Consider the following 576,716-nt stretch of genomic DNA (forward strand, 5'->3'; position numbering starts at 1 on the left):
AGCCTTCTCTTTGCATATATGTCAAAGTATATGCAGTTGTGTATTCTGTTTATTTTTTGTCAGCAGTATATTGTGAGAATATTTTTAATAGTGAGAATACTATTAAAACTCTTTGGAGATCTAAATTTAATGGCTGCATAATAGTCAGTCATATAGCTTGATCACAATTTATTTAACCAATGCCTTAATGTTGGACATAGTTTCTAATTTATTACTCTTTAAAAATACTGTGGGTAATAGCCTTGTTATGTATTTCAAATATCTACCTAAGTAATTCCTTAAGAAAAATTTCAAGAAATGAAATTATTGGACTAAATGACATGAAGGCTCCAGCCACATATCACCTAACTTTTGTCTAGAATGGTTCAGAAACTATACTCTTGCTAGAATCATGTATTACATTTTAGAAAAATTGATGTCAATTTGTTAGGCAAAAAAAGTATTTCACTATTGTTTTATTTACTAGTTGTTAGAATACTAGTGAGATTGAATATGTGTTTCACATGTATATTGGGCATTCTTTTTTCTTTAGAAATTTCATGTAATGTCTGAAACATTTATATTAACATATTTCCATACAAATAAACCAAGGAAAGTTTAGTATTAGTTGCTTTTTTGGTTTGTTTGTTTGTTTGTTTTTTTATACTGCAGGTTCTTATTAGTCATCAATTTTATACACATCAGTGTATACAGGTCAATCCCAATCGCCCAATTCAGCACACCACCAAGCCCACCCCACCGCAGTTTTCCCCCCTTGGTGTCCATATGTTTGTTCTCTACATCTGTGTCTCAACTTCTGCCCTGCAAACGGGTTCATCTGTACCATTTTTCTAGGTTCCACATACATGCGTTAATATACAATATTTGTTTTTCTCTTCCTGACTTACTTCACTCTGTATGACAGCCTCTAGATCCATCCACGTCTCAACAGATGACTCAGTTTCATTCCTTTTTATGGCTGAGTAATATTCCATTGTATATATGTACCACTTCTTCTTTATCCATCCATCTGTCGATGGGCATTTAGGTTTCTTCCATGACCTGGCTATTGTAAATAGTGCTTCAGTGAACATTGGGGTGCATGTGTCTTTTTGAATTATGGTTTTCTCTGGGTATATGCCCAGTAGTGGGATTGCTGGATCATATGGTAATTCTATTTTTAGTTTTTTAAGAAACCTCCACACTGTTCTCCATAGTGGCTGTATCAATTTACATTCCCACCAACAGTGCAAGAGGGTTCCCTTTTCTCCACACCCTGTCCAGCATTTGTTGTTTGTAGATCTTCTGATGATGCCCATTCTAACTGGTGTGAGGTGATACCTCATTGTAGTTTTGATTTGCATTTCTCTAGTAATTAGTCATGTTGAGCAGCTTTTCATGTGCTTCTTGGCCATCTGTATGTCTTCTTTGGAGAAATGTCTATTTAGGTCTTCTGCCCATTTTTGTTTTTTATTTTTATTTATTTTTTAATTTTTTTGCGGTACACGGGCCTCTCACTGTTGTGGCCTCTCCCGTTGTGGAGCACAGGCTCCGGACGCGCAGGCTCACGGGCCCAGCCGCTCCATGGCATGTGGGATCTTCCCGGACTGGGGCACGAACCCATGTTCCCTGCATTGGCAGGCGGACTGTCAACCACTGCGCCACCAGGGAAGCCCTCTTCTGCCCATTTTTGGATTGGGTTGTTTGTTTCTTTAATATTGAGCTGCATGAGCTGTTTATATATTTTGGAGATTAATCCTTTGTCCATTGATTCATTTGCAAATATTTTCTCTCATTCTGAGGGTTGTCTTTTCGTCTTGTTTATGGTTTCCTTTGCTGTGCAAAAGCTTTGAAGTTTCATTAGGTCCCATTTGTTTATTTTTGTTTTTATTTCCATTACTCTAGGAGGTGGATCGAAAAAGATCTTGCTGTGATTTATGTCAAAGAGTGTTCTTCTTATGTTTTCCTCTAAGAGTTGTATACTGTCCAGTGTTGCATTTAGGTCTCTAATCCATTTTGAGTTTATTTTTGTGAATGGGGTTAGGGAGTGTTCTAATTTCATTCTTTTACATGTAGCTGTCCAGTTTTCCCATCACCACTTATTGAAGAGACTGTCTTTTTTCCATTGTATATCTTTGCCTCCTTTGTCATAGATTAGTTGACCATAGGTGCATGGGTTTATCTCTGGGCTTTCTATCTTGTTCCATTGATCTATGTTTCTGTTTTTGTGCCGGTACCATATTGTCTTCATTACTGTAGTGCTGTAGTATAGTCTGAAGTCAGGGAGTCTGATTCCTCCAGCTCCGTTTTTTTCCTTCAAGATTGCTTTGGCTATTCGGGGTCTTTTGTGTCTCCATTCAAATTTTAAGACTTTTTGTTCTAGTTCTGTAAAAAAATGCCACTGTTAATTTGATAGGGATTGCATTGAATCTGTAGATTGCTTTGGGTAGTATAGTCATTTTCACAATATTGATTCTTCCAATCCAAGAACATGGTGTATCTCTCCATCTGTTGGTATCATCTTTAATTTCTTTCATCAGTGTCTTATAGTTTTCTACATACAGGTCTTTTGTCTCCCTAGGTAGGTTTATTCTTAGGTATTTTATTCTTTTTGTTGCAATGGTAAATGGGAGTGTTTCTATAATTTCTCTTTCATATTTTTCATCATTAGTGTATAGGAATGCAAGAGATTTCTGTGCATTAATTTTGTATCCTGCAACTTTACCAAATTCATTGATTAGCTCCAGTAGTTTTCTGGTGGCATTTTTAGGATTCTCTATGTATAGTATCATGTCATCTGCAAACAGTGACAGTTTTACTTCTTCTTTTGTAATTTGAATTCCTTTTTTTTCTTTTTCTTCTCTAATTGCCATGGCTAGGACTTCCAAAACTATGTTGAATAATAGTGGTGAGAGTGGGCATCCTTGTTTTGCTCCTGATCTTAGAGGAAATGCTTTCAGTTTTTCAACATTGAGAATGATGTTTGCTGTGGGTTTGTCATATATGGCCTTTATTATGTTGAGGTAGGTTCCCTCTATGCCCACTTTCTGGAGAGTTTTTATCATAAATGGGTATCGAATTTTGTTAAAGCTTTTTCTGCATCTGTTGAGATGATCATATGGTTTTTCTTCTTCAATTTGTTAATATGGTGTATCACATTGATTGATTTGCATATATTGAATAATCCTTGCATCCCTGGGATAAATCCCACTTGATCATGGTGTATGATCCTTTTAATGTGTTGTTGGATTCTGCTTGCTATATTTTGTTGAGGATTTTTGCATCTATATTCATCAGTGATATTGGTCTGTAATTTTCTTTTTTTGTAGTATCTTTGTCTGGTTTTGGTATCAGGGTGATGGTGGCCTCATAGAATGAGTTTGGGAGTGTTCCTTCTTCTGCAATTTTTTGGAAGAGTTTGAGAAGTATGGGTGTTAGCTCTCCTCTAAATGTTTGACGGAATTCACCTGTGAAGCCATCTGATCCTGGACTTTTGTTTGTTGGAAGATTTTTAATCACAGTTTCAATTTCATTACTTGTGATTGATCTGTTCATATTTTCTGTTTCTTCCTGGTTCAGTCGTGGAAGGTTATATCTTTCTAAGAATTTGTCCATTTCTTCCAGGTTGTCCTTTTTATTGGCACAGAGTTGCTTGTAGTAGTCTCTTAGGATGCTGTGTATTTCTGCGGTGTCTGTTGTAGCTTCTCCTTTTTCATTTCTAATTTTATTGATTTGAGTCATCTCCCTCTTTTTCTTGATGAGTCTGGCTAATAGTTTATCAATTTTGTTTACCTTCTCAAATAACCAGCTTTTAGTTTATTGATCTTTGCTGTTGTTTTGTTTGTTTCTATTTCATTTATTTCTGCTCTGATCTTTATGATTTCTTTCCTTCTGCTAATTTTGGATTTTGTTTGTTCTTCTTTCTCTAGTTCCTTTAGGTGTAAGGTTAGATTGTTTATTTGAGATTTTTCTTGTTTCTTGAGATAGGCTTGTATAGCTATAAACTTTCCTCTTAGAACTGCTTTTGCTGCATCCCACAGGTTTTGGATTGTTGTGTTTTCATTGTCATTTGTCTCTAGGTATTTTTTGATTTCCTCTTTGATTTCTTCAGTGATCTCTTGGTTATTTAGTAACATATTGTTTAGGCTTCATGTGTTTGTGTTTTTTATGTTGTTTTCTCTGTAATTCATTGCTAATCTCATACTGTTGTGGTCAGAAAAGATGCTTGATATGATTTCACTTTTTTTAACTTTACTGAGGCTTGATTTGTGACCCAAGATGTGATCTATCCTGGAGAATGTTCCGTGCGCACTTGAGAAGAAAGTGTAATCTGCTGTTTTGGGATGGAATGTCCTATAAATATCAATTAAATCTATCTGGTCTGTTGTGTCATTTAAAGCTTCTGTTTCCTTATTTATTTTCATTTTGGATGATCTGTCCATTGGTGTAAGTGAGGTGTTAAAATCTCCCACTATTATTGTGTTGCTGTAGATTTCCTCTTTTATAGCTGTTTGCAGTTGCCTTATGTATTGAGGTGCTCCTGTGTTGGGTGTATATATATTTATAATTGTTATATCTTCTTCTTGGATTGATCCCTTGATCATTATGTAGTGTCCTTCCTTGTCTCTTGTAACATTCTTTATTTTAAGGTCTATTTTATCTGATATGAGTATTGCTACTTCAGCTTTCTTTTGATTTCCATTTGTGTGGAATATCTTTTCCATCCCCTCACTTTCAGTCTGTACGTGTCCCTAGGTCTGAAGTGGGTCTCTTGTAGACAGCATATATATGGGTCTTGTTTTTGTGTCCATTCAGCACGCCTGTGTCTTTTGGTTGGAGCATTTAATCCATTCACGTTTAAGGTAATTATCGATATGTATGTTCCTATGAACATTTTCTTAATTGTTTTGGGTTTGTTTTTGTAGGTCCTTTTCTTCTCTTGTGTTTCCCACTTAGAGAAGTTCCTTTAGCATTTGTTGTAGAGCTGGTTTGGTGGTGCTGAATTCTCTTAGCTTTTGCTTGTCTGTAAAGCTTTTGATTTCTCCTTTGAATCTGAATGAGATCCTTGCTGGGTAGAGTAATCTTGGTTGTAGTTTCTTCCCTTTCATCACTTTAAGTATATCATGCCACTCCCTTCTGGCTTGTAGAGTTTCTGCTGAGAAATCAGCTGTTAGCTTTATGGGAGTTCCCTTGTATGTTATTTGTCATTTTTCCCTTGCTGCTTTCAATAATTTTTCTTTGTTTTTAATTTTTACCAATTTCATTACTATGTGTCTCAGCGTGTTTATCCTGTATGGGACTCACTGCACTTCCTGGACTTGGGTGGCTATTTCCTTTCCCATGTTAGGGAAGTTTTCGACTATAATATCTTCAAATATTTTCTCTGGTCCTTTCTCTCTCTCTTCTCGTTCTGTGACTCCTATAATGCGAATGTTTTGCGTTTTGCGTTTTGTGTTTAATGTTGTCCCAGAGGTCTCTTAGGCTGTCTTCATTTCTTTTCATTCTTTTTTCTTTATTCTGTTCCGCAGCAGTGAATTCCACTATTCTGTCTTCCAGGTCACTTATCCGTCCTTCTGCCTCAGTTATTCTGCTATTGATTCCTTCTAGTGTAGTTTTCATGTCAGTTATTGTATTGTTCCTCTCTGTCTGTTCTTTAATTCTTCTAGTTCTTTGTTAAACATTTCTTGCATCTTCTTGATCTTTGCCTCCATTCTTTTTCCGACGTCCTGGATCATCTTCACTATCATTTTTCTGAATTCTTTTTCTGGAAGGTTGCCTATCTCTGCTTCATTTAGTTGTTTTTCTGGGGTTTTATCTTGTTCCTTCATCTGGTGTATAGCCCTTTGCCTTTTCACCTTGTCTATCTTTTTTTGAATGTGGTTTTTATTCCACAGGCTGCAGGATTGTAGTTCTTCTTGCTTCTGCTGTCTGCCCTTTGGTGGATGAGGCTATCTAAGAGGCTTGATGGGAGGGACTGGTGGTGGGTAGGGCTGACTGTTGCTCTGGTGGGCAGAGGTCAGTAAAACTTTAATCCACTTGACTGTTGATGGGTGGGGCTTGGTTCCCTCCCTGTTGGTTGTTTGGCCTGAGGCAACCCAACACTGGAGCCTACCTGGGCTCTTTGGTGGGGTTAATGACAGACTCTGGAAGGGCTCACGCCAAGGTGTACTTCCCAGAACTGCTGCCGGTGTCCTTGTCCCCACGGTGAGCCACAACCACTGCCCCCGCCCCCCCACAGGAGACCTTCCAACACTAGCAAGTAGGTCTAGTTCAGTCTCTCCTGGGGTCACTGCTTCTTCCCCTGGGTCCCAATGCACTCACTACTTTGTGTGTGCCCTCCAAGAGTGGAGTCTCTGTTTCCTTCAGTCCTGTCGAAGTCCTACAATCAATTCCCACTAGGCTTCAAAGTCTGATCTTCTAGGAATTCCTCCTCTCGTTGCCAGACCCCCAGGTTGGGAAGCTTGATGTGGGGCTCAGAATCTTCACTCCAGTGGGTGGACTTCTGTGGTATAAGTGTTTGCCAGTCTGTGAGTCACCCACCCACCAGTTATGGGATTTGATTTTACTGTGATTGTGCCCCTGCTACCATCTCATTGTGGCTTCTCCTTTGTCTTTGGATGTGGGGTATCTTTTTTGGTGAGTTACAGTGTCTTCCTGTCCATGATTGTCCAGTAGCTAGTTGTGATTCTGGTGTTCTCGCAAGAGGGAGTGAAAGCACGTCCTTCTACTCCGCCATCTTGGGTCTTTATTGGGCATTTATTTGTTTTTTATTCTGTATATTGTCTCTTGCTTCTTTATCTGTTTTTCAGATGTGGGGTGTACTGAATAATGGTCTCCCAATGATGTCCATAACCTAATTTCCAAAACATGTGAATATGTTGCCCTACATGGCAGAGGAATTTTGCAGATATTTTAAATTAAGGACCTTGTGTTGGGGAGATTATTTTGGATTATACAGGTGAGGTCATTACAGGAGGAAGACTGAAGGGTTGGAGTGAAAGCAAACATGATGGTGGAAGCAGAGGTCAGAGAAGAGAGAGACCTGAAGATATTACTGTGCAGGCATTGAAAATGGAGGAAAGGGCCACGAGGCAAGGAATGCAGGTGGCCTCTTGAAGCTGGAAGAGGCAGGGAAAGGGGTTATATTGTAGGGCCCCTCGAAAGAACCAGTACTTAGGGCATCTTGACTTCAACCCAGTGAAACTGACTTGGACTTCTGACCTCCAGATATGTAAGGAAATAAATTTGGATTGTTTTAAGCCTCTAAATTTGTGGTAATCTGTTATGGCAGCAGGAAATGAATACACAGTGTGTTCTTATTTTTCTTAGTGATATGTACATTTTCTTCTGTACAGTAAGGTTATTAACTTATCATATATGTTACAAATATTTTTCCCAGGTTGCAGTTTGTTTTTAAATATTTTTATAGTGTTTTCTGATAAAAAGTTTCATTTTTAACTTTTAAAATATTATTGATATTACATTAGATAAATTTTATGTCAGTGGTATACAAATGTAAAAAATTATGCAGTCAAATCTATGTATCTTTTCCTTGGTGATATATTGGTTTTAAATCAGTTTTATATTCACCAACGTTACTTCCAGCATTTTTATGGTATGTGATTTTTTCATTTATCATTCTTCATTAAGTTTTTATATATTTCTAGTCCTATTTCAGGGCTATCTTGTCTGCCCCATGAATCTGTCAAGTCCTGTGCTATTACCACACCATCTAAATTATTGTAGTTTCATAAAAGTTTTTATATCTAGTTAGCCAAGTCCTCATTCATTACTTTTTGTTAACATTTTTTTAAAGCTGATCTTAACATTTTATTTTTCTAGATGAATCTTAGAATAATTTAGACAAGTCAAAAAATTTCATGGGTATTTAAATTAGAAATTTGCAATAAATCTGTAAGTTAAATTGGAAAGAATGGCATCTTTTTAATATCCGCTCTTATCAGAGAAGAGCATAGTATGTTTTTCCATTTATAAAAACTAAAAAATGTATTTTATAAAGTTTTGTAGATTTATTGATGTAATCTCAGATGTTATTAAATAAGATTAGTTTTAGGCATTTTGTATGTCTTGTTACTATGGGAATTGGAATGTTTTTCCATGGTATTTACTAACTGATTTGAGCTGATGTACTGGAAAGCTCTCTATTTTTGTATATGTATCTTTTGCTTTACTGAACTTTACTAATTATGAGTTTTTCAGTTGATTCTTTTTTTCATTTTTAGGTGTATAATTATATCATATGCAAATGCTGGTGATTTTATCTTCTATATCCTAAAAGTTTACCTTTTTTCATGTCTAATTTTTAAATTATTGACCAGTCCTTCTAGAACCATGTTGTATGTTGACATGATGTGTCTTCATCTTATTCATACTTTAAGTGATAATGTCTCAAGTAGTTCACATTCAGTGTGGCTCTGACTATTAGTTTAAAAACAGCCTGATTTTTCATGTTAAAGAAGTATTCTCATCCTAGGCTAAAGCATGGATTGAAAATATTTGTTATCACGTTTCTAACTGAATCGTTTTCTGAATAATAAACTCAATTTGTGTTTCTAGGATACACTCTATTTTGCTTACTGGACATTCCTTGCAATGTACTGTAGAAGTTAGTTGACTAGATTGTTTATTAGGATTATCAAATCTATATTTACAAATAAGACAAGGCTGTAGTTTTCATATTTTCCTCTATCCGATTTGGCATTGGGGTGGCATAGAGTTTCCTAAAATATTTTTGGTGCTGTAAGTTTTTTTCTATTTCCTGAAGCATATATTGCATGGAGATTCGAAAGAACTCACCCATAAATCTAACTGCTTTGGATCATATTGGAGGTCATTTTAAAAGTGTTATTCAATTTCTTTTACGATTTCTTCTAATCAGTTTCTTCTACTTAAGTCATTTTCAGTAATTTATATTTTTTCACAAAGTTTTCCTTTTATTGAAATCTCAATGATTTAGGCTTCCAAAGAATTATTTGGGTGACTATGTTTTCAGTTTTTCCAAAATGGTACATAATTACGACCATTCCATGTTTACAGGAGAGAAGTTAATTCATTATATGCAGTTGATGTCTTAGGGCTTAATTCTCTCCTGGAACTGGTTGAAAAGGGCTGGAATAGAGTTGTATATAATATTTTAAAATAATACTTTAAAATAAAATACTTTAAAATAAAAATTTCCGTATCTGTTTTTATACTCTCTCTCTTCGTATATTTACTTAACGTAGGGATTAAATTTCTTTTAGGTTTATATTTTTTTCCCCAAAGAAGCAGCTCTTGAATCTCATTTACAATTTTAATGATTCTGTTTACTAATTTGGTTATATTTGGTTTTGTTTTTATTTTTTCCTACCTTTAGATTCTAGTAGGTTTCTTTTGTTGAGCTATTTCTAATGGTTTGATTTGAGTAGCTAATAGGAACACTCTGAGTAGAGCTAAATTGCTAAGGTAGGGAGGGGAGAGTGCAGGGGTGGGGATAGATAGAGAGCTTGGAAGGTTGGTATAGGTAGAATCAAGGAGGGCATTGAAATGCAAAAATGAATGGCAGAATTGGGTGGTAGTGGTTGTAGAGCTGGGAAAAAGTTATTTACTCTGTGGACAGTTTTACTCAAGTGACTGCCCAGAGCACACTCTCTTGTAAAGACAGTCTGTGCTGATTAACCCATTTCTTGGTTACAAGGTATTTTTGGAGGGTCTACCATGAGTCCTACATATGGAGCACTGTCTTAGGGGCAACACAGACTATGCAAGAGGAGTGTGACATTTTTGAGCATTTTGTTGCAAAAGCAAACTAAGTTTTTGGTACCCATTCAAAGAAGGAAGATCATAATCAGGATCTGGAATAAACAGAGAAGACTTTCTGAAAAGGCAGAATTTGAGCTGGATCTGAAAGAAGGAAACAGTGAAGGGTTCAGCAATAAACCTCACTAGTTTGGAGTGCAGTGTGGAGAGAGCCTAATGGAGATGAGAGTGTGGAGAGTGGATGAGTAGAGAATGGGTTGATAATAGCCAGAACATACTAGGTTTATGGAGAACCCTCACAAGCCAACAGAGTTGGTGTCTTAGTGAGTAAATGGTTGGGAGCCATTGAAGGTTCTTGAATAGGGAATGACCCAATGAAAAGTGTCCTTTTCTTATGATTAGATTGGCAATATTATTTAGGCTGGATCGGAGGGGAGAGACCTGACTCTGACAATCATGGAGGAAGTTACAGGGGTTCATGTACACAAAGTTAAGGGTGTGAATTTAGTGTCTGCTGGAATACAAATGAAAGAATGATTTTGAGTGATGACAAATGGACACTCAGAGAAAGGCAAGGAAAGATTAATGACATCTCTCATTTTGGTTCTTAAGTATTTGAAGGTGGATGGTTGTAAAGGGATTATATTTGAGAAGGAATGTAAGGTATTGCATTTTGGACTTGTTGAGCTTGAGGTCATGGCTGGACATCCACTTGGAGGGTGGCTGTAGTTGGAAATATGAAACTAGTGTGCAAAGGACAAGGGGATTAGTCCATTGATGAGTCCATCAAAAGGTTAAATGCAAACAGAGAAAAGCAGAGTACAGAGTCCTGTGGAGCTACAACATAGTTTTGGATATTGCTGGAGAATAAATTCAAGATGTGTAAGCTACAAAGGGTGTGGAAGGTATTATATGGAAATTGAAGCCAGTAGGTATAAAAATAACATGTTAGATTGGTTGGCAGCGAAAAGAGAAACATGTGCTACTTGAAAGAAGGGAAACAACGCCAAGTGAACAATAACATTAATGATAAAAATAATAATGCTAGGAAAGATTTTATATAGTGTAAACATCAGATTATGCTTGAAGGTATGCAGGGAAATGCAGAAAGAAGTTATACGGAAAAAGAGGATTAAGTATAGGAGCAAATTTTAGTCTTTCTCTGAAATATATTAGCTACAGTGACCCAAATACATTAATCAAACTGTATAAAATATAGGTACCTTATTAGAAGTTCAGATAAACTAAACTGGATGTAGTCTAGTCTCAGAAAAGTATGTTCAAGTCAGTGATAAAGAATAAAATACTATTCAGTATTAGTTAGCATATAATATCCAAGAGCAAAGGAATTGACAATTGACAAATATGAACTAAGTTCATCCTAAGAAGTTGTAGGAGAGTTAAAATCAAGGATTAATCTATTAAAGAAAAACTGGATGGTTTTATCAGTACTGCTGACTGTTTGGACCTTCAATAAATGGAATCTGTGTGTCTTTGAAGTTTATAAATCAAAGTGACTTTGATATGAGCTTCTTTGGAATAATTGGAAAAAATACTGTTTTTTTTTTCATTTTTCTTTTCTCTTGAGTTGTTAACTTAGAATTTGCACACTTCTCTCAGAGTAATAAAATTTAATCTAAAGTTCAAGGCAGCTATTTATATTTTATTAAACTCTTAAGTTTAAGATAATATTTCTTGGAATAGTGATTTACATATGGCTAAAAACTTTACAGGGGAAGAATCAGTTATGTATTTTTTTTTTTTTTTGTGAGAGAGAAAGGTAGAAAGCCCTGAGAGTAACAAGTAGAAAATTATTTTTGTTTCTGGATAGGGAAAAGAAGATAAAAATGTATATTTCAAGACATGATTTAAAAGACCTTTCTCTTGCTTATGCTGAAGAGGAAAGAGGGAAGAATCGAGGAGCTGGAGGATTGAAGTTAGAAACAAGGAGAGGATACTTGGAAATGGGGTCACCCAGCAGGAGACCAGTGCAAAGATCAGAGAGTGCTGGGAGGCCTAGATGAAAAGAGAGAAGGGCTGGCAAGGAAGAAAGAGATGGGTCGTAGGGAAAGTCTGCAGGAGCCCCCTGAACTGGTCTGATAGTGTTCTTTTTTGCAGAACTGCCTCTGAAGTCCTAAGGCCTTGTCCTTACCGCCAGCCCTCTATAGAGTTAATAAAGACCCACTGTGTTTAAGTTAGCATCTCTCTCTAGTTGCCAAAGAAACATTTTTTCTTCCAGTAGAAATGTTTCTCTTAAACACAGTATAATTTCTTTTCCTCTGAAAAGCTTTCTAATTAGGCTTAATTTTGCTCTCCACTCTGGAAAAAGTCTGTGCAGACAAGAATGATTTCCCAGAGAAAACTATAATTCGAAAAGATACATGCACTCCAGTGTTCATAACAGCACTATTTACAATAGCCAAGACATGGAAACAACCTAAATGTCCATCGAAAGATGAATGGATAAAGAAGATGTGGTACATACATACAAGGGAATATTACTCAGCCAAAAACAGAATGAAATAATGCCATTTGCAGCAACATGGATGGATCTGGAGATGATTATACTAAGCAAAGTAAGTCAGAAAGACAAATACAAACAAACACATGAAAGGATGCTCAGCATCACTAATCATTAGAGAAATGCAAATCAAAACTACAATGAGATATCACCTCTCACCAGTCAGAATGGCCATCGTCAAAGTCTAGAAACAATAAATGCTGGAGAGGGTGTGGAGAAAAGGGAACCCTCTTGTACTGTTGGTGGGAATGTAATTGATACAGCCACTATGGAGAACATTATGGAGGTTCCTTAAAAAGCTAAAAGTAGAATTACCATATGATCCAGCAATCCCGCTACTGGGCATATACCCTGAGAAAACCATAATTCAAAAAGAGTCATGTACCACAGTGTTCACTGCAGCTCTATTTACAATAGCCAGGACATGGAAGCAACCTAGGTGTCCATCGACCGGTGAATGGATAAAGAAGATGTGGCACATATATACAATGGATTATTACTCAGCCATAAAAAGAAATGAAATTGAGTTATTTTTAGTGAGGTGGGTGGACCTAGATAGAGTCCGTCATACAGAGTGAAGTAAGTCAGAAAGAGAAAAACAAATACCATATGCTAACACATATATATGGAATCTAAAAAAAAAAAAGGGTTCTGAAGAACCTAGGGGCAGGACAGGAATAAAGGCGCAGACATAGAGAATGGACTTGAGGACATGGGGAGGGGGAAGGGTAAGCTGAGACAAAGTGAGAGAGTGGCATGGACATATATACACTACCAAATGTAAAACAGCTAGTAGGAAGCAGCTGCATAGCACAGGGAGATCAACTGGGAGCTTTGTGACTACCTAGAGGGGTGGGATAGGGAGGGTGGAAGGGAGATGCAAGAGGGAGGAGATATGGGGATATATGTATGCATATAGCTGATTTACTTCGTTTTGCAGCAGAAACTAACATACCATTGTAAAGCAATTATACTCCAATAAAGATGCTTAAAAAAAAGACAAATACCATATGATATCACTTAAATGTGGAATCCAACATAGGACACAAATAAACCTACCTGCGAGTCAGAAACAGACTCACAGACATAGAAAGCGGACTTGTGGTTGTCAAGGAGGAAGGGGGATGGGAGAGGGAGGATTGGGAGTTTGGGATTAACAGATGCAAACTATTATATATAGGATGGGTAAACAACAAGGTCCTGTAGTGTAGCACAGGGAATTATATTCAATACCTTGTGATAAACCATAATGGAAAAGAATATGAAAAAGAATACATATATGTATAACTGAATCACTTTGCTGTATAGCAGTAATTAACACAACATTGTAAATCAACTATACTTCAGTAAAATAAAAAAAAATAGAATGATTTCATTGATCTCCATATATATCTAGACAGACTCTTCCTATTCTGCTGGGAAGATGGCCAGGGTAAGACTGTGCCAGAAACCTGGGACATATGTGCTCTTCCTCTGGTTCTGGGATATTCTCAAGTAAATCAGGAATCTAAGGTTCGCTGCCCTGTGTAGTTCCAATAGGGTCATGAATCAGTAAGGAAAGACATTTTCTACCGCCTGTGGAAATCTACAGAGAACTTCCTTCCATGGATGTAGCCAAGCCATTATCCTGACTATGAAAAGAGTTTGGCTTGCTTTAGATGAATAGGATATTTTGGAAAAATTAAAGAACCAACTGGAGAGGAAGGACAGTGGAATGGTTATAGGCATGGACTCTGGAGCCAGAATGATTGGATTTATATCCCAGAGCTACCACCAACCAGCTGCGTGACCTTGGGCAAGGACTGGGTCTTCCTGTGCCTCATTTCCTCATGCATTAAATGGAAATGATGGTAATGTGATAGTATCTATCTCATAAAGTGATATATGATGATAAACAATAATAATACCTATAGGTTGTTGTACTGATTAAATGAGTCGGTATATGTAAAGGATTTATAACTGCACCTGGCACATATGAAGTGCTTTGTGATTTAGTTGTTATTATTTTAAAAAAATTTTTATTGGAGTATAGTTGATTTACAATATTGTGTTAGTTTCTGCTGTACAGCAAAGTGAATCAGTTATACATATACATATATCCACTCTTTTTTAGATCCTTTTCCCATATAGGTCATTACAGAGTATTGAGAAGAGTTCCCTGTGCTATACAGTAGGTCCTTATTAGTTATCTGTTTTATATATAGTAGTGTGTATGTCATTCCCAATCTCCCAATTTATGCTGTTATAATTAAACAATGAATTCAGTGTCAGAGACTGATGCTATGTTTTCTATAATATGTAGGTTATGCTTTGAGGTAAAAATTGTCTTATAAAGTATCCTTTCTCCCTAATATTTCATATGTTTTTTTAGAAGCCAAATCATACTTTTCCCACTGGAAAATGACAATACTGTTGTTTACTTACCAACTGGGTATTGTGTCCCATATTTTTGTTCTAGTGCCAAATTAAATGAAGATCTTTGACTATTTCAATATAGGTCAATTGACTTAGTTCAGTGAGTTGCTGTTGGCTGCAAGTTTTTCTTTTAATATTGTGATGTTTTAATGAGTCGCTATTTTTTTTTGAAAAAGAATTTCTGTATTAGAACTAGAACACAAAACTTGTTGTCTGATAAGGAACTCAAAATTATAAATAACATCAATGATAGAAAAATCTGAAAGGAATTGTTTATGTTCTGTCTTCCAAGAATATACCAAGGATTGCCCATTTTTCTAAAAAGGACCTCGAAGTTTGGATTTCTTTTTCATTTGTCAGAGTATATTTCTAGAGGTAGAAATTCACAGATGTGTTACTTTCATTTAATTTATTTATTATAAAACTTGAGTGTCTACTTCATGTAAGGCAAACCACTGTCCTAGGTGCTAGAAGTACAAAGATAAATGAGACACAATTCTAGTTCTTTAGCCATTTTGTGGTGGGGATAAGATGATACATGGATAACCAAAATATATGATATAATTTCCTAAATGGCATATCAAAAAGATAAGGGGAATGCCATAAAGATTTAAGTAGCAAAGTTAATTTGAAGGGTTAGCAAAAGTTTCATGAATTAAATGATATTTGAGCTAGATATTGAAGAACAGGTAGAATCTGACAATAAGAGAAATTGGCAAAGGGAAATTTTGGCTAAGGGAATAGCATGAGTAAATGTGGAGAGATGGGAAAGGGTGGCAGACATTTTTGAGAGAAAACATATTATCCAGTTTGGTAATAAAGAAATAAGCTAATCTAATAGTGAAAGATGCTATAAAATAAAAATAAAGTAATGAAGTGACAAGGCTGGGAGGAGAAGTTACTTTAGAGTGGGTGTGGCAGGGAAGACTTCTCTGAAGAGGTAAAATTTGATGTGAGGCCAGAATAATGAGAAGGATCCAGGCTTTTGAAGGCCTAGGGAGGGGAACTGCCAAGGTTAGTGATAAAACAAGCTTGTCTGATGAACAAAAAGGCCAGTGTGGCTGGAGAGTCATGACCAGTGGGAAGAATGATACGAGATGAGGTCAGAGAGACAGGCAAGAGCTCAAAGGATCTTAAAGATTATGGCGACTATTTTGAGTTTTATTCCAAATACAATGGGACATTGCACCATTGGAGGATTTCATGCAGAGGAGTGATGTTGTCTAAATTACATTTTAGGAAGAACACTGAAGTTGCTGTGTAAAGAGTGGACTGTGGAATATGGAGGGACAACGTGGAAATTAGGGAGATCTCTTGGAGTTTATTGCAGTAAACAGGCAGCAGATGATGCTGCCTTACACTAGGGTGGTAGCAGGGAGATGAGAGCTCATTCTGGAAAGATAGAGAGAGTCATAGGGTGAAGCCTTTTGCATTCCCCCAGTCTGAAGGTTTGGAATTGATTCTGGAGGTAGAAAGGGGAGTAAAATTATTTACAGATTTAGATTTTTTGAGTATCTACACTTTCATTTATTTTTTCCTGTGAAAGATGCATATTTTTTAAAAACACTCATTAGTAATTGATTAGTACATCATATAATAATTCTATGATACCTTAGTGATTTGACAAATAAGTCTTAAAAAGTTGTCCACTTTATAACTTTTGTAGAATCAGATTTCCTTTTCCTTTGGGAACATTTTCAGGAAGACAGAATAGAGACACAGATTTGTTTTTGTTTTTGTTTTTAAGCGTAATGAGTCCCTATTATACTGTGAAAAGTGGTCAATAGTAACAAAGGTTTGCTGATCTCATTGATGCTGTAGTCTGAGGAGTCCGGAAGTTCTAAGGCAGCAATGCCCAACTCAGATGTTTAAAAGACCGGACAGGAAATGTGAATGATCTAAGTGGGGAGCTGTGTGGAATGGGGAAGACTAAAAAGCTTGTCTTCATCTAAAAGTGAGCAGTGATTCCTCAATTGTGGTGATGTGGATATTCTAATTTTTAAGGGAAGAATTTGGAAAGTCCCTCATCTTTAAAAGATAACAACTAATGGAAAGAAATTAATACACTGTGCAGGCCAAAGGAAAATGTGTTTGTGGACTTGTTTCAGCCTGGGGGGTCACGACTTTGCAAGCTCTGAAATGAAATCTTCTCCAACCACCGAGGAAGGCTCTGTTTCTGCTAATCTATAATACAGCCAGAAACAAAGCTCAGTGCCTTGAAAACCTGGGACCCAGTGGGGAGGGAATATAGGCAGAAAAGCCTGTGAGAGTTGTGGGAGAGGCTGAGCAGGAAGAGGAGGCAGAAGAATGAAATAAGAATGTTCAGCAAGGTGGATGGTGTGGTCTGATGAAGACAGGATGGAGGAAGCAAAGAAGCATTCTGCATGTGATCATCCAGACCCCATGAGTGTTTGTGATCATCTGACAACAGGAGTGTTTTCTTTCTGGTAACAGGCTGTACCTTCATGTCCTTCCAGATACTGCAGATAAATCTAAGGGATTATAATCTTGAAGTGATATTGGCCCTTAGAATCTGTGGCTTCATTTTGGGGAATTATAGATACAAGCTTATTTTCAACTTATTTTTTTTTTTTTATTATTTTATTTTTTAAAATTTTTTATTTTTTTAACATCTTTATTGGGGTATAATTGCTTTACAATGGTGTGTTAGTTTCTGCTTTATAACAAAGTGAATCAGTCATACATAAACATATGTTCCCATATGTCTTCCCTGTTGCGTCTCCCTCCCTCCCACCCTCCCCATCCCACCCCTCCAGGCTGTCACAAAGCACCAAGCCAATATCCCTGTGCCATGCGGCTGCTTCCCACTAGCTAGCTACCTTACTGCGTTTGTTAGTGTGTATATGCCCATGACTCTCTCTCGCCCTGTCACAGCTCACCCTTCCCCCTCCCCATAACCTCAAGTCCGTTCTCTAAGAGGTCTGCGTCTTTATTCCTGCTTTACCCCTAGGTTCTTCATGACATTTTTTTCTTAAATTCCATATATATGTGTTAGCATACGGTATTTGTCTTTTTCTTTCTGACTTACTTCACTCTGTATGACAGACTCTAGGTCTATCCACCTCATTACAAATAGCTCAATTTCGTTTCTTTTTATGGCTGAGTAATATTCCATTGTATATATGTGCCACATCTTCTTTATCCATTCATCCGATGACGGGCACTTAGGTTGTTTCCATCTCCGGGCTATTGTAAATAGAGCTGCAATGAACATTTTGGTACATGACTCTTTTTGAATTTTGGTTTTCTCAGGGTATATGCCCAGTAGTGGGATTGCTGGGTCATATGGTAGTTCTATTTGTAGTTTTTTAAGGAACCTCCATACTGTTCTCCATAGTGGCTGAACCAATTCACATTCCCACCCAACTTATTTTTTAAAAAGCTTATTTTTAAAAAAATTAGTTTCCCAATTAAAATCTCTTTGGTGAAACTGGGATTCCCACTGGCCTTCTTGCCCATGTGGCTGAGTCACTCCAATTCTTAGGGATCTTCCCATCAGCAGAGTATACAGCCCTGATTACAGATAATATTTAGAAATCAGTCAGTCAGGTACTCATCTATAGCCTCTTTGCATTATTATATATTTGACAACAACAAGTTAACTTTTTTCCATATATTTATCTTCCCAAATACTGAGTAATTTTGAAGGCTGAAGATCTTAGCTTATTCTTTTAGTGTTCACCAGAGGGTTAAATATCATGCCTTTATACCCTGTAGGTACCCTCCCCCTAAAAATGTGTCCTGTTTCTAAGATAACAAAATACTGAGTTGAAGAGCAGAAAGTAAAAGTTAGCCAACTGCATTTCCATGTGAGATTAAAAAAAAAAAAAACTTTGATTCTTTTTTCCCCACTGTATTGAGACTGATTTTTTAAAAACTTAATTGACAGCTATTTTGTCATTGCACAGGCATAGCTTCTGTGTTATGGAGCCCAAGAATACCTCTATCCAAAGCAGAAGATGGTAACAGTTCATAAACCTGGAATTTACCCAAGTCATTTAATTAGCAAGCATTTACTGAGCATGTTTTTTTTTTTTTTTTGGCCAACCAATCTTTAGAATTGTGGGTGCTTTGTGGCCCAGTGTCTACCATGGTTACAGTATCGCCATTTGGATCAAGGATCATCAGAGAAAGACATAGCCAAGGAAATCTGCAGTTGCAGAGTTGCAGAGAAAACGGATATTTTCTTTCTTTCCCCACACTATGGGGAAAGTGGCTGAAGGAATTTCCTTGCAGTCTGGTTAGAGAAGCTATAAAAAACTTCAGTGAGTATTTGAAACTAAATATTCATATGATATGGAAAACAATACCAGAAAATTTTAAAAAAACAGGAAATACATGAAATACCACTTTGTCAAGGTTTTTTTCTAAAGCATTTACTGCAGATTATCAAATATTCCTTGGGAGGGAGTTGAGGGAGAAAGCTTCCAGAAGAAGAAGACCAGATGAGCAATGGTGCAGAGGTAGCAGAGGGCTGGGAACCTGTAAGGATTGTGGACTGTCTTGAATGGCTGGAGGAGAGGAATTCTGCCAGGAGTGTGTTGGGGACAAAAAGTGGAATGTTTGTGGGAATTAAAAGTGGACTAGAACTAGCTGCTTCTTCGGGATTTACTTATGTGTCTGCCTCCCAGGTAGATGAGAACTTCTTCTAAGGAGAGCCATATTTGATTTTTTCCTCTCAAGACCAATACATGCTTAATATTCTTGCTACTTTTCGTAACCTCATTATTTACATAAGTGCCTAGAAAATGAAGCCCTTTGTGAATGCTCAATCTGATAAGCGTGGGACTCAGCTATGTATGGTTTAGAGGAAGTTCAGATTTGGTTCTGTGTGCAATGAGGAGTCTTTGAAACTTTTTGAGAAAGGAAATCATACAGTCAAAGCCATGCTTTCTGAAGATAACACAAGCAGTGGTATGACGGAGAACAATTAGAGAGAGAAAAAACCCAAGGCAAGGAGACCCGTCAGCAGTTGTCAGAAAAATCTAGGTAAGGGGGCCAGAGCCCGAACTGAGGGATAGAGGCTGTGAGAGTAGAACAGAGAAATGAACTCAGATTTGGCCACATTTTGATGTAGAGAATGCAGAAAATGGAAGCAAGGGCCTGGAATTACAGTTACCTGTCAAACTCAGGTTACTTAAAAACCTTTCAAGTACATGATTCCGTAGGCTGCCTCAGTTCTCTTATTTCGCTCTTGTTGGTGAAGTCTAGCATGAAATGTTGGCCTTCAGAAACAAAAGCTGGACTAAGCCAACAGCTTGATATTATCCCCAAATTATTGTGGCTGATGAAAACTTTGAAGAGCCTTGAATGCAAGAGCCATTTATATAAAAGATGAGGGGCTCCAAAGAAAGGATTAGGGGTTAGTGAACACAGTTGCTGCTGTCAAATTTGTCAGATAAGGGATAAAAGTGTCAGTTTTGCCTCAGAGATTTTGCTTAATGATTTGGAGGCGTCTTCAATATGACAAGTTCATGCAGCTAGATTCAGTTGTTTCTTTAATGCATTTGCCTAGTTGAAGATTGTGGTGATGATGAGGAATATGCTGTCTGTCTGCTTTTGGAACATCCTGTTTTTGTTTTTTTTATTTGAAAAGTTTGTGTGAAATCAATAAAATGTTCTTCACAATAAATTTTTTTTCTAGTGAAGAAATATTTTGGCTGCTTTCTTCAGCATCTTGATATGAACTGAAAGAAAACATTCATAGCAAATGTATGCCATAGCTTGACAAATTGAGACTGGCTTCCAAAGCAATAAATATATAGAAACCCGTGACTTTACCAAGGCTTTCATGTTTGTTCATGAAATGATAAAATTTCAAGAAGGTACCTTCTGACAGGCTTTGAAGACTGTGTGGAATTATTCAGTACCCACAGGTGAGCTACTAGTTAAAGGAATTGCCACACATGTCAACAGCCAAGGCATCAAAACAATACCAATTACCTATGGAGTGTCAGAATCCAGCGATGTCAGAACAAAGGAAGTATGCAATTTACCACTTACAAGGTGGTTTTAAAAAAAAACGATGGATGTATGAGAAGCAACATGGAGGACTTCTAAAATGAAATATACTATAGCAAAGTAGCAGGCATTATCTAGTAGATAGAGAACAGTATCTATTTCTGAGTTCTTGGTGTTTGCAACCCAAAACAAGGATGAGACCACTCTTGGACTGAATATTGAGTAGACCGTGGAGGAGGAATTGGCATAAAGCTGGTGAGAATCAGTATTCATTAGATAAAAGATGTTTTATTATCAGATAAGCAACAAGAATTAATTCGTTTCAAATTACGTTTATTGAACATTTGCTTTGTAAAGTATTAAAATAATACAAAAATTTAAAAGAACGAATGAACTTACCAAGAGTCACCAGTAATAACTAAATCGTTATTGATTAGAATCGGGCCTATCCTTTGGCAAAATTGGGGTGGAATGGCTTTTAATGTCCTTTGTTTCCTGCTTTGTTCCTCTGCTTCTTTCTCCTCTTTTAGTTCCTTCCTTTTCTTGTCCTGCAGCTGCTCCTGTCTGCTTTCCCAGACCTTTCCTGTTCTAGAGGAATGTAAGGGAAAAAGCTAATTCACCCTATGGCAGTGTTCTCAACTCCTGCCCATGTGAGTAGCACAGGGGTGGGTGGGACAGTGCTCCCAGAGATTCTGACTTCATTTTTCCTAGATGAGGTCTGGGCATTTATGGCTTTGATTCAGCATTTTTAAGTTGACATCTAAAATGTTTCAACATAAGTTTAGCTTCAATAGTGTACTTTTCTACATATTACAAATGTTGTTATTTTAAAATAAAGCAAGTAAATAATTACATGCGTCCAATGAAACCAAGGACTAGGGAATTTGATACCAATCTACCATTATCCATTTAAGAAATAGATGAATAAGCCCTCTTTTAGCCCTTGGACATTTTATATTATTCCTTTTCCTCCTTGAACTCCTACTTCCATTTGAGTTCTCTCACAGAATTTTAGGTTCTTTGATTATTTCATCACATTTCTCTGCAACAAGAACATGTTTACCAGTTGAAATTTAACATTAAAAATTTTTCCATAAAGCTCCAAGTTAAAATTACTCTCTTCCTCAGCTGCATTATCGTTTAAAGTACTGTTAGCATGGACTTGACATATATATATGACAAATTTTGATAACCAGTAAACTTAATAGGTATAATTTTATTGGAGATGAAATTTTTAGTGAGATATATAGGGCTTTAAAAAATAAGTTAATTTAGTGTTCTTTAACATATTTACCTGGTGGTAAAATAAAACATGGTTCAGCATCAGTAACACCCCATTTTTCATTTTTGTAGGTGCAAATGCTGACAGACTTCATTCACATAAATAGATTGGCATTGGGAAGAACACTGTTATCACAATGTCACTCCGTTCTTTAAAAACTTCTTCTGAATTGTGTGCCAAAAAAATTACTTAGTGATTTCTCCTTAAAAGCATTTAAAAATATCAGTGGAAACCTGGATTTGGTTCTTCCTTCTGTTTTGTTGGAAGCAAAAAAAACTACCTGAGTAACTTGCAAAAGAATTTATCTGTTCATCAAACCACTCACTTTCTCAACACCAACACCAGATGGATCCACTATTAGATATTCCCCCAGCGCCACCCCAGGAAGTGTACCACTGTAATATTTGTATGCTTTTAATTAATTCATTCATTAAAAAAAGATGTGAGAACCCAGAACTGGGTTAACATCTCGACTGCACTTGATCTTGAGCAAATGAATTGTTTTTTAGGAAAGGGAAGAAATGGAAATTGGAGATCTTGGAAAATCTTTTCCCATTCCCAGGTTTTGTATATTTAATATGTTAGTCCTCTCATGAGTATATTTACATAATAAGTTAAGATACTTAAGGAAGATGCGGTTAATTTGAAGACATTAATTCTTGGAGGTAATGAGCTTATGCATGGGAATGTTTTCCCACCAGAATCTCTCAGATCCTATGTCACCTGCAACCACAAATTCTACCTATTTCTTTTAGACTTGCTTGGTTGGTATTTTTAAAAGTTTTTATGAGTTCAAATGAAGTAGATTTACCACATCAAAGAGTAAACCATCAGTGCTATTTAATAGAAATATAGTGAAAACCACATATGTAATTTTAAATGTTCTAGTAGCTGCACATAAAAGGAAAAAGAAAAAGTGAAATTAATTTTAATAATATTTTATTTAACTCAGTATATCACAGTGCTGTCATTTCAACATGTTATCAATATGAAATTTGTTAATGATATATTTTACATTCTTATTTTTGTACTAAGTCTTTGAAATCCAGTGTGTATTTCATATTTACAGCACATCTCAATTAGCACTAGTCATATGTCATGTACTCAATAGCTACATATTCCTAGTGGCTACCATATGGGCAGCATGGCTATAGATAGTTGGAAAGTAAACTCTGTGCATTCTCTAATACTGTTTTGCAGATGTACAAAGCAGGAAGAAATGTAAACCCACTAATTAGCATTGTTCTAAGTGACATTCTTTCCCCCACATCATACTCCCTATGAAATCTGACACTTTACTGAAGTTCTAATTAACTACTGTTTTTTGCTGTGTGTATCACTTCATGGCAAATGTGCATGGTATAGTACTTATCACACTCTAAATCACATTTGAAGTAGAATAATCAAGTCTATTTTTCATTAGAAAACTGATTTACTCCAGTTTTTTATTAGTTGTATTTGTTCCCTCTAAACTGCAAAAATCAATAATTTTAGATGCTTCTCAAGCACTAGGCTCAGTCTGAGTTGAGATCTACTTCTATGGGGATTGGGGCCCCTTCGCTTCTATTTTTCCTCCTCTTTTTCTCCCATTTCCACTCCTCACCTCTGCTCTCCTCTCTTCCCTTTCTGCCATCAGAAGCTCAATTTTAATACAGGCCCCCGCGTGCCCAGTTCCAATGGATGAATAATGATTGGTAAATGATCTAGTTTTCCTTTGCCAGTGATTGGGGCAGTGGATCTTAAACCTTAGCATGAATCAGAATCACCTGGAAAACTTGTTATAACCCAGAATTCTGGGCCCTAACCCTGGAGTTTCTGATTCAGTAGGCCTGGGATGGAGCCTGAGAATTTGTATTTTTCACAAGATCCCAGGTGATGCTGCTGCTGCTGCTGGTCTGAGGACCACACTTTAAGAAGCACTGGTGTGGGGTATAGACGTGTGACTCATGTTGGTCAGTAAGCCGTAAGGACAACTGCGAAAGTTTGTCCTTGCTAATGAGAAACGATCCAGGCAAAAAAGCGTTATTTTTTTCTCTCCCCACCCCCCCGCCCCCCGCCATCTCCTTGCTTCCTTCTTTGGATGCTGTCATGTAAGGTCAAATTTGTTGGAGCTGCTACAGCTATCCTGTAACAATGAAAGGGAACCGAGAGAATTTAGAGATGCCCTCTACATTCTGACATTAGGAAACTCCTGAAAGACCTACTTCCATGGTCTTGTGTATAAAATAATTTTAAAAGTCTGTATCTTCAAGCCACAATCTGTCTTGTTTTCTGTCGTTTGCAGCCCAAAGCATTCACCACAGATACAGTGACTACTTATCTCAAACCACCGTGCCATCAACTGCATGGTAATGGAATGGTACTGCATGGAATAGGAACGTAGACTCAAAACGATGTCATCATAGAATTGTGGCACTAAAACCATAATGCCTTAAAATAACACCAAGTCTTTTTTTTGATAAACATGCCACTTGTGTGTGTAGTATCTCAGGGCTAGAGTTGGAGGAAGCTATGTAGACTGTCTCTGTGTGTAGGTTGGATCCCAACAAGCTGAAATACAGTATCCAGAGTATTGTTTCATGGATAAAGTATGGGAGATATCCTAATCAAATTAGCTAGGAAGACTAGAGAAAGTGTGTGATGTCCAGGACTTTCTGGAGGGGAAGATGACTGCCTCTGATTTGATCATGATTCTTTGTTTAATGATGATATAACACCCCCCAACCTCCCACCCCAGTAATCATGTCTATCTTGTTAACCTTTGTATGACGCCATAAACGGTAAGCTCTTCAGAAGGACAGTGACAATGCTTCTTTGTTTCCTGTTGAATTCCAGTACCTTCTAAGACAATCATAATTGGCATTCAGTGCATTTTTATTGAATAAATGGACACATGTATGTTCATTATAAATGTTCGTTGTAAATGAAATAACATCTCTTAAGTACAATCTAAATGTGATCCAGGTATACTGGAGGAAGAGGGAACTTTTCCTAACAAGTGGTATTTTGAAAATTTCAAATGTCTAAAATGATTAAAGCTAAAGGGGATTTCAAGGCTGGTATCAGGAAGTTCAATTTGAAGCAAAGCTGCTTCAAACCTTCTCCAGTCCCAGCCGTAGGAAGAGGCAGACAGTTATGAAAGCTTGCAGGCTGGAAGGAAATTCTAATTCCTTGGAATGCCCTGAAGAAGGCTGTAGACTCTGACTATTTTACTGTAAGACCTGATAACCCTGGAAAAAAAAAATAGAAAAAACACATAAAAGAGGCCACGAGCCCGATTAGAGGGCCAACTTGGAGCTGTGTTATCACAGGTCCTCAAGAAATCAGCAGGGCCAGAAATAAGGCAGGTGCAGGCAATTACAGATTGTCATTAAAGTTAAAAATATGACCCACAGCACTGTTGCTGTATTGCTTTAGACTACTAAACCTCCACGCTGTCAGTTGTGACACGAAGCATGGGAAAGGACAGTCAAAATTCTATGCTATTTCTGCATTTTATTACAAAAGTAAAAATCTGTACATTTTTATACAATTCAAACATGTAAGCATAGACTGATTTTTATGACATAAAGGCAGAGTAGAAAGGTGGAGAAGAGATGTTCAATATACTTAAAGAAGAGCATTCAAATGGCTGCTTCCTATTGCTTAGGTTTACGTGGTAATATAATCAGCAACAAGGATGACTGTCCCACTGGTCTTCTTCAACAGTTTTCAAAGTCAAGAATTGCAGACAGTAGACAATATAGGTATTGTGTCTGATGAATTTAAAAAAATGCATGAGGATTATGGCCAAGTAAATAACATTTCAAGTAAGTGTTTAATGTGCTGAAAAAATTCACAACAATGAAAAGACTTAGATGAAAGAAGATTCAATTCTGAGTAAGGGCACAAGGATTAAGTGACTGTCAAGATGAACTTCCCAGTACGGATCCATTCTTTGTATAACAATTGAACCCCTACTTCACAGCGTGGTAGAGTGTAATTTAACTCAGGAGGGCTAAATGTGCTAAATAGGAATGATTTGGTAAAGAAGGAAGGATTTTTAATGTCAAGGACAAAGCAATTTGTGATTTGGTTTTTAATCTGCAGACAGTAGGTAGTATCAAGTCATCAAACAGTCCAAAGAATAGGCCACTAATTGAAACAGAACATGGAAACATTAATGAAATTGATTAGAAGTCACAAAGCAGCTGGATTTGTCAGCATTTCAGCAGATGGAGTAGATCTGATTGATGAAATGACAAGGCTCTGAAACAAAACTGGAAATTAAATGTACAGCCAGATAGTCCTGGCACCAAAAATGTACAATTGCATAAAATTTGAGGAACAGGCCAGGAAGGGATCTTGAGAAATGCTCCTGAATGGCGTTAGAGAATACAATTGTTTGTCATTTGGCTCCAACCTGCCACTTTTGATGACTGCTAGGAGTCTGAGAGTTGGTATAGTGAAATACTCCATGCTATGGCTTGGGTTTAGGTGGCGATATCACAGGGAACAGGATCGCTTTAGAATATCTTCTTTTCACTCTTATTTTATAACTACTGCTCCATGGGCTTTGTCACATTACACAAATGCAACGTTTTCCCAGCTATGTACCTTGAAGCACTAGGGACCCAATGAGATGCTCATAGACGTTCAGTGAAAAGGTTGCTTGGTCAAATAAGTCTGGAGAAGTCTGTATAATATGATTCATTCTAGAGAGTCCCAACACATATTAGCATAGCAAAGGCAAAGTCCTATAGAAAGTGAGAGTTTGCTAAGCTTTCATGACCACTGAAATGAATTTTTAAGAAACACCTATACTCTCTCAGAGGGACTATTGCTTTGGAGCTAAGTTTGGAATGTTACCCTGGTGTCCCCAAAGCATTCATAGACCTGGGCCCTTCTAAGTACCTACTTCCTGTTGTCTGGGAAAATGAGGTAACTCCTGAAAAGAGTCTAGCTCACCATGAAATGTTTGCTTAACAGTTAACATCCCATATGTATTTGATTGTATTTGGAAAGATGCTTAATTTTTTGTGCTTATATTTATGTGGGTTATAGACTCAGTTCCTATAGATGATCATAGACAGGCTTCAATTCTGTTATGCTGAGAGTATTTGTCTAGTGCATCATCTTGTTTTAAGGTGTCAGTCCTGGGTAAGGAAAGCAAACCTAGTCGTCAGTGATACCAAGTTCTGTGGTACACAAGAGCATCTCTTTAGGTTTTACTTAAAATAAATCAACATCTGATTAGATCAAACATTTCTTCTTTCATTGCCTTATTTATTCTTTTAAAAAGTTTAGGCAGTTGTCTAAAGACTCCTTTGAATATTTCCTAGTTCATAGAATATACCCAATTTCAAATTATCTTAATTTAAAAATTAACAACGTATGTGCCACAATGTGTAAAAATGTATGACTTTTTTTAACATCAAAAAATCAATTAGTGTAAAAAACCATATTAATAGACTAAAGGACAAAAACCACATGGAAAGAGGAATGATCAGGAATTGAGGAAGAAGACCAGTTGTTTTCACCAATTCTGTGCCCCAAAGAGGGGAAAAAACCCCATACAAACGGAGAATAACATTTCTCACCAGAATTGAACAAAATGAATCAGGCACACATAGTATAAATTGAAGTTATTTATATCTCCTCAAATTTCTATGACCTATTTACACAGGAGAACCCTGAGAGTCATGTTTTTGTGGAATATTTAGCTAAGGGTACAACTTTTACAACTCTTGGGCATTTTAACCATGACTGTTTACAGATGTGTGGCTATAGTTCCACAGAAGATAGTTGTACCGTGTGAGTCTGTGGTGATTTCTGTATTCTGTCTGCTTCAGTCTGATTGCAGCATATCTTCTCCTCTTTCTTAGCAAACTCACTCACTGCTCTAGTTTTAGGCATTTCAGCTACAAGTGAACATTATGTTTTTGAAGTGATTCTTTCTCCTAAGGCTTTAATCTCAACAATTAAAATTGAGATTGAAATAGAAGCAATCAGAAGTATACTCTCGAGAAAGAATATCTCCTGAATTGGATTCAGTTAGTGAAATATATTCTTTGGTTTCAATTTTCTTACAAGAAGGAGAATGTACTTCCTAAAATTCCTATAATTAGCATGGATTCTGTTTTTTTCAAACATGACTGGATATAATGTATAGAATGTCAGCAGTATTCTCATTGGTGACTTTATGTATTGAAGACACTTACTGACAGAACTAGGAAACATATCTCATCTTAAAGAGGGCTCAGATGGACTACTTCCTGGATAGCCATTTAGAGAGGATAACAGCACACCAATTTTGGATATTGGTACTGCCGATTTGTTTAAATTTGTGCTCATTTAAACTCTGCCTTTTGGACAGGAAAGGAACAAGCATGGTTTGATCTGTTCCTTAGTTCGTTTCCTATTTCTTCTCTCAGAAAAGAGCAAGAAAAAAAGGGAGAGGGAGGTAGGAAAATGCAGATATTTTGCTATTTAAAAAACTCATTTACATGCATTTCCAACAGGTAAATTTATAAAGCTGAGGTGTGATTTACATGTAAATCAGAGTTCAAAACATTTCTTGGCTTCAGGATGTGAAGACTGCCATTGGCTAAAATGGCAAGAGAAATGGGCTCAAGTTAGAATATAATCTGGGATGGGTGATGCTCTGGTGGGCAAGTCCTCACCAGATTTTCCCATGGGCCTAGAACGGCAGTGGATCATTGATTACTGCTTTCAGGTGCTGTGGCATGCTCCTCAGGACCCGATAATTATAGCATGACTTTGGGGAGTGCTTCCAAGGACTGGGAGATGCCCACTACAGTGTTGGTAATTGACTCTTGGGAGATGGTCAGTTGTTTTCATTTGTCTTGAGAAACCACACCTTCTGGATGTCTTCCATAAATAAGAAGATAATACAAAGATCTCAGTAGACTGTATCTCTATAAATACAGTTTTCTGAAACCCAGAACTGAGTAACTTTAAAGTTGCAGGGCATGTCAGGACAGATTCAGTATTTGATGTCCTGAGACTGCCTAAGCAGAGTCATTTCTCTTGGAAAGTGACAAGCTGTCACTAGAAAGTGAACCGCTCTCCTTTATTGGTTTCTAAGAGTTTGGCCTTTCAGAGAGTTTCTATATCTAACTGAACTTGTGGTGACATATTTTATTCTCCCACCAACTCTTCACAGGATGAAATATTAACTAGATTAGCTGGCCCTTCCATGAGCTAACTCTTACCTTCTGAATACTTTTACCTTAGGGAATGACTGGAATCCAGGAACGTGATTCTGGACTGCTACAGAATGATGAAGAATCCTTGTGTATGCCATAGTCACTATGGGGTTAGTAAAAATAGTGGTTGTGTCCCAAGTGAAAGTTTGAGGCAAGGTGGAGTAGAATAGCATTTTGGGGCTACTTTGGAAGGACTTCGTTTCACTCCATTTCTCTACAAGTCCTCCTCACTTTCTTTAACCGTAAAAACTATGTATTTTAAGATTTGGAAGATTCTTACATCAGCTTACCTGATGAACACTCATTGCCTCTTGGAAAATCCCCTCCTTCTTGCCTGATGACTGAGTCAAGAACTGTTAATAAGGAGGACAATCAAGGAATCCTCCCCCTGTTTTTTTCTCTTTCCTTCTTTCATTACTCCTTTGCCTGTGCAAGTCACATTAAATTCTTTTTAGAATTCAATTCTTTAAAGAATTAGAGTTCTATTTGGGACCATGACTATGAGAGTAGAAAACATTGTTGCTTGGTATACTTTTATCAAGAGGAATTGACAACAGTGAAGACAGATTGTAGAGAAAGGTGAGGGAAGTAGAAGAATCACAGGCATCTAGCCTCAACCTAGAAGAAAGGCAGGGTCACAGACCATGTAGTATAGTTTGGGAGATGAGCCATCGTGGGGGAGAAGATGCTGAGTTTAGTTTTGGACATGTTGTATTGGGGCAAACTGACGTGGAGATGCAAACAGCCTGAAGTTAAAGCCTCAGGTTCATGAAACAAATTTGAGAGGAGTATTAATTTCCTGTAACTGCTGTAAAAAACGAGTCCAGAGGCTTGAAACAACACAAATTTATTGTCTTATAGCTCTTGAGATCAGAAGTCTGAAATGGATCTCACTGGTCTCCAGGTCTGCATTCCTTCTGGAGCCATTAGGGGAATAATCTGTTTCCTTGCCTTTTCCAGGTTCTAGAAGCCACCTGCATCCCTTTGTTTGTGGATCTTTCCTCCATATTCAAAGCTAGAAATGTAGCACTTCACTTATCGGGACTCTTGCGATTTCGTTGGGTCCATCCAGAAAATCCACATACCTGAAAAGTCTCTTTGGCCATGTAAAGTCATCAGGTTCCAATGATTAGGGCATGGGCCTCTTTAACAGGGGCATTATTCTGCCTATCACAGGAGGCATTTGTCTGGAGGTATAATTGGATTTACCCTTTTATGTACGAAAGGGAGTATGGGTAGAGAGAGAAGCTGAGAGAAGTGAAGAATAAGACTTTCTCCTCTTAGTTTTCTGTCATCTTCTTTTCCTATACCCTTCGCCTTTCTCTTCTCACTATCAGGAGTAATTCTCTTCCCCTACTTTGTTTTCCTCCCCACACTTTTAACTAGTCTCAGGGGTCTTCTCAAACAAGGCTTTAACTGTGTTGGCATTTCTCAGGGAAAATAGAGTGACTTTATTTCCTTGTTTATTCTCACCTGTAGCCTTGCAAAGTACTGGAATTTTTTCAAAAGCAAAAGGAGAGCTTATTTTCATTCGTTTAGTCTTAGTAGTCTTTAGTCAATATCTACTTAGAATGAATTTTATAAAATAGCATTATAGTTGTACTACTGCTAAGTGAACCACATGCAGTTCATTCTTTTTCCCTCCATTTAAATAATGAGGAAATAATTGTGTTTTCAATACTAGGACTAAACTGCTATGCTATTGACAAAGTCTTAATTGATTTGAAATATGAGAAAGCTCATGCCCTTTTCTGATATAATTGGTTTAAACCCTTGGGTACTCTACCGGGATTTAACTACTGAGAATGCTTACTGAATGCTGCCTTCCTGTTGGGCCCTGTGTTCAGTGCTGCCACACTGAGAGGCTGTGTGCTGCAGGCTGAGAAACCACTTAACCTACAGCAGCAGGGTGTGTGGGCTTTGGTGTCTGCATCCATTCATTTAATCATTGATTTAAAAATATATATTTTATTTATTCATTTGGCTGTGCCGGGTCTTCGTTGCAGCATGTGTGCTCTTAGTTGCGGCATGCAGGATCTAGTTCCCAGACCAGGGATCGAACCCAGGCGCCCTGCATTGGGAGCGTGGAGTCGTAACCACTGGACCACCAGTGAAGTCCCAATAATTGATTTGTTAATTCTGCATTAAACACTGGAGTGCCTCTAGTGTGCAGGCACTGTGTAGGCCCTGGGGATAAGTTCTGAATAAACCATAGTCCCTAGCAATTAAGATACTTAACAGTCACTGGTTGGGGATGGGAGGAGAAGTCCTACAAGAAAATAGGCAACTATATTATACCATGAAAAGTGCTGTGAGGGTGGTGGACCTACAGTCCTATGGGAACGCATACGTGTAAGAGGTATTCTAATCCAGACGTGGGGCTTCAGGGAAGGCTGCCTATAGAAACTAGTATCTAAGTTGAGTCCTGAAAGACCAGTAAGAATTATCCAGGCAAATATAGAGATGGGAGGAGGGCATTATGAGCTTTCCTGGGAGAAGTGCTAGCAGGTGCAGAAGATGAGGCAGGAGAGAGCAGGATTGAAGTCCTTACTCAATTCCTTCTCTCTGAGTATCTTTGGGAAATACTTGAACTGTCAGAGTCCCTTCATCTGTAATAATGTGTCAAGGCATTGTCAAGGAAATGAAATGGAAGAGTTGAGAGATAATATGTTTCTTGTTTTTTGTTGTTGTCTTTTGTTTTTCATTAGTTACATGGTAATTAATCAGTGATCCTCCCCACTCCACAAAATAACTAGAAAACAAAATAAAAAAATAAAATCCCAACCTGAATATGCTCTAGATTTCTTAGCCTGACAGTATCAATGTACTTTAGACATTGATTATTCTTATTCTGACAGTATCAATGTACTTTAGACTATTAAATGTATCAGTGTACTTCAGACTATTAAATGATTAATAATGATTTTAATTTGTCAATCACAGTTGAAGTAGTACTCATCTCCAGCTGTCATATATATATATATATATACGTACATACATACACACATATATATATATTTTAAACTAAAGCCTTATCCTTTACTTTTCAAAACACTTTGACAAATCAGATGAATGCATGTCCACATTGCTTAAAATAGACCAATCATGAGCCTAAATATAGCATGTGTTTTCCTTGATTACTGTAATGCATTTTCATAGGAAGTTTTCTTCCAAGGAAACCCTGAGTTTGTTAAGCTGGAGGTGCTCTTTCAGATGTTGGCAATAGTTGGGGACAGTGGGCATGATTAAGAGGGAGTGAAAGCATTATTTTAAGTGAGGACAGTTTAATCATGCTGACTGATGAACGCATCCTGCAATTTGGAACAATTTGTCCTTTCTATGCAAGTCTACATTATCATCATTTGTCATCACTCTTGTTATAAATATATTAAGCACATAGGGATTCTGGGCAATACTTATTTTTTCAGGGCAGGATTTATAAAATTTATTTATTGATCAGTAAATAGGCATCCCAAATTCATAGAAAATTGAGAGACGACATGGCATAGTGAGTCATGGAGTATCAGTGAAGAGGTTAAGTCCAGAGGCTTTTGAATGTCAGAAAGACCTTGGTTTAAATTCAGCCCTCACTTTTAAAAAAAAAAAAATTCAGGCCTTACTACATGACCCTGAAAAACTATCATTGTCTCTATGCCTCAGTTTTCTCATCTGTAAAATGGTGGTATGAACAGTACTTTCCTCAAAGTATACTAAAAAGAATTAAATGGAATGCTCTATTAGAATTAATTATATTTCATACATATCTCTTCATGAGAGGTAAACGTTATTAAGTATCATTATTAGAATTGTGATTTTTTTTCAAGTTTAGCTCATGTTGCAGTTGCTGAACTGAGGAGTCAAGGGATAGGAGGGAGTCGGTAACCCTGAAAACCCTTTCCAATGAGAGAATCAAAGGAAGGCAGTGAGATGTGGGCCAAGATCTCAAGTGTCAGTTTTTACAGGTTGGCATATCATCATGCATGCATGATAGGTCCTGCATCCACTGTCTGGATAATGATACAAGTAATGCGATGTCAGTGAATCAAGTCAAGGAAGGTCCAAGATGGAGTGATACGATTGTGAAAGTTGGCCCCCAAAGATTTTGCAAGCTGTTGCCTTTCGAATATAATTTTATCCTAATAAGCTAATTAAATCTAAAAGTGTGAAAGTGAGTCTGAGCATGGACTTACCGTTGACTCTTGCCTTATTTTTTAAATAAGCACAGTACTTTCTATTCCTCTCTCTTGAGATATATTTCCCAGCTAGAACACTTCAGAATAGATTGCTCGGCCACCTCCATTAACACTGCACCTCTTCCCACTGCAGGTGTGGGCCTGATCTCTCCAGGCCTGGATTAATGGGGCCTCACTCCCAGACACACAGGCAACTTGCTAAGTGGCCTTCATCTCTCCCTCTGCTCTGCAGAGGGCACTGCTCAATGCTTGTGAGTAGGCATGCTTAATTAAGTGGGGGGCCCTTACTTTTAATAACATTCTATTTTTAATTCTGAGATGTTCTTAATTTTAATGACAATTCCACTCTTAAAATGACCTGGACAGCAAGCCAGAGATGCTCTTTGGTGAATTTCTTAGACGTTATTTAGGCTGATAACAATCTGTTTTGTAAATCAGGAGAAATTGAACAATTACCCAGATGTCCCCTGAGCAAGGATCACATTGGATTTGAACAGATTGCTGCCCCCCTTTTCTTTTTCCCTTCAGTACTTCATATTACCTTTCTTGCCTTTAAGAGTTTGCTTGACGGTAAAAGAGGGAATATAAACATGAATCTATGTGACAATATGCTCCATGACCCACATGTAACACACTCTGGCTTTCCTTGAATAAAGGCTTCATGACAAGCCATTGCAGGAAATACTTCAGGGCTTTATAAGCCTAATTAGAATTTCATTAACTGAATCATAAATTACCTCTGGCTCATGTCTGCTTGTTACCTTTTCCCTCTCAGTTTGGATTTTGACCCATGGGTTTTCCTGTTTAATGTGGCAGCTGCTTAGATCCTATGTGAAGGGTAGCCTTGAAATGCATGCAGTCAAGGGGCTATCCTCAGTCTGTTTGAAGTGCACTTGGAAATTGTAGGCTTAGCAGGAAGAGAAGCTCAAATGCTGACAGACACTGCAGCTTGAAGTGTTAAATGGGCGGCACTCTAAGGGAACGTGGAGACATGATGTCTCTGCACCAAGGGTGCTTTGGTCTTAAAAAATCCAGATCTCATTTGAAAAGACTTCATGTGGTTTCCTCCCTCGATTTGAGTTTCAAGATTCACTTAGAATTAAGATCAGGCAGTAGTAAAATATCAAAAGTTTAAAATGTCACACACAAACTCATCAGCTTATGGAAATGGAAGAATACTGAGGAAGGTACATCTGGAATGTAGTCCAGTAGCTCTGAGAGTTATGTGCTGCTTAAAGGTGTCAATCCTGTATCACCTAAGACAATCTGCTGGCTGCTCTAAGTCTGGCAGTTCATAGCACATTGTTAATTCACCTGAATCTGATTTATGTACATGCAAACACTGTAATGAGAAGAATTACTATGACTGTTAGTGGTAGATGCTATCTGAATGGACGCCAAGATGTTGGCTGATTGTTGGTGCAATGCCAAGTTTCTGGGTTTTTTTCCTCTGTTATGTGTGTGTATGTGTTTTAATGTGGGTAGATCATTCTGCACTTTAAATTGTTCAGGGTTTTAATTGGCAAGATGTGTGGCATCTTGTTTGGTTTGATCTGGTTTTCTGTGCATCCAGTGGTACTGGAGTTGACTCTCTGATACCAGTACAAGATTGCCTTGATATTTCTCTGTCTATACACCTTAAAAAAATTACAATAGTTAATTTTTTTAAAGTTACTATAACTGAGACAGGCTGGGACCTGGGACCCTCTGCTGCAGTGCTGCAATGCTTGTATCTGGACACACCTCTCCTCCAGCAACAAAATACAAAGAAACTGTACGGGACTAAAAATAACTGTGTGCATGGGGCAGTTGGGGCAAATTCTGGACCCAAAAGATACAAAGAGACCAAAAATTCCAACTCCCACTTCTGAAGAGCCTGGAGCAAAAACAGGGTGTTGGGAGCAAAAGCAGGGTACTGTGCATGCCCCCTGCACACAGCACCACCTAAGGCGTGGGCAAAACACCTAAGCCACCCCTCTGGCCCGACCCCTGGACACACCCCTATCCTCACCCCATATAAGAAACAAGGGAACCTGTTGTTTGTTCTCGCTCCCCCCTGCTGCAGCAGGGGCCCCAGTAAAACCTTGCCTGAATTTCTTGTCTGGCCTCTGGTCAATATCTGTTGATTGGGGAAGGCCAAGAACCCTAGTTGATAACATAACTAGACTCTTTTATAGATTTAAAATTTTTCCTTTAGTGTTCAAATTTTGATGACTTTAATTGGATAATTTCTGCCTCTTTACCCATCTGAAAAATAAAATATCAGGGCCTTAGACCAAGAGTCCTTAAACTATTTAATTTCTGTAGCTCCTGAAGGAAAAGTCCATCTACTTTTACAGTTCTCTGCTGAGGTTATGGGAATGGATTCTTTGAAAATGAAGATTTTTCCAGAAGAGCTTTAAACTTTTTGAAAAACATACAGCTTATTTGAACATCGGGAGGCCTGAGGGAAATCTTGCTGAAATCTAGATGCATAACCCAGGCGAAAATGCTGGCAGTTACTTGGCTATCTCCAGACCATTTTCTTTTTTAGGGCCATAAAATTTCCCACTCAAGACAGGGGAGAGTGTCTACCATTTCTAGTCTTATGAGGCCTGAGATTGCTTCCTGTCATAATTGTACTTAACTAGCATTATACTTTAATATCAGATACTCTCTTTCTTCAATATCACCTTAGCAAGTGCAGCTACACCCAAATGTCAGAAACGTTCCTCTTCTTATAATTTAAGCATACCTAGGAAAGAAGGGCAAAGAACTAGGGATTTCATGTTAGTGGAAGAGAGTCTGGAGACCCCTCCTCCCATGGGCCTCAGTTCTCTGTAAGGATGCAAAGAAGAATCTGAGGTATTACTGATTGCAAGAGAGTTTATTGTAGATAAGGAGAGAACAGAGAGACCACCTCAAGAGAGAGGTGGGCCAGGCCAGGGAAGGCAATGGCCCCGGAGGGCTGGGGTGTAGAGTTTTTAAGACAAGGTCGTTGATTGACAGTCTTGATTGACAGATGCAGGTTATATAACAAGAGGCTCTGACGCGCATGTCCTTCCCATAATTCAGTCTGTTATAATCAGATGTATGTATTCATTGAATATTTATGAACCTTTAATGAGGCTAATGGCCGCCAAAGGTTATCTTTGGACACAATAGCGTGAGGTGTGCGCATATGCCAGAGTGGGGTAAGTCCCTCCAGTCGGCCAGTGGGGGATTTTTCCGGATCCCTGACCATTTTGGAGTACTGATGGGGGCGTGTTTGGGGCAGGGTTGGCAAATAGCTTGGAGGGATTAGGCGGGTATTGGACTTTCAGCCAACGGGGCTGCCTCTCATTGCTCATGGCTAACTTCCTGCCTAACACTTAAGACAAAGAAAAAGAATAATAGGGGAACTGGCATTCTAAATGCAATTAGTACAATAAGGCCAGACCCCATCTTTCAATCAAACATTCAAACCTCAAATTTATACTGAGTGCTTACTACATACATGGTACTATGTGAGGTATTATATTGTCAGGAAAAATTGTGAAATACTGGTATGGCCCCCCCCCGCAAAAAAAAGAATCTGAAGCGTCCTATCTAGCATGACCGACCCTCTGGGTTATCTCTGATTTTCACTGTCTTTTAGCTATTTTATAACTCTCTAAGTTGTAGAGAACCAAGAATAATGCAAATGATTCTAGTCCCTAGAAATGTAAATTAATTGTGTCTGGTGGAATTAAATTGATTATAGCCCTGTGAATAGACCTGTTTGGCATTTAGTTGTAAATTTATTTCAGAATTCCTCATCTGATTATATATGCATGGTATTTTAAATTCTCCTCTGAATAGGTTGTAACATCTTACTGGTCCCCTCTTTAATTATTGAGTTAAATAAAGTCTTGGCATGTTCATTTTATATTTGTTTAAGGGTCATGATTATGCTGTCTTTTAAACACTAATAATTTGGCAGCAAAAAATATGACTCATACTTGCTCTTAAATTGTTTGCTTTTTAATTGGGGAGATAAGACAAATAGCTACAAGTTGACATGCAATTCTGAGCTCTCTTAGTCAGTAGGGTTGGTGTTACTGTATATTTTTAGGGCAGATTTTACTAATCAATAACTCTGTACTTACTATTCTTTCAGTTCTTTTAACTAGTTGATTACTTACAAGTGAGAAAATTCATGTAAAAAAATAAAAGTTATCTTTTATAGGCTGCTGTAGCCACAGGGATTAAAAAAAGTCTTTTTTGGATGACATTTTTTCATTATCAAAATAAGAATTTTATTAATATCTAGAACATAATAAATCATGGAAAATAAGAAAACTTGGATATCATGGAAAATCAAGGAGAATAAAAACAATAACCTACAGCTCTACTAAGTAATGCAAACATTTTGGTATGTTTTCATCTCGATTTTCTAGGCCAAGTTTTGTTGTTGTTTTTGTCTTTAGTTTTGTTTGGTTGTTTGGTTTGTTTCTTTTGCATAGTATATGTAGCCTGAATAATGGCCCCCCCAAAGAGCCACATCTAATCCATGGAACCCATGAATATGTGAGGTTACATGGTAAAGGGGAAGTAGAGCTGCAGATGGAACTACGGTTGCTAATCAGCTGACCTTAAAATAGGTAGGTAATCCTGGATTATTTAGGTGGGCCCATATAACTACAGTGGTCCTTAAAAGTGGAAAAGGGAGGCAGAAAAGGGAAAGCCCGAAAGATGCCAGCTTGCTGGAGAAGAGGGCCACATGCCAAGGAATGCAGGTGGCCTCTAGAATCTGGGAAAAGCAAGGAGATGGATCTTCTCCTAAAGCATCCAGGAGCAATGCAGTCCTGCTGACACCTTGATTTTAGTCCACTGAGATGCATTTCAGACTTCTGACCTCTAGAACTATGGAATAATACATTTATATTGTTTAAGCTACTAAGTTTGTGGTAATTTTTTTACAGCAGCAATACGAAATGAATACAGTGCACGTACATAGATTTTTAAAACATATAATATATCATATGCACTTACAAGTAATTTTAAATATTTGCAAACATAATTTGTAATGGACACTTCATAGTTTACTTAATCACTCTTATTATCATCCATTTAGAATGTTTCTATTTTTCTATTAAAATGTTTCTATTAATATAATTTGGGCATAAAGCTTTTGTATATTTTACATTGTTTCCCTAGGATAGATTCACAAAAGTAGAATTATTGCATCAAAAGGTAGAAGCATTTTTAGGGCAAAAAGCTGTGAGGAAAGGCGGAGGAAGATCATAGAATTCATATTTCTGACCAACAGGAGGGTGTATTTTCAGCTCTTAGCAAACCCACTCCAAAGAACTGAGTAAATAATTCCCCTTGCCTCCTTTTCCACCTTCCCTAGTTGCACAGTGCGACACAACCCAAAAAGAAGAACGAGGCAAATTTGAAATATCTGGGTGACAGTCTTACAGACTCAGATACAGAAAGCAGCAGAGTGACATCATTAACCCTGAAATAAGTAACTGGTGAAAGGTACAGAATTTAGCAGAGCTTCTTGAAGAAAAACAATCTCCTTCAAGTACGTTTAGAGTGACAATTCTTTGTGCAGTTAGGACTTGTATAAGATGATGATCCTCTTGGGATGGGGCCTTAGAGGGTGATCACAGTTTTCAGAGTACAAGAAGGTATTTTGAGAATGGACAATAGATGCTTCCTTTGGTACTATGGTTCGGGTGTTTGCTAATTCCTAGTAAGGGGGAAATTAATGTTGGAACCAACTATATTATTTTAACATGTTAGTTATAATCAGCTGCGTGGTAACCCACCTGTAATTCTTACTTTATATAGCAGACTCAGTGATTTCCAATAAATCCTATAATTATTTTCCTAAATAATAACATATCTCTCCAGGTGTTCTCATAGCTAGGTATCTTGGCAAAGTTGACAAACTTGACAACTGTAGTCAGAATTCCTGTATCTCGAGTGTGCAGACCAGGTAAATAATGCCTTCTTCCTCACTCTTCCCCCAGGCTTATATGGAATATTGCCTTTGTCTGGGTATGCTGTACAGCACACTGTCACATCCAGACTTTGTACTTTCAAAGGCTATCCTTGAAGTAGATAAAATGATGCAACCAGTTGGAAAAAAGAATAATGTGGAATCTTTCAGTTAGCTATTTCTTGGATTCCCTAGGTAACTAGCAGAAGAGAGGTTTTAAGCTCTTAAGCCTATCTTAGTGAAATAAAGATTTCATGCCTAGATATGCAGGAAAAAATGAAACTGGGGAAGAGAAATGAACTGAAAGGTCCAAGCATAATGTTAATTATTATATTTTAATTTTTCTATTTATTAAAAATTCCTCTGCCACCACTCTATCATCTCTGACTTATTTTACATATAATTTCATTTAACATGCCATGAGAAGGTGAATCAGGATAGGTTGTAGTGTTTATTAGGGGTGTTTGAGGGCTGGGGAGGTGACTTCCTGGGACATATCCCTGTAGGAATGATGCTCAGATTAAACAGCAAGAAGACAGCTGAGTGGAAAATGTGTCATTCCAGGATGGAGTTGGACCTTGACTCTGGTATAAACTGGTATAAAATTAGAAAAGGAGGGCATTAAGTGTTGGCCTAGAACCACAGAAGAAAGGTTATAATTTCACTAGAATAATGTTTCTTTGAACGAGGTAAGTTTTACGTGGGACTGCAAGGAGGATGGGGACTACTACAGATATTTAATTAAACATTTGGGAGAACAGTCTGCCCTCCATATCAACAGCTTCTGCATCCACGGATTCGACTAACCATGGATTGAAAATATTTAGAATAAAAAAACTCCAGAAAGCTCCAAAAAGCAAAACTTGAACTTACATAGAATTTACATTGTATTTACAATCATTTACATAGCATTTACATTGTATTAGGTATTATAAGTAATCTAGAGATGATTTAAAGTATATGGGAGGATGTGCATAGGTTATACGCAAATACTATGCCATTTTATATAAAGGACTTGAGCATCTGTGCATTTTGATATCTGTGCGTGGGTCCTGGAACCAGTCCCCCACGGATACAGAGGGACAACTGTAATAAGGAAAAACGCTGAAAAAAATGGCAACAGTTGCTCAGGAGCCAGCTAGCAGTTCCTCTGTTTCATTTTTCCAGGGTAGAGACATTTGCTTAGAATGTAATGGATTTTGAAATAATCACTTTCATCCTAAATGAGTCTACCCAGGAAGAAAAAGCTATTAAACCATCAGTGCAGTCGCCTCCCTGTTCCTTACCTAGGTTTTAAAACAAAACGCTTGCAAACCAAGGATCTCATTTTCAAGAGGGGCCTGTAAGTTGACAACATTGCCTATGGAATCTCAATTTGCAAACGTATTCCAAATATTTACCTAGGAACTTAAGTTCCTAAAATATCAATTATTTGGAGATTAGATATTGAGGACCTATGACGCCATGTAAAGATGTATATTATAAGGCCACTTTGGAGAAGTGTATTTGCAAAAAATATTATCTGAATCTGTAGTTGTTTCAACATTCAATTGTGTGAATTAAGTATTCTGATTCCTAATTCTTGCTTTGCATATGTAAATATGGTATTTTGTACTTGTGGAATTGTTTAGATAATTAGAGAGTTGGATTCTGAGCTCAAAAATCAAATCTTTCAAAGGCACATTTGGCTGAGAAGAGTGGAGCAGTGTTTTTCGTCTTTGCTCTTTTGGGTTATGAGAAAAAGAAAGTTCTCATGGTCAACTTAAGTTATGTTGCTGCCAACCTCTCAGAGTGAAATGGCAGTTTGTGGAAATCAGTGAGTCAGGAGAAAAAAAAAATGGTGAGTTTAAAAAAAGAGAGTGAGATTAATGTGGGAAGATTGCAAACGGTGCATAGGTACCAAACGCTTATGCTCCTGGGCAGTTGCAGGGGGCTTTGTGTTCAAATATCTATTGAGCATCCAATAGGTGGTAGGCAGTCTGTTAGGTGCTGGTGATTCAGGAGTGAACAGGCAGAAAAAACCCAGGCCCAATTGGAAAGGACCCAGAGAAAGGATCATGGAAGAGTCTTAAGGCCAGGAGAGTGCCGTTGTAGTGCTGACCATGAGGGAATCACATTTCTCAGTTTCTGCCTCATTGGCTCCCTATTAACCAGGCAAGTGTCTGAAAAAGCCTTTGCAAAATTACCTCACGGGTTCCCTAGACCTTGCAAGGCAAGGGTTGGGGCTTGAGTCCACGCTCAGGGAGTTGTCCTTCTGAGTATACTTTGATGATCCAGGTCTGGGTTTTTTCAAGCAGGGTTAAACTATTCATACACATAGTGAACAGATAGTTATTTAGCTTCTCCTATGTTCCAGACACCATAAAGATACAATGGTGACAAAACATTCACAGACTCTGCCTCGTATAGTTTTGAGGCTGGTGAGAGAGACAGACATTAATCAAATAATTTTAAAAAAACAAAAATATGATTGCAAACTAAGATCAGAAGTTCAGGGCTCTGCAAGAATGCAGAATGGGGACCCCCTCAACTGTGCTGGGATTCGAAGGGTGAGTAGAGTTTAGCAGGGGAGTGGGAGTGAGAGGCTTGTTCCAGAAAGAGGCCAGCTTATTAGAATTCCTGGGGTTGGGAAGGAAAAAGGTCATTATGGCTGGACCACAGAGTGCTGGCAAAAGGGAGGTGAGACTCTTGGCAGAGTATGCAAGGAAGGTAGGTACAGAGAGAGAGAGAGAGAGAGAATCCTCTTGACGCTACTTGGGCTGCTGGTGGTTTCTAATCAGTACAGAGAGAAGCTCTCTGCTTCTAGTCCAGAAGTTGGGGGGATGGGTGGGAGTTGGGGGTGGTTTGGGGAAGGCATTAGATACATTTTTTTCAAAGTTGGGCTAACATTAGACAGATTCACGAACTGGGGATAGTTTTTGTTATAACATTCTAGGATCAAATGGAGTAAGATACTATTATGAAATACCAGTGTACCATTGGTTTATCCATATCTAGTCACTTTCTCTATTTCATAGGCATTAAGGAGTGGTTTGATAACATACTTCCTACAATCTAGCCCAGTGCCTGCCTGGAATATGCACTAAAAAAATTTGCTGTTAGATTAAGTTCCGTTTAATCACAAAAATCAGTACCCTGTAGACTACAAGCTAATGAAGGCCTTATGTATGTGATGGAAATCCAAGCCACGGGAGTTGGGGGAAGAAAAATGGGGATCATAACTAAATAATTTACATATTCATCCCCCAAACTGAATAGCCCAAGTTCTGGAGAATAGATTATTTTCTTAATCGCTAGAATTTGGGGATAATTCAGAGGCATTTTCTTATGTAAAAGAATGAGACTTTATGATTGTGAGAATTTTGTCTGCATGATTTACCTTCAGAAGGTGCATCATATCGGAAAAAACTTCAACGTAATTTAAAGAAGTGATCCTACATGTTCTCAGGAGTATTTTGTACTATCAGCTCTGGTATCAAGGCTAGTATTCTGGCAATAAATCCGTTTCTATTTTTAGTTGGATAAAAACTTGTTTATCTTGTTCGGGTTTAAAGCAGCAGTTTTCAAACAAGGATCTCCATACAAACCTGGAAGTCCACAGATTTTGCAGGAGCTACAAAGTCATGGATACCTTTAAGGGAATCAATTTCCAGATCCACAGATTCTACTTAGACTCTTTCCTAAAACTAATCTCCCAGAGAGAATGGCTGGGGAGAATCCTTCCCCACTGCCCTTTCACAGTCGCTCTCCTTTATTCTTTATATATAAGATAACCACACATCTAACCCATCTCTAATCTCATTGTAGTGTCTCACCGTAATATTTGAGACTGTATGGCTCCTGAGGGAGAATCCTTTAAGAGCAAAGCAGAGAAAACTTTGATAAGAATTACTGATGCATGATGCACCTTATTTCTATATCATTCCAGCAACACACTCATGTCTTTCTGTTCCAGTCCATCTCACAATGAATTTGAATTTATAGGTAATAATACATTAAAATTTTTAGCTCCAAAGTTTTGACAAATATATGTTTGAAGCATGTATCAATGTAAAGTATGTTGGTAAATACATCCTCTGCAATAATTTATACTTACAGGAAGAGTTTTAGAGGTTAACCTAAAAATATGAAAGGGGATACATAGTTTTTCAAAAGCTCATGGATTTAAAATACTAGCAGTTGGGAATAAGAGAATGTGTGGCAGCCCAGTGAATGAAAAGGAGCTCTCAAACTTCTCACTAGGAAAATGATTTACCACCAATTAAATAATTTAAACTTTAAGTATACAGGTTTCCTGGGGAATGATTATATACGTGTATATGTGTATGTATATATTTCTCACAACTGTTCAGGGGGCAAATGGTGGATTTGTTGAGTTTTTCATTGACACTCTTGCTCTTATTCTAGAGGAGCATAGACTATCTTATTCAGCAGCAAAGTTGTCTTCCAGGAGTTGAGAAACAAATGTCATTTCAATTTTTAAACACTCTGGAGCCGGGACCAAGAGAAGAGTGTTTTAACCCCAGATTTAATACTCAGAGGTCTATCTTCTCACTGTGAAAGTAGTGTTTGTTGTAAAAATATCTGAAAATACCAAAAAGTATATTAAAAAACCCAGCAATGCATTGCCATTTAGTTGTGTATGTATCCTTCTACTCATTTTTCTATGTATAGAAATTACTTTCTTTTTAAACATCGGAATCTTACTGTTACAGTATGCAAGTGTTTTTAAATTTTAAAAATAAGCCTTGATCATTTCCCCATTTCATTAAATGTTATTCTACAATGTCATTTCTAATGATTGAATAATATTCCGTTGGAAAGAGGTACCACAATTAATTAACTCTACATTTCTCAGGCTTGAGCAAATACATGAATCCTTTTCAATGGAAAAATAAATTCTCATGCTCCCTCCTGAGTTGACTTATGTTATTTTTATTGTGTAGTTACTCTCTATATAGAAATATAAAATTAGTATTAATTATTCATGATCTTAACCTGTCTACAACTATAAAACCAATACAAATTTAAATTTAGATATAAAATCAATTTAATTAAAACGGCAACAGTCATTTAAGGTGATAGATTATGTTTAAAAGTAAGGTGATAAATCCTACTTTTTATATTTTCTTTCTTGGCATGGTTCATTTGATTTTGAGCCTGGTGGACCATCATCTGAATTATCTTGAATATCATCGTCATTATTTTTCCTTCTAATAATAAACTCATTTTAAACCTGTGATCTATTATTTTCATGGGTCAGTCAATTTAATGTTGTACTTCAAAGTACATCAACAGAAGTTTAAACAAAAATTCTTTACTACTAAACCTATATTTTGTTAGATACAAAGACAGCTACTCACTGTGAATGTGACTTTGACAGCTACTTACCAGTGGTAACTCAGTCCTCCCACAGCTCTTCTTTGAACTGCCATGTCAACTATGTTCTTAGAGTACTCTGGGGAGTTAGCCTTCGCTTGGCACTACTAATGTGACTATAAACACAAACACAAACTTGGGCATTGAAATCATAGCATAGCTGTTAGTTATAAATTGGTCTACCAGATGGTCCAGAATATCTTTACATGAACAGTTTTAAGATTATCGTTAAAATAAAAACACTGGATTAAAAAAAAAAACCTCTTTCATAACTCAGACCCTCAAGTATAAGGCTTTTGGAGCCCTAAATTGACCAAATTCCCTACTACTTGATATCTGGTATATTAGTTTTTCATTGCTGCCATAACAAATGACCACAATTTAGTGTCTTAAAACAACACAATTTGTTTAGTCTTACAGTTCTAGAAGTCAGAAATCCTAAAATTGTGGTGTTAGCATGGCTTCATTCCTTTTGTAAGATCTAGGGGAATGTCTGTTTCCTTGCCTTATCCTACTTCTAGAGACCGCCGTGTTCTTGCCTCATGGCCCCATCCTCCATCTTCAAAGACCTCATTCTAGTTCCTGCACCATTGTCCCTTCAGCTTCTATGCCATTAACCCATTTGCCTTCCTCTTATAAGAAATTTTGTGATTACATTGAGCCCATCCAGATAAGTCTTGGGATAATCTCAAGATCCTTAACTTAATCATACCTGCAAAATCCTTTTGATCATGTAAGGTAATATATTCATGTAAGGAAATATATTCTGTAAGGTAATGTGGACATCTTTGGGGAGGCCATTATTCAGCCTACCATATCTGAATACTAAAAACTTCCCTTATTATAAACGAGGCTGTGATGTTATATGTAAGTTACAAACAAGGCTGTGACTTCATGTTGTTGTATTCATCAGCCATGATTATTCTTTTGGGATAAATTTCTAGTGCTGGAATGTATAAATCACAGGTTTGTACACTTTTTAAAAAGGATTTTTAAATAAACAATGCCAGATTACCTCCTGGAAGGGTTGTACCAAATTATACTCCTGACAGTTGTGCATAGAGTACCTTTTCCTGTTTCTTGACCACAATGGGTATTATTTTATTAGTTGTTAAAAATTCTTTGCTATTTGATAAGAAAATATATTCACTATTATTTTATTTTAGGGTAATTTTATATTAATTGTTTTGATGACATCGAACATTTAAAAATGTATTCACTGGTCATTTGTACAAAATGATAATTTAAATGAAAATTTTAGTCAAGGCTACATTGCTTATAGGGGTTTGCTTTGTTATACAGAAATCACCTAACCTATAAGTGGTATCTTTCTGAAATTGCAGTATCAGGAAGAAAACGTAAAATGCCTTTGAACTAAAGTTCACATCAGAACGTTTAGGAGAGTGAGCTAATTGTTCAGATGGATGCAAGGATGATACTGTTCAGGAGGAAATTAATTCAGCCCAGTGCGGTCTGTGTGTAGGGGCATTATGCCCTTCTAACTGGGATAGCCTGATCATACACAGAGGCGTGTCAGAGCTGGAGAGTGTCATTTGTTGCCGCTGCACTAGGCTGTGGTCTTCTCTCCAGGGAAAACATCTTGTGATGTATTTACATCATTGCTCAGTAAGAGCTAGATATTTTATCTGGGACCCATCATTACCTCATTATGATTGTAAAAATATGAGCAACAGAAAAACTTTCTAAATAGATGACCATTTGAAGGAGTTTTAGAAATTGTTTTATAATACAGTTATTACATGCTCAGTGAATAAACATTTTAAATTCAGGTAAGTACAAGAAAAAAAGTTTCGGTGAAGAAGGAATATTTCCTAAAGCCTTCTCTTATCCTCAGGATGATTGAGAAGTCAGAGGCCTGCGATGTGAGTCACAAGAGAGTCTACAATGGTAAGACTGAATAGGTGGCTAAATTTTATTTGTATAAAGACTCTAGCTTTTCTCCTTCCAAAGAATTCCTAACTTGTTGCCAAATTAGGAAAAACAGGCACAACACAAGGCATTTAACCCTGTGGAAGCCTTTCTAAAATATTGCTGTGGGAGTTTTGGGAGCCAAGGATATCCTCCTTTTCCTTGTTGAATCACACCAGGGCTTTGCTTTCCTTGAAGAAGACAAATGTCAGTGGTTTTCTTCCTTTAAGATCTCCAGGAGGAGGCTGTTTTTAGCCAAGAGCTGCTGCTTTGCCTATCACTGCAGTGCTGTGTAGGATGCCTGGTAGAGAAGGCAGCTGGAGAGGAGGACGTCTGAAACTGAGCCCGTGTAAGGAGGGAGCTGGGCAATCAAAAGAGAATGTGCTGGGGCTTAAGCACCCAGCAAGTGCATCTTTTAGGCATAGCAGGCCAGGGAGCCTTTGGCAGTGTCTAGCCTTCCCGGCTCTTTCATTTGCTTGGTGTTCTAGGAAGATCTGATTTATTTGTAGCATTTCAATGATATTGTGAGGTTAAAAATGTTTCCTTGTGCATAGTAATTAACAACAGGCTCTGCAGAATGGAATATTCCAGGACTTGGAGGATGCTCGGTATTTTATCAGCTGCAGCCAGCAGATGGTGGTAGCGTACCGTAAAAAAGCAAATAAATTGCACTTGGTGAAGCTGGGAGGTTCAGTTTTGTTTTGCTTTGTTATTTAAGCTTGACAGTGCCCGTCTATATATTCTGTGGGCGCAGAGTGTTTGAGCCCAGTCTGATCTTAAACTTGTTTCACGATGATATCATTATTTTTTACTGCTACAAATTAACTGTCGGTTTCAATCTGCCCCATGTTTCAGCTGCCTTCCGGGATCATCTTGTCATTTATGCAGCTTTCCAATTTTATGGCTGAGATCAAGAATGATTCCTTAAAGGCACATGGGAAACACAATGTGTCTTTAGAATGAAAAGTGGGAAAGTGGATGTGAACTTTGCTACATCGCATACTGTAGGTAGGCAGGAAAGATAGATAAGGGCAAATCACTAAGGCCCCTTTCAGTTTGAAATTTGAGTGTCTTGACATTTACTCAGGTGCAATCATTCATGTAAGTATCCATAGTGACCTACTATCAATGGAGTGAAATGGAGCTAGGTGAGTGTCAATGTTATCTTACAGAATCATATTCAAACATATGAAAATGTAAAGAGGAACTTGCAGGCAACACCAGTGCTTCCAGATCTGTAGGAGAGTCTTTCACTAGGATGTAAAATATCACTTGAAGTCATTCATTCATTCTTCCTTACGTCTAATGCTGATTGAGTGCCTACTAGGTGCCTGCTCTTGTTCCAAGTGCTGGAGGGTCCTTGCAAACTTCTTAGGCAGAAACTTGATTGCTGCCTGATCTTTTCTGGAAGTGTAAGGGCAAAAAGAGATTAAGATCCCCTTTACAGAGATGGCATAGCACCATTGATTGATGATAAACTTGAAGGAGAAAGGGGTCATATCCCAGCTTGCCCCAGTCAAAGATTTCCATCCGCAACACACTGTCATAAATCTATCACTGAATTCTGCTGCCAGCTAGCACGCTGTCTGAGGATGTACTGAGAGACAGGGAGAAGTCCTGCCAAATGATCCGCCGTCTACAGAATGTTTGTTACTCTAGCTTCCTAAGTAATGTGATACCTGCTCCTCGAACTTGCTGGTTTTTATCAGTATTGAATAAAAGTGGCTATTCTATAGCATGCTCAATATGGGCCAGGCGCTTTTCAGGTATTGTTTCAGTCTTTATAACACTTATTCTAGGTAGGCATTATTATACTCTTTTTAGATATAAGATAACTGAGGCTTAAAGAGGTCGATTAACTTGCTTGGTAAACAGCCAAGCCAGGAATTTCACAAAGGGTCTGTCCGTGCCCCTCCCGCTATGCCATACTCCCTCTCTTTTGAAGCATTGTTTGCTACAGCACTGTTCCATTGGCTAGAACAGGTATGGAAGAGAGATAAAGGCAGCCATCCCAAGATTTGTGCTGAGAGGATGACAGATGTAATGGAGTCAGGCAGAATGGGCCCTGAGTCAGCCCCTCATCTGGTCTGCAGAGCTTTGGAATGTCGGGAAGCAACATCAGCAGACATGGCCTGGAGGTTTAGCCAGCGGAAACGGGGTGGCCTGTTCTGAGCAAAGTCTTCAGGGCAGCAGACCAACTGTGGAGCTAAAGGCAGAGAAACAAAGCACAGTTACAGCTGTCACACCAGGAAAATCTTTACTTGAATGCAGGTTGTAGAGAGGATGGATAGCGATGCTTTGGTCTTTTCAGCTCCAGTCTCAGGCAAGGATAACAACGCGGCTGACAGAAGCATTTTGAAACTCAGACAGCCACCGATATTTACCTATAGAGAGAAAGTGTGCAGGGTGGGATAAATGCACAGAAACACTTTGAACACTAAGCGTCGTGCAAATGGGTCCACTATTGATTCTTAGCGGAAATGTTCACATCAGCCTCAGGAACAAATATTACTCCTGAGACCACCTTTAACAAAATATTTAGTCTGACCTCTCCAGACTGCATTTACAAGCTCATTTCTCTCTTTACGTTTAGGGCTTTCCACTGAGATGGAATTAGGCTCTGTGCAGCAGTCCTAGAAGACTTACACAAGAAGAATTTCAGATGACAGAAAAGAATCCTAAGCTATAGTGCAGTGGGTTTCCATTGAAAGGTATCATATCAATGCCGTAGAAAAAGAATGAGAATTATAGGAAGTTAATATAAAGAGATGTAAAGGCACATTAGGGTATAGCATCAACTGGTGTGGCAGACCTTGGAATGCCAGGAACCAAAATTGTCATTCATTGCCTTTTAAGTTTTCACCCCCAACTTGACTCCTTTTCCATATGCACATGATTGAATCCATTGTGACTGTGGACATAGCCAAGTTTGGGTAGTTTAAGAATCCATTAGAATCATTAGCTCTCCTGTGAGCTAGCCAGAATAATCAAATTTTGTCCAAGCGGAACTAGTGTAGTTGTCGATCTTACTTACTTTTCAAAAGAATTGAAAAGAAAATCTTACGCAAGATTCACTCACAAATGCCTTCTAATGGTGCTTTAAAAACATTCTACTCATCTCCAGTAAAAATGGCTTCAAATTTATGTTACTGAAGGTCATTTTTCAAAATGTATTGAGACTTCGTTTTAATAGTCTCTGAACTCAGGTTACCTGGAGGATGGTTTGGAATTGAGCAGTCTGTGACTATAACATAAGTGATGTTTTTTAAAAAAAAAAAAAATTAAGCTGCATATTTATTTGATTGCTTGAAGTTCTCAGTGCATTATCTGGATAGCCTGTCCATTTTTGTCTGGGTTAGTGTCAGAAATTTTCAGTTTCCAGTCCCTCCTGCGCAGGACTGATGTCATCTCCATCACTTTGAGAGCCCCGGGATCCTCATCCAATAAGCATTTCCTGAGTGCCCATTATAAGACAGGGACTCTTGACTGGAACACAGTGCTCCTCCGTCTAGAGATGCAGCAAAGACATTTTCCTCCTTGCATAAATAAATGTGTGGTTAATCAAAGCTTTTTCCCCCCCCCCCCCTTCTGCAAGCTTCTCTTTCTCCTCTCCTGATCCTGTAGAGGGAAGGAAGGCGTGTAATTTTTTGAATTTTGAGTGTTCAATTGAAAGCTAAGGCTGATGTAAGTACGATTTGCTCCAAGCTATGGTGCTTGATGTTGTGTGCAGATATTTGGTTGTGTTTCGTCTTTCTGTCTCATTCTCTCTCTCTGTCTCTTTCTGCTTCTGCTGTAATCTCCTCAGAGTCAGGAAATAAATACACTGCATTGTGTCAACTACCACACCCCCTGCAGCCACTGCTTCTCTTTTATGCCTCAGGGCCTGCCACCAATAGCTTGGAGACACTTTTGGTCATTGAGCTGTCTTGATCCTGTAAACCACATGATGTTTGCAGCTGATGTAGGAGAACAAGAACCCAAAGATACCAATCAATAGTTTTAGATAGATCCCAAAGATCTATCAATTTTAGGAACCTCACATGTTCAGAACTCTGTCTCAGTGGAAACATTTTTGGTATGGCTATATAGACATCTGGAGTATTCGCCTTTTGATATAAATCATTTATATTTGTAGAAACTATTGTAGTTTTAGATCCTTTAATCACCTATTCTGGACAGTGTTCCCAAAGGTAGGGAATGAAGTATAGTGAAAAGCCCAGGGGATGAAGCCTATGACGCCACTCTAAAACTTTCAGATTGGAGCAAGTTACTCTTTGCAGGTCTCACTATTTCCATCAGTAAAGTGCTAGCAGTAATGCCTTCCCTGGCCTTACTTAATATAAGAAAATACAAGTCTTTTAAAATTCCAAAGTGCTTTACAAGTATATGGTTGGAAGGAAAAATAACATTTATTCAGCCTCCGCTCTGTATGACAAGCCATGTTAAGGTAATGAGCCACGCTTATACTATTGTATAAGGAGAGAGCCTTGTCGAGAGTAGTCCTTACTCTAAATTCTTGTACTTAAACAGAGCATCATGGCACAAGCAACAGGGCAGTGTTAGTTTCATGGCTAAAAATTGGATTTTGGAGCCTTGCATTTTGGAACCAGGCAAATATGGATTCAAATTCTAACTTTGCCATTTTCTGACCTTGTCATTTAACCTATTTTCTCATCCATAAAATAAAGTTAATAATTTCTATTTCATGGAGTTTTGGCAGAGATTAAATGAGATACCGTGTGATAAAATATGTGGCATGGTGTGAGTATGAAGCGCATTTGATAGTTAGGAACTTGTGTACTTTTCCACCTGAAAAGGTAATTTCTATTTGCTTTAGGTGAAATATTATACCCTCACTAAAGTTATTAATTCATAAGAGTTTTATTTCATAAGCATGCTTGAATTTCACGAGACAAATCTAGTTTTAGCCAACAATTTTTCCTGCATTGACCTCTCCCATTGAGGAATTAACAAACTTGTAGCATCATCAGCTTTTGTAGTGATTAGTCACGACACTATTCTGTCCTTAAATTCATGGTCTGCCACAAGCTCTCGGCCAAAAAGAGCCCATCATCACCGTATTGCTGTACTGCTCCTGCTATGTCAGAAAGGGCTGAGTTCAAATTATACTGGATCCCAGGGAATGTGCTTCGTCAGGGAGGTGTTAAGGTTTAGCACATGGACTTTAGAGATAGGTCACCTGAATTAAATCCTGGCTTTGTTCATTATTCACTGTATGACCTTGAGAAAGTTACTGAACCTTTTAGATCTCCACATTTTCATCTTTAGTGAGTGGATAATAGTAACAGATGAGAATTATTTAAGCTCTTTCCATGTGCCAGATTCTATGCTCAGTGTTTTACATGTACTAACTCATTTAACCTCACCACAACTTTACTTTGGAAGTAAAGTGAGGATTACTTCCAACACTCATTTTGAAAACAAACAAACATAGAGAAAGAAACCCAGAAATAAATTTTCTGGAGATACACAACTAGTAAATGTTCCAGTTGGGCTTCAATCCCACCTACTAGCTTGTGTTCTGGAAGTGATAACACTTCATACTAGGACTGAACTCTTAACGTTGTCTGGCACCTGTAAACACGAAAAAAATGTCAGTTAATGCTATTAGCAAGAAGGCTGCTCCTCTGGTTTTAGTGCTTTTGTCCACCTACGTTGCGCTGTCCTTGGTTGAATTTCTGAAGAGGTAAAATTCTCAGTTATGAGACTGAACTCAAGCTTATTAAAGAGATAAATTTGTGTTAGTGTTAATTCAGAAAACCAGTCTAATCTTAGACTTCTGTGAACTCCACAAAATTTTAACAAGTTTTTACTTCATCCTTTCTTCTTCTCCATGTTCCTTTCCTTACTTTATCAATACATTTTATAAATATTCATTGATCCCCAACTAAATGCAAATATTAGAAATAAAGTTTTACTCTCTTGCACCAATAATAAAACCGGAAGCTGCCATTTACACTCACAAATCAGGATTCTAACCCCAGAGATGGTATATCAACTTGATCTGAGTATGAACAAAACTGTGCTGACCCTCAGTACTCCCTCTGGAGAAGGTCAGAACACAATTGTGGCCACAAAGAATAGCCCCTAAGCTCGGATATAAATAGCAGTGAATTGGTCATGCTGACTGCCAGCTTTTGTTGCCCCTAGGCTAAAAGATGTTTGGAGAAGGGTCAATGAAAGCTAATTATAACTTGAGGGTCTTGCCTTGATTGTATGAGGCCAGCGTTAGAAGCCCTTGCAAAGCTGGAATTTTGCTCTGCTTTTGAGAAACGATTTCTTTACAGATGTGGATGGAGCTGAGGAATAAGGGAGGATGCCAGAGGGAGCCTTGTAATAGCTTACAGCTATCCTTTAACCGGAAGTCAATCTGCCCCATTTTCCTCTTATTCTCTGGTTCTTGGTTTGTAGTTTTTTTCACTGCAGCAAGTATTCTGCCCTCTTCCCTGTCACAGAAAATGTGGCTTTCCTTATCTGTAAGGTGTCTTTAATTTAGTGGAAAATAGAATTGAGTCCACTGCCCACTCCCTGTTCCAGGAATGTTTTTCTCAAAATAGGAAATATATAATGTGTAGGCTGGGTGGCTAGAATTAGGTTGGATCAGTATGAAACAGGGAGATTTGTTTGCTTCAGAAAAAAATCTCCCACTGCCTTGGCTGCTGCAGAATCCAGGACAAATATCTGGACTCAGAGGTATAGAAACCAACTATCCTGAGTGGATTGGTATAATGATGACTCTCCCCATGGATTCCCACATGCCCTTTTAACAAAGGCTTTTGTGGCCAAACTGGCATTTCTAGTTAAGATTTTGAAACCATTATTTTTAATGCCTTCTCATATTGATTAGGTCAAAAGAGAAAGAAATGGACTTTCCTATGGAGATAGGCAAATCTTTTCCTTCTTTCTCTGTTTTTATAATGAACTCAAATATAAAGCTGGTCTGTTCTCTAGATATCCAGATGAAATTAATCACCTCAAAATGGAGAGGAGGAAAGTTCCAAGTGCAAAATGTTACGTCTGAGTTTTTTGGTGGGTTCAAAGCACCCATCTGGTTAAAGACTACCGATTTATTGCTGTCTAGCCTTTGGATTCTTATTTCCTATCTACCTGTTGGATAATAAAGGCTTACATTTGTTTTGACTGTTTCAGTACATCACAGAGCAACAATGAAAATGAGAATCACTCCATCTCCAGCACAAAGTCTGGGAGGAAAGATGGGGAAATGACTCACAGCATGTTTGGAATTTGTAGTGCCCATAATTGAGAGATGCGGAGGGTCACAAACCACAGGAGAAGTGTACATTTCTTACTGGGTGAAGGATTTCCATGTAACATGACTCACGGAATGCAAATAAAACTTGTAACTTAGGAAAGGAAACTTCTTTTTACTCCCCCAGTTCTCTCAATCGAAAACTTCACTCCTCCATTAAAAAAGAATTGTGCTTTGTGATTTATAAAGGCTATTGCTTTTTCTTTAAGTTGAATGTTAACGTTCTGCCTTGTGCCCTTAACTTAATGGGTATTCTCAAAACTGGCAGCTTTTCTTTCATGCGGGAAGAAGGAATAATTCTGAATTAAGAGCACCAAAATAGGTTAAGGATACATTATGCCAGAGGCTGTAGATTGTTAACAAGCAAAGAAAGCACAGGTCATAGGGGATAATACAATTAAAGGCAACTGGGTAAGATTGCCAGCCATTCCATCCCAATGACTTCACCTGTTGATGCCAGGGTGACCCTTTCCAGTCTGTCTGAAATTTGACAGAGTCCTAGGTGTTTTTCTAATTTCTGAGTGAATGGCAAATAGCATAGTAGATGCTTCAGGTGCCCTGCTTGAACCCCTTTACATTCCTTTTCCAGATGCTGTGAGCATTAGTTGCGAAAGACCCACAGCGGCATGCCCCACCTCCCTCCTCTTTCTCCCTCCTCTTCCAGAAAACTGCTGATGGCAGCTGCATCTCCCACGAGCTTATGATCTCCCAACTAGGGGCAGCCAATGATTGATGGATATGGGGCTGCAAATGGTTGGCCCCTTTGCATCAAAGGAGAGGGTCCTAATTAATTCTGTGGTGTGATCCCATGGGTCAGGTCAAGACTAGTCTGTATACGGGACCACATCCTTGCTCAGCCCTTTCCTCTTCCCTCACCTGCTTATCATACCCTCCCCTGAAGAGCTTTTCCCTAAGAGCACTCCTTCAATAAACTTCATGCTCCTAAAATACTGTCTCAGGCTTTGATTCTCCAGACATACAGCAGTAAGTCTTCCCATATGTTTTAACTTATTTTGTCGCGATGAATTAAACAATACAATGTCGTTGTTAAGCAGAATTCTACTGGCAGACAATAAACTATTCTCTCTGAATTGTTGAAGTCTGTTCTGTTGACCCTTAATAAGCCTTTGTAACAGAAGAAGAAAAGTTTCTTCAGTTCAGTAGTGTTCTCTGTGGAGCCTTTATCCATCAGCTTACAGAGAAGAAGCATGGTTGGCAAAGGATCAAAGCCACAAAGGTTGGAAATTTGAACTCAGTGCCTGATTTCTACTCCCTTCCAACTGTGGTAGTTTGTCTAATATTAACTCTATTTATAGTACTCCTTCTAAAAGCTTGGCTTTTCAAGTTAGAATGATGTCCTGCCACAATAGGAACAATTATTGTGGCCTTAGTATATGGTGGTCATCTGGGTGACATGATAAAAGATTTTCACTTGGAATCAAACAGTCCCTCCAAGTCTGAAATGGTATGTATTTCTGAGGTCTTCTGTAATTAGAAATGTGATTGTGTAAATGTCTGAAAATCTGTACTGGTTTAAAAGATATTGGCTTAGAGCCCATTCTAATCCAGCTAAAATTTGCAGAGTTTGAAGGTCTCCTTGTACTGCTACCAGCTAGTGGTACGAGGGTGGGCTGATTCAGCAATTGGAAGAACGGTGATTCTAGCTGACAGGCACAGTACTCAAGGAAATGTCAGGTTGACCCTGCTGCTTAGAAAAACAGAGCATACATAGAATTGATTAAAAAAAGACATAGGGAACAGAAATATTTTAAAGGCAATATTTCTGTTGGGTAGGGCAAGGATTCATGATTCCACAGTGGAAGTTTGAACCCTTCATGGAACATCAAAACTGGGCTTTGAACAAAACATAATGTCCAAATATGCTGACTGATGCGCCAAATTAGATATTACTGATTCTCAATACAATATTTTGGTCTAAAGAAATTAGTTCTTTGTTTCTACCATGTTATGGCTTATTTATAATCAATATCTTCTAATTCATTCTAAAACAGTTTTTGTAAAGCAAGCAGGTGCTTGCTGTTTTCTTTTCAGCCATCTGATGTTCATTTTGGTTCAATTTTGGTCATGTTTGTAAGTGATTTTTGCTGGATTTGGAGGATGTACAGTTGTAAGCATTGAATCTTTGAATGAGATTTATCCATCTGAAAGCCAGTACTGAAAAGTCAGGTAATTGTTTTTAATATTATATAATTTATGGTTTATTTGTGAAAATCACAGAATTTTACATTCTAAGACTATTTCCCAGGGATTCTGTTTCAAAAAGGTCACTGCTTTTTTTTTTTTGAAATAGAACAGCTGTATTTATGCATGATACCAAACCATATACATGATATACAACAAAAAGTTGTCCTGATACATTTCTAAAAAGACTCTATTGCTATAATTACTGTTTACAGAACAGTAGTATATAATCATTATAAGAAGTTTCAGAATGGTAACATTTAAGCATCACAACCCTGATCTCAAGGCTCTACTTTTGTGTAGTTTAATACCTACACAAGCTGTTAGAATTACAACTCCTCTTCAATATAAACCATCAGCCTTGAGAGTTCTAGGTCATGCCACAGCATGACAAGGTCACTGCTTTTTAAGGAAATACAAACACATTTTGTTGCTGTTCTTGAATTTCCAAACAAAAAAGCTTAGAACTTGCCCTTTTTTTTTTTTTTTTTTTTTTGCGGTACGTGGGCCTCTCACTTCTGTGGCCTCTCCCGTTGTGGAACACAGGCTCCGGACGTGCAGGCTCAGTGGCCATGGCTCACAGGCCCAGCCGCTCTGCGGCATGTGGGATCTTCCCGGACCGGGGCACGAACCCGTGTCCCCTGCATTAGCAGGCGGACTCTCAACCATTGTGCCACCAGGGAAGCCCCAGAGCTTGCCCTTTTTTACTAAGAAAGTAGAGGTAGTTATTATAGCCACTAATACTCTTATTTGAAATCCTTTTCCCACTTGCCATATGATTATCATGCCACTTGAAAGGGTTAGGTAACATAAGAATTGCTGAAAGTTAGGTAATTCCTATTCTGTTTGATAGAAAACAAGACTTGGTGAGTCAAAAGACAACGGCTTCTTTCAGAAAACCTGAATTATTCCTTACTACTTTCCCTGTGGCCCTCATGCATTTTATAACCATGCCTATCCAAATGAAAAATCTGTTAAATTTTTGAAAACAAGAATTGTTTTCTGAATTTTGTTTCACTGACAAAATGTTTGTGTTTAAGTTGTATCAGACAAAAATTGGGAATATAAAAGTGAACTTCAAATTTAACATTTTAATGTACTTGTTATTAGAATGTTATATTCTCTATTATGTTTGTAAGATTTATTGAAAGGAAATTCAGTGGAATTTGAAATGTTAAAATCCCATGAGAGTAAAATGTTGACTTTGATTAGCCCAAGTATCTCTAGTAGCATTTTTCTAAGTCACAACTTGGTAGGGAAAAAAATTAGTGGGTAAGAGGAAGGAGACATGCTATACAGTGATTATATCATCTCTGAGTTGGTTTAAAATATTGGTTTAATATTTAATTTAAAAATGTTCAAATTCCCTGGGGGGGAACCTTCAAGATGGTGGAGGAGTAAGACATGGAGATCACCTTCCTCCCTACAAGTACATCAAAAATACATCTATGTGTGGAACAACTCCTACAGAACACCTATTGAACACTGGCAGAAGACCTCAGACTTCCCAAAAGACAAGAAACTCCCCACATACCTGGTCGTGTGGCTGACAGGGTCTTGGTGCTCCAGCCAGGTGTCAGGCCTGAGCCTCTGAGGTGGGAGAGCCGAGTTCAGGACATTCGTCCACCAGAGACCTCCTGGCCCCTCATAATATCAACCGGCGAGAGCTCTCCCAGAGATCTCCAACTCAACGCTAAGACCCAGCTCCACTCATTGACCAGCAAGCTCCAGTGCTGGACACCCCATGCCAAATAACTAACAACAGAGGAACACAGCCCCACCCATTAGCAGAGAGGCTGCCTAAAATCATAATAAGTTCACAGACACACAAAAACACACCACCGGACACGGTCCTACCCACCAGAAAGACAAGATCCAGCCTCATCCATCAGAACACAGGCACCAGTCCCCTCCAACAGGAAGCCTACACAACCCACTGAACCAACCTTACCCACAGGGGGCAGACACCAAAAACAATTTGAACTACGAACCTGCACCGTGTGAAAAGGAGACCTCAAACACAGTAAGTTAAGCAAAATGAGAAGACAGAGAAGTGCAGCAGATGAAGGAGGAAGGAAAAAACCCACCAGACCAAACAAATGAAGAGGAAATAGGCAGTCTACATGAAAAAGAATTCAGTCATGATAGTAAAGATGATCCAAAATCTTGGAAATAGAATGGAGAAAATACAAGAAACATTTAACAAGGACCTAGAAGAACTAAAGAGCAAACAAACAATGAACAGCACAGTAAATGAAATTAAAAATTCTCTAGAAGGAATCAATAGCAGAATAACTGAGGCAGAAGAATGGATAAGTGACCTGGAAGATAAAATAGTGGGAATAATTACCACAGAGCAGAATAAAGAAAAAAGAATGAAAAGAATTTAGGACAGTCTCAGAGACCTCTGGGACAACACTAAATGCACCAGCATTTGAATTATAGGGGTCCCAGAATAAGAAGAGAAAAAGAAAGGGTCTGAGAAAATATTTGAAGAGATTATAGTTGAAAACTTCCCAAACATGGGAAAAGAAAGAGTCAATCAAGTCCAGAAAAGCACAGAGAGTCCCATACAGGATAAATCCAGGGAGAAACATGCCAAGACATATTAATCAAACTATCAAAAATTAAATACAAAGAAAAAATATTAAAAGCAGCAAGGGAAAATCAACAAATAACATACAAGGGAATCCCCATAAGGTTAACAGCTGATCTTTCAGCAGAAACTCTGCAAGCCAGAAGGGTGTGGCAGGACATACTTAAAGTGATGAAAGGAAAAAACCTACAACCAAGATTACTCTACCCAGCAAGCATCTCATTCAGTTTTGACGGAGAAATTAAAGTGTTTACAGACAAGGAAAAGCTAAGAGAATTCACACCACCAAACCAGCTTTACAACAATTGCTAAAGAAACTTCTCTAGGCAGGAAACACAAGAGAAGGAAAAGACCTACAATAAAAACCCCAAAGCAATTAAGAAAATGGTAATAGGAACATACATATCGATAATTACCTTAAATGTAAATGGATTTAAATGCTCCAACCAAAAGACATAGACTGGCTGAATGGATACAAGAACAAGACCGGTATATATGCTGTCCACAAGAGACCCACTTCAGACCTAGGGACACGTACAGACTGACAGTGAGGAGATGGGAAAAGATATTCCATGCAAATGGAAATGAAAAGCAAGCTGGAGTAGCAACTCTCATATCAGACAGAATACACTTTAAAATAAAGACTATTACAAGAGACAAAGAAGGACACTACATAATGATCAAGGGATCAATCCAAGAAGAAAATATAACAGTTGTAAATATTTATGCACCCAGCATAGGAGTGCCATAGTACATAAGGCAAATGCTAACAGCCATAAAAGGGGAAATCGACAGTAACACAATCATAGTTGGGGACTTTTCACACCCCACTTTCACCAATGGACAGATCGTCCAAAATGAAAATAAATAAGGAAACAGAAGCTTTAAGTGACACATTAAACAACATGGACTTAATTGATATTTATAGGACATTGCATTCAAAAACAACAGAATATGCTTTCTTCTCAAGTGCTCATGGAACATTCTCCAGGATAGATCATATCTTGGGTAAAAAAATCAAGCCTTGGTAAATTTAAGAAAATTGAAATCGTGTCATGTTTCTTTTCTGACCACAACGTTATAAGACTACGTATCAATTACAGGAAAATAAATGTAAAAAATACAAATACATGGAGGCCACACAATACACTACTAAATAACCAAGAGATCACTGAAGAAATCAAAGAGGAAATCAAAAAATACCTAGAAACAAATGACAATGAAAACACGATGACCCAAAACCTATGGGATGCAGCAAAAGCAGTTCTAAGAGGGAAGTTTATAGCAATACAATCCTACCTCAAGAAACAAGAAACATCTCAAATAAACAACCTAACCTTACACCTAAATCAATTAGAGAAAGAAGACCAAAAAAACCCCCAAAGTTAGCAGAAGGAAGGAAATCATAAAGATCAGATTAGAAATAAATGAAAAAGAAGTGAAGGAAACAATAGCAAAGATCAATAAAACTAAAAGATGGTTCTTTGAGAAGATAAACAAAATTGATCAACCATTAGCCAGACTCATCAAGAAAGAAAGGGAAAAGACCAAAATCAATAGAAAAAGAAATGAAAAAGAAGAAACAACTGACACTGCAGAAATACGGAGGATCATGAGAGATTACTACAAGCAACTATATGCCAATAAAATGGACAACCTGGAAGAGACGGACAAATTCTTAGAAAAGCACAGCCTTCCAAGACTGAACCAGGAAGAAATAGAAAATATAAACAGACCAATCACAAGCACTGAAATTAAAAGTGTGATCAAAAATCTTCCAACAAACAGAAGTCCAGGACCAGATGGCTTCACAGGCGAATTCTGTCAAACATTTAGAGAAGAGCTAACACCTATCCTTCTCAAACTCTTCCAAAATATAGCAGAGGGAGGAACACTCCCAAACTCATTCTATGAGGCCACCATCACCCTGATACCAAAACCAGACAAAGATGTCACAGAAAAAGAAAACTACAGGCCAATATCACTGATGAACATAGATGCAAAAAAATACTAGCAAACAGAATACCACTGCACATTGAAAGGATCATACACCATGATCAAGTGGGGTTTATCCCAGGAATGCAATGATTCTTCAATATACACAAATCAATCAATGTGATACACCATATTAACAAACTGAAGAATAAAAACCATATGATCATCTCAATAGATGCAGGAAAAGCTTTTGACAAAATTCAGCATCCATTTCTGATAAAATCCCTCCAGCAAGTAGGCACCTAGGGAACTTATGTAAACATAATAAAGGCCATCTATGGCAAACCCACAGCCAACATCGTTCTCAATGGTGAAAAACGGAAACCATTTTCACTAAGATCAGGAACAAGACAAGGTTGTTCACTCTCACCACTATACAACATAGTTTTGGAAGTTTTAGCTACAGCAATCAGAGAAGAAAAGGAAATAAAAGGAATCCAAATCAGGAGAGAAGAGCTAAAACTGTCACTGTTAGCAGATGACATGATAGTATACATAGAGAATCCTAAAGATGCTACCAGAAAACTACTAGAGCTAATCAATAAATTTGGCAAAGTAGCAGAATACAAAATTAATGCACAGGAATCTCTTGCATTCCTATACACTAATGATGAAAAATCTGAAAGAGAAATTAAGGAAACAGTTCCATTTACCATTGCAACAAAAAGAATAAAATACTTAGGAATAAACCTACCTAAGGAGACAAAAGACCTGCAGAAAACTGTAAGACACTGATGAAAGAAATTAAAGATGATACAAGCAGATGGAGAGAGATACCATGTTCTTGCATTGGAAGAATCAACATTGTGAAAATGACTCTATTACCCAAAGCAATCTACAGATTCAGTGCAATCCCTATCAAATTACCAATGGCATTTTTCACAGAACTAGAACAAAAAATGTCACAATTTGTATGGAAACACAAAAGACCCCAAATAGCCAAAGCAGTCTTGAGAAAGAAAAATGGAGCTGGAGGAATCAGGCTCCCTGACTTTAGACTATACTACAGAGCTACAGTAATCAAGACAGTAGGGTACTACTGACATGTAGATCAATGGAACAGGAGAGAAAGCCCAGAGATAAACCCACACACATATGGTTACCTTATCTTTGATAAAGGAGGCAAGAATATACAGTGGAGAAAAGGCAGTCTCTTCAATAAGTGGTGCTGGGAAAACTGGACAGCTACTTGTAAAAGAATGAAAGTAGAACACTCCCTAACACCATACACAAAAATAAACTCAAAATGGATTAAAGACCTAAAGGTAAGGCCAGGTAGTATAAAACTCTTAGAGGAAAACATAGACAGAACACTCTTATGACATAAATCACAGCAAGATCCTTTTTGACCCACCTCCTAGAGAAAGAGAAATAAAAACATGGGTCCTAATGAAACTTAAATCTTTTGCACAGCAAAGGAAACCATAAACTAGATGAAAAAGACAAACCTCAGAATGGGAGAAAATATTTGCAAACGAAGCAACTGACAAAGGATTAATCTCCAAAATATACAAGGAGCTCATGCAGCTCAATATCAAAGAAACAAACAACCCAATCGAAAAGTGGGCAGAAGACCTAAATAGACATTTCTCCAAAGAAGATATACAGACTGCCAACAAACACATGAAAGGATGATCGACATCACTAATCATTAGAGAAATGCAAATCAAAACTACAGTGAGGTATTATCTCACACCAGTCAGAATGGCCATCATCAAAAAGTCTACAAACAATAAATGATGGAGAGGGTATAGAGAAAAGGGAACCCTCTTGCACCATTGGTGGGAATGTAGATTGATACAGCCACTATGGAGAACAGTATGGAGGTTCCTTAAAAAACTAAAAATAGAACTCCCATATGACCTGGCACTCCCACTACTGGGCATATACCCTGAGAAAACTGTAATTCAAAAGGAGTCATGTACCACAATGTTCGTTGCAGCTCTATTTACAATAGCTAGGACATGGAAGCAACCTAAGTGTCCATCCACAGATGAATGGATAAAGAAGACGTGGCACATATATACAACGGAATATTATTCAGCCATAAAAATAAATGAAATTGAGTTATTTGTAGTGATGTGGATGGACCTAGAGTCAGTCATACAGCGTGAAGTAAGTCAGACAGAGAAAAACAAATGCCGTATGCCAACACATATATATGGAATCTAAAAAAAAACAAAAAAATGGTCTGAAGAACCTAAGGGCAGGACAGGAATAAAGACACAGATGTAGAGAATGGACTTGAGGACACGGGGACGGGGAATGGTAAGCTGGGACGAAGTGAGAGAGTGGCATGGACATATATACACTACCAAATGTAAAAAAGATAGCTAGTGGGAAGCAGCCACATAGCACAGGTAGATCCCCTGGGTGCTTTGTGACCACCTAGAGGGATAGGATGGTGGGAGGGAGGTGCAAGAGGGAGGGAATATGGGCATATATGTATACGTATAGCTGATTCCCTTTGTTATAAAGCAGAAACTAACACACCATTGCAAAGCAATTATACTCCAAAAAAGATGTTAAAAAAATTTTTTTTTCCTAATTCTTTCTTTCCCATTTTTGGCAATAAGCCATGATTTCTTGAACTGGAACTAGAACTTCACTATCAACCTCTTTTGATAGTTCGGTCAAGTAATTGTTTGAATAGACTAGTGGTTTTTAAGTCATTAAGGCAGGTTAATCACCTATGAATAAGTAATTATTTTTATGGACACAAATATGGTAGCACATGGAAAACCAGATCATTGTTATAATGGAAGCCTTAAAATAGTTAAGCCTCAACTATATATGTTCATAAAAATGGCAAAGATAATCCAAGAGATAAATACTTCAGAAGTCATCTGATATGTTTACATGCATTTATTTGATTGTTAGAGCAGATTTTCTTCCATAATTAAAATGTTTAACATCAAATTAATTTGCATTCTCTGAGTTTCTACCGACTGATGACACAGTGAGGTCATCTAGAAATACTCACTGTTGGAGGTCAGACAGTCCAGAAATAAAACATTTATTTTATGCAGTTAACTTACTAAGTGAATAAACCACATTTGGTTAATTGAGAACTACCTTCAAGCAGGAAAAAAAAATACAAAAGCATGGAAGCTGCACGCACAAAATGCATAAATACCCAAGCCTTTGCAACACATCGTGATAATTATTTCATTGTGTATATAAAATCTTTGCTAAGTTAAGTTGTTCAGATTCTCAAACCATATAATGTGAAATCTACTGTAGCTGTACTGAGAAATGATGGAACTGTATGTTGACAAGTTACCTGCTCCCCTTCCTTAGGAGTTTTCCACAGGGCCATCCCTAGGATGTAGTGGGCCTCAGGCAAAATTTCTTTTGTAGAGTCTCTGTCTATAAAAAAATTTTGACTTAAAAAAGTGTTATAAAATTCATGGACCTATATGTATGGTAATTTTCAATCAAGCTTCAGAGTAATGGATAAAGTAGAGCTATTTACACATTTGTTTATTGTCCAGTCGTTGCCTGTAAAGAATCTTCACAGGGTCTAGTACCTAGGTGCTGTTTCTTCTTGTTCTTTATTGTCAAATGCATGGTTCCTGGCTAATTTCATATCTCCCACTATGTGAGGAAAAAGGTAGCAATACTGTTATTGTTCACAATGCATAGACCTTCTTGCCTCTGTGGTTTCTAATACCATTTATTTAAGACTGGTTACATCATTACTCATGAGTCTACATCATCCATCATGCCATGATCACTGGTTTCCCAGGACTGTCTCAAAGGTTTTGCTGTGCTTTTCTGATGATGATCACAAATGCGAGTCTTATCTATTATATGCAGGAAATGTGAATGATAAGTTGTTTTCTGGTCATGTCAAATTTAGTGTTCAGAATTTTATAGCATAAACATAGAATGACACATCCTTCAATTATGCCTTCTCTTGAACTCTTTAGGTGGTGACCACGGCATTCCTAGAACATGATCTCTTTCAATGTTGGCTATACCCCTGCCTTCTACCACTTTCACCAGTGGGAAGATAGGGACAAGAAAAGTGGTCCCATTTGTATAAGAAATGTCCATCCCTTGTCCAGCATGGCTTAAGACCAGCTTAGTGGGGAATAACATCAACACATGCTGTAAGGCAAGAGACGACATGGATTGGAAGAATCTCTGGTCATAGGGGAACAAAGGGCTCGAAAACTCTTTGTGGTGTTTGGGGAGGGTAAGGCAACCCTGGGGAAGTAGCCTGACACATGATGTGGAACCTGAGGAGGAAGTGGCATGATGGCCCTGGGTGAAGGACCCCTGCTGCCACCTTGCTCCCTTGGTGCTGTAGATTGGAGGTGGCACTCTATCCTAAAAGCTTTTGTACCAGCCCACATGCCTGGCTGCAGCCCAGGGGTTGGCAGTATCCCATCAGTATCCCAGAGCACCGGACTTGTCTTGTGTCCCTCAGAAATGTGGGTTTCCCCAAATCAGCATGTCAGCACTACTCCAGGGGCCCAATCTCATTCATACTCTCACGGCTTCATTAAAGGAACACTCTGCTAGCTAGGAGTATTTTCCTCCTGAAGGCTCTTTGGGGCATCTGGTTTACCCCTTGCATGGGGGAGCGGTTTAGACAGCACTTGAAGGGGAGAAATGGAGACTGGGGCCCACAAGCGTCCTTATCTGACCTGAGTCTTCCTGTCTGATCACACCAGAGGGGAGCTTAGAATATTTCTTGGAATGTTCTTTAAGCCGTAGGACTCCCTGAGGAGCAGGCACAGGACAGGGTCTCTGCTTGTCTGGGTTTAAGGGCAGTATGGGATTTCCTCAGAGCTTCTCTGTTGAATTTCTCTCTCTAGCAGTTGCCTCATACAAGGGTTTGTTCTTAAATTGCTGGTAAGTTACTACTAAAGTGCCCTCTTCCATGTCCCAGTAGTTAACCTGTAAAGATGTGTTTTTAGGACATCTCTTTACAGTGGAGATGAAGAACTCTAAGCTTTTAAGAGCACATGACACATTCTTCAAAAGTGAATGAAAATTCTTAAGCATTCACATAAGGTTTAATAGTCCATCTACATTTCAGAGCAGTGGACCAAGCTCTGAGGAGAAACTTTTGGCTCGTAGATGCCTCACACAGAGAAAACACTCATGGAAATTGGGGCCATTATTATTGCTTACTCTGTTTTCATTTAACCTGATGAAAGCAGAACAGCTTGTCACTTCAGTAGGAAAAAAAATGGAATGTATGAATTTTGTGGATGCTTCAAGAGTTGCAAGTTAAGGATAGTAATGTAAATCTATTTTTTAATGTCTGGTCCCATTCAAAGAACAATGAAAGGTAGTGGAAGTCTCTTCGTCTTTTTGTACTTAGAAGAAACAGATATGAAAAATTGCTATTCTAAAGCCATAGATCAAACACTGTAGTTTAAGAACTTTAGAATGACAATAATTAGAAAGAAATGCATGTTTTATGGAAAAAAGAAATAAAGTGCTTTTTATTTCTTTGGTGTTGCTATGGAGAAAAGATGTGGTAATGCTCACAGGGTGGAACTTTATTCTTGTTCTGAAGCATAGAAAAATTCCTGACTTCAATTTAGTTTTAACTGATTTATTCTGCTTTTCTATTTTCTTCCTTCTGTTCCCCCTCCCCCCTTCCTCTTCTCCTTCTTCCTCCTCCTCCTCCTTTTCTTTCTTCTTCTTTTTTGGTACCCTTCCTTCACATTTGTGGACATTCTGTCAAAACACTTTTGTATCTAAATAGATCACCTCCTCCAGAAGTTATTATTTAAATTTACTTTGGAGAAAAATTACTTGATTCTCTTCCAAAATAGGGACTCCTGGGGAAACCATCTGCTCTAAGAGAAGTAGGTGTTTCAGGTAGAACAATGGGTCTGATGCAGACTCTGTCCACCATTTGAAAATCCTTGAGATAATAAATAATCTGTCTTGGTTTTAGGGACGATTCATTCTTGATCGCTTTGCTTATTCTTATGACTATTAAAAAAATAAAAAGCTACTCCTATGTAGCTGAGATAAAGAATAATGTAGATCCATATTTGCAACTAAGGAAAGAGCACCAGAGAGATTAAATGAGAAAAGTTAGGTGCAACAAGATCCTGATTATTTAAATATAAAGAGAAAATATACATATATATCTTTTATATTTTTTCCTGGAAGAATACATAAGAAAACTTTGACCATGGTTATCATCAGAGTAGTGTTCGGAGAAGTGGGAAAAGGCTAACTTCTTTAATTTCCAGTTAAAACCTTTTTGCATCATTTGAATTCCCTTACTATGCTCCATTATGTGATAGGCAAAATTCTAACATGGACCCAAGATTTACCACCTCCCTGGAGGACACACCATGCATAATCCCCAGATCTGTGAATATGATAGATTTTACTCTTGCGATTTTATTATGTTACATGGTGTAATTTACTTTAAGAGAGGTTATCTAGGTGGTCCTGACCTAATCACAGGAGGACCTATAAAGCCTGAGAGGTTTTTTTTGCTGCACGAAGAAGAAGAAGCAGTCAGAGATTCAAAGCACACTAAAGAATTGGATGTGCCATTGCTGGCTTGAAGTTGGATGGGACTCCATGGTAAGCAATGTGAGTAGCCTCTAGGAGCTGAGAGTAGTCCCGGGTTGACAGTCAGCAAGGAAGTGGGGACTTCCATGCTACAACTGAATGCAGGGAACTGAATTCTGCTAACAGGAATGTGCTTGGAAGCAGATTTTCCCCAGAGCCTCCAGATGAGATATCTTGATTTCAGCCTTGTGATACAGTACGTTGAACCCAGCCATGTACAGCAGGGATTATCTGGGCATTAGGATTATGGACCATTTCCCCTGACTTAATAATTGTTTAATTAAATAAAAAATCTTAGGAAGTATTATTTTAAAAAACCAACTCTTAGTGTAAGGAGACCATGTACTCGTTCAAAGTTGGATGTAAAGTTACTTTACCTAAAGTAAGTCAAATTTTCTCATTGATTTCTATTGTGTATTTTTAATTATTCATTCCTGTCTCATCCTAGCAAAGGTACGATATAACAGAAAGTAGTGATGTGGTTCCATGAGAGAAAAATTCCCTAAAATTCAACAAACAAACCAAAGTCCCAAAACAAAATGAATTTGAAAACTTTTGGCAAGAGAGTGACTAAACAAGCAGTTTATTCCAGGGCATATTGGAATTGCAGGAGGGAAGGGCATGTCTTTTTGGTTTGCAGTGAACCAGTGAACCCAGTACCTTCACAAGTCTTGGTATACAGTATGTGCTTAATACTTACTTGCGAATTAAAACAAATGAATGTGCTTGCTGTCAGTGTTGCGTTTTTAAAGACTATAGGTTTTCTTCCACTCAGGGTCTCCCTTCCACCATTTTGTTTCACACTTTAGAACAGAGAAATCTCCACTCTTGTGTATTCTTTACACCCACACAACTGTACCTTGTACTGTTTAGATTCCTTCTATCTCCATTCTGGAAATTTATGGTATGTTACACAGCAGAGCTACAGGAACTCCATTAACTATCTTGTGTGACTGTTTCTCAAATAACAGTTTCCTTAAGGCTGAAGATTTATTTTTCTTGCAGATTATTTGTTCCCTCTTGCTTTGCTTCTGTAAATTCTAATTCTTTATGTAGGGGGCTCCCAGCACTTTCCCCTTGCTCAATAGATAGAAAGTTCCCAGATGGCAAAGACTCTTCTCTTGTCAGTCTTATCCACAGATCCAGCACAGGACCTGGCACATATAGATGCCCAATAAATGTTAATAAAATGGATACCTTTATTGGGGAAATGTTTCTAGCAGATAAAAACACCCTGCAGTTATTGGTTAATTCAGGCCTAACTACTTCTGTTTAATCTCTGAAAAGTCTAGCTATAAGGTAGTTGGAAAATATCTTTTGGTCTCTGACAATAAAAAGAGTGATAGTAGAAAGAAAAAAGAGAACTAAAGAGATAATGGAATTACACCCAAGGTACATCAGTCTTCCTTTCTCTGGTTAATTTTTGGGGCAGTCCCATAAGCTAAGATATTCCTTTTCTCCATCCATACTGAGAGGGAAGGGGTGGGCTTCCTTTTATTATGTAGGAATTGAAAATTATTGGTTTAAAGTTCCTAGGACATTTGATTTTTCAAATAAGGGCACATTCCTCAGAATATACTGCCTTTCTCTGCATGTCATTGGGGTTCTGGATACGATTAACCTGCACTGGACCTTGGAGAACACAGCTAATCCATGTGCTTCTTCCATAGAGCTTAAAGTGGTTGCAAGCATCAAGTTTCTCCTTAACAAAGGACATCTTGCCCCTTGTGCTAAATCGGTATCAGGTTTTTTTTTTCCCGAACTCTGAGCTCTGAAGTCTCCATTTAGCATCCAGAAAATTGAGCTGTGTTCTTTTCCTTTAGTACCTCATTACTAACAGTGAAGAGTTGAAGAATGGGGAGTGTCGGCTGGCCATTTTGCTATGAAATACGGCAGAGCAGGGTGCAGACTTGCTTTTTGTCATCTGTAGGACCTCCAGGTTATTGATAGGAGTAGGTATTTTTCTACTGGAACATAGAAATGGAATAGTCACATTATACGCTCAGTTTACCCCAACAAAATACCAATCCCGTTGGCACCCAGGGGCTCTGCAGGTAACCCACAGGTAGGTAGTGCTGCTAATAACAGGAAGTGGTGCTATCCCGTTAGAGAACATATAACCACCTTTCAGTGTGATTGGTGACTGTCTCCTCAGTGCATTGACTATGCAGCATTAACAGGAATCTTCACAAATGCAGTAGGTGGCAAGAGAAAATTTCTTACAAGTTCCAGCAAGGGTATTTTTGCATTTTCTATTTCCCTGAGAAAAATTTTGTGCTTTTGCTCAAGGCAAATCCAATCCTGTTAGTAGCTTTCTATTCCCATGTCTGTGCCTCCAGGTGGGGAAGGAAAACCCAAGAGTGTTCACTTACAGACCAGGGGTCAGAAACTGATGGCCTGTGCCGAGGCTACATGCCAGCAGACAGTTCCACTTGGCTCAAACAGTGATTAAAATGATTTGAGCTAGTTGCCAGAAATTAAAAGCCAGGAGATTTTCATGTAAAAAAGAAATCTGAATTTTGGCTCTTCTTAAAAGAAGTTGAAGCTTTGGCAACACCAGGCCTGACTTCTCACATGGCGAATGGAGTTGGGTGGTAGATGGCAGTTTACCACAATTCAGGGTGGCTCCTAGAATGTACCGTCGCTTTCTGGGAATTAGCAAATGCGCCACCTTCAGACTGGTGAAGGACGAAGGTGTCCCGTAAGAGAGGTCACGGCCCACTTGTAACTGCCCTGCCACAGTTGCTGCCACCACCTCGAACCATGTTACTTCTATGTGAGCCCTTCAGGCATTTGAGTCTGTGACCACTGCCTAAGCCCTTGGAAGAAGCCACTGACTGCAGCATACATCCTGATGAACGAGGGCTGGCCTGGAGGGTTTTCTTTGATTGCTTGCCCACGGAAATGGAGGCACCAGCATTTGCCTGATGCTCTTTCACCTTGAGAAGACAGCTGGACGATTTTGCAGGAATCATCTTCCAAGGCCAGGTCTCCATATCGTCACGGTTCACCTTACTTCCCAAACACCCACACGTCTCCCACCCCATGCTGATTTGCCATTTGCTCGTATTTTCAGCCTATGAGAGGATGTGTCCAGGCAGGATAAAGCAGCTTCTCCAGCATGACACAGGAATCTGACTCCTTTAACTTGGAGAGTTTGAGGCAGACTTCTTGTGCCATCTTTGAATTAGCTGATTCTAGTATCTATCTCTGTTGACAGCTAGCGCTTATTAAACTGTGCCCCACAGTGAACCCTGCAGCCACTGACAATAGACAGTGCCAAGGATCTGAGAAGCCCCTCTGTGGCCTCAGCAGACCCGAATAATAGTCTCTCTGTGGCTCCCCAAGAATCGTGAGCTGTTTTTTCTTAGCATTAGTATGACAATCATTAAAATCATTTACAAAGTGCAGCCCTATGTGATGCTGTATACGGCGCGATAAAACGAAGTTAATACCATGCCATCAGAGAGCTTATAAAGTGATTTATCGTGAAGCACAGTTGGGTGATACAATTAGGAGTCCTGTTTTGGCAGTAGCATGGATTTCAGAGTGGGGTTGAGCACTGACTCTGGCACTCAATAGTTACATGAACTTGGACAACTCTTAACTCTGTGACCTTCAAGGGAAAAATAGTTAAATTGTAACATGATGAGTGAGAACTTAGAGTGGTTAAGAACTCTGGAGTTCCCTCGCTCCCCTCATCAAAACTCTCAGGTATAAAAACAGTACCTTTCTAATAGGATTCATTTGATTAAACATGATAATGTTTGTGTCTAGCATTTGGTAGGTACACAGTACTCCTGACCATTGGCGTGCCCAGCCTGGCATAAAGTAAGATATCAGAAATGTTGTTCTCTCTCCCCCATGCTTGTGTCTTCCTGCTTTGGGCGCTACGAATTTCCAGGTGGGAAGGACAGATGGTTGTACTGCTCAATAAATATTTACTGAATTGGTTTTACAGTGGAAAGTCTTTAAGACTACGAATATCAAGCTGTCTTGCTAAAGGTGTGGCTTCGTAATTGGGGCAGTTTGTGTGGAGAGTTAAAGATAATTTTAGAGTTTCAAATACTACAGGATAGTGCAATGGTTAAAACAAAAATAAGAAGAATGTATCTTTAATAATGTGAGTTACTGCCTGTTCCCTTTAGGAATGAGGTCCTGGCTGCAGAAGTCTCTATTTCAACACCCAGATCAAGCAGAATACAAAGGTTCAGTGCCAGTTTCATCTGAAACTTGTTTTGCAGTGTCACGGTCTTGCAGTCTTAGGAAAAGACTTGTGGTTGCTATGGAACTGTTAATAATGATTGCCACCCTTACCTCAATTCCTCATACTTCTAATCTCTAACATAAAATCACTTAGACTTGGGCTGTAGGGCAGTAAACAAACTTTTGAGCAAGAATTAACTGGGTTTGGGCATTAGTGTCTTAATGTAGGAAATGACTTTCATTATAACCTTTACTTACACTAGTGGCTTGGCTATGTCAAAGGAGCTTCTCGTTTCCTGATAGTGAACTGAAATGCAGGAGGTTCAAACCTTGTTCTTCTGCATGAGCATTGCTAAAAGCAGAAACATTTTGGGCTTTCATCTTACAATAAATGTAAGAAAAAAATATTTATTTTGTGCAGAACTGGCCTTAGTGTGGGTCTTTTATTTTCATGTATAAAAAGAAATTCAACCACGTACTAGATTCGTAAATGGAAGGAGAAAGAAGAAAATATTCCTGTTGAAATATATGTCTATATATTTTAAAAATAAAATCTCATGGAAAAATGACATCGTTGCTCTATTTCTGTGAGATCTGTGATCTGTGTAATAGACACTTCTTGTTCCTGAATTATATTTCTAAGATAACGATCTCAGTGCTTATTAATGTATAATCTTTGGGGGAAAACTAATCCAGTTCTTGAGCTCCAGTCACATAAAGTTAGGAATGGGTTATTGGGTGGGTATGAAGAAGACTGGGGACTTTGTAGCCTCACCAGTATGCAAATATTTCAACAATAAACAGAATAACTAGTTTTCATTTCCACAACTGCTGCTCTCTCTAATCCCTACAGTATGTGTTTGCCAACAATTAGCTGGCTTAATTCTCTGTTCCATTGGTTAGGATTTTAATGTTTCAAATGAGGAACAGAGAATAAATGTCTGTCAGTCAAATCTAAAAAGATGCCTTTTTAGATAGTTTCTAGGAACAAATAACATAAGCATTTTTGAAAAGGAAATGTAAACCTTGCATTAGCTCTGGATGGCCCAACTCCTTGGCTGCAAAAAAGTAACAGCAACTTTGGAAAGGTTAAACAGGCATGTTCAGGGCCCTGAGTGAAATTTAGTCTTCTACCAACTGGATGGCACTGCAGAAGACAAAGGTGTATCTGTGTGAATAAACTGAACATACGGTTCAATACATTCACGTTTGCAGGGCTGTTTAAGGTATTTTAAGGTCTGGTACAAAATAATAAAAATGTAGATGGAACTATCAGATTCATCAAGCTGCCACAGTAAATTCAGATGCTCTCCGGAGCTGGTAAGGTGATGTCAAGAAAGTTAAACTTGAAGAATGAGACTTGGATTTCTAAATGAGATTGGGGAAAAAAGAAAGCAGAGTTAATAGGGGAAATCAAGAATAAAAAATCAACATTATGGCTACATTTGGAGGAGAGTTTAATAATCAGTTCTTTCTGTTGTTTTTAAAGTTTTCTGCCGAGAAACTGACATTGTTATGTACTTTTTAGTTTTTGGTTTATTTATTCTCCTTTAACACAGCCATTGTTAGTTCAACAATCTAATATTTGGGGTACATTATTGCAAAATAAGGACACAGCTGTATCAGTTATGCCATCAATACATTTGTTAATCCTATCCCTTTTGTAAGGCAAAGCATAGTTTGTTAATACTGTTTTAGATTAGCTGTATTTGTAAGGCTAGTTATAATGAGTGGTACATACTAAAGGTAGGGAATTTGCTCTCTGGTACAACTGTCTTTAAACTGTAATAGTTTTCTCAAAACATTACCATTCTGTAATTAAAAATAAAGCAATATTTTAGTATAATGTTAGGCAGTAGTAAAAATTACCCTGTCTGAGTAAATGTACACATACACATAAACACTAGCATGCTTTAAGAAACATATTAATATTCTGTGAAATTAATATATAAATAAAATATGACCTAGAATGAAATTACCGTTATGTACAAAAAAGGAAAACTTGACTCTTTCCCTTCCCAAACCTGTTGATTCTAACATGTTACAAACGTACATTACATCATTTGAAGTGTAAGGATTATTTCAAATTTGGAAAACATTAAAGAATAGTACAATCCAACTTCCTACAAAAGGCAGTATGTATTAATTAATTTTGAAGATTTATGTTCATTCCAATGTTAAAGAGACATCTTTTTGAACTTCCTTAGGGAAATATTTGTAATGTCTTTTATTAAGGAAAAAAACGCGGCTTTAACACAGTAAAATGTTTTTTTAGATTATTTGAAAATATTAGAGAATAAAAATATTGTGAAGATATAGCATATGATTCTAGGATAAATGAATTTCTTCAGCATTGTTATATGAGTAAATACTTGAGCTAATATCGTAAATATTTTACTTTTGAGCACATGCTTTTTTCTCTGTCTTCATTCTCTTTGCCATTCTTTGTTTCCTGTTTCTTTTATTTTCCAACTTCTCCTTAGTTTTCTTTTTCTAATAGTCCCAACTTTTCTACATATCTTACTTCATTAGCTGAACATTATAGTCTTTCAATTTCTCCTTCATTTTCAATAAACAATGTTTTCTACTAAGTCAATAGCCAACTTTCTCTTCTACCTTTTAAGAAAAGTATTTTCTTCTTGAAATATAAAGTAGTTATCTCTTTAGCTTAAATACATATGTATATTATATATCACACACTTAAAGAATAAAGATTCACAGAATTCTATGGAAATTCAATATATTAGTGGTACGCTTATTCAGCAAGCTTATGGAATGACAAAAAATGAATCAGATTTCATGATTAGTATCTTACGTAGCCTCTGATGTTTCTGACTTAGCCAAATTGATCAGTGATTTTTGACTGCTGCATTTCTTCTTCTGGGCAGTCTTGGAGAACTACAGAAATGGAACCTAAGAGTAAATTAGAACTGTAGACCCTGACAGGTTGCCTTCATAGTAAATCTTGGGCACGTGTGTGCGCCTACTGTGTAGTAAATGATGACTACCTGGACAGTAACACGGTGTGAGTGGGGAGTGCTGGAGATGTACAGGAGTTTGTTTCTAGGCTCTGGTTACCCACTTAACTGAAAGCACAGGCTGGGCACAGAGCGCTGTGCCTTTAGGCGGTCTGGTCCACCTGGAGCACAGCTGGCTGCACCGGCTCCTTATCTGAGCGCTCTGCCTCATGGGAGGTTAGCACGTAGCCTCCATCATAGCACACCTGCTGTGCCTGTTCCAAGGCCACCGACTCTTCTTCTTCATCTTCCACAATAGTCAAGTCGATGTTGCTGTCCATGGCCGAGTCACTCCCTCTTGAGGCCGCCCTCCCAGCATCCCCCTCCATGCTCTTCCCTTCCACCAGTACACTGGTGAGGGATGCTTCCGAAAGACGCTCCGCAAATGAGCTCTCCTCGTGGTCATTCGGCACCTCACTGCTAGGCATGTCTTCTGACTTGGTCTCATTTTCTGCAGGGCTTTCTCCCTCTCGGACTTTCTTTCGACCGAAAGTGAGGGGAGAGACCTTGAAGGGGGAGCTTTTCCCTGAGGATGTTTTCTGGTGATTGGAAGTGAGAGATTTCTTAATCTTCTCTCTCCTCTCTGCAGATACGATCTTTGTCCCCAGCTTGTTCATCTTTTTCTCGATGTTCTGGCGAGAAAATGCTTTCTTGAGGCTATCCACTTTGCGGAGACTGGATCTTTTTATTTTCTCTGCCCGGCTTTCTTCCATCTTTTCCTCTGCACTGTCTTCCAGGGCCTCCTCGTCATGGGGCAATTCATCATCGGACGAGAGGTCCACTGTGTGCAGAGTTTCCTCCAGGGACTTGTTCTCATCAGCATGCTCCTCTTCCTTCCCTTCCGCTAGGCTGGAAGCTGGCTCTTTCACAAACACACTGGCAGGGATCTCATTTTCTTCCTGAAAAGATGGACAATGTAAATTTCATGTTAATAACACATTTCACAAATAGTCCTGAACTGCTGTAATTTCTGGGTATGTGTTTTTGGCATGACAGAAACCAAAGGTCTGTGGCTTTAGTTTTCTAGAATATGAAAAGTTAATTCTAAACTGATCAAGTCATTCCGCTTAGGCTGGATAAGGCCAACGGCTGCCTGTTGGGAATATTATGAGGGCATCTGGCAAGGGCTCTATCAGTGACAGGCAGGGAGGGAAGTGGGCTGTGGGTCAGACAAGACAAGGAAGCTGCCTAGATAAAGGAGCTAAAGTAAGTTACTGTGAACCCAGAGGGCCTCTCTCTCGTAACCTCAGGCTCTATTCCTGCCAAAATCCCACTGCAAAAGGGCCTGGAGGTCAAGTTAGAAGATAAAAGATGAAGACTTCCCAGTTCTCTCCCCTGCCCCATCTTTTCTTTAAGTGTCAGGCACCAGGTAAAACCTCTATCAGGTTCCCTCCCCAAGTAGAAGTCAAAAGTAAAGGCATGGTCAACCTTGGTATCTGTTTAAAAATGCATACTAATTTTTCTAATGACCTAATTTTGGAGTAAGAGAAGCAAGGGCCAGCCTTACTGGGGACCCACTCACGAAGCCTTGTGTTTAGAATGTCCTTTGTGGGCATATAAGGAGAGATGGTATACTGCGGCCATTTCTGGAGTAGTAAGGGGGAATCATGCTGCCAGGCGTAGCTTATCAAGCCTCTCTGTTAAATAGGGCTTCCTTGGGCAGGAGTACTTCAGTCTCCACCTAGGGTGAAGAGTGAAGAGGGAAACTCAGGAATCTGTGCCCCCTCCCCTTATTCCCAGCACACCTCTTTCTCCAGCTTCTGGGTGTACAATGATCTGCCTCTCCCTCTGCCTCAGGGAGCAGAGCCTGAAACCTTGCCTCCAGAGAGTGCAAGGGGGATGGTTCTCCAGAGTAGCGAAGCAGGGAGATTTGAACTCAGACAGACTTGGGTGACGCAGCATAGGAATCCCTTTGATTTTTATATTTTTCTTTAAATACAGGAAAATGAGAGCCAGCTAGCAAAGTGCCTTCACATTTTCATTGGATGAAATGGCACAGTGGAAAGAACGTGTGACAGGAGGCCTGAGTCTCAGTTCTTTCTGTACTGCTCAATGGCTCTGAGGCCTTCAGCAAATAACTTAATCTCCTTGTGTCTCAGTGTCTTCCAAATGTGAACAAGAGGATTTGACCCAGATTAGCAGCTTTCAAACTGCACTCCCAAGGGTATTATGAGTTCTGCAAGAATGCCAAGGTGGGCCAGGCTCCAGAGCCCACTGCCAGCCGGGCTTCAAGCAGAGCCTCAGTGTTACCTGATTATATTGTGGACTGCCCAGTAAACTTTCAGTTTGAAAAATAACTGGATTTAGTGAATTTAAAAGTCTGTGTGTTAAAAAGGGCTTCCCTGGTGGTGCAGTGGTTGAGAGTCTGCCTGCCGATGCAGGGGACACGGGTTCGTGCCCCGGTCCGGGAAGATCCCACATGCCGTGGAGCGGCTAGGCCTGTGAGCCATGGCCGCTGAGCCTGCGCGGCCGGAGCCTGTGCTCCGTGACGGGAAAGGCCACGACAGTGGGAGGCCTGCGTACCGCAAAAAAAACCAACAAAAGTCTATGTGTTAAAAAAATAATAATAAATTAAATAAATAAAAGCTCAAAACAAACAAACAAAAAGTCTATTTGGGAGCTAAACTTCATGCAAAGTTTATGTTAATGGTAAGAACTTCCCCCTTGTTTTGCAATTTTGATTGACTGAAGAGTCAATAAAATTGGGGTAGTGATCAAAAGTATGTTCTAAGTGTATACCTGTATACTTTCAACTTCTCACTACAAAGACTAAGTGAACAATGTTTTAATATAGAGAAACTTAAAAATCCCTCTCCTTATTAATCAGCAAATAGTATAATTACAATACTCTCTGAAAAGATACAACCCCATGTCCCCCGCTTACACACACATACTCATAACAGAGTATGAGTTCCATAAATTGGTTAGAAACAAAGTCTTGGGTAGAGTAAAAAGCAGCACGTCTGGTTAAATAGAATCCTTGGTAGAGTTAAGAAATCCCAAATTCTGTTTCCCAAAGCTTACTCCCATTTTGAATATCACAGAATGTCAGAAACACAGTATAAAAGATAAAGTAAAAACTTGAAATTTGCACGGGATTCCCACGAATAACTTATGACACGGACCTTTACAGAGAGCAACTCTGCCACGCTTCACGTCTTGACTTGCCTCTTTTTCGTTGGCGTGTATTCCCTGTGAGGGTGGGAACTTGTGTTTCTTGTTCACTGTTAAGCCCCGTGACTAGAGTAGTTCCCGACAGCTCAGCAGTTATTTGTTGAATGAGTGCATGTTGAGGAGGCTTTCTAAGACAGCCCTGAGGGTGGCTAGAGTGGAGACTGCCCCTGTGTCGGGCACTGCAAAAGAATGGACTTAGCTCTGTGTCTAGAAGGACATTTGCTGACTGCTGCTGCCACTGGGAAAAGAGGAGAACCAGGCCTAAGGGGCTCAGCAGTTTCCATTTTTAAGGAAGGATTTTATTCTCAGTGGATGAGCATTACTAAAAGAGGGGCAGACTGCAGAAATAGCTAGGGCTCTGATGCTTAGTCCAGAAGCAAAATTACTTCTGGGGTTTGACAAGAGGGTTGGGAAGGTTTGACAGGAGTTGCTTGCAGGAAAGGAAGAAACCAACAGCTCAGTGAAACGTTATTAAAAGTCCTCAGTAAAGGGCTTCCCTGGTGGTGCAGTGGTTGAGAGTCCGCCTGCCGATGCAGGGGACACGGGTTCGTGCCCCGGTCTGGGAAGATCCCACATGCCGCAGAGCGGCTGGGCCTGTGAGCCATGGCCTGGATGTCCGGAGCCTGTGCTCTGCAATGGGAAAGGCCACAACAGTGAGAGGCCTGCGTACCGCAAAAAAAAAAAAAAAAAAAAAATCCTCAGTAAAGAAGGCAGAGAGTCAGGTGGAAAATTAAAAATAAGCCTTGGTTACTAGAGGAGAGGTACATTTTGTGTAGTATAATCTCAGGTTAATCAAAGGTTTACCTTTGATTACTGTTGATTACCCTGATAACTTCCCTTTCTTCAACCTCAACAAAAAATGTCCGTATTAACTGTACTTCTAAAAGAATTAAACCAATAATATTGCATTTTTAATGCAGTGTAAATTTTATTGTTAAAAAAAGCACAGTTACTGTTGAGTCTTAGACTCTTGTCTCTCTCACTATGTGTCCTTTGAGGACAGGTTTGGGAAAAGTGCATTATCAGGTGAATCAGAAGTGATCTGTTGGTAGATCACACCGCATACATGAGGGCAGTCGAGAGATGGCGGGAAACCCAATTGAGCTCTTTCAGACAATGTCGGGGAAATTTATATAAGAACTCTTTGATGCCAACTATGAAAATAAACCCAGCAGGAACAGACATAATCCAGAATGAGTTGGATGTGTCTTAATACAACTGGAAACAAGTGCGATATGCCTTTTTGGCCAACTGCTATGCTTCTGCTGTCATTTTTATTAATCAAGCAGTATTTTGGGTTATGTCTACTGGACAGTGTTTATTTTGTGACTTCTTATAGTTCTACTCTGAAGGTAAGCAAGCCCTTTCCCTTCACATAGAAATTTGTGAATGTCCAAGTACATGTGGGACTTACATTTCCAAAATGTTTGTTTAGAAGCAGAAAAATGCTGACACTCTTCAAAATCTCTATTCTTTAGTAAAATGTAGACATGGCATTTGACTATAAAGGAACGATTATAGTGGTGGAAATTCAACTTGAACTTCAGACAGTGGCTCCTCTGTAACTGCAGTGTCCCCCAGGTGTCCAGTCTTACTTGCTCATGTGTCCTCCTTCAGTCCAATTACACATACCTTATGGAAACACTTGATATTTCACCTGCCTACAGGTGAGGTGATACTTCTGCCTTCAGCCTCCTGTTGTAATGTTTTTGATCTGCTTTCTCTTACAGATTCTAAGACTGATGGCTCTTTCAAGGGGGAGGATCAAATATACATCCTCAATTCCGTCACCACTTAACTATGCTAGTTACCCATGTATCCACTTGGGGTTTGTAACTCCTTAACATGGCATTAAGAATCCCTTGTGAGTTGCATTGCTTCCTTGGATAGTTGTACCCAGGAGAGGCCCCCAGCTGCAGCTGACTATTTGCCCTGTAGAGTTTTTTTTTAAGTTTTTTTAACATCTTTATTGGGGTATAATTGCTTTACAATGGTGTGTCAGTTTCTGCTTTGTAACAAAGTGAATCAGCTATACATATACATATATCCCCATATCTCTTCCCTCTTGCGTCTCCCTCCCTCCCACCCTCCCTATCCCACCCCTCTAGGTGGTCACAAAGCACCGAGCTGATCTCCCTGTGCTATGCGGCTGCTTCCCACTAGCTATCTATTTTACGTTTGGTAGTGTATATGTGTCCATGCCTCTTTCTCCAGATTTATTTTCAAAAAGGTACGTAGCCCCACTGATGTAGCTGCTCCTGGTTCTGACCTTTCACAAGGACCCTTAGGGGTTTTTAAAAGGAAGGGAGGGCTTCCCTGGTGGCGCAGTGGTTGAGAGTCCGCCTGCCGATGCAGGGGACGCGGGTTCGTGCCCCGGTCCGGGAAGATCCCACATGCCGCGGAGCGGCTAGGCCCGTGAGCCATGGCCACTGAGCCTGCGCGTCTGGAGCCTGTGCTCCGCAACGGGAGAGGCCACAACAGTGAGAGGCCCACGTACCGCAAAAAAAAAAAAAAAAAAAAAGGAAGGGAGAGTTAATCAGTACACTTCTAACATATATGAATGATATGCTTGCACCATAAAAGAGAAAAGGAATGGAAAGAACTCTTGAGAAAGTGGCATTTTTTCCTTGCACTTTCACTTGTTTGCCGTTTATACTGATTCTTGTGACTAACAGTCCCAAGTCTTGCGTGCAGATATCAACACAGAGAAACTGGCCAACATGCTGGGTACTTCTTGGGTTGATATTCATGGAAGCAAATCTTCTTTGCACATAGATAGATACACACACTTTAAAAGAGAAGGAGACTCTATGACTAGCATTAGAAAAGGAAGCTACAGTAAGTCATTTAAAAGCTTGAACAGGCAGTTTGCTCTCCTGTCACTAACTTATCATCCCCGTTGTTAGAAGAAAATAACAAAAGGCTGTTACATTCCCACAGGGATGTGGTGGCATCGTAGAGGGATATGAGGACCATAAATTTGTGTCCATGGAACGTTTTATCCAATAATCTCTAAATACTAGTTATGAAAATGGAACTGTGCTCACCTGACATTCTGATTTATAGGTCTCTTTTACACATTGATGGTTTTCTCCAGTTTGTGTTTCTGAGGTATAGATTGCCAAGTGGATAAAGCCATTGATTAGAAATGTACCCCTAAAGCAGCTGTTGGTGGAATCAGCAAGTCATAAGAATAAAATGCATTAGTTATAATCCCTGAGCAGTCTTTCACATTCCCGAGGATTTAAAAGTTTCATTATTTTCCAGTGTTATAGAGGGTTCAGTTCTTTTTTAAGATCACACTGCTTAGGTGTTCTTTGTTGCATACACACAAAAAACACAAAACAAAACAAAAAACAAACCACACTGAATTATTTAAAAGCTATTGTAGAAAACCCAGTAAATATGAACTTTGCCATAGTGGGATTATAGTGTTTGTTTTCACTCATTTCATAATTCAACTGTATAATTTCTATTATTAATAAAATGAAACCTTGCTAGTCACTTTGTTTCTCAGGGCCTCTGCTCCTTTGATATAAAATGAGGTTAACCTAAATGATTGTTGAGGTGCTTTCCAGCTCTAAAATACTTGATTCTGTGATATTAACCTAAATCCCATGAAAACTAGTCTAACAGATTGCAAAAGTGATCTCACAGTGTACAAATGCCAAACATGCTTTGTTTCATGCAGGAATCAAAACTATAGGACCTGAGTTGCATTGGCGAACACTTTTCATTTGTTCAATTCAAACAGATATGGATTACAAAACAACAGAAGGGGCAACATTTACCTGGAAGGGCTGCATCTGAGATAGAGTCTCGTTTTGTAATATGTGAGAGAAGTAATGATTCTTTTGAAGAAATACCGACAATAATCAGTTACTCATTTAAAGTGCCTGAGGCAGTGCTGACATTCAATAAATGTAAATAGTAACAATAAGAACTAGCATTTTGTTTATCTCATAAACTAAAGGGCACCGGATAAGTAGCACATCAAAACCAGTATCCCATTATGGGAATATTAATCAATGTGATAGAAACATCGTGAGCTGTCATATAAAGGTGACTGTGGTTATCTATATGCCCATTTCTTCTAAGTCTGTACTAATTTAGCAATTTTCAGAGCAGTGGCTTTGGATAAATACAGTCTTTAAAAAAATTAATTTAAAAATAGTCTGAAGATGTTATACTTTCAGCACCTTTCTAAAATTCTGTTCTCATCAAAGGAACCCAAATGATGAATATTTGAACACATTTATAGGCTTGATTCTCCATGAATGTAGCCACAGCAAACATCTGACTTCTACTCTTTTCACCCAGTTTCACAATTTCATGTGGATGAAAGTGTAAACTGTCCATGAGTACTCTCATTTTGTTCCCTGGATTTGAAATCATTCTGAAACTGCTTTGTCAAGTAATCATTACTAGAAGTTTAAGAGGCCTTAAGTGGGCATCACACCCTCAGTGCCAGTTACCTGTGAAATTCTAGTCTCTTCAATCAACAGAGAAAACTTCCTCTTAACTGTAAATTCACTGATTTTTGTACAAATTTTATTTTTAGTAAAAGATACATATGCACTTACAGGCAAAGAATTAGTCTTATTGGTCTTTAGCATTTTCTTTTTGAAGATCAGCAACCTCTCTGAGTCTTACTATCATTTATACTGGCTCCTGTTACAGTATTTTGAATTCAAACATTGATCTTAAGCCATTATTCAAAAAAAATATTAAAAGGGAAGCTGCTAAGTTTAACAAGGATTTTACAATTTATTTTATTGCTCAAAAGGAGATGAATTTTCTCCAGTTTTAGATTCTACTGGTTATAATTTGAAGTAATTGCTAAGACATGAGAGGCTTAACAGCTACAACAATGTTGTAAGTTTAGCACAGACTTAAATAAATAAATGACATATTTTAAACAGGACAAATTTCAGAATTAAAAAAAATGCTAATGTGTATCTAGTGTTAGTAGCATCTAGTAGATCAACCAGCCAACCAACCAACCAACCAACCAAAAAGCACCTGCAGATTTTGGAAAACACAACAGGACTTTACAAATGGAAACATAATCTTCTAAACACTATAGGAGTCAATATGATCCAGTCAGGTGACAGATTTTCGTTCTTCAATCTCCTATTTTTACATTAATTCTTTTTGTCTTAAACTAGAAAACCAGTGGATTTAGTAAGGGAAAGTCTAGCATAGGGGTCCAAGTGGACTGAAAGTGACAAACAACTTAGAGACCTGAAGTGGCACCTGGTACATTATCCGCCCTCCTCACTCTGCAGGTCTAGAAAACATCTACCCTGTGCCCCACTGTGAAGACTGTGCTGCTACTAGAAGGGTCTATTTAGAGTAGGCCCTTTGGGCAGAGTCCTGTGCTTTTAAAGGGCTTTGCTTTCCTTTGCTCTGGGAGTGATGTAATATTGATTTCAACTCGGTAGTTGTCATACAATGTATGGGAGGGAGTGGGAGTGTGTGTGTGTTTAGCTTTTAATAAATCCCAACTAAAAAAGCAAAAGCATAGCTGTTTGAAGATCCTGGGCAGGGTGAGGTCAGTTTTTACTAAAAAGCCATATTTCTAACCAAGCACAAGTATAGCCTCCTCACCATGCAAATGCATTGCAGATCCACCCAGGAAGAGCTTCAGTTCTTTGAGCTTACACCACGACAGTCGCTAACCATTTAAAATATGTTATTCCATTTATTCCTCACCCTATGAGAGAGATATGAGGGAAGAAGCATTAATGTTTAAGAGCGCACACTTTGGAGTCAATTAAATATGAGTTGAAATCCCAGCTTCACCACTGCCTACTAAATAGTTTCAGACAAGATATAAGTATCTCTGAATCTCAGCATCCTCATCTGTAAATTGGTGCAGTTGAGATAAACTACAGAAAGATACTTAGCAGAGTATGCAGGGCTTATTAAGAGCTCAAAATACTTTTACTCTTTCAAATATTAATAAGGTGTACAGATGAGGAAACAAAGCTTGGAAAAGCTACACAATGTGCACCAGATCACATAACTGGCAAGTGGTGAAACTAGGATTTGAACCAGTGTCTGTATGACAAAATTTATCTTTTCTCAACCCCTATACTGGACCACTCTCTAACACAAGTTATTATTATATCCATTGGCATAATGGATAGAATATAATAATTATAATGGATATAATAATTTACTACCCTAGAAACCCCTACTTTAAGAAGGATCAAGAGAAAGAGCAACTTTTCCACTGAGGGACTTCATTTGTATTTGTTTTTTCAGAATAGTCATCTTGCAACGTCTTGAGAGTTGATATTTCTGATATCCTTTAGGCTAATAAAAGATCTTACATTACATGACTTAAGAAAGGTCCAATTCCTTGCCCCTCTAATTCTCTGTCTCCTAAACTGCTCTTTCAAAAAAGTCCTTGGGGGCTGCTTGCTAAGAGGCCCTGAATGGAGCCTGAACACATTGCTTTGGATTCTTTTAGCTTCTACCTTGGTCTTGAGCCCCTGTTTCACCTTGTCCTCACTATATGGAGAATTCCTACCGTTTCTGGCTGTAATTTCACACCTGTCAATCCAATGTGACAAAACAGGAGACCATGGCAGGGCTTCAGCAGCAGCCCGTGTCTTTAAGTTCCTAACAGTTGTTTTTTTAAATGTCAGATTTACAGTTCTCTTGAAATTTTTAGTCACGTATCTTCTCCATCCCTCTCCCCAACACCTACAGAACATCCTCCGTGGCAAAACAAAACAAAACCTGATCCCGACATACTGTGATTTTCCTCTACTACATAAATAATTTTTTGTTTTTCCTCCTTAACTGAGGGACAGGACAAGAGAGAATCTCTCTGATTCATACTGGAAGGAGGGAAATTTCCTTTGATGACTCAGATTTAAACAGGTCTGTATATATTTGGTTTTGTTTGGAGATCAGTGTTTAATTTATAAATGCCTTGAGAGTTGAGATTTATAATATCTTTTAGGCTAATAAAGTTAGGATCTTATATGGCTTAAGAAAGGCGCAGTTACCATATCTCTTTTCAGTTCGTCTGGTTCATGAAAAGCTATTCCATTTGCATTAAAAGCTAAAAAATTTCCGGTCTGCAACAGACTGCAAGGTATAGAAGGACATCAGCTGCCTGAAGCTTTACAACATCAAGTGCAATGTGGGGGGACAAAAAAGCAGCGAGATGAGTCTTTCCTTTTATGGAGGAAGGAGGCTTAAGTTCTAAATTGGCAGAGCAGATTCATTTAGAAAAAGAAGGCTCCCTCCGTTTAAGTTCCAATTTCTAAATCTCTTTGGGGAGATGAAGGCTCTTCTTGTGTGCCTTTCACAATCAAACATTTGGTTATACCCTCTCCCCTCCATGGCTCTGAAATCCTCTCCTATTCACGTGGTCACAATGAGACAGCCCTGGGGCAGGGATGGCAACTGCTTCCTGGGCTCTGTGCTGGCTGGGCTCCACTGGGCGGAAGGGCTTCCAGCGTTAGGCAGGGCTGCCCTTGGATTCACAAACACCCACCACGTGGCGGAACAACAGTCCCACGCAATCTCCCTGTCCCCAAAGAGCCTCTTGCTACATTAATTGCATCATTGATGCATTACAAAAATTAAGTGGCCTTTTCATTCCAAGGCAACCATTTGAAGGAGAAAATATCCTAGGCTAGCCTTTGTAACTGTAACTGATAACACTGCTTTTGTTTTACTTTACAGTTGTGGTCTCTCTGAGCAAGGAGAAGCATATCTAGTGTGTTTGTAGAGTAATGCTCTATAGTTTCAGTGCATTTGCTAGAAAACAAGCTCAACAAGATTGCTTTAGCCAAAAGTAGAAGGCTAGTTCATCTCTAATGGAATCAATCTTCAATACTTGGTTAGTCCCCAAAACACTGGTGACCTTTGGACAAAGGGAGCCTTTAAAAAGTTATGAATTTGACTTGATTAAAAAACAAAACAGAAAACTCACATGATCACCTCATTTCTACAAAGAGTTAATAAACAGCCAGTGAATTAATTTGCCTGTCCAGCTAACAGCTGCAGTCAGAGCCCCACGTTCACAATGCAAAGAGACAAGTGAATCTGACTAGTGTGCCTGCACCTGCTCACCTTCCCAACCTGTATGGAGGTGCTCCTGACAAATGACCCCGACATGCTAACTCCTGAGGCCCCTGCCTTGGGTTTAGGCTGCAGTGACCTGGGGAATTCCCAGCCCTGTGTGTAGATTTCACATGCACCTGCTGAAGGCGGCGGGGACAGTGCCTCGTGTGTGTGTGCGTGTGTGCACCTGCTGAAGGCGGCGGGGACAGTGCCTCGTGTGTGTGCGTGTGTGTGTGTGTGTGAGAGAGAGAGAGAGAGATCCCTGACAGGCAGGACAGATGTACAAATGGCTGTGAGAGCCAGGCGACTGAGATCATGGATGCGGAGTCCCAGCTGGGTGGGCGGAGAGTAGGGGCACTGACCTGGAAGATGAGCACCTTGAAATGGTTGCGCCTGAGGAGCTGGGCGTGGTTGTTCTCTAGCCGCTTCACTTGCGCGCACTGCCTCTCCAAGCGCTCCCTAACGGCGCGCGTGTGGGCGCTGACCTTGCGGGACTTCTCCAGCAGCTTGCTCACCGTGTTGCTGGTGGAGGCCTGGTACTTGGAGAGCTTGGTGAGGTCGTTCTGGATGCCCTTCACGGAGCCCTCCAGGCTTATCTGCCGCTGCTCCATCTTGTGCTGGTTCTCCTGCACGGCATCCAGCATGTTCACCAGCTTGTCCAGGAGCGTGAGTACTGTGACGGCGTTCACCTGTGAGTTGTCCCGGATGGCCTCCTCCGTGCTCCCCGGGTTCAGGCTAGGGCTCGGCGTGGAGGAGGGCACCGGGCTGGAGCTGCCCGGCTTCTCCTGCCGCATGTCAGGACCCGGGTGCTGGAACTTTTCAGCTTGCGCAGCGTCCTCCCCCATAGCTGGACAGGTGGGAACGTTCTTCTGGCTCCGGCGAGAAAGACGGTGGACAGGGGTGCAGAGCGTGGCCCTCTGGTTTGAGCTCAGAGCACCGCTCTCTGGGACTGGCAGAGGTTCAGACAGGCAACAACTGGCTACACTGATGAGGGAAACTGCATTCCAGCTGCTCTTAAAAGACCTACTCCACCCAGTGGGAGGCGAAGGATACAGAACTGAGAACCACTCAGGGTTTAGAGGCATGCACACACTTCCTAACCGCGTACTCCTCGGCACAGGTCACTTTCCTGCAGTTTAGCTTTTCTTTCCTGTGCCTCTTCCCTTTTAAAAATAAGTTCAATGTCATATTTCACTCATGACTTCATCTAGAGGCGGAGAAGAACACGCTAATTTGGCCCAGCTCCACAGTCTCCAATTGGCTAAAGCTAGTAAACTTTTCTCTGGCTGCTATGCTGCGTATGCTACAGAGTGCCTGTTTGTTTGGTTTTTTTTTTTCCTGGATACAAGTTATTCTAACGGAAAGTATTGTTTGCCTTTGCCCTAGAACAGACTGATGGGCTGCAGAACGCCTGGTGTCCTAATGGAAGGGGCCAAGTTTAAAGGGTACTTGCAGTCAAGTTTGTAGTGTTACTTTTTAATTTCCAAAGGGATAGAAGTAACATAATGACAAGGAAAACAGCCCAGTTCTTACTCTTGCAATTGGTGATGCAAGATAAGATGAAAGAGATTGAAATTCAGGGATGTTAAGACATGCAATGCTGTTACAGTTATCACGTAATAGATGGAAATTTTTTGAATGACCACTTTAAAAATAGAGTTTCTTTTGAGAAGTAAAATTGACATAGGAAAAGCCGAAAAAAAAAAAAAAGAAAATTATGGTTTCTTTAAGAACTTACCATGCTGATTTGTTTTAACTAATTTTGAATCAGGGCTGAGAGATTTTCTCAGATGCCCATCTCTGCAAGGCATTTATTGACACGTGCCCAGAAGTGTGACTCTCAGGCAGGTTGAGCTGGAGTTTCTGAAGTGCTTCTAATGTTTGACATTTCCAAATTCCTGCTCAGTGAAGTGGCACACCTGTTCTACAATGTGGCCCTCCTCAGCTAAGCCCTTGGGACTTGGGGCTTATTTCCTAAAACGACTTTACATGCTTGAATTGGTTTTAAACGTATCCAGCCTTTGAAAGTGCTTTCAGCAGGAAGTTTGTAATAGGCCTTCAACGTACAATTTTAAGAAGAACAAATACCAGCTCATTTGGGGTCAGGGTTGATAACGGAAAAAGTGCCGTTCTTCAACGGCAAAATGTACATGTGAGCCAATCAATCAGGAGGTCATTCGTTGTCACATCTATTGAATTTGTGAGTCCCCACTCTCTGTTCGGTTCTATATTTGATGAGCTATCTAGAGGATACTAATAAAGTGTGATCTAAGACCCTGCCCTCAGTGCATATGCCTGCTAGTTAGGGAGATGAATCAAAGATTTTACAGAGGCCCCCAATTTTCCTTAGATAATTAATACCCCCCAAACCCACTTAAAGTGAATCTTTTCAAAATAGGGAGAAAAAAAGTAAAAACATTTGGTTGAGAAAATATCTTTTAAAAATGTAAGAAAATTGTTAAAATGGATTTACCTTACATTTAACAAAATTTAGTTGGTCGGTGATGTGTTAAACATTAGAACAAAGGATGAATCAAGTGTTAATTCTGAGAAGCATAATTTTCTAACAAAATTATATGGTATCATGACACAATATCCATTTTACATTTGACTTCTATGGGCAAATAGAAGAAGTCATTATTACAAAAATATTTGAGGGCTTCATCAGTTTTCCAAGAGCCTCTCTTAAATTTTGACATTCCAATCATTCCCCTTTGAGGCACTTATTGTGCCATCATCTGTGTGGATATTTTCTTCTTCAAATGTTAAGTATTCCAGCTGCAGATTCTCATTTCCCAGAAGAGTTGCCCACGATTCAAGGGCTTCTCTAACATTACCTTCATCAACTTCATGATTTCTTAACATATTTTGAAAGATTTGCAATTTCACACTATAATCACTTTGCCCTGATTTTGCATTGATTTGCACTGATTTTGCATTGCATTGTTGGGTATTGTATAATCAGTTAGATGAATAGAGACATTAAAGACACGGGATGAGGTGGGAAAAGGAGAGAGGCTAGTTGTTAAACAGGAAGAAAGGTTTGCATGTGGCTTATTTATTTTTTAAAATTAATTGTGAATAACACAAGTAACTTAACAGTTGTCTATTGCTGTATAACAAACCAGTCTGAAATTCAGTGGCTGAAAACAACAGTCATGAATTTTATCTACTCATGATTCTGGGCTTGGCTAGGCAGGGCTTAGGTGGAATGGGTCATCTCTGCTAGGAATGTTCATATAGGAATCTGAGATGGTCTCAATCACATGTCTGGCTCCTTAGCTGGGATGACTAGAATCCTGGGATTTCTCTGTCCTCCATCTTTAAGCCTCCAGGGACTCTCACTCTGATCTCTCTAGTAGGGGAGTCACACTTCTTTACCTGGTACCTCAGGGTTCCCAAGAAGTGGAAGCAAAAGCTGCAGGATCTCTTAAGGTTAGGCTCTGGGACTCTGTCCCCTTGTCACTTTCATCACATTCTGTTGGGCTAAGCAGATCAGTCGGTTTCAAAGGGACAAGAAATAGACTTCACGTCTTTAGGGGAGGAGCAGCAAAGTCCCATGATAAAGGGTGAGCAGCATAGCAGAGATTGCTGTAGCCATCTTTGGAGAAAATCTACCTCAGCATGAATATATTTTTCTTTCAAAAGACTATTATAGGGCTTCCCTGGTAGCGCAGTGGTTGAGAGTCCGCCTGCCCATGCAGGGGACACGGGTTCGTGCCCCGGTCCGGGAAGATCCCACATGCCGCGGAGCGGCTGGGCCCGTGAGCCATGGCCACTGAGCCTGCACATCCGGAGCCTGTGCTCCGCAACGGGAGAGGCCACAACAGTGAGAGGCCCGTGTACGGCAAAAAAAAAAAAAAAAAAGACTATTACAGATAAAGCTGAAGACCCTATCAATCACCATTTTCATTCCATTCCCTTTCACCTTTTGTCAGAAGTAATCATTTTTATGGATTTGGAATACATCTTTGGAAATTATATTTATAAGCGATCAATTCATTAGTGAATAGTTTCATGTTGTGTTGTAATTTGCTTTGTTGCACACCCTTATGGGATCCGTGAGGAGCTGTATAATGGTAACCTGTCCTGTACAAGATGTCATGTAACTAAGTAATAGAGTGTGACATAAATTCTAAGGGCATTGAGAATTTATGCAAGAGGAAAGCAAAGGTAATAAAAGAAAGCACTGTTGATGAGTTAGAATTTGAGGAAACCCTGAGCAGCTACACTCACCATCTAGCTGACCTTAAGTCCTATTTCTGTCTGAAAGAGATTAGTGAAACTCAGCAATCAACTCTTACAAGAAATTTTTGAAAAATTATATCTACTTATTACTATGATGTTCCTTAGAAATTAGGTAATGGAGTTTAGACTTGATACAGTGGCAGATAGGAGGCTCCTAGAGGTTTCTGAACATGTAAAAGTTGTGTTTAAGAAGGATTAGTACAGAAATAAAAGGTAGCAAGGGTCACTTGGTTGGTAATGTTTGTTGAATGGGAAATAAGTGCTGGGCATTGGGGCTGCAAAGGTGAGTGACATATATCTGTAGCCCTTTAAAAGCTCCCGCTTTACTGGGAGAACTAGGCAGGTAGACAAATACTGGGTATAGATATACAGGTGTGGTGCTGAAATGGGGTAACATGAGGGCTTTAGTCATGGCAGGGGATAGCTAGGGGTCTGAATTCTCTAACTGACCACCAGCTGCCTACTGTTACCTCAGGTCTCTCAGTCATATAAGCACAGAAGTCACTTCAAGAAAATGCTTTATTACTGGCTAGGGCATCCATCCCAATCTCCATGTGGTTTCCCATTCTGTAAGCCCCAGGTCTTGGTTGGGTAACCCTTCAGTATAATTTCTAAACCAGAGGCAGAGGCAGCTCAGTGGCCGCCTTGGTTCGCCTTTTCCAGTTAAACCCATAATCCTGGGAATCCTGATATTCTTGTTCTTCCTACTGTGGCAGGGATAGGAGACCTGGAATGATGAGCCCACAGAAAAGAAAGTTTTTTCCTCAATGGCTAAGGAAGCAGAGAAGACTAAGCTGGCCACTCCATGCATCTTTTCCTTTGAACCCTATATTGGTATTCAAAAGCCTTTCAAATGTTGGGTTCCTTCTTGAGTAGGAGGTCATATGAGTATATAAACCACCTGAAAGAGGAACAACATAACACAGTTTTTTTTTTTAAGAGAAAGAAAGAGAAATAGAGAAAACAAAAGGAAGGTGTCTTCCAGGAAGAAGAGAAATCTTTCCACCTTTTTACTCTTAATGAAATATCTTTCCACCACCTACCATATAAATGTGAGGTCTCCTTTATGTCCCTAACTTCTGGCTGTTGAGAGGCAATTCTCCATGGATCTTTCATATTTCTGAATGTCTTTTGAGCAGATACACTGACAATCTTTTGTTCTGGACTGTCTTTTCAGAAATGTTTGTATAGTGAACAACTTTGGAAAATAGAGATAGTAGTAGAGGATATATAGAGAGAGCAGATGGTAGGGTTATTTGATGTCCAGTATGATAAAGATGATGTTTTCCTCTGGGGCAAAGGTTAGGCAGCTTGTTTGCCACCTCTTATAAAAGCTTGAGGTTTCCTAAACTTGAGGTTCCTCAGATGTGATGCAAATCCATGACATGTGCAGGATCCACCTGTACCCACCTCTGTGTCACCCCCATGTGACTTGGAGGGGAGGCAAAGGGAACTGATGTGAACGTGAAGCTTATGTTCCTGCTGTGTCATGAGCAATAAAGTCTTTGTTTCTAAGCCAGGAGTCTCTGACCTTCTGCCATGAAAACGGTAGCAGGTTTAACTTGTTTGCCTGCAAGTAGGGTAAAATGTCTGACCATTCGCAGTTCTTGACACTGGTCAGTTTTTCGGCTAACCATAATAGGTTGTATGAATGAAGTTAAAAGAATGAGGCTGAGAATATGGAAATTTGTTTAAAGGCACTGGAACCAGAAGGCTGGTTAACTCAGGAGCCTCGAATGGCATTTGCATCTGCATTTTTTGTGGGCTGAGTATTGCCTGGAGAGATGTGTCAGGAGATGATTTCTAGTGGTAATCTTGTCTTGGCACAGTAGGGGTTTCTGATACCAGGGCATGCTCACAGCTCAGTGCCTTTGCATCAGGAGAGAGTGGCCCCTACACGCTAGGAAGGTCTCCAGTAGGTATAATGGAATCTTGGTGGTTACAGGTTTTATTTTAGAGGCTGGGGAAGATTCCTATCAAAAGAAGCAGAGCTTCTGTGTACATATTCTTGCTTGGTGGTTTTGGTTTTAGTGAGTGGCATGGATGTGTGCTACCCAGATTTATTTATCAAGCTGCTAAGAATGCATTAATTCATATATCCATTGAATAAATATTTATTGATCACCAATCATTTGCAAGGAATTTTACCCATTTCTGAATGCATATTATTGCATAAAATACATTTGTCCTTATTCTTACAGAATTTAACTTCCTTAAATTAAGGAAGGGAGATATATAGAGTCTGTGTTTTATATTGAGGTTATATTCCAAGAAAATGCAATATGGTAGATTAAAATTACTTGCTACTCTTCCCACTGAGAGGTGGAGTCTAATTCCCATTTCCTCATATAGTATCTGGAATAGCCTTAGAGTGTGCCAGAAGTAACATTCTGGTACTTCTGAAGCTAGGACATGTGAAGGTTTGTAATTTAATCCTGGATTTCTTGGGACACTAGCTTCATGTAAAAAGAAAATCTGACTATACTGAGCCTTCCATGCTGTGAGGGAGCCCAAGCTAGCTACATGGAGAGGATATGAGAAGAAAAAAATGCCTGGCTGGCCCCAGTTGTCTCAGCTATCTTTAGCCACTTGAGTACTTCCTTTCCCCTTCCCTGCCCAGATGATGCCACAGTCATTGCAGAGCAGAGATGAGCTATGCCCTGTCCAAATTTCTAACCTACAAAATTGTATGCCTAATAATTTTTGTTTTATGTCATTAAGTTTTGCAGTGGTTATGCAATAATAGATAACTGTACACATGTAGTTTGCAATGAAAATGCAGTTCATTAAGAATTATTATTAACAGTGTAAGTTTGTTCACAGAACTCCTGTATCAAATATTTTTATATGTCCTACTGTTCCCAGAACTTAACTCCTGAAATAATACTGTACGACAAAATAAAAGATTTTGTGTAATTATTCTTACCTTAAGAAAAACTTAACTCTGAGCTTCATACCAAAGGTGGTGGGATAAAAGCATATTACTGATAAAAGGAATTAGGCAGAAGGGAAGGAGCTGAAGGATCATTTGACCATATCCCCTTCACTCTACACTGCATCCTGAAGTGGGTACAGATGAAAGTGAGGGTGCAGTTTGGAGAAGGCCTGAAGGTCCTGCCTTTTCCTTATCCTTTTGCTGAGACAACGGAGAGGAATTGAGTGTTCACTTTCACTAGAAAGATTAATGGTGAAAAAGCACATGATCACATGACCCTAATCTCTCCCAATCACGTCGCCATATAACCCATCAATGATGTCAGTGTGAAATAGAGCAACATACAAGGAAATCCTATATAAATGAGTGATGGAGCATAAATAATGTATAGCGTTGACGTAAGAGGTAGACTGTACTTCACTTCCCATGTGCTATCATTTAGGAAATATCACATTTTTGGAAAGTCTAGAGGGGCTTACATTCTTAAGGCCTCCTCTGCCTCTTGGAGTCCCATTTCCCTGCATGCCATTTCCATGCTTCTCCATTCCTGCCCCGTTGTGAACTCCAACCCCTGCTTTAAGCGTGTCAGAATCCACTCACACAAAGCACTCACAAGTGTAGTGAATGTTAATGAAACTTCAGGGTCATAGTCAGGAAGATTTCTGACATTTTACTGGTTCCTGTCTTCCCAGTTTCATGTTTTCTGTTTTCTCCTTACTTCCACTTCCTATTTCATGAAGGGAAATTTTACTCAAATACTGGCTTTGGGTTTTATCCTCTATCTCAAGGGGATATGTTATTATCATGAAAGACAGTTTTCTCCTTTCCTAAGAATTCTGGTGCCAGTTAAGATAACTAAACCAAGGGGGGAAAGTGGCGGGGTGGTGGTGGTGGTGGTGGGTTGAATTGGGAGATTGGGATTGACATGTATACACTAATATGTATAAAATGGATAACTAATAAGAACCTGCTGTATAAAAATAAATTAAAAAAATAAAATTCAAATATTCCAAAAAAAAGATAACTAAACTCTTTCCCATCTTGTTTTATTGTCAAGATCAAAGGCAGGGAGACAAGTTAGAATATTGCTTATTCATCATTCATTCCTTCATTCCACAAATATTACTGAGCAACAAGTAGGTGCTGGGAACATAGCAGTGATCACGAGACAAAGTCCCTGTTCCTATGGAGCTTATGCTCTGAGGGGTGGTGGTGGAGACAGATGATAAAAAGTAAAATGTAATGTCAGACTGCGATAAGTACTATGAATAAAAATAAAGCAGAATAAGGGGCCGGAGAGTGACATGGGTGCTGTGTTACATAAGGTGGTCAAGGAAGTCCTCCTTGAAACAGGGCCATTTAAGCAGAGAGATGTTGCAGGAATCCAGGTGAGAGGACAGGGCCTTCGTCTGTCATAACATAGTGTTTTTAACACAGTGATGGAGTTTTAGGAGGGCACATGTCCACCCAGCTAAAACTACACTTCCCAGCCTCTCTTTGAGCAAGGTGTGGACGTGTTACTAAGTTCTGTTCAGTGGATATAAGCAGAAGTGGTCAGGGTCACTTCCACAGGCTGCCCTTCAAAGGATTTGGTGTGTGCTCCACAGATCCCTACCCCTCTTTCCTCCATATTCTTTTCCTAGGAGATGGTAAAAGCTGACTTGGATGCAGAAATGGAAACCATTGAATTGCAGATTGAAAATGGCAGCTCTTCCTTCTCTTTCATTCTTGCTCCCTCATAACTCTCCCTCCCCCTTCCCCTTCCCCTTTCTCTCTCTTTGTCCCTGCCCAGGTGAGTCAGCTCACAAATAATAAGAGCTGAGAGCCTGGACTCTCAAGCCAGACGTCCCAGGTTCAAATACCAGCAAGATTGTATGACTTTGGAGAAATTGCTTTTCCTTTCTAAGCTCCAGATTCTTATAAAATGAGGATAATAATAGTTCTTACTGTCTTTGTTATGAGGATTAAATGAGTTAATATTTTTGAAATGCTTGGACCAGTACCTGTAACATGGTAAGCAGCATATGTATGTGTTAAATACATAAATTAAATAAATAAAAACCCTTAGTATAACTGTCTAGTTTAGCTTCTTGGCTTTGAAGATGTGATTTGATTTTTTTCAAAAATATGTTCATGTCTTGTGTTGCAGATGCCATATTCAAAATTAACACTTCTGCTGTTTGCTTCTGCCTTTGCTCATTCACAGGGCACTCCATGGCACACCCAGAGGTAATATATGGGGGTGCCTCAGCCTTCCCTACCAATAAATTAATCAACTACTTTGAGTTGCTACATGCTCAGCATAAACTGAGACTCTTAGATAACACGAAAAAAATGTAAATCAAGGTCTTCATCCTGGAGAAGTTCAGAGTCTTTGGGGAAAAGTAAGTTTTACGCACGAGAAGCAATTAGAAGACAATACAAGGCAATGCCTAATGAAGCGCTGAAGTTGTCCCTTTTCAGTCGCAGGAAACCCCTTAACCTTCTGGTAACCTTAGCTTTGCTTCTCTCATTTCAGAGCCCTAAAACAAACAGGAACTGAGGCAAAGAGATTTAAATGAGAAGAGTAACTTAGTACTAATGCTTTTCTTAGACTACAGTGCTTTTCATGTATGTTGTCTCAAGACACTGTAAGACCTTGTAAAACAATATTTGAAGGAAGTGGGCAGGAATTCCACTGTTTTTTCATGGCCGTACTGATACTTGGGAAGGCCTAGGGCTCTGGGCAGACTGAGATGAGCAGATTAATTTGTCACTCCCTTCCTCAGTTAGATAGGCCTTCTCCAGCCTTTTCTCTCCATTTCCCCTCTCCCTTCCCCAGCACCCTGCCACTGTCATTGAATCTTAAATCTCCCTTATGAAGGACATTCTAGAGATTCCCTTGGTCACCTGTTTCAGAGTTTACTAAGCCTTACTTTTAAATAGTTAATTTTGAGGCCTATCTTGTGAATTTGTTCCTTGAAGTATCACGGTGAAGGGATATTAGGAAGTCATACAATTTTATCCTCTATTTCATACACACAAAAAAACAAAAATCAAGGACAACAAAGACTTCTTACCCTGTCTTAAAAGGAAGTTATATTAGTTTGAAACCTTTAAAGAAGGAAATTCCAAAACCATTTTGGTAACCAAGTCTGGTATTTGTCAGGAAGTCCTTCTTCACAGATAATTTAAATCCTTGTAGCAGTAAAACCATTTCCTCTCATTCTGTCCTGTTTTTTTAGAGTCAATGAACATCTACATAATGGATTTCTATAAATTACCTATTAATCATAGTTCTGTAATTTCTACATATTCATGTTAAAAGCTAGGATCCCTGATTAAATGGAGGCTGTATCTATGTAGAACCCACTTATATAAATATTTTTTATCAAAACTATTTTGGCAGTGCAGCATGTCTTAGCAATAAAATATTTTTGTAGGCAAATAACGGTGATAGCAAGAAGCACTTGCCTGGTGGTTTACACTTAGAAAGCACTTGAACTATCTTGAATTATCTCTGAATGCTAAAAATGTGCGATTCCAAATTCCTCTCCCTCTGGGCTCACATTTGTTGGCCTCAAAGAACTGTTATCTTAGTTGAAGCTATGGTTCTGTTCCAACTGAAAAAATAAATAAATACTGAGTGAGCCACAAATTCAGGTAACAAGCATAGGTGACAAGAGCAGAGGCAGGAAGTATTTGGCTGCTTGTCCACATGTGCAGGACTGCTTTATTAGAACATATTTGAGTCTCTCTTTCTAAAACAATTTTAGGCTCTTGCATAGACATAGCCATAATACCCGGCCTGATTAATGGCAAACATGATGGAATGTACTATAATGCAAAAGGAACTTAGTGTCTTTAGGCCTTACTTTCCTCATTTGTAAAACTTGTCTACTTGATTTCTAAAGCCTTTTTCTAGTGATAACATTTTAAAATTTAATGAACGCTTTAACATATTTTTTGCAGAGTAATTTTGTTAGTATTGTCTCAGATTCTCAACTTTAAAAATAATTCTGACAAACATACAAACTCGTGGGTCAGGGACTTCTACGAGGGAGGGGCCCAGTCACTCTGCCCCACAGTCCTACACCTCCAACAATGGACTCTACTGCCCCTTCCTCTTTCTGGTGTGGGATAGGGCCTAGGCTGGGCCTGGGGTCTGACCCTGTGGCTCGAAGCCCAGGTCCTGGCCCCCCCACTCCATCCCTTAGCCCTTGGGATGAGCTGCAATTGGAGTCCAGAAGGCTGCCTCCCTGCCCATGAGTCTTTCAGGTCCTGACCTCTCACCTCTCCTAGCACTTCCACCTGCCCCCCCCACCCAGCTTACACCTCAAGCCCAGCTCACAATGTACCTTGAACAGAGGGAGGGGAGGGCTCATGGCTCCCCCTCACAGCCTGAGGGACCATAGAGCCTCCTCTTCTTCTGCTCTCTGTATTTAATAAGAACTAAAAACAATCAAAAACAGAAACAACCAGGAAAGTAAAATATGAATAGAAATCTGAAACAGACAGACAACACAGCATCCTCTGGATCTCACCTCTGATCACAGCCCAGGTAGTTTGACAAAGTGTGGCATTTGAGTGGATTGGGATGTCAAAAGACCTGAACTTGATTTTCAGCTCTGATACTAACTGGATGACATTGAGCATTCAACCTTGAGGGACTGGGTTTCCTTATGTGTAAGACGAAAGGTTTGACTGGATGATCTAATTCAATTCAGTAAACCTTTATTAATAGCTTCCTACATTTAAGACTCTTAAATGGGACACAAGGGTGGAGTTGGGGGAAAATACAAAGATAAAGCTGTGGAGAAGCTCTCATTGAAATACAAATCCAATGGGAAGAAAGACAGGGTTAAGGATTGTAATAGAAAAAATAAATCACAAAGTTCTAGGAGCACAAAGGGGCATGATGCAATTTTGAGTTCTCAAGTATTATGAAAGCTGATGCTCACCTATAGCTGAAGAGGCTTTCAAGGAAAGGTGTATTTGGTCTGCATTTTAGACACTGTCACTAGTGCATACAGTTCATTGCAGCAGCTGCTTAGAACCACAAGCTACTATGGTGATTAGGCATGTCCATCTCTCCCTGCTAATTGCACTCCTCTGCGGGGTGTAAGAAATGAAAACATGGGAAGATGGAGTTTTTCCAGTTCAGGGATTGACCTTTAAAAGAATCAGGGCAGAGAGAGGGTAATGAAGCCAGTAGAGGAAACTGGTGTAAATATCCCTGACATAAGATTGAACTAATTTAGTTTAAATGGGAGGAAGTCCAAACTAAATTGGAGAAAAATATTATCTGAATTATGGGATTTTTTTTAAAGAAATGCGGTTATATTATTTTCAAGTATGTGTGGTAAGATGAACTGATTTCTAGAAAAGCAGTTGTAAGTTTAAGTGCTATTGGAATCTTTTAATGAATAGACAAGTTCTGATTCATTAGGACTATCTTTTGAATGCCTATAATTCATGTATTAACCTGTTTAAAATAAAATGACTAATCAAGCTCTTTAAATTTTGTTCATGCTGCTCCTTTGTTTATTGACTCCCCCCTCCCCTTTTACGTAAGCAGTTCAGAGATAAACTGGAGTCCAACGTACTTGTAGTTTTCAAAACTTTACAAATTAGTGGGGTCTGAGCAAATGCTGTCTCATTGGTTCTTGTCTAACGTTGCAATTTTATTACAATCAAATCTGAAACTCTTACCTCTAAAAAGCTGTCCATAAAAGAGATCTCACAGAGGGTGGCCAGCTGGCTGCTTCAGGCTGTCATATGCCATGACATAGTGAAGGGAGACATGACGGGAGAGCTTCTGGAAGCGCTTCTTGAACACAGAAATATTGGCAGCCATTGGGAAGATGGAAATAAAACAAAGAAGTAAGGAGAGTTCCTCACAGAGTCTGCTCAAGCTTGGCTAGTAGTTAGGAAAGAAAGAGGTCACATTTAGACAAGAGTTAAGGAGAAGCTGAGAAGACAAAGTTAAAAAGCACCCTGAAAGGCGAAGCAGTCTGGATGCAGGAGCCGCCAGGAGCAAGAAGCTGCTGGGTGGTTTTGTTGAAGAGTATTTGAATACGTGGGCAACACTGTGTGAACTTCTGGGGTCAGCTTTGGAAGCTATGAGAGTGCTATTAAAAAGGCAGGAATTGTCATGTACTGACCTTCCACTCTGTCCAGTTTTCTAGTTTGTAGTTCCAGAAATTTAATCTTATCTGCTCACTCTTAGATGCTAAGGTTTGGGGGAAATTGACTCATACTATTCAGACTCACAAGAGAATGATTTAAAAAGCATGTGTGTTAATTAATAGAGAGCTACCCAGCATAACAATCCACAGTGGTCATTTCCTCTGTTCTGGCTCACAGTCCTGGAGGTTGTCCCTCCTCAGGTACAAAATTACATATCAGAAGGTAGCTCAGTAAGTGGTGAAATAAGGCAGAGGAAGACAAGTATTCCTAAAAAAATAATTTACTGAGGTGAGAGTGACTGTAGGTACTGCTCTTTCAGGTTTAGGGCATATTTCTATTTGTTCTCCAATTCGTAGCCATGGGGGTGTTTTCACAAATCTATAGTAAAATTTTTTAAAAAAGGGAAATACAATGGTCTTACCATAAAACCAAATATAATTAACTTAATGTGCTTTATTCTGTGATTATGTCATTGTTATTTTTGGTGTTAAAAACCTTGATTTTAGGGAATTATAGTACTATCTTTGTAAACATTTTTTTTTAACTTGGCAGAATGAAAATACTGGCAACCCTATGACAGTCTCAATTTTTCCTTTTCTTGGAGGATGATTTATATTTCCATGATATCCCAAAGTCTGAGAACCATTGGGTTAGAAAACTGAAATAATATCTGTACTATACCAGTGGCTTTTAAACTTCTGATCAAGACCCACAGAGAGAAATGCATTATCACATCAAAAAGTACATGCAACCCACACATATATAAATATGGATATACAAATATTTACAGTAGAAAGTAGTTTCACAAAACAATACTTTACCTCATGCAATATACCCTGGTCTAGTCTATCTTACTTGTTAAAAATGTCAGTTACTAAACAACAATTTGATTTCATGACCCACTAATGGGTTACAGCCCATAATTTGAAAAACACTGCTTTAGACTCAGAGCCCTCTCATCGCAGGACACAGCTGAATAAACACTGACAGGTGTTTCCTTTTTGGATATCCTTTTCTGGATTCCATTCAAATCACATCCCTCCTGCTGCACATTTTTTTTTGCCCTAGAAAGGTTACAATACAATTGATTAAATAAGAACTGTCTTTATGCTAGTTGTATCCCTGTCCTTAGGATATTCTCTTGCCGCCTTGCTTAGACTGAGAAATATTCTCTACCTCTGTTGGATTTAGAGATCACGTTGGTTCTTTTTACAACACAAGGAAGTCCCCTGGACCCATTAGCCCCACATTTACAAAATACATCTTACAGTAGGTCATTCTGCAGACTAGCAATTCACATCTGTTTTAATTGATTCTATTCACTTCAGTTGCAAAGCATGACATTTTAGTTACTGCTCAAATTCAAGATTTGGGGAGGGACAGAAGGGACATCTTATTCCAGCCCTCCAACACTGACGAAGCATGCAAGATAGAGTCCAGAGGAGAGAAGGCAACTCAATTAAACAAAAAGAATGGTTAAGAATAAGTTTAAATGTCCAGATCTAATTAGTTTGGCTTTGTAAGCCTGCCACCAGAGTAATGAAGAATGGAAAATACGCCAGGCATGTTTTGTAGTCACTATCATTTTCTTTTGGACCCTAGGGTTGAAGCCAGTGCAGCAGTGTTATGTGATGGTTCAGAGCATGCCTGTGGTGACAAACTGTCTGCGATCAAACCCCTCCTCTGCCTTTTACCCTCATAAGTAGGTACTGTTTATGTCCCATTTTCAAATGAGGGGACTGAGCCCTCCCCAGAGAGATTAAGTGACCTTGGACAAGTTTCTTAACCTCGCTAAGAGCCAGCTACAGAACGAGAAACGCTAAGAGTACCTACTTCATAGGGTGGCTGTGAGGATTCAGTGAGTTTATATATGTAATGTACTTAGCCCGGCCACATGGTAAGCATTTAATAAATTTTAGTTATTATTGTAATTATCAGCTAGTTGTTTACAGGCTGGGTTTTAGAGTCAAGTCACCTGGATTCAAGTCCTAGCTTCTACTTACTAGCGGTATAATATTGAGAAAAGTACTTAATTTTTCTAAGCCTCAATTTCTTCATTAAAAAAAATTGTGCTACTACTGCCTACTATAGTGTTGTTCCACATTTCACAGATTTAATAATACCACACAGTGCCTATTACATAGAACATACATACACAAATACCAGCCAGCTAGCCAAAATGACCAACGTGCCCTCATTTTGCATTTATTTATTAAATACAGTCTTTCTAATATATTAATTGAGATCTTGACTTATACCTCAGAATCTTGGCTAAAGCACAGTTTAATAGCTCTTCATCTCTTTGTTTTCCTACAAGAGAACAGCATTCCTTCCCCCAAAGAATCAGATGAACATGGAACTTTAAATGAAACTGAAGAATTCACTCCAGTTCAATAACTGTCCTTTCGAATTTCCATTGTGTGCTAAGCACAATATCCTATAAGGCAAATTTATGCCTGGCAAAGGTTGAAGAAAAGCCAAGTTGAAAAGACTGCTATAATTAGAACTTTTGCTAATGGCACTTGAACTGATTAATGTCCGATAGTACCTACTCTACCGAAGCATCATTTTTAGGCAGTTATACATTTATATTAAATTAAACATTCGTTGAATAGATGAGCTTATGTAGTAGTGTTTCCATATAGCTCTTGGAGTTAATTCTGTAATGACACGGCCAGTGTAGCTGAGGGCCTTCTCCCTTACTGTTTTCTGTGCCTGGAACGTTCTTACCATTTCTTCTCACGTGGCTGGCTTTTTTCTCATCATTCCGAGTAGTCTTCCCTGGCCATTCCACCTAATGTGGGTCTTATTCTCAGCTTCTCTCCACCACCACCACCACACTGCGTATTTTTCGTGGTACATATCACTAGTTGAAATAGTCCTGTTTATTTGTGAGCTTGTTGTTGTCTCTTCTGCTAGATCTAAACCTCCGTGAGAGCAAGGACTTGTCTATACTATTCACTATCTGTATTATTTTTTCTGTTTAAATTTAGCAGCTTAAAACAACACACATTTAACATCTTAACAGTTTCTATGGGTCCAGAGTCCATGCCTGGATTAGCTGGGTCCTCTGCTCAGGGTTTCGCGAGGAAGAAATCAAGGTGTTGGCTAGGCTGCAATCTCATCTGAGACTCTTCTGAGCTCATTCAGGTTGCTGGCAGAATGTCATTTCTTGTAGTTTTAGGACCTAGGTCTCCTTTTCCTTACGGGCTATCAGTTGGTGTGATATTTTCAGCTTCTAGAGGCTACCCAGGGTTCTAGCCATGAGACTTTGCCACAACGTGGCAGTTTACTTCTTCAAGGTCAGCAGGAGAGTCTCTGACATCTAGATCTTTTTTTAAGAGATCACCCGATTAGATCAGGCCCAGCTAGGATGATTTCCTTTTGATTAAGTCAGAGTCACCTGATCTAGGGACCTTGTTTACACCCTGCAAAATCTTCTCACTTTTGCCACATAAAGTAACTTAATCAGGGAAATGATAGCTCATCATATTCACAGGTGCCCCTGCACTCAAGGGGAGGGGATTATATAGGCAGGTACACGAGGGGTGGATCTCCTGGAAGCCAGCTTATAATTCTGCCTATCACACTGTTGTGGCCCTGAGACCTAGAAGAGCATCTGACACTGAGTAGATATTTAGTACATACTTGTGAATAAATGAAAGAATAAATGCCAATGAAACAAGAACCAAGCAATCAGTGAGAAATGAAAATAAACTGTCGGCTCTGTATTCAGATATATGTTTAGCATCCTATGTTGATTTCAAAACAGTCATGTGATTTGATTGTCCATTTAATTTACTTTCCTTCCTGAGGGGGTTTATGACTATCACATGATATAAAGGGAAATCAATCAGTATTTGTTGTATTATATGAGCAAAGTTTCTGTAGTATAATCTGGATGAATTATTCTGCCTAGCAACCCTTTGCAGATGAAATCATCAAACCTAAGGATGCTAGAAAGGCTTGCACATGGAAGCCCAGCACATCATTAGCAAATCAGGAATAACTGAGATTAGAACTTGGACTTTTGCTGTCTGTTGTTCAACATTTAATGCTGCACTGCTTCCCCAAATCAGAGAAGAAGGAGGCATTTTCATTTCTAGGAGAAATGATTTAAAATCAAGTTCAGAAAGATGTTGTCAGGGCTATATCTAAGATACAATGTTGTGAAATGACCCTCTTAAGGAAAAGTCGGCAGTCTCATTATTTGAGACCTAAACTGCAGGGATGAGGCAAGCATAGGATAGTGTATTAATCTGCTTGGGCAGCCACAACAAAATAGCACAGACTGGGTGGCTTAAACAACACACATTTATTTTCTCACAGTTCCAGTGGCTAGAAGCCCTTGATCAAGGTACCAGCAAATTCCATCTCTGGTGTGAGCTTTCTTCCTGACTTGCAGACCACCATCTTCTTGCTGTGTCTTCATATGGTTCTTCCTCCGTGCCTGCCCTCGGGGAGTGAGAGAAAGCTCTGCTCTCTCTTCCTCTTCTTATAAGGACACCAATCCTATCGAATGAGGGCCCCGCCCTTATGACCTCATTTAACCTAATCACCTCCTTAATTAAACACCCTATCTCCAAATACAAGTCACACTGGGAATTAGGGCTTCAACATGTGGATTTGGGATGCACAGTTCATGACAGACAGCCAAGGAAGTTACAGGGGAACACAGGGAGCCAGGTAAGCAGAGCAAGTAAGAGCTCAGGTTTTGAATTTGAATTCCAGCTCTCCCTCTTGCTTGCATCAGTGGCAAATCCAATTGTTGTGGGCCCTGGAAAATTTTGTATTCCCTGTCTTAAAGAGGGCTTTAAGACAGGGAATACAGAATTAAGTATGGAGTCTTGGAAGCGGCTTATGAAAACACTGGGCTCTGAAGCTTAAACGTCACTAATTTGGCAGCAAGTCTGCCTCTACTTGCTATACAGCTAAGCAAGTTACTAAACTCTCTGAGTCTCGATTTCCTCAGATGTAAAATTATTATATTTAAATCCTAGAGGTGTTGAGAGGATTAAATTGCAACTTATAAACTCTCCTCATTAGCTATTGTTATTGTTACCTTTATTATTATTGTCACTCTCATCATCATTATTCAGCTTCTTCATTTTACAGATGAAGAAATAGACAAAAAACTGTTATATCATTGTCCTACACCACACAACCAGTTAGCTAGGAGACTGGGCCAGAGTAATTCCTCCTGACTCGTGGTCTGTCTCTTTCTATGGCTCTGTAGAGATGGCCTTTTGTACTTTCTTTCCCCAGTATTCATACCTGTAAAGAAGATGTTGGTGTAATCACAGTCTTCACCCCCTTACATCTACTCTATGGCTGTTATAGAATGAAAGAAATCTAAACAGCAGCTATTACTTTGGTTGGATTTAAGCTTTATTTTCATTTTTATCTACATCTAATGGGATTGAGGTCTATGAAATAAAAAGCTATATACATTCAATCTAAATTTTTTATCATTTCTAATTGGAAGGCTAAGTTTCCATCTGCATTTGGGATGAAATGATGACTTGAAAACAAAGAAGTTCTCATCTGGGAGTGATTCCCAAGTTCCCACATGCACAGATTTTGCCAGGGACCTTAGAAGATTTTCCTGGGAAAGTTCCGAGGAGTCAGTCCCAAGGGCTCTAATGCGCCCCTTGGAAATACGTACTGGATGACAGAACTTGGCTCTTCTCCATTCCCCTCACAGCCCCACATATGTGAGAATCGTTCCATGTTATCTTGACTCTGGCAGAACTCTGTGCCTCAAGCTAGTTTTAACACTTTTCAAGTACAGATAATGTTGATTCCAATGTACCGGAACTTTTTTTTTTACAGTGACCCACCACATATATTCTGGCTTGCTCATCAGGGCTGGGCAGTTTCAGTCTGATTGATATTGGACCCAAAGATGTTCGTCCTTAAAATTAGTACAGTGTGGAGGATAAGCAACATTTGACTCAGGGCTCTAAATCTTTGGCCTCTGGGTCTGAATGAAAAAAAAAAAAATACAACCGAGTAGTAAATATCTTTCTCATTTCTCTCATTTCCAAATGCACAATTATAGAATCATGAAACTATCAAAACAAACTATGTAGCAATTTAGAATCTACAAATGTATAGGACATGGTTCAGCCTGGGTTTTCCTGCTCTGCTATTGGCTGTAATAAACATAGGTAAGTTATAATAAACATAGGTAAGTTATTTAACCTGTAGTTCTTATTTATGTATAAATAATAAAATGAGGTTCTTAAAGCTCCTCGAGGAAAAAATGTCACTTATCTACAAGGAGGCTATGAATATTATTTTATTATCATTATTAATATACCTATCAGAGATAATGTTGCTAATGTTGTATGACTAGAAAACCAGTGCTGATTTTTGCTTTAGGATCTTCATGAGGACACTCCAGGTTTGTCTACTAGACCTGCTGTTTGTTAAACAGCCATGAGCATACAGTAAAACCGGACAGTTAGGAGAAGTGTAGTGACAGCCAAGCACATCTGTCAGGGGACCTCTCTCTTTCTCTTCTCCATCCTTTTAGAATTGTAGTGGAGAGGCTGGTGGACTCTTCCTCTGGGCTGTGCACCTTTCCTAACCTCCTGCCTTCAGGTTCTCTGCTCCGCTGGTTTCGGGCAACTGCACCATCATCCTTTAACTTCAGCCTTGCATCCCTGTTTACACTTCCTCCACAGCATCACAGTTCCTTCTTTCTAGTCTAAGTCTCTCTTTTTGGCCCCATCCTATTCAGTAGAGATTCTTAAAGGTAACAGGGCCTAATTTATCTGCCCTATTTTTTTGTTTTAACACCTTGTTATATCTTAAGTAGTTATTAAGGTGTTACATTCCTACAGACACAAGAGAAGTAAACGCTTGATCATGAGGACTACCAGTCTTCTTTGTAAACTCTTTTTGTATAATATAGGAAGATGCAAAGAATGATTTCTTGGTCAGTTACACATCGAAACAATAAAAAAGAAGTCTACATGGATCCAGATACTATCTCCTACCAAGACTCCTCTTCTGATGCCCATCAGAAGTAGTCTATATGCTGATAGACTATATGCTGATTAGTCTATATGCTGATAGACTATATGCTGATTAGTCTATACGCTGATAGACTATATGCTGATTAGTCTATATGCTGATATTCGGCAGCATGGGACTGTTTACTTCTTAATATTTATGAGCAGAGTATTACATCCAGGAACAATATCTTCTCGCACTTGAACTTAGAATAGTCATTCTCAATCATCATTTATTCAACAAGTATGTGCCAGGCACTGTTCTAGGTGCTTGGGATAAATCAGTCAACAAAACAGAACCCCCCCCCCCAAAAAAATCTCTGCCCTCATGGGGCCTGTTTTAAATTTAAAGTGTTTATGTAAAAACACAGGTGAGTTTCTATACCTGCTTGCATCTTCCAGATATTCCTGCATTTTGCCGTTGGGTGCAGTAGTTTGTCTTGTATAGGAAATAGCGTTCCTCCCAGCACAGTGAAAGTTATGTCACAGGCTGACTTTTCAAACAGGATGAGATTGGCAGGCTTCTCTTGAAGGCTGTGAGAGACTTTTGCATGCTTCTCCAGAGTACCAGTGTGAAAACACTTTTCAACTGGAGCAGGGTTGTGCCACCGGTTGTGAAATGCTGTAATCCCAGCTCAGGTTTGCACAAGCAATGTGTGCTCAGTGTTACCCACAACCACTATGCAGAGTTTTCGTTTATTTTTTTGACAAGACAGAGTTCAAAAACAGTTAAATAAAACAAAGTTCACTGCAGCATTTCCAAAAGTAGTAACTACTATTTGGCCATTTTCAGTGGTAAGAATAAAAAGTTTAAGAGTAGGCTTTAGATAAAGCATGGAGAATTGTCACTGTTTAGGAGATTTGGAAAGTAAATAATTACGCTTGGATTAAAAGAAGATTAATTCATTTTGCTGCGCAGTAGAAGCTAACAACATTGTAGAGTAACTATACTCCAATAAAAATTAAAAAAAATAAAAGACGACTATTAACACACACAGGACGTGGATCAAAATGGATTGTGTGTGTGTGTGTGTGTGTGTGTATCTTAGGGAATAGAAGAAATGTGATTTGTGAGTTGGGGAAATGTAAGGTACCCCCTGGCTTCAGAACCGGTAATCTCTCAAATGCTTCGTAAATGCACAAGATGCTCCCTGGGCTGGATTTGAAAACCTCTGAATTCGCTGAAACAGCTGTACAATCACTTGGAGACAGTTTACAGTTGACTGCAAATCAAAGGAGGCTCCTATATGTCATTTGTTCTAGCAGGCACGGGGAATGTATTGAACTTGTGAAATGTGCCTTTGATAACCCGTTAACAAAATCTGCCTGGATTACAACCTCCAACCTTCCAAACTCCCATTTTCCCTTTTTACCCCCATATTAGGGATAGTTAAAATCCTCAGCCCTGGGAGCATGGAGGAGGCTGTTTTCAACACAGGCTGTGGTAATTTGTTGAGTCCACCCGGGCTGTGTTCCTTGCTAGATCCTCCACATACCCAGTCTGGACATAGAACTGATTTCTGTCAGCTCTGATGTGCCTGAAAAATTTCTTTCAAGGCAGTTTCCTCTTCCAACATATCCCAGGGGAATTTCCCCTAGGGGGTGTGAGGCAACATTAGATTGTGACTGTGATAAGATATTCCCATGTTGGAAGAGTTTTGTATGACAAGCAGCACATTACATCTGTTGTTTTCCTTATACAGGGTGTATTTCACACGGAATGATATTGAACACAACCCAGGACTCTGTCTTAACTCCCCTGCAGTCTTGTACTTCCCCCTCCTCAGTGATGGCAGACCCCGAAACACTTAGTGATGTATGGTACCCTATCTGTGAAGTGTGCTGAATGCAGTGCATTTACTTTCCGACTCTGGAGTATTGTGTTTCATTTTGGGCATCATATTTTTTAAAGGGATGTTGACAAACTGGAACTCAGCCACCAGAAAACTTTTTTGGAACAAGGTTGGAGAAAAAATAATTACATTCCTGTTTGCCTAACTGGTACCTGAGCAATAGAGGACTCCAAGGATGGTGAAGTGTCAGCAAAGTGCAGTGAGAAACCGTTTTAAAAGAACTGGAGGTGTTCAGCCTAGAGGGATCCATTATTTATTTATTTTTTGCAGTGGATGGTGGCCGTGAGCCAAATGTTTGAAAGGCTGTCATGTGAAAAAGCAAATTATTTTTTCTTTCTCCATGTAGTTCCAGTCAGCAGAACTAGACTCAGTATGTGGGATTCATGGGTAAAAAGATTTTTATTCTATGTAAGGAAGATCCTTCTGCTTATTAGAGTCATGCAGTGATGGAATGTGTCTGTGCAAATAAAAGATATAAGATCTTGTAAAGAGAATCCCTATACTGAATAAGTAGTCAGGTCAGATTTGTGAAGATTTCTTCCAATTCAGATATTCTATAATTTTCTGAATTAGGAGTTTCTTGTTCAATTTTCATTTGGACAGAGGATTGATAAAGGCTTGAAAGGCTTTTTTTTTCCCCTTCCTATGTCCCCTAATAGCATAAGACAATTGAGCCAACCAAGCTATTCCATGGCTTTAACAAAATTGGTCTTACATCTGTTTGTTTTTGAGTTATTTTCCCTTTTGAAGCATATAATCCTGTATTAAGGAAAACGTACAACATCAACTAAGTATCCATGGATCCTCATTGTAGCCTGGACAACCTCCTAAGATTTTTTTTTTTTTTTTTTTTTTTGCGGTACGCGGGCCTCTCACTGTTGTGGCCTCTCCTGTTGCGGAGCACAGGCTCCAGACGCTCAGGCCCAGCGGCCATGGCTCATGGGCCCAGCCGCTCCGCGGCATGTGGGATCCTCCCGGACCGGGGCACGAACCCTCGTCCCCTGCATCGGCAGGTGGACTCTCAACCACTGCGCCACCAGGGAAGCCCTTTCCTAAGATTTTAAGTGAACTTTGGTATCTTGTTACTTCCTTGCCTGTAGAGCCAACCTGTGGGTTTTGCCCACCCAGTATCCGTTCCCATTCCCTCTCGTTTTCCACGCCCCCACTGCATGCAGTCCTGGTATTTCCCTCAATCAAAGCTCCCTGCCTTTTCTAGGCCGAGGCATGGGGGACCGACTCACACTTAGCCAATCAGACTCCCTTGGGGATTTGAGTGATGAGTACTGTGACACAAGGACTGAGAGTGGTTGGTCTCACTGCAGCTCACTGTGAAGGTCAGGTCTTTTAGTTCTGGTTCCCTGGATCTACATGCAGATGGCAGCTTGATCTCACAGTTGTTTGTTAGGTAGCCACATTGCTTGATTGTTAAACGAGGAATTGATATCAAGATTTGGAGTGTTTCCTGGTTTCCAGTGAGAAGGGAAAATGATATATACGCAGTGTGTACAATTAAGCATCTTTCGGGGAGAGGCTTGTTTAACCAGAGGCTTTAGGGTGTGAGAATTCCTGCTTCCTGAAGTGTTGGAAAGTTAAGGTCAAATGCTGGATGTGTTTCAAGTTCTGAGACAATACCAGCCAATTTCAAAGCTGGTGTTTGTGTGTGCGTGCAGATGTATGTGTACAGAACCGGAGAGGAAAAGCAGCCTCTAAAACTTTGCTTTGAAAGATGCCAAAACACTGGGAAAGATCTGTGTTTGGATGAAACCTGTCTCTTGTAAATACAAGGCTCAGGGAAGCCTGACTCCTTTTGCCCTGCTTTTGAACTTTTGTTCACATTAAGCAATTTCCCTCACGTTGGCTGTTGAACTTCCCTTTGTAGTCAAATTCACGAGTACAGTGACCTGGCAAGAAAATGATAGAAAGAAAGGGTGTGTTGGACTAGATTGCATTTTTCCTGAACACTGAAATATCAGGATGTATGGAACATGAGTCATCACTTTCTGCTGGAAACTTTTATGACCTTTACAGAGTAGGTCAAATTCCTCCCAAGCTGTGCTTCTTCACACCCCAGTGCATGACAGTAAAAGGGCAAATCGTAGGGAGGCAGAAGCATATTCATATTTTTTTCTTGCAATCTGTTACACATTATTTTTTTTTTGACACACTTTGCTTCACATGATGGTACTAATGGTGGGAACTAAGGTCAAGTGTGATGGGGGATTTGCCTGGTCTGCCTTTTGTGAGTGTTCTAACTCAGGTGGGGTAACCTGGAGCCCTGCTAGACTTAGGATGGTGGTAAAGGGGAGGAAGGTCTCTTTGAGGACTTGGGAAAATCATTATAGGGGAGGCCCCTGAGGGAAAAGCCACATTCCATACTGTGAATCCCAGCCTCTCAGCACACTAGAACTTGATCTGATAAACTAGAACAAACAGGCAAAAGTACTGCAACAGTGTTCTGGTTAAGGGCCATTTTGAAGAGGGCCACTTAGTTCTGCTTCTCTCTCAGCTCTGAGGGCATCACAGTTTGACCAATGACGTCAATAGAGAAGAATCTGAACTCTCAGCAAGAGTTTATGTTGCATATACTATACTTTTAAGAATCTGGGAATTGGGGTGTGGTGTAAGGGAGCAGGCTGGGAAAATGCCCTGAAAATTTAAGTTTGAGTAGAAGAACTTGGTCATGGAAGAGCCCCCAACTATGTCAGCCCCCATTTTTTTATTCTACAGGAATACTTCATCTTTCTAAAATCATTTAGAAATGCAGAAATCTACACAGTGGATTTTTCTTATCTAAAACATACCTTTAAGGCTTCTGACCACTTTTTACTTTAATCTTTTTAAAATGAATTACACACTTCTTTGCTGTCTTAAAAGATTTAGTTAAGATAATATAACATTTCCATTTTTCTGTTCACTGTCAGATGCTTGGCTGTCACTTCTTATGGCTGCCATTCCTGCCTCTAATGGACTTTCTCCCCATGACTAATTTGCTGCTTTTAAATGGCAATAGCTAAAAATTCAACATGGATAAGCTTAGAAATGTTGATGATATATGTCTTTGAATGGGAGAGAAGAAACTCTCAAGTCAAGAGTATGAACTTTAACGAAATGAATTTGGTGACATGCATTGTCTCATCTTGGAGACCTTTGCAGACCTCTCCCAGAGGACCTTTTTTGTCCATCTTTGGTTCTCAGTGGTGTCTTAGATGTTTGCAGTTACCAGATAAGTCACCCTCAGATAAGTAGGGACTTTTCTTCAAAGGTTAGAAAAAGAATCAAAGATACCTATCGCCCAGTTGGGAGCTGGGGTCAGCTGCAGAGTATGTGGCAAAGTCATTTAAATTCAACAGCTTGATCGCTGTTCCCATGCTTTCTCTGAGTGAATGCAGAGGAGTCTTCCACAGTGAAGATGCTGTGCCAGCATGAGGAGAAGCAGCAGACAGCTCCTAAAGATGCTACATATTGGGGACAGGCTGGAAGGGCAGTGTTTGGAAGTAACAGATAAAATGGGGAGGAGCCTTCTGCAGAGAGTGGCTGCAGACTCTGTGACCATGACCGAGGGTAGCACTCTGGGTTTTTAATTGAGCCATCTATAAAACTGAGTGACCTGTTCTTTGGGGCTGTATTTATCAAGAACTCAAATGCCCTGTCTTAGAGCATCTGGGAGCTTGGAAAAAGCACCCCCCCGCACCACCAATACTTTTATTTTAGACTGAGCAACCTAAGCGGATGAGAACAAGTCTGTGCCCTAGGATGAGCTGGCCAAGAGCCCAGAGTCTGTGACTCCAGAGCCATTGATATTTTTTCTTATACCATAATGCTTTTACATGTAAAATGTGAATGCAACCAAAGATCTTCCACGAGAAGCAAGCCTATTACTAGTCTCTGGATATAAAAATCCTGACGCTGAGGTTAGGTGATTTTTCACACGTAAGCAAAAGATGGCACTTGATCCTATGTGGTAAATGGTCAAATGATTTAGAAAAGTTGTTTTTATATTTTTTATCTATCAGTAGATGGCAGGAGATACCATCAAATTAAGATTTAAAAAGGAAAGAAAATGATAGAATTCAGCCTTTGTTCCTTGTATTACCTGGAAAAACTGGTATCTAGGGTAGTCAGTGTGCTGTTATGCAGTACCTAGGGAGACAGTATTTCTGAATATGGATTTGAGTTCAGTTATTAGTTTCCTGATTAATCGGGCAAGATTACAGTTGCTTTAAAACAATAGTCAAATGCTGGAACTAAATTGACTCTCTTGAAGAGACACCAGGAGAAATGATTCATCACTCATGTCGCTAAGATTAATTGGGCGTTATAATTGTGTTAAGTGGATTCACACACCATGTAAAAATCTAGGAGCGTTTCCTATTTTCTTTCTTCCTTTCTTCCTCTCTCCTTTCTTTCTTTCTTTTCTTTCTCTCTTTCTTTCTTTCCTTTCTTTCTTTCTTTCTTTCCTTCCTTCCTTCCTTCCTTCCTTTCTTTCTCTCTTTCCTTCCTTCCTTTCTTTCCTTCTCTCTTTTCTTCCTTCCTTCCTTCCTTCCTTCCAGCAGAGAAGAGAGAAAATAGAGCTAGTTACCTTCAATGTGAGTTAGAGAAATCCAGCATCCTAACTGGCTTTATCTAAGATTATGGGGATAGAACACCAGAGTTAAAACAATACTAACTAAGCATAAGGATGTTTTCCACATGCCTTAATGGACTCTGGTCCCATGAGCTGATGATTTTCATGGTCATTTTCATCAAGATTAAATTTGATTTTACTTATTAGTTTTTCTGAAGTTCAGACTTCTCTTAGAAGTACTGGACCCATTTTTCCCTTATTTGGAAATTACAGAAAGTTAAAGTACTGTGGAATTTCCAAGAATTGAAATTGTCAGTCTTCATGTTGTTCCTTTTTTATCTACTTGCCACCACTTAACAATGATATGATTCTTCTCTATGATACAAGCATTTGAACCAGCTACTTTATTATTTTTCCACTCTTTCCCCATTTGAATTTCTCAGAGAATTTTTAGAAAAATCCTCAATCATTTATTGGCTTTTTTTCTTTCTTTGACAAGAACTTAAAACCATCTATAGGTTAGGAAAGCCAAGTGTAAGAGCATTCACGTGGGGATCACGTCCATCACCAGTCTTTGTTAATGCGGAGCTAGAAGTCATCATGGGCGTGGCCCAAATGGCTCCCCAGGTTGGGAGCATTCAATCCTTGAAGACAGAAATGGAACTGGATTTGCTTTCAAGAGAGCCCTACTACTTTTCCTTATAAATATCTCTACTAGGAAAAATCTTTTAATCAAAGATACATTATGTCCTCCTTTAAAAAAAAAATCCAAACTGTGACCAGTACCAGAATATCTTATCAAGGACTATAACAAATGATCTGCCCAGTCTCTGTGGTTTGTCACCTGAAATTCCCACACTTGTCAATCATTGTTACCAAGCTCAGTACTGTGCTGTTGCACTGTTGGGTCAGGGTATGGTACCTCTAGGTGGGGCATGGAGTAGCCTGAAGACCCTTTTTACAGAGATTTTTAAATTTATTATATGCTGTAAATTTGATATTCTATTCTATTTTTCAGGAACACTTCTTCTACTCTCTAAAGTGATGATAAATTACATGTCCACACTATTTACTGGTTGTCTGCTTCTCCTCACTTCCCTTTCTGATGACTCTACCTTCCTGTTTTGTGTGTACCATTATCTCTGAGCTCAGCTGCTAAGGATGCATGTTATATATCATCATATTCTCCCCTGTATAAACTTCTTTACGACAAAGGATCTTATAACTTATTTCACGTAATAAGTTACAAATGACTAATAAACATCATATAAAGTACTAACTCTCTTAAATGTATGCTGATTTTAATAGAAAAAAAAAACCCTTTAAAGCCAAAAAAAATACATCTCTAATCAGGTAATTGTGAGGCACTGTGGAGACTCTGCGACTTTACCCTACTTGTACGCAATCAAGTTCACCTGTCATAGTTTCATGGATGCTGGCAGAAGATATAAGACTCCTGGGTCAGAATTAAAGGACAATTTATTACTCTCAGTGATATTAGTAACCAGATATTGGCCTAATTCTCATAGGGTGGTGCGAAAAGGGCTAGGTAATGGTAGCACATGCAGTGATTTGTATTACAGGAAGGGAATCCATAAGTTAGGGAACCTGAATCTTTTATAATGGGCAGTAAGCCTGTCTGGCCTTTGCTGTGGAGGGAGATACTATCTATTCCAAGGCTTTTCACTACACAGACACACTGGAGAAGATAGTCAAGAATACAGAAATGCAGAAACATGAGAGACCCATGGAGATTTGTCTCCCAACAGTAGTTGCAGATCAGTTAAAGGACTGGGAGAAGTCATTTAGGGAATCTGTTTTTGGCAAATTTTAAGTCTTACTAGAGGTAAACATGTACCTAGCTTATGCATGGGTCTGACTTCAGTTTTCTAAATTATCCCAGAAAACTGGTCTTCCTACTTTAAGTACAAGTATACCTCGGAGATATTGCAGGTTCAGTTCCGGACAACCACAATAAAATATCACAATAAAGCGAGTCACACAAATTTTTTGTTTTCCCAGTACATATTAAAGAATTATTATTGGGCTAAAGTGTCTAATTTTTTTTTTACGTTTCTTGATTGCTTTTGCCAGATTGCTTTCAAGAAAGATTACATCAGTGTATACATACACATGACAGTCTTCGAGATTGCTTTTCTCCCTACATAGTCATCACAGTTGAGTGTTTTACTTTAAAGAATATTTTAATGAAATAGTTGAAAAAATATATATATATATTTTTTTCTTTTCGGTACACGGGCCTCTCACTGTTGTGGCCTCTCCCGTTGCGGAGCACAGGCTCTGGATGTGCAGGCTCATCGGCCATGGCTCACGGGCCCAGCCGCTCCGCGGCATGTGGGATCTTCCCGGACCGGGGCACGAACCCTGTGTCCCCTGCATCGGCAGGCGGACTCTCAACCACTGTGCCACCAGGGAGGCCCGAAAAATATATTTTTTACTTAGTATGTCTGATTGTTAGTGAGGAGGAAATATTTTATTTTATGTTAATTGGTTACTTAAATTTGTTTTTATGAATCATTTATTTGTGTTCTTTGCTCATTAATTCTGTAATATTTTAGTATTTTTCTTACGAAGAAACCTTCCATGTAACATTTTGTGTACTAGAATTTTGTCAGATATTTCCCCGATATATTATTTTTTAATGTGCTAAAATTATTTTTAGACATTTGGAAATTAAAACTAATCTAATAAAATAATTAACCATTATCCATATGATTTTTTCTATTGCTTAGATATACTTATCCACTCAGGATCTTAAATATTTACTATGTTTTTTTTCAGGTATTTTATGTTTTACTTGTACATTTTATTTTTTAAATCAATACTTCTGAGTACATTTTGATATATGATATTGGCAAGGACATTTCCTTCCCTGAAATTTAAGCCTATTTCCCCAACAGTGAGTGAGCTATATTTCTTACTCAATTATTTGTGGTGCTTTCTTGACTGTGTACTAAATGTAAAATTGTAGGGTGTCTATAAAATTTAGTGCTGGAAATATATTCTTCTCTCCCCTCACAAATGTGTTGTTGAATGACAGTCTGTTTTGGATACAGGCTACATCTTATTGTTGCTTGTCTCGTGAGGACTGGCATAGATATATTAGAAATATTTTATTTCATGTATTCATAAGAACAATTAAAATGACCTAAGACTCATTATAACTCCAACATATACTCTAAGTTCAACAAAAATATTTTCCAAAATTTAAGAAAATATTTAAATGGTAAAATATATCATAAGTTTTTCATCAGTTTTGCATTTTGAATTTTTTGAATTTTTGAGAAGTGAAAACAAACCGTATTCTTCTAGTATGAAGTAACCTGCTTTAAAACTCAGTTGCTTCATGACCTTTTTTTTTTTTTCTTAGATTCCATATATATGTGTTAGCATGCAGTATTTGTTTTTCTCTTTCTGACTTACTTCACTCTGTATGACAGGCTCTAGGTCCATCCACCTCACTACAAAGAACTCAATTTCGTTTCTTTTTATGGCTGAGTAATATTCCATTGTATATATGTGAAGAACCTAGGGGTAAGACGGGAATAAAGACACAGACCTACTAGAGAATGGACTTGAGGATATGGGGAGGGGGAAGGGTGAGCTGTGACAAAGTGAGAGAGTGGCATGGACATATACACACTACCAAAAGTAAGGTAGATAGCTAGTGGGAAGCAGCCGCATAGCACAGGGAGATCAGCTAGGTGGTTTGTGACCACCTAGAGGGGTGGGATAGGGAGGGTGGGAGGGAGGGAGACGCAAGAGGGAAGAGATATGGGAACATATGTATATGTATAACTGATTCACTTTGCTATAAAGCAGAAACTAACACACCATTGTAAAGCAATTATACTCCAATAAAGATGTTAAAAAACAAAACAAAACTCAGTTGCTACCCATTTAGAGAAGAAAATTGCTCCTCAGGTGGTATAAGACTTGTTTGTTTGTTTTTTCTACTGTGGTGGAGGTCGGGAGGATTCCTTGAGAAATAGTTTACATTCTTTGGTGAGGAGAAATAAAAAAGTATGAAAGATTGAACATTTTCCTTTTTTATTCTTTAGAGCCACGTAATAATAGGCAAAGCCAGGTTTTATGGAAAATCAATGGAAGTGAGTTATTCTGACAGAAACTTTTCATCCTTCACTGATTATGTGATGCTCCAGATAATAAATATTTTAAGTCAGTACATGTTGGTAACTTATTAGGCAGTATGAAATAATGAAAACAATACAAACGTCTGGAGATGAAAATACTTAGACTGTTGAAACAGCAAGTCTATATAACTATTAGGTACTATCTAGAGTTTTAATATTATAGGTTAGTGGACCAGAAGAACATGGTTAGTAAAAGAACTGGGTATTTTCCATTTCTTTTAAAATTGCCTCCCTCTATATTTTTCTACAAGGGTTATCCTTTTGCCCAAAAAGAAAAAAAAAACTCAGAAAAACATCTTTTGTTACAAGTCTGGGGATGTAGTTTTCTTTCTATTTTATTTCTGTTTTCCTCCAAATCAGACAATGCATTCACATCTCTAAGTTCAGATGTTGTTCATAAGGATCAATGTAAAAATTACGTTCTTCACAGAATATAGAAATACTAGGGTCCGTGAAACTTACTTTCAATAAATTCAAGTTATTATTTGTTTCACGCTAGTGCATCACCAGCTATTGAAATCCATGTTGGAGAAACACAACTGCTTCAGAGATGCTTGCGGTAGGAGAGTAGTGTGTGCTCTGACCTTGTAAGAGCTTAAGGGGGCCCCAGGCAAATCAACACACATCTCAGAGAGAAGAGAGTCCAGGTAGAGTGGAGTCAAGCATGGACTCTAGACCCAGTTGCCAGTCCCATCCTGGCTCTGCTACTCAGCTTAAAACTTTGTATAAGCCACTTAACTTCTCTCTTTTAGTTTCCACATTTGTAAGATGGATATTGTTATGAGGGTTAGATGAGCTAGTCTATGTAATGCACTTCGAACGGGGACTGGCACAGACTAAGAATTTGATGTAAATGTTTGTTAAATAAGCAAAATAAACTTCTTGGGTAGGACATGAAGGCAGGAGAGAGAGAACCAGGCATATGGAGTTTCCATGAGCTTGTTTGTCTGTAATGGAGGATTCTGGGCTGGGGAAAGTGGAGAAAATGGGTCTTGAGAAGATTCTGCAGTCCACAATCAAAGTTTACATTCACTTCACAGAGTGGGATGAAGGCTGTTATCCAAGTGAAGCGCCCATTTCTGTGTGCAGAATGTGGGTGAGAAGGAAGACGGAAAGCTGAGGGACAGCAAGAGAGAGACCATGCAAGGCTTCCTCCTTTGTTTTTCCGTTTACACCTGTGACTGCTTATGTGTTTCTGTCACTTCAGATTCCTTTTGAAAATAGGTGAGCTATAAATTTACTTATTTAATAACGTAAAAAGGAAGTACAAGTAATAAATAATTAAAAATAAGTAAGTCCTGGTAAGGAGATCATCGTCGGGCTGAAGAAGTGGATTTAGGGCTCTTGGGGTGACACTAATACGTAGGTCGTATACTGACTAAGTGGAGAAGAGGCAACATACACATTATGTTGAGTAACTGGACTCAAGAAAAGGTAGTTATGACTAATCTACAGTAATAAGTGTGAAGATTTTGATTTTACTTTTAAGTAGAGAGGTCCTCAAAATAGTGGGCAATGTGGAATTGTATTAAGCAGAGAGAAAAGGAGAGGAGAGAACACGGAGAGCTATTTTAACATTGGGGCGGCTTTGCCCTTTGCCACAGACATCCAGAGATGCGGTGACTACAGTCTGTTACCTAAAAGGAACCATTGATGGAAATACTGTCTTCAGTGATAACTCTTGGTAGCAGTGAAAGTATGGTTTTAAATTAAATTTGAAAATTTCCTCAAAGCTGCTTCTTCAAAGACAAATGACCCTCTTATGATATGTCTAGTTAAATAAAATAACGGGTGGGAACGGCTTTGGAAAACATTAACATGCTATATAAATGTAAGGTGTTATCATCATGTACTCTGTGTTAGAAAACATGCCGTAAAAAGAGATTATTTTTGTGGACTAAACAGGCAAATATGGGCTGCATGACAGCACTGTGAAGTAGAGTCATAATTGATAAACGGCTATGTCCAGAGAGGGTTGATTAATGTGTGGTTGCTAACCTTGAAGAACACTGCCGGTGTAACACTACAGGGTTTTTTTGTTTTGTTTTCCTTCTCTGGCCCTTTCTTGTATAAACTATTTTTCAGTGAGTTAAAGACGTACTTATCAAACTTAACGATAAGTCTGCTATGTGGAAGGTAGCTCATATACATCAACCATAGGAAGTATACCGCTGGATGAATAAGCCAAGCTTCAGATAGCTAATAGCTTGCCCAAGACCACTCATATAATGGTAGATAGTATTATATTATAACTTTGAGCTAGAATAATGACTTGCCAAGTAGAGTAGTAGAACTGAGATTTGAAACTAGGCAATATGGAGCCAGAGAATGTACACCTAAGCCACATTGCTTCATTATTCATTCACTTATTTAACAAAGTGTTTATACTTACACCAGGGATTGATCTGAGCCTCATACAAATGTTACTCACTTAATCCTCATAACAATCTTATGAGGTAGATTATTTTCATTTTATAGCTTAGAAACTGAGGCACAAGCAAGTTAAGTGACCTGCCCAAGGGCGCACAGCTAAGTGAGTGGATTCAAACACAGGCAATTTGGTTGAGGAATCCATGCCTCTGACCCCAGGACATGCTACCCCTGCTCTATGCTAAACTGCTTTCAACACTGTGCCCGACTTCACACAGCCAGGTCTGAGGTGAGCATGCCCGCTCCTTAAACCTGGGAACCAGAAATTCTTGGAGGTTTACAACGGAAGCGGTGAGCATTTATGATTCAGCTGATTCTCTTTTGACCTACCTTGGAGCATCCATGCCTGAAGGCATCTTTTGTGATGCCACCAATGCAATCCTAGACTCTTGAATCCTTGTCTGTGGTTTTCAGTGCCAGACAGCATTTCCTCCTGCATAAAATACATCCTTATTCTCATCACATCTCCCCATAAAACTTTCATCAATTTGAAAATTGTAAAATGCATTCCTTTTTATGCAGACATTTAATCTATGGTAAAATGACAATTGAGCAGTATATCCTCATGCATACTCAAAAAATATCCCAACTCTGCAGTTTGAAAATAAATTGACAATCTTAAAATTGGCATGGGTTTTAAGGAAATGAAATACTCTCAACTACAGACTTTTGAGAATGTTTATCTGCAAAATGAACTACAGGACACACTTTGGCTTGATCAACAGATTCTACTTAAGAGAGGTTTCAGATAGAACTACCAGGCTAGCAAATCTGATATGAACATATCACATATCTGTGGGCCAAATGCTGAGTTTCCTTCTTATGTGCATGGATGAAGCCAGAACTTTCAACCTCTCAACCTCTCACTTTCAGAAAGAGTGAAGTTTAAAATATAAAGGTGGTGTTTTTGCTTCACACCCAAATGTCAGAGCAAGATATTCTGATTTCTCTTGATTGGCTCCAGGTGATGTTAAGTGGCATGCAGGAAATTATTGAAATCAATCTATCTTCAAAGGCTTTCTTTGGAATTACAGGATCTGAATCAAAATGTAAAATAAAATTATTTTTATTTTAAGTTCCCTTCCATCATTTCTCATAGCTCTCACTCTACCAAGGAGCAAGTAAAATAGCATTTTTTTTTTTTTTTGCCCTCTAGAAAGGTTATTGTTAGAGCTTTAATATTTTCCAAAGAAATACAGTGTTTCTTAAACAATTTGACTCTTGCTTACTGGGTTTCTAAAGGGTTTAATTACTAGCTTTCTCAAGGGTTAAGAAAGAAAAAATTCCCCACATCAGCTCATCAGCATAGTGACTTACATATTAACAATAAAATACAGAGCATGAATCATAAAGAATCCAGATGACACTGGGAACAGTAATACATGACCAACCGTAATTGTTAAAAAGTCTAGATATTCAAATACTGTCATCAGAGAACTTCTAAGCACCCTGAAAGAGCAAGGGTCCTGATCAAAATCCAGATCTAATAGAAAGTGGCATATTCTAGAAAGCAAAATGAAATACAAAGTAATTAAAAATATAATTTTGAAAGTACTCTTTTTTTAAAAATAAATTTATTTATTTTATTTTTGGCTGCGTTGGGTCTTCATTGCTGTGCGCAGGCTTCTCACTGCAGTGGCTTCCCTTGCTGTGGAGTATGGGCTCCAGGTGCGTGGGCTTCAGTAGTTGCGGCATGTGGGCTCAGTAGTTGTGGCGCACGGGCTTTGTTGCTCTGGGGCATGTGGCATCTTCCCAGACCAGGGCTCGAACCTGTGTTCCCTGCATTGGCAGGCAGATTCTTAACCACTGCACCACCAGGGAAGTCCTGAAAATACTCTTGAATGTCTTGTTACGTGTAATGTGATTGGCCGACTGACAATATTAACTTTTACCTACAAGTTTGTTAGAAATGAAGAAGCTTAGGCCACACCCCAGATCCTCTGAACCAGAATCTCCAGGTGATTCATATGTACAGTAAAGCTTGGAAAATCATTTAAAGTGTTTCTGAGGATGGAATTATATGTATAATTACTGTTTTTAAAAAACAGCATTACAGGGCTTCCCTGGTGGTGCAGTGGTTGAGAGTCCGCCTGCCGATGCAGGGGACACGAGTCCGTGCCCTGGTCCGGGAGGATCCCACATGACGCGGAGCGGCTGGGCCAGTGAGCCATGGCTTGTGCTCCACAACGGGAGAGGCCACAACAGTGAGAGGCCCGCGTATCACACACAAAAAAAAAAAAGAAAAAAAAAGAAAAAAATACCCAACATAACATACCAAGAGATAATGGTCACCCTGATTTTACAGGGGGGCCACCATTTCATAATGGGAAAAATCCTCGTATTCTATTGCTCTGGAAAGATAATGACTGATACAAAACTATTTTTCCTGGAGGAGCAAAAGCAGTTCTAGGGGAAGGAATATCACTCACCAATTTCAGTAACAACAAATGCCAGCTTGACCTGCATTGTCATTTCTGACGCATCACCTTGCATTTCTCATCACATTATGCTGGTGGATTCTTTTCCTTCCTTTTTTATTTTTGGCTCAGGGAAGGAAACTGAGCTAGAGGTTGCCACAGGCGTTTGGAAACATGGTCCTCCTTGTCTATTCCATTCGATCTGAGGTATCTGCTGCAGCAGCTTTTTCCTGGGTGACTGTAAGAGCTTATCAATCATGAGACGGTGGAGATACCTGAGCCGTCAATCCAGCACCTGTCCCATGACATGAAAACTTGTGTTAATAATAAACTAAAGCTAGTTTATTATGATAGGAGATGTGGGAAAAATAGAAATCAGAGTGGTGCCCTGAAGGGGGCAGGGAGCAAGTGAGGGAAATGGGACTAAGTGAGGAGAGCTGTATCCCTAAATCACGTGCAAGGATGAAGAGCAAACAGATCTTCCCGCAGCACTGGTTATGGGGAGCAGATAGCCACCAGTCACTCCCTGCTCCTTCTTGGCTGCCTGACAGCAGGGGTGGCACCTGCTACCACACATTTCTTGATCTATGGTCTTGGAGAAGGTTTATGCGGAATTTACTAGGAAAGGAGATGTGGCTGTGAGACACAAAGACCACATTATTACTTCTAATAGTTTACATTAGCTGGGGGATTAAAGGGGTGCTGGTGGCTTTTTAACCTAGGAACCATTTAGGCTGTGAATAGAGAGAACCGCAGTCCCAAGGCTCTGGGTGAGAAAGTCCACCGCGACAGTGTCATGGACTCACTCACATTGCAGGCTCACTCCTCCTCCGCTTGGAGAGGTTGATGTTATAACTAGGACTTCTGAGTAATTCCAGCTAACTTTGCTATTTGTATGTTTTGAATGATATGATTTTCTGTCAGGGTCAAAATAAACTTGCAACTGTATAGCTAAACTTTTGTAAATGAGGAGGGAAAATTTTAATCTAGTTAGACTAGGAATAAGCACCCTACTAATGCTATTTTCCACTTTTTCTTGCCCTGCCAATATTCACATTCACAGGGTGCTCTTCTTGCATGTCACTGTCATGTCTTGTCTCACTGTTGCTCTGGTCTTCTAATTGGTCTCTTGGATTCCATCCTTACCACCCCTGTCTGTCCTCCCCGTAGCAGCCATTGTACTCACCCCAAAATGTAAGGTGGGTCATATGCCAGCCCTCTGTTGTAAACCCTCCAGCGTCTTCTCATCCCACCCAGAGGAAAACCCGAAGTCCTAACTCTGGTAGCCAAGCCCTGAGGACGTGGCCGGCCACCACCCACACTCTGTGCCATCTCTCTGACATCACCTCCTGCCTCCTTCTCCATCGCCCAGCTACCCTGGCCTTTTCTGTCCTCAGCCACACACTACACTGGGCATGTCTCACCTCAGGCTCTCTGCCTGGATTATAATTCCCCAAAATAGGTACTTAAACTTATCCTTCACTTTAGGTTTCTGCTCAAGAGTTACTTTATCTGAGAAATTCCCCTCAACAACTTACATAATCCCTATTTTCCAATACCTGTATACTTTCAAAACATCTGATGCATTATATGGCTGCCTTTTTCAATATATCTCTTCCCCAATTAGAAAATAACTCTGTGCAAGCAGAGATTTTGTTTGTTTTCTTCACTGTTGTCTCCCCAGTGCCCTGAAGAGTGCCATAAAAATAGTAAATATATGCTCAGTTAGTATTTGTGAATGAATGACTTTCAATGCTTGTTTGCATGCCTGGTACTTTGCTCATTTTCTCACTCTACTTGGTTCAGAAGCACTTTTCTACCTTCATGCTTTTGTGTTTCCCTGTTTCTTCCAGTCTGGGGTGTCCTCTACTCCCCTGTGTCAGCATGTTCAAGTCTTCCTTTTATTCAAGTACCCTTTCCTCCAGGAAACCTTCCCTCAGTCTGTTGTCAGAGGTGGCAGTGTCTCTCCTCTGATCCACCAGCACTGTCTGCTTCCTTCACTGCACAACTTAGTCCTCTCTGGCCTATATTAGTATGATTCATCTTCTGGAAGCTTTGAAGAGGGGCGATGTCTGGTTTATCCTTACCCCTCTTTCCCCCCAAACTCTACTTGCTGCTTTGTACATAGAAGGCGCTAATGCACATTTGGTCAATCAGTATCACTGAATAGATTTACTTTCCTGTAGCAGTGTTGATTTGATGGTGATGCTGTGGTATTTGGATAAGAAATGGTAGCAGAGTGATCTCGTAATCCTGTGGTTTCTCTTTTTCCATAATCTGCCCTTAATGACTGGTTGGTTTGGTGTTTTGTGTGTGAGAAGGGTAGAAAGAATTTTGCTCTTGGGTCTGGTTGTTTTGCTTTATTTTAATAAGTGCTTGAAAGAGAAACATTCATACAAGAGACAAAATACTTAATAATCAGAAAATCATTTGTTTTGCTCAGATGACTCACTCCCAGGTTAGATTAGTAACTGGGGAAAAGGTTTCTATTACAGGGAACTCTGTTACCATCTTTCACTGCCTGAAAAATCCTTTTCTCTGCCTTTCTGATGAAAGCCTTCCCTATATCTTTGTGCAGGACTAAGGGAAAATCAAGAGCAGGAAATAGCTATGCTTAGAAAGTTACCTGTTTAAAAATCTGATTTTTCTTAGCATGGATTTTTCAACTCTAAACTGTCAAGATTCTGCATTAGAATTTCACAGTGTACTTTTTTGTGAACAACTGCTCTAATTGGGCAAGTTTTGCTGTGGCGACATTAGGGCTCATTAGGCTTCTCTTATCAGAGGTGGAAGCTGTGAGATTTCAACCAAGCAGAGGATTTAGATTCTAAATGAGAAATATAGATTAGCATTTCACATAATGAAATAATGGACTTCAGTGTTACCTTTCTAGTGACTAAAGCAGGATCTTAAATCCATTGTAGGTTTCCTTGTTTAATCAATAAATAAACAGGAGACACAGAAGATTTATTTCTTCTGTGGCAACAAACAGCATCATTTTTCTTAATTATCATTAGGTTTGCCTCTCCTGCTTTCAGATTCTTTGCAAGTAAAAAGCTTCTCTACATTAAGGAAAAGGATATGAGATATCTTTTGTGTTTCCTCTCTCATACACCCAGAGCATTTTGCCTTTTCTGTGGCAATCCCTGTATTTCTTAATTAAAATCTAATAAAGTCAAAGGTTTCGCGAGGTTGTCCAGGCTACCTTAAAGACCAGAGGTTTCAGTGGAGGTGGACAAAAATCTAGGCAGCTGTAGGAGAGAAAACAAATAGTTCGAACTTTGGATCCACAGATGGTTATGCCTGCCAACTGTTATGAGCCAATGAATATCTGGCCTGTCATTTGTCATATTTATTGCAGTACATAATGCTGTAATTTCTCATGGCATGGTTATTTATCTTGCTGTGCTCTCTGAGCAGCTAAAATTGCAGCCATGTTGGAACGTATGTATACTTTGTGGGCTGCTCTTTGAAAAGCAGCCATGCAGACTGGCACACGCCTCCCCGTCCAAGGACTGGAGAATGTTGCAAACGCAACTGACTGGCAGATTATGGGAAATTCTGACAACAATTGAAACTATGCTTCCAGACTTGTTCCTGCGTGTTTAGCCACAGAGCCTGAAGGGAGCAGAAGCTCTCCATTTCCTTTACTCCTTCTCAGTGGTGCCCGGCTGGTTTCCTGAAGTGGTGGAGCAGTGAATACTGCCATATCTGGAAGCTTCTCTGGAGTGTGCACAGAGCCCTCTAGTATTACAGTAGGAAAGCGGGCTCTGGGAAGGAGAAGGTCGAGGGTGGGAGAAAGAAGGCACGAGGGACTCAGTCATTGATTTCTGACAGCCGTCTGCGGGCACCATGATGTCAAAAGGAGCAGCAGGGACACCTGTCGCTACTGGCACCTCCACTGTTGGCAGTGGTGAGTCGGTGAATAGAAGCCACATGCTGCCTAGTGACAGAAGGTATGACTCACAGGTGGGCAGAGAGAGTCTTCAGGGTACCATTGCTCACCTGCCACATCTCAGCATCCATGATGAATCATTGGGTCCAAACGGGGCCTTTAGTTGCGGCAAATTTTAGTGCACATTGGAGCCTCCATGAATGGCAGATGTGAAAATGTAGGTGCCTCTCATCTGTACAGGATTAGTTGTATTCACTCCCTGAGGTGTGAAACTCACAATTTGTTATAGGTCACTCTGCAGTTTGTGATAAAGGGGCTATTGGCCACTCAGACCCTGCAGCATATCAGACCTCACTTTAGTCATTGGTTTTCCTTACAATCGTTTCAATCAGAAATGTAAACAGTAATTATTCCTAAGAGTCCGAGACCTCTCTCTTCCTTTCCCTTCAAAGCAGTGACATGGCCTTTAGGTCTTCAGCAGAAGAAAAGGAGAGGCAATGATGTCATTATTATTACTATTAGGGTAAACGTTAAAAGGCCGAAGATTAAGATGCCAAAATCCTTAACCCCTGCCTAATCCCTAATAGTCTCATCTCTCACCCCCTTTCAGTTGTGGAATATGTGGCGTTCCCTTCTGCCTCAGTTCTCTGCGCAGCCAAGACTCTAATAGGCAAGGTAACTCAGAAGAGAAAGGAGGCTCTGAAAATCGAATTCTGAAAGTTTACTTCTGAAATATACCTTTCTTCATGAAGAAATAAAAAGAGAGGTAACTGTGGAAGCTCTCAGGCTAACTGAGGACCAACCACTTGGGTTATCTCAGGTCTAAAAGGCTGTGCTCAACAAAAGGAAGAATGAGTGAATGACCTAGTACCACCATTAGAAACACACAGGAACCCTCATGAAGAGTCAGAAACAACAGAGACTTTTGAAAAATGCCAAAGAGGACAAGAAGCTTTTAAGGCATCATCAGCACTTAGTGTTTGGAGCGGTGGTGCAAGGTCAATGAACGACTTAAAAATCTGTTCATTCATGTCCTTATTTGCCTCTGTCTCACTGGTTAGGCAGAATGCTTTTCTGAATAGAAGGATGGGAGAGGAACTGGTAGGCCAAAATATGGAAAAATCATCAGAGAGCACGGTTTAGATTATCAGGTCTAGACACCTCTATTTCCTGTGAAGACGCGAATCACTGTCACAGCGCTTGAGGGAGCAGAGCCAATGGGGGAAGTGCTAGCGGCCCTAAACAGGGTAAATGTCTCCGTTTTCAAGCAGGAAGAGTATATTATTAAACAACCGTTCGGGTACATATAAAAAGGGAAGCACAGTTGGGAATGAGTGCCACAGTCACAGAGCTAAGAGAATCTAGAAGAGCAGCAGAGACAACACTGAATTTAGTTAAATGTGTTAATGAGAGCAACGTGGATGGTATATGCAAAAACTTCAGGATGGGCAATCTGTGCACAAAGAACAAAAATCCTTACTGCAAAGCAACGATAGTTGTTTCAGGCCTTGGTGATAGATGGGAGGAGAGATTGTGTTTCTCTTGAAATCCCTCCATGCTGGTCTCTCCTACCGCCTGAAATACAGCCAGCTTTTAGAAGTTTTTTTTCTAGCGTATAACTCTACTCTTTGTCCTTCCTCCTTTTCATCATTTCTCACACACTCACTTGAACTCATACATTTGGTATAAGGGTTATTTGTATTGGGAAGGCAATTGAATTGTGAAAGATCTGGTTAGCAACTATTTGTTGAAAGGTAGCTGAGAGAAGCTTTGGTAAATGTTTGCTTCCTGGTCACCATGGGCAAGCTAATGGCTCTGATCCTCGGTTTTCTCATCTTGGAAATGGGAACAATAGCTGGGTGGCAGTCAGTGCTTTCTCCTCTCCAGATCCCTGCCCTCTCCTGTGTTTTCTTTGGTCTTTTCGTTGGCTTTCCATTCATCTAATTTTTGGCTCGTTACACAGCACATTTTATCAGATTCCCAGGATTTTGTTTCTTGACCATTCTAAGTTAATAACAAACTCTCTTAAATCACTCAAATGTGACAAGAAATGAAAATAAAGCAGAAATTCAATCAGAGCATGTTAGGTCTAATTGCTTTTTATACCATTGTAAATAATCTCAAGGTGCCCTCCAGCTTGCTGCATTTCCTCTTTGCAGCTTACACCCTGCATGGCGTAATGGAAAGACACTGACTGAAAGGGGATGCAGGTTCTAGCAGGAGCTTTGCCACTAATTAGCAATGTGACTTTGGACAAATCTTTTTACATCCTGCCTCTTGTTTCATCAGCACAGTAAATGGGTTGACCTATATTATCTCCCAGGTCCTTTCCAACTCCAGAATTTAAAAGGTCCATGATTTCAAGCCAAAAACTATATTATGGAATGAGGTGACAGCATGTATAAGTGTAAGTTGATTTGGGAAATGGCATAGGATTTATCTTTTAAATTGGCTTTCACAATAATAAATTACTGAGTAAAGATACAGAAAAGAGAGATACCTTTTATGTAAGTGTTCAAGGAAGCATAGCTTATTTCAAACAATGGTTTCTGAAAATAACCTTTCCTTCTTTGCCCTTATATTTTTCCTAATGGATGGCATAAAATGGATGCTCAGCCTGAATAGTGGCTTTCATTCAATTTTAAGTCACCCTGTCATGTTGTGTACTGCTGATTTCCACATTAGCTGACATCGCAGGATGGAGCACAATGCAGAGTGAAGAGTTAGAAATGTGACACGGCGTGTCAGAAACAATGCATGCCTTTTGCAGATCAGTTATCATTTAAAGGCTGGTATTTAGAACCATCTTTAGATAATTCAATAGCTCTGAGTCTCTTGTAGGGAAGATGTCAACCTGAGTTAATTTTTTTGCTTATCAGATATGATGGGACAAGATGGCACTAAAACGGTTGAAAGAAACTATCCGGAATGCATTTTTCTCTTTTTTTTTTTTTTTTTTTTTTTTTTTGCGGTAAGCGAGCCTCTCACTGTTGTGGCCTCTCCCGTTGTGGAGCACAGGCTCCGCACGCGCAGGTTCAGCGGCCATAGCTCACGGGCCCAGCCGCTCTGTGACACGTGGGATCTTCCTGGACCGGGGCCCGAACCCCTGTCCCCTGCATCGGCAGGCGGACTCTCAACCACTGTGCCACCAGGGAAGCCCCAGAATGCATATTAAAAACAAAATCAATTGCAGTTCTATTTACAAGAGCCAGGATATGGAAGCAACCTAAGTGTCCATCATCAGATGAATGGATAAAGAAGATGTGGCACATATATACAATGGAATATTACTCAGCCATAAAAAGAAATGAAATTGAGTTATTTGTAGTGAGGTGGATGGACCTAGAGTCTGTCATACAGAGTGAAGTAAATCAGAAAGAGAAAAACAAATACCGTATGCTAACACATATATATGGAATCTAAGAAAAAAAAAAAAGGTCATGAAGTACCTAGGGGCAAGACGGGAATAAAGACACAGACCTACTAGAGAATGGACTTGAGGATATGGGGAGGGGGAAGGGTAAGCTGTGACAAAGTGAGAGAGTGGCATGGACATATATACACTACCAGATGTAAAATAGATAGCTAGTGAGAAGCAGCCGCATAGCACAGGGAGATCAGCTAGGTGGTTTGTGACCACCTAGAGGGGTGGGATAGGGAGGGTGGGAGGGAGGGAGACGCAAGAGGGAAGAGATATGGGAACATATGTATATGTATAACTGATTCACTTTGTTATAAAGCAGAAACTAACACACCATTGTAAAGCAATTATACTCCAATAAAGATGTTAAAAAAAAAAATCAAGCAAATCTTAAGGAGTTTAGGAGTTGCTTGGATTGGTACTGCAACATGGGATTCAAAGAAAAGATGATAAGGGCTTCCCTGGTGGTGCAGTGGTTGAGAGTCCGCCTGCCGATGCAGGGTACACGGGTTCGTGCCCCGGTCTGGGAAGATCCCACATACCGTGGAGCGGCTAGGCCTGTGAGCCATGGCCGCTGAGCCTGCGCGTCTGGAGCCTGTGCTCCGCAACGGGAGAGGCCACAACAGTGAGAGGCCCATGTACCGCAAAAAAAAAAAAAAGAAAAGATGATAATTGTCAGAGACCATTGTCCAGTATAAACCTAGGTATTTCCCACTGTTATCCTTTGTCCTGATATATCACAGTCTTCTGTGACATCACAGTCTTCTAATTTTGATTGAAGTCAAGTAATGTGAAGGGAAAAGTGTTTTAAAGTGACTAGGGTTTATTCATTTATTTGTTCTCTGAATTGACTCAAGCTCACTAACCTGTAGGTACAATGCCATCACATTATCAATAAAGTCCCAAATTTGAGGGGCTCTCACTATCACCTGATCAATACCCGTGTGGTGCTCCCTGAAACGGTAATTCCAGGGATTCCCACACATGCCTGAGAGATGCCCAGCCATCACAGGCTGCTCTGCTCTCCCTTAGGCACTGCAGCCCTGCTGAGCACACCAGGTACAGGACAGAGACCTCTCAGCACCCAGACTGAAGGACAGTCTGTGGCAAAATGAGGGATGAGACCCCTCTCCCACTTTGTGTTGGGATCTGTTGGAGTGGACGAACTTGGCAATGCTGGTGCCTCTGTCCTCTGTCCGCATGAAGTTATATAAAATAGGGTGTTGGGGTTTTACCTGGAGCCTCTTCTTCTCCTGGGTGTCAGACTGGGAATGGAAAGAGGTGAGTGCCAGTGCCTGGGTCGTCTCTTCAACCAGTCAAATCATTGATTGTTTTGGGGTCATGTTTATTCTCTTACGATGACTTTCTCTGGAAAGTTCATTCCCTGAAGGAAATAAACTTCTGTCAGGTCCTCTTTACTGGTTTGCCTGAGATATCTGGACAGAGTTTTCTGAAATGCAGTAGCGATGTTGGCTTAAGTTAGGGTCCCTGACACTGTTCATTTAACTAGCATTTCCCGAATGTATTTTATGTGTGAAAGATTTTCTTTCTTCTTATTCATCTCCTCTCTAAAAAGTTTTTTTTTTTTACTTTAGAAGGTTGACTTGAATTGAAGAATTGACATTCAGGACTCCTCTTAACTCCTTTTCGTGAGACCACGAAACCATTTCCAAATAAAAGACAATTCGTAGAGAAGGGATGTACTTTTGGAATTTGGGTTTCTCCAGCCAGCGCCTTTATATATACAGAAGGCTATTATTTAACAACTTCAATTTAACTGACTGATCAGACATCTTTGTAGAGGAACAGAAATAATTAGAAAAGTGCAAAGTGTCCAAACTTTCCAGAACAAGCTAAGGATGGATAATGTATAATCTAACTTTCTCCTTAGTGTTTGAGTAGATCTATGTCTGTACAAGGAAAGTATGTTTTGGTTGTTTTAGAATTGTCCAGAATTTTAATCGATATTTATCTTAGAATCTGAACATTATTTCAGTGACTTATTTTTTATATACATTCTGGTACAAAATTATTTTAGTGCATTGTGTATAATCAAATTTGCATCAGCGGAGTGTGAAACAATATTTACTCCTGCATGTATGTTGCTATTAAAGTTACCTGCATTAAAAAAGAGCTTTGTACTCACAACTTTTCATAAATTGCATGTTAACATTAATGGACTACAATGTTGATTTAGAAATGGCTAGGCACTGACATATTTTATATAACTGCTTATATAACATTCTCAGTTTCAATAAAGGATGCCTCTTGTCTGTGATCCTACTTTATATGGTAGTCCTTCATATTAATGGCAAAATATTTCTGCCCTTCATGTTCAGAAATGGTAATACTGACAAAGATATGTAGGAATGTATCTACTAGATCAATATATGATCAATAGTTCACTGCACACAGAGGCACACAGAGTGGGAACGAGTTATCACCCATTTGTTCCTGCCACCATGACATCTGATGCCACTCAGGTCTCTGCTCTTTGTCAAGCTCTGTTGTTCAGCTTTTTCTTCCACCCTATAAGCTATCCTATTCCTTCCAATGATTTCCTTTCTAGATTAAGTAAGCAACAGTTGGTTCCTGCTGTATTGCCACCAAAGAACTACAACCAAGGTAGAAATGGGTGAAATGCCGTAAGGGGTCAGGTCTGCCCGTCTTTACACTAAAAGAGTTTTTGTTCTTGTTTTTGATAATAACCATCCCAATGGGTGTGTTTTTGTTCTCTTCTAATCAATTAGTTTCTCCTTCATCTCTCTGTCTCTATCTCTGTCTTCCTCTCTCTTTTTTAAAGAGACACGATGGTTCTATTTTTCCATCATCCGGGTTTTTCTGATTTCATGCCTGTACTGCCATTGTAATGTAAGACTTGTAAAAACCCATTAGTCCTGAATTTGGAGCATCAGTGAGGTATGGACACATGATATATTTTATCCTTTTTCCAAATTATGTATTTCCTAACTTTGCTCCCTGTAAAAGCTTAGAACAGTGACCAACCCAAGCAGCAAATGAGCACCACCAGCTCACATTTTCCCCCTATATATAAACCATAACTTCTTGGAGAAGAGGCTGATTTCAGGTCTGGGGTACGAAATGCACAAGATAAGCATGGAAATCTCGTCATATCTGAAGTCAAAGCCACTATCAAAGACTACTGAGATTGTTTCAAAAGGACTCTGGCTAAAGGTGGCCTAATTTGTGCACGCATAAAGATAATAGCTGCAATGGATTAAGACACATCAAATCTATTTAAAGAAATAAGTTGAGAATGACATTAAAATAAAAAGGAAGATTCATTAGTCACCTTTGGAGGATCCTCTGGATCCAATTCATTATTTTGAAAGCTGGTAAGTAAATTGATACAGATTTTATTCTGCCTTTTCGACACTAACTATACCTACGATAATCAAATTACCGATGAGATGGTTTCTCTTTATAAAGTATTGCAGTTCATAAATGAAGAAAAAATAATATTGTAGTAACATTTTGCAACTCCTACTGGCTGGATGGAGCTGGGCATTGAGCACCAGTGTCTGCTACCATCACAAAATGGATGACGACCAGACACATGCCTTCCAGTGGAAGTTCACAGCATCATCTCTTTTTTTTTTTTTTTTTTTTTTTGCTGTACGCGGGCCTCACACTGTTGTGACCTCTCCTGTTGCGGAGCACAGGCTCCGGGCGCGCAGGCTCAGCGGCCATGGCTCACGGGCCCAGCCGCTCCGCGGCATGTGGGATCTTCCCGGACCGGAGCACGAACCCGTGTCCCCTGCATCGGCAGGCGGACTCTCAACCACTGTGCCACCAGGGAAGCCCCACAGCATCATCTCTTAAAGTCATCTTGCCAGCACAGTAAAAACTGAATCTCATTAAGCCTGTAGATTTACCTACCAGTTGACAAGACATATGGGTCACAGGGAACGATTATGTCTTCTCTTAAGTTATTTTATATAACTAATTTCAGAAATATAATAGACATTGAAACTGAATGAATGCATATCCATTGTACCAAGTAAGCCTAGACTTTTCCAGAAGTTTCATACAAAAGCACATAAGTATTTGCCTAGTTCAGATTTTTGTCTTAAGAAGGGGTTTATCTTGGTGGTAGAGGAGACTTTTTAAAAGAGCTTGGCACTTAACATGATGCCTATTATTTCTCTCTACATCCTATCTTCTTATCTTGCTCTTGGTTTTGTGGAGTAAGATGAAAGAAAATTGCTAGCACTGTCTAGCACTGTGTGCTTAGTTTTAGTAATCTCAGCTTTGATTCAGAAATGTTAAATGTTTTCCCCTCTGAAAAAGGAAAAAAAAAGGGTGAGATTCAAATAAGGGGCTAACAGGGAGAGGGACAGTTAGATTGGATTCTATAGTGTTCAGTTCCCTGACTACACGAATAATCCTATTAATAATCTTGTCTTCTGACCTTATGTAGTCCGGACTCTGTTTTCTATCCGCTGAATACACACATCTTTCAGTGAATAGTGAAAATCGGAAAAATTTGAAATACCAACTTAAAAGTTATTTGCTTTACTTGGAAACCAAGGAAGAATTCTAGGAGCTATCCCCTATGTCAAGTCTAGGAATGTTAGTATATTATTCACCTTAATGATTAATACAGAATTCTTTTTGTATGAGAGCAAGCTGTAAACTGCAAGATGACTCATGATGAATATACCTGAAGGCAAGTTATTTACTGCTTGTTTCAAATCTGTTAATGATTAATACTTATTGCTAAAAATGTATTATGTGGTATAAATGTAGTTCTTCAAACATTTAACAATTATTCGTTAAATATGTAGTGAATGCCAGCTCTGTACCAGGTATTATACTGGGTGATGGGACTATAGCAACGAACAAGATCTACATATTCTCTCCTCTCCAGGTGGTTATAGTTTGGTGGGTTTTCCAGGAAAGCACATGCCAAGATGGAATAAGAAGTGCAAGAGATTGGAGGAAATACCTGTGAAGGATCGTGGAGGAGGGAGTGGGAGTAGATGAGGAGAGCTCAGGCCATCATGCAGGTCTGACCATGTTGCAGGAAGAGAGGAAGGAAGGAGGATAGGGTAGGAAGAACCTATGTCTGCAGTGCGGCTCTGAGAAAGTCTTAGCTAGGCTGATGGGGAGCAGAGAGAGGAGCCACATCGGTCCTGTGGTCCAGGAATGGCTCAGCTCAAATACCTCTGCTGTGCTTAGTCACTGGCTCAGAGCAGCTCTAGCAAAGTATGGCTTTGGTGTGAATGCCACGGTGGAGCCAGTAGGTGTGGCAGCTGGAGGCTGTCAGCTAACTGCACAAGTTCTTTCCTGAAGGCTGACCTAAAAGGTACAATGCCATGGCTATAGCAGTGGGGACGGCAAACCCTGAACAAACGGATATAAGGTAAGGCATATTACAGTAGAGATATTGTGGGGGTGTTTGGTGGTATGGCCAGAGAAGTTCATCTGTAGTCACTGTCCTGCTGTCTGTCATAGGGAACAATGTTATTACCCAGGTTTCCTTCTCCTGCACCTTTCAGATAGATTCAGCCATGGGAAGCAGTGGCAGGAGATTGGAAGGCGGCAAGGAAGAGAGTCCAGTGTATTTCTCCCCTTCTCTGTCTGTCCCCTTGGGTCACTCCAGCAATAGCTCCATCTCTTCTGGGTTGCTAGCTCCTATCAGAGAGTCCCTCACTTTGTGGTCCTAGCTTCCTCCCAAAAGCCATGATTTCTGGAACCCTGCTTGTTGCCATTGTCCTTTTATTTCACAGAGGTAATAGTGACTTCCTGCTGTTATTAATCTCTGTTATAAATCTTTTGCCTCACTGTCCCCTGTTTATTTTCACAGCTTTTTCATCATCTTTGTAATTGATTCCTTGCATTAAATTCCCTCTGTTTGAAAGACCTAAGGAGCTCTAGTTTCCTATTTATACCCTGAGTGGAAGACCTAGTCTGGAAGATGTCACAGGGAAGACTTCCCTAATGGAATGATATGTAAGCTTAAACCTGAGGGATGAGAGGAGCTATCCAGAACCGATTTATCATAATACTATCATTGGTAAAGTACTTGTTCATTACCTTTTATTTTAGATGATTTGTTAGTTTTCAAACAGCATAATGGTTCAAAGTACAGATTTTGCAGCTGGAGTGCTTGGGTGATACTCTCTAGAAATGTGGTTTCAGGCAGTTTACTAAGTTCCCTGTGTTTCAGCATCCTCTTTACTAAAATAATATCACTTTCCATGGAAGCTGTGAGAAGTAGTAAGTTAATATATATAGGCAACATAATGTTTGATATTATTCTTTTTCACATGTGTGACAGGACTTTGCAGAAGCTTTTCTATGAGAATGTACACTTTGAGTCTTCAAAAGAACATTATATTTAGGGTAGATTCTGTTTCATTTTCATCTAGAATCTAATGTTTCAGGGGAGAAGTCTGAGGCCAGCCTGATTTTTTGTTACTTTTTCTAGGTCACCTTCTTTTTTTTTTTTTTTTTTTTTTTTTTTTGGTGGTACGCGGGCCCCTCACTGTTGTGGCCTCTCCCGTTGCGGAGCACAGGCTCCGGACGCGCAGGCTCAGCGGCCATGGCTCACGGGCCCAGCCGCTCCGCGGCATGCGGGAGCCTCCTGGACCGGGGCACGAACCTGCGTCCCCCGCATCGGCAGGCGGACTCCCAACCACTGCGTCACCAGGGAAGCCCCTAGCATTCAGTTTTTAGCAAGAATAAACTGGAAGAGAATGTTGGAAGCTTAAAGCCCTATTTCTTAAATGGCTTTGCTCTGGGGTATTCTGTTTTCTCCTCAAGGAAGCTCAGTCATCCAGATGTCAGATTTCTGCTGCTTGCTCTTCTATCCTTTTGCTCTGACTTTTTCATTTCTTTTTTTCTTTACCTTTTCTTTCTGAAAGAACATGTCAAATTTCTCTCCACATCCCAGCTTTAATACACTGCAAGGTCACTTTAGTTCTTTACAGCTGTGAGTGATATTTTAAATACTGTCATGACATTATTAGTCAACCTTACATGCTTTACTTTTTTTCCCTAATGTCGTCAGTCCCTTTCAAAAATATCTTCCTATATCTTATCTTTCACTTTAAATAGTATAAAAACAATGTTCTAAAATGTTTGAATGTTTGTGTCTTGGAACATATCTTTGTAAAAATATACTGTTCCAGCTTTATCATGTGTTTTTTATTTTCTTGCCAAAACTTTTCAAAGGACTTAACACTGTTTATCTTGTGTGTACTTATCTTTGATAGAAGGCAGGTCTATTTTGATCTGTTATTTGAGCAGAAATTAAGATGGTACATTCTCTTTGGGTCTGCTCACTGCTTAGCTTGATGTTTTTTACTCGTCCTTTTATATCTTATGATGAAAGAGATAATACAGATTCATATTAATAGTTTGATTATTAGGCAGATGGTTAGGAATGGAGAGGAAAATGGGGCATGGGAAGTCCCAGAAGGGAATAGCACTTTATATGCCTGTTGAAACCACCAGTCAGGTTTTGTTGTTTTTGTTTTTGTTTTTTTAAAATTAATTAAGTTTTGCTTGTATTGGGTCTTCGTTGTGGCGTGTGGGCTTTCTCTAGTTGCAGCGAGCAGGGGCTACTCTTCGTTGTGGTTCAGAGGCTGCTCATTGTGGTGGCTTCTCTTGTTGTGGAGCACAGGCTCTAGGCACGCGGGCTTCAGTAGTTGTGGCTCACAGGCTCAGTAGTTGTGGCTCGTGGGCTCTAGAGCGCAGGCTCAGTAGTTGCAGTGCACAGGCTTAATTGCTCCACGGCATGTGGGATCTTCCCGGACCAGGGCTCGAACCCGTCTCCCCTGCATTGGCAGGTGGATTCTTAACCACTGTGCCACCAGGGAAGCCCCAGCAGTCAGGTTTTCATATCTGATTTTCCTTTTAACCTAGTGATTGCTTTTAGGTACATGACATCATTTGTTATCTGCCTGCCAATCTGGGTAAATGTCCTTTTGTTTCAGGAAAATGCCTCAGAGTTAGGATGAATTTGTCAGTTGGTGAGAAGCTACCTGTCTGTGCTTTCTTTAGTGTGGCCTCATATATTTTCTCAACCCCATGCTTTTGCCTTGGAGTGTTTTCATGAAGTGCTGAAACTGACTCTAAGGCAGGAAGTTCCTGTTTTTCCTAATTTCCTCTGTCCTTTCCCTCCCTCCCCACCCCCTGCTTTTTAGGAAAAATTCCCCTTTAATTTAGAAAAGTATTCCATCGCATTGGGGAAGGGGAAATACATAACAGGAAACTGGGGTCAGCAGAATCCCTAATTCTCCCTGCTTGACGTGGTTTGCTCCATGACACTAAGGCAGTGGTGCAAGGGGATCCAAGTGAATTTGTTCCTCTCTGTGCCTTGCCTCACTTTCTCACAACTCTGAATGGTTGGGTGAGGGCATTTGGCTGTGCAGGGGCTGAAATTCATATTCTTGCTGACCGAGCTGTGTGCCCTGGAGTAAGACTGCTTCCATCCAGAGGAAGAGGAATTATCTAAAGTTGATCATAAGTACATTGTTTACTTGGCCAGGCTGGGGGAACTGAGTCCTCCCTGGGGTGAGGGTGCTTGTTTCTAATTTGCACAGTTTAGCATGGGCTGTTAGTGGCCCTTGCAACACTAGGTGAGTTTGTGGGCTGTGCTTTCTTGGAAAGGAGATTCTTTCAGTTAGCTCTTGATAACTCACTTCAGTCTTGTTCATCTGGACCAATTCTAGAAGAAATTCCTTGACATACTTTACTCATTTTTCAGCTGATCTGGAAGAGGAATTTTGACCTACTTTTCTGTTGTCATCTTTCTGAGAAGTTACTACTTTATTTTTTTTTTTAATTTATTAATTTGTTGAAAAACTTGAATGAATGAATGACTATATAGTGAAATGTCTTTCTCCTAACCCTCTCCCCAATTTACTGAGTTCTCACTCCACTTCCATAGATAACCATTATTAATACTTTGTTGTGTTCCCTTCTGTAATTTGTTCATACATACACAAATACAAATATAAAATTTTATTTCCCCATTAGTCTTTAACATAGAAAGACTACAAATATGGCCTACATTTGAATTTTCGTTTTCTCTGTTATATGAGTTGTAAATTTTATTTTATTTTTTTTATTACTGGTTTATTTTTTTGTCTTTATTTTATTTTATTTTGCTAGGTAGAAATATTTTAAAATGTAATCAAATTTATCAATCTTTTCTTTTATGGCTTCTGGATTTTGAATAATATTTTGAAATATTTTGAAAGAAATCCTTAAAACTAGGTTTATAAAGAAATTCTCTCATAGTTTCTTCTTTGATTTAATTATTTATATGTAAATATTTGATTTGGAATTTATTCTTGCATAATGTATAAGTTATAAATTATGGATATAATTTTTTTTCCTAGATGGGTACCCACTGTAAACAGGAATAGATATCAATTCCCACTCCTACCACTTTTATTTGCCCTTGTACAGGAGGCAATAATTCATGCAATTAACCAAAGAAGGACAATAGAATTACAAAAATTTTAAAGAAGGTTAAAAAAATTACTATTTCTAGGTGATATGATTTTATAGCTGGAAAACCCAAGAGAATGAACAGAAAAAGAAATATTAAAACAATAAAAGCTTAAATAAGGTAGTGTAGTAAAAATTTTATACATATGAATCAATAGCTTTCATATGCAAATAGCAAGTTTTAAGATCTAATGTAATTTAAAAAAATCCTTTATACAGTAGCAGCATAAAAATAAAATAGGTAGGAATCCACCTAATAAAGTATATGCATGGTCTATATAAAGAAAAGTTTAGAACACTGTTAGAAGGCACCAAAAAACTGCTGAACAAATGAAAAGATATGTCTTGTTTCGGGTAGCCATAGTCAGTAAAGATATTCTTACTATGTTAATTTATGCATTGGGATGCCGATTAAAAGATCAATAGTATATTTTAAAAGTATACACATTGATGCAAAAGAATATGTGGAAAAATAAATATGAATAGCTAGGAAAATTCTGAAAAAGAATATTGAAGAGAGACGAGTATTACCAGATATTAAACCTATTACAGAGCCTCAGAATTTAATGCCGTATGCTACCCGTGCATAGATAACCAGACCAGAGAAATAAATAGGAAGTTCAGAAAGAGACTCCCCAAAATAATGAAAATTTTGTACATGATAAGGGCACAATCTTCACGTAGTGGGGAAAAGATGATGTTGGAACAACGCATTTATTTTAAACGGCAAGTTGTGAATCATCCTATAAACATAGTGAAAATTCTAAAATGCACTACAACAGCCCCGCATCCTGGAAAAGCTAATGAGACTGAAGATGCACTCTGGGTTCTTAGTAAACCTACAACTTCAGCAGAGAAATAACTTGTTCCTATGCCAAAATGAAGCAAGTTGCCATATTCCATCTGTAGAGGTCAGAACAGAATTCGTATGTATCCTTTGTCCACTCCCCAGTGGATAGGTATATAGAAGGGGAGGGGAACTAGGCTTTTTGCAAAAGCAAAGCAGAATACTTATAACTTCTAGAAATCATTTGTAAAAATTGCTTTTAAACAATCTACTGCTTATTGGGGAAACAAGGTGGTATTCTTGAACGGTTTTAAAAATACCTGTTTCACTCAGCATAAAGGAAACCTTATAGGATGGTAGGATAGCTACTCTTTATTGTCTTACAAGTAATTTTTGCTTGATTTTAATGCTGTCATGGAGAAGACATGTAGGCCATTGAGAGTCCACCAGCAGGCAGGATACAGGAAGCGCGGGGGGGAAGGCAAGCTGTGTACAGTGTTTATTGCTTTCATTAGCGCTCAGGAATTCTTAGGGAAGTAGTTTGGCTTAGAGACTCAGTTCCAGGTTTTTCATCATCAGGTGTTCTTATTCTAGGCTTCTTGCTTTATTGCTTTGCTTGCCTAATTTCACTTTCACCAATTTTCTAGGTTGAATTTGAATAAAATTTCTTCAGATCTTTCTGAGCTATTGGGCGAGGTAGCAGTGTTGTATAGATTAACTAATTCAGGGTCTTAAAGTCATTTGATTCAGGGTGCAGTAGAAATGCAAAGCAGGATGCACCGTAAAGCAAAATGCTAATTATTGCAGGCAATGCAGATGCTACTTTTAAAGGTACCAGATGTGTATCGCCTCTCAATATCATGGGCTGGCTCCTGGAAAAGAACATGAGGCATATGAATGGTATAAACTGAGTAAAACAAATCACTCAGAAGAATAAAAACCACCGAGCAAGCAGAGCTACAATTATCCTCAGAAAAATTAGAATGCCACTTTCTGGAAGAGAACCAGGTGAAATGGGCAACAAAATATCTGATAAAATACTGGATCCAAAATTTTTTAAAAACACTGATGAATTATACTTTTGTTTGTTTTCCTTGTACATTGTTGTGTGGTTTAATAAGAGGTTGGAATGCCACTTAGTAGATATGGACACAATAGAATCTAAGTTATGAGAAGTTTCCAACATAATTTTTTTTCTAGTGTAGCCTCAGGATGTTAGAGCAAGACTAAGTATTTGGTTTATAACAGATTTATTATGTGCTGTGAAGACCAGGTAAGCAGTGTTCATGGAGAAATTGAATTGCTTTCCACTATCCACAAGATTAAGTTGGTCCTTTAATTAATTTATTTGTATCACCTATCCCAAAAGGTTTCTCCAGCAGGGACACATCAGTTCAGGCCACAGACTAGAGGAACTAGAAAAGGAGGAATATGTTAACTCTGAGGGTAATAGAGTTGCTCCAATTAGACGTAAGAATTCCCCTCTAGCTGTGTCAAAGGAAGAGACCTAGTAAATTGCATAATTTTTGTTATCAGGAAGGAGGGAGCATATCAGTTCTTCAAAAGAGATAGTTTTACTATTTGATTCTGAATGAAATTTAATACATAGGATCTAATAAAGGGATAGCTAAGCAACATAATGTACTGTGTTTTTGATGAAAGTTTTGTAAAAAAAGAATTTTAAATATAAATTTGATTAAATTTTGAAAATTGTAATATCCTATTATAGAATATGGGAGATTAGAAGATGCTGCAACTTTACAAATATTTTGAGCCGGGCCTTTTTGTCTTATGGCAGAATTTTCTTTATAGATATTGCAGAGACCCCAAGGTCCAATATGAATGTAGAAATAGACAAAAACAATGATGCTGGATGGTCCTAAAATCCATCCTATATAGAAATATTTCATCATTGCAGCTGAAAAGGAGCTTTATAATAGGATAATTTCTTGATTTTTTTTTTTTTTCTTGACAGGCTACATTATCTCCTTCTGTAACTCCTTTCTGTCTAGCGTAATTTCATTCATGATATTTAATATTTAAACTATCCCTTCCAAAATAATAAAGCAGGATGTACGTGAAGAGCTCCTGTTAGTGACTTGGCAATTTCAGGGACAGAATTTATCTGCCCACGCAAATGGTCAGTGAAGGCGGCAAAGAAGAACAATCTCTTCGGACCTTGCCCTTATCGTCTCTCTCACTCTCGGCCGATAACCTTGACCCCTCTTTCAGGGGACATAGAAGCTATTATTCAGAAATGGCCTCCGCTTCTTGCTCTGCCCCTACCAAGTGCCTGCCTTCCATCCTTGTTCCTTCCGTCCATTAAAGATAAACTGAGGCATATTAAAAATAATAAGAGTTTGTTTGAGCAAAAATCGATTTGAATCAGGCAGTGCCAAACGGGAAGTAGTTAGGAGGGCTCCACTGACAGGAGCTGGGGAGAGACTTTTATAAGGAAAAGGCAGAATTAAAGCAAGGAAATTATTGATTGGCTATAACTTAAAGACTCATTGGCTGTTTTGTGATTGGTTGTCCGTAGGTTTCAATTTTGTAAGCTTGAGGCATTACAGGCTTAGATTTTTGTTTGCTTCCGTAGGCATTAGAGCCAACTCAACTGAACGTCCTCCTTGTTGAATTAATCCTTAACACCTCCTTTCATCTGGGCCAAAGGATCCCTCTCTACCTGGAATCTCAATCCTGCTTCTCTGGGATCTCTCTTCATAAACACTCTTTATTCTCTGCTCCTTTCCGTCAGTGTTTGTGTTCACATCTTCTGCTTGCTTCTCACTGCCTCTTTCTGAGCCAAATCCTATCCCTCATTTAGGTCTCAAGTTACATGAAAGTTCTTCTCAAAGGCTGTTCTTGACCTGGGATCTGAGCTGGGCCCCTGCTCACTGTCATTGCATACTGTATCCCCATAACTTGGCACCTCCCATTCTGTATCAGAACTTCGCCTTTACTGTTGTATAAATGTCTCCCGTTGTAATGGTGCCGCCATGAAGGCAGAGACTATGTCTACCTTGTCCACATTATTCCCTGCGCCGGGCATTGTATGTGCTCAGTAAATCAGTGAATGACTGAGTGTCAGGAACTTCTTTTCTTTAGGCAACATCTCACTAGAACAGAAATAATTCTGTGTAAGAGTAAATTCATCTATTTTAAAAATACAGTTTTGTTCATTTTCTTTTTTCTTCTGACATTAAGGTGGCTCTGCCTTAAATACCACTCATAACCCAAAGAATTACTAGCTTGGTCTTTGCTGTTTTCCAATTCAAATAACAAAAAAGAGGTAACGCGTCTTCTAAGAGTGTGTGTTTGAAAACCTTTTCAAAATGTGAAGGGGTTTTCTCTGTGCTGGATGTGAGAACTGGTATGAAGGCATTGCTCTTGAATCTGTTGTCTTTTTTTAAAAATTGAGGTATAATTGATGTAGTATTATTGAATAGGTTGTCTGAAGTCTATCCCAAGATCCCTGATGGTGGGAATCTCAATCTTGGGCAGAATGATAGGGAAGAAACTTCTGGCTAGGAGCCTCTGAAACGAGGGTCACGGGGCAATTACTCGTTCATGTGTACACAGAGCAGTTCCTGTGTTTCAGACTTGAAGGCCCCTGGGAAGCCCTTGATTCTCTGCTTGGTAGTTAGGTGCGGGGATTTCATCTCACTATTATAAATTATTCATCACCATTCATAAGTCCTTCCTAGGAGGTTTGTAGTAGTGCCTGTAGAGGCATGATGCGATACGCAAAGATAAAGACACGGTCCTGCCCTGCAGAAGTACAATCCAGGTGTCACCTGCTGCTCATAAGAATCGCTACCCGACACCTTAAGGGAAATACCAATACCTGTCCCAGGAGTTCTACATGTGTCCGGGGAGTTGGCTTCATCTCGGGCTCTGATTTCTTCGTGATGCTGGATTTTCATTATTTACTTTGTGTTTTGTGACTGTTCCTTTATCTCTGCCCTGGCATCAACCCAGACACAGGACGCTTTTCTTTTACTTCATTCTTTCCCTCACGTTCCTAAAATATCACATCTGCGAAGCAGCCGTGTGTGGTGGCATTTCACTGAAGAAATGGGTAACAGCGAGGGAAGTTATGTGGCATTCCGTAGTCAGATAATCTAAAATTGAACATTGGGTTCTTTAAAAAGTCCCTCCGCCAGTCTCCCAACCTAAGTTCCGGATGCCTGCTATGTTTTTTGGCTCTCTCTCTCTCTTTCCTTTCTGTGTTGCCTTCCAGCCACTCCAAAAAGAAAAATAATATTTTCTCATACTTGTTTATGCTGAGCAATCCAGCTGTCTCCATTTCCTACCCATAAACCTGCTTGGGCTTCCCCTGCATGGCTGTTACTCACCAATGCACTTTGCTAAGCAAGGCACTAACTACTCCACGTCCCCCCATCTCCTTTCTCCCTGACTAGGTGACTTACGTCACTGCCACCACCTGCACCTCTCCTCAGCTACAAGTGCATATAGCCACATTTGGTTTAAATGTCATTTTCTCCCATTTCCCTTACAGAAGTTTGAGACCTAGGAAAAACTTGGAAAAAAAAGAGTTTGTTTATTGAATGCTTTACCTCAGCTCTTGAAGGACAAGGACCAAGCCTTGTTCACCATTGGATTCCCGTCTCCCGAACACAAAGCAGCCACTCTCCACGTAGTTATTACATGAATGAGTTTACAAGCCCGGGAGAGCTACATTGGGGTTAAATGTGTTCCTCTTTGTTTTCTTTTCTGTTTTCTATTTTTTATTGACTTTGAGCATTAATGGTGTGTTCCTCTTTTCTTTACCTAGCTCAGCACCACCTAATGTTCCTATATCTAATCTATACTGTATTCTAGTATATTCAAGGCGCTGTTCATTTGAAAACAGGTATAGTCATCTGGCTTGCATTCTTTTCCCAGAGCTCTTATTGATGTCTAAGGCCAACAGTGAGGATCTGGCAAACGTTTTGACTTTGCTGAGTGTGGCGATGTTCTCTTCAGGGGCCCTGGCTGCCAGTATCCCTGAGATGGAATTAACTTTTGACTCTGGGCACAGCACAGTGCCTCAAGCTGTTCCCTGCAGCGGGGAGGAGCGTGGATGGGGTTAAGGACTTTGGTGGCTTCTGCTAATGTTGTAAGGCAGCTTCACCTGTGTTTGCATCAACAAGAAGGTCTGTGCCTGAGAAGCATGCATGCCAGCCCAAGATCAAGGCTTGTTTTGAATATGTCATCCAGGATTCCTGGGACGCCAGCTATTGGAACCAATGTCTGACAATTATGTTTTTCTTTAAATAAACCCCAGCAGCTTTGCCACCAGCAGCTGTCTCCTGTGTGTTTTTAAAGCATCCATCGTGTCCTTGAAAGGAGTTTCATCTCTTACATATCCTGTTTATTTTCCCAGGTGAAATGATCTCACGAAACCATTTTAACCTAATGAAATTACTAGCCTGGGCGGAAAAATTCTACATTTGAATAGGGCATTTCTTAACTTCCAAAGTAGCTTTTCAATGAGAAAACTGACGGTGATATAGCCGCTGACCTTAAAGATGAAATATTTGCCCTTCCGTGCCGTGTACTTTCTCAGGAGAAAGTTATGTTATTTTCCTGGTCCTTCGGTGAAATAGTCTGGTCCTTCACAGAGGCAGAATACTGTGGGTTTTAGATCAACAATGTCACAGTTTTCTTTACTTTCATCACCCACTGCCTGCATTTTGTTTGGAAGCCTCCACAGCAGAGCTGCTGGTGCCGTGTGAGCAGATTTCTGTGTTGTGTTCTCTTCTCATTTTGAAAACCATAAGAATTGCTACTCAATAAAAAAATAGCATTTGAGCTTCATTTTAGCATTGGTGTTGTGACTCTGGCAGTGAGCACTGTGGCACGCTTTGGAAGAAGCTTTTAGGGGACCTCATAAGTTCTTCCTGACCCCAGCTGGCGATCAGTTGATGTCCTGAAGCTTGCGGATGAATAGCCCTTGTAATTCCCATCCTAGTGTGGTGCCTTCTTTCCCCTCTCTGAAAAGAAAATCTGAAAGTGACTGGCAGTGTTTTGAAATGTTACTTCTCGTTAAGCAGGTGGAGAAACACCTTCGATTAATAGCCTCTTATTTGCTAAAAAGAGAAAGCATTTTTTGTGTCTCATTAGAATGCTGTTCAATGACTGTAACCCGTTAGGGTGTTTATGGTCCATCTATGGTTTTGTTCTCTTTCCTTTCCTTTAACATATTATTTTCATTCATTCAGTAACTTGATCATTCAATAATTCTTGTATTCTTTATTCATGTATTCTTTTATTCAACACACATCTATTAAGCATCTTTTACTTACAAGATACTGTATAGGATAATGGACTTGTCCTCCTAAAAAACCCCCCAAAAAAACCAAAAATAGGTTGCTGACATCCATGGGTTTACAAGCTGATAGGACAGATAATAATTGAATGTGTACAATGTAGGGTGGTTGAAAATACCTTTACATACCATGCTTTTAAAATGTTTTATTTTTTTACAATTGCCAAATTACTTCCCACCAGGTTGCCTGATGTTCACACCATTTGCAGAATTGGGATTAGAATCCACATCTTCTAATTCTCTTTCCTCTTATGATTTTGACTTTACCATCCTCATGCCAACTGTTATCTTGCTTAGCATTAAAACCACACTTAGAGGATGCATTTCCTTTTCTGAAGATTTTTGCCAAGGAATGCGTCAGGACATTTTCTTTCATCATCATAATTCTCCGTGTCATCGAAGTTGTTAATTACGGTGTTTCTTTGCATGCCTGTTTATTTCACTCATCCTGAGACCATTTGGAAAAGGGGGCATATTGTAATTAGAATGTTCGCTGAGAAGAGTGGATGCCAGACCGCATTTCTGGCAGGGACGGCAGCAAGAGACAAACAACACCTTCTAAAAGGTACCAGTAACTACCGCTTAAAGTATGTGCAAAGAGAAAAGAATTCCCTTCTTTAGAAGATATAGTTAATTTGCTTTTAAGAGGGGACACAGCAATCTGGAGCAGATTGTACTGGTCGTTTAACCCACGAAGGGGAAAAATAAAATTATATCTCCCAAATAAACTTTACTCTCAATTATAACCTCTATGGTCTCTCTCTTCTAGCTCTAAAATTCTGTGATTCTAATTATGTTCTCTGTGATTGTGTATCTCAACTTCTCTGTCATAAACAACAACAACAAAAAAGACCATAAGGCTTGGGGTAAAGTGGAGATATGAAAATAACCAGTTAACATGACAGCTATAGAAAGCGAGTGAAGGCAGATAATTCTTTTATTTTCTTTTTTTCCTGGCTTATGTGACTTTGTGTTGTGTTAAGTCCAATCTGAAAGGAGATCCATATCGATGAGTCTATGTTGGCAGAGTCCAAATAAATTATCAACAACAAATTATTCCACACTGGGTGGATAGATATTTAGGTTACCTAAAACTGTCACAGAATTTGGGGGGGGTTTTTTGTAATAAAATATTTTTGTATTTGTTATCATAACAACCCTGTGATATAGGTAATGTGATAATCAGCATAACCTAAATCAGAGGTTCTAAAAAAATCTTATTTTTCTTTCTCAGAGTACCCGAGTGACACAATACTCTGAGTCAATACTAGTGCTCGTCATAGCAGTGGTTCTCAACAGGAGGGCTTTTCCATCCTCTCCAGGATGCATATTGGAAATCTGAGGAAGGGGGTGGGTCTGCTCCACAGTGAATTTGATTTACACCTCACTATCAACCAAAAAAAAAAAACAAAAAAAAAAACAGCACTTCTCCCAGCATCTTTCAGCTGTAAATTTTTATTTCTAGCTGAATGACCCTCTCTGATTATCTAGGAGTCCTATAAGTGACAGTTGATGGACATCAAGGGAGTCATCAGGATTTCTTTACAACCAGAATGGAGAGGTCAGGAGACAGGAACACTGGGGGAGTGTCACTTATCCAGCTAATCTCTGCCTCAAGGTGGTTTGGGTGGACACAGAACCATGTGATGGCACTATGGAGGGAACCCTTTTGGAGAACACTGAGGTTAATCAGCTGGGCAAATCATATCTCCCAATTATTTGAACTTGTTTGCTAACCTAATTATGTGGATACCTTTCATTTATGGCATAGGGAAGAAGAGTAACTACATCCCTATCTGTGTGTGGTATGTTTCATACATGTAGACACAACCCCTCCTATCTTTCTTTCAAAGAAAGACAGTACTGGCAAAACGTATGTGTGTTAACTCATTTATTTATCAGGGTGGTTGAGTTAGCAGTTAGTTTACACAGGGGTTGGGGGAGGGAGGGGAAGAAAACTGGTAATACCTCCTGAAAGATATAGGATTTGAACAATCTGGAGGGTGGGTAGGATGTGACAAGAAGAAATTTATAGTTGGGATATTAGTGCATTCTAAGCAAAATGAAGTGACTGTTTTGAAAGGTACATACTGTAATTTGTTCAGCAAAAGAAAGCGAAATGGAGTGACTAGGATATTAGAGTAAGTGTGGAAGGAGGGAAAATTGGAGTAACAGGCTCCTGCCACGTTACAGAGGGTCTTTAATGCCAGATTAACCATTCTTGAGATAGAAACATTATAGAAAGTTTTTGAGTAGGGGTATGTCATTATTAGATTGATGTTTTAAAAAGCTAATCTTATGGCAATGTATGTAACTAAGATCAGTTAAGAGGTTCTTGCTATGCTCCAGGTGGAAGTTTTGAGGGCAGAACTTAGGATACCAGCAGGACCTTATCTGGAGGTAACAAATATAAGAGAAATGGAGATAGAGTAACAAGATTTAAAACTGACTGGATATAAATTTGGGGTATTGTAAACAGAGTCAAGAATGAGTTGATGTTGGTTGGCTGGCAGGCATATAGACTATATTTTCCCTGAAATAATATTATAGTGGTTATATTCTCAGTTTTATCCATGAAACACTATTTAATTCATAATGTGGCTCCTAAATTAGAAAAACATGGTGGGAATGGCATTCAGGGATCAATACGAGGACGTGACAGAGTTAATCAACAAAGTTTGCATCAAATTGGGTGTGGGAGACAAGCGAAAGAGAAGATGACTCCAAGGTTTTGAACTGGGCGAATAAAAAGATAGTGATGTTATTCACGGAAACAGCAACGTAGGAGTTTTGGACCTGTGGAATTTGAGTTGGTGGCTGTGTGTCAGAAGATATTGCTCTCCAGCTCTGTGTACATCATTAGTGCCGTCCAAAGGGCCAATGAAGATTTGGGCCTGGAGTTTATAGATAACTGGGTTTTAGAGAGAGGTTGATAATCATTTCTGTAGAGGTGATAACTGAAATTGCAAGAATGAATGAGATGCTACTGTTCAAGAATACACATAAAAAGAAGAGAGAATGGGCCAGGAGAGATATTTGGAGAAAATATGAGAGGTATAGTGGATAAACATTGGGTAGGTTTTGTTATATGCAGAAATCAAAAACTGAAAGTACACCACTGGAACATACAGCTTCCCTGGGATCAAAACATTGCGTGTGTGTGTGTGTTCAAATATTATATCTTGGTTCCCACTTTTTAAGCCAAGCAGGGCAAAGGTGACAAGATTCGTACATGTTCTCAGTTGTCAATCCTGAGGTAGTGTTTACTTTCAGCTGGGGAATGTTTTCTCTGGTAAAGTTCAAAAAAAGCTAAAGCTCTAGGTCTGTGCACACAAAGTAACTCTCCTGGTTTGTAACACGCACGCTTCCCAGTTTGTTTAGCCAGTGACCTCCAATTTGATTCAGAAGGAGTAGTATTCACTGCAGAATGAGAAATGATTCATTTCTGGTTCAACTTTCGCCTTAGGCCTGTTCCTACATAAAGAATTGCCGGGCAAGCCTGATTATATGCAGTGGGTTAGAGGCTTGAACTTCCAGAAAGTGCTCTCTTAATCATTTCACTCAGGTCCTCAACCTGACAGGGCCAAGAGCCCCAAAGGGAAAATGCCAAAGGCTTATCTGTTTTCGACCGGCATCTTAAGGGGTTTTACTGCTCTTGGGGCTTCTGTGGCCTGTTGTGTCCTTTGCCTCGTCCCCTTTCCTTTCTCCCCAGAGTGGGTTGAAAGTAAAGACTAATTGATTAAAGGCACGTCCGTTACCATCCTTCCTAACAGAGATTCTGAAACACCTCACTTAATCCTCGCTCCCTTGCTTGGCTCTGACAACCTCTCTATCTTGTTTCTATCTTTTTTTTCAGTTTTATTTCCTCTCCCAGACCCCTTCCCACTCTCCCCTCCCTTCTGACAGCCTGTTCAGTACCCTGCGCTCCTGAGTGGAGAGAGAGTTGCTCGGCAGAGTGTCACGCTGTAATGGAAACTGGGTCCCACGGGTGCCCACTGCCTGTCCCTGAAAGCTTTTTCATCTTGTCCCTTGTTACCCCAGAGAATAATTACCTCAAAGACCAGTCCCAGTGCCTGGCATTTCAGTTTATCTCATTACCTCCGTTTTTGGCCAAGCCCGCCAGTGGTGCCAGAAATCAAATCAGGGTTGCTGGCAGGATTGCCTGCCTCGCATGTTCAGCCTCTCCATTGCCCGACACTCTAATGTTCCTTGATTGCAAACCCTGTCATCATCTTCTTTGAATTAGCTGCGCCTCCTGAAATGGCATAATGGCTGCACAGTGCTGGAGTGCTGATGTAGAGTCCTGTTTTAACTGTCTGTCAAAGCCCAGGCTAATGAATTCTATTAGCATATTAGCTTGCCAGCTTCGGGAGCCCAGAAGGAGTTGGGCAGCCAAACGCAGTTGGCAGAGAATAACCGCAGTGCTTCAGAGAGCTCCTTAGCAATTGTGACACCGGAGACTCCAGTAATGTAAATGTACAGACATGGGAATGTATGCAAAATTAGAAAGGTTATTTGTTATAATGTACTTGAGCAGGAGAAAATGGGATGAGAGATGACATTTTTTGACTGTGGGGACTACCTCAGGCATTTTAGAGAATAGGATAGGCTTGAGAGCACCCCAAGGCACTCATAATCTAATCTTACATTTTTGGAAATTAGAATGTATGGAAGCAAGGTATTCTTTCCATGTGGCTTACAAAAAAAAAAAAAAAAAAAAAAGATGGCTTGAGTTACTCATCCAACATTAATTTCATTTTAACTGTGATGACCAGTGATTGGCATCATTGCTTTAGTAATTAGTCACCATTCTTAGGACTGCTCGTTGAGAGTGAGTGATCACTTAATGACCAAGACACCCCCTTCTCCACCTGTACATTGAAATTCAGCTCCCCAGGGTAGCAAAAAACAGAATCATTAATAACAGAAAAAGTGCATTTTTCTAGCAAACAGAGACTTGAAGCGGATATATAGTCATCTCTAATTTTACATTAGTGTTTAGGATAGACTTACTGTAAGTGCTGATACCAGGGTTGCTAGGTATCCAGTGGTGATCGTTATGCCCAATATTCAACTCTTAAAGGTATGCTTAATGGGTGTATTCTTCGATTTAGTTTGAGATTAATTTAAAAATGTATAACTTGAAATACATCCTGTTAATAAACTTTTAAATATTGCAACATGGTATTAACATTAAATGTATGACAGGCACTGAATTCCAGAAAGGTTTCTTAAAACTGTATTAACTTGTGGTTACAGCTAAATTATTCTGCCCACCAAAATAACTTCTGAAAAAATTAAGAAATTAATTAGGATTATCCTCAAAGACTTGGTGAAAACCTGCATATGTCTGGGTAAAGGATTGCAGACATAGCAAATGTAATTATAAAGGCTCTAGCTGGAAGTTCAGCCTTGGGTTGTTTTTCTTTAAGTCTCTTGTCTCTTGTATTAAATATGATCACTTTATAATCTTTACTGTCTACAGAAGAAATACATGAAGGAGCTTTGACTTACTGCATCAATGGCAGCACTGAAATTTTAGTATTTATTTTGGAAAGATAACCCATGATAGTCGAACGTAATGTTTTTTCACTCAAAGATCATAGTGTTAAACTTCTTTATGATCTTATTTTAGTTTTCATTCATTTGCTTACTTTTTTGTTGAAGGATTATTTTTGCTTACTTTTTTGTTGAAGGATTATTCTGTTTCTTCTTTCTTAAAAGTAAATACAGTTGGGCCTCTTTTTGTGGAAAATACAGTTTACCTGTTGCTTATTTGACACTTTGGAAGTTGAGCGAGTGCAATGAAATGAAGTTAAATAGGTCATTGTCTATAGTGAACACTACTTGTTGCTTACTTAATAGCAAATCCTGCCTGTGTCTCCCCACCCTCTTAAGTTTTTCTTCAGAACGCTGATTTTGTTCATGTTCCTGGGGGAAGATGGAACCCTCTCCAGCCCCTCAGCAAGGTGGACCTTGATTAGTCCATGGCCGAGCCAGTCACTGTAATTCCAAACCCCTTGACTGCCCTTGGTTTAGGATTGGACACATGATGCAATTCTGGCCAAAGAGATATGACGAAAATATGAGAAAGAGATGTGCCCTCATTTCTCAGTCTGCCATTTGGATATTATGTGATCGTGTAATAGTTGAAACTACTGCACAAATTATAACTGTGAAAGAGGCAAACAGGAGTAAAAACCTAAAGATGGCAGATAAAAAAGATGTCACTGTTGAGCCACTGAATTAATCAACCCTGGAAACTTGGACTTCTTATATGAGATAATACATTTTCCTTGTTGTTGAGGCAATAAACCTTCCATTTCTTGTAGCCAAGACATCATGACTGATATTCCCTTCCATTTTATTTTTAAGTAGGATTTATACAAAGATAAGTGTATATGATTTCTCATATGTCTTATTCTCTTAGATCATTAACATGGCAGACAATGTACAATATTTTTCTTTGCTTCAGTTGACCGGCTCTATATGGCATATGCTTCCACACTTGCCTTCAATGCACCAATCAGATGAACTGAGTGATTGATTGTTCTGTTCATCAATCATTTGTAGGTAAGCCTCTCTGCCAGCCACCTAGGAACAGCTATAAATACAACACAATCCCTATAATTAAAGTGTATTCAAAAAGACAAAACTGTATTTTTGGGTATATGCTAAGAATATATCTTTGACTAGAGAGTGGAGGAGGAAGATGCATAAGGATAAGGATGGAGAAAAAGACTTAATTTGTATTTTCAGCAATAAAGCCCTATTAGTAATTACATTTCCATAAAAATGCATCAGCTCTCTCAGGGTCAATTTTCCTTTTAAGTGTTTGCAACCAAGTGGAGCAGAGGTCACAGTGGAGCACAACTAGCAGTTCAGTCATGCAACATGGTTGCTCATGACCAGAAATGGCAGCATCAGATGAATATGGAGTGATAATCAGAGCTTCAGTTTGAACTAAAACTACACAAGTAGGGGAGCCCAAACAGATTCATTTCATCTCAGTAGATAGCCCCCAATCAGAGGAGCGATGGGTGGTTGATGTATAAGACTCAGAGGACAGAGGCTTTTATTATTGTTCACTTTTCATTCCAATCACACCAAATTATTTACAGTTGCCAAAATACTAGGCTGTTCCACACTCTGTACCTTTGCACACTCAATGACCTTTACGTGAATTGCCCTCTGTTCCTTGTTTGTTGGCTAAATTTCAATTGTTCTTCAAAGACATCTCGCCACCAAAACTCAGATAATCACCTCCTCTGAGCCCTTTCTGGATCCCTACCCCTAAAAGCATTAATAACCCTGTTTTGCTGCTTGTGTCTTATACAGTATGATGCCTTTCACACTTCATGGAAATGATTGGTTTCTATGTCCTTCTTCCCCATCACCCCTGGAGCTTCTTTGGGAAGGGACCCATGATTTGTTCCTCGTGGTGTTTTCAGTGCCTAACTCAGTGCCCGGCACATAGTGGGCAGCCTTTACACGCTGCCATCCTGGTGTTAAGTCAGAAAGCTTTGGTGCAACGATATCATGGAGAATGAAAGAAATTAAGCTTTATTGTTATATAAATACACACACTCCCCTTTCACCCAGCGTTGTACTACATTTGCCAGTCTAGGCCTCATACCAACAAATATGTTGAACTGACTCACTTCAGTGCATATTATTGAATTGATAATTATCTGTACCTTTTGTTTCTCTCCTTTACTAAGTGCTATCTGGGACTTTTAGGCATTGATAGTGCTTTGTAGTGGAACAAAGAGGAAAGGTGAGACTCAAAAAAGTTATTGTTAGTATGTGAGGGAAAAAAATGAAGTTAAACTTAAGAGCTAATGTGAGAGGTTTTGATTGCCTGTGGGGTTTCATTTTTTCTTTCTCTTTGGCGCTACTAATTGAGGTAATAGGCAAGTGAGGTCTGGACCAATATTGGTGGATATGATTGGTTGGGTCCCAAGGAGCTTCACTTTATTTTGTTATTAGGAGTTCACAGAAGGTAACTCAGCTTAACTACTGCCTTCATTCCCATTATTCTTGGGATGACCCCAGTGGAGTCTGTCTTTAGCAGTCTGTTTGCATCTTTGATAAACAGAGCGGTTAAGACAGAAAGAGCTGTGAAATGAATAAGAGAATATTGATGCCCACTATTTAATTGCCTTTTAAATCTATGGTAAATTTTTCAGTGATTTTAAACTCTGAAAGAATAGCAGACTCATTGATTTCTATAATTCATTTATTGAGGGAATTCTATTATCAACTGAATTTGATTGATGGCTTCATGACAAATAGCTGTGTGCTCAGCATATACCAGCCCTCTGTAAGCTCACTCAGCCATAAACAATGTGTGGTATAATTCTTGGGTCCTTTTGCTGAGTCCATACTTTGCTCTTTGGGGAACAACTGATTGAGATTCCTTAAGTGAATGAGGTGAAGTGAAACTCTCACTTAGTTCACTTAGTTCATATGGACCCTGAGAATCCTCAAAGTCCTGTTTTGAGATCCTGTGGCATTTTATTCCAAAATGTCAAACTCCCTCTTGTGATCCAGAACACAGCAGAGTCACTTGGACAAAGAAATAGTGGCATCCTCTGTGTGCTGTGGTAGTTGAGTGTGTCTCCAAGACTGTTTTGCTCAGTTATAAGGGATGGTAGGTGGTGATGATATGTCTTCATCCAAAATTAAAGTTGGAATGCTTTAGATTTTTAAGTTTGTTTTTCTTATAAAGGACTTTGATTCACAACTTCTAAATGGATGGAAATCAAGTGCATTTTCTATTTTAGAGAAAATGGGAAGTCATTATATAAAACTTCAGTCTTGAAAACTTGTTTGCCAGTGAGATATTATTGACTCTAAATATTCCTTCCAGATTATATAAATGGAAATTTGTGGCACCTATTTTAAAATACTCTTAATCTCTACTCAGTATTCTGTAATAACCTATATGGGAAAAGAATCTGAAAAAGAATCGATATATGTATATGTATATCTGAATCACTTTGCTGTACACTTGAAACTAACACATTGTAAATCAACTCTAATCCAATATAAAATAAAAATTAAGAAAATACTCTTAATGCTTTTCCTGATTAAAGATCAATTAATCTGTATTTTTAAAATTGGAAAATATGAAGAAGGAAATTAAAATTATCAATAGAACCAGTAACCAGAGATCATCATGATTAATATTTTAGCTAATTAGCTGTTGTTACTGAATAATGTTCTTCTTGAATAGCAAGGAGGCAAAGGTTATTAGGCAAGGGTTAATATCGGTTATAACGATTTTTGCTATTTACCTGACATCTACCAAATAGCATAGAGATTGAGTCTGGAAGTTGAGTCAGGGACATTGTGGCAAGTTGGACAAGTGTGTGGCTGCACCAGATACCAGACATCCTTTCCCTCTTGTGAGGTAGCAAATGAAACCATCATCACTGTCACTTTCAGGAGAGGAACAGGAAGTTTCCCTTTAACCTTACGTTTGGCTTTATAATATAAATTCACAAATACAGTTTTTAGCTATCTAAAATAAGATGAACCGATGAATAAGCAGAACTGAGAGATTACGAAATTATGCTATCTTCTTAGATATGAAGCTTGAAAACATTTGCTCCTGGATTGTGATTATTAGTTGATTTTTTTTAGTACAGATTATGATACGATTGGAGAGTATTGCAATGATTTTAGAGAAAGACCAAATAAACAAATATCTTGATGGACAGCTTCCTATTATCATTTTATTTCTATTTTACACTAACTTCCTTGAGTGTAAAATAACAATTCCTGATTATCAGATGACATGAGTTAACCATTTCACACTCAGCTTCTTACTCAGTAAACATGGATCATACAATATCACTCAAGCTTCTGTGATTCTATGCCAACAAGTTTTAACTGTCTGAATCTAATATGATACAATCTGCTCAGCTCTCTTACTGATTCTAGATGTTCTCCAGACTTCTTTCGGTTTAGTTGTACTGTCACTGAGATGTGGTGACCAGAAAAAGCAGACAGTTTGCTGCCTTAGGCATAGCTAGTCTTGAAAATGTTTTATTTCTAAAACATTCTTTCCCGCGATTCTTTAGCGTTGTATTTTCTCTGTAGCCATAGAAGTAAAATAAGCTGATTTTAGGAGGAATGTTCATAGTTCTTCCCAAACATTTTTCTAGAATTGTAGTGATTGATAAGATCTCACATCTTATACATATATTTCTATATTACTATTTTCTAAAATTAATCTTTTAATACTGGTACACATTAAAGACCATCTATCATTTTTCTTTCGACTTAGGCAGACTTGGAAGGTACTTTTCAGCATTTTCTTTTCTCCCTATAAGCTTGGACAGTTCACTACAAATAATGAGTTTCATACTACCTACAAACTTGATTTTTCTGTTTGGCCTTTTTTTTTTTTTTTCTCGAATGAGTCTATATAAAACTGGCTCATCGGGAATACCACTATTAGCACTCCATTATCCAACAAAATTCCCATTTATCTTTCCCCTTTGCCTTTGTCTCTAGGGTGATTCCCTCTCTGTGAGAAAAGGTTTCACTATAAGTGATAAACCCACTTTGTGTGTGTGTGTGTGTGTGTGTGTGTGTGTGTGTATAAAATGTAAGTGTGAAACTTTGTCAAAGTGTTCTTGAAAGTCTAAATAAATAGTACTCCTTGGTTTCTTTTTGGATATGTGTTTATATATTCCTATGTCCTCTCCTTGACTGACTTAACTTTATTAAGGAGATTTTCAAACACAAAAGGAGAAAGAAAAGGATAATAAACCACTTTGTACCCACTTATCAATAGTCTGCTTTCTTTCTTCTTACATCGTTTTTTTCTTAACTTTTTTCTTCTTGGGTGTTTTTAAGCAGACCCCCAATATTATATAATTTCATTCATAAATACTCAGTCTGATTTCTAACGGATAAGCACTCAAAAAGAAAACTCAACAAAATTCTGAGAATTTCTTAGTATCTAGTTCAAGTATCCTAAATCATCTTAAAAAATGCCCCTTGTAGATTATTAGAGAAGACTCTTCCTCAGATAAACCATAAATCCCCCAGGTATGGCACTCTCAGTGTTTATGTAGATGCCATCACCTTATCAAATTTAGAAATCAGGCTGAGAGACTTTTGTTTCCAGAATCTCCTCTGGAGTCCTTCTTATGAACATGAGTCATGCCGGCAACCTGCCATTATTCTTCCACAGTGGCGTTAATAAGAACAGGTTATACATTTTGGCCAACACATACACATTTCACCCTTGAGTTGCTTTGGAAGTCTTGGGTGGATGTCGTCTGGTCCTGGTGATTTATTTACATTTAGTTTGTCACTTAGGTGTAGGAAAGTCCTTTATTTTCCACTGTTTGTTTTAATACCTCTGACTTGTCTGCTTTAAAGGAAAATGGAGGTGAGACTCTTTCTATGGCCTTCTCCAGTCAAGAATGAGGCAAATAATTCAATGATTCTCCCTGCCATCCCTTTGTCATCCCTGAGTGACCTTGGCCTTTTCCAGCTGGCTTCCAGACTTTGTTATACTTAAGGGGGTTTGCATTTTTCTTTGAAGTCCCTTGTGAGGTGCTCTGCTGATTTCTTCATGGACCATTTGTTTTTCGTTTGCCTCTGACCTGCTCTATATTCTTTTCTTCAAGAGTAGCAAGTTCTACATTGAAAAATATGTGTATGGCCCTTTTATGTTACCAGCTTGGCATGAGTCTTTTTGTTTACATGCTGTCTGTTTTGATTGGTGCTCACATTTTTCCTGGCCTTCCAACAAGGTGTTTTAACTCAGTCTTCAGGGGTACTTGTTTATTTTGAAAACTTTTCCAAATGTGTACCTTTTCTCTTTCCTTCCTTTGCAAGAATTGCAAAACCACAAGATGAAATTTCAAGCGTTCCCTCTCCACCTTGAACATGTAGGTCATAGATGTTCTGTGTGATTGCTGTTAAAGCAGTGGTTCTCCCACAAGATACCTCTGGCTTCATTTCACAATCGACTGCTGAGAATCACGTGACCTGTGTCTGGCTCTGGAAGGTACTTCCTTCTGCAGCCACAGACCTGTCTGGTAGCATCTCTCTTAGGCTGCTATTAAGACTGGCTTTTCCATTCTTTCATTTAACTGACTGGACAGTGGGGAAAGATAATTGGGAATTTATTCAGAATTTAGAGGGAGCCAATTTGAGATTTATCATTTATGTTTATTATTTAACAACGTGGATAATATCTTACAGATAATTAGGATTTGATCTTACATATTGTTTAGATGATAGAGAGCAACAGTGTTCAGTAGAAATGTGCATTACATATGGAACTTAAAGGTTTTTGGAAACCATATGTAAAAAGGTAAAAAGCAACAGGAGAAATTAATATTAATCCTATATTTTTTTAGACCAAATAGGTGAAACATAATTATTTCAACATGTAATCAATATACACATTATTAATGAGATATTTTATAGATTTTATAGTAAATTTTTGAGATCCAGTGTGTACGTTATAGCACATTTCAGTTTGAGCTAGCCATCTTTCAAGAGCTCAATAGCCACATGTGACCGTGGCTACCATATTGAATCCTCCTTAGAAAACTCATTTAATGCTCTACAAACCATTCAGAATTTATCCACATATATATTTAGTGTTTTTTCTTTTACTGACACCCGTGGCAGCACATCATTATAACTCCAAAGGAGCCATTTTACCTGACAAGAAGAAAGTTGATGAATATATATTTAACTGTATTAGTCTAATGTACTTGGTATAGCTCTTCTAATTAAAATAAGATTATCTTCCAACTTATGAAGTGAAGATCTGGCATAATAGACTCAGAATGTGATGAAAATGTTTTCATTAAGCGCTAAGATACCCTGCAAGGCATGGCATTTTATCTCAAGTCTCTAATAACATTAATATACCCTTTTAATCTCTGAAGCATTTAAGACTTAATAGGAACTCCTTAAAGAATAACAGAATTGTAAGACTTGCAAGGTTGCTTTAACTTGAAAGTACTCATAGTCTTCCATGAATTTGAGTAAGTGTGATTTTTTTCATTGGTGGAAAGTACACGTAGAGTTGTGTTTACTCTGGGACAAGACTCAAAAGCCACACAGGTGGGTTTGGTGCAGAAGGGAGGAAACTAGGGGTTAATGGTGTTTTCCAGTAATTGTCCTTGGCTTCAGTTCTAGCCGTGTGACTTGGCTGCCATTCCTACTCGGGAAGTATAATGGCTGTGTGTACACAAGTTGGGAACTCAGTACAAGTGATTTGGGGATGTTATTATCACTTTACCAAACAATTTGTGGGAAAACCACAGTTATGAATTCTCTCCCTTCTTTCACATTGTTTATTGTACATGTGTGTATTTATTTGTTGCTTTCCTTTAGTTGATGAGCTATGTACAGATAGTAAATATTAATTGTGTTTTCTGTATTGCTGCAGGTCTCATTTTCCATCCAAATTACAGAAAGCAATATTGGTGGGGGTGTTCCACTGAGCGTTTTATGTAATGTCTCACACTTGATGTTGAAGAGATACAGAAATCATCTACTGAGGATGAGGAGAACTGGACTCTGTTCCTTCCTTTACTAGTGGTTAATACCCACTTTGGATGACTCTGTGTTTACTTTCTCTTGTCTTATTTTTACAGCTATACTAATGGAACAGCTTAGAGCTCATTAGGGGAAAGTTGCTACATTAGTCCAAGAGACCAGTATAGTAATGCCTTGCTACTTTGGTAAGAAAATGATATATTCTGCAAATGTGTCTTTCTAGACATTATGACACCATTGGCCTGTACTGTTTTGGTCCTGTAACTTTTGTTATGCAAGAAACAGTTACTGGGGCTTCCCTGGTGGCGCAGTGGTTGAGAGTCTGCCTGCTGATGCAGGGGACACGTGTTCGTGCCCTGGTCCGGGAAGATCCCACATGCCGCAGAGCGGCTGGGTCCGTGAGCCATGGCCGCGGAGCCTGCGCGTCCGGAGCCTGTGCTCCGCCACGGGAGAGGCCACAACAGTGAGAGGCCCGCGTACCGGGAAAAAAAAAAAAAGAAATAGTTACTGAACAGTCTACATCCCCATGAGAACCTTCACTCTGCTAGATTCAATACAACTTTTCACAGGAACCGGATGAGAGTCCTGTGATAAAGACACTGACGTCTAATTGTATTGAATAAGATAGAAGGGGTGGAGGAGGGGGGTAGAATGAAGCGTGTTGCGTGAGCCACTTACTTGGTGGGTCTCTATGAACATAGAGCCAGCTGCGGGAGTTCAGCCACACCCTTAGAGAGGCAATTAGTACACCTTGGTAGAGTCACCTGACTCTGCATTTTTTTTTTTTTGCGGTACGCGGGCCTCTCACTGTTGTGGCCTCTCCCATTGCGGAGCACAGGCTCCGGACGCACAGGCTCAGCGGCCATGGCTCACGGGCGCAGCCGCTCCGCGGTATGTGGGATCTTCCCGGACCGGGGCACGAACCCGTGTCCCCTGCATCGGCAGGCGGACTCTCAACCACCGTGCCACCAAGGAAGCCCTGACTCTGCATTTTTAACCAGTGCTCCAGACGAAGTCAGTAACACAGAGACCTCACTTTGGAAAACATTGCCATGTTCAGCAGAAAGACCCCGAGGCACTCTTCTCCTGACTCCTTGGGTCTAGCAGCTGAGTAGTGTGGAGGGTATTATTTTTTGTCGTGCTACCTTTTAACTCCTCTGGTAATTGACCTTGGCTTTCTGAACTATATAGCTACTTGTTCATTTTTTGTCTCTAGTGGAACAAGAATTCACACTTCTTCCAAAGGCCTGTTTACTCAGTATGGAGCCCTTGGCCTCTGACCCTGCTCCTGGCCACATCTCTGTCTTACCTTCACCCCGGACCTGAATCCCTGAGTTTCCCTTAACCCTTGGCCATAAACGTTGGCCAGTTGAACCCGCATCTGTCATTCAGTTTTACCAGCTCCACTTTAGCATTCTTTGCCAGTCCATCATCCTTGAAACCTGCACAGCCTTTGAAAGCCCGTCACCCTCAGGGTGAGCTTGGGTAAAACAGATAGGTCAGTTGTGCTAACTGCAGGCTTTTTAAAAAAGCACTTGGCATTTGAGGCTGTGGAAGAACAAAAAGAGGAAGCAATGCATGGAGATTACAGTGTCTTACATAAACACCTCTGCTGAGAACATAATGAAGGTTAAATTGTGCCTGACACACAGCAAAGGCAACAGGGCTGCAGGTCTTCAGGGAAGTTGTTTGATAACATCTTTCTAAAAGCAACCAAATCTGTGGAGTTGGTACCAATAAAAGGATGCTATTAAGGGCTCATTTTCCAAACATGCTAAGCAGAAACCGTTTCTTAAAACAGAATGGTCGTTTTTTCTCATCTGCCTAGCATTTAGAACACTTTTCTTCAGCTATCGCTGAGCTTCACAAGCCGTATTATCAAGATGCTCAGAAACCCAGGCTGAGGGCTTCTCATGCTCATTCTGACCTTTTCTACTTCCTAGAGTTTTCTTTGCTTGTTTGACTTTGTGGCTGGCTGATCTTTTCACTCAGTACGAGCCTCCATGTCAGAAGTCATTCCTTTCGGACTGCGGTATGGCTTGGTGATGTGATTGGGTTCACAAGAATTAGAAGGTTTTTTTGTTTTGTTTTGGTATTTATTCAGCCAAGAACTGACTGGTTTAAATTCTGGGTTTACTTCAATTTGTATGATTATTTCAAGGCGTGGACTGGCAGGTGTCCTTTGTCAGAATCACCTGGGGGCACTTGCTAAGGATTTAAGTTCCCAGGTCTATCCTGGGTCAGCTCCATCTGAATTTATGGGTCTGGAGCTAGCACTTTTATCAAAACAACTTCTTTAGATGATTCTCATGCACACAAAAATTGAGATCCATTACTCTAATTGCCAGATCTCCTCATTTTTATAATTTAAATACCTATAGATATTAAAAAATACCCCACACAGCGAAGGACCATACCATTTAGTGAGCATTCTTTTAGCACAAGTTCACAAGCATATTGTACACATTTAAGCAAATGTACAGTGTTCCCATTTGTGTACGTAATAAACCCCTGTTAAACAAAAGCCATTCAGTGCCTGCAGAGATACGTTTAAGACTTTCTCACTACTACAACTGCTCTTGCCATTATTTGGCAAGAACATATTAGAGTCTTACAGCTTCTTTCTTATCAGGCAATCATTCACTGGCTGAACAAACATTACTGATAGTGAAAAGATGGGAATCTAATTTAAAAAGAAAATTATACTTCTCTATTTATAATGTCAGAAAGCGTCTGCAGGAAGCCTTTCTCCTTGTGGTACCCTGACTAAAGTGTGGTGACAGAGAGCATTACTGAATAAAAAGGAGACAACTGTATAACAGATTTTAAAGCTTAACTCAAGTTTGAAGTCCACAAGTAATTATAAGAAAAGGCCAATTGGGAACTGTTACGAATTATGTACACATGTAGTTTTACGGGGTTTCAAAGTGGCCTGTGCACATTAGGTGTGGATTACAGACCATTTTGATGAATTATCTGAACTTCAGATGGTAGTTTTAGACCCTGCTGAGATAAACCCTGAGTACTTGGTAGGAAGTACTTGGTAGGAGGTATCTTACCCCAGTGGGTAAGATAAGTCAGAGGAGGAAGACTGGGGGCAGAGAGACCTTTGGAAAGACATAGTGGTCTGTGGGGTACTGCCCTTGCTCTTCTCTTCTATGTGCTTTTTTAATCATGTAATACTCCCAACCCCCAGCTTATTGGTCAAGGGGAGGATAGCTGACCCACACCAGATCAATTCAATTATCTTTCAAGAGTATGAAGTCTTGGGCTGGGAGACCTGAGAAGGGAAGCTGGTAGCCCAGAGCTGGGGTTAGGGTGGAGCTGGAGAAAGAAGTTCGACAAACTCTTGCTGCTGACTATGCTGGCTCCTGACTTTCTTAGGCTTTTTGTGAAAATTTTGTTTTTGTTGTATTTGTGAAATTCATGGTATTTGACCTTACACAACTGCAGGATCTGGTTAAGCAGTCTCCATAAGGCTGTGAACTGAGCACCCACACCTGGCCGGGGATTCAGAGAAGCTGAAGGGGAAGCTCCAGGGGAAGATGGAGCAGTGGCAGGTCTGGCCACTGCCTCATGTCGATGGGCGATGGGTGAGCCAGCTGATCAGCAGTGGTGTGTGTGCTACACAGTGGTGCTGCTTCATTGCCACAGTTCAGCTTGCCCACAGGATTCACGGTTCAGATAACTTAGCCTTGAGATTCTGTTCCTTTGGAACCACTCTTGGATTCAAAATCTAAGTTATTTAGTGTTGTGTAATATAGTATCATAATACATAATACAATACAAAACTTGGTAGCTGAAAATAAGAAACATTTATATACTCATAGTTTATGTGGGTCAAGAATCGGGGAGCCACTTAACTGAGAGGTTCTGGTTCAGGGTCTCTCACAAACCTACAGTCAAGTATTGGCTGGAGCTGCAGTCATCTGAAGGGTCAGCTGGGGAGGATCCACTTCTGAGTCACTCTTGTGGCTATTGGAAGGCCTCCGTTCCTTGTTATGTGGGGCTTTCCACAGGGTAGCTGGCCTTTCCCAGAGACAGTGATCCAAGAATAGATGAGAGAGAGCAAATACCTAAGAAGATGCCACTAAAAAATATAACGTAATCTTGTGCCATCCCATCACTTCTGCCATAGTCTGTTTATTAGAAGTTAATAAATGTAGTCGACACTCAAGGAGAGGGGATTATACAAGGGCATAAATACCAGGAGGTGGAGACCATGGGGGCTGTTTAAGGCTTCCCACCACAACTTAAATTTATTTTCTTTTTTTCTTATGCTAACTTGAATTGTTTTCTGTTTGGTAAAACCAAGTAAATATTCCCTAATGTCATATGGTTGTAAGAGTTTGTGATAGTCTAAGCAAGAATTTGGGGTTTTGCAATGATAAGTGTAAGAGACAGACTAATACAAATAAATAATATTTTATACAATAAGAAAATATTATGAAGTTGGAATTGATCGTATTGCCAATACTGGGTACTGGTTGAGAGTTAGAAAACTGGGTTTGCCTTTTGGTCATTGTGTTCACCAGATACATGACCTGGAGCAAGTTCTAAAGCAATTTAAGTCATAGTTTCCCCACCTATACAAGAAAACCTACCTCTTGGGATTGTTAAGAGGATTCTATGTGTGTGCTTCAGAGGGTCCCAGCAGGGAATAGCTGGCCCACCCAAGTCAAGTGATTAAGAAGAATTTAATAATGGGAATGTTTACAAAGGTATAGGCAGGGTTAAGGAAAGGAACAAGGGATGGTGAAACAGAGCAGTCACCACCAACAGGCCTGAAGGGGCAAGGGAGGAATCTGTAGCTACAGGAGATGGTTACTGGTTAAGGTTTTCCATGGAGGAACACAGCCAATCTGCTGTGACAAGGCAGACAGGGAATAATACCCTGATCTCATTTTTCTCCCTGCCACCGATCTGCTGCCAGTGACTTGTACATGTAAGCTCAACCCGTCCAGAAGTCAAAAGGCAAGGGAGTCTAAAGATGAAGTCCAGAGTGGTCAGCCTCCCAGGGCACAGAGAAGGGCACAGAAAAGGGTGAGGACACATACAGAGTGGCTCTGAGGGGCAAACAGAAATTATTCAGCAATAAGTGCTTAACACCAATTATGTCAAAAACTAAGTGCCCAATTAATGTTAACTATAATTATCATTATTATTGCCTGCTAATGGGATACATGAATGGAGACCAGCTGGGTAGAAAGTGTGTGGGGGGAGGGTAGAGAGACTTCAAAGAAACCTCATTTTTCTACCCATGAAGTTGAGGTCTAGCTATCCCAGCATCAGGAATTCAGGCACAGTGGAGTTTATTGAATTGTTTAGCATCATTTACTTAGGTCGAGCTAGGAGAAAAATCTCATTCATTACAATACTCTATCCACTGGCCCATTAAGAGGAGTTCTTCTCTTCATTTTCTAATCATTTTGGAATAACCGAAGCTTCCTACATGACATCTTCTAGCGACTCCTGAGCTAAAACTCCCACCTTTGGGAGTCAGCCTTGCTAGGCGCATGGCCCCAGCAAAGCTCTGCTTGCCAGCTTTCCTCCCACCCAGCTGCCTGCCTCACTCAGTTCAAATAGCTGTGAAAGGGGCCACTCCCACGTAATTCAGCGCAGAGTATTCTGGGGTTTCCTAAGCAGCAGGTTGGCAACCAGCAACAGATGGAGAAGCTGTGTAATACTGGCTGCAAGGAGAGGTAGGCAATGAGGCAAGGAGCCAAGTGGGCAGCCTGGGAGATGGAGGGCCAAAAAGCAGAGAGAGCTCTTGTTGCCAAAACGGAATGATTCCTATGAAGTTGCAGACTTCACAGTCCCACACTCCTCTTCTCCTTCTCTGCCCCACAGCCCATCTCCAAAAGTCAGCAAACCTCACTGACCAATTTTTCTTGGGTAGTAATGTGCCATCTCTGCCCCCCCACCAAGTCTGATTTTCCCTCTAAGGCTGTATTCAACGACTCTATTGTGACTTTAAGGAAGAAATCAACATGGTGCAGATGGTAGTTCAAACATATTTGTTTCTGTGTCATCTGCTCTGAATATAAATATCAATTCAGTAACTTCACTGTTGTAAGTGATAAGTTGAAACATCATCAGTTGTTTTTTACTTAAACGACAGTAACAAAATGAAAATCACCATTAAAAAGGCTATATTTGCATATTTTTATGCTGTCAAAGAACATGGCACTAATGTAGCATGAGAAGAATTCTTAAACAGAAACATTACAGTTTTCAAAATCTAAGGAGGATCAAAAAATAAATGCTGAAACTTCATTTATAAAAAGAAACAGGGAACAGTTATTCCACTTTCAGAATAACAAAAGCACTTTCTAGTGACATTTTTAATAGTATATTAATTCAAAATTGTAATTTTGAGAAGGAGTGATCCTATCTACATAAACACTAAATGCATTTTAAATGCTTGGTATTATCATAATGACTAGAAATTAAATTAATAATGCTAGGATAGTTAAAATCTGACGTAACCTTCTTGAATCTTTTCTATTTACATGAATTATTTCTCATTCTTATTGAACTTTCGTCCTGAACTTCATTTATTGTTTTAATTTTTCAGAGATCTAAACGATTCTTCAATTTTGGGAATGTTTCACTTTTGAAAATTACCTTCAGAAGGAATTTATAGTAATTTCGAACCCACCAAGCATTTTAATAGCTGAAGGCCCTGATTGTCAAACACATATTCCATGCACGCATATAATCATGATGTTGCTGGTAATTGTCTTGCTACGCTGCTGTATTTTCCTGTATTTTCTAACCAAGATGGCTGAACTAAATAGATACCATTTCAATGCTGAATGAAGAGAGAGGGAAGGCTGTGTTTTCAATCTAAGTTATAACATCTGACCAATGTTTCATACAATTAAGACATCCATAAGTCAGGGGAAAGGTTTCTAATCCCATCCTGAAGAAGACTTTAAAAGTACTACACAAGGTTTTGGTAAAGAGATTCCTGAGGGAGAGTTCTTCGTTTCTTTTCTTCCCTTTCAAGTATTCATCAGGATGGTCAGCAAATCTAATCCTGCTGATTGTAGTGCCTTTAATGAGACATAGGGCAGCGGGCAGTCTTGGTTTCAACAGGTATGTACTATCTAGGGCTTCACAGACTCAAAGTCAAACTTAGAGTTTGGTTGTCTGATGTATGAGTATCTAGGGTAATTCACAGAGAGTGGATATTTTCCCCAGGAAGTGTAAACACGACGCAGAACCTTAAGCGGTATGCCTTGCCCTGCCTCTTCACCATTTGTTAAGCTTTTGTTTTTATTGAACAAATTCTCAGATCTCTTTGTTTCCTAGACTATATTTTACACACCTTAAAAAGTGATTAGCACATGTGGCTGATTCTGAAACAGCGTAAGACCAGGCAGATTGTGCTTCGCCCAGGATTCACCTTCCCTGCCAAAGCGTCCTGCTGCCAAAATGCCACTGTGATGTAGTCTTTGGCCACAATAGCTGAGGCCCTCACAGCACCCAGACAAGACTTTTCAAAGGCTGTGCAAGATAACCACCTTCTCAAAGCTGGTATTTGTGCTCTCAGACTTGGGTTCTCATCACCCTTTCCCCCAGATCTCCCCAAACCCAAGTCCCAAGAATGGTACCAAGAATGGAAAAAACGTGGCAATGCTAAACTGTAAATTTCCACAATTAATTAGAAATCATATATTCCGAGTGTTTCATTGTTTTTCAACTGGAAAACTATAGTGATGTTTGTTTACCAAAAAAGGAACCTGTGCATTATTCATAGGTAGCTTGGCTTCATGGATCTCCTTGCAATTTGTTTTTAGAGCAAGTCTCTACCTAGAGATTAAAAGTACATTGCTAACATTTTGCCTTGGTTTCCAGGTGCTCAGTGCTGAGGTCCTCGCAGTTGGTAAATCCCTTTATAGTTCGCTAAGGCTGTCCTTGCACTGAATTTGTAGCTCCTAATATAGTTCTGTCCCCATGATCTCTTCTTGGAATAGTTTGTTGGACCTAGGACAGATCTGAATGGACCCAGTTCAGGTAACAAATACAACACAATTAAATCTCCTTGGACCTCCAGTTTACTTTTCTTATACCAAGGAGGGAAAGAGTAATCAAATTTTAATAATAAATGTACAAACACATAATAATAATGTATGCAATTAAGAAGAGTTTAATCTCCAATAGTATCTTATAGATTTTTCTCTCTGGCACATGTTGGGTCTGATAGATTCAGTACCTTCTGCCTACTAATCATTTTTATTAACCATTAACTAAGCAGGTTCTTTTCATTTGAAATGTTAAAACAGGCAGGGATTACAATATAGATCCTTAGAATTAGGTCATTTCAAATGGTTTTTCCTCTCCTCACTCTCAACTTTTCCATATGAAAAGCTTGGCAGGTGAAATCCAAAGGTACTCGCTTTCCTCACCAGGAAGGGCTCTCTATTTGCCTTTGCTGGTGGTAATTTATTCGGAATACATCTCTTTCACTTATAGCTGACCTCATGGAAAGCAGGGTTCATGTTACAGTTTCTACCTCGGTAGCTTTGGAAGTACTGTTCTTAGGTAGCTAACATTTTTCTTTTTTACTTGCGTACCTTCACATGAATGGCTAATGATAGAATCGGGACCTGTGTCTTGAACAAATGAAATCAGACGAGGTGCCCCTTGTTCCTTTATCCCTGCCTAGATTTGTGTTTGAGTTTTATCTTACATATCAGTTCACCTTTTGACCATTTTGATCTCAGCCATGCAGAGCTACTTAAAAACTTTACCTCCTTGGAGAAAAGGTCATAAATAAGTGATATGAATAGAAAGAAATAAGACAAGGACATGGTTCCGTCCTGACTATCCAAAGGGTATATATATATGCCACCTCAAGATTCCAATCATTAGCATTTACTTATTTTCCTAAGTGAGCTTTATTATGCACCTTTATTTGGCAGTCATTGTGGCCGCAGTGTTGTCCCCCTCATGCTGCTTTGTACTAGGTATTGAGAGGACAGAATGAGAGACAGGGAAAGAGAACAGCTTTACAAATGAATCTTAGAGTGCAAGTGTCTTTCAGAAGCAACAAATCATTTTTAATCCGACAGCTCCTAATTAAATTGATTGTGAGATAAAATGCACCCAGTAAGTGTCAGACTCACATGAGTTAAAAAGCTTGGTGGGTTGTGAAAGGCATTTAATGCTCCTAAACCTTCCTGAAAATGGATGCCCTTGAAAGCTCTCCTAGCAATGAGTTAAAGATCTCAGCTGGGGGCCTGCTGACGTGTTGTAATGACTATAATTTATAGCACACCAGCTCCATTCTACCCTTTGCCCCACCAGGGTGCTGCCTGGAAGCTGATATGGCTTATGGAGGGTTAGAAGGGATAAAGGGAAAAGGAAAAAAAAGATTCCAAGGCCCTTTCAGCAGCCTCTGTACCATCAACTTAGACTTTTGGGGCCTCTTTCAGAGCCTAGTAACTTTCAAACTGAACATGTCTTATGAATGCCATAGCAGCATAGTTATGTTTCTGACTTACATAGCCAGTTATTCCAGGTAGGTTGGCCGAAGCTCAGAGAAGCCTTTAATTTCATTCATTCATTCATTTGTTCAACAAGTATTAATTGAGCATCTACAATGTTCTAAGAACTGCACTAAGCACTGGGGTCATACGAACAAGACAGGCTTCTTGATCTCATGAAGCTCAACATTCCTTGGGGTTAGAGGGGCCAGAGATTTAAAAGAGATAGAAAACCAAGTAAACATATACATGAACACGATAATATCTGATACAATATCATTTATAAAAATATGAAATTATCTTGTTTAATTCTTTCCTGTGGCCCCTGTAACTCCAAGCAGAAAGAGCTATGTGGCTAGCTGAGGTCCCTAAATTTGGAAGAGAGAAGAGGAGAGGAGAAAGGAGAGAAAGGTAGGAACCCAAAGACAGCATCCTTATATTGCAACAGGTGTTCTGGTGTGGTTTCTAAGTTGTCTCTGAGTATAATTTTGATAGCAAAAAATCAGAATAATTGGAACAATGGCAGCATTATTGAAACAAGCGTTTGGCCAGCAGGTAAATTTGAATGATGCAAGACTTCTGACACGATAGTGCCATAAAACAAAAAGTAATGGAAACAGCATGCTGTCGCGGAGCAGAATGGATTTTGGTTTTATCTGGGTTCAAATTGTGACTGTGGCTCTTCCTGGCTCTATGACCTTGGCCAAGATATTAACAACTTTGCCGTTGTTACTTTACAGTTACTTTGTCATAAAAATGGTGCAGTAATGCTATGTTTCAGAGGCTCATTGTAATACATAAGTAAAATAGTATTCTTAAAGTGCCCAAAACAATTCCTCTCCTATAAAGTATGAGTAACACGTCAATAAAGCAGGTTTTGTTTCAATACTTAGTCATACATTGTAATTTTATGTATGTCATACATTATCACAATCAATAAATCATAGTACCAATTCTTAAAAGGCCTCAGACATAGCTAGAAAAAAAAGTCCTTTAAGGACAGTTTCATTCCATGACTATCAGGTCAAACAAAGGGTTTTGTCTGAACTGGAGTTTCGATTTTGTGTATTGAGGATCAAATCTGGCATAGTGTTCCTTTGAGTATGGCCACTGTTCAAGTCATAGCTTTTGAGGCTTTTTCATTCTGTGAAACAACAACTCAATGAAGGATCAGAGGATGCAGAATTCAAGGTTGATTCATGCATTTTAAAGTGAGAATGTCTTACAGCATCAGGCACAATGTGAAGGAGCCAGTGCCAGGGAGATGGTAACTCAAGAGAACAGACAGACCTTCATTTCAAAGAAGGAAGAAAAAAAAATCAACAACTTAATCTCTCTAAAGCCTCAGATCCTGACAGAAAAATTTGCACTGATGAAAAGAAGGAAACAAAACACAGATGACTGGACCAATTTTCCCCCGAAATTACCAGTGGCTGTATACTATCTCTAGCCTCTCCAAGGATGTCTTTGAAAATCTCCCCCACAGAAGCCCTTCTGGATTCCAGGGCTTGAAGAAGTTCTCACTGCTTTATATTTTGTTGCAGAATAAACAAGGAAGGATTATGAAGTAAAATAATTTTGTACAGTGTACCATGAGATCTCACATATTAAATGTAATTTTTGGTTAATGAGCCTCTTATACAAGTCCTTGGCATGCTACAAGGTATCTGATTTATTATGCATAGCGTTTAAAGGTATTGCTAAAGAAATTAACTCAGGCCCTGAATTAGGAATGGGTTTCTCTGTTTTTCAGTTTTCTGAAAATAAGAACCCATTTGCCTAATTTCAATTTACAGTCCTTTCCTGGCAAATGCCATCTGCTCTGACTATAAGGTCTTGCTCTTCCATGCATTTTCTTAGGAGCTCGCAGGTTATCTTGTCTCTCTTTTTCACTTCAGATCCCTTTCTTATGGTATCCGGTCCTTTGTGTACCAGGTGAAAAGAGGGTTGACAAGGTGGCAAAAGGAAATTGCCATCTTTTGTGGTCAGGCAGCGCGGTGAGCATTTGGCCCCTTGAGGTATTTTTGTGCAGCTTTTCAGAGAAGCATTGCCTGTCTTCACTGAACTGATAACGATGAAACTTCAATCCCTGTTGCCTTCAATCATTTTCTTACTGTGCCAGCTCAATGACTTGTCTTCTATTCCAGTTTTCTGGTACCGGGTCTGGCAGAGACTGGGGAAAAAAATGCTTTTGGTGTGGGTTGCACTGAACTTCACTTTTAATTCCCCGTTAATGTGCAATCTGAAGTCTTATTCAGAGAAAAATTGTGTTCATGTTTGTGGCAAAAAGGAGTGCAGGAAAGTGACAGATGTAAGATGAGAGAAGAGGCAGCCTTTAATCATTTTGTTGTCAAAGCAGCTTTGGATCGCCCTTTGAAGAAAACGTTTTCCTTGCCGCTTCTGGAAAACTAGAGACTCGTTCTCTTGCCCTTTGCAGATTCCTTACCCAGACGGTTTAAATTCCGCACTGGATACACAACTTCCAAACCCTAGCTCCTTGCTTCAGAGCACTCCAGTTTATAGGTTCACATTGTGGAAGAATTGGACCTCTGCTCTAACTGGATCGAGACTCTGGTGACTCAGTTTACACATAATCCTCACAGACAGGAAGACAACATCTGGTAAACCCCGGTGACGGAGGGACTTGTCTTCATTTGCGATTGGGCCAGTGGTATTTCACGGAGAGGCTAAGAGTTAAAGCATACAATGTTTACAAAGTAAAAGCCTTTTCTTCCTAATCCCTGCATGACTATAATTAAGCAGGAGAGTTAATTTTATGTAAATCATGCATTACTGTAATTGGGCACAAGTGAACATTCGTGTACATCTTATTTAAAAGAGAAATATAATGTTATTATGCGGATGCTGGTGCAGTGATGTCTCAGCCCTCTGGGGGGATGTCGACAACCTCACCGGCTGTTCACCAGACTTTGGTCTGTGAGCTTAATTACAAGTCGCCAGCTCTGCTCGTGCTGTCCAGTAAAGAACGGATCCACATGCCTTCAGAAGAGCTGAGAGCTGGGGCTTCCCTTCCAGTTTCTTCCCTAACCTCCACTTCTAGAGCAGTCATTTTTCTCTTTCTACTCATCTTTTCACACCTAAACAATACTCTCCAATGGTTTGTTCCGCTTGGCAGTTCTGGCCCATATTTTCCCAGGCAGGCCACAGATGGATTTGTCTTCTGTAAGCAGAGGCTGGGCTGCTTCCCTTTTCAGCATGTCTTTTCTAAGGGTGCTCAGGGCTGCTTTATGACCCCAGGATTTTCTTTTGCAAGTGTAGCCAGATCAGATAGTAGCCAGCAGCCTGCGTGTGTGATGGCCACACCGCCTCCACAGCCCGACAGGGAGGGTTAGCCACTGCGTGAGCTGTTCCTTTGTTCTCTATCTAGAGAGCAGCTCCAGTGCTTTGGGACAAGGTTGTCCAGCAGAATATAAAGAATCTGATCTGCATATCTTTGTTTTTGTTTTTTTTGTTTTGCGGTACGTGGGCCTCTCACTGTTGTGGCCTCTCCAGTTGTGGAGCCGGACGCGCAGGCTCCGCGGCCATGGCTCACGGGCCCAGCCGCTCTGTGGCATGTGGGATCCTCCCAGACCGGGGCACGAACCCGTGTCCCCTGCATCGGCAGGCGGACTCTCAACCACTGCGCCACCAGGGAAGCCCTGATCTGCATATCTTGAGGTCAAGAATTGTGAGGAAGAGAATATGCACATGACAAAACTTTTATTTTAGACACATTCTCCTCCTCACCCGGAGGCCTGAGCAATCATCTTTGGAGTAGTGCCTTGGCCTCATTCTGCCCAGATTGCCAAGACAGCTCCTTGCCTCCCAACCCCGTACACGCAGCAGGTTGGTCTTTTGAGACTTCAGGACTAGAGGCCTTCCCAGGAGCACCACCTTCCTGCCCCCTGCTTACTTGCTGCCATCCCATATGCCTGCAATCCTGCTTAAATGCTTTAGAAGTGCTTCTTTCTGAAGGACTATTTGAACGAACCATCTCTTAAATTCCTCTTCCCATAATTGCCCCCCTTCTCCCAATCCAGTTGTTGGTTGTCTCCCTCCTTCTCACCTTCCCCCAGCCTTTGATTCCTCTCTCAGCTCTTTCTCGCTCCTTTTCTTCTTCCCCTTCCCCCGTATGGTTAGTTCTCATTCTGAGGGTGTCTTACTTGAAATGCCGTTGGTCCAGAGGTTATGGATGTGAACAGAGGAAGTAACTTCCAGCTAAGAATTTTTTTTCAAGTAATTAGTTAGGAGGTAAGTGTGTTCCCTAGTGGCCACAGCATTTTCTCTTTGTTTTTGTTCTTGTGAAGAGACCCCTTGACATAACACATAGTAGAGCCTGTTAGAAGAATAGACTGCCTTTACTGGACTAGTTCATCCAGTAAAATTCAGTGCTCTTTTATAGTAGCTAACTTCAGCTCACTTGATGGGTGGCACCGATCTGTGCATTCCTTTCAGTGATATAATATTTTTATATTATTTTTAATTATTCAGTTTTATCTTGTGCTCAAGTTTGGAAGTTGGTTCAAGTACCTTTCAGTATAATCAGGGTATCTATCTATCTATTTATTTATTTATTTTTGCGGTACACGGGCCTCTCACTGTTGTGGCCTCTCCCGTTGCGTAGCACAGGCTCTGGATGCGCAGGCTCGGCGGCCATGGCTCATGGGACCAGCCGCTCCGCGGCATGTGGGATCTTCCCGGACCGGGGCACGAACCCACGTCCCCTGCATGGGCAGGTGGACTCTCAACCACTGCGCCACCAGGGAAGCCCCCAGGGTATCTATTTTTTGATAAATAAAAGTAATAATAAGTACATATCTTAATTATTGTTATTTAATGTTATACTACTTATACTAACTGCTGGTTCTGAACCAAATGTATTGCCTCAATTAATGCCAGGGAGCAGCGTTTTACTCACAACATACAAGGCAGGGAAGAACAGCCCACTTTGGGAAACAGCTCAGCTCAGAGGTTAGCACCCTCATGAGCTGAGTTTAACTGAAATGTGAACTGTTGTAGGAATGGCAGCTTTGGCATGAGCACCTTGAAGCTAAATGAGGGTGAAATGGTCAAACCCTTCTCTGGACTAGGAATCAGAGAGAGGCTTCCACAGAATGAAAAGAGAATCAAAACCTCCTCATGGTGAGCGGAGGGTAAAGCTGCTCTAGCCTCTCTAGATCTAAGTAGATCCAAGTTAGGCACAGGGACAATTAAGGAGAAGCTCTGTCGATGAGGCTTTATGGGTAAACTTTGGACAGTTGCAGACTACGAGACTGAGAATAGCTTGCCAGTAGTATGAGAGCACTGAGACCGGAAGGGTAAGTAGTTTGGGAGATGGTGGGAAATTAGTGTTCTGGGGGGAAAGAAAGATAAATGTGCGAACGGATGGCTTAGAGATCCTCATCTAAACTTTTCAAAGGCCTCACTGACTCTCAACTGAGAGGGGTTGAAACTTACTTAAGAACCATACCATATATATGTGTAGTTTGATAAATCGTGCTCAAATGACTGTGAAACTCTGTAGCTTATTCTTTAGTGAGCATTCAGTTTATTAAAAAATATTTTATTCTCTTATAAAAACCTCAACCTATACTCACAGAAATTATCTGAAATGACATACATAGACACCATGGTGTTTATCTTTTGTTGGTGGGATTAATTTATGTGTTTGACTTACCTATATTTTCTAATTTTGCTGGTTAACCAAGTGTCATTCATGTAATATATTTATTAATCATTTGTTGTACTGTGGTGACAATTTGGGTCATTACTCTCTGCTTTGTTTTCATAGCCTGGCTCATAAAAAGGCCTTTGTTTTCAAGGACTAAGTCCATGGGTTGTGGCAGAGGAGGGCTTTAACAGAGGATGGAGGCTTCAAAGGGGAGGAAGCCCGACAAGCGGAGACACCCACAGGGAGGGAGGGCACAGACCCCTCTGCAAGTGTGCCCTGCAGAATGGGTTGACTGCTTGACAGGATGGGTCCTGAGAGCCGCTGCCTCCAGAGGCCACTATGGCTAAGCCTTGTGTAGAGGGTGTGCCTCTGTTGGATCAGGAAGACTGGCAGGTACAGCAATGGCAATGGGACCACTAGGGATAGAGGACTAGGAATGCTCCTGTCCTCTCTCCCCCTCTCTCCCATAATCCCTGATTTTGGACTCTCATTAACTCTGAGTGAGGTTCTTGTGCTGGATTGAATTTGGTTACATTCCCAAAGTAAGGGGACTAGTAAAGTCGATTTTTGTCCGGAGTGAGGCAGGAAGGAGGCCTGACTCTGACCAGGTGAGCTGCACATCATCCCCGCCTTCCTGATGTTGATTTTAAAGGGTCTTACTCATGTGCATATTCAGGCATTAGTTATAAAAACCAATACCATTACCTTATAGAATCCTTCATCCTTCATTTAATATGGATGCTCATATCAAGGTATCAGTTAATTCAATGAAAAGGTTTTTGTGATTGATATCCAGATGATCAATTATGTAAGTGAAATGTCTGCTATAACTGAGGAACAGAGAGCTGGTGCAGGTGCTGCATGACTTTGGAAAAGGGAAGTAGCATCTGAAGATAAACATTAGTAGAGAGTCTAACGTGACTTTGAGATAATCTCTGTCATATTTCAATAGTCTGTACTGACTTTTCCTCAAGGATTCACGAAAGTAAAGCGTTTGGCCTTGCAAAGTCACTGCAATATTGACTCACTCATCTCGTGCCTGGAAACACACGAGAGGTTTAACGCTATGTGCTTTATCGGGATACACCTCTTTTAAGATGAAAGAATGATCACTCTCCTTGTTCAGAGACGATGCCAGTGGACCCATTTGAAAAAAGAAATAATAGGAGCGGTATTTTTTCTTAACTTATATTGTCTTATTTTCCCGGAAACAGCTCTCTCGTCCCCGAAGAGACAGGAAACGCTCCTTTGACTGAGCATGACTGCTTGATTCCTTCTGACTCTTACCATATGACTCCCGTTATGCTTTATTTAACTGATGACATATCGTTTCTTCTTCTTAATTACTTTTACAGCAAATATTTATTATATTCCTAAAAAATAATTTCTACATATGAAAAGTTCACTCTGTGCGTGTCCTTGTTCTAAGCAGAACGTGGATTGTCTTGCTTCTCTCTCGTAACAGTCAGATTGAGTGTGGGAAGCATTTTTCTCTTGATTTTTAAATACGAGGCATAAAGAAATTAGGCAGTTTGCCCAAGGTTAAGTAGTTTAGTCAAGTGGAGCTTAGACTGGGACCCATTTCTGTCTGGCTTCAGAGGCCAAGTTTTAAGTACTACACTCTCCTTGGAGGGACCCAGTCCCCACCGAACCCAGTCACCCTGAATCACCTCATTCTATTTTTAATTTTTTGAATAGAGCTTAACATTTTCTAGTTTTTGTTGTTATTGTCTATTGTTTGGTAGGATGTGAGCCTGAGAGTAGAGATCTACTCTTTTGCTAGGATGTGAGCCTGAGAGTAGAGATCTCTCCACTTCATTGCTACATAACAGCACCGAGAATTGTGTCTGATATGGCATAGGCACCCAGTAAATGTTTATTGAATACATGGAAACAGTTAGCAAGGCACTGATTTTCTGCTTTCTTGCTCCCAGACTAAGGGAAAGCCAGACTTGCATGGACAATTAAGGAATAACATGCAAAGTACCATAACAGGATTAGGAAGACAACCAAGGGGGTCAAGGAGGCCTCACTGATAAGCTATTACTTGCTCTGTGTATTATGGAGAGAAGAAGGGCATGAAGAGAGTAGGAGAAGTAGATAAAATCTCAGAAGCAAGAGGTCAGGGTTTGTGTGGACAATGATGAAGTCATCCTGTGTGTCTGACATCCTGTGAAGAAGCACGTTACTCAGCCCGGAGATTCCTCCTGGAGGGTCCCCAAGCACTCTGAACCGAACGTTACCGCAGCCTTTGTTACATTCTTTATAATTTACTATTTACTTCCCAGTCTTGCCGATGGGGCTGTGAGATTTTGATGCAAGGAACCAGGATGATCTCATCCCTTTCAGGCAGGGACTCTGCCTTATTTATCCTTGTCTTCTCATAGCTTAGTATGGTGCTGGTAGTTGGTGGCCCTCAGTACATGTATAATGTATAATAAATGGATAATGAATGAATGAGTGATGAATGAATGAATGAGTGAATGACATGACTTAATAGCAGTTTATTTAAAAAGACTTTTGAATTTAAGTTGAGCAGCAAAAATAGCTAATGTGGTCTTAGGTAGTAATAATAAAAGTATAGTGCCTGATTTCTGAATATCTAGAATCTTGGAATTACAGAGATTAGAAGTGATGAGGAAATTGAGACCTGAGATGTGAGATGACTTGCTCATGGTTCCACGCCAAATTTGTGGTCAAAGTAGGACTTGAATTTAGAGATCATGGCTGTCAGTTAAATTTGCTTTCTACAAGTTCTACGATATTCTGTGCTTGTCAGACCACAACTGTAGCAGATGGTGCAATTATGAGCGCTACACTTAAAGATATATAGTGACAAAGTAGAGTCTGTCCAAGGAAGGATGATGCAGATGTTAGGGGAAAGTGGAAACCATATCACATGAATATCAGATGAAGACATTAAGGATATTTCACCTGGAGAAGAAAATACTTGCAAAGGGTGAGAAAATACTTGCACAAGTGAGTGGGAGAACATAGTATCTGTCCTAATATTTTTAGACACGTAAGTCATTATTCCTTTGCTCCAGAGAGGAAAAATAGAAGCCATGGGTAGAAACCATAGAGAAGTAAATTTCAACTCAATATGAAAAAAAAAATGTTCTCAAAATTAGAATTGACGAAGAATAAAACTCCAAGTGATAGATATATGCAAGTAGAGGGTGGATGATTATGTTAGGACAAGATTGTGAGTTCCTTTAGAGTAGAGGTCATGTTTTAGTTGTGTTTCCCTAGGACCTTGAATAGTGTCTGGCACATAGTATGTACTCACTTAAGATTTGTTATGCATCTTTTTAAAAAAAATTTTTATTGGACTATAGTTGCTTTACAATGTTGTGTTAGTTTCTACTGTACAGCAAAGATTTGTTATGCATCTTTTAAAAGGGATTCTTTCATGGGTTGGGTGAGCATAGAGGTGAATAGGAACGTACTGTATTATTAACTCCAAGGACTTTTCCAACACTTAGGTTTATGATCCTTTGATAAAAATTCACACAACGTACTGTATCAATATTTAATGAAGCAAGTCATTTCCTACTCTTACAAGTAAAAGTCAGTGGAATTGTTGCTTTCTTTCTAACTCTCCTAAGCCCTGCCATGTTGTATTTTTGTTCTTCCTTTAGGGGAAGGCAAGGTTTGTTTGCCACGACTCCTGTCTTACACAAAGGAGATCAGGGCTAGTTACATCTCTGCACCTGGTAACCAAACTAAAGTTCCATGTGGAAGTTTAAATAGAGTTTGTTTGTACAAGTAGCCTACGACCAATTTATGGAAACACTTGAGTGACGGTTATGCTTATAGATTCACACTTTTCAAAGTGACGACTAACCTAGAAAACCAGATTTTTCACAGAGCCCTAAATACTATTTAGATTGTCACCTTTTAAAAAGTGTCTTAACAAATATCTTAAACATCACTTCAGGAAACTTATTTTTCACTGAATATTTTGTATTCAGAAAGTGTTGGTTTGACATTTGTCCTTTTTTCTTTTTGTGGACACAGAAGTGTCATTCCTTTCAGTACGTGCAGAGGACATTTGAAGGAGACAAAGAAACTTTTATTTAGATTTACTCTGTTAGCCACAGAAAGCTATGAAGGACTAAATGATAATAAGGCAATTATTTGATTTGTTACTTTCATCTTATTCTTTGAGAATTTTTACAGTTTATTTTTTTCCAAAGTGTTCATGCATATTTGTGTGTTCAGAAATCTATATCGATTTCCCACCAAGGTCTTTCATATGCTATGTGATTCATTTTCGTTCTTATCATATATATAAAGCACATTTCATGAAATATTATCACCTTAGTTCCATTTCAAATAATGGTGCTGCATTAGCCATGAAGTTATTCATGAGGTATTTGTTTGTGATTCTAATTTCTTTTTAAAGAACCATATACTGTAAATATAGCAAGGTGCTTCTGAGAATTCATGATTTGGTGTTACACATTTAATGATGCTATTAGAATTTCTTCCTAGTTGTTAATTCCACTCACCTAAGTGGAATAGATTTTGTGCTCTGTGTATTCCTAGTATGTAGCTTGTTCAGGACCTTTCAGATATATGCACTTAACTGGGAGATTCTAAGATGTTTCCCAAATAAAATCCAATATCTTCTTTCCCTCTCCTTTATGAGTTATAAAGCACTTTCCCTCCCCTTCTTCTTTGATTTAATTTATATGCCAGAGATTTTTCTGCTCTGGGGATGAAAATGGAAGACCAGGGAAGAAAGCTGATAAAATAGAGATGATTCAAAGATCTGAAATATTTTTTCCTCACTCGATATAAACTATTTTTTCTCTTTTCCAATAACCATCGTTTCCCTTGATCTTGGAATCACTCAAAACCTAGCCACTGAGTCCTGTATAAACTAGTGCTCTGTCTCAGGATGTGGAGAAAGATAAAATACTGGTACTTGTACAGATTGTACTAGCTTGATTATATTTACAGTTAGGAGATACCGCAAATTTAAGAACGCCAATTTTTTTCTCATCACTGAGTATTTATTATATATAACAAATACATGGGAAAGAAAAAACTATATTGTGTGATATAAATAGTTTATTTACATTACAGAAAAAACATCAAGACAATGTATACTATTTCAAATATATCCATACATAATCAAATATAGCTGTAGTACATGTTTTCATTGGTGTAGATTACCACAAATGCAAGGCAACATGTGTAGATCTCATCTTATTCTTTTGTCTATAATACTGTATTGTGTAGTCCAAGCTCTCGGTAGTCCGGCCACTGTGCAACATGCTCCCTTTAGATTAACCTCGTGGACGCTCTTGTTGTGTTGTCTGAACTGTAGTGCCCTGTATTTTGCTTCTGTCTGTGAATTCTGTTGCTTCTGGGGCATTTCCTAGAAGGTTGGAAAGTTTACAGATCTTAGTCCAGTGCTATTACCTAAAATCTGGTCCCACAATCACAGAGTGAAGTTATGGATTAAGCAAATTATTAAAATATTTCAGATGAAAGAATTTATTATTAGCAGAAGCTGGAATTATGTTGGAAGAGGTTTTGCTTTTTGTTTTTGCTTCTGTTTGCGGTTGTCTTTAAGCATCTGTTGAGGAGAACTGAAGAACAGAGGTGGAAGTTGAAGAGGAATACATTTACCTAGTCCTCAACAGCTTACTCCTCAGGGCTCAAACAGTGACTCAGCACAATGCAATAGAGCAAGTGTGAGCTCATCTGATCTCATGTTAAAGGTCTTCAACAACTTGATACTTTAAATGTCCCAAGGATGAATGTTATATTGACATTTCAGGGCTACAAGTTTAAATCCTATCAAACCAGAGAGTGAGCCAACTGTTAATATGGGATATGTAATGAAAAGGGATATTGTTTTGGTTCAGCCTAATATCATTTTGTATATTAATGTTATAAGCTAGAGACATAAATTGGTACCAATTATTTAGCTTCTATAAAAAGCTAAGACTCAGTCAAATTATCTGAAAAGCTCTGATCTAGTAGCTTTTCTCTTATAATAAAATAATGCTTTGACAATACAAATAAAAATAACAATATAAAGTTCATATAAAATCCTATTATAATAAGCTGGGGGGTGTCAGAAAATATATATTCATATATATGTTCATATGTGAGTAAATGTATATAGTATATACATATATGGGTTTTTTGGGGGTAGATCTGTCAAAATGAACATGGAGCTGGAAGTCATATTCCCAGCAAGTGAGAGCTGGAGATGAAAGACTGAAAATACATCTTCTCAGCAGGGCAACTCTTTTCATTTCAGAACATGTCTCTAGATGTCTGTATTCTTTATGACACATGTTTATTTAGGAGAAGGACAGATATTTGACTAAAGTAGTAAAAACAAGGGGAAAGAACTAGGAAAAGCAAGTGGGAAGAGGAGAAGAGAAAGAAAAGAGAGGTAGAAAAGAGGAGAGACCAGGTGACAATGAGATTAAAAGAAAATTGAAGAGAATGAGGGGATCTCTGTTTCATGTAATTTTGTAAATCTTTTAGCAACTAGATGTTTTGGAACAAGTCTTGATGGACGAGTGTGGCCAGGTCACCAGGAAGAGAGGGTTTGGGCAGGAAGGGTTAGAGGGGAGGATGGCCTAGCTGCAAAGTCTGGTTTTTGAGCAGAATGTTTTCAAGTGAATGAAATGAATCCATACTGAGAATAGTGTAGTTTTATTGACTAGTATGACTCTTGGATTTTGGAAAGCTTGGATTGCCTAGGAGAGTTTTATAAAATGCATTACAATAATGCCAGTTTAGTTCATGTGCTATTTCTCCTCCTCAAAAGTAAATAGAAGATAGGTTTTGTTTTGTTTTTACATGGAAAATGAAAACAGCCGTATGTCTTAAAAAAATGGCTTGCCTAATTTGGAGCTCAGTTAGGTTGTCTTGAGCATCAGAAAATAGACATCTTGACCAGCCAAGGGGCAGTATGACTGGTGGTTAAGTGCACAGGCTCTGATACTAGGCAGCCTAGATTCCATTTTTGCCCTTATTGCTCAGCTGTGTATACTCAGCAATTTGCTGACTTCTCATACCTCAGAGTCCCTATCTTGAAAATGGGGATAATTGTTCCTTCATAATGTTACCAAATGTATGTATATATGTATTGGTGTGTGTCTGTACAGATACACATACACACATACACACACATACACACACACACACACAGACACAATTCCTGGGGAGATAAGGACCCTATGTATTCCAGTTGTTTTTATTACATATTGGAATGAAGTTGATTAATAAGACTTGTAAACATCTGCTGAAGTATTTAAAGTTCTGCATTTTTGTCAGTGCATGAAGTAGCAAATCAAATTGTTATGATTTTATATCTATTAAATATGAATTTCATTTTTCACATGCTGATATTACTTAAATATTAGTAGGCTCAAGACCCCTGGAGTAATGGGGCACAGTTTCCTGTGTTTTAGATTCTTTTCTATCTTTTCTTTTATACTTAATATTTTTGGTTTCTTGAGTTATTTTTATGCTCCCCAGAATCAATTTTAATGTAATCCACTGACTCACTTGGCATCTAAACATAAGAGTAGAGTTGATGAACTCAACTTGGTTTCGAGTAGCACAGAGCTCCCGTCGATGATGTTCCCATAAGCCGTTAGGCCAGGGAAGGATCTATGAACCATATTTTGTCTTTTTCAAGAGCAAATGCCACACTTGTCCTCAAAGAAGATAGAACAATACAGATATAGCGATGTATTATGGCCTTTATTTTCTAAAGATATGATACTTTCTTTTATTTTCTTGTCTTAAAATAATTTTGGGGGAAACATTCTGATTTACTGTAGAGCTGCACAAATGATTGAAAGTCCAAATGCCTTGTGAATTTGACAAAAACCTTGAAAAACTTCCTGGGAACTTTTATCTCAAGCGGAGTGAAATCAGATCAGAACAAAGAATCTTCAGTAACATTTCTGGTTAGACAGGACATAAATAATATGCATTCGGTTTGCAATCTAATTCTTGGTTACCATGAATTTACACGCTAATGAAGGTAAGCCATACCTGGCCTCCCTCCTTTACTCCAAGCCCGATGCCAGACATTACTAATTATTCATGGTTTTCTTTCCTGTTGAAACTGGATTAGATCTCTGTATTTCTCTCAACCTAACTCTCCAGGAAACAATTACTGTCTGATTGTTTGGGGGTTTGATACGAAAGCTTGTTGTGAAATTTGCTGCGTATTTCCATATATCAAAGGTTTTCATGTACTACAACATAATCATTCTCATTATAACTATTTTCTTTGAATTTTGTGATTAAAAATTATTTTGTTAAGATAAAAATGTATTTGTGGTTTATATCAAATATGTTAAAAATGATTATACCTGAGAGTTATACTTGGAAATATAAGTGCCCTAAATGAGAGCTATAATTTAATACTTTTCTAGGCCTTGTATAAAATCTGTTCTGTGATCTCATTTGGCATACTAATCCGAGTAAGTCAGGAAACACTGCTCATTTAAATAGTCTGTTAGTAGTCTGAATGAAGACTGACTTTTTATAGCTAAAAGAGAAAAGCATATTTAAACAAAGATTGGTATTACACATTAGAAGGGGAAAAAAGACCTTTCCTTAGAAAATAAATAATCCTCGTCATAATGCAAAATAAGGAAAAAAATTTGTACCACTCCAGCATGAAAGTCAATGTCTTTCCATTTGGCTATTCCAATGTTGTTATGATGAGGAAATAGGACTCCAGAGAATGGATGGCTGCAGAGTCCATGAAGGGACTTGTAATTAGAGAGCTCTAAGACAAGGAGGAATGACATATCCCTTCATGTAGGTGGCCACTGAGTACAGTTACTGACCTTGTGATGCAGAGGACCACCACACAGATGACGGCAATCTGAATCGTTCCAATCACAGCTGCGATTAAGACGTACTGAAATCGGACAGGGCCGGGAACAACGTATAGTACACTGTAGTCCTTCTTTTCACAGTGTTGTCCAGTATAACCAGCATCACACCTGGAAGAAATAGTGTCCAGTTACCTGTAGTTGCTGGACTCATTTTTATAGTTGGCCTATAGCTATTTATCTTCATTGTGAAATTAGGACCTTTTGTTTCCCTTTCCTGCTCTTAAAAAAATAGTACTTTGTAGATATGTCTTTCAAATACTTGTTTTCAATAAGATCTCTTTGTGTTTTTTATTTCAAAGATAATGCAGTTTCTTTTTATACTTTATGATATGAGTTTGAAGATAGGAGAGTTGGTAGATAATTTGTGATGATAATATAGAGAGACAAGAGAAACCCAGGAATAATTATTCTTTCTATATATATTTTTTCAGGTGAGCTTTACATTTTATTTAACTTGCTCTTTAATTAACCTAAGTCAACATAACTGCTTGAGAAAAGGCTTGTTTCTGATGACATGAGTATAAAAAATAGTACTACTTATCTATTTTTGGATAAAGCATTCTCTATGCTACTGTTAGAATAAGTGTTAAAAAGTGTTAGGGCCAGAGGTACAACAAGAGTGATTTCTTTAATTTACTGGTCATAAAGTTGTCTGCTTATGTTAGAGAATTAAATTTCAGTAGGAAAAAAGTAATTATGATGTAGGCAATATGGTTGGTTCAGCAAAACAAGCCCATGCGCTATTCATCTGAGAATGAAGGCTGCCTCTCCCTCGCTCAGCCCTCATCAGAAAGCTCAGGTAGACGATCTGCATGAAACGAGGAAACAGCTCACATGAAAACAATACTAGTGGGGATCAACTTGTCGTTGACTTTGTGGAACTATTTTAGTACTTCACTTTGAATTTCTCATAGTTACATCCTGGGATCTTTCCTCTCTGCATCAGAGGGGTTTAATAATGACGACCCTGCTGGGGATGACAGGGCAGCAGGTGCAACTTCTCACTGTGCCTGGCTGCTCTACTGGAAGGCAAGTGCTAGTGTATTCAATGAAGGAAAACATGAAAGGAAGGCAGCTCTTGAGAAACAGAGAAAGGGAAAGGAGGAAAGAAGAAGGAGAAGATGAAGAAAAAGAAGAAGAGGGGGAGAGGAAAGGAGAGGGGAGGGGAGAAGGGAGGGGAGAGAAGGAAGAGAACAAGAGAGAGAAACTCCTTTCACTGTATAGCAGCACTATGCAACCTATTTCATCATTTGCCACTTGTATATTCCTTTAATAAAAAATACGTTGGTCTTTTTCACTTTGGCTTTATCGTCTCTGAAATAATTATGTTCTATCCATGCGTATTCAGCAGATATTTGTATTTATTAACTAAATCCAGACAGGCAATTTCTTTGTGTCTCAACTGAGTCTGAATCTGTGGAGGTATAGCTAATATCTCACTCCACAGGCCTTGTGGATAGTGGATCCTAGCAAAACCAAGATTGATGATATTTATTAGAAGACCCGGAGGACTCTGGAAAAGACAGCCTCCCAAAAGCAACCGTGTTATCTTTAGGCCTCATTTCATTTGTTTGAGAAATATTTATCAAGTACCTGATCTGTGCCAGGCACTGCTCTGTGTCCATGGGAAAGAGTGATGAATAAACCAGAGGAGGCTGTGTCTTTAAGGAACTTGTAATGCCCAAGGTACAATTTAAAATTCCACCAGAAGAGTGTATATAATGATGTGTTACATAGTACTTGGGTATGTGCACACATTTTGTAGTTTTCTAGTTTGTGCGTGTGTGTGTGCGTGCGTGCGTTCGTGCGTGCGTGTGTGTGTGCGTGTGCGTGTGCGTGTGTGTGTGTAGGAGAGGGAGAGAAAGGTATGGCTGCTGATCGCCCATTCAGGCAGAATGCCATCCAATTCTCTGTAAACATCCAGAATTTAGTTTCTGTATTTTTACTTTATACATTTAAAAGTTAAAGGGTGAAAACATTACCTGCAAGATGGCTCCTGCATATTGATAGAATGTTCACACTTGCCGTGCATGCAGAAGCCATTGTAATGTTCTGGGCAAGGTATGTGGTGTTCTCTGGCGCTTTCTTCTAATTTGTTAGCATTCTCTGTGAATACAGATAAAAGCAACATCCCCTGTAAATACTTTCTTAGCCTGGTAAGATCAACCAGTACATTAAGAAGCAAAGCTACAGTAGGCAAAAATATTTAAAAGGGCAAGAATTAAAAGGCCATGCTTCAGAAGAAAGAGGGAGAAAGAATTGAAAGACAGATGTCTTTACAATTGTGTTTAGAGATGAAACTGCAAAATTACCCAGTACTTTTCATGCTTTTATGTAATTTCCTACATCTTTAAGAACCAGTGATGTTTCTATGAGTTGTCAGACAGCTTTAATTTTCCTTGTGTAGACACTGTACATTGACCATAAAATAATTCAAGAAGAAAATCCTATTTTTTGAATTTCAAAGCCCAGCATAATGTCCCTAAAAGTAAATTGCTTTAATACGTTGATACTCTCTCCATGTGAGAGCTTAAAAAAAAAATATGCCCGTGTTCAATTGTTAAACAGAAGTTTTCCAAAACCAAATGCAAATTTCAACAGATGTATTCTTTCGGGCTTTATTCATCTACTGTGAACATGAATTTTCCTAGCACCCATACATTTTTTTATTGCCTAAATAATGCTACTGAAAGAGCAAATGTTATTTCAGAATCACTTATGTAGATACTAACACAGTACATATTGAATGCTATGGGTGTATTCTAATTCATAATATTTGGCCTATTTAACAATGTCATGTGAAACTTAAACTTATGGTAAAGAAAAAAGCTTGTGTTCTAAAATGAACCCTTTCTTCTGTCATTAACAAGTTTTGTTTTCTCATGTTTCTATAAAGATACTAAATTTTTTTCTGACCTCTGTTAGTCTAAATACATTTGCTTCTCATTTGTAATGCCATCTCTAAGCAGTCTTTGGATTCTTTATATGTTCATTTTATAACATAAAGTTTTGCCTTTTTTGAGTTTCTTCTATAATCTGAGACCTGATATACTTTAAAATTCTTCCCTAAATGCATGAGAAATATAACTCTCTTGACTTCAATCTAAAGATACTTTTCAAGACCACAGTAATCGGTCAGCAGTAATGCGTTCTCCTGGTGATGGAAGATTGAGAATAAATTACTATTTTTATGAAACAGATTATATCCTATCATTTCCACATAGGGGTATAGTTTTTTTTATTATAGTGCATCCTTATAATTTTTACTGGCGGTCATGGATGGTGACTATATTTATCATGAGAAAAAAAGGTACCTTTGGTATTAGTGAATTAGACAAATGTATTATTTATGTTTAAGCAAGGCTATAAAATATCTATACATTTTAAGATCTAGGTTGTCATCTGAAAAACATTAAAGTTTGAAGTAAATTGTTAAATATGTTAAGTGCTTTCTTGTGTAGGGATATTTATGCACATCGGTATGGTGGGTAATATTTCAAATGACATACCCAAATTCATAAAGGATTTATCATAAGGATGCTGAAGAGGCTGGCGATGGCATTTAAATCATTCATTTGTTTTATATCTATGTCTTTTTACCTATTTAGGTGATCTTTTGTTTGCATTATAATATTTCTCCTTTGATAATTACTATTAAACTGAAAAGAACCGCTTCCATAGAAAAGACTGAGAATGTATAGAACTTTCTCTTTTGGTTTCTTCCATTCTTCCAAGCTACTACGGTGTTTTTGGTAAGAAATACTGCTTGCAGTAAGCAAACACACCAAAACTGAAATGGATAGTGTGGGGTAAAATTTCCAGTATGGGAGTATGTGACCAAAATAGAAGCAGAACGACCACAGTATTTAGATACATCTTGAGAGGGCTTGTGGTCATTCATGAATCCATGAAGACTGGGATCATTCTGTGCCCTGGCTGGGGGGCTACAAGCCAGAGTGGACAAACCACACACCTGCTATTGAAAGATGACTTTAGCTGTGGGGTTTGCCAGCCTCACCGCTGATGTAATGAACCAGCACTGATTTTCACTCTTATTTCTGGATCTTCTCCCCATAACAAACTATTCAACACTTCTATTTAGTGTTCGTTAGTAACCCTTCAGTGCTTCTGCACACCTGCATGTAGGGGAATGTTCTGTAACTTCCCTACATTTCACTTATACACTGTGATTTCAGTCATAGTATTTTTCAAACACATCTTATTAGGGCTATTCTTCTGTCAGTTGCAAAAGAAGATCAAGAATTTTCTTAACTCAAAATCCATTTTTTAAGGCTATTTTATTTTTAACTCTGTCCCTCGCCCCATACTGTTTTTGTTTCTGAATCTGTACCATGTCCACAATTAGGAACTGAAGTCCAAGGGCAAAATAGGTGATTGTTTGAGTGAGACTGTTGCCTTAGTGTAGTAAGAGCTGGATATTTTCACAAAGTTCATTATCCAGACAGGATGATCGTGTGGGAGGGGAATAGTTTCCATCATAAAATCTGCTAATTAGTTTACACCATTCCCTATGAACTTGGAGTGCTCTGTTATGCTGCTCGTAGGATACTGTCAAATAAGAAAGTTAGAGAGATTGAAAATAAATAAGTAGAAGAAATGAACCCTGGGCAAGAAAGTGAGGAATCGTCAATATATGTCAACGAATTTATAGTCAATCCAAACAAGTAAACCAGTTGATTGAAAACCTGAATATATAACCACTTCTAGTAATGCAATAGACACGTTTTAGAAATGAGATCTGAGTATATTAAGAACAGTAGAAACACAGAAATATAATATACAAACCAAATATGTGTATGGACCATAATGGGTATTTGTGATCCTGATGTTTATGCATAGATATTTAAGCAATAACAAAGCATTTAATGATTTAAAATCATAGAAAAATGGGGCTTCCCTGGTGGCGCAGCAGTTGAGAGTCCGCCTGCCGATGCAGGGGACACGGGTTCGTGCCCCGGTCTGGGAAGATCCCACATGCCGCGGAGTGGCTGGGCCCGTGAGCCATGACCGCTGAGCCTGCGCGTCCGGAGCCTGTGCTCCGCAACGGGAGAAGCCACAACAGTGAGAGGCCCGCATACCGAAAAAAAAAAATCATAGAAAAATGATACTTTGGAAGTCTGTATGTTTTCTGTGGTGGTTGACGATTTAGACATCAACTTCTCTGTTCTCCATTTAAAAAGAGATTTAATGTAAGGATTGTGCTCTTTCTTCTAAGACAGAGAGTGATCATGGTAGAAACTCTTCGTGTCTTTGTTTAAAGTCCTTGTCCAGTTTCCTGTTTAAATGTTTACAAATTGTTTATTCTGAATGAAATCCTGACTTCTTTAGGAAACAACTTCTGGTATAATCTGAGTTACTTGCAGCAGAGCTAATAGGGCTGCATGCCCATTGCTAGTCGACATTCCAATCGATAGCTATAGAAGTGGGCTGCTCTAAAGCACAGCTATAGGTATTGTTTCTATCCTGGTGCTTTCAGGGAAAGAGACACAGCAAGCTGAAGAGACAGAGGAAATGGCGAATAGCAAGACTTTGCTTTAATCACAAGTCAAGTAAGATAAGTCGAATAGAAAGTGGGCAGAGCCAGGCATAGCAGTTCAGATATTTAAATCAATATAGCCCAGAGTGTGGTGTGTGTGTACACGTGTGTTTATCATTACCCCTGATTTCTTCCCAAAAAGTTGGAAACAAGATGTCGTTCAGAGAGTTAATCTATCAAAGCAACACATTATCGACTGAAGCAGAAATATGACTGTAAAATTAGACTAAAATTATCCTTATATTTGAAGAAAGGATGTTTCCCTTTGGATAAGGGTTAGAGTCTGGCAAAAGAAGCATCTGAATGTCATGCTGTGTCATCTATTCAAGTGCCCTCTGGGATGCTGTGCCCTGAGAAGCCAACTTGAACTAGCAAACCCAGAGTGCCCAGTTGCAAAGATTGCAAAGATGGTTGCACTAGATTATTAGTGTCTGATGCTATTAAATACTCAGTTAACCCATTTCTCTTGTTTTGATGCTCTGCTCTTTAGTCTTAAAATAGTTGGACTTCTGTGTAGCTGGCTTTGACAGTACCACCTAGATATCTTATCCATTTGACATTTATATATTTCATTTGAGTGAATTGATTGGTTCTGAGTTTCCATGCATTTTGGGGGCACAAGTCAGCTTTCCTCAGCCCACTGAATTCTTGGGGTTTGTAAAATCAAATTTCTGCACCTATAGGCTAAAGGACCAGATCCTACCCATGGTGTATTACAGTCTGGGAGGACATCTGGGGGCTGGTCAGATGATATTTCTCTGGAGACAGCCCTATCTTGCTTTAATCAGGCCTTTCTTTAGAATATATATACAAATCCTTTAGGCCTCTGAGTCCCCATGAGGAGTCTGATTCTGTGTAAGGATTTTAGAGTAAGTTGGAAAGATCCTAAACTAGAGGTATCATCAGGATTTAGAGGATGCTTTAGGGAGGCAGATTTCCGCTGAACATTTTTAAGCAACCAGAACTGTTCAATAGGGGAATGAGTTATATAGTGAAGTGATGAGTTTGTGGTGGTGTGAAAACTTCTCATATGTGTTACTATTTCTCAGATGTTGTAGAGTGTTACTGTATGGTAGATTGGATTATCTTAGATCTCTAGGTTCTTTGAATTTTAAGAGTAATATTTATTTCTATTCTTAATATTTACTTATATTAAATTACGAATAAATATTTATTGCGAAATATTATTATTGATATCCTAGGAAAAACAAGTGGAGAAGTAAGGACATTATTTAGGTAAGGAAATCACTTTGCCTTAATTATGGGGACATCTTACTTTTTAAAGAGTGTAAAATATCTTAAATATTTACTGGGTCTGTAATTCAGACATTCTAGCATAAAGTGCTCTTTACTACATGTTGTCTTCCTTGTGGGGAACAATATGCTTGTGGGTCTTACTTTAATTTTTAACATTATGCTTTAGCATCATGAATTATCTTGACAAGTACATGCATGTGAGTTGTACAGTGTGGTTTATTATCTTTTCAACTCTCTTTTCCTGTGGGCACACAAAATGTGACACATTTTTTCTGCAAAATGAAATTTCCATTTTTGATGTATTTATATAATACTTCTATTTGTCATGTTTATAACAGTACAAGGAAACTCCAGCACTGAGATATTCCTCTACTGATGATTACTTGATTTTACTGTAATTTCTCCTGCTTACTATCCTATTGCTAAAGCAGTTTGAAAATAATTTTATTTAACCAACTAGAAAAACTATCTTTCTTTCCATTATATTTATATTGTGCCTGGGACAGAAACAAATTATGAATTTAGAAGTAAAGTCATGATGGTCCCATTGTTGATTAGAGTTGGTTTCAAAGAAAATATAGAATTCTTATGATTTCCTGTCCTTATCAGGTATAAACATATGAGGTGGCAGTAAAACCTCCTATCTAGCTTGAATTGCAATCGAAGTTTTTTAAAGACCAGAAAAGCATTCCTATTGAATGGGTCCTGAATGTAATGCAATATGAGTTCTTGCAACTTAACAAATTCTATAATAGCCTCACCTGCTGTCATAGTTTCTTCAAGGCACAGATGAGTAGATGAGAAGAGTCTCTCTTTTTTTAAGCCTCTAGGACAGAGACTCAAATGAGAATGCTAGCTGAAAGTGACAGCTTAGCACAACGGATGGGGAAGCATTTAAGGACAAGATCAATTCTAAAGTTCTGTAGAGAGCAGAGGCCCAGTCACAATATTCCTAGTTATCTGTTAAAGATTTTAAAAGAAAACCCTTCAAAATAGAGATCAAGTCCTTCAAGTGCTACATTTCTTCTGCAAGTTGAACATTATCCTATTTTTTCAGAAGAGTAATTGAAACTATTTGGATCCAGAACTTTGCTAATTAGGCAGAGGTATGGGTTGGGAGCAGGATGCGTGGGGATGCAGAGAAATTCTTTTTTTTTTTTTTTGTGGTACGCGGGCCTCTCACTGTTGTGGCCTCTCCCGTTGTGGAGCACAGGCTCCGGATGCGCAGGCTCAGCGGCCATGGCTCATGGGACCAGCCGCTCCGCGGCATGTGGGATCTTCCCGGACCGGGGCACGAACCCGTGTCCCCTGCATCAGCAGGCAGACTCTCAACCACTGAGCCACCAGGGAAGCCCGAGAAATTCTTTCTTATTGTACTATTGATCAGGCACTAATATAAAATGTGAAATGTGATTATCCACATCACCACTTGCATATATAAATATTCTTATTGGACATAAAATTAAATACAATGGAAGAAAACTAATTTTTGTGTTACTGAATTCTCAGGCAAGACCTTAATGGCATTATTCAAGAATTGCCTGAATTTAAATTGGAAAAAGTAACAGCATCTGAAATAGACATAGTAATTTGGGGACTGGAGTGACTGAAATGCAACAATACTGGATGATTACTTGCATGGGCTTTTATTATCTCAGTTTCTACTGGTAATATATTTACATGGATAAAAGCTGAGAAATCTGTAAAACCTTGGAAGAGAAACTTGTATGTACCATTTTAACTTACGACATCCAAAAACAATTTTAATAAATTGAAGAATTTGACATCACAAGTTTCATATAGATGTAGCCAGAAATTCTAGACCTCCAAGATAAAAACAAGAAGAAGTTGTTTATTATTAGGAGGAAAACAAGCAGATCTTTAGCCATTTTCTCTGTCCCCTGCCTTAGGAATGCCCTGGCTGGCTTCTGATGGTGGGGCCCTCCAAATAGTGAAGAGAACAGGCAACTGGGGGAAACTGCACTCTGCCTATAATGGTCCTTTTCAAACTTCACCATTCAGTCAAGAGCCTATTAACTCTCAGCAAGTGGGTAACTCCTATAGGTTTAGAGGATTATGCTTGAAGACCTTTTAGAAATATAGTATTTTATGGAACTTTAGATGTCTTTGACAACACTGTGTAAACATCAGGCCTTGGGAAGAGGCAAGGATCCATGGTTCATTAGCCTCTCAGGAGTCCAGAGGTGGAGTTGCCTTAAGCTTATCTGGGGCAATTTGCTACAGCTCTCCCCACTGAGCTTTTGCTGCAGCAACCCTGCTCTCTTCCAAGCTGCTCTTCATAGACAAAGTTTACTGTAAACCTTAGAGAAAGAAAAAATTATGGGAAGCCATTTTATGCCAGGTATACTCCCCTCCCCTTTTTTCTTTTGTCTTGAACTAAACCTATGCATTTCTGGCCAAACTTATTTGCTTAGTGGCTAATCTGGGTGTCCTTTCTTAGTGAACTTGGGTAACAGTGCTGAAAATGACAACACAAGTGACAGAGGGTTCAGATCCTGTCCACTTTTGCCTTCGGGGCTATGTGAGTCAAGCTATTTTCTCCTTTATAGGCTACGTATGCAGCAATGGATAAATAGTTAAGATAAACCTTCTCAGGTGACACATTTGTTTTCCTCTGTGACTTTGAAATTATTAGCCAACAGAGAATGAGGAGGATTTAGGCTGGAGCATTCACTGAAACACAGCAGAAATTTTTAAAGATTTTAATAACGTAGATAAGACCAAAAAATTGGTAATATATTATATGAACATTTCTTGAGTACCTACTATGTGTCTGGCCCTGTGCTATGTACTATACATAATGTACTGTATCTATGGGTTGTTTCCACATGATTTGGTGTTGTCTTCTAAACACAGCCAAGAAAACAGATTCTCAAGACAGGATGATAAATCTACAATTCCTGGAGAATCTACAACATGCCTAACATTGTGTTAATATTTAACATAACAAAAATGTATACCTTAATATAGCCCTTCAAAGTAGATTTATAAAAATCTCATTTTATATAGATGAGGAAACTGAAGCTCAAATAGGTTTAATTACTTGTCTTAGAAATTTACACAATCGATAAGCAGAACTGGGGTCAAAACTAGGGCTCTTGGGCTTCCCTGGTGGCGCAGTGGTTGAGAGTCCGCCTGCCGATGCAGGGGACACGGGTTCGTGCCCCGGTCCGGGAAAATCCCACATGCCGCAGAGCGGCTGGGCCCGTGAGCCATGGCCGCTGAGCCTGCGCATCCGGAGCCTGTGCTCCGCAACGGGAGAGGCCACAACAGTGAGAGGCCCACGTAACGCAAAAAAACCCCCAAAACCAAAAAAAAAACTAGGGCTCTTTCCAGTGTAACATGCAGACCACGCAGACCATGCAGCTAAGAACTTTTTAAACCACAAGACAAGCCCTGGTCCGGGAAGATGCCACATACCGCGGAGCAGCTAAGCCCGTGCGCCACAACTACAGAGCCTGCACTCTAGAGCCCACGAGCCACACCTGCTGAACCCCATGCGCCTAGAGCCTGTACTCCACAACAGGAGAGGCCCCCACAGTGAGCAGCCCGTGCACCGCAATGAAGAGGAGCCCCCGCTCTCTGCAACTGGAGAAAAGCCCGGGTGCAGCAATGAAGACCCAACACAGCCAAAAATTAAAAAAATAAATAATAAATAAATAAATTAAAAAAAAATTTTAATGAGTGGGTTAGTATCCTCAAATTCCTCCTTTAAGGGTAATGTTGCTTGTTCTAGCGCAGATACACCTTAAGTGCTTGTCAAAAATAGATTTCCAGGGTTTGGTTGGTCCTGATCACCTGAATCAGAATCACCAGCTGATACACCTGAAGTTTGTCTTTTAAAAAAGTACCCCAGGGCTTCCCTGGTGGTGCAGTGGTTGAGAGTCTGCCTGCCGATGCAGGGGACACGGGTTCGTGCCCCAGTCCAGGAAGATCCCACATGCCACGGAGCGGCTGGGCCCGTGAGCCATGGCCGCTGAGCCTGCGCGTCCGGAGCCTGTGCTCCGCAATGGGAGAGGCCACGACAGTGAGAGGCCCGCGTACCGCAAAAAAAAAGTACCCCAGGCAATTCTGACATTCAGATGATTTGGATCACAATACTTTTGACACCACCTTAGCCGTTTCTCATCTCTCTGTCTCTAGCCATCTAATGCTAGGTTTTCCTGTTCCCTGGATCCTGCTTCCTTCCCTTGATTACTACGCTGGCGCTGCTCCATCTTCGTGGTCCCAAGTCTATCTTGGCTCCTTCTCTTAAAGGACTGATCTCAGCCAGCTGTTCCATGTCCAGGAGTGTGTGAGCACTGGGTTGCCCAGCGCTGCTCTTCCCACACCCACCTTGATTGTGATGAGAAGTCATCAGGGGCCTTCAGCTATCAAGCCTTCCTTGATCTTGGTAGTCAGCCTGAACACTTCATTTTATTTTAGAATACACTTCATTTTTTTCTTTATAAATTTATTTATTTTATTTATTTATTTTTGGCTGTGTTGGGTCTTCGTTGCTGCATGCCGGCTTTCTCTAGTTGCGGCGAGCGGGGGGCTACCCTTCATTGTGGTGCATGGGCTTCTCATTGTGGTGGCTTCTCTTGTTGCAGAGCACGGGTTCTCGGAGCACGTGCTTCAGTAGTTGTGGCTCGCAGGCTCTAGAGCGCAGGCTCAGCTATGGTGGCACACAGGCTTAGTTGCTACGTGGCATGTGGGATCTTCCGGGACCAGGGCTCGAACCTGTGTCCCCTGCATTGGCGGATTCTTAACCACTGTGCCACCAGGGAAGCCCACACTTCATTTTTATTGTTTTATTTTATTTTAGGCCCCTTTTGAAAACACAACACTCAAAGAATAGGCTGTCTGCCTGCAACAAATGCCAGCATCTGTGAGAGACTTCTAAATGTTGTCAGAATCCAGGTATCCTGAGACCAGCTCTCACAAATCTCCAGGCTTCTTTAATGGCTCTGTTAGACAACTAACCAGAATAGCAACAAGAATTCTCTGTGTGAAAGTAAATGAAGCTTTCTCTTGGATATAGAAACAAATAACACCGCTGAGGAAAGGTGCAGATTATATCAAGGATTATGATTAGTTCAATTTCCAGATGGGGGTAAAGGAGCATTGGTCCATTGGTGGTATCTTTAGACATTCAGCTAGTCTGTAGAAAAGAGAAAGTTATAAGAGAAGCAGTGGGAGCAGGAAAGAAGACAAATAGAGGGAATAAATGGAAGCCTAGTCACCATTAGTGGCAGTGTGACAACTGGGAGAGATGGTGCTACAACAAACAGCAGGTGTCGACGGCACAAGAGTAGGGCAGCTGGGGAGGGACATCTCTTTAGTTCCTTGAGCAGGACAAGACAGCCACCCTTTCTTTTAAATTGCGGGCCTTAAGGACAATGGACATACTCTCCAGACCAGGGTTTCCCAAGGGGAGCTCTGTCAATGCAGTGCTACTTCTGGAGCAGGCTTCATGGAAAAGGGGATTCTATAGTCAAATAAGTTTGGGAAAGAGCGGATTAAACACAGCTATATGCATTTCTTTACTGCTTGTTTTCAGAGTCTTTAAAAGGCTAACCTGCATTGTGAGATGCCTAGAAAGGACACACATTATGGAGTGTTCCTAAACTCATTTGTCTAGGAAACTTCCCTCTCCCTTTTAGGAACATTTTGTGGGACTATTCCACCAGACTCCTTTCTGGGAAACATTGCATCAGACCATAGCATCTCCAAATTTTTCACATTACCACACACATAGAAAAGGATAAGATTTGGTTTTAGGCAAACAGAGGAGACAATCGACCTGGGGGCTCTAGCCACTCAAGCCACCTGACTGCTAAAGTAGATTAATGAGTTTATACACCCGTTACCCATTCAGAGCACACAAGAAAACGTTGCAATAGATTATACTTTCTCCTAGGGCATAGGCTGTATTATTTACTGTAACATTTCTAGGGTGTAGAACAAGAAGTAGCAATAAGTGGGTGTTCAGTAAGTAGCATGAATAAATGAGTATGACAGGCATAGGCAATATATTTGGAAACTGCCTGTACCTTGGTGTGGTGGCTTTCAAAAGATTAGTCCCTCTTAGTTGTTGCATCAAAGAGCCAGCTGCACTTCAGTAATGTGTCCTTAGAGAGACAGACAATCCCTACCTTAACTGGCAAGGTAAGGTGCAATACAGTGGAGAACTGTAGTCGACTCAGTAGAGTGTATATATTCAGCATGACAGAATTAGATGCAGAGGTAAAAGCTATATTTGCTATGCACTTCAGGCTTATTCAGTGAAAGGCAAAAGGCTGGAGGGCAAAAATGTGTTGCTAACCATAAAAAAAAGATATCTATAAATGACTTGAAAGAGCAAGTATAGGCAATTGATGGGTTGATGGGTTTGCACATTCCTCCTGTATGATGTCATGGCCCAGAAAGGACAGTTAGAAAATTTACAGCGTAGATTTAGATTCATTTACAAATTTGGAGTACTGCCATATGTTGGTACCTGACCAAATTAATGTAGTTGATTCTCATTGAGAACGTTAGAAGGTATACCATCTCTTCTAATATTCAAGGATAAGATGAAACAATTTTAAGAAACAAATGCAGCTGATTATGCTATGAGTGTTTCTGAAAGTTGGTTTGACATTTTAAATAAGCATTCTAGATAAAATTGATATTGAAAAAGTCACAGAGTCAACCTCTAAGACAGAATTTTGTAGTTTTTCCTAAGAAGTAATTTCTGAACATAACATAACCTCGGAACAGTTTCATGGTGTTGAAAGTTATTCTGTTTTGATGATATTTAGTACATGTCTATGAATCAAGTATCTTTGTATTTAAGCAGAATAAGACTGTTATTAAAGGTGGTATTGCTTTCTAAGATAAAAGTTTTGATGATGTGATAATCCGTCATAGATTTCCGTGTGGTCTCTCTGTTTAACCTGTTATAGAGACATGAGAATACCAATGAACAAGTCTTTTTCATGTTCAGTATTATACGTTTTTTTATCGTCAGTAAAATCTTTATCTAATGATTATTTGTAAAACATTAACCAAATATTTTATTGGTTACCGCATTGGGTTGAATAATGTCCTCCAAAAACTCCCATCTGTCTGGAACCTCAGAGTGCAAGCTTACTGGAAAATAATTAGTTCAGATGCTTTCATACTGGATTAGAGAGGGCCCTAAATCCAATGACTAGTATTCTTATAAGGTCATATGAAGACACACAATGAAGATCAGATGAAGGTAGAGGCAGAAATTGGAACTACGCTGCTATAAACCAAGGAATGTAGGAGCCACCAGAGCTGGAAAAGGCAAGGGAGAATTCTCTCTTTGAGAATGTGGAGGGACTGTGGTCCTGCCAGCACCTTAATTTCAGACTTTTACCCTCCAAAACTGTGAGATAATAAATTTCTGTTGTTTTAAGTCACCCAGTTTGTGGTAATTTTTTATGGCAGCCTTAGCAAATTAATATAATGACTATTTAGCAACCAAACACTCACATTGATAAAATATACTTTTTAACAGTCCATATGGAATTAATGAAAATGAGCTGAAAGATTGGCTTCAGCTAGTATGTGACCTGTACAATCTTGGTTTATGTTTATTTTCCCAGCATAATGATTCATAGTGCCTCCTTTCACTCTCAAAAGTTTCCTAGTTAAGGTGGTAAATTATATGATCACCTTAGTTTAAGCATATATTGAAAGATCTATGATTCATTGCATTTGCAACGCAGAAATTATGTTTTCAAGGTGCTGATGTGTCAAAAGATGCTAATAACCACAGTAAAGAAGAATTTTTGAGAAGCTAGGGAAACTTTATAAAAGGGGCTGCATTCATTTTTGATTTATTAATTCATCTTATAAGAAAGGCAGTTATCTTACATTGTTTATTTTGTCATACAACAAATGATGCTGCATTTTACCTTTATTAGAAAGAAGCAAATGACCAAGCAGCAAACTGACATCAGTGACCTTTCAACAAAATTCCAGGTCACATCTGGAGTATAATCTCCCACATTATCTCTATCTGCATTTTTAGAACTCTTGAATAACTGATGCTATTATAGAATTCTGACTCATTAAGAAAATGCTGGAGTTTGTTTAGCATCTTTTGTTTAAGAAGGATGGGAATTTAGAGTACTCCATTAAGAAAATTTGAACATTAAATGTTCTCATCGTTAAAGCATTATCCCTTGGTTAAGTACAAATCTTTTAAATCTAGGACAACTCATTCCTCAAGTATTCTAAATAGCTATGAATATTCTCTCTCTCCCTCCCTCCCCGCCCCCTTTCTTCCCAGTTTGGAATAATTGATTTCTTCTGGCACTTCCTTCATTTCTAGTCAGTGATAACTTTGTGTGCAAGAACTGCTCTAGAAATAGTTAAGGATGAGGCGTAGGTCTTAACAGTTTCTTTCCACTTGGACAGCATTTACGACTTGAAATTAGTTATTAACTAAGTGGTACTTTGTGGTCTCATAGTGTTAGTTTACCTTTTAACAGGTCTAACACACTCCCAGTGTATAATTTACACTCCCCAAGTACACGGTTGGTTAACCACTCAAGAAATCAATAGGGGTTGTAAAATGTGTACGAATTTGAATTTGGAGAGCGTCAAACACCTAGTTTATCCAGCTGGCACTGGATAACAGCTGGCACTTAGAATTGAGGCTTATAGGGAACTATTTATTTTGAAACAGAAAAACCACAAAATGGCTATATCCAGAGATGGGAGTTGAGTGCGACATAGGTGATTCAAACAAGCCCCCTCACTTTTGCTGCAGTGAATGCTGTCAGTATCAACCCACAACTTCTGGCTCTTGGTATGTGACCATGTAGCCCTTTGGATCCAGAGAAGGTAAGAAACACATTTTTTCTTATAAGGTCTTAAAATTTACTAGTCCTTGCTCCTACCTGTACTGTACCTAATTAGCTCATCAATTTATTCATTCACTTAAAAAATATTGACTGATCTCCTCCTGTGTGCCAAATACTGCAGGTACAGAGTGCACACTGGTGGGTCAAAGTTTCTCTCATAAAGGTCATTCACATCATAATACAATATACAAAAGTAAAAACAAACAAAAACCTAGCATCTAAATGAGAAATGTTACAGAGAAAAAAGGATGTTAAGGTATAGCAGACTAGGGTGGGCAGCCTGTTTCAAAGAGGTGAGGGAAGGGTATTGAAGAAGGAAGGATGAGAAAAAGTTGGCCAGGTGAAGAGCCCTCTGAGTGAGTGTTATATACAGAAAAAGACTCTAATGTAAAAAAATGACATTCCAGGAGCCAACATTGTACCTAGAGAAGAGGTTTCCCAGGAAAGTAAAGAGAGAGCTAAAACGGAGTGGAGAGAACAGCGAGGTCCTTATTACTATGTAGAACTTTGTACGCCACACTAAGGAGTATTGATTTAATTTAAAGCGCAATGAGAACCCATTGGGATAGTTTCAAGTATATCTGACTGGTGTGGAAAATAGATCATTGAGGGAAAACAGAGGAAGCAGGGAGAACAAATAGGAGACCAATACAGTAGTGTAGGTGAAAGACAGTGTCCAGATTTTGGACTATAGTGGCAGTGGAGAGAGAAAAAAATACTTCTATTCCACGTATATCTTAGAGGTGGACTAAATATGACTTGTTTGTGTATTGCAAAATGAGAGGAATGGATCAAAGATGACTAGGATTTTGGCTTGAACATGGTAGTGCCATTTTGTATAATGAGGAAGACTGCAGGAAAAACAATTAAGCTCTGATGTATAAACATGACAGATCACTGATTTTGATTTTTGAGACTGCATTGAAAACTCTGTTTATGTTTGGGTATTTCTACAACAGAATTGATATTAACTGAAAGAAATCAATAGTTTAGTAGGAAAATGGTCGGGGTGAAATGTCTATATTAAGCAAATTTATGATTATTAAAAGGAAGTCTTCTACATGATATCTAAAGTAGGAAGGACATTTATAATGGTCTACAAGGGATGTGCAGAGGTCAGTTTAAAGGCAAGATTAGAAATATCATGAAATGAAAGGGAAAAATTAGACTATGAAGAAACATCAGTGAGGAATGCTTTTAAGTAAAATATTTTTCTCTCTTTTTGAAAAAGTTATCATGAGAAAATAAGAGTTATTAAAGATAAGAAGTATGTAGATTTGCTCTCTTCAATTTCCATTATGTAACATAAATTCTATTTAGATCAAAGGATTACTAAATTACATTATTATTTTAATTCGTTTAATGATTTACATTTTAAAAAGTTTTTTTGTAGCTATTATTTTACTTGAGACTGCAACATCCCTAAATGTTAGGTAAGTTAAACATATAAATGTGTGTGTGTGTGTATGTGTGTGTGTGTTTGTGTGTGTATGTATGTGTGTGTGGTGTGGTGTGTATTTTTTTCCTTGATATATTAGAGTGTGGAGGCCAGAAATATTCAATTATTCCCTAATGTCATACAGTGGGTCAAGGGCAGAAAGATAGCTCCAGAAACCATGCGTTCTCATTTTAAAGTAATTTTTTAAATGTTAGAATAGTTTATAGAAAAGCTACAAAGAGAATACAGAGAATTCTCATATACACACAACCAGTTTTTCTGTGTGTTCTCCTTTTTAATCTGGTGTTTTCTTCACAATTTTTCAATGGTAAAGCATTGTCTTAGACTTGTACATATAGAGTTAAGGGGACAAATGAAAGAGGCAGTCATCTGGATAATTCCAGACCAGAAAACAATTTTGTCTGAAAGATATAGATAATTGAGACAGAAATGTTTTTTGCCTGGAGAGATTCCTATGATTACCTTCCTCCTTCACTTGAATTTGTAGGTATAGTCATGACCATAGGTGTTTCACTTACTAATAGGAAACTGTATATCATTCAATGTGAAGAATGTGTATTTTTTGAGAGGGCTAAATTGCTTAGTTCTATACTTTTTTTCCTTAAAAATAAAGTATATTGGGTATTTTCATTATAAAAGCAATTTCACATTGATTTAAGAATAGTAGAAAATATAGAAAGTAGAAGAAGCATAGAAAGACCTCATTGTTTACACCCTCAACAAAACTACTATCAACATTTAATTTATTTACTTCCAGGCTTTTTACTACATGTATTGTTTGGGTCTGTGTACTTAGATTGGACCATATATAGGGCATTCATTTTGTAAGCTTCATATCAGGTCATGTCTAAAAGCTGATCTCAAATAGCAGGACAGTTAAATTGTTCAGCATGGTACCCTATAAGGAGGCCAGTTAGTCTATCTGGAGAGAAGCTATAATCATTGGAAATCTACATCTTAGGTTAGATTGGGCCAGGGATAGATGGTACAGAGACAAGAACTTGAAATATCATCAGTGGGAGAGAAAATGATACAAACATTGAAAAACTAACATATCAAGAGCCTCAGAAGCAGACAAAGACTCATCAATAAATCAATTGCAACATCCTCTTTAAAAGTGAAAACTGAGAGACTACCTGAATTTTCAGCAATAGTATAATATAGTTAAGTAAATTGTGGTGTAATTAGATGATAAAATATTATTCAACTAGAAAAAATTATGAAGAGTTTTGATGACATAGAAAAATGGGTACGATACTAAAATATATAATGTGTGGAAAATATAAAAACCTGGAATGAGATTCACCCCAATTTTGACAGTGATAATGACATTGATTATTTCTAGGTAGTAGAGAGAATTTTCTATAATAAATATGTTTTATTTTTACCAGAAAAAATACACTAATTGAAAAATAAAGGTCATCAAGTGATTATTTTTTTTTTGGATGGGGAGAAGCTTACAAAAGGAATGGTTAGGTCTTTGAATTTAAGATTTTATTCTTGTTCAGTGTAGATTGTGTACATTCAAAGCTGTTTATCACTTATTAACAATCTCTCATAGTAAAACTGTGAAATCTTACTTCCCTCAGCCTATTGAAGCTCTTTTAAATATTCACCATCATCTTTATGTCGTCATATGGTTTTTAAGAAACAGATTCTCCAGTTCTGAGAGAGTCGATTTGACTTGACTGAGAAAGTCAAAGAAATCCACTTGACTGAGTGGATTTCCATGACTTTGGAATGCCACAATCTTTTCTATCATAGTTGGCAGTAACAGGAATGGGCTAATTGTTTTTGAGGGCCAGACCTCCTTTCATATTTCTATTTTTTTATTGGTCTTGGGTCACTGGAACCAACTACTACCATGTCCTGTTTGTGGCTAGAGGTGACAAGCCTGTCCTTTCAGAACTGTGCCAGGCTTAAGCTCATATGATGTAGGAATCTTCATCTGAGACTTGGAACAATGAGTCTTCCATACGAATTAATGGAGATCAGTTTATATAGAGAAGATGAAGTATGCCCAGCAGAGGAATAGCTTTGCCGAGTCTCAAGACACCATCTGTCTTTCTGCTAACAAAAATTGGCCCCATCCAAGCCCTTTATCATCTTTTTGAACTCGGTCATTCCAGAGGAATTAGGAGCAAAATATGAGCATAAAGTGCTGTAGGCCCAATCATTTCTCTCTCATTCTCTAAGTATTTCTCAGTACTCTCTGAGGGGTAGTGAACGTAAGGCATGTTTTCTATTAGTCTCGTAATACACAATTTATATGTTATATGAGTCGAATCGTTGTGGTAATCGACAGTGAATTTTTGGTAACACTGAAAAGAATCTCGTTTCTCCTACCCATGTGTCAAGTTGAGTTCCAAATCTAGCTCCTCCACCTACTAGCTGTGGGATTTAGAGCAACTCATATAACCCTTCTGTGCATCAGTTTCCTCATCTGTAAAATGGGGATGATTGGGTATTTGCATCATGGGGTTATAGTGAGGAATAAATGAAAATATCCATATAAAATCCTCTGAACAATAGCTAGCAAATAAGCACTTAATAAATGCTTTAGTTTTAATTAGATATTTTCATCACATGTCCTCATAGTCATGCTTGCAAACAAATCTAAAGGAACTAAACAAGAATGGAACAATAGACCTAGAAATAAATAATCTCTGCGTCCTTTTGGGTCAGTTTGCTTTCGTTTTCATGGAAATGCATGTCCGCCGAGAAATACTCTGGCTCACGTTTATAAGAGATCGTTCAGCAGAGGGAAAAAAGCAGACTTTGGAAGAGAGAGCCAAGCTCAATCTCAGCCCAGCCATTTAGTATTATTAACTTTTTCTGGCAAATTACTTAACTCTTCAAGGCTTCTGTTTCCTCACTGAAAAAGAAGGAAACAGAAAAGCAAACAGGCTAACACAAAGCGATGTGATAACTGGGTAAAGATAGGGGCCGAAGAGAACACAGAAATGTCTGGACTCCAGGGTGAAAGCGGGGAGGGAATGGGCTCCATCTCCCCAATTTTAAAATGGTTGAAATAATGGTACTACCTGTTAACACTTGTGAGGCAATAAGATCACAGGCTTGGGAGCTTGGCTGTCTGGGTTCAATTCTGTTTTTTTCCACCCTCCAACTCTGTAACCACAGCCAAGTTATTTAACATTTATGCATGTCGGTAAAACATTTATAACAATGTCTGGCACACAGTAAGTACCCAATAAATTATAGCTGTTTTAAACTAATATGTGTAATAAGTAAATGAGATTTTAAGTGTAAAGAAGCATTTATTTAGCACAGTGCCTGGCACATAGTAAATGCTTAATAAATGAAAGTGACGGTTACGATCATCGTCATTCCCAGAAGGATATCTAAGCTGAAACATGAAGGATGAACAAGAATTAGACAAATGAAAGAAGAATGAGTATCCCGTGTTGGAATAATATATACAAAAAGTCAGATGAGAGCTAGAGCATGGCTTGTAGGGGAGCTGTCAGTTTCTGGAGCACTGAGAGTGAGGGAAATGAGGGTAGAGGACATAGACTAAGGAGCGTAGTACATGCAGTAAAAGCTGTTGTACCAAGTTGGCACACACTCACTGGCACATGCAAATATGTGGAGTGCCCCCGCTCATGGGGAGGCTCCCTCTCCAACAGGACCAGCAGATCCATGCCATGCTTGCCTTATCTAGCCTTTTGCCTTATCTAGCCTTTGAGTATATATCATTTCTGGCATCTTATGGAAGAGATTCCGTTATATTCAGTAGTGAATTCTTGCAAGAATCCTGGGTGGCTGAAGAGCCCTCGAAAAAAGCCAGAGGGAAGGATTATAGGGTCTTTAAAGATACACTTCGTTTTGACAATCTACCAAGGGGACAGAAACCATGGTGTCTCTATCTCTAATAAAAGAATATCTCTTCCATGACCTCTTGTAAAAGAATGGAATTCTCTCTTGGCAAAGCAAATATATATCAGGTTTAGTTTATTTCTCAAACTTAAGGCAATGTTAAAGTGTAATTTAAGTCACTTATTAATAACAACAAATCTTATGACTTAAAATGTATTCTTGTAGATACAACAGTTGCTGACTCGGTCTATTCTGATGGAAACAAGTTTGTTACAATAGGATAACATCCATATTCCTCTTTTTAAAAATAACTTTATGTTTTTATGTTTGAAGGAATAATGACATTCTGTAATACACTGGGAAAAAAATGCATGATATTCATTCATTGTGGCAGTATATCATAATTACTCAGCTTCCCTTTATCATTAATAACAGAAGATTGTGAATAAAAACATACTAATATCCACCAGATGTTCAGAAAAACATAAATATCTCCACATCAGCATATTTTAGCAAAAAGTCAACAAAATTTTCTCAACTTCTTTTTCCTTTTTTAGTTTTCTGAACATGTTCTTTGATACGATATTTTTAATCCTCATTAGGGATTTGCTTCTGTTTCCTTTAATATCCTCCACAAGACACTGATGTATAGTTTCAAATGTAACCAAAATTCATCCTGCTACCTTTTCCCCTATTATTATATGTATCAAGAGGCAGGCTGGTATAATGGAAAGAGATCAGGCAGCCTTGTGGTCAAAGAGATATCAGTTTACACATATTCTCATCTTCTTTTTTTTTATTCTCGTCTTCTTAATAGCTATGTGACCTTGGGAGAATTGCTTAAACTTTCTCAGCCTAAATTTGTTTACAATGGTGAAAATAATTCTTTTACTGAAGGGTCATTTCACAGAAAAGCACTGATAAAGTGCCAAGCATTCAGTTATATTCAATAAGAGGTAGCAATTATATTATCCATCTGAAGACCATTCCCATTTCTTGGTTTCCTTTGACTATTGGATTTTCCATTTTTTCTTTCCCATTGATACCTTAAGCTTATTATAATTTCTTTTTTTTCTAAAATTCAAGTTTTTCTCTTCAGTTATCATTCTAGAAGCTTATCCTCTTAGCCCCAGCTTCTTTATAAACATGCTGTGCTAGGATGAGGGCTTTGTTGTGCTTTTTAATACCCAAGACAAAACTGTGGTGCAGGTGCTACCTGACAGATTGCAGATAGTTCCTCCTGCTAGGGAAACACAACTCCCACACCAGCTCCACGAAATGACCAGTAAAAGTGGCATAAAATAATTGATTAATTTTTTCCTGTGGTGAATTCCACAGTCTCAGCTTGGAAAGGAGCAAATGGCTTATTGTAAAAATAATACTTAGGAAACCTGGTGCCCAGGAATGGGCTGCTATTCAGGTGAGGCTAATTAACTCCTCCAGAAGCTAAGAGCACCAAACCAGTGTAGGAAAAATGTAATTTGTAGAATAGTACCCTGGTGTTCTGCAAGGATAGTTCATTTAATATAGAGCAGTTATTCATCCCCATCTGATAATTTACATACTATAGTTTACCAGAAGAGTTTTCCCAAGGTGACCATCCTGTACCAAGGCAAAAGAACAAATATGAAAAAGGAAAGAGGTAAAAATTAAGTCTTTTCTTTTTTAGTCCAACCTTCAGAACCTCACATAAAAAACAATCCTGATATAGAGGTTAAGTATAGAAGACATTATGAGATCCTTGATTACATGTCCACATTTAGAAGGAAGCAAACACTTGACAGGAAGTTGTCATCTTTTTGATCTGTGAATCCCTTTTCTTCTACTGGTTCATATCCATTACCATTCAAGTACTGTGGGATCTGATTTCATTTTGGCCAGGTGGTCTTTAACCTGGAGTGCCACAGCTGTATTAAGAGGTAGTAAAGATGTGTTCTTACATGTCTTGACTCACTGCTACTCTATCAGTTTATTTTGATTTAGAAATTGGCTAATGCTACACGAAGTCTCCCTTCCCTGGAATTCAGAGAGCAGCTTATTTATATGTAGATATAGCTATATGACATTTTCAAATGCCATACATTTGCATATGAAGGTCTCTTTCTTCCCCTTTCAGTAAACAGTCTCTGCTATTACTTCCAAAGCAATGTTTAGAATTATATTTTCTATACAGGTCTTTCCTTAAAATGTTTTTTAAATGCCCAATAGAGATAAAAAATGAAACCCTCAAGCTGGAATCTATTTTTTAGGGGTGAAAAAATATATATACATACACATACACACACACACACATAAGGAAAGAGAGAGACAGAGAGAGAGAGAGAGAGACAGAGAGACAGAGAGAGAGAGACAGAGAGACAGAGAGAGATTGATTCACCTTCTGTTTCTGTGGCTTTGTGCTAAAACTTTTACAAAATGATAAAAAATATTATTATGGTCAAAATTTCTTAAGAGGAAAACAAAAGTGGCATTAATTTGACATGGAGCATGCTTTAAAAATTCATATAGTTTGGTTTCTAGAGAGGTGACTATTAGCCTAATTCATTTATTCAACAAATAATTAAGTGTCTACTATATACCAGGCATTTTTTCCAGGTGCTGCGTTTATAATGGGGAACAAGACAAACTCCCTGCCCTCGTGAAGTACAAAAGAAGATAGAGAATAAAAAGGTAAAAACAAGAGTATATTTAAAAAATTCTGTTCTCATTCAATACTGTGAGGAAAATCAAACACTATTGGTGGAGAGAGTGCATGGGCTGCAAGTGGACATTAAGTAGAGTGGTCAGGAGGGCTTTCTCTTGAAAGATATGAAGGGTCCTACCAGAGGAAGAGAACAGGGACACACATGTTTGTTTTTATTTTGCGGTACGCGGGCCTCTCACTGTCGTGGCCTCTTCCGTTGCGGAGCACAGGCTCCGGACGCGCAGGCTTAGCGGCCATGGCTCACGGGCCCAGCCGCTCCGCGGCATGTGGGATTCTCCCGGACCGGGGCACGAACCCGCGTCCCCTGCATCGGCAGGCGGACTCTCAACCACTGTGCCACCAGGGAAGCCCAGGGACACACATCTTTAAGAGCATAGGAAAAGCTAAGGCTAAATAGTAAGCTTTAAACATAATTATACAGAAAAATAAGTTTGCAACAGGAAGGGCATTTTAAAATACAACTCTGAGAGTGAAATGACCCTTTCTTTGACCTTAGTTTTAAGAAACATGAAGAAGGAAGGAATGGAGGAAGGGAGCAAAGGAGAGAAGCTACTGAGTGTTTCCATACTTTCCATTTGCTTCCAGGGCTCCTTGTTATGGGCCCCACTGTTCCCCAGGGATTTATTCTTGGTTGTCTTTGCTTTTCCCTCACCTGAGTTCCCTGACACCCCAAAGCTCAGCTTCTGTTTGAGGATGAGCACATCATTATTTTCATTCCACTTCTCTCCAGACCTCTAGCCCCATGTGTTCATCTCTATGTAATGCCCTCGAATAAAACAGGTGAAAAATGACTCAATATTTTGCCCCCAGATCTATTCTTCTTCATACTGTTTTCCCTCTCTTAGAGAATGGAACTATCATTCATCTCGGCAGCCAAGCAAAAAAACTTCACATTTTTCTTGATTCTCCCCTTTTCTTGACACTCATATCCAGTCAGTTGGCAAGTCTGATAACCTTTTAGTTCCTAAATCCACCCCTAATCTCTTTCTCCCTTTCTGCTGCCAACACCATCAATGGCATTCAGGCTTCATTGTTCTCTGGTTAACCCCATGTTCTCCTAACTCATTTTGCCTAATGTTCCTTCCCTCTCTAGCCTATTCTTTACTTTGCTGCCAGGTTTTTTTTTTTTTTTTTTTTTAATAAAACAATATGACATCAATCATTTAAGATACCTCAATGGCTCCCTACTGAGCAGAGGGTAAATTTCAACTTTCCTTACAAACAAGAAAAGACTCCTCATTGAAGCTCCACATCGCCATTCCGATTTTAGCACCTTTGTTTCCCTTCCTCACCCTATGCTTCAGCCATTCCAGACTATTGGCCATTCCCTACAAAATGCCTGTTTATCAAAGCCTTTTTGCCTTTTCAAATGCTGTTCCTTATGTTTATAATGCTCTTTTCTCTGCCCACCAATGTAAGCACCAACTTGTCTGTAACACCTCTGACTTCCCTTATTGCCAGTCATAGTCACTCCATCAGCTTGAGTCTCTACTCTATTACATCAGCATCTCTGAGCTATACATGCTTCATTTCTAGAAAGGACTCATGATACCTCTCTCCCCAGGCAGGTTGTGTGGAGATATGACAACACGTGGTATACAAGTATATAATGCATGACACAAAGTAATGAAAAATAAATCTATTTTTCTACTATTTTCTATTATTTTATCTCTACTTCAGCACTCTTAATCCTTTATTTTCTATTTACTGTAAAAAGTTATTTGAATAATCATCATTTAGTATAAGAGTGCTTGTTAGAGTAACATGGCTCTCAGAATTTCAAGTGAGAGAGAGGCTTAGGTGTAGTTTGCCTCTGAATTCTCTTATTTATAAAAAGTCAAAACAAATATTACCAGGATCAGTAAGAAATTGATCAATTTTCATAAAAAGTTCACTAATTAAAATTCTGCACTGCACCTTCCAGGTGAATAGATTTTTGGGGTCTTGGGTTGTTCTGTCACATCTGTGACTTTGAAGTCCTGGATTCCACAGCCCGAGAACCTTTCACAGATGTCACAGTTAAATTCATATCACTTGATAGTGTCTGAAAATAACTGGCACTTTTCTAGGCTTAGAACTTACCATTTTGATGAGTTCGGACAACAATGCTGACCATAGTAAGAATGGTTCTGAAGAGGCACTCTGCTAATTTCCTAATCGTTTTCAGGATTTTAACATATTTAGGCAGATTCTGGGGAAATTCATTGGACTCACAGACTGAGCTCTTTAGTCTGTGGCTTTATATGTCATCATGTCTAAAGTAATCGAAGAGATGATTATCTGGAACAGACTTTGAGATCATCTATTCAAGGCCTGTGATTTACAGATAAGCAAACTAATGCTCAAGGAGGTTATGGTCAAATCCAGGACCTAACATAGGTCTCCCTGGGGATTAATGCACATTGCACATTAGTGCAATGACTAGAAAATCACAGGTGCCTTAAATCCCATTTCCGGGATTTTCCCACCTACATGGAAATACCTCTGTTATTTAAAGATACTATGACCCATTTCACAGGTGTTAGCAGAAGACAATGGAAACAGGGAAAAGGAAAAAAAGTCAGAGAGTGGAGAAAGAGTTATACTAGGTTTAAAATTGTGTTAGATGTAAAATAGAAATGTTAAAATGATTTGAGATCAGTGAAAAATTTGACTTAGCTAGTTTTAGGGATTATGGCTTTTATACTAAGAATAATAGATGAGATGTACCATCATATTGTTTAAGTTTCTGGTGCTGGATCATATTTTCTTCCCCAAATTTCTATTTAATTTTAAATTTTGTATAGAACACAATATTCCTAGGCATTTGAGTGTTGACATTTTTATCAGAACAGCTTTTCTTTAACCCCTTAATTTTAAAAGGTTTCTTTCCTTTGTAAGATGTGTTTTAACCTCTTGGAATCATTTCCCAAGAGAGAAATAACTGTGGAGTTTATAATGAAAGTCATTAGAAACCAGAATTCATTTACTGGAAATTAGATTGAAGTGGAACTTGAAGTAAACACAGGAACCCCAAACATCTTCATTTTCCATTAAGCATGAGGGGACATTGAGCAAAGAAATTTCTTGGTGAGAACTCTGGCCTAACTGTAGGATTCCACTGCCTCTTATATATTTGACAGTTTCAAAAACATCCTACACCCTAATGCTCTAGTAGAAGGGGAATGACCAATAATAGACATTGGTACATCGGGATAATATGACAAATTGGAGGAACTGACAGGCAGGTGATGAATAATTTTAACATGACCCTAAAAATAGTGAAGGGAAGTTTGCACATTGACACTTCTCTAAAGGCAGATGGATATGCATGATCTGAGTTTTTAGACAGGTGTCAGGCATATTGATGGTTGGTATAGGAATGATCATTTTCTTGGCACTGTTGCAGTAGACAGTTTGCATGATTAATGATACATCTTAGTCTTTTTTTCTCCTCAGGGCAGAAAGGGATATGAACCTTTGTCACCTCAAGGAATGTAAGAATTCTGCCTGCAGGGTAAGGCAGGAGAGCTTTATTCACCTAAAAGCACCATTTTCTTTTGGGGCGGTGAAGAAATAGTAGTAACATATATAAATGATCTTGACATATGAGATGACAGTGTCTGGTAGGATGATTATAACACACTTCTTATTAACAGGGTTCTACCCCAGGGCGGAGGAGTCTTGCATAGATCTGAACCGTGGAGTGCAGTAAAGCCTGGGCTCTAACAAAACCAAAGCAAACTGAGGCTTTGGGACGGATCGGATCATATACAGGGCTTGAGTGAATATTTAAGGACCACTTTCAAAAGAAATAGTACAAGAACAACGGCAGGAAATAAGAGGTGAGATCATCTTCCTAATGTTTATATTCATTGCGGGTTTTCAGAGACAATTTTCTGATTCAAATCGATTCAATATTGTTTCTAAATGCTAAATCTATTGAGAAAGGGCTTTTCTTTTCCAAGAATAATACTGTTTGCTCGGGTTTTTAAAATGTCACATAGAGCAGTGAATGAACTCAAGGCTCAAAATTAAATACAAAGTCTAATAATAGTTTGTAGATGTATTCTGCTAAGCTCTAAGCATCCCATCTACTAAAAAATATTATGGTAAATAAAGGTAAATACTAGCTATGGAGGTAAACTACAGAAGTTTTATTTCTTTCCTTTTTCTTTATCAAGGAATAAAGGGCAACCATGGAATTCGAGTTCCAATGAAAAACCTTTGGTGATCAAGGCAATCAAAAAAAAAAAAAAAACAGCAATCTATTTCTCCAAAGAAATTTAAATATAGAATAGAGGCTCATTTGTATGAGGGAAGGGGTAAGAATTTAATCTTCATGTACACAAATGATTAGATTATCTATTTCTTTATTTTCTGTTTACTTGGAGAGAGGACAAGAGTTACAACTTAAAATCTCTCCTTTGCTGGTACTACAAATGCTTACATATGTATTTATTGATTAAATTCTCAATGGGTAAAACTCATATCCAAAATGGGAATGATGGAGTATGTCTTGTCTGGAATAGGCCTCTAACAATTTTCTTTTTGAATTTTTGTTATTTTTTTTTAAACATCTTTATTGGCGTATAATTGCTTTACATTGTTGTGTTAGTTTCTGCTGTCTAACAAAGTGAATCAGCTATACGTATACATATATCCCCATATCCCCTCTCTCTTGCGTCTCCCTCCCTGTCCCATGCACTGAGCTGATCTCCCTATGCCATGAGGCTGCTTCCCAAGAGCTATCTTATTTACATTTGGTAGTCTATATATGTCAGTACTGCTCTCTCCCTTCATCCAGTCTTACCCTTCCCCATCCCCATGTCCTCAAGTCCATTCTGTACATCTGCGTCATTATTCCTATCCTGCCCTTACGTTCTTCAGAACCTTTTTTTTTTTTAGATTCCATATATATGTGTTAGCATACGGTATTTGTTTTTCTCTTTCTGACTTACTTCACTCTGTATGGCAGACTCTAGGTCCACCCCCCCCCCAACAAATAACTCAATTTCGTTTCTTTTTTTGGCTGAGTAATACACTATTGTATATATGTGCCACATCTTCTTTATCCATTCATCTGTCGTTGGACACTTAGGTTGCTTCCATGTCCTGGCTATTGTAAATTAGTGCTGCAATGAACATTGTGGTACATGACTCTTCTTGTATTATGGTTTTCTCAGGGTATATGCCCAGTAGTGGGATTGCTGGGTCATATGGTAGTTCTATGTTTAGTTTTTGAAGGAACCTCCATGCTGTTCTCCATAGTTGCTGTATCAATTTACATTCCCACCAACAGTGCAAGAGGGTTCCCTTTTCTCCATACCCTCTCCAGCATTTATTGTCTGTAGACTTTTTGATGATGGCCATTCTGACTGGTGTGAGGTGATACCTCATTGTAATTCTGATCTGCATTTCTCTAATGATTAGTGATGTTGAGCATCCTTTCATGTGTTTGTTGGCAACCTGTATATCTTCCTTGGAGATATGTCTATTTAGGTCTTCTGCCCATTTTTGGATTGGGTTGTTTGTGTTTTTGATATTGAGCTGCATGAGCTGCTTGTATATTTTGGAGATTAATCCTTTGTCAGTTTCTTCATTTGCAAATATGTTTCCAATTCTGAGGGTTGTCTTTTCATCTTGTTTATGGTTTCCTTTGCTGTGCAAAAGCTTTGAAGTTTCATTAGGTCCCATTTGTTTATTTTTGTTTTTATTTCCCTTTCTCTAGGAGGAGGGTCAAAAAGGATCTTGCTGTGATTTATGTCATAGAGTGTTCTGTCTATATTGTCTTCTAAGAGTTTTATAGTGTCTGGCCTTACATTTAGGCCTTTAATCCATTTTGAGTTTATTTTTGTGTATGGTGTTAGGGAGTGTTCTAATTTCATTCTTTTACATGTAGCTGTCCAGTTTTCCCAGCACCACTTATTGAAGAGGCTGTCTTTTCTCCATTGTATATTCTTGCCTCCTTTATCAAAGGTTAGGTGACCATATGTGCATGGGTTTATCTCTGGGCTTTCTCTCCTGTTCCATTGATCTATATGTCTGTTTTTGTGCCAGTACCATACAGTATTTGTTACTGTAGCTTTGTAGTATAGTCTGAAGTCAGGGAGCCTGATTCCTCCAGCTCTGTTTTTCTTTATTAAGATTGCTTTAGTTATTCGGGGTCTTTTGTGTTTCCATACAAATTGTGAAATATTTTGTTCTAGTTCTGTGAAAAATGCCACTGGTAGTTTGATAGGGATTGCATTGTATCTGTAGATTACTTTGGATAGTATAGTCATTTTCACGATGTTGATTCTTCCAATCCAAGAATGTGGCATATCTTTCCATCTGTTTATATTGTCTTTAATTTCTTTCATCACTGTCTTATAGATTTCTGCATACAGGTCTTTTGTCTCCTTAGGTAGGTTTATCCCTAGGTATTTTATTCTTTTTGTTGCAGTGGTAAATGGGAGTGTTTCCTTAATTTCTCTTTCAGATTTTCCATCATTAGTGTATAGTAATGCAAGAGATTTCTGTGCATTAATTTTGTATCCTACTACTTTACCAAATTCATTGATTAGCTCTAGAGGTTTTCTGGTGGCATCTTTAGGATTCTCTATGTATAGTATCACGTCATCTGCAAACAGTGACAGTTTTACTTCTTCTTTTCTGATCTGGATTCCTTTTATTTCTTTTTCTTCTCTGATTGCTGTGGCTAAAACTTCCAAAACTATGTTAAATAATAGTGGTGAGAGTGGGCAACCTTATCTTGTTCCTGATCTTAGAGGAAATGGTTTCAGTTTTTCACCATTGAGAATGATGTTGGCTGTGGGTTTGTCACATATGGCCTTTATTATGTTGAGGTAAGTTCCCTCTATGCCTACTTTCTGGAGAGTTTTTATCATAAATGGGTGTTGAATTTTGTCAAAAGCTTTTTCTGCATCTATTGAGATGATCATATGGTTTTTCTCCTTCAATTTGTTAAGATGGTGCATCACATTGATTGATTTGCATGTATTGAAGAATCCTTGCATTCCTGGGATAAACTCCAGTTGATCATGGTGTATGATCCTTTTAATATGCTGTTGGATTCTGTTTGCTAGTATTTTGTTGAGAATTTTTGCATCTACGTTCATCAGTGATACTGTCCTGTAGTTTTCTTTTTCTGTGACATCTTTGTCTACTTTTGGTGTCAGGGTGATGGTGGCCTTGTAGAATGAGTTTGAGAGTGTTCCTCCGTCGCTATACTTTGAAGAGTTTGAGAAGGATAGGTATTAGCTCTTCTCTAAATGTTTGATAGAATTCGCCTGTGAAGCCATCTGGTCCTGGGCTTTTGTTTGTTGGAAGGTTTTTAATCACAGTTTCAATTTCAGTGCTTGTGATTGGTCTGTTCATATTTTCTCTTTTTTCCTTTTTCAGTCTTGGAAGGTTGTGCTTTATAAGAATTTGTCCATTTCTTCCAGGTTGTCCATTTTATTGGCATAGAGTTGCTTGTAGTAATCTCTCATGATCCTTTGTATCTCTGCAGTGTCAGTTGTTACTCCTCCTTTTTCATTTCCTATTCTGTTGATATGAGTCTTCTCCCTTGTTTTCTTGATGAGTCTGGCTAATGGTTTATCAATTTTGTTTATCTTCTCAAAGAACCAGCTTTTAGTTTTATTGATCTTTGCTATTGTTTCCTTCATTTCTTTTTCATTTATTTCTTATCTGATCTTTGTGATTTCTTTACTTCTGCTACCTTTGGGTTTTTTTTGTTCTTCTTTCTCTAATTGCCTTAGGTGTAAGGTTAAGTTGTTTATTTGAGATGTTTCTTTTTTCTTGAGGTAGGATTGTATTGCTATAAGCTTCCCTCTTAGAACTGCTTTTGCTGCATCCCATAGGTTTTGGGTTGTCATGTTTTCATTGTCATTTGTTTCTAGGTATTTTTTGATTTCCTCTTTGATTTCTTCAGTGATCTCTTTTTTATTTAGTAGTGTAATATTTAGCCTCCTTGTGTTTGTATTTTTTACAATTTTTTTCCTGTAATTGATATCTAGTCTCATAGTGTTGTGGTAGGAAGAGATACTTGATACGATTTCAATTTTCTTAAATTTACCAAGGCTTGATTTTTTACCCAAGATATGATGTATCCTGGAGAATGTTCCATGAGCACTTGAGAAGAAAATGTATACTGTTGTTTTTGGATGGAATGTCCTATAAATATCAGTTAAGTCCATCTTGTCTAATGTGTCATTTAAAGCTCGTGTTTCCTTGTTTAATTTCATTTTGGATGATGTGTCCATTGGTGAAAGTGGAGTGTTAAAGTCCCCTACTATGATTGTGTTACTGCTGATTTCCCCCTTTATGGCTGTTAGCATTTGCCTTATGTATTGAGGTGCTCCTATGTTGGGTGCATAAATATTTACAATTGTTATATCTTCTTCTTGGATTGATCCCTTGATCATTATGTAGTGTCCTTCTTTGTCTCTTGTAATAGTCTTTATTTTAAAGTCTATTTGTCTGATATGAGAATTGCTATTCCAGCTTTCTTTTGATTTCCATTTGCATGGAATATCTTTTTCCTTCCCCTCACTTTCAGTCTGTGTGTGTCCCTAGGTCTGAACTGGGTCTCTTTTAGACAGCCTATATATGGGTCTTCTTTTTGCATCCATTCAGCAAGTCTATGTCTTTTGGTTGGAGTATTTAATCCATTTACATTTAAGGTAATTATCAATATGTATGTTACTATTACCATTTTCTTAATTGTTCTGGCTTTATTTTTGTAGACCTTTTCCTTCACTTGTGTTTCCTGCATAGACAAGTTCCTTTAGCATTTGTTGTAAAGCTGGTTTGCTCGTGCTCAATTCTCTTAACTTTTGCTTGTCTGTAAAGCTTTTGATTTCTCCATTGAATCTGAATAAGATCCTTGCTGGGTAGAGTAATCTTGGTTGTAGTTTTTTCCCTTTCATCACTTTAAATATGTCCTGCCACTCCCTTCTAGCTTGCAGAGTTTTTGCTGAAAGATCAGCTGTTAACCTTATGGGGATTCCCTTGTATGTTATTTGTTGCTTTTCCCTTGCTGTTTTTAATATTGTTTTTTGTATTTAATTTTTGATAGTTTGATTAATATGTCTTGGGTGTTTCTGCTTGGTATCCTGTATGGGATTCTCTGCACTTCCTGGACTTGATTATTTCCTTTCCCATGTTAGGGAAGTTTTCGACTATAATCTCTTCAAATATTTTCTCAGACCCTTTCTTTTTCTCTTTCTTCTTCTGGGACCCCTATAATTTGAATGTTAGTGCATTTAATGTTGTCCCAGAAGTCTCTGAGACTGTCCTCAATTCTTTTCATTCTTTTTTCTTTATTCTGCTCTGCAGTAATTATTTCCACTATTTTATCTTCCAGGTTACTTATCTGGTCTTCTGCCTCAGTTATTCTGCTATTCATCCCTTCTAGAGAATTTTAAATTTCATTTATTGTGTTGTTCATCATTGTTTGTTTGCTCTTTAGTTCTTCTAGGTCCTTGTTAAAGTTTCTTGTATTTTCTCCATTCTATTTCCAAGATTTTGGATCATCTTTACTATCATTACTCTGAATTCTTTTTCAGGTAGACTGCGTATTTCCTCTTCATTTGTTTGGTCTGGTGGGTTTTTACCTTCCTCCCTCATCTGCAGCATGTTTCTCTGTCTTCTTATTTTGTTTAATTTACTGTCTTTGGGGTCTCCTTTTTGCAGGCTGCAGGTTTGTAGTTACCATTGTTTTTGGTGTCTTCCCCCAGTGAGTGAGGTTGGTTCAGTGGCTTGTCTAGGCTTCCTCATTGAGGGGACTGGTGCCTGTGTTCTGGTGCGTGGGGCTGGATCTTGTCTTTCTGGTGGGCAGACCCGCGTCCGGTTGTGTTTTGGGGTGTCTTTGAATTTAGTATGATTTTAGGCAGCCTCTCTGCTAATGGGTGGGGTTGTGTTCCTGCTTACTAGTTGTTTGGCATGGGCTGTCCAGCACTGGATATTGCTGGCCTTTGGGTGGAGCTGGGTCTTAGCATTGAGACGGAGATCTCTGGGAGAGCTCTCACCGATTGATATTACGTGGGCCTGGGAGGTCTCTGGTGGTCCAATGTTGAACTTCGCTCTCCCATGTCAGAGGCTCAGGCCTGACACCGGGCCACAGCACTAAGACCCTGTCAGCCACATGGCTGGGTACATGGGGATTCACTTCCCTTTTGGGAAGTCTGAGGTCTTCTGCCAGGGTTCAGTAGTTGTTCTGTAGGAGTTGTTTCAGTTGTAGATGTATTTTTGATGTATTTGTGGGGAGGAAGTTGATCTCCACATCTTACTCCTCTGCCATCTTGAAGGTCCCCCCTTTAACAATTTTAACTCATAATTTTAATTGGTACCCTGCTACATTCAAATTCTGTAAGAGAATTCTCTTAACAGGGCTAAACCATATTACTTTACACTAATACAATTTTTACTCAAATTCTGAAACATTCTATACTTGTTGAGTACAGTGAACTCTTACATTACTTAGGAACACGTTGAGAGAAAAAAAGTCATTGTAAAAATATGAATGTTGCTCCAAATAGCCCTTGTGCTTTTAGGAACTAGAGCTTGAGCAAGATTTAAGCCAATCTGTGGGGAACAGATCTACCTGGGGCATAAATTCAAAGCTTTATATAGTCAAGGGAAGACTGAGTCTAACACAGTCTTGCCTTCTTTTTAAAAATTTTTAAATAACCCAATTAGTATGCTTATACACAGAAACAGGAAAATAGAAATCTAGAATATAAAAATCTTCAGTTTGAATTTTTAAAAAATTAGATATAATTATGCTATCCAAATTAAAGAATTATTTCTGTCTTGAAAATAATTAAAACTTTGATAACAACATAAAAAGCATGTTAGAATAAGAAATATCCATGTCCTAAATTTGTTCTAATAATTCCTTATAACTACATAGTGAGTCTCATCTCACAAAAGGCTTTCATTTTTCAAAACATGTGAAAAAAGCAGAAAAGATATAATCTTCATTTAAAGATTCTCAGAAAGTTTAGGAGACTTCCCCAGATCATATAACATTTATAAGTTGAGCAGGTAGGTTTAGAATTTAGATCTTTTGACAACCTGTCCACAAAGTCAAAACATTTCAGTAGGGAAATAACAAACCACATGCACAATAACATTCACTAAATGGATTATAGATACTTGTATGTTATTTCATTTGTCTATACCAGAAAGATTTACTTCATTTTAACATCTTTATTGGAGCATAATTGCTTTACGGTGGTGTGTTAATTTCTGCTTTATAACAAAGTGAATCAGCTATACATATACATGTATCCCCATATCTCTTCCCTCTTGTGTCTCTCTCCCACCCTCCCTATTCCACCCCTCTAGGTGGTCACAAAGCACTGAGCTGATCTCCCTGTGCTATGCGGCTGCTTCCCCCTAGCTATCGGTTTTACATTTGGTAGTGTATATATGTACATGCCACTCTCTCACTTTGCCAAAAGTTAAATGACTAACTTTTGGCATAAAACTAGTGTAGATGAAAAAAACATTCCCATCTTTTAGAGATACTCTCCTTCCAGAAAGGACAGCATAAGTTTTTCAAAACATTAACATATATATCTCAGGCAATTTATTTACCAACTCTTCCTTCTTAGATAGATAGAAAGATAGATAGATATTTTTTGTTCCAGCATAAAGGCCAATGGTACACATACTATATGAATAGGTGGTAGTATAACGTAAGACAGAAAATAGCATTGCTGTGAAAGTTATTCATTTGTTTCAATACTAAAGTAATTACTGTAGCAAAGACTTGCTCATTTATCATTTCCTGTTGTCTTTGCTATTTTTCCAAGTTGTCTTTTTAAACAAATATCCTCATTGTCCTTGTTGCAAAACCAATAACTTTATTTCACTAAGACAGACAGCAAACCAGTGCAGCCAGGTTTATTCCCCATCCCAAAGAGGATCTGTGCCTGGGAACTGTTAAACAGTAATGCACATTGGTGTCCTGCCCTGAGGGAAAAGGCACAGTCTAGCTCAGCGCTAAGTTGCCATTTAAGAGACATCTTCAGACTCCCCTTCATTTTCAACTATGAAGGTTTTCATGAATACCTGAGATCTAAAGCCATATCAAGCATTTTGTTCTGTGAACAACACAACAATTTCAGCCTTAAGAATTGCTGTTGGACACTTAAATAGAATTTAGCCAGTTGGTTTTAAATATATTCCTATGAATCAAGGTTTACAAAGATTTCTACTGTGGAAGTGCCAGATAATAAAAAGAAGCTTTAAAATGGTTTCCTCCTCAAAGAATATCATTAAAGATCTTTCAGACAGGCAATGTTTGGTTCAGCAATTTAGTCAAAATGTGTAAGGAGTAGCTAATATGAACACAAAGATGACACAGCTTTGAACAGAAGCAAAGCAGGGACCTGGGTTATTAGACTACTAGTTAGGAATACTGAATAAGATAACAGATCCAGTTATGACTAGGTGACTTTCCTCGGAAACTTATGATAACTAAGAGTATAACCTCCTTTTTAGCTAGATGCATTTTCATCTTTCTGATAAGCCTTTTCACAAACAGATATTCCCTCTATTTGTAAAACTTTAAAGGACATTTCTATTTATGGGACAACCATCATTTAAAAAAATGAGTGTGTATGTTTCAAACAGTGAAATGAAAAGAAACTTGGACTAAACCAATGATCCTTGGTTTAGGATTGTATCTCCTCTTGGGGCACAGGAGAATTGAGAAATGATTAGAGAGCCCAGATCTGGACTTCATAGTGCCACTTAATTTCTAGAACCTATGTGCTATATACTTATCTATAATTTCTAATGCCATAAAGCAGGGTTTCCAAACCTTGACACTATTAGCATTTTAGCTGGATAATTCTTTGTTGTGGGGACCTGTTCTCTGCATTGTAAGATGTTTAATTTAGCAGCATTCCTGGCCTCCACCCACTACATGTAACTAACACCCCGTCTTCCCCAGACAATCAAAAACATCTCTAGAAATTGTTAAATGTCGCCTCAGTTGAGAAACACTAACATAAGTTAATGGTCAACAACTTTCCCTCAAGTTCATGATTTTTGAACTAAAGCTGTATACTTGATGATAGAATCCTAAATCTAGAAAGACATCATTATAATCTAATCTTATTTTCAAACTTTACTGATGAGAGAACTTAGGTTCTGAGAGGCTAAATACCTATCTAAGTTTCGATGAGGTAGAATAGAGATGACACTAAGTCGAAAGTTTCTGCATTCCTATTTCTGGCTCTTTCCCCTACAAAATGCTCTCTGTAAGTTGTTTACTCTGAAATTAAAATGAAATTAAGAAATAAATACGGCTACCCATATCATTGGATAATAGCCTTGTAGAGAATCCAAAACAATAGTCAACACACATATAAGTTCTAGTTGATTTTGGAAAGAGCCAAGTGATCCTACTCCAGCGGTATTATTTTCCTGATATGATGATGATGACGACGATAATGATGATTATAATGAAGATGACAGTGGTTTTCTTAAAATAACATTACAATTATCTGTGTTTCCTAAGCACATACCAATTCATGGCTAATGTGAACAGCTAAGAAGCATATTAAATTGTAGAAAGGAGTCAGCTTGAATGTTAGAATATAGTCCTGACGATGTGCTTAGATAAGTGAGAGTTAATGGCTGTCTATCATTGTTGATGGGCGCTCTGCTTACTATTAATTATTCTACATATAGAAGACAACGTGCACACTTTCTTAAAATTACCTTACAGATAAGTTTCCCTGGCCTGCCTGGTGGTTCTGTCTCATGTTTCCATTGCTACATTTCATTAAAAATCAGAAACAAAGGCATATGTGCCAAATCTGGGGAAGGGTGAGTGGCTGGGCTTTGGGGATAGGAGTGAGATTTGCTCAGAGATCATTTCAAACAACCAGAAACCTTCAACTTCCCTAGGGCTCTTTAAATAATGGAAAAATAAATAGGAAAAAACCTCAGTGGTGCAAGAGTTGTAGAATAATTGTGACAGTACGTGAACAGTCAACCCGCAGAAGTGAATTTGGATGTGTACTGCCTGACAAAACACTAATTGCCTGTTGGTTTAAACTCTGTAGACTAATAACATGATCTTTCTGGAATACTTAATTTCTGGAGAACAAATGGAGCTTGTTTATAGGCTTCATTTTCTGAATGATTTTTTAAATTTATTCAAAAATTTTTTTAGTTAAATAGACATTTATTTCCGTTATTAAATGAAATGCTCTTGGGAAGAGGTTTTCTGATGTGTGGCTGACACACACAGCTTTGAATCATAGAAAATGTGAAAGATTAAAAGCAATAGATTTTTCTTTTTAATCGGCTTGGAATATATATTACAGGAATATTATATAACACTACCAAACATTGATGATGCATTCACAACTCTCTGTAGAATCTTCCATCTCATTCTGTTTGGGGTAATTAATAAACTTGTTGTGTTTGTGTTTTATGAAATGAAACATTAACAGTGTCACTGTAAAGGACATTTATTAACAGAAATGCTAAGAATTATTTTAGGACATACCCAAAGATATTAAACTTGCTTTCCAAGATTTACTCATTTTTCTCAGTTATTGGTCAAACCTCTTTGGATTATATGTTAAGGAAGGGCTTTCAAAGGTAACTTTGTGTAAAAACTTTTGCAGCTTTCACAATGCAGAAGGACCTATCAATCCAATATGGTTAATATTGATATTCATACCCATATTGTCATTTCTTGGGGGCTATTGGGAGAGATCCCAGAGGAACTCAGAAGTAGGGAGAACAGGATTGCCCTGTGCTTTTCCAGAGCACTAGAATGCCTCAGAGTCATGAACTGGCTTCTGGGAGAGCAGGTCTCAACTTTACTGTATCTAGGAAAATAGGTAGATTGATCAAGAACACTAAGAAATGGAAACTCAACAAAGGAGAGTTACATAGGCCAATAGTGTTTCTGTAAGCTCTAACCATGGAAGAGGAAGTCCTGGCCAAAGTCATTTATTATCTATATAAATTTGAAGACAGGAGTATCTCTATTGTATATCCTTTTTCATCAAGCTGTCTTAGCTTGATGTCTTAAACATCCAAAGAATATATGCTCTATTCATGTTCACTAAATGACCTCATTATAACTGGGCTTCTCAGAGAATTCGACTCTAAGAAGAGAATGTATTGGGCAGAGAACCAAATCCTCTAGGTAACTCTTTCTCATTGCAAATCCACACACAGACATTGAATTTGGTTAATCTCAGTTCACTGGGGAGTAACAGCTTACTCTTAGTGTGGTAAAAATGTAGATTTCTGAGTCCACAAGTCCAAGAGATTTGTCATGAATTTACTCAATATCCAATTCTTGCCCTGTCTCGTCCCAGTTCTCCATCTCCACCGAATCATCATCTCTATGATGTGCTGCCCTTGTTGGTTCTCTGCCCTTGACTAAACATCTCTGTGCCCCCAACTTCCAACCACTTCCCAAAGCTCACGTGTAACTGTGCTCCATGATTGGCAAATTCCCCTCTATCCTCAGATGCTTCACTGAAATTCTCATCTCTCTTCTTGCATACTGAAGCACTAGCTTTCCCTGAGAATACCAAGTCCCTTCAGCTTTCTCACAAGGTGGCCATATTCTCTACCCTTCTCCTCCACTTCCCCATCTCAGGACTCAAGAGGTGAGGATGGGGTTCTGTCCTCTTTGGTCCTCATTACTATTTTCAGGTTACTGGACCACCACTTCCCTCAAGCCTTATCACTGATTTTCATACACCTTTATGCCTGGAGCTTGTCTCATAAGTTAGATTTCTCTTGATTACATTTGAGTTCAAACTAAAAGTCTGAGCGTTTTCCAAATGAACAACTAGAGGGAATGAGCTATGACCCATGAAACAAGTAGCAGTGTTTAGAAATGCAATTTCTCTGAGAGATTTTAGTTTCACAGATATTTAAAAATATTTTTAGTTATGTTTGTACATAGTGTCAAATTGTCAAGATGTGAGAACTGAATTTTTAATGTGTGTGATAATGTGGGTTCATATATTGGGGGCATGTCAAACTCATTAACAAAAGCAGCAAATCAAAGCACTCTGGATATTTTGGGGGTTTTTGGAAACTGCTTGAATTCTATATGTTAGTTTTATGGAGAACTATGTGTCTTGAAATTATACAGAGCACTTGGACATATCCTATACTTCTTTCAGTTTCACACCTTCTACCCATAATCATACTACTGTTCCTTAGGAACAGAAATAATATGTTTGAGGTAAAAAGGTAAACCATGGTGGAGATTTATGTCACTTTCACCAGTGATATCTAGATGTTTGCGTCTTATGCCAAGAAGACTTGTTTTTCCTTGATGATCAGTTTTTGTTGAAAATATTTGTTCTGACTTTAACGCTTTCCCTAAATGTTTTGCACAAACAGAAATAAATTCTTATATACCACATTCCTGTTATTTTTGCTTGATACCTCTCCATCACTATGGTCACCCATTACACAGGTTTTCTTTTAAATAATCAATGTGAAGGTCCTTCAGACATACACTGTGGGGTATAAATGACTAATTTAAAGCTCAACTGGAAAAGAAATATAAGTGATATCATGATCTTGCAGTTCTTTCAAATGTTATGTCCTCATTAAATTCCTATGTGAATCTCATGTTGTAATAATCTGGTGACCCTGTTGTTTTAAAATGATCAAAATATACCATACATAACATTATGTTGACTGGAGGAAAACTGAAAAAAAAAAAATGGCCACGTGAAAAATTTGACATACTGAGGTGTCGAAGACACAAATGGTAGACGGTCAATAAATATTTCTTTATAGGTGAACTAAAAACTCAGCCAAAGTATCTCGCAAAAAGTTGTTATATGACTTGGGTAGGAAAAAGATAAACCTTTTGTAATTTTATGACCTCATAAGTGACAATATATGTATAAAAACTCTGAACAACATTACATGAACAGACCATATCCCATACAATGTGTTACACTTCCCGTAAAAATAAATTCTTTTCAGTTGTCAGACCCAAAGAAAAAGAACAGCAATAGCTAGCTCACTTGTTGCTTGCTAATGCCTTATGTAACATCTTTTAATTCAAACTTCAACTCTGTAGAAGTAGGCTTATTAGTTTCATTGAACAGATGAAGAAACTGAGGCTCAGAATGGTCAACTAATTGGTTCAAGGTAAAATAATCAGTAATAGCATGACCAGTGTTTCAACTCAGCGCTGTCTGATTTTTAATGGCTTTAACCACTAAACTGGCTGCCACACCTTTATGGAAGAGAAAAGTAGGTAAGTAACACCTCCTGGTGAACAATTTGTTTCAGAAAGGAGCGTTTCAAATAGGAAAAAGTGCACATAAATGATGCAGGATTCACTTATGAACTGGGGCATAAACACAAAGTTTTCCAGAGTGTCTAGCAGGGCCCAAGGCAACTCTTCAGTAGAAAACCTTCATCTGTATTGCAAATACTATTTCTGTGTTTATCTATAACCATGAACATAACATCATATTACAGATGACTGGCTACATGATTTTATGGGGAAAACAATGAAAGCACAGAAGTTCAAGAGAGCAGGAAAAATTGTGAGTTAGAGTCCATAGAAAGCTTTATGAATTTTGCAGCACTCTAAAGTAAATCCCAGAGGGGAAAATACTCAAATTGAGACACTTTCCCCCAGAAATCTTGAGAAAATCTTGACATCTTAATTCACTTCCTGAGCTTAAATATTCTAGGCCAGTCTGGTGGCACTGTAATAGCCTGGGAAAACGTTTTTATTTATTTCACTGTTGATACCAATATTTGTGCTACAAGCTGCTGCCTGCATTTGCTGCTATTTATTTATTTCCTACAGATCAAATTATTGGCGTAGACATAACATGCTTTCCGGTGAAGTGCTCCTTGTGTCCATGAGCAAATGGGAAAAGCTTCCATTTTAAATGCAGATTTTTGCCACAAGACTGAATTAATTCGTATTATAAATATGATATGTGACCACTTGCTATTCGTGTCTATATATGTATAGTGGAAGAGCAATCGAGGCAAACAGTAAATAAATCAAGCAAGTGCCCTATTTGCATGGGTGGCTGGTCAATATGTCAAAATACTGTGACCAGCTCCAGGTCAGCCACTTAGCTTCTTTGAGCCTCAATTTTATTCCCCCTAGTATTTGTAACCCTGTTTTACTGAATTGACGCTAGAGCAGATAAGGTAATGTGAATGGATCTTTGTAAAACTACAAAGTATCACACACACATTTTCTATTTATGTGGGATTACTTGGTAACAAATCCTGTTCTCTTTGGCTTCTCTTGTGTATATGGATAAATAGGACACAGAAGAGGAGAATTTTAAAACCAAACAATACAGTGCTTATAATATATAGACATAAATTCAAAGAGAAGAGTGACTCTGGAGCATCTCACAGCAATGGGGTTATCATGGTGAAACATTTTTGACTCTGAAACTCACAAGGGGTTAACCTTTAAGGTGCAGAGTGCATCCCCAAACCTCTAAGAATGTTAGGTAGTGACACTTCTCCCCGATCCCTGACCGTTGACATTTTGCTGGTTTCTGAAATTAGCGATGATGGTTTGAACCTTAGCTCTATCACGTAATCTTTTTACTTACTCTTCCTGAACCTCCATTTCTCACCTGTCAAACACATATAATATCTGCCTCACATTTCAGTTGTTAAGACTGAAGGAGACAATACATGTGAAAAGCCTTTGTAAATTGCAATGGCTTCTACAGAGAACAAGTTATTATGACAATTTGCTTAGTCTATCTAGATACCCTTTCAGGATGTCAGTTTCCTCTCAGTGTGGAGAAATGAGCTGATGGAATAATAATAGGATGGATGGAATTTGGTTTAGATGTGTATTTCTGGTTACTTTCTTCCATATTTCAGACCTGAGCTTAATATCTAAATTATTGCTTAAACATAAGGAAAAGGTTTCTAAAGAGAACATTTCCTAAAAATTAATCCTGCCTAAATATTATAAAAAATGGTGAATAGCCACACTGTAATGTACACCAAGTAAACACATGGACTCCATGCGTGTCTGTATCTAGACTCAGAGGTAGGGAGACCCTGGCTCCCTCCCAAGAGTGGGAATGACTCAGGGCTTACTTTTCTCATTAACAACTAATAAAAACGGGAAGTTTCTCTTCCCATATTCGGGCTCTAATCTAACATATTCTGTATCTTTACTCAAGCTTTCTGACTGTTCTATTATCCAGTTCCCGTTGAACCTGTAGATACACGAGGAAGACAGACTGAGCGTGCTTTCTCTAGCAACCATTTTCCTCAGTATTCTGGGTTATCTTTTTCCAATTTGAAAATATACATAAATGTAACTCATAACTTTAGTCTGCCATAGAACTCTATCATTGAGTTATACATATTTTAATGCTATGCTCTAGAATGTTATCAAAAATTGATTTTAAAAAATCCCCAGCTATATGAAGAGCCTTTTGGCATATTTTGTAAAAATCACTGTTGAAGATCTTATCCATTCTATATTTTCCAGTGATGCCTTATAAAGAGATCTATGCTAAATATTTCCTTTAGAATTTAGTTCTGGAGAAACTTTGTCTTTGGTCTCTGAACTGATTATTTATTTTTATCAGACAATAAAAGACCTAAGTTCCATTTTAGCAGAGATCTCGGTTGATATATTCACCTTTGTAAAGCCCAGGACAGCAGAGTGTGTATGGCAAGGACTCTGAAAATATTTGTTGAATGAATTGATTCAATCATAATTTCTCTTTTTATATTGGTTGCAAGAACGCTTAGGGCTAAATGCAGTAACGATAATAGTCTATGTTGCTAATATGTTTATTTTCCTCAACAGTTCTGCTTTTATGTTTTCAATTTCTCTTTAAAAAATTTTGTTGAATATATTTTAATTATAAGTCACTGCAAATACTTTTGGAAACTGTTACAGAATGGCATTTAAAAATACATTTTATTTTCTAGATGATAAAACACAGACTAGTTTAACTACATGACTGTTTTGCTTGTTTGGTTTTTTCTTACATCTAATAACTTATAAAATTAAGTATATTTTTATCAGAAAAAAATATAGCCACTTTTATGAAGCATGACCAGACTTTTAGACAGAAAAGCAACCCAATCAGAAAATACACATACCAGATGAAGAAAAACTAAAGAGTTGCACTTCATTTTTTTTTTCATTATAAGACATGAGGGAATATATGTGTGTGTGTATATATATATATATATTTTTTTTTTTAAAGAAAATGTTGCAAATTTCAAGAGGTATAAAACATTTTCTATTTAAAAACTTCCAGAAGGAAAGTTTAATATTAGCATTTTGAAACAATGGAAATCCCTGAAAGCCTTAGCTTTGTGGTTTTATAAAATTGTGTTCTCTGAACCTTTCTGTGAGTGAAGAGAAAGACCTAAATCTAAGCCCGTCTTAGACTGATGAAGGGAGAATAGCATTAAGTGGCTTGTTTAGCTTATCAGACAGGGATCCTTGTCTGCCTTGAAACAAAGAGATCCAAAGCTCTTGATTCAGGACTCACTAATGCCTTGGGACTCATTAAAGGAGAGAGGGCAAAACAGAGACCAAAGTCAGACACAATTGGAAAGTAATGCTGGCAGGGATGATTTGGCAAATTCTTTGTTTTCCTAGCGTCCACTTCAGTTATGTGCCTATGAGGCTCATGGAATTCATAGCGCTGCATAAGTTCAGTCAAGCTCTAATCATGTTAGGGGCGTGGCTCTCTTAGTTTGCATTTATTTTTTTGTGAATTAGCCCCTGCTTGTCCTTACTTGGAGTCTCTCTTTCTAAAGTGATATAAAAAATGAGACACAGCATATTTATTTTTAGATTTAAGCTTTCTTTAAAGTATGTTTCCATTTTTGTAATCAGAAATATATGTTCTTTTATTAATAGCTGCAAGGTAGGCTCAAAGGAAAAAAGGGGGGGGGAAGCTAAAAGTTTAAAAACTATAGTATTAAGGACATGTTAGGGGAAAAATGAGAGTGCTTTAAGATCTGTACCTCCCTGTGGTGGGAGAGCGCATGAATGTTTGTTCAACGAGGGAAGTGACTGACATTAAATTAGCTGTGAGCACATAGCAAACTTCTGGAAACCATGAAGTTCTAGTTCCTGTTTTCCCTCCTTGGGGAGTTTTGAGCATGTGGAACAGAAATTAAGAGGACAATGACATACTGAGTCTCCATTTGGTTCCTTTTACTTTTTTCCAAAGTTTGAGTCCCAAAATTCGGGAAATGCAAATACTACTAGAAGCCTGGAAATGCTGAGGGACCTGACTGTTATTTAAATAATGTCTAAAAAAGGGTATATATTGCATTTTAATAAGATCATCGATGAAGACAGACATATAAATTAAATCCAGGGGAATTTTAAAGTGTGCAATCAATGTTTAATTAGAAATTGCAAGCTTCAATTGACATTATCTTTGTTCCTGTCTTAAATTTGGATTTCAACAAACATGTATTTTTAAACTTTACTTTTATCTCAGAGGTTTTTCTTTGGGATCTACTAGATAAATCTGATGTCAAATTAGAACATCTTGGACAACACTGAGTGTCTAGATAGTTTTCATTTGCATGTATTTAAAAACACATTCTCACGTTCAATAAAGACCTAAGATAGGAAACAATGTCAATTAAAAGCATCGACACTGAAGATCAGAGATGATCTGTTTGAAACCAAACTCAAATATAAAATATTTTTTGGAATAAAAGTTCAACTCCCCAAACTCTTTGAAAATGGACAAACCGTTAATATGCAGTATGCATAATATAGAGAGAATAGCAAACTCCATTGTATTTATTGGTGCAATTTTATAAATGCAAATATATTTGCACATTGATGCTAATCAACTTGAAGAGTTCTTTGTTTCAGGGACAGAATTCTCAGGGAGATGTTTGATTCTGCTGTGAGCTCAATGGAGAAGATATTCACAATATGTTACATTTTTGAAGATTTTTTTCAAAATGAATTACTTTGCAAAACAGGTATAAATGTATTTTAAGTGCAGTGTGTTAAGTTACTCCTTGTATAAAAGTGAGATCATTGTAAAATTTCCAAATATTTTAGGCTACAGTAAAATTAAGTATGTCAGGTAGTGACTTAAAATGCCAATATATAGTTACTATTTTTAATAAAATATAGAATTTAACTTTTATATCATTTAAAATTTAAAATATATGCTATTAGCTTCAGACCTCAATTTTTCATTATTATCTTTTATCACTTTTAATATTTTCCTGTAGATCAGCATATTCCAAAGTGCATTCTTGGTGACACTAGTAATGAAAAATGTGCCACAAAAAATGTGCTATTCATCAAATAAGTTTGATAAAAGCTTTGTGTTATTAGGAATTATTCATAATTATTTTAGGTGTGATAATGACAGTTTTATTTAAAAAGGATTAATCTTTTAGAGATGCAAGCTGAAGTATTTATGAATAAAATAACATAATTTCTGGAATTATTTCCACATATTTTGAAAGTGGAGAAAGATGGGTGTGGGGATGGGGCTAGGTTAGCCATGGGTTGATGTTACTCAGTTTGAGTGATGAGTACATGGGGGTTCATTTTACTATACAGCCTACATTTGTGTGTATTTTGTATGTATTAGAAATTCTGCACAATAAAACATAAAAAAATTAAATAAATAAAAGATGCACATCTCTTAAAAATTTTACAGTGCATATAAGAGCCATGAAGAGTTTTGGGTAAAAAATTCATTTGTTTATCTGGACTCTTCCCAAACCTACTGACCATGGACTCTTCCTTTCAAGGAACACCTATTAATATCTCTCCTGGACCCTTTGGGAACAGCTATACAATATCTACGTAGAACTAACGTGTTTTCATGTATCATCGTCCATGATAATTCTAGACTTCTAGCACATGAAAATTTTATTTACATTGTTGAAAATCATTAAGATAAAAATGGAAAATTAAAAAAAAGAATCCTTTTGTTATTTCCAAATTCTGAAATGTTTCAGGTATCTATGAGTAAAACATCTGATTGACTAACTTTAAAAAGTTTCATCAAGATTTATCATGTGTATAAATATAATGGCAGAAATAGTGTTAAAGGAAGTGTAATTTCAAAAAGAGTGAATAGTAATCCATATTTCAAAAGATAAGCATTTTTTGATTGAATATTAGCCATAAATCTAGTTATAAATGTTTAATAGCTAAATGGAAAACTGCTTTTTTTAAAAAAAACTGCTTATCATTATCAACCTCAATAATTTTATTTTTATTATATTATATTTTTTATCCTAAATTTCTATGAAATTTAAGAATCTGTTAAAATCTTATTTGAATACCCATAAGTTATTTCTCACTCAGGAAAACTATATTAGGTAAAAATATTCCTCAAAATAATATTCTGTAATTGCTAAATAAGATTTACATGTCTACATTAAATGCTTTATAATTTTGCATGTGTCAGAGTATAATTTTACTCTGTATAATTTTTCATTTTAGTTTCTAAATAAAGAATTTTATTATTTTTTAAAATAAATTACCTATACCTTTTTAACTTTGCATCAAAATAGACAGCCTGTATTACTATTTATAGATGTCCTTTCTTTCTAAACTTTTTTATTGTTGACTTTTATAAAAATTCAAACAAGAACATTTGCATTAATTATAATATACTGCCAAAAATTGCATTAATTTCCATTGATGCCCATTAATTTGATAAATGTTTTGTCGTTTGTACCGTTTGCACTGTCAAAACAAGTTAATTATATCTTACTGACATTTTTGACAATTGCTTTAACTGTGGCAAAAAAAAAAGTGTCTTATTTGCTTCGACAAAAATTCAGTCTTGTCTATTGAAAATTTGAACTAAGCAAGAGAAGACTAGCACATGTCAGAAGTCTTGCAAGATCATCTTAGGATCAATGGTAAACAGTGGTTCCCCAGAACTCTTTAATAGCAGTGCTCATATTTTGTAGTAGAAAATATTACGTACCTGTATAATCTGTTCTTGCATAATGCCCATCTTCAGATTTAGTAGCTGTAGTTGTGTTATCTGTGTTAAAAAATTAACAATAAAGATTACCTGTTTCCTAGATATCCTTCTAACAGTATCTTCACTACAATTAAGGAATTTTCAACTATATTTCTAAGCAATCTTTATACAAAGCAGATTTACAAGGTCAATTTCTGTTCGAGAGTGAATAATAGAAGGATATAGGCTTTCTAAGGTTTAGGGCAAGGAGAAGGTTCACAGTTATAACTGAGATAAGTTGGGTAAAAGAATAACCAATCAAAAACAAAAAAGATGTTTGTTTCTGAACAAGAAACAAAATAGAACGTTCCAGTACATACTGCTTATAAAAATGTACTTGAAATATTTCTGTTGAGTTAATACCTAAAAGTGGTGTGATTTGCTTTTGATTTCAAGGTTGTCTAATAATCTTTAGATTCTTTGCTAAAAATGATTTTCACTTTCTTTTTTCCCTGTGCAAGGAGTATATCTGCTATCTTCTGAATATTGGCCTCTGGGTTGATGGCACTGTGAAGATACAGTCCCATTATATAGAAAAAAATATGGACTGTTGCCAATAGGCCCTCAAACTCCTATAATCACCACAATTGCTGCAGTAAAAGTTACTGCCCATTGTAGGTCAGAATTGTCTTTCAAAAATGAAGCTGCTGCCTAATAAGGAGTTATCTCCACTTTTCATTTCTACACAAAGACTAAAGACATTCTTTGAAATTAATTTTGGTGTGAACATTACCTTGACATCGACCCAACGACATGACTTCGATTTTCTCCTGTTTCTGACATGATGCTTCTTTGATTTGACATGCATTATCATAAGATTTCCCATCAGAAGCACAGAGGGGATTGAAGTTGGTTTGAGAACAGTCAATGTTGCACACACACCTAAAGGAAGAGAGAAATAAAAATGTGTGACATCAATAGTGTTGTTACCACATTATAAATAAAACACAAAGTGGAAGAATTGCTAGGTTGGCAAAATGCAAGTTGGCAAAATTGAATTTTATCCTTCCAGGGGAAGTTCCTTCACTCTTCTACCTGAGGTGAAAAGAAACATAGAACAAATCAAAAATAATTCAAAAGACTGAGCAATGGATAAAAAATAAAAAGGGAAAACTCAGAAAATAATCATCAGTTAATCTCTGCCACTGGAACTTTTAAAACATGTACATAAACTTCCGTGCTGATGCCTGCAGAATTTGAATAAGCTGAAGTAGCCATGAAACTCTGCTTTACAATTTCCTTAAATGAAATCTTGCTGTGTTACTTCTTTTCTCAGGATATTTGAATGGTGAAAGCTTGAGGAAAATGATTCAGAGAACATTTAAGAGAAAGTACACACGGAGATTATTTGGAATACAGTCAGGAGTTAAATTTCTTCAGCATATAAGAGGATACACATAAGATGTGCTAAACAGGAATCTTCAGTGGTCCTTAACGTTTTGAGGAGATAACCAAACCCTTTGAGAATCAAGTAAAAGGTATGGATCTCTCCTCAGAAATACCTATATTCATATGAACAACTCTGCATAATATTTTAGGGGTTTCATGGGCCCCTTGAAGTCTATCCCATGGAGCCCTTTCCCAGATACATACTACTCTTTCTATTTTCAGTTTTAAATAATTATAAGTTGAGTATTGCTCATGATTTTAATATTTTTACTAATAGAAATAAAAATTTGGTGAATTAATGAAAATTAGGTCACCTGAATTAAGAGAATTAGACATTTAAAGCAAGCTTCTTATGATTTTTCCTATGTCCTTATAATTCTCTGTATTTTACAATCTACTTTGTCACTCAGAATATCGTGTTTATGTGTGCAAATATGTTAGTGCCTTAGAATATAAACCCATTTAAAATTTTTATTAATATTTCTATTACTTTTCTAAATAGATGATATGCTTCTTGAAGTGATGAATCACACATTTTAGTTTTGTATATCTACTTGGAGCTGAGCATAGGATATAGTGATAACAAAAACAAGCAGCTGACTACATGCTGGGTTCTAAACATGCATTGCTTTCTTTAATCTTCAAAACAGCCATTTTTCAGTCCAGTGATATTACATAATGTCAGAGAGCTAGTAAATTGTGGAACAAGGACCCCCCACAGATGTGTTAAAGTAAAATACAACCCCTTTCCTCTTACTGCAGGCTGTGTATGTTTCCCGGAAAAATGTAAACACAGCTATTTATAAGCAGGTTTCTGGGCCTCCGTAAGTCTAGGGGAAAAGCCTAGGATTCTGTATTCTTAAGCAGTCAGCCTGGCACCAGACTCACTTCCTAGGAATCACTGCTTGATCGGTTTGTTGGCTGAGTGCGAGAGGGTTTGTCTACACATCATTGCTTCTCAGAGCGTAGTCTTTAAACCATCTGTATCAGAATTACCTAGATCTCTGTTAAAAGTGTTGGCAGATACTGTACTCATTCATTTAATATTTTTTTTGGTAAGAGAATTGCTTTAGGGACACTTGGTTATTTTTAATATTTCACTTATTTAGATACAAACAAGACAGATGGTAAGCATCCCTACATGCTTAAGTCATTGAGAGTGGTGTTCCTACCTTGGCCGTGATGGTGCTACATGACGACAGCTACTGGGATCGTGACATTGCTTCCTTGGCTGACTCTTGGCATCTGAAAAATCTGAGATCAGGAGCTCCTACATGTTCAAAGAGCTTTTGGTCCTTTTCATAAAGGATTTGGAGAAGTGACTTGTAGCTCAGGCTTGTTCTCCTTAACCATTTGTAGTATATTAATAAAGAGGGGAAGGGACTGACTTTTTTTGTACTTTTAAAAAGACAGCTTCATTTATGTTGAAGACAGTTTAGGTTTTGACTGTTGTTGTGTTAGACTCTAGAGACTATCTCCTTGAAAGACACTGAAATAATTATCTGTTAGCAGCAGCAGAACAGAGAGGAAGGTATGTGAGAACCTCTGTCCATCTGGAGTAAACTATGTAAGATATCAAGGGCTTTTCAGGTTTCTCCAAATTGAACACAAAGAAATTCAGGGATGTACGCCATATATAATCTTGACAAAAAATGACTGGCAATTCAGAAGTCCATTTGATAATCATAACAAAATGGTGAAATGAGAATAGAGATGGAAAGAGAAAATTTGATTGAATTGAACTGGCCAGATTCAACATTTCAGTGAAGAATTCACTTAATTAAGCCATAGCACCAAATTAAACAATCGTTCAGGATGTCTTACAAGATCTTCCTTTTCCAGTTGGCTTTTTTTTTTTTTTTTTAGTTTGACTGATCTGATCTTAGTCCCACAGACTTTTTGATGCCGACATCTTCTTCCCTTTCCTTTTCTAGCATTGCTCGTTCAGGTATCTCCTTTCAAGGTTTGTTTCCCCTTTGGCAATTCCTCATTCTTACTGCCTCAAATAAAGCCTTTCAGGAAATGCCTAAGATAAAAGTGTAGACATTTGGCATTTCTATTCTCATCTCAAAAGGAGGACCTAGATTCTTTGAGGTGAAAGTAAGATGGAGTTTTGCTGGGCTATAAGCTTTAGGAAAGCATGGGTTATAATCATCTTTTTCTCTACTGTATAGTGTTATACCTTCTCCTTCCTCCCTCCTCTTTGGGCCTTGCATATATTAAATAAATGCATGAGTATAATAAATTTGCTCATGAATTTCAGCAACAATTGGAAATTGGAAGTCTGTGAAGAATGTTTTTCTTTCTTTGAATAAGTGGAAAAAGCTTCATTGATTGCTGAAATGGCTTTAAAACTATGTAGCTTAGGGAAAGGGAAATGTTGGGACTGGCTTACAAAGACCTACCATTTCTACGTTTATGAAAGACCAATGAACTCTGATTATATGATCGTTACTTACTATATATTTTTGTACCTAAGTTTATTAGGCTTAATTCATTAGAAAACCATGCAAGATTTCAGGACCATGGTCTCAAACTGTTAAGTCTGTCTTGATTTTTATCAGTAGTGGCTCAATCATCTTTGTGTTCCCTGTCCCGCCCAATACCTTTCACACACTAAACTTTCAGTAACTGTGGTTTCAATACATAAATGAAACGAATGAATACAGAAACATGATTTTATATTTTCAAAGAAAGGATAAAATTAATATAAATTCTCATCACTCTACTGCCTTAGAAATAGACATAGGGTAGCTAAATAATTTTCTTGGCAAATATTAAATGTCCTCACTGAGATCAAATGAATATTCAATTGAATTTGAGGATAATTATACTAGCTTATTTAATGATAGTGCCTGTCCTAGTGTTATGTGCTTTATATGTTATTACTCCTTTCATCCTTATATCTCTATGAGGTAGTTACTTTTACTCTCTCCATCTTACAGATAAGAATATGTAGACTTGGAGAAGTCACACAGCTTGTATGCGGAAGAACGTAATTTCGAATATAGGCAGTCTGATGCCAAAGCCTGCACTGTTCTACATACTGTTCAGTACAATGAAAAACAAGAAAGAGCCAAATGCCTACTATTAACTAATTAAACGAATGCTTTGGGTGAATAGGGCTTGAAAAAACAAGGCTGTGTCTACTTTTGGAATATTTATCATGATTTTATGAATTTAAATAACATTGACTCAGTCTCTGTCTTCCCAAACAAGTGATCCAGGCTTTTTAGTATCATAGGGTCATGAGGATATATCAGAGAATATTAGTTTTAAAAAATTCTGAACTAACACTTGGTATTACAATGAGTAACAGATACATGTTAAATTAATCTGTTTATTTAAGGCATCAATTGTTCAGAACATTTTATCCTTAATGAAACTTTATATAAAGTTGGCTCCACATAAAAACACACACAGACAGACACACATACACATACAAACACATTCCAACTGACTCTACTGAAATTACAAAATTGTTATGTTTTAGCACAAAACCAAAGTCTCTGCTTCAAAACTTTTAAAATATTTTGGAAGTTCATATTCATCGGGCAGCAGGGTTTTGTGTCTTTATATCAGTGGATGAATTTGTGTATGTGTGTGTGGAGAGGGGGCTCCCTGGTGGCATTTACTCCATTGTTAATGTGCCTGCTGTCTAGTTCATATTTTTACTTTCCTGCAACCTTCTCAAGGGCGATGTGTCTTTTTTACCTTTGAATTCCTGGTACCTAGTACGGTGCATCATAGCAAGGCTTTAATAAATGCTTGCTGAATGGATTACTGAAATTGTGACAGGATGGAGTTGGAAAAATTTAAAGAAAACAGTCATTGTCTAGATATTAACACATAGGCGAGAGAACCAGTGATATATTCAGATAAACTCTCACCTAACTTTGTGTTACTTGGCACATGGCATCTGTAAGGAAGGAGAAGGACCTTGAAGAACTAAGGTTCACCTTCCTCCTTTTATTTGTGTCTGCACAGACAAAGGAAACAGAGCCCTCGCTAGCCCTTAGCCTCCTCAATGGCATAGCAGTCCAAATACAAAAATGTTTTCACCAGCCAGGTTACTACTTACATTCTGTGGTATTTGGGTGCTGTTTTTAAGAACCAATACAATTTGAATGTGGTCCTGACTTGTCAGTTTAGTACTGTTTCAAACCATTGAAAAGTATAAGGCTCTGATAAAAAGGTGACAGAATTATCATATAGTGTAATAGTGAGAATGCAGGTTACTCTGTGCTTTCACAGCTTATGTAAACTAATCCAGGGTTTTGCTTTCTACAGAAATGAAAGGCGAACATTTTTAAAAACAGAAACTATCCCTTCTTCCCTGCTTTTGGCAAATAATTGCATTATTATTCATTCTGAGAGGAGTAACTAGTTAATTACAGCATGTCACAAGTATTTTATGTGAGCCAAGGATTTGTAAGGCTGAGAACTGCATGGATGCCTTGAAGGTTTTTTGTGTTTTCTTTTCTTTTCTTCTTTTTTTCAACCTATCTCAGTCTTTTGACACTTTGACACTGCGATTACATAGATCTCTTTTCTTCTAGGCTACAAAGAGAAAGAATCAGCCCTACTTGAAAATAATAATTTCAGGGGTCTCTATGTGGAAATACTCCCCTCTGAAAATCCTTCAGAGAAAATTAGCATTGACTGAAAACCTTAGCTCTCTGAATTGTAAGAAAGAAGAGAAATATCCAATAAGCTTAAAAGACCGCTTGATGGAGCGAAGAATCTAAATTATAGGAAGTAAAACTCACATACATTTATAATTATTTCATGAATATTTTGGAGGATTTGACATTAATTCAATTCCCTGCCTCTCTTGAAATGCCTCTTCCAAGAATGTTCTGAAATGAGTTAAATAAGCCTTTCCCGTGTATTTAAGAATGTCTTGTCATCCACCAGAGTGTGAGGATGCAGACGCTTCCAGGTAGCAAATTACTTATTCATGTGTCTGGTTTGTGGCTGCCCTCTAATTTCACTAGATTTTGTTTCATCTATCAAACATGCCTATCACTTATTGCTCTCCCAAGGTTCTTGATCTGATGTCCATTCAGAATTTTGACCATACAACATTCCTAATCAGTTTTAAAGCACTCAGTTGCATGGCAGTGACGGTGGTTTTGGGGTTGTTTTGGACCTTGACTGGTTTGTTTCCCTGGAGCTTGTCTGTCTCTGAGGTTACGATGCAGACCCCTTCTGGCCTGGCCAGTAAATGAGGTCAGAGCTGCTGTCAGTGTTCTCCGTCAGAACTGTCATGGGTGAGCTGCATTATAGTAGTAACAGTAAAAACAGTGTGTACCTTTCACTCAAGACTCCTGTGATACTTTAAATCCATTTACTCATTAATTTTCATGTCACTCCTTTTGATGGAATTTGATTATAAATATTTTACCTGTAAAGAAGCTACAATTCAGGAACGACTGAGTTGTGGGGAAAAAATAAGGTAAGAGATGTGAAAATTCATTGAAAAGTTAAACCCTCTATACAAAGGGTGGAAGAGTGTTGACTGAGAGGTAAGGTGAGGAAGTCTACCATATTGTTACTCAGGTGACATACGTAAGCTTGGGCCAATAATTTTTTTTTTTTAATTTGAGAACAGCAGTCCTTTTTGTTTCAAAACCTAAGAGGAAGGAGCAATGCCCTTCTCCAGACATGTAACCTAGGATTACAGTGAGGGGGACCAGGCTTCTCTTGTACATGGAAAAAGTTCAGTTGCTATTAATATCTATCTTTTTATAAGGATTAAAGCATAGAAATTGGCTTATTAGATGGAAAGGATTGAGAAAATGTCTAGAACTACAGATAGCCAGTCAATGGGTGTGTGAATGAAGGGAAACTAAGCTGAGGAACCCTTCCCCTAGGTGATGTCAGAACTTTCAAAACCATAATCACATATTTAGCAGGAGGAACGATTCCAGGGAAAGAGACCGACGGCCATGTATTAAAATAATGTCTCAAATAATAAAGGTAGATGGGAGTGAGATTAGAGTTTGGAGTTTTGTATCAAATAGACCTGTGTTTAACTGAGGCTTGATCCCTTACTAGTTGTATGGCACTGGACTAGTTATTTAACTTCTCCAAACCTATGAAAATCGTTTATAAATGTACATAAACTGCTTAACACTATTTCTCGAAGTTGTAATTACCTAATAAATATTGGTCATCATTAACTTTTGGCTTAGGGGTTTCCAATCCTGGATGCAGAGCAAAACCTCTTGTGGGATATTTTGACCTTGGGTGCCAACACAAGGATTCTCACTTAGGAGGTCTGGTATGAGGCCAAGGTAACTGCAGTTGTCAAAAATGCTACAAAATGTGATTCTGATGTGCAGCTGTGACGAGTTGTGATCATAGTAAATACTCTTTCTTACCCTCTAAGACTAAGAGATTTTCCAAATTTAGTGTGTGTAAGATTCGCCATGAGAAATTCGGACGCGATACATCTGGGATGGGACTCAGAATCAACATTTTAAGCAAGTTCCTTAGCTCTTTCTAAGGCAGATAGCTTGCACAGCCTACTGACAAATCTCAGCCACACCCTTTTTCTCTTTCTCTTTTATTCCACTATAAGGAGTTTAATATTCTTGTTTAATGTACATGCTTCAGTGACACGTATTCCTCCACATGCTTCAGGTGGTATGTGTGTGGTTTCAGGTGACAGGAACAGGTGATTAAATGCACTGATTGAGAAACATCAATAGTGGAGAAGTCAGAAGGACTGATTCATCAAGCAAAACCAAGAAGGAGTGGTGAGAAAGGAGATGAAAGTCTGGAGGGGCCCCTGGTGCCAGGCACTTAGCTCCAACTTCCACATGACTCCCAGGTTTAATGCTCACAAGGTAGGGAGGAAACCATGGAAACTGAACTATCTCAAAAGATGGGTAGGATTTAACAGAATTGTGATGGAAGAAACGACATGGGGAAATGTGTGGAGGCAGACAGTGCACCGGGTGCTGGGGAACAGGAATAAATCAGTCTGATTGAAATGAACTCTTCCCAATAAAAGTGGCCGAGTCCAGCAGTCTACAGACAGATTATAAAGGGCCTCAATTCCAGTCCAAAGAGTGGCCTTTATCTTCTAGTCAGTGGGGAGTCCAGAAAGCTTTCTGAGCACAGGGTGATGAGAAGGTCAACGTGATGAAAGGGGTGCTTTAGGAAGATTAGCTGGTAGTGGAGTGTGGGCAGGGGGACTAGTCACCAGGCTATCACCATCAGCTAGAGGGACTAGCAAAGGAAAGCGCAAGAGTGAGGCAGTCACTCGAAGGAAGAATCAATAGGGCTTAGTGGCTTGATACTTAAGGCATATTGTAGCAAAGCACTAAGGTAAAAAATGTCACCCCTATGCATTTCCTGCTCTACCCTTTCCTCCTTTTTTTTTTCCTGACCTGCGTTCTGTTCCAAATCGGAAACTTTAGAGAAGAGCAGCCAGGCTCAGGGTGGCAGCTGCATGTGGGATTCAGGAAGGCATCTTTTCCTCTCCCAGTAGGGAGAATTTTCTTTCTTCGCTACTGGGACGGAGGCAAACAGGGTTCTATCATGATGTAGATATCATGTAAGCACCTTAATTGTGGTTTGGAGAATTATTCCTTGGATTTTTAACATACACCTGGCTGATTCCAGGACTGATTGATGAGGACTGTGGCAGCAGCTACGATTAGTGCCACTGCTTTAGAGAGCAAACAAGGCTCCCTCCAAGGCCTCAAGTGCTCCCACACCCCTCTTCAGTATATAGGATGTAGTTGAAGCAGGATTGAGCTCGTGATCCATTTTCATGTATCACAGTTGCATTTTTCTCAGGATTATTTTTTCCTTTTTGAAGCAGCTGCATTTACATCTTAAAATAATCTGAGTAAACAATTCTTCTTACTCATATACATTTTTAAAAGTATCTTGAAGCAAAAATCCCTCATTAGCATCATGTGTATGCTCTTGGTCATTAAGCTGGAAAACATATTCAATAACCAAGGGTGACTCTGATTACTAAGAAGCATGGTTGCTCTGACTAGATGGGTCTTAGTACACAACAGAGTCAGAAAGCATGAAGACCCCAGAATAAAAAATTGGAAGGAAAAACAATATAATGAAAAAATCGCATCTGAATAACGTGATAGACTGAATTCCCACTCACTCCTTTCTGTCACAATCCATGTTGACTGTTTTAGCACCTTCCTTTAGGACCAGCTGTGGGATTCCCACACCCACTGCAGCCAGTGGGGTGGCTTCATGTTGATATTTTACAAACTGGCCCTCTGGTATGCTTTCCTTTGCCAAAGGACTTTCAGGAGTAAATATGCATGAACATCATTACAGTTTAGATTTTCCAGAAAGCTGCAATTTCATATCATGCCCTAGGATTTTATCCATGAGATATAAGAAACAGTAGATGAAAAATAACTCTGCATTGTGGTAAAATTGCTAGTTTGAAAACACTGTCCATTACATCGTTCAGGTGGTTTTCATTTGTCTGTTTAATTTTTATTTAGTTTCCTATAAGGACACTCATGATAATTCTTTTCAAAGAAAAAAGGTAGTGTTACTTGATGGTATGGCATATCTCCTTTTATTAGGTAATGTCACCTTAAGACCTGATGTGTTTTCCTTTACTCCTTGGCTCTCAGGGAGCTAAGAACAGTAAGTGAGTAAGAGTGTGTGTGTGTGTGTGTGCGCGCGCGTGCGTGTGCGTGTGCGTGTGTGTGTGTATAAATGATGGGTGATAAATGGGAACAATAAAATACCTATCCAACAAGTTTCAGTCAGTTTTATTGATCTTATGATATAAAGGTAGGAAAATAAGGTGACCTTTGTATACTTGCAGCGTTTCCTCATGAAATTAATTCTCGGTGCTTTTATAACATTTTTTTTTTCCAGACTGATGTCCACAAAAGTTTATGCTGTTATAATTGAGTATAAAAATAAAGTGTTGATTAAGTTATGCTGGCATGAACTAAATACATTCATAATTAAAACTTGTATCAAATAATCTCCCTTTATGATTATATCATCCTTTATCTTTCACTTATTAATTTTGGTGTCAATTTAATTTAAATTTGTTTTTAAAATAATATTTAATACATATTATAACATGCTATCATAAATTTCATTATTTGAATAATGAAAAATATGATTAAAATATTCATAAGGATGTTATATACCAATCCTGGAAAGAGAAGTTAGGAAATATGATTAAGGAAGGAAGATGCCTTTAACTTTATCCATAATGTTATATCTCTTAAGAAAAGATCAAAAATAAATATGGTAAAATGTTTGTTAAAACTAGGTGGTGGATACACATATGTTATATTTTTGATAGTTTCAAAATATAATTAAAGATAAAAATATTAGATTTGACATTTTGCTTAAATGTCAAGCTTAGTAAATATTTCTTGCATCGATTTAGATCTAGATAATCTATTTCTAAATTGTTTAAACCACATTTGAAAAAAATAATATGAGCATGGAGAAATTCCAGTAGACTAAAATGTGCCTTTGTAAATAACAACTGTTTATGTCTATATAAAAGTGACTTTCAAGTAGAGTTTGTTATATGAAGGGAGTCATTTCCGTCCTTCTCTCTCTCTCTCTCCTCATCTTAACTTGTTCATCCACTGAAATGTTAAACTTGCAAACACATGGTGGCATTTTAGTTTACAGGCCAAGCCAGCGTTCTTCATTGACTTCCTGCAGTGTTGCCAGTGAGTTTTGATGCTCTGCAACAGGGCTGTATGGCAGTGTTGGCAGCCAGAAATAGTCGTGAGCTATTCCGAAACCCTTGGGATGAAGGACTTTAAGTAGAAGTGTTTGAACATTTTGCCTTGAAATAAGAATGCTTTAGAGTTTCTCAAACATACTAAGCTTTAAAAGGTAAAAAGTTACAGGATGTGTGAATACCTCCCTGCTGCGAACTCCCGATAAGTTCCTCTTGTTAAAGGTGTTTAGGGGTCTGCAAATATTACTGCCACATTTTTGTGTTTTTGTTTGTCTTTCATTCCTAGGCACATGCATTTTCATTTATCAGGGATCTCACTGAATTCAGTCTAACCCCGTTCGTGTAGTTGACCATCTACTTGGTGCCAGGTACTGGGCTAAATATCACAGACACCAAGATGGCCCATGTGATCCCAGCTGGCAACAGAGATCACAGTGAAATGAGAAAAAATAGTATCCACAAAACTGTCATCAAAGTTGGCATAAACAATGTGTTTTGAGAGCACTGAGGAGAAATGATGACTTCTACCTGGAGGATCTTGAAAGGTTTCAGGGAGAATATGATGCTTGAACTAGAACTTGAAGGAGGAGTAGAATTTTAACAGGTGGTTTCCATGGTGACTTGTAGCAAGAGAACTTCTAAATCCTTTACTGCACTGAAGTTACCTCCATAACAATATCATTTCTTATTCTCTTCCCTCTGTTGACTCTCTCCTCGGTGTGCATGATAAAACATCTTTCTTCTTCCCTAAAACTCATGTCTCCCTGTTTCATGTTAGAAATGACAATATATGCCTCCTGTTTGGAACCCAGAGCCTTAGAGGCTTCTGCAAATCAGATCAGGTCATTGAACGGAACTTACACCAGGAGTCAGGACTCTGGTTTGGGCATTCTTCCTCTCTAGCTGCCGGGTATCTGGCCTCAGGTTACTGGAGGACAAGCTGACCAAATAAGATGATGTCTAGGGTGGTCAGTTCTAAAATTCTGATACTTTATTTCCTTACATTCATATTACCTATTACTTCTGTTTATCTAGCACATCCTCATTTTCCTACCATCTTCCCCGTTTTTGTAGCTTCTTCTCTGTTAAAGCCTCTACTAAATGAACTTGGCATTCTCCCCTGCCCTCCCTGGCCCCTAGCTCAGTGATTTGCACATAATAGACATTCCACATATAATTGTTGAATGAATGAATGAGGATTCCTGTCTGATTTTTCAATGTTTCCTTAATGTCCTTCTAATCGGTGAGTTACTCAGTGATTCCTAACTCTCCAGGGCTCCAGCCATGCTGTGTGTCATCTGAGAGTGCTTCCTTCCTGGGACTGCTGCTGCTTCTACTAGGTTGCTGGCTGTTTCATCATCTATAGCCTTACTCACTTGCTCTCCATCCTGTCCTCTGTCACATGTCCCCACAGTTTAGTGGAAAGAACATGGACCTTTGGATATTATTAGGGTCTTAGCCGGTTAGCTGTACCTAATAAATGCTTGTTGAATGAACAGCAAGACCTGAGTTAAAATCTTTTTTAAAAAATTTATTTTATTGAAGTATAGTTGTGTTAATTTCTGTTGTATAGCAAATGATTCAGTTATACATATATATACATTCTTTTTCATATTCTTTTCCATTATGGTTTATCATAGGATACTGAATATAGTTCCTTGTGCTATACAGTAGGACCTTATATAATAGTTTGCATCTTCTAATCCCAAACTCCCAATCCATCCCTTCCTTCCCCTGCTTGGCAACCACAAGTCTGTTCTCTGTCTGTGAGCCTGTTTCTGTTTTGTAGATAAGTTCATTTGTGTCATAGTTTAGATTCTATATACAAGTGATATCATATGGTTTTTGTCTTTCTCTTTCTGACTTACTTCACTTACTATGATAATCTTTAGGTCCATCCATGTTGCTGCAAGTGGCATTATTTCATTCTTTTTTTATGGCTAATATTCCATTGTATATATGTACCGCATCTTCTTTATCCATTCTTCTGTCAATGGACATTTAAGTTGCTTCCCTGTCTTGGCTATTGTAAACAGTGCTGCAATGAACATTGGAGCGCATGTATCTTTTTGAATTATAGTTTTCTCTGGATATATGCCCAGGAGTGGGATTGCAGGATCATATGCCATTGAGTTAAAAATCTTAATTTTGCAAGTTAGTTGACTGATTCATAAAATGTGGAAAATAACTCTTAGCTCATAATAATACCTACCTCTAAAGGTTGTCTGAGGGTGTGAGTGGAGAACAAATGAAAATAACTTCATATGATATTTGGTACATAGCAGGTTCTGTTGCTTCCCATGCTCATGAAGAGTTCATTCTTCATCTTGTATTAAATTGGTCTAGTGTCCATTCCAGGCTGGCCATCACTATATTACCTTTCCACCTACACCTGATTAATCAACTGCAAATAAGCTTTGATCGGTTGGATAAAAAGACTATTTGCCATGCATATTTATCTAAAATCTATAAATTGAGTTTTTTTTCTGCCGTGTTTGGAAGTACAAGACTAACGTTTCTTTCTTTTTCTTTCTTCCTTTTTTTTTTGCTTAAAAAAGAAACTGTTAACAGATAACATCTCCAGTATATTCTACTTTAAAGATGAGATATTTGGCATTGTCCTATAGATTTTAATAATTTTTAACTTTATATAATTTTCAAAATACAGAAACCATTAGCTTATTTATCTGATTTTCCAGAAATATTACACATTCTTGGAAATTCTAAGAATATCATCGTACTGAGTAATGCTAAAAATAAGTTCATTCACTCCTACTCCTATTTTTTCTAGTCCTTGTTATCTCTGTCCTTCACTTCTTCCTTACTTTTCTCTATTTTTTTATTGCTTTCTCTCTCTTCAAATATTTAAGCCAAGTATACAATCTAAGTACTGTGGACAAAAAATATTACCTGCCATTTCAGTAAACAAAGAATGTTGCCTGCCATTCCGATAAACAACTAATGTTGCCCACCATCAAGCTATCAGCCACGGCAGCCGCCCCTACTGGTGCTCCCTGAGTGGAATTCAGGGTGGAGAAAAATAACATACTGGCCCTAGATAGTTAAGACGCATATCAAAAGAATCATTTCAGTGATACCAGACTCTTGCATCTTCCCATACATAAAAAGGCACTAAAATCATTAACTTGAGATGGCTGGGTTTTTGTGTGTGTGTGATTAGCCATAATCTTTTGATGTTCAACATGTGTTTTTGTTCGTTTTTTCAGCAAAAGCTCCTGTATTTCCTGGCTCCTCCCTTACCTCTCTGGAACAGTTCCTCAGAGCTATCTGAGACGCTTATTCTGGGCTACAGTCCTCGGTAAGGCCACCGAATAACATAATTCTCAACTTTCAGGTTGTGTATTTTTTTTCAGTCAACAGTACTTAGGAAAAAGTCCCCTGCCATTCATGGAGCTCTTACTATCTAGCAGAGAAGCTTGCTATTTAGAACATGGGAAGGTTCAAAATTCTTGATAAAAATGTAGAAAAGCATGTTTTTAATATAGTGTCTATAAGATGTATTTATATGCAGAGACAATATACATGAAATGAGAAATGAATCTACTTATACTCTCAAACATAGTAGAAGCAAACTCAATTTATAGATTTTAGATAAATGTACGTGTAGCAACATGCATAAAGCCACATTGAATTCTTTTGCTCTCATTTATTTTTTCATGCTAGAGTTATTCGCTAACAGTGCTATTCTTTTTATTCTAATTAAGATATCAGCATTTCTATTCTTAAGCATGGCCGTGCAAAATGGTCCTGCTCTTGGCTTCATCTCAGAAGGCCTTTGAAGCTGCATAATCAAATGTGGACTTTTCTTTCAGTAATAGTATGTGGCCACTACAGGAATACATTATGTTTTGTAAAAAAAACTATTTTGAACTTTTCTAAGAGGAAAAATCAACAAGCTATTGACTATAACAAATACTGGGGCTATCATAAGTTATTATCTGAAACTTGGCAATATTTTTAACTTTATGGTGACTATATATTACATACAGTCTATATTAGGGATTTAATTTATCCTTACCCATTCTACCCATCCATTTCATAAGTTGCCAGTCTTCTATCTTAAGCAACCTAAATTATAATTTCTTTGAATTCAAAACAATATTTCTTATTATCACATATTATCTTTTATTTTTTTCAAAATAAGTACATTTATGTTCCACACTGTGAATGAGCATATAAAAAACATAGATTCTATTTAAATAAATCAGCCTATAGTTGATTACAATTTAAAGTCATTGGATGATAACTTTTGTTTATGCCACTGAATAGCATGTATTCTGCACCTTTCTAGCTCCCAAATGATCTACCAAGATTTGACATCTGTCAGCCAGGCAGACTTGGGTGGGGCTTGCTGAGATCATTATCAGACTCATATCAAGGCACCAAAGAGACCAATGCCAACAAACCATACAGGATGCTTTCATTACTCATCCAGATGTTGTATCAGTCAGGGGGCCCCTGAATAAGAATTGGAGTTTAAGCTCTATTTTCCCTGATAACATGCTAGCCCTAAATAAGTGAACTGGTCTGTTCTTAAATTTGGGGTTTTTCTAATATGAAAAATACTTTTTAAATGTAAAGTTCTAATCAAAAGTAACAATATAATTAAAAATATATTTATATCTGGAAAGAACTGGGGTGACTTTAACTTTGTATTCATACTCATATAGATCAAAGAGTAATTTGGATCATAAGAGATTTAAAATATTGTACTGAGAAAAATTATCAGGATATAAATTGGAATGACAAAGTATAGAAAAATTAGTAAAAGTACATGCAAATTAAAAATTCTCTCCTCTGACATAGAAAAGAAATAGAGGCTAATCCAGACTTAGGACACTAAGATGCTAGGAATTAAAAAACAGCTAAAGATTAGTGTGCATCTGCTCCAGATCACCAGGGAAATGAACGAGCCTCTGAACTGCTCTCTGTGTTTCTACTCTGCCTCTCTAGAGTCAGTTCACAGAATAGCCAGGGTGATGCTTTAAAAACGGTAAGCTGGGACAAAGTGAGCTTATGTGGGAAGCAGTCGCATAGCACAGGGAGATAAGCTCGGTGGTGCTTTGTGACCACCTAGAGAGGTGGGATAGGGAGGGTGGGAGGGAGACACAAGAAGGAGGGGATATGGGGATATATGTATACGTATAACTGATTCACTTTGTTATAAAGCAGGAACTAACACACCATTGTAAAGCAATTATACTCCAATAAAGATGTTAAATAAATAAAAACGTAAATGAGATCAAATCATTTCCTTGCTCAAAACCCAGCAAAGTCTTCCCATGGGCCGTAGGATAAATTCGATGGTTCCTACCATGGTTTATGAGGCCCTACATGATCTGGCCCTTGGCTACCTATTCAATTTCATTTCCTATCAGTCTTGTCCGCCCTTTCCATGCTCCAACCACACTGGACTTTTTACTGTTCTGAGGACACACCAAATATGCTTGTGGCACCAGGATTTTTCACTTACTGTTCCCTCTGTCTGGAGTGCTCTTAAATCAGATATTTGCGTGACTCAAATATGACCTTTTCAGAGAAGCCTTCCCTGACTACCCTATCAAAATCAGCACTTCTATTTCTGAGTCCTGACATTATATCACATACTTGATTTTTTTAAATTGTCTGTTTCCTCCACTTCAATATATGCTACATGTGGAAAGCGGCTTAGTCTGTTCTGTTCATTGTTATATTCTTCAGGCCTAGAACAATATCTGGTACCTAATGAACACTAAATAAATGTTGAATAAATGAGTAAATAAATGAATAAATTTCTGACTTAAAATATGTTTATATTTTAGTAGTTTAGACAAAGTATTTTTTAAATCTCTTTTTTATTAGTTATCTATTTTATACGTATTAGTGTATACATGTCAATCCCAATCTCCCAATTCATCCCACCACCACCCCCCATGACAAAAGTTTTGATTTGAATTATATAGTTAATTGATGGATTCATATTATTTTGCTTCAATTTTCAAAAGCATTTCTTCATTCTTATGTAAAATTAATATTTATTAATTTTTGTTAAATGCTTAGCTCGTAGTGGATGTGCAATAAATATTTGCTGAATAAATGGAGTGCTTACCATGTACAAGTTACTAGACATTTTGGTATTTAATTACCGAAAAGAAAATAGACCAAATCTCCCTGTTACGTGGACTAGGTTATTTTAAACATGATGATGAATTTCGTGTCCCAAGGATCAGTGTTCAATAATCAGTAGGAATGGTAAAAGCCCCCACAGTTTGACAGTCCCTGGCTACATGCAGTGCATACAATTTGCCTTTTCATTATCTATGTACATTTTGGGCACTGAAATCCATATTATACCACTTCTATCTTCTTTTTTTTTTCCTTGGGATGCTCAAAATGATTTAGACTTCCTGTCTGTCAGAATCTTCTTATTCTGAACAAAAACTCCATCAGTGTTGTTTCTTTTAATGATTATTTAATTTGTACCAACCTTTGATATTACTATCCTTTATATCACCTATCCTTCAAACTATGAGTCAGTGTTTACTGCAGAGGTAGGAAATGATTGAAGGTTACTGTCTGCTGTAAGCCTTTGCCAATCAAGCAGTTTCTTCATCTTTAGGCAATTCATTATGTGTCTAATTTAAGTCATTTGATCATTTGATCATTCTGATCTAACTTCCAATTATACTTGTATCAACAGATCTGTTTCATTTCAAAGATGCAGCAGCAGCTACTGAAAACTGAATAAATGGGCCTGTACTGGTTGAAAGTGCTTTCTGTAGATTCAGATATTTACATAGAACGAGGAGGAAATGTATATCAATTTATGGCTTATATGCAGCTATTACTAACTCATGAATTGGAATCAGTAGACATGTTAAATATTGCATATACATTTTGAAGTGAAAGGTTTTGCCTTTTCCCAGGCATTGTTTTTATTTTGACTATGGTTTCTGGAGACTACTAGTCAGAGGGTATGCTCTGCAGTATGTGTGGGTAATAAGGAAAGCAAGTGCAAAGCAGACAGTACCTCCCTTTGCTTAGCAAGATTTCGTAGGCAGCAATGCTCTTTTGCTTTCCTAATACGTATGCTGTGCCTGGGCAGACAGCATGCTGTTAGGGTGGTGGTTAGTTAATATTAGGGATTGGACTATATGTTGCTCTATACAGTTTTATCTACAAAAATAATTTATAAAAAATCTAAAATTTATAGCTGTGACTTGTCATTAGAATATTTTTGTTGACAGAGGGACATTAAAGTGGTCGCATGGCATTCTCGAGGCTGTCATTGATGCTTTCTTTGCCAGGCTGGTAAGGACTAAAACAGTTACAGTGTTTTAGATGCTAATTCTGAACTTGTTCCACTTGGCTACATATTCTTCAATATGTGTGCCCTTTGAAAGAATTTATGATTAAAGACCAAAGCTGTGGCTAAATCGCACAATTTGTAGTCTATTTTTTAAAGGCTAAAAAAATGATCATCCTTTGGTAATGTTTTTAAATAGCAGGAAGCACAAGCCTGTTAAATATAATACACTTTGAAGGAATCTTATTCAAACCATCAACACTAAATAAAAGGACTACTATATCTTTAAAAGAATAATGTATATGCAGAAAACAATGGTGTTCACTTAAGTAGCTCAAGCCTTTTGAACAATAAGTGTGACATTTAGAAGATGTCTCCTTTCTATGAGAAGGTACACACCCTTTTACTTGGTATCACATACAGGAAAGTGGAACCAGAGCTGTCAGCTTGAGAGACTCGGGTCCATTCTCTTTTCCTTGAAGCATAATGCCAGTGTCACAAAATGTTGGTGTTGTCTCACTATACCATAACACAGTGCCATAGTTCAAGCAATCACTGCGTCAGCCTAACCTAACTGCAGTGTATGCTTGCGGTCAGAGATAATAAAAAGTTTCACAGGACATGACACTGAAAATGAATGTGCGCTAAATATAAGGACTGTACAGAAATGAGCCAATATAGCTATACCAGAACTTAAGTCACACTGGTAAATACTCACTTTTAACTTATAAATTCTAAAGACTACTTTAAATGGATAATGATGATGCTACCAATTTTTGGAGGGGTGGCCACATCGTAAGAAAGAACTTGTGCACAGACCAAACATGACAGAATCCCATGAATTGAGATATGATTAAATTAACTCTGTTAGAAAAAAATTACTAGAAATATACAGAGGTATCAGGCTACAAGGAACTGAATGGGATGACTCATTTCAATTCAACATAGTCTAATTACCTAGTGATTACATATCTACCTTTGTTTATTAACAATTCATAATTAGATTATATTGGTCAAGGTTCATTTATTCTTGGAATCACTTTGAACACTACAGTTTGACCATGGTAACTCCAAATTCTTAGGAAACTATCTGCATATGGCACTCAATCAAATAACTAATATCATTTTAATCCCATTACTCATCAACTGAGACATGAACTGTGAAACACTGATACTCACTCCTAGCCTGAGACCCTGCTCTCAATCAGTGAAATATACCTAGGATCCTGTGAGTCCATCTCAGAGCCTTTCATACTTTCCCCTATGTTCCTTTATAAGCTAGTTATTAGAAGTTCAGTGAAATTGGACATTCCTCTATTTCAGCCAATGAATGGGGTTCAGAGTCCAAAAGGTGCTTTCCTCAACTGGAGGGAGAAAGAAAGAAACTAAGTTATATTTTCTTTAGCATTTCTAAATATTACATCTTCCAAATAAGGAACAATAAAACAGCATGGCCAAAAGCTCTGAAGAAATTACAAAAGGCAGAATTTTGGTGTACTCATTCGTTCAGTCATTTATTCAGTAGATTTGTGCTGAACATCTAACGTGTGGAAGCACTGGTTTAGGGGATACAAAGGTGAACAGGACGCTACCTAGAGTGAAGAGCAAGGGACAAAAATTAATCACAACTGATTTAGAGGCAGAGACAGGGCTGAGATTAACTGAGCTTGGGCATGGTGGAGTGTCCAGGTTTCACAGAGAAGGAATGAAGGTTGAGTAGGACATGGTTGGGCAGAGGTGTGGGAGACAAATAAATCTTCCAGCAAGAGGGAAGAGTTTGTGCCCAAGCACAGAGACATGAAGGCTTGGTCAAGGAGCTGCAGGTGGCTTAGTAGACCTGGAGGTCCCAGTGTGCCAGGAAAGTAGTAGAGTGAGGCTGAAGAGGTGGGGCCAGATCCTGAGGCAGATCTGGGACCTGCTAAGGACATTGAACTTTACTGTGAAGGCTTAGAGAGCTTTGAAGAATGGAAGCAGAAGAGGACATTGAACTTTACTGTGAAGGCTCAGAGAGCTTTGAAGAATGGAAGCAGAAGTGTGACAGGAGTAATGGGAATGGACTGGAGAGACTGGGACTGGAAGCAGGGAGATCAGTTCAAAGGCCATGTATCAATACAGAGGAGAAATGATAAGGCCTGAGTGACCTGATTACAGCTGTTAGAGCATTCACTCTGTTGACCGTTCTTTGCTTCTTTTCACTTCTGGTTTCTCTTGGACTTCTCTGGCTCCCCCTTCTCAGCCTATTTAATATCTCTTTCTCTCTCACACTCTACAAGTTGGTGCTCTTCAAAGCTCAGTCCTAATTTCCCCATTCTTCTCTCTTTATAGTCTTTCTCTAGGCAATGTCTTCTATTCAGTCTGACAAGCTCAAATTGGTTTCTCTAGCCTAGCCTCCACTAGAATTCAACCGCCAGAATCCAACTGCCTACTTGACACACCCACTTGGGTGCCTCCTAGGCACCGACAACTAACCTTAAAAATTAAATTCTTGCTCTTTTCCCAGAAATTTACTTCTATTTCGGTTTTCCCACCTCAGTAATTGGCACCTACATTAACCAAGTGGGAAAGCCAGAAGCCTAGGGGTCAGGATTGATACTCTCTCTCCCCTCTTACCCTAATCTCTCACCAAACCTACTCCTCTCTTCACTTTCCTGCTGCCTAAGATGACAAGCTCATATGAGAGAGTAAGCCTCTGGCTTGTTGACAGATGAGAGCAAGGGACTAGAGGGGGACACCGGTTGTGAGAATTTGTACTATTTGATTCTATGAGGACGATAAGTTTTATCGGAGCCTGTAAAAATGCAAGCTCTGTTAGAGGCAGTTCTAGTTTCTCTGAGCCTTAGGTTTCTATTCTCTGTCAATAAACAGATATTCTTTCTAACTGGTAAAGTCATTTGAGATAGCCAGGAAAATAATTCTATGTAACTGTGTTGGACTTTTTACTCAGCAAAAAGTTAAAGTGGTTCAACATTTTCCCTTTGATTTAGCTTATCCTTAGTATACTTAATTTCTTTTTACCCTTACACATTAAGATACCATAAATATCCACTTCCTGGTTCTCCTTCCTTCTCAGTTTTGCAAGCATTTTTCATTTATTTGCACTTATCTTTGAGCATTTAATCTAGTGTACTTGTCTTTCTTCCTCTCATTTTATTTTCTTCAATCGCTATTTAAAAGGGGATTTGCTTGACTCTGTCCTATTGAATTGGCATCCTGCAGCTTGGCAGCGCCAGATGCGGGGAGGTGGGAGTGGTGCTAGATCTTCTCTTTCCTTTCTCCCCTCTTGCCCTTCCCCATTCAAGCCCTCTGATGATTTCTGTGTGAAACTTTGATCCAATATATTTTCATGCAGCAAAAGTATAATTAAGTATTTAAACATTTCAAAGTCATGAATTTGAAAAACTCATAACTAGCAAAATTACAGTTTTTTTGTGAATTTAGACAAATTATGTTTTTGGTTTATCTGCAGTATTTTAAGGTAGCAAAATTAACTTTGCTGCACTTAGGAAGTAGCCAGGATATGCTAAGATCTTATTACTTAATTCACTGTATCTATGTGATCAAACCAATTCCTTTTAAGGGCAATAATAGTAATATTATTACATAATATTGTGACTCTCCCTTACACATATTCCCACAACATCACTATAATGCTTGGTATTTATTTTAAGGCAAAATATTCTTGGAAATAATTCTTCTGGAAGGAAAACACTGGTGAAATTGTCATGCTAATACTTATTTACTTTTGTTTTATTTATAAAAATAAATTGTATTATAAACAAAAGTAAATAAATATCTAGAAGATTGATGTTTCACTGCTTGTCACTATGGAGATGGTTACTATTACTATCCCAAAATATTATGTTTAATGAGTTCTTTTTTACATTAACGATCATCTGGCAACTATTTGATTTCAGTATAAGAGAGTCACCCAAAGTGGATGATACCTTTTTTTTAAACTTTTATTGTTAGAACTCTTAAAGCATAAAAAGTATTAATAAATTACTGAACACACTTCATCAGAAGCATTGTTGGAAGTACTGGGAGGATCTTCACATGGAAATGTTATACAGAATTTGCCTTTTCAGCTCACAATGCCTTCAAATGTATAAATAAATGGGCACTCTAATCTAACTTTAGCTAAACCATTTAAATAACAAAAAATAAAGGCACACTGCATACCAGGAAATTAACTTTGACAATTCTGAACTTAAGGAAGGAAAAGATAACTCTACCATAATGGGTGTACATTTAGAAAAAAATAATGTTAGTGTAAAAATAGCTTTGAAAATTTGTTTTCAGAATTGCTTCCTTCCTCTGAAATGATGATTATAACATGCACAAGATATTGCATTTATAAATATTGTCTTTCTTTCTTTTTTTCTCTTCAGGGTCCTTGTATTTTGCATTGGCTTTTCATGATAGCATATCTGTATTAAAGTTTGCACATTTTTCTTTACTAAGAATAAAGGGCATTGAGAAGTCGTTAGATGGTGATTCAATAGGACAGACAAGGTTAGTCAAATAATTAGAATAATATATAAACTGTTCAAAATGATCAGAATATTACATGGGGAATTGGTTTTACATGATGAAAATTATTTTAAAGGCCTTCACTTTTCATAATGTGAAGAAACTTGGTGTAATTATGCTATTTTTGCTTGCTCATATAAAGTGTTCTCTTTTGGAAATGTGTCTGAACAAATACAGACTAAAATAGTAGGTTTCATACTCTGCTTCTAGGAAACAATTCTGTTGGGAGCTCAATCAAGATGTTCTGCCACTAAAATAAAATAATAACAGCTTCTTTTCCAATTCCTTAAGAAAAACAGAAAAGATTTTTTTCTGATTTTTAAATTTTTCTCCTACACCCCTCCCTTTTTTTGTTTCATTGCTTCTTCAATTTGTCTAGTGACATGTGCTGCTGTAAGTTGACAAAATGAATGAGCCAAGAACAAATACACAATGACACAAAACCTTGTATGTGTTAATTCTCAAGTATATGTTATGAATCATTACTTTTTACGTGTAGAGACTTGCATACATATACAAACTGTCATATTTCTGCAGGTGAATTTCTTCCTTATTCCTTCAACTCAATCAAAATATCATTACTTCATGGAAATCTGCAAAGAATATCATAAATTTTCAGGTGTTTGAACATTTAAGCATGACTGAGAACCACTGAATTAAAATGCTAAATTTATTTACTAGTTTTTATTTTTTGAGTGTAAATTGTAATCCGGAGATTTTCAGCTATATTTCAGAATCAGGATTGATTATGATGATCATACTTTATATTGTTTGGGCTCAAAACTTTCTCTGAAATAGCAAAGAAAATACAAAGAAGATAGAAAGCATGTTAGCCCATGTCTGTGTTGGGAAAGTTATTTTCAAAAAGCTTTATATTAAGCGATACTATTAATGGCTGCACATCTAACCTAACTTGAGACCTTGAAGATGGTCTCTAGTTTGCATTCCATTAAGTTTTTAATAAGATTTCAACAAAAGAAATAATAAAAAGCATTCTATTTCACCTTTGCTTCTCCTTAACAATTCAGAGTATCAATTATAACATAACCTTCATTTGACTTGCAACCATCCCTGTGCTCTCAACAGCATATTGAATTGTATGCTAACACTTAAAGGGCAAAATATATGTCTTGTTTTATTTTTTAACTTTTGTTCCATTTTAAAGTGACCTCTCAAATGTGTAATACTCCTGTCCTTTATCTATTAAATAGTATTTTTAGGCATTTGTCTTCTTATCTTCTGATCATCTCAAGTTGTTGTAAAAGCATTTTTAAAAGCTCAAGAATACATATTCCTCATTCGTATCTTAAAGAGAGGCTATATCTTTCCAAACACAGGTGCTGTCTTTCTTTCTATATTATTGCACTAATCCTATTCTGGGATTGGAAGGGTTGCTTACTCAACTTCCTTTTATTTTACCAGTCACTTTCCAGGAGGACTGATCACAGGACTCTTAGAAGAAATAGGGTGAAGCAGGATGTCAAGGGAAGAAAGAGAAATTTTGATTATTGAAGCTTCCAGAGTTCTCTACTTCTTTTAAAGAAGTGTAGAAATTAAGAAAAAAATTTTGAAGAGAAAGAAAAATGAGAGTATATGGTAAAAGCTGAAGGACAAAATAGATTAAACATTTTGGGTGCCCAGAGAACTATCATTTTTCAAGACAGACTCAGCAGTCCTTATCCTTTGTTGATCAGCCAGAAAATATACAATAAATTGTCTTTCACAATAGTGTTTCTCAAAGTCTGGTCTGAAAAAAGGATTAAATGAGGGCGTCCTGGGAATCTGCTCCAAGTCGGCAGGGTCATGGAGAGTGAGTCCTTTCCTGGTGGTGGAGTTAGCCCCAGTGGGAGCAACAGGTAAGGCATGGGGACTGCAGGCTGACTACCTAGGGTAGTTTGCCTGGAGGATATAAATATTTTAGGAATATTTTTGTTAATTTAACTTCCTAAGTAGAAAATGAAACTGAATTTGTCAGTTGTTTGTTACCAGCAGGCAGTCAGAACTATTTGAACGTTGGTGAGAAAAGCTTCCATACAGCTCCCAAGTGACACCAAAGAAAGAGCTAAGCCTTAGTATTATACAAATCAAAGTTCATATTACAAACAAAAATCATACAAAATTGATTTATACTCTATTTTCTTTTTGTTGTTGTTGTTAGTTTAAAAGGGGGAGATTTAATTAATGGTATCTTGCTGATGCATCTCATTGATTGTAATTCGGAGCGAATGAATCTGCTAGTTTTTTTCCTCCTAAAATTCAGTATTTAACTTATACATTAAGTAACTGATTTAAGAAGGATAAAAATAAAAACAAACATACATTATAGATATCTATAATTTGTGGGGTAAATATGGTGTCAAACTGGGAAACAAAGTTTAAGAATCACATGAAGAAAAGCAGGGCAGGAATTGGGATCAAAAAGGCAATTACTCAAGAGGACCTGGGATTTTGTTAATGAACAAAGCTTGGATGACCTAAAGACTGATTTTGTGGTAAACCTGGGCCCCTGATTGAAAGAACCGTAGTATACCAGAAGCTGATTTAAAGGATGACTGTGGCTGAACATGAAATGGAGAGAAAAGATAGAAAGATAAATTTTATTAGTAAGATTCAGTACTCCATGTACCATAACTAAGAGTGATAAGACACAAGTAGAAGTGTGAAGTTTGGAGAACTGCCCCAGGAGCATCATCATATATGGTAACACTGAGCTATTGGAAAAGGATTTCAAACAGAGAAAGAACAATGGCAGATGAAGGTGTGGGAAGCCTGAGAATATTCTGAAAATCTGAGTGAGCTGAAGATGACAGATGTCTTCAAACAGGAAAAAAATAACTAATACAGGAACTAAATCCTTAGCTCATAGCTTATTTCTCTCCTAATTCAGTTGTTACTGTTCTACTGTCTTCTGGAATTTAAATTTGCAGAGGAGAAGTCTGAGGTTATTCTCATTTTGTTGTTTTGCAGGCACATAAACTGGAATTACATGAAATTTACTGGAATAAAAATGGAATTACATTTCGCAGAATTTGCTTTCCTACATTGGTTCTGGGCCACAGGAGAATCAGCTGGAAGTAAAGCAGCAGCTATTTTACTGTGAAGGTTCATAAAAGGTACCAGAAGCAGCTGCAGGCCACAGTGATTGTTGCTGATCTGCTGGTACCTCACTTCATTATTGTGGGGCAGCAGTGGAGGCTGCAGCATCTCAAGCTCCCACTAGATTTCCTCCATCGTTTCTCTGAGTCCTGAGCCAGTGGGTAGGCAGCTCCATAATAAAAGGTAACAACTTCTTCTGCAAGTTACCCACATCACTGATGTTGGAGGCTGTGAGTGGCAGAGATGCATTCCAGTTGGTCCTTGCTGTCTTCCCTATCTCATACCCAGCTTCTCTTCCTGACCAGTGCCCTTGCTGACCCATAGCACTATCAGGGCCAACACCAGATACAGTAGCAGCAGACTTCTTACTTCTTCAGCAGCTCCCACAAATGCATAAGGTCTTATTCCTATAAAAAAATTCCTAATTCTGTAACATTCATAGTAACACTGTTTTTTTTTTTTTTTTTATTGAACCCTTTTGAGGGAGTAGGTAACTTGTCTCTTTCTACCTGGTTGTTTTCAGGGTTTTTTCTTTTTTCTTCTTCTATTTTTATGATTAAAAACATTTTCCGGGATATGTCTGGAGTGGGCATGTATTCACTAATTCATTGATTCTGCCTGGGAATTTGTCTTTTTTTTTTTAATTAATTAATTTATTTATTTTTGGCTGCGTTGGGTCTTCATTGCTGCGCGTGGGCTTTCTCTAGTTGTGGCGAGCAGGGGCTACTCTTACTCTTTGTTGTGGTACGCAGGCTTCTCATTGTGGCGGCTTCTCTTGTTGAGGAGCACGGGCTCTAGGTATGCAGGCTTCAGTAGTTGCGGCTTGTGGGCTCTAGAGCGCAGGCTCAGTAGTTGTGGTGCACGGGCTTAGTTGCTCTGTGGCATGTGGGATATTCCCATTGCGGTGGCTTCTCTTGTTGTGGAGTGGGAATTTTTCTTTTAATCTGTACTCAGTTGTTTTGGGAATTGTTCATTTACACTCAAGGAAGTAGTTTTTGATTATCTGTTTTATTATTATTATCAATAATAATACTGTTTATCGGATTTACTACTTGCCAGGAGCCAAATGCTTTAGATGCATTATATCCTTGATCTCATTACAATAAAAATGATGTAGATATCTCCCAATGAGCAAATTAAATATTATGTTGGATTTCCCTATGTTATAGAGTATGAAAAATGAGAAGATGTTGGGAATTTTTTTGGTTGGTTTGCTGGCTTGCTTATTCATCTTTAGAACATGTCTTGATTTACCTAAAACTAGTTTGCCAATATGCAAAGTGTGTGGATTGTGATTTATCCTATTCCCTGTCCTTTTTCATGTCTACATACTCCTTTTTCACGTCTACATACTCCTTTTTCGTGTCTACATCTGAGTGGTGGGTTGATGGCCACATCTCCTAGTCCAATGTCCAGTACCTAGGCTTTTATCTAAAAGAGACAGTCTTCCCACCTTTTCTCTAAGACACTTTGAATAGATTCAGACACAAAAATCGACAATCATGGATATGCCCAGCATCCATGACTCTCTCTGTATGCCACAGGCAGGGTCATCCATGACCCTCCTCTGCCTGTGGCATTTTTTTGTGTGGGAACTACACCAACTGCTGGTATACCCACTTCTTGCCTACTTATATTCTAGGAATTGTGGTTTCTGCCTGCACATTGAGAGGGAGAGAGGTGGTCATGGGAAAGAAGAGGGGCATAGCAGCACTTTGGCTTTCTACGAAAGCATCACTGATCTACATGGAGAAGGTCACCCAGTTCTCTGACTGGTTTGTCCTTATGTTTTTCAAAACAGGCTGGATGTAGGGGTGGGTAGTCTTTGTTTCTTCAGGCAAAGAATTGGTAGATGTTGATCTCATTTTAAAATTCCATTTTATTGGTCTTTTAGTTAGTAAAATATCTGCAGCTTTTGATAGTTAAAAAAATAGCTGTCTATCTATCTATCTATCTATCTATCTAACATCCATCTATATTTCCAGTTGTTTTATTAGTGGGGAAAAGTTTCATTAGCTTTGCTAGCTGGACACAATATTAAACTGGGAGATCTTACCCCTCACCACATCTATAATCTCCTTTTTAGTGATGTTTCTGTTATCCTTAGATTACATGAATTTGGGACAGACTATACTTGTTGGAGGAAGGCCTAGAAACTCTCATTGATTAAAGATAATCACACATTTCAAAGTAATTAAGAAGGATGTTAAAGAAAGATTAACAAAATGAGTCTTTCCTCTGAAATTCTGTGAAAGAACACTGCAGAGGGGAAGAATTTGGGATCAAAGCATGACCAGCTTACAGATATACTTTGTGACAGTCAAATATCTCTTATACATGTATTTATTGTAAAAGCAGAATATTCCCATATTTCTTTATTCATGGGATAATTTTGAATATATCTCCCATACATAAAGGTTATCCGTAGTTGATTTATCATATACACTAAAATGGAATTCTATTTTATGTATACTTCCTGCTCTTCATTTTGCTACAATTTGCATTAAGTCAACACAGACTATAATAAGTGAACACATTATTTCAATTTAAATATAGCATAGGGTTGCAGTCTGTAAAAAAATCATGAGTGCCCTTCAGTGTTTTGTTATATATTTATTTATTAATAAATATGGTAGGCTCTTGTCTTTTCAAGAGTAAAATCAAAGAGAAGCTGTGAAATGTATCAAATTAAGTGGAATGTTTTCTCAATGTTAGTGTCATACTCCATAGAGCTGTTTCAGGCATGTGGAGAACACTGGCAGTTCTTGAACAGAACTTTAAAACAGTTATCCTACAGTAAAACTTCAAAATTTGAGTTAGAATTTACCTATTGTAAATTGTGTGTAGCAGATGGTAAATTTTGTTTAATATTTTCTAATATTAAAGACACAAGTTTTAAAATATATAATCTCAGAGTATATGGTCAATGTTTTATACGAGTCTTTCCACATTAAGGATAAGGAAGATGGATGCTAGAGTTTTGCTTTTTTAAGCACTTAATTTAGACTCTATCCTCAGATTTCTTTATTAGTTGTCCAGTGGCTTCTGCAAAAAGATTCTAAATCCAATATCTATTTCTTTGTCAGTGACCACTGAGAAGCTTCAGCATGAAAGTAAACATAGATGGGACTCTGAGAAGAATAATGTTGCCGCTTCTTTATGCAGCTGAGTTTTCTAAATTAGGTTCATTGCATGGATAATTTCATATAACCACAGGGGGCAGAGCTGGCTGGTTGACTGTGAGAAAATTAATGAGCAGCAGAGAAGCCTGAAAAAAGAGGGAAGGAATGAGGTATACTATTGCCTAATGTAAAGGAAATACACTAATGTCCAGATGAAGGGAAGTGATCAGAAGTTTACTCAGTCAGGACTAAATAATTGATCTGGAGAAAATGCAGTGGTAGTCAGTGAGAAATCCAGACTTCCAGCTATGTCGGGCGTTGAGTTGGTGACTAAGAGGGTGCTGATGGTTGTTTTGCTTGAATGATGCCCACTTTTCTAGGACTGTTAATGGTGGTTCAATTTCAATTTAAAGCATTTCTATTGAGCTTTTGAATTATTGAGCAGGGATGATAAGGGATGTGCCTATGATCAAGTATGAGGTTACTAGTTAAGTTGGTGCTGGGTAAGGTCTTATCTGAGGAAGAAATTCACAGGACACAGGAAGGGCTTTCATTATGATACAGGGTTTTTGTTGGAGAAAGAAAAAAACTGCTGGATGGGGAAGACATGGAAAACAGCACAGTTCAAATCTAAGAAGTTGGTGAAAATTACTCAGGCACAGTTATAAAGGGTAGAAATGTTTTTCTGTGTAATGAAAAGCAAAATTTCTGCTTGAGCATATTATCATGGGGTATAGAATTCAGTACTTGCATTTTCCCTGGGAAGAGATCTGAAGTTGTGCCACAGTAATAGAAAAATCTGTCTGGAAGCAGTACACTGATTTTGGCATATATCTTTTTAAACTGGGAGATTTAGAAATGCATAAACAGATTCCTAGTGTTTCCTTCCTATCTAGGGGTGGTACTAGTCTTAAACGAAACAGGATATGGGATGGGTGCCTGCTCGAGGGGATGTGATACACAGTAGGGAGGAGGAACGTCTGAATGCAGCAAATGGCTGCAGCACAACTGCTTTTGTAGCTTTGTACAAAGAGAAAAATACATACTCGATTGAACTATTTAACTAACACTTATTTCTAAACTACAGAGTTGAATTGTTGCTTGGTTATTCATACATTCTTACATGAACCATGATAAAACTGCAATGCATTTATCGCTAAAATGCTGGTGAGAAGTTGCTAAAGAAATAAATATACATTGCTTGTGAACTTCTGCCCCTCTCTCCCAATCCCTTGCGTGGCTGTCACTTTTGCTCAGTTCTCAGTATCATAAATCCGAAACAATAAGTACCATTCCTCTCTTGATCACACATTAGTTGATAGGTGTTCTATTGTACGTAAATAGGCCAACATGAGGACACCAGTTACTGTGCTGCCAGCACTTCCTTGGAGTTGCTGGTAAGGGTACAGAGTGTTTTGCTTTGACATAGGAGAGGAGGGAAGGCTGAAGTGTGAAGACAAAGGTGAAAGGAGGCATAGCCCTACTCATAACCCGGCTCAGTATGGGCACTTTGCTGCTGTAATAGATGACTGTGTGTCAATGCATATTAATATTTGATGTGCATCATCATATTATCCTTTATGTGCACTTTCACAATATTGGAAAGCGGTAAGGCTGTTCTAGACAAGGATTTCTATGGCCAAGTGCCGTGGCTTTTACTTGGTGAAATTAGCACACACCCTGTCCTTACAACGTCAAAAGGGATGCTTCTGTTTATACTGAATAAACAGGCAGAGGCTGGGTCCAGCTTTTTTTAAAAACACTGTATTATCTTGAGTGCATAAATAAGATTGACAAAATAGTTCTTCTTAAATGGCACACTGATGCATTTTGTATTCTGATCCTTGGAAACAAAGACTTAGCTTCTGTCATTATAAAAGACCCTTGAAACAGATCTGGAAGTGAAAGCTTATGCATTGTGGGATAGACCGATGAAGAAAACTGAAGAAAATGCTTAGATCTACAAAGGCTTCTGCCCATTTTTATTTTCTTTTTCTGAAAATTGAATACAAGCTCTGGGAAGCATTATTTGCTCACACAATGCCTGACCACATGTGCGAACCATTAAAAGGGCGTAGCTCCCCTGCCATTTTGATGCAGCCCAAAATAAAAATGTAAATGCTAATGGAACAGTTTCTCCAGATATGCTCCAGCTGTCTTTTGTATCATTAATTCTCTTCTCAAATACAATAATTCACCCATGACAATAACCTAAATAAGATTTTTTAGAGGTCAGAAAGAACCTATGCTTGAAGAGAGGACTGTTCACAACAAAGGGGTAAAAAGAGAAATTAGAATATGTGGTTTGTGGAAAGATAAAAATCTGAAATCATAAAGGCAGTCAGTCATAAGATCTGACAACACCTGAGGAAAATATGAAGGTCAGGTTCTCATACTGATTGTTTTTAACAAAGACCACTCATCAGAATATTAATCAAACTTCCATTGCATCATTTATTCATTCATCCATTCACTCATTCCATAAGCATGTTTTCAGGGCTTGCTAAGTGTTGCATATTATATAAGACAAAGGAGTGCCAGGATATATATCAGAGAGGGACCTTGTCCTTAAGGAGGTTACCATCAGGTACAGTACCTAAGATAATACGCACGAAAGTAACTATAGCGTACAAGGAAGAAATGAACAAATCAAGAGAGAAAAATGATATTGGATGATGTAGGTAGCATCTAACATGGCCCTTAATGACCCCTGCCTCCTGGTATTCATGCCCTTGTGTAATTCCCTCCACCTGAGTATGGGCTGGGCCCAGCAACTCTCCTCTAATACAGCAAAAGTGGTGGGCAGGGCTGACTTCATGGGCATGTGGACTGCCCACACAGGGACCTGCATTTGGTTTAATGTTCTGCTGTCATCAACTTGAAATTTTATCTTCGAATTTCATAAGCAGAGTCCAGTGACGCAGTGGAGTGTGCACATGAACAGAAGAGGTAGATTCAATACGTGTGTCTGCCTCCCTTCTCGGCCACCCCATTCCTATATAGGTGTTCTCAATATATATAGGCACAGGAGTCTGTGATTCATGGGAGCTCATGAGACTCAAAGCAAGTACGCAGTAAATGGCCTGCTTCTACAACTGAGTAAGGGGAGGCCCTGACAGCCCGACAAGATGTCCTTTCCTTTCAACCCAGAACTTTTTTAGCAGATACGAAGAAGGCAATGAATGACCAAGGAACTCTACCATATTTTTTTTTCATGTTACTCTTCTGGGTTAGCCAGCCACTCGTGCTAAAAATTATGACTTGATAAGAAAGAGAAAAGACAACCCATAGTTCCTGTTCTTTTCAGTCCTTTCTTACTCATCAGTACACTGAAGGTAGAGAGGGTTGGTGCAATGTGTAAATATCAAGCAATGAATTAAAAACATTTGAGTTAGTTTTATGCAATAGTTTCTACTGTTCTTGAAGGAACAAAATGTATGTGCCTGTATGAGCTACAAAGTATGATCCTGTAGAGATTCTGTATACAAATTTAATGTTCTTACACTTGCATTTAATCCTGGCTTTGTACAATATAAAAATTAACAGTAAAAGTCATGCTAATAATTAAAAAATTTAACCTTTCTCTATTCAGAATGGCAGAGCAAATAAAAATCACCATGACAACTGAAGAAAGAGACTAACAAAAGAAAGGAAAAAAGCTTTTGATAGAACTTTTTTCCTGCTTTTTGAACTATGGGCTTTACATTTTCCTTTTGCCTTGGGTCCCACAAACAGCAGGCCCTGGCTTCAATCTTTCTTTCTCTCGTTCTTTCTCTCTGTCTCTCTCTGTCTCTCTCTCTTTCCCCTTCTATGTGAAATCTTTCTCTGGGGGTTGAGGTAGAGAGCAAGCTACCATTTTGTGAGGAGACTTAGCCAAGAGCGCAGAAGGACCCGTGTCTTGTCAGCAGCCATGGGAGTGAGCGTGGACCTCATCTTCCCCCAGTTGAGCCTTGAGACGACTGCAACCCCAGCTGACATCCTGACTGCAGGCTTGGGAGGGACCCTGAGTCAGAAGCACATGGCTAAGCCACACTCAGATTCCCAACCAACACAAGCTATTGTTGTTTCAAGTTGATGAATTTTGGGGTAATTTCTTTTGCAGCAATAGACAATGAATGCACTGGGATTCAGTGGAATAAGAGCTTACTTCTAAGGACTGAGGAAGATCATTTGACATGTCTTTTTTTTGTTTTGTTTTGTTTTTGTTTTTTTTTTGCGGTACGCGGGCCTCTCACTGCTGTGGCCTCTCCCGCTGCGGAGCACAGGCTCCGGATGTGCAGGCCCAGCGGCCACGGCCCACTGGCCCAGCCGCTTCGCGGCATGTGGGATCCTCCTGGACCGGGGCATGAACCCGTGTCACATGCATCGGCAGGCGGACTCTCAACCACTGCACCACCAGGGAAGCCCTGACATGTCTTTTGTGATAAGCATTTAGTGATGGAGGACACAGCTTTGAGGTAGAGGAGGCTGTGTAATTTGGGCTAGGGCAACACTTCTCAAGCCTTTGGTTCTCAAGAGCCCTTTGTAATGTTAAAAAATATTGAGAACCTCAAAGAGCTCTTATTTATGAAAATTATATCTATTGATATTTATCATACTGGAAAGTAAAACAGGCATTAAAATTTTTGTATTTATTTCATTTAAAAGCAATAATATATGCATTGCATATTGACATTAACATATTTTTGTAAAAATAAGTATATTTTCTAAAAATATAATGAGAAGAATGGCAATGTGTACATTTTTGAAAATCCCTTCACTGTTTGGCTTAATAGAAGAATGCTAGATTCTAATGCCTGCTTCTGCATTGAAACTGTTGGATAACACATATCAAGTAGCCTCTGGAAAACTCCACTGTGCATTTGCGTGAGAATGAGAATGAAAAAGGCAAATAATATCCTAGTCCCTGGACCACACATTGAGAATAACTGATCTCAGGCATGGAGATGGGAGAGTTCAGAGCACACATTGGCTAGAGTATGCTATAGAAAGAAAATCTCGGGAAGGTAGATCTCAGAAGGCTTGAATATCATACTCAATAGCTTATGCAATAAAGGGTTTGGCAGAAATTATTTGATGTCAATCCAAAAGCCGTTCTTGCTCTCCTTCCTTGCTAAAGAATCCTTGATTCTATTCAGATATTGGAAGTGTGAAGTATTGAGGGGATGCATGTTAATTGGGCTTCCTTTTTCCCATGACTGCTATAAGTGCAAACATATGACACAGCCATGGCAATACAAAAAGTCTGCTGTTGCAGGTGTTCATGGCAATGTGTAAGTTTTCGTTGAGACAGAGCTTTCTCCTTTCTGACCTTGGACACTGTGCTGAAAGAATAGGATGTTGTAACCACCGTTTCAGTGATGAGGAGGCCCAGAAAATCTGAGTGAGCTGACCCAGAGCGTGGGTACCGTGGAGCCACTGAGTTGTTGAAGATTTTGGAACTGTGAACTGACAAGCCCGTCGACATATGTGGAGATTGAACTGACTGCCATCGACTTGGCTTTGAGGCACCAGCTAGGTGGTTATTAAAATAGTCCAGGTAAAGGTAATATGGGTCTGAAATACACTGGTTATCAACAGAAACAGAAAAGAATAGAATAGACATGAAAGAATAGTAGAGGTAAATTTTGTAGGACTTGGCTGCTAAATAGATGGATATTGGTGTGTGTGGACGGGGGATGGAAAGGAAGCATCAGCCATGACACAGTTAATTGCCTGCCTGGGTAATTAGAAGAACAGTGGTGCCAGAAACACTGCACATGTAATAGGTTTGGGAGGGAAGATGATGGATTAAATTTGGACATATGGAGTGAAGGAGATAACCTAAAACACATGGTGCGTGGTTGGTACTCAATAAATGTCTGTTGTGATATAGGACAAAATTAATCTGATATCCTTAGGGTTTGCTTCCTTCACGCTTTCACTAAAATGTTGCCTTCTTATGGAAGCCTTTTTTGATCACTCTATCTAAAATTATAATATTCATGCTTCACTTCTTAACATTCGTCCAAAATGTCTTAATAAGTCCTATGTCATTTGTACGCTCTTTTTTTTTTTCTTACCTGAGCACTTATCTAATGAACTATATATATGTTTACTTACTTGTTTTCCTGATAGAAAGTAAGCTCAATAATGGAACTTTTTATCTGTTTTGTTCACTGCTGTAACTCCAGCACCCAGACCAAAACCTGACACTTAGTTGATAATAAATACGTATTAAAGGAGTGAATAAATTCTCAGAGCATGAGAGTCAGGCCTGCAAAAATATTTGTCCATCATATGCCTAAAGGTAGCAATTGAAGCCTCAGGACTAGATGAATGTATGGTAATTGAACACTGAACTCACAAAGATAACACCAGGTATTTATTGAGTAACAGGATCGTCTTAAACATTTTATTATATACAGCTGAGCAGTTAACCCTTATAAAAATTTTATGGGTAGACAGTTATCTCTCCCACTTTATAGGTAGAGAAGCTGAGGTTCAGAGAGGTCAGTAACTCAACTAAGGTTAAAAAATTAGTGAAGAATCTAGTCCTTTAAGTAAAAGACCAAGATAAGCTCTTATGCAGAACTTTTAACAAATTTTATCTAATGGATGGAATTTTAAATTATGTTCAGTCATGGTGTGTAGTTTTCAAGGAAAATGATCCAGAGTTGTTCTTGCTTTCTGGCTTTGTATAAAGCAGAAGTCACTCCTTTCTTAAACTTTCAAGAAAAATAATCCCTGACTTTAAAATCAGAAGCTCATTCAGATAACTATACATCCTTGTAAACATCTCTTCTAGTGTCTGAATAAAGCAAGAGTAAAAATTGATCAAATGAAAAAACATTAAAGTTAAAAACAAAATCAATTTGCCTATTGAAAAGGCAAAGCATTTTTAGCCCCATTGGTTTTCTGGCTGGAACTATAGCGAAGTGATATTGGGGGACCTTATAAAATGCATAACACTAGCTGTGTAGGAGAGATTGTACTTTTCTTAAAGTCAGTGTGTTGGCTGTAAGTTAAAGTTACATGATGTTGAAGGCGAGTCAGCACATCTTTTTCCTTAATGCTTCAGAGATGTTCTTCACAAGAAAATGACCACACACTTATTTCATTTAAAACAGACTCAGCCTAAGGATGGTTTTCCTCCTTCTATGAAAAAGCAGGCTATCAGTGAAGATAAGGACTCTTGGCTTTGCAATACAGTTTTACATTTCGTTCATGGGTATGAGATGGAAAAACAAGGTGAAATGATTCTTTTATTGGTATTCAATTAAAAAATACCATGACTATGCCATTAGTTTGTATAAATCCTAGAAATATGTTTCAAACGAGAGTGTATTATGTTGAGGAAAAGACAGAAGTATATAACCTTGGGCAGATCGTTTAACTTCTCTCTACTTTTACATTTACAAGCAGTAATACAAAGAGACAGGATTATATGATCTCCAAGGTCCCGTCCAGATGGATTTAACACACTATGATTATTTGAGAGGCAATTTAGTGTAGTAGTAAGCAGCCTGGGCTCTGGAACCAGCCTGCCTATGTTTAGATCCTGCTTCACTTCACTTTCTAGTCATATGACATGATGTGGGTACACTGTAACCCTTTAAACCTCAGGCTCCTTTTTGTCAAGATGAGGATAGCAACCCTTGTACGATCTTTTTGAGCATTAAACATAATCATCATTGTAAACTATTTAGCATTGGATTCAGTAAGGAATCAATAAACAGTATTGTGAACAACTGCTGTTTATAACTTAAAACTTTTTTTACCCTCTAACAACAACAAAAATTTTTCTTTTTAATTTATTTATTTTTGACTGCATTGGGTCTTCGTTGCTGTGCACAGGCTTTCTCTAGTTGTGGAGAGTGGGGGCCACTCTTCGTTGTGATGCGTGGGCTTCTCATTGCGGTGGCTTCTCTTGTTACGGAGCACGGGCACTAGGGTGCGTGAGCTTCAGTAGTTGTGGCGCACAGGCTTAGTTGCTCTGCAGCATGTGGGATCTTCCCAGACTAGGGCTGGAACTCATGGCCCCTGCACAGTGGGCAGATTCTTAACCACTGAGCCACCAGGGAAGCTCCAACAAAAACTTTCTTAAGAATACAGGATGGTATGATTTTTCTTGGTCAAACTCTAACATATTTACACTGTTTTAAAAATCTATTTAGGGTTTCCTTGGTGGCGCAGTGGTTGAGAGTCCGCCTGCCGATGCAGGGGACGCGGGTCCGTGCCCTGTCCGGGAAGGTCCCACATGCTGCAGAGCAGCTGGGTCCGTGAGCCATGGTCGCTGAGCCTGCGTATCCGGAGCCTGTGCTCCACAACGGGAGAAGCCACAACAGTGAGAGACCCGTGTACTGCAAAAAAAAAAAAAAAAAAAAAAAATCTATTTAACTATTACACTAATATTGGAAGTATAAAAAAAAAGGCAAAACATTAATTTCATTTATACAGTCCCGAACAATTGGCTTGATTGCTTTCACTCCCTCCACCATCCCCACCTCAGGAGAATAGTTGTTAAGATTCGAGGCTTATTTATTTTTATTTTATTTTATTTTTTTATTTTATTTATTTTTTTATACAGCAGGTTCTTATTAGTCATCAGTTTTATACACATCGGTGTATATCCCAATCGCCCAATTCAGCACACCACCATCCCCACCCACCCGCGGCTTTCCCCCCTTGGTGTCCATACGTTTGTTCTCTACATCTGTGTTTCAACTTCTGCCCTGCAAACTGGTTCATCTGTACCATTTTTCTATGTTACACATAAGTGCATTAATATATGATATTTGTTTTTCTCTTTCTGACTTACATCACTCTGTATGACAGTCTCTAGATCCATCCACGTCTCAACAAATGACCCAATTTCGTTCCTTCTTATGGCTGAGTAATATTCCATTGTATATATGTACCACAGCTTCTTTATCCATTCGTCTGTCCATGGGCATTTAGGTTGCTTCCATGACCTGGCTATTGTAAATAGTGCTTCAATGAACATTGGGGTGCATGTGTCTTTTTGAATTATGGTTTTCTCAGGGTATATGCCCAGTAGTGGGATTGCTTGATCATATGGTAATTCTATTTTTAGTTTTTTAAGGAACCTCCGTGTTGTTCTCCATAGTGGCTGTATCAATTTACATTCCCACCAACAGTGTATGAGGGTTGCCTTTTCTCCACACCCTCTCCAGCATTTATTGTTTGTAGATTTTTTGATGATGGCCATTCTGACTGGTGTGAGATGATATCACATTGTAGTTTTGATATGCATTTCTCTGATGATAAATGATGTTGAGCATTCTTTCAAGTGTTTGTCGGCAATCTGTATATCTTCTTTGGAGAAATGTCTATTTAGGTATTCTGTCCATTTTTGGATTGGGTTGTTTGTTTTTCTGGTATTGAGCTGCATGAGCTGCTAGTAAATTTTGGACATTAATCCTTTGTCAGTAGCTTCATTTGCAAATATTTTCTCCCATTCTGAGGGTTGTCTTTTTGTCTTGTTTATGGTTTCCTTTGCTGTGCAAAAGCTTTTAAGTTTCCTTAGGTCCCATTTGTTTATTTTTGTTTTTATTTCCATTACGCTAGGAGGTGGATCAAAAAAGATCTTGCTGTGATTTATGTCAGAGTGTTCTTCCTATGATTTCCTCTAAGAGTTTTTTGTGTCTGGTCTTACATTTAGGTCTCTAATCCATTTTGAGTTTATTTTTGTGTATGGTGTTAGGGCATGTTCTAATTTCATTCTTTTACATGTAGCTGTCCAGTTTTCCCAGCACCACTTATTGAAGAGACTGTCTTTTCTCCATTGTATATCCTTGCTTCCTTTGTCATAGATTAGTTGACCATAGGTGCGTGGGTTTATCTCTAGGCTTTCTCTCTTGTTCCATTGATCTATGTTTCTGTTTTTGTGCCACCATATTGTCTTGATTACTGTAGCTTTGTAGTATAGTCAGAAGTCAGGGAGCCTGATTCCTCCAGCTCCATTTTTCTTTCTCAAGATTGCTTTGGCTATTCGGGGTCTTTTGTGTCTCCATACAAATTTTAAGATTTTTTGTTCTAGTTCCATAAAAAATGCCATTGGTAATTTGATAGGGATTGCATTGAATCTGTAGATTGCTTTGCGTAGTATAGTCATTTTTACAATATTGATTCTTCCAATCCAAGAACATGGTATACCTCTCCATCTGTTGGTATCATCTTTAATTTCTTTCATCAGTGTCATATAGTTTTCTGCATGCAGGTCTTTCGTCTCCCTAGGTAGGTTTATTCCTAGGTATTTTATTCTTTTTGTTGCAATGGTAAATGGGAATATTTTCTTAATTTCTCTTTCATATTTTTCATCATTATTGTATTGGAATGCAAGAGATTTCTGTGCATTAATTTTGTATCCTGCAACTTTACCAAATTCATTGATTAGCTCTAGTAGTTTCCTGGTGGCATCTTTAGGATTCTCTGTGTATAGTATCATGTCATCTGCAAACAGTGACAGTTTTACTTCTTCTTTTCCTATTTGTATTCCTTTTATTTCTTTTTCTTCTCTGATTTCTGTGGCTAGGACTTCCAAAACTATGTTGAATAATAGTGGTGAGAGTGGATATCCTTGTCTTTTTCCTGATCTTAGTGGAAATGCTTTCAGTTTTTCACCATTGAGAACGATGTTTGCTGTGGGTTTGTCATATATGGCATTTATTTTGTTGAAGTAGCTTCCCTCTATGCCCACTTTCTGGAGAGTTTTTATCATAAATCGGTGTTGAATTTTGTCAAAAGCTTTTTCTGCATCTATTGAGATGATCATATGGTTTTTCTCCTTCAGTTTGTTAATATGGTGTACCACATTGATTGATTTGCGTATATTGAAGAATCTTTGCATCCCTGGGATAAATCCCACTTGATCATGGTGTACAATCCTTTTAATATGTTGTTTGATTCTGTTTGCTGGTATTTTGTTGAGGACTTTTGCATCTATATTCATCAGTGATATTGGTCTGTAATTTTCTCTTTTGTAGTATCTTTGTCTGGTTTTGGTATCAGGATGATGGTGGCCTCATAGAATGAGTTTGGGAGTGTTCCTTCCTCTGCAATTTTTTGGAAGAGTTTGAGAAGGATGAGTGTTAGCTCTTCTCTAAATGTGTGATAGAATTTACCTGTGAAGCCATCTGGTCCCGGACTTTTGTTTGCTGGAAGATTTTAATTACAGTTTCAATTTCATTACTTGTGATTGGTCTGTTCATATTTTCTATTTCTTCCTGGTTCAGTCTTGGAAGGTTATACCTTTCTAAGAATTTGTCCACTTCTTCCAGGTTGTCCATTTTTATTGGCATAGAGTTGCTTGTAGTAGTCTCTTAGGATGCTGTGTATTTTTGCGGTGTCTGCTTTAACTTCTCATTTTTCATTTCTAATTTTATTGATTTGAGTCCTCTCCCTCTTTTTCTTGATGAGTCTGGCTAATGGTTTATCAATTTTGTTTATCTTCTCAAAGAACCAGCTTTTAGTTTTATTGATCTTTGCTATTGTTTTCTTTGTTTCTATTTCCTTTATTTCTGCTCTGATCTTTATGATTTCTTTCCTTCTGCTAACTTTGGGTTTTGTTTGTTCTTCTTTCTCTAGTTCCTTTAGTTGTAAGGTTAGATTGTTTATTTGAGATTTTTCTTGTTTCTTGAGGTAGGCTTGTATAGCTATAAACTTCCCTCTTACAACTGCTTTTGCTGCATCCCATAGGTTTTGGATTGTCGTGTTTTCATTGTCATTTGTCTCTAGGTATTTTTTGATTTCCTCTTTGATTTCTTCAGTGATCCCTTCGTTATTTAGTAACATATTTTTTAGCCTCCATATGTTTGTGTTTTTTACGTTTTTTTCCCTGTAATTCATTTCTAATCTCATAGCATTGTGGTCAGAAAAGATGCTTGATATGATTTCAATTTTCTTAAATTTACTGAGTCTTGATTTGTGACCCAAGATGTGATCTATCCTGGAGAATGTTCCGTGTACACTTGAGAAGAAAGTGTAATCTGCTGTTTTGGGATGGAATGTCCTATAAATATCAATTAAATCTATCTGGTCTATTGTGTCATTTAAAGCTTCTGTTTCCTTATTTATTTTCATTTTGGGTGATCTGTCTATTGGTGTAAGTGGGGTGGTAAAGTCCCCCACTATTACTGTGTTACTGTCAATTTTCTCTTTTATAGCTGTTAGCAGTTGCCTTATGTATTGAGGTGCTCCTGTGTTGGGTGCATATATATTTATAATTGTTATATCTTCTTGGATTGATCCCTTGATCATTATGTAGTGTCGTTCCTTGTCTCTTGTAACATCCTTTATTTTAAAGTGAATTTTATCTGGTATGAGTATTGCTACTCCACCTTTGTTTTGATTTCCTTTTGCATGGAATATCTTTTTCCATCCCCTCACTTTCAGTCTGTATGTGTCCCTAGGTCTGAAGTGGGTCTCTTGTAGACAGCATATATATGGGTCTTGTTTTTGTATCCATTCAGCAAGTCTGTGTCTTTTGGTTTTAGTATTTAATCCATTCATGTTTAAGGTAATTATCAATATGTATGTTCCTATGACCATTTTCTTAATTGTTTTGGGTTCGTTTTTGTAGGTCCTTTTCTTCTCTTGTGTTTCCCACTTAGAGAAGTTCCTTTAGCATTTTTTATAGAGCTGGTTTGGTGGTGCTGAATACTCTTAGCTTTTGCTTGCCTTTAAAGCTTTTGATTTCTCCATCGAATCTGAATGAGATCCTTGCCGGGTAGAGTAATCTTGGTTGTAGGAGCTTCCCTTTCATCACTTTAAGTATATTATGCCACTCCCTTCTGCCTTGTAGAGTTTCTGCTGAGAAATCAGCTGTTAACCTTATGGGAGTTCTCTTGTATGTTATTTGTCATTTTTCCCTTGCTGCTTTCAATAATTTTTCTTTGTCTTTAGTTTTTGCCAATTTGATTACTATGTATCTCGGTGTGTTTCTCCTTGGGTTTATCCTGTATGGGAGTCACTGCACTTCCTAGACTTGGGTGGCTATTTCCTTTCCCATGTTAGGGAAATTTTTGACTATAATCTCTTCGAATATTTTCTCTGGTCTTTTCTCTCTCTCTTCTCCTTCTGGGACCCCTATAATGTGAATGTTGTTGTGTTTAATGTTGTCCCAGAGGTCTTTTAGGCTGTCTTTATTTCTTTTCATTCTTTTTTCTTTATTCTGTTCCACAGCAGTGAATTCCACCATTCTGTCTTCCAGGTCAATTATCCGTTCTTCTGCTTCAGTTATTCTGCTATTGATTCCTTCTAGTGTAGTTTTCATTTCAGTTATTGTTCATCTCTCTTTGTTTGTTCTTTAATTCTTCTAGGTCTTTGTCGAACATTTCTTGCATCCTCAATCTTTGCCTCCCTTCTTTTTCCAAGGTCCTGGATCATCTTAACCATCATTATTCTGAATTTTTTTTCTGGAAGGTTGCCTATCTCCACTTCATTTAGTTGTTTTTCTTGGGTTTTATCTTGTTCCTTCATCTGGTATATAGCCCTCTGCCTTTTCATCTTGTCTATCTTTCTGTGAATGTGGGTTTTGTTCCAGAGGCTGCAGGATTGTATTTCTTCTTGCTTCTGCTGTCTGCCCTCTGGTGGATGAGACTATCTTAGAGGCTTGTGTAAGTTTCCTGATGGGAGGGACTGGTGGTAGGTAGAGCTGACTGTTGCTCTTGTGGGGCAGAGCTCAATAAAACTTTAATTCTCTTGACTGCTGATGGGTGGGGCTGGGTTCCCTCCCTGTTGGTTGTTTGGCATCAGGCAACCCAACTCTGCAGCCTACCTGGGCTGTTTGGTGGGGCTAATGACAGACTCTGGTAGGGTTCACACCAAGGAGTGCTTCCCAGAACTTCTGCTTCCAGTGTCCTTGTCCCCATGGTGAGCCATAGCCACCCTCTGCCTCTGCAGGAGACCCTCCAACACTAGCAGGTAGGTCTGGTTCAGTCTCCTATGGAGTCACTGCTCCTTCCCTCTGGGTCCTGATGCACACACTAGTTTGTGTGTGCCCTCCAAGCATGAAGTCTCTGTTTCCCCCAGTCCTGTCAAAGTCCTGCAATCAAATCCCACTAGGCTTCAAAGTTTGATTCTCTAGGAATTCCTCCTCCCGTCGCTGGACCCCCAGGTTGGGAAGTTGAGGCTTATTTAAACAGATGCTTTGGAGACGTAAGAAGAATTTCTGAGATAAGCTAGGACACATCTTACAGGTCACCAACAATGAGAGAACGAGTGACATTCCTCCAAATCACAGTATCAGCAATAAATTGTAATATAGGCAAGAGAAACACTTTTGAGATACAAGTTTTTAAGTAAGAAATTCAAAGAAAACTGAGGTTAATGACAATAGTTATTATGTATCTTTCACACACCCTCATATAATAGATGTTCAAATTCTCCTTATATGGATGAGAACGTGGAGACTCAGATAGGTTAAGGAACTTGCTGAAGGCCACACAGGAGTAAATGGCAGCACCAAAATTTAAGGCAGTCTGACTTCAGCATCTGCTCTGAGCTCTTAATTAGACGGCTTTTAAGCACAAGAGACCCTCGTTCAGGTTTGTTTTACACAGTCTATGCTGTTTCAAGACATGAAGCTGCCTCATTATATAAATCTATCCATATACTTGTCCATCCATCCATCCATCTATCAAAGCATGTCTTTGTCTATTAAAATATGATCAGCAGGATTTGAACTCTTGGTTCAAGGCTGATTAGTAAAGTGAGAATGATTTGTTAGACTCTGACTGATATAGTGTGATCAACACACATGTGATTTAGGTACAATTCAATGGCAAATTGAGCATCTGCCCTGGTGGGCCTTTTTGTTAGGCAGTTAGAATTCTCTTCTTGTGAAAGGAATTTGCTAACAGAATGAGTTTTACTAGTTTGTTCCACTTTCCTCTTTTAAAAAGAAAAAAAAGTTTTCTTTTTTAAAAACATATTTTGAGATTTGAAAATAAGAACTGATAAATGTTTCTTATTTAAAGTCTACAATGAATCTTAGAATTCCATCTAAAATATTAAAAACAGTATCTCAAATACAGTTTTAAGTATAATTCCTCAAATCTAAAATTAGGTCACTACAAGTAGTCAAAGATTGAGCTAAAAAAGACATTCATTTCCTTGCCCTTTCACCCTCCTCCTCATCCCTCCATGGGAAAAAAAAAAATTCACTAATATGTTGCACATTGCACATCTCTTTTCCTTTCACTAGTCCCTATATTTGTAGGCATCATATGGAAAATCAACTCCTGCTTTATTCTTGTAAGCTTGGTTTTATCTTCCTAAATATATCCTTCTTGTCAGAAGCCAATCAAGCATTTTGTTCTCCCTGTTTATAAATTGTTCTACTTTATACTTTTGGTTCTGATTATCTCTGTTTCTTTTCTCGCCTTTGTCGTAGGCACTGTGGAACTGGAGATCTGGAAGCCCCACTAGCTGTCCTCTCAACTTTTTGATCCTCAGGTAAGTCAACCTAACTCATGTTAGCTGTGAAGAGGAGGCAAGGAGAGTGACACAGCCAGCACTCAAGAGAGCTGACCAGAGGCCCTGAAGGAGATGGCTTATCCTACTTTTCACTGGGTGAAGCATGGATGAGTGGGTGAACTCACCTGCAGCTGCGTTTCCAGGGCCACGCTGTTGCAAGGCCTTTGAGGATAAGCAGGTTAGAAGCTTGGTCATGTCTTAGTCATGGGTTTAGTCAATGGGCTGCTCTAACAAAAATACCATAAACTGGGTGGCTTATAACAACAGAAATTTATTTCTCACAGCTCTGGAGGCTGGGAAGTCCCACATCATGGCCGCAGCAGATTTGGTAGCTGGTGAGAGCCACTTTCTCATGGACGGCCGTCTTTTTGCTGTAATGTCACATAGCAGAAGGGGTGCACTAGCTCTCTATGGTCTCTGATTAGGACACTAATCCCATTCTTGAGGGCTTCACCCTTATGATCTAATCATTTCCAAAGACCTCTTAACACCATCATCACCTTGGGGTTTCAACATATGAATTTTGCAGGGGGATGCAAACATTCAGACTATAGCAGTCAGTTATCATTTGCCAACCTGTGTCTCTGCCTTGTTTAACAACTCAGTTTCTCCACTATTTGTGATCAAGAGTCTTTCTCACTCCAAATCTATCTTTTCTCACTGATGTTGGATTCATCAGTTATGGTACGATGTTATGCTGCAGCAACAAACAACCTTTACATCTCAGTGGCTTAAAACAACAGAGATCTATTTCTTATTCATGCTACGTGTCACCCAAGGACCCAGGATGACGAAGCAGGCGCCTACTTGAACAGTGCCAGTTACTGTGCCAGAAAGAGGAAAGAACACTGCAGAGTCGTGTATTGGCAATCAAATATTCAGCCCCAGGTCAGGGTCTTGAACTAGTTACATGAGCTTCCCCAACTTCAAGGGAGCCAAAAGTACAATCTGTAATGTAGACCTATTTCCCTTACTCTGGAGGTGGGAAATCAGAAATGTTCAGTGAGCAGCAGGGCAGTAATTTTATCTTTTAATTAAACAAATAGAGGATAGCAGTTCTTCAGGGTTTTTTTCCCCCCTTTGGTCTCTTTCTAATTTATTGTCTCTTAATTAAAATATCCTAATATCTTTCTATTTTCCATTACTTAGTTTGCCCTTTCTTTCCAGTCTCATGTTATTTTCAGTAAATATTTTATGTCCTTTTGCCCAGCAATCTAACTTTTTGCTGCCCAGTGTCTATTCTCATTCCTCAGCCCCAAATCCATTTTCTTTATTAGATTCCTCTGAACTCCTGCAGCTCTTTTTGTCTGTACCACACAACTTAACCTTTAATTATTTGCCTACTGGGCATTGCAATTGGTTCTGCCTTTTGTCAGCTGAAACAGAACATAACTTTCTCTCACCACCTCCCTCCCCTACTCCAAATTGACTCTACCTCCCAACCCCTATTTCCAAAGTTGTTCCATTATTCTTCCCAGCACTCAGCCTCAAAATCTTCATTTCTCTCTGACTCTTTTTCTAATGTCTTGCTTCTTATAATTGTGCAGTTGCCAAATGCTTCCCCATGCACCCATTGTGCTCGTGTGGATCAAATGACATAGTGAAAGTGAGAAGCATGTTGCAGGCTCTACGTCAAGGGGATAGTGCTATCTCTTCCTTTAACTACTTTTCATTCCCTCCTTCATTTATTTATTCATCATTCATTTATGCATGCACTTATACTGGACCTAAGTGCTTCCTTGGAACTGTGCTTGTTACCGAGGGAGCCACAAATTAAATATAAGTCTCTGCTTTCCAGGAGGCTACTTTCTGGTTGAGGAAATCTCGTATCCATATTTCTGGGGTAACTAGGTACTGATAGGATTGAAACGAGGGAAAATGCTCTGAGATCTGGAGAAGGGGGCAATGATGATGTTCTGGAAGGGTCTAGTAAGCCTCCAGCAGATGGCAGATGACTAAATCAATTACTCGCAGATGAAAACATCTGGAGGCCTCTCAGCATACTTAGAATAAAAACAGCTCACTCCATTAAAGGTTACTAGAATCTTCATGATCAAGGACCTTTTCAATTTCATCTAAGGCTTTCTTATTTTCTGGGCTCTAGCCACACTAATCTTCTGCCAGTTCCTTCAGCACACCAAGCTTGTCAGCATTATTGTGTCTTTGGACCAGAGGTTCTCTTTGCTCAGAATTCCTTTTCTACAGATCTTTGTATGGCTGGTCCTTGCTTGCTGTTTGACTCCAACGGCAATCCTCAGAGAGGCATTTCCTAAATACCCGATCTTAAATAGCATCCCCCTTTCCCAGGACGTTGTTGTTCAGAACTCTTGTATTTAAAAAAAAAAAAAACTTATCTGGAAGCATCTTACTTGCTCACTTGTTTATTTCTATATCACCTATCTCCCCCTCCTCTTCTCAGGATGTCTATGTCACCACCTTGAACCAGAACCTCCCCAGAATGTAAGCTGTTTGCAGGTGTGGACCTGGTCTGTGTTATACACTGTATCGCCAAGGCTGAGACAGAGCGTGACGCATCACATGTACTAACTAAATATACACTGCTACTGTACAGCTTCCTTGGCTCCAATCTTTCTCTCTTTTAGCGACAATTATCAAACTTCATTACTGGGTTCTTTCTCCTTAATGCTCCTTTGACTGTGTAACGTGTTCTGGCCAGAAGGACCTATGTAGAAGGGAGGAATGCCACTTCCAAGACTGGCCGATAAAAACTCCCATGTATGATCATTCCTTCTCTTTTGTTTTTTATTAAGTAAATGAATAGGACCTTAATGATTTAGGGAATGTCAGGCCCATGATATGGAAAGAGATATGGTTCCTAACAAACCATGTGTAAGATTATCTGATTAGGAACACTTGCCTTGAACTGTGATGAGAACAAGAAATAAATGTGTGTGTGTGTGTGTGTGTGTGTGTGCGCGCGTGCGTGCGCGCGCATGTGTAATACCTCTGAAAATTTAGCATTTATCTGTTTTAACATTTAGTGTTACTTATCCTAATGTACTTGACAACTAAGTCTTCAATCATTTGGTTACAGGTACCTTTCTAGCTCTTCAGGTACTACACACATTCTCAGTCATAAGCTATTCCTTTCTTTAACTACCTTAATTCTACCTTAATATCTTCCCTCTAGTGTTAAACAAAGAAAGTGCATGGACCTTGGAATTATCTTAGAAAAATCTGAGGTTGAATTCAAGAATTGCCCCTACCTAGCAACATACACTTGTCATGTTATTAACCTCCCCAAAACCAGTTCCATCCTGTGTATAAATGGAGGAAAATAATACCTAGCTCACCACACTGTTGTGAAGAATGAAATAAGATGGTGTACTTGACTTCCATGCTAATTAAACATGCCTTTCTTTATCTGTTTCCCCTTCTCTATACCTGTAAAACTCCTCTGAGTCTTGTAAGTTCTCCACTGTTCCCCAAGTTGGCCTCTGGGTTCAAAGCTTGACTTTGACCCTTGCTAGACAAGTAAACTTAGACAAGTTACTTAACACCTTTGTGCCTAAGTTCCATCCTATTTAAACCTGGAATCATCCTAGTACCTAACTTTTAGTGTTCCAGTTAATGTTAAATGAATTAATGAATGCAAAACCCTTGGAGGAGAGCAGGGCACAAAGTAAGTGTTCACTAGTGCTTAGTGGTTATTTTTAAATTATTCTTTCAAAACTTTCGAACCTAATTATCCCAGCTCATGCTGACACTGCTCTTCTCTATAGTTAAGATACTTGTGTCCATTGTATTACTTCCCATTAAAAAGAAAATCTTCTTGACTAGTAACTTTGCAGGCTATAGTTTTCAATAGCCATAGTTCTCTACAATGACCCTAACAGCCAACGTTAGGCAGCACAAATAAAATTAAACTAAATTCCGTTTTAAAAAATGCATGCTGCAACCAAAAGACATAGACTGGCTGAATGGATACAAAAACAAGACCTGTATATATGCTGGCTAAAAGAGACCCACTTCAGACCTAGGGACACATACAGACTGAAAGTGAGGGGATGGAAAAAGATATTCCGTGCAAATGGAAATCAAAAGGAAGCTGGAGTAGCAATTCTCATATCAGACAAAATAGACTTTAAAACAAAGACTACTACAAGAGACAAAGAAGGACACTACATAATGATCAAGGGATCAATCCAAGAAAATATAACAATTGTAAATATTTATGCACCCAACATAGGAGCACCTCAACACACAAGGCAAATACTAACAGCCATAAAAGGGGAAATCGAGGGTAACACAATCATAGTAGCGGACTTTAACACCCCACTTTCACCCATGGACAGATCATCCAAAATGAAAATAAATAAAGAAACACAAGCTTTAAATGATACATTAAACAAGATGGACTTAATTGATATTTATAGGACAGTCCATCCAAAAACAACAGAATACACTTTCTTCTCAAGTGTTCATGGAACATTCTCCAGGATAGATCATATCTTGGGTTGCAAGTCAAGCCTTGGTAAATTTAAGAAAATTGAAATCGTACCAAGTATCTTTTCTGAGCACAATGCTATGAGACTAGATATCAATTACAGGAAAAAATCTGTAAAAATACAAACGCATGGAGGCTAAACAATACACTACTTAATAATGAAGGGATCACTGAAAAAATCGAAGAGGAAATCAAAAAATACCTAGAAACAAATGACAATGAAAACACGATGACCCAAAACCTACGGGATGCAGCAAAAGTGGTTCTAAGAGGGACGTTCATAGCAATACAATCCTACCTCAAGAAACAAGAAACATCTCAAATAAACAACCTAACCTTACACCTAAAGCAATTAGAGAAAGAAGAACAAAAAACCCCCAAAGTTAGCAGAAGGAAAGAAATTGTAAAAATCAGATCAGAAATAAATGAAAAAGAAATGAAGTAAATGATAGCAAAATTAATAAAACTAAAAACTGGTTCTTTGAGAAGATAAACAAAATTGATAAACCATTAGCCAGACTCATCAAGAAAAAAAGGGAGAAGACTCAAATCAATAGAATTAGCAATTAAAAAGGGGAAGTAACAACTGACACTGCAGAAATACAAAGGATCATGTGAGATTACTACAAGCGACTATTTGCCAATAAAATGGACAACCTGGAAGAAATGGACAAATTATGAGAAATACACAACCTTCCGAGACTGAACCAGGAAGAAATAGAAAATATGAACCAATCACAAGCACTGAAATTGAAACTGTGATTAAAAATTTTCCAGCAAACAAAAGCCAAGGACCAGATGGCTTCATAGGCAAATTATATCAAACATTTAGAGAAGAGCTAACACCTATCATTCTCAAACTCTTCCAAAATATAGCAGAGGGAGGAACACTCCCAAACTCACTGTACGAGGCCACCATCACCCTGATACCAAAACCAGACAAAGATGTCACAAAAAAAGAAAACTACAGGCCAATATCACTGATGAACATAGATGCAAAAATCCTCAACAAAATACTAGCAAACACAATCCAGCAGCACATTAAAAGGATCAGACACCATGATCAAATGGGGTTTATCCCAGGAATGCAAGGATTCTTCAATACATGCAAATCAATCAAAGTGATACACCATATTAACAAATAGAAGGAGAAATCCATATGATCATCTCAATAGATGCAGAGAAAGCTTTTGAAAAAATTCAACACCCATTTATGATAAAAACCCTCCAGAATGTAGACACAGAGGGAACTTTCCTCAACATAATAAAGGCCATATATGACATACCCACAGCCAACATCATCCTCAATGGTGAAAAACTGAAAGCATTTCCACTAAGATCAGGAAAAAGACAAGGTTGCCCACTCTCACCTGTATTATTCAACATAATTTTGGAACTTTTAGCCACAGCAATCAGAGAAGAAAAAGAAATAAAAGGAATCCAAATTGGAAAAGAAGAAGTAAAGCTGTCAATGTTTGCAGATGACATGATTCTATACATAGAGAATCCTAAAGATGCTACCAGAAAACTACTAGAGCTAATCAATGAATTTGGTAAAGTAGCAGGACACAAAATTAATGCACAGAAATCTCTTCCATTCCTATATACTAATGATGAAAAATCGAAAGTGAAATTAAGAAAACACTCTCATTTACCATTGCAACAAAAAAAATAAAATACCTATGAATAAACCTACCTAAGGAGACAAAAGACCTGTATGCAGAAAATTATAAGACACTGATGAAAGAAATTAAAGATGATACAAATAGATGGAGAGATATACCATGTTCTTGCATTGGAAGAATCAACATTGTGAAAATGACTATACTACGCAAAGCAATCTACAGATTCAATGCAATCCTATCAAACTACCACTGGCAGTTTTCACAGAACTAGAACAAAAAGTTTCACAATTTGTATGGAAACACAAAAGACCCCGAATAGCCAAAGCAACCTTGAGAAAGAAAAACGGAGCTGGAGGAATCAGGCTCCCTGAATTCAGACTATACTACAAAGCTACAGTAATCAAGACAGTAGGGTACTGGCACAAAAACAGAAATATAGATCAATGGAACAGGAGAGAAAGCCCAGAGATAAACCGACGCACATATGGTCACCTTACCTTTGATAAAGGAGGCAAGAATATACAATGGAGAAAAGACAGCCTCTTCAATAAGTAGTGCCGGGAAAACTGGACAGCTACATGTAAAAGAATGAAATTAGAACACTCCCTAACACCAAACACAAAAATAAACTCAAAATGGATTAAAGACATAAATGTAAGGCCAGACACTATCAAACTCTTAGAGGAAAACAGGCAGAACACTCTATGACATAAATCACAGCAAGATCCTTTTTGACCCACCTCCTAGAGAAATGGAAATAAAAACAAAAATAAACACATGGGACCTAATGAAACTTAAAAGCTTTTGCACAGCAAAGGAAACCATAAACAAGACGAAAATACAACCCTCAGAATAGGAGAAAATATTTGCAAATGAAGCAACTGACAAAGGATTAATCTCCAAAATTTACATGCAGCTCAGTATCCAAAAAAACAAACAAACCAATCCAAAAATGGGCGGAAGACCCAAATAGACATTTCTCCAAGGAAGATATACAGATTTCCAAGAAACACATGAAAGAATGCTTAACATCATTTATCATCAGAGAAATGCATATCAAAGCTACAATGCGATATCATCTCACACTGGTCAGAATGGCCATCATCAAAAAATCTACAAACAATAAATGCTGGAGAGGGTGTGGAGAAAAGGGAACCCTCATACACTGTTGGTGGGAATGTAAATTGATACAGCCACTATGGAGAACAGTATGGAGGTTTCTTAAAAAACTACAAATAGAACTACCATATGACCCAGCAATCCCACTACTGGGCATATACCCTGAGAAAACCATAATTCAAAAACAGTTATGTACCACAATGTTCATTGCAGCTCTATTTACAATAGCCAGGACATGGAAGCAACCTAAGTGTCCATCGACAGATGAATGGATAAAGAAGATGTGGCACATATGTACAATGGAATATTGCTCAGCCATAAAAAGAAACGAAAGTGAGTTATTTGTAGTGAGGTGGATTGACCTAGAGTCTGTCATACAGAGTGAAGTAAGTCAGAAAGAGAAAAACAAATACTGTATGCTAACACATAGATATGGAATCTAAAAAAAAGAAAATATGGTCATGAAGAACCTAGGGGCAAGATGGGAATAAAGACACAGACCTACTAGAGAATGGACTTGAGGATACGGGGAGGGGGAAGGGTAAGCTGGGACAAAGTGAGAGAGTGGTAGTGTATATATGGACATATATACACTACCAAATGTAAAATAGATAGCTAGTGGGAAGCATTCGCATAGCACAGGGAGATCAGCTTGATGCTTTGTGACCAGCTAGAAGGGTGGGATAGGGAGGGTGCTAGGGAGGGAGACGCAAGAGGGAAGAGATATGGGGATATATGTATATGTATAACTGATTCACCTTGTTATAAAGCAGAAACTAACACACCATTGTAAAGCAATTATACTCCAATAAAAACGTTAAAAAAAGAAGAAAAGAAAATGCGAGCCTACTGACCTTGTGCACTGTACTTTATTACAAGGTGTTGTTTCATCCTTAGTGCAAAGATTTTTTTCTCCTTTAACACTGTGGTACAAGATATTAATTTGAAACTATACTTTGATTTGGGACAAACAAAATTTGGGGAAAAAAGGTGCAATCAATGAATAAGTGAGTTAAAAGTCCCAGAAGCTTGATTATACTAATAAAGGGCTACAAATCCCATTATGAAGATATAAAAAATATATAGTCAAATATATCTAGCAAATTATTGGTTTTATATTGATTATCTGAGGAAAAATAGAAAAAGCAGAATTGATAGTAGGAAGTCTTATAAGCAACTGTATATCTCAAGTCACATTTCGTATTCTAAACCCATGATCATAATTGTTAGGCTCTATATTATGATATATTGCTATTGTTTTGCATATTTTTATCTTTGCTTCTCATTTCTACTTATAATCTTTTAACTAAATATGATCAAAGGTAGGATATTTGTCATAAAAATCTGATCAATGATTTCCCACTTGGCATGAACTTGTGTAACAACCACATCTTTTACTCTTAATTAATAGTAAAATAAAGTAATTACAGAAAACAATGATATAAGGAAATGACACTTTATTGTCACAAACCAAGTCATCTGATTTCCAATTTTTTCATAAATGGCTTATAGTAAATCAGAGAATTGTTCAAGAAACACTCTTCTAGGACCATCTGAAGACCTGGCACTCTTCCTTTCTCTGCTGCTTGAACAAATGATTTTTCTCTCAACAACTGCTTAGTTTTGTTATCTGTACTTGGGAACTATAATCCTAGAAACTCATATGAAATATTTTAGGAGTTCTGCCTAATCTCTGCCTGAGATAACAATAATTAAGAGAAAAAGACTAACAGACACATTGGCCATCGATCTTGTTTTAACCCTGCACTGAATCAGATACCATAACAATAACATATCTGGATATCATTATTCAGGTCTTACAGAGAATCACGTCTACAGATATAATCTCACAACTTTAGAATTTTATCATTAATATATTACATTAAGATCCAATATAAGTAATTTTGTATAATTTATAAGGGAGTTATCAAGGATGTTGTATTTTATTTTGTTCAAAATGTTATTAAAGTCATAGAGTATAAATCCTTGTGGAGTTCAGAACTTCTTAAAGTATCTTTTGATGAACTAGTGTCTTTTCTAATTACATCATGAGAATTATTCTTTTTCTTCCTTACCTTGAATCAGGGATACTCAGAAATACGGTTTTAGCATATTCTCTTAGTTTGATTTTTCTTTAAAATTACTTTTTCTATCCTACTTTTCTCCTTTCTTTTCCTCAACATTGTTTTATTATTAAATTCTTGAATTTTTTCTCTTACTTAAATAACTTCATTGTATTTCTACCTTTTGCTACCACTGATTCATATCCTTTGAAGAGCCTCCTGTTTTCTGAGCTTCCTAAAGAGATGATTAGCCAGTATGAAAATCTTATTTCTGCATGAGGGTTAAAATACAGAGTTGTAAATGCTACCTTCTGGACACAATAGACCATCTTTTCTAATTTAAAACTGACAGTGAAAATTTTAGGTTGAAAAGGAAAGAGGAACAGTGCCACTGGGGCCACTGGGGATGCTTGTGAAGTAGGTCTATATAGCTCACAGTAATTCTGTTCCTATCTTAGGTGATGTTTGGATTCAAAAGAACCATGGACATTATCTAGACCAACACCCTTATTTCCTATATTTTACCTATGAGAAAATGGAGTTTATTCTGGCATAAGGATATACATATACATCAATGGAATAAAATGAGAACTCAAAAATAAACCCGCACATACAGGGTCAATTGATTTTCTACAAGGGTGCCAAGAAAATTCAATGGAGAAAGGATAGTTTTTTCAATAAATGGTGTTGAAATAACTGATTATCTACAAGTAAAAAAATGATTCTTGACCCTTTCCTCCCTCCATATAAAAAATTAACTCAAAATGAATCAGAGACCTAAATATAAGAGCCAAAGCTATAAATCCCTTAAGAGAAAATATAGGAGTAAATCTTTGTGACCTTGGGTTAAGCAAAACCTTCCTAGTTGTGACACCAAAAACACAAGTGACGAAAGACAGACAAATTGAAATTCATCAAAATTAAAAACTTTTGTGTTTTGAAAGGTATCGCCACAAAAATGAAAAGACAACTCCACAGAATGGAGAAACTCTTTTCATATCATATATATTTGGTAAGAGGCTTATACCTACAATTAAAAAAAAACTCCTACAACTTAGTGATAAATACCTCAATTTAAAAATGGGTAAAAATCTGAAGAGGTGTTTATCCAAAGACATACAAATGATCAGTAAGCACACTGAAAAGAGACTCAACACAATTAGCCATCTGGAAAATGTTAATCAAAACCACTATCAGAGACCACTTTATACCCACTTGGATTGTATTATTCAAAAAGATGGTAATAATAAGTGTTGGCAAGGATGTGGAGAAATTTGGATCCTCATACATTGCTGCTAGAAATATAAATGGTGCAGCCACTTTGGAAAACTGTCTGGCAGTGCCTCAAAAAGTTAATCATGAGGTTACCATTTAATCTAACAATTCTACTCCTAGGTATATACCAAGAGAAATAAAAACATATGTCCAAAATAAACTTGTACTTACACACATATACAAACACACAAATTTGTATACAGATGTTCATAACAGCATTATTTATCAGAACCCAAAATTGGAAACAACCCAAATGTTCATCAACTAACTGATAAATGCATAAACAAAATGTGGTATATCTACACAATTAAATACTTTTCATCAATCAAAAAATGAAATACTGATACCTGATACAATGAACCTTGAAAATATTCTAAGTGAAAGAAGCCCAGTCACAAAGGACAACCTGTTGAATGATTCCATTTATATGAAATATTGGAATAAGGAAATCTATAGAGACATAAAGTAGATTAGTTGTTGCCTAAGGATGGAGGAGGGAAACTTGGGGAGGAAATGGGGAGGGGCTGCTAAAGTGTACAAGTTTCTTTTTGAAGTGATAAAAATATTATGAAATTGATTGTGTTGATGGGTGCACAAGTTGGTGACTATACTAAAAACAATTGAATTGTATACTTTAAATGAATGAGTTTTATGTGAATTGTACTACAAAATGACTATAAATCTATCTATCATCTAATTATCTATGTAATCTAATTCGTCTATAGGAAGAAAAAAAAACAGAGACCAAGGGAAATGATGTGATTTTATCCAAGATGAGACCTCACTTCTCTGAACCCAGTGGTCTTTCCACTATGTCATACCAACTCTTTTCTCTCTCTCTTTTTAAAATCTCTCTTGGGTAGCTTTGATGAGATAGTGGCATAAATCACTTGAGCCCTTCTCTTTACTACATGTTGATTACCCTTAACCTTTCAGGGGTTTCATGTATTTTTTTTTTTGGCCACGCTGTGCAGCTTGTGGAATCTTAGTTCCCCAACCAGGGATCAAACACATGCCCCATGCAGTGGAAGCATGGAGTCCTAACCACTGGACCGCCAGGGAATTCCCAGGGGCTTCGTGTATTTATCTGTCAAATGAAGATAACATTACCTGCCCTAACTACATCCTAGAGATATCAGAGGATCAAAGGAGAGGAGAAAGTAGGCTGAAAAGAATTAGGTTTTAATATGTTAGAAGGTTTCCCTTTTCATCTGGCTGTCCCTTAATGTCATGTGCATCTCAAAAGGGAAATATTTTCTCCAACAAAAGACAATTGTTAAAAGACTTATGAATTCAGTGTAAAACATACCATAACATATCTCCTAAGCATGTGATAATACACAAAAATGTCAGGTACAGATATACTGATCAATACAGGGCTTCTTTTAATGTATTTCCCCTCCCAAGTCTGACCATCCGATGTCACTGTAATGCAAGCATCTCTGTTGTATTCTCTTTTTCCCAAATCAACAAATCTTTTAGAAGAGGAAAAACATATTCAATTAAAATTAAACTGCATACTTCATTCAAATATAATATTTTTATTTCTTTGTCATAATTGATAATTTGATGTTATATTTGAATGTCTTAAAGTACACATTTATGTACATATCAATGTTTAAACAGAAATACGTCACTAATTTCTGCTAAAGTGAAGATAATATTTTACTTCATTTCTTGCTTTTTCCTCAATTGTTGCACACTTCTCCCTGATATACGTCTTTTAATATCTGCTGATTATAGGCACTTATGACTACTTGGAACCGAGCATTGCTTTTATTACCCTGAATAATACAATTTTGATTATAGAAAGCTCATTTTAGGATGAGTTCAGAGAACAGAGTAAACTATTATGTAAAGACTTTGAAAAGACTGCAATGAATAAAAAAGAGCTGTGGTAAACAAACTTCAGAAGATCACTCGTCCCAAGTGCATAGTCCTGAGTTCTTATGTTTCACTCAGAGCTTAGTAGTGAAGGGATGAATGGACCCACTCCTGATTAATTTTACTTTGCATTGGGGGGAAGCTAGAAAAAACAGATATTTGTTTCCTTTATTTATTTTCTTCTTTATACTATAATAAGCATTTAGTTCTTCAGCAGTATTGATTTTTTCAATTGGATGTTGCATATAATTTTACAATTTGTTCAATCACTTATTAGATATTACACATACTGCTTATAGGGGCATATTTCTGGAACAGACTGATGTGGGCTGCCGAGGACTGCTTGCTGATTTGTTGTTTAGATGAACCAACATATACAGTATATTACTATTTGGGAGTAAACCAGTGAAGGCCAGGAATGGTTTCTACCCAATTTAAAACACCTGTGGGAGGACAGTTTCTCAGTAAATAATGCTTATACCTCAGAAAGCTATTTATTATGGATGCTCTGGATGCAGACAAAGGAAGTGTTTTCAGTACACATACTGTCTAACCTCTTGGAGTTAACCAAGAAAAATGTCTAAGGTAGACTTAGAGAGGATTTAGGTTTTGGTAAATTCTTTAGATCACAAATGTTAGGACACTGCCCTCAACTCCATGTGTCTTGAGAAAGGCAAAAATTTTGAAAGAATAATTAGAATTTGGGCCCACAGAAATTATGTTCAAATCTAAATATATTACTCATAAATTTGTTTAGCATTTGTAACAATCTCCAAGCACAACCTCAAGGTTAAGTAAAATTTTCAAGAGAGAGGCTTTGTTGATATATAAAATATGATTCGACTCATCAAAAATACATACACACACATGTGCATGTACACACACACATAGGAGGAAAACACACCTCAAAATTTTATGGTAATTATCTTGGAATGGTGGGGTGACATTGTAATATTTCTAGGCTTTTGAAATTTCTATGATAAACATGTGCAACTTTTATAATCAGAAAAAGCCACAGCAAATTCCATTTTAATGTAACCATTAAAACATACATTAGATTGGGAAATAAGAGGCTTGGCATTATATTTTTAAGTGTTAAATACAAAGATATAGCAGAGCATTGTACTAAGATAGGGATTAAAATCCACTGGCATATGGGCCATATTTATTTTCCATTTAATTTGCTGATTCTTCCCTCTTTCTTTATATCTCATAATTTCTCTTCTTGCAGCAAGAATATGCATTTGTAATAAACCTTCCTCTACCACTTGGAAGGGAGCATGTAGTCCATCAGCTATTCCCAAAGATACTAAGGAATGAAGTCCCACCTTTCTTAACAAATGGCTTACTGATCAGTGCCCGTGCTCTTCTGGGTTCCCCAATGCTCCTCTGCCTTTTGCACAGCCCTTTGAAATATTGCTGGTAGTGGCACCAGCATTAAAGGAAGGGGGAGTATTATAATGGCCACTCTCCATGTTATGTGCCTCTTTTCTGGATAAAAATCTAAAGCCTATCACTAGTTATAAATATAAATAATGTTCATCCTGGTTCATAATCAGAGTTGCTATTGCCTTACTCAAAACAAGCAAATTGAAGTTGAAACATCTCAAAGAACCAGGTTTTGGTGAAGATATGTCTCTTCTCTGCAACCTCATGGTTAATAACCTTCTCAACCTAATTGGGCACACATATAGTCATAAGGATATGCTCCATAGATAATAATTCGATACCTCTACAAAAAAACACATAAAACCCACACAGTCTGCCAAAAATAAGGTGTATATATCTAATGGGAAAAAAATATTTCAAAGGACATCGTAGGTGATGTGAACCTGTTAGTGGTAGACTTTATCACAAAGAGGTTGTATTTTCTATTTCAACAACAAAAAAGTGTGAAATTCTGTACTGAATATATCCAACATGTTATACGTGTATGATATACACCTAATGCACGCTACACACACACACATGCAGACACATAATTTATGTTATTAAACATATGAGAAGATACTGAGTGGTGGTTAAGAGCATGGTGTCTGGAGTCAGCCTGGCAGGGTTCAAATCCTAGCTCTTCCACTTACTCTTTGGCTTTGGGTGGTTTGCTTAACCTCTCTGTGTCTCCTTCCATGTAAAATGAGAATTATTAGTGTATCTAACTTCGTAAGATTAGCAGGAGGATTAAATGGCTCCATGAATGTAAACGATACCATGGTACCTGCTGCATAGGAAACACATGCTTGTGAAAATTCTGTCATCTTTTGATGATCACAATGAGATTCATGTTTTTATCTCTGAGACTGGGATGTTATGTTGTGATGTTGGAACATGGAGCGTGTATTTCCTGGTTTTAAGGCACAGGAGTCTCTGACTCGGAATATACTAGAAACTGAGACTTAGAAAACTCAACACAAAATTGTGGGTGAGAGTTTGGTGAGTGAGCACCAGAAGTAAGGCAGGAGGAGCAGGGTATAGTCTACACAAGCAGGTAAAAGAGAAACAAGTAATGAAAACAGTTAAGTTAGTGGGAGAAATACAATCTATGCTTTGGAGTTTTGTTTCCTTTGTTCTGCCTTCAGGTAGTATTTCATTATTTTTATATAAAATTGAAGTTACCTGATTTCTAATGTCTGAGCTAAATAAAAATTGCAAAACATATAAAATGTATTAAAGTTTTCAATACTTTATTCCTGTATTTTTCGATACTCTACACCAGATCCACATTTGCACCCATCACATCCTAATTAAGTTTCATTAATCATTGTGCGATAACTAGCACAGTTGAGGCATACATAATTACTGAGAAAAATTCAAAAGACTCTTCAGAACTTATGTGAAAATCCAATTCCTTTCTAAGTAAAGTAGCCCAGTACATAGAAGACCTGAGGTATGTCTTTGTTTGAAAGACCATGATTTATTTTCAAATTTCAGTTTTATTTAAAAAATCTTACTTTTCACAAAGCTCAACCCAAATTTGGAGGGTGGGTTAGTTGTATATTTTTTTGTTTGTCTCTTTTTGGAATGGCCTGCTGTGCATTTGAAGTGGCATCATTATTTATTCATCTTTCTAAGTAACACTTAAAGTGTTTAGATTCAGTTTGCAGACTTGGCTATTGGCAGCTATCGGCAGAGGGAAGTCTGGGTCACAGACATGGCGTTTGTAGGCACAGACCATTGTACAGACCATGTTACAAATACTAGTCTTATTTATAATTGCACTTCTAAATTGTGTGAAATTTTTTAAAAGTACAAATTATTTTTTCTTGTTTAAGATAGGTGGATAAATACATAAAAGAAGGAAATCAAACTCAAATTTTTACATTAAGCCATAGATTTGCTAAAAATGTCAACATTTTTCTCTTGAAATTATGGGAGTGGGAAGAGGTGTGTTTCCCCAAATATACAGCAGAAGCTGTATATTGCCCTCTTCTCTGGAAAAAGTTTCTGGGCAAATGGAAGTATTAAAGGAAAGGGAGATGTCTTTACTCTTCAGACCCCATCTATACAAACAGACAATACTATGGCAGTTTTCACAGGCGACAACACTGTCTTCATGGTGAAGGAAAGGCAATTTGAGGGAGGCAGCATCCTAACTACGGGAGTCTTAGAACTAAGAAGGTTTTATCATAAAGCCTACAACCCACCCAAACCTTAGATTTTCTGGACTAGACAGACCTATTTTCTGTTTGTGTGTGTGTGTGTGTTTTATTCTGTCCATGAGTAAACTCACATTAGAAGCCAGTCCAAATTATGGTAACCGCTTTTACAGTTCTAAGGCAAGAGAGTAAAGGAAATCAATATAAAGAAAACACCGTAGGGGAAGACTGAATGAACTCGTAGTTCAGTAAAATTCTGTGACTAATCAGCATCTTCTTTAGAGCCCACATACAACCCCAAATGATATTCTTTTTACTTAGTAGAAAACAGTTGGAAACTTTCCAGTTGCAACACAATCTTTTTTGTTCAATTGTCGACCAGTAGTAGTTTTAAAAAGAAATCATTTCTAAATCTTAAGACTCAGAGGTGTCTTATTTTTCCCTATCAAACTCATAACCCAATACTGAAGTCAGCAGGACCTAATGCCTAATTTGCTTATATGTATGGTGAAATCTAGTGCCAAGGATCATCCTTGACCGTTGCCCCACTTCAAATATTCATGATTCTCTACAGTCCAAAAAGCATTAAGGGTGGGAATGATGCCAGCAACACACAGTCTTCCTAGTGACAAGGAGCCTTCTTAGATCAAAGGAGCAAGATGTTAAAAGACTTCAAACTAAACTGTCTTTGTAAGAGAGGCTCACAAAAGTAATGCCAAATCTCACACCCTGTTTCAGTTATGGAACATCAGTGAAATAAAGGAAAAAATAGATGCTCATTCATTTTCTCTTCTGAACTCTTTTTACTGAACTACTTTGCTTTTCTCCTTTCTTACCATTGCAGTCAAACACTAGGATGTGATGCACTAAAACTGGAAAACATGATTAATGCTTTCAAAGACAAAATGAATGACTACTGAGGAATTAATAGCATTTAAGCCAATATGGTTTCGCTAATGGGGCCTAAGTGGCATGTTGAGAATAATACAAGAGCAAAGTTAAAATGGGCACAGGAGCTATAAAGCATACATACGAAGCAAATACACATAATGATTTAAGTTGTCCCTTTATGTCATTTGTCACCCAGCTGCATCTGCTCTTACACCTGTGCTCCTTTCCTTGATCTATCTTGATACCCTGGAAATGTTAGGCCTGCAGCCAATTTCATACCCAGTCATTTCTATGGTCAGACCCAGCTATCAGCTTGCTCTTTTCTTATATTAAATCAAGTATCAACCCCAGGGCTCTGAACTACTTCTGACTGACAGGACCAACAGAAAGTTCTAGGATAATTACTTCTTAGGACTAGTTCCCAGTGCAAAGAGTTACTACTGACCTACTTTGGACTTACTGAAATAATTTATCAGGTAAGATAATTAAGGGAATATAAAGCTGTTTCTAAAACCAAGCAAGTATCAGAAATATTTGTTGAAATCATAAGTTAGTATTCCCAGTACTATCAGATGGGGCTTTATTACTTTGCTATGAGTCAAATTTATTATGTTTGACTTAGAAGCCCTTCTTTTTCTTTATAAATTATACTTGGCAGGAGGTATCTGAGAGTCTCTTTGATGTATAAATATATTAGTTTTGACCTTTTTTCAGTCTAGATATAAAGAGAAACTGTCTTTTAAGCCCTTCTTTTCTTTGCCTTTTAACCCTTTCCCCATAAATAGGCATGCATATCCCTTTGCACTGGTGTTCCAATTATTTTCGAGGTCCATCCTAAATAAAGAGATGCCTTGATATGAGAGTGGATATATCTGCGGTGTGGACCACTCACCATGTGGACTTTTAACCCTCTTTTGAAAGCATGATCCTTTCCTACACATAGGTAGATATCTATAACTGAAGAATCTTTTGTAGCAATGGTCTTTCTTTCCTTTTGAGAAAATCTGACCAGTTTCTTATTTCTACAGCCTTGATGTTCTCCATAAGAAGAAGAAAAAGGCAAGAGAAAAACCTTGAAAGGAAATCATAGCACATAAGGGAGGAGCTTGTATAAGCTTATAAACCATCTGTTTTTCTCAAAATAAAGGCATTAAATTTTACGTTATTAGTATCATGGTTTATCAGTGTCATCCTCTATTATTTTTTCTCCTTTTCCTCTACTCTCCTTACCCTTCTCCCATTTATTGTTTTTTCTTTCCCGTGTCCAATGTACCTTGCTTCTTGACTCAAAAACTCATCTAACTATGGAAACAAGATCAGCTGATTGTGTACTGGCTTTTTAATTCTAACAGAGGTTTACCTTCATCTAGAAAATACCTGAACATCTTTGAATAGCTAGATTTACCCCTTGTGGTAAAATGTAAAGTATTAATTTCTTAGGCTAGGGTTAAAGAAAAATCAGGAATCAATCTTTTACATTTGTTTCAATATTGCAGTTACAATAGTAACATTATTTCTCAGTACTACTTATCCACATCTTGTTATTATTTCACAATGTATGGTTGAGGAACTTGTATGCATAAAATTGTAGTTTAGTTAATGTCAAGGGAAAAAAATAAAACTAAACACTGACTTATACTCTTTGTTCCCACATAGCAAATGCAGTATTTTATGTTTGTGAGAGGACCTGGCCATGGTTTCATCTGGAATCAATAGCACATCAAGCTCCCCTGATTCAGTTGACTAGTACTAGAGTCAGATCCCTCCCCTGTTGCTTCTTATCTTACTTTATAGCCTCTTTCATTCCATGACTATTTAATTTCATTTATTGCTTTATTCTTGTGTCCTTCAGCTGTTTCCAGTCTGCCCTTCATGGCCATAACTAAATACAGTATGTAAACATGCAAAGGTATTTATGTAAATGAAAATCAATATGCTTATCATTTCAGCACCATTCCTTCTTGCTTACATTGGACATTTTAAGTACATTTTATTTGAACGCTAACAACTTTTCATTCTTGCCTGGGAAGTATAATGATCTTCTTGGCTCCCTGCCCCCTGCATCCCTCTAATCTTCACAGCTATGGCCACTTAGCCTCATCTGGAGGCTCAGCCTTATTCTGCATTTTGGAACTAATCTTGTCTCTAGGCTGGGGGCATACAAGATGTCCTAGCCAAAAGCTAACGATTCAGCAACCAGTCATCCTTGCTGCTGGCTTCATTCTGACCTTGTAATTTATTTCTGAGATCTAGGGGCTTGTCCCAGCCTTCTGTAGCCAAGGCTTGGCTTTGTACACCAGTTCTGGTAGGTGGGTATCTATCCAGTGTCTGCCCCTGATTAGCTTTCCAATTCCTTGATGACTGAGGTTCTGCCTTATCCTTCTCCTTGCTCCCTTTGTAACCGAATTTCTTTTCCTAACTCCAGTACCCATGGCTGTTGAACCTTTCTGATGCCACTTACCTTGCCCAAGTCTCCTTATCCTGTATACCAGAGATCTGAACTTTTGCTAGAATACCAGGAGTGACACTGCTTGCCCGAACATTTGCCCATTGCCTGCTGCAAGCTTCTCTCTTGTCACCAGCTCTAACCCTGCAGGTCTTCAGTCACTGGATCTAAGCTGCCTGCAATCTGGCCATCTCATTTTTCCAGACATGACAGGAAAGAAATACTTTAATTGCATCTTTGGTTGAATTGTTATGCTAACATCCTCTAGTTACTTTCACCTCATATCTTCATCTTGGCCCTGCCACTTAAACATTTTAAAACTCAGTTTCCTCCTTGTAAAGTGATCATAATAGAATCTACTCTAGGGTATTTTGAAGATAACTGAGGAAAAAAAAAGAATGCATACAAATAGACTAAGCTCATAGTAAGAAATCAGTCATTTTTATCTGCTATTATTGTCTCATTCCTTAAATCTTTGCAGTTGTAAAGTGAAACCATGTCACTTAAAGGTGATCATTAAAGAGTGGGGAATGGAAAATTCTTAAGAAAAAATTAGGGACCCATGTGAATTTTTAAAAAGTAAAATAGCTGACAGCAAGAAAATTTACAGCATTAAAAATAAAGTTGAGCTACAGATGTAGTCATCAGCAAACATTAAAACAAGATATTTTAAGGATACATTTCTTATCAATGTGTCTTAATATATAATGACTATGACTATGCAGAGCCTTAAAGCATTTAGGGAGGAGAAAGATTCTCTGAGTCAGTCATTTATCTTAGAGCAGTATTTATACAACCATCTGGGGGAGTTTTAGACAAGTAAAGTTTTAAGCCCCACTTCTCTGAAATTCTGATTCATTAATTTTGACATGGAACTAAAAAATCGATGTGTTTTAAAAATTCCCAGCCAGGTTTGGGAACCATAAAGTTCATCAGCCATTAAGATGTCCAGGAGGTTCCTAAGAAAACGTATGTCTGTTTACCTCAAGATGGTCAAACCAGTGCATACACTCCCTGACTTGACTCCTAGCTGACCATTGGTTAGAAATGTTTAACAGGTATGGAAATCCTACTGATATCTGCTTTTATTAATGGGTGGCTAGTTCACGTGGCTAGTCAATAGCAGTGTTTATTGTAAGTACCTAGTTAATTTACCCTAAGAATCTCAGTTTGCTCAGTTGGAATCCTCAATTTAATCTACATTCAAAAATATTCTAAAATGTTTTAAGTGCAGACTGTTTCATTCTTGCCAAAATTATCTTGCCTTAATTTTTTCTTTCTGTTTCTTAGATGAATTGCCCCCTCCACCCACAAAAGTCTGATGAAAATGATTGTGTTTTTCCTTCAACTTTACTGAGATATAATTGGCATATAACATTGCATAAGTTTAAAGTGTACAACGTGTTTGATACACTTACATATTGCAATGTGATCACCACCATAGTGTTAGCTAACACCTCCATCACCTCACATAATTACCAATATTTTGTGTGTGTGGTGAGAACATTTAAGATTTACTCCCTTACCCACTTTGATCAAAATGATTGTTAACTGCTCTAGGCAAACACAGTCTGCATATTGAAAAAAAAATGAAAGGACACCTGGTTGTTTTTCTGAAGTTATGTGTGTAAAAGAAAAAGAGATAGAAAGAAAGAGAGTCTGCCTCTTTCCACTGTCATGCCATACAAAGACCTTTGGGTTGCTCACTTTACATATGAGATCAGGGTAGGACCAATACACGTGGCCGCCCTAGAAGACTAACATTTTGGGACCCATTCAAAATAATGAATATTATACATAATCTGTTCATCATATCTTTACAGGAGAAGCTGAGTATTGCTTGGGTGAAGGGAGAAGTTGATCCTATGGGGTGGCTCAAAGATTATTCCTTGCCCTACCATCTCCCTAATTCAGCTATGAGAGTGCCTATGCATACCCTTTAAGTAAAATCTGTGCAGTTGCCCAGATCCACCATTTTAGGAGCAGATTAGCAACTATCCATTGTTTCTTGACCATGCTTTTTGAGAGATGTTCTGATACGTACAATTTTTCTCTCCATCTTTTAACATGACAGTATTTGGGGGTCTCAGTGATATCTTATTGTACCTTATCAAGTAATGCCCTGGGCAGCTGCTTGGCTGACCCAACTTTTAGTTCAGCTTCAGAAAGTCCTTTCTGTTATTGTAGCCCTCATTTTTTACCCCCATGAGAACTGGATTAAAAAAAAAAACATAAAAAAAAACTGCTGAAAATGTCTTCTTTTAGGAAATAATTGATAAAGTAAAAAGAAATTAATTATTGTCATTATTTTCTTTAAAAGAATAAAATAGCACATTACCAGACATCCTCAGCGTCTTCATCACATTCTGCACCAAACTGGCAAATATCACAGGTGGATGTCTCCTTTTGACTGGTTTCTCCTGAGCCTTCATGGACTACAGGACAGAAGAAAGGGAACAAAAAGAATTCAGATAAGTGTGCACAATACCAACAACTTCAAGACTATTCTATATGAAACCTGCTACTTTTCCAATGGAGCTATTGGAGCTCCATTAAGATCGTCATATTCGGCTCCCTTCTTCCCTAAATTTGAAGAAAATTAACAATAATATGCTAGCCATTGGTATGTGGTGAATAATTCTTTTTACAAGAAAAATAAACGAGAATACTGGATTTATCAAAATTGTTTGGCTAATAGACCATATGAAAGTTACTTAATTAAAAGGGATTTAGATTGTTACTTGCCTAGAGGAAAAACCTAGTGTCTATAAAAAAATACTTGACATTTTCTCATTCTTAAATTATAGATATTTTTTCATTCAAAGGCTTTAATACATAATTTAAAAATTTAGATGGGCAGCCTTGACTTTTTAGATACGTCTTTTCCCCGCCTCAAGATGCTAAGTACTTATACGGAAAAATATATTAATTATGTTTTCAGAAAACATCTTTTAATTGGTTTTTACAGTAATTTCTTGAATCTTACATAAATGTTGCACAGAGCTCATCATAGTGATTTCTTCTATGAGGGTTATGAACATATATTTCATTTAAAAAATATATACTGTCGCTGATGATGATTATTGATATTGGTTCTTTTTATACACATAAATTACAAGTGTAAAAATATATTATATACAACCTAATTATAAAATTAAGCTTTCAAATCAGGAAAGAATAGTGTAAGTCAAGAAAAAAATTTTAGTATGTGAGTTCAAGAAATAAAAATCTGAGCAACACTTTTGAGATGATGGATTACTGTCTACCCAATTAAAAAAATATGTAGTTGAAAGCAAAAATAGTTTTGCTTATAGATGAAAAATTGCAACAACCTAAGTACTGCATAGATAATCTTATTCCATGGACATCTTATATACTAAAAACATGTTTAAATCAAGAGATCCTTAAAACGTGCACTCTGCAAAAGGTTATACATTTTCAGTAGAAAAAGAACAGAGGCAATTAAGTATGGCATTGGCTCCTAGCATTATGAAGCCTAATAAGATAACGTTTTTAACAAAACATCATTGATTAACATGCACCCTAAACCTAAGAAATTTAACCTTACTTATTTTATTTTAATATGATATTTTTCATAATTTGTTCTTTGTTAACATGAGAATTATTAATATTTACAAAAGCAAAGGTCTTTATTCCTTGATTTTCCAATTTACTGCTGTGCAAATGAGTGATCTGATTTACCAGAGAAAAAAAAAAGAACAAGAAGACATCTCTAAGAGAGTTCTCTATTTTATAGTTTTTCCAGGAAAGACAGAGAGATTTATTTTTTCCAAAGCAACATTTTTTCCCCTGTACTTGATTTGCCCTGCACTTTTAAAAAGTTATGAATTAAACAGATCAACTTCAATTGCAAAAGTATTGATGGTATAGTTTTAAAATTGGAAGTCTAAAAAAATGGTGTTCCTCCCCAGAAAGAAGAAGGAATTTTAGACTCTGCTAAAATAGACAGCACTTATTATCCACTCTATTATTTTAATACAGGCAAGACCATTAGAGTGGAATATGGGATAAGAAGGAAGCTGGGGACCTAACCTCAGGGGGTACTGAACAGCTGAGGTCCATCTCTTTATCACTTTCTTACTATTAATGCAACACAGAAGCTGTTAATGGGAGAGAGAGCCTTTTAGTGTTAGCAAGATTAGCAGCTTCTAGACTAAAGCTTCCCATCACTCAGGAAACATACTAACACAACGGGAAGGTCCTTAATGAACAGTTATAGCCATTTATGGGCAGCCCTATCTTCTTTCGCAGCAGGGATCCTTGGTTAGGGATCTACTGGAAGTAATCCAGGGGATGAATCGTGCTACCTCAGCAAAACTAACAATAATAATTCTACTGGAAGTCACATTACATTTCTATAAAAGGGCAGTTATTGGTAGACTCGAGATGTTTGGAAATTCTCCCACATGGAGAAGTAAACCCAGAAGTAGCAGTAGCAAAACCTCTATCAATAAACGTTCTGGGAATAAAATGTGAAGCAATCACAGTGAAGAATAAAGTAAAATCTTCCCATATTTCCTGAAGCACAGATTTGCACCTTTGTAATAAACAAACAGATCAGTACACTGCTTCATTTAACACTATAGACCAAGATTCTTAAATAGGAGTGGGCTTGGAAGCTCTGGTAGATTTGGTTTGCTCATTTATGTATTGTTTTTTAGATAAATGCCCTGAGATATCCTAGGAGGTACTGAATTTGTAGGCTCGAGGCTTGGATATGTATACTTTAAAAAACACATCCCTAAGAATATCTGCCCTAAACAATACTGAAAAGACTTCCTCTGGCCCAAACGTCTTCCTCATGCAATGAATGTCTAGCACAGGACTTCTGTCACTTTAAAGTGCACAGGAAGCACCTGGAGGTTTTGTTAAGATGAAGATTCCGATTCAGTTAAGTGTGAGGTGTAACTGATGCTGCTGGTCCACAGACCACATTTTGACTAGCAAGGTTAGCACTGCATTTTTCCCATCACAATTCACAATTTATTAGTGGGTAGTGCAATGGAGTCAGTGGGTCACTATCAGCATTTTTGTAAACATTTTTGTGTACATGAAGCAGAATATACTGGAATAGAAAACACAGAGTGCATCTTATTTAGCAAGCATAGGTTTTATTTTATAACACTGTTTTAGTTATACATATGTACATCCATCCAGCACTGCAATGTAAATTTCATTTCTTACTAAAGGTCACAGTCACAAAAGCTTGAACACTATTGATTTAGCACATGCTAGATGCTCAGAAAGTATGTGTTGAACAGGAGTGTTCCTTTTTCCTGTTCTTTTTACAGTATCAGAAACAGGAAGGATCGGTGCTTATTTGCATTCATCCGCTGATTATGCAGGAATGAAATTCATTTATCCTAAAGTATTATTTTAACCATGCACTTGCATTTTAAGCCTTTTATTTTGAGTTGTAAAGTAAAAAAGAATTATTTCCCTCTATTCTAAAACAACAGGTTTCAGCGTGTGACTGAGGGAAATTTGAGGAGCAAGGGAGGCAGAGCTCCTGAAAGCATATTATACCTAATATGCTACCCTGCAGTTAAAACTGATTTAATTAATTCCTTTAAGAAGATTCTGGATTGGAGCATTATAAGAGATGATCAAATTGCCTCTCTCTCAAACTCTCCCTGCCCTCGTGGTTTCATCCGGAAAATTGTTACCAAAATTCCCTTATCATGACCTTGTTCTGGCCCAAATCAGTGGGTGTGTCCACCCACTGGGCCCAGTTCTCTTCCTAACTCACTATAATGCCTCCTGGGCCTCTTATAATATTCCTAACCTATGTTATACTATTTCTGAAAACATGATGAAATAATATAATGTTCAAACACACAGTTATTCAATGTCATTTATTTGGTTCAAAATTTCACTAAAATTTACATTCAGTGAAATGCTCATATCTTTCAGTCAATTTTGAGGAACGCATGCCAAGACAAAGAACAACTCCATCATTCCAGAAAGTTTGCTTCTGCCTTTCTCAGCCGTTTCCCTACCACTACTATGTCTCTACATATAGGCTGGTCAGTAATCCGATCTGTCACCACAGATGGACTATTTTAGAATATTACATCAATGGAATCATACAATATGTAATTATTGTGTTCAACTCCTTCCACTTAGCATCATAGTTTTTAAGATGAATTCAGGTAGTTGCCTGTGTCAGTAGTTTATTTCTTTTTATTGCTTGGTATTCAATTGAGTGAATATACCACAGCTTATTTTTCCATTATCTTGTTGAAGTACATCTTGTTTCCAGTTACTGTCTGGAAACAATACCTGAATATTTATGAATAAAGCTGTTGTAAATAGCCTTGTAAAAGACTTTTTGGGCACACAAGTTATTTCTCTTCGACAAATACCTCACAGTGGGATTATGGTATTCAGATAGCCACACCAGCTTTCTTTTGCTTATTGTTTCTGTCTTTCTTACTTTCAACCTGCTTCTTAACTTATGTCTAAAGTGTGTTTCTTGTAAACAATATATAGTGGAATGTCACTTCTTTATCTAGTCTGAATCTGTCTGCATTTAATCAGGGTATTTAGTCCATTTACTTTAATGTAATTATTGATATGTTTGCTTTTTAAGTCTCCCAACTTGGTGTTTGATTCATTTTTTTAAAAAATTCGTGAGTTGCAGAAAATTTTAATATATTTTAGGTACAAATTTTTGTCAGATACATGTATTGGGATATATTTTCTCAGTCTATTTTCTTGAACGTGTTTTTTTTTTTTTGTAGGTGTGCAGAAATTTTTATTTTGATGAAATCAATTTTTTTCTTTTATGATTTGTCATTTCTAAGAAGTCTTCTACTTGAAGCTCATGAGGATATTCTTCTATGCTTTATTCTATTCCCCATTTTTATTAATTTTAAAATTTTAATTTAAGTTTATGGTCTATCTAAAATTGGATTTTGTGCATAATGTGAAGTAGAGGTTGGGCTTCTTTGTTTTTACCACATGGACATGATTTCTCTCTCTTGACCTGTCAGTGTGGTGAGATATGTTGATTGATTTCCATATGTTAAGCCAACCTCACATTTTGGGGATAAGTCAAACTTGATCACGGTATATAACCCTTTTTATATATAGCTGGATTTCTTTTGCTAGTATTTTCATAAGTATTTTTGTGTCTATGGTTCACAAGATATGCTGGCTGTAATTTTCTTGTATTGTTCTTATTTTGTTTTATTATTATGGTTAAAATGGCCTCATGATATGAGTTGGGAAGTGTTCCTACTTCCTCTGTTTTATGAAAGAGTTTGTGGAGGATTGGTACTATTATTTCATTTCTTTATACAAGGCTATTTAAATTTTCTATTTTATTGCTTCCTACTCTTACTATTTCCTTTATGTTATATACTTAGAGTTTATTTTCTAGTTTCTTAAAATGGAAGAAGTGCTTGATTTTATACCTTTCTTATTTTCTAATATAGGTATTTAAATCTGTACATTTTCTCCTAAAGACTGCTTTAGCTGCATCCCACAAATATTAATATGTTGTGTTTTCATGTATTTTTGTGAAAATATATATTGTAATATCCTTCAGGATTTCTTCTTTGACCCAAGGATTATTTAGTAGTGTATTTTTTTTTTTTTTTTCGGTACGCGGGCCTCTCACTGCTATGGCCTCTCCCGTTGCAGAGCACAGGCTCCAGACGCGCAGGCTCAGCAGCCATGGCTCATGGGCCCAGCCGCTCCGCGGCATGTGGGATCTTCCCAGACCGGGGCACGAACCCGTGTCCCCTGCATCGGCAGGCGGACTCTCAACCACTGCGCCACCAGGGAAGCCCTAGTAGTGTATTTTTTTAACCTCCAAATATTTGAGGGTTTTCAAAAGTACACTATTTTTATTTATCTTTAATGTAAATATCCAAAATTCATTGGGAATCATTTTAAATATACAAAAGAGTTGTGTGGCCTTAAGGACAAAGAGAAATGCAGGCTTCCAAGAGCCACTCAAGGTCTTAACATTAAAAGGAAAGTAATAAATATATAGCATAAGGTTCCATTAAATTCAAAGGACTTTAGAGTTAGGTAGGAAGACTTTTATATCTTTTTACTCCACCCCCCGCCAGAGCAAAATTCAATCAAATGATCAACCTGGATGAGAGTTGAAATAAAAAATAGATTGTGTGAGCTGCAAGAGTAAATTGTTTTGAAGTCCTGAAAAGTCTGAAGTATTGAAAAGAGCTCAGCCTGATTGTCCAGGCTTTGAAACAAATCTCTCTGGAGTTTGACAGCTCTATGTCTCGTGTTCAAGATGTTATAAAAAAATCCATCCATGGTGATCTATCCATCATGGTTAAAGTAAATATTCTGTTTAAGTCCTTTGAAATTTATTAAAACTTGTGTTTTATGGGCCAGAATATGATCTATCTTCTTGACTATTCCATGTGCATCTTAGAAGTTGTAACCTCTTGTGGGGAGTGATTTTCTGTAAATATTAATAGCTTAAGTTGATGGTCCAAATCACCCATAACTGTACTGATTTTTTGTTTAATTGTTCTATCTATTACTGAGAAAGGTGTGCTAAAATCTCTACGGGTGACAGTAAAACTGTTTCTAGTTCTTTTTTGTTTTGTTCTTTTGTTTCATCTTGTATTTGGGAGCTCTGATATTGGGTTTATAAACATTTAGTAGTCTTATGTCTTCTTTAATAAGTGACCCTTTAGCATTATGAAATGCACCCCTTTACTCTCTGGTCACACTATTCATCTTGAAGTCTACTTTGTTCTGATATTCAGATAACCACACCAGCTTTCTTTTGCTTATTGTTTCTATCTTTTTACTTTCAACCTGTTCATTAAATTATGTTTAAAGAGTGTTCCTTGTAAGCAATATATAGTTGGATTTTGCTTTTTTATCTAGTCTGAATATGTCTACATTTAATCAGGGTATTTAATCCATTTACTTTAATGTAATTATTGATATGTTTTTTTTTAAGTCTACCAACTTGGTGTCTAATTCATATTTAGCTAATCTTTTTGTTTTCCTGTTTCCTTTTCTGCCATTTTTTTAGGAAAATCAAATATTCTATGGTATTTATTTTGTCTTATCTCTTCTAATAATTATTTTGTTATTTTTTGGGGTTATTATTTTGATGGCTACTTTAAGGATTATAATATACAACTTCAAATTATCCTAATCTATTACTTCATGAACAATTTAAAAACTTTATTAAAATACTATATTTTTAATTACCATAGTCCACCCTTTGCATTCTTATTGTCATATATCATACTTCTACCTGTTCTATAAAACTCGTGTTCCTTTTAAAAATTAGTTTTACTTTAAACATACACCCTACTCTAATTTCAAAGGAAAAAAGCCAGAGATGTCAGTGCTAATGGAGACTCCTTCCTGTCATCATTAAATAATTATTTAGCTGCTGACCTGTATTTGCTCTAACTTTTCAAGACTTATGTATAGTCTCACATTCTCCATGGGAGACACTGTTGGCATATGACACTTATAGTAGATTGAATTATTTTCCCAATAAAAGGATTATATGTTCCTCTCCATAGCCATATGACTTGAAGTTCCATGATATCACTGATAGGCTTATGACTTGTTTTTGCCATTGAAATGTCAGTGGAAGTGAGAAGATATATAAAAGCCAACATGTAGATTTCTACTTTCTTGCTTGTTCCCTTTGCATAAAAGAAGACACATCCAGAATAGGAGCTATTTCTTCAACCAATCCCAGAATGAGAAGATATATAGAGCAGGGCCATAGTTGACCACAGCCATGGGAGCAAGAATTATGTCACTTACTGATGCTGTAAGCCTTTGAGGTCGTTTGTAACTATAGCTTTACCTAGTGAAAGATGGCTAATAAGACATGAATTAATGTTATTAATGAGTTCTAAGGAAATGTTTTCACATCATTTTCCACACTTCATATTTTGGTAGCATTACTATACAACCCTAGATCTGCTTTTAGTTGTCTCCAGATCTCCCTTTGAATTTCTATTTCTTTTCTATATTAGCATATATTCTGCAATAGTTAAGCCATGTTTATTCTATTATATTTTCATTTTTTCCCAACATAGCACTATCTTTCCCAGTCTATTCACGGTTCCCATTTTATTCTCCATGTAGCTGTAGCACATCACTTTGACAGATACATAAGTTGTCCCGTTTAAATTAGGCATAGTATACACATTAAACATAGTATATGCAGCAAAGGAAGCCATAAACAAAACAAAAAAGCAACCTACAGAATGAGAGAAAATATTTGCAAAGAATGTAACTGACAAGGGTTTAATTTCCAAAATATACAACAAATTATACAGTTCAATATCAAAAACAGACAACCCAATCAAAAAATGGGCAGAAGACCTACATAGACATTTCTCCAAAGAAGACATACAGATGGCCAACAGGCAAATGTAAAGATACTCAACATCGCTGATTCTTAGAGAAATGCCAATAAAAACTACAAAGAGGTTTCACTGCACACAGGTCAGAATGGTCATCATCAAAAAGTCTACAAATAAAAAATGCTGGAGAGGGTGTGGAGAAAATAGAAATAGACTCATAGACATAGAAAACAAACTAATGGTTATTAACGGGGGAGGTGGGGAGGGGTAAGCTAGAAATTTGGGACTAAGAGATACACACTACTATATATAAAGTAGATAAACAACAAGGACCTATTGTATAGCACAGGAAACTATATTCAATGTCTTGTAATAACGTATACTTGAAAAGAATCGGAAAAACAATATATATATAACAGAATCACTTTGCTGTACACCTGAAACATTGTAAATCATCTATACTTCAATTAAAAAACCCACAAAAAACACAGTATAAATATGCATAAATATAAGCCCAGGACCAGATGGCTTCATAGGCGAATTCTATCAATCATTTAGAGAAGAGCTAACACCTATCCTTCTCAAACTTTTCCAAAATATAGCAGAGGGAGGAACACTCCCAAACTCATTCTACAAGGCCACCATCACCATGATACCAAAACCAGACAAAGATGTCACACACAAAAAAAACTATAGGCCAATATCACTGATGAACATAGATGCAAAAATCCTCAACAAAATACTAGCAAATAGAATCCAACAGCACACTGAAAGGATCATACACCATGATCAAGTGGGGCTTATCCCAGGAATGCAAGGATTCTTCAATACATGCAAATCAATCAATGTGATGCACCATCTTAACAAATTGAAGGAGAAAAACCACATGATCATCTCAATAGATGCAGAAAAAGCTTTTGACAAAATCCAACACCCATTTATGATAAAAACTCTCCAGAAAGTAGGCATAGAGGGAACTTACCTCAACATAATAAAGGCCATATGTGACAAACCCACAGCCAACATCATTCTCAATGGTGAAAAACTGAGACCATTTCCACCAAGATCAGAACAAGATAAGGTTGCCCACTCTCACCACTATTACTCAACATAGTTTTGGAAGTTTTAGCCACAGCAATCAGAGATGAAAAAGAAATAAAAGGAATCCAAATCAGAAAAGAAGAACTAAAACTGTCACTGTTTGCAGATGACATGATACTATATATAGAGAATCCTAAAGATGCTACCAGAAAACTACTAGAGCTAATCAATGAATTTGGTAAAGTAGCAGGATACAAAATTAACGCACAGAAATCCCTTGTATTCCTATACACTAATGATGAACAATATGAAAGAGAAATTAAGGAAACACTCCCATTTACCATTGCAACAAAAAGAATAAAATACCTAGGAATAAACCTACCTAAGGAGACAAAAGACCTGTATGCAGAAAACTGTAAGACACTGATGAAAGAAATTAAAGATGATACAAGCAGATGGAGAGATATACCATGTGCTTGCACTGGAAGAATCAATGTTGTGAAAATGACTCTACTACCCAAAGCAATCTACAGATTCAGTGCAATCCCTATCAAACTACCAATGGCATTTTTCACAGAACTAGAACAAAAAGTGTCACAATTTGTATGGAAACACAAAAGACCCGAATAGCCAAAGCAATCTTGAGAAAGAAAAATGGAGCTGGAGGAATCAGGCTCCCTGACTTTGGGCTATACTACAAAGCTACAGTAATCAAGACAGTAGGGTACTGGCACAAAAACAGACATATAGATCAATGGAACAGGAGAGGAAGCCCAGAGATAAACCCATGCACATATGGTCACCTTATCTTTGATAATGGAGACAAGAATATAAAATGGAGGAAAGACAGCCTCTTCAATAAGTGGTGCTGGGAAAACTGGACAGCTACATGTAAAAGAATAAAATTAGAGCACTCCCTAACACCACCCACAAAAATAAACTCAAAATGGATTAAAGACCTAAATGTAAGGCCAGACACTATAAAACCCTTAGAGGAAAACATAGACAGAGCACTCTATGACATAAATCACAGCAAGATCCTTTTTGACCCTCCTCCTAGAGAAATGGCAATAAAAGCAAAAATAAACAAATGGGACCTAATGAAACTTAAAAGCTTTTGCACAGCAAAGGAAACCATAAACAAGACGAAAAGACAACCCTCAGAATGGGAGAAAATATTTGCAAATGAAGCAACTGACAAAGGATTAATCTACAAAATATACAAGCAGGTTATGCAGCTCAATATCAAAAAAACAAACAACCCTGTCTAAAAATGGGCAGAAGACCTAAATAGACATTTCTCCAAAGAAAAAATACAGATTGCCAACAAACACATGAAAGGATGCTCAATATCACTAATCATTAGAGAAATGCAAATCAAAACTACAATGAGGTATCACCTCACACAGGTCAGAATGGCCATCATCAAAAAATCTACAAACAATAAATGCTAGAGAGGGTGTGGAGAAAAGGGAACCTTCCTGCACTGTTGCTGGGAATGTAAATTTATGCAGCCACTATGGTGAACAGTATGGAGGTTCTTTAAGAAACTACAAATAGAACTACCATATGACCCAGCAATCCCACTACTGGGCATGTATCCTGAGAAAACCATAATTCAAAAAGAGTCATGTACCACAATGTTCATTGCAGCTCTATTTACAATAGCCAGGACATGGAAGCAACCTAAGTGTCCATCGACAGATGAATGGATAAAGAAGATGTGGCACATATATACAATGGAATATTACTGTGCCATAAAAAGAAATGAAATTATTTGTAGTGAGGGGGATGGGCCTAGAGTGTGTCATACAGCATGAAGTAAGTCAGAGAGAGAAAAACAAATACTGTATTCTAACACATAGATATGGAATCTAAAAAAAAAAAAAAATGGTTATGAAGAACCTAGGGGCAGGACAGGAATAAAGATGCAGATGTAGAGAATGGACTTGAGGACATGGGGAGGGGGAGAAGTAAGCTGGGAAGAAGTGAGAGAGTGGCATTGACATATATCCACTACCAAATGTAAAACAGATAACTAGTGGGAAGCAGCCGCATAGCACAGGGAGATCAGCTTTGTGCTTTGTGACCACCTAGAGGGGTGGGATATGGAGGGTGCGAGGGGGACGCAAGAGGGAGGAGAAATGGAGATATACGTATATGTATAGCTGATTCACTTTGTTATACAGCAGAAACTAACACACCATTATAACGCAGTTTTACTCCAATAAAGATGTTAAAAAATATGCATAAATAGAAACCTCCCTGTGCACCAAGTCTGAAATAAAGTAGGTGGTCCCCGAAACAATCAGATTGCATCAACAGAAAGAATGAGATTTCTAAGCTTAAATATGATTTATAGAGACTGGTTCTACACTCATTTAAATTATTGCAAAGTTTAAAAATAAATTTACACAAATTTTATATAGACCTTGATCTGATGTTTTCAAAATTTAGAATGCGTTTTTTCTTTTTTGTATTTTAGAGTCAATATCAATCCAGTAGTCAGTGTTTTTTGTTTTTTAAATAGGTAAGATGACAAAGTAATCATGCCTTGGTAGGCATGTAATTTTTTCCACTTTATTTACATAGATAAAGGATTCATTATATCTGTTGTAACTAAAATTACTTTGATTATAAAATTATAAACAGCAATTTTTCTTTCTGAATAACTTACATACATTACTGTCTCATTATCACCAAAAGCTGAACTTTTGAGTTTATCCTCTGATGAAGGAAAAATTCCACTTAAAGAATAGAAAGAAAATTTTAAATCAAAACCCTCCATTCCATTTTTTAATTTGTACAACTTGTCTATTTTGCCTTTTGTATGCCAGTTTTACCTCTCACATGCCTCTCCCACATGTAAGTTGAATTTAAATGATGGAAGCTGCTGACAGTTCCTAGAGCTCAGACAATTCTAAGCTGTTGTTTTTGAGCTACAGTCATGTTCTCTTTTACATTTTCCAACATTTTCCTAGAAACCTCAATGACTTTAAAGAAAAATAAGAATAAGTACTTTCTTTTTATTCATATTAAAATGTGATGATATTTGTCATGTGAATAACAAGTACACTGTTACATCATATTATTGAAATGCTAAAACAAAAAGAAGTAGCATTTTGATCTGCTATTTACAAAACTAACACAGATTAATTTTTTATGTGTATCAGTGCCATATGCAGTAAGATGTGTTCAGGTTTGGGGAAAGAAATTCATTATCTTTGCTTCTTTTTAATTAAAAGAAGTACAAACCCACTAATAATTTTTAAGTGGTTTAAATGCCAAAAAACTAAAGGAAGGCTGAAATTACACTTACACAAAATGGTTTAAAACAACCAAGCGCATGACTGAGCAAATGTGATTCTATATTAAACACTCAAAAGAAGAGATCATTACAGAAAATTTAATTTTTCATAATTAAGGTAGTTTGCTAGAGCTTGACACAGATTCTTTAGAAATCACATATAGTTTATCTTCTGCACAGCTTAAAAAATTTAAGAGATTAATACAATGTTACTATGTTGAAACAAAATTCTATTGTCATCATTTAAGTCTGACTGATTTCACTCAGTCCTATCTAAGTTAGAACTGAAGATACTCAGTTGATTAGAAAAAAGAAGAAAGACAATGAATTAAAGAAAGAAGAAATGAGAGAAGGATGGAAGGAAGGAAAGAAGAAAGGACAAAAAAGCTTATTCAGCTTGATATCAGGCATGGCAGAATTCATCCGAGAACATTACCATGCCAAGACTTCATGAAACTCTTATTGTATCAATCATATGATAATTATATGCAAAAATATTTTATTATTCTCAGTGTAATTAATTTATATCATTTTATGTAAATTCATAAAAATAATTAAATTTTTTCCATATTAAATGCCTAAAAGGTAAGAAATGTGTTTTTTATTGGTAAGTGATGAAAACTGACTTGGGCTGAATGAGCTACTGTAAAGCATAGAGGGTACCAAATTCCAAGTAGAGGATATTGAGAAAAGACTAAGAGTTAGTAAGTGGAAACAGTAAATGTACTTGATACTTTTGCACAGATTTGTGATGAGGAAAACAGAGAATGAGGCATTAGTTGGAAAATGATGTACGGTCAAGAAAGGGATTTTTTATGGAAGGACAGAGTCGAAGCATCATTGTCATGCTGAGAGAAATGGTGCATAAAAGAACAAATTTATGCAGAAGAGAAAGGGGATAATCACAGAAGCGATGTCCTTGAGAAGGGATGGATTTACAAACAGGTGCAGTGGTTGGTCTTAGAGGTACAAACGTCTTCTGCTCGAGGAGGGGTGGCAGAGTATGTGGGTACAGATGTAGGAAGGAGGTGACACTGGAAAGAGGAGGATGAAATAGATCTCTTTTGGTTGCATTTATTGCCTGTATTGTATTTGTACTCAAAAGCATGGTTATCAGTTGAGAGCATGTGATGGGAAGAGAATGTGAAATATAAGGGAGTGAACGTGAATGAAGAAAGACCAAAGTCTTTCTAAGTCTTTTCAACACTAATTTGTTGCTTTCCAACTTTGTGTTTAATTCTTCTAATTAGTAAATCTCTGATAACAAAGATATAGCTTTATTAACTTGCACTTCTGTATGTCATTAGTACATGACCTTTGATATTGATAACTTCAAGGCATTTTCTGATATAAGAAGTTTTATTTGAATCATCAAATGAAGACTAAATTGGCAATACAGTCAACTCTAACCTACTTAATGTTTGTTTTGGTAGAGGGGCTTTGCAATCTGGTAACAACTTACATGTCATGTTTCTTTCCTATTTTCCCATTCCATCATCACAGTACTATTTCAGATCTTCATCATACTTGCCTAAACTTCTAACTACCTGATCTCTGCACTTGCAAACTTGCCTCTCTTAAATATATGTCCCATGTATCTTATTAAAATGCAAATCTGATCATATCATTTAAAATTGAAAATGACATGAAGTAATCTAAAGGCAGTTACGTGATAGGCAAAGTTCAGGAGTAATGCTAGGAGAGCTGGATTTGGGTTGCCCAGAGTCTTTTCTTGATCCCCAGATTTCTTATTTGTAAAGTGAGATGCCTGCCCTGCTTGCTCACAGGCTGTGGTGAAGATTAAACAGGAGGACATGTGAAAGTGCTTTGCACCCTCTAAACTGCTCTGCCACCCTAAGGTGTTAACACTAAGAAAGTGTTAAAGTTGAAGTAAACTCATTATCTTATTCCAAGTAAGAAAGTTCTTTGAAGGAAGTCCAAGCCTGGGCATCACAAACGTGAATTTTTGGCCCTTGTGAGTGGCCTTATAGTGATACTGAAGTAGGAGTCTTTGAGGGAGCAGGGAAATAAGAATCACAGAACAACATAATGAAATAGAGAAATAAAAATATTGAGAAACTTGTAGAAGAGGTCTTGCACCAAAACATCGTCATTTGGTTTCTTATAGGAAGGGCTAAAAGGATTGAGGGAGGAGCAGGTAAGAAGTGGATGAGAAGTCTCAGATAGGTCACTTCAGGAATTTCCCAAAGAGCTCTAGGCTGTTTGTTCTAGTACACTGGGTCTTGGAACAAAAAAAGCACTAAAGTGATCATTTTGTTCTTATTGATGAAGATAAGAATAAAATAAGAGCTTTACATTTTCTTTTTCTACTTGCCTGTTATGGGCATTGGATTTCACTGTAAAGCCTGAAAAACATACTCATCTAAGTCTAATTTCCAAGTCTAAATGAGACTTAAAAATAAAACTTATAAAGGTCAAGGCTTGTTTAAATATATAACTTATTGCTATAAATAGGCCAACATAATAAAAGAGCAGCAGTAATAATGAAGTCAATTTTAAGAGGTCAAGGCATTTCATAGAATTGGTAGCTGTAGCAATAATTTTTCTGAATTGTCTATAATATCTCTAGCCTATTTTTGCTATTAAAGATCCAGTCGCTAATTTTTGGAATCACAGTAGCCAAAATAATGGGAAGAATGTCAGGGCTGGACTTCAGTGTTTGTGATTAGTTTCAGTCTTGGGTTAGATATAGCCTCACTCTTTTCTCCACCCCTACTTGTTCTATATTGAGAGACCCTGTTTTATTTCTACAAGTTCCCTCTGCCTATTGGCTCTGGTTGGTGGAATTTGGCTACTCTTGTTATTCCTTTTTCCAGTCTACAGCTGTCTCTCAAACTCTGGTTTAAAATCTGTAACTTATGACCTATTCCCTAGCACTCTTGAAAACCTTTCTTGTGATGCCCCATCTTGGAATCGGCCCCCACTAGCAGCCACTCAAGGCTGGCTCCACTATGCTCAGTTTCACTCCCCGCTCCTGGAAAAGTGCTTTCAACTATTTTATTTCGAAGCAACATAAACAATAGAAAGCAATGAAAACATATACAGTCAAAAGTAAGGATAGGTCTTCCCTGGTGGCGCAGTGGTTGAGAGTCCGCCTGCCGATGCAGGGGACACGGGTTCGTACCCCGGTCCGGGAAGATCCCACATGCCGCGGAGCGGCTGGGCCCGTGAGCCATGGCCGCTGAGCCTGCACGTCCGGAGCCTGTGCTCCGCAACGGGAGAGGCCACAACAGTGAGAGGCCCACGTACCGCAAAAAAAAAAAAAGTAAAGATGAAAAGGTCTGAATTATCCAATCTGAAATGTGAAAGAAGACATGAACATCTTCCACAAAGTGGGAAAAAAGAAAATACAAAACCAAACCAAACCCACAAAATGGTCTAAGGAAGCTGGAGTGCTGGAATAGGTTAGAAATTGACTTCAAGCTAATCAATATGACATCTGTACAGAACCATTACCTCAGTCTAAAACTGTAAAGTGGAGGGAATGAATAATTGTGGAAAAGACATCTAGATTTTTAAAAATTGCATGGGATTTTAGAGAAGATTTTATCACCATTAGATTGCCAGGGATTTCCAGAAATAAATGGAAAGAGATAAATTTTTAAAAATTAACAATGCTCTATTTAGAATTTCATAATGAGACTGATTTTCTAAACTTTAAGTTTTTAAACTCAAACCACTTTCATTTATAGTATCATCAAGATTCATGGACCGGGGCTTCCCTGGTAGCGCAGTGGTTGAGAGTCCGCCTGCCGATGCAGGGGACGCGGGTTCGTGCCCCGGTCCGGGAAGATCCCACATGCCGCGGAGCGGCTGGGACCGTGAGCCATGGCTGCTGAGCCTGCGCGTCCGCAACGGGAGAGGCCACAACAGTGAGAGGCCCGCGTACCGCAAAAAAAAAAAAAAAAAAAAAAAAAAAAAGATTCATGGACCTTTCATTTTTACATGCCTTACACCTGAATTGTATGATAATTGGAACTAAAATAATTTCCTTGTTTTTGCAGATTTGGAAAAAAAAATTCTTCAAGTTTTGGGGAAATTTGCTGGTGAGCCTAAACCATAAAGATTTAGGTTTAACAGGGACTGTAGCTTATTACTACTGTTTAATGTTTGTTTTAAAAATTATAATATTGAAGGACATATATGCTAAAATTCTCAGGCATAAAAATATGATTTAATTTGATGAATAAGTAAAAACATAAGGATTAATGTAATAAATCCAAGAAAGAAACATTTTAAAAGATCAAAACATTTGTATTATTATAACATTGTGGGTTTCATTTATGGAATTAATAACAAAATAAAAAAACATTTTTGTAAAGCTTTGCTATTGTTCATTTAATTTGGTCAGTGAAGTATGTCTAATGACTATGAAATATTGGTCAATAAGCAAACTTGAATGATACTTTAAAAACACAAATCTTGATAATGATACAACCCTGTTTAGTTCAAAGTTTCCCTATACCTTCAGGATAAAAATCCACAGCCTTTATCATTGTATTCAAAGTCTTTCATGATTTGCCCCCAACCTATCACTCTACCTTCATCTCTAGCACCCCTGGCATGCTCTTTATGCTGATAGCTACTTGTCACTTTGCTGGGCATTTACACATGCTGTTTCCACTGTCTATAGTGGCATGTCTGTGGCTAATTCTGATTTTAACTTGAAGATTCAGCAGTAGTATCACACCACTCAGGAAAGACGTCCTCATCTTTCACCCTCTTCCTTCATCCCTGGTCTGTGTTGGGCTCTTGGTTTGTACACCCGCCCATTCTCAGAACGTCTCACATTGTAGAGGTTTCCTGACTCTTCCATTGTCCTGAGAATTTTTCAAGGTCAACTCGTATGTCTCATTTGCTTTTATATCTATTCTTCGCACAGGGCTTGGGAAATGACAGAAAGTAGTGGTCAGAGAGGGGAGTTTCAGAATTCCAGATCTTTCTATTGTTGTACTTCTAGGTAATAACAAGGTGTGGCCACATTTCTAGACAGCTAAACTGAATTTGAGGAGACTGAGGAACCATGAGGCCAATGTTGAGAAGGAATATCAGATACACCCTTGATAGTTATTAATGTTGTGCATTAAAATGTCCAGGCACAGGGCAAGACTGCATATCTTGGATGCCCTGTGGTTGAACAGTCCATGTAACTAGTTCTGGCTAATGAGTTGTTGAGTGGAAGTGACACGAGTCAATTCAGGCTAGAGGATTTAATTGCTAGTTGGAGACCTTCCCTACTACTGAAGGGTGCCTAGGATGGGCAGGAAAGGGAGCCAGAAAAGGAGGCTATCACAGGGGGATAATAAATAGCAGTCAGATGTGGCACATAATTTGGAGAGAGAATTGACAATATTTACTGATGGATTGGGTGCAGGTAGAAAGTCAATGCTCAAGATAGCTGTCCATTCTGTCTGGGTCCCTGAGTGACTGCAATGGGCAGAGCCAGCTGCCCCTAAATAGTATCTCGCCCAGCCAACCTGCGGTGAACATGGAGTGAGAATAAGAAATGAACCTTGACTCATTGAAGCCACTAAGTTTAGGGGAATGTTTGTTACTACCACATAACCTTGCATAACCTAGCACAACCAGAGTATGTCAGGGAATGAGGTTAAGAGGCATGGATGCCATCTGTTCCATTGTGCTGATGGAACTCACCAGCAACTCCCAAGTACCCAACTACTGCTGGTTACCCTGGAATAGAATATGTGAAAATAAACCAAGTGCCAAATTATTGAGAAAAATGGCAGTAATGGGAAGTTCAGCAGGTTATACCAAAAGTGTGGGGAAAAGGTGGTATCAGCAAATAGCATGAGTTTTGAATAAGAAGTGGTTTATTGAGTGACAGTGCCAGACTGCATTGATGGTAGTCTGAAAATGACAGTAGGAAGCCAGAAATGTATGGCCTGAGATGGGAAAGTAGAGCAGCAATAGATAAGGTTTGGAGGGGTGTTATGCTGCCACTGGGCAGAAGACAAGAGAAAATTGTTGAAACATTTAAGACAATTTAATCTTACTCTTTCACTAGAGCTAATATTGATAATAACTATCAAAAAGTGCAAGAATATACTAAATTCTTGTATCCTTAAATAGGCCTAATTATACTTTTTCAGAGCATACAGGAACTATTTCCTGGTAATTATTGGTATTTTAAAAGCTATGTTCACATGCATGCTTTTAATGCCTTAAAGTCCTTTGACATGAAGGTTGGACTGTGACTGATTCGGGGTATCCCCAAATGGAAAAACATTTTTTTCCTATCTCAAAACACATTTTGCTTCCTGCCAATTTCATACCTACACAACATTCTGTACTGTTGCTTTCATTTTCCCCCAATGCCACTTAGATTTCTTCATGCATATTTGTATTTTTAGATCAGATAAAATGAATAGAAGTTTCTTCCCTTGAAAAATGTGTAGTGTGATTCAAAGAAAATGTTAATGAAAAGAAATACTAAGTCTTGTGAAACATCGATATATAGCAACTAATTGGAAAAGCAACTCAATTGCTTTTTCTTTGTGTTGTTTCTGAAGCACCGTTCTTATGGAATTATGCAGCTGTACAAGCACTGGTATCGACAGATTTTTTAAATGGAAGAGATAGGGGGTGGTGAAACAACGTACTAAACACCATTTCTTTCAAAATACTCCTAAATATGGAGGTAGTATGTAGGGACTCATACTTTCTTTACTGCATCATATTCATTTTTAAGAAAACCACCTCCATATAGAAATACTTTCCACCAACACACATACAGGTATCAAAATGAAGATGACTTTTCCTGGGTTGTTAAATTCCTTCAGAAACATGGGCTGTCTTTCATGACAACAGTTTCCTTCCTCCTCTGCTCCCACACAGCTTGACAAGCAGGTCACAGAGAAAGGTTGTTAACTACATTCCTTTGCCTAAAAAGGGATTTCAAGAAAACAAGTACCTTAACTTCACTCTTAAGAGAGGGTCAGACGGCTGAGGCGGTGATTTGTTTGTGTACATATGGGCTAGTGCAAAGGAATGGAAAAAATATTCGGGTGAAGAATTTCTAAATGGGAAGATGTGTTTTAAAGACAGCTTCTATTATATGTCAGCTACACCTGGCAGAGTCACAGGGCAAGGTGAATAAACTATAAACAATGAAGTCTCCTTAGTGAAAACCTCTGCATAGTGAGAGAGATCTGTGGGTGGGATAGAACAGCCAAGAGTGTCACTCGCATAGTATATGTTTTTTAAAGCGGGTTTCACATCACTTTTACTGTAACTGGGAAGGATTTCAAATTTTTTAAGATAAATTACTTGGACTTAGCTTCTACTAAAAAAACCCAAGACGATATATGATCGGTAGACACATTAGATTAAAAATAAAAATCAGTTCAAGAACTTCAATAAAATTAAGAAGCCAGTTGCATTCTTGGTGCATAGAAATGTACGTTAAAAAACGTACTAGTTTAGTGCATCTGTTAAATGATACAATATACATATCTATAATTACTCCAGAGATCAAATTAAGTACATTCCTCATTTGTTCGTTTGTCTCTAAGGAAAATACAGGAAAACAAATGCTAATCAAAAGATTAATGGACTTCTAAATGTATAATACATTAGCCGCTCCTTCAATCTTTGGGAAACAAAAAAACAAATAAAAATAAGGCGTTGTCTCACATATTCTTGGTAAATTTCATGAAGTTTTAAGGTTCTTGTCAGTATGAATTTGATTTAAAGCTGTAAATCTTTTCTGAATATTTCTATGGCTATCCAGATAGAAACATCATACATAAAAATGTTCTTTATTCCAGAAAAGATAAAACTCCCAGTGGTAAAAGAAGATTTAGGTATCTCTGAAGGTTTCTTATCTCCTGGCAACATAACTCTCTGATGGTTCAGTGCCTGAGAGGGTTGTCTGAGATCACTCATCAAATAAATCAAATAGTTGGCTGGTGAAAAGAGGGGGAGCCTATAGTAATCGCATGTCTTGCTTCCAGACATCAAATCTTTCTTCTAATAAGCCAGTAGAGAAGTTAATGTCACTTGATGTGGCATATGAAAACCTGAGTCTCAACCTGCCTTAAGTTTCTGCTACTAGTTCTGAGAATGTTTGACTTGCCCAAGCAATGATTATATTTAGTTTTAACATTTTAAACCGCTAATTCCAAAATCCTGATGTGCTGAGGAAGATGTGGCAGGAAGGCTGGAAACGTACTGAGTTTTGTCTCTAAACTTCTTGGAGGAATTTTATGGCAACATAGAAAATCCACTTTGGTGGGGTGATCTTTAAATATTCTATAAATATTTGTTGATATGATGATGAAGCTAGATTTATTTTATATATTTTTGGTTAATATTTTACTGAAAGCTCTATTTTACATTTCGACTGTAAAAAACAAGTCTTTTTTTTTTGCGGTACACGGGCCTCTCACTGTTGTGGCCTCTCCCGTTGCGGAGCACAGGCTCCGGACGCGCAGGCTCAGCGGCCATGGCTCACGGGCCTAGATGCTCCGCGGCATGTGGGATCTTCCCAGACTGGGGCACGAACCCGTGTCCCCTGCATCGGCAGGCAGACTCTCAACCACTGCGCCACCAGGGAAGCCCCAAAAACAAGTCTTTTAAAAATTAGAAATCAAATACTTTAGAACTGTGTGGTCCAATATAGTAGCCAGTAGCTACTTGTAGCTATTTAAATTTACATTAATTAAAACTAAATAAAATTTTAAAATCCAGTTTCTCAGTCGCACTAGTTACATTTCAAGAAATTCATAGCAACATGTGGCTAGTGATTACTGTATTGGACAGCGTGGATATGGGACATTTTCCTCAGCATGGAACGTTTAGAGCACTTCTCTAGAAAGATGCATAATTCAGGTATGGCACATAATAGTATTCACAAATCGATCTTCCCAATCCAGTGTTTTGTTTTAGAGTCTTTCAACTTATATAGAATAAGAGATGGCATGACTCTCATTCTCATCTTCCAATGAAATGGAGAGAATATCTTACCATGATACCTGCCTGTGTGGTTTGACTATGTGTGTCACTTTTGTGTATAATGTCCCTTGATTATAAATAAGCATAACAGAATTCTTAATTAATAAAACCTCTCAAGTGCCCAAAACATAAATGTCTTCTAATTTAGTCTCTGAACATCCTGATAAGAACCAGTATTACTGTGGCTTGAAGCTCATAGATTAGATGAACAGAAGTAGGCATAATAGAGTAAATGTGCTTTTAAAGAACATTTTTTGTTCCTCTGTCCAAAGCTCTGGCTACCAATTATATTTATAGTTTGGGTTAGCATGCCTACCTCATACACTGAGATTAGTTATTGTGCCTAGAAAACAGCACTAATATATACATACTACTTAGCATATATCCTTGCAAAAATGTTTCCTTTTCATGGGGACCTAATTGTTCCATACATAAACTTAGCCATGTGAATGTAAACCAAGACAACATAGGAGGAGCCTTGAGCAGTATATTATTGATTTGATTTTTGGTGGCTAAAAATTTCCTACTGAAGAATTATCTTCCCAACTGACAGCAGCAGACCTCTCATTAGTACTAACAGGTTGAGGAGGGAGATTAAAGCAAACTGAAGGCATAGAGAGATTTAATTCCGTGTTCACACCTAGAAGTGGTGATAAGCTGGGGATCTGCCATTACCTTGATATTTTGGAGATAAATGGGTATCTGAATAAATAGAAGCCTTCAGTCTCTGCAGCCATCACTAACATATTTCACCCTAATTGCAAAATATTTATTTTAAACACTAAAATACACATTGAGGAAGCTAACCTCGGCTGGTGAAAAGGAGATTTCAACTGATAACTTTTCCAAATTAATTCAAATAGCGTGGGAGATATTGAGGATGTCATTTTATCCTTTATAGTTTGACTTTGTATTCTGTACATGAGGAAGGAAGGAAAGAAGGAAAGAAAGATGGAAGGAGCTACCTCTATGGTTTCTCTGTGGCTAAGAACTTTTTGGGTCAATGGCTGGTTTTTTATTTTGCTCTGTGCCCTAGCACCCACATATTAATTGGCACATGGTATGGCAGTTAGGAAATATCTGTTGAATAAAAAACACTTAATAGATCTTGCAGAGACAAAAAAAATGGTAATTTTTAAAGTTAATGTTTATGGGTATATTATAACATTTCTTTATTAAAATATACATATTGCTTTGTTATATTTGAGAAACTAATATGTAGTGTGTACTGAACACATTCTATCTAGTAGTAATAGGGATAAAGCAGTGAGCTAAATCAAGTCCCTGTCATCATGGAGATCAGAGTACAGGCATATCTTGTTTTACTGTGCTTCTCTTTATTGCACTTCACAGATATTGCATATTTTTTTTAAACAAATTGAAGGTTTGTAGCAACTTTGCATTGTCAGATGTTGGTTAGCATTTTAGGCAATAAAGTATTTTTTAGTTAAGGTATGTACATTGTTTTTTCCACTTAATGCTATTGCACACTTAATAGACTGCATAACTTTTTATGCACTGGAAAACCAAATAATTCATGTGACTTGCTTTATTGCAGTGATCTGGAACCGAACCTGCAATATTTCTGAAGTATTCCTGTATTGTGAGAAAATATCTTTAAACATTTGTGAATACTTTAAGACCACATGTTGTCTCATTCGAAAATCAGCAGGTTCATTTACTCATTTAGTCCAGTTTATTCTCTCTACCCGACGACCACCACCTTATTAGGAAGTGATGGGGAGAATGAAATTGAAGGAACAAATTTTGTGTAACTGGATGTTGATATTGAGGAATCTGGGTTCTGAGGAGTCCCACCACAGATGGTGATGTAGCATACGGGTGAGCAGGGAGCAGCCAGTGAGCCAAAAAGTCTACACAGAAGTACCTAGGTGTGTAATTAGGGTGCGAGTGAGGATATAGCTCAAGGCTGAGACTTCTGACCACAGGCCACCTCTCCCAATTCTCCACATGGGCCAATCTGAGCTTCAGTTTGACCCTTTGCCCACTCTTTGCATTTTGTTTTCTTTTTCAAAGAAATCTGGCTTCAGAAAATGATATCTAAATGATAATGTGTCATTGTGCTGATAAGTAGGGTTACAATGCTTGAGACAGATAGATAAAAGCAAGAAAGGCAGCTAGATGGCAGATCAAAGGCATTTCCTGAACAGAAGGTGGAAATTAGCAGTTGGGAATTTTAGCAAATGCACTTAAGAATGTAGAGGAGCTTCTCAGGCATTTATTAGAAGCTAATTCAAACCCTTCAAGTTATGGAGGATTCTGTAAAAAGCACCTCTTAACTGACCAACTGTCAATTAGCAAAGGAGAAAATGACTCAAGTACTCCATTATGATGATGATCAAATAAATGAGCTTTGATTACTATAATAATGGTAGTATAAGTTATAAAAAATCTCTGGTTTTAGATATGAAAAGAATTCATAACTGGTGATCATCTGTAAAATCTACTGTAGAAAACTACAAGTATAATTGCTCAATGATGCCAATTTATTTTTTCTTCCTCAAACTTTACAGGTGATCTAATATAATGAGAAATAATAATCATTAAGGTTTGATCATGCCAATCTAATTTTCTGGATGGCTTATTAACCTTGCAAAGATGTCTTTCCTTTACTTCTTGATCATTAGATCAGGCAATAATTAGAGCAAGAATGAGGAATGTCAATTACATAATGATGTGTGAGAGGATACAGAACGGTATCATGGATATTTAGGCTTGTGTGTCCAAGTCTGGCTACATTCACGTACACCCACGTAAGCACACTTTTCAGTTTCTTCTAAGAAAGAGATTTAACAAAACGTTGTATTTCAAAATAGGATTTAAATGTTTTTTCCTAAACTGAATCTGGTTCCAGTGTATGAGCTCCAGAAAATAAACAGCAAAAAGTTCAGAGTCTACATTAAACAGCTTCTCTCATCACACGGTCTGAAAACTATATTCCATGTACTACCAGATTATAAATAAAAAATAAATCACACATTTGACAATAAAGTAGACCCTATTATCAACTACATGAATTTTGGTCTGAAAAAAGGAAAAAAAAATATAAATGTTGCTCAAACTCAGAGGAGGTATGATACTACCCCTTCTTTTTTTTTTTAACACCTTTATTGGAGTATAATGGCTTTACATTGTTGTGTTAGTTTCTGCTGTATAACAAAGTGAATCAGCTATACATATACATATATCCGCATAGCCCCTCCCTCTTGCGTCTCCCTCCCACCCCTCTAGGTGGTCACAAAGCTGATCTCCCTGTGCTATGCCACTGCTTCCCACTAGCCACCTATTTTACATTTGGTAATGTATATATGTCAGTGCCACTCTCTCACTTCGACCCAGCTTACCCTTCCCCCTCCCCGTGTCCTCAAGTCCATTCTCAACGGCTGCATCTTTATTCCTGTCCTGCCCCTAGGTTCATCAGAACCCTTTTTTTTTTTAGATTCCGTATATATGTGTTAGCATACGGTATTTGTTTTTCTCTTTCTGACTTACTTCACGCTGTATGACAGACTCTAGGTCAATCCACCTCACTACAAATAACTCAATTTCATTTCTTTTTATGGCTCAGTAATATTCCATTGTATATATGTGCCACATCTTCTTTATCCATTCATCTGTCAATGGACACTTAGGTTGCTTCCATGTCCTGGCTACCATAAATAGTGCTGCAGTGAACATTGTGGTGCATGACTTTTTTTGAATTAGGGTTTTCTCAGGGTATATGCCCAGTAGTGGGATTTCTGGGTCATATGGTAGTTCTATGTTTAGTTTTTGAAGGAACCTCCATATTGCTCTCCATAGTGGCTGTATCAATTTACATTCCCGCCAACAGTGCAAGAGGCTTCCCTTTTTTCCACACTCTCTCCAGCATTTATTGTTTGTAGATTTTTTGATGATGGCCATTCTGACCTGTGTGAGGTTATACCTCATGGTGTATGATCCTTTCAATGTGCTGCTGGATTCTATTTGCTAGTATTTTGATGAAGATTTTTGCATCTATGTTCATCAGTGATATTGGCCTGTAGTTTTCTTTTTTTGTGACATCCTTGTCTGGTTTTGGTATCAGAGTGATGGTGGCCTCGTAGAATGAGTTTGGGAGTGTTCCTCCCTGTGCTATATTTTGGAAGAGTTTGAGAAGGATAGCTGTTAGCTCTTCTCTAAATGTTTGATAGAATTTGCCTGTGAAGCCATCTGGTCCTGGGCTTTTGTTTGTTGGAAGATTTTTAATCACAGTTTCAATTTCGGTGCTTGTGATTGGTCTGTTTATATTGTCTATTTCTTCTTGGTTCAGTCTCGGAAGGTTGTGCTTTTCTAAGAATTTGTCCATTTCTTCCAGGTTGTCCATTTTATTGGCATATAGTTGCTGTGGTAATGTCTCATGATCCTTTGTATTTCCGCAGACACTACCCCTTCTTGATAGATTTAGCAGGTTTCATCCAGTGGTTAAATCTATACTTCTTTCTTCTTTCTACTAATGAGTAACATATACTGTGTCAACTACTAGTGCTCCCTAAATCCACTCTCCCTTTTTACACAATAAGGCAGCTATGGAGGTACCCAACTCAGATTTCAAGAAAGAACTTGCCATTTAGCTGCAAGATATGCAGTTAGTTGGGAGCCCCCAGCTGTCAGTGACTTCAAGATTCACCTCAGCTTTCAAGCCCAGGCGACTTACTTATTTTGCAGCCACAGCAAAATACTGAGCAAAATACTAGGGTCTGGCCATTCCTGCTCAAGATAAGACTCCCCTAATGTGCAATATTTACTCTGGAGATGCACATAGGGTTGACCTATTTTTTGCCACGTTTGTCTCTTGGTTGGAGGTTTGCTCTGCCCATCCTGCTTCTCTTCCTCTCTACTTTCACAACTATCAGCTCTGCATCACAGTTTGTGGACTTTCCCCACCCAATTCTGCTTTCTCTGCATTTTATCTTTCACTTCCCCAATAAACCTTTTTCACTCCTAAATTTGTCTTGGCATCCACTTCCCAGAGGACCAAACTGACACATATAGTGATAGAATCTTAGCAGGGTATGTGGGAATCTGCTTAGAGACTTCATTTGCCAGCCTATTTTATGCCTAGATGGCCATATGGCTAAGTTCTTGGCACCAGAATATGACTGAAAGTGACATGTATAACTACTGCTTCACTTCCTTAAGTGGAAATTGCTTGCCTTCTATTTCAGTTGTTTTCCTCCTCCTGAAAGCTGGCACATCGAGGTGGCATTGATTGAACTTCTAAAATGCAGGAAATTCCCTTGAAGAAGAAGTCAGCAAACTATAGCCAATAGGCAAAAGCTGACCTGTGGCCTATTTGTATGGTCTGTAAGCTATGAATGGTATTTACATTTTAAAAGCATTGTTAAAAGAATAAAAATAGGCAAAATGTGTGGCAGAAACCGTATATGGCCCACCAAGCCTAAAATATTTATCATCTGACACTTTATGGAAAAAGTTTGCCGATCCTGCTTCAGAGGACTGCAGATCAACAAGTTAGCAAAAACCTGGGTCTCTGAATGATCATGTGGAGCAGAACTATTCATCTGTCCTGCAGGGATGTACTGTAATGTGAGAGCAAAGTAAACTTCTGTATCCTTGGAGCTACTGTATTATTGTGTCTTGCTGTTATGGGGACAGGCCCTAGCTAATATACATACGAGTAAATAAAAGATCAAGATTAAAATGATTTTCCCTTCCTTCCCAAATGTTATACAACTCAGTCATTTCTTCATCTAAGCTTTGAGCAGATTACTAAAACTAAGTTCATCATTTGTTTATTAACTTTTAAAGACCTAAAGCATTTTCATTACTTGGTACTTGTATATCACATTGCACAAACACTGCCTAGGAAGATAGAAAAATATGTAAACTTGAGATACAATGGTAAGTATAAAGTCTACTTTATTAACTTCCCTTAATCTGAAACACATATCTTAACATTATTTTTAGAACTGGCCTCTACCTTACACAAAACCATGATGATGGTAGTGATGGAGTTGAGGTTGGGGGAACAAAGATAATTTTACAAATGGCTAAACAATAATTGCATATGCTAGAGAGTAACAACTTATAAAATAGAGCTATTAACTCACATCAACTAGACCATATTATGACAAAATCATTTACCATCACATAGATGTTCTACAGTTAACTCAGTTACTTATTATATCAGTTACTTAAGTTAATTCAGGAACTTATGTAGCACATATTTCTTGAACACTTTTGTGAGCCCTGTGTTGAAGTAGAGAAAGTAAGTCAATTTGGTATATCTGGATACACAGCAACTGCACAGATTATATACATATCAATTTAAATGACCAGTTTTGCTGCTCCATGGGTTTCTTTTTTGACAGCAATAAAGACTTGAGTTATATAAAATAATCTTTTTGCTGAACCTAAAGCCAAAGCCTGTGCTCATTTAGACAATGTCTTATACACTCCAAAGCTTACTTGTTTGCCAAATTCTCATCTGCTTTTCATTACACATAATGCTTTGCAAAGTATTTGATCAAACAGATGTCATATTTACAAGCAAATCTTAAAAAACCCTACCTTTTGTAATTTTATTTGTGTTACCTGAATATACTATTTTTTAAAATTAGGAATGTTGTAAGAGCAGAATTTTTTGTTATGACACACAGTGAAGAATGAAAAGAAGAACTTCTTGTGATAGGTATTTTCAGCCCAATACTAGGGCTTATCCAAAACATATTTAAATAACTGGAAGGGTAAAGTGATGCTCTTTGTTTTTCTAGCAGCACCTTGGTACACAGCTTATTGGTTTACCACAAAGCTGTAGGAAATTCAGTATATTTTGTAATTTAGTCTTGAAGCTTGTTCTGAAAAATTTCTTTGCAAAAATCGTTGTCTGCTTTAATGCTGAGCCAAGAAATGCAAAGCATGAAAATACGTTTCGCTCTTAAGTAGTTTGAGGTTTTGTTTAATAAGCAAATTTCGCTATAAAGAGGCATAAGATGGAAGTCATTTCTTTCTAGTCATATTAATTCTAATTTAAGAAAGATTAAACAATCGGCCTGATGACATGACAATTTGTTAAATTCATATACCTGAAACTTAATTTCTACACAATTAATTGTGATAAAATATCAGGCTTTCCTTTCAAAAGAATCAGGGCATCATAACTATAACGAAAAATGCCATGCGGGAGGGAGATGATACAAAACTGATTTCAGTGGCAGAAGAGTCCTAGTTATGGGCATATTATATGGAGAAAGTATTAAAGTCTTCTATGTGATCTTTAAAACTATACTTTTTAATACATTAAAAATCAATGATGAGACATCATAATTTATTAACCCGTTTTACTTGCTTTTGAAGTTGCCCTTTATTTTTTTGGCCATTACATAATGTTAATTCTGTGATGAATAACTTCATAAATACATCATTTCTTTCTTGTGTTGAAACATGTGCTTAGGAGTGGAGTCTTTTTAATCAAAGAATTTGAAAATCTTTTATCTTTACTTCTTACTGCTGTGCCCTTACCCATGGCAGATGTTTCGATTCAAGTCTAGTGCTCTTTCCTGCTAAGACCCCATGTGGTTTAGAATTCTTAGAGCACAGTGCTCCCAGCAGCCACTATAGTTAAACAGAAAGTCAGAGTTAGCACGCTAAATATGACCCTCTCTGTCATCTTCCGCCTATGATTTTCCAAAACAATCATCCAAATTCCAATGCTACTAAAAACAAATGAATTTAGTAACATCACTGAAACTTTGCTAACATTTTAGCACTTTTTATAATTTTTTATCATTTTTTATCATAAAGTTATTGCATTTGTGTTCCTTGTACCATGTGTGAGGATAAACTTTCTCCTATATGTATGTTTGCTAATTATCATTACTCAAGAATGAGTTTTTATTAAAACTACTTTGCATGTTAACTGGGTTTCTATAGACAAATGACCTTCCTCAATAGTCAGATCTGGGTCATCATTACTCCATCTGGTATTTATTTTGGTGCATTTTCCCAACTGTTATCCCTGAAAAACGCTTTTTATCACTTTGCGTAATGGTTTATTTTTAACCTTAAAATATGTTTTAAATGAAATAAAAATAGAAGACAGTAAAAGATATCAAAATGCTGGACAGAACATTGTATTTTATCAGTTGTTTCCTGCATTTTGGAACGTGTCTACCCTAGCAGGATTTTTAGAGAGCTTTAACAGAAATGTTGTTTCAAAATCAAAAAGCAGTAGGAAAAAAATCCTCTACGTAGTCGTTACCACATGTAGTGTTTAGATAGCGTACCAGCTTTCAAAAGCCATATGCAAAAACTTCAAAAAAAAAAAAAAATCCAGTATATTTTTTCTTGAATGCCCTAATTGTATTTTCAGCTTCCTGACTTTGTTCATTCTTTATCCACATCTGAAATGTCTGTCTCCATTTCTGAACTTCTACGATCTATTTTGATTCAGGTCTAACTCAAGCAATTAGAGAATTATATAGTATTGTAGGTAAAGGGAGGGCTTAGAAAAGGGAACTAAATTTCATTCAGGGCCTTTTCTATGCCAGGCTCTGGTCCCAGGAGTTTCAAAATTGCTCTTAATACTATCACCACTAGAACCATTGTTACCACTGATTTGCTGCTACTAAGAGACAAACCCTGGAGTAGGTAGTTATATACGCTTTCTAATTTAGTACTCAAAATGACTCTATGGGCTAGGTATTATCATGCCTACTCATACATGTGGAATCAGAGAAGTTAAAAGTCCTGCTTAAAGGCATACAACTACTAGTGGTAGAGATGGGATTTGCAGTCAGGTCCATTGGAATCCTGTAGTCAAGCTCTTTGCACTGTCCCTCACTGTCTCTTGTGCCTCTGCTGTGATCGGGCTCATTTTTTTTTTTTTTTTGCTCTACCATTATTTATTTCTCATCTTATTTACTGTGTGTGCCACTTATTTGGCATTCTCTTCCTTGCATCAATGATGCTTGTATCATTAAATGTATCCTCTGTTCTACAATCAGATTATAACTTCCTTGAGAGAGGAGATGATATTTATTACCCAAATAGTGTTAAATTTGATGCTTTGCACATAGTGGGTGCTTAATAAATGATTTTTGCTGAAGATAATTGTAAATGATTTTTGCTGAGAATAATGAAATTGTATGTGAAAGAAAAGTGAATGTTCTTTATATATACATAGATATATATATAAAGAATGGATTCAGAGTAGGACTCTTACTGAAAGAGAAGAAAAATCACAATTTATAATTTCTCCACTTTTATTTTCACCTTTCTACCTCTTGACTGTAATCTTAAACACACTTTTATGTTGAGTTTTTAATTCTTGTGGTATTATTTTGTACTGGGATATATTTATAAGTGGTTACTTTATTGTCATTTTAATTCTCTATTTAAACAGAAATTGAGATCCCACCAAAAAAGGGAATCAATGCTATGTAGTTTATGATGACAGAAACTATTTTAAAATGTATGAGTGGGTGTCTAGCACAAGTTGATTTTTTTATTTAGTTTTACATTAACTTTTAATCTGGAGGAGATTCATTAGTTTTCTGCCACTGAATTACAGGCACTTTTAAATTGCCTTGCTTTACCTACTGCTAAAACATGCAATTGTAGCTATGCTTCACCTTAATACTGCTTGGTTTTCCTTTAAATATTTTAAACCAAAAACTGGAATAAAAGCCCTTTTAAGTTGAGCCAGCCTCTGATACAAGTAAAGGTTTAACTTCTTTTCTTGTCTGCTTCTCAGAAATGAAATCTGTATTCAGGATGTAATGCTTCTTCTGAAGTGCTTGAAGAATCAGAGAAAATGGTCCATTTTCATTTTAATGAATCATGCTGGAGAATAAATTTACATGATGTTAATACTGAGACCTGGAAGATGGTATGGTATAATGCTCATAATAAAGGATTTAGGAACCATGACAGTTCTGGGGTATGAATTCTGGTAAGCCACTCATGTGTGACTTTGGATAAGTTACTTGAGCTCACGGTTCCTCAGTAAATTGAGATGGAGTGGTAGAAAGAGGCAGCCTGTAGCTGAAAACCAACTCTGTGAGGCCAAAAGGAGATAAACAAGGCATCAGGGCTATATGTTCCTTGTGCACCCTAGGATTTTCTGCACATAAAACAGCACCACATAGTCAGGCATCACTCATTGTGGGTTCTTTAAATAAAACTGACAGCAGCTGAAAGGTCTGTTCAGAGAGACGGCAAGGCGGAATCCCATCTCAGGCAGCCATATGAGAAGTAAACTGGGAGAATGCTGACCTCCGAACAGTATGCTTGGCTCTATCTCCATCTCAACTCTGGAACTGTGAGCAGTTATATCTAATAACCATATTAAAGAGGTATATGAAGGGAAAATCCATATCTATAGAGGTAGGGAGAAGGTGAACTCATGGAAGCAGGAAAAAAAACACTAAGAAGGTTAATTTCAGGATTCAGTAAACAAAGTTGGGTCAGAGAAATCTAGGGTGCAAATGTATGAATCTGATCACAGAGCTCTTAAGGGATGACTTTTACCATCATCTCACAGCATTCACTCATCATGCAGTTAGCACTCCAGAGAGTTCTGCATTTCAAAGGATTTATTCCTATGGACAGGATCCGTTTCCCAAATGTGCCGCAGAGCCATTGAAAATGGCTGCTGTGATCTTTAAGAGATTGTTTCATCTTCCTGTGTGTCAGTTCCCTCATTAGGAAAACGAACCCTATCAAATTCCACAGGCCAATGTAAAGATCAAAGGAGTTAACATATGACAAATTAAATGTATTATTATTTTGGTTAAATCTGCACCTTTGGCCAATATAAATCATCAATGATATCAGAAAATTAAAGGAATTATTTAACAAGTTATTGGTTATAGAATTCATTGGTATCTATCCATAACTAAGAACATTTAAGTTTTTGGTACATTCAGTTATGTGTTGGTTTGTTTTTGCCTTCATAATTGCTATGCAGTATCAGTGAGACCTCACGAAAGCTGTATGAAAGTACATCTAGAGTTTTTTTGTTGTTGTTCAAAAATCATACACGAGTAAAGGTAACTTCAATTATACTGCAATTTATCCTGGTTTCTTTTGGAAAAAAACAAACAACTTTCTAACAAGGTTTTGTCCTGAGTCAAGGTTTATGCAGATTTATTTCAAATTACTGATTATGGACACTGCTTACAACCTGGTTGCCCATGAAATATTCCTATTGCAATTCTTGTCTTTTTAGTAGTACATCCTCTGTAGTATGTGTCACCTTGGTAACACTCCCAAAAGGGGAAAGGACTGTTAGCTGAGAGATAAGGTGGTATTCATGGGTTATAAGTTTGGGTTGTAAAAAATGTTCATAGTAGTGATCAAACCTTATGATCCATCTACATTGCGGTAGGTGCCAAGCTAATGCAGAATTGGACACACCTCCTAGCAAAGGACAAGCAACCTTAAGTTCACATGTCTTTTATTCCTCTGGACTATATCTCCTATTGTATTTGGTCTGTATGCAACCTCTAAAGACACTTGCCTTGAAATAGTTTTACTCTGTTAGCATATATTGCTGCAATTTATTACCTAGGTGTTATACATGACAGAAAAATATATTAAAAAGCAATTTTTCTTTTAATGTAACATACGTATAATAAAAATTGAGGTATCATTTGCTAGACTGGAGTTGGGAAGAAACAAAATTGAAATATACATCTTTTCGACCCAAAAAATTCCACCTTATACATAAAATTAAGTTCCCAATCTGAGAGCTCATAGATAGATAGTTATACTCTACTCTGGACAGGAACTCAAGGAAAAAAAATCCAGCTAATCAGTGAATGAGGAAGACTTTGCTCATTGGGAAGAACTATACAATAATTCATTCATTTCCTAACTCTGCAAAATATTTAATACCCAATCATGTTCTAAGGCTCTAAGGAAGTATATGCAACACTCTGAGAAAAAACAGCTTATAATTCTATCCAATAAAATGCAGGGTTGTGAAGTAGTTAGGTAGAGAAAAGACAATATCCAGCTTAAAAAGAGGAGAGAAATCTAAGGAATAAACATTGGTCCCAAAGTGTATGGATTCTCCTTTCACAGTATCCTGAGTCCCAGCACCAGCAGAGTGAAAAGTCACCTTAGGAGCAATACTACAGCTGCAGGAATTACCTGAGGGGCTAGAGTTTAGAGACAGCCCATCAAATCTTTGTTTGTTTAATAAACCTAAGGCATAGTGCCAAATTGGTTAAATGAACCATGTCTGTGTTCACTCAAGCATGTTACCGCAGTGAAATTAAAGAAGAAACGAAAAGGGAGCTGATCCGTTATAACTAGCTGCAATGAAAGAGACTAAAGATTATATTAGAAACTTGTCTATGTTTAACGTACGGTAAGTGTGATACTGACAAATAATATTTCTGAGTAAGTTCTTTATATCATCTCTGATAGACTCAATCCCTGTATGATGTCTATTGACTTCCTCTGTTAATATCTCTATTAATGAAACCATATTTTTAATCATTCATTATTCTCCACATTTGATATTTCACATGTGCGTTTGAACCCAAAATAGAAATAGCTTATTTATTAAACCCCACAAAATTTATTTGTAAAGAAGTAGATGCTGGGAGGCAATAGTTCATACAATTAGTTCCTGTTCCTCACTTTGAGCCGAACATTGATTTAGAAAAGACAAACTCATTCCAGCATGGTTCAAATGCCTATAGCCACCTGATTCACTAAGGAACAGCAGTGTTTCTGTGGTGGATTTTTCTGTCTGTGGCTCAACAATGAGTAAACAGATCCTTGTAGAGGTTCTGCCAGGCAATATAGGTGTTGGGTCTTCAATTCCTTCCATCACCTCCAGAAACTTGCTATCAGGTCAAAGCAAATAAGATTTTTTTTCCTAACAAGGAGGCTAAATTTTCCCCACAGGTAAGAAGGGACTGAGTTCGTGAAGGGACATGAAAGATGGAAGGGGTAGTGGGAAAACAGAGGCTCTCATTTTATTAACGCTATTTCCAGGACCTATCTGTACTCCAGCCATAGCGATATATGGTTCATGGATTTTTAGCTGATGGAGTGCCTGCATTTTTCCAGACCACATCTGGCTGCAGAATTTACAAAGAGAGGGGGTCTCATTCCACCTCATTGGCAGAAACAGTGAGTGACATTTGGGTCAGGGCAAGCTGACCCTGATAACATTACTGGTGGTGTCAGCGTCAGCTGCTTTGAATGAAACAACAGCTATGCAGAATAGAGCACAAAACTGAATCAATTGTCCCGAAATTTTCTGAAATGTTCATGTCCCCAGTGCTCTCTAGGCAAACTCAAGGACTGTTTCTTACTCATATGTCACACTTTCCCACTTTTCAGTCTTTTAACTCACGCTATTGCTTTGGCCAAAAACTGGTTTTCTGTCTTCTACCATTTCTTCTGCCCAAAGCCTATCACATACATTTCAAATACCACCTCCAAAATATTTCTTATGCTTAGCCTTCCACCTACCCTTGCCCCTTCTTCCTGAAGTAAGTCTTCTTCTACTGAACTCTGAAGCACTTTGCCCCTAACTTGGGCTTTCAATCACGTTCACCTTGGCTGAAAGGTTAATTATGAGTTTGTGGTCTCATAATTCTCAATGAACACTTAGAGGGTAGGATCTATGTCTGATTTATATTTGTATCCCTTTAGCCACTTACCATAGTAGGCCCTCAGTAGATTTTAGTTTAAAAAACATACATATTGGGCTTCCCTAGTGACACAGTGGTTGAGAGTCCGCCTGCCGATGCAGGGGACACGGATTCGTGCCCCGGTCCGGGAAGATCCCACATGCCGTGGAGCGGCTGCGCCCGTGAGCCATGGCCACTGAGCCTGCGTGTCCGGAGCCTGTGCTCCGCAATGGGAGAGGCCACAACAGTGAGAGGCCCGCGTAACAAACAAAAAAACACATATTGAAAAACCAAGGCAAAAGTGAGATTTGGAGATTGAATTATCGAATTGCTCCAATTCTTCACTGAATTTAGGGTATCTAGACAAAACTCCTGCTCCCTGGGCTCCAGCACAGTCTTTCCTAACCTCCTTTCCTTTTCTTTTGGAATCCCTGTAGGCTCAGGTATGGCCTTTCTCCCCACCTCCTGACCTAGTTACTTTGATGGAAGAACTAGGTGAGCAGTCTAGGGACCAACAACCTCAGCCTTTTTTGTTCCCAAAGGTGAGGATGACTGATTATTGGACTCTAAGTGGCAAAGAATCCTGCTCTTGAAGTTCCTTGAAAACTCTGAAGAACATAGGATCTAAGAGAAGAGACGCCCCCCTCTCTTTCTGAGCGAGTCTCAGAGTCAGCACTCAACTTCCAGGTCGAAACCATGCCATAGAGTCTTGGAAATCCCCTTGCCTCTCTCCACATCCAGATAACCCTGAACATTTTCTCCTCGAGAACAGCATCTGTGATCTGGGTCCATCTCCGGGTTCCCAAGGCCACCAACCCAGACTGAGCCCGCATGTGCCCGCCATGTGCCCTGTGCTCATCTCAGGCCACAGGCCACCTGGCCCTGCCCAAGCTGGGTCTGATTCCAATTTATTCTGCTTCCAAGCTATGTGACTTCGTAGAACCTAAGTTTTTGTTTCCTACTCTGTGAAATGGGGATGATGATGTCTACCTTACTGAGAGGATTAAACAAGAAAAGGCATATAAAACAGATGGAACAATGCCTAGAACATGGTAACCTTTAAGCTTAAGAACTGGCCTCACCTGTTCCGTGCATAACCACATTCTTCCTCCATGCATTGATCTCCCTATCTAAGTTGCCTTCTTTTCTCCTTTGTCTTAACAAAATTCTATTCATCCACTAGTTGACTATCAAATTGTTCTATATAATTTTATTTCTACTGATCTGCTTCTCTTTTCTGTAAATAACATTTATTTTTTGTAGCAAGCAAATTAGAACTAGTATGTATTATCTTGTATTGTTTTTATGTTGCCTTATATAAACTTGACTAGCAGATCTTTAAGGATGGGATCATGTTTCTGGTGAAGTGTTGTACATGGGCCTAGCCCAGTGCTAGCACATAAAGAGTAAACGGTAAACATTTATTGGCTCAACAATTAAAGGAAATGCTGAGAGACAAAAATTGTGCATTCTTTAGTGGAGTGACTCTGAAGTTTCCCAGAATTGTTTATTTCTGCTCTGGCTTGCTAATTTTAAGAGTGACAAAAATGCACTAGCCCATTCATAAAGTTCCCTGGCATCATGACATGTCTTTAATCTTCTGTAGTTAAATATCATCACAGCCAAATGCAGTGATATAATAGAAAGCAATCTATTATCACAATAAGTTGCCAGGAGTACAGTCAGTCAAAATGGCAGTTCTCTGACACCTTGCCATCCCGAGACTCTCCCTCCACAATGTGTGACATAAGCTAATTTACGTGTTTTCTGTATAAAGAAGAGTCAGGGAAGTCTGATAATTGACGTAGAAATACCAGGAATAGCTTAAAAATGGTAACATCAAATTTGCCCATCATATCCAGGAGGCAACTCAGATGTGAGCATTTGTATGTTGAATTTGTTACAGTGTTAATCAATTCTGAAAATACCTATCTCCATAGTCCAAGTACTACAGGTAGTTGAACAGCCAAACTAGTGTAAGAAATTGAACAGAGCAGGTATGATGGCCCAGGGGTCTCATTAGTTATACAGGGATTCTTTTTATAGGATAAGAAAGACTTCATCGCTTTGACAAGAAGTTATTCATCTACATTTTAAAACTGGCAAGACATTACCAATTTCATGGTTCTATTCCTGTCACTAAGCATGCCACGATCTCTAATGCTCTGTTAATGTGTTAGAAATATTACACGTGGGAGCTGGTGAATGCAGCAAGAAAGCAGAATTTGTCTCACACGCTCAAGCTGTGTGTTCTTTCGCCTCTAGTCCTTTGGACATTGTTGTCAACTCCCAGCTCCCAAGGCTCCTTCTGTAAGTACTATCACACCTCCTGCAAGGCTTAGGGATTCTCTGCAACCAGCTCGTGGCAGTACTTGTGGTCGGTTTTTGCGTGTGTAGCTGTTTAATGCTTTGATGGTTGTTTAATGGCTCTTCTCAAACACCTCTTCCTGAATGACAGAGTTATAAATCCCAGCCTAAGCAAAAGTCACATAGGAGCAGAAACGTCAGGGAAACCACAGAGGTGATTGGGACAGAGGCATAGTTACTGAGCAGGTACGCTCAACACCCTCCTCCTCTGCCCTACCTGCCACCTTCACACCCCCACGTCACCAGTAAAGTTGTAATTGCATGAAAGAGAGAAAAGGATAGAATATCAGCTAGCTCTCTAAATGAGAGAAAAAAGTATTTACTTCCTTTGCTTGTCTGCAATCTAGTAAGAAGCTTATTCATGCATTTTAAATTAAACCCTTATTTTAATAGCTAAACACCAAGAGCAAACACTCGGAAAGTGGATGGTCTCTGTAACATTTGCTGGGAGAGTTTTCCACGCTATAGTTGGCATTCTGGTTTTATTATGTCACTTTATGGGCAATAAGATTAGATTTTTTTCCGTTGCAATTTATCCGAAGGAAAATATTAATTTGGAGGTTATTATCACAGTACTGAATTTCAGTGTAATTCTCCAACTCATTAAAAACCATGAACTGCTATGTGCACTTCATGCTAAAGTATCAAAACACTGGAGAAAAAAGTGGGGAAAAAATTCCTAAAGTCCAGTGACATCTATGTCCTGAAATCTTGCTCTCTTTCCAGCAAGTGTGCATTACTACCTCTTCAGAATAATTTGTTTTTCTATGATAGTGTGACTACTTTCTCTTAAAAGTTAGTCTTAAAAACATATGGCTTGCTTTCTTCATCAGAAACTTAAACATCTGAAGTCCACGTACTTGCCCAGGATTTGAAGCTTCAATTTTCAGTTCCTTCTCTCTTATTAAAGCTCAGTTACAAGAAATGATATTCCTGGATGGTGGGCTAGATATTTATTGGTAATGACAATTCCTGTTGTATTCTGTGTGGTGCTGTCTCCTATTTCTGATTGAAAATAAAGTGGAATCAAGATCAAGTTTGACTTTGCTACTCAGGAATTCTCTTGAATATTCTCCTTCGTTTATTTTCAAATATGCAGGGTTCTGTATATTTATTTTCAAATATATAAGATTCTTGTATATGAACATGTGGTAATTTACATTTACCAAATGTGTGGTATTTAAAGATAATTGATAGATTATCTGGAATTTTAAGAAGAATTTTGGGACTATATAAATGGTCAAGAAAAGAACGTTCCATATTTTTTACAAGTCTTCAACGTTCCCAAAGACCAACATTTTTATCGTTGATTGAAGTTTGGCTGGGAAAGTGGTTTGTGGTACTTTGTTACAGCAGCAATAGGGAACCCATACAAACCCCAAAATAGAGGGTTTTACCTTGGAAAGCTTCTCTTGATATTTTCTCCAGCTGCCCCTTTCTTGAGCAGATGCACATTGCTGCTGTTTGTTGAGCTGTTCTTCCTTTTCCCAATTTGTTCACAGACTAAAAATCACTTTAAAGGCATGTGCTCTCCCTGCACTGTGTCTGTTCTCACGGAGCTCACATTTTACTAGGAAGGAATAGATGCTAACAAATGGAGTAATAGTTATAAGATACAGTAGGTGTTAAGAAAAATAAATCAAGACAAGGAGATGGAGAGTGATATTTTGGTGCTATTTATTTATTTTGGAGGGAGCATTTGACCTAGTTTAATAGCTTTTTTCTAGAATAAGTCTCAAATTCTGTTCCTATGTTATTATCAATTCTCTGTCCATAAAAAAGGTATTCATTTGGTACTTCCAAACAGACTCTCGCCTTTTCCCAAATAACATCTCACCTCTCTTCAGATATTAGAAGGCTAGGTGTTCCTCATCTCTAAGAACTAGCCATCATTGAACATGCGGAAAATAGAATAAGAAATCATTTGGATATAAGTTCCAAATCTGAATTCCAAGACCTCAACCACAAGAGCACAAAAAACACATCTATTCTCTTCCTTAGCAGTGGCTAGATGAGACTCAGACAAGAGCTTGTGCCAGAAAGCTCCAAGTAAATTTTACCATTTGATGACATGTAGACCCAGCCAGTTAGACCGTACTGGTCATTTCTAGATCAACTGCAGTAATTTTAAGAGTTTAAACCCACAGTGGAAGTCTTTCAGATCACATTTAAACCCCGAGAACTCTAAGTTAGGAGGAATAAACAGAAATAAAAAGAATAAAGAAATAGAACAAAAAGAAAAAGGGAAAGAAAAGTATATGATAAAGAAGGGATGGAAAGTTCTGGGTTTTCATATATGTTGGGGCTGGTCTTAGGGACACAAGCATTAAGCCTAAGACTAGATTTTTGTTGTGTTTTGTTTTTCCAAGCCCCTGGATTGTTTTTAGACTCATGGTATTAGCAGTACATCATGGTAATTCTCTACATGGAACATTCAAGTGTCTTGACCTTTGATCTTCCAAGCAGTTACTTTTGAATGTACTTATTATTAATTTGGCTTGAAAGAAGCTTATCTGCTTTATTTACATAATCTTTTGAAAAGGAGGAATGTTGATAAACTGTATTCTGGTTGAGGTTTATGAGGTCTGCTTAGACTGAGAGGATGAGGTAGAACTGGGGCTCAGGACACAGATAAAAGTTTCATATTATATGACTTTTATTATACCGCTTTTCACATTACTTTGCTTCTGTTCTTATTTTAATGTGTAATTCAGCGTCTCAGTCCTGTGTTTCTTTAATGTAACGTAAGTCCAGTTCCAAAGACACTGACCCAAACACATTTCAAGTGGCGTTTGAACATCCACCATTTGAAATAAAATTCTACAGCACAACCAGGGGCAAACATTCTTAGTATTGATAATTGTGTGTGTGTGTGTGTGTGTGTGTGTGTGTGTGTGGTTGATATGTCCATTTCAAATCTTATCTTGACTTTATTTGTAGCTGATGAAGATGCCACTCTGATAGAAACAAGAAACAATTTTCAACTTGAAAAGAGAAGTCTCCTCTTAAATCAGTATATATTTGATTAGAGATCATGTTCTAAAATTTAGCCAGATTTTATTTATACTCAGTTGAAGCCCTTTAAATGTATCCTGAGATTTTAATATGCAATTAGAAAGTATTTGGAAATATCCTTCCTCCCCTCTAGTAAGTGTTAAATTCATCCTTAAGAATTATTATACTTTCTATTTCTGTCTTGATTTGCAAAGGGCATGGTAATCAATAATAACTGTAAAATAATGTGGAACAATTAGTTTTTCTTGCATGCTCATAATTTGTGTTGACATCAGTTGGCATTAGTTAATGCATATACTGGGGGGGGGAATTAAGCTGCCATAATCAAGTTTCATACTCACTGCTATTAATAGCATTTTTGCTTTAAATAAATAATTTTTGAAAATCTGTATTCTAGCATCCCACTAGCAACAGAAATGGATGCATTTTCTTCTAGAACCCAGTGATTTTCCAAACATAATGACTCAAAAAATGAGTCAACATATTTCTCTGAGTTTTACCAGATTAACCACTTATGCCTATTTCAAAACTGAGTCTCTGCTGTCCTTCATATTCCTAGAAGCTCATGGTAAATTCACTTGAGTAAGGCTGACTTTAAACATTCATGCAAGCACAACATTTGATCACAAAAGCTGAATTTAAACATCAGGGTTGAACTTTCCTCAAATATACTTGGTTCTCTACAACCACTGATGGTCTGCCATGTTCAATTATCTGCCTCATCATTCCTTTCTTGCCTTTATTATGTCCTGAGTAGGTTTGCTATTGTTTTCTTACTCTCCCTTCATCTAATTTTTTCCCCCATGTGATTCTGAGTCACCCATAGACAGCTTTCCTTTCCCTATACACAGGACAGTCCTCTCAAGCTTCTCCCTTCAGATTCTATATAGGCAGGAGTTACGGAAAGTAACTTGAATAAGGGGACACAGCTGAAGCCATAAAGAGGGCCTTGCTTTGAGGCTTAGTGTCTGGCCTGATGATATTTTACAACTAAAACCCTAGAGATCAGCAGAGTTGATTATATATAGTTTATTATTTTGGCTCAGAACTTGCTGCTTATTTTGCTACTGAGCTAAAACCCTCAATGATCAATTACAATTTTTAATTATATTAAAGAGGGATATAATTCAGTTACTTTCAGTACCATATTTATTGGAGAAGGTGAAATATTCTGTAAATATAAAGGAAATAAAAATTGATTCCAATGAAGGACAGAAATGGATGGAAATATACCTTTCCAGCAAGATAGAGGCTTTCTTCTACATGCACCCATGTATCATTTTATGTATATGGCATGGTAGTAAGGAAGTTTTGGAAGTTTAAGGAAGTTTTGAAATAGCAACATCATGGAATTCAGTGAGAGAAATATACAGTCATCCTTCCTGCCTTGAAAATAAATTCTAAATGTGCTTTTTACTGACAAATAAGGTCACACACTTATTCTAATTTTATTTTCAAGCATGTTTATGGAAAAATTAACATCATAAAGTTATGGGGCCACCCAATAAACCCAACACTTTTCCTGCAGCAAAAGAAATATAGAAAACAATTATTTAAAACAAAAAGACAAGGAACAACAATAACAACACAAATCCTCATGATATAGAGAATCTTATCACTAATTTACTTTAGAGGTGGAGACCAAAACACTTTCCATAATAATACTGGGGATAAGCTAATGGCAAAGTCAGATATTATCAGAGTATTCAATTTAGGATTTCGAATTCAAGCATAGTGCTTCCTGCATTCTGGGAATAAAAGTCTTCCGTAACTTACTTTAAACATAAAATAAATAATCAACTGTCAAAATATTTAGAAACCACAACCAACAAATGAAATGTATGTAAGATAAATATGCTTCATAGTTTTTGACATAATCCATAATTTGAGGTTAAGGTATATTCATAGTTCATATGCTAACTTGAAAAGCTGCTTTGGGCATTTGTCATGGTTTAGTCTTCTGTTCTTAGCATGTAAACTGTGAAGAGGTTTTCATAATGAGGAGAAGTGGTATTATGGGATTTGGAGACACTGCTCCATAGAATACAGAAAATGGAATTTGGATGAGTGTTCTACTGCTCTGAAAGACGAAGCAGTTGATAGTTAACTTTCTCTTCTGCTCAGGCTGTGACTTGGTCGTCCATTAACAATGAAATCAGTGGAATATTAATTGAGTGTTATTCATTCATTCAGTTGGGACTTTTTACATGAAGAGATTTTCAACTGAAGTTAAAAATTTTATAGACATAAATGTAGATGAAGCATTAATAAAAAACAACAGAAATGTGACTGTATTTATTAGACAGGTTAATTTTTTTAATGGTTTAAGAACCATTTTAGAAGCTTATTTTTTAGGCCATTTAGAAATTAGATACTTATTCTGCATATCATAAAATATTCCATGCATGACTGATTTCTTTCAAATTAATCCTCTATACCTATTAACTTGATTTCAGTTTATAAATGTACTCATTATTTTGAAAATTATAAAAAGAAAAATATCTTTTAAAATGTGGATATATCTTCAAATTTGAGGTCTTTAAGTGTTCTAAAAAACACAAGTATATTTTGCATTGATTTTTAATTTTATTATTTCTTTGTATTAGCATATACAAATATAATATTTAATAAAGAATTTTTGGATTTGTGTATACACTAAATTTTGTAGATAGAATAGTTTTAGGCACATACATTTTTAAACAATTTAAGGAAATCATGTTGACTTCACCTTGGGTATTTATTGAGATGCTCTTTTAAACAATTGCCTGTGCATTTCTCCATGTAAGAAGCTCCCTGATTGTTCATTACAAGCACACTTACCACACTGTGCACAGCATGCTTTGCAAAGGATTGCAAGTAAGGACATCTCACAATGGAATTATGTGGATTTAGTTATAAGTCCAGTGTATTAGTTTCCTAATTCATGTATTATATCATCTTGTGTACTCAGCCAGAGCCTAGGAAGAGCATATATTCTTTAATGTAGTCCCTCTTGGGCTATGATAACAGAAATATATTGTTAGCTTGGATAGGAATCACCTGTCAATTTAGACAATAATTCACTCAAACGTTTCAAATAGATTTTAAGATACAACAGATACCTTCAACTGACCTACCTTACCCTCTTCTCTTGGAGAAAAAAGCATTTGACTGCACATTTTTAATCTAACCAAAATGGAATAAATCTTCATTGCAATTTTAAGTACTGTTTTTTCTCCTTGTGGAGGGGCAGGAGTAACTACAGTTGCAGGTCATCATGTCTTAACTGCACTTCACTGTATGTTCTTTGCCCTCCATTGTTAATATCTCTTAAAGTTCTCATGTTTTTATTTTTAATTGGATTATGCAAAAATACGTTCACATTCAGAGCTCATGTTAGCCTAAAAGTTGTCTAAATGAAGTGAAGAAAGTGCAAGGCTAGGATTCTAGGTCCATTACATATACTATCACACTTAGACTTCACCAAAGTGGTAATGATAGTCTCCATTTAAACAGCAGCTTAGAGGAAAGGGAAGACAAAGAAAGGTCACAAGCATTTGGCAAATGACAACTACATTTGACTCAATTAACCAAATACAAGTGTGCAATGTATATCATTCTGTGCTTGCTATTTAGTACCATATATCACCATTTGTTAATGCTTTAAGATAGGAAATGGTCCCCCCAAATAATAATCTCTAACTTTGATTTTAACCACACCAGCAGAATAAGGTAAAACACTAACATACAGTCTTTAAAAAACAAAGTGACTTTCTACCCAGTGAGTAGTATCAAATGCAAGGTCATATTCTACTGAGCAAAAACACTCTCAATCTAAATCTTATTTGACCGGAACTCTGACTTCCCTGTGTAGAAAATAAATATGTTTTTCTCTTTTATTTATGTTAATTTTTGAACTATTTGGTCAATATAAAATCAATGTTTTTAAAGTACTTAATTTGCCTGTCATTTAGAATTAAAACAATTTGCTCCAAAAAATTCTCTTCATTATCTGATAAGTCAAGTGTTAAAATGAGACTAGGCAAAATGCTAAGAAATCAAGTCTTTAAGCAAACACTTTGGTTTCCCTGTAGATAATTCCTGACTATACAGGAGAATTTTAAGCATAAGGTAGAAGCAAGGTTCTACCCCGTTATCCAGTTTGGATTATAGCAGGGCAGTTGAGCTAGAGGCAGAGGCAGTCTGCTGCTCTTCTCTCAACTGGGTGATAAAGGTAAAATTTGAAAAATAAAGACAAATTAGCTAAGTTGGCAGTTCCATAAAATTTCAAATTCTGAAGATTTTTTCTTCTGGGTATATGACAACCCTATGAAGAGTAGCAGAATGGAATTCTCTAAAAGCCTGTCTTTGGCCAGCTGATCCTCATAACTCGTTGTATGTATCTGAGTGAATAATACAAAATTTGTATTATTTGTAAGTATTGAGAAAAACTTTGGCAAAATATTATTTAGTTTAGTTATTGAAAAGGAATTGATTTGAATTTTTCAGAGTATTTCAGTTATAGAAACCAGGCATGAAACTGTGTTTAAGTATGAGTTGGTTTTTAAAAACAGAGAATTTTTGAAATTCTCAATAATGTCAAGTTTCTAAAACTACATTAGCACTCATTTAATATTCTTAAAAGACAGCAGGTAAGAGCTACAGGGCTTCTACACTAAGAACTGAGCAAAAATCAATACAGGCTTCCTTCCTTATTTTTCCTTCCCTTCTTTCAATTTTTCCAGTTGTTTCTATAGAGCAAACACATGCTATTTTTTCTTCTCACTAGAAATGAGGACAGAAAGCCTTGAGTAATGTTCATAGTTAAATTGCATTTTTCAGTAGTCAACAAGCCTGTTTTATTTGTTTCTTTTTTAGGGTCAGATAATATCTAGTTAAGTGTCATTCCTTGAAGATAAGTCCATGAACTAATTCTTTGGGAAGCCTAGGACATTAGGAATACAGCTTTCAGATCTATTTAAAAAAAAAACTCGAACCAGATGTGTTTGCATCTGGTTTGCGTATCTCTCGTTACTGCTGTGTTTCAAACTTTCTTGGATTGGTTATGCTCTATTTTCCTAAACCCTTGAACTCAGACCAAAATGAATTTTCTTATTCACAATTATGTAAGCATAACTTAAATTGTCCTGATTATCTGATAGTTCCAGATGGCTCACATACAGAGCCCCACAACTTAGAGAGATTGGCTTCAGTTTTTTAAGAACTATATCAAATTAATTACTGGCAGCTTCAAAGGCTGTTTAAGGGAAAATGGGTTTTCCACCCAATTTTCTCAGTTTGGTATGTAGAATTGCATCATATGCCTCAGACTGTGCTGCTGCCCAACAGATTCGCGTCCTAAAAGCACACAGACATGTATGTTCATTTCAAGATTTATTTTCCCCAACTTCTTTAGGAAGACCTAAAACCACTGGCTCCTTCAGTGTCTAAGGAATCTGTATCACAAAAGTATTTAGTGAATTTCTCCAGATCACACTGGCGATACAAATCAAGCTTGGATAAGAAGTTAGGGTATTACCTCCATGCCTCTGCATTCCCTCATCAAGTGATAACAATTTTATCACTTTTTTCCACCTTAAGAGTGACAGTATATTTTGTTTCAATAGTGCTTTTCAATAGGCATAGTTTGATTAATGGAGAAAATTTAGACAGCTTTTAGTTTTTTGAACTGTTTTTATAGGTATTACTCAAGTATATTACAAATATATACACTGCTCTATGTCATGGCCAAAAGTTATTGACAAATACTCACAGAAAGAAGAAATGTTAGCCTAATAATGAATTATGGTTCTGTTCACACTTTTATTGTCAAAGTTAGTAACTGCCTTAAAATAGCCAAAAAATAAGTTTTACATTCAACAAACATCTTCATATTTTATACCAAGGAACCAGCCTTACCCAATTTAATTCAATTAAGCAAACATATAGAGAGTGCCTACAGCAGAGTGGTTTTGCTTAAAACAAGTATGTATGTCGTGCACACTTCAAGGTAATTTCTTGATTGACTTGGAGGCTGAAAACCTGATCTTGTGTGTGATGTTGCATTGGAACAGTGGCCCACTGGAAACCTTTGTCCAGAAAGACCTGACTCATCCCTGGGCTTCCAGGAAAGTCTGACTCTAGCTATTTTCCAACAATCCTTACTTGTGTCACTTTGACTGTTAGGCATAAAACAAGAATATTGCTTTTTTTTTTTTCTGGAGTTTATAATATATGAGGTATTTGTCAGCTATCTTAAATTTGTATTTTGCTATGTTTTCTTTTCTCCTCTAAATAAATATTCAATTTTTGTACCTAATTTTGTATGCATTGTCTTAGAATGTGACCTCAAAATCTTATTGGTTTGGATGCTCCTTTAGGTACTATTCTTTGTTTTGTTTTGTTTTGTTTTGCTGTACGCGGGCCTCTCACTGTTGTGGCCTCTCCCGTTGCGGAGCACAGACTCCAGACGCGCAGGCTCAGCGGCCATGGCTCACGGGCCTAGCCGCTCCGCGGCATGTGGGATCCTCCCAGACCGGGGCAGGAACCCGTGTCCCCTGAATCCGCAGGCGGACTCTCAACCACTGCGCCACCAGGGAAGCCCTAGGTACTATTCTTTCACAGAAGAACCGCAACTAGACACTGGGAAATCCTGCAGAGCTGGGAAACGGATGAGCTAGGACAGGGACCCCTGTGTTCTGATTCAAATGCACATATGCTGAGTCACTAGACTATACTGTGTCTCAGGCAGTACCTTAGGCTGTAATAAACGTCTGAGGATACAAATGGTGTCTTCTCACTTAGAAATCTAGTTCCACATGGAGAATGCACTCCCTTCTAACTAAATATTAGTCAACCTAAAGAAAATATCTGAAGAGGGAACTTGGGTCCATGAAAACAAGTATTATGTCAACCATAGGCAAGGCAAAGTTCTCTGAATTACAGTTTCTCTCTCAATAAAATTGAGATAATGATTATTCTAAATTGTTGGAAGAATAAATGAAATTCTGCATATAAAGCAGCGAGCACGGTACCTGGCACATGCAAAAGCTCAATAAATGTAATTTAATTTAGTTGTAGGGCAGCCGATCTAAAAACATTAGAAGGAATTCCAATGTTAAATAATACTAGCATGTCAGTGAAATGTGTACAAAACAGCACACACACAGTCTTGAAGCTCATGTAGTAAAAGACTATTACCACATAAAAGACAAAAAACAAAATTAAAGCCTCCATTTGCTTCTTAAAAAGATGACATTAAAGCAAAAATTTAAAGAGATGAGGGAGAGAGAGCCATGGAGGTACCTGGGGGGCAGAGCATTCTAAATCCCGTTTGAAGGATTGCAAGAAAGTTAGTGTAGCAGGGGCAGAGGGAAGATGGAGAAAAACGTGGAAAATGAGGTTGAGGTCAGTGCACATTCTGTAGGGCCTTAGATGCCATCATGCCATGTGGAGATTATGCCATTTACTGTGAGTGAGATGGAATGCCACTAAATGGTTTTTAACAGAAGAGTAGGGGATCTGTGCACTGGTTAAATGTGGTCTTTATTCTTGCACTAACCATTGCAGAATAGCTAACTAAAAGCTAAAAGGCATGATTATTAGATTCCCCCCAAATCCTGTCCCGCCTATGCTTGGCTCTTGGCCAGCATATGGACTTTTGGTTTTGGATTCACCTTCAGACTTGTGTCGTCATGTGTTGTCTTTAGAATAATTGGTCTTTGTCTTATTTCCATTTCAGAACTGCAGCAATCTTCTTCCAGTTCCCTGAGGAGTCAGATCTAACCTTTGTATTTTGTCTGGATTTTTTGCCGATTATATATTAACAAAACCTCAGTTGTGACCCCGTATCTAATTCTTAACGGTACAGAAGCTTCATTAAGGAGGTAATCTTGCTTTCAACTCTGCAAGTAAAACTCCTAGCAGAGTGCTGTATGAATCATCAATTATTGTATGTATTGAGTCAGACAGTCAGTCCGTTAGCATTTAGAGCCGGGTTCCAGGGTTCTGTTGGTGAGAATCAAAGCAATGGTGGGGTCATTAGCAGAAGGAGAAAGAGACTGAGAAATTCTGTGTCTTTATTTTATATGCAGAGCTGTTGTAGCTTTGAGGTGAGAGCACAGTTGGGGTGTTTGAGGAAAGAGCTGAGGAAAAAAGAGAGTGGTAGGAGATAGAATCAGAGATGTAGCATGGATTAATTAGCTCATTATACTGCTGTGAAGTTCATTTATAAGACCTGTGGTTTTTACTCTGATTGAGATGGAAAGACATTGGGAGTTTTGAGTAGAAGAGTGACACATTCTGACTTCCATTTATAAAGGATCATTCTGCCTGCTCTATCAGAAGGAGACTGTAGGAAAGCAACTGCCAAAGCAGGGAGGAGCAGTAAGAGACTACTAGGATAATCAGAGGGAGAGAGAGACTATGAATACGGGAGAATGATGGTGGCTTGGGTAAGGGTGGCAGCAGTAGGCGTTTGTGAGAAGTATACTGGATATGTTTTGTAGGTAGCTTCTGACAAGATTTACTGATGGTTAAGATATGAGGTTTGACAGAAAAGAAGTTAAGGGTTTTTGGCAAGACTCCAAAGGTTTTGGTATGAACAACTGGAGAATGCTTTGGGACAGAAATGGGGAGAATAGGGTGAACCAAATTTGGGGGAGATAATCAGAAGAATTTCCAGTTAAGTTAGTTTTCTTTGAGCGAACACATGACCTACCTATACACGAGATTTTATTTTAATGTCTGAAGATGTAGGTCAAATATTTAGATCGCTGCAAACACGTTATATTATGTACTTTATCTTAGTCTTCTAACTTGTACTGCAATCTATAAAACCATTAAAATAGTAAAAAAAAAAAAAACCCCAGAAAGTGGTTATCGGCAAACATTTTAATGCAAAAACCTGACAATTTTAAACCTCTTTTATTCATATTGTATTCATCTTGGATAATTTAACTGGATGAATTAAAGATAACATAAATTATTCAACTGTAAATGATTTAAAAGCAAACAGCACATTCATTTCATCATTTTATTTTTCTTAGAGCCTTTCATTAAAATTCAGTCATTCTGCAATTAATTGTCACAATTTTCTGGCCAATACATTCATTTCCTATCAAATTCAAAGAAGATTATTTGAATTAAAAAAATCTTACTCTACATGTAGTTATTGAACATTTCAAGTCTTGACAGTTTAATTCTATATTTGTGTTATGAAAGGCAGTTCTTTTCTTTTTGCCTGTCTTATTTCTTTAAGTTAGTTATAGGTGAAATTGTAACCCTGACTATTATCTCATGTTAACTCAAGACAAAAAATTATCTATGAATATCGTGAAGAGATTTGACCTGTAAACTTTTCATTTATTGAAAAGACTGCTTTTAGATTTTATCACATGAATTATTACCAGAATTCTTTAAATATCCATATGAAGTTTAATTGATGTAATGTTGAGCAACACACTCTTTTCATTTGACGTATTCCAAAATGACACAATTTTTTTTAACCAAATTATTTTAATGTTCATGAGATAGATTGATTATATATGTATTTCATGATGGGTTACTGAAGTGAACATAAAGTTTAATATTGTTTTTGCATGTTTCCTTCCCTGAAGTAATGTATCATTCTATAATAAACAAAACCATTCACTGAACATATCTATCAAGTAATGAACCTGTATTTTAGGCAACTATTTTCCAAACACTGTAGGTAAAAGTAATAATAGCTACTATTTTTGTGAAGATTTTCTAGGTGGCAAGCCCTGGGCAATACGCTTTCTATGCATTATCTAATCTAGCCCTCACAACCACCCTGCAGAGAAGGTACCTTCATTATTTCTATGTTGTGGGTACAGAAACAGTAGATAAGACCTGTTAGGCATTTGGCCCAATATCACACAGTGATAAGCGGCAGGTGACAGTTTAACTAGGCAATATAACCCCAGAACTGGAATACTAAAAGCCAATGGCATGCTTCTTTAATTCAATTGGCATTACTGAATTTGCAAAATTGAGTTACTATTTACTACCTGCCATTAGCAGGTTAAAATACAACTAACTATAAAACATGTATCTTCAGATACGTAGAAAATATAGGATAAAGGAGAACCTAAGTTATTATTAATCCAATGGCTTTTTCTTTAGCTGGGACTTTGTCGCATGTCTTCCAAGCAGACAAGAATTATGACATATCCCAATTTTTAAAAAATTTTTCTTTCAGATTTTAGTGGGGTTTTTTTGTTTTTTTTGGATTTTTTTCCTTCTTTTTTTTACATCTCTACTGGAGTACAATTGCCCCACAATGGTGTGTCAGTCTCTGCCTCACAGCAAAGTAAATCAGTTATACATATACATATGCTCCCATATCTCCTCCCTCCTGCGTCTCCCTCCCCATCCCACCCCTCCAGGCGGTCACAAAGCACCGAGCTGATCTCCCTGTGCTATGCAGCTGCCTCCCACTAGCTATCCACCTTACGTCTGGTAGTATATATATGTCCATGCCCCTCTCTTGCTTTGTCACAGCTTACCCTTCCCGCTCCCCATATCCTCAAGTCCATTCTCTAGTAGGTCTGTGTCTTTATTCCTGTCTTACCCCTAGGTTCTTCATGACATTTTTTTTTCTTAAATTCCATATATATGTGTTAGCATACGGTATTTGTCTTTCTCTTTCTGACTTACTTCACTCTGTATGACAGACTCTAGGTCTATCCACCTCATTACAAATAGTTCAATTTCGTTTCTTTTTATGGCTGAGTAATATTCCATTATATAGACATATCCCAATTTTGAGGAATACTTTAGAGAATGCAGCTTGAGTCAGCAAAAAGATGGTTAAGGAAGTCACTATTGGGCACTCTAAAATACTACTGTTGCCAATAGAAATTAGCAAAAGAAAAAAAAAGTTTGAAGGGAAAGTTTTTAATGCATATGGATAGTTTTAACACTATACACGTACGTCTTGGGTGAGACAATTCTGTCTCTAGGAAATAGAAACTAAGAAGAGCATAACATTTAAATCACATGAATGAAAGTTAGTGATTTAGCTGTAGTAAAAAAAAAAACCCTAGGATGCAAAATGTTCAAGTATGGGGGTTACATAGACAAGAAAGCAATTAAAAATAAAAGCATATTTATTGATACAGAAATAACTGGCACACAATGACATACAGAGTGTTATTAGGAAAATACAAACTACAGAAAAATATATAAACTATGCTCCCCTTTGGGGTGTTAAAAATGTAACTTGGTATATCTGGGGCTATCTTCGGTATTGCATGTAAAACTATTTTATTGTTATGTATTTTTTTGCTTCTCATTATTTTTTACGATTATCAATAAACTTGATAATAAAACCAAAAAGTTATTTTAAGAAATCCACCATCCATGTTTCTTCCTTTCCTGAAGCGCTGCCACTACTTAGCTTATATCATTTTCAAAAGAGGTCCATGAGTTACTAATTTCTTTGTTAATTATTTTACTTAATGAATAATAAAATTTACCCTTCTTAAAATGATCTTTTATAATCTACACTTGAGGATGTGAATTCCATTCAATTCAAAATAATAAGTACTTCCTGTCTGCATAACACTTTTCTTAGTGCTTTGGGAAATTCCAAGATGAAGAATATATGGCCCCAGCCCACATGGAGCTCACAAATAGAAGAAGAAATAAGGCACAAAAATGTAGGACAAAATGTAAGAATTATGTCAATAGTGATATATAAATCTCACAGTAGCAGGGAAGTGGAAATTATTTCCCATCTAGTGAACCAAGAGAAGTTTAATAGAGATGATGGCATTTGACCTTGAAGTTGGACTTGAAGAATGGGTTGGACTTCTATGGATGAATCCTGAGTTAGGCATTGCCACTGGGTGGGAATTAGATGAGAAACACTTTGGAGGGAATAAAGCAGAGATAATCGTATGGTTTGTCTCACATATTGAATATTTAATAAGTAACAGTGAAATATAAGGCTGAAAAGGGAGTTGAAAAAAGTTCCAAACATTCAGAAAAAAAAGGCTAAGGTGTTTGGACTTTATTATCTATTGATTAGGGAGCTAATAAGAGCGTTTGAGTAAAGAAATGACATTATCTATGTTAATTATAAATAATACTAAGGTTAAGTACACTTAGGATCAAGGGACTGTTAGCTCATGTACAGATCAACTAAGCTCAAGATTCTGAGTGCTTCAGCATCACATGAGAATAAAAAATCTTGATATCTCGATAGATTAATACAAAAGTAAAAGGGAAAAATATCTTCAGCACTTCCTTCTTTATTTCAAATAAAGTACCTAGGAAATTCTTTGTTCTCTTACTACAGATTTTTTTTAAAGATTCTTAAATTTACTTTAATGTTCTAAATCTTACCATGAAAGTGCAAATACTTATGCTAGATATAATCATTTGTGGAAAATTAAGAACCGTAATTAGTAAAAATAGCCTTTCTAAAGCAGAACTGCCCAATTTATATGATATTATGTGCTGAAAAAACAGTCTGTCAGAACAAAGATCAAGATTTTTTGTGGACTTGGAAAGTGTTCACATTCACAAAATATTCATTCTATGTTTACAAGACACTGAGGTCTTTGTTAATTTCCCAAATACAATAATTCAAGTGACTTCTCCACATATGTCAGTATGAGTGCATATGCTTCAATAGACTTTACATTTCTGTATTCCAAATAAAATTGTGTCAATACATTAGTAGTGTTGGATAGTCAAGGAATCACCAGGCAACAAAGGAAATTAAGAGATCACTTGTTCATCTTCTGTTTGCCTTATAAATCTCTCTCTCTCTGATTCTGCACCAAAGATAGAAACCATATGACTTCTTTCTTAGAAAATAATTAAAACAGATAACTTGTTTCATAATGTCATTATGACTATCTGTTATAAACTAAGTTTCTTTTTTTGTTGTCATTCTGGAATTGAAGGGAAAAAAAGCAAATAGATAGCCAGTCATCCATTATATGTGATCAATTACCTCAGCTAGTTCAAACAGGTCAACCTTTTAAATTGATTTTTCCTAGCAGATGATTGCTCATCTCCACAAGCAGGTTACTATTCTAGCCAGCAAGCTCAAAATGGGTACCTTTGGTCATATGGAGCTTGGACACACAAAAAAATATTTAAATCAGAAATATTTTTTGATTACCCTATCAACAATTTGAATTGCATACCATAATCACATGGGTTGTTATTATAATCCATTGCTATGAAGGACAGGACTTTACTAAAATATAAATCTTTTTGTAATAAAAATGAACGTTAGATAATTCCATAGCCCTCTCTAGACTAAAAGATTTTTCCAGGTCATTGTGCTATGCCTTTTAACTTTCACTTTTAAATTCTTTAGTAATCTTTGTTAATCAATTGCAACAAAATATCTACAGCAATCCTAAATTATTAAGCATTAAACTCATACCATCATTGAAAAGGTATCAATGAGAGGAACACTTGTACACTGCAAGCACAAATACAACATGGTACAGATGCTGTGGAAAATAGTTTGGTGATTCCTCAAAAAGTTAAACAGAATTATTATATGACCCAGTAATTCCACTCTTTGGTGTATACCTGAAAGAACTGAAAGCACTAATTTAAACAGACACCTGTATGCCAGTGTTCATTGCAGCATTGTTCTCAAAAGTCAAAAGGTAGAAACAATCCAAGTGGCCCTCAACTGCTAAATGAATAAACACAGTATGATATACACATACGGATGGAATATTATTCAGCTATACAAAAACAATGAAGGTCTAATACATGCTGCAACATGGATGAACCTTTGAAAACATTATGCCAAGTGAAATAAGCCAGACATAAAAGGACAAATATTATATGATTTCACTTATATGAAATATCTAGGATAGGCAAATTTATAGAGACACAAAGTAGATTAGAGTTTACCAATGGGAAGTTATCGTTAATGGGTAGATTTCCTGTTTAGTGTGATGAAAAAGAAGTGGTGATGGTTGCACAATATTCTGATTATAACTAATGCTACTGAATTGTATACTTAAAAATGGTTAAAATGGCAAATTTTATGTTATATATAGCTTACATTTATATATAAGTACAGCAGTGAGTGTTATGTATAATAAATAATTAGTATGAGAGTCCATGTACTGTATTTTTATTTATGAATCCTATATTCTGCTTTTAAAAAATCAATAGAGCCATATATTCGATCCACATGCAGTCTACTGCAGGCTGAATCTCTGCAAATCCCTTTCTGCTATATTGATGCATTGCTGGTTGCCATTTCTTATCAATTTCCCATCCCCTCAAGGTATTTTTTTCTTTAGTACATTGATCCCCATTGCATTTATTTCTAACCACTTCTACTTGAACTACACATGTTAAATTGTTAACCAAGTAAATGGTTAATTATTGAAGATGTCTCTGGACTCAATGAACATTTTTCTTATAATATTACCTTTCTTACAGATGATGAAGAAGGCAAGAAGCAGACAGCTTCAAGACAGACTTTGAGTGCCAGGTCTATGTTACCTGATGCTAGATAGCATATGGTTGGGAGGTTTGAGGGAGGGACAAATATCATAATGACTTCTAAGTTTCTGGATTACAGAATTAAACTCAGGAAAACCAGATTTTGATATGTGCATGCCTGTGTATGGGAAGATAACTAGTTTGGTTTTGGGCATACTAGGTTGTAGGTGCTTTTAGAGCACTTTTGAGACATACTTAATGGTCATGTTGTGTAGGCAGTTACATTTCCAAGTCTGAACCTCAGGGAATTGTGTACTAGAGACATAAATTAGGAAGCCATTAGCATATACAATAGATCACAATTAAAATCATAGGTATAGGTGATATGGCTTCGGGGGAAATTTTAGAATAAGAAATGGAGATGAAAGGAAAAGACAGAAAAGGAGAGAAGAGAATCTGTGACTGTCCATTGAGGAACTCTAATATTTAATGCCTAGATGATGAGGATGAGCCAGCAAAAGAGACGGAGAAGTTGCTGTCAGAGCCATAAGAGGAAATTAGACTAGACAAGTCATGGAAACGGAAGAAACAGGGTTTTCAAAGACTAAGAGGTCAATGGAGTCACCTCCTTCTAAACAGTCAAACTGACGACTAAAAAATGTCCATTGGATTTCATGACCCAGAGGTCACTGATAACTTTATAGAGAGCTGTGTATGTGGCAAGATGAGGCAGAAAACCAAACTGAAGCGGGTTGAGTGGTGAGTAAGAAGTGAATTAGTAAAGTTGGAGAGTATAGACAATTTTAAACAAGAGAAGAAAAGGAAGTTGGTACCTAGAGGTAGAGGGAGATTTCTTGTTTTCGTTTTTAGCTTATATCCTTCATCTTTAGAATAAAAATCCAGCTGTACTTTTATTCTTCTTTTCTGTCTAAACTTATGTCTCTTACCTTTCAAGACTAAACTCTTGCCCATCTCTTCCTGCCTCCTCTAGGGTATATAGAACTTATTAAGTATTTACTATATGCTAACTTGTTATAAAAGGAATTTTAAGATTTGTTGCAATTCTTGCACATCCCTGTGTATTAATTTCTCATTCATTGCTACTTGTTTCTTTTGAACATAGCTGAATCAGTTCTTTTTAAGATGCTTTGTCTCTTACTCTGCATATATGTAGCTTTTTTAGATAATAACCAGACGTATACATTCCACAAATTTCATGTGCTTCCATTAATGCTGAAGGTCATATAAAAGCATTTAAAGTTAATATTACCATTTATTAAAGGTAGTTGTTCATTTAAAATGTTTAAGCTTATGTACTACTGAAAAAAATACTGTTAATGTAGCAAATGTCAGAATTATTATTTCAGTTCTATTATTTTTACCAGTGATTGCTAATAATGAAAAGATGAATAATTGGGCAGTTTGCATAGACAAAGTTCTCATCTTGATATTTTTCAGGTACATTACAATGTTCTATAGAAAAAATTAATCATTTTCATATATTTTTGAATGTCTTAGTTATCATATATGTTAACACTAAACAAGAAAACTAATTTACATAAATTAATACCAGTCTTATGTTATGAAAAGTAAATGGATGCACAAATAATAGAACATAGTTTTGTTTTGGATATTTCTTTATTAAGAAATTTCTTTTCTCTTAATAGAAATGGTATGAAATAAATAAAGCATTTAATCACATTAAATCAATTCTAATAAGCTGTTTAGATTGTTTTATTTATTATTTATTTTTTTATTTTTTACATCTTTATTGGAGTATAATTGCTTTACAATGGTGTGTTAGTTTCTGCTTCATAACAAAGTGAATCAGTTATACATATACATATGTTCCCATATCTCTTCCCTCTTGCGTCTCCCTCCCTCCCACCCTCCCTATCCCACCCCTCCAGGCAGTCACAAAGCTCCGACCTGATCTCCTTGTGCTATGCGGCTGCTTCCCACTAGCTATCTACCTTACGTCTGGTAGTGTATATATGTCCATGCCTCTCTCTTGCTTTGTCACAGCTTACCCTTCCCACTCCCCATATCCTCAAGTCCATTCTCTAGTAGGTCTGTGTCTTTATTCCTGTCTTACCCCTAGGTTCTTCATGACATTTTTTTTCCTTAAATTCCATATATATGTGTTAGCATATGGTATTTGTCTTTCTCTTTCTGACTTACTTCACTCTGTATGACAGACTCTAGGTCTATCCACCTCATTACAAATAGCTCAATTTCGTTTCTTTTTATGGCTGAGTAATATTCCATTGTATATATGTGCCACATCTTCTTTATCCATTCATCCGATGATGGACACTTAGGTTGTTTCCATCTCCGGGCTATTGTAAATAGAGCTGCAATGAACATTTTGGTACATGACTCTTTTTGAATTATGGTTTTCTCAGGGTATATGCCCAGTAGTGGGATTGCTGGGTCATATGGTAGTTCTATTTGTAGTTTTTTAAGGAACCTCCATACTGTTCTCCATAGTGGCTGTACCAATTCACATTCCCACCAGCAGTGCAAGAGTGTTCCCTTTTCTCCACACCCTCTCCAGCATTTATTGTTTATAGATTTTTTGATGATGGCCATTCTGACTGGTGTGAAATGATATCTCATTGTAGTTTTGATTTGCATTTCTCTAATGATTAATGATGTTGAGCATTCTTTCATGTGTTCGTTGGCAGTCCGTATATCTTCTTTGGAGAAATGTCTATTTAGGTCTTCTGCCCATTTTTGGATTGGATTGTTTGTTTTTTTGTTATTGAGCTGCATGAGCTGCTTATAAATTTTGGAGATTAATCCTTTGTCAGTTGCTTCATTTGCAAATATTTTCTCCCATTCTGAGGGTTGTCTTTTGGTTTTGTTTATGGTTTCCTTTGCTGTGCAAAAGGTTTTAAGTTTCATTAGGTCCAATTTGTTTATTTTTGTTTTTATTTCCATTTCTCTAGGATGTGGGTCAAAAAGGATCTTGCTGTGATTTATGTCATAGAGTGTTCTGCCTATGTTTTCCTCTAAGAGTTTCATAGTTTCTGGCCTTACATTAGGTCTTTAATCCATTTTGAGCTTATTTTTGTATATGGTGTTAGGGAGTGATCTAATCTCATATTTAGTTTGTTTTAAATACATATGATAGTAAATAAAATTAGCATCCGTAAGAATAGTAGAAGAAAATGAAAGATATTTTTCAATAAATAGTGAACTTATGAAATGAACATAATACAAGTTCTGAAATAGTGATTTTAATATGGGCAGTTGCTTAAAAGTAGGTGACATTAATAGTAGCTAACAGTTGCTGAGTACTTAATATTCCCCAGACACTTCATTTTATTGTTTGTCTATAACGTCCTAATGAGGTTAGTATCAATATTATTATCATCATCCTCATTACACTGACAGCAATTGAAGCTCAGAATAGGGCACATCACTGATAAGCTGTAGAACAAGGATTGGAACTTGGCTCTGCCCAACTTAAAGTTTGGCTCTTAACCTCTACAATCAATCTGTTTATGATTTATTTATTTATTTAAAAAATAAATTTATTTGGGTTTGGCTACATTGGGTCTTCATTGCTGTGCGTGGGCTTTCTCTAGTTGCGGCGAGCGGGGGCTACTCTTTGCTGTGGTGCGTGGGCTTCTCATTGTGGTGGCTTCTCTTGTTGCGGAGGATGAGCTCTAGGCGCATGGGCTTCAGTAGTTGTGGTATGCGGGCTCAGTAGTTGTGGCTCACCGTCTCTAGAGCACAAGCTCAGTAGTTGTGGCGCAAGGGCTTAGTTGCTCTGCGGCATGTGGGATCTTCCTGAACCAGGGCTCAAACCCATGTCCTCTGTACTGGCAGGCGGATTCTCAAACACTGCACCACTAGGGAAGTCCCAATAAATCTGTTTAGAATTACTTTTTTACCTGAGAACAATATTGGGTCAAGCCTGGAATATGTGTGTGTGTGTGTGTGTGTGTGTGTGTGTCATAGCCCTTAACCAATATAGTCATCCCTCAGTAACCATGGGGATTGGTTCTAGGACACTCACCCCTGCCTCCCCTACCCCTGGCACACACACACACTGCAGAAACCAAAATCCATGGATGCTCAAGTCCCTTATATAAAATGGCGTAATACAGTCACCCCTCCACACCTGTGGCTTCCACATTCACAGATATGGAGGGCTGACTGTACTAAGTTTGGGGTATTTTACATTAAAAAACAAAAAATAAAAAACCCCAAAGCAAATATCAAACAAACAGCTCAGATTGTGGAGAATATGAATATAGTCCTTAATCCAAAAGTTATTTTAAGTTATGTGAAAATAAAATTCACATATTACCTATTTTTGTAGAAGATAATTCTACTTTATCAGTATAATATTTAATCTTGAATTCTGAGAATACATTTGGATTAAATAAAAATTTAAAATATAATGTAAGCTTAATTTAATAAATACATTTAATAAAGTAAAAGTAAATCATAAGACTTGTTTGATAGAATTCTGAATGTTATTCTGTAAGCAAAATGAAGATAAATGAATCAATCAATTTAATGACTATTCAGTTAAGTTACTATATTTTACTAAAATTGTATTATATGTTGATATTAGTCATTGGGTATGACTATAAAGGAAATTTTTTTTACTTTTTGTTGTTGTTGATATGAACAGATTGACAAAACAGCTACATGATTTTATTCAAAATACTTCTTTCTAAGAAAGTATTCCCTGAAAGCTGGTCTGAATCTGTGTGAGACTTTTAGAAATATTTTGATATAAATTAAGATTACTGCCTATGATGTAAGAAATGAAGGAATCAATTCTTACTTGAAGATTGGAATTATTAAAAATGCTAAATCTCAGTACAGCATATTATTTATGATTGCTAATAAGAATTTGTAAACCTTTTATGTCAGAGATCAAACATCTAAGTCTCAACGGTCATTCAAAATACTGACATTTTATTTTTGTAGTCATTTTTTTTGAAAAAATAAGTGTTTTTCTTACTTTCATCATTATGTAACAGCTCCATTTTAATAAGTGCTACTACATATATTCCCAGTTAAGTGTTTTGTGGTTTTAAAAAAGTCATTCTTTTTCTTAGCTCTGATATTTGTGATTTTTAAAAATCAACTACTTTTTAACAAATAAGACTTTATGATTTCCAACTGATGGGAGTTATCAGAGAATGGCTGTTATCTGAGGTGGTAAAAAAAATTACGTGTTTCAGAAATCTTACAAAAGTGTAGTGCTCTCTCAAAGTACATTTAAAGAGATAATTTTCATAAACTATACATGGTATAGGATTTATTTCTGAGACCTATATTCAACTCAATGCTAAGTTTACTTAAAAAGTATTTAATATCAAGTTGGTATATACTCACATAATCTTGTCATAAGAAAATTAAAAATACTGGTAATAGGTTAGAACCTATTAGAATAAGTAGAACTGAAAGATTCTTGAAGTGGAGGGAAATGGCAATTTACTTAAAGAAAACCAGGGATCCAAATAGAATATTAGGAAAGGAAAAACAATGAATTAAAAAGAGTTGAAGTAAATGGAAGTTCTTGGTCTCTATTGATAAAGTATAGAATTGGAATAAAACTAATCTACTAGAGAGTAGTTTGGTTTTATTCCTTTATGACTTACACCTTAAAGATTATGAACATTTTCAGTCTCGGTTTTGTCAATTCAACAGTTCTAATCAAAATAGAGGGTTTTGTACCCAAAAGTTTAGAGTACAGCTCATTTCATAACAGATGTATGTGCCAACAGATTCCTTTGATCCTCTTGAATTGACTACCTAGAGTGACGGCTAGTTTTTGAACAAGTTCTCTGAGATTGGGTTTCTAATAGGCAACTGCTTTGTGGTGAAAAGTTCAGGAATGACATAACTACTCCATTGTAATTGCTCTAAGAGAATCAGAGTTTCAACACAGAAAATTGCTTTGTCTTTAAGGGCTATATACAAGTCATGGTGAAGTAAAACGCCTCTCCACTTTTTCCAGCTCTGAAGAGCCATTGACACGCGTTCAGAAATGCTTCTATATGATGAGACGAAGAGTAAACAGTGAAGAGATACTTACTGAGTTTAATTAGTTGTTTCAGGAACTGAGAGCTTATTCAGCACACCTAAATATGAAGGCTGTTTTCAGCTTCTAAAAAATTATAACAATTTACTGCCTGAAAGAGATAAATTCCCTGAAGACTAGGTTTCTTTATACAGTAGATCTAAAATGTTTATAAAGTAAATTTGATCTAAACCTGGTGACTATTCTCAGAAAATAATTCAAATACACCTTTTAAAAACATATTTTTGTTATATATTTTACCAAGATTATTTAGGAAATATGTAAACATACTATGTGATAACATAACTTCTAAATTGGTGAAACTGTCTACACTTTATTGCCTGACTTATTAAATATTGATTTGTTACCCATTTTTTTATCAAAGCATAAGCTGACTTAGAATATTATATTAGTTTCAGGTGTACAGCATAGTAATTCAATATTTTTATAGATACACACCATACAAAGTTATTATAATTTTGTTGACTATATCCCCATTCTGTATATTACATCCCTGTGACATCCATTTTATGACTAGAAGTTTGTACCTCTTAATCCCCTTCACTTATTTTGCCCATCCCCCTACCGCCTCCCCTCTGACAACCACTAGTTTGTTCTCAGTATCTGTGAGTCTCTTTCTGTTTTGTTATATTTGTTGGTTTGCTTTTTAAATTTCCCATATAAGTGAAAACATGTTTATTCTTTCTGTCTTTGGTTCTAGAACAGAGGTCAGCAAACTTTTCCTGTAAGGTGCCAGATAGTAAATATTTTAGGATCACAGGCCAAGAGGCAAAATCAAGGACATTATGCGGGTACTTATATGACAAGAGAGAAACTAAATTTTCACAAGTTTTATATCGATGAAATTCAAAATATAATAATAAAAATTGTGTATGGTTTTGTGTAATACAGATTACTGAGAAAATATAATTTTGGGGGGGAGGGAGATAGTATTTTGCTTAACTGAGGTCCAAAGTTCTCTATCATCAAAATTAATTGCAAATGTTTTTCTGTAATGTGATTTTATATATCACTTCTTTGAATATGTCTTTTTACCCACATAGGTAGTGCCAAATACTGATGTAAATGCATGAACACATGGTTTCAATTGAGCATATTTATTGCTTGGAAGGAATTTATAGAATTGTATTAGATCATCTTGGTATTTGCCTTTTAGCTTGTTTTTAAATTGTTAAGTTAATGACTTCCAGTTGAAGGTTAGGTGGAAGCTCCTCAGTTGCACAGTTAAATGCATTTTGAAATATGCACATTTCCTTGGCACTTGCATCAAGGCCTGAAAAGTGCTTTGGGCTCATAAAATATATCCACTGCAGATATGTGTGGGAATGAAGATCATACTTCTTACTTTAACTTTGCACCAGGATTGTCTAAAGCAGCTTGACATTACTTGTGATTCAAACAATATTTGTTGTTCTCGAAATTACTTTATAGCAGTGTAAGCTGCACACATAGATGCTCTTTGCCTTATAATTTTAGGTTGAATTTATTAAGAAACATTATCAAGTTTGCAGCAAAAGCTAATTCCTAAAACCAACTTGGCTTAAATCACAGTGGCTGAGGGCTGGACTTCGCCCTCGAATTGTAGATTTTGGACTGTGGTTTCCCTGTTCTAAAGGATACCAAAGGTAATTGTTTAAATTGTCCTACAGTAAATCTTTATTGTTTCTATTTGCTTTGAGCAAGATGTAGAGAACCTCATAGTGTCCATTCTTTCATGAATTTCTTGAACAATCATTTGTCAAGGGCCTACCATGTTAGCTGAATTCTAATGGGTATCAGGGAAATAAAAACACAGTATAGTGAGGGGAAAAGACATGTCAGCATATGATAAGTGTTAGAAATATGGAAAGGTGCTATAGGAGCAAAGAGGAGAAAACCAACTGATTGTGATTTATCAGATGCCATAGTTTGAAAAGAAATGCCAGATGAGAAGATACTTGGTCATAAAGCATTTGTAATAGTTTCTTAGGCAGAGAAATCAGGAAAGGAAATGCTAGATAAAGAGACCACTTTTGTATACAGGACTGGAGGCATGAAAAAAATCATTCTGTGTCCAGAGAAAATGAGAGCCAGTGGAAGTAATGTGGAAGGAGGGAACGGCAGCGGTGGGAGGATGTGCCTGGAGAGGCAAGATGGGGCTAGACTGACGTGGCCTTTGGAATGAGGGCTTCACAAGCTGTACTGTGCAAACAAGTCACCTGGATAATTTGGTCAAAATGAAACTTCTGATTCAGTTGGTGGGGCCTCCATTCTGCATTTCTAACATGAGCCCAGGGGGTGGTGATGCTACTGGCTGGAGGACCACACTTGAATAGCAAGCTTCTACACAACACTAAGGGTTTTAGCCTTCCTCCCTCTTCCTATTATCATTCCCATGATAATGATGATAAAAGTTTTAAAAACATCCAACAGGTAAATAGGCAAATTATGTGGAATGGATGGATAAGGAGAATGAAGTGGCAACAGCTATGTTCCCTGAAAAATATTCACCATGCAGCTCTGATAAAATCTGGCCCCAGTCCACGCCAACCCCTCTATTCTCCAGGGAAAAAGCATAAACAGAATTTGATTTCCTTAGGGCTAAAAGAAGGTACTTAGCAACAGGACTCATTTGAACGGAAATATACAAGAGAAATATTTTGGCATATAACAGCTAACCTCCACTCTGCTAAAACTGATGTCAGAGGAATTTGGACTCTGCCAATATAAGACGTTTATTTTAAATTCCAGAAAAAAAAATCAGATGGTAAATTATGCAGCTTTTCTTAAGAATAGGATAGGCATTTCTCCTTTTGGAGTGGCTAAGTCCTGCCAAAGAATTGTGTGATTTTTATAGTCCTTTTAAAATCCAGTGCACGGTACTGCACTGTATGGCTTCTGTTGTGGTCAATAGGTGATGAAATTGAGTTTGTTCATGAAATTAACTGTATATATCTGCTTGGTCCAAAGACTAATTAAGTGTAGAAAAATGAGATCAGAAGATTACCTTTACAGAATGAATATACACATAAATACTGCATAGAAATGAAAGTATCCGTTTTTTATATATCCTTTAAAAGAACGCTATCAGATTTTAATAGGTTGATAGAACTATAGGCTTGCCCTATTCAATGTGATTTAATCATTTGTAAATAAAAAAACAAAAAACCCATAACAGAATGGCAAAAATGCAAGGTGAAGGTATAAAAGTCAGATTGGAATCCAGAAATAAAATTAGGGAATGTATATTATTTTAAGATGTACATGTAATAACAAGGCATACAAATTGAGCTCTGAGCTTTATAGCAGCCAGGCAATAGATAAAGCTATTTATCTGTTTTTCCATGTGACTGTTAAAACAACTTCTCCCTCATACCAAATGGGAGAAAACTGAATAAGCCACCACATAAAATTATACTAAGAAGAAAATTACTTTCCAACCTTTGGCAAGTTACTTGCTCATTCTTGATGTGCTAATAGCTGCTGTTTTATAGTTTCTCTGAAGTAAAGATTTGTTCTTTAGTGTATTTACTGAGGCGATATTTGTGATAGTTGGCAGCATCTTTACTTCACATTTAGTTATCCTGTGCTGAATTCCTGATGTGATGCGCTAATTTGATTTTCTCTCATTTGTTTTGATAAATAAACTTACATTTTCTTCTGCAGTCAAAAACTGATGTACTTCCTCTGAGTTATAAAAACACTTATAATTGAGTGAATCATGGGAAGTCAACAACACTTATTAAATCTTCGAAGTTTAAAACATGACTTATAACATGTATACAGAATTGGTTTTCCTTGTGCAGTTGTAGCGAAAGGCAAGGATTATATAGTAAATCTACATGATCATTATTAGAAGGACAACTAGGAGATACATTATTAGCATTATTATTATTTGCTGTTAGAAAACAGAAACTAACACAGTATTGTGAAGCAATTATACTCCAATAAAGATGTATTTAAAAAAAAAGAAAAAAGGGGCTTCCCTGGTGGCGTAATGGTTGAGAGTCCGCCTGCCGATGCAGGGGACATGGGTTCGTGCCCCGGTCCGGGAAGATCCCACATGCCGCAGAGCGGCTGGGCCCGTGAGCCATGGCCGCTAAGCCTGCGTGTCTGGAGCCTGTGCTCCGCAACGGGAGGCCACAACAGTGAGAGGTCCACGTACCGCAAAAAAAAAAAAAAAAAAGAAGAAGAAAATAATAGTTTAAAATTGACCTTGTTACCTTGGTACTGATTTTCTGCTATACCACTACAAGGGATTCCTTAATGTAAGGTTTCAACGTCTGTATCAATTGCTATTCTCAACTAAAACATATTCTCTTAAAATCAATATTCTTGTTTACAAACTAGTTCTCTGAGTTATTACAAGTCATCATGATGCTTTGAACAAGCTAATGGTTACAAGAATGTTAATCGATTTTCCTACTTGGAAAAAAATCATGCAGATAGCTGCCTTTTATTCAATATCGAGTTGGTTCATTTGTAGACTGATTTAATTTTGAATCAGTAGGATTATGAGAAATAAGAAAATGTTTGAATTTTCAACTCACTCTTTTCTGTTGTGACATTTTGTTCTTTCATTCCATCATCTCCATTAGTTTGCCAACTGGTACTGACAGGAGTGTAAAACTACTGCAAATTGTTACTTCAGCAGTACTCCACCTGCCAAGAACTGATCAGCTGCTCCTCTAAATGCACCTTTCACTCTTTCCTAACTGAAGGAGTCTGAGCTTACAGTGCTGCTGGGTAATACGTCTCATCCAGCAGCATTTGAATTTACTCACCTGACCCCTACCACTTTAAGATAAACATGTGTGAATGCAATCGTTATGAAAATGAATGTCTAGTCTGCAAATTGGAGGACGTGTGGGGTACAGGACCACAGGGGTGAGCGCTCACACTCTTTTCTATTTATGGCTTCATTTGAACTGAGTTATCCATCCCTTTCTCATCTCCCCTGTCTTAGCTGTTATAAACTGCATCAGGTTTTCTTAACCTAAGGAGGCAGTCAAGCTTTTCTCTATTGAAGACATTCTAATGGGGCTCTGTGGGTCACCTGACAAAAGGCTGGCAGGAGTGATGGATGTTGCATTCTCTCTTCTGTGGATCTGAATGCTCTGCACCTTCTCTGGGTCAAATTAGTACTCCTGAGAATAATAATTGGATTCCCTACACAGTTGTGAAACTGCCAGGATCTTCTGGATGGATAAGATCAGCAAGTATTTCAAATTTATGTAGCCAACTTCAGAGATGCAGACTGAACGCTTATAAAAAATTTTCAGATGACAGAAAACAAGAATAAGCAAGTAGAAAATGGGTTTCTTGGCTGACACCTGGCAAATGGAGTTTAAACATGTAAGGACAGAAGAGTAATTCATATTGACCATAAAACTAAGAGGAAACACAGACATATTCTTCCAGTATTTCAAACTTTGTCACAGTCATGGCTGCCTCCTTATTTCCTGTAATCCATCCTCATTGCCCAACAAGCCATTCCTTTTGAAGACTAGATATTAGTCACTCTAGGACTGTTTTGCCTCTTGCATAGTAGTGCCCCTTTTATTTCTTACCTATACTATACTCAGAATTAACTCTTCCTCATTAGCTAGTCATATATCCTCTGAAAAGATGTTATGACCAAACTTCTTATAAAAGAGTCATTGATTAACTGGAGAAGCAAGCTAAAAGTACTATTTTTACTCAATGTCTATACATTTTTTAAAATTTTTTCTAATTCAACTTTAAAAATATTAGAGAACTGACATATGAAGTAGCAATTCAGCATTAGCATAATATAATAATATTCTTAGTTTTTACTTAGATTACTGACAAATATTCTAATCAATCACTTTAACCTTCAAATTTACGTTTAATATTATCTACTATAAACATGTCCAAATTGGTTTTCCTTTATAAATTATTGCACAGATATATTTTAACAAAAGAAAAGATATGCTAAAAATACTTGAATTTACAGATAGAAAATTAACTTCAGAACAAGTTAACTATTGCTGCCTTATCTCAAGAAAAAAGTAGACAAACAGCATATATTTTAATTCTGTGCAACTCACTTTTAATAAGAAAGAAAGTGCTGGGGTAGTCAGCATTAGTAAGGCTGCAAGATTTTGAATATGCTAGAAGCTTATCAGGTATAATACGTTAATTTTTTCTAATAGTGTAATGAAGTCTGAAGCTTTCAGAGTGATGCAACTCTGATAATGGGTCTGTTTAAAACAACATTAAGAAAATCTTGATTATGGGTTGCACAGCAGCTTCCAAATGCTTAAGGAGAAACTAATTTCTTCATAGGAGGTTGTTACTCACAGAAAATGCATTTCCATTCCAAGTGATGCAGCAGCACATTTCGGCACCCCCAGGAGGGAATGGAACTCTCCAGCATACAGCACAGACGGTGCATTCTGGGGGATTGCTGTATCTGCTACATAATTGCCATAGTACTTCTTTCAAGAGCCACATATTTCCCCTGGGACATTCCTGGGTGTCCCATATATGTGTGTTGAGCACAGAGTAATCTTAACCTGTTCTGGTCTGAGGCACCCAAATTAGGTATTTTACCTCTGGTGCCAGTTTATATATGTCTACCTGGATGGCCCAAGAATGAATAAAATACTAGGAATCTTGGAATCTTCATGCAGGCCTCAGAAGTGCTCCTTGAGTTCTCCAATTGTATATTCTAGATCTTATTTATTTATTTTTTTAATGTCTACCAATTCTCTGATTTGGGTACCTCTAGTCATCTTGAAAATAAAACCCAGTGGCAAGTTTATAAAAGGAGGGAGTGAAATAGCCTGACACTTTTTACCAGCTTGTTAAAAAAAAAAAAGGCATTATCCTCAGAGCAATGCATTCTGGCCATGAAGTAGGTAGTTCTTGGGCTACCCAAGGAATAAGAACACTTTTAGAGGAAAACATTTTAATATTATACTTTAGCTCATATCACCCTGAAAAATCCCCCATGCAGTGGAACAAGAGTTTGAAAACCTCATAGTTGTTCTTACATTTCAATTTTAAGATGCATCCTGATTTTAAAAATGTTAAAGTATGAAAATACTATAACACAGAATTAAGAAAATATGACATTTATTATTAGGGATTTGCCTATATTGCTCCACAATTTCCCAGTCTGAGGACTTGATCTTAATGTGCACATCTATTGGAATGAAGCCCTTTTTAATATGTTTGTAGGAATAGCTGGAAAGATGAAGGCACACCACACTGTATAATCTATTTCATGCACATCATAAAACGGTCCTTTAATTTTAGTTGTGTAATTATTTGCCATACCAACAGTCATTAATTTTTAAAAAAGGTCTCCTTTATTCACATTTGTTTACATAGCTCTTCTAAAAAAAATAAACTACATAACCTTAAAATATTACATTTGATGCCAACATAGGTCACCTACCCTAATTTAACTGCAACTACATTATCTTCCCTAAATATGCAGCAAATACATACAAAATGTCTATATGTGACTTAGTTGTGTTACACTGTGATCTATAATCTGGAAAAAGTAAAATTGTATTTAATACTATTATTATTATTGTACCATTTTTATTATTTCAGTAGATATATTAATAATATTGTTTTATGGGGAAAGAAGAACTTAAAAATTACTAATATTTTCTTTCAAGATTAAGAGTTTAAAATAATTTAAATTCAATAAATATAAAATTGGAACTCAAATTTTTCTCAAAATTTCATACTATTCCATTATTTTTTGTATTTCTTCTATTTTAAGATTTTTTTTTTTTACATAATGGGACTTCCACAATTTTAAGTTTAGACTAAAATTTTAAAGAGTTTTCACATAATATTTTTAGAAATTCTTTTTCATTTTTTTCAAAATAAATAGAGTCTACTAATTAAACTCAGTATTTCATGATCTATTAATTCAGCAGTTATTATAATCCATCTTTAATTGGATTAGCTATAATTACAACTAACTGGCTCTCTGAGTCATAAAAGGTTAAATACAAGTCATTTTCCATTAAAATACTTAAATATGAGTTGATCATGGTAAGGAAGGAAAGATACTTCATCTTAAGGTTAATTGCTAAGCCTTTTCCCCTATTTTCATGAAGTCAGCTTCCTCATATCTTGCTTTTTTATGATTCATAAAACCTCTCAATTCTACAACATACTGTCCAAATACATGGTATATTTTTAATCATTTTTTATCATTTATAATTTTTATAATATAACCACCACTTACCTATACATGTGTAGAATAAAAGAATTATTTTCCTATATTTTTAGCTCACATTTGCTCTTAAATTGAGTGTTTGTTAGTGATATTACTGACAGAAGGGGAAAGAAAGATTGAAGACCCATATGGCCAACTCATTCTTTGTGCATTCTTTCTTTTTTCTCCTCTCTCTCTTCCCCCCCCTTTCTCTCTCCTCCACCTCCTTCTCTCTCAATCTCTCTCTCTCATACACACAGACACACATACATTTATTATGTCATTTTTGTAACATCAAGTTTTTTTAATTTACATTTTCTACCATTTCCATTTGGAAACAAGTCATTCAAAGGTGAACAATTAACTTTAGACTTATCAAAAGAACATTATACTCAGGGGCCAGTCATCAAAAAGGTAATACATTACTGTATTGAATCACTAAGTTCAAATAATTTTGAATTTCAAATCAAGCAAAGCCCTTGATTTCCTGTTTAGGCACTTTGAAATTACCTATATCATTTGAGAAAATTTTAGGAGGGGAATAGAAGGGAAAGAAAAAAAATGCCTAGAAGAAATGAATTGCTACAGCATGACATTTATTTCAATTCCACAAATATTGTTTAGGGTGAAAGATGCATCAGACGTCCCTTCTTAATAGAGGTGTATGATAAATCCCCAATCATATATTGTCCAAAGTTGTATGAAATCAGGAACATAAAATACAACATTTTATGTTCCATTGGTGTTCAGCAGAGGAAGAGGAGGAGAGATGATATGAGGTGAGGATTATAACAAGAAAATGAAGGTAAATGGCATGTCAAGAGGAAGCAAGAGCATGAACAAAGGCCTGGGGGCAGGTAAGTCCCAGGAACAAAACTTAGTTCCATTGAATTGGAATGTGGGCTATGAAGAAGGGGTTCATGAAATGAAATTCTGCAGAGGATGGTTGAAGTGGTATTATAGAGAGCCTCAAATGCCAGTTTGAGGTGTTCAAAATCAACAAAGAATTTCCAACAAGGAACTGATATAATTAGGGCTGTGTTTCAGGTTGATTCGTAGAGGAAGAGATCAGAGTGAGGGGAGTCTGGGAGTAAAGGGAGCACTTATCAGGTGGTGATAATGGTCTGAGCAAGACCAGTAGAGGAGACAGTGCCAAGAAGTTCTCAGGAGTAAGTAATCCTGAATGAGTCAGACTACATGAAAGGCCTCAGATATTTACGTACTTATACACTGAGCCTGACGGGTAACATATTTTTGGAAACACTGGCAATTTAATATTACAAGTTGAATTATCTTACTGGTATCAGAATACTTGTTAGAATTCAACTATGTCTGTGATATAGAAGACTGCTTGTTCAAAAGGAATAAATCAATAGAAAAGGCAGATTCCATTTGCCTATTTTGGTAAAAATCATATATTAACGCATATATGAGGAATCTAGAAAAATAGTACAGATGAACCTATCTGCAGGGCAGGAATAGAGACGCAGACGTAGAGAACAGACATGTGGACACAGTGGGGGAAGGGGAGGTTGGGACGAATTGGGAGATTAGGGTTGACATAAATACACTGCCATGTGTAAAACAGATAGCTAGTGGGAACCTGCTGTATAGCACAGGGAGCTCAGCTCAGTGCTCAGTGATGACCTAGATGGGTGGGATGAGGGGGTGGGAGGGAGGTCCAAGAAGGAGGGGATATAGGTACACATATAGTTGATTCACTTCATTGTACAGCGGAAACTAACACAACATTGTAAAGCAATTTTACTCCAAAAAAATTGTTTTTAAATAAGAAAAACAAAGCTAATAATTAATTTTTAAAAAAGGGCAGGAACATTCTACCATGTGGTAAGAAGATGTACATCTGCTTGTAAACATGTGACATTAGTAGACAATATCTGAATCAACATAAGTGACTAAGGGATAATGTTCTGCATTGCTTCATAGTCAGAAGATGTGGATGATGCTTTACAACAGTGCTTCTCATACTTTAGTGGGCAGGAGAATGATCTCAAGGGCTTGGTGAGACACAGACTGCTAAGACCCACCTCTAGAGTTTCTGATACTGTAGGTCTGGGCTGAGAATCAGAATTCACACATGATGCTGATTTTGTATTACACAAATCACACAGATGTTAAAAGAGACAACTTGTGGGAAATTCAACCACTTGGACATTTACTAGAAAGCCCTTTCTCCAATAAAGGGCAGCAGAAAATTGTACCGTCTTACTGAAACAACATTCCTCAGGTTGAAGACAAAACAATGAAGGGAATTTTTATTCCTGATTTAATTTTACCAGCAAAGAGGAGCTTATTCTTGAAGCTGAAATAATGGAAACTTTTAGAGAAAGCATCCATGACATTTTAGTAATCAAGAAAAGGCTACTAAAGCATACCCTAGTTTTTAGGAAATTATATTGAAGAACAATTTAAGAAGCAATAGCTATCATAGTTCCCCTGGGGGTTCTGTGGCCAGAAAATTTAAAGGAGGTGGAAAGTAAAAACTGAAGATCTGATAATACAATCACAAATAATACTGATGAGGAAAATAAAGAATCGGTATCCTAGGAAACCAGCGTGGTTGCTTAAGGCTCTCTTTCTTCTGATGAGCTCAGATTTAAATGAAACGTGTACAAAATATGAAGGGAAGAACATATAACCAAAGATGAATACAAAAGAGAAGCAACAATCTTTAAGAATAGGACCAAGAGGCTGAAATATCTGATATTTCTTACCTATACTAAGGACACTAAAGAGTTTTCTTTTAAATGTGCATGAAATACATGTACATACGATATGAATACTATAACAGAGTAAAAAAGATTTTTTAAATGATGGATACGATCACTGCTTGGGAAGAATGATATACTGTTAACTGTGGTAAAATGGTGTTTGCTTCCACTTCTCTCCACTGGGAGAATTATCTTCACGTTAGGCAGGATAGCATTGTAAAGAAGTAATTAAAGCACAAAATAAAAGCAATGATTATGAGAGCTTTTAGCCTTTTAAAATGAATGCTCAAGTCCAGACACAGATGAATTACATTTGAAAGGTTGTGAAACAAATCATTCTGTGTAATCACTGGGAAATGATGGTGAATAGAGGAAATCCCATAAGATTAGAGATGAGCAAATGATCCCATTTTCAAAAATGGATAAAATCAAAGTGTGGAATCCACAGACTTGCTAAGGATAACTTTGAAAACAATCTATAAAAGGATGGTCAGACTATCAGTTTGGACCCTCTAGTAAGTGGTGAACGTGGAAACCAAATAAACAAATAAATGAATAAATAAACAAACATTTAACACCAAGTGTGCACTCAGATAAATTCACACCACGCCAATCTCATATTTCATGGGCTTTCTATCATATTCTAATTTAGACACTTAAAGAAAGTTCATGATGCCCTCGTAGCTATGACAGAGAATGTGCAACAAGTGCTAGAACATTTAGGTGAATTTGGAGGTATATCGAAGAGCCCTACCTTAGGGATTCTAATTATGAATCAGTAATGGACTCTAGAGAGGTAGCTTCCCTCCTTGGCTTTGTTCCGTCAATTAACATTTTTTTCTATCAGCATCTTAGTTGAAGACTAAATCATGTCCTTATCAAATATGTAGTTGACTCAAAGCTGGGAAAACTGACTACTATCTTTGACACCAGAAACAGGATATAAATTGATCTTGACAGGCTAAAGGGATGAGGCAAACCCAACATAATGAAATTCAACTTGGATAAGAAATGAGACAATGCCAAAATAATGAAATTTAACTGGGATAAATGAAAAATCCTAGATTTGTGTTGGGATGGCAATTACACATGTTGAAGATAGATCTTTTCTTGACAGCAATTTGTGTGACAATGACTTGGGAGCTTTAATCAGCTACACATTTACTGAGATAACATATGTGGAAGGGCCTTATTGTGCCTGGCAGATAGCAGGCACTAAGTGGTTGTTTTTTTGTTGAAGCTATGAGCCAACCACATGAATTGGCTGCTAATGCTGTAGGCTAAAACTGCAGGATTGTGGTTCACACTTAGGGAGATAATATTTCCAGTGCATCCTGGACTGGTCAGATCATTCACAGAGCAGTTTGCCCTTTTCTAGGTTCCTCATTAAAAGAAGTGAAATGATAAAATAAGTAACATTTAAAAAGAGGGTGACCAAAATGGTGTCATATTAGGAAAACAGAACGTGGGAGTCGGGGGTAAGTGAGGTTTAACAGGGGAAGAGAATGACTAGGGTAAGCACTATATTAATATTTAAAACATTGCCATGTGGAAGAGGGAAATGAGAAATTTTTAATATTTAAATTCCACAGGAAGAGCTCACAGCAAGGTAAAAAGAAGAGGAAAACATTTCAGGTCAAAACAAGAAAGAACTTTCTAATCATTTCAATTTTCCCACAAGGGAAAAGACTATATCAGGAAGTAATGAGAGTCCACATATTTCTACCAGAAGCCAGGCAGTGGGGAAGGTATAGAGGGGTTTTCTGAATTGGGGAGGAAGCTCATCATAATGGCTCCTATGGTTTCTACCAAGTCAATTCAATAAATATTTATTGAATGTTTACTATGTGGAAGGCAACCTCCCCCTTTTGGGGGTACGCCAAAGTGAATGGGTTAAAGACATTATCCTAAACATGCCTGTGGTCTTATAATAGAGCTGAGGTGTGTACTTCATTAATTTTAGGGCTGTAACACTTATAAATAAGTGATTTGAGCCACTCAGTGCTCTGCTAGTAAGGAAGGGGAAATACTTTGCTGAACTGGGCCCCAAGGATGAGTAAGATTTTTATCAGATATAAATGGTGAGGAAAAGAAGTAGGAAAATAATTCCAAGTAGATGGGAAATTGGGGCAAAGATACTGACCTGAGAGAGAAGCTAAATAGACAGCTGTTCAGTTTGGATAAAACATGATGGTAAAGAGGAAGCAATGGAGAAGAGGCTCAGAAAGGGTCTCTGAAGCTATGCCCTGTCTTTTGGAGGCAGGAAGAATCCATAGCACATGTTGGAGTGTACAATTACCATGATCGGAATTTTGCTTCAGGAACTAGCATACGGGTATGTTTGACAAAATAAGTGCATTTGGAAAGAAGGTGGCCAAAACAGAGGCAGCTAAGGATATTTGTATTTACTGAGTATCATCTATATTCCAGGGCACTATGTGAGGTCCTTTACGTAAAACATTTCTGTTAATCCTCACAGGTTTATAGAGCACATGTAACCGAAAAAATGGTATGGAATCCAGTACATATGATCACACTGTGATAATATAAGCCAGAAACACAGCCCTAACTTTCAGGCAATGAAGTCTTCCCAGGAAACATAAGAGAGTAATCCATTAGGATACATTTGAAAGACCCTCTCTGGAGAGTCAGAGAGAAAGGAAGAGTTTCACATGTGTTTTCATTATATCTAGGATCAAATTATTATATCTGGATCTTGTAAGAGAATGTAATTTGTAAAGTTGAAGCATTAAATAAATGTTAGGTATCATGTGTTTGTTACCTGTAGATTGAAAATTTGGACTGTCCTAGAAACGAACTTACTCTGGCATCTACAGATAACTTTGGTGAACGAATCACTTTTCAGTGGGTCAAATGTGGTGACTTTTGGTTTGAAAATCATATATATTTTATAAAACTGAAGATACCACCTTTATTTTTCTTATTCTAAAACCATGAAGGAACCAGTGTACATTAATTTGTATCACAAAGACAGTGGTTCCTTGCTGTTATTGGATTGAAAATTCTGTCTAAAGATTGACAAATGATGAGAGTAGCAAATAGTAAATTCTCTGATTGGAACCTATTTAAACTTCCATTGTGAACCATAATTTTTTTTTAGTTATTGTTAACAACAACAAAAAAATCAAAGGTATGGAATGCAAGAACTGATGGGATTTATTGTGTGCACTTGAGATCTAGTGGCCTCATGAAAGGAAGACTTACACCTACAGACTGAAGGAGTTATCATTTATTAAAAGCCACCACTGATAAAACACAGTAGGCCATTTCATATTCATAAATCAGAACTGAGAAAATGCAGTGAGTCAAACCAACTAATTCCCTAATTGGTCAGATTTTAGCCTACTTATTAAAGACAACTCTACATGAAGACCTCTAAGGTCACAAACTAGTCATTGACAGTAGTTCTTCTGTGGCCCACTAGATGATTTCACCTGGCTGCATTTAAAAATTAGGACTTATTGCATAAAAATCTAGATATCCAGATTTCCATGAAAATCAAATCTAGCATGTGTGGATACAAACATGCAGGACAAGTATTAGAGAAATTAACTTGCTCATTTAGACAAGGCATGAACTCTTTAGTTTACCATGGACCTTACGAATCCCTATTACTCCTTCAATTAAAAAAAAAATACCCATGTTGTTCACTTATTTGCCTGATCTGTTTCTCTAATCTAATCCAGATCTGTTATTTCTCTGAGAGTTAGTAGCAAAGCTGGGCATTTGAAAACTGCTCAAATTCCTGAAGATGTGATGTATTGTTCAGTATTACAGCAATTTTTTACACATCAGATAACTTTTGGTGTATATGGGCTATTAAATTTACTTTGATTTATTTTTTTCCTATTAAAAAATGCCAAAAGTAACAAAAATCAGCCTTCTATTTTTATAAACATATTTATTTATGTAAAAACATGTGAAAAAATTAAAGTCATCCGTGAGTAACTCTATCTTGTATTTTCTGTGATCTTCAATGACAAAATTTGTCTAATTTACACATACTGCAAAATTGGTATTCATTTTTTTAATATCACGGGTGGCTAGACATTCACATAATAAATATCCTTTTACCTTGCATCAGCTGAACTTCAAGAAAAATTAATTACATTCATTATTTTCTGATTTATTTCTTTCTGTAATTTAAGTATCCCCATGACAACCACAAATTTTCACTAATTTCTGAACAGTAGAAGCACCTTCCTGTAGCATTCTCCGCATTTATCAAGTGGCTTCTTTGAAGGATAGAAAACCTAAAGGCTTTTCTTAGTGATATTCTTTAATAGTCACCTTTAATTTAGAATGAAAACTCATATGTACATCACAGCTGTTTATTTCACTTGACTTTTTCACTTCATTATGTCCTGTTATTAGGCAGGTCTCTATTCCATTTAACCATTACTAGGTGTTTACCCAAGCAGTTACATTAAAAAATAACTCTACACGTATGTTGGATTCTTTTGAAACCATGGTTGATATCAAAACACTTACAAAATTCTAAGTCTTGAGTTATCTGGTAGGAAAAACATATAATTCCTATTTTTTAAAAAAATTCTGTTCACGTATGCTAAGGAGAACAAGGAAAACTCTCATTCATAAAGGCTTATAGTCCTCCCCAAATTGTCACTACCATCATCACTCTCCTCATTTTCTGATTTCCCTTGTTAAATATCATTTGGGAAATTTTTTCCTCCTTTTTCTGTGTTTTAAGAAATATTAGAATGAAAAGTTAATTTTTCCTAATTATCAAGGGCATGATATCGGAGAATCAGTAAGTGGATTTATCTGATGTTTTAAAAAATTTGCTTTTACACTTTTCCATCCCTCTATTCCCATTCCATCTTCTATTTTCTCTGAGTACCACATTCTCTTTGTCCAACAATGATGGAATAGAGATAGAAGCCACTTTTAGTCTTAGCTCTTTTAGTTAACCTGTCATCCTTCCTAAAGTATTTTTAATGAATTGTTTCCCATATCTTTTAACTTGATTCAACCCTTTGTTTTGTAAACATTCATAAAGTTGACTGAATTAATATATGTGTGCACACACATATATATGTGTGCATGTGTGTGTGTGTGTATATTTCAAGGTTGATCTGATAATACCCTGAATTTTGTTCAAGTGAGAAACAGTGAATGACAAAAGGTTAAGTAAATTATTTAAATGTAATAAGGATAAATGCAGAATTGTGTTGCTTTCATTTAGTTTTTAAGGTCACCTTATTCAGAGAAAATAATGCTCATATACATGTGCCAATTTTTAAGATAATTTTTCTTTCAAATAAGATACTCATTTTTATATGAACTTGATAGTGGCATTTTTTCTTTTTTTGATAGTAGCATTTTTTAAAGTCTATATTATGCTTAGAATCAGAGTGATTCCAATTAATGACTTTAACATTTTTAAAGTAGCATGTCCACCATCTGATAAAAAAGGAAAAACACTCATCTTACATAACCTTATGGGAATATCTCTTCTGTGCCTCAGTTCTCTTCTATGTATATATTTTGTGTTTGTCACAATGATTAAATGTTTGATTTCACCTATAGAACTTAGAATAGAGAGCAGGATAGAAACAAGTACCATATAAATTCTGCTCTTATTTTGTCAGTGTGGCACTTCTAGAAGTGGGAGTCCTTTTGAAGAGAGAAGAAAAAATGGAAAAGCTACTTAGCAGTTGCTTAAGTGAACTGATTAACTGAAAAGGCCCTACATCCAAATGGTAGCAGGTACATGAAACAAAGCATGTTTACTTCTCTATTTATTATCAGGACACATTTGGAAGAATGAGCTCATGAAAGCGATATAAAAATAAGGCCATAAATAATCTTTGCAAAAATGTAAATATCACACAAGACAAAATAACCGAAATCCTGCCAGCATGCAAGGTGTCATCCCTATAGCAACTATAAGAAATTTAAAAATCTTTATAGTCAGAAAAATATAGATATTCTCAGAAGAAGATAGGCCACTGGCCAATAAAAATATTGTGGAAAAATAATAACAGAAACTCCAGGTTTGGTTTTTAAAGCGTTCCTCTGATACTTGATGTTTTTGATATTGGGCTAGATACAACATGACAGAGGATGGGTATGGAAGGAGGAAGGGATCTAAGAACTAGAAAATTAATGGCCTAAAAAGTATTTTAATTAATTTTCCACACTGACTTTCTTTAAGTGATAATTATGTTAGATTTTTAGAGTCTGATGACAGCATTTTCCCTACAGCCCAATTTGCAAGCTCTTCTGAGTGTCTGCTTAGTCATGTGGCCTGCTACATTTCTGATTCATTGAGAGAATGTGAATATCCTATTTTCTGAATTTGTAAGCTTTATAGAGTCCCATAGCAACAGCCTGTAATTTGTGTGTGTGTCTGTATGTGTAAATTATTTTCCAATTGCACATTTTCTAGCAACTCTTTCAAGTCTAAAAAAAAACTCTTCCAACAAACTGTTGGATAATACTGGCTAGAGGAACTTGCGTAAGAGCACCCAATGCCAAATTAATGGTTTGGTGATTATCCTTGAACTACTTTCTACATTTATGGGCTAGTGAAGGCTAAGCAATGTTGGTTTCTTTTGAAGCTGCATGGGAATATTTTATTTGGGAAATTCAAAGGAGGAACTGCAATTAGAACAAAGAAAACATAAGTATTTTAATTTTTAAGATCTCATATGCAGTTTTAATTTTTAGCCAGAGTAACATATTAATAAATATCATTAAGGTACTATGGGTATATAAAGAGATCACAATTGGACTGCGCTCTAGGTTGCTAATCTTGGGGGTCATCCTTCACCTTTAAAAAAGCTTAGGGCTTCCCATTCCAGTATTGTTGGTATCAGCAGCCACAAAAACAAGCAGGAACTCTTGTAAATGTATTAAAAATACGGACTGTTATCTAACAGTTATGGCAAAGTCTAAATCACCGAAGGTATACATATATTCACTATACATTGTAGGCTAGAACTAGCATACAATAGTTTTAAAGGCTTATAATGACAAATAATGCACTTTGGTCATCTTCCCTCACGTTTTATTTTCAACTAACATTAAATAGAATTAATATCCAATTGTGCTACATCTTCATTCAATTTCAACTTACCCTTCTGTCTCATTACAACCAATCCCAGTAAGCATTTTCCTTTCTTCCAACACCACACCATTTGTTATTGGATGGCTATGATTTTTCAAGCAGTAAGCAGTTTGCTTTTTTTTTGCCTTACATCCCCAAGGTACCAGTAAATAGATACACCACTGTATTAATGCCTGTTTTACAAAACTGCTTCAGTTGTGATATATATTTTAATATACTAAACTGACTGCATTGTGAAGAAAAATTTCAGAATGAATAAACTCATAAAAATTCATCGGTAATGCCTGTTCAATTAGGGAAAGCCTGTCTATCGAGCTTAGAATTGCTTGTTATGAGAGGAAACTTTATCATGCCTCCCACAATCACTGAAGCTAATGCTTACCTTCAGGTTGCCTAGTTATTCATTTGGGCTATATTTCAAGGTCAAGTTCCATCATCAGAACAAGAAGAAAAAAGCGTGATTTTTAAGGTCCTGTTACTATTCCATTTGGGAAAGCAGCAATGTTATTTGTCCAGATATAACATGCATTCTGAGGAGAAGGTACTAGATCTGAAAGGTTTCATAGTTTCCACTATTACATGAATGTCATAGAAGGGGAAGACAAGGTTATCAGAAATTATAATCATATACTTGAGCGACAGTCCATGGAGAAAGTTGAGATTTCTGCTCCCCTAGGTTTCTGTTTCCTTTCATTGTCCTTCTTCCCACACCTGACGTGTTACAGAATTTTGACAATTGAAGAACATCTCTGGAGTACGATTACTCTGCCTTTGATCTCCTTGCCTATGAGGAGCTGTGTGCTAAGTCACTGATTATCAGAAGAGCCTTTAAAAAGACAGTTTACTCTTTATTATTACTGAAGAATGTTACCTTGAGTGATCTGAGGAAGTCCAAGTGGCCAAAAGACACATTTTAAATTTGTTTTGTTCCAAAGCATTACAGAGTAAAAGCATGGTGCAAAATTAATCTGGTCAGCAAGAGAAAGCAGGGCACACAAAGCATCTGCCGGCTGCCTCTGGAATAAAAACACTGCATTTATCTAGACATTATTTATGATCTGTTTCTGGCATAACTAGTCGTTACTGCCAAAAGCCAAATTATAGCAGCCTTGTGTAACAGATTACCTCAAAAGAAGACAAATTCTAGAGTGGATGGCTTTTTAAAGTTTTAAACAAATGTATTTTTAGACTATCTTCTGTGTCCAGGAGGCCCCTAAGTCCTGCAGCATCTCCAGTTTTTTTAGAGTGGCAAGAAAACCACAAAAAGAAGAGAGAAGGAACAGAAGAACGGCTTATGTCTTCCCTATTTCCCAGGATCACAACCCACTACTTTGTGACTACCATGTTCAGGACTTTAATTTGTCCTCCAAATCCTTTCATTGTCTAACAAGCTTTGAAGGGATAGAAGGTCCTGTGCCGCATGTGTGTGGCCCTGAGAGGAAGGGAGCTGAGTTCCACAGGATGATGTCCAGTGAAAGCTTTTCCAGAAGCACTTGTTAGTCTGATGAGTGTATTTCAGCTTCACATCAACATTTTTTTCTTTTTGCAATTTAATTTGCACAGAAAGCAAGCAGTGCTCTTCTGCCTCCAAAAATATGTATGAGTGGGTGTGTATACAAGAGTGAGAGAGACAAGCATGGTGAGGGGAGAGGAAGGAGGAATTCAAGAAAAAGCTCAAATTATGCTTGTTTCATCCTTCAAGCTTCATTTGGGCTTTTCTTTGTTAGAGAGTAGGGCTTATTAGAGACTATTCTGGGAGATTTTTAGTATTTGAAGAAATGGAGCTTTGGACAAAGAAGATGGAGAGGAAATATTAGAGCACACTGAATCTAAAAATTGCCTTAGATATGAATTTCAGAGTAAGAGATTAGTTGGTGAAGTTCTTTCTGTATGTGCACCATGTAATTGGACTCAAAATTGGTGCTTGTGGTAATGACAGTGGTGGTTATAGTCTTAACCCCTGAAGAACAGTAAATAACCTGTAATGAAATGTGTTGCAATCACATGTTCCAATGAGAGAAGGGCGTCATAATAAGTATATCTTATATTTAACATCATATGCTTCTATACAATTTCTTGGTAAAGGAGGTGACTACACACATGGTCCAATTAAAGCAAAATATTATATAACTTCATGGCTAACTTTCAAGTACAATAAATTAATATTCTGGTGCCTTATTAGGTAGAACTTCCACCTGGTATTGACTGGTTCAGAAAGGTCCACCATAGAACAATCCCATCTTAAGCTCTGGAAACCAATGTTTCATCGCCATATACTATTTATAGCTGACATTAATAAACTGTGATTTTTGAGACGTATCTTATTCTTCCATATACATATGGCTGAAAAATTAATTTAAAAATTAATTACTGAGCAAATGAATGAACTACACTATCTTTTTGATTTTTTTAAATCTGTGTTTTTTCCTTAATGGAAACTCAGTTACCAAATTGTGTCTAAAAATATACATAAACAAGGATGGTGACACATAGGAATTGTCATTACTGGCAATAAAACATAGGCCTACATTGACCAAAGGATAAATGGAGTAGCCAGGTGCCAGCCAGCCATCCCCTGAAAATAAGAACCACTGTGGAAGTTTCATTTGTCTTACTTAAGCTTTGATTCAACATCTTGGAAATATCCTCATTTGCTCAGCCCAACACTGTCCAGTTGAAGGCTCATTACAATGTTAACGAAACCAATCTAAGTAACAGAAACTAAAGCCATCACTCACAGGGTGATTTTGGTGTATCCCACAGTGCACGATTCCACAGCGATACACACAACAGGTATAGCCACCTTTACATTGCATCCTAAGGTCTTTGCTTCACTCTTAGTTCTCTTCTAATTTGGGTCATTTTTCCTAATGTGTTTCACCCGCAAGCCATTGGAAATGCTCCCTGGGCACACACTCTGTGGTCCAAGCAGCACGTACCTCACAATTTGCTTTGACATTCAGTTCTATTACAACTTCCTAGGGAACAAGGGGCAGAGGGGGAAGAACCTCCCACCTGGCATGCTTCTTTTCAGCCTCTCTCTGTCTTCGGTACAAGTCCTTGTCACTATTCCAAAGCTTTGTAGAATAGGCTGAATTTAAGACATTTAGTTTATATTTTCATTCTCTTTAGAAAATTCAGGATGAGGTGGGTCTTCCAGCATTATTTCCTTTGAGCTTTTCTCCTCTAGAGATGACTTATTACCTAGGTTAAGAACATATGCATCAGGTATTTTTTAAAAGCTCTCCAGGTGATTTCTGGCTTTCTGAGTGATATGACCAAAGAGAGTTGGGCCCAAGAGGATGAAAATGGTAAACATTCCACGTTGGCTGAGGGTAATTGTTCAGGAATCTTTTTTTTTTTTTTTAAGGAAAACACCTTTTTTTTTTTACATCTTTATTGGAGTATTATTGCTTTACAATGGTGTGTTAGTTTCTGCTTTATAACAAAGTGAATCAGTTATACATATACATATGTCCCCATATCTCTTCCCTCTTGCGTCTCCCTCCCTCCCACCCTCCCAATCCCACCCATCTAGGTGGTCACAAAGCACTGAGCTGATCTCCCTGTGCTATGTGGCTGCTTCCCACTAGCTATCTATTTTACGTTTGGTAGTGTACATATGTCCATGCCACTCTCTCACTTTGTCACAGCTTACCCTTCCCCCTCCCCATATCCTCAAGTCCATGCTTTAGTAGGTCTGTGTCTTTATTCCCGTCTTACCCCTAGGTTCTTCATGACATTTTTTTTTCTTAGATTCCACATATATGTGTTAGCATACGGTATTTGTCTTTCTCTTTCTGACTTACTTCACTCTGTATGACAGACTCTAGGTCCATCCTAGAGTCTCACTACAAATAACTCAATTTCGTTTCTTTTTATGGCTGAGTAATATTCCATTGTATATATGTGCCACATCTTCTTTATCCATTCATCTGATGATGGACACTTAGGTTGCTTCCATCTCCTGGCTATTGTAAATAGAGCTGCAATGAACATTTTGGTGCATGACTCTTTTTGAATTATGGTTTTCTCAGGGTATATGCCCAGTAGTGGGATTGCTGGGTCATATGGTAGTTCTATTTGTAGTTTTTTAAGGAACCTCCTTGTGAGTCAGGTCCTTAGGGGCTTTTAGAGTAGCTGGGAAAGATTTGTTCAGGGAGAAAGAGGACTGGAGGTCCCATAATAGCAATTAGGAGGTGGTAACCTGGAGAAAAGTGTTACCTGCAGAAGAATAATACACTCATACATAATCAAGAACTGAGTGCACTAGGATGGCTACCAGTTTTTATCTCATGCATAACTCAGTGACCCATACTGTCCAGCTCAGGACAACACTGGGGTGACTATGAGTGACTGTGAAGAGCTGTCTTTTGTCTGTTAAATACTAAATGCAAGGCTTGCATCAAGATAGAACAATTGGCCATAGGATCTCTTCACCTTCCTATCTTTACCTATCTTTACCACCTTCCTATCTTTACCAAGGACTAAAATACGCACTAGAATCAGAGATTTCTCTCCACTTGTATAGGCACTAATTATTTGGGAACACTGCTGTTGGAATTATTTCTAACCTCATGGAAGGTAAGTGAAGCAAGAGAGAGACCAAGACATCATATAATTCAACAGAGTCATGCAAAAAGGATTTGATGCTGCTGTAAAAGTAATGAGTGGCCTCAGGGAGCAGAGTCACACTTATCAATTGCAAAACTTCTAACTGGGAGTTGTAAAGGTTGCCAAAGATAGCATCTATGAAGGTAGCTAGTATGGTGCTTGCACGTAGCAGACAGTCACTAAATACTTATTTTAGTAGAAATGAGCATAGATTATAGATTAGTAAATGGAAAAATATTTAATAAAATCAGAGTCATCTGATTCATTAATGATATCTGATTTTTTTTATAAACTTATTTATTTTTGGCTGCATTGGGTCTTCATTGCTGCGTGCAACCTTTCTCTAGTTGTGGCGAGCAGAGGCTACTCTTTGTTGCGATGCGCGGGCTTCTCATTGCGGTGGCTTCTCTTGTTGAGGAGCATGGGCTCTAGGCATGTGGGCTTCAGTAGTTGTGGCTTGCGGGCTCTAGAGCACAGGTTCAGTAGTTGTGGCGCATGGGTTTAGTTGCTCCATGGCATGTGGGATCTTCCCGGACCAGGGCTCGAACCCATGTCCCCTGCACTGGCAGGTGGATTCTTAACCACTGCACCACCAGGGAAGCCCATGATATCTGATTTATTAACTAACAATTGCATTTGTCTAATATGTTCAAAAGAACTATGTTGGAATAACCTATAGATTACTAATATTAAAAAGTTGAGAAATGCTGAAAACTGTTTTTAACTTTTATTACAAGCAGAGACAACTATATTTAGAATACAGTTAATCAAAACCTTGTATGAGTGAATTAATTAGCATGCACAGTAGGAATGAACTAGTCATGTCAGTGTCCATTAGAGCCCTACAGTTTAGAACCTTATGCATAATATAAATTTGATATCTCATTTAAACTGCATAGTAATGTTAAGTTTAAGAAAATTCTTCAGTAGTCAGTGGAGAGTCTACATTTAAATATTTGAATTATTACTTTTGATAAAATTGTAAGTCTAAGAATTAGTTTTTGCTCAAGAGACCTTTATAAAAGAAATATATTTTAGATATGAGCAAAAGGTAGAGACTAAACCAAATTATATGTTCATATAACTTTTAATGCTAACACTTGCAAATAATTTGAATGCATTTTATACAGTAGGATATACCTAAATAAGGGTATTATTTTTGAGAAATCATGGATTTTCATAGATGATTGTGCATCCTACCTTCCACTGAATTTTTTCCTGGTATATATATTCATTTCATATCTGCCAATGTATTGATGCATAGCTAATTCTTAGTGCATATTTGCTGAGGCATCACCACTTCTGTGCAGACTCACTGATGCTGGCCAATGATCAGGTGCCAGTGTCAACTGTACTCTGCCCATGAGAGACCAACAACTATTTAGCAGGCTGACCATCATGTATTTTGCCAATCATGGGACATTTTAATGAGACTATTTTAAATCATCATTCAGAAGACAGATCCTAACTCATGATGGCTAATATCTGTTGATTTGCCATTCTTATATTTCCTGGGGGAGAAAGCAACACCTGTGATATGAAAAATGCATACTATAGACTGTCTGCAGTGTTTGTTTTCTGTTTAGAAAGATGCTGATCTGCCACAGATGCCGACGTACATTCTAATGTTTGAAATACTGTATACTTGAATAGGGCGAAAGTGCTGATGCTACTCAAATATGCATGAGATGGCTGATGCCTACTCGGGAATGCACCAGAACTGCTGGCACAGGTTCCATCAGTAAATAAACATAAAATAGCATTTTCATTTTTAGATACAATTTTATCAAAACCAGCTTATATTCTTTCATGGTAGAGGAGAGGGTGAAAATAAAACTGTACTTGTATCTTAAATTTGAAGGCAGAGGAAATTAAATGCAATGCTAACTCCATTAACAGTTTTTGATTAGAGACATGGCTGCTCTAAAAAATGGGGAAGATTTTCTGTGTGTTCCCAGTGGCTCTCTTGGGTTTCTTTGATTAGAGGAGTCAAAGGCTGTAAGGAAAAGGGACCTGACTTGGCAGTGTTAACACTTCAGTATTTAGAATCTGGGCTTGTGACTCGTCTTGCCCAGAAATGGTAGGTGTGCATGGAGGGTAGGGTGGTGTGGGGTACTAAATATTACATAACGTTGTATCAACTGTCTCTAATGGATAGAGCAGAGCTCGTTAGAGCTTCCTGTAAGAGAGAGATGGTTCTGACTGAGGGTATGGCTTGAGTACGTTAGGACATAATAACATGAACACTTTACTTCCCACATTAGTGTAATAAGCATGCTAATTTAAATTTCTGATTTAGACATAACTGATACTCATTCCTCGAATCACACAGATCAAGAATAGCTGAGAGTTTCTATTTAGAAACTAAATACTTCAATGATGCCTGTGTTTCCTATGACCACAGAGAACTTTGTATCAACTTTAACAAATTTTATCATTTTATCTTGTGTTTCATTTGTTTGGGGGCAATTAGTAAAGTAGAATCTCCTTTTAATAATCCATCTAAATTTTTTGTGCCTTCATATTGCTGATAGCATTCATATTCTTTTCTGTATTTTGTCTGGAGACTTTTCAGGCAGTCTCCAGAAGGTGGGGTCTGCTTGGATTCCACCTCCACAGTCTACTAAAACACAGGAGTATCCTCATGAGGCTGGGGACAGTGCAGCCACCATCTGCATGCAGCTGATTTTGAAAACTTCCCTGCTCTTCCCACCCCTGCCTTTGGAAAGCACCTTCCTCCATTCTGACAGGTTTCTGTAAACTTGCATCTTGGGGAGAAAGGCTTTAGAGGAGCTTTTTGTCTTTTTCCTGCCAGAAAGCCCATGAACTCTTTATGCAAAAATTTCCATACCCTTCCCAGAAACTTTAAATTGTATATCCATAATTCTTCCTGCAACAAAAAGTGAATTTTCTCTCATGGGCCAATGCACCTCACCGGATGACACTCATCAGATGTTGGTACTGCACCTATCTCTTACTTTTCAAAGCTTCTGCTTCCAACAAAGTCATTGAGACAATAATAAAATATTTAAAATAGTATAAAGTTGGAAGTCACCTTAAATATCGGCATGTTTTTGACCTAGAGCCTACTGGGAGGAATAATTTAGTTTCATTAACTAAAGTGGCTGTCCTTGTCACTCTGGCAAGTCAACAGTGACTTGGGAACAGTGTCTGTACAGGAAAGAATAAAGAAGAAAGCATGGGTTTTTAATAAAATAAGATAAAGACTGTGAAAATCCTATAAATACTCGGTTTACATAACTGTAATTCTGAAGTATTATTATTAAAACTAAGACTGCACATAAGATTTTATCAAAGTTAGACTATTCAAAACAAGCATGAATTCGTATCCAGAGGGTAGGGTCCTGAATTTGGAATCTATGGTTCTAGGTTATAGCTTCTAATTGGACAAGGGAAAAGAGAGGTGGATCAGTATGTCTGGAATTTCTGGATTGCTCTTCTATCTGAAAGCAGTTTAAAACCATCCAGAGTAGTTGGCAGTGCTGCCCAGCAGCTGCCCAAGTAGCCACTGCAACAGCTGGACCAATACAGCTACTGCACAAAGAGGACTGCAAAGGCCCAGGAAATGGCTAAATAACTAGAGGTCGGATTTTTTCTTACTTGTCAAAAAAATAAAAAATAAAAAAGATGAAACTTAAAAATTGTTTCCATGATATCTTAGATTTCCAGATATTTCTTCTTACAATATCACAAGAAACTGAAACAGGAGCCAATCTAGAGACTAAAGCTGTTAGTTATCATTCATTATGTTATACGATTTATAGCATATGGTATAATGCTTTTGAACATAAGAAACATTAAAACACAGGGGAAAGTTTGGAATAAACAGGATAACATAACTTTCAACACTGTCTAGAACTGACCTATTCTTTCATTCAACAAATATCTACGAAACACCTAATCTGAGCCAGGCACTTAGGTTGCACTGAGGATATAGCTGTGAAAGAAAGATATAAAAACCCCTGGTTTCTTGGAGTTTACCTTCAATATTTGTATTTCATCCATTAATTGTATAGTTTCTCTAATTCAAATAAATGATCTCTTATCCAAAAATGCTAACAAGAAACATTTCCTGAATGTTCCTGTGGACCAGGTATTATTCTAGCTACTATATATACATTGGCACATTTAATTCTCACAGCAACCCTATGAGGCAGAACTGTTTTACAGATGACAAAATGAAGGCACAGACCATGGAATTCACTTGCTGAAAGGTCCACAGTTGGGAAGTGACAGCACCAGGACTTATACCCACGGAGTGCGGCCACAGAGCCTGCAGCCTTCACCCCTCCAACCTACTGCCTCCCCAGAGTAACTGGCGCTCTGCAATGCCACATACTCCTGATTATTTTGTTTCCATTGATTTAAAAATTAAACACAGGCACTTTGTTTTTAAAGAACAATTTTCTGTTTATAAACCAGGTATATCACCAGTAACACATCCTACAGATGCCAGAAATATGCAGGCCATGAGAGTACTTAAAAATAAACACAAAGATCACAGTTCTCAAATCTGATTCTGAATTTGGCAGTTATAAATAATCACAGCTACAGTGTTCTCTTATCTCTGAGACAGCATATACTGTATCTATAGAATTAAATGCTATTTATTTTGGACTCTGTGCAGAAACCTGAGGCCACGCAAAGGGACTCTTGAGGTTGTTAGTCCAAACCCTTCATTTTGGAGACGAGGAACTGAGATCAAGAGACGTTTCCTAAGGTCATACTCAAGAGCTTCCTCTTACTTAGAGACTTTGTAATATTCCCATTTGTTCTTTACCCTAATTTGAGGATTAATGGGCCAAGATACAGTTTGTATAGAAAGCTGAAGATCAAATAGCTATGAAATTCTCTCCCTGGCAACCTCCAGAATGTTTAATGTAAATATTGTGATTTAGGGAAATCGATGTTAACATTTCCTGACACATGGAACAGTTTAGGATTTAAATTTCCTTCAGAACAGAGTGTGTTCACATCCAAATATGATATAAAGGAAGCCTGACTAAGGAAAAAGTGTCAGTGCAGTATAAACCATTAACCTTGGTGATGGGCAGATCTACGTTTGAATCTTGATTTTGTCTCTTAGAACCTGGAAATCTTGGGCATTTTTTCCCTTGTCTCAGTTTTCCCATCCGTAAAATGGGGAGATGAATGTCTATTATGAGGTTGTTGTAGAAATTAAATAGAACAAGGCATTTTAAGTATCAAAACAATAAAAACACACATAAAAGTGAGTTTCAGTACCCTCTGTGGTCTTCTTAATTATTTGAACTGAACAGGGAAATAACTAGCTCACAAGAAGACATCACTTTGATACCACATATTGTACTTCTACGCTCAACTATACCATTTGTTCCTCCTGTACTGAATCTTTCAAATTTTAGTAAAAGTAAAGCAGCTTTCCAGACTATGGCAAAAGGGACAGATAAAATCTTTGATAACACAGTCTTTTTAAACTTAAGAAAATCTTTCATTGTCTGGCTTAAAATAACATTTTTAGCATCATGTGCACCCTTCCTCTCCCTGCATCTTACTTTCTAGTCATGCCAAACCATCTGTTGTTCCCTGAAAATGCCATGCTGTTCCACACTTCCATGTATTTACATGCCATTTCCTCTGTCTCTGACAGCCCTTGGCTTCTTAATCATTTGCCACACTCTTGCCTGTCCTCTTACACTGGTGCTGAGTTCCTCAGGGGCAGGATCTGTGCCTCCCTGGCACAGGGCCTGGAACACTGAGGGTAGGAAGACCATGCAAATGTTTGTCATATGAACGAATGAGGCAGGTGACCAAGAAGGGCAATGCCATTTTTCCTTAAATTAGATTTCACAATAAAGTAAGGAAATTTGTGCAGTTGTATACTGGCTCTCTAAGAAAGTCTAAAACACAGACATAGAAAATCTATTGACTGATAGCATTATTATTCAAGTGTGATTATAGTTCCATGAAGGATCAAACTGAAGAACAGCCCTTATTTGGATATATGTTTTAGAGATTATACATCTAATATACCACGTATCAAGAAGTTTGTAAATCTAGATGTATCATTTTTAATGTGAAAACTAGCCACCTCTGATACTAGCCAGCATTTTAGCCATCAGGAAAGTAAGTTACATGGCACATAGTTGGAGCTTATTATCAAATCTTCAAAATAATACTATATGATACTCAGTGGAAAATTATATATTCAAAATATACCTTAACGCATTTATATCAGAATATCACAAGTCATAAAAATTACCTATGGTTATAGTGATGAGACTGAAAATCGCTAACTTTCCCTATCTTTTTTTTTTTAACATCTTTATTGGAGTATAATTGCTTTACAATGGTGTGTTAGTTTCTGATTTATAACAAAGTGAATCAGCTATACATATACATATATCCCCATATCTCCTTCCTCTTGCATCTCCCTCCCAACCTCCCTATCCCACCCCTCTAGGTGGTCACAAAGCACCGAGCTGATCTCCCTGTGTTATGTGACTGCTTCCCACTAGCTATCTATTTTACATTTGGTAGTATATATAAGTCCATGCCACTCTCTCACTTCGTCCCAGCTTACCCCTACCCCTCCCTATGTCCTCAAGTCCATTCTCTACATCTGCGTCTGTATTCCTGTCCTGCCTCTAGGTTCTTCAGAATCTTTTTTTTTTTTTTTTTTTTAGATTCCATATCTATGTGTTAGCATACGGTATTTGTTTTTCTCTTTCTGACTTAATTCACGTTGTATGACAGACTCTAGGTCCATCCACCTCACTACAAATAACTCAATTTCGTTTCTTTTTATGGCTGAGTAATATTCCATTGTATATATGTGCCACATCTTTAGCCATTCATCTGTCGATGGACACTTAGGTTGCTTCCATATCCTGGCTATTGTAAATAGAGCTTCAATGAACATTGTGGTACGTGACTCTTTTTGAATTATGGTTTTCTTAGGGTATATGCCGAGTAGGGGGACTGCTGGGTCATATGGTAGTTCTACGTTTAGTTTTTGAAGGAACCTCCATGCTGTTCTCCATAGTGGCTGTATCAATTTACATTCCCACCAACAGTGCAAGAGGGTTCCCTTTTCTCCATACCCTCTCCAGCATTTATTGTTTGTAGGTTTTTTGATGATGGCCATTCTGACTGGTGTGAGGTGATACCTCATTGTAGTTTTGATTTGCATTTCTTTAATGATTAGTTATGTTGAGCGTTCTTCCATGTGTTTGTTGGCAATCTGTATATCTTCTTTGGAGAAATGTCTGTTTAGGTCTTCTGCCCAGTTTTGGATTGGGTTGTTTGTTTTTCTTGATATTGAGCTGCATGAGCTGCTTGTAAATTTTGGAGATTAAGCCTATGTCAGTCGCTTCATTTGCAAATATTTTCTCCCATTCTGAGGGTTGTCTTTTCGTCTTGTTTATGGTTCCCTTTGCTGTGCAAAAGCTTTTAAGTTTCATTAGGTCCCATTTGTTTATTTTTGCTTTTATTTCCATTTCTCTAGGAGGAGGGTCAAAAAGGATCTTGCTGTGATTTATGTCATAGAGTGTTCTATGTTTTCCTCTAAGAGTTTTATAGTGTCTGGCCTTACGTTTAGGTCTTTAATCCATTTTGAGTTTATTTTTGTGCATGGTGTTAGGAGAGAGTGTTCTAATTTCATTCTTCTACATGTAGCTGTCCAGTTTTCCCAGCACCACTTATTGAAGAGGCTGTCTTTTCTCTATTGTATTCCCCTATCTTTTTGTCTCCACTATAGTTCCCTGCAGCAGAAGGTATTACTCTATACTTCAGTACCTCTAGAATCAGTAAGAGACTCAAAACTAAGCATTCAAAGTATGAATCCTCTCCTAGAGCTAGAAAAATAACTAAAACCACTCATAAAATGATCAGCTGAAACCAGGAATAAAAAATAATTGTGCACTATCCATGTGTCAGGAGGAAATGTTTAGTGTGTGAATTTAAAAAGAAAGCAAATTGGAAAATGACAAAAATGCTAAATTTTGAAAACCTAAACAACTTTAAAGTTTAACTCATGTCCTATCTTGTTTTTGAGGTTCTCCCTGCTGACTACCTACCATCTTACCATCTGATCAATCATTCCTTTCTGAATGACTATACGTCACACTTGTTGGTCTGATTGTTTCGTATATGTATGTTTTCACTCCCTTAAAGGACTATGAGTTCCTCTTCAAAGAGAAAGGATTATCTTATAAGATTCTTTCCTAACCCCACTGTGCTGTAAACATAGTAGATGCATAATAAATATTTGGTTCTTATTTGTTAACAAATGCAAAATGGGGAATTGCAACCACAATAATCAAGATTGTTTCTGCTACTATTATTTGTAGTTAAGGAAAACCTTCAAGGCAAGAGTGTATTCAAGAAGGAACAGAGCAGATAGTGTTGAGAAGGGAGTCAAGACAGAAGGATGGCATTGGGGACTAATTCTTCATTTGAAAAATAGATTGTCTCCTGTTCCCTAGGCAGTCTGCTGCTGAGCAAAGATGAGCTACAGTAACCAGATTGGTTCATTAAAATGTGGTCCCTTTCATTCACCATGACTCATCTTTATGAGAAGCTGTGATTCAGGGAACTGAATGTGCTAGTTTTTCTACTCTCATGACACCCAAAAGAATAAGATAAAACTGAATTTTTAATGACTTCATATTCAGTTTACTGTCTTGTATAGCTTAACCTCTGTGTGGACCCAACATCTAATAAAATTTGGTAATGCAAAGAACTGTCATAGCAGTCCCTTTGAGCAATGGGCTACTCTAACTGCTTAGTATTGAAAGTTTGTAGATCTGCCTCAAGGAAATACTCCAGATAATTAAAAAGTCTTTCCCCATCCTTCAACCTCTCTCACCTCACTGCCCTGCTCCACTAAACTTCACTACCACGTGAATATTATTGCCTGTTTTATTCACTTCTATATCCCCAAAACAAGTGCCTGATACATAAAATGTTGAATTAATGAATGAAAGTCATTTGCCATAGCAGTGTTTTTGAGACCTAGAAGTCGAAACCAAGGACTTGAACTCCAGTTTTGTCTGAGACCAGGGTTGATGACAAAAAGTAATAGGGCCAGTGAGAAGTACTGGGTCACCATTTCCTTTAGCAATGCCTTAGACAGACTTTATGATTGCCAGAGGCTGTGTTCTGAGGATGTTTTCCACTGTGACATTACTGCCTGAGAAAGGGGCACCCTGTTGGAACTGCCTTCTAAAATTTTGAGAGCCTTAGACCCCTGAGGAGGAAGCAAATATGTGTGTATATGTGGGAAGGAGGTCAAGGTGAGTGGAATTGAGAAAATACCCCGTAGATTTTGCAAGGAGCCTAGTTTCAAAGTCACTATTGAGCCTGAAATATGAGTCTCTGACTGAGTCATCTTAATGGTGTATATCACCATTTGGTTTGGCTCAAATGCCGTGCAATTTGTTGAATACGTTCATGCGATATCTATATCATAATTCCTAGTGATAGAGATTTAAGATACCATATTTTATCGGGATTGTTGAAAAGTCCATTAAACTCTATTAGAAAACCTTCTGACACAACTCTGGACTAAGAAGCTGCTTGGGAAAACAAAAAACGCAATTAAAAATATTCATTAAGGGCTTCCCTGGTGGCGCAGTGGTTGAGAGTACGCCTGCCGATGCAGGGGACGTGGGTTTGTGCCCCGGTCCGGGAAGATCCCACATGCTGCGGAGCGGCTAGGCCCGTGAGCCATGGCCGCTGAGCCTGCGCGTCTGGAGCCTGTGCTCTGCAACGGGAGATCTACTTACAGAACCACAAAACAACAACAACAGCAAACAACAAAATATCGGGTTGGCCAAGAAGTTCATTCGAGTTTTTCCATAAGATCTTACAGAAAAACCCGAACAAACCTTTTGGCCAACCCAATAATTGAAAAGTAAGCCAAAGATCTGATTACTAAAACTCATGGGCAGAGACAGACTCAAGTTTCTGTAGAGCCTGAGCTTATACAATTTTGTGGCACTTCTGTGGAAAAAACTAAAACAATGTCGCAAATGCTCAACTATGTATAGAGGCCTGGAAGGGGCCTGTGCAAAGTGAGGGGCCCTGAAGTTGAAGTTACATGCATTCCACAATATAATAGCCTCCACACAAGGCCATGGTCAGTCTGCCCATGCAGGACTGCCAATGCTTATAGAACAGCTTCTCCGGGTAGGTCCAAGTCAGGAAGAATAAGATACATGGAAAAAGAAATGTGAAAGGAACAGGGAAAGAGGCCACTGCTGCAGCACTGATACCATAATAATTAAGCACTGAAGTGGGACCAATAAGCAGCAGCAATGCTGACAGCAGAAGAAAGTCTATTTTGAAGAGAGAGGAGAAAAGAGCTTTGCCTTGTGGGAACCAAAAAGCTATTTAAGCTTGAGAATCCAGTCTAGGGTCATCACTCTGTCATGCTAAAGCCTTATCAACCATAGGACAGTTATTTTCTTGCTAGAAAATTGCTAGACGATTGTGGAGCTCACCGTGAGGAAGCAGAGTCAATGCCCTGGAACATTTCACCATCTTCCAGTTTCCTTTTCCCATCCCCCTCACATTCCTCCTGGCTCCTCCCTCCCACTCTGCCACTTCCACACCAGTGTTTCCACAACAGATTCAACCTGTGAAATCGCACATTCATTTGGATGAAAATTGTATGACAGAAGTGGCTACATAAGTAAAGTCCATCCAAATGCAGCATTGTGTACTTTCAAATTCAAAGACTTTCAAATTTGTTATGCATAATGTAAGCAATTAGTCAACTGGCTTGAGTCAGGAATGGTTTGAAAGTCAAACATTCGGACCAGTTTGGAGACAACTGTGCCCCTTTCTTCTGATGAGCAAAACAGCTTTTTGGAGCCATCCTCTTCCAAACACACCAAGTGGAGAAATGCCTAGATCATGAGTTTGTTGTGGGTAGAGACCTGTCTTGTTCATCTTTGATATTTAATCTCCTGTCTCTTGCTCAGTGCCTGGCTTTAAATAGGTGCTCAATAAAGTGTAAAGAACAAGCATTTCCTGTGAACACGTTAAACACGGGGGAAATGTAGAAGTACATTCAGTGCAATGAGGGGCTTGATGTTCACATATTAGAGATTCCAGAATTACAGAGAGTGTTTTGAAGGGTGCTGACAACTCAAAGGACAGTCCAAACAACCTTACAGAAGAAAAAGGAGTGGGAGAAGGGTGCTTCAGGCCCTGCTTCCTTATTGAGTTGGGTGAAAGTTAGCTAATCATCATCCTGGTGCCCATCAGACGATGTTTAACACCAGTTTAGTGAGAAAGGCAAATGGCCCCAAAGCAAACTTGCTTAAGAGATATTTAGGAGAAAAACAAGTTTAAGAGTGCAAGCAGTATCCATTCAACCCCATCTCCACTGCCACTCACACCTGCACCTGCCACGTTTATATTGACCTATCGTCATAAACGAACAAACAAAAATCCTTAAAATCAGGCGCTGTGTCTGTTATTTATGGAGGGAAGTAATACATACTAAGATGTATGTATTACTTTCTTGATAATACATACCAAGAAAGAAATCTTTCAACATGTTATAAAGCCTCCATATTTCAGCTTTCTGAAAAATTCAACCACAGCATGCAGATTCATTAACCAAAGCCACCTAAACTCTCACTGTAATTGAGATTTACAACTTTAGCAAATTTTCACTTTTCAACTGGAGGAAATAACTTTTATTCCAACCCAAAATCTTTGTTGCTTTTAGAGTTAAAATAGCTCCACCCTAACGACACAAACCTACAAAGTAACTTATCTACAACCCACAAAATAGGCATGATATGAGCTCCCCCTACTGGTACAACACTGTTCCCACTTCATGAATCCAGTAAGGAATCCCTTCTGTGAGTTGTAGAGCAAAACAGAGTTGCAGTTTAGGGTTGAAGAGGAGGAAAAGCTAAACACATTTTTTTTAAAAAAACAACAACTCCAAGCAAAACAAAACAGGAAAACAACTCTACTCACTCTCAAATAATCTCTCTGAAAGAAATATGCAAACAACATGCTTACAAATATTTGACAGTACCTTTTAAGCTCCCATCCAAGTGGACAGGTGACTGAACTAGATGGCTGTCACTATCAGTATGCTCTGGTATCCTCACTTGTATTCAGATGTAGTAACAAGCAGAACTTAACTGTAGTGATGCTGTATACAAATAGTAGAATTTTTCCCTCTAACAGCACATGTGAAGGGCTTTGGAGAAATAAAATGGAGTAGCACCATGGAGGTTGAACAAAGTCTATCTGAGGGCCTTGGGTTTTCTGCATTTGAAAATGACTTCACTATATTGCTAACGTGAAATGGGAAACTAAAGGTGGAATCATAAGTTTTATATTTCAAGCCACTCAAATTGGTTGTCTGCAGAGGAGAAAATCCAATGCAATAATCGATGGCAACTATAGGTAAAGTGCTATTGTGGGGACATTCACACTGACAAAGCAGCAGAATTGCTATAAAGGTGCTGCGAGTGATAAGCTGTTACAGAAAAAATATAATGAAAGAAGTGGAACTCCCACTCTTTGAGTCAGCAGAAGGGAGCTGTTTCATGATATTTGCTATATTTGTAAGGCTGCAATTTTATTATACCTGATTCTGTTATCACAATCTGTTACATATCCTACATAGAATATAAATATGTAAAGCCATTTAAAAGCCAAATTATAGAGCTGTCTATTTTTATATTTTACTTTTTACTGCCATACCAGTGATGATGCTTAAGTGGTATAAACTTAAAATGGTAAACGAAAAACAAAAACATCAATAGAGGCAGGCTTTATTGAAAAGCCACTGGTTGAAAATCCCCAAAGTATATCAATCTGCTTCCCTCTTGAAGTCTGAGAAAATTGCCTTAGATGAATACAGTAGGCTTAATGCATAGGCTTTGGATTTTTAAAATGATGCTTTTTATGAAACATTTTTGTGTCTTAAAAGTAAACCTATATATTCATTCATGCTGAATATGTACGGAGAATTTCAAGAGCACAAAATGAGGTATAGTATTGTTATCTTTTTTCCTTCTCCTTTCCAGATCCTTCTTTGTATTGGCATATAACATTTTTGTTCACACCAATGCCAATATGGAAAGAAATGAAAGGTAATTTGAGTAGACTTGGGACACCAGAATATCTGTCACCATCTCACCATCTTTCTTGCCACCACCCTAGTTAGATCAGGGCCATCTTTACCTATTCTAGGACAATAATCCTTTTTGCTGATTTCTTTGCTTCCCCTCTTTTTTCATCTATAATTCATTTTCCGCACAGCAGCCAGAGCAGTCTTTTAAAAATATAAGCCAGATTATATTACTCTCCTTCAAACGCTTCCCATGACACTATAAATAAAACCCAAATTCTTTATCACTTCTCCACTCTCTTCTTCTACCATCTTCCTGCTCAATCCCTGTGCTCAAACTACACTTACCTTCTTTCTGTTTCCAGGTTTAACTAAGGTCTCCCTCAGGGCACTGGCATTTGCTTTTCTCTTTGCTCTGAGTACCCTGCCTCGGGTTCTTGGTGCACATTTCTTATAATTCAGGGGTTCATTGCAAATCTCACTCTTCCCATAAAACCCAGTCACTCAGAATTACGTCATCCTGTTTTCCTTTATTAAAAGAAATTATTACTCTCTGAAATGTTCTTGTTTATTTATAAGAAACAGCTTATGCCTGTTTCTTTCCTTTAGAAATAAGCTTCACAAACAGGGACTTTTTTTCTGTATCTCAAGCATCTAAAACACGACTGTCACAAAGTATAATATTGTGTCATGGTGTCAAATAAAGAGAGTATTTAGTGTAACACAGAGGCAAGTACTGTATTATCAATAAATGCTAGTGGAATAAATGCTCTCAATTAAAAAACAAAACTGTGTATGTGTGTGCGTGTGTGTGTGCAAAGGACTACTAAGCCAAAGTCACATCACACAAAACAAAAAGCGTAGATGTTTCTCTGATTAGTGCAAAATTCCCACTAAACAGCAGCAGCCTCCTTTTGATCAAATTAATAAATGTTTAATATATTTTAATATGAAAGGTTATATATTTTCATTTTAAATCTCTGACTTTTGAATATATGGCAGACTACACAGGAAACAGTGGAGAAAAGAGTAACCATGGAGTTTCAGGGGCCTGGGTTTAAAGCCTGGCTGTGCCACTAACTACATGGTTGTGGGTAAGTAAATTAACCTTTGTGTCTTTATTTTCTTCAGTGGAAAATGGAGATGATATGTCTTTCTTGAAGAGTTATAACAAGTATTTATTATGCAGCTATAAAATACCTGACACAGAGTAGGTGATCATTATAAGTATCTTAATAAAAGACAGTATAAATCAGTCTTTAGAGTGTTATACTGGGCTTATCAATTATTGGAACAGATAAGCTATATGAACTTTAGTGATTCATGTGATTATATGTATATGTAAATTAGCACTGATGTGTCTCTATCAGTGTTTCTATAATTGCCCAGTTTGAAAGCAGCACAGCTAAAAGCAATACACTATTTGAAGTACTTTTCCAGCTATTCCTTTTCATTCTCAGTAACCTCAGGGAGTAGTATCCAGCGAAAGCATTTTTCTTTTGCTTGGCCTTGTCCCAGAGGTACAAAAATTAGAAATTTTGTCAGAAGGAATGCTCCCTCAGCATTATCAGTAAATACAGTGTGCTAGAAATGTCAGAAATAGTACTTTTTAATTCTTAGATATTTAGAGCTGAAAACTACTTAGAAAAAGTTAGAAAAAAAATCTCTGAATTTAGAAAAATTTAAGTCTTTGTTGAAACAAATACATTATTCAGTGTAACGGAGTCCATTTCATGAATCCACTCAGCCAATCCTTTGTAGTTCATTAAAATGGGCTTTGCCCTCTATGACCAAATTTGCAGGTGCAGGAAGAGGCACCTGTACTAGTTTGTGATGCGGTGGCAAGTATAGGTTGTGCTCGACCATATCAAGCCTTGAACTGTTGGCTAAAAAAAGAAAATGGTTGAATGGAACTAAGCGGCTCTAGATCTGAATTCTTCTCCCTTCCCAAACATTGAAAAGGTTTATATTCCATTCTAGGCATTTTTATCTCCTTGTCCTCTCCCCTCAGGTATGGTTATTCCTACAGAGAGAGGGATCAGAGGAGAGTTCTATGAATGCTTATATTGTCATAGAATGGCAGCCCCCAAACTCTCTACTAATATATATATTTTTAATGTATGCATACTGTCCAACATATATTCAAGACTCATCCAGAATTACATAATAGCAAATAAGAAAAGAACTTGGAATATAGATCTTTTAAAGATTTTCCTTACCTTCCTGTAGAAATTCCTAAAAGATCTGCATTAAGACAGGTAAATATTTGTGAAAGAGACTCAGAAAAGAAAATGATTTCGAAGTGATGAAATACTTTCTACATGGAAATTCTTTTAAGTTTCCAGCTTAAGGCTTAAGTAGTCTAAGGTTCAGAAGGAGACTCAAGCAATTACAATCAGTAGATCGTTCCTGAAGGTTTCCATATGCCCTGCAAGACAGGGCAATAAAGAGAATACTGCTAATGAGATTGCAGGGGCAAAGAGACAAATGGATGGGGTTGAAGCAGAGTTTCCCAAAGTGTGTAACGCAGATTACTAATTCCTTTGATTTTTAATATATCTGTTTAAGAAAAATGTTTCATGGTCAGGTGTTCTTTTAAAATATTGTTCAAACAAAATTTAGCAAGCTTCTTTACTGTAAGATTTCTTAGCCTTGCCTATGTGATTAAGGTGACCAATCATCCTTGTTTTTGCAAGACTGTGGAATTTCCTGGGATGAAGGATTTTCCATGTGAAATCTGGAAAAGTCTTGGGCAAATTGGAGCAAGTTAGTCGCCCTATCTGTGAGTCTTCAGAATGGGTCAAAATATGCTCCATTTCTCCATCTCACTTAACTGGATACCCTCTGGTATAATAGCATCCTGAGGCATTCAAGTTCTACCGAACACATTTCAAAAGTAAGGGAAAGTTGTCAGATCTCCTACTTAGCAGTATGAAGCATTGATTTCAGCCTTTGTCTTGTCTGGCAAGAGCAAAATCTATTTTTCCTAATGAAATATCCTCTGGCAGCCTTAAATGGTACATAGGTGAGAAAAATCTGTGCGGAGTAAAGTTAGGAAGAAACTCTATGCCTGGAACAACTTTTTCTTGATTTTCTTCTCAAACATGTATGTGTTGGGGTATAGAAACTATTGAGGGAGAAATACACTAAATGAGTAAATATTTGCTGTGTTAATATGGAAAGAAATGTTGAGTTGGAACATATAAAAAAACATTAGCACAGCCTACCCAAGTCTGAAGCTATTTAATATTCCACATTTTTGTTCCTTACACGGACACTAAAAAAATCTCTTTCCACAAAACGTTGAAAATCACCATTTTCTCTCTTTTTCTGACATTTTACATTGAAAAGTCCTTTTCTCTCTTACCAGATTGCTCTCTTATCTTGTTTCTCCAAACTCTCCTTTTTATCACCTATAAATATCTTCTTTTATATCTGAGCACAACATTACCATATTGTTCCAGTTTCATTCATGGGGGAAATAGATGGGATAAAAAAGAGCATGGGGATGTGGGGAAGAGCTGTGACTCAGAGTTAGTGGAAGAAATAGAATCACTCTGTGGATTTCTTGAGGAATGACATCTCATGGTATTTCTGATGCCTACTCTAAGTGAGTCGAGGGCCGGGAGATGGGAGAGTGGCCTCCTTGTTCACACATGCATCAATTAATTGCTATTGTAGGAGCTGACATTGTTCTGCCAGTTCATTCAACCATGTATTAATTTCACAAATATTTATCAAGCACCTACTACATGCCAGGCACAGTTCTATGAAATTCTGCTGGTTGCATCTTTACTTTCAGTCTGATGACAGTGCAGTGACTTACTTTAAAATCATTTCCTCTAGAATCTCCATGGTATCATATAGAGACTCCCCTTTTCCCCCTCCACATACTGTTGCATATTTCATAAGCTGAAAGCTGAAGCTCACAGGGTTCTACTTTCATATTTCGTTAAATTAAGAAACTTTCTACTTCTAAAGAACTAATACCCAGTGTTTTATTTTCCAAGTAATATTATTCTATGGTTAAAGTACATAAGTACATTTTATGCGGGGTAATCATTATAATTCCTTGAAAACTCAGAAAAGACAGGCTTTTTTTTTTTTTTTGGTTCAATGTCAAATTAAATGAAGGTACCAAATGGACTTCCAGACAATTCTATTTTCTGGTCAAAGTCATTTGGTATTTTAATAAGTAATTTGGATGTGGGATAAAGCATTCACATAGGGTAAAATTACCTCAATTACCTACAAACTAACTAGAATCTTAAAATAACTTTTTTTTTTCTCTGCACAGTACTTTTAGGAGAATGAGGTAAATCACAAACACAAATGAACAAATTGATGTTACTAGTATCAGATGCCATGTACTGATAGAAAATCCAAAGGAAATGCAAAGCCTTTTAGCTTAAACTTGCAGCCTATATTTTTGCTAGGCTCCTCTTGGATTCCCTTGATTTTCTTTAGGTCCTGATAAGTGGGTGCTTATTTCTGAAGTTGTTTTAGGCTTGTGAATATCATCTTCTTGCCTTATTATTGGTGGAATGGATCATTCTCTTACTTTTTGTTTTGTTTTTTCTAGTCCTTTTCTATTAAGTTAAAATAATTCTACAGTTATTTTAGCACACGAAACTCTTCACATTTAACTTTTACTTCAGAATTTCAAATAATTGAAACTGTAGTACAGAAATGTGAAGAGAAACATTTCAAAATTTAAGCACACTTTGTTTTGGTTGGTTTTAGTTCAGCAGAGCAAATATTTAATGAGATCCTACTAAGTACGTGGCCTTGTGGTCTGCATTTAGGGGTATTAATAATTGGCTCTAGGCACATATACAAGCAGGCTATTTCAATGAATCAGATTGGTGATACAAAGTAGAATTGTATTTAGTCCAATAAGCAGATTGAAGGAAATCTTGCTGGATTATATTATCCCTGATTTAGTCTTGGAAGATGAATAATATTTAAGCAAAAGCATGGGATGGGTTTCAGGAAGAGGGAAGAGCATTAGCAAAGCAAAGAGGCATGAAATCTATTGACGTTGTATCCCAATGAACTACTCTCAGTGAAAAGGTATACTGGAGTTGTCAACTCTGAGGTGAAGAAGATTAATGATGAGGATGGAGAGGCAGGTACTGGAGCAATTTTGGAGGTCTTTGTACCTCCTACTGTGAAGACTGACTTTTATTCTAAGGATGATGGACACCCATTGTTGGGTTGTAAGCAGGGGAATGATATGCTCAGATAAGTATTTTCTATAAATCATTCTGACTGTGCAAGTAAGAAAACTTTTAGGACACAAAACTGGAAGAAGGGAGATGTGTTAGGAAGCTTTTTTTAACGTTACAGGTAAGAGATGACTAGAGACTGAAATAGGGGATTGGTGAAGGGTCTGGACATAGTGATCTGAGAACTATTCACAATAGAAAATTCGCACAGTTCGCTGATTTATAGGGTTGGACTGGCTTTATAACTCTGCCACATTCTATTTCAAAGCAGAGTTTGGTGTGAGGAAGCTCTCTCTCTATGAAAGGTCAAGGGTGTTTCCTGAATCCATGCCTGAACGTGGTTGGGCAGCATGGACCTCAAAAGCAGTGAGAACATGAGCTTCCAGAATATAACCGTTTAATATCATCCCACTATTTAAGAGGCAGTATAATAACTCTACTACTAATTCCCTTTTTTTCTCTAAACTGTGAGCTATTTCTCTTTAATTATATTTAAAAATAACACTTACTTTCAAAGATAAGCACATTCAAGCTACTATTATGGTTGTCTTTTGAGTAACTGAATAAAATCTTCAACATTGTAAACTCTCCAACCCTTAAGGATTAGATCTCAAACTGCATCAGAAAGCTTGAAGTTTTCAGGAAAGATGATACTATACGGCTCAATGTGTCTCTTCACCAAGTTTCCACTACTACCACTTAAATCAATGTGTCAGAAATTCTGCTTGCCAAAGGTCATGGTTTTCTGTTAGTGCTACAGTCTCTGGAGAGGATGGTCAGTGTGTCCAAAATGACTCTCACCCTAATTCAATGCTTCCAAGATGATGCAAAATTTCTCAATTTAACCAGGATCAAATATGTGCAGAGTACCTGAGTTTTGTGTAGAGGCCATACTAGAAATGGTTTCCCTCTTTAACTGATCCCACTAATACTGATTTTTCTGTTTGTGGCCTTTACCATCAGAACGTAATGTCAGAATAGCCATCCAATCAGCCAAACTATGGAATTAAGGGGTTAGAAAAGCAGCTGGAAAATGCAAGAAAATGGGGGAGAAGGTTAAGTTTGTAAGAAATACATTTATTTATTTTTTTATATTAAATAAATATTTAATTAGGAATAGATCCAGTTTTAATGATCCACCTCTAAACAAGTTCTTGGAAGCATTGGTCCAGCTTTATTTAAAATCCAATTAGTTCTCCTTTTATTCTTCTCAGAGAGAGATCAGAAAAGAATGCAAAACTAAAATATCTTCAGAACCAGTTTACTAACTGAAAGTCACTGGAATAATTCTTCTGGTTTGACTCATTGAGCCAGAATGCTGACATTATTTAAAGGTATAGTTTTCCATTTATTCCTGGATTTTTTTTAAATCCCAAAGCTATAAAAAGTATGTCATTTACCAGAGAAAATGAAATTGCTCTTTGTTAAGTACACATTGAAAATCATATGCTACAGTATGTATGGTACATCTAGTACAGTAAAACAAAAAGCTATATTTTCAAATCCAAATTTGAAACAAAAGTCAAATGCCATTTGGCATGCACTGCAGCATGCAGAGACATTCCTATGTATTAAATACTGTCCGGTAATACCTGAAATGTTCTGCTTGCTTACAAATACCAAAACAAGAGAAGGACATCTTAAATAAAACCCTAAATACAAAAATACCTTAAGAGAAAAAAATGTATTCGACTACTGCACAACCTAAGCTATCTATTGGTAAAGGACCATAGACAGTGGTCAGATGGGTAGCAGACTGGTACATCGGAGATAGACAAGGGATACTCTGGACAATACACCACAGACTCCTGAACAGCAATGAAAACCACACATAAAAAAGTTATCTTTTTTCTTTTAATTACAGAAGTCTTCCCCACTTCCTTCAACACAGTGCGCTCTCAACCCAGATCTTGTAAAATCAGTCAGATCACAACATTCTCTATGCTCCAGACGTTCAATGGCTCCCAGCTCACTCACAGGAAGAGCCCAACCCCATAGGAGTGTCCGCAGGGCCACCCCCATGTCTCTTCCTCATCTCCAAGCATCCTCTCACTCACTTCAGTCCAACTAACATCCGTGATCTTCTTGGAACACCCCAGTTATGCACCTGCTTCGGAGCTTTTGCATGGCAGTTCTCCTGGAAGACCCTTCCCTCGCTTATTTGCAAGCCTTGTTCCTTCATTTCCTCCTCATCTTTGTCCAGGCCTTCCTGATCATCCCCAATATATTAGCAACCCTCCATCTTCCCACTTTTCCCCACTTACATGGCACTCAGCATCTAACAATCTATATTTTTTCTTGTTTATTTGTTTACTATTTGGCTCTTTTCACAAGAAATAAACTCTACAAGGGCAGGAATTTTGTCTGTTTTGTTCCTTGTTTTAAATTTTACAGATTGTAGAGGATGCCATGGTGCAATGTGCACATTTCCCCCTTCTCAGCTTCTGGGAATATTGTACACAGACAGCTCACAGCAGAGTCCCTCTCCAGGTCTAGTCTGTAGCTGAAGAGCGCCACCTGGCCAGACGTAACGCTCTCTTTTTGAGGTCACCCACATCAGTGGTGATCAGTGGTGGGGTGGGAAGGCCCAGCCCCATCATCCTGATTAAACATACTTTACAGGGGCCATCCCATATCAAGGGCTCCTTATGGGCCCTCCTGTGGCTTTTTAAAACTGCACCAGTCCTACTGTATCTGCCCAATCCTACATTCTTCCCTCCCACAGATGCTGATCCTGACAGCACTACTCAGTGAACTTCGAATGTACAAATCTCAACCTCAGAGTTTACTTCCTGGGAAACACTGCAAGGATCACAGATGAAGAAACCAAAACAGATTGTGTAAGTAACATCCATGGTTGCATAGCTAGTAAGTGGTGGAGCTGGGACGAAACCCAGAGTCTACTTCCAAAGCCTGTGTTTTTAACTACCAGTTCCTGCTGCTACTCACACAATCATATTTCTCCAAGAAGTTAAAGTATATGAAATACCCGGGCTTCCCTGGTGGCGCAGTGGTTAAGAATCCAGCTGCCAATGCAGGGGACACGGGTTTGAGCCCTGGTCCGGGAAGATCCCACATGCCGTGGAGCAACTAAGCCCGTGCGCCACAACTACTGAGCCTGTGCTCTAGAGCCTGCGAGCCACAACTACTGAGCCTATATGCCACAACTACTGAAGCCTGCACTCCTAGAGCCTGTGCTCTGCAACAAGAGAAGCCACTGCAATGAGAAGCCCACGTACCGCAATGAAGAGTAGTAGTCCCTAGTCACCGCAACTAGAGAAAGCCTGTGTGCAGCAACAAAGACCCAATGCAGCCAAAAACAAAATAAATTAAATAAATAAATTTTAAAAAAGAAAAAGTTATCAACACAAGAAGAAAAACAATGTGTAACTATGTGAAGTAATGTATGCTAACTAAGCTTTAAAAAAATTAAGTATATGAAATAACTTACAGTGAATACTTATCAAAGAAAAGAAATGGGATTAGGGAAGGGAGATGAAGGGGAAAATTAATAGAAGAGAATTGATGACAAACTATTATAGACTGATGAGTATGATTAACTTAGATAACAGACCACCAAAAAAACCCACAGGGGTTTGAGTACTACACTGAATAGAATAGATGGTTTCAGAAATAAAAATGAGAGTGGGAAGGGGGTAAGAAGATGGCATAATGAATCTCATATGATTGTTGATAGGATTTATGATTTATATAAACCACAGACTATGGGATCTGTCTGATATAGACATTGCAAACAGCTACTGCAAGAGGTAGGGTAATCTTGTAGACTATAGTCTCCTTCCTTCTTAAAATTCAAGGACTGGCTTAGTTAACATATGTACTGTTGTTGGCATTGTGGGTAAAATGCTATTTTTTTTCTGATTATCATCCACACAGCCAAAGATTGCTGTTGTGATTAAATAAGTTAATGTTATGATAGTGCTTTTTATAAACCATAGAGCATTTTACAAACAATTATACCTGAGTTAGGCATTCTTATGGATTTATCTAATTCATGCTCTGACATCAAGCAGAACGATAATAAAATCTTTCCATCTATTTTAAAAGAATCTTTCTAAAGAGTTCAAATTCCCTTAGAAGAGCTCTGCAATGCTTAGCATCCTGATGAAAAGTCTTCCTTGTAAGTATACTGAATCCCTCAAATTGTGAATCCCTCCCATTTCTTCTTTTTTAGATTTCTATGGAAGCAATATGCCTGCCATTGTAGTTTTAAGAATTATTTACTGTTTTGAATTTTAAAACGTTATCCCTTATTTCTTATTTATCTTATAGAACTGCAGTTCCTTTCATATCAACACTATGATTTCAGTCCCCTTCAAGGTGCAGAGCTAGCTATCTCCTCTAAATACTGTGGTTGGATTTGTAGAGTTCTTATTATCTCAGCATCAGTACTTTAGACCATGAACTTAAAAATCACTAATTTAAAGATCCAAATTTCTAATTAAACCCTTCAGAGAAATTATATTCTTAGAGTAAATGGGAAAAAAGAGCAAAGGTAACAAATTCTTTTAATTTCATTTTTTGGATTCCAAAGTTCTTTGTTTATTATAAGTTTTAGTTTATTATAACCATCTTTACTATAAGCAGATATTATTCTCCTTTACCAATAAAGTAAATGAATCTCTAAGGAGCTTGAGAGTAAAATCAAATAGGTATCCTTCAAGCCAATTAAAAATCTAGAATACAAATTACCTGATTCTTAACCCAAAGCCATGTCTACCACACTGCACACAATGATTACATCTATTTTCCTAGATATGGTCTTTAAAAACCCAAATGGGTGATTCAGAAAAAAATGTTTGTGGTATCCATTTCACATTCCCAAGCAATCTTCCCTGGAAATTCAATCAATTATTACCATTCTACTGGGAAAAAAATGTTACTTTTAAGATGGTAGTTATGTGTGAAGACAAAGTACAGCCATGTTGGTAACAAAGGCTTCTTCTCCTCCCTTTTCAGTTTCCATCATTCTCACTTTGTTTCCCTCCTTCTTTTATATTTTTCCAATTTCATGTTCTATTATCTTCATTCATCCTACCTTTATATTTTTCCAATTTCATTTTCCATTATCTTCATTCATCCTACCTCTATTTCATTACTACATCACAATATTGTTTCTCTTTGAGGTATAGAGAAAGCAAAATGGATTCTACTCGATGAAAACCTGAGATAAATTTCAATTGTGGTTCAGGTATCTATAAACTCATCTCCAGGCAGAAGAGTAGCTCTAAGGTGTAGGACAGAAAACGCAAGGATAGTTTCTGCTTCCTCCCCGTATGTATTGCCCTGAAAAAATCTCAAACCTTTCATACGTGGTAGAATTTTTTAGTTGAATCAGTATTTCAGATGAAGTTGCTTATAACTGACGCCTGTCAGACTTTGGCTGTAATGTGTACCCAATGGAGAAAATACATGGTGAGGCACATTGTGCTTGCCAGAACTTGACCATGACAGTAAGGTGGAGAAGGTACGGATCGAGGTCAGGAAAGGGAATGGGTATAGCAACATGGAAGAAAACATTACTTAGCCTGATATAAGAATATTTTATGGAATGAATATTCAATTCCTTGTTATTTATAGTATACTTAACAATTTATTTCTACAGGGGATTATTTCTCTTTTGATAATTAAAATCATAATTTTCCCATTGTGTGATAAGAAAAGAATTTACATGTAAATCTCCTTGAATGTAAAGAACTGTGTCATATTCAGCTTTACAGCTCCAGAAACCTTACCATGGTCCTCAGGTTATAGGAGGCTTGTTCAATTTGACTTAATTTCTGAATAGCATCAAATCCACATTAGAAACAATGCACATTAGAAAATTAGAAAGAATTTTTAAAAAATAATTTAAGTTCTCAAACTTGTTACAATACTGTTTTCTAGTTTTTAGCAATCTACCTATCAGAAACAGCCTAGGGTTGACAGTTTGTTGCAATGTAAGTATTTCTTGTTCTATCCAAAGTATATATGAAATAAATGTCTTAATTATGTACATCCAAGTAATATTATACAAAGATAATTTGCACAGGACAATTTTGCATTAAATAGAAACATACTATAACTGATTCTGCGCGTTAAAGTCATCATAATAACAATTATCTGGATTATTAAAATAAAAATCAGACTTTATACAAATAATGAATGTAAATTTAATTTGATTTGTTGCTGCACATATCTGACATTAATCTCTTAGTTAAGAGATTAATTATTAAAGAATTCTCTTAAAACTATATAATTGTATAAGTAGGCCCAGTGCTTCATTTTACCTCATGAATTATAAATATACCCACTGTATCTATGCTATATCTCTTAGAGACATTTTATTTATACAGACATTATCATACAACTTCCCATAAGATGTTACTAAAATTTAATCGTGAATTCTTCCAGACTTCTAGCAGGATAATATATTTATAATTATTTTAATAGTTAAAATATAGTTGTTATTTTACTGGACTTATTTTTTGTTTTTAGGGGTCTATCAGAAGTCTAGTTATTCCAGAAATAATTGTTAAGAGTAACGGAAAATATTAATGGTCTTATCTTTATAATATGACTGAAAGACTATGAAAGAAAAGCAGGTGTTAAAAACTATCCCTTGATCACCCACACCCCCTTAGATTTTGAAAGGAGGCTCCTTTAATACTTCTTTCTTACTGCAGTGTTTGTTGCTTAAGGAAGTCTGTGGGTGGAGAAGATGTTATTAACACACACCTGTTTTCTTATTTACAGCATTCAATCTCCACATATATAAGTCCTTGAAACACCAACCCCTTTCTTTCTACTACTTTCTGAAATTCTTTGGAATTTGGTCCACATATGACCACATATTACCTTCCTATCGGACACATATATAATTAGTTATAATTTATCCTGAATTGATTTTTCGAGTATGAGGCTATCCAAAAGATTTTTTGATGTAGATGCCTTTCCAACTAAACATTTTTGTTTAAAAACAAAGAATTCCATAAATAGCTGGTCTTATGTTCAAAACTAATAATACAAAAGTATTCTTTGTATTAATGAGTTTTCTTAAACACTAAAAGAAGAGGATACAGTCACTGAAATGGGAAAAGCCAACCTTTAAGATTTGTATGCAGTATTTGTTTCTTATTACTCTACAAATTACCTTGATGAATGAATGCACATTTTGCAGACCATGTTGAAGACACGGTAAACATGTTTTACTAAGTAAAGTAATAAGCCCTTTGAATTGTTTCATCTGAATAAACAAATCGATGGTTAAAGATTTTTAAACCCTCTATAAAATGTATACAAACAAGTTAATGTAAATTTTATGAAACATTTAGATCCCTTTTATATTGTAGTAAAAATGTTCCCTCAAGTGCAGTAAATGACAGATATGCCCTTGTGCAAATAAGCTAAATTTAAATTATTTTTAAAATAATCAGGTCTAATCTTCAATGCTAATGTAATGTTTATTCGTTTAAGAATATAGGACAATCTAAAAAGTAAAAATTGACGTGTTTTTAAAGTGATTTTGGATTTGGAGGTTTAATGATATCATTTATGATAGTCATACATATAAGTGTTTTCCAAATAAAATTGTTCACTTCATTATTCAGATCAGTGCACTCCATTTGGAATTATATTAACTTTTGTTAAAAGAAATTAGAAAAATAACCGTTAACCATCCAAAGTGCTTGCAAAGATGCCACAATTATTAACCAAATACACGTTATTGAGAATACATCCTACAGAGACCAGTTAGAACGATCACTAGCTAGAATTGTTGGATTAACCAAACAATCACAGGTAATTCAATCACTTCTGGTTAATTCAAAGGAAACTGATTCTGGCTCCTCTGATATTTTGGTAATAGGAACTCGGTCAGAATACAGAGCAAGTCCATCCTCTGTATAGCAGAGGTAGCAAGTCAAACGTACTTGATGTACAATCCAAAGGATATGTGAAATGGAATTGTGCAGGTCACTCTATGTTTTGGGGTTCTAGTTATTAAGGTTTTTGTCATTTTGTATTAGAGTAAAAAAATTACAGAAAATTAAAACCATTAGTATTTCAGAGCAAAGTAACACATAGACTAGAAAAAATTAATTCAGTAAAAACAAAACAAAAACACTGTTGTGTCTCTGATTAAAAATGAAAAAGGATTATGCAGTTAGGAGTAAATACTCGTTTGCCACAACTTCCAGAACAACAACTCTTTAAAAAGAATACAACTCAGAATTAAATGGGTTATATGCTTTTTTCTTCTCAGAGCAAGGGTTATATGCTTTTTTTTCTTCTCAAAGCAATTATCTCTTAAGAAGTTGCTTTGTTTTTTTTGTTTTTCTCCAAGTTACTATAAAAAGCTATAATTGAAAGGAAGAGTAAAAATAAAAAAGGAGAAAAAAATAAATGAAAGTAGTTTCTAACTAATATATGAAATTTAAGTTATAAATGTCATATTCATGAAATTAAAATGATTTCCTAAAAAATCACCTTATTCAGATCACAAGATAAAATAATGAACCTAAGATTCCAATATAAAATGCAACAAGGAAGAGTGAGGTTGACTTCACTGTCAATTGCCTGTGCTAATTACAGTGAACAAAAAACTGGAAACTAGGGTCTGAAAATCCACTACACCTTATTATTAAGAAAATTAAGAAATGATGTATGATATGAGGAGAAGACTCAGAAAAACGTATACCATGATGCTTTAACAAAAGGAGCAACGAAGACACTCTGTTTTGTTTTTAAAGATGCTAAAAAATTAACGAGACACTGTGTGAACAGTGGAACAGTTGAAACAACACAGTACCTGCCAAATTAAGTAGTCTACACATAAAACTAAACAGCTGGGAAATATATAGAATTTTGCATAGAACTGCTTCCTTCTAAAATCAACATTTAAAAAAATTGATTAATTTCTTAATATTCCAATAGTGAAATATCTACTCAAGGAACTATCTTTTTTCCTTTCTTTTTCTCTTTAAAATTTAATTTGCCTAGAGCTCTTCTTTTCAAAACTTCTAGGGAAGTTTTTTTAGGAATACTATATTAATCAGCTAGTGAAAAAAAATTATTAGAAATAGTAAAAGACTGTCTTAACATTAAATGACAGCCTAATGTCATATGCCTAATAACATGGAAATAAATTCATACTCTCATGGTACTGAATCTTGACTCCTATTCAGTTTTAATCTTTATGAAAAAAAATTGTGCTCCAATATGCTGCTCTAATTTTATTCTCTGGGTGTTGCTTATTTGAACTAGTTAAGCCTTTCATTCATTATATAGGGTGACTTAATAAATTTTTAAAGTGTTGCCCAAACCAGATAAGGTGAGCAGTAGAGATCTGACTTTCCTGACTCCAAGGTCTTCTTTTCCTCATCTTTTATCAAATTCTTCATTTAAAACCTAAAATTTACTTGAAACATACATTTAATCATTTTATACAAGGCCTTGAGAGAATGTTTATGTTTTACTCATTCTATTTTCATTATTATTGTTGAAATTATATTTAGTTGTTTCTATTTTTTCTTGTTGTGTATAAAGGTAGAATCTTGTTTGGATTTCATTTGGAAAAGCAGTTTGGGAAATTTACAATGAAGGTTCAATCCATAAATAAAATCTTATTTGACAGTAAGCATGTCAGATCAAATTTTAAAAGTTTCTGCCTGTCTCTTATCTTACATACTTCTTTAAATGCACAACTAAATCATTAAAACATATGTCTTGTTTTAGTAAAAATAACTATAGATTAATTTAATCAAAGAAGTAAAGACACTATCTTATTTTTACTGGCTTAAAGTTTATCTTTTTTACTTTTATGAACTAAAGCTCCTTCAGTTTCAAACTATTAATTTGATAATTATGTTCTTATATACATGATAGTTATGTATGTGTTAATATCAGCACCTTGTAATTATATATTTTAAAAACCCAATATTTACATTATTTTCTCATGAGTCTTCTGTCCTGCCAAATATGGTTGGAGGCTTCTGTTAGGAAGTTTGACATGCAAATTTATCTCAAAGTTAACTCAAACACAAACACATAAATGAATGTGATATATTCATAAATATATCAAATAATTTACATGGTATATACATTTACTTAGTATGGAGAATGATTTTTTTTGTCTTCCATTTCCTAGAATGCAAAATGTGAATTCATCTCAGATATTTGTAATGGCAAACACGTAAGTAAATATCCATGAATAATATCCACATGTAAGTCTTCAAATATATAAAAAGGCAAATCCTACCTCCATCTCCAGATCCTGATCCTGCATCTGGGGGGAAAAAAGGAAATAATTTGTTTTTGCTCGAAAAACATCTTCAAAAAATGTGTATGACTTTATTAAAAAAATTCATGTTTATTTTCTCTATTAATATGATACTATAATTTTAAAAATTACTAATATTTAATTTGAAAAACATATTCACATCAATCTAATTTCTATACTATAACTTATAAAATAAATTCCTTATTATTTTCATTCTTAAACTTCATGAACAAAGTATTATCTAGCTTTAGAATAATTCCTAAACTTGACTATGTTAAAACTTCTCATTTTTATTTTAATCAAGATGAATTTGGTGCCTTTAACACAAGAAATTAAAAATGAGATACTTATAGCAATCAGTGAGACTTAGAAATTAAACAGTCTAAGACTTGTGGCAAATAAACACATAATTAAGGCTTATATTCTTGTACATTGCATTACAAAGGGAAAAACAGTTTAAAATGAATATCTTTTTATATAGAGATAATATGTTTTCAAAGTTTCACAATTGTGGATGAGTCTATATGCACCCAAAAGCATCTTTCAGTTTTGAAATCAGTGGAAGAGTGAGCTTAACTTTTGCCTTTGTGATTAAAAGTGGCTATACCCTAGGTGATGCTGGCAGAAAAGACAATAACCTCCCTCTGCCTTTCTCTTTGTCCACGTCTCTCCCCCCCCTCCCACACAATTACAACTCCTGAAAATTGTCAATTTCTGAGAACTCATTTCCCAGAAACACTCAATTTCCTAGTTTAGAGTCAAGACCATGGAGTTTCCATTTGCTTCCACCTGTTAAGTGGAGACATCATCTTCCTTTTGTCTCCCCACCTCCTTCCATTCTAAATACATTTGGCTATGTATTTTTAATGTTAATACTGGGAAATAAGACTAATACTAGTATTCTTTGTCTGATATGTCCTCAGTTTACATTGAAATCTCAACCAGCGTTCAAGACCTATATCAAATGTCATTTCTACGAATTAGTGTTTGCTGTTGTAGACCAATTAAAATAAACTACTACTTCTACTTGTTTGCCTCCATGACACTTTGTTGAGAGGCACTCATAGAAAGAGGCATGATGTATGAAAATCTACAGAAGGCTGACACAGGGAAGAATGGATGCCTCCCCAGTAGTATTCTTTGTCATTATGTTAGACATTAGCCCTGTCATGAAGGAGCAGTAGTTTGAATTGTCAGCCTTGGTGGAGACCCAGACTAACTTAATTCACAAGGTTTAACCCTTTATTAAATCAGAACATCAAGTCGTTAACTGCTTACATGACTAAGAAGCAAGTCACTGGGCCAGGCTATCCTTTCCTTAAAGGCAAGCTAATTGGTAAAACAATTTATAATAAAAACCCTTCTTAGTAAATGTAGACTCAAATAAGGATTCTAATAATATGATTTGATTGTTCTAAGGTAACAGATAAAGAAAGGCTGATACATTCATCTCTATAATAGGAAAATAGTCCTGTCAACTGAACTGAGTCCTAAGTCACAGCACAATCACTTTGGACAGGACAGTGCTTGAATGGTCAATATTTGTCAAGTCTCCTTTTTGTATCTTTTTACAGCTAGAATTTTAACTGACTTTATTTGAATTAATTTGAAAGCTTAATTCAGTATTACTTATCAGATCATCAGAGGCTAATAACAGGTTGTACTATTACAGCATTAATACATTCTACCTGTGTTTTAGTTGAATGTGTATAGTTTCTTATTCCTTTCCCAGTAAGAGTAAATGTCTTTAAATCAAGAACCATGTCTTGTTTAGCTCTCTATACTTCCACACACATAAGAGAAAATGCATAAAAGCTTATGTATTCCAATCTCCAAACATACTCATTGGATAACATAAGGAACATTATTCAACCTTCTTAAGCTTATTGGTCCTCTAGTCTATGGGTATAGTAATGTCTATCTCATTGGACTATTTTGAGGATAACTGCACAACAGCACATTTTAAATGCTTATCACTATGTCTAGAACATAATAGTTAAAATTTTGAGTGAACATCTTGCCTATTCATCTATACGTTTTCTGCTAAGTACATATGGCTGGAGAAAATCAAGAAAAATGGCAGTAGTATTTTGGCTTGTATTCCCCATGTATGTTTCTAAAAATTCAAGGACCATGATCCTTAAGACAATTTGTGTTTGATTTGACCCAAATTAAGTAGCTAGTGAAGAAAGGAGGAATAGGCTGAAAAAAAATGGTCACTTAAGTCCATGGCATCATTATAAAATAGTGATGGGGGGCTTCCCTGGTGGCGCAGTGGTTGAGAGTCCGCCTGCCGATGCAGGGGACACGGGTTCATACCCCGGTCCGGGAAGATCCCACATGCCGTGGAGCGGCTGGGCCCGTGAGCCATGGTTGCTGAGCCTGCGCATCCAGAGCCTGTGCTCTGCAATGGGAGAGGCTACAACAGTGAGAAGCCCGTGTACCACAAAAAAAATAATAAATAAATAAAATAAAATAGTGATGGGAAGCTTTAATGGTTTCTTCACTATAAAATGAATCATCTTTGCAAACCAGAGACAAGTAGCCTACTAATGCCTTATTAGTGAGACAGAAACACCTAAGAAAAGAAGTCATGCTGTTGCACCTGAATCTGGGCTCCTAGTCAATACATTTCTTATAAGGCAAAAAAGTGAAATTGACAGTGAGGCTATTGAGCAGACTGCCTAATAGGAAACCATTTTCCAGACAAAAAATGATTTGTAAGTTCAATGAAATGTAATAAATATAAAGTTTTATCTTCTACTGCCTTTTATTCCTAGAGATCACAACTTGTCACCTCCATTCAGTGTCAAATAGCATTAAAAAAAAAAAAAAAAAAGGAGGGCTTCCCTGGTGGCTCAGTGGTTGAGAGTTCTCCTGCCAGTGCAGGGGACACGGGTTCGTGCCCTGGTCCGGGAAGATCCCACATGCTGCGGAGTGGCTGGGCCCGTGAGCCATGGCCACTGAGCCTGCGTGGCTGGAGCCTGTGCTCCTCAACGGGAGAGGCCACAACAGTGAGAGGCCCGCGTACCGCAAAAAAAAAAAAAAAAAAAAAAAGGAAAATCTATGAAGAAAAGAATAAGAATCTCTTTTAGAACAAAAGTCAGAACTCCAATTTATTTACAGTCAGACCTGGTTAATCAAAATTACTTTGGTCCCGCCATCATTATCCAGATCAAAACTTTTAGATTTACAAGTCAATGGAAGATGCATTCAGCAAGACCAACTTACTAATTAAATCCTGCAGAAATCTAAGTCTGTGAATAAGCTAGGGATGGATTACTCAGTTGTGATTAAATTTTCTACTTAGTCAAGTGTTTATTTTCATAGTACAACCAACACATTAGGGACTAGAATGGAAAGACTGAATGAATCAGAAGAATGTGACTGCATGTGCTGACAAGAACTTGGAGGTTGGAAAGTAAGAAAGAGAGATTTTGCTACCATTGTTAGCCAACCTATGACTTCATGACTGCTTATTGTGACTACTGCCCACTGCTCCTCATTGGCTATTGTCAGAGACACACAGACACAAGATATATGATCTTGAATAAGCAAATCCATTCCTCAGTACTCTCTAGTATTTGCCTACATCAATCCTGGTCTAATAACCCTCACATGTTGCTCTTACTTCCATGCATTACTTCTCACTCATAGATTGAATGGCAATGATCTGTTAGCTCTAGCAAATAAGCAAGTGATGCACCAGTCCAACTTGCCTCCCAATCACCTTTGCAGGAAGGACATCCACATTGTGAGGCAAAGAATCAAATAGGACAAAAGACTACTTAAAAACCAAAACCCAAACGAAAAAGCCTACATCATTGTTCATGAGGAATGATACCTTTCTCTTCTGCTAATTCTTAGAAACTTCAGTAGTCACCAGTACAACCTGGAACATTGTCAACTGCTAACAATCAATAGGCCTAAGATAATCTTTTAAAGCAGAAGTCTCCAACCTTTTCGGCACCAGGAACTGGTTTTGTGGAAGACAATTTTTCCACGGATGGGGGTGGGGGGGATGTTCAGGCGGTAATGCAAGCGATGGGGAGCAACGGGGAGCGGCAGATGAAGCTTCGCTGGCTCCCCCTGGTCTGTGGCCCAGGGGCTGGGGACCCCTGTTTTAAAGAATATGAGACTTTCCCTTGCTCATTTACCACTCTGCCCCAGCCATCATACACATAATTTTAAATATAATTCCCTAGAATAGAAATACCTGTTATCTGAGAGAGACTTTCAATAAAATAGATCTTTCTTGATACTATTCTATATTTCCATTTTTGAAGAAAGTCCTTATATCAATATTATTTTTCTTGAATATGCTTATACCATCTAATTCCTCAGAAATTATGACTTTCCAGGAAGATGTTTATTTGCCATTAAGAACAACTATCAAGGGACACTAGTTTCTTTAATATATGTGATTTTAGTGTTTCAAGCCTAACCTGAAAACTCAGCTTCATTTTACAGCATGGCTTTAAAAAGTTGAGCTGTATTCCTCTTTTTTTTTCCTTCCTGTAATGCTATTCAGCTCTAATAACCATTGTACTCAAAAGGAAAACCTGAAAAACCAAAGAGCCTATGAAGTCACTCTTCTTCCTTACTTTCTTTAGAGCATTCTTGGTACAATATAACTAAAAAGCTTTGTGGGAGCCCAGGCTGACTGTGTCAGAAAGGACAGATGTCATTAGAAGTCATGTCTATCACCAATACATTCTTCAATATAATCAGCTCACTGTTAAGAGGAGTATTTTGTAGGGCTGCTAAGGTTAGACACATCTTAACTTCCAAACCCAAATCTGCAAATTGCCTTCCACCAGACGATCCTATTGTTACAAACAAACAATCAATCAAACAAAAAAACAAACTTTATTCATGCATAGATAAGTTTCTTATGTTTGGAAGCTGAGCAGTCAATCTAGGTTTCTAATTATGTTATTCAGCTGGCTGTACTTCATTAAATAACATACATATTAAAATCTACCAATGTTCTTATGGTACATTTATCTTTCTTCCAGAAGTGACTTGAAATGTAAAAAGACATAGAATAAGAATAATGCATACTTTGTATGAAAGAATAAGAGGCTTGTCTAGCTAATAATATATAGTCTGGATTGTTTATTTGGTTAATGATAAACAGGCCATAACGTGAAAAGCAAGACATGGTTTTTGGATTCAGAATCCATTCCGAAGGTTTTCGGGAGTCTTCAGGATCACATACATACCTGTGGCACATGATCCTTCAGACACCACCAGTATCTCACTCTGCTGTTTGCACGCAGCCTGCCGCAGGTAACACTCATTCTGGTAGCTCTCCCCATTGGAGCCACACACAGGCACATAGTCACTGTTGCACTGGGGAGCACACAGATGTAAGCCTATGGTTAGTACTGGAGTCTGCATGCCTCTGACATCTTGAACAGAAATCATCATTTACAAAAGAAAGCACTTGTCTTCATTTTCAGTGATCCCCCTTGTATCCAGCAAGTCTTTGACCTTGTAAGGACACCATTCAAAGATACACAAAAGCAATGTCAAGTCATCTGATTCAGATAGGGGGAAAAAGAGCTTCTAAACTGATCGGGCAATTCCAACAAAGTGATAGGACAAGCAATAATAAAAAGATATAACAACAAATGCATCAATATTATTTAATTTTTTTTCTAATATGTGGCCCATATGGTTTGGTGGAAAAAAATCAGAACATGTTATAGTATTCAAGCTATTCAAAAATAGTGTCTATCTGTGTTTGGAGCAGAAGTATATAGCTGAAATGCCAAAGAATTCAGTTACTCCTTAGTATGTTTTTCCTCTGTTGAATTTGAATCTTTACAAATTTCTAAATATTTGGATAAGACATTTGAATTATTAATTTTTCATATATTTTTAGACCATTGGATATTGATGTAGATACAGTGTAGAAAGAAACAACAGACCATGGAATACAGAAAAAAAAATCAACAACTACTGAACCATATGTAAACTTGATTGACTATTCAAAAATATGACTTAACCTATATTTCATAAAACAAAAAGTTCATTTTTAAACAACCTCATTACAAAAATGTACACATTTTACAATGGAAATTAGGCAACCTACAGGGTGTACTCATGATAATGTGATCACACTCTAAGGCATTAGAGATACTTGGCTGTGTCCTATACCTGCTAATTACGCCACTGATGTGATCATCTACTGATGTGCTACATTGTTTAATTATAACAGATGTAATGATCAAGACAATTATTTATAAATACTCACCCATGCCAGAAACTAAGTGAAACAAATCATACATATACATGTATGTGAAAACACTTTTCTGTTTTCTACTTCTTATTAAAATATTTGGATTTTTGATGTGCTAATTCATAACACATATAAAATAAACCAATAATTTAGTGAGATGGCTAGGGTTTTAATATATATGATAATAAACCTAAAACTCTATCAAAAGTTAAATTCAACTCAAGGATTTATGCAAAAAAGCAAATTCTCAATATGGTTATAATCTGATGATAAAAACCTGAGATTCATTTTCTTTATTTTCTTACAATATCTGTACTTCCTTACCAATCAACCGTTTAGCTCTTGTTCATTGCCTTTTTGTAATAGCTTAACCATCCTAACCATTTTTTAAATGGTATAAGACAGTGTTCTCTGAAATGACAGTTTTTTGAATCTGACTCTACAGCTATTATTGAAAAACTTAAATATAATTTTTAACTAATAGTTATGTACTATTCTCCTAATAGTAAATTCAAATTGTACGACACTCATAATCACCATAATTGCTAACAAGATAATTTAGATACTAAATCATATCTATTTAGAAATTATTTAAATATGATTAAAATGATTGAAATATTTTAAATATGCCATATTTTTAAAATCTTTATTTCTACAATTTATAATCTAGACATTCTGGAAGGTTCTGTATAATAATTCCTTTCCACAGTTACACTATACGGCTACCAGACTCAGTCTATCTACATTATTATATTTTAAAAACACTATTTTGATAGGAACTTTTCACTCATGAGGATCTTTAATTCAGTAGGCAATTCACTTCTGACCAGGTGATACCTGTGTAAGGGCTGTCTTTCACAAGCTTTCCAAATATATACATATACCTAAAAACTGACCTACCATAAAACTGAACATCTTTATCACTACTGAAAAATAAAAGGCAATAAGAAAATGTCAGTAAAGAGTTGAGTTTTCCAATAAGCAATACTGAAGAGACACCAAATAAATAGAGGTGGTGCTCATGCCAGAACCATGGCCAGGGAGGCAGGTGGATGGACAGGTGCTTGATAAATGGGCTGTGTTCAGTGTCAGGGACAGGAGAATGTAGGGAGGATTTATGAGGACCCACTACCACTACAATGGTATCTGAGGACATGGAAGAGGGACAAGAAAGAAGTGACCAGCTGGTAACATATTATAGTCGGTAGACTTGCTGACCTTTTCAGTAGGCAGATGAGAGTCATAATTAGTGTGAACGGCTGGGCTAGTTAGCTTCTCATGCTTGGTTCCTAGCTTCTTGTCCCAGGTTACCTTTTAATCTCCATCTCCAGCCCTGGTTACAATACTTTGCGTGTAGATTACTTGGGCCCATGTTTTCTTCTCTCTAATACCTAGAATTGCTCTATTTATCCTTCTCATCTACTTCTGTAGATTATTCAGATGTAGTCAGAAGATGAGGAGTGAGGGGTGGGAAGTATTTATTATCTCTGTCAAGTGCTAGTACACAATGCTGATATGCATCTTAAAATATCGAATAAACTGATAAAGCGCTCATATGCCACTTCTGAAGGATGTAGTAAGCCAAATGTGAACAGTGCTAAAAACAGAGCTGCCAAGTTCTATGCACAAGCCAAAAGGAAGATTTGTATGGAGTTGAAAAGAGCTTAACTGTAGATAATCAGCACGATGCTTTTGGCCCTTACTACCATGACTTGCACTCATTAAAATGAATAACACATGGAGGAAGTACACTCTAAATCATTAAGGCTCAGGAGTGGAAGTCTGGTCCCAGGTTCTCCCATTTCTCTCACTGCCTTAGTGTAGGACCTTGTGTATATCACTCAAAAATGAAATGTTTAACAAGCTTATAGCTTAGTTCCCCCATTCGAAATGGTTAACTGGGGCATTTGGGAGGATTAAGAGTCATGTTTCAAAATGCTTTGGAATACTCTTTTATAAAAAGAAATGTAAATTATGTGCCTTTCATGATATATATTTTAACTAGCAGAGTTACCAGCTAACATCGACACTGAAGCATGCATGTCTAAAATTAGAAAAATAAAGGAACACAGGCTAACCCTAAGTACAAAAAAGTAAGCTAACTACTACATTAAAATATGCCAAATTATTGGAAATAATTTTCAGTGGTAATTATGAATACTGCTCAGTTTCAGAGGAAGGGACAGATTCAGATGTTAGGTGACTTGCTAAAGGCCACATAGTTGGCTGGTAAAGAAAAAACAAGACTCAGGGCCAGATGGTTAAGCTCATAAATGTATGTGTTGTCCAAACTTCCTCTCAGGGGAAAAGTGATTCTGCTTCCTTCAGATGTTTTAAATATCTTAAGTTTATTTTCCAAATATGTGTTTTTTCAGTGAATGATTTTGTTCCAAAATGTCCACATTGCTTAAGAAAGCAGCAACACGTCACACCCGTGGATTCAATGAATATATGGAATTTGTTTTGCTACAAATGAACAAAAAATTTATGTGAGAAATTTTTCATACGATGTATTGCTTGTTTGGTTAATAAGAATTTCTTTTAACTGAGATTTCAGCAACTAGAAGCTATGTATAACTTACATTTTATATATTGTCAGCACCTTCCATAGAGTCTGGCATATAGAAGGCGCTCCACAGATGTTAAGTGAATTCTGTTATATTCCCGGTTGTCAAAGGCTTAGGAATAATGGCTTAGGATATGGCATGTTTCTCTTCCAAAAAAGAAAGCGATAAAAAACCCACATATGTTCCAATGCTTTGATCATTCCATAGGTAACTTTTACTTCTCTGTGACTACAATTTTTCATATGGAAATTTTTTTATGATTTTAAGTGAGTGGGCAGGCCTGTGACTATGGTGAAAGTGACTCTGTGTGACTTCTGAGGCTAGGTCGTTAAAGGATACAGCCTCTACCTGGCTCTTTCTCACTCTCTGGATGCTTGCCATTGAAACCCAGCCACTGTGCTATGAGGAAGCCCCAACTAGTCCAAATGGAGAGATCCACATGGAGAAGGACCAAGGTCCCCAGCTGACAGTCCAGTATATGAGTGAGAGTCCTGAGAAGAGTACAGAAACAAGCCTTTGAGTTCCCTCCCCGGCTCAGCTAACACCAAGGGGAGCAGAGATGAGCTGCTTCCATTAAGCCCTGTCCAACTGCAGATTCATGAGCAAAATAAATGTTCACTGTTTTGAGCCACTAAGTTCTGGGCAATTTGTTATACAGTCCTAGTTACTGGAACAATTGCAGATCTAAAGTGTGGCTTATTAAATGAAAACATTTCACATTTGAATTAAATGATACCTAAAAAACATAAGGCTTCATCATATTTTTAAATTATAAAGTGATCATTGATCATTACATACTAATTGATATGACCAGTGCTATTAATAGCTGCATATGTGTCTTCTTTTCGTCCCCCTTCCTTCTTTTATTCATCCACCCATCCATTCATCCATCCGTCCATCCATCCATCCATCCATTCATCCATCCACTGTCTCTAAATTTTCAAACCACAGCTGATTTACCAGAATGACCAGGATATCATTTGGTATATAGAGAGGAAGGTAGGATGCATGAAGTTGCAGGCCATTTCTGGAACTTATATCATCATCCAAGAATTAGTTGTACTACTTTTGATATCGAGTTGTCTACAATAAACTGGTACTTTTGTTGTTGTTATAATGTTTTTATTTGCATGTATAATGTCCTAGAAAAAATTAGATTGGTGTCAAAGGACCTAGGTTCTGGCTTTAGGATCACCACTTAATGGTAAGTTATTTATATTTATGGGTCTTAATTTCCTTATCTGTAAAAGGAGGAGAAAATAATTATCTCACTCAATTGTGAGAAACAAATGAGATAACATGTTTGAAGGGTAGAATATGCTTATCATAAATCATCTAAGAGAAGTGAAGATAAATATTTGTTCACCTTAGTGCTCCAATTATAATCCAAACTGCAAAACATAGATTATACACTCATATACCCACTTCTCTTTGAAATTTATCTCTCAGCCAGAAAGACCACATTTGGCACCCATTTTGAATAGAAGAATCTGGACCTGTTTCTGAAAGCAGGAGAAACAGAGTAGATGACCTAAGCTAGTTTAGAACAGTATATAGAAAAATAGATTTTTCAGGACATCTGCCTTTTCATCAGACTGGGAAACAAAAAATTCTCAAATACATTTGAAAGTATTGGAAAGTACTGAGTCAAGATACTCTTAGCTTAAAATACCTATTATTCTTTCACAATTTGTGATCTTGAACTTAATTCTGCCACTCTCTATTCCTGGTATGTACAGAGTCTAAATTTTCCACTAGGGAAATGTTTATTTTCTCCTGACAACTTTGCAACACACAAACTAATAGCAGCAGTAATCTAGTAGTAAATTTAAAATGCAACAGGCATTAGGAAAAGGAAATTTACATTTTAGTTTCTTATTCAAACTTGCATTCACTCCCCCCGCCCCCTGCAATCTATACCACTCAACGATTATTTAAATTAATGACAAATGTAACTGGCTGACCGAATGTGTAAAAAACATAAATATCTTTGTTGATAAAAGTTATACCAAAATCCTCTGTGCAACCTGAAAACTGAACACAATTTCTTTAATAAGAAAATTATAAATTTTCTTTTAGTAGCATGCATCCATTTAGAATTTTGTGAACTCCTCATTTTTTTTTTCTCTTGGTGAATCTTGTTATAATTATGGCTTTCCATTTGAGGAACATTCTTCTTGGTTCATTTTACACTGTATATGAGTTCACTTCTTATGTCTACCCATGGTTATGAAAATAAGAAAAATTTCTGGGAATTACAAACTGAAAAGGGAAAACTCCACAAAATCCTGTGGGCCTTTAACTAATGATTTATCCAACTATATTTTCCCCTTAGTTAATGTTTGTATGAAGTATGACTTGCAGAGTTCTTATGTTCCATCTCTCTCAAGTAGTTCACTGAAAGAACATAATTACGTTGTTCAGTATGGCTAGAGACCTTAGAAATTGGTGTTGCATGAATATTAAATATGCATTAATATTTCCAACACTATCATATGGTCTAATGACTGTAACCTGGGCACAGCAATACTTACCCACCAGGTGGTGGTGCACTTTACAAATATCAGCTGTTTATTACTTTTCTTAGGAAGAAAAAAATGTCCAAGAAGTTTCTAGCTTAACTATAAGCCATTCAAAACCATATTTAAATGTGAATTCCCTTCTTTTTCTCACTGGGAGGTTGAACTTAACCTAAAATATTTAAATTTCATCAGCAATTCTAAATATTACATACAGTTGTTCCTCCAAATTTGGGGGTTCCAAATCCGCAGATTCAACCAACTTCAGATAGAAAATATTCGAGAAAAAAAAATTCCAGAGAATTCCAAAAAGCAAAACTTGAATTTTCCACTTACATAGCATTTACATTGTATTTACAATGTTTACATTGCATATACATTGTATTGTAAGTAATCTAGAGATGACAAAGTATACAGGAGGATATGCATAGGTTATATATAAATTCTACATAATTTTATATAAGGGACTTGAGCATCCTTGGATTTTGGTATTTGTAGTGGTCCTGAAACCAACCCCCATGGATACTGAGAGACAATTGTACTATAACAAATTTTAGACCAGAATTTAAGTTCTAATATTTTATTTGTTTTATAGCCTTTTTAATTTTTTTTTAAAGTTTTGCTTACAATCTTGGAAAAATTTTCCCTTATCCCCGGTATATACTTTCATTAATGGGAATATTTTCTAGTTGAACAATTTGTTAGATTTGATGTGTATTTTAAAAAGTAATTCAACAACGCTCAAAGGGGAACGTAAGATATCAGTACAGCATCTCTAATACTTGAATTATAAAAACATATTGAGAGAAGAAAAGGCTTATACTTCACATGGTAGAAAGCATTTGTTAGATGATGACTATAATAATGACAGAGTTCTATCTTTAATAAATACTAATAACCTAGTTTTGATAATACCACAACTGCAATCGCTCTCTCTTTTAATTTTTATTTATTTTTTTAACATGAGACAAAAGAACATCTTCCTCATGTTTATGAAATAACTTTTGTCTATTTGCACTCTTTTGGATTCCTGGGAGATTCAGTTGTAACTGAATGTGGTATCCATGAAAAGTTGACAAATATTAATAAGTGCTGTGATTTCCAAACTAGCATAGTAGTTTTAAAGTCACATTGATAAGGAGTTCATTTAAAAACTTAACCAGATTGCCAGGATAATAAAATCCAAGACCATTAAAACAGAGAAATATGACCGAAAGAAGATAGCCCCAATCAAAAAAAAACAAAAGTATAAATCCACACTTCTAATCCAGCAATGATTTTGACTATTATCCCCAGTAGTTGACTTATAGCATGCATGTTAGAAGGGGCACAGAAACATAATTTTCCTTTGACACACCAAAAGAACAACCTGAAGCTTTCTACCTCCAGTGGCATTTATAACTGTGGCACATACATTTCTCCAAAAAGCTGTGCCTTTTTGACATCAGTTGGCTCTCTTGCCAGTACTTTTGTTTGGTGCCAGCTTTCCTCTTAGCTTGCATAGCTATAAATTGCCAAGTGATGGGCTGTAAAAGAAGATCTCTGCTTTGTCGTCTCATTAATGAATTAGAAGATGCAAATACCAGACTTCTTACCTTGAACTGACAGACGCATGTCACAGTGTCTCCAATTCTTAAACATTCTCCATCAAATTTACAGGTGTTGGTGTCACAGAGGAAGAGATCATTTTCTCTGTCATCATAACCTCAAATTTAAAGAGAACACGCCAGTCATTAAATGTTATAGACTTGAAAAAAAAAGAAATACCTTGAAGCTTTAAAAGAACTGCCCTAAATTTTAATTCCAACAACCACAGCTGTACTGCAAGGTCATTCTTTACTGACAACCTAAAAAAATTCTAGTTAAGTGATTAATGTTAGTTTCTTTTTTTCACTATTCTTTTCTAGTCAGTTGTCTTTTAATATGCTTTTTTGATAATGCTCTTTTATTTTAGCTTGGGTTAATACTGGCAGTGGTGGATGAACATTTAACACTTGCTTCTTAGCTTCTTTATTATTTTCTCATTAAGTAGACTATAGTTTATGACCCCCAAACTTCACAGTTTAGAAAAGAGCTGGTGATGGTCTCAGAATGCCTTTTACCATTTCTTTATCTTTAATCATTCTTTTGCTTTAAGGTCTGCAACAACCCCTTATTTGGAATTTTTCCAGACAAAGAGGAAACAAAGCCCCAATAATAAAGATAAACAGGCACAGTGTTTTCTCTGATGGTCTGTCTGGCTCAAATGAAGATTGATCACCTCCAAGTTAACAGGGGTAAAAAGGGGTGCCAGGTTCTTGACAATCTGCCTGGAAAACCAGTTTATTTTCTTTAGTTTCTGCATATAAGATATCTGGTAATAATGAATTTCTTGATTGTCAACCCCAATTTCATATTTAAGTTAGTTAGTTCCTAAAACAGTACCATAGTTAGGGATGAAACAAACTAGTCATGTTTGGCTACAAAGCTATCAACATTCCAAACAATTGATTTTGCAGGTTACTTAATATTCCTATGATAAAGCACCTAAAAAAGTGATTAGGTACCTGCAAAGTGGAACTTAGTCTATCCAAAATAACATATATGCATGCATGAGCCACGAATAAGTTAAAGAAAACATGCTGAGTTTTATAAAAATGCCAAATTTAGAAATTGCAATTTAGAAAGGGCAATATATTGACCCAAATCTAACAAGGTTGCAAATCTCAACTTGTCTTTAAAAAGTGCAAACTACAATAATGTATAATAATTTTCCTTGTGGAATTTACATCAGTAACTACCCAGGACGACATATTCTTTTATCCTATAAGTTACAGTTGGTCATTCCCTCTTCTCCAAAGTTACATACACTTCAGCTCACACACATCCCCGAAAGCCACTTTATTCAGAGCTAGATTCAACTTCCGTGGAATTATATATACAGAAGATGAAAAATTACATACACACTTGCTAAAACTAGAACAGACCAGACCTTGGGGACAATACCCAGGCATGTTAATGCAGTTTAAAATGCCAGTGAAATCACACCACAATCCCGCCGGTAGACTATGGGCTGTCATACTGAAATGCGAAGCTACTCGGACAGTGCAGCAACTCCCATCCTCGGGCCCTATTTAATTAGGAGGCTTCAGCACAGCAAAGCTTGCCAAGCTCTCGCGTTCAGACTCGGAAGGGACCCGAGCAAGCAAGAAGAGCGCCTGACGCACTCCAAGGAAGCCTGCCCAAAAATGGAGGAGTCAGCGCCCAGTGGGGTCAGTTTTGCCCTCCGCCCGCCTACGCGTGAGCCTGCCCGGCCTTGGTCATGCACAGTCCGGCCTGGTAGACGGGCGAATGGTTCTTGTCTCAACTTCCTTCGACCATCTAGGAGCTTGGGGAGGGAGGCAAGAGAGATGCAATTCGGGGATGCAAAAACGTCTTTTGCAGCCAGCTAGAGAAGGAGGATGTGTATGCATGTTTGTGTGTGTGTGTGGAGAGAGACAGAGAGAGAGACACGCAGAGACAGAGAGAGAGAGAGTCAGAGAGAGAGTAACTGAATCTCTTGAAACACAAGCTCCTTTAGAATTTCTGTGACCTGGTCTTGAATGCCAGACAAGTGCACCCTCATGGCACTTTTGCCAGTAATCAGTGTTTCCCCTGCAGTCACCATTTGATTTATTGCTTTCTCGCTCGTTCTTTCTCATAAACTTATTTCTCTCTTTTTTGCTAGACTTTTTTCTTTAGTGACAGAAAAGGTTCTGTTTTAATGTTTGCCCAAGGATTGGTGCTCTTTTCAGTGAATCCACAAAACCATCCCGTTTAATATTTCTTAAAATCTCCGCAGCTCCAGTTTAAGTGCAAGGATGCAAAGGTTCCTACACCTGCACTTTCTGTCCTCCCCAGGACCCCCGCCCCCTTCCTTAGCGGCCTGGAACAGTTCTCTGTGCTCCTCTGGGTGGAGGTCGGTGGTCTCAAGGGTTTGGAGCGGTTGGAGTCGAGGGGCTTGGGGAGACGCACTTGGGGAGGTTGGTCTGTACTGGAAACGCGCGTTTCCTCTGAGGGGTTAAGGGGTCGGGGGCTGGGGTTCTGGACTTACCAGAGCAGTTCCAGCCGGTGGGCGTTTGGCAGTCACTTAAGGAGGTAGGGAAAGCTGCGAGCTTCACCGGGCGGGCTACGATAAGTAGCATTACAGGCAGCAGCAGCAGCCAGCAAAAGCCCTCGCAAAGTGTCCAGCTGCTGCACTGCCGCGGGGACTCCCACAGCACCATGACTAGTTCGCGCAACTCTGCAGCAGCAAACGGCTTCCGAAGAACACAAGATCGCGGGGGTCAGGCAGCGGGCTACTGAGCATCCCGCGGACAGCGGCAGCAGAGGCGGCGGCGGCGGCAGTGGCACCTGACGGGGAAGCAGCAGCCAAACCCGCGCATGATCTCCAGAGTTTCAGCAACATCCAGTGACCCGGCTCAGCCCCGGGAGCGAGAGGGTCGCGCACCGAAAAGCCGCACCGGAGACGAGGTAAGCTGCTGCCATAAGCAGAGGGCTCTGGCAAGCCGGGGCAGCAGGAGGAGACCGGAGTCCAGAGGGAAGAGGAGAGGAGCCCAAGGGGGCTGGGTGGAGGGAGAGTCAAAGCGCCCAGCAGCCTAGCAGCCGCCTCTCACGTTCTGCCGCCCGCATCCCTCTGGCGTTTGGGAAGCAGCAGGTCCTTAGCCCGCCCGGGATCACGTGGGAAGAAGCAGTCGGGCGTTGATTGGCGGAGCGGGATGCAGGTCCCGGAGGGAGGGGTCGGCGAGGAGGTGCTAGGAGGAGACGACGGCCGACGCCACAGATGGGCTAGCTCACCAGGCGCTGGCCCGAGTGGGGCTAGGCGGGGATGGCTCAAGTGAGAATCGCGGGCTTCAGAGCGGGCGACTCCCACACCTTTAAATACCACCTGCCCTTTCACTCTCCGCCGCAGGCCGCCCCCTACCGAGCGCTGGGTCAGATCTCGCGCCCCTCTTCCGTGCGTGACCCCGGGCGGCGAGCGCCCACCGCGGCTGGGTGGCGTCTCTCTGAGCTGGAGCTGGTGAGGGTGGAGGTGGCTGAGGAGCGGTCGCAGCAGGGAGGAGAGGGGAAAGAGGGCACAGAGGAGAGGGCGTCCTGCTGGCGCCCGGCGCTCTAGCGTGCGGGAGCGCGCCGCCTGGCTCTAACGGCATGCAGCTGGGAATATCGCCGCGGAGAGCCCACGGACGTTTCTCTAGGGAGCAGCAGGAAGCAGGAGAGGGTGAGAGGCGGTGGTGTGAGTACAGCTCTGGCTGGCCTGGAAGAAGCAGCAGTTCCCACAGGAGCCTGCGAACCTCAGGCTGCTCAACGAGCGGGCTCAACCAGCCAGCCAGGCTCTCTCTCCGCTCTCTCTCTCTCTCTCCCCTCCCCTCCCTGGCCCCTCACAACCCAGAATCAGACCGAGGAGTGGGAGGTTTGAAGCCCTCTCCCCACCAAACATTCGTCTCCAGCCGGGAGCCTATTTGTGCGGCTGGCTGCCTGGGAGGTGCGGGCGAATGTGTTTCGAAGGTCAGATGTGGTCTGGACAGGTGGTCAGAGAGTGGCAGGAAGGCTGCTCTGCATCAGCCTCGGCGGGTTGCCGGGCGCATCCGCCGAGAAGCGGCGTCTGAGAAGAGCGGCTCTCTTTGGCGGCGCGGGTTGTGGCCCTGGGAGCTTTACGCGGGTCTCTGCCGGATCGCCAGAGACGTGGGCGAGGCAAGAAGGTCTCACTCGGCAAGTCTCTTGTTCTGCGCCTTTTCTTCTTTGGCCCCAGCCAGCGGCTGGCAAACGGCGTAATAGGACCCGCTTTCCGTCTGCTGCATTCTTCACGCAGTTAGACAACACTCTTTAGCCTTATGGTATTTTAGTCTCTAGTAACGAACGGGACCCAGAGCTTCCCGGGACACGGATGGAGAGGAACATCTTTCTCTCGTGACCCGGGTCGTTGTTGCACAGTGTTTTGGATGAGTTTTCTATGTGATTATTCAGTGTCTTCTATGCTGTGTGATTGTTCTGTGATTCAGGATTTTTTTTTTCCTTCTCTTCCCGTACCCTCCTTTCTCTATCCCCCCTCTCTCCCTTCCTCCCCTCCTTCCTTTCCCTCCCTCCCTCCCTCCCTCTCTCCCTTCCTCCCTCCCTCCCTCCCTTCCTTCCTCTTTCTTCTTTCTGTTTTTCTTTCTTTCCTTTATTTCAAGAGCCCTCATCTCCTCCTTATTTTTCTTTTCAAATCTTGCCTTTCTCCCTCTCCTGTGTCCCTTGAAATTAGAAGAACATTGCGTGATAGCATCTCACAGGCAATTAGCGTCCATTCCCAATCACTTAACAGAGGAACCAATACCCTTTGAAAACAGGGACTATCTATCCTTTGCAGCCTCCACCAGAAACACAAACTATACCCAAGCTATCTTTTTAAGTACTTTAACCTCCAAACTGCTCCCACTTCCTTGCTTTTTAACTTCTCCTTTGAGAGATGTGATCGTGCAGCACCTCAGTGCCTCAAAGAAATCTTTTTTTTTTTTTTCCTGTGTGAAACCCATCTCTTTATCTTATATCTCCGCCTCCGCCCGGAGGTTCCCCCCCATCCCCCCGCCCACCTCCAAAGATTTCTGAATCTCTGTGTCTCTAGCTCCTGGCAATTAAGCAGCAGATCCCAGCATTCTAGTCGGTGGCATCGCGCTCCTCACCGACGAAGACTCCATTAAAACAGATCAATTTGACCAGACGTTGGAGGCATCAGAAAATCGGCTTCTAGACAGTGCAGCTAAATTCTTCAAGGAAACGGAATGCCCATTAGATAGAGCTGACAGCCGATACGGCAAAAACAAGGAATCAGAGATGTCTTTTCGCTGCACTCTTTCAGCAGAGAGGGCAACATAAATACACGCCTAATGTAGATCAAGATTTAACAACTCCCCAGTTCAAAGTGAGGACATGTCATTTTCCATAGCAAGGCTGGTGTGGTAACTAATTAGGCTTATGAAAATAAGTCATGCTTGAAACTGAAGGCAAAGTCCTTAAAAGTGTTTATGCAGGAATTATGATAATGAAACAGGACCTGCTAGGGTATCAGTGCTTGGCTATAGCAGTAGAATTTTACGGAACCTCTTAGCTGAGTAAAACTGTTATTGAATTCTCTGCTAAGTAAGTTTTTGGCATGCTTTCTAATAATATGTACTCTTCCTAAGACATTTTGCCCAAAGTAACTTAAAACTCCAGAGGAGTTAATTACGGGTTGTGACTAGTTAACAAAAGCAGTTGCTTCCACAGAGGTTCTTTAAATTATTAAACAGTTTGAAGCAAAGCCTTTCCAATAGGAATGCTGTGATTTTGTTTAGCTTACTTTGTACTTAGCGTTACAGTGCCACCAAGAAACAAATTCTGAAACTGGCAAGCACCACCAAGTGGCAGAATAACATCATTCACTGAACGGAGCATCGTATTATTGAATACGTAAATAAAAATATATACACTATTTAGCCTCATCATTAGTACCAAGGAAGTAGACGGACCTTAATTTTTATGGCAATGAAGATAGGATTAGTGATTGGATTAGTGCTTCAACTTTCCCCCCAACAGGATCAAATCCGTTTACTTATTAGAATCGAATTTAAAACTAGGTCTATGAATTGTACTTTGCATGGTGCCTTATATGATTACTAGTGGTACAATCCAATCATATCATGCATCTGTAAAAATTTTTATTTTAAAATACTACACCATATTTGCTTTCAATATTCCTGAGCTAAATCAGTTTATTTGCAGTATACACACTCTAGAATTAGCTCGGAGGGGGTCAAATTGTCATATTTTTAGATAGAAATAGCACAGAAAAATTTTTTTAAAGTTTTTTCCCCCACATGGAAAGGACATCATTAAGAAGTATGAGATTACTCAGAGCTTTAATGGGAGAGGGGGAGGTTATCCTAGAACAATAATAATTTAAGATAAATAAACGAACCTGGGAAAATAAGACACACTGACAGTCAGAGCTCTGACTCCTTTCTGCTCTCTAATACTTTCTGATGCTTCAATAATGGTAAGAGATGTAGTATGCTTTTTAGGTATCAGACCTTGTGTCATACAGTAAGGAATATATTGTTTTTATTTAATTCCCACAACACCCCAGCACCTACCATGAGACAAGGAATGTCATCATTCTTATTCTACAGAAAAGGCATATGACTTTTAAAGCATCAAGCAACTTGCCCCACTTAACAAACTAGCAGTGGCACAGCTAAAATTCAACAGTTCTGTCTGGTATCAGAGCCTGAGACCTAAGTCACCATATTCTGTTGTATGGCTGCCTCTTAGCCTCTGAGAAAGGAAACAGTAACTGGGAACACACCTGCTCTGTCCATGCAGCCTCTTTGTCCTTTTTATGGAGCACCAGTAAGACCCACACTCATTAAATCTCAAACATGAGGAATGAGATCCAGTAGTTTCTATACTTGGAATTCATACTTGAAATTCATATGAATTACTTAAGAAGCTTTTTAAAAGATAGACAAATTCTAGGCCTCACTAGCATGGATTCTAATTCAGAAAGCCTGGGGTTTGACTGTGGAATCTATATTTTAGTATTCATTTTTGAAAACTAAGGCTTCTTGCATCTATATGAGAAGTGAAAGGATATCTGGGTTCTTGCTCAGTTTTCATAGGACTTTTGGCACGAGGTTTCTAAAACAGGTTCTAAAAGGCTTATACTCAGTGTGCAGATGAACTGTTGTACACGTCTGACTCTCTATCTACCATTAAGAATTGAATTTTCATATGCATATGTTTACCAAATATGTATTAAGCTTCTATTATGTCTGATTTACTAACTTTGTGACTGCAGATGGTTTCCTCACTTGTAAAATGTGGGTAATAATAATACCTATCTCCTAAGGTTCTTTTGAAGATTAAGGGAGATATAATGTGTGATTTAATGGTAATGGCCTTGGGGAGAATGCCTGTATAAGTCAATGAATGAATGAATACATAAATATGTGTGTGTAGTTATATATATGTATATATATATATAAAGTAATTAAAGATATTCAAGTCATGTGTATGATATCAAAATATACAATATATTGATACTGATAATGAAGTACTGTATCATTTTCATATCTAACCCAATACCTTAAAATTTTGTCCCTTAATTTGTAGCCTACCTCAGATAGATAGGTATAATGTCCCAAATCATTATTCCCTCAGTTTTAAATAATTTATTAACATAAAATGCATATTATATTATCAGTAAGTAATAAATATATTGAACATTGTGGTTAATTTTGTAGACCAAATGCTATTGACAATGTTTCAGAGAAGTCATCTTCATTTCTGGTTGATATTTTTAACTGAGAGTAATTAAATTTGCTATTTCTCCACCCTTTGCTACTATTAGTTAATGATGCATAAATAACGAGCAGTAATTTAAAGTAATAATTTTATAGAAGAAAGTTTTCTCCTTGCCTCATCGATTCCTGTGTCTTTAATTATTTTCGATAGTTTATGTTTAGATTTCAGCACTGGTGAAATAGTTTATTTCCTCTTAAGGCAGTGGTCCCCAGTCATGAATGCACATTGTAATCACCTGGGGAATTAAAAATAACTGCTTTAGAGTCCCCACTCCAAGACTTGGAATCTCTGCAGGTGAGGCAGAGGCATTGGTATGTATTTTTAAAGTTTCCCTGGTGATTGTAATGCATAGCCTTTGTCGATAACCACTGCCAGTGGGAAAGTGAAATCAGTAGGCATTTCCTCATACAAATATCCAAGTTTCAGCAGGTTAAAGAGTGATATTTTTCACTTAAAAATTTTAAAATAAGCATCTCACAAAAGCTACTCCTTGATTAAGATATTTAACAAAAGCAATATGCAGCAGTTAATGTTTGCCACCAGTTTGCCAACAGTTTTTGGGGAAAAAAACCCTATTATTTAAAAAGAGCTAGATATGCAAAGCAGCAGACACCTCAGTATAATTTGGTGTCTTTTTATTTACAAACTCGAAACAGTTTTCAATTGCTATTTAATTTAATCATAGCCTTATCTTGGAGTTTAGTTTAATACTGTTCTTCAAATCATTATGAAACATTTTTTTCTTTTCTGCAGTCAGAAGCAGGAGCTTGAATCAGTTTGGGATGAAACTGCTTTTTATGTCTATCTTTGGCTACCTGTGGCTTTTATTGAACTAGATTAGAAGTGGACTACACCCTGGCTTTGTGAAAAGAATTAGTAACAGGAGTTCTTCCAATTTGTGTAATTAGTATCATTTCTCCCTCTGTTATCTGTGACATTGAATTGTTTTTTGTTTGGGTTTTTTCTCTCTCAAATTACTTGTCTGTGGCAGAGCAGGTCACTCAAGAACTGATGTTCTCAACCATTTTGCTGCTCCTTCTAAGCAAGTGTTTCTCCCCTGCCTCGCCCACCAAGAGAGGAAAAAAAAGGAGGGACAAGGCTTCTGTCATAAAATAAATTTGGGAAATGCTTCGAGTAAAAACTGCTCAGCACTTGTAGCTTCACGATACACATTTGCATATTAAAGGCTCTGAGGAACCCTGCAGTAAAATCAGACTAAAACACATCAAATAAAACTAAACACCTGTGTAACTTTACTGAATTCAAATTTTTCCAATATTATTTGATCATGGAATCCCTTTTAGCAAGAAAACACTACAAAAAACTACGGCAATGGATTTCTATGTCTTACACCATTAGTAACAATAGTTTAGAGGAATGAGGCTTTTTAAAAAATGGTGTCAGTGTGTTAGATGTGAATGATAATCATTTCCTCTGACTTCTCTTTTCACAGAAACAGTGGTAAAATCGGCTCACAGTAGGGTAAATATTCCTCAACCATATCATCCCATATGATTTTCCCTGTCATCATAAACATGTGGGAAGATGATTAAAATGTCAGCCCTACCACCTTACAACCTTTAAAATTTTTCCTCAATTTTGTCTTATGTAAACTCAAAATTAGATGCTCTAATATCCTTAGCAGTGATTGTAACATAGGATCTGATACAGATTGTGTCTGATAACACTACTTTCTGAAAAACTGTATCTTACATTGTTGAACATGCTAAAAATGTTTAAATAGAAATTTTCACAAGATTTTAAAGAGAATTTAATTGACTTCTTTACACCTCTATACTTATCTCTTTGCTGTGCAGCAAAAATCTGGACACTTAGCCACTCACTGGCTATTATTAGAGCTTATGATATAATGGCAAGGCAAGGCCACACAACAGGGGCCAGGCATCTGTACACACATGGGCTGGAATCTTTGCCCTGACACTTACAAGCTGAGTGTCCATGGGCAAGTTACTTGGTTTTCTGTGTTGGCCAGAGTTCTTTTCATCACTTGAGTAACGAAGAAACTTAGCTTGTTGTAAGAGGGAGAATATGTGGTGGAGCTCTAGCGGAGGAAGGAGGCAGACTACAGGAAGGATTGAAATCTATAAGTAGAAAGTCATCCAGAAAGTTAAGGCAGACGGTCATTTTATCTTTCTGTGGCAGCGTCTTCATTTTATTTTTCCTTTTTTTCTTACTTTAGCTATTTCCATCCTTCTTTCTCCCCATAGACCAGTTTTCTCTGCAATCCTAACATCCCTGTCTCACATGTGAGTGTTTATAAATTGTATCTTACTGCATTAGATGTCTACTGTATGTTATATATGTATTATTATGAAATTGTATATATTTTAAATTTTAGTACATCTAATAATGGAGAAGAGATGTCTCCATGGAAACTTATTTAATAACTATAAAACTAGCTTAGTTTTTAGTTTATGTAAATTCTCCAATTTACTTTTTAGAAGTCCTGATTTTCGTATGTAAGATTTGCTTTTCATATTAAAATAATTAGTCAAATAATGTTGAATTTCAAAGATCTTTAATTGCAGCTCAGGGACATAATGCTTTGTCCATGTGTACCCCAAGATGTACCAAAATTCTTTATACATAGTTGACATTCAATGGATGATGCTAAATTAAATTAAAATGCTAAAGCTAAGCACATTAATCATCACACTCCAGAAAGGGTGCACCAGAAAAGTTAGTGAAATCACTTTGTAATAACCTGGAAGTTCAGTGTAGACCTTTTTTCATTAGGCAACACTTTTGTTTGTTTGTTTGTTTGCCGTGTGGCTTGTGGGATGTGGGATCTTAGGTCCCTGACCAGAGATTGAATCCGGGCCCTCAGCAGTGAGAGCATGGAGTCCTAACCACTGGACCGCCAGGGAATTCCCAGCAACACATATTTTGGATTAAAAAAGCAAGAACTGCGAAGGTGATGTTTGAACACACCAGGGAGCACCTCAGCAATGGTTAGTGTTGTTGAATTCCTACTTCTGCCTAGGTGTTCCCTCAGGAGTGGTCATTAGTCTCAGTGTCTCATGTGGGCAGAACTTAATTCATGGTCTCAGCCTGTAATTGTGCCTTCATTTTTCTCTACCTTTGTATTTCCCATTGCTTCAAGTCAGGAGATCAACCACCCAATTCATCAGATCATAAGCAAAATAAAAATTGTCTTGATGTGAAATTTGAGATTTTCAAGTGACATGAACAAAGAGAGAGAAGGTAAGCAGCAGGTGATATTTGGGGGCCTCTCTCACACACACTACATATGTGTGTGTATAAGCATATACATATATATAAATAATATACATGTGTAAATATGTTTGTGTGCATGTATACATCTACATGGGATAAACAATTCAAACCATAAAGAACAGATTATACAGAGTCATCCTGCCTTTCTAGCTTCCAGGTCTTCTTATTCCACAGAGGTAACTGCTGCTGCTAGACTTTAGAACCCTTCTAGATTTGTCCAGGCATATATTCTCTCTCTCTCTCACATTAAATACATAGACTCATTTAAAAATGTGCTGAGTACAATGATCTTCCGTTCTTTATATATATGTGTGTGTGTTTATATATGTGTGTACATATGTGCATATATATGTATATATGAGAGGAATCAAAATACAAATGTATACATATAAATATATACAGGCATACACACATATAAATATATATAGGCATACCTTGGAGATACTGTGGCCTCGGTTCCAGATCATCACAATAAAGAGAATATCACAATAAAGAGAATATCACAATAAAGTGAGTAACACATTTTTTTGGTTTCTCAGTGCATATAAAAGTTATTTTTACACTTTGCTGTAGTCTTTTAAGTGTGCAATACATTATATCTAAAAAAGTAATGTGTTTACTTTAATTAAAAATATTTTATTGCTAAAAAATGCTAACCATCATCTGAGCCTTTGACGAGTCAATTTTTGCAGTAGTAACATCAAAGATCACTAATCACAGAGCACCAGAACAAATATAATAATAATGAAAAGTTATGAACAAATATAATAATAATGAAAAGTTATATTGTGAGAATTACCAAAATGTGACGCAGAGACATGAAGTGAGCAAATACTATTGGAAAAATGGCGCCCATGGACTTGTCACGAACTTTTAATTTCTAGAAAAATGCAACGTCTATGAAGTGCAATAAACTTAAGAGCAAGAAAATGAGGTATGCTTGTTTAAATACATTTTTGTATATTTATATGTGTGTGCATGTGTGTATCCTTTTGATTTCAAATGGATTCTTACCATATACATTGTTCTATTTCTTGCTTTATTCACTTAACACAAGGAGAGCTACTTCATTTGGCTGGGTAGAATTCTATGTTGACTATCTCATAACTTATTCAGTCCATTATTTATGGACATTTATTTATTTTATTTGCTAATTAAAATTAATGCAGCAGTCCGCTGTCTTTTCAACAAGGATATCTACCCCATTCCCCCAGTAAAGAGTCTAAAGGCCACAATGACAGCATAACTATGCTTTTAGGGGGAAATAATGAGGTAGCTAGCAAACAAAGCCTTACATTTTTGTTCTTAACTACTCTTAATAAGGAATGCATTTAACCTAAGTACAATATTGGAAATATTAGAAAAGTCTTTCAAACTTAATTCTGATATTCTTGCACACAAATGTTGTAGTTAGAACATAATTTCTTACAAGCTGATTTTCTCCAATGGCTGGCATAGTACATAACGATCCCACTAAAATCTAATGCAATATTAGTTGTCGTATTATAAAATTCAATGTAATGTGGGTTGGTCTTGAACTCTTTCCAAGGGAGCTTAATTATATCATACAAAGATAGTTGCATCAGTTAGAAATAGTGTTTAACATGACACATCAGTGTAGACAGAGTGAATTAGCTCTTTCCTCTCATAAAGCCAAATCTTTCTTTTTCTGAATTATAGAAACTTTAAATATGGTGCTTTCCCACATACACAGGCATTTGGATATAGATTAGCAATCACACAGGCAGCTTTAGGGTAATGGCCAGGACTCTGAACTTTGGTTGGAATCTAAGTTCTGGCTCTGATTCTTGAAGCCATGTGAGCCTCATCTCACTGGCCCTCTTTGTATCATCCTCATATATGTAACTGTCCAGTTACATATGTGAGGATTAAATGAGATCTGTTATCTGCAAGGCGCTCTGCAATTGGACAGGTATTATTTGCTATTGATACTTGCTGAAGTGTGTACAAGGCAAAGGAAATTTATGTGATTTGGTCTTTGCTGCTGAAGTCTGAGTCAGAAACCATGAAAATTACTGGTGATGTCTCAGCCTTCAACAATCTGTATTGAGAAACTGCTCCTAATTGAAGAGCAGGGTAGATATAAGTTTATTATTAAATCACTGTATATATGATATTTCATATTTTTTACATGTGGACTAATGAATTCCAGAAGACTAGTAAACTTTAGAAAATAGGGCCTATATACTTTATTTTTATTTATTTTTAATTTTTTTTGATGTGGACCATTTTTAAAGTGTTTATTGAATTTGTTACAATATTGTTTGTTTTATGCTTTGGTTTTTTGGCCCTGAGGCATGTAGGATCTTAGCTCCCCAATCGAACCTGTGCCCCCTGCATTGGAAGGCGAAGTCTTAACCACTGGACCGCCAGGGAAGTCCCAGGGCCTATATACTTTAAACATAATTATATCACATTGTCTGAAGTAGAAATTAATGGATTTTCTTCATAACTCACCATTTTTTTGAAATTCTGATCTGTGATTTTCCCTTAAGCAAATGAAACAATAATTCAGACATTTTAAACATCTTTTTAAAGAGTTTTGTAATTGACTTATATGTCTTTAAGATATTTGTGATACATGATGCCTTGTGTGAGTGAGGTGAGAAACACAATGTTGTTGGTGACTGTGGAAAAAACCAATGTTAATTTTATGACCAAATAATTCTTTTAGTAGGTGAACTTTTTAATTATGTATTTGTGTTAATGTTAATCATATTTACACAGCACTTGCTTCTTACAAAGCTGTTCAAATAATTCTCATCATTCTTACAACACAGGTATATTTTATTGCCATTTTAGGGGTCTGGAAAATAATATTAAAAGATTTATCCTATGTTTTCTAACTTAAGATTCAATGTTCTTTAAGAATGAACTTACTTTTTGAGTTGTCAGGATAACTACCAAGAATGGAAAGAAAGCTTTTCTAGCTAGACTACATGGATTGTAAATATCAGTTTTTAAAACTGTTATTATAAGGTAAGTGATTGCTTCCTTGTTATGCACATTCTCTCACTTGCAACATTGTACTGGAAATGGATGCTAATAACTTGCATTTGGCTTGTACTTTAATGCAGTAGAATAGCACATTTCTTAACTGTATATCATTTAGAATGGTCTAGCATTTAGAAGAAAGCTCTGTTCAGAGGCTTTGCACACACGACTGGGAGGATAGTGTGGTGAAACTATCAACAATAGTTCCATTAATAAATAAAAAAGATATCAACAATAGCTTATACCTTCATCTAATGGGTACTAATGCATCTTACATGACATATGTGAAGATAAATTTACAGCTTTAATAGGCTTACAGTCCATAACAATAACCTATTTCACTAACACGTTCTACTTCTCTAATAAAATATTGTCTTGCCAGTGTCATTTGATTGAAAGGTAAGAAGATAGATGATGCTGCTTTTATTGACGTAGCAACAAAATGCCCTCATCTTGGTGAACAATATGTATTTGTATTACATATAACATATTAAGAGCATTGCCATTTTGTACAAAATTACATTTCATAAAAATGTATATCTAAGAAACATTAATTTATCTGTCTGGAGCCATAGGTCATTTCAGTTCAACTTTTTTTTTTTTTTTTTTTTGCGGTACGCGGGCCTCTCACTGCTGTGGCCCCTCCCGCTGCGGAGCACAGGCTCCGGACGCGCAGGCTCAGCGGCCATGGCTCACGGGCCCAGCCGCTCCGCGGCATGTGGGATCCTCCCGGACCGGGTCACGAACCCGCGTCCCCCGCATCGGCAGGCGGACTCTCAACCACTGCGCCACCAGGGAAGCCCAGTTCAACTTTTAAATGTTATTTATTTTTCCTCCACTTTATTTCAGAGAAGATTTAAGACAAATTTAAGTGAGTTGATTTGTCATTTTGGTATGTCTGAAATTGTGCGCACGAGGTGGCAATCAATCGGTTCACCCTTTAAAATTCTGACTTATACAGACATGCTGAAAATTATTTCAGTCATAGATTCCTGTTCTTAAAATTACTTATCACGAGTTTTAAACACATGAAAGTCTAAATAATGTTAATTCAAACATTAAATAAATCTTAAATTTATTGTTTTCCCCACTTTAACATTATGATGACAGCCTTGTGTAAGAAGTCTTCTGAAATCTCATTAATTTCATTACCTATTTCACTGTGGAGTTGTAAGCTCTTTTCTATACATCATTTGTACTTATATTTTAGAGGATCACATAACTGAGAAGTGGTTAAAAGATAAGGTTCTTCCAGAAAAATATTCATAAGCTTATACCACAATATTTTGCCTGTAGTTTCAGGAGATTAAAAGACCTCTCCAAAACCCACATATGACCCTTAGAATAAACACTATTTTATATGAGTTTTATTTTTTATGGGGAAAATAACACCACCAAATTATATAAGCCATTTTCATGAAAAAGAAGCAATTTGTTACAGAAACATGATGGTTTCTTTCCAGATGACTTGGTTCACTTTCTATTTCCATCATGTAGATCTTTCGAGCCCTTTCAAGCATGTCAACTGAGGAAGTTGGTTGCATATGATCAATTAACTAGTTAGCATTATAAATAGTTTTATTATTAAATTACATAAGATTTTCGACTGGGGAATATTGGAGGTGAAATACAGTATGAAGAACTAGGAAACTATGTTGAATGCATCTCTTGTATCTTATTACCAAAGGACATATTTGTATAGTATGTATAACATATTTGTATAATTATTTAATATTTGTTTTTATATCAATCTAAAGTTAGACAAGAGAAAATATATTTCAAATATATGTACATCGGTATAGCTTACAAAGCACGTAAATCAATATCAATGTCCCACTTCTTTCATGATCAATACTGTCTTTAGAAGTAAAACTTCAAACTAAAAACAAAAAAACAATGTCATCAAAAGAATTTTGTAGACCATTTTAAAAATTATGGTGACTTTGAGAATATTTCTGTATCTTTGAATATATTGTATCTCAGCATCTAGAATTAGATGGTATTACTAACAAGCATGCAGGCAGTAGAAAAGTCCACTCCAGTTGTTGCTTGCTACAATTTTTTCTTGATTCACATCCAGTGAATTTATGATAAGATAAAATAAGTAAAGCAAAAAAACACCTCTTATAACAAGAGGGAGATGAGAATACAAATTTGATATTTATATCAGTCTTGTATTTAATTTTCTCAACTTTCAGCCTCATTTCTCTTCTATATCCTCTCATGCTGCAACTTTTTTTTATTACTATCTGAGTTTTTTTTTTTCTGGGTTAAGTTAGGGTTTAATTAGGAAGCACTATTAGAAAAAAAATAACAGAAATACTTAAATCTCTTATCAATGATTTTTTTTTTTTGTAAAAATAGGAAAGACTATGTTGCTGCAGGATTAACCACAATTTACAAATAGTTTTTATTTTCAGTTGTTGGGTCGCAACCTCAGCAGTTTCCTGGGTGAAATCTGAAACTGGCCTCTATACATGGAGGGCAAGGAGAGTCTGAAAAAAGGCAGACAGACCACTCCAGACTGGTAGGTAGTGGGTTTAATAAGCCAGGGAATTTATAAATGAGGCTTGTCTTGGGAGATAGAAAGACAAGTAGATCTCCACAATGACCCCCACACATCACTGAATCTTAAAAGTTTATATAGAGGTCTTAAAGGGGTTTGGTCACATATACTGTCCAAATGGTCTCAACAACACCTTACTCTCTTAAAGCTTCATCCTTGAGACCCATTCCCACTGTGGCAAGGGTGGGGAGAATGTACATTCCAAGGCCAGGAGAGGGAGTGAGATGCCTCAATTGCCCTGGTCCAGCTCTTGGGTCAAACAGAAGTCACGTCCTTTGGATGACCTCCTCCAACATCAGTATATTGATTTATTGTTAGTAATTTAAGGGCATTCATCTACTTTTCTCATCACCTGGGTGTCATACACACAATCACACAGCTACATACTGAAAAGTATGTAGATGAGTGTGCGAACATGTCGTCAGATTGTATATTCATTTCTTCTACCATGTTGAATGTCTACTATGAGTCAGATCCAAGTTACCTCTGAGGACATACAAGGGAACAAGATTGACAATCTTAAGGGGTTTAATAGGGAAATGGGTTTAGTGGGAAAGATAAACATTAAATAAGTAATTACCCAAATAAGTCACTCTGAAAGTTTCCATGGAGGAGCAGTGCAGGGTCCTACTGCACTTGAGTATATGGAGTGTATAATACACCAATCTCATCTAGGGACTCAGGAAATTGGTCATTCTTTTCTTCACTCACTCATTTAGATATTGGAGTTTCTCAGGATTTCTGTCTCCCTCCCATACTTTTTTCATCTTCCACTTAGGTAGAGTTGAGGGTGAATCGTTATGGGAAATTGAGAAGGTGTCTCTATTTAGGAAGGGGAAAATCATGACATACAAGTGTTTATAGAGGACTGAGTTAACAATTTGTCATAAGTTTTGGAGATGCTAAGTAAGATGAGGGTTAAAAATGTGCTACTTGGGGCTTCCCTGGTGGCTCAGTGGTTGAGAGTCCGCCTGCCGATGCAGGGGACACGGGTTCGTGCGCCAGTCCAGGAAGATCCCACATGCCGCGGAGCGGCTAGGCCTGTGAGCCATGGCCGCTGAGCCTGCGCGTCCGGAGCCTGTGCTCCGCAACGGGAGAGGCCACAACAGTGAGAGGCCCGCGTACCGCAACAACAACAACAACAAAAAATGTGCCACTTGACTTTTCAATGTGATGTTCATTGGTGACTTACCAAGGACAGTATTAATGGGATGGAATCCAGAGAGATGGTGGGCTGGGAAGCGGTATCAAGAGATTGACTCAGTTCATCTGACTGACAATGCAAGCTTTATGAGGGCAGGAATTCTGCATCCCCAGCAACTATAACAATGTCTAGCATATTTTGCAGTCATAAATAATTGTCAAATAAATGAATGATAGGAGTTCTGGAGGGTAAGAAGAAATCAAATCTTATAGATTATGTGGGGAGTTGTAAATCATGTTAAAGGCTTTTGGTTTGCTGCTTCCTAAGTATAATGCTTTCAAGGATTTAACTCAGAGCCTAGCCAGATTGTATTTATGTTTTAAATTGATCACTGTGGCTTTTGGGTGTGAAACAGATTTTTAAGGGAGCAGGCAGGCCAGTTATAAGGCTTCTTCAGTTTTCCTGATTGGGAAGAAGAAAATCTGGAATAATTGAGAAAGCAATCAAGCCCAAATGACCAGAGAATGGGTGAACAGAGTGTGGACTGTTTGAATCATTTTGGGGTGATGACCCGATCAATGACATTATCTTGCAAATAATAAATGATGAAAAGTGAAGTCTCTACTCTTTAGATTACTGACATTTGCAGGTAGCATAGTTCCTGTTGCTTTTATCCTTTAACAAATATGGCCACTCTGTGACTGAGGAATGGGGCTGTCACTGTATAACTCTGAACTTGTAAGGACTATTTCAAACCTGTCCTAGAACCTGAAATTATTTGTTATTTTTACAAAGCAGTCATTCTGTACTAATTTATTTAGCTCCTACACTCTTCAAGGCACTAAGTATTGGGGATAGAAAGGTAAACAATATAGACATGGTCTTTGCCCTCCTGGTTTAGAAGGAAAGACAAAGATGAAATTAAAATCAAGTTTGAGGAGTAGTATGAAAGGGTAAGAACCAGAAAATGTTTGCAGACAGCATAAAACATGGACCTTAACCCTAGTGTAGGGGCTCTCGAAACCCCAACTGGAGAAAAAATTTAAGCTGAGATGTTGTTATCCAAGGTCAAATGGAAATGGGGAAGGGTGATATTTTTGGTAAAGAAAAGATGAAATATTAGGTCCAGGATTTATACAGTTTGGCTCACTAACAGGATTTCAATAGCTAGGAAAATATGAGCCATGTACTCCCAGAATAATGGAGAAAAGAAGAGGATTTAAGCAAGGCAGTGATGCCACTCACAATTTGGAATTGTAAGCCAGATGTCATATCAGAATTTCTTACTTTTGAAGATTTTGTCTGGCTTGGCCTGAATTCCAATTCCTCCATCTGTGGTGGATTTCAAGGCCTTCCCCACAGTTTCTGCAAATTTCAAAAGCTTACTGTCTTTTGCTTTTCTCTGATTCTGTGCTCCAGGCTGCTTAGGGATTGTATCTGCATTTCTATCCATTGGCACAGGGATTTACAATTCAACTGCTTCACCTATTCTATAAGCAATCTATACATTAAGTATTTCATGATTCTAGTGGACTTTACCAGGGCTTAACTGGAAAGAAACTCATCTCAAAATAATTCTCTTTTGCTGTCTTCCTTGCTCTGTCTCATTTTCTCATCTTTTTTTCTTTCAAGATGTCTCAAGCAATGTTTTCCTCTGTCTTAATTAGAACTCATAATTATAATTCTTAGGATCTTACCTTCTGTAATCAAACACCTATCAATATATTTTCCAAACCATACAGTTCTCTACCTAAGATGAATTTTGGTGACAGCTGTTTACATAGACCATATTTTTCATCCTGCAATAGAATAAACATTCTGCTGTGTAGAAAAATTATAGCTTGTTAGAAAAGACGGTAAAAGGAAAGATTCACAAAGATAGTTTAATCTAATTCTATAAGAGATGAAGACTAAGCTCAAAGAGGTCAAGTTACTTGCCGTTTTGCTAATGGCAGAGTCTGAACAAATATTCAGGCTCTTCTCCTAATCTAGTATTCTTTCTCTTGGGATGCTGACCCTTCTTATTATGACTTTTATCTCTCAGGAGAACACATCTAAGTTCATAAATCTTCTCCGTAGCTATACTTTTGCTCCTAATTCCAAACTGCCTATGTGCCTCAGCCAAGATGTTTCAGCTATCCAAGGGAATGATAAAGGGCAGCTTTTTTTTTTTTTTTTTTTTTTGCCGTACGCGGGCTTCTCACTCTTGTGGTCTCTCCCGTTGCGGAGCACAGGCTCCGGACGCACAGGCTTAGTGGCCATGACTCACGGGCCCAGCCGCTCCGCGGCATGTGGGATCTTCCTGGACCCAGGCACGAACCCGTGTCCCCTGCATCGGCAGGTGGATTCTTAACCACTGCGCCACCAGGGAAGCCCAAAGGGCAGCTTTTATTGCACTAACTTTGTTGCAGAACCATTCCTGCTCTTTCACACACCAATGTTCTGCCATCATATGTTTATTTCCTGCAATACGATCTATTTCAACGTACCAATGTGTAGGTTTGAGATTGCAACCTGGTGCAGACATGATGAAATTTAGATTCAAGGTTAAAAACCTAAATGTAAGAACCCTGAGCTACAAAGGAAGTGAAATAATGTATGAGGAGATGTTATGAGGAATCATCCATAGAACGAAAATTTTAATGGGGTGAGGGTGAACGCACAGGGAACAGTTATGAGGCAAAGGCACCATCTTCTGGTACAGCTTTTCAAGATTTTATTTCTTGACAAAGTTTTCTGTACAACACATAAATATTTCAAATATAGAAATAAAATAAACTGTTATGTCTGGGAAATATAAAAATTATAAAGTACTGATAAATAGTTACACGTGGGTCACAGAATCAAAGTGATAATAGCAGTGTTGCCTTCTTTCTTAAACAAAGAGAACAATGAAAAGATTGCTTATTTATTGAAGCACAGATCAGCACATATGTAAAACAATCAATATTAGACTTTGCCTAAATTCTGAGGTTTAGTCTTTGACCCTTCATCCTGTACTTTCTTGTCTCTTTATGATTCTGTGCTCCAGGCTATTATTTTGCTTCACTTTCAATTAAAATTATCCCCATTAAAAGAACAATTCTTAAATCTATAACTATGACTTCATTCTTATCTTTTTCAAATAACAATTTGCATTTTAACAGCCTTTTGGAAAATTTGAGGTGGATATACAATTATCTATCTCAACATGTTTAAAACCCTCCCTGTCATTCCTCCAATTTTCTTCTAAATGTTTTTCTAACTCCACTCTCGTCATTCCATCTTATGGGCTATCATCCTATTAGCCTTCCATAAAAGCAACTTTATCATTATTCTTCAACCATCAGGAAGGGAGTGTACCATCTGAGCCCAGATGTTGAAAAGACCTTGTAATAAAGAATTCTCCAGGGTCTTTATTGAAAAACTCCATCTGATACCTATTTACCTGAAAATGAGAGAGCATGGTTATTTTTTCATCTTACCAAGTGAGATTGTGATTGCAAAAGCTGTCTCTAAATTCTAAAGAAAGACTGAAACATGATGTGTTTTTATCATTAAGCTTATTGAACCCAAATAGAATGCCACCAAGGTGAAGAGGCAAAATTGCAAATATTCCACGTCAAACAATTGCTATAGGTAATATCTTTGGCAATAGGTAAATTTAGCTTCTTTTATTTGTTTTCCTTCTTGAGCTATTAATTTTTGCTCTTTTACAAACAATCCTATGTTCTATTTTAAGGATCATAATGCATGACATAAGTACATAACTTTTTCCCTGCTTACATGTATTATATATTAAATTGCCTTAGAGCAAAATGTAAATATTTCAAGAGTAACAAATTTATAGTTTTCCCCCAATCAGAAGACTTCCATAGTAGCTGTCTTCAAATGTTAGTTTTCAATTTCTCATTGGTCCCTTAGAGTTGAAGAAACTTACCTAAACTAAACTGTAGACAAACAGTTTTTTTTTAAGTAGAGAATTTTCAAGACGGATGACTCCAATCTCTACATGATCTGAATACCAGTTAAAAAGAGAATTGAGGAAAAAAAACATGTACTTAAACGTTTCTGATTTTGTTTTCTGCTTAATGAAAAGCCTTTTGAAAAAAATCTTTAACCACTCTATTATCCTTGGAGAGACATCAAATGCTATACAGCCCTGGTCTGAATCCCAGTTCATCACTTACTAGCAGTATGACTTTGAGCAAGTTAATTAACCTCTCTGTGGTTTTGATTTCTCATATGTAAAAAATGGGGATAATACGAAGGTTGTAAAGAAATTACACTTGGTAACATATAATAGACAATACTAAATAACTGTGTCTAGAGTCTGCCATAGAGTAAGTCCTCACTAAGTGTTAGCTGCTATCATTATTATGAAGAAAATACTATAGGATAAGGAGTTGGGAACAATTTACAAGAAAAATTCTCTCATTTCATTCATATCACAGAGTGTCATAATTGTTTGATTTACTAGCATGAAGAAGGAAGATCCATGTACTCAGCACATTTTTTAATGAGTCTGCATATGTTGCCTTAATCCATTACAGGTGTTTTCTGATTCCTCCTTTACCCAATTCCTGGTATCTGATATGGAATATTTAGGCCTTCGGTCTCCTTTTCTTTTCATTTGTGAAGGAAATATATCTAAGTCATGATAATAGGAACAATAAGATTATAAGTACTTATACCCAGCGTAATATCAAATGAGTATCCTAAAATTAATTGTATTTAATAAAGTGCAATGTCATCAATATATCATATATTTTAAAGCCTTACTGGAACATGTAAAATTATCATGATCAATAATGATAAAGTAAATTTTAATTCTGAGAAATTATAGTGTCTAAAGCTTTTTCCTAAAATTGAACCATGTTTTGTTGACTGTATTTTAAATTATGAAGCAGATTATTCACAAACACCATAAATCCTAAAGAAATGAGATACTTATTACACCCAGGAAACCAATATAAACGTGGACTGAAAAATTTAATCAGGCCTATAATTAAGCTATTTTAAGCCAATTAGTTATCCTCTAGTAAGCATTTCATTAGCAATAATATTTTGTGTTTATATCAAATCTCTTTCTTTCTAAGAAGAAGGAGAAGCAGTAAAAATTTTTGATGGACATTTATTTATCCTTTTAAAAGTTACTTAAAAATCAAAAGAAAAAAATTAATGTGATGTTCCTACTTATAGTTTCAGACAGATCACCTCTTTGCCTTTAGTAAAATGGGAGAACTGAGTAGGATTCTTAGCTATTTCCCTTAAAAATGGGTAGTTCACTACTCAGATTGTGCCAGGAAAGAGAGATGGCATCCCTTTCTATAGGTCTAGCTCACTGCTTCATTCACATGCTTCCTTAGAAGAGCAGGTTGCCCTAGATATTGCAAAACAATGGTGGCTTCACCATTCAACTAGTTGCTCAAGTTGAATAAAATTCCGAGGATTTTATCTAGTTCTCCTGCTGAATATCTTAATAGTATTAGGATGAAAGAGGTTTGTTTCTGAGGCTGATTTCTTTTTTCTTCTTAAAGCATAAAATCCAAACAGATGGGATCACAGATTCAGCTTAGTGAGAACTGAACTTGTTTCATACACTTTTTTTTTTGTCTTTAGAAACAAAAACCAACAGCATTAATTTAGCCTGAATCTGTACAGTACCAGTATTGTCCATCATAGCTCAATGATGGAGTGTTAACTGCAGCTGTAGATTCAGCCTCTAGGTCTTTGTTGTATTTTTCAAGAAGCCATTAATACGGCTTCTTTTTTGGTTTAGGGCTTTCTCCCTTTTTATTTGCATGTGCTCTTTTAACAAAATACTTAATTTGCTAAAACCTGGCATCAGTAATAAGAATGATACTTAAACTATTTTGAAATTAAACTTGAATTAACTCTGAGTTATCTCCTATTTCCTTAAGAAGGAGGAAAGAAAAGATTATGCGTTGTTAAATTTATGATTATATTTATTGGAAGCTATTTGTAAACTTCTGTCTTGCTATTGACTAGTGGATTGTAAAAGATTTCTGTTATTTCCCTTCTTGTTGGGTAAGTCATTATAATTAAGTCTCAGAATGTCTCCTGTACTAGGTGTGATATAAGTTAGAATCTCTTGGGTTCTCATGTGCCAAAAACGTATTTTATATCCTTACACTTTAAGAGTCTTTCTCAATAAATCTCAAGATATTTAGGGTATTAATTAGAGATATAAAAATGTTCGATGTTATCTCACACAGTACTTTTATGAGCAATGATCATATATTCATTCATCAGGCAATAAAAATTGTTACCTCATACCCAAAACATACAGCTCATGTAACATACCCCTTGGTTTTCAGATGAGGCAGCATATTTCCAGGTAGGTTAAGTGGAAGGCTGCAGTTCATATACCTGCTTAGCGACAAAGCCCAGATGAAACCCCTGAATGCCAATACTATCTGTGCTTTGATATCTCATAAGAGTTCTCAGTGGATTTGTTCCCTTTGTTGTTCTTTTTCCCCCAATACACAATTGCATTCATTCAAGTACAATTCACCCATTGCATGAAAGCAGAATAAAGCCATTCATACATGCCAAGGTTTAAGCACACTTTGGACAATACAGTTTATTGTGTTTTGTGAATAAAGACATTAAAACTTTCATATCCTGTGAGCTGAGGGCTCATGTGTACCTCTCAAGCACAGAAAGAAAACTTCTCAAAAAAAATGAAATTCTTGAAAATGTCTTATGTCAATTGGTTGTGTTCTTCTTTTTTTTTTTTGCGGTACGCGGGCCTCTCACTGTTATGGCATCTCCCGTGGCGGAGCACAGACTCCAGACGCGCAGGCTCAGCGGCCATGGCTCAGGGGCCCAGCCGCTCCGCGGCATAGTGGGATCTTCCCGGACCGGGGCACGAACCCATGTCCCCTGCATCGGCAGGCAGACTCTCAACCACTGCGCCACCAGGGAAGCCCCGTGTTATTCTTTTTACTCACTACCTTGATGTCTTTAGTTCTTTATAGTTTATAATCACTTATCCAGACTTTTGGATACAATTCTACATTTTTCTTTACCTGATTCAGGCAATGAAAACAAACGTGGATTAACCTTAATGAGATTCATTAATTCTGGATGATGCTTACAAATTTGTCACTGGCTCAAATGTTTTGGGGAAAAGATTCTTAATTTTTGTTCCCACCTCTGCAAAAACAACATATTCTTTATTGTGACTATGAAAACGTTGCAATGGGCAGAACCACCAACCATACTAGGTAATAAATGGATTTCTAAGTCTGGGATACTTAAAGTGAAGCACTGAATTCTAAAGTATTCTTATGTATTTTTATGTATTGCTTTACCTTATGTATTTGTATTACCACTTTATCACTTTAGGTAAACATTATATCTACATAGATATAGATATCAACCTGTATGTAGAGTTCCAGTTATAGAGATTCACTTTCTCTCTCTTCATATATATATTTATGAAAAAATATATATACCCATCTACATGTTACCTCTAAGGAGAATATTGTCCAGTCTCTTCTCCAAAGCTATATTAACTTAATTGCTCCTTTTTGCTGTATCCTGACAGCGAGATGCTCAATTTTATTACCTATTTACTTTTCTGAATCTTAGTCTGGACTGTGAACTCTTCAATGATGGACCCCCATCATATTCCTATTGTTTATCTCATTGCCTGGAATATAATGTACACTTAACTTTTTTGCTGACTTGATAAAATAATAAGACAAATTAATTATTAAATCAATATTTTAGCACTTACATAACTACATAGAAACTTCAGGAACTCCAAAGAGAAGGAGAAAAAAAAAAAGCCTATATGTAGGTGGTAAGTGGTGACGTAAAACCTGAATCTGTTAATGTGTACGTTGATGATGCCATCAGATTTCCAAAATTATATTTTAATTCAAAAATAATTTTGCACAGTAAAGAAATATGACATCAATTTAGAAAAATCTTATTTTGCTATTGGTCCCTAACTACTCTTACTTTCACTTATTTAAAAAATTAAATCCAAAGATACAATAAAGATATTATTTCTTAAATGTCATCAGGCTCACTGTTTTCCTGAGAAAATTTTCTGCTCTGTCCTGTTCTTGGACTAACATGCTAAAAATTACTCCAGTACCTTTGAAATATTTATTCCCAACATAAAGAAGAATCTTTTATGTAACTATTATTTTAAAATTAATGTACTGGGCTTCCCTGGTGGCACAGTGGTTGAGAGTCTGCCTGCAGATGCAGGGGACACGGGTTTGTGCCCCAGTCCAGGAAGATCCCACATGCCACGGAGCGGCTGGGCCCATGAGCCATGGTCGCTGAGCCTGCGCGTCCGGAGCCTGTGCTCCGCAACGGGAGAGGCCACAACAGTGAGAGGCGCGCGTACTGGAAAAAAAAAAAAAAAATTAATGTACTTAATTGTATCTAATGTACTAAATTGTATTTAAAATATTGACATTAAAATAAGCCAATGTGTTTATAATTCAATTATCCGGTATTTCAGTCTTGTCATTAATTGAAAGAAATTAAATTCCATGTTTGATCTAGTTGTACTTATACTAGTTGAGACAGAAATTGCAGTTTGTAGAGGTCAAGACAGCTCTAATTTGCAGTGTACAATCCGTAAGAGGAAAGCGGGGAGAGAGAGAGAGCTATTGGTTCCCCTGAGTCTTTGGCCGAATAGCAATCTATACGTACTAGACGAGACCTCATGAGGCCAGACAAGCGCAACTTCTGAGGAAAGAAAAATTACTCTGGTGCTGTAAGATAGAAAATTCCCAGAGATTATGTAAGACTGGGAATTGTTGTACCTCCTACCTTGACTAGCTATCCTGGAAGGGTAAGGCCTTGCGCAAAGTGTTTTATCAGTCCTAGAATAAAGGCCACTCTAGACTTGCCCTAAAATAATGTAAGAGAGAGGTCAAAAGGTCACAGCAATCTGCAAGTAATTTAACTGCCTGCCAGGAAAAAGAATACTAAAAAATCCAGCACTCAACAACATAAATTCATGTCTGTCATCCAATAAAAAATTACTAGATAACAAAGAAGTAGAAAAATACAAACCAACTTCAAATGTAAGTTTTTAATTTTCTTTCATTTCAATTAGCCAAAAGTGGACATTCAATTATTAAATGAATAGCGATATTTTTACTGTCGTATATTCTATATGCAAACACCACATGTCATGGACACTTTCATATAAAAGCAAGCAATATATTTATAGCACATCATCACTTACCAAGAACTTTTCAAACTTTTTATCTCAATAAATATTCACAAAAAGCTTCATGGTCACAATTATTATTTGCTAAAATTTATACTCAGGACCAGTGAGGCTCAGAAAAGTCACAATGTTTGAAATGTCAGAACTCGGACTTAAATCCACCTACCTGAAATATACTTTATTTTTTATCCCATCACATTATCTTAAGTAGGTTTACAATTATTAAAAGTTTTGTGGTATTCTGATAAATAAATATTCCTAACTATTAGTGATGTTTATAGCTTGTCTCCTAAACATATCTCTCATATAACTCATAATGGTACTGGGTTTGATGCAACCATAAGTTAAAAATAAAATATATGTGTATATATATTATTTATACCTGTATACATATTTACATTATATTTATATATTCCCATGCAACCTTAAAATAATATTAAGTTCACATCTACAAGTAAGTCAACATGGAGCTCAATGGTGGTTTCAACCTCAATTCCAAACAAATGAGCAAGAGATCATTAAATATTCATAAACCTTAAGTAGGTCAGAATGGGATATTGAGAAGAAAAAGTGAAATTCAGATAAGAAAAGATTTCTTGGAGAAATCTAAAAATCACCTGTGAGGAAACACAGCCAAGGGTAATTGACCTCCCGATGGTGAAATACGTAATAGAATAGACACTTATCTACCTAGTAGTTTGAGTGTTTTGTTGACTCTCCTACTTTTAACTTAACAACAAAAGTTTTGACTATCTAGTCCTTTCCAAATTCTTACTGCCTTTGTAAGGAAAAAGAATTCAGATTATCAAAATCACTTTCAAACCCTACAATTTTATTCCTGATTTCAGACAACACAATTGCCGTCAATGAAGTAAATGAAAAGCATTATTTTTGATATGCAAATTAGAATATCAAACAACCAATTTTGTGTATACTTCACATATTCTGAAATGCCATAACAGGGAACACTTGAAATGTAGAAGGCCAGGTGTGCAATCAGAGTTAGGCTTTTTACCCCAGTAAGAGTAATCAATATAACTTAGTACTCTGACTTAATAGACAGGAACTTGGCTATATGATTCCATTCCAAAGAAATAATGATAGGAAAAAGCTAAGAGAGTGGATTTGGGTTTTCCCTAGTTTTTATTTTTCTAGTTTTATTACTATTGTTGATACTACTTTAGTATCCTTTGACACCCCATTTTCTATTTTATTCTATGGGTGGGAAGATAAAGCTTTCTATAAGGTTGATTAAGAAATAAAATACAAGATATTTAGATGCATAGCCACCAAAGATATTTTTGTGTAGGAAATTTAAAAATTACATAATTACTAGCTTATTTTACCTGATTTGTGGCAATGTACTTGACCAACCTAAATATATGCCAGCAATGAAGACACTTATCTGAAAAATCCTTTGTAATAGAACTCTCCAGTAATTCATTTTAATATTCATTTTAACTATTAAGAGAGGTTTAAAGATGTGATTCAGAGGAATACAAGTTTGAGTGAACTGGGTTTTTAATTCTTATTCTGACCGTATCTGCATGCATCAAATCAAGTTACCTAATCATCTTGGGTCTAAGTTTTTTTTTTTTTTTTATCTGGAAGGTGGAAGAGTTGGTCTTTATAATCCCTGTATATAAAAGTTTATGCTCTGTCCAAATACCAAATACATTGCTTTTAATGAAGACAAGGTACATTATAGCATTTTCCCCTTTATCTTGCTAATACTAGTGCCAAGATTTGATTGGAGTGGCAAGACAAATTTCAAAAACTAGAAGAAACCTTATGACTGTGTCTTTTTAGGTCAACCAACATGTTCATTGAGTTCCTTTGGCTGTGGTGGTACCACAAGGAATGCAAGGAAACATAAAATATAGTCACCGCTCCCAGGGAATTTAAAATTACCACATATATAAAAGACCAGTAAAAGCATGGTATCCTGTACCTTAAAAGAGTGACATTGACATATTAGTTTGCTATCTTTTAATTTCTAGCATAAAAATCAATTTTGAACTAATTTATAAGAAAAAAGAATAAAATAATATCCAACATAAATCTAACATAAAATGTCACAAGGGTTCAAGGGTATATAGATGGATCTCATACGTGATTAAAACTGACGTTACAGGGCTTCCCTGGTGGTGCAGTTGTTGAGAGTCCACCTGCCGATGCAGGGGACACAGGTTCGTGCCTCGGTCCAGGAGGATCCCACATGCTGGGCCCATGAGCCATGGCTGCTTAGCCTGCGCATCCGGAGCCTGTGCTCCGCAACGGGAGAGGCCACAACAGTGAGAGGCCCGCGTACGGCAAAAAAATAAATAAATAAACTGAGGTTACAAACACTGTACTCCAAAACGCTCAGTCTCTCTTGGTCTCTCTCTCTCTTCTCTCTGCATGTCAGTTTTATTCTCTGAGATTAGTCACTTCAACATAGTTACTAGGAGGTGGATCCCAAGTTCACATTTTTTAGATCTGCTATAAAAGATAGACTATGAATGATCTTCTCTCCTGTTCCAGGTTAAAAATGAAACAAGAGAAACACACTGACTAACAAAACACCAAGAAGGAGCAAATTGGCCAGGCAAAAGAGTACAATAATAGTTTGGCCTAGTGTTGGTCAGATGCTTACACCTGATTGCTCCATATTGACCAAATGACAGTGGAGTCTGTAATCAGAGGCTGGGAGTTGAGCAGGAAGCAAGGAAGGAGATTGCACTAGATGAGGAGTACTATCCTCGGCAACTGGAAAAGAGCTACCAATAAAAATAGATAACAAGCTTATTAGGGGAACAAAATGATCAGCCCCAGCTCCTGAACAAGGAAGCCATTATGAAATAGCTGGAGACTGTATGTAATCCAGCTGGGTAACAACACAAAGTTGGGAGGACAAGAGCACCAGCATGAGGAGTGCAGGTGTGAAATGTGCTTGGGGGCTGTCTGTCAGTGGGTTAGTTTGGTGGAAGCACTGTACAAATCCAATCAAGCAAGGTCACTTCCCCCTGGAAGTGCTACTATTTTTATTCCCTCTTCACGTTTCCACTTCAGAGCACATTTCCAATCTCTCTATCTTTAGAGGTTTCTATGTGGTTGCTCTTTTCCTTTGTCATAAATGATATGACACATGCAAAAAACATGTACACTTGTTTTTTGAAGAGACCAGGACCTAGGTTATCTGAGCCAAGAGAGAAGAGGGCTTAAAATTACTGCAGGCATCAGGTGGAGAGCAGTGGTCTGCTGGTAATTCTAATGAAACACAAAGAACTTAGACTTGATAAATAAATAGAGCATTTCAGTCTCCATTGGGGAAAATTATTTCCATAGAAATAGTAATTTTTCTCTCCTAAATACCAAGGGAACTTAAATGTCAGGTAAAATTTTGCATGCTTGGGTTAGTTTAAATATACATTTTAAACCAAGTCATTATTGCAGCTATTTTATTTTATTTTTAGATCCCATTTAATATTTTCTGAGAACTTTGACTTCTGTTTTATATATGATAAAAACACATTCCAGCAGTAGAAATGCAGCCCCAAATTGATTATCTTCCATACGAACTGTCTCTTGGGATAAAAATGACTTTCACACTCCAAAATAAATACGTATTTCTCATCTTTTAGGACTAAACCTTTGATTATACAGCACTGTCTTTGTTCTTTCTCTGAAGTACTTGGACATTAAGCTTCCCTCTTTTCCTTGAGTAGTTCACTTCCAAATGAAGCCCCATTGAAACACCTATTAAAACCAGAAATTAGTTTTCATTAGCAGAAATTGTGGGTTCTTCCGTGACTCAGAGAACAAGAAGGAACCATATCAACAATGGATTTATCAAAACCTGCAAGCAACCACTTCTAAAGCTGAGAGGCTCAGAGCGGAGGGAGTAGTGTGGATTAGTGCGTCTTTCCAGTAGGACTGATAGAGGACCAATGAGGCCGACTTTTGGCTCAGTCCTTATGGTAAGTCTGAGGTTAACTGCTCTTCATTCACTTGCTGCATCAGCTTCATTGGATCTTGATGTGTTGAAATACTGCATCAGACCACATATTAAAGAAATTTTTACTTAGAGTCCTAACAGTTGTTTATGTCCTCATAACTTTCTTTCAGTTGTGGAATTTATTCCTTCTTGCTCTCTGTTTGATTAATTGGGACTTTCTACTAAAACCTAAAATAGAAATAAACAAAAAATTACTTCCAGGGAAATTTAATTAGGTGCAAAATTACTACTTAGTGGGAATATTGTTCAAAAGAGTCTGGGGGCTGATATCTCGAGATGAAGACTGAAGGACAACCTGGATTCCCACTCCTTCTCAGTCTATCTGTGGAATCATCAAATTTCTGATTTGTTGAATAATACTGAAACAAGTGAAAAATATGAAAATAGCACCAAATCTTTTTTGGAAAACTCAAATTAAACTTTATTAATAATAAAAGTTTTATATATTTTAAAATAACAAAGCCACATTTATATAAAGTAATATCTAAAATATGTTCATTTACCAATAAGCAGTATATGCATATAATTTCATTAATCCTTCACAATAACCTTATGAAGTACTATTATCTCCTTATAGAAATAAAATTGGGAGTATGTCTAATTTCTCTAAACTTTGAGTTCAAATTCTTAAAAAAATGGTTATCCTAAGATTTTAAGCCAAGAATGTTTCACTAAAAATGCATGTTTTCATCCAATCTGTCATGTGGCTTCTTAACACTGAGATTTAAGTGCAAACCAGAAGAGGAATATTAATTTTATGAACTAATTTACAGTCTTTGAATGCAGTCAAATACATTTCACATTAAATCCAGAGACATAATAGAACTTAGGTATTTCTTGAGAACTCAAAGGAAAAAAATTACAAAAATTTTGGAGGAGAATATTGGTCCAATAGAGATGAAAAGATTACAAAAGAGATATGAATAAGCCAAGTTTTTTCATCATCCAATCAACACTGTAAGCAACAGAAAACTAAAAATTCATTTAAAAAATATGTGTCAGGAATCAACAGGCAGCTTGTTGATATCAACAATCACTCTTAAATTTCATTACTATGTCATTAAGAATAGAGTCTGCTGCTTGTGGTTTTCCTAGAAAATAAAATATTATGCATTTATTTTAATTAAAATATTTTTATGCTAGCCAATCAATACTTGATGTTTGGACGCACAGAAACTACAATTTATTTATTTATTTATTTTAAAAATTTATTTTATTTATTTATTTTTGGCTGCGTTGGGTCTTTGGTGTGGCGTGCAGGTTTCTCATTGTGGTGGCTTCTCTTGTTGCAGAGCATGGGCTCTAGGCGCGTGGGCTTCAGTAATTGTGGCACACGGGCTTTGTTGCTCTGCAGCATATGGGATCTTCCCGGACCAGGGCTCAAAACTGTGCCCCCTGCATTGGCAGGTGGATTCTTAACCACAGCACCACCAGAGAACCCCCCAGAAGCTACAGTTTAATAGAGGAATAGGGATTTATGGAATACTGGTGCAAAATAATTCCACAGGAATACAAACAAGGGAGATACTAGTTTTAATGGGAAGATTAAGGCTTTATAAAGAAGGTGAATTTAAAGGATGGGAGAATAAAAACAGGAAGAGAGGCCAAAAATCACATGAAGAAACATATGCGTGTTAACCCATTTCTATCATCTCCAAAAGCAAAGAGTTACATATATTTAAGGAAACTGTGAAGAGCTGAGTTTGGCTGGAAGTTGAGGAAAAGCAACAAAACTAATTTGTACTGACCACCTAATATATGTCAAAGATCAATATTGCTGTTTAATATATGTTTCCTTATTATATTATTATGATCACCTTCTAAGTTAAACATAACTTTGCATTTTTCTGCAAGAAACACAAGTCTAAAGACTTACCTGTCCAGGGTCGAACCATTGGTGAATATCAAGCTTGGAATCTGACTCCAGGGCCATCAGATTCCAAATCATGTGCTCGTCCCACCACCTCAATTTTTCTTAAACTATCTCCTTCAGAACACTGTTCTCAATAGGTACTTCATTTTAAAAAAAGTGTTTTTTGAAAAAACTCATTTGGGAATATTTCACTCTATATTCACTCCCCAGCTATTCTTAATTCACACTAGTATCCTAAAGGGTCTGAGAATTATAGAGAAAAAAAACTGATTAAATTTGCTTATCGTATCATTTTTCAAATGTACTTGACCTTGGAGAATTTTTTTTTTAATTAAAATATAACACCTATTAGCCTCCTGAAATTAGTGTTTTCAGGGACATCCTGTGAGAAACATGACCTTCCTGGAAACTAGCATAGAGTACATGAGTGGTGCTGTGGAGATTTCAGGAGATAAAACAGGAGATGTAAATCAGCACCATATCACAGAATACTTACAATGAAGACTGAGGAGAATGGACTTAATTCTGCAAGCAAGCTGGAAAAAAATCTTGAAGGATTTTGGCAAAGAAAGTGATGTGGTAATATCATACCCAGAAATACCCCATGTATCCTGAATATTTAATAATATGTACAGGTATTTCAGTAATAATTTTTCAGACAGCAAACCTCTGCTAATATTAGTGACTCCAACTTCATACAAGAAAATTTGCATCTCTTGAGTAGAGTGAGTGCCCAACTTTGTTAGAATAATGGTCCTTCTGTTCATAGTCTGCCATCACCCATCTTTTAAAATCATTATTTTAATGGATTTATGATTTACCACAATGAAAAATTATTGAAAATAATACCCAGGATAACTTTAGTAGAGGCAGCTCTATGCAATTAATAGCTAAAATGTTTTTTCACCCTTGACACATCAATTGAAGTTTGCTTTTCTATAAGTTGTGTGAATTGTTTGTATCGATAAGTGATGTTTTAAATGGTCCAATTATAGCTATTTCTATTATACCTGCATGTACCACAGACGTATAAACCCTTTATGGAAAGAGACTGCTCATAACTAAGTTTTTAAAACCACTAAATTGCCAAAATTCCATGTAGCTCATCATTTGTTGTTGATATAATGTTACTCAAGAGTGTGGTCATTAGAGGACCTTCTCAAAAGTGTCTGGAATGTCAGTTAAAAATACAAACGGTGGGACTTCCTCCCAGACCAACTGAAACAATATCTTGGATGGGGCTGGGGGGAAATATAGGCATTCAGAAATTTTTCCAGGAGCTACCGATGCCCATGAAGGTTTGAAAAACCCTGTCCTATTAGGTCAGAGAAGGAGAGAAAAATCTCATTCAAATTTCAAAAGTTGTTGCAAAAGAGAAGTAAGCCACTGAGTCAAGACTTATTAAGCAATCATTATGTATAAAAGCTCCATAAGATACTCTCATATAAGATTACAAAGTTGTAAAAGCAGAAGAAACTTATCATAAATGAAAAAGACAATAAACATTGGATGTAATCTTCTAAATGCATAGGATACATATGTGCAAATATTATATATAAAAGTCTCAGATTTTTATAAATATTGATAAATTACTCAACCATCGCATTTTATAGATGTGAATGCCAAGACTTAAGAGCTTAGCTGTGTCTCAACAATCCAAGCGTGCTCCTGATTCCAGGACTTGAAAATTTCCTCTGCCTACAAGGCTCTTTCTGTAGTAATTTTTCCTGGGTTTCTCATAAAGAAAAGCCTAAGGCAAAGCCTTATGTGTTATGATATAATTTGGGAGCGCAGTCCCAGGGATTCAGGAGTGAGGGAAAGACAGACTAAGGGGAAGGGAGTAGAGAGAGGAAAACTAAAAATGCTGTGTTACAAAGTTGACCACAGCTTGGTATCAAGTGCAGCTAATATCTCCATCTCATGGGACCTCTGAAGGCATAAAAGACTGTGTCTCAGGATTTACTTCTGGGATGAAAAGAGTGAGAAGAATTTATCCTTTAGCTCCCATCTCCCATTAGTCAAAATATGCATCCTGAGGCATTGACTCCTCTGTGTTTCTAGATCACATGTGAATGGATACTAAGCAATTCAGGCTGTGTTTCACACCTCAGCATCAACAGAGAAGCTGCCATCTAGGGTGGTTCTGGGGCAGTGCTGTGTCTGCTTGAAGGTGGTCAGAATCCATATGAAGTTAGTTTACATAGCAACAGCTGGAGAGAAACAAGTGTCTGAAAGACCCAGACAGGTGAGTCTGAGAGGTTCTGTGAGCATGGCTTCATCTCCCAAACATCATTTCCATAAAAAGGACTTTCTGATCCATTTAGTAGGGAGTAATATTTGTTGTAGCAATGAACACTTTGTGGTATTATGTTACATATTGTTTTTGCATACTATTTTCTTCTCTCACTAGGATATAAGTTCCTCGAGTTCAGGGACTTTATTTAGGTCATTGCCTTCACTCCAGTGCTCAGCACAGTACTTTAAACATAGCAGATGCACAGGAAATACTTGTTGAAAAAATGAGTAAATGAATCAATTAAGTGACTTGTCCAAGGTGGCTCAGTCAATGACAGAGACCAGAGCAGAACTTAGTTAACATGGATTCAAATCATTTAACATGGTCTTGTGCTGAAACAATGTTACAGAGAATTGGATTATAATAAAAGGAATAAAATAAAGGCAAACAAACAATGTTTCATATGTCATAAATATTCATAACATTCCTTTATGTCTTCATTTATCTAGGTCAGCACTGTCCAATATAAATTTACTTGATGATGAAAATATTCTATATCTATACTGTACAGTATGGTAGCCACTAGCCCCATGTGGGTATAGAGCTCTTGAAATGTGACTAGTGTGACTAAGTAACTGGATTTTAAATTTTGTTTACCTTTAATTAATTTAAATTTAAATAGCCACATGTGGCTAGTAGCTGTCATATTAGACAGTGCATCTATAGGTATTCATCTATAATTTAACAAACTAATCTTTTAAATAACTGCCAAGTTGACAAACGAGTCAGTTTTAAAGATTTAAATCAAGTAGGAGCAACAATTTGACCCATATTTTGTATTTAAAATTTTTCCTCTAGAAACTTGCATGAGGATTAAATAAAGGGAGAGTTTGATTCAGAACATTGAAACTATAAGTGTTTGGGGGCAGGAGAGGCAGAATTCATTGGATTGTTTGAAGAGTCTAAGGCTTTTTTATTTCTCCCTGATTTATCTGGTTGGATTCAGTACTAACAAGACTAGGTCAAGGGTTCCTGCAAATGAAGTTTAAAATTTTTAAACTTAAAACATTACTTTTTTTTATCCCCCCGAAAAAGTATTATTTAAGTCTGAAGCTACCTGCTTCAACTCTGCTCAGACAGCTTGGTGAACTTGCTTGCTAGGAATGGTATCCTGAGGGCGGGAAACCACAGGCATACTGGTCTTGAGGAGGGCACAGTGCAGTGAGCCTTCCTCAAGCCTGCTCTCAATACCACTCATCACGGGTAGAGGAATGTTTTAAAACTCTGCATAAGGGCTTCCCTGGTGGCGCAGTGGTTGAGAGTCCACCTGCTGATGCAGGGGACACGGGTTCGTTCCCCGGTCCGGAAGGATCCTACATGCCACGGAGTGGCTGGGCCTATGAGCCATGGCCGCTCAGCCTGCGCGTCCGGAGCCGGTGCTCTGCAACGGGAGAGGCCACCGCAGTAAGAGGCCCGCGTACCGCAAAAAAAAAAAAAAAAAAAAAACAACTCTACATAAAATTAGCTGAAAGAATACTTGGAATATTGTTTCATTTTCTCCCAGATTTCATTCTTCCTAGAAGCAGTCAAGTTGTCCTAATCTTTTCTAAAAGTGAAGTCAATGTGGAGATAAGAATATTCCCTAAAACATCTGTGCTGAAAAGAACAAAGAAAAAGACACTGGGCTGGCACAAACCATTTTGGTTTTATTCCTTGTATATTTTGCACATATTAAAAGGAGAGAGTGAAAAGCATTCAGTCAAAGGAATAGATGCCATGATAATAAAAATATAATTTGTTATAATGCCAAAATAACAGGGGCAGTAATATGACAGCACTGAAGGAAACGTGATAGAAAATTAGAGACAGCATTAGGCTTAACCCAATTAAGATGGCATACATTTAATGACCTCCGGAGAAAGTTAATTTTTAGACCACTCTCTCTCTCCCTACCTGGAAATATCTCTTTATGTCTAACTTAAATATCTCATAGTGCAATTTAAATTCATTTCCTTTTTGTGATGCCCAATGGAGTAAAAAGTATGGACTACTTTCCTTTGAGGGATAAGCCATAATTTGTTTAAAGATCGATAAATAGGTAGCTTCTCAGATTTCTCCAGGCTAATGACTCTGTTTAATGTTTCCTTAGAGGTCTCCATTATTGTTGTCATTCTACTCTGAACTCTGTCTAAATTCCCTCCATTCCTTTTAAGTTTATGAGCCTCACAGTTACTTTTTTAGACGGCAACTGTGAAAGGCACACAGCACTCAACAACTAGGCTTGGCTGCCATACGTGCCCTGCCATTAAACATAATCTTCATTGTACCCATTCTGCATTCTCGTAATGTACTACACTGGAGTGGAGTGAAGTACGAACAGAGGTGCCAAGCATCTGACTCCACTTCAGTGATATTTGTAGATCTATAGGTAAAAGCAGTCTGTCAAGTATTTACCTTTCCCACTTGATTTTTTTTTTTCATCTTTCTTTTCTGCTCTCTTAAAAGGTGAGTTGCCATGATCTGGCTGTATATGGCTTGGTTGCTGTATTTTAGTTTCCCCCTGTGTTCCTTTGAAAGTGCTAGCAAATAGATGAGAACACCCGGTTTGCTGCATTTTCCTTCCTTATTGCTGTTTTCTTTTTAAAGCCTTGAGAAAATGACTTGATATGGTGTACGAATGTATGCCGTTCATTCCTGTATGCTACCTCTGACTTTTATGGCTCTATTTATTTTTCTTCAAATTATTATTTCGTTAGTTATTTTACTGCTTCCCTACTAGTTCACAAGCAGATTTCTCTTTTACTTTCTTACAATTGTACTAAAAGGTAGCAAAATCATGATTAGCCTGGAGCTTTTAAAGGCAGAATGGGTGCTAAGTGGACTCAAGTAACTATATCATCTAGGCTGGGGAAGATTATTGAATTTGGACAACTGAGCACAAGCACAGTAAGGAAGCTTTATGAATGAGCAAAAGCTGTATCTCTCAAAATGTTACTTTGTACTTTTGCTTCTATCTTTCCTCTTATGAATATAGTGTAATGAGTTAAAAATTCTCACTCAATTTGTAATTTTCTGTGGAATAACTGAGGTTATTGCTGGGGAGTTTTCTTTATATTTGCAAATTAAGCACTTAATTGTGACTTGTCTAATAGCCTACACTTGATGACCGTAAGAACACATTAAAGAATATTGCTTTAAAAGATCAGTTGATCTGTGCAGTATATTATGTGTTGTCAAGGCATGTCTTCAACAATAACAGTTTGAGGTCTTTTAATTTCACAATATCTTGAGTAATTTTCACTTCAAGCTCTGGAATGCTGATAATTTTCACTTATTTTAGTACAATTGTCATAATTTGTTATTTTTGTTAGGAGATCTGTTATATTCACAGTTAAATCTAGGCTTAGTAGTTTTCTTAGAATCAATACAATGTCTTCTAATGAAACAAAATTTTTACTTTTTTGAGATGTCATCATTTACCTCCCCAAAGAACTTTGCATTGCAGTTGAGAATGCTAAATACCTACAATTACTTCAGAAACAAATACTTTACCATAAAAAATTAAGATGGGTGATTATTCTTATTTTGTGTAGTGTCCTTATCAACAACTATTCCTTTCTCTAATAGCAATTTTTATAGCCAATTTTAGATTACTATGGATAACAACTTATGCTATCATGACAAAAATTAACCTAATAAGAATAAATAATATTTTACACGGAGTTCAGATAGAGTCCACGGCTAGTTTTTCTACTGGACAAAATTCATTATTCAACCAGACACTAAAATTGATTTTTTTAAAAAAGACATTATTGCAGTCCTAAAAATGATGAGGGTCTATGTTTAACACAATTGATACTACGCATAAAGAAAATATGAGGCCATTTACAAAAATACTTGACCAAAAACTGGGAAATATTTACTTTATTAATAAATTTATTATGTAATTACCAAGCCAATAGTACCTTAGCCAATCTGTGTGGTGAAAGAGGTATGGGTTTTGGATCAAAATACATGCTGTGCCACTGAATAATTGTGTGATCATGAACAAATTACTCTGTAGAATTTATTTCTTCCTAGTATAAATGGTAATAACCACTTCATACAATTAAATGAAATAAATGTAAAACTTCTGATAAATGAACTATTCCCCCAACATAGGTTTTTTTTTTAAGGAGTCTACCATGTGGGGAGATAAAACATATATGAGACAGCAGTGTTTTTCACCCTCTGCTTATTGTCTTGTCAAAAAGACATTACTTAGATACAGGCATACCTCATTTTATTGTACTTCAATTTATTGTGCTTTGCAGATATTGAATTTTTCACAAATTGAAGGTTCGTGGCAACCCCGCTTCGAGTAAGTCTTAGGTGCCATTATTTTCAATAGCATTTGCTTACTTTTTATCTCTGTGTCACACATTTGTCACACATTTGATAATTCTTGCAATATTTTAAACTTTTTCACTATTGTTATATTTGTTATATATTTGTTATATCTGTGATCAGTGACCTTTGATGTCACTATTGCAAAAAGATTACGATTCACTGAAGGTTCAGATGATGGTTAGCATGTTTTAGCAATAAAGTGTTCTTTAATTAAGGTTTGTACAATTTTTTTAGACATAATGCTATTGCACACTTAATAGACTACAGAATAAACATAACTTTCATATGCACTGTTAAACCAAAAAATTGTGTGATTTTATTTAGTTGCAATGTTTGCTTCATTTCAGTGATCTGGAACCAAACCCTCAATATCTCCACGGTATGCCTGTAATTATAATTTATTGCAGGTGTGATGGGTACTATTAGGGAAAGGCAAATAGCACCAAGATGGTACCTATATCTGGGAGCTAGCCTAGTCTCAGGTGTAAGTGCAGCCACACCCAAGGAAGTAGCATTTAAATTGGGATTTAAAGCAAGAGGAGGAGGCATTAGCCTGATAAAGAATCAGAGAAGTCTTTATACCAGAATAGCTGAAGTTTCTTTGATTCCAAGTTGAAGGTCAGTGACATCATGAGAGGCTCTTAAATTTCTTTTATGTAACTCACCTGTTTGTGAATTCCCTAGCATTGTTTACGATCTTCTTCTTTCTCCCTTTAATGCTTACTTAATATGTAGTATTGTGTATGACAGAGACAAAATAATTGCTGAATTGAAGTTCGGCTATTTTAGATGGAAGGCCCAACCAAAGTGTGCCTCGCTAAATATCAAACAGCCATAACTCTATTTTAATTTGACAAAAAATTCTTTTGCTCCTTTATATGAATGAGAATTCATTGACTGCCAGGCTGAAGCCATCAGGAATTGCAGGAATCTCATGGGCCTATTCCACATTTTAAAATTTGTTATTATTTGTAGTTAATAGCAGTCAAAAAAGTGCATTTGGGGCTTCCCTGGTGGCTCAGTGGTTGAGAGTACGCCTGCCGATGCAGGGGACACGGGTTCGTGCCCCGATCCGGGAGGATCCCACGTGCAAAAAAGTCCATTGGTACTTAGTGCTCCATTCCTTACCAAATCAATTGGGATATCTCCAGCTGAAAATATTTTTTTTAAACATGAGGAATTTTTACTAAACCTGTATAGTTTGCTTTTTTCTTTTCAATCCCCTAAAGAATTCCTAACTTAAATTTGTTAAACTCTTTATGTAGGAGACTATTTAATATTTTGTTTTGAAAAAAAAAAAAAAGAAGATTGCTGAGCTATCTTCCAGAAGCCCTATCAGTAAATAATGTGCTCATTATTTTTAGTTTAAACATGAACAGATGTGAATTTTTCCTTATTTATTTCAGCTAAGAACTACCACTACCATAAGCAATTTAACAGCCTTTCTGCTTTGGGCCAAAGGACTTAATAAATATTTATTGTGATTGTCCTTAGTGGTCACTTCTAAATTAACCTCTTCTACTACTACTACTGACCTTTAACATACTGTCTTAAATATGGAATTTAAAAGGGAAATTAGCAAATGTAGCATAGCTATCAAAATCAAGTTGTTCTGGTTTTTATACTTCTTTGATATATTGCAAATCCTAATTTCATATTCCATATGTTTTCTGAGGGCACAAAACGTTAAAAAAACTTTCTTGATTGTTTAGTTTAAAAGTGTTATTGCTAAACAGCAAATATATTCAGACTAAAATCTATCAAGTCAACCATCACTGAAATGAACAGGGAAAAGTGTGACAAATAGAGGTACTAAAATTGTATCTTTTAAATCAGTAACATCCAGTACCAGTTGAAGTTGACTCTAATTGAAATGCATTTTCATGTATTCAATTCATTCCAAATACAGGCTTTATGTAATTACCTCATTAGCCAAGAATGGGCAAACATGAAAACATATTTCCGTTGACATTTAAAAGTTTGGATATTATTGACATACACTGATTGATTGCCTAGGCTACACAGATATATCCAATTTCTAAGGAGCAAAACTGCAAATCTGTCTGTAAATTTTTGTTATATTATGATTTCATTTTGGTAGAATGTCATGCTTTCTATCTTTTCCTTATAACACTTTCTTATCTCATTATATCCTGTTATTTCATTTTCCTCTGCTCTCTCTTTTTACCAATCTGGCTTTCAGTTTTTTTGTAATTTAAAATCTTCCCAACATAATGAAGAACTTTCCTCTTTCGTTTTATTCTTTCTCGTTCCATTGTTCACATTGGCTCTCGGTTTTCCTTGACACTCAGTCCTGTCAAACTTTATACTTATTTCTATTATCGGAAATGTTTATTCTAATACATTGAACAAATAAAAGACAATGCTGAATGTAATATAATATGATCTTTCCTCAGTTGTTACCACTGATGTAATGTTTTCCCCCTTTATTGATACTCCAGTCTTAAACATTACCTGATATTTTAATTCCGCTCCAATTCTCTAAATATTTAAACATTTTATATGTATACTTTCACATTATTATTAAAAATTCCTTAATAATTCAAAATTTGTCTTATTCTTTCTTCCAAATATGAATGACTGCTGCTTGACTTTTTCAAGATTCCCACTTCCTGACATGCTTAATGGATTAAAATGTAATAGGGATTCATACCACAGGTATTATATGAGAAACAGTATAAGGCTGCTTTCTTTTCCAGTGGCAGTAACTTTGTTAATGAATTATGAAACCATATTAACATGAAAGTGTTATCAAAATTTCTATCAGCCATTTCAAGAATATTCTCATCCTAAAACAGTCCTAAGGGGCTAGAATATGAATTATTTTTATTTTGTCAGTGCTGTTTATTATTATTATTATACTGGATAGGAGAGGATAAGGTGGTATAACAGAAAAAAAAAATTCTTTGCTCCCCAGGGTAGTGGAGGATTGGGAGTAGCTGGGAGAGAACTTCAAGAGATGAGATTGTTATCCTTTGGGCCTTGGGGAAACACTGAAGAGACATTGTTTATTTTCTAATTTTGCTTGAGCATGACAATGGAAGAAAGGGACTTTATTGTTCTTACCTTTCCTCTGTACCTCCCACTATTTCACTTTGAGTATCTCACGCCTTCAACTCTGGACACCCCTCTGTCTCCTGCATTTCTTTGTTTTTCTCCCTTTCCTGTGACCCTGATTTAGAATTTCTCTCTAACAAGTAGTATAAATGTTTGGAAAAATATTTTGGCACAAATGATTACAAACTTACCCCATGTCCAAGAGACAAGACTGTTTCTACACATAACCACATCTATATTTAAAATTCAGTTCTTTGGAGTACTACCAAATTCCCAACATATTCTTAGTATTATTCTGCCCTCACCCTGAAGTAATAAAGTTATATGGATATTGGTTTCCCCCTGATTTTTGTTAGTATTTATTTACTTGTAACACAATGTACCCTTAAGATGGAGTGTTCACCTTGATTTTGAGTTTCCTAATATAACATTTTCTAAAATAAGACTTGCATTTTTCATATTGATGTATCAAGAACGTGCCTATTGAACTTAAGATGATCTAATTTTGTTCTCCCTTTCTTCTATATTTGAAATCCTAATGCTTATCTTATATTTTAGAACTGTATCCAACGATGCTTTGGGAAAACAAAACTTGACTAAGTCAACTGTAATCATTTTCCATTGGAACAATCTAGTTTTTCCATTGTATTAACAACAAAAGTAAAATATTTGAAAAATGTTAAATGCATTATTAATAATTAAAGTTAGAAAACAAAAATATTATACTATGTCTAGTTATAATTGTGTAGAAAATTTCTGGAAATAAAATAATAAACTATTAAGGGCATTACTCTCTTGAGCAGAGGACTTGAAGTCTAGACTAGGAAGAGATTTATTATTGTATACTCTTCATTGTTTTGTTTAAATGGTTTGGCTATTATAATAAGCAATCGGTTTTTATTTTTGAATAATGGATGATTAAGACCACTGAAGAGCACATAACATGTGAAATACATATTTGTACCTTGAGCAATAACCAAACTACCAAGCCAGGAAATGTATTTGCTGGAAAACATAAAAACAAAAAACATGTTTTCCAGAATGTACTTATATTGCACACACAAAGAGACTCACACACACACACACATACGCACATGCACACGCACACACACAGAGCTGCATTAGAGTTCAAATACTGGCTAAAAAGTTGATCATCATTTGCAAAGTAATATGATTTCACATGTATATCATATTTACTCAAAAATCTGAATCATGGACATCAATTATCATTATTTAGAAAAAATATACTAATCTTTTAAAGTGTGATTGTATATATTTGTTTCTAAGATTGATCACACTCCTGAGCAGCTATGACTTTCACTCATCAAGGATTAATCTCAAAGCCAGCTATCTAGTCCCTTGCAGAGACAGTACATGCCAGGAAGACTGGAGGCCGTCACAAAGACTCGTGGAGGCTGAAGTCTCACTCCCCCTTTTGAAAGGATAATCTTGCCCCTTACCCTTTTAAAGATGGGCAGGCTGTGGTCCCTCTGGGGAAAATGGAGCAGGAGGCAATGCTATCTAAGCCTCATCATGACAACTTCTCCATTTTGCTAGGCAGGCCAACCCTAGTCGAACTTGTTGAGAGAAATAAAGACAGTCAGTTTTCAAAACAATTAGGACTTTAATGCTCTTTGGAGATGAAATTCTTGGCTGAGAATCTAAATAAAGTGATCATAGTTTAAACTACAAAGAATTCAAAAATAGTTTATGTTGAGAAGAAAATGGGAATCACCAGTGGTATTCTCATAATGTTAATTTGATTGCATGTTGATCTGCTTACAGCCAGATGTCCTCCTTTGCTATTGAGCACATTGAGAAATTAAGATTCCATGCATTTCTCTAATTGCTCCCTTGAAATGAAAATGTCTATGCCTTTCTCACAGTCACATCAGAGATGAAAACTACACATCTATGTTAGTACATTCATCTTTTGCAACAAAGATTGAGAGATAAGAGTATTATTAGTTTAATCATGAGTGTGTATGAGGATAGCAATTATATTTTCTCCCTGAAAGTGTCAGCTGCCCATATGAAGTGAAACTCTGAAAGTTACAGCTACATTTTCTCACTTGCCTAAGGAATGCAGATACATATAAATGAAGCAGTGCTCTTGGCTAATTATCTAGGCAGTGGCCACTGTCATATTCCTTACTAAGAAATCAATTTTTAAAAGTCAGAAGGAGATATAATAAATACAGCTTCAGTCACTGACCAGCAAAAAAGCATGCCAAGTTAAATAGTCTTGGCCCTAGGAAGGAGGATGTTAAAATGTAGAGATTTTGAGTATGTCCATAAGAAAATTTAGTTAAAGTTGATTAAAAAAAATTCTGCCAGTAGCCTACATTGTCAGTTGTCTACAAAAATGCTATTCTGTAATATTTTATCTTGGAACATTTAATGTATTAATTTCACTTTTCCTTTTAAAAGTTAAGTTCCAAGCTATGTTCTATCTCTGTATAAGGAAAAGGTTAAGAAGCTTAATTATCAAAATCCAAATAATTTATTTAGAATTAGAGAAATATTGAAATATTGTGTATGCCAATTATCTTCCCATTCTCTAAAAAAGAACTAATCTAATTAATTATAACTCTTTAATTGTACTTTATCAATCTGATTATGTACGTTAAATTTTATTTAGGTGGACTTTTCCATTTGCTACAACTACCCGTTTCATAATTGCTTTTGTGGTATTAATTCTCTGATTTATGCTAGGCAATCTGAGGAAGATGAAGAGAGAAAATTGACACATTAGCATTGTGTTTATATTTGAAACAGGCAAAGAAGGTATTATTTTCTTACAATAGGAAATAAAAATGTATGATATAAAACTATTACTATAAATAGAAAATATGAATCAATAAAACCATGAAAATTTGAGTTTAAGATTTTAAGAAAAACCTGGAGAAAATGGAGCAGATCTGGAGGACAGCTGCTAAAATGATAAGGTGAAAATCATGTCATATGATAAATAATTAAAGAAAATGAATATATCGGGTCTGGAAGTTGTAGATTTAAAAAAAAGATAATTCTTGAACTTAAAAATGTAAGAATCCCAAAACGAGATCACAACTGACACAGAATAACTAAATTTATAGGGAGGCAATATTTCGCTCCTCATAAAGTATAGTGTTCTAACAGCTGCTTTTACTCCTTTGATTTGTTCATGTTTCTTTCTATTGTCTACCCCCAATCCCCCACCTACCACCCAGTTTAAGACAGACCCTATTTATCTCTCATTTGGACTATTATAATAGCCTGCTTACTGACATCCATGCCTCAAGTTTTACAATGCTAATGTTAGTCCTTTATTTTGCTTTCAAAAGAACTTACTGAAATACATATATGAGTATGTCTTTCTCTTTGGAAAACTTCAGTGGTTTGCTTTCACCTAGAGAATAACATCTAAACCTTGAAACACATTAAAACCCTTCACAATCCACCAGGAAATACATTTCAGGGGTCTTCTTTTGCCTTTCCAGTCACTCCATGTGTCTTGTATTTGGATTACCATGCACACTCACACTTCTAAACATTTATCACTTCTCCTATGCTTATTTGGACTACACTTTCTTCTTTAACTTTTAGTTACCTGGCAAAAATTCCTTGTAATCTAGCTCAAATGTTATTTCTTTTATGAGGTCTTTTCTGACTTTCCAAAGAGATGATCTCTCTTTACCTTCTATTGATTTGACTTCATTTTGACACATATCCTACTATTGTCTAGTTATTTGCTTATTGGTTCATTTCTCCAAGGAGAAAGGAATCTCTCTGGGAACCAACGCTCACAGTATTCCTGTTGATAGCTGAAGCAATAAGACAGTGTCTGGAACATAGTTGATTCTATAACTATCTTTTTTTTTAAGTGTAAAAAAAAGAAGTGTTCATGCAGGAAGTAGATGTTTGTTTTTCAAGACTGTTAGAAGAATTGGCTATATTGACTGAGACTGAACTTGGAATCTCCCTAAGACACTAACAAAACACTAAGATCCTATGTTTGCAGAGTAATTTCAGAATATCAGGTCATACACACACACATACACAAACACATACATAAACATACATATATGCACAACTGCAACAATAACACAAAAAGTTCTCTCCATAGGAAATCACTAGAATCAGTAATTTTCATGAAGTAATCATACTGGAGACATAGCATGTTGGAAATTTTCGTGCATTATTGCTTTCTGCTTAGTCTGTGGTAAAAATTCATTAAAAGAGCAGGTAGACATAATGAACATGAAATGCAAGTATTCATGAGACATTTTTGACTAACTGGTGTGGTAAGACAGAAAGTTTCAAAAATTGGAACAACTTCTTTACCAATAAAGAGCATAAAATTTTTTTACGCTGTTAATACATTATTAAATAGAAAAACCCCTACTGTTTACCCCCTCAAGAAAAAGTGGGACTTTTGTAAAAGTCCTACAGTGAAAACATATATGCCGTACGTCCTGAATGATAACTAGACGAAACAAAAAAGAACTCTCAGAAATTCATAAAATAAGTTTGAAACATAAACAGATTACATTAATATTTGGTTTTAATTGCTATCAGAAGAAAGAATCATATATTAAGATAAACACTAACATATAAACATAAAGAGACCTGCATACAAGAAGTGTATACATTTAAGATTCAGATAAAATTCAAATTTGATTTCATTATATACTAGTATATTAATACAGCCAAATGTCTACTATATTTTAGTTCTTTGCCAGTCCTTTGTTTTATCTGTTTATTTTAAAAGATGCATAATATCAATTACATGCTTAGCAGTGATAACAATAACAAATCAGTGTATTTCAAATTTGCCTGTGATGGGAAACACATGAACCCAGTGATACATGGTTGAAAAAGCTGTACTAGCATTCTAAAGCTATTATTTCCTTTGTGACACAATATATTTTTTTCTCTATTCTTAAAGAAAAACAAGTAAACATTTTGCAGGAGAAGGTATGTACAGATGGAGGTGGACAGCGGCATCTTAACTCTTAAATTAGTTCTTCACAACTTAGTTCCCAGATGTTTGTTTCTCATGCCCCCTGCTATATTGAGGAGAATTTGCTATTGTCTGTCAATGAGTCATATATGATCTTCACAAATTTGGAGAAAATGCAAAGTTACAGTTGTGTAGAGTATGAGTCACTGACAGACAATTGAAAGCTCCAAGAGGATGCACTCAGAGCTACTTTGCAATTTTTTTTTTGCAATACGCGGGCCTCTCACTGTTGTGGCCTCTCCCGTTGTGGAGCACAGGCTTTGGAGGCGCAGGCTCAGCGGCCATGGCTCACAGGCCTAGCCGCTCCGCGGCATGTGGGATCTTCCTGGACCGGGGCACGAACCCATGTCTGCCTTAGCTCTGCCATATTAATGTGTACAAGAAGAACAACTTAACAGTGAGATGTTATTATATATTAGAGTTTATCATAGAGTACAAATGTGCAAACATAAAAATTTATTTAGCCTAAGCAACTACTGTTCTTTAAACTTCAGATATCTGGATTTTCAAAAACACATATAAAGTTACTGAAGTTTTAGCCTGAATAAAAGAAATGAGGGTGGGGTGAGGGTGGGATGCCACAAGGAAATATTCAGATATTTGAAGGGCAGCCATATAATAAAAGGTGCAGATACACAATGTGTCATTTAGAGGAAAAGGCTAAAACTAACGAGTGTCCTTCATAGAAAGATAGACTTCCATGCAATATAAATGAATATTTTGTCCTATGAAGAAACATGACATCATATGGGATCAAAATCTTCCTAACAGTGGCTAAAGAATTTGTTGCCCATCTGTCCTGGATTATTTGTAGAATTTATTGGAATGTAAACTTCTCGAGGGCCAAGTTTTTTTGTTTGTCTGTTTGTTTTGTTTATTGCTGTCTTATTCCCTTTGACTAGAATAGTATCTGCCCCATGGTAGACACTTAATTTGTCCCACAATGAATCAAAAGAATTAAGGACTCTAAAGATTTTGATGGAAATGTTTTTAGATTTCCCTGAGAAATTATCTTTATATTGAATCTCCTTGCTTATAAGCATAGACTTTAATAAAAAACTAAAATTTTGATGTTACTTTAAAACCAAGAGATTTTTTTTTAAGGTTAGTCAATATAAATGTATGGGGGGCTTTGTTTAAATAATGTTCAAAGTTGCTTTCATTTAATTTTTTTTTTTTTTTTCCGGTACTCGGGCCTCTCACTGTTGTGGCCTCTCCCGTTGCGGAGCACAGGCTCTGGATGCGCAGGCTCAGCAGCCATGGCTCACGGGCCTAGCCGCTCCGCGGCATGTGGGATCTTCCCGGACCGGGGCACGAACCCATGTCCCCTGCATCAGCAGGTGGACTCTCAACCACTGCGCCACCAGGGAAGCCCAATTTTTATTAATATTACCAAGAGCTAAATGTGAATTGTAAATGAAATTCAGAATGGAGGCACTGACTGTGAATGATGACCAATTAGGCACCACCAGCATCACCCTTTTGATGTCCCATGGGCAACCAAATGTACACTTAGACATTTTTGTTTTTACAGCAAAATTTTTCTATCAGATTTGCACCATGGAAATGGTATAAGTTCTCTATTGTTCTGTAGTAAATTACTTTGAAATTTAGCAACTAAAAACAAAAATATATATTATCTCACACAATTGCTGAAGGCCAGGGATCCAGGAGTCACTCTGGCTCACAAAGTTGCAGTCAAGCTGTCATCTGGAATTGCAATCAGATCATGGCCTGGCAAACTCGTGTGTTTATCAGCAGATCTAGGTTTCTTAGTTCTGTGCTGCCTGTTGTCCAGAGGTTGCAGTCCCTCAACATATGGGCTTTTCACAACGAGAGAGAGAGAGAGAAAGAGAGAGAGAGAGAGAGAGAGAGAGAATCCAAGATGGAAACTGCAGTCTTTTATAACCTAGTCCCAGAAGTGGAATATTTATAACATTACATGTATTACAACATATATTATTGGTCACACAAGCCATCCCTAGTACAGTGTGGGTGGGGACCTACACAAGAGTGTGAATACCAGAAGAAAGCAGTCATTGGGGACCTTCCTGAAGGCTGCCTACCATAGAAATCAATGGATCAATAATTTGTCAGTTACTTATAGACACTATGATTGATCACACGATTGAAGGTAGAGATTTGGAAACCATGATGGTGGGAGAGGGAGGCCAAAATGAATTTTCTAGTTTATTGTCTAAATGGATCAAAATCCTGCAGCTCACATTTATGTGATTTTTTTTTCTATTTCATTTTAGTTAAAAATTGTTTATATTTCTAAAAATGTAGAGATACGTAAAAGAGATGGCCATTTTTATTGTGTAATATGATACTGCATTCTTTAAAGAAATAAAAACTGAAACAATAACTATTAATAGTCCAGAATACCAAAACAGCTCCTTTCAAAACAATAGTAAAAAAAATAGTAAAAAACATAGTAAAAGTAGGTCTGTCTTGGCTCTTCATCTAAAAGTCCAAGTAGTTGAAATAATTAAAGTACTGATTCTAGAAGTTATTCTTCTGTAATGCATACATATAGTATTAAAATATCACCCTCATGATTATTAATATCATCAAGCAAGCAAAAGAATGTTCTTTTAACTGTGGGTCAGAAGCAAGGTTTTCTTTGGTTTCTATGCACATGTGACAGTTCATTGGCAATTTTTCTAGAAATACATATTCTCCTCAAGTGTAATATCCTTGGGAATAATAGACACCGAATGAAATGCTGTGTTTGTAAAACCTTTTGAGCTCTGTGGGGAAAAAGAGTTGGAAGGAAAGAACAGAGTATTATTAGCATCAGATTCACAATTTATTCTGATTCTCTCCCCAAATCCTTTCCTCTGCCCTGAAGGAAGAAAGTTCCAATAAAGAAGAAGGGGGGGGGCCCAAGTTGTTAAGTCCAGTTTTGTCCCCAGGATAAAACATCATCTGGGCTCCAAGATGCACAAGAATCCTCTATATCTGTCAGGATTCTTAGTTTCAACAACAAAACTTGTCTCTGACAAATTTAAGAAGAAAAAGGCATTTGCTAAAAAAATGTTGGGCAGCTCAAAGAATCCCTAGGAGGTCTAGAGAACTTTCCCCATTTAGCAACAATATTTTGTTTTTCAGCCTTTGGCATACATTTCATAGCTAAAGACATAGTAAGCAGGAAAAATTATCTACACATTCATTATTCAATATGCATTTAACAATACATATTGAACCATGAACCAGGTATTGATTTAGGTATTGGGAATAGAGCTGTCAAAAACAAATCAAAGCTCTTGCCCACATGGAGTTTATATTCTAACAAATTTTGTCAACTAAAATCCTGTTTATACTGCTTTTGTTGATATATTCAATTTTATCAATAAATTTTTTATTGATTGGATTTTATCAGTTAAAATTTCAACTACACTCATTAAGTTTATTGTGCTTCTCTTATATTCCCACTCCTTTGAGATTGCCGGAAATTGTGGAAGCCAGATCTTACCTGGGCTTCTTCAATATGATCTCAAAATACCAGACAGTTAAAAAAACAAGGTTTGATGTAAGCATTTGAAGCTTTTTCTTTTTAAAAATTTTTTTAAAATATCTTTATTGGAGTATAATTGCTTTACAATGTTGTGTTAATTTCTGCTGTACAACAAAGTGAATCAGCCATATGTATACATATATCCCCATATCCCCTCCCTCTTGAGCCTCCCTCCCACCCTCCCTATCCCACCCCTCTAGGTGGTCACAAAGCACTCAGCTGATCTCCCTGTGCAATGCGGCTGCTTCCCACTAGCTACCTATTTTACATTTGGTAGTGTATATATGTCCATGCCACTCTCTTACTACGTCCCAGCTTCCCCTCCCGCCCCCAACCACCCCTCCCCCCGCCGTGTCCTCAAGTCCATTCTCTACGTCTGCATCTTTATTCCTGCCCTGTCACTAGGTTCATCAGTACTGTTTTTTATAGATTCATTATATGTACTTTAGCATACGGTATTTGTTTTTCTGTCTCTGACTTATGAAGCTTTTTCTTTATAGCAAAATGATAAGCAAAACCTTATTTGTAGGATTTGCTAAAAGTTGTTTTATGGTGTACAAAGTAGTTAATCTAAGTATTATTTTTAGTTATTACTAAAGAAGAAAGTTTCTATAAGTGCAAATATCATTATTCCATGGACTAATACATAAATATAATCAGTAGTTTAATAAATTCCACTTTTTCATGAACTAATAAAATGTTTTATGTAAGGACAGTTCCATCTGTATATTTTTAGTAGATCCTTTGGAAATTATATAATCAGTCTAACCCATGTCAAAGCAGGAGGCATGACTCTTTTATCCTTTATTTACTTCAGCTTGAGTTGAAGTCCATTGGAATCAGATGATTAAAGCTCTTTTAAGAAAGCTGGAGCTGGAGGACAGAAAGTTTGTGAGGGCTCTTAGTTAGACTGGGAGAGAAAACTCATTACATCTGACTCAGGATTTTCTCATAATAAAGTCACACAGGATGTTATTTGCCACAATGTATCATCTAGTTTTGAAGGATAATTGTTTAGCAAATCACTAAGTTATGAGACATATGGATGACTTAGAAAGTGGAGGGAGAGATAACTTACTTTGGTGCTGAAAAAAAGATGTCAGAATTAAAAAAAAAAAAAAATCCATCTAACCTAGAAGAATTTGAAAGCCATTTTGTAAGGCAAGACTTTTCTTGACCTAAGTGCTACATGATGGGGAAAGGACATATCTCCAGCAATTGTTCTAGCTGACTCTTGTATTATCCTAAAACATGCTGTAATCTCTGTAATCATTATAAAAATATCACACTTTCTTAAGCTCCATTTTCTCTTTAGTTACAAGCACACTTCTCTGCTCCCTTTTATTACAAAAGTTATTGAAAAGTTGTTTCCAATTCACCTCTTTGGGTTCTCCCTTAAGCTCACCCTAATATTTCTTTTTGCCCACAGAATTCCATTAAAACTACTCCAATCAGGTCTACCAATGGTGTGTGTGTGTGTGTGTGTGTGTGTGTGTGTGTATAGGTATTGCCTATCTCCAATAGGCAATACTCAGGCCTCACCTTATTGATTTAGCAACAGTATTGGAAGAAGCAGATTTATTTGAAATACTTCTTTCCCATTATTCTACTGGTTCCCTTCCTTCCTCACTGGCCACTCATATCCCTTAAGTTTCAATGGCAGTCAGATCTTGTATGTCTTTTCTTCATTTCACTCACTCCTTAAGTGCCCTCACACAGTCTCTTGGCTTTAAAACCATCTGTTTACTGATGGCTCCCAAATGTTTATCTCCAGTTTAGACTTCCCACCTGAAATTCTGAGTTCTAGATCCGTTTGTCTGCTTCAGAGTCTGGGATTTCTTTACTTTGTTCAGTCTCTAATAGACACAGTCTCATCAGAGACTGAACAAATTCAAAGGCAACTCCCAATCTTCCCTTCTAAGCTTTCTCCCACATTCCTTCCCACTTCAGTTATGGGTGTTACAGTGAGTTCTTTCTTTCTGTCACACACACTTAATGCATTAGCAAATCCTGTGGACTCTCTCTTCCAAACAGATTCAGAAAATGACCACTTCTTACCACCTCCACTGCTCCCACCATAGTTCATTATACCATCTTCTCTCATGAATCATTGCCAGAGCCCCCAAGTTGTCTCCCTACTTACGTCCTTGTCACTCCTCACACAATTTATTTTCCACACATCAGCTAGAGCAACGCTTTTAAAATGTATGTGGGATCACACCATTTCTCTGATAAAAACATGCTGTCTTACTCAGAGTAGATGAAGCCATTACAATAGCCAGCAAGCCCACATTTCAGTGGTTCTTGACACAGGCTGCACATTAAAATCACCTTGGGAGATTTTTAAATGATACCAGTATCTGGGTCTCATACTCAGAGATCCTATTGATAATTTAACCAGTATTGTATGAGATTTGGGCATTGATATTAAAAAAAAATTTGTTAGGTAATTATAGTGAAAGGGCAGCCTGGATTGAGGAAACCCTAACACTAACACCTTTTCCCCCCCGCACACAGTCTGGTTTATTAGCTCAAAAAATATGGAAAGTTTTTTCTCATGATCTGGACCCACTGTATCTTTGAACTAATTTTTTCTCCTTCTAGTTCATTCTGCTTTAGTTCTATTCAGCTTCTTTGCTATTTGTAAAACATAATAAACATTCGTCTGCCTCACAGGCTTTTCATTTTCTTAACTTTCCTGCATAACTTTATTACATTCTGACATAGTATATGTTTCAATTGTTGGTTTATTTCAGTTACAGTATAGTAGAATATATGCTCCAGGAGGGCTGGGATTGTTTTTCTGTTTTGGTCACTGCTATATTCCCAGCCCTGATGACAGTCTCTTGTCCATAATTGGCTCTCAATAAATATTTTTGAATAAATGGGCTATTTCATAATCTTTAGCCCAATGCCAACATGTGAAATACAAAAAAACTCCTCCCCACTTTTTTTTTAAAGAAAGACAGCTTTAAGAGGAGTGGAAAAGGAAACTTTCTCTTTTTGATGTACTGTTGAGTCACCAGTTAAATACTCATGTGAAGACGTTAACCAGGAAGATGAAATATGACTCTGTAGTTCCTGAGAGAAGCCCGGGGTTTAGGCATATACTTTGGTAGTTGTCCAATTAGAGTTGATGGCTGAAACCCTGGGAATGAATTCCAGTTCCAATAGAGAGCATTTAGAGGGAAAAAAGTGATTGATTTAGAAAAAGAAACATTCACAAGAGGTTAAAGAGAAAGGATTCATAAAAGGGACTGACGTGCTACAAAACCCATCTAGAGGCACAGGGGCAGCCCACTGAGAAGAGAGCTTTCCGCCTGAAATGGCGCGGCTTCCTCTGCTTCCCTGGCCGTTGCTCCTTGCCTGCTTCATTGCTCCCCTTACTTTCCATGATCGCTGAGTACAGACGCCAGGAGCCATCTGCACAAATATTGTTCCTTGTCCTGTTCATGCTGCAGTATGAGATCAATGAAGCTACTGGAGGCCCACAGAGGCCTCAATCTCTGTGTGTCAACAAGGGACTGATGAAGAGCCTCCTTCGTCTTACTCAGGTGAAGTCTGGGACTGCATCACGTGAATTTAGCCGGTGCTCTGAGTTACCGTGAGGTGATAATACTACTTTGTATTCAAAATGGAGTTTAACTGGTAATGATAAGCCTCTGCAGAGACTTCACAGCACCCTCAGCAGCAGGGAACTGTGGAGTGGAAGGTGCTAAAACTGTAATTAGAACAAGGCATCTGTCTCCCAGCTCCTACAGAGCAGCTACTAATCAATGTGATCACTCGCTTTGAGTGGGGAAGTGCTCACCCATGGTTCTGCTGGACTTTTTCCCAGCCACTAGCAGACTGAATGCTGGTGGAGAGCACCCTTGGCTTTGGAGAGGGAGAAGGAAGTAATATTGCTTAGTAAATGTAGCAGTTTACTTTTAAAAAGGTGTTTGGTGGGGGCATGTGTTGATTTACATTTCCTGTAAATAGCCTATTTGCTGAACAATCTGGAGCCAATTATTGCTAAAAGTATGGTTCACTTTGAAGCACTTTCAGGCTGATTATCCAGGACTTTTGACTCCTTCTCCCATATGTTTACTTGCCCTTTGGGATTTTGATCTCTTTTGGCAGGTTTATCAAGGAAGAAAAAGAAGAAGAATGCAGTCATATAAATTTTCTGTCTATTACCAATTCTGATCTGGGCAGCATTTTCCAATGTATGGAAAATTAAAATTCATCTTCTATAAAATTCATCTCTAAGAATTTTCTTGAAAAAAAGGGTGCTTTAATCCAATATGTTGGAGAATGCTGGCTATTATACCTCCCTTTGTAGAAATTCACAGTGCACACTAGGGTATTAAAGGCATCTAGCTGTCCTGCAAAAAAGAAACTGGTTTAAACTCTGTTGAACCCAGCACTGCCCAAATTTATTGCTCTAGGGAGTTTTTCTTTTTCTTTCCTTTTTTGGGGGCATTAAACAGAAGTAACGTTCCAAAGAAAAGCTTTTAGTAAAAGCTAGATTAAATATTTTTTATCATTGACATTTAAATTATGCCTAAAATGAGGTACAGAGATTTCCTGAGAATTTCTTCATCTTCACTTTCTATTACCACTGATAACTGCATGTTACATAATCATTCAGGATAAGTGGGCCAGGACTCCAGCTCATTCTTCTTCTCAAAAGAATAAAAATATAAGTCAATCCTTTTATCATTATGATCAGCCAACTTAAAAGCTGACTCCTGTTCTCATCCAATTTAGCCCCAGCAGACAGAGTCCTGGTGTATAGTCTATGTCTCCCACAGATACTGATGCCCGCTGTCTCTGAGAATTCTACATGCAGACTAAGACAGCCTTCTCCTTTAAATCTTCACAGTGGAGGGTGTTCAGGAGCTGACAGCATTTAGGATAATTTCCTAAGAAGCTGAAAAGGAAGGCTCACTCATCAGTGCATTAGGTTATATGTTTATGTAAAGAAATAAGAGGAAGAAATGAATAATGTAGCATATTATCCATTTCCATAAAGAATGAGTGCAGGACTTCCCTGGTGGCATAGTGGTTAAGAATCCGCCTGCCAATGCAGGAGACATGGGTTCGAGCCCTGGTCCAGGAAGATCTCACACGCTGCAGAGCAACTAAGCCCATGTGCCACAGCTACTGAGCCCGCGTGTCACAGCTACTGAAGCCCGCGCGCCTAGAGCCCGTGCTCCACAACAAGAGAAGCCACTGCAATGAGAAAAGCCTGCACACCACAACAAAGAGTAGTCCCCACTCGCTGCAACTAGAGAAAGCCCACACGCAGCAACGAAGACCCAACACAGCCAAAAATAAATAAATTTTTAAAAAGATTAAAAAAACAAAACAAAAAGCAAACAGAAAACCAAACTTGGTTCTGCACAGCTGACCAGCTTTGTTGATCTTTTCTCCACATTCATTATCAATCTCTGCACAGAATCATAAGTGTCTCAGTCAATGTTCTCCAGAGAAATGGAAGCAATAGGATGTGTGTGTGTGTGTGTGTGTGTTTGTGTTTGTGTGTGTTTGTGTGTGTGTGTGTAAAGAGATTTACTTTAAGGAGTTGACTTAAGTGATTACAGAAGCTGGCGCATCCAAAATCTGCAGGGTGGGCTGGCAGGCTGGAGACCCAGAGAAGAGCCAGTGCTATATTTCAAGTCCAAAGGCTATCTGCTTTGGATAAAGAAAAGGATAAAAGATAAATAAAGACAAGAAGATGGTGGTGATGTAATAGGAACAACAACAGCAAGGGAAAACTGTCTATAATTAAAGCAAGAAAAAACAATAAGCCTTCATAGGTGTTAAAAACTGTAGAACATACCACTGAGATTTTTTTTCATATTTGGTATTTTATATGTAAAGAGCAATGCTAAAATTATTTTACACACACACACACAAATAATGACAATTGAAATGAAAAATAAATATGTACAAATAAGAAGCAAACATGTATTTGTAGACTGCTGGTTTGCTCGTTTTACTTGAACAACACATCATATGTTCCTTTATTTTCCAATCACCCTCCTGGAAGGAGAAATTTTACCATGTTACCCCAGACTCATAAAAATCCAAGATAAATTCTAGATCTAAGTAAATAGGATTTAAGTGTCACCTTGCCAGTAGAATGTGGGATTCTGCCAGTAGAAGTGGGATTCCACCATTTCAATAAATGCTGTCAAAAACATTCCACTTTGATATTCTTAAACCTAAAAGATTTAAATTCATTTAATATTTTTGAAGAGACTGTATCTGTTGCCTCTAGGGAACATTCTCTGTTCTTCTTTCCCCAATCCAACTCTATTCTCCATAGGGTGTCTATATTATTCTCAAATTGCACTATCTTTATTCCACTTACTTTAAACTCTCCAATAGGTAGGGTGTACACAGCAGGACCCAGCAGCTACTTGTTCTAAATCTGTTCAGAATCCTTCTATGCTAACTGCTGGCACGGCCGGGTCCAGTGCCAATCAGATAGTTCATTGTTCTTGATAGCTCACACAGCTGCTCATCAAATGCACAGCTGTGGCACTGACCTTTAATAATATTATTCAGAGAATCAGCCTCATTTTATGAAATAGGCATGTCCTCACTTAAAATTCCCAAGGATCTACTATTGGCTTTGTAATTGAATCTATATTTTGTTAAACTGTCAAGGAAGATTTTTTTTTTTAATCAACAATCAATATTATATTAGTAAAACTTGTCTAGAACCTGTACAATGCCAGCTAATATAACCAGGATCAAAATGGTCTTTCTGCATTATGCAATTCAGGGAAAGTAAAACAGAAGGGGCTTAAATGACTTGAGAAAAATGTTCATATGTTGCCGCCTCAGCATTCCTGAGGAAACAGAGAAATATTATTAAGAGGTTTGTTTAAGATATGGTTTGAAGCAAAATAAAATAAGTCTACTATTTATTGGAATGAGAATTTTAGGTAATTGAATATCTATCATTGTCTAGGTCACATTTTTAGATATTTTGAGGCCTATTTTGCAACTTTATAAGATTTATGTGAGATGATTTTTTTTACAGTGACATGACTATTAAGTAAATGCATATTCTCAAGGGGATGAGGCCTGGTACTTCTTTTTTAAATTTTACTTTTAAGTTATCATACCCTAAAACTGACTTTTTAGGGTGTACAATTGTATGAACTTTAACACATGCATAGATTTGTGTAACCACCACAATCAGGAGAGAGAACTCTTACATCACCCGTCAAAACTCCCTCACGCTATATATTTAGAGCTTCATTTTCCCCAACCTCTCTACTCTTAACCCCATCACTACAGTTTGTCTTTTTTGACAATGTCATAAAATATAATTATAAAAAATGTGAGCTTTTAAGACTTGTTTCTTTCACTTAGCATAATGGCTTTGAGATTTATCAATAGCTTGTCCCTTTTTATTGCCGAATAGTATTTCACACGTGACTTTACCACAATTTTTTCCTTTTGCCAATTGTAAGACATTTGGACTGTCTCCAGTTTTGGGTAATTATAGAGTTGCCATTAAAATCTGTGATCAGGTTTGTATGTGAACATGTGTTTACATATTTCTAGGCTAAATACCCAAGGATAGTGATCTGGTAAGGATGTTTTTAACTTTATAAAACACTGCCAGATTATTTTGTAGGAGGGCTATATCATTGCTGGTATTATACTAGCAATGTATGAGAGTTCCAGTTGTTCTGTATCCTCATTGGTACTTGATATTATCATACAACTTTGGTGTTGTTTACCTATGTCATTCTAATATGTGTGTAATTATATCATGTAGTGGTTTCAATTAGCATATTATTAATAGTTAATGATGTTGAACAACTTTTCATATGCTCATTAGCCATCCATAGAATCCCAAAGTATCTGTTCAACCTTTTGCTTATTTTTCAATTATGCTGTAGGCTTTCTTATTTTGAGAGTTCTTTATCTAGTTTTAACATGTCTTTTAGTGATTGATAATTTGCAAATATTTCTCTCAGTCTGTGGCTTGTATTTTCGTTCTCTTAACAACATAATTCACAGAGCAAAAGTTTTTGATTTTTGATGAGTCATTTTATTGATTTTTTTTCTTTTGTGGATCAAACTTTAGATGTTTAATATATATAAGATCTATTTGTCTGGTCCCAAGTCATGAAGATATTTTCATTTTTTCCCAAAAGTTTCGTAGCTTTATATTTTCCATTTACATCTGTGATCCATTTTGAATCAATTTTTCATATAATGTTTGAAATTGAGGTTGAGATTCATTTTTTTGCATATGAAATTTTTAAAAAGAGTATTCTTTCTCCATTGAATTGCTTTTTGCACTCATGTCAAAATCAAATGGCCATAGTTGTGTGGTTCTATTTCTGGACTTGTTATTCTGTTCCATTGGTCTATGGGTCTGTCCTTCTGCCAATACCACAGTCTTGGTTACTGATATAGATACCTATTAATATTTGATACCCAAGGAGTGATATCCCATACACAGTTGTATTTAGGTCTGAAGATGAGAGAAGAAGTTGAGGTTGGAGATCTAAAGTTGGTAGTTATCACATAGAGAGACTATTTAAAAATCATGGGACTGAAGGAGAAAAAAAGGAAAGAGGTGAGAGAGAGAATGGCAAAGAGAGAATATGAGTTCAAGTTAAGCCCTTTTATGCTCCAACACTTGGAAGTAAAGTAGAAGAGGTTTAGAAGGAGAGGCCTGTTAGATAATTGAAAAATTAAGAGAGTGTGATATAGTAAAATATGGAGGAAGAACATTTCAAAAAGCAGTATGTGAGAAACTGGCAAACACTGCTGAGAGTTAAAGGAAGCTGAGTATGAAGAGATGACTATTCTACTCAGTACCAAGGAAATCATTTGTAATTTTCATAAGCATATTTTTATGTAACGAGTGAAGCAAATCTTAATTTTCATATTTAAGGAATAAACAGGAATTGAGGAAAATGATAAATGGATAATAATAATTTTTTGGAGAAGTTTCAGTGTGAAAGGTAACACAAAATGGAGAATTGGCTGGAGGGGGATATCAAAGTAAAGAGGCTTTTGTTTTTGTTTTTGTTGCTGTTTTTTTTTTGCTTTATTTTTTGGTTTTGTTTGTTTGTTTTGGTAACATGAGGGCATGTTTGATACAAATGGTCATGACCTAATTGGGCAAGAAAATTGTTGATTCAGAAATGAGGCACTAGGGACTTCCCCGGTGGCCCAGTGGTTAAGACTCTGTGGGTTTGGTCCCTGGTGGGGAACTAAGATCCCACATGCCATGTGGTGCAGCCAAAATGTTTAAAAAAAAAAAGAAATGAGGCACTAGATATAGTTTTATACCAATGGGTGTGATCTAATAAGGAGAAACTGCTGATGGGAGAGAAAGATAAAATTCAGGGAGGGCATATTTCAGGAAATAAAGAATGAGAATCTAGAGCACAGTGGTATTTGACCTTTGATAGAAGCAAAAATACTTTTTGTGTTTAACAGGAGGGAAGGCCAAATTTTTTTGGAGGGTGGAGTGTGGACTAATATTTAATTCCTAACTTCTACTATGGATCAAAAACAATTACAGATATACTGATACTTGAAATTATTTCAAATAATGCATATGTTAAAAAATAAGAGAACACAAAGAAAATAAAGGAGGATCTAATAATCTTGAAGCAAGTACATGCTTTCTAAACATGAGACTCAAGACAGAAAACATAAGGGATTATACTATGATAGTTTAGGTTCATTGCTTTAGTTGGGTGGACTTGGGGAAGTTATATGACTTTCTTTAAAGGGATTTTTTGTTTTCCCATGTATAAAACATAGAAGAAAATAGTATTTATTTAGTAAGTTGTTGTGGAGTTAAATAAAATAAAAATATATAAAGTACCATCACAATGTTTGGGAACAGTTAGTACTTGATTATTGTTAGCTATTATTTATTGATTTAATAACAAAAAAGAAAACTTTCCAAATTTCATATCTTTTTGAATTTTTAGTCTCTGTCAAAGCAGTATAAATAAAATTAAAAGGCAAACTGAAAAATAGTCTAGTAATCTAACCGAGAAAGGATCAGTGCCATTCACATATAAAGATATCTTATTAATCAATAATGACACATGAAAATATCAATAACAAAAAATAAAACTTTAAATGGATAATAAATTTGTAAAATTAAACTTGGTATTAAATGAATTTCAAATTATAGAATATTCTGGTGGTTGCCTGGGGTTGGGGGTGGAGGAAGTGGGGAGATGTTTGTCAAAGGATGTAAACTTTCAGTTATAAGATGAACAATTTCTGTGGATCTAATGCACAGTATGGAGATTATAGCTAATAATACTGTATTGTATACTTGAAATTTACTGTGAAAGTATATCTTAAGTTTTCTTACCACAAACAATAAAGTTGGTAATTATGTGAAGATGTGTTAATTAGCTTGATTGTGATAATCTCTTCACACTGCATATGAATATCAAATCATCACCTTGTACACCTTGTACACCTTAAATATATGCAACTTTTATTCATCAATTACACCTCAATAAAGCTGTAAAAATACCCAGAAAACAAAACAAACAAAACTAACTGTGTAATTTACCAAAAAAATCATCACTATGATACCATTTTTTGCTTACTAATTCAGTAAAGGTTAAAGTGAAATAAAATGGCATGCTAACATCATGTGTGGATAAACAATTGGAGATCCACAGCAAATGTAACCACTTAGATCCCTTACTAATAGTAAATTAAGGAGATCAGTGGTTATTATTCAATTGCACATATCAGATATTACCTTCTAGCCTACACTGTCATGCCATCACAGCAATGATTGGGTCACTCTTGTCAATGCCTAGCACAACATTATTTACATAGGAGAATAAAAAAATACCTTCTGAACCTAAAAACTTAATATATATATACAAATAATATTTATCAAATCAAATAAAATTATTTGACTTAATATAGCTTTTATAAAATAAGAAAATGAACTTAGGATACAGTGCTGTGTCCCTTTACAATGATTGAGGACTTGCATGTTTTCTTGGTGCAAACATAGATGGTAAACTTTATGGCAAAGCAGATGATGATCAGGGATATAGAAAAAATAATACATGAAAGCTATGGCATATCAATAAAAATTGTTCCAAATAAAAGTGAGGTTTTCTTTCCTTAGCACACTATTCATAGGGAATTATGACCACTCTAATTTCATAGCTAAATTATCTATTTTATATGTGGAGCATGATTGCAAACTATTTCTTGTATAAGGAGGAAAAAAAAAAGACTTGCTTTTCTATGTTCTATATATTGGCATACATCTATCTCGCTTTTTCTCTGGAAGATTTATATCGGTAGTTCTATAGATGGTAGAGGCTATACGGAGGCATAAAAAGCATTCGGTTAAAACTGTTGCAAACAAATTTGCTGGCAGCATAAACTCTGTTGATTGAGTCTTGTGAGTTCATATATCAGATATTCCCTAAACACTCATTCAAATTACAAAGCCAAAAAACATGTGAATTCACGCTATATAATTTGTTTCGAACTTTTTTTCCTACATTTTTAAAAATGATTTTTGAAATATGTGAGTTTTTATTTTGAAATTCAGACAATAAAAACTCAATTCCTATACCAGTTATCTCCTCAAAACATTATTTGTATAAATTTTAGTTGCATTAAAGTCATAGTTTTATATTAAATAAATCCAACAAACGTGTCCCTTTTTATTACAGGGTTTTTAAAAAATATAAGTAGTATGATCATTTATTTTGTTTGTTCTAAAATAAATAGTGGATTCTTTGGTTCCCAGATAATGTTTCATGACCATATGGTGACTCATTTTGAATAATGCCTGGCAATCGAAGTGACAATAGCTATTTCTTCATAATTCCCAACAGAGATTAAAAAGTGAAAAATTCAATCTTTTGAATCTTTTCAGAAATCTTGGTGCCTAATTAAAAAAATATGTAGGTGAGTTTCTTTTTTATTTATTGTTTTACTTATTGCTTTGTCTGTATTTAGACAGGGTCATGATTAAACTCTTATTTTCCTCAAAAATAGAAACAAACAAAAAACTTAGGTCTTCTATGCTTTTACACAAAAGGGAATATAGTGCGGAGGAATAAATCCTGGGCCTGGAGTCAGCGGAGTTCAAGGATAGGCTCTGTCACTTTCTAAGTGAGTTGCCTAGATGCACTCCATCTCTCTAACTCTCAATTTTCTCAACTACAGAGCAGGGTTGTAGCACCACACTCTTCCTATGTCACAAGGTGATGGTAAATAACAGATTGAATGAAATAATGCATCCTAGCTAATATCAACTGGGTGCCTAACAGGTCCCAGGTACTGTGATAAGTATGTTTTCACATGCTCTATTCTTTTGATCCTCTCAACAACCCTATGAAGTATGCATTATGCTTACCTCATTTTAGTAGTAAAGAGAGTCGGCCTAAGAGAGTTTAAACAACTTTTTTCCAGGTCACATGAATAGTGGGGCCAAGACTAGATCCCAGATTTTGTGATGTAGGAAGCCATGCTCTTGCCACTAGCACTGGCTGAGAGAATTTGCACACCAAAGCGACCATGCTTAACAGATTTTAATTGTTTTGAATAAAAAGATTCAAGTTATTTGACAGCTATTTTCATTAAACAACATGTTATAATAGATTTTTAAAGAAACATTTGGAGAATCTAATGAATTTGGTTCCTTTCTTACCTTGCACAAAGTACTCTCTTTGCCTTGGTTTCTGCCAGTTAAAAATGAGGGAGCTATTAATAGGTAACCTCTTCTAAATTCAATCAATGCACTAGATTGAAGAAAAGAGATAGCAATTATCAATTTTTTAAGGATAATTTAAAAAAAAAAAAAAACTTGGTTTTACCCATATCTTAGAAGGCAATCAACTGTCCCAATTTATCCAGGATTCAGGAAGCAGGACATGGGATTTTGAATGCTAAAACTGAGAAAGTCCCAGGCAAATCATGATGAGTTAGTCACTATACTTATAAGCTTAGAATTAATCTTCTTTTATTAAATAAGTCCAGGCTTAATTTCCATCCCACCAGGTACCCCTTAATTTCCTTCCAGTTGATCAAAGAGTCTCTGCCAGAAAAATTTTTTTTTACTGGAATTCGGACCCACACCTATTGTTCAATCCAGAACTAAACTGGAATAAACAAGTAAAAAATCTCAAGTCCTGATGAATTATATATCAACCACATAGTTTTTTGGCTACAAGCAGTAAAAACTAATTCAAGATTGCATAAACAAGAAAATCAATTCCTTTATTATAATGATATGGGGCATCTCATGGAAGCCAATGCAATAGGAATGCAGTTGTCCCAGGAATGAACTAGAACCAGGGACAGGAAGACTTCCCTTCGTTTCTCATTTGTTCTTCTTTTTTGTATTTCCTCCTACCTACCTCTGTCAGCCTTGTGAACCTCAATCTCACATGATGAAAAACATGACAGGTACAGCTAAGGTGTAATATATTACAGCTAAGGTGACAGACCTTAAAAGACAAGTTTCTTTGGGTCCAATTTCAAATTCCTAGGAAAGAGACTGATGTCTGTCCTTTGATCACTGGCTCAATCTTTGCCCTGAAACCAGGGCACAGGGTCATGATATAGGAACAAGACTGCTGAGAATCACTTCTGTAACCAAGTGGATATGCCCAGGTAGGGCTGGTTCCCAGAAAAAGAAAAGGCTAGGCAGACAATATATATGGTGTCTAATATGCTATCTTACTTAGCTTTCAGAGGCAAAAAATAACCCACACACATTTGCTGAAAAATAAAATGTTAAAATGAAACTGCAGGTTCATGTCTGATGGCAACCAAGAACTTGTCCAAGTTTCTCTGGTCTTCATCTTAAAGTCGTTATTTTTTATTTTATTTTTTTGTGGTGTGCGGGCCTCTCACTGTTGTGGCCTCTCCCATTGCGGAGCACAGGCTCCGGACGCGCAGGCTCAGCGGCCATGGCTCACCGGCCCAGCCGCTCCGCGACATGTGGGATCCTCCCGGACCAGGGCACGAACCCGTGTCCCCTGCATCGGCAGGTGGACTCTCAACCACTGCGCCACCAGGGAAGCCCTAAAGTCGTTATTTTTCAAAATTGAAAATTCTGGCGCAGAGTTATGTCACACAGACCCACAAAGTATCCAACACTATAATTTGCAATAATTCTGGAGAAACAAGAACTTACTTCCTGCTCTAGGAAGTCACTTCACAAATAAAATAATTCAACTTACAAAGAAGAAATATGTTTAGATAGCCTCACCAAGTTAATGTTGTTGAATGAAGTATATCAGACTATTTTGATCCTTTCAGAAGAAATGAAAGATAAAGAAAAGCAATACTATTATGCAACTGATACCTTGAAATCTTATGACTAGGGTCAACTTCTTTAAGAAGCCTTTTCTGACAATTTCAGTTCTTTCTCTGAATTTGTTTATATTTAGAATTAGTACCATTATATATTACTTGGTTATTTTAATTGATTATTGTAATGTATTGTGAGAATATAAATTACTTGAGAGTTGGGCTAATATTTTTATACTTTTTAATGTCTCCTTTTCTTCTTGATCTTTATTTTTCTTTTCTTCCCAGTCTCCTTTCTTGCAATCGCTTCTTCACCATTTATGGAACAATAAATAAATTTATGGAACTATATACCTTTCTATAACCTGGGTGCTAGAACAGACATAAAGAATAAGTAAGAACAAATACTTATTGAGTGGTTACTATATACCTGGCAACTTTCTAAGTGCCTTACATTGATTGTCTCATTTAATCCTCCTAGAAAACTAAGGTGTTAGGTGTTATTATTTCCCTTATTTTACAGATGAAGAAACTAAGAAACTAAACTGAGACTTTAGTAATCTGCCCAAAACCCCAGGTAATAGGGAGCTTTCAACACTTGGCATACTCTTAACTACCATATTATATGCCATTGCTACACTTTAGAAAATTTTAGATTCCAAATAAATTTTGTGACAATTTAGGATGAGTACTCCAGTAATTTTATTCTCTCCTCTCTTCCCACATTCTATATTGCTTAGTGGCTAATTTGAGCTGTAGATATAGTTGGATTCTAGTAAATATTTTTTGATTACTTAATATTTTACAATAAAAAATAAATAGGAATTACATTGTATACACCTGGAATTTGCTTGCTTTGATCTGATGCTCTATTATAGAAGTTTGCTTTTTGTACTCAGAAATCTTGTTTAGTTTGAATCCTCATGACATACTGTGTTTCATTGCCAATGTCTGACTAATTCTCTATACAGAGATGAAATCAAAATTACTTATTTCCTGTACAAAGTTTATGAATACAAGAACTAGTTTTAGTCTAGCTGGGTCACAGACTGTGAAAAAATGATGTACATTCCCTGGTGAGGTCAGGGAGCATGCATTCCCCAGAAAGAAGAATCAATGATTAAGTGAGTGATCAAGTTAATATAAAAATATTTACATTAAACATAATTTATCTTCAAGGCATATTTTCCAGCACATATATAAATACAGATGGCTTATTAGACTTGGAAAATTAAGATATAGAATTTACTAATAGAACAGGGCTAACATTTAAGTGGAGAATTTCTATTTTAGTAAGATTTTATTTCTTTGCATAAGGTATCTTTTATTCTATATGTGCCATCTTCAGCTCACTTTCAATCATACCAGATAATTTGTAAAGGTCTTGTAACATCAGTTCCTTCACAGTGTTTCAAACAGAGTCAAGGCAGGGGTTGTGGTAAACTCTATTGCGCTCATGTTAAGCCTTTGTTAACTTCCTTTAATAAAAATGGAACAAACAACAACAACATAAAGCCAATTATGCCAATAAAAATAAGGATATCTATTTAAAATAAGATAAATTGTTCAAAGAGTAATGTTGTAGTAAGAGTTTTGCTTGGATAACCAAAATATACTCATCACTACAAAATACTTTTTGAATGATCAAGACTTGAGTTTTTTATGATTTATCTAAAATGGTAATGAAGAACCAACCATTTGGCAAGAAACCACAGAACTAATGAATCCGACCTAATGTTTCAGACCTGAAATCCTCATCCTCACAGGAGGCAGGAAAACATGGCAAAAGGATACACAGTTCTCACAACAAAGACAGCCAGCTGTGCCCACTTAGAATAGGGGTGCACTCCCTGGAGAGAATGGAGAGGGGTGGGATATTCAAATGGTCCCAATTAATGCTTCTGTTGTTGGCAAGGCAAACCAACAGCAAACGTATAAAGAGAATATATGGCACAGAAGAGGTCCAGAATTTTCTAATTCCTTGTTGGCAGAACAGAATCTGTGGGAGGAGGAGGAACAGAATCAGAGAAGGAACAGAAATGCCAGTTGTTGAAGGAAACTAGGAGCTCTTTTAGCCCAAGAAAAAGCTGAAGTCCAGAAAAATCAACTGATATGCTCAAGTTCACATAACTCATAAGGAAAGGTGCTCTTTTTCTTCCAACTCTGAGTCCTTTCCACTACATCTTGTGGCTTGCATATCTCTTGCACTCCTGTTAGCAAGGGAGAAGCCTCCTCCCCTATCTCCACCTCTTAAATTCCTTTAACTGCAAGCAATTTATTTTGTGATTTCAGGAAAAGGGGCTATAAATATTCTTTGAATCTCTCAAGATCTGCCAGCTAATTAGTTGATCCATTACTCTTTTAAGCAAAAGGGAATCTTTGTTATTCTAGTTATTCTATACATGAGATGTTTTCTTTACTTTTAAAAAAGCACATTTTTGCAATTTATTGATTTATTCTGGAGCTGCACTAACTAGTTATGCAGAGGTGTAAAGACAAAAATAATTTTTTCTCTTGAAGCTTAATTTCTGTAGGGAAGATTATTAAGATTATTAAGATATTGAAATCTCCAGACATAAAATCCTTGACTATTTATGGGAATATATTCAATATAATTTTCTAGCACTGAAGTAAGCTGGAGTAAGCAAGTCATGTGCAGATAAACATTCCGAGATCTTTTATGACTTCTGAATCGGACTCCACTCTAACATTTCAACTTGTTATCCAACTTTATGACTCAAGACCCACTCAAGCAGGCTAAGCGCTAGAGATGTTTTACATTATTGAATGTGGTATTTCAGGTACTAGGTCTTGTAACCGCAGTGCATGCATTATCCCATTATATACTCAAAGCAGCCTTATAAGTTAGATAGTATTCTAGACCTCATTTTCAGATATAGTGATCAGGATGCAGGATTTATGCTACATTTATAATAAATGGAAGAACCGATATTGGCCCCCACGTCTATTTGAATCCAGTGTGCCTGTACTTAGTCACTATGTTACATGAAATTAAATTATTTTTTATGTCCCATTCTCAGGACATATGATGCCTTGTTATGCCCCCATGTCCTTATTATACTAATCGCTAGAATTCAATTGACCAGTATTCAGTCTGACATTTTCTACTGTTGAAATAATTTCACACTTTAAGAGACTCACCACTGTCAATTTTTATATGAATCCTACTTGAATGCTTCTAATTAGGATTAATCATATCCACTTATGAGTTTCTCAAGTAGTGTTACACAACTTACAGGACTTTGAAAGGCTATACATCAGTTTATAAACTACTTAATGGTAGAACTAGAATCTACTTGTCCTTAAATTTCCATGACCTAGGTCAGCATGTAGAAATAGATATGGACTCAAATTAATTGAAATTAATTGAAGAAAAGCCTGTACAAGACTGTATTTTATAGCTCCTTCCCTATTTGTCTTTCTTCTGGTGCTGCATGTGGAAAAGAACAGTTTTGTAACCAAGTCAGATATGTATTTCCCTTTGGTGAAAAACTCTTCTGTCTCTTGTTTTTCTTATAATCTTTTTATTTTCCATGTTAAATCTTGAGTTAACTTATTTCCATACAGAAAATTTCACATAAGAATGAACCGAAGATTAACAATTAGGTATTCAAAGCAATGTGTGAACATGTGTATATGTCATGTGAGTGTGACCGTGTATAATGAGAGAGTTACCTCTCAGGAATCAGAGTATCTTTAGATATGCTGATTGTCACCCCCACCCCCCAGGAAAGACCTCTTCATCCTACTGTCTGTTTCTGCTTTTGTGATGGGTGTGAAATGACAAGATACCATTATAAGATTGTTGGCTGTCAATATCCTTATGGGATTTGATGAATGTGTCAAACAGTAGAGTGCATAACACGCTTTAAGAAATAGAACATTTGTTTCGGGAGGTAAATGTTGACACTCTTTTCGGTTTTGTTAGGGGAATGAACTCCTGGAACACTTCAGAAGGTGAAATTCTTGTATGGAGCCTGTTAAGCATTTGATTTTCTAATCCTTTACCCCTTGTAAAGCTAAATTAGAGTATGCCCAGATTTTCAAATATCTTAAGAGAATAACAGTAATTATTAGAAAAGCAGCTTGACTACATTTCAAATGCACCAATTTTGGGGTTGTATTTGAAATTTGATAAGCAATATATATTCGAAGAAACCAAACCTAGTCAAACAGGGACAAATCTAACCAAACTTATTCTTGGTTCTCAGAACTATTGACCCTGATCTTACAGAGAAAGGTGTGATGCTCTCAAACACTGAAATATCTGTAAAGTATTGCACAAACTAACATAAGCAATGTGTCTCCATGACCTGGCAGATACGGTAATGTGTTAAAGCACGTTGGTAGTGGGTAAGGGGGACACCAAAGGGCTTCCTGTCAAGACAGATATTATTTGAAAACATAGTTACACCCTCTGTGTGTCAGTCCTGTCAGGAAGCAGAGTCCGGTTCAGATAGGTTCAATACAGAGATTGAAATGAAGGAATTTCTTGTGGAAACCAGGCAGAGTAAGTTACTACCATCCCTAACCCTAAAGGCAGGAAAGAAGAAACTGTGATATAGCAAAAACTGAAGCCTTTGAGGAGGGACCTCTAGACAGAGGCTTAGTCATCAAGGGACACAGCCTCTAACAGAAATGCAGTTCAGAGCAGGGTGGGAGCAGGAAAGATATGCCCCAGACTCTTTCTGTTTTTGCTCTCTGATCTCCTTGTGTCTGCCTTGGAAAAATCGAAGGAACTTCGGTGACAGATTGTGTGAGAGTCAGCTTCTTGAAGTATAGAGACAGGGAAGGGCAAACAACAACCCGAGGAGACAGGATGCTAACAAAATAGAAACAGCACATTCTCTGCTCAACACTACATTGAGAAAAATATATATAAAAAGAGATGACCAAAGCCTTATACCTAGAAAAAAATCAAAATGAACTTCTCTATCGAACAGAAATTGAGCAGTAACATTAAAAAAGGTAAAAAGGAATGGAGCTGCAGACCAGCTACTAGTAATTTGTTACCTACAGTGAATGCGGTTGTGAAATGTTCAGTGCCTTCATTAGAGAAGGGGCTAGAACTAATACACAGCTTGATTTACTCTTGTGGGTGTCATCTTCTCTCAGAGGGGTAGCTGAAAGAATTTGCTGTCCACTGAGATACAGCCTTGGGGATCAGCAAATGACCCAAGTTCAAAATGAGCAAATCTCACAAATCTTATGGGAAAAAATACTGTCAAAAAAGATAGCGAAAATCAATAATAAAAATTATTTCACTCCATATTCCGGTTGCTTTATGTTATAATTTGCAAAATTATTGCATGTAAGTATAGTCAGGATTCTCAACATGATATTAGAAATAGTAATAAAAATTGTAAAGAACATGAATTTATGAACCAAAAATTGAGAAATGAAAACAAGTCAATAAAATATTGAATATAAACATATGTTTGGATATTTAAAACTCCATAAACTTATAAACTCTACACAATAGTTGATACAACAGAATTAGTAAACTTAAAGGTAAACTGTGGCATTCTCCCCAATGCATAAAGATACACACTTGAGTGTGTGTGTATGCACAAAGAAATTAAGAGGCACTGAGGCTACATTGCGAACCCCAACATACAATGAATCAGAGTTGCAGAGAAAGAATATTTTTAAAAATAGCAGAGGAGCTATAGCTAAAGAAAGAGCAGTGTTGGTAATTTTTCAGAATTGAAGAAAGTTCTGAGTCTTCAGATAAAAGTGCGTGCCCAAAATCAAGCAACTAAAATATATAAATTAATCCATTCTTGTTACACTGGCACAAACATCAAGGATAAAGAGGCAATCTTAAAACCCACCGTAGTCTTTCCTACTAAGGAATGGCAAATAAAATATCAGCAGACCTCTCATCAACAACATGAAAACAGCAGATAGATCTACAAAGTACAGGTGAAAAACAGAAATTGTACTTATCCAAATTAGCATTCAATAAAGTGTAAACATTTAAATATTTTAGGTGTTTCAAAGACTAAGAGAAATTATAATGCACAGACCATCACCGAATTATTAAAGAGTTTTTTTTTTTTTCTTCGGTTAGAAACATTAGCAAGTACAGGCAGGGAGGGAGGGCCTCTGTAGTTTACTTGGGTTAGGCATATCCTATTTAATGTTTTATACCTTTTTTGAATCTTGCCATACTTAGTACTTGCTATATAGCACTCCAAAAGATCCAGATGGATCTCAGTGCTTGTGATGTCTTAGTATCAAGACCTCTAATTATACACATGCATATAAAACACATACATTAGATAAGACAAGTGCCTCAGTTAGATAAATCCAACATATCATGGGCAGGAGGGGAAGTGGATATTTTAAAAATTTTAATTTTTTTACAAGTTCCATGGGGGCAGGGATTTTTGCCGATTTATTCTTTTATTTTTTTTTTAATTGACATGTAAAAGGACATCTTTTTAAGGAGAAAAAGTAAACCCAGAGGGAGAGCATGTGATATAAGAAACATGGAGCAAAGGAACCAATTAATGGATATAAGAGGGTGGTACATTTAGTTGACTGTTTATTATAAAAAGGAACATTATGTGTGTGTAAAAATAAGTAAAACTAAAACTTTGGACCATAACAAAAAGATTTGAAAAGTGAAGAGTTGTGTAATAGTTTAAACTTGTTAAGGTCCATGTTGTCATTAAAAGGAGATTAAAAAATGAATAACTTTAAGAGTTTTATAAATGAATATTTATAACTAATAGTGCGTTTAAAAATTATATTTTTAAAGTTTAAAAATATTGGGAGAAAGCAAAGAAAAATACATTTGTAGCATCCAAGCTACAAGGATACAAAGGCTCAATAGAAAATATCATTAATTCAATATGGTAGGAAGGGAGAAAAGAAGAAGCAATGAAAACATAATAAACAAAAAATATAAAATACATACTTTTACATCAATAATTTTTAATAAATGTAAAATCTGTAATATTATTAATTGTATAAAATTAAAACCCAACTCTAATCTATTTTCAAGAGAATATTTTAAGAGAAAAGCATACAGAACAACTAAATTAAAGCTGGAAAATGATATATTATTCTAATTTGTGAATCGTAATTTTATGTTATATCTTCTTTACCACAATAAAAAAGTGTACGTCTCTATACCTCCATTTAAATAAAGTCAGGCACACACACACACACACTCACACAAAATGACAGGGCTTACTGGAAAAATAATGTTGAAGCAGACTACTCAAATCTGTGTAACTTCATAGGCAATTAAGAGGGTGTAAAGAAGTCCAAATATGTGAGTAATCAAAAATAATGTAAATGGACTAAATTAGCAACTTAAAAATAGAGATTGTTATAGTGTATTTTAAAAATTTACAAATTCAACTCAATAAATGTTAAGCATTAACTAAATATTAATTTACGCTAGTTCAGTAATCACCACTAAACATAAGGAAAGGTTGAAAAATATGTAATATTGATACTAAATTAAATGGACCAATGAGAAAAGATAATTAAGGAAATATTATACTCCTACACATCTACCAGGATGGCTAAAATTAAAAAGACTGATACTAAGGATTGCTGAAAAGGTAGAAAAACAAAGTGGTTGTATCAATAAGAGCTGATGCCTATATAACACTTTGAGACTGAATTTTGAGAGTTTACTTACAACATGTATCAGTACTGCTAGTCAAAACACTCACCACAGTTCCAAGCCAAAATTTTATTGATAACAGCAAGGGTAGCAGTATCTGTTTCCTTGTCAAGAAAGTAAAAACAGGATTTCCCACCTTTCACAGGAGCAAAATGAGATAAGCACTTATCCTTTTTGATTGTTTATTGGTAAAATTGGGTAATGCTAACAATTTAGGATTGTTTATCACAGATGGTTAAGATAGGTAGTGTTTCACTTTCTGTGACAAGGAAGTGACAGCTGTAGCAAGAAGTGACCCCATCATATTTGTTCAGGTAGTTAAACGCAAGATACTGTCATTGAAAAGAAATGGAGTTTTATTTTCATGGAGGACACAAACGTCGGTTAACCATGGAGATTTTTGCCATGTTTTACATTCTTTGTGAAAACTGATAGGCCACTTTAAAAATTGGAGAGAAATATATTGATTAGAAGTAAATATATTATTATTTTAGCCATAATACTTTTATAATCAGGGTGATTTTATGAGTCACAAATAAATAGCAAATAATCAGTCTAATCACATCGACTATTTAAGTGCTCAGGGACCAATTTAATCACACAAACAATGGCTGTGGTATTTGGTATTTAATATGAACAGAATGACTGAATCATCCACAACACAGTTAATTTTATCTTATATCAGTATTTATCTATCTATCCAACTTTAAATGTGTTCTTTTTTTAAATTTTCTTTTGTGGTGCGCGGGCCTCTCACTGCTGTGGCCTCTCCCGTTGCGGAGCACAGACTCCGGACGCGCAGGCTCAGCGGCCATGGCTCACGGGCCCAGCCGCTCCGCGTGGCATGTGGGATCTTCACGGACCGGGGCACGAACCCGTGTGCCCTGCATTGGCAGGCGGACTCTCAGCCACTGCGCCACCAGGGAAGCCTTATCTATCCAACTTTAAAAGGTTGTTACTCCTTTCTCTATTGACAAAGTTAAACATAGTAAGTATCTTATGTGAGGGAGGAAGTTTTATATTTTCTTTATATATTTTCATGTAACCTAGGATCTCAGCAATTGGCAGACACACTGAATACATGTTTATTATAGTAGTTGAACAAATTCTGTGTAATACTGTTTCTGACTAGTTTGTAGACAGTGCACCATGTAATGAAGAAAAATCTGTAAAACATAACAAAACCTTCTATCTCTTCTCTGTCATAACATATGATTCACACTTTGTATTAACGTACAGATTGAATAAGTTATTGGGAAATACTCTATCTTACTATAGAAGTCATCATTGTAGCTGGATGCAATTGAAAACCACACACCTTTGTTGGAATTTGGTGACAACATAAATTTGTTGAATTAAGTAGAATTTACAAACTTGCCATACAGATTAACGATAGAAATTTATGAAGCAACAGAAAACTATGTCACACAGACATTTAGATTCTGTTAGTTAGCAAACAATACACTACAAAATCCCCTGATTTCTGTAAATTAGTTGCTCTCCTTTTTCTGAATGCTTAGGATATTTTATCTGCAGCTTGGCTTTACATACAACACTTAGTTCTTGTCAAGTTCGTTGTCGAGTTAGAAAGTATCTAAAGAAATAAATAGTTGCAGAGAATCCTGTTGCCTAAATAGCACTCATATAAGGAAATTATCTAAATACAGTTTTGAAATCATGGGGGATGCATCACAATCCTGTCTGTGAATTTGAGAGGTGAAAGGCACCCACAAAGCCGCCTGAAGAAGAACATTGTTTCCAGCTTTTCATTCTTTGCCCTGTATGTATGTAATATTGTTGCAGTTGAAACTTTGTAAAACAGAACTGATCAAGACTGTTATTGCATAAGGTGGTTTGTCCAAGAAAAACATGATGGTTTGTTATCTTAGCCATGAAAATTACTTACATAGTGAATTGCCCATCTGCACAGGCTTGGAATAGGAACAATACAAATGTCACATTTGAACTGATTTTACCATTTTATGAGTTTTCCGGTAAACCATTCATAAAATCAATTTCTGCGGTTGATCTCAGTCACTGGGTTTCCTGAACATTTTTCTTAGGAAGAAAGCTTTCTACTTTTTTCTTTATTGCACTGTTCACAGAGGAGTAAGCTTGACCTTAAACAGACTAAGGACCTAATCATCACATTATCCGCTGTATGTGGGACATGGGTCAGAAGGTTAGCTGGATGCTATGCACAGCGCACTGGGCAATTGCCCAAGTCCCTGGTGCTGCTGCTTTCTTTATGCTGAAAGGAAGGATTCTGAGTGGAAAAAAAGACAGACTACTATGGGCTCTAATTTAAGAATTCTAAGAAATCCATTAAGGTCCACTATTTCTAGAATCATTGAGATAGATGTTATGAAAACTTAATTTTCTTTATGCATTTCTTGCTTATTCATTATGGCTTATGTTCAGAACAGGAAAATATAGAGAGGCAGAATGTTGATTATGCTTGCTAAGGGTTGGGAGTGATAGAGGATTGGGGGATAATAGCTAAATTGTACAGTGTATTTGAGGTGATGAAAATGTCCTAAAATTGATTGTGATGATGGTTGACAATTCTGTGATTGTGTTAAAAACCATTAAACTAGACATATTAAATGAGTGAATTATATGTTATATGAATTATATCTCAAAAACATAAATAATAACCTCTTTCCAAACACATGGCATAAAATATTGTTTAATCTAGTAAATATTGTTTAATCTAGTAACATATAATTAATATATGTTGAGTGCTTAATATGTCCCAGCTATATTAATATATCCTAAATGCAATACATCTATTTAATGCTTTTCATGTATTATCTCATTTAATATTCATAACAACACCATGATGTTAGTGAATTATTATTATTACTATTATTATTCTCATTTTATTGATGCGAAAATTGGGACACAGAGGAGTGAAATAACTTTGACAAGAATACACAACTAAATTAGGTATCTCCTCCTGGGTGGAAAGTAGCAAGTCTAATAAAGTGGAACATACTATAGTGATAGTAATCTGGAAACACAGTTCAGTTTTTAACACTCTCCTAAAGCACAGCTTCTGTGTACTCCATCTTTTCCCAGGTTACAAAATTTCATTTAAACGTTGCAGAGAAAAATGGATCCAAATGATAACACTGGTACCTGAAAAACACACCAGTAAAGTACCTCAAAAACAGCTCCTACATTTATTTTTATAAGTCACAAATTCTGTGTATTTGTTCATAAATGCTCTTTCAAACTTGATTTTGTTCATCAAAGAAACAATTGTAGGAACAGCAGACTTAACTGCTCAAGCAGAGTTTTTTATGTGGTATGTGGTTATGTACTTAAGAATATGAAAAAAATATATGATGCATAATTTCAAGAGTAGCAAATAAAAATGAAAGGTGATAAAATTAGGTACTGACAGACAAATTAATTTATTAATTTATAAAATGAGTCATTTATCCTGTGCTAATCTAGGTTTTATAGTTGCAATTTAAATTTTCGAGTGAGCTTTAAAAATAGATTTATTAAAGGATGCAAGAAGTAAACACAAACATCCATGGGGAGGAAATGAAATCCAACTAAATTCTGAACTGAAAAGTCATAAATCAAAGTTTCTTTCTCAATCTTCATCTAGCTCTCCATCTCTTATCCTCCGTTTATCTGCTTCTTGAAGTAACTCGTATTCCATATGTCCAAATATGGCAGTCCCAATTTTATTTTATATCATAAGTTCTAAACACTGGTTAACTATAAACTGTGTCTTTTAATTCTGAGTCTTGAAAGAAGGAATCTTACAAGTCATTACTTAGCCAATGGATTGTCTAATTTTGGATCAAATTTCGTATATTCCATGGCTGAGGGTACAGAATCCTGTACCATTGGCCCTCTGTCTCTCTGGGTTCCATATCTGCAGATTCAACCAACTGCAGATCAAAAATATTTGAAAAAAATTCCAGAAAGTTCCAAAATGCAAAACTTGAATTTGCCATGTAACACTATTTACATAACATTTACAGTGTATTTGCAACTATTTACATAGTATTTACATTGTATTAGATACTATAAATAATCTAGAGATAATTTGAAATACACAGGAGGATATGCATAGTTTATATGCAAATACTATGCCATTTTATAAAAGGGACTTGAGCGTCTGAGGATTTTGATATCTGCAGGGATCCTGGAACCAATCCCCCGAGGATATCAAGGGACAACTGTAGTATGTAAATGTGCCCCTCCGAAGGTCTACAGACAGAGCAAGTTTCTAGAAGCTTCCCTGGGATGGGCATAAATGAAAGATTTGAGAAAATACACCTTTACTTTTTTGTCTAAATTTGCAGCCCAGAAGAGTCAGAAGGCCATATTTCCAGAAGTGTCTTAGCTTTTTGTTCTTTATTACAGGTTATGTCTAAAGAAAGAAGGTTAATATTTTCTTATCTGAACTATTAGTTCTTATCCAAACTATTGCCAAATATCAACCCTGATATAAAGTGTTACCTCAGACCTAAAATTTATGTGTGGGAAAATATAGTTTCCCTTAAACAAGCAATAAAATGAAAATTCAAAAAGAGGAAAAATTACTAGTACCATTGCCAGACAGCTTTTTACATATTAGAACAAATTATTACAATGTGCCTGTTATAGGAAAATGACAGCAAAAATAACAAAGTATTAATGAAGGCTGGAACCAGTCATGGTTTCCTGTGCTGTACACTTGTTTTTCTCCAATATGGGGTTAGTCATGGCACAAGTTTTCAAAGTCTTAAAACAAACTTCCAAAGCAATAACTCACAAGAATTATAATAGCAACCTTCAGCATTAACAAAAATATAGTATTTTGTTGATTTATCATATGAAGATGTGCCACACTCTTCATCCTACAAACACATAGCTAGCTGGCGTATTCAAAGTCATTTAGTTTGCTTTTGTATTTGAGGAAGACTACTACATTGGTGAATATTCAAATGTTAGAGAAAGTTCTTTACTATTAAGATAATAAAGTACTTTACAATTAACAAATGTGACAGTAACTATAGCCTTTTTGGCAAGAATTTATATTCTGTAAATGAAATATTTAACCTTTATCATAGTCTACTCCAATCATGTCTTAAGTACTGACAAGATTGGAAGGTACTGTTGTTCCTTGCAGAGAGCAGCTAGGATAAACTGACCAGGGTTCTAGAATGAGAAATTGTGAAGAGGAAGAGTAAGGGCTACTAATATAAATATTTTTAAAAGGTGATTATCTTTCCAAATTGGTATACTGTCTGGATCACTAGAAGTACAAACTCTTAACAGCTGTTTTCCAGACATGCACAGCTGTTAGGAATGTGTGGGACTATCAATTTTGGGTTTCTGTAAGGCAATCTAGAAACATCCTTAACAGCTAAACCAACCCCTAAAAAAGTTTTTTTTTTTTTTTAATTGTTTGCTTATCCTTACCCAGTGTAGGAAAGTTTCAGAATTTTTTAGTAATTGTCATTTATAAAATGAATACAGCTAAGTCCTTATGTATAACCCAAAACGACTCAGTTCATTTATTTAAAAGTATTTGAATTTAATAAGAACCTTTGCCTGTAGACTGAATGGTTCTACATAATGCCACATAATTTGTTTAATTTTTTTCATTTTTAAGTTGGTAGCTTTGGCATTTCGTAGACTGACAAAGGTGCAGAGTTGCTTTTAGATACCACTAACAAGTTGATGTTCATTAGATGGGGAGAAAGACTGTAAATGAAAAAGTTTGAAGTATCATATTTTTAATATTTGAAATTTTATCTAGCTCTAAGAAAATTCTTTAAGAAATTATTTGAGGTCCTAAAAGAAATCTACTAGTGGGGCTTCCCTGGTGGTGCAGTGGTTGAGAATCCGCCTGCCAATGCAAGGGTCACGGGTTCGAGCCCTGGTCTGGGAAGATCCCACATGCCGCGGAGCAACCACGCCCGTGAGCCACAACCACTGAGCCTGCGCGTCTGGAGCCTGTGCTGCGCAACAAGACAGGCTGCGATAGTGAGAGGCCCGCGCACCGCGATGAAGAGTGGCCCCTGCTCCCCGCAACTAGAGAAAGCCCTTGCACAGAAACGAAGACCCAACACAGCCAAAAATAAATAAATTAATTAAAAAAAAAAGAAATCTATTAGTGCCAGGAAGTATCTTGTCCACTCTTCTTCTGGGAAACAAGAAAAAATAGTGTTTACTAGCTGAGGAAATAAAGAGCAAGAACAGGAATCAATGGACGTTTCCTATTTTTCTTGCCCTGTTTATTTGAGACACTCAGGTATTTTAGACAAGTTGGAGAAGAAATGTTTTACAAGGTTTTTCTTACAGATAGGGTCCTAGCCCTTAATAGTTTTCATGTAGTTAGAAAGTAAGAGAGTATGTTTCTGATAATGGACTCCTCACCGTTCTTCCTTGGGCAATAGGATGAGGTGGGAGGTCATAGATTTGAGTGGAGGAATTCAGGCTTCAACAACAAACAGACCTTGGTTCAAATCCCGTTTTCACTACGTGTTAACTATATGTTCTTGGAAAGTTACTTGCCTGCTTCCATGAGTCTCTGTATCTTATTATAAAATCATGGGGGGCTTCCCTGGTGGCGCAATGGTTGAGAGTCCGCTTGCCGATGCAGGGGACACGGGTTCGTGCCCCGGTCCGGGGAGATCCCACGTGCCGCGAAGCGGCTGGGCCCGTGAGCCATGGCCGCTGAGCCTGCGCGTCCGGAGCCTGTGCTCCGCAACGGGAGAGGCCACAACAGTGAGAGGCCCGTGTACCGCAAAAAAAAAAAAAAAAAATCATGGGACTGTAGACCAACTTTATAGGACTATTGTGATGATTATGTGACAACATGCAGGTAGACTCAACATGTGTCGATGCTGAATACAAATAATTTCCTTATCCTTATCTCTACAGAAGAAATGGGACAGAAACCTTCTCACATTGTAATCACTTTGGGGGCAAAAGAGCAATCGTACTTTTCTATCCTTTAGAGTTTCACTTCGTACTTTATTCACAATCTATATCTATGGATTAAATTAAATTAGATCCACTCCTTACATTAAGCACAAAATTATTAATAGGACAATGTATATAAGTATTCTTCTGGAACATAAGGCCCAAGAAGATGCAAATAAGAGTCAAGAAGCATTTTAAAACCATAAAATTAAAACTATAATTTGAATTTTTAGCACTTAAAGCAAATTAATTGATCAAAGTCTGTGCCATCCTGGCCTTTTTGTGTTTCCATAATATTCAAGACATTTGATTCTATAAATCATTGTGACCTTGATAAATTACTCAGACTCTAACTTTTAATTCCTGCATTTATAAAACAAAAGGATTTAACTAACAGTCAATTAGATGATGTCCAAACTACCTTTGATTAAAAAGTATTATAATTGTGGGACCTATAAACACTAAAAGTTTTTCTGTAATACTTGGTTCTCTCATGCTGTCCATACAGTATTTTTCTGGACTTGATTTTTTCTTTCAATTTTATGTTCATAAGGTTTATCAATGTGATGTCTGTGGTTGTATGTCATTCATCTTCACTGCTATATTATTATAGTAGTAATATTTTATTACTCATATAATATTATTTTATTATTCACAATATAATATTTTATTATGAATATACTAAAATTGATATATGCCGTCTTCTGTAGATTACACATTTAGATCTACACATATTTTCATAATAATTGAGATCAAACTGTATCTGTAGTTGATATTACTTTTTGCTACTTACATTTTAAGATAATTCTGCATGTTAATTAAAAATTCCTTGTGAAGAGAATTTTGACTATATGACTTTTGTTTATGTATCATAATTTCCTTATGCCATCCTTTAATGATAGAACTTGATTTTCCTCCAGTTTTCCCTGATAAGAGTAACATCATGAATATCTTCACATTAAAAACTGTTCTTTAATGCTTCATTTTATATTATTTCCTAAGGAAAGATTCCCAGAAATAGAAATATTGATTCAAAGGGAATAAGTGTTTTTATGACATTTTACTACTTATTGCAGATTGCTTTTATGAGACTGAACTATATTTTACTTCTACAAATTCTATATGAAAATAGCTTTTGACTGCATCCTCTTGTCCTTGGGTATTTTCAGAAACAAACAAATAAAAGGCAAATAAAAACTTTGCCAATTTGTTAGGCAAAGATTTGTATTATATTATTTTCATTTGCATTAGTAAAATGGATGGTAATTCATTATTTGTTTTCTTCTCTTTTATAAAGTGTCTGTTTATATAATTTGCCCATTTAATCCACTGCACACTTCTTTTTTCTGTTTTTTAATTTTAAAAAGGAGGCAGGATTACTATTCTTCAGTGACTCATTTGATCATGCAGATGGTGCCAACCATAAAATGGTTTGTTTTCTGAACTGAATTGATTACTTTCTTGTGAAAGAACCCAGGGAAATGAATTCTAAGTGATGTGGCTTGTCCAATTCCCAGAAGCATAATGATTTCAGGAGAAAGAGTTATTTTTGGTGATGGAGTTTTCAGAAGAAAATATTTATGTATCTCTGAAAAGTCAGTTTTCACATGCAAATTTACTCTTCTGCATTATATAAAGAGTCCAGTTGTGGAATTGCCTCATATTTTTTCATCACTGACATTTCAATATCCTTTTATCTCTTTCTAATCTCTTCTTCTGTTTTACTCAGCTCATGCAAACCAAGTATTGGACCCAGACCAAATTTCTAAAGATGTTTACTAAACTTTTTCCCCCTCTTACAAATGAATAAGCATTGCTTTCAAAAAGCCAAGTATATGAATTAGATCTTAGCATTACACCCGTGACACTCACTTTTCTTTTCTAATGACTTCTCTCATCTTACTACACATTTTAAATTACTCCCATTTCTACTCACTCAGTGCAATGATCTCTTTCTAATCATAATTAGTTTTACGACAGATACTCATTAACAAATAGAGGTTTTAAGCATGTTCAAATAGATGATAAATTTCAGTATTTTGTTGATGTTTAGTTCAAGGATGTTGAAGTCAAACCATTCTGGTTTAAAATCCCTTTAAAAAGTAGTAAAACTTTTATGCTGTGTAATCTACTAGTTGTATAACACTGGACACTTCTCTGAGCTATAGCATTGTGAGGATTCAATGACATACTTAGAAGAATTGTTTTGCACAATGGATGGCAGAGAGGAAGCACCCACTCACTGGTTGCTATCATAAGTTACCTAAACAATTTTAGTATCTTTTGTTTGCCATCATTTGGGGAGGGGACCAAAACCCCCCACACTTTATAAAATAAAACAAAAAAACTCCAAACAACAAATTGTTTATTTAAAGAAATATGTGCAAATTTTAGTTGTTAGATTAGTGGAATACCTTCTGGATATTTATTTTTCTGGTTTGTCATGAGGGTAAACCCTAAGGCAATGGTTTCCAACCTGTGTTTCATAGAGTTTGAAGATTCTGCAGACTTAACTTAGGGGTTCATAGCAGCAGAGACCAAATGGGTAGGAGTCCATCCCTCCTCTGCCAGAGCAGCTCCACTTTTATCTTTTTTTTTATGTAGAGAGAGTATTTTGTTTTTTGTAGGAGGCTGCTGTTTTGCTTCTAGATGTCAAAACTTCTCTGAGATTGGTCTCTCAACTCTCTGAGTCTATCAGATATTTTGGAAGATGGGCAGGAGAAGAAGCACAATTTGTGGGTCCCATGCAAAATGAAAATGCAGGGCCCTTTGCTGGAAAATTATTAGGATGTTAAGACATTGACTGCAGGCTCTTGAAGTCTGGGGCTTTTCTAAGTGTACAGCCCCATACAGCTATACAGGTAGCACACCCATGAAGCCAGCCCTGAAGATGGGACAGAAAGAGGCCCAGGCAGACACTTCTGTATAGGATTCTACGAAGGGAAGGAGGCAGCGTGTTGCCAAATGCTCATCCAAATCTGCGGGTTCCTCTTCCCCACTTCTGCCACCAGGACTGCTGAGCTTCTTAGCCACTGACTAACATGCTGACATCGTTTGCAGGAATCACACCACCATAACCCTGTTCTGATGGAAAACAACGAAAAAGTAAATCAGCTTTAACATGTCAAACTAGGAGAAATGGAAAGTATTTGAATAGCTGTTTTTAGGTTACAAATATTCTTAAAGTACTCTCCGCTTCATTAAAAAGACTAATAGGGCTTCCCTGGTGGCGCAGTTGTTGAGCGTCCGCCTGCCGATGCAGGGGACGCGGGTTCGTGTCCCGGTCCGGGAAAATCCCACATGCCGCGGAGCGCCTGGGCCCGTGAGCCATGGCCGCTGAGCCTGCGCGTCCGGAGCCTGTGCTCCGCAACGGGAGAGGCCGCAACAATAAGAGGCCCGCGTAAAAAAAAAAAACCAAAAAAAGAGACTAATAAAACATTTTAAAATATCCATTTCAAACTGGGCGGATTGACTCTGGGAGGTATCCAACCCCTAGTAGAAAGAATCACTTGAGCATGAGTGTCCAGTAAACTGTTTCATGGTTAAATTTTTTCCTTTTTTTTAAATACAGGCAGAACCATAAGTCTTGTGTATTTCATTGGACTGATAGCCCAGCAATGTCAGAGCTATATCCATAATGATGCAGAGCACATGTGATGGTGTTTAAACTTTATGTGTCTCTACCTTAACTTGAGACAAAAGCTCTTGTGGCAAAACAAAACAGACAAACACAAAAAAGTTTCTTTCCTAGACAAGGTTCATTTTTCAGCCTCTTTCTTCTGGATCTATTTCAAGGATGCCATATCTGAAAGATTTTCAGATTCCACTATCTATGAGCTTTGATTTAGTAGGCTTACTCTTCAGGATATCAGGCTGCCAGATGTCAGATCCTGCCAATTTCTCTTTGATAGGCTATTCCCTTGCAATATGGAAGCTGTATTGTAAAGAGTCTTTTTTGTCGGAGGACTCTTATAAAAACAATACAAAATTAAAACAGTAAGCCCTTGAAATCTGTTAGAGAGGTACAGCAAATACAACATCTGACATAAGGTCCAAACTTCCTTCTTTACTGATTTAGATGCTGTGTTGATCTGCCCAGATCTCCCCTCAGGACCGAGGCATTCGTTCCCCAGCCTCAGGAAGGATGTCCGCTCAAGGCTTGCATCTGAGTTCCTCCCTGGGAGTTGCCCTGGTCTAGGAGGACCACCTTCCCAGGTCACCCTGCCTTTGATGACTGGCAGACACAGAGTATAAAGGCTGATCCTCTCACTCCAGCTGAGAACACCTGTGAAGGCTATGCCAGCTTGAGGGCTTCCTGTGGAGTTCACTGAGGCTTTTGTTGTAGTTGGATCACAGACTTCTCCCTTGACCCAGTCCAGTCCTGCTTTCCCCTTGGTCCCACAGGTGTTAATCCCAATAGCAGGACCAGCTACATAATTTGTGGCACCCAGTGCAAAATGAAAATACATCCCCTTGGTCAAACAGCAGGAAAAAAGTTCCATTAAATGTACTAAAATATAAAGCTTTTACCTTTTTTCCATGGTCTCTCTCTACTTTGTTTAATTTGCTGCTTGATGTTATTCTAAGTAAAAAAAATTAAACATTTTAATTATTACAGTGAATTTTACTGTTCATTTTATATTGTACAATGTCTGTTTTAAATGCAAACATAAGAGCATTTAAATCACATGTAGAATCACTGAAATTACACAATTCAATTTTTTATTCCTCATGCATACATTCTAGTCATCTCTTCCTTTGTGCTCCCTTTGTATCTTTATGTCTTCTATGCAAGGACTTTGTCCCACCATTACATAGGATAAAGTAAAGGCATAATTTAGACAGTCATGGGTTGGGAGGTATGGAGAGCTCACTAATATATTGTTCTGGAAAGTATTTTTTATCAATATTTCTTTCCTAAATTTTTATTAGCTATGATTCCATAGTAAGAAAAGCTTCCCCAAAGAAGAGAAATATTGGTTTCCCTTTAGAAATTCCATGACAGGCCATAGTATTGTTTATAAAAATCATTTAAAACATCTAATGCTTTTTGATTGTGCATAATATTTAGGTAATGTGATCAGTAATGCATGCAGCATGCCTTCATATCAAAGTAATTCAATTTGGAGAATAAGAATTTTAATTATTTATGGGTTAGATAAATGAGACTGGAACCTATTCTTTAGGAGGTAAATACATCTTTGAGAATTTCTTTTACAAGTCTCAAAAATAATGAGCTATATACATTTGTCACCAATTATATGAATCAGAAATTTATGAGCATTTTCACAGTATCAGTGCTACATAATTTATTTCCAAGGCATATTCTTAGTGTATATATGACTTCTATTATACTTCATTAATGGAAAATAGAAATATGTTTATTAAAAGCATGACCATAACAACTTTAGTGGAAATAAAATATATGAATATAATCTTTTGAGAAATATTTTGTTATATTATTTGGAAGGACGTATTGATATTCCACTATTTAATTATGCTAAGAAAGAAAGTACAATTCTCTGTTTATAGATCACTACTACTTATTACTGAATTAATTAATTAAGGTCATATTTATATGCTTTTTTCTTTACTAAGTTCAGGAGAGATATTATATTTGAGTTTTTCTCTAAAGTAAAAAATATTCTTCATTGTACCAGTCAAAAAAGGAAATCCTTTTAAGAGGTGTTTCACAACCAGTGCACACATATCTCTTGGAAGGAGATAAGCCTAAACACACTAACCATTTAGCACTGTTTTTGATCTTCCCCAGTGTGCTTGAATTTCAATGACAGTTTTCACCACCCAAGTAGAGTCTTACTTTACACGGTCTATGGACACTTATCTTTCTCACTGGAATTGCAATTGGGATCTTAACTACCTTAGTCATAGATGTTTGCTTTCTATTTAGAAACATCTACACGGTTTGTTTGGCTTTAACATATACAAAGGAAATTTTTCAGGAGATGGTTTTTCAATTTTAATCTAATGCTTTCTTCAGCAGGCAGCTTTATTTAGAGGTTCTTAGTATTGTATCATTGCTCTTTTCAGAGCATTAACTCTGTTTATTCTTTCTGATTTCTAAAGTTATCTATTGCCTTAAGTCATAGCACCTTAATATAGTAGGGGGCCCTGAGGACAAGGTTACTGCAGGAAAATAGGAATATAATATTATGCAAAATCTATCCGCTTTCTTATCTTTGATAAATCTTAGGCCTTAAGCTACCCATCATTACAAAAACAGACCTACTTATGGATGGGGAAATAGGACCAAATTCAAACCTTTATAAATGGACTTATAGAAAAGTACATTTGAAAGTTCTTATTTGGAGTAGGCCCCAAATGAATCAAATAAATTATTTCAGGGTGCTTTGAAGTCATCAGGCCATGAAAGTTTTGATTCAGTGTCATGTGGAAGACCATGTTTAGTGGCAGATGCAACAAGAGAAGAAAGAGGACAATGGGCCAGAGCAAAAAGCTGGCATCAGCAGATGGAGCAGAGCTATAAAGTATATCTCATCTGTATCTATCCTATAAGGATAGATACAGTTGAGATATACTTTATAGACATTGATATATGTATATCAATGTCTATGTTTATACCTAAAGTCATTACCATGGACAACAATAAATATAGAATAAGAGGTTGGTAAATATTATGTATAAATAGAGCCAATCCAAGGTAGGGGATATCTAATCAGACATGAGGTGTTTGAAACCAGCAAGCCAGCTTTACTTCCCTCAATCAGTGAGAGGACAGAAGCAGAGTGTGGGAATAAACAAAACTTTTGTACTGGGCATGAAAGAATAGAGGATGGTAAAGTTAAGATAAGAATAAGATTTTACATTCAATATAGGTAAAACATTTTATTAAAAGTATAATCAGAGTTGGATTATTTCTATTATTGTAGGAGCTACCTACTTCTGGTTATTAGTAACTCATTTGGCAAGTGTGTGCCAGTACTGTGAGGCATTCTCCATGTGAGGTGTACTCTAAGATTTAGGATATCCAAGACGAGATGGCCACACAGTTCCAACATATGGAAATATGGCAAATCTTGTTTATTAACTCAGTGAGAGTTAATAAACCTAATGGTCCCAAGTGGCCTCACATTACCCTCTGAATTTGGAACAGGCCACCAAACCTTCTTTAATAAATTTAATCAATTTTGTAATGGGAAAGTTTCTGCACACAAGATATAAAATGTTTACAATGCATTCACCTCTATTTAGAAATGGACAGCAATTGATACATATTTGAATGAAGCTTTAGAAATTGAAATTTATTTAATTTGATTCTGTCAATACTTGTTAAAAAAAGAAATAGTGATAATACTATCTGCATTTTGTAGATAAATGAATGTTTCAGAGATCACATACCCAATAACTTTCCTATGCCTAATGTAGAAGAAAGCCAAGAATAATTACGAGAAATACATCTTCTCATCACTGGCTAAATAATACTAAAGCAAACTTACATTCACTAAAGCTACCAGATTCCAGTCACTCACCTTTTCCTTACTACTTACCTGATTTTGTTTTTGTTTCATTAAACCTATATAGAATACATGTAGCGTACTATTTAATTTTCTTAAAATAGAACATCAATGGTATCCGTTCCATTGGTAGTATGGAAGTAAGGGAACTCTCTGGATCAGCAAATTTTAATACTGTAAAGGGCCAGAGACAAAATAGTATGAGTTTTGTTGACCACATGATCTCTGTCACAACTACTCAACTCTGAATAGGCAATGTATAAACAAATGGGCAGGCTGTCTTCCAATAACATTTATTTACCAAAACAGACCTTTGCTTTAGATGGTGAGGTGAGCAGTTTTTCTTACTGAATGTCAAAATACCTAAATCGTCCCCAAAGCAAAGGAAACTCTAGCCTACTACTTACATACTTTAGGAATGATTTTAATGTCCTATACCTATATTCAGCAGTTTCTATCCAGAAATCAAGAACTCTGCATGGAAAAATAAGGCTGAAAAATAAAGGGTGAAATCAGATCACATATAGCAAGAAGTGAAAAATATTTCCAAGATGGCTTATGAATTTTTATATATACATTTACAGTACATCTTTTTTTAACCATTATATTATTATCTGAATTTAGTGTCATTTTAATGGAGACAATGGAATTTCTAGGAAAATTTTTTGGAGTAATGTACATGAGTAGTTAAAAATGTTTCTGGAATAATATATTAAAATTTTATAAATAGAAAGAATAAACTTAAGCTTAGATGTTGGCAAATTCTAATGATAGATCAATTTTTAAAAATGTTTTCATGAAATATATGAGTGTGCTTACAATCTAAAGATTACTTTATTTTAAATTTGATTTTATTATTCTATTTGTCATATTTATCAAAGATTATCAATTTTTGAGAAATACTTTAATTCAGAGATTTTAGTTAAATTTTTGAACTTATGTAACTTTCTTTGAGGTCATCATCAAGGTTATTTTTCTTAGGTGTATCTGAACTATAAAGCTGGAAAAAGTTGATGCAATTTAGAAATGAATCACATTCGCCACCAGATATTATCATGACAGAAAGGCATAGCCAAGAAAATTGGAGAGTATACGTATTCCATTGAGATTTTCTACATTCATATAAAAGCTAAGATACTTTGAGTACCTTAAGTAGCTTTCTACTTTGCCTAATTTATAATATTACCTCTAATAATATACTCAAAATTCATATACATAATTCAATAATTTATATAGAATCCAGTAAAGTATATTTATATCTTATAGTGAGAAAATCTAGGAAATCATGATTCCTACACACATATACATATCTAATTTTTTAATAGGGCCTTTTCTTTTTTTTATCAACATATGTAAAAGAACATGCAATATACTTAATAATATTTTTATTTATATATTTTTCTGATTTTAAATGAATTTGTGCACATTTAAAATGTTTTGAATAATATGAAAAGGAAAATAATTATTTAAAATTTGTCTATAATCTCATTGTAGGGTATACATTGTTTTTTGCTTGGTTGGTTTGCTGCCCAGTAGCCAGTCTTCTTTTTCAGAGTAACAGCTCAATGATTTTTTTTATAGGAAATCATAATTTCCCATTTATCATTTCACATGGTGGAGGAGCAAGCATTTGACCTAGCCTAAACTAATCAAGTTTATTCTTTTCCCACAGCCACACCGACTGGTTCAATATTAAGCAAGTGACCCAATTGGAATGAGGAGGAATCAAGCTCAGGACTTTTGTTGGAAATATTGGGAAATAGAAGTGCTTTTTTTTTTTTGATGGCGTCCACTAACAATTAGGACGCAATCTTGCGGTACGGGGCCAATATGTAGAGTTTGAGAATCAAGTCAAGAGAAGAAGAAAGGGAACTGTGCATTGAAGACATAATGGAAATTTTCAGTTATATCAGCTAATAAAGCCCACCCTCCCTCACCCACTTAACTTTTCAATTGTTTGTTTTTTGCTTAAGCAAGTTTGAGATTGTTTTTGTCCCTTACAACTGAAAGTGTCCTGACTAGTATACCCAGTATCTACAGATGATTACTAGACACAGTTTATTTTCTTTCCTTTAAGTGTTTACAGATAAATATATAGATACACTTATCATTATAATTTTTTACCAAATTATATGATAATTTAAGACAATTAAACATTAAATTACATGACTTTATTTTATCTTATATAGTTTTAATTAAATAATATGGTATATTGACAGAAAAAGATAGGTAAATTCTCAAAGAACTTTTTGTTACTAGAAGAAAAAAATATCAACCTATCTTTCAATTTAATACAAGAAAGACAAGAAAAAAATAAAACATAGAACAATACATATAAAACACAGTAAAGAACAAGGCAATATAATAATCAATCAAGAAGGTGGAAAAAGACAAAACATATCAATGGTAAAATAATATAAATGGCTTAACATTTCTCATCAAAGGGAAACACTTCATAATAGAGACATTTCATTTTATTAGTTTGAAAAAAATTTTAAATATCATCGTTGTTAGAGGTTCCATAACTTTATCATTCTTGTGCTACTAGATGGAATTCAAATTGTTTTAACCTTTCCAGAGGACATTTGGTGAAGAATATTGTGATCTAGAGGTTTGACATGTTTTATTTTAGATCTCATTCTCCTTTTTTTCTGAACTTGGGAACCACTTTTTAAGGTTATACTCTATACTATAGATTTAATTTTGATCGTATCATTTCTAACCTTTACGAACATGGGTCCTGTATCCAAAGTGCAAAACTCTGGAGGGCAAAGAATATTTAATATGTAATTTTATACCCACAAAAACTATAAAATGGCTTTCATGTAAATATATTGTGAATAACTTTATTTTGATGCTAATATTTTAGACACACATGATTTATGTAAATAAAATATATTAGTCCATTATCTTAAATAACTCATTGATAAAATGCTCTTTTTTTACTCAAGACAAAAATCACATATATCAGTTTGTTTGAGACGTGCCATTGTCAGAATAAAGTTAAATAAACCACTATTTTAATTTGTGTGATGTTTATGTGAACTTAGTAGAAAACTTTAGTATTGGAAATTAGAAAAATAATAATAGTTACTTTATTTTGAATTATCATGTGTAAGACAATCTACTAAAAGACATATGCGTTCTCATTTAATTTTCTAACAGGTAGATGTAATTATCATTGTGTTGGGTTGCAACCTTGGGAGCTTCCCCAGGTGAAATCTGAAGCTGGCCCCCCAACACAGAAGGCAGGGAAGAGACTAAAGAAAGAGGCAAACCACTCCAGATTGGTAGGTGGAAGGTTTAATAAGCCAGGGAACATACCTATGAGGCTTGTCTTGGGCAGCTGTAAGACAAGTAGATCTCCCCCACCTGCTTTGTATCAGGATTGCCTGACATAAGTAAAATTTGAGCTAATTATTAACAAATAAATAGGGAACAATAAAATAGAAACAGAGGTAAGGAGGAAAGGAAGGGTATTCCAGATAAAATAAATATCATATGGTTATAAAGATGTGTTATTAAAGTAGCGAACTTCTAGCCTTCCCACAGAAGTGCATGATAAATTAACAGGAATATATATATAGATCAACATCACTCTTTGAGAACAGAATATATTATTATGGTGATGGAAATACAATTAAGACTAGGTTAATCATTTCAATAAAACGTTAATTGCTGTCTATTACATTAATATTATAAAACTTCTTTAAATTAGATATGGAAAATTTAAACAGCTCCTCGAATACCTCCCCCCACAAAAGAGGGTAAATATTGACTAAAACAAAATGTGAAGTTTAGTTCACCTCACTCATTTAACATTTTAAACTACTCAATGTGCATTTTTTTATGTTATTTGTAGCTCTGGAAATTATATTTGTATTTTATAGAATCCATTAAACATCTATATCTGTGCCTTCTAATATAGTAGCCTCTAGTCATGTATGGCTGTTGGACATTTATAATGTGACTGGTTAAACCAGTTTAATGTGACCAGGAACATAATTTTGAATTTTACATAGTTTTAATAAATTGAAATGTAAAAAATGAAGCAGTAAAAAATATTCATCCATTAAAAACAGCTTTATTGTTTTGGTAAGACTACATGGCACTTTAACCTTTGCAAGACATAAAACATTATTATTGTGTGTACATTGGGTATGTACTTCATTTTTAGTATTACACATAAACACATAGCTGATCTAGTTGGTGTTAACAGATTGTTTGAATGATTATTTCTACATAGTGATGGAACACTGTAATATATTTAATTGAACATTTTATGCAGAGTTATAGTGATACCTAAGTAAATCATAATTATTTAAAAATCGAAATACTTATTATCTTAATTATAATATATTGAATTTTTAAATAATTAAAAAATTAATTTAGAATAAATATGCACTACTGATGCAGAACCAAGTGGAGATGTAGAAACTATATAGTTATAGCTAGAAAACATCAATGGAAAAGAGACTAGTAGAAGGTATTTTATTGAATTGGTCGACAGGACCCACGCTGGGGTCCTAGCCTGTGTGGCGTGCAAGACCCCTTGTCTCTGCCACAGAGGTTCTTTTTCCAATCAGATTTGTGTAGCCAATAACAAAACCAGTGCTGAGACTGGAACAGCACAAGCTTTATTCAATGGCCAAAGAAGGGAGAAGTGGAAACCTAGCTCACAAATCAACTTCTCAACCCAATTCAGGCAGAGACACCAAATACATAAGAGGGTCCAGCTAAAAGGGAGGGAATTGGAAAGAAAGGGAGGAATATTCATGAGTTACCCAAAAACAGGGGTGTGGTTTGGACCTGGAATTGATGCAACTCTTCTTTTCAGTCCTTTTTGTATGGGATTTTCTGGTTGATGTCATGGCAATCATCAACTGTCATGGCACTGATGGGTGTGTCATTTAGCATGCTAATGTACTACAACGAATGTATAATGAGGCTCAAGGTCTACTGGAAGTCTAATCTTCTGCTATCTTGGACCTAGCTGGTTCCAACCAGTTCTTGTTTTTTCCTCTTTGCAGCTTCCTCCTGAAACTTAGATAAGTGTACAGTAATTGGTTTCTATTCAAGGTAGGGCCAGGGGTATGATTCTGGGGCAACAGCCTTAGTAAGAGTATGTCACAAATCTAATGATGGATGGCAGTGTGATTTGCAGTGGCAAGAGCAAAATGATAAAGCTGTTGTGTAAAAAAATTTAATGATAATAAAGTGGACAATAAGAGTTAATATCAGAAAATAGAGAATTTGATAAGATGTTTTCTCTCGATAGTCTAAAAAGAATCAATGAAATTGTTCATCTGAAATCAAAATTAAATTCTAAAAAAAATTTAAAGTAATTATAACAGGATGTGATCTTTCAGCTTTGACCAGATGTAAAATTGCTTATATTCTTGCATGTGTACACACACAAAAACATACACACACACATTTTTAGATCAAAAGATGGCAAATTATTTTAGTTATTAAAATTTTCTTACAAAATTATAAACAAAAGATTAAAATCTGTTTTGTAAAAAGTGAATGATCTTAAGTTAAGCCACCAAACATTTGCTTGTTGAATATAAATCCTTTCTAACCATAAAGAAAATCAACTGATTTAAACAGTTAAAAAAAAAAATCAAGTACCTGATGAGTCATGCAATATGAGCTACAGCTCAATTAATATTTTGGTTGTGTTTTGTCTCAGAGGTCTGACAAATGTATGGTGGCATATAAATTTATAGCCTAAAACATCAAATTTGTGGAGTAAATGTTTTGAAACTTCAACATAACAATGAAGAAGTTTACCTAGAAATGAAAAAAAATTAGTTCCATTTTGATGGACAGAGTTCCAGCTATGTTAAGTTTAAAAAAATCAAATTTATTGGTATTTTATTACAAGAGATTGAAATATCTTTTATTGCTTTATTCTATTACATGATATACTTTAAAATACTGGAGCTCAGTTTTCTGAGGCAGATCCTAAGAAAAGTGTCATGGTTACAGTTGTCAAAAATTGTTCACCATATGTAAAGGCTATGAATCTTCACCAGTTTATAGAACTGCTGAAAGAAATAGAAAACAAGGACTTTAATGATCTTGTTATTTGTCAATGTTATTGATTGGACTATGGAAAAGTTTTACAATGAATTACTATGCTGTTATTTTTATTTCGAGATTTTCTTAACAACAAAAGGAGTAATTGAAAAATATTCAAAAATGGCAGCATGACTTATATTCTCTCACTGCTTATCACACTATATAGGAAAAAGATACTTTCAAAGCTCCAAGGAAAGGAAAGCTTATTCGTCACCTAGACAATGTTGACAGAATTTATGTTGAATTAAAAATTTTTCATAATACAACTCAATAATAAAGATTTGACATTTTCTACCATGAATCTATGTGGAGATTTAAACTGTAATCCAGTGTTATATAAATTGACTGCCAAAACGACAAGAAAAATTTGAAGAACAATTTTTAATATCAATACATTTAGAATTGCTTTTCAACTTATTCAATACTTTGAATTCAATATTAATAACATTGAGTTGACACAAGACTTAGTGATATAGGTTTGAAACTAATATACTTTTGCTTCACAGCAAAATCAATTCTAAAAAAGGTAATACATTGAATATATTTGGTTTAGTAAAATACTTTAATTTCATATATCTACTTTTTCACTGTGGCTATTAGAAAATTTTAAATTATATGCGTTCTTCACATTGTATTTATATTGAATGGCACTACCCTACATAAGCTAAAAAAATTTTGGTTGTTCTTCTAGCATTGCTGATGAATGGATTATTTTTCCCTCTTTTATATTTGATTGGAAAATCAGACAGGATTATGCAAATTCCTTCCCTATCTCACTACTTTTAAATATTCACTAAGCAGGAAGAGTCATTATATAGCTCAGGCTCTGTATTGAATAGTCATTCTTTGGTCTTTTTCAAAGTACAGCATACAAAAATACAAACTGAACAATATGATAGATACATTATGAGACTGGAAAATCTCTATGCTTATTTATATGTGGAATTACCATAATTGCTTAGGTCATTTTCATCAACTTGTCTGATTCTCTTGTGGATCAGTTTTCAATGGCGGCTTTCCAAATAAAGTCATATTCCTTGCCTCAACACCTTGTCTCCGATTTATTGGCATGTCGTGCGGCAAGGAGAGCAAGCTTGGACTTGGTAACAGTTGTAGTAGAAGTAGTAGTAGTAGTAGTAGTAGTAGTAGTAGTAGTAGTAAGAGGTAATATTTATTGAGTAGATATTATGTTCCAGGCATGGTTCAGATGCTTTGCAAGTATTTACATGTCTAATCCACACAACCACCTGTGGAGGAGGTACTATTACTGTCTGCATTTTATATACAAGTAAACTAAGCACAGAGAAACAAATTGACTTGCTGGAATTCAAACAGCTAATAAGCAGTCGGAGTTTACTCACTAATACTCTGTGCCCTAAAAAGTAAGAATATGTTAATAGAAAGTATCAGTGACATTAAGGGATGCAATCAATAAAGACCTAAATGTAAGACTGCACACTGTAAAACTTTTAGAGGAAAACATAGGAAGAACACTGTGACATAAATCACAGCAAGATCTTTTTGACCCACCAGGTAGAGTAATGGAAATAAAAACAAAAATAAAGAAATGGGACCTAATGAAACTTAAAAGCTTTTGCACAGCAAAGGAAACCACAAACAAGACGAAAAGACAACCCTCAGAATGGGAGAAAATATTTGCAAATGAATCAATGGACAAAAGATTAATCTCCAAAATATATAAACAACTCATGCAGCTCAATATTAAAAAAACAAAAAACCCAATCAAAATTGGGCAGAAAACCTAAATAGACATTTCTCCAAAGAAGACATACGGATGGCCAAGAGACATGAAAAGCTGCTCAACATCACTAATTATTAGAGAAACGTAAATCAAAACTACAATGAAGTGGGCTTCCCTGGTGGTGCAGGGGTTGAGAGTTCGCCTGCTGATGCAGGGGACATGGGTTCATGCCCTGGTCCGGGAAGATCCCATGTGCCATGGAGCAGCTAGGCCTGTGAGCCATGGCCGCTGAGCCTGCACGTCCGGAGCCTGTGCTCCGCAACGGGAGAGGCCACAACAGTAAGAGGCCCGCGTACCGCAAAAAAAAAAAACAAAACTACAATGAAGTATCACCTCCCACCGGTCAGAATGGCCATCATCAGAAAATCTACAAACAACAAATGCTGGAGGGAGTGTGGAGAAAAGGAACCCTCTTGTACTGTTGGTGAGAATGTAAATTGATACGGCCACTATGGAGAACAGTATGGAGGTTCCTTAAAAAACTAAAATAGAATTACCATATGACCCAGCAATCCCACTACTGGGCATATACCCAGAGAAAACCGTAATTCAAAAAGAGTCATGTACCACAATGATCAATGCAGCACTATTTACAATAGCCAAGTCATGGAAGCAACCTAAATGCCCATCAACAGACAAATGGATAAAGACGATGTGGTACATATATACAATGGAATATCACTCAGCCATAAAAAGGAACGAAATTGGGTAATTTGTAGAGACGTGGATGAATCTAGAGACTGTCATACAGAGTGAAGTAAGTCAGAAAGAGAAAAACAAATATATGTTAACGCATATATGTGGAACCTAGAAAAATGGTACAGATGAACCAGTTTGCAGGGCAGAAACAGAGGCACAGATGCAGAGAACAAACGTATGGACACCAAGGGGGGAAAGTGGTGGTGGTGGTGGGGGGGTGGTGTGATGAATTGGGAGATTGGGACTGACATGTATACACTAATACGTATAAAATAGATAACTAATAAGAACTTGCTATATAAAAAAATTAAATAAAATTAAAAAATTAAAAAAATAAATAAATAAAATTAAAAAAATAAGACAGAAGAAAAAATAAAAGTAAAATATTTCCTTTCAATTCTTTTTAAATTTAAAAGGACACCATGTTTATATTTATTTTATATCATTACACCTTTTCTCCTGGTTAGGTTACCTGTGACAACCCTCCATTTTACTATATGGAGCATTTGTTTCCCAGATTAAAGATTTACAATTGGAAAACACCTTGAAAATGTATTTAGCTATGATTGTGCTCACTCACCCATTTGTTTCTTTATTTGGTTCCCAAGTCAAGAATCAATTTTTGACAGGTATCATGCTGCTCAATATGAGTGTGTGGGAAAGGTAACAATTTAAGGTCATGGATCTTGCTTTCAGTTGTCTTCAGCTTATAAATAGGCTTCTTGGCCAATATATATTTTATACACACACACACACACACACACACACACACACACACACACACACACTCATACAGTTTATACAACTCAAGCCTTAGGTCATTGATTTCCAATTATGAAACATTCCTCCATTTCAAAACATGCTTTGCAAAACCAAGCTGACACTGGGGAATTTTAGGCAGAGCTCCTTCTGGAGGTCCGGTAACATTTTCCTTTTGAAGCCTTGAGGATGAATTAAATAACATTCAAAAGCCATTTCTGAAAACAAAGTTCTATTCTGAGAGCAACCAAATGATTGCCCTCAAATAGTTTCCTTTAATAAGAGTATGCAATTTTAATTACGTTTCTAAGGAGACTATGCCTAGAGTTCTGAGAGAAATAACAAACATAGCAGTATTTGCATTTACATAGTACTTGCTTATCAAGAGTTTAAAGTATTTAAATAAATGCCATTGTGTTTATTCAGATAAAATCCTGAAAAGAGGCGTCTGAGTCACATTATCAGAGGGGTTACTTTTATCTGTTTGTTCTCTGTATTTGTTAAGGAGAGATTTTCTTTTCCTTGTGGGTCTCAGAAACTGAATCATTCTGCCTACCAATAAAGAAGAAAAATGAATTTTATGTCAAATATCATAACGTAATAGAAAATATTTACTGTCACCATCTAGCTATTTACCATCATAATAAAAATCATTAGACAATAATACACTCATAACTGTTTTTAACAGAAATGTACTTACTTGATTTCAATCTTTGAGCTTTCTGCTCAAAAACAATGTTTACTAGCTGTTTTCAATTTTAGCTGAATAACATTATTCTGAAGTCTGTACTGCTACATACATGTTCATAGTTTTGTAACCTCCTCAGGCAGGTCATCACGCTATAACTTGTGATTCATCCTATCATTTCATTAATATAATTACCATATTCCTATAAGTATAGAAAAATCATGACAGAGTCCTTTCCCTGTTAGATTTTTTATCATCTCTTTATATCTCCCATTTATCTCTATGAGTATATGAACATTGTGGCTAAGTTGGATATTATTTTGTCAAATATACTAAAGAAAAAAACCTTTTAGTCACAAATGCTGCCATAATCCACTTTATGCATGAAGAGAGGCAAATGAACTATAAAATGATATACCTAAAAAAGCAATCATAAATAAAACACTGGTTTCTAGTCTGATAACTTTTTTTTCGTTTTCTTCAATTATATTACTCTAATTTTAAATTTGGGTACAAATAAATGTTGCTGATTGAATACATTTCTTTGAAAGTGCCTAGCATTCTTTGTAGCCAAACAATAAATGTGAGTGTCATTCCTTTTTGCTTCCAGAAGAAGACAGATTAGAGAATAAAAGTTGAAATATGCTCTTGGGATTTAAACTGCTGAGCTATAACTAAATTCAAAGCAAATAGATATATCATAACACAGATATTTATCACTGTATAATGAATCATTTTATACCTAATTACTTTAAAAATAGTCACAATGATCTTTGAGGAAATTGGAAGACAGGAAAAGTTATGAAAGATTGGGACAGGAAAAATATGCTTGTTTGTGAAATAAGGACTCAGAGAACACTACACAGATTATAGAATAGATTCATAAAGGGAGGCTTTGCAAGCACCTAAACAGATTGGAGAGCATTCTTCAAATTGCCTAGGTGTGTCAGAACATTGTGGGCAGTTACAAATTGGAAAAGTTGCTCCCCACTTCCTTCTTATGACCCAGCATCTAAGTAGCATGAACACCTGGTGGGAAATCAATACATGTAATAAAAAATATTACTGCTTCCAGGTACAGTCAATGCAATGAAGTCTGAAGGTACTGTTGAATGTGCTGGCAAGGTGATTTTGACACATCTGCTATCTTTCTACTAGGTCTCAGACACCATAATCTGAGATATAGGGGCCAACTCTGACTATAAAACTATAAGAAAGAACCCCCGAAACTAATGATGACGAAAAAAAACATAAAAACCTCTATGACTAGAATTTTAGTGGTGTTGCATCTACTTCAAATGCACATCAGATATCTTGTTAATTATTAGTCACCATAGTTTAATGTTCAAGATGCTACATGTGAGAAAGTAGCATGAAGTGATCTCCCACAAAAGCTAATGGTAATTTGGTCTGTAGTAAGATAATTATAATATTGAGAACAAGAAAATGTTATAATGCTCTGGGTTGCATTAATAAAATATGTTAAATACATTGTTCTTATTTATTTTTAAATTTTTTTATGGTAAAAACCCACATGAAATCTACCCTCTTAATACATTTTTAAGTGTGCAGTACTTATTGTTAACTATAGGTATAAGGTATACAAGTATATATAGGTATATAGGTATAATACAGCAGATGTCTAGAATTTATTCATAGGGTTTAACTGAAACTTTATACCCACTGATTAACATCTCTCCATTACCCCTCCTCCCAGCCACTGGCAACCATTTCACTCTTTGAGTCTATGAATTTGACTATTTTAGATATCTTATATAAGACAAATCATGAAGTATTTGACTTTCTGTGACTGACTTATTTCACTTAGCATATTGCCTTCAAGGTTGATCCATGTTGTCACATATTGCAGAATTTCCTTCTTTTTTAAGGCTGAATAATATTCCATTGTATGTTTACACCAGATTTCCTTTATCCATTCATCTTTTTTTTTTTTTTTTTTTTGCGATACGCGGGCCTTTCACTGCCATGGCCTCTCCCGTTGCAGAGCACAGGCTCTGGACACACAGGCTCAGTGGCCATGGCTCACAGGCTGAGCCGCTCCACGGCATGTGGGATCTTCCCAGACCGGGGCACAAACCCATGTCCCCTGCATTGGCAGGCGGACTCTCAACCACTGCGCCACCAGGGAAGCCCTATCCATTCATCTTTGATGGACATTTATGTTGCTTCAATGCCTTGGCTATTGTGAATAATGCTGGAATGAACATAGGCGTGCTCATACCTCTTTGAGACCCTGATTTCAGTTATTTTGGATAAATACCAGAAGTGGGCTTGCTGGATTATATGGCAATTTTATTTTTAAATTTTTGAGGACCCTCTATACTGGCTGCACCATATGTTTTCCATGCTGGCTACACCATTTTGCGTTCCCATGAACAGTGTACAAGAGTTCGAATTTCTACAAAGTTAGAGGCATCACACTTCCTGATTTCAAAACATATTACAAAACTACTATAATTAAAGCAATATAATACTGGCATAAAGACAGACATATTGACCAATGGAACAGAATGTTAAGAATACAAATTGGGAGAAAAGATAGTCTCTTCAACAAAAGGTGTTGGGAAAACTGGATATCCACTTGCATAAAAATGAAATTAGACCCTTGTCTTACAACATACACACAAATAAGCTCAAAATGAATTAAAGACTTAATCACAAAACCTGAAACTGTAAAACTCCTAAAAGAAAAGAAAAGCTTCATGACATTGGTGTGGGCAGTGATTTCATGGATATGACATCAAAACATAGGCAACAAAAGTGAAAATAGACAGGAAGCATACATCAAACTAGAAAAGCTTCTGCATAGCGAAAGAAACAATCAACAGAGTGAAGAGGCAACCTACAGAATGCGAGAAAATATTTGCAAACCATACACCTAATAAAGTATTGCTTTCCAAAATATATAGGAAACTCCTATAATTCATCAGCAAAAAAATTAATAACCTGATTTTCGAAATGGGCTAAAGATTTGAATAGACATTTCTCCAAAGAAGACATACAAATGTTCAAACAAGTATATAAAAAGGTATTCAACCTCTTTAATCATCATGGAAATGCAAATCAAATCTGCAGTGAAATCTCACCTCACATCTGTCTGAATGCTTATTATCAAAAAAACAAAAGACAAGTGTTGGTGAATATGTGGAGAAATTGGAACCCTTGTAATTCAGTTTTGAGTATTTCACTTTAAAGGTTATATATACAAGCTATAATATACTTATATGACTGTTAGTAGGATGATGAACAGACAAAAAATCCTCAAAAAGAAAGGTTTAAAGAAGGAAGAAGTATTAACTTAAAGGAGAAAGAAAAATTATTTTCTCTTAGGAAGTTTAGGACGTAGTAAAACTTGGTTTGAAGGAACACCAAGGAACTTGTCCTGAGGTTGCTTTTGCACAGGAAATGCTGGAGATAAATATACTGGCTAAATCCACTCATATCAATAATTACATTAAATGTTGATGGCCAAAACACCCTAATTTAAAGACATATATTTGCAGAGTGGATAAAATGCAAGACTCTACTATATGTTGTTTGCAAGGCACTAATTTCAAATATAAAAATAATGTAAATATAAAGTTTAGATAGGTTGAATGTAAATAGATTAAAAAAGGATATGTCATGAAAACTGTAAATATAAGAAGGATGGAATAAATATTTTAGTATCAGATGAAATAGAGTACCAAACATAGGATTTTGCCAGATAAAGAGAGGAAAATTTCATAATAATAATAGGAAAAATGCATCAGCAAGACATAACAAATATAAATATGCATATATCTAATAATAAGCCCTCAAAATACATAAAGAAAAACTGACAGATTTAAAGGGAGAAATATATAAACCCATAGTTATAGTACATTTAACATCCTTCTCTACAAAACTGACAGAGAAAGTAGTAAAAAAAAATGAGTTAAGTCACAGAAGAGCTGAACAACAATATTAAACACTTTTATTTAGTTGACATTTATAGAACATTACTTCCAACAACTGAAGAATTCATGTCCTTTTAAGAGTACATGTTAAACTCACTAAAATAGAGCATTCACTGGAGCAGAAAACAATTATCAATAAACACAAAGTGACTAAAGTTTTACAAAGTATATTCTCTGACCTTAATGGTATTAGGAAATCAGTAATAATTAGAAATTTATGAAAACTTGAACATATGGGCATCAAACAACACACTTCTAAATAATTCCTAAATCAAATAAAAAAATAAGAAGAATGATTAATTTTGAACTGAATGGCAATGAAAATGAAACATAAAAATTTGTGGGATGCAGCCACAACACTTATTAGAGAGAAAGGTATACATTTAAATGCTTATATTTAAAAGAAAGATATAAAAAAATAAATGAACAGAGTTTTCTTTGTTAAAATGATAGAAGATAAATAAAGAAACCCAAAGCACATAAAAGGAAATAAATGGTAAAGAGCGGAAATCAATGAAATAGAAAACAAAACCAATACAGAGGAAAAATAACAGGGTTTAAAGTTTTTCTTTTTTTTGAAAAGGTCAACATAATTGACAAACTCGTAGCAATACTGAAAAAGACAAAAACAGAGAAAACATAAATCACCAATATCGTGGATGAGAAAAAGGTCACAGCCACAGGTTCTATAGACATTAAAAGAATAATGAGAGAAAAGCACGGACAAGTTTATGCCAACAAGTTTGACAGCTTAGATGTTATGCACAAATTTCTAGAAAAATTAGCTCACCAAATATGAGACAGGAAGAAACAGAAAATCTGAATAGCCCTATATTTAGTAAAGCTACTGAATTTGTGAATAAAACCCTTTTCCCAGTGAAACTCTTGGCCTAGGTGGTTTCTTTGGTGAATGCTGTCAAATATTAAATAATGAAACAGCATTAATCTTACACAAGCTTTTCAGAAAATAGGGCAGGAGTTTCACTGTCCAACTTGCTTTAGATGGAGTTACAAGGCCAGCATATAACCAAACAAAACAAATAAAGTACAAAAGAGGAAATTGTGGATCTGTATTCATCATGAATTGAGATGCAAAATTCTTAATAAAAAATTAGCAAGCTAAATTCAATAGGATAATAAATCACAACCAAGCATGTTTTATCCTGGGAATGCATGTTTGGTGTTACATCCGAAAATCAATGTCATTCACCATATTGATACAATAAAGGAGAAAAAACACGTGATAATTTTAATAAATGCAGCAAATGTATTTGAAATACTCAACATCCACTAGCAATAAAAGTTATTAGCAAACTTGAAATAGTTGGAAACTTCCTCAAATTGAAAAACTGCGTGTAAGAAAAACCAGGGCTAACAACATATTTGATGGTGAAAAACTTGTTTCCCCTGACATTGAGAACCAAGAAAGGATGCTGGTTTTGGATTCCTTAGCTATCGTAATAAGACTAGATAAAGAAATAAAGGCTAGAAGCCAAAAAAGAAAACCTAAAGCTTTTCTTATCATTGGGCAATGTTATTGTTTACAAGGAAAATGCTAGACAAGCTACAAAACAATTTCCAGCAAACAACTGGAAAAAAATTTCTAAATCCATTTATGGTAGTTCCCAAATGGTTAAAACACCTAGAAGTAAATCTAACAAAATATGTCCAAAACTTCCACACTGATAACTACAAACCATTGCTGAGAAAAATTAAACATGATCTCAATATTGGAGAGATATATCATATACATGGATTGTAACACTCAATATTGTCAAAATGGCAAATGTGGCCAAATTGATCAATGGATACAATATAATCTCAATTATATTGTATTCTGCTGCTCAAAATTGCAGCAGTACTTGTTTTGTAGAAATCATCAAGCTGACTCTAAAAATTATACGGGAATGCAAAAAATCTATAATCACTTAAGCAATTTTAAAAAAGAAGGTCAAAGTTGTGGGTCTTATTCTGCCTGATAGATATATAGCCCACACACGTATATTTATTTTGACAAATATGACAGGCAATTTAATAGAGAAAGGAAAATCTTTATAACAAATAATATAGAATCAATTAGATATCTATGCAAGAACAAATGAATATCAATTGTTACCTTCCTTACAACATAAGAAATTAAGTAAAAATGGATAATAGACCTAAATGCAAAAGCTAGAATTGTAAAAATTCTAGAAGAACAGAGAACAAATTTTGAGACTGGTAGGTTTGAAACAAAGAAAGGAAAGTTGATAAGATGGACTTCATCAAAATTTTAAAACTTTTGTTTTCCAAAGTCACTGTTTAGAAAAGAAAAAATGACTGACACCCTGAAAGACAATATTCACAACAAAAAATTAATAGACATGTATTGTGAATTTATAAAAACTCTTACATCTAAATAATAAGACTAACAACCTGATTGACAAATGGACAAATAACTTGAACAGACACAAGAGAAAATATATTCATAGCAGCTAAACACATTAAAAAGATGCCTATCATCATCACTCAGAGAAATGCAAATTAAAACTCTTTAAAACTACAGTGAGGGCTTCCCTGGTGGCACAGTGGTTGAGAGTCCGCCTGCCGGTGCAGGGGACACGGGTTTGTGCCCCGGTCCGGGAAGATCCCACATGCTGCAGAGCGGCTGTGCCCGTGAGCCATGGCCGCTGAGCCTGCGCGTCCGGAGCCTGTGCTCCACAACGGGAGAGGCCACAACAGTGAGAGGCCCGCGTACTGCAAAAAAACCCCCAAAAAAACAAAAACAAAAAAACAAACAAAAACTACAGTGAAATACAGTGAGACGCATCTATTAGATTGGATAACATTAAGAGGGCTGAACATGCCAAGTGTCAGTGAGGGTATGGAGCAAGTGGAGTTCACCTACAATGCTGATGAGGTTGTAACATGGTAGAGCCATGTTTTCAAAACTATTTGGCAGCATTTTAAAAAGTTAAAAGTTACATCTTCCTTACTGTCTAGGCATTCCTTTCATAGGTATTTACCCAAGAGTAAGGAATATATGCCCCACAAAGACGTGTTAAAAAATGTTTACACCTTTATTTGTAATAGCCCAAACCTGAAAACTACTCAAATGTCCATCAACAGATAAATGGATAAACAGATTATGATGTACCTGATCCTTGAGAATTACTTGGCAAAAAAAGGAAGTAAATGCTGGTAAACAAAATGACATGGGATAAACCTCAATATTATTATGCTGAGTAGAGGAATTCAGGCAAAACAATGTGTACATTCTGTGTGTTTTCACTAATATAATTTTTTAAAATGTAAACTAAACCATAATGTCAGAAAACAAACAGGTTTGAGGGGAGGAGGGATTACCAAGGGGTAGGAGAAAAGTTTTGGGAATAATGGAAATATCTTTTACTTTGATTTGACAAGTGTAGCTATACGTCAAGACCGATTATACAATTTAAATGTGTACAGTTCATGATACTTCAATTCTACCTTAATAAAGTTTAGAAAAATACACCTATGCATTTCATTTGAAGACACATGGAGTTAATAAATTTTTACAGCAATTAAAATAGCACAATCCCTTTTATAATTTTATTCTTAATCTGATGTAATTTTTTCATTGAAATAATTTAATCATTTTATTTCTATTTGTTCCATTTACATTTGGATCTAATGTACAGTTTATTTTATAAACATATATAAATATTATAAAAATCTAAATGTTTCTTCTTTGCTTCCTTCTTTCACTTTCCCTCTCTTCCTTCCACTCATTATCTTCTAGATGATTTTAAATTAAATTGACTAATTTTCTAAGCTTAAAATTTTCAACTATTTTCACTGGTCTCTATGGATCATGCTTTTGGTATCCTAGCTAAAACTCTTTGCCTAGCTCAGGTTACAAAGATTTTTTTCCAATATTTTCTGCTAGAAATCTTAGAGTTTTAGGTTTTATATTTAGACCTATAGTCCATTTTGAGTTATTTTTTGTTTATGGTTTAAGGTATGGGTTGATGTTTGTTTTGTATATGGATATTCAGTTGTTCCAACACCATTTGTTGAAATAGTTATCATTTTTCCACTGAATTCTCTTTTCATCTTTATAAAAAAATCAGTGACCATAAATATGTCACCATTTCTGGGCTCTTTATTCTCTTCTGTTATCAAGCTGTCTATACAGACACCAATTCTGCATTGTTTTGATTACTGTAGCTTTATAATAAATCTTGAAATTTGGATAATTTAAGTTCTTCAAATTTAAGTTTCTTTTTCGAAGTTGTTTTTGTTTGCCAGTTTCTACCCCCAAAAAGCCTACTGACATTTTCATTGGAATTTGGTTGAATCTGTTGGTCAGTTTAGGGATGCCGTAACAATATTGAATCTTAGGAGCCATAACACAGGGTATCTTTCCACTTGTTTATTTCTTTAATTTCTGTCAGCAATGTTTGTATTTTTAAGTGTAAATACAGGTCTTGCACATCTTTTGTCAGATTTAACCTTAAATATTTTATTTAAAATGGAATTTTAAAAATTTTATTTTATGATTTCTTATTGCTATTATATAGAATTAAATTGATTTTGTATATTGATCTTGAGTCTTACAAGCAAATTTACTCAAACAATATTTCTCTAAAAGAAATGCAAATTTATGGCCATACAAAGATTTGTACATGAATGCTTATAAGACTTTATTTTTTTTTATTTTTTATTTTTTTTTGGTACGCAGGCCTCACTGTTGTGGTCTCTCCCGTTGTGGAGCACATGCTCCAGATGCGCAGGCTCGGCGGCCATGGCTCATGGGCCCAGCCACTCTGCGGCATGTGGGATCCTCCCAGACCAGGGCACGAACCCCTGTCCCCTGCATCGGCAGGCGGACTCTCAACCACTGCGCCACCAGGGAAGCCCCTATAAGACTTTATTTGTAATAACCTCAAACTGGATATGACCTAAATGTCCATCAGCAGGTAAATGGATAACCAATTTGTGATATATCCAAAGAATGAAATACTAATCAGCAATAAAAATCAATGAACTATTGTTATACTCAAAATACATGGACAAATATCAAAATATTTATGCTTTATTAAAGAAGCTAGAGAAAAAGTACATATTGTATCATTCCATTTTGATTAAATATTAGAAAATGTAAGTAAATTTCAAATGACACAAAGGAATTCAGTGGTAGCCTGGGGATGGGGTGGGAGGAGAGGAGGGTGGGAGAGATTACAAAAGAGCAGTAGCGAGTTTTATAGTAACAGATATGTTCAATATTTTGATTGTGATAATAGTACTCATGTGTAAAATTTTATCAGGTTGTTCAAGTTAAATATGTGAGGTTTATTGTCTGTCGATTACATAGCCAAAAAAAAAATAAAACCAAAAAGATTCTAAGTTTCTAAAGATGTCTCAAAATATCAGGGCTGTGAAATGTAAGAATCTAATAGATGTCATAAAAAGAAAAAGAAAGCACCATTAGGATCTTGGTTACTTCTCTATTCAATCTTTAATTTCTTGAGCCAATGAAAATAAATAGTTACTGTAAAAATCAGAATATTATAATAGTTTTTTTAGCAGAAAATCATGTTAATTACCTCTTTCTGATTGCTTTTTCATGTTAGTGAAATATTAATATAAGATACCACATCCAAAAAAATCAGGGTAGCTCATGGAAAGCAGATCCCCAATTCATTTTTTTCTTTTTTTTTTTTTTGGACAAACATATAAGATTAAGTCATACTTACTGCATTATTCAAGGTAAGTGTTGGTTGCGCAAAAGGTTTCTAACATTATATTGTATACATTACGTGAGTCCCTGCCTCATACTAAATTTACATACAAACACCTTGAAGTTATCTACAATGAACTATATCAGCCATTTGCATTTCAAACTTAAAAATAAAGCCAAAACAGCTTTGTATGATAACCTTAGTTATTTCTATTCCTTAATTATTCTGATAGGACCATTGATAGTGCCAAATTTTCTATGAGAATATTGGCGGAAATAAAGACTTCAAAAAAAATTTTCAGAAGCATTTGGAATGTGACTAACTGAATTATATATATATATACACACACACACATATAAATTCAAATGTACATTAGTGAACAATAATGAAGTAAGTATTTAAGGGAGAGCACATTCAGAAATATTATATATTGTACCTTCCTAGCATGTTTTTCTTGGATTTTCTTTTTGTTTTTTACAACCAGTCCCTGAGGTATTTTAATTTTCCTCTTGCAAATTATAATCGAATTTTAGTCCAAAAATGTGCTTTTATTATTGTTTTGTAGAAAATTCCCCCTTTATGAATAGAAGGTATTCACTGTACTCAGTATATACTGAAAAACAAAACAAAATGAAATAAATGTATGTATGTATGCTTTAGGTTTTTCATTTCTAGTTAAAATGTATTCTTTCTTGGGTAGATATAATTTTTTTCCTGAGAATAATGATTAATCATGAAACATTTTTCATAGAGGTACACAAAATGAATTTTAAATACTGAGGCACGATGAATGTGGGGACATCATCATGGCTATAAATCGTTGGATACACTGACAAGTACTTAACAAACTAACACAATTTTACTTAATTCCCTTAATTATAAAGAGATAAAAATTTATTTGACTAACCATGCAATAAGGGGCATTTTGACTTACATTATTGGTTCAACTCCAAGTTAATGATTAAGAGTTTTAATATTCATGCGGGGTGGAATTTTTTAACATAGTAACCCTTCTGAATGTTTTTCACTGCCAGATGTCAATTTTAAGAAGCTTCAGATCATTTGCACACACAGATTTTTGTCCTCTTTTCCCAAAGTCTAAGCCTTAAATTAAATTATCAAGGAATGACTTAATAAATTTCTGAATAAATGCCCTATGGAGAGATGTCTTTTAGTTAATTTTCATGCAAAACAGACTTACTTTATAAATAATCATTATTCTGTCAGAGCACACATTTAAAAAACATCTGAGAAACCCAGTATAAATTGTTGAAAATAAATGACATTGAAAAATTAGTGTTAAATTGATTTTTGAGACCATTAATGTCTTTTCCTCTGAAATGCAAAAAAAAACAATGGAGAAGTCAGGGTTTGACTGCTCATAGAATATTGCAGTTTTTGAGTTTGAAAATATTACACAGGATTGAACATTTTCAACAGATATGCAAATATGCAAGAATATTTTGTTATGTCTTCAGCAGGATGCAAAAAATACTTTTTACTAAAAATATCCATATTGCTAGCATTTAATATTACTTGTAATTTTAACATAAATGTTTAAATATAATCTATGATAAATCTCTTTCGTGAAATGATAGTACATAAAGTACTACATCCTTTTTTCCCTTTGAAGTTTTGAATCTGAATGAGATAAGCATACTATGCAAATATTAATTTATAATATTGTAACACAGATAACCATTTGCACAAATATATTATCTAACGTACTGTGGTTTAAACACTTGGGAGGATTCAACAAATTTTCTCCCTATCACATTCACTGGAAGTGTATATTGTGATTACCACTCACCAGGCATTGTGTTATTTGCCTTAAGTGTGTTGCCTCATTTTATCATCATAACAACCACATGGGACAGATTTTAAGATTCCCAATTTAAGAATATGGGAAGTGAAGAATGAGTAGTCAATGAATTTTGCTAATACTCCACTGTTTGTGATTTAAACCCAATCTGCTTTGTCTCCAAAATCCATACTCTTCCATTTTTTTACTTCTATTAGGTTCTGGGGATAAAGACTACAAAACATGAATCCCTTGCTCTCTAGGGGCTTGTAATAAAGTAGTTGAGCCAGATAAGCCAATAGATGAAAAACACGAGAGTTTAACATATTATAACCTAGTGGTTAAGAGAAAAGAAATGCCTAGAAGAAGGATGATCAACTCAGACACCATTGGAAGATCAGAAGAGCATGGAAGTTTCCCAGGATAATTTCCTAAGGTATGAGGGAACATTGGCCACTCTAAACGTAACAAAAGGAACCGAGAGGTCATTGTGTAGAAGAACCTTCTTGTAGATGTTTAAAATTTAAGGAGCACAATCTAAAAGTTGGTAATATTAGAGAAACGTTTTAGACAGTGTGCCTAGAACTTAATTCAAGGCTGTGAAGAGCAAAAGAAATGCATGGGCCTGAGGGTGAGAATAGATAGAAAGATGACTATGGGCAAGAACATTAAGATACACAGTGATATCTATAGCCATTTTGCCGACAGCTAGCCTGGAAAAAAAAAAAAAAAAAAAACAACGTTACAGGTCTGAGATTTTACCCTACTATGCAAGCTAACATGTTAGCTCTTCAGTATTTCATGCATGCTGAGAGAGAACATAAGACTCTTGGGTCAGAGGCTATAATTTGTTATCCACAGTAATAGCAGTAGCTGGCATATTAGCATTTGGGAGCTTGTTCTCTGAGCCATGGTTCCCTCAAGGTAACACTAAGAGGGCAAAGTGACTGCTGCACATGTAGCGGTTTGCATCACAGGAGAGGATCTGGGAGTTTAGTGAATCTGAGTCTTTTCTAGTGCGCAGTAAACATGCCTACTCTTTGCTCCTGAGGGCAGAACTATCTCTAGCTTTCAAGGCAGTTTGCTATATATACATCTTTGAAAAGATAGTCCAGAACAAATCTAGTCAGTGCCTCACTCACAAGATTTGGAGAAATGTGAAATACTCAGAAAAATTGGCTTGCAACTCTGCCAAATAATAAATGTAACTGTTTTTAATCACCATAACTTATTGATATTTCTAATGGCAAATGGATACATTGACTTAAAATAGAATATATTTATTAATATAAAATGAGATGTACAATTATTTAAAAGAACAAAACAGTAGTGGCAGTTAGTTTTTACATATTTTGAAATAATTTTCTTAATTCTGGACTGCTGTAAAACTGAACTTAAAATAATATCTGTAGTTAATATTTTTTATGGCTTGACTACTCCCCCCTTTTCATGTATTAAAGTTTTACTTTTATTTAAAGAGTACCTTTATTTAAAATAAAGTTTTAATTTTTTTAAAGTTTTTAACAGCACAAACCAACAACATCATAACAATGAACTCAGGCTTTTCCCATTTTTCCTCAGTCTTTTTAAAAGCACTTAAATTCATTCTTTTAACTTAGTCATCAGATTTGACATCTCATTGTTAAGTACCTAAGACTCAAAGTTTTCATAACTGGCTTTGCATATGTTATGTATTTACTATGGAAGAATTTTAACAGTAGTTATTACTCTACTTACACAATAGGAACTAAACAGTTAGAAACACCATACCTAAAATGAAAAAAAAAAATTAGTAAGAGATTTAGGAACAAACCCTTTTAAGGGCCACTGCCAGTTCCTTACTTTTGAGAAAGTGACACAGTTTTAATTAGGAACACACATTGTATTTCAGGGAACACTGACACTTCATCTAACACTACTGAAAAGACAAAGCACCTTATTGTATGACCTGATGTCTTCATAGCTGGGAAGCGACAGTAGAAAGACTCTTACATTTTACAGTGAATGGGACTGGTGTTCTTCACTTAGCATCTGATTTCTTTCATTGTGCAGTGGGTCAATAGCTCCAATCAAGTACAACATATACTGCTGCTGGTGGCAACTTCTGAAGTACTTTATTATAATAATGCTATATTTAAAATCACCTTGCAAACAGAAGTGTCTCAAGGCATTTTGAAAAACTTTGACAACTAATTTACAATATACATATTATAGAAATTACATTGCTTGCTTCTGGAATGCAGACATTTCTTGGGTGAAACATGGCAAGTGATTAACTGAGTATAGCAACGCTGCACAAGTGGTAAAGAATTCTCCACGTAGCGGGAGTTGGGGGCAGGAATCTTAAGATCATTGACAGAATACATATTAATAATTAGTGGTTGGCCTAGGCTCTAGGGTTAACATTCTTACTTTTGAAAAGTTTTAATAAGCATGAAAAGATCTGAGTATTAGAAAAAGAGAATCTGTAGTAGAACATTGTACCAAATAAATACGAGAAATACTACATCATTCAGCCACTACAATATGGAGGCATATGTTTAAATTTAAATGTTTCCTTCTTTAGTTTTCAACCACCTACAAGATCCCCTTTTGTTGATGTGCATTTGTGAGTACTCTTTCTTATAAACAATAAAGTTTGTCAACAAATATTTTGGGGGCATCTACAAAGTGACAAACACTGTTGAAGATACTAGGATACAGACATGAAAAAGGCTCAGAGCTTGAGAAATTCATCACACCTCTACATTTTATGGGAAGTGTTTAGTGCCAGGATTTCCTAGGTAAGATGTTAGAAACATTTGAGAGAAACATAAATTACAAAAATGTATTCAATTATAAAATATTAGTATGGATATTTTCAGAATAAAAGTTAATTAGCTTCACTTTTAAAAATACAGCAATGTATATTTTTGAATGATTTTGGTGCATATTTTAAAAGATTAAATATAAACAGTGGCTTATTTTGATTCTCTAGTAAGTACTTCAGTACTATACTTTTTTTAAAAATTCAGGATTTGAGACAAAATTAGAAGAGGCTTTTGGTTAATCAACTATTATATAAAGTGGGAATTATTGGTGACACTTATCCTGGGTCTACTTAAAGATAAAAAGCATACACTGAATTGAAATAAATTACTTTAATGTGTGAAAATGTCAGAAAGGAATGTACTTTGCTAAGGCTCCTTCTGTAAGGGCTAATTCTGACTCAGTTTGCCCATTCTGCCTGCTCAGGATTTGATGGTGATGATGTGCTGGACCCATTTGACCATGTAGGGGGATCTTTTGCATAAGATTCCACAAAATAATTCTTATATAGCTTATTGGAAATGACTGAACCTACATTTGGATTGAAATGTAGAAAGTTAAAAAAATGTATCCATGTATTAATAATATTTTGCAACTTAGTGGGGAATGGTCAAGACTTTAGCTGCACCTAACTCTTCTCTGTTCAAGTTTTTTGTTTTGTTTTCTTTTCTTTTGCTTTTGTTCCCCCATTTCTTCATCAGTAGTGATGATGATAATTTGATTTAGGGTTTTTATACTAATTGTAAAGTTTTCTTAGAATTTATCAGAAATCACTCATTAATCAATGGAAGGAAAATATTCAAAGCCCTCAGAGGAAGGAAGGATCTTTTAGAATTCATTCCTCTGCCTCGTTTTACCACCCTAAAACCAACGGATATACTATACGAATGGATGCTTTTATATCTTTAAGTCGTGTGCTTTTGTTTGCGATATTTAAGAGGAGAGACCAAAAGTGAACAGAAGGTTAATATTTGTGTGATGGCAAGTGTGCAGACAGAATGGCCCATTTAATTCCCAGAACATATTAATATGTTACCTGACATGGCAAAAAGGGACTTTGCAAGTGTGATTAAATTAAGGACCTTGAGATGGGGATATTATCCTGGATCATCTGGGTTTGCCCAATGAAATCACAGTGGTCCTTGTAAGAGAGAGGCAGAAAAGGCAGAGTCAGAGAAGATTATATGACATGTGAAAAAAGATACAGAAGTTGAAGTGCTTCAGCCAAAAATCAAGGCATGCTGATAGCCTGTAGAAGCTGGAAAAGGCAAAAGAACACCCAAAGTGAATCTAGCCCAGCCAACACCTTAATCCTAGGACTTCTGACCTCCTGCCCTATAAGATAATACATATGTCTTATTTGAAACCACTACATTTCGGCAATTTGTGATAGCAATGGTAGGAAACTAATACATCAAGGGACACTCTGGTTAGATATTCTTTATTCCTTATCCTGAAGATTTATTTAATATGATAATCATTTAAACAAAAATGGGGTTACAGCTATTTCCCAGAAAAATATTTATTATACAAGATTAGTACTAAAGGACATTCTTTGTTTTTAGATGAACAGAGAACTGACCCTACATTGCATATGCACATGTGGTTGTTACTTTATACACACCTCTCCCAAGAATGGAATGTGGTCTCATGGAAAGGAATTTATCTATCCAAACCCATCTGTCATTCTTTGTGAAAAATTGTCCTGATAGTTTAGGACTTAAGCACTTTTCAAGATTATATTGTTCTCCCATCTTCCCCTTGAAAAATCCAGGTAGTATAAAATAAAGTAGCTGCATAACTGCTGGAATAGTTAAGCTCAAAGTCATAGTCAATTAAAATGTGACTCAAATAGGAAGAATTATCACAGAGCTCAGTTAGAAAAAGAACTTTAAAGGCAATAACTTCACTTTTTTCTTAGCTTAGCTATATTAATATTCTAGAGTTGGACATTAACATGCCAAAATCATCTAAAAGATTAATGAGCAACTTCAAAGAACTGTTAATGACAAAATGAAATCTCTCGTTATGTTTTCTTTCTCTCCTTCTTCCATGTTTTTCCACATCACACCTGTGAGATGCTCAGATGAGACATGTCCAGATGTTTTCAGTTTTGAGTCCCTTTGTTTTTGGGAACAGCAGATAGAGGTGAGATAAAAGTAGAAAAATTTAATGCCTACAACACCATTAATTGTCTTTTTTCACGTTCCCTTTGAATAATGCAATGCTTGAAAAATATAGACCATTTTTGTTCTCTGGACAATTCAACGAATGACTTTCTAAATCACAGAGTAGTTTATGTAAGTAAGCTGAAATTCTGAAGGGTAAGTTCACTAAAACTTTCAAAATTCTTATGAAAGCTGGAAGCCATTTTGAAACCTCTCAACATGAAAGTTCAGATCTGAAGATTAGATTAGTATCAATATATTATCAGTTATCTATCGACTCTCATGCAATGTGCTAGAGAGGGAAAAGGGAGGTGAACAGCATCAAAGAAATCCAAATGCAGTGGGGAAAGCCTGCAAAAGAAAACTGTGGTGAATTCAAACAGGCCGACTGATATTAGAAGAGTAATCCTATTATTAAGTGGTCTGGAGGAATCAGTAATGATACTGGAGGGGATAGAGGCTAACACAACATAACTCCTTTTGTTTTTCCTTTTCACAAATCCTGTTTCTACAATTAGTGGAAATAACTAGAATGTAGCTATATTATTGAATATGAAATTGCATACTTCTAATATAAAAAACAGTCCATTTGAAGTATTAATTAGAAAGTGGTTTTATAGCTTATATGTGTAGTATAGTAATACAAATTATAAGGCGATAATATGAAAGAAATTGGTATCACTTTTTGCCTTGCTCTTATGTGTCCTTTGGTATGTGCTTTACACACACAGTCTCATTTGATCTTCACAGTGAAACAATTATTTTAAAATGAATACATTTAATGACATAAACACATAAAATATATTTAAATAAATTTTTTTAAAAACTAAAAGTTATTGAAATCTGTATTATCATAAATAAATGCTCAGAAGGAAAGGGGTATTTGAACTGTTTCTTTGATGTGGGAATGTTCTATATGAATTAAACGAGGGAAAAAAATGTTAGCTGAAGGAACAATATGAATAAAACTTGGAAGATGGGAATTAATAAAGTGTTGAGTGAATATGGATTAGGTAAAGCATGAATTCTCAGTGGGAAAGATATTATCCCCAAGAGGATAAAACTGAGTTGGGTGGGGTGAGGAGAAGGTAGGAAAAAAATCTTATTACAATGGTTTGTGGTCCTCCAAAGCTCAACTATATTTGACAAGATCTTCTTTCTTAATATTTAATTTCTTTCATTAGGTAGATAGTAAATTAAATTAAAATTAATGAAATGAAATAGATTTTCTCCTTGGGGACATGACAATGAAAAATAGGTTGAGAAACACTGGCTAAAAGTCTAATAAGTTTGAAAAAAACTTCATAGTATTTTTCCAATTTATTATAAATTCAAGAACAAAGAATTCAAAGAAAAAATATTTATTTTAATTTCCTTGGTAGCAAAAACATAGGTATGAGTATACGTAATGAAACTTACTGTAATGTACATTACATTACTATTGTTTGTGTAAGTGTCTATGATGCAAAGGACCCAGTCCATTGGTTTTATAATGTCCTAGAAGCTAATCCAGTTTAGGCCCCCAGTAAAAGCTTGCTGAGTGAATAATTTACTATAATAGCACTGTCAATGGATTGTCTAGTCCATACCTAAACCTACAATCACTGATAAATGATTTAACTTGTAAAGGGCCTTCTTGAAGTGGACTGAACACAGAACTCCCACCATGTTCTAACCAGCATAAAGTAAAAGGGGATTGAGATCCTACTCATTCTTAACTTTCTATTTTGACAGAAGCCTAAGGTATCATTGGATATATCACCTGTGACATCCACTGTTAATTCAAATCTCACTTAACTTCAAAAATTACTCTTCAATCTATCTTATATGTGCTGTGGAACTATATTTTCAGCAGCCAAGATAGAATATTTAATAAATAAAAGAAGAATACTTAAAAAGTACTTTAGATTTCCTTGGAAGCACAAACATAGATATGACTATATTTAATGAGACATTGCAATGTACATTAAAAAATAATAATGAAATTTTATCTTACTGAATTCAGTCCAACATCTCAGTCTGGTTTGATTTTTTTTAATGTGAACCTTCCACCTATATACCTTCTTTAAAACATTATGCTATTTGATCATTTGATAAGATATCCATTCTTGTGAGCATCTGAGTGAGTTATCAAAATGATGTAAGAAACCTAGCATTGCATATCTTACTCTGGGTTTACATCCCTTCATTAGTCATCAATCTTGGTTAGAAACATTTAATAAATTAGAGAGGCACTGAATCATATTATTGTCTATCTCACTTTTAACCTTCTAAATATCAGTGATATAATAGGATACGTTTAAAAATACATTCTAATTGCTAAATCCAAAAATCATGTTTAAAGCAGCCTGCTGATCTACGTATCCAGCACCATCAAAAAATAAAAATAAAAAAGAAAGAAATAAATAAAAAGAAAAGAAAAGGAAAACTGTTTGAAGATGGTAGAGTAGGAAGATCTTGAGTTCACCCCTTCCCATGAGCAAACCAAAAATAAAAATTATCAATTATTTTAGAAGACACATGTGTTAAATACTACTATTAAAATGCAGAGACTACCAAGTTTTGTTATTTTCACCATTTCCCCAAAATATGAATTATCTGTGGCTCTATTATGTTTACAAAAGATATGCTCAAAACAAATTGTGACACAAAGGCAAAAGTAAAGGAATTTTTTAAAATCACAAAAAAGTAAAAAGAAAAAAAGCAATGCAAAATGCATGAATGGCAATACTACTATAAGATTAAAGATAATTCAAAGTAAGAAGAGTCATTTATTTTTAGAACGAAAAGGTTTATTTAACTCATATATATATGTTAGCGTAAATTTACTCCAACAAGAAAATCTACCTGTAAATCATCTTTATACAATAATAAAGCACCAAAATACACAAAACAAGTCTGTCTCTATGTCTCTGATCAAATGTTTTTCAACAATAGTTTTGCTTTTAACTGTCTCCCATGTTCATTTAATTCTCAATATTGTATTCTTAGGTTAATCTGCACGACTCCCAATCCTACTCATCTGTTTTACTGGGCTACAACCCAGTGTACTCTGGGTCCTACTGAGACAGCAAGCTGCTCCACCCCCATCTGTTTCTGCACTGATAGAGCTCTTGTCAAACCACGATTTCATGCATGCTCAGCTACGTGATTCCCTTTCTCTGTCTCTGGTCTACAGTACTGTATATATGGGGATTACATTGTCCAGAATATACACACTCATTGTTTCTCTTCTGGTGATTTCTGTTCAGATCTTTTCCATCTAAAATAGTGTAATGATAGGAGGGAGTACACAGGATCAGAACCTCAGAGTAACTACCTACCTCACGGAGGTGGAAAGCCTAACCTTTTGCTGGTCTGTGTGCCATTTTCCCCAAATCATGAAAAGATTTTGGAAGTGGTATAAAGCCAATGTTTCCTACTCAGAATTCTGGTTACATTTTGTCCTGTCCAGTTCAAAATGGTCAATTTTCTCCAGAATTTACTTCTTATTTAACAAGTTACATTATACATTAATATCCTAAAGCCTCTGAGGATTTCTAATATAAAACAAACAAACTTCATTAACAAACTTCATTTAACTAAGAATTTCTCAACCATATTTGCCAAAGTTCCTTTGAATTAATAATATGTATTAGCATCTTAATTTTAGAATTCATGGAGCTCACCTTGAACAATTCTGACTTAGAAGAATTTCTTTGTTAAAAAGTAGCTTGGGCTATTTAATACATCTCTCTTTTAACCTGACCCATGGTTTTATTATTGAAAATGTCAATATGTGTACTATTAAAAGCTCATTTCATAATTTTTCCTACACATAAGAATTTTTAACAATATCTGACAGATGGCTGTGTATCTAGTTAGGAATGTTTTCCTGAGAAGCTATTCCATAATCTTCTCCAACCACCTGTTCAAATATCCAGCTGTTCCTCCTAATCAAGAAGTGTTTATTTAGATTTAACCAAAGAAGAAAATTAAATGTTTAAAAGTGAAAAAAAAATCACAATGATTCCTTGACATGTCTGTTTTAGCAACTTATTTGAGGAAAATGAGGGATACATAGTTATTTTCTAAGAGATTTAGAGTCTCTAGAGCTATTTTGAAAGTTCAGGTTCTGATTCTAGCAGTATTAATATTGAGACAAAAAATGTTCATTTCTCTCTGAATTAGGCCTGTCCAAAAATCTATAGTCCTCAGTGAAAAGTTTTGATATAATTCACAGAGTGGTACTTGACTTAAAGGTCCACTGAGAACTGCTTGGTATACTTCTCTGTATAAGATATTACTAGTTTCTTCCAGTCAGTGAAATGTAATCATACCAAAGGCTCTTGAACCATTTTCTGGAATGAGCGCAGCTCTGACCAAGGACTCTGGAAGTTTGAGTTGTGGGAACCCTTAGAGTGTGAGGAAGAAATGCCAAGATGTGCAGTGGGTTTTCCAGCACTTCCTTTATTTGTGTTGATGACGTCAATGTTTCATAGCTCCTTGAGAAATTTTATTTATCCACATTCTGAGCAGAGAAATGGTACTATAAAATAATACTCTTCACCCTTACTTCAAACTCTCAACCTAACCTGTCTCCAAGACATGTGCTTCTGATACATTTGCTTAGAGTTTATGAATTCTCATTTGAAAATACATTTCTTAGAGGGTAGGCATCTCCTTTTGAATGCTGGATTTCAGGCATCTATTTAGCACCTTATAAAGCATTACATATGTTCAGGGATTTAACATATACTATTTTAATTGTTTTGATTCTAAATTTATCTTAGTCACTTTATTCTTTAGTCTCTGGAGATAGAGAAGATTAAGACTGCTCTTCAATTCAATGAACATTTGTATAAGCTTAATATAAGCTTCTTGTATTTTAACCTTTATTACTCTCCCAACAAGAATTGAATGTGTTATTCTTTTCTCAGACCTTTTCTTTTAATCAGAATTTTTACCCTATCCTTCCAGCAGTTAAATCATCTCTCCTAAAATTCTGGTACAAAACTTGTATCTGCCAAAAAGATTTTCCAGATTAATTTTACCAGCTCCAGTCGTCTTATGCCATTTTTTTTAGCACCTATATAATTTGCTAGCCTGAGATTGTTATCCTTCTTAATATGTAGTTTATATAATTATAATTTATAACTTTATCTTAGCAGGAAGAAGAAAATTATTACTGTCTCTCAGGTTCGTATATAGTGTGTTGAGACTAATCTCACGTCTACATGCATTATCAACAAACACTGTACTTACATCTCCCTGAGAATATCTTAGCATTTCTTCACTTCTATATAGTCTCTTAGTTTAATTATTAGAGTAAGGGCTGGTCCAAAAGTGGAAGAACAAATGAATTCTGAGAGGCACCTCACACCCATACACCATTATTCATGGAAGATGATGTATTCTCAACTGAAAATAAATGTCCCAGAATTTAGGAGTTTATAAAAATTCATTGAGAATTATCATAAGCATCCATAATTTAGCCCCTTTTGTCCCTAGCTCCCTTTTCATCTCTTTTAATCAAATAAGGAGAATAGATAACCTATATTATCAAGAATTTCAAGGTTTAAAGGAAACCTAATTAACAACCTTCTGATTTTTAAAATTTTATTTTAAAATTTATTTTTAAATTAATTGATTCTGAATCAAAAATAAATCAAGAATACAGGAGGAAATTTAGTTAGCATTATTTTTTCCCCCTGGATTGAAGACCAACTTTGGGCCCAAGAACTAAATGGCCCTATTGTTACTTACCCAGTTGAATTGCTTTTATTCACCCAATTGCAGGAAAAGCAGCTGGAGAGCTACAGAGGCAGAGCAGTGCCAGGGAGCATACATTATAGAGGAGACTTGCCATTAACAGTGAAGTATGTCTCAGAGATGGAGCTACACAAGCAATAATTTCTAACACATTAATCTCACGTGATGGAGTGACCAGAAATGTCAGTGTCTCTAGTATTAATGAACGTTGGGTTGATTGAAGCAGGTAGAACAAAGAGTCCAGGAGTTAACATTTTGTGTTGCCTCTGCTGAGAAGTTTGCTCATGAAAAAATGAGAAAGCAAGAATAGTGCTTCTTCTAATAAAGTGCCAAGCGAAGACCCAAAGGGTATTCAAGGATATTGTACTCACACTGTTTTTGGAGAAATGGTCAATGTGGGACAGGATTTTCCATGTTTAATGATAAACCATAAGGAGAAAAAAAACCACATACATGGCACCAATACAAAACAGAGTAAAGTATAAGAAGTAGAATACCACACAAAAGAGAGTATTCAGAAGACTGCTTCTAGAAAGCTGTTGAAAATAATATTCCTAAATAAATTGTATTTGCAAGGAAACGAAAGAAAATATAGACTAAATGAAACAGGAATTGAAAAAGCAACAGAAAGAGACAAAAAATGATTTCACAGGGTTATGAAAAGAAATAGGGAAATAATGATACTAACAACTTAAAAACATTTACATGTAGCAAGATGCAGAATAGATATGCAAAAAAAAACAACAAATAAACAAACAACAACAAACAAGTCAGTGAACTAGACCATAACTTCAAGAACAATCATGGGGAAAAGCATAAACTACAAAAAAGATGAAAATCAGCAGAGAAAAGCAAACAGACATGGCAGATGGTGGAGGGAAGATGATAAGACACCTGTATGTTTGCAAAAGAAATCCAAGCAAATGAAATGGACACAAGTTCAAAAATAAAATAACATTTTTATGTAATGAAAGACATGTAGTTAGTCTAAAGGAAATCGCTTTGTATATTAAAAAGATCAATTCCAAGGCACTTTCTGGTAAAATTTTTGAACCTGAAGACAAAAATATCAGTTTCCATGAGTGTTCAGTCCTGTGCAGCAGATCAATACAAAGGAAATATTTAAAAACACAAATGCATGCTTACTGCATCTAGAAGGGAGTTTAAAATATAGACAGTTCTGAAGAAAGAGGGCACTCTGAGATTGTGTGAATGGTCAATTTACATACAAAACTAACAGCGAGATGTTCTTACATGTGCGAGAGCTCAAGATTTTTCACCAACAGTTCTAGGAGTGCCACTCACATTTGTTATGTGTATAGATGGCCCTTGTGAAGCTATACCTCACCAATCTGTGGGCCTGCCTGTGCTTCAAAATAAAACAAAACAAAAGCAGTAAGATATGATACAGTTAACCAAAGAAAAATCAAAATATAGTATCCACAAATGAAAAGCCTAAGGCTTAATAGTTGTCTAGCAAATAAATGCAGTGAGGATATTAAATATTATTATATAAAAAATCACAGTCTTCATGCTTTTATAACAAAAAAGTTAAAAAATTAGAACAAACACAGATCAGGAAAAATTTTTATCTAGGACAGAGAATGAAGACATTAACATAACCATTGGAGATTTTTTTAAAAAGTAAGAAAACACAAAAGCCATCAGTTTAAGAACTAATTCTTTAAAAACAGTGAAAGAGATTACTCCTTGGATTAACCAAGCAAAAGAGAGAAAATACACATATTTGTAATTAGGAATGAAAAAGTACACAATCACAGAGGAGAAATAAAAACTATTATATTAAAGTGATTTTTACCGACAATATGCTGCCCAAAATGAAAATCTGGATAAATATATCCATTTTCTAGAAAAGTATAGATTTTGAAAATTGACCCAACACCCCAAAGACATTAAATAGAACTGTATCTATTTTAATACTTCTTATGTATAAGCTCCTAAACAAGTGAAAAAAATCAAATTTTCAGGTTCAGATAGTTCTAAATATTTAAACAAATAAATTTTCTGCTGTTTAAATAATATTAGAGAATAGGAAATGAAAGAACACTTTCCACTTGTTTTAGAAAGGCTATGTAACTTTTAAATGTGAACAGTATAAAAGATAGCATAAAAATCTTTATACACAAAATATTAAACGACAAATTCCAGCAGTATATCAAAATCAACTTCACCTGGTCCCATCCCTACCCTGATATCCCTGAGAATTATATGGTGCTTTAATATTGGTGAATAAATTATTGTAATTCACCATATTAATAGGTTAAATGAGAAAAGCTGTATTATTAAATTTTTATTCCAGAAAGACATTGAAAATCATCTTGTCAAAACTCATTAGTGAAATAGGACTAGAAAGATTTTTTTTCCTAAAGGAAAGTATTATGTTTAATAGGAAATAATAGGAACATTTCTTTTAAAAGCAAGACAATATAAGAATGTCAGTCTTTATCATTTCTAGACATAGCACATTAAGCAAAATGAATTGAAATATAACTAGCCAAACTGAAATAGTAAAATTTAAATCATTTGTAAAGAAAATCAACTAAAAAAAACTATAAATGTCAAAGGAACTCAGTAAAGTTGCTTATCATGAATTAACTATCTATAACCCCAAAGGTTGTTTTTGTAGTTTATTTTCATTAAAATTAGAAGCTTATATGATTTTCAAAGTGCAATGGATATACAAGGTCTTTTGACAACAAAAAAAAAATTAAAGAAAACAGTAGAAACAACCAATTTGACTTATAGTAGTTGATTATTGAATATTTATCTCCACATCTCTATGGAGTCTCATGCTGTTTTTAGTTTTAAGTATATTTTTGAATTCTTAGTAGGGAGAAAAGACTTAGCTCTCTTTCCTATTCTTGTTGCACATGATTGTTCACTTTCCTTTCCATCATCCTCTTATCAGAGGTTTATAGTAATTTTGGTTAGATTGATATCCAGTATTTTGATTAATATTATTATGATTATATAAGTGCTATTTACAGTTGAGTGATCTACTAAACCATTGTTAGTTTCTTTTTCCTATACAAACCTTGAATCACAAAGATCTTTCTTAGTAGGTGACAAAAAACAGAAATCATAAATTAAATGTTTGACTGATTTGACTATATAACCTGGAATGACAAATCCATGACACATAGATGTATATATCTCAAGCACATCCTAGAAACACTTTAAAATATATTACAAAGGTTTTATTTCCTTAATAGACTGTGATCTTTCAAATCAATAAGAATAGGTGAATCCTTCACTAAAAAGGAGGAAAAAAATGGACTAATGCAAACCAAAAAAGACACATTTGAAAGGAACCAAAAGCAAGAAAACACATGAACTTCTCTAGTAGTTTTTTAAATGCCGATAAAATACTCATGTATGTATTATTATTCTTGTCAAATTACCAATAATTAAAAAAAAAAGTAACATCCATTATTGGGGACAGTTTTGACATAGACTGACACGATGTCAAAGGTGTGCTCCTCTAGAAGCCACGGAGGCAAGAATTTAAGTACAAAGGATCACTTTGGGAGGAAACAACCCCATTCAATGAGGCAGGGAAGACAGTCAGGCTACCACTACGCGAAACTGAAGCTCATCTCTGCTGAGAGCTCTGAAGGACTGTGTACAATGCATCTCAGTTTTCCTGTCTACGGGACCAGGAAGCTGGGATATCTATCCTCCCAATCTGCATCTCTCATTGGCAGAGAACTGCCCCAAAGAGGAGTATCTGTCTGGCACTACCATCCTGCCCCATGTATATGAGCCTAGGGAAAGCCCTGGCGTGGAGAGTTACAGATGCTTGCAGTTGAATGTCACTGACAAGTGCTAGACCAGTGAGTGTTAAGAAGGTGTGGATGGGACTCCAACAGTGTCAGTTTTACACAGTCATGCTATGAAATGTGCTTATAAACTAATGCGGTGTAATTTTGCCAGATGATGTCCATTCATCTATCACTTTGTCTATTATCCTTCTATCTATCCAGCTAGCTAGCTAACTAGCTATCTGCTGGCTATCTATCTGCTAGTTATCTATTTACCACATATTTGTCAAATATATGCCCATTTTATAGTCATATATTTGGGTTCATTACACATTATTTTTTCTAAAATTTTCTCTCTGGATTTGTTGTCTCATGACCTATACCAATAAGTCTGATTCATTGTTTCTCTATTATCATGTTAGGGGAATCATTTCTTAAGTCTTTACACCAATTTTTCAATTTTCTGCTTTCTGTATGCATGTGAATATGTACCTGTTAATCTAGCAATCATCATTCAGTCACACTACCTGCTTCCCAAGGGTAGGGGTTATTTTACTAGGATTATTTGGGCCTGGTTTATTTAATTTATGTATTTCCTAAGCCCATGATACATACATTTCTTGAAAACACATATATTTCTATTTTCCTACATTTTATATTTGGGAATTCCTTTCCAGTTGTAAATTTTGATGAAGTTTCAAATGGACATTTCTCAAAACCCAAAATTATTCTTCTGTGTAACCATTTTTTGTTTTAATATTATGACCTTGAATCCCTCTTACCTACAAATTACTTTGCATAATTTTAAAAGAATTTGACACTTTAAAACAGATAATTTACTAAAAAATTAATACATTTATAATGTATTCAACAAATGACATCCCTGTTCATAAAGTATTCAGAGATCTTAGACCCTCATCTTTTAAAGTTTTTGATCTCAGATTTTGTATGTAAAAAGATAGCTGCTTTATTTTTCTGTAGTTGGCATTTTCTTTTCTTGAGTTCTGTTATTAGCCTTCTCTCCTTTGAGTTGTTTCCTTGCTCTTTATTTTTGCAAGTTGCATTTAAAAATTTTTGCAAGTTGCATTAAAAAATTTACTTTTGTCCTTTTTTGTTCTTTTTATCAAAATAGTAGGCTTTTCTTCTATTTATTCCTAGTAACCTGACCTAATTACCTATTGATGTTTTAGGCTTTAATAGCAACAACTTTCAATTTAGCCAAGTTGATTTCTTCTTTTATTTATAGTTTCTCTTATTTATTAGTGGAACGTTTTCTTGCACCCAAGTCCTAAAGAATATCTTACTTCCCTGAATTAGTTTGTCTCTCAGACTCTGTTTTTTTGGAAACTGTCTGCATATTTTCCTAAGCTTCTCAATGGTTGGCGTAATTAAAATGCACTTTCTTAGTGTTTCTGGTTCCCTGTCTTTTCCTTGAAATCACAAAATTCATTAATTTGTAATTATGTTAATTAAGCTTGTTTCCTTCGGCTTTAATTGGTATAAAGCAACACAAAAGAGCAATATCCATAAAGGAAATCTGGGACAATAAGACCTAGAAACCCAATTCACTTTATTCCTCCCTCCCAATATTTTTCTATACAGATTAAATTACTGAGATATTCTGCCCTAAGAGAACATTATTTCAAGTTTTTATATCTTGGCTCCCCAATGCGTCTACAAAATTCATAAGGAAAAAATATCTGCCTTCAACTTGTTCACCTACAACATTGCTACTTAAAATGTATACCCAGATGTGCATATTTGTCTTCTCCAGAAAGCTTGTTAGAAATACAGAATCCCTGGCCCACTACAGACATACTGAATCAAAATCTGCATTTTACCAAACACTTCATGTGATTTGCATGCACAGCATATAAATTGAATAATATTGCTATATATCGTGGCTTACATGTGATAGGCACTGGTAAAATCATTGTTGTAGGATTTTAGTCATCTCTGAACTAATCAAGATTAGTAATCAAGATCTAATGATCTTCATGGGGTAACTAAAATGTTTGCCTTCCAAATTCCCAAACCTAAAAAAACTTTGGGTTGCAAAAATAAATCTATAATTTTAATAAAAAACATTAAATTTTTAATACAGGTTTATTTTTAAACTTTCAGTAGTCAAATTTTAAGTTTGATGTTGCAGAGTGGAAACATGAATTTCTCAGCACTTTCAATTGGTACATTTATTTTGTGGTCACTTTAATGAATATTTTTGATTAAATACTGGCTTACTTTCAAGTGATATCAATTGTGAAGCATGATATTTTGGGGATATCTTATTTTCCTCAAACATTTCCTTCTTTTTATTCTGTACGGTTTATGTTCTCCATTATGTCTAGATTGAAAAAGGTTGATCATGGATGTTGTCATTTACAATTTTTGGAATTATTTTTTTTTTCTTCCCTCACTTAACTCATGACCTAAATTTAGTTAAATAACTTAATCTAATCAGTTCTTATAGATCATTTAAATTATTATGTTGTAATAGTAGAATAGACAATTCTGCAAAGATTTACATTATTTAATATCTGTTTTTTTGTCTTTCATTATTAACTTTTTTACAAGTTAAATCACAAAAGCATTAGCCTTAAATCATTTCACATACACATTCTCTTAATACTTGTATTGTCGATCTATTTCTCTGTTTAACTATTTTAAAGTGATTACTCATGGTTTTTGTTTTTTTTTATTTTGGGTTGTGTTGGGTCTTTGTTTCTGTGCGAGGGCTTTCTCTAGTTGTGGCAAGCGGGGGCCACTCTTCATCGCGATGCGCGGGCCTCACTATCACGGCCTCCCTTGTTGCGGAGCACAAGGCTCCAGACGTGCAGGTTCAGTAGTACTCATGGTTTTGTATACAAAATTAATAGTTTTTACATCATCATTTCTCACTGCATTTTACTTTTGCAATAGCAATCATTAACTTTTAAGAACTGTATTTTTATTGAGATAATTATTGATTCACATACAGTTGTAGGAAATAATATAGAGAGATCCCATGTACCCTAAAACCCATTTCTCTCAATGATAATATTTTGTGAATTATCTGACAATATCACAACCAGGATATTAACATGGATACAATCCACCAATCTTAGAGTTCCTCAATTTTACATATACACATTTGTGTGTGTGTACATTTAGTTCTATACAGTTTTATCACATGTAGCTGCATGTATCTACCACAACAGTCAAGGTACTGAAGAGTTCCACCACGACGAAGATTCCAATATTGTCATTTTATAACCTCTCTGCTATCCTCAGCCCCTACTGTTTCTAACTCCTGGGAATCACTAATCTGTTCTCCATTTCTAAAATTTTGTCATTTCAAAATGTTATATAAATAGAATCATCCAATATGTTACCATTCAAGATTGGCTTTATTTACTCAACACAGTTCTCTGAAGACACATCCAAGTTGTTGCATGAATCGATAGTTCCTTTTTATTGCTGAATAGTGATTCCTTGTATGGATGTACCACAGTTTGTTTAGCCATCCATCTGCTGAGGGACATCTTGGCTGTTTCTAGATTTTGGCTGTTTCAAGTGAAGCATCTATGAACATTTGTATACAGTTTTTTTGGTGACTATGTTTTCATCTCATAAGTTTTAATTTAATTTTTACTTCAATTGGCTGATAATCCCAACATGTAAAGTACATAAGATTTTTACTCTAAGTTATAATTGAAAATGTACAATCATATAATGATAATTCTGAAGCATGTCTTGTCCATATTACTCATTAAATGGATTACATAAGATGGTAATCAGTGTGATTACATGATCATAGTCTTGCACAAGTTTGCTGTTTAATATGACTTTGGTTATTTAACCTTTCATAGGCCAAGAATGAAACTACACTAAATAGCAGATTTTATACAAATATTGCAGCCAAATGTTAGTGCATTCCTAACAATGCCTAGAACAAGCCTAACTACTGCGCCTATTAAACTTTGAACAGTTGCCACCATTCACCTGGTAATAGTTATGCACATTACATGCTTAGTTCAAGTTAGTGAATAAGGAAGAAAAAATGAATCTCCTATATGACAGATACTTTATAGACTTCCAATAATTGTGTGTGTTTGTATATTGTGTATAAAGCTTCTAAATTTAACTCAACCATTATCCATCCATTCAACAAATTACTACTAAATGCCTGTTATATGATCTAAGGCTAATGCTTATAATTTAAAGGTTAAATAATATGATCTTTGGTATGAAAGGGTTCATTGTTTAAGGCCTATATATATATATGGCTGAAATAAAAAATGCCATGTTTTAGTTATGACTAATTAGTATTACTGGAAGGTGGTAGTGAATAATTTTAGTGAACTTACAACTATATAGAGAAAATCATTTTTTTAGTACTGTGCAGAGAACCAGAATTTCTTTCTGTGCAGAGAGAAAGAAAGACCAATTTTTATTAAAAACATGTTTTTCTGGGTAGATCCTATTTTGAGATATTAATTTGTATTTTAATTCTTCCTCCTTGCTTTATTTCCCACATAAGCAGGTGACATTTGTTACTTAACTGCCTCAGTTATGTGTCAGGAATAAAAACCGAGATAATCTGCAACTTTAACTGGATTTAATTTTCTAAAATTAAATTCCCAGGGAACTTAGGTTTGCCCAAATGGAAGAAGAGGCTCCTTGGGTAGAGACTGAGTCTATTAAGGGACAAGAGGATTGGTTGGTGAGTTAAGCTTTTTTCCCAAACTGAAACAGATTCTCCTGTACTGGAAGACATGTATAGAGAGATCTGCCTTTCCCTGAGTATTGATAACATGTCTTGATGTCTTGAGGTTAGCTTTCTGGTGGAAGCACCAAGGACGTGGGAGACTATGAGACAAGGAGGGCTACCTGGTGCATCTAGGCATCAGGGTTATAGTGCCCATCACAGATTTCTTTTACTCATAGCGTAGCATCCCCAGACTTGAACAGTCATTGAGGAAGGAGTGAGGGACATCTTGGTGACTATAAAACTGCCTCACTAATGTGGTGTAAGACCTTGACATGTGGCATAATGTGGACAAAAGGAAAACTTGTGCAATGATGTAGATTTATATTTCCTCCAGCTTGGGAGAATAAGGCACAAAAGGAAAATTACAGTGATTTATAAGGTACAAAGAGAAGCAATGTTTTATTTGAACACGTGAGTTTGTGGCCTGAGATCATGTCTGCTTATAGGGCCACTCTGGGACAGAAATGAGTTTCTCTGTCCTGGGTATTGGTCTGATGCTCAGGGTTTTCAAGGAAAAGGGCTGTGCTCTTTTCAGTGGAGAAGAAGGAGGAGCGGGTGGAGACAACCACAGCTCAGGGGAAGAGCTAAAACAGAGGAGGAGATAAGTTTGGCTACATTGAAGAAGCAGAGCAAGAAGAACAAGAGTGTCTAAAGAGGAAACGGTAAATGTGCATGATATAAACCTCTCCTCGTCTTTCTTAACTGATCTTTAATAAACTTAAAAACTAAAATCCTGAAATGATGAGTGTGACAGGACTGAAAAATAAAGCAGTGAAGGGGCTGATGTTTGTATAGTGATTTGAATGAGCTAGACAGAGACAGGCTGTGGGCTAGGGAAACACCTGACAAACATCGGGGGTACAAACTGATTATTAAGGTAGCTAAAATCCAAGTTCACCATGATCTCAGTAATACAGATATATATATATATATAATAAAAACATGATATACATTGTGTGTGTGCATGCATTTGTATGTGTATGTGAGTGTGAATTTCAAAAACAAATTTCTGTCTGCTTAGCGGTTGCTGATTTTGTTTTCTACGGCATTGGCTTTACTGGAAAGGCTATATGCTATGTAGACTTTTTAGGAAGGAACCAAGGTAATAAAAGTAGATATGTATTTTGGAAGTCACTACTAGAATAATCTATGGAGTCTCCTATCACTGTACTAGACCCTTTGATTGTGTGCAATGATATTAAAAGAAACTGCAATTTTTTTCAATGTAGTAAGTTCGTTGGAGACCAAGCCTTGATAGAGTTTTCATAGTATTATCATTTGTATTATAAACAGATGTTTTAAAAAACCCAACAGTGTGTTACTGAGATTTCTCTCTGGGTGTAGAAATAAAGGAGAAGAACATGAACATTTCCTATGCTGTAGGATCTAGTTACTATTGGTCTTATATTTTTCTTCTCCATTCATCACCTGGAGAGTTTGACTTTTACAGTTTGCCAGTGATGAGTCTTAGAGGAGAGAGATGGGTCAGTCTGATGCTAAAATCAGCAGAGGCTATAACATTAACACCAATAAAGTCAAACGATCTTGATCTTGACACTCTCCTTCTTAGTCCCTTGGTTTTACTTTTCCCGGGAGCACCTGGATGCTGACAGATTTGTGTAGTGCAAGGCTGGGAGTCATTTAATGCAGGCACACTTCACAGCCACAAGTTTCACATTATAGTCACGTGATGTTAAGACAAGTGGAAAAAGAGCCTTCTGGGTGTGTTCTGGGACAAAAGTTTGCTCTTTGTTACCTCCTAAGAAAGACTCATCCATGGTGTAACTACCTCCCTTGTTCAAACTTGACTTCAGATTAAAACCTCACCCAATCTCTAATTTTACAAAATAGTGTGAAATAATCTTGTCCAATTAGAAGTTGCACAGGATGGCAAAAGAATAAATTGAGAGAGAAACACAGCAGAAAGGTTTTAGAATTTTAGAGAAATTGCTAGGGAAAAAGTCAATAATTGTATTTTTGATTGATGGAAAATTATATAAAAAGAGTAGAAAATAAAACATATGCTAATTAATCAAGTTTTTGTCAACTGACAAAGTCCAGTTCACCAGTTATTTACTACACTTCTACACTGAACTGAGAACTTGTCCTTAAATAGTTAAAATCATGTCAGGGAAGTGAAACATTCACAGGCTAAAGAAGTTAAATAATGATTAAATTCATATAATTACAACCTAAGAGTAGTGACAGAGGTAATTAATTAAGACTTTGAGGGGCAAGAGAGAGTTTGGAAGGGTGAGCATCAGCGCCATCTCTCTGCTGGGGAGCAAAGTGCAGAAGAGCCTTTGATAACGAGTGGGTAGTCTGAATAAAGGCAAAAATGTTCAAGGACTTTTTCCACCATAGAAAGTAGAATACTACTGTATATTCTTGGACATGGGAAAACTAATGAAAGAAATGACACTTTAGGAAGATTAATTTGACAAATATTCAGGAGAGATGGAAAGGGAAGAGACTACCTATTTTATACAGAGTAATAAAGCCAGTTAGGTAGACTGCTACACATGAGAGGGAGGAGAAAATATTGTCGCAGTTATCTTTGTTTGCTAATAAAAGGGAAAGTCATTCCTATGTTGTGGTCTCATTGCTGAATGCTAAACTTGAATCTGTCCTGATCTGAAACCACCTTTGGGATCTTCATGGCTTCTGATTACTACAGCTCCCATGGGGCATGAGTTTCCATCTAAGTGAATTCCTACACCCTGTATAAGGGCCGAAGACACCTGGAATAGTCTGTCCCCAGGTACAGGACAGAGCACATGTGTCAAGTCCTTAGAATAGAAAGCCACCTCATTTGTGCTGTCTTGAGTTACACTTATCTCTATCACATGATGAGGTTTAGTTCATTTTTGCTGTTGTGTTGTTCTGAATTCCCTTTATCACTCAAAATTTAATGCCCAATTTCAGTTATTAGATGTTCACCCTGATATGCCACTACCTCTGTATTCATGTCCTGTCTCTTCTCTGGACACCAACTCCAACCCTTGGATTCGCAACCTTCTTTCCCAGCTGACCCCTTAAGGACTTACACTGGCCTGAATGAATGTAAAACTCTACTTATTCAGTTGAATTTACCCTGAGCTCAATATCTCTGAACTTGCCTTTGCCCTTGGGAAATATGCTATTTTCATATTCACTCTTTCTGTATTTGATTAATTCCTACTTGTCTTTCTTGGCTTGCCTGCCATGGTACCCACCTCTGTTTTAGATATTCTCTGCTGATTTCGAACCCTATCTTCTGTTGGGGAGGGGGAAATTTCCTCCTCTACCCCTCTTGAGTTCTTGTGGCTGGACCAGTAATCAAACTGACACAAGACAGATTAAGAGGGGAAAAAAAGAAACAAGTTTAATTCGTGTGCACGGAGGTCTCATAGAAATGGGACCTAAGAAATGGCCAAAGCAGGCAGCTTTTATACTTTTTAAGACAAAGAGACAATACCTTTGAGAGGAATTGACAGGACAAAGAAACTTAGGTTTGGGTGCTTAATTAGTAAGGAATTTAAGCAAAGTTTGGGCTTGAGTAGTAAATTAGTAAAGAAGTAACAAGGTTTGTTTATAGAGGCTTCTCGGCCCTAATTTCCCTATCTCTGGTGATACGGATGTCTTTCTACTTCCCAGTACAGGGAGGGCACCTTTCGCTTGGGAGATTTATTTCCTGCTTTCAGGGAAACAGGGAGGAGGGTCAAAGCCTCCCTCTTGTATCTGCTGGCCACATCTTAAATAACTTTAGTTCAAATAATCAAAATGCAATTGAAGCATATTTTAAGGTAGCCTGCCCTGGGCCCCAACACTTCTTTGAACCCCTTCAAACTGCTTGCTGTCTTTTGACCACAACTTGATCATGCCCATCTTTTCTTCTGCAATTGCCTTGTTTTTTGTTTGTTTGTTCTGAAGGGTCTTTCCATATTTTTACCATCGTGGGTCCCTCAAACATGTTAAAATCCATTTCAAAACCCACTGATTATAGAAAGCATTTTTGTTTGTTTATTCCCCACTATTATGCATTTTATTTAATTTCATTATTTAACACAGCTTAAATACATTTAAAGTACACATTTACATTCATTTCTAACCAAATTTATTTCAAAACTGGTTTAATGATTTGTGTATTCAGCAAAGTAAAATTAAAATATTTTCAAATTAAAGCAAATGAAAAAATGGAGCACAAAATAAGATGAACATTATTATGTCCTAAACTCTTGGCTACAGATTGGACACACAAACAATAAGCAAGAGAGAAACATATCAGTTATCAGAATTTATTTCTAAAAACAAATTTTTCAGAAAAGAGATTAGACATACTCATATTTGCCTCTTCTCATAGAGAAAATAATATGCAATATAAGACTAAATATCTTTAAGAATACCCTTACAGTAACCATCTGCAAATTCTGAAGAAATAACTAAATCTTATGACCTGTCATGCATGTCTTTAATTTTGTAGGTACAAAAATGGGTACTTCTTTTTTGGAAAATATGTTTAACCACACATTATATTATAGACTATTATTTTTTATTCAAAAATTGAATAATATAATATTATTTTTATTTCAAGAAATGAAAAATAAAACTTCAAAATTAAGATGCCAAAGTCTGATTTCAGAACAACTTCAAGCTGAAGACAATCCAAAAAAGAAAATAAAAAGAAAGCAAGCAAGGCCAACTCTTAGAAAATGTCTTCCAAGACTAGTCCTAAAGGTTTCCCTTTTGCATATTCTTTCTTTTTCCTCTGGCTGATTCACCAAAAACTAATGACTTGATACATTGACCCAGTGAAAAGCCAACTCTGAAAAGAAGAGTGCTGACAGTCCAGGGAAAAACAATGAATTCATTGGTCAGCTTCTCTGGCAGCCTTCTCATTTCCTGTAGGCTTCTAGGCTTCTCACTGGTTGTGATGTTAAAAGCCAGCAACCCCTTGTTTATTAGAATCCGAAGCTAGAGAAGTGTCCTGGTTTATACATATCTACTTCCTATAAACACACAAATTCACATACACATGCATTTTTCATTTTCTTATACAATATGTCAGGATGGAAACCCTCTACTTTTAAGCCCACGAGAGTTGTGCAGTGAATCATTGTGCTTGAATCTAGATACAAGTGTCTTTCTGAAAACATTTTTAGATGGCTTTAAACATCTCTGGATTCTTGTTTCAGTCAGATGGAGGATTCAAGTCTCAAAATCTACAGATTTTTTTTTTTTTTCCAGTGCTGCAGTTCTTAGCTATCACAGTTTTCTCTTATTGGAAATACAAAATTCTTAATATCTGCAATGGTCCAAACTGATCATTTAGTCCTAGATATGGAAAGAAATCACCCAAGTTAGACGGTATGACTTGCCCAGATTTAGATTAATAGTTAATAGAAGAATCACACAACCAGAAATGAGGAGTGATTTTCTTTTTCTCTTCCTTGGGGAACAATATCCAAAATTTGGCTTTTAGATTAATATTTGGAGAATATTTTTTTTTCATTCATTTATAGCTTTCAGTGGCTTCCTATCTAAGGAAGGATTTAGTTCCTGAGTAAAATCCAAAGTCTTTCCTACCATCTACAAAGCAGGACTTGACCACCGCACACTACTTCTGTGATTGCACTTTGAGTCCCCTGAGTTTCCCTTACTCACAGTGCTTCAGCCATACTGGCCTCCTTGTAGTTTATAAAGAATGACATTACCTCTCAAGGTCTTTGCATTTCTTGTTATTCTTTCTGGAATGCTCTTCTCCAAATACTTGCATGTATTTTTCATTTCTTTTATGTCTCTCCTAAATATCATCTAACCAGTGAAGAGTTCATGCCACCCTATAAAAATAAACCCTCTTAGCCAATGCTAGTTAGTTTTCATTCCTCTTACCCCACTTTATTTTTCTTCACAGTTCTTATCTCACCTCAAAATATTATATATTTGTTGATTTATTGTCATTGTTCTTGATAGAATCCAAGTCCCTTGAGAACAAGGACTTCATCATTTTTTTTCATTGCAGGTTCTCAGTACCTAAAGCAGTGCCTGACACATAGTAGTTTTGCATCAAGGATTTCTTGAATGAAATTTATTCATTCATATAATTTATTTATTCATTCATATAATTAATCCATGCTGAATACCTAATTTGTGCCAGGTCCAGTATTATGTAGGGGCAAGAAATAAAGCAGATAAGATCCCCACCATCAAGGCTGGTGGGAAGACAGATATTACACATGTTAAAACACATATGAAGATAAAGAACAATCAAGGAAGAGAACAGTTTGTTATGGTAAGTAGTAAAATGGTGTGATCTAATTTAGATTGGAATCAAAGAAGAGATCTGTGAAGATATAACATTTAAGTTCATTTGGATAATGAGGAAAATAAAACCAGGCAAAGAGTGAGAGTAAGAATGCTCTATGCATGAGAAAAAAGAACTTAGAATATTAGAGGGACAAAAAAGAAGGCTGGTTTCACTGTACTGTCTGCCAAGTGAACTAAACTATACAGTTAGATATGCCGGTCTGGAATCCAGAAGAGACATCTGAGTTCTATATAAATGTGGGAATTATTAGCATAAAGCTGATTTGTAAAAGCCTGGTAATGGATAATATCCCCCCTAAAGAGAGCACAGAGAGAAAGAGTCCTGACCAAGACTGAGGAACTACACATTAATAATTAGGAAGTGAAGTGTGAAATGAGGGAGAATGCAAAGAAACAGCCAGACTAGTTGAAAGATGCTGTGGATTTCTAAGATTATGGAAGACAAGGAGGAAAGATTCTCAGAAGACACTATCTGACAGTTTTGAATAGCTGAAAATTCCCAGGAAAAAACTCAAAATTGACAATAGATGTGACAGAACAAAGGCTAGTGTTGCCTTTCCCCAGAGCACAGTTTTGCAGTGTCATGGAGAAGAAAGACAAACGTTCCTGAGAGAATGAGAAAACGGAAGTTGAAGAAACAGAGACTGTGTGTTTATAAAATCTGTTCCAGGAGTTTGATTAGTAAGAAAATCTAGATAATTAGTGGGAGAGTAAAAGGGGATGTGTGATAAAGGAGACTTTTGTTTTGTGTTAAGAGGGAGTTATGGGAATATGTTTGTCAAATGGAAGAACCCTGAAGAGGGAGAAATTTCTTTATAAAAAAATCACATATACACAAAATCCTGCCTTGGATTTCAAGGAATTTATGAACCTTGTTAAATCCTTTTAGAATTCATGGATCTCAGTTTACTAACAGATGAGCAATGTGATAGTGTGATTTATAATAAGAAATATATATTTGGTCTTTGTCCTATTTGTGGCACAGAGTTCCTAAAATCTTTTGAAATTTCTGATACAGGTGTCTTTTGTTATGTGAATGAGGCGATTTTTGGGACCCATTTAAGGATGGGGGCTGGTTGCCAGGGGAACCAACCATGTGATTTGAAGGTTGGAACTTTAAGTCTCACCCCCTGACATCCAAGAAGGAGGGAGGGGTTGGATTCAATTACCAATGACAATTGATTTACTCAATCATGTCTATGTAATGAAGCCTCCATAACTATCCCAAAAAGACAGGGTTTGGAGAGCTTCTGAGTTGGTGAACACCTGGAGATTCAGGGAGAGTGATGTGCTGGGAGACGGCTTGGAAGCTCTGTGCCCTTTCCCCATGCCTTGCTCTATACATCTCTTCCATCTGGCTTTTCCTGAGTTACATCTTTTTATAATAAACCAATGACCTAGTAAGTAAAATGTTTCTCTGAGTTTTGTGAGCTACTCTGCCTATTTCTCTAGTTCTGGGAAATCTACAGAGAAGGGTTATAAAGTTTAAGGAGGTGCTCTCTATTTTTAGAAGAATGACTTGGGGTGCACAGTTCAGTATCATGCTCATTTTAAAATGATTTCTTCTGGTAATAATGGCTGAACTGATTGTAAATTGAGAGTGCATATGGTCCATTGGTCACCTCTGTGCTGAGCAGTTTTGCTTCTGGGAGTGTAATAGGGAAACTTGAGTACATCTATGTTCTGTTGTAATATGAATCCAAGCTTTCCACACCCCCCGCATCCAAGAATGATACAAATTAAGTGTAAATGAGAGGAAATATGCTATGCTTTCCAATATTAAATATAATGAACTATTTTCCAACTGAAGACAAAGAATACTTTCATGTCAGTATCAATAATGGAAGAATTCTTTATTTTAAAAGCAGAAATCCTTATGCGTGATCTACCCCAGCAATTGGGGAGAAAGAATGAAGGTATTACTTTGCTCTTTCAGTCCCAGTGCCTTCTAGTATCACTCTGCTAAAAACTTCATGCCTATTTGAATGTTGCTATGACTTCATCTTTGGAGAAATGGTTCAGAACACTGTTTCACTAGAACTAGGAACCACAGTAATGTACAATTTTGCCAGTGTTCTAAAGGTGATGACTATGGAGAATGCAACGTGGCAGGAGGCAAAACTGGAGACTGGAAGAGACCCTCGAATGAAGTGCTCTGGCCCTGTTTTTAATTCCCTATCATCTCACATGTAGGTGAGATGTTAGTAGGGATTAAGGCTTGGCCAGGTTATATAAAGTCTTTCATTTATCAAACACATTATTCTGCTTCTGTCTGTGACCAATATCTGATAAAAATTCTTATCATCTACCAGAACTTTGTATCTTCAACGTACTTTATAGTTATTAGTGATACATGAGTATCTCCATGTGAGGCGCAATTTGTATTATATCCATTTTACCCTCTACTCCTAGCCTGTGCTATTTTACTGATAAACAAGCCTATCTCAGTAAGGTTTATTAGTGAAGTATGTTCACCCAATAAATATAAGACAGTCTTTAAGTCTCTAGCAATTTAAAGAAATGTCTTTATAGGTAAATACTTCAATGTATATTTATTTCCACAGGAATGGGATCATACAACACAAACACTTTTTAAATCTACTTTTCACTCAATTAATTATGGACACCTTTTTAAAGATCCATTTGTATAGTACATATTACCTACAAGATTTGATATGAAGGTCAGTAGTTTTTTTTTTTAGCTCTTTTGATTGTCAGCAAAACCACTAACTCTTGAAGTGTCTTTAACCTCAGTTAGCCCCAGAAATGAATGCAGGGCCCCAGACAGCAGCCTGGGAGGGCTTTTCACGGACATATAGACTTGACATGATGTGGTTGATAGGTTACACCAGTAAGGTGGATGAGTAACCCTTATATCACACACATATCTAATTACTAACTCTCTGATGTAGGAGTTATTTTCCTATTTTATAACTAGGAAACCAAGACTCAGTGATGCTGAGTAGCTTGCTCATATTCAAGCAGCTAACAAATACTGGAAACTTAGATGTGAGGCCAGCCTTTCAAAGCAAATCCCTTGTAATGCATACAACCACTACTTTTATGATTATCATAAATAGTTATTTTGCCCTGTTAACTGAATCGACTTGAAAAGTTGTAAACCTAATTTTAAAGAGTAAGAATTCCAAATTCTAAATTATCATCAGTTTTGAACAGCTAGATATTAACACTGAGTTAACTGTTTGCACTATAGCTGTGCTCTTAATATATGAAACAAGAAAAAGACAGAGACGGATGGATTTGCAAAGTGGTTAATCAATACTGGTTATTGTTTTGTTTTAAATCTTGACTTTATAACCTTGGATAACATTTTAAAGTAAGAAGAATAACTGACTATATGGAGCAGGAGAGCTGTGAAGTAAGTGCTCAGGTGATCTGTGGTCAGGCGCTGGCCCAAAACTATCAGTCACATTGTAAACGAAGTAAGTATGGAAATTGAGAGTAGGCACTTAGAAATGTTTATAGCAATTTGCAGAATAATTCTGTGTTTGTTAAAGCTAATAATAAAAAAATAAATTTGAAATTTTGTCTTTATATTTAAATTTCATTTATTTAGTAATTTATTTTAAAGTATATTATAAAAGTTTTGGTTTTCAATAGAACATTATTAGTTCAGTTTGCAATCTCTTTTATTTTTTAATTTTAGGCTTTCATTATTTTATTTTAAAATATATTTCAGAACTATGAGTCTTCAGGGGGTTGGGGGAAAAATCATCCTTCACTACAAAGAGTTTGAGGAATACCGATAGAAGATTTTGTAGGTGCTGTGAATCCTCAGGACAAAATCATGGTCAGCAATTAAATTCTCAAATGAATGAAGAGACTGAGAAGATAAGGAATTTGAGGAGTTACACTAAGAACTCTGGGGACCTACATCATGAAGGAGAGCACAGGCAGAGGCTGAGCACAGTTGCAAGAGGAGGCCAGCATCCAGAATTTCAAATTAGGTGGAAGGACACAGACAGAAAGGTCATAAAATATACAAAGTGTGGAGAGAGGGAAACACACATGCTGATGGCAGGCAGGTCACTCAATAGTTTGAACAACCTAAGGACAACTGACACATCTTATTTTTCCTCACAATTTGCTCTCTCCATTTAGGTGTGGGCAGAAAAAAGCTGGCTGAGGCTATTTCTCTCCTCAGTGAGACTGGGCCAACCAATTTCCTGGAGTCAGAAGAAAGCACTTTTCTCTGGGACATTCCATAACTTTACTATCACCACCACCACCAAAATATTAGCAAAATCCAATCCTAAACAGAATGGTGAATTGTAGGGCTTGTGAATACAATCACATTTTGGAATAATGCTTATTCTTAAATTGAAAAATACTTTGTCTTTATGAAAGTATGTGTTCCCAAATTTAAAAAGAGATATAATCCTACAATCTAGAGATAATCACATAATTTTAAGTGTTCCTTTGCTGTCATTTTCTCTGCTTGTATACTGTTCAAAATTTATATATGTCTGTCTGGACTTTTGCCTGTGTAGATTTTCTACCACATATTATATTGTAGTTGTATTGGTTTGCTAAAGCTGCCGTAGCAACGTATCACAAACTGTGGCTTAAACAGCAGAAACTTATTGTCTCAAGCTCTGGAGGCTAGAAGTTTGAAATCAAGGTGTTGGCAGGGTTGGTTCCTTCTGAGGGCTGTGAAGACTGTGAGGGAGGATCTGTTCCATGCCTCTCCCTTGCTTTTGGTGGTTCTTCTGGCAATCTTTAGCATTGCTTTTCTCGTAGATGCATAATCCTGATCTTTGCCTTTGTGCTCACATGACAGTCTCACTGTGTGCATGTCTCTGTGTCCAAATCTCCCCTTTCTATAAGAACACCAATAATATTGGATTAGTGCCTGCCCTTATGAACTCATTTTAGCTTGACTATCTCTGCAAAGACCTGATCTCTAAATAAGGTCATGCTCTGAGATTCTAAGGGTTAGGACATATCCAACATATCTTTTTTGGGGAGAGGACAAAATTCAACCCTTAACCTTCATTCTTTTTATCAATTCTGAAACTGTTCTTTGAAAATCTCAGTTCTAATGACTGCATAATATTTTTATTGCTAAGATAAAACATGTTTTATTTAACCATAAATAACCCTTTTATTGGACATCTATTTTTTAACGTTTTTCAGCTTTATATATAATAGTGCTATGAATATCCTTACATAGGAATATTTTGTGTATCTCTAAGTTTATACTTAATTTAAATTTTTAAAAATAAAGACATAGCATAAGAGTATGAATATTTATGAGTTTCAATATTTATTTCCTAATTTATCCTATAAAATTGTACGTGTTAACAAATATTTAAAAATCTAGTCAGCAAAAATTTAAGTCATTGTTGCTTTAATGTGAATTTTTTTGCTTTAATGAGGTTGAATATTTTTTATGTTATCGTGCTATTGCCCTTTTTTGTATGGGCCACTCAACTGCTCTTCCTATTTTAGTATAGGGGTATGTTAGTTGTCTTCTTGCTGATTTATAGGAGAAAGTTTCAATAAATATCACTTTCGTATAGAGAGAGCTTATTTTAGTTGCCATGTTTGGATATACAATATAAACTCAAATGCAAAATTACTCAAAAATATATAGAGGTTCATCTTTTCATCAACAAAATTAAAGTAAAAAATAAATAAAAATTTACTCCATAGTAAATAATCTTTAGGAAATATTTAGGATTTTCCATTCTGATAGGAAATATAATTCTAGTTATCCAGTTGCTGCAGAAAAAAGCTTATACGTCAATGAAAGTTAATTATAAGTTTTCTCTGACACAGAAAGGTGAAGTGACTTTCCAATGTCATAAAGCCAGAGAATAGCAGAAGTGGGAATAGAATTCAGGTCTACTGAATCCCAGTGCAATACTTCAGTGAGTAGACAACTATGATTTGTTGTGAAATAATAATTGCTAATTACTTTGGGTATTCCTTTCATCCTTAAAAGATCTAATAATGCTCACAAGTTCATAAAGGTGTTTTATCCAACGGACAGCAATGCCTTATAAGAGAATTTTTCCTTTAATATTATGTCAAATAAACTTTTAAAATTTGATGACAGTTCCAACTGAATTCTCTAATGGCCTGTGTTGACTTTCTGTCTAAAGTGGGTGATGGGAGTATACAGGGTCTCTCCACCAAACACGCAGAATGCTGACATTTATTGTGCTCTTTCTCAGTGCCAGGCATTTACCTTGGTATTTAATTTATTCACCATAAAATTCCAAGAGCTAATAATTTTACAGATTAGATACTGAAGCTGAAATTGGTCCCAAGTCAAGCAGAGCAAATAGGAGAGTCAAACTTCGCACTCAGATCAAACTCCAAAGATCCCATCCTTTCTATGACACTACAGTCTTCCTACTCTCTACGAATGAGCACAGGTAGTTTATCTTCTATCCTGACTAACCACTGAAGAAAGCAGAGACAGAAACTCGATGGTATAATGAATTCTGTGGGAATACAATTTTTAAACAGCATAATTAGACAAAAAGCAAAGGTGAAAGGAAGTAACATTTATTAAAGTTGTACAAGGTATCATTTAATCTTCACATTCACAACTTTATTATGGCTGTTTCATTCATGGGGGTGTTGATTTTCAGAGAAGTTAAATAAATTGTTCAAGATCATAAGGCTAGCTAGTGGTAGAACCAGGATTGAAAGGACATATGTCTGGCTCCACAATCTGAGAACTTTCCATGACTAACATTTTTATATTGCCTCCTTTGTTAGAACAGATTTTTTTTCCAAATTGAAGAGGATATATAGACGGTTGATAAGAGTTACCTCTGATTAATGGATACATACATGATTTTACCTACTCATCAATACTATTACTGTGCAGTTTGGAAAATAGTTTTAGTTTTTTTTTACTTTTTAAAATGTATATTTATTAACAGACAATCAGAGTTCATAATGCGTGAGCAAATATAATTAGTCTACAGTAAATCTTAAGAGACAAATGTAACTGTGATTTTATCTACATAATACTTGAATTTTATTTCTTTTAAATCTCTTGGTTACTGCTATCTATTATGGTAATAGTACTTTAATATCAGTATGCGTAAGACTTATCCAAAAAGAAAACATGCAGATACCTTGGCTCTAACTTATATATTTGGCTTAGGTATCCAGGGAAGAGCTTCATAATTTTTAACAACTCCCTCTAAATAACAAACATCGCTGTATAGTGGGAAAAAAACCCTCTAAATAAATTCATATATAAGGCTAAATTTTAGAACTTCATGGAAAATTCTTAGACAAGTAATTCTCAGACTTTGGTGTACATCAGCATCACCAGGTTTGTTAAAGGTTTGGCTTCTGGAGATATCAATTCAGAAAGTCCTGGAAATGGACATGAGTGGGTTACACATATTTATTGATAAAAAGCTCACCAAGATATTTTATATTATATGAAAATTGGGAAAAGGTACTATAGAATTATATAGATTAAAAATTACTTATGAGATTATTGATAAAATGACTTAGGAATACTAATATACTTCCTCTGGGTGGTTTTGGTAGAAAGAATTGTGCACTAAATTCTGTCTAGTCACATCAGATTGGTGATATCTGAAATCTATTAGGAATGAAAACTATGTATACTGACAGAATGAGGACTTTTAAATGCAATGTATTCTTGGGGACTTGGCTACCAAATGTTAGTGGGCCTTGCATTGCCCATTTCCTAGAGTAGACACACAGTTTTTATCTGGAGTGTTCAGAATCCCATCTCCTCAGAAGTGTAGAATAGTCAATACAGGAACTCTTCATTTCCTGACTTCAATTTTCATATATCAACTATAGATGTCAATACCAGCTAAATTTTTTTAAATGTGAATTCATTATAATACTTAAAAAAGAGTCTAAAATACCTTTCCTGGACTGAGTCAGAAAAATCAGAGGCCAGAGTACAAAACTGCATAATTTTAGAGCATCATAGAAAAACTGACTGAACTTCATTTAGAGATTATGTAATAGGGCCTCATTGAGAGGCATTACCAGAAACATCGCTAAGCAACTTATTGGTGACTTTTATTATTGACGTTAAGTGTGATGCTGAATGGGTTGTTCACCAAACAAAGTGATTTGTTATAAAGAAACACGAGGAATTTTCCTCTCAAGTATAAGAATAAATATTCTTGACCAGATAATTTACTTTTATTTTATGGACACTAAGAATCATGAGTGATTGAGTTTCCCATTTGAGTTAGCCTCCAGAAAGCTCAGAAAGTTATAACCTACTTTTTAGTAAGAAATTATGTGCCCTAATATCACCCCTAGATATACTGTACTTTTTCTAGACTTATTTTCCTTTTTGTCCCATTTCATTTATTTTAAATGCAAAATCAAACTTCTTGTAAAGCCACTACAAATCATATATTATGACATGATCAGGTAAAAGTAAATTAAATAAACTAATGAATAGTAAAAATATTTTTGATTAAACTATTAATAGTTAAATTTTTTGTATGTTTTTGTTGCTTCACATTAATCTAAATATTGTTTTTTTTAAAAAACAATATATTAGCCATGGTTCCATATTGTTATCAATATGCTCTTTCTACGATGAATATGCTTATTTAAAATCTGTGTCTTCACTGTCTTTATCACTTACAATTTCATGATATTAAAGAATATTTGTCGGGCTTCCCTGGTGGCGCAGTGGTTGAGAATCTGCCTGCCGATGCAGGGGACACGGGTTCATGCCCCGGTCCGGGGAGATCCCACATGCTGCGAAGTGGCTAGGCCCGTGAGCCGTGGCCGCTGAGCCTGTGCGTCCAGAGCCTGTGCTCCGCAACGGGAGAGGCCTGTGCTCCGCAACGGGATAGGCCACAACAGTGAGAGGCCCGTGTACCGCCAAAAAAAAAAAAAAAAAAAAAAAGAATATTTGTCATCAATTATTTATCTGCTTTTAAAGAAGTAACAAAAATATCACTCTCAAAAATTATGATCAGATTTTTTTTAAAAATCACTTATGATTAAGAATAGCTTTATTGTGTAGACTGTGACAAATGTACTCAATAAATAATTGATAGCCACTCTTCTCACTGCTAACTTCAGAAAACCCATGATGGCCCTCACTTGAGCAGGATAGCCCCTGTATTCCTACGTGTAAAAACAATTATCTCCTGAATATTACCAGACCAGGTTTCTTCATAGAGGTGTGGAGCAAAGGGTAAGTTTAAATAATTTTAACGTGGGAGAAAATTCGGAAAGGAAGCTATAATGTGTAGGTGCGTGTCATAATAATTAAGCATTTGCATAGCTGACTGCAACCCTTATTAAGCAACGTGCCAAATGCCAGGCTGCTTTACATAATGGATGTGGGAGAAGAAGTGACAAACACCAAAGTAATGGAACACATTAATAAAAGTTTGCACAGTGTGTGTCCTTCATGCAGGCTGTGGTGACAAATATCCATGCCTTTACAAACTACATGACATTATGTTGTTTAGTCCTCTGGGATTTGCCTGCCAATTTGCTGTCTATCATTTATTTTCCACTGTGGTGTGTATGCTTTGAGTGATCTCAACAGAAGGTCACAACCAGTGAAGCTTCTTTACCAAACATTTCTTGTTCCTGTCTGGGGCTTTGAGTGGTTCATTTTTAAAGTTTATCATACTTCATTTTAGTAAACATCCCAAGGAGATTCAGAGTAGGTCCTGGAATCCAGGTCTTCCATCAATGTGTTTGCTCTGTGTGCTCTTGTGGTCTTCCCAATTCCCATTTCTATAAATAACTGCTGGAACATTTGCAGTAACATTTTTATTGTCCTTAACCTTATCTCTCGTTACGTTTATGGTTCTTATAAAAGGGGGAAAAAAAAAGAAAGGAAGAAAGAAGCTTTTCTCAGTCTCTATTTTGATGCTTATTGGCTATAAGCAGGTGGGAAGCAGTATATAATACTGCTCTTAAAATTACATCTGTCTCCATCAAAGTTCTCCTCACTCAGGCTCAGCCATCAAAGTAGTGATGGGTGACTTACTGATAGTTAAATAGCATATCACCAGAGATCAGGATACAGTGTTCTCACTACATAAAATAACTTTGCCTGTTTTAAACTGAACAAGCACAGCAAATTATCTTTTTTCCCTCCGTTTTTATTTCCAAGCCAGTGTTTAACAATGGACCTTTACAAAGGGACATATTAAAACATCACCCTATCATCTCAGGTTTTAGTTGTCCAATGGCGAAATTGAAAGAGGTGCACACACAGGGGGAGGACAGTGTGCTTTTCCCAGAAGAGACAACCCTGTAATCTTGTCTAAAGCACTCAATTATAGCCCTGTGATGGGGGTAGTGGACATTAACACCAGGGCTGCTCTGAGCACCCCCAAGGCGCCAACACCTGGATAGTCTTTTATCCTCTGCCTCATCATTTCCAGTGTGGTATTTTTAGCACCTCACAAAGCTGGCATGCTGGGCATCTGTCCCTCCTAGTTCACTATCTCTCACCCTCTCTCGTTCTGAGGGAGGCAGGCACTGGTGTAACAGTTGAATGGTAAGCTAGCTCTGGACAGATGCACTGTTTCTCTACCTTTTATGCAAATATTCTGAGCTTGGCCGGGAGAAGAATCAGAACAGAGGAGAAGAAGAAATTTGCTCATCTTTGGGCCAGATTTCAAGTCTTTTGAGTGTGGTACTCATTTCATTTGGGAAGGGTAATGATGTGGTAAGCAAGTCCTTGATAAAACCCCATTACTTGCAACATGTTTGAGGCTTTTCTTTCCGGGAGCAGAGGGAACCATGCTACCTGTGGCAATACATCATTTTAAAATATACCAAATATGCAATTATAAGGCATGAATTCTGAATTAAAGGGCTTTTTGTTATTGACTTTTTTAAAATGGTTCCTACCTTTTGACACATCTTCTATTCAATCCATTCCAAACCTGCAGCTCTCAGTCATGTTCTATTTTCAACATATTCATTAATATACATTTTAAGTTCATGTCTAAATCAACCAACTGTGAAACCACATTTGATCTGTGCTTTCCAAACTACCAAATTACTGTCAACATGTTTTTGTGAATAAAATTTTTATTAACATGCTTATTTCTTATGCAGTAAAAAAAAACGAATATCTAATATTAAAAGTATTACACCTATTGCTTCTTTGTTACTGATTGAAAATATGATTTTAAATTGAGGGTGGGGCTTCCTTGGTGGCTCAGTGGTTGAGAGTCCGCCTGCCGATGCAGGGGACACGGGTTCGTGCCCTGGTCCGGGGAGATCCCACACGCTGCGGAGTGGCTGGGCCCGTGAGCCATGGCCGCTGAGCCTGAGCGTCCGGAACCTGTGCTCCGCAACCGGAGAGACCACAACAGTGAGAGGCCCGCGTACTGCAAAAAAAAAAAATTGAGGGTGTCTTTCATAAAAACACATTTTATCTTTCCCAGTAAAGTGGTCTAAGTAACTTGTAGGCACTTGATTATTTTGATGACCATTGTACTAATTTGTTTGTTTATTCAGTATAAGTCCAAGATTTTTTAATCCCATGATTTGCTGTGCCAATCCTGGGCTGGTTCCCTCCCAAATCCATTGCTGACACTTCCCTGATCTGCTCTGTACCATGGGGCTCTGACCCTGCAATATCCTCAGTGTCCCTTGCCAATAGTTTACATTTAAGTTTGTGCCATGAGAGGTATTGGAAGGAGACAAGAAGAAGGAAGGAAGGGAGAAGGCTCCCCTCTCCCTCTGCTTTGGTAGATGTCTCTGAGAGTGACTGAAGTCTCTGCTGTGAACCCAGCTTTCAACAGGCAGTCCTTCCCTCTACCATATCAGCTCTCACCAGGCCAGAACCTGGTCCTAGATTGTGTCTGGTGGCCCCAGCTGCTGGTCTCTACTAAAACTACTGCTTCTCTTGACTCCTGAGGGTGTTGGTAGCTTCCTGCTGTCCTCATCTCTGGTTTGCTTCATGATTTCAGCTCAACCAACAACTTTTTAACAAATCCAGTCACATGGCCATTGGAGTGTTCTTCAAGAGAACCCACTGTGGGGAGCATAAATGACTGACAGCTTCCAACTTCTGCATGTTTGGATACACTGTGGGTTTCATACAAGTCTACACTTATCCCAAGCTACTCTCAGCCAATGACTACGAATGATGGGGTAATCAGAATCAGGCCATTACTGTACAAGGCAGGATTCCTTTAATGGGCAATCTTTGCTTTGGGGCCTATGAGAGTTCCCAGAACTGTACAGTGATCTGAGACTTTTCCTACCCAATCATCCTTCCTTCCTTCTCTCCTCTCATAGTTGTAGGCATGCCTCATGATTTGATGGCTCTCTCCACTTACTCTTGCTCCTTCCTCCTTGTCCTTATTATTATAATGTGTACTGTGAATCTGTAAGAAAGAGGATATAGAATTTTTCAAATGTATTATTCATATAACACTATTTTAGAGAACTTTGGGGGGATATTATTCTATGCAACATTCTTTGTGGGAATAGTCACATAATTTTGAAACATAGTAATTTATCACCTTGAAAATTTGCTACTTCTTTTCTAATTAATCAAGATACGGAAGGTGAACCTGCAGTTTACTGCAATTAAGGCAGGAAGGAGCTCTTGTGGAACTGATGTTAGATGGCAGTGTGGGGAGATGACTGTGTTTTAAAAGGATGAATATGATCAATTCAAAGAGAAAGGAAATGATTATATTGTTAAGTGTCTCCAATGTGCCAGGTTATATAGTAGGCTTCCCCATAACAGCAAGCTTTGTCTGACCCTAAAACCTTTCCATGAAAGCTCTAAACCTGATTATTATCAAGACAATCATTTGGTATTTCAACCTTGTGTTGAACACTTTGATGAAAATATTATATTTTCCATGAAACATTTTGTTCCTATCATCACTGTATCTTGATTGGATTGATTTCTATGTTACTATAAGATGGAAATGAATTTAAACATTTATTTTAACTATGTGGAAATAAATCAGTTTTATCATGTATGTCCTTTGGAAATGTGCTTTTTTGTTTTCTTTTTCCTTTGGAACCTGATTATGAATTAAATGCATTTAAGCATTTAGTTTCCTGAAGGATCTAGAAAATAACCTCTCATTTTCTTTCACAATCTCCTTTTTGATTTCTTGTGATGTTCTTATTTTTATATATCTAAATTGAATTTTTTCTATAGGCCTATTAGAGGATGACAATCTGATATTTATTTGTCTTTATTTATTGGTTGAACCAGTACATCACTAAGGTTGTACTATTTGAAGATCAGAGCACACTGAACACACTGTTAAATAGCTGCTTAATTATAGTCAACAGTCAAAATTAATGTTAAGCAAAAGTTCATGTTCATTAAAATAAATGTGCAAATAAAAGGCTTTCCAGCAAATAATTTATTTCCCCATAAAGCTTTTTGATTTTACTTATTTAGTAGCCACATAGAGATTCCCAAAATGTCATTCATTCATTTATTTATTCATTCATTCTTTCATTCATAAGTAAAAACAGATTGAATGACTCCTTTGATCTTATATTGAACAGCTAATAGGGGATATAGAATATCTATTTATTCACTGATTAATTCATTCATTCAGTATGCATTTAATTCCTACTATGCACAAGATACCATGTCAAGTGACTGTGGATATGCATGTGATAAATAAGAACTAGCCTTGATGGCCCTACTATTTTTCCAATGGACTTTCCTGAAGCAGACCAGCTTGGGTCTTTTGATATTGTTTTGGTTTCCTATGATCGTATTCTCTCTAACTCTCAAAATCACTTCCCTTTTCCTAGATTGACTACCTCGTTATGCCATACTTGTTACCTAAACAGTTGGATTTCTTCCCATCAAGATCATCTATAGCCTGTTGAAAATTTTTTCAGAGCAAGACAGTGCAATTATATTCCTTAAAAATCCTAACATTTTTAATCAATGGAACAGTCAGCCCTTTTTGGTCTGAGTGATTGCAAGTATCAAAGGAGGTAATGTATGTGAAAATTATTTGAAAAAATATACGATGAAACTAATATTTAATGAGGGTTTGTAATTGTGCTGGACAACTTCCCAAATGGGGATCTCAACTAGTCCTTCTAACGAACCTGTGAAGTAAGCGGCAGAGGTGGAAACTCTCACACTGCTCATGTCTGGCACAGCTGAAGTTCCAACCTCAGACTTCTGGTGTCACTGGAGCACAATTTCCCTGAACCACACTGGAGCTTTAGTAGCAGGGACTTTAAATAGCATCTGATAACTTTGTGTTAGGCATGTGTTTTCATTTCTATGTTTCCTACTGACTTCCATTTTGGAGAAAAGGATAAAAGGATATTTAACTTGTCAAGATACTTTGTTGTCAGTCTGGTTTAGAGGTGCATTGAGCAAGGGACACTATTAGTAAAAAAGTGATTGAGAATAAAGCTACTGGCAGTGACATCAATTCAAATCGATTCTCGTCCTATAAAATGCCAATTATAAAGCAAAAATGAAAAATATGGGCTGGAATGATGTATTAGAAGTACTTTTCCCTTCTTTAACATTTCATTATTATCATTATATTTAATAGGGTTACATCAAAAGGAGACTTATTTCCTGACTGTGAATGTGCAGGTAGAGGTTTTGCTGAAGCTTTTTTTTTTTTTTTTTGTCAAAACTGGTGAATAGAGTAGGAGCGATTCCTTTAGTCATTGTAGGAGTATATTATTATCTTAGATTATACAACATACAGTCTTGTACAACATTTAAGTAATTAGCAACTTGTGTCTTTGTGAGCTTTTATAGTTAAATTGTTTTTGAAAGATATTTCAAGGTATAGCACATTCTCCAGCCTTGATGACCATCTGATTCTTTGCCCAGTCTTTCTCTTCCCAGTCTGGTGAGTAATGGCCAAGAGAGGCACTGACACTACGCTTTGCATAAAGCATAAATGGGAATAGGAAAAATAGAAACATGTGCTTTCCTCTGGGAAGCACATAATATTTCCCTAGACGCTATAAAGGAGTGCAGAGGTGAAAAAGTACTCAGAAACAGACACAGAGCAAATGAAATAAATATATGAATGAATAAGCAATTTAACAGGAAGTCTACAGAAATCTAGTGGATTAAAGGAATCAAATCTGTTCCTATTTGCATCGGAACATATCTCCTAATTGGACTTGTATCTTAGCTTCTTTGTACCTGTGGGAGATAATAGTTAAAATGAACACTTTGTCAAGTTAAAGGAAAAAGAGCCATGGATAGATGGGTGGACCCATCTTTATAACAGGGATGTTAAGACGAAAAAAGGGAGTACAGAATGCAAAGAATATGGACATGTGATTAGAAGGAGTTAGGAAAAATGATTCTAAAGAGAGTTATAAATAGAAAATTTAGTAATTTTGCTTTTATTTCACCAGTGCCCACCATATATAAAAACATTTTTTCTATGTATTTTGGTGGTATCTTAGTAGTTTCCCCTAGTAGTGGTCAAAATCCATGCAAAATAGATTGTCAGTATAAATTACTGCTACATTGAGACTAAAGTAAATTACAAATCCTTCTTAGAAGTTTTATTTTTTTTCCTTATACTACACAGTGATTTAATAAGCAGTTTTCAAGCATAAATTTATTTCAGTTTCTTCAGGCTCTATTTGGTTATAACATTATTGATCTATGACAGTGTATAAGCAGCACGTAGCCACTGAACAACAATAGAGGCAGCAGTAAAAGCAAATAGTTCTGAGGCATAAAGAAAAAAAAGGAAAAAGAAACTTCTAATAAAACCTAATATCATTGCAATTTAAAATAACCAAATATGATAAATAAAAATATGAGCACTTGAAAAAGAAGATTCACATTTAAATCTTATTCTCAGTCTAGAGACAAGATATAGGTAACTATGTTACAGGGTCTGGTGAGGGTGCAAAGTGATGGTACAAGTGCAAGTGCTTGGTAAACTAAACAGCTAAATCAATGGAAGTACTTCTATTGTACGCAAACACATTGAATCAAGTGGTGAAATGAGATTGGTCTTTTCCTTTATAGATAGAGAAGTCTTCCTACGTTGGGATGACCAGATTGAATTTACGCAGGCATGGGGAGAGAAAAATTCCTCTGCCCTAACAAATGAAGAGTGAGATCATATCTGAAAGCTTTTCATTCTATAAATAATCTGTGGACGGTTGGGTTTGGCAGGAGACTCAGAGGCAGGAAACATACTAACTTTGTGCCAAGTAACTGAACGCTCTTACTTTCTATAAGTCTGTCTTTGCAGAAACAGATGTTTGGACAACTGGGAATCCTTCAGCTAAATGAAGCATAAATCCTGGGGATGGGATGATGGTGGTGTGGTATTGGTAAGATCATTCAACCCGTCAGAAACATATAAACTATCTGAGATAGCTTGGTCAATTTGGGGGTTATTTGGTTTGGCCATCAGTAATTCAAAATAAGAAATATTTTATGAATAATATTCAGCAGAGAGAGCATTAAATGCTAAATGCCAGTATTGTTCAGGTGTCAAAAACTATACTCATGTCACATTTAAAAACACTGTATAACTCCAAACCCCTATGCAAACATAAGGTATAAGTCTCAGTTTGTAAATTATGAAAATGTACTAAACATTTCTTGGCAAAGTATCTCAAGATCTACTGGAAAATTATAATTGTGTTTATTTTATTATCATGGGTTTTTCATGGGTGTCATCACACTTTGAGCAGCTGTGACAATTTACTGCTGGAATAACTCCATCCCAAAATTATTACTGCAAATTGAAGTCCTATTTTTCCATCCCAAGAGTATTCTTAATATTAACAGTTGGTAATTAGTCTGTCCTTTGGAGAGACTCTGAACAGTTCTGAAGAGCATTCTGTACGTTTAATCAAGAGAACACTTCCCCTACAAAGGTGGACAATAAAATATAACATTAATTGAATTGTGATAGTTTTCACTAATTGCTGATGCTATCTCTATTTGCTGCTTTTAAAGTATGTTCTTTAATATTCTAAGGATAACATTTGTTTTGGCTGTAATTCCTTCTCAAAAATCTGAATTTTGAGAAAATACAAGATACTTATAGATGTAAAAGCAAAGAGTAAGTCATTAGAAACTGTTCTTTTAAGACACAAATATATATGAAATATTTCTTTCTGAAACCATTAAACAAACTGGTCATTCATTTTAATAACACTTGCCTTCTTGGAGCATACGCAAGTGAGCACATACTGTTTTTCATACCAGTCTAGGCAGTTGCAGTCTGGTTTTAGATAGCATGCTTTGGATTTAGACAGCATATATGAAATAGAGTTATCAGTTCAGAATAGTATTATACCTTTAAACATCTTCATTTTGTTTTGCTTAAATCATTATGTTCTCCAAGCACTTTTACTTGATGTTACCTTGCTGTTTCCATTCAATGCTGCCATGAGACTTAGGAAGTAGATGAATATTTGAAAAATTTTGTTATTTTATGTCATTGAGACAGATTGTCTTTATAATTTATTTGATTTTTAAATATGAGTGCTCCTTCCAAACCCATGCTACTTATAACCAAGTAAACTAAAGCATCATCAATCTCTTTATTAAATTCTAAATTAAAATTTTGTACAGAGGATAATGGATGGTTATGACAAGTTAATGGGTAGAGTAAAATAAGATAGTGAACAAGATATAATAAGTGATTTTTAAACTTCCCATATTAATAGATTTAAAAAATTGATTTCCCTGCCTAAGGACTGAAATAAATTTGTTAAAAGTAAAATTAAAATTTGGCTAAATTATTTTCCTTATCTTAGATTTAGATACAACTTTGCTTTTTTATGAGGTTTTATTTATCTGTAGGCACCATATTTATGTTTGGCAGTTTTCTTTTGCAGCTACTTTAAATGGTCATCAGTTACAAAATGGATATGGTTTTATCAAGTAAACTCATTTATGTACTTTTCTTTTTTATAATCACAGTCTAGAAATATGTGAGAGACTTAGAAAATTATCTCATTAAAATAGTTGCATATAATGAAAAGGCACATCCTGCTGGCACCTTAATAGATCACTCAAATGCACATATCTGTGCTCACAAGTTGGAGAATATACTTTATTTAGAATAAAAGAACTATTAATAGACCCTTCTGCAAGGTCTTATTACAGAACTTTAAGAAATTTTTACTAAACCAACCTAGCACACTTACAGATGAAGAAATCATCCAAAGCTTGTCTTGAAGTTACTGCCATGTATATATTACTAAAATAGGTTTTACTGGAGTCAAATAGAACATATGGGCTATACGGTTCAATTTAAATTATACATACACTGTTTCATTTATGCCTAACCATTTTAATAGTAAATTATTTGGGTAGTAGTTAATATCTCCTGGATATGTGCCAGAGAGAGAGTGATTATGATAATACATTCGGTTACTAAATAGGCTGAATACTTCCAAGCTTCCAATGATACAGCTGTTAACGACAGTGGCTCTGCTAGTTAATCAGATGTTTTGCCACTGGGGATTGCCCATGTGAATCGAATCTGACAGAGGCTTCTGCTTCACCTCAAATGTAATGACACAAGTGTGTCACTTATTAAGGACTCCAGGAAAAACGCACATGGCATTCACCCTCAAGCAGCTAGAGCTCCTATACAAGTATCATCCCCATTTATGGTATGATAATAAGTCATTCACTAATTGAATAATGATTCAAGAGTGAATGCAAGTGCTTTGCATATTTAATAACATATATTTTTCTTTTGTATATGTTTCACTTTGAGTTATTAGAATTTTAATGTCTAGCAGCACAGACAACATTATTTAAGAAACTGAGTTTGATTTGTTAGTATTTCCCAGAAGTGGAAATGAAAAACTCATTTGTAAGTAAAATGTGAACTATATTATCCATGTCTTCTCAGCCACAGTGTTATGAGGTGGAAAAAAATTCTGGCCTTAAGTCTACTTCATGTTATATGAACTATTTTATATTTCAGCTGACTTTTGGTTTACTTTTTCTGAAAAATTGTGTCTGTTAATTAACCTGAGGGAGGCTTTAAATAAACACACTTGTGACCTTTTTATATTGAGCAAGATTGTGTTCTTGGTGGTGTATCTGATGCATTGATTTTTTTCTAGTAAATTTCAAGGTTGTGAATAAAAAACAGGACAGAAGCTGCATTTTGTGGGTTTTACAAGAAACCAGATTCTCTTCCTCTTTCAGTAAGAGCAGTGAGCTGCCAGAATATTGACTGTTTTGATGTGAGAGGTAGGACTTTGGGTTCAGGGCTGTCCTTAGGGAAAAGAACAATTTGAGGTCAAGCAACACTTTTCTGTGGTACAGCATTTGTAAGGCCATGGTAATAAACAATAATCCACAGACATGAGAGCATCAGCTAAGGATTTGTTAATCATATGAAAATAGAAACAATTCTTTAAACATGCTTTTGAAAATCAACAAGATTAAAGTTCATTTTGAAAACTGAATCTCATTTCTCTTCATGACTAATAATAAAGAGCTACCATGCTCAACAATTCAGATTTTAAAAGAAGCCTGAAATGAGACCAAGAAAGTTCAAAGGAAATGATTTCTATGTTTGTAGGGAATCAGTGATGAAATAAAGCATCTTAAAAATAGCCTTATAATGGTATAGGGCAAATATCATCTACAAGATTCTTCCTCTTTTCCATCAGTTAGATTGATTGCTGTTAGTGACCTGTTAGTCTCCCCTGGGTCTGCATTATTCATAGACTAAGCCTTACGCAGACATAACTAGGTCACCTTAATTACCTGTGGAAATAAGGTGTAGTTGTGAAAGTTTCACAATGATAATTACTCTAAAATGCCAAAGTAGTATATGCAAACCTTGGAGGTATATGCTGTAAATTATCGTACAACCAAAATCAATCAAAACAAATGGTTCATTTTTTTTCCAGTTCTCCAACATTCTTCAACACCTTTCTTTTACCACAATAAAAATACAATCCTTGCTGAGCAGCGCATTGATTATACCCCTTGTGAATTAGTCGTTAAGATTTTTTCTTTTCTTTAAATTCCTTTGCAATATTTAAGAAAATCAACAGGCTATTGTAAAGGAACAAAAGAGAGCTAATC

At 36.8% G+C, this 576,716-nt stretch overlaps 2 protein-coding genes across 2 annotated transcripts; both read right to left on the reverse strand.

Annotated features, from left to right (window-relative positions):
• Positions 1–72,950: 72,950 nt before the first annotated feature.
• CAVIN2 (caveolae associated protein 2) lies at positions 72,951–86,880 on the reverse strand. Its single transcript, XM_004276949.4, has 2 exons — positions 86,087–86,880; positions 72,951–75,361 (listed from the first exon to the last, which is right to left on the reverse strand). The coding sequence occupies exons 1-2, from the start codon at positions 86,807–86,809 to the stop codon at positions 74,567–74,569; spliced, it is 1,518 nt and encodes a 505-aa protein (XP_004276997.2). The 5' UTR covers positions 86,810–86,880; the 3' UTR covers positions 72,951–74,566.
• A 92,282-nt stretch (positions 86,881–179,162) lies between these two features.
• TMEFF2 (transmembrane protein with EGF like and two follistatin like domains 2) lies at positions 179,163–426,043 on the reverse strand. Its single transcript, XM_004276950.4, has 10 exons — positions 424,684–426,043; positions 422,207–422,316; positions 414,504–414,633; positions 409,258–409,284; positions 297,117–297,213; positions 231,504–231,652; positions 230,732–230,791; positions 185,043–185,166; positions 183,010–183,168; positions 179,163–179,552 (listed from the first exon to the last, which is right to left on the reverse strand). The coding sequence occupies exons 1-10, from the start codon at positions 424,853–424,855 to the stop codon at positions 179,456–179,458; spliced, it is 1,125 nt and encodes a 374-aa protein (XP_004276998.1). The 5' UTR covers positions 424,856–426,043; the 3' UTR covers positions 179,163–179,455.
• Positions 426,044–576,716: the final 150,673 nt, after the last annotated feature.

This window comes from Orcinus orca, chromosome 7 (assembly GCF_937001465.1).
Source record: "Orcinus orca chromosome 7, mOrcOrc1.1, whole genome shotgun sequence".
NCBI classification, from domain to species: domain Eukaryota; kingdom Metazoa; phylum Chordata; class Mammalia; order Artiodactyla; family Delphinidae; genus Orcinus; species Orcinus orca.

Coding starts and splice junctions, on each gene's coding strand:
- CAVIN2 (XM_004276949.4), bottom strand. CDS start 86,809: ATGCCTCTAAACCCTGAGTGGTTCTCAGTTCTGTATCCTTCGCCTCCC. Junction 75,362..86,086: donor TCAAGGTGCTCATCTTCCAG/GTCAGTGCCCCT, acceptor CCATCTTTTCAG/GAAGAAAATGAGATCCCTGC.
- TMEFF2 (XM_004276950.4), bottom strand. CDS start 424,855: ATGGTGCTGTGGGAGTCCCCGCGGCAGTGCAGCAGCTGGACACTTTGC. Junction 230,792..231,503: donor GTCGTTGGGTCGATGTCAAG/GTAATGTTCACA, acceptor TTTTTAACACAG/ATAACACAACTACAGCTACT. Junction 179,553..183,009: donor GTGGTCCTCTGCATCACAAG/GTCAGTAACTGT, acceptor CCAACCTTCTAG/GAAATGCCCCAGAAGCAACA.